Raw genomic sequence first — 576,716 nt, 5'->3', positions numbered from 1 at the left:
ACAAAAACAAATAAATACAATTAAAAAAAATAGAGAGTAAGCTCCAACCCGTCTAACTTCAGCCGGGTGGCCAAATCGGGACCTTGCCTGTCTGAGCTGGTGGTTACACATTCCAGCTACTTATTTGTTCCTGACTTGCTCTCCCAAATGCTTCCATTGAGTTATGCCACTTATCATCTGCTTAGTATGTGACACTTCATCTGCCAAGACAAATGTGACATTAGAAAAGCCTTCCAGTGAATGAGGGCAATATAGGATTGCAACACAGAAAGTTTGTGCTTTCTTTTTTCATCCACTTTCTAAGTCTGCTTTCCAGATCTTGCCTGCTGTTGAGGTTGGGATTTTTATGATATGTGGGCGTGTTGTACTGAAGTTACAGAGACAGAGCCTCAGATAATGGGTCCTGATTCGTAGGATAAACTGCCCTTGAAACGCCAAAACCCTGATAGTTGATTTGATCAAGAGAAGTGACAATGATTAAAAACAAGTCATCACGAATGTTGTGGATTTACCAAAAAAAATGAAGTCATCAGATTTTCAGATTATGATTAGACTTCTCATAATCATAATCTTTTTTTAATTGAATGAGCTAAATGCTTTTGAAAGTGAGAAGCTAACAGCTTCAGTTAGTTAGGGCCAGAAATAGGCAAGCACTGGGGTGCCTTAAGAGTGAGACTTGACAGTCGTAAACTGATTCTGCTAATAAATTTCAGGGTTGGGTTACAGCCCTCCTGCTTTTTCACTCTGGAGAGGCCTCTGAGAATTCATTTGTTAGAGTAAATATCATTGTCTCCAGATTTGGTAAAAATCTCAAAACTCCTGTTCATTTTATAAGAACCATGGACTCGGGGCTTCCCTGGTGGCTCAGTAGTGAAGAATCCGCCTGCTAGTACCCGAGACACAGATTCATCACTAGTCCGGGAAGGGATGTGATGTGTGCATGCTAAGTCACTTCAGTTGTGTCTGACTCTTTGTGACCACATGGACTGTAGCCCGCTAGGCTCCTCTGTCCATGGGGTTCTCCAGGCAAGAATATAGGAGTGGGTTGCCATTTCCTCCTCCAGGGGATCTTCCTGACCCAGAAATCCAAGCTGTGTTTCCTGCATTGGAAGGTAGATTCTTTACCACTAACGCCACCTGGGAAGCTGCATAAAGTCAATATTCCTATTCAAACCCAGTCTTTTCCACCCCCAACAGCACCCTCAACACAAAACCAAAATCCCACCTAGCATGTGGTTCTTTGAAAATTTTAATTTTTGAAGATATAATTTTCTCTTTCCATGGGATAAGGGTAGTGGGATTTTTTTTTTTTTTTTTTTTTGCTCAGTTGATTCAGTCTTTGCGATCCTATGGACTGTAGCCCTCCAGTCTCCACTGTCCACAGGATTCTCCAGGCAAGAATACTGGAGTGAGTTGCCGTGCCCTTCTCTAGGGGATCTTCCCGACCCAGGAATCTGGCCTGCATATCCTGTGTCTCTTGTATTGCTGGTGGGTTCATTACTCACTGAGCAACCTGGGAAGCCTGGGAAGGGTAGTGGGGTAGGTAATGTCATAAGTTCCTAAAAACAAGTTAAATATGTGGGCGTAAGTTGTCATGGCAACTTTTTCTGGTTGTGCTGGGTGTTTGTTGTGGCACAAGGCTTCTTTCTAGCTGCGGCTTTAGAGCACTCAGGCTCAGAAGTTGCAGTGTATGGGCTTCCCTAGTGGCTGCGCAGGGGCTTAGCTGCCTCATGGCATGTGGGATCTTAGTTCCTACTTTGGAAGAAATGGAGTCCAGGTCCCTTGCAATGGAAGACAGATTCTTAACCATTGAACCATCAGGGAAGTCCCTGTTACGGCAATTTAGAAAAGCAAATGTGATCATGTTACCCTTCTACTTGGAATGCTTCAAGGACTCACTGTACATGTCCTGTTAAAAGCCAAAAACTGCATAGCATAGCTCCCCAGGCTCTTTGCAATCTGACCTCTGCCCAACTCTCCAGGCACTGCCCTGGCCCCGCCCCCTGTCCGGGCCCCACCCCCTAATATGCTCTGGTCCCGTTGATCATCAGAATCCAAGGTAGTTTCACACTCTGCCTTGGCATTGTTCTCTCTACCTGCAGAGCCAATCCCACCTGCCTACCTCACCTGGTCTGCTCCTGCTTGCCCTTTTAGGCTCCCACCTGCCCCCCTCTCCTTCATGCCTAACTTCTCAACAGACACACACACATACACACACCCTCAAGCAGTTCCTGAGAATCCCATTTAAATACTCTTTCTGGGATATGCACAAACTCTACTTTTGTCCTTATTGATATCCCAAGTATAGTCTGATTCGTCTGTTTTCCTCCTCTAAACCAAGGTCCACAGCTCATTTATACATCCCCAGCTCCTAGTTCAGTCCCTAACCCAGACTATGTGCTTCATCATTTTATGGAATAAAAGAACAATTGAATTGCCCGTTTTTGTTTCTGGAATACAAGAGAGAATGCTAGAGTGGCCTTTGGTGCATTTCTGAACAACGATTCCTGTATCATAAAGAATAGACGGTGCTAGGACTCTCATAAGGACTTGGGAATACAGAAAGAAGCACAGGTCAGCCAAGGAGACTGGGTGATGAAGATCTAATTAACTACAAGCCAGCCATCATCCTGGACATTTTAACATGTACGTTCTGACTTAGTCTTCTCAACAACTTTCCAAGGTTAAGTCTCATTTTCTTCATTGTTACAGATCAATAAACTGCCCAATGCTTATGCAGATGGTAAATAGCAGAGTTTGCTTCCAGATCTTAATGATTCTAAAGTCCTCTTCTCTTTCCACAAGGATGGATGGATAATTCCCTCTTCTTTCTCTAGAAGGATATGAGAAAATTTCCTAGTTTCTGTGTTTTGAAAGAAGTGCAGATTAGTCTCTCTATAAAAGCCTAGGTCTGTCTGAAGTTGGAGCACAAGGTGATTCTGACACCTTCTGACCCAAGAATTTACTCACAAAGTTCAGATTCAGAGAGAGAGGTGGACCTGGAGGTGATGTGGAGAACCCAGACCAAGGACAAACTATGACAAACATTTTTTCATTTTGTTTAGGTCTCTATAAACCCATGTGGGGGCTTCCCTGGTAACTCAATTGGTAAATAATCAGCCTGCAATGCAGGAGACCCCAGTTTGATTCCTGGGTTGGGAGGATCCCCTGAAGAAGGGACAGGCTACCCACTCCAGTATTCTTGGGCCTCCCTGGTGGTTCAGTTGGTAAAGAATCTGCCCACAGTGTGGGAAACCTGGATTCCATCCCTGCATTGGGAAGATCCCCTGGAGGAGGGCATAGCAACCCACTCCAGTATTCTTGCCTGGAGAATCCCCAAGGACAGAGGAGCCTGGAGGGCTATAGTCCATGGGGTCGCAAAGAGTTGGACAGGACTGAGCGACTTTTGCTTTCACAAACCCATGCCATTGTTTTTAGGATAGCACGCAAGCATTGTGTTGACATTTTATTTTTGGTTCGTCCACATTGCAAACATTGTATTAGTAATACAAACAAATCTGTGCCTCCATTTTGAATGCATTATACACACCTTTACCGAGTATCTGGGTACAGTGCAGAGGAGAATTAAACAGATACACCGCCACCTATGTGACTGTAGGACCGTCTTCTGCCACAGTAGCACCAATGGGATTCAGTCAATGACAACAATTTCTATGACTTGTCCAGTGGTCTCTCTCCAGCCCAGTAGAACTGCTCTTTCTCCCCAGGGCAGTCCACTTTGGTCCTCTGGAGTTTGTGAGAGCAGCTGCACCTTGGCAAGCCCTGGCCTGGGATTAATTTGGCAGGAGGTTATCCTAAGACTTCTCTGACTCATAACTTTGGGGCTAACTCTAAGCACCAAGCCCCAGCCCTGCCCTCTTTTGCTTTTTCTTTGTGCTGATTCACACTGGGTTGGGATTTTATTGTCAGCGGTCATAATTGTGCATGGGTGGAACTTGGATTTTAAAGATGACAGGAGGCCAAGTCCAGGGCTTCTGTTAGCTTTGTTAACCACTGTGTCATTTTTAATTGAAAAGAGGAAGGAAAGCAAGAAGGGAGGATAGGAGAGAGGAAGGAAGGAAAAAAAGAAATATCCCCCAGGATTTTCCCTGGTGGTCCAGTGACTAAGACTCCGTGCTGTCTATGCAGGGGGCCCGGGTTCAATCCCTGGCCAGGGAACTAGATGCCATATGCCGCAACTAAGAGTTCACATGCCACGACCAGAGATCCCGCGTGCCACAACTAAGACCTGGCAAAGCCAAATAAACGAAGAAATGTCCCCAATCCGTGCTAAATCTATTTCCTTTCACCCTCTGTATTTTCTCTAAGCCCTTGGAAAGGTTTATTCTGAATCTAGCTCGCAAGAAGCCAGTATAGGAGAAAACGTCTGGATATTGGAGTCAGCATATCTGAATAATTGGGTGATGGTGGGTAAATTATTTAACTTCCTTAAGCCTCTGTTTCCTCATCAGTAAAATAGCAGTAATAATATTGACCTTGTAGGATTGTCATGCTGCTTAGGAGTATCATATATAACGCTCCTGGCACATTAGAAAGCATTTCATAAATGGAGACTATAATTGTTAGAGCTGTGTTTATTAAAAGGCCCTTTAAAGCAGTGAGAATGAGGCCTCACAGAGTAACTGCAGGTTTCTATTTCCTTTCTCTGAGATTGTGGTGGATTGTCATAGCCTCCCCTTGAGTGGGGCCTGGGCTGTGTCTAGGGTCATCATGGTGGTTCGGTCCTAGGGCAGACTCAAGTTGTCAAAATACCCCAAACAATCAGTACAAGAGAGAATGAAGCAATAGATGGGGGGATAAGGAGCTCTGTCTGGCTCAGAGGCCAGCGGCTTTCCCACTTACTGTCAGCATAATCACGAGCAAGTTGCTTAAATCACTATGGCTTAGTTCAGTTAGCTGTATCTGTCCTTTTCAGTTGTCTGGAGGAAGTCACACATGTAAAATACCTAGCACCAAAAAAAAGTTGCTCAGTAAAAAAATATCTCAGATATTAAGAAAACACAGGTTGGAATGTATGAAATTCAAGTGAAGTTTGGTGTAAGACTTTGGAACAATACTGCCTGGTTCAAATCTGATTTCCCCTACTATGGGCTTCATTTTCTCATCTGTAAAATGGGTATAATAACTTCCTTATCTGTATTTATCACATACTTTTGTTACGAGAAATAAATGACTTAATACACATGAAGCCTTTAGAACATGACTTGATATATGGCCAAATACTATATTAATATGTGTAGAATGGATAGTAAGGCCAGTTCTGGGACAAGAACAGAACACAAAATTGGAATAGTAGAAAACAAAATTGGTTGACCCTGCCCCAGAAGGCAGCCTAAAGAAGAAAAACAGTAATGAAGCAAGAGTTTCCAAGGCAACTGCCCTAAGTGGAGCTGAAATATTCACATTCAAAGCATCTTTTTTGTTTTTTTAAATTGTGTGTCAGCCTGGTTACAGACCAGGATCTTAGCGGACGTAGTCCTCCTTACCAGCTGCGGACTCCAGGAGAGGACCTCGGCCTCGCTGGACCAGCAGGTCCTGTCTGCTCAGCTTCCAGACCCGGTGCTTGAGGAGCATGGCTGGAAACCTTTTCTGGGGGGATGGGTTTGCTCAGGGCAAGGCTTGCTCTTCAAGGAAGGACCACTGCTTCACAAAGGCCCGGGACCATTTCCAAAGTCAACGCACGGAACTGCTGAGAAACCACGGCCGCTTCTACTTCTCCTGCTGTCTAACTCTGGTACACAAGCACAACGTGAAATATTGAAATTCCAGTGACAGAGCCAACTGTGCAAATTCCTGATGGGCAAATTGAGGCCCATTATCCGTAATTACACTTGCCCGAATAACATGCCAGAGAGACCCTGTTTTCCAGCCGTCAGGAATCGCAGCTGCTGCCCTGTTGCCAAATGCGTCCAGGGAAAGTCCCAAGAATGGAGATGAGCAGCCCTCACAGAGGAGTCTTGGCAGCCGCCATCAGGCAACCCAAGTCTCCTCTGCTTACCCCATTCGAATGGCTCTATAACTCTCGGGATAAACTAGTCAGTTAGGCTTGTCATCACCTGGTCCATCTCCAGCTTGAACTTTTTCTCCCCTTCTTCATTCAAGCCGTATTGAATGACTTGTTCACCATACACGACCTGGTCCTCAACTCCATCCTGTAGTCCTTCACTAAGGTGCTTTCCCAAATGTGATTTAGTCCTTCTCCCTGGAGTTGCCTCATCGCTAATTCCAGTTCACCCATAAGCAATTAGCTCTGCCCCTTTCTCTTCTCTGTGAAGCCTGTCTTGACTCCTTCAGGCTGTATATAATTCCTTTTTGCTGGGACCCCCTAGTATTGGGTTGGTCAAAAAGTTTGTTCAGGTTTTTCCGTACCATCTTATGTAAAGACCCGAACAAACTTTTTGCCCAACCCAATACCTGTAGCCACACAACACAGCATGATCATTCTGTTTGATTTGTTTGTCTCTCCAACTAGGCTATGTGCTCCCCAAGGTCAGGGACCATATCTTATTAGGGTATCTTAGAGCCTAGAGCAATACCTAGCTTCACTAGGCAACCATGCAGTAGCTGTTGACTGCACAAACAGATGATACCTTCCTCTGTGTGTGAGTGCACTCAGTCATGTCCAGCTCCTTGTGACCCCATGGACTGTAGCCTGCCAGGCTCCTCTGTCCATGGGATTTCCCAAGCAAGAATACTGGAGTGGGTTGCCATGCCCTCCTGCAGGGGATCTTCCTGACCCAGGAATCGAACCCAAGTCTCTAGTATCTCCTGCATTGGCAGGTGGATTCTTTATCACTGTGCCACCTGGGAAGTCCTATGTCTTTCTTGCTTGAGCGCTAACGGGTTACTCCTTCATTTGGTTAGATCAAAAGATTCCTTTCTTGGGATTACTGCTCAAACCAACTTTAAAAGCAACCAGTGAAAATCCAAGAAAAGTATTTCGTTGATACACTGAGGATAAATGCAACTTACCACATGCCCTTCTATCTTTAATATTGTTTAATCTAAAGAGGCTGGGTTCCCTAGGTATATAATAGAACATAAAGACTTAATTAACCTTATTGCTTCTGTTTCATCATGATGCACTTATGAAGGCCTTATTTAAATATGATTTGCTATTAGTCTGCTTGTAGTTATCAAAGTCCAAAGGTTTTTTGTTTGATTTTTATTCATGGCATTGCTTGAAGTGTAACTATTAAGAAATGTTTATTTTGAACAGAAGAGCAAAAACCTAGCTATTTAAGTGATTGTATCCCCTCACTGCAGACTTTGTCTAGCCACGTCTCTTGTGATAACATTGTGGCTATTCAAAACATTCTGGGGTCTCAGCCTTTTTTTGCTTTCAGAGACAGTGGATGAGCCTTGCTTAAAGATTGGTCTTGTTACTCTAGAACCCAGAACAGCAACAACACACAGTATTGTTCATTGAAATGTTCACATTTTTCCACTTCTGGACACTGTGTAAGGTTTTCCAAAGGTTGAATATGCACACCATTAGAGGAATATGTTAGGTCATATGCACATGACTTTAAATTTAAAAATTAATAGGTTATATAATTAATGTGTATTAATAATATTGTCAATATAGGGCTTCTCAGATGGAACAGTGATGAAAAATCTGCAAAAGAGACATGGGTTCAATCCCTGGATCCGAAGACCCCTGGAGGAGGAAATGGCAACCCACTCCAGTATTCTTGCGTGGAGAATCCCATGGACAGAGGAGCCTGGCGGGCTACAGTCCATGAGTCGAAAAGAGTCAGACATAACTAAGCGACTGAGCATACACACACACAATAGCATTGTTAATATAACATACACATAACAAGCACATCAAATTCATAATTTCATGAATACTGCTTAAAGAAAAATTAAACTTATAATACAGAGAGTTAATTTGCTGAAAAATGTTAAACAATCATGCATGTTAGAGGGTAAGACAAAGATAGTGAAGAAGACACATACAGGAATAAAGCGTGAGGAACACTGATGGAATGAAAAGAGCAGAAGCTGTTGGGTTCCCATTATTTTACGTATTAGCTGGAAGCCTGCAGGCAAATTACTTAACCTTCCTGAGCTGGGATTGCTTATTCCTACGAGGAGAGTGAGTTGCAGAAAGGTTCATGGAGTAACTAGGATAGGATCTAAAGGGCTCCATGGTGAGAACTGTTCTTTAAAAAACTCACATTCATTATCATAGGACAAAGAGGAGTCTATTTTTAAAAAGTTTCCTGGGCTTCCTTGACGGTCCAGTGGCTAGGACTCCACGATCTCAATGTAGGGGGTTTGGGTTCCAGGGGGTTGGGGAACTAGATCCCACAAGATTGAGGATGCCACGTGCTACAACTTAGATCTGGTGCAGCCAAATAAATTTTTTTTGAACTTATAAAAAATAATAAAGAAGTTGCTACCAAAAGAGAAACTTCATTAAATGTGATAAGCCAAAGCAGGCAGCCTATTGGATAGAAAAAGTGAAAGTAATAGTCACTCAGTTGTGTCCAACTCTTTGCCACCCCATGGACCGTAGCCCCCTCCCCACCCCCCAGGCTCCTCTGTCCATGGGATTCTCCAGGCAAGAATACTGGAGTGGGTAGCCATTCCCTTCTACAGGGGATCTTTCCGACCCAGGAATTAAACCTGGGTCTCCTGCATTGCAGGTGGATTCTTTATCATCTGAGCCACCAGGGAAGCCTCAGCCTACTGGATAACTTCTCAACAATTGTTTTTCTTCATTTTTTTTCTGGTTATGCCACATCACATTCTGGTCAGGATCTTAGTTCCCTGACCAGGAATCAAACCTGGGCCTCGGAAGTGAAAGCACTGAGTCTTAACCACCGGACTGCCAGGGAGCTCCCTTGGCAATGCTTAAAGTTCAACATGTTCATTTGAATCTACTCACCTGAGCTTGTTAAGGCCCCAATCATATAATGATGGAGTCAAGTAGCCAAACCTTATACACTGCTAAATAATTGATGCTGCTCTTGAACTCTAGAAGTTTCTAACCCCCTAGAGATTAAGCCAATGGGAAACTGCCCTTTGCTGACCCTTACAATGTCTCCCTCTATGTCTTTTCTTTGGCCAACTGGAAGCTCATAGAAATGTAAATCTCAGTGCTAGAACTCTCTATTACCCAATGAACTACATGCTCCTCCCCTTTCTCTACACTTTCTTTGCTAATGTGCACTTTCCTTGCCCCTGGCATTTTTTATTCTCACTTTACTTTTAATTACACAGGTTCTCATTTTTTGTGTATGCAACAAGAAAGGAAGAGTACCCAAGTGTCTTTGTCCGCTCGGGCTGCCATAACAAATGTCTTAGACTGGGTGGCTTAAGCAACAGATATCTATTTTCTCACAGTTCTGCCAGCTAGAAGCTTGAGATCAGGGTATCAGCACAGTCAGGTGTTTGGGAGGTCTTTCTTCCTGACCTGCAGATGGCCACCTCATTCTGTGTCCTCATTTGATGGGGAAGTGGGGGAGAGAGAGATAAAGGGCAAGCCCTCCTTTGTTGTTGTTCAGTTATTAAGTTGTGTCTGACTCTTTGTGACCCCGTGGACTGCAGCTCACCTGGCTTCCCTGTCCTTCACCATCTCTTGGAGTTTGCTCAAACTCATGTCCATTGAGTTGGTGATGCTGTCCAACCATCTCATCCTCTGTCATCCCTTCCTCCTCCAGCCCTCAATCTTTCCCAGCATCAAGGTCTTCTCCAATGAGTCGGCTCTTCGCATCAAGTGGCCAAAGTATTGGAGCGTCTGCTTCAGCCTTTTATTAAGACTGAAGCCATTTATTATTTTTTTATAAAATGTACTTTATTTTTGATGGCATTGGGTCTTCCTTGCTGTGCTCCGGCTTCCTCCAGTTACGTGTGCAGGGCCTACTTGTAGTCGTGCTGCCCAGGCTTCTCACTGCGGTGGCTTCTCTTATCGCTGAGTGTGGGCTCGAGAGTGCAGGCTCAGCAGTTGTAGCTCGTGGGCTTCGTTGCCCCACAGCATGTGGGATCTTTCCAGACCAGGAACTGAACCGGTGTCTTCTGCACTGGCAGGTGGATTCTTTACCAATGGGTCACTAGAGAAGCCTGGACACCACCTTTATTACCTCATCTAACCCTAATCACCTCCCAAAGGCTCCATCTCCAAACACCGTCACATTGTGGGGAGAGGGCTTCAATATAGGAATTTCAGGGTGGACACAAACATTCAATCCACAGCATTAAATACATAAGCAGATAATACAAGTCACATCATCTTTTGCCAGGAGACAGCAATTTATCATTTGTGACCCATAGGAATTCCCACACCATCCAAAGCCTTCTTTCTTGGATCAGTCGCTCTAAAACCGGGTAGACATGCTAACAGTGGACAAAGCTCTTGGTTGTGATACTAAGTCAAATACATACCCTTGGTTGTTCCTCAGTCATCATGGATTCACAAAGGATGAGCAGGATCTTTTGATGTATCATTTTAGTGATTTCTCTTTCTCATTCTGGTCGGTTGCCCTATGTGTAGGTAACCTATAATGGGAGCCTACAGTATGTCAGGCAAGGATTTTATCATCTCATCTGATCTCCAATAATCCTCAGAGTATCGATTATTACCCCCACCCTACTTTATATGTGAGAAACTGAATCTCATCGAAACTTATGTAGAGCAAGGAACCATTCACTGGGGAGTCCAGATTTGAACCCAGGTGTGTCTGAGTCTAGTGTGTTAGTTGCTCAATTGTGTCCGACTCTTTGCAACCCCATGGACTGTAGCCCCCAGGCTCCTCTCTCCATAGGATTCTCCAGTGGAGTGGGTTGCCATGCCCTTCTCCAGGGGATCTTCCAGACCCAGGGATGGAATGCAGGTCTCTTGTACTGCAGGAGAATTCTTTACCATCTGAGCCACCAGGGAAGCCCAAGGGAGACTTTAATGAATAAAATAGACTAAAAAGAATCCACTTTTATGACTTACATTCTAGTTATGGAAGACAGACAACAAAGAAAACAAGTAAAATAAGTAGTGTATTGCATGGTGAAAACTTAAAAACAGAACAGGGAGGGGGACAAGGTTACTGGGTTGGATGAAGTCATAATCGAAATGACTAGTCAGGAAAGGCCTTACTGAGGAGACAGTTAAGCAAAGATATGAAAAAGATTCAGTTCTATCAGACTGTCATTAACTCTGAGGCCCCCAAAACTCAAGGGAGAGGGACTTTTTTTCCCCCGAGAGGGACTTCTGTTTTTAAAAGACATTGTGTCAGGACTTTTTCTCTTGAGAGTAATACAAAAATATATTCAAACTGACTTAAGCAAAAAAGTGGGAATTTATTAGCTCAGGAAATTGAAAAGTCAAGGTCAGCTTTAAGGGTCAAACAATGTCGTTAGGACGCAACCCGTAGGGTGCAACCGCAAAGCAAGGTCATTAGGACCTTCTTCATTTGTATCTGTCTTACTCTGTTCGAGCTGCTATAACAGAAATATTGATGCCATAGACTGGGTGGCTTATTTTGTTTAGTTTATTTTTGGTTGTGCTGTTGCTCATGGGCTTTTCTCTAGTTGTGGTAAGCTTGTTTCGGTGCTCAGGCTTCTCATCTTGGTGGCTCCTCTTGCTGTGGAGTGCAGGCTCCTCTAGGCACTCAGGCTTCAGTTAGCTGGAGCACACGGGCTCAGAGGTTGTGGCACACGGGCTTAGTTGCTCCACGGCACGTGGAATCTTCCTGGACCGGGGATCGAACCAATGTCCCCGGTATTGGCAGGTGGATTCTTATCTGCACTACCAGGGAAGTCCACCTGGGTGGCTTAAACAGCAGACATTCAGTTCTCTCAGTTCTGAAGGCTTAGAAGTCTGAGATCAAGGTGCTGGCAGGTCAGTGTCTGATGCGAGCTGGCTTCCTGCTTCATAGATGGTTGTCTTCTCACCGTGTCCTCACACGGCAAAAGGAGCAAAAGAGCTCTCTGGAGTCTCTTTCATAAAGGCATTGAGCCTTACCCATTGATGAGGGCTCCTAAACATCTCCCAAAGGCCCCATTAACTGATACCGTCACACTGGGGTTAGGATTTCAACATACGAGTTTGGCACAGGAGTGCAACCATTCAGTCCACAGCAGTATCTCTGCTTTCCTCTGTGGTGATTTTTTTTTTAATAGTAGAGCTATATATATATGAATATCTACATATATGGTTTAGCTCTACTATATATATATAGTTGCCTTGAGGCATGTGTGATCCTGGTTCCCAGACCAGGGATCGAGTCCCCTGCATTGGGATCATGGAGTCTTAACTAATGGACCACGAGGGAAGTCCCTCCTCTGTGGTGACTTCATTCTCTAGCTCTGCACAGAGGAAAACTGGCTGCTCTCAATTCTAAGTCAACATCCTGCCAGGTGAAAACCCAGAAGGAAAGAGAGGGTCTCCTACCTATAGCACAAGCAAAAGTCTCATTGGATATCATAGGTTGCAGGCTCATCTGGACATATAACTGTGATCCAGAAGAGAACACAATGCTCTGATTCGCCGGGCCTGGTCACCTGCCTGCCCCTGGCGTCCTTGGGAGAGTCAGCTTACTGACAGCAGGGAAGGGAGGGGCTCAGAGGAAACCTGGGGTGTTTCAGGAAGGAAATGAATGACTGCTAAGCAGAGAATGCAATAAGTATTCGCTATATCTCTGATTTTAAAATGATTTGTGTTATTCCATTGTGTGCAATGTTGATCCAGTGAACTCCATGTCCAAAGGATGGTTCGGAAGAGATTTCTCCCCAAGAGATGGCCTGTGGATAGCTGTTTAAACTTATCCAGTGGGACTGGTGGTTTCTGGGGTCTCTTGCCACCATACAGATGTATGGGCAGCACACTCATGGGCAGTCAGCCCCTGGAAGATGGCTGGCTGTGTGGTTTTGGCTTGGGATCACATGCATTTCCTCTTGTGGTCTTCAGAGAGCCACATTATCATAATAAGTGCCTGACATCATCAATGTCACCAGTCTGTGGCTTTCAGAGTTTTATTCCACTTACATGGAATACCACGTTACTGATTGGGCCTGACAACCTGCCAAAATCTCAGTCCTAAATTCTGAAAACAGAGCCTACTACTTTATTTTTTCTTATAATTATTATTTTTAAAATGTATTTATTTGGTTTTGGCTGTGATGGGTCTTCGTTGCTTTGCGTGGACTTTCCGGAGTTGCGGCGAGTAGGGGTTACTCCTCACTGCGGTGTGCAGGCTTCTCGTTGCAATGGTGTCTCTCATTGTGGACTTTCTGGAGTTGCGGCGAGTAGGGGTTACTCCTCACTGCGGTGTGCAGGCTTCTCGTTGCAATGGTGTCTCTCACTGTGGACTTTCTGGAGTTGCGGCGAGTAGGGGTTACTCCTCACTGCGGTGTGCAGGCTTCTCGTTGCAATGGTGTCTCTCATTGTGGAGCACGGGCTCTAGGGCACGGTCTCAGCAATTGTGACGCATGGGCTTAGTTGCCTTGAGGCATGTGGGATGTGCCCTCCCAGACCAGGGATTGAACCTATATTGCCTGCATTGGCAAGTGGATTCTTAACCACCAGACCCCTAGCGAAGTCCCAGAGCCCATTACTTTAGTAGAGCATCACTGTTTTCCTGGAAGTTCCATGTCTGTGCTTTGGGTTAGATGGTCCTAACCCCCTGGACCTTAACACACACTTGTGGGGGTAATCAAGGCAAGTCATGTGACTTCCTGAGCTTGGGTTTTCTTATTTGCACAATGAGGTGACTAGGAAGGGTAAATGTGTATAAAGAAGCTGGGGCTGGCATAGTGCTCATTTTGGCAGCACATATACTAAGACTGGAATGATACAGAGAAGATTAGCGTGGCCTCTGCACAAGGATGACATGCAAATTTCAACCTTGAACTTTGAACATGTGAAGCATTCCATGTTTTCGCTTTGTGGTGATCTGAACGGGAAGGCAGTGCAAAGGGGAGGGGATACATGGAAACGTATTACCGAGTCTAAGCTGGCAGCGCTTGCCCCAGAGAGGCCAGTAAATCCAAGGATGAGGTGTTGAGGCAAGGAATATGACTTTATTTGGAAAGCCAACTGACTGAGAAGATGGCAGAGTAATGTCTCAAAATAATCAGCTCAGACAGTAAAGTGTCTGCCTACAATGCGGAAGATCCGGGTTCGATCCCTGGGTGGGGAAGATCCTCTGGAGAAGGAAATGGCAAGCCACTCCAGTACTCTTGCCTGGAAAATGCTATGGACCAAGGAGCCTGGTAGGCTACAGTCCATGGGGTTGCAGAGAGTCGGATACGACTGACTTCACTTCACTTCACTTCAGGGTCCAGATGCCAGGTTCTTTCATGTATCAGAGATGGGGGGAGGTAAGAAAACAAAGTAAAAAATCCATTTACTCTAGCAAGTACTTCTAGAATGGCAAGCCTCAGGCAGGGGAAATATGTTCATTCCTTCCTTCCTGCCATCTATAGGTGGCCAGGGTTCTGAACGAAAGCATGTTAGCTTAACAGTCAGGCAAAGGGGCAGGATTCTCTGCAGCAGGCCGTTTTGTGTGAATATAACAACAAAAGCGGCCAAAGAAACAGATCTAGCATGAAAGAGTCAAAGTTGAATCTTCTCTGTTAAAAAAAAACAAACTTGAAATTGTAGGAATATCTTATGATCATGAAAGTAAAGAAGGAATTCTCAAACAAGATACAAAAAGTTTAAATCATAATGGAAAAGACTGATGGATTCAACTATATTAAACTAAAAAACTTCATCAAATAGCATTTTGAAAAAATGAACAGCTAAGACACCAAAGAGGCTTCCCTGGTGGCTCAGCGATAAAGAATCCATCTGCCAATGCAGGAGATGCAGGTTCGATCTCTGGCTCAGGAAGATCCCCTCGAGTAGGAAATGGCAATCCACTCCAGTTTTCTTGCTTGGAAAATTTCATGGACAGAGGAGCCTGGTACCCTACAGTCCATGGTGTCGCAAAGAGTTGGACACAACTGAGCAACTGAACAACAAGATTATCAAAGAAGAAAAAGAAGCAGCTAGCATATGGCCTGGCGCACAGTGGAGTCTCAGAAAAACTTTTTCGTCTTCCCTACTCCCTTTTATCAGGAGGCCATTATCATTCTCCCTCGGAGTCGATGTTATGCAACTTACAGATAAGCCTGTCAATGAAGAGGAATGAGCAGGTCGGGCAAGTCAGCCCTGGGGCGTAGCTGGGGGCTGTGCAGTTGAGTAGAAGACGATAGGGTTTGGAATTAGATTGGGCTTTGAATCCAGAAGGCCTTGGGAAAATAACTTAAATATCTCAGAGTCATTTTTCTCATCTCCAAAATGAGAAAAACATTTATTGCTCTTTATGGCTGTCGTGAGAATAACTGAAATAATGTGTGTGAGAACCTGGCACACTGAGGTCTTCAGTAAGTCTTAATTCTGTTTGTTTTTGAAAGCCACTAATGCTTAAGTGAAATCTGATTAGCAATCAAGAAACTCACACGAAATGCCCAGAGAGAATTATCTATTTTTCTATAGACTGGAAAGCCCAGACCTTTCCCCTATTTGCTTGTGTGATGTTTTTCGTTATTTTGGAGGCTGGGCCAGAGGAAATAAAAGGTGGCCAGGCAATCTGTCATGTGTGAAGAGAATGCTATGTGTCAGGGGTGGGAAACCAAGTAAATAAAAGATAAGATCCTTGCCCTTGAGAAGCTTCTGACTTAAGAGAAATAAAACATGCAAAAGAAGCAATTTTAAAAACTCGTGAACAAAAAATAATACCCTGTTTGCCAAATGCCAAGATAGAATGAAGGTGTGACCAGAGCTGGGTGTGAAAAGTCAGGGAGATTTTTTTTGCCTTTTATTTTTTCCCTAAAAAAAATGTATTTATTTGGCTTCACGGGATCTTTAATTGTGGCACGTGGGATCTAGTTCTCTGACGAGGGATGGAACCCTGGTGCCCTGAATTGGGAGTGTGGAGTCTTAGCTACTGGACCATTAGGGAAGACCAGGGAAGTTTCTAAAGACAGAGATTAGCAGGGAGAAAGGGCCCCAGCAGAAGCCTAGAGAAAGAATGAAACATCTCCTACATGTCCATTTACCTGCACAGAAGGAAAGATTGTATGGAGATAATGAGATAACAAGTCAAGAGGCTCTTAGGCAACTGAATGAGGTCAATCAAGTCAGTGTTTTGACCTGTTACTAGTGCTGGTAACCAAAACAAATCCAAACAGTCTCCCCAGACAGACTGGTTGGAAGAAGAGTTGAAACTCTCATCCATACAAGGTGGGGACCATCCCTGTAGTTTTATTGAAGTGTGAACTTTCTGGCGACTATTACAAGGGGGCAAGGTTACCTTTCTCTGGGTAGGGTTGCACTGAACAAGAGCTAGAAGTCTCTTCAGTCAATTCAGTCGCTCAGTCGTATCCGACCCTTTGTAACCCCATGGACTGCAGCACACCAGGCTTCCCTGTCCATCACCAACTCCCGAAGCTTGCTCAAACTCATGTCCATCGAGTCTGTGAGAAGTCTCTTAGGTGCTGTTATTTCAGCAAAGAGCAAGTCATGGTGTGGCCTCTTGTTGGAGCTTAGGTCACTGGATTGTTACCCTCACAGTCCAGGATAGAGGATGCCGAAGACAAGGTTTCTATGTCTGGACACTGGTCTGCAGTTTCATTTTCCCAAGCCTGCCAAAGCTTCTGAATAGAACTTCCTCTCTGCTATTCTCTATAACTAGGTGACATCATGGCATGCTGGTTCTGGGCATATGGCTCTGTTTCTTACTGGCTGGGTAATTTAGACTTCTAACAATAGGAACCTTGATGCTGGGGAAGATTGAAGGCAGGAGGAGAAGGGGATGATGATAGAGGATGAGATAGTTAGATGACATCACCGACTCACTGGACATGAGCTTGAGCAAACTCCGGGAGATAGTGAAGGACAGGGAGGCCTGGCATGGTGCAGTCCATGGGGTTGCAGACAGTCAGACACGACTGAGTGACTGGACAGCAACAACAGTAGGGATGATCTAATTACATGCAAAGGTTGAAGATACTATTGATTTGGTTCCAGACTGCAGCAATAAAGCGAATATTGCAATAAAGCGAGTCACATGAAATTTTGTTTCCCAGTGCATATAAAAGTTACGTTAACACTAGATTGCAGCCTGTTAGTGTGCAACAGCATTATGACTAAAAAGAAACACATTCCTTTATTTTTTAATCGCTAAGTCACGGATCTCCTAAATTAATCCTTTAATATTCTTTTTTTTTTCTTGAATATTCTTATATTTTTATTCTTGTTTCCATTTCTACATTTTAATTGCATTTTGGGGGTGATTTCCTTTTTTTCTCTGTGTGTGTGTGTTCAGTCTCTCAGTCATGTCTGACTTTTTTGTGACCCCATGGACTGTAGCCCGCCAGGTTCCCCTGTCCATAGAATTTCCCAGGCAAGAATACTGGAGTGGGTTGCCATTCTCTTCTTCAGGGGATCTTCCTGACCCAGAGATCAAACCGGCATCTCCTGCACCGCATGTGGATTCTTTACCACTGAGCCACCAGAGAAGCACTAAATTAAGATACTTAATTGCTAAAAAATGCTAACTATCATCTGAACCTTCAGCAAGTCATAAGTTTTTGTAATAGTAACAGGAAAGATCACAGATCACATAACAAACATAATTACAATGAAAAATTTTGAAATATTACAAGAATTACCAAAATGGGCCACAGTGACATGAAGTGAACAAATGCTGTTGGAAAAATGGTGCCAGTAGCCTTGCTTGATGCAGGGCTGCTGTAAACCTTCAGTCTGTAAAGAACGCAGTATCTACGTATGAAGTGCAGTAAAGTGAGGGGCAATAAACGAGGCATGCCCGTCATGTAATTCTCTTCTATGACTGCCGGGCAGTAAGTAATTTAAAAGGCTTAGCCCAGTGTCTGGAACACAGTAATCACTTAACTAAAGAGTTATTTTTTAAATTATCTTAGACTAGTTTAGCGTTTGGTGAAGTTGGCATACTGCTTTTCTCTAGAGCACAAAGGACAGATTTATCTTGCCCAGAATGGACTTGAATTTAGGTTAAATCCAGGTATGATTCAGGGACTTCCCAGGTGGCGCTAGGAGTAAAGAACTGGTCTTCCATGAAGGAGACATATAAAACTCGGATTTGATCCCTGGCCCAGGAAGATGCCCTGAAGAAGGAAATGGCAGCCCTAATCCCGTGGACAGAGGAGCCTGGCGGGCTACAGTCCATGGGGTCGCACAGAGTTGGACACAACTGAAGCGACTTAGCACGCACACACAGGAACTGCACTGTGTTTGTTAACCTTCAGTACGACAGATCAGGTACCACTGGAGACGGAAGGACTCCACACTGGCCTTATCACTCAATGAATTTGTGTCTTGGAGGTTATTTTACCTCCTGCTTCATTCTCCTTAATTGGCAATTGTAGTTATCAAACTCTTGTGAAGATTAACTGGGATGAATGGAACACATCTGGCTTAGAGAAGTACTTGAATTTATTTTTTCCTGTTTTTCAGTTAAATAAAAGTTAAACTGGGATCTTGAGCATTGTCAGCAACTCTTGGTGGTCTTCTCCAGCTCCTTTATGGTCTAGGACAGTTTGGAAGAAATTACGAAGAAGAAAAAGCCTGCTTGGTAAGGAGAAAGACTGAGTGGGTGAATATATTTGATGCTTGATGCAATTCCAATGAGTGTAATGACTGGAAGTTTTTCTAGACAGATGATGACATCATGTAGCCTACTTAGGTAGCAGGTTTCAGAATGAATTGCCTTGGCAGCGTTCCTAGGTTGTTTAGATAAAAGAGTGCATTTAGAACCTAGATCCACCCTATCTCTGGACCACAGCTAGCAAACGGAAGCAGCTGGATTCTCGAGGTTTCTGCTCTAGGAGGTTGAGAGGATGTGGTTCTGTCGCCCTGGGCTGGGAGTGAAGATGTCGCATTCTGGTCCCACTCACTGCTTGCCCATGGGTGTGCCACTTCACCCTGGGCAATTAATGTTCAATTAATTGTTCAATTAATTAATCAATTAATTAATTAATTCAATCAATTAATGTTCAATCCAATTAATGTTCTCCAAATTCCTTCCAACTTCTAGTATCTTGTAATTTCACGAACGTGTGAGTTGTTTCCTGGCTGCAGGATATGGTCTTAATGGACCCAGGCAATACCAAAATGAAATTGCCTCATTCCTTTATGAAATTTCTCTGACTTTCTAAAAGGGGCAGGAAAGAGTTCTGTGAAAGTAACAATGAGGATGAGCAAATACATCACTAAATTCAGGATGCAGAGTCTGGCCTTTAATGACTTGGAGGTGATGTCCTGTGATGCCTCCAACGCTCTTGCCCCACCGCGATCTGACTCTTCTTGGTTGGGAAAGATCGTTTTAAATCTCTAGCTGAAATTGTTCTCTTACATTCAGAGCTGATTTTCGCCATGTCATTTCACAGCGGCTTCCCTCTGCTCTCAAACATCCAGCTGGGAGAGTCTACGACCTCTTTCCACTTGTTACTGTGGATGGATGCGTCAGAGCGAGTCGAGTCATGGGGAAAGCATGAACTCTCCTACGTGCTCCCCGATCAGGTCCCCTCAGGGCTGTTTTCTCTGGAACCAAGCTCAGTCACTTGCCAAACTCTCCAAACAGAGATGTCTCTAGAGTTTTATGAGGTCTCTTTGTTCCCAGGTGAAGCTCTTTGCTGTGTTTATAAAACTGATAGAAAGCTTCTTCTGCGAGAAGCCACCCACTGAAGGGTGAGAACCGGCCACCCAGAATATGACTGGGAATTTTCTAGCACAAATATAATCAGCCATTTTTACATTTTTAAAGCACATGGCCATTGATAAAGCCCCTTCACATGTCTTGCATGACCTTCTTGGCTTCATGATATCTCTACTTGGTAGGTATTAGTAAACCCATTTAGCAGAGGAGGAAAGTGAACTTTAGGGAGAATACATTTTGCTCAAAGTCAAAATGGAGTGGATCTGGGACTGTAGAGCCAGCCTTCTGATCCATGAACAAAGCAGCACCAGGAAGTCAACTCAAGTCCACATCCCCACAGGAAGAATCTAGGAACACCTCAGTTCATGATCTCATGACTCATGGGCGCAATTTGTTTGCCAATACCATTTTTATGGCAGTTTAGTCATTTTCCTGACAATCTATGTCTCATGCAGATCTAAATTAAGTAGATAAGATACTGGGACTGCTCGTAAGAAGACTGCATTCCAGAGAAACAATTCAAATGGGAGAACAAGCTGAATTTTGTTTTCTGTTTCAACTGAAGGCAGAATAAATGACAGGAGACTAAAAAAAAAAAAGAAAGTTCCTATAGGAGAAGTTGTTCCACTACGGCAAGGGGAAATCATCAGTACATTCTTTCACTCATCAAATATTAACTAGGCATCTACTATGTGTCAAGCTCTGTACTAGCAGCTGGGAATACAATGAAATGTGACTTAGTTCCCACATGAAGTAGCTGATAGTGCCATGGGGAGACAGAAGTCAATCAGACACTGCAAATAGCTGGGATAAAGATCCCAGGAGAGATATATATGTGGAGGTTATGGTACACCAAGACAGAGAGGCCTGACAGCGCAGATAATGTGACCCAAATTGTAAAGGATTAGTAAAATCTTGCCAACTAAATAAGGGGCAAATTATCATTTCAGAAGATCTTCATTAAGGGACTTCCCTGGCGGTCCTGTGGCTAAGACTCCGAGCTCCCAAAGCAGGGGGCTCAGGTTTGATTCCTGGTCAGGGAACTAGATCCCACATGCTGCAACTAAGACTCAGTGCAGCCAAATAATTAAAAAAAAATCATCCTAATTATCAGCACCCTCCCTGCTACCATATAGTTATACTTCCTCTATGCCAGACACTGCTGTAAACATTCTTTAGACATGAACTTATCTGATCCTTACAATAAACCACAAGGAAGTTTTGTGACTATCCCCTTTATTCAGATGGGAAAAGTGGACAGAGAGATTAAGTGACTTACCCAACATCATGCAGTCAGGAAGTGGCAGGGTCGGGATTCGAACCTAGGCCATCCAACTGCAGAGACCATGGGGATGCCTACAGTGGAAGGCCCCGCTGGTGCAGAGTTGAGCAGGTGTATGTAGGTGATTGCGTGAAGAACCGGGAGCCAGTCAGTGGAGCACAGAACACAAACTGTGTCTGCCTTTGTCGACCTCCACCCTACTTTTCTTACCTCTCCTCCCATTTTCTCACTGTATTTTTCTTTTTAATTTTTAAAAAATTAATTAGCTAATTAATTTGGCTGTGTCAGGTTTTAGTTGCACAATCTTTCGTTGGAGTGTTTGGGCTTCTCTAGTTGTGGCACATGGGTTTAGTAGCGTATGGGATCTTAGTTCCCCAATTGGGCATCAAACCAGAGTCCCCTGTATTGGAAGGCAGATTCTCAACCACTGGGCCACTAGGGAAGTCCCAGGCAGTACAATTTTAAGTGCACAGCTTTTGAACCCCACCAGCAATGCAGATTTAGGCAGTGCATCTGCAAAAATGCCAGCCCATGGTGACAACCCCTTAGAGACAGTTGTCCTCTCTTCTTTCCTCCTGACTCTTGCTGAACATCAAGACCTCACTCTCTGCAATCAAGGGTGGGTATTATGGGAAGGGCTGGTTCACTTCAGTTTCACCAGTTTTTGAAAAAGTGCCTGTGGAAGCTCTGGCAATCCCTGGCCTTGACTTCTTTCCCCCTTGTCCTGAGAAGCCAGTAAAACCACAGCTCATTTTCACAGCTCAGATGATCCAGACTAACAGATGCCTTCAGAAGAAAAGTGGTGCTGACCCTCTGCTTACTTCTCTTGAGTTCTTGCAGCCTTTTAGATTTAGGTCTGGAACTTTTTAAAAAATATTTTATCTGTTCTTTGATGGTTTTGTAGAGATGAAAAGAAAATTTATCCAGCATGCTTAGTTATTTTCAGTAGGAGGGTTCATCCAAATGACTAGTCCTTCAATTACAGGAAACTCAAAGTTCCAGGACTCACCCAACTTTCACAGCAACCCGATGATGCAGCTAACCTGATTTTTTCCAATGAGGCACATGTGATTCAGGGAGTTTAAGTAGCTTGCAGAAGGTCACACAGCTAACAGATAATGGGGCCAAGATTCCAACCCAAGTTTCTCTAAACCGAGTCTTTACATTTCTCTCTCCACGTCTCACATTTACCACTCACTAGCTGTCTGACCTTGGGGAAGTCATTTTACTTTCCTGTTCTTAAATTTCTTCGTTTAGAAAGTGAAGACTGTATTGGCCTGGCCAAAAAGTTTGTTTGGGTTTTTCCATATCATCTTAGACGCATGAACTTTTTGGCCAACCCAATAAAATAATCTACATCAAAGATTGTGCAGATGTAGATTTCGGAAAGATTCAGAAAGAGAAAAACAACTATCATATCCTAACGCATACATATGGAATCTAGAAAAATGGTGCTGACGAACCTATTTGCAGGGCAGGAATAGAGACACAGCCATAGAGGACAGACTTTTGGACACAGCAGGGGAAGGAGAGGGTGGGACGAACTGAGAGAACAGCACTGGAAACGTACACATTGCCATGTGGAAGACAGAGAGCTAACAGGAAGGTGCTGTGCAACACAGGGAGCTCAACACGGTGCTCGACAACCTAGAGGGGTGGGATGTGGCAGGGGCTGGGACGAGGTCAAGAGGGAGGGGCCATATGGATACTTACAACTGACGCATGCTGCCATGTGGCAGAAGCCAATTCAATGCTGTGGGCTTCCCTGATGGCTCAGATGGGAGAGAATCTGCCTGCAATGCAGGAGATCCAGGCTCAATCCCTGGGTCAGGAATGTCCCCTGGAGATGGGAATGGCTATCCACTCCAGTATTCTTGCCTGGAGAATTCCATGGACACAGGAGCCTGGGGGGCTACAGTCCATGGGGTTGCAAAGTTTTGGACACGACTGAGTGACTAACACACTTTAATTCAATAACATAAAGCAATTATCCTCCAATTAAAATATATTAAAAAAACAATTATGCAGATGAAATGACTTGATACATGGAAAGACTGACAGCTATGCCTTGCACACAGAAAGAATTTACTACATGTCTGTGGTTGATATTATTATTATAGTTCTCTAGGGAAGCTCTGCTTGTCTAGAATCTGGAAGTTTATGACTTGTTTAGAAGAGAACACTTGTCAATCTCTTTCTCACATCCATAAATTCACCTTTTATGGGCTGCCTCTTGTGCACACAGCCTCCGATATAGTATATATTTAGGTCTTCTAGAGCTCTGGGCCAAGGCCATGGGTGTCTCTGCAAGTTCGAGTCCTATTTTCCAAAGGGAGGAGTTATTTCCTTTCTGGTCTCTAGGATAAGAGAGGAGGCCTGTCTGAGTAAATGTTTTGTAGTTACAGGATTTGTTGATCTCATTTCATAATTCGTTCTCCTGTTTTTGAAGTCTTCTTCCTTCCAGCCTCCAGACACACAGTGGATACGTTTGAAAACAGGGATTTACCATTGTGAAGGCTCTACTGTTAGGCCTTTCCTCTCTCAGACTACAGGACTCCTATAGCATTAGTCAGTTGTCTCTCTTTCTCTTTTTAAGCTTTAGCTACCTCTTCAGAGACTTCCAGACTCTCTCTGAAAAAAGGGAAACAAAATTTAGCTGAGTCAGAGTTATCCATGAAATGAACATCCATTGAGCACCTGCCATGAGTCAGGCACTCTATGTTGGCATTGTGGAGGGGATGAGGGTAACCATAACACAGTCCTACGACAGGGAAAAAACATGTGAAAGTTGCTCAGTCATGTCCGACTCTTTGCGACCCTGAATTCTCCAGGTCAGAATACTGGAGTGGGTAGCCTTTCCCTTCTCCAGTGGATCTTCCCAACCCAGGGATCGAACCCAGGTCTCCCGCATTGCAGGTGGATTCTTTACCAGCTGAGCCACAAGGGAAGCCAAAGAATACTGGAGTGGGTAGCCTATCCCTTCTCCAGCGGATCTTCCTGACCCAGGAGTCTAAATGGGGTCTCCTGCATTGCAGGCTCTGTGTTGGCATTGTGGAGGGGATGAGGGTAACCATAACACAGTCCTATGACAAGGGAAAAAGGGTATGGGGCCACAAATGATGTTTTGTTTAACAACAGAAGATTGTCATAAAGCCATATTTAAGGACAAGGTACATTGAACAACTACTTGGGTTGGGTGCAAAGAACTCAGAGGGGTGAAAGGGAAGTGTGTGGATGTGTGGATATGTTTTGTATTTGGTGTTAGGGCTTCTCTTAGGGATTCCCTCGTAGCTCAGTCAGTAAAGAATCTGCCTGCAATGTGGGAGACCCGGGTTTGATTCCTGGATGTGAAAGATCCCCTGGAGAAGGAAATGGCAACCTGGAGAATCTTGTGGACAGAGGAGCCTGGCAGGCTACAGTCCATAGGGTTGTAAGAGTTGGACATGACTTAGCAACTAAACCATCACCATCACCATCAGGGTCCCTTCTGGGAGGCTAATTGAGTGAGAACACTGTGCATGGGATGCGAATGAAGCCATGGTGGGTTTCAGTTCAGGAAAAACGGGGGAAAATGACTGGAGACACATACATCTAGTCAGAATACAAAGATTCTCATGGAGTTCATTTAGTTTAGCTTCAGTTCAGTTTAGTCGCTCAGTTCCGACTCTTTGCGACCCCATGAATCGCAGCACGCCAGGCCTCCCTGTCCACACCCAAACTCATATCCATTGAGTTGGTGATGCCATCCAGCCATCTCATCCTCTGGCGTCCCCTTCTCCTCCTGCCCCCAATCCCTCCCAGCATCAGAGTCTTTTCCAATGAGTCAACTCTTCGCATGAGGTGGCCAAAGTACTGGAGTTTCAGCTTTAGCATCAGTCCTTCCAAAGAACACCCAGGACTGATCTCCTTTAGAATGGACTGGTTGGATCTCCTTGCAGTCCTCTCCAACACACAGTTCAAAAGCATCAATTCTTCAGCGCTCAGCTTTCTTCACAGTCCGACTCTCACATCCATACATGACCACTGGAAAAACCATAGCCTTGACCAGACGGACCTTTGTTGGCAAAGTAATGTCTCTGCTTTTCAATATGCTATCTAGGTTGGTCATAACTTTCCTTCCAAGGAGTAAGTTTAGCTTGCTGCTGCTGCTACTGAGTCACTTCAGTTGTGTCTGACTCTGTGCGACCCCATAGACAGCAGCCCACCAGGCTCCCCTGTCCCTGGGATCCTCCAGGCAAGAATACTGCAGTGGGTTGCCATTTCCTTCTCCAATGCATGAAAGTGAAAAGTGAAAGTGAAGTTGCTCAGTCGTGTCCGACTCCTAGTGACCGGATGGACTGCAGCCTACCAGGCTTCTCTGTCCATGGGATTTTCCAGGCAAAAGTACTGGAGTGGGTCGCCATTGCCTTCTCCATAAATTTAGCTTGGTTTTCTTTATATTCCACATATAAGTGAGATCATGTGGTATTTGTTTTTGTCTTTCTGACTTAGATCTCACTTAGCATAATGCGTTCAAGATCCATCCATGTTGTCACAAATGGCAAGATTTCACTTTTAAATAGCTCAATACATATACCACATTTTTTCACCCATTCATCCGCCGATTTACACTTAGGCTCTTTCCATATTTTGGCTAGTGTAACAATGCTGCAATGAACATAGGAAGCAGACACCTTTTGAAATCAGTATTTTTGTTCTTCAGATAAATACCCAGGAGTGGAATTAATTCCCGGATCACATGGTAGTTCTATTTTTAATGTTTTTGAGGAACCTTCATGCTATTCTCCACAGTGGCTGCACCTACTTACATTCCCTGCAACGATGTGCAAGGATTCCTCTTTTTCCACATTCTCACCAACACTTATTTCTACCAAGATGTAAGTTTATTGAAATTTTTAATATTGATTATCCCATCATTTAAAATGTTTATAATTTTGTATATGTGTGTGTATATATTAGCTGCTCAGTCGTGTCTGACTCTTTGTGAGTTCATGTACTGTAGCCAACCAGGCTCTTCTGTCCATGGGATTCTCCAGGCAAGAATTCTGGAGTGGGTAGCCATTCCATTCTCGAAGGGATCTTCGCCACCCAGGGATCAAATGCAGATCTCCTATACTGCAGATGGATTCTTTATTATCAGGAGCCACCAGGGAAGCCCATCATGTTGAAGCTCTGTTTTCTCTGTATTTCTTTTTAAAAAAATTGGAATATAATTACTTTACAATGTTATGTTAGTTTATGCCGTAAAACATCGTGAATCAGTCATATGTATTCATGTATCCCTTCCCCATTGTGCCTCCCTCCCACCCTCTCATTGTACCCTTCTAGGTCAGGTCCCCCAGCAGCGTCTGGTGAGTATCCTAGGTGTGGAGAGACACTGACTCCATGCATTCCCTCTCTGTCATCTTGGCTCCTTATATTTCTTCACCGTAATGTCTCCAGTTAAATGGTTGTGAGGTATGTTCAAGGCAGTTCTTCCTTGCATTACTTTGAGAGAAGGAATGAGGGAATAAATATAGCAGGATGAACAACAGAAAAAGGAGAGAGTGGGATTTCAACCCTCTCAGCAGCAAAGGAAAAAACAACACAAAGCAAATGAGAAATCCAGAAAGTCATTGAAAGTAGAGGGGAACGCCTCAGGAAATGCAAGAGAAAGCAAAGGCCAAGGAGGAGGAAACAGATAGAGGCTGAGAGTCCCCGTCACGGGCAATAAAGGGACTAAGAGAGTCCCAGTTGGAGACGGAGGCATTTTCCAGAAAGATGAAAGCCTGTCATGGTGGAAATGAGATGGGAAGCAGAGGGCGTGATGGAGTGACTGCTGTGCCATGGTTCACGTGGAATAGTTCTCGCCAACTGAGGCGAGACTATTCGAGTAGGAGCTAAGAGGAAACCTGTTCCTTCTCCACAGGCAGACAAATGCTGCAAGCTTGGAAATAATTCCAGCACAGACCCCTTAAAAAAACATGAAACAGTATGTGGAAGTGGACTTAAAACGATTTACTAAGTGTTCGGGGTTGCAGCTGGGCTGAGCTGGAAGTCCCTGTAGATTTGTGTGGAGTAAATTTTTTACCACAAAGGGGAAGCGAATGGACATTAGTTGAGCAGCACAGTGATGCCATGAGAAGGATGCTATTATCTCCATTTCATAGGTGAGCCCAGAGATGGAGTCTAAGGTGACAATACATTATTCATCCATGCCCAAGGTCACACAGCTGAGAAGTGTGAAGCAGAGAACCCCAGGCTTTCCATCCTTAAGCCTTACCACTTACATCATGCTGGGCATTATTTCATTCTGGAAATCTCACCCAGGGCCAGGTTCTTTATATACTTTCTCTGAGCTATAACAGGATCCAGCCATGCACTTAAGTGTCAGCATGTCAGCATTTCAAAAACTTGCCACTTCCACATGACCCTAACACCTAGAGCTAAAATTGGACAGGATCTCAGAGCCCAAGCGGTTCTTTCCTTTTCTGATGACTTCATGAGGGCAGGAGTGGGGATGGGGGTAGGGGTGGTGGGGGGTGATAGGGCTCAGATCCCTGAATGGGTGGAGTTCAGATTAGGAAATGCGTCCTTAACTGGCACTAGGGTTTGTCCTCACATATTCTATCCTTGTATTCATAGTCTTGTTAAAGAACTATAGACCCCAGAAGCAAAAAAAAAAATAAATAAATATATAGGTTTGCTTTCTTCTGTGTTGAAGAATGATGTGATATAATTATGTCATTGTCAAAAAACACTTGACTATGTCTTCTGTCTGAAATTATTGAAAACAGAAGCATAAAAAGAAAGGAGACTAGAAGCATTTTCAATAACAGCATCAGCTGTTTGGGGGAAAGGAAGGGACATTCACAGTGAGCTTGTTATGTCTCGGGTACTTTATATTATGTTACTTATTTCTGGGAGGAAGGTATTAATACCCTCACTTATAGATGAGGAAACTGAGGTTTAAAGATATTACAAAAAATAGTAGGTGGCAGAGCTGGGATTTGAACCCAAAGACACTTGAATCTTAATAAGGCAGTGTGTCAGGTTTTAAGAAGGAAGTCTTGGGATTAAAGCAGATAAAACCATTAAAGAGTGATCTTTAAGGGGCTTAGAACAGTACCTGGATTATAAGAAGTGCTCTATTCATGTTAATTACTGTTACTGGTATTATTATTATCAGAAGACCATCTGAAAAACCATGCTTTGCAGAGAATCTCTAACACATGCATTCCTCAACCAAATCTAGCATATCCACCAATACCTGGACATATGATACCTGGAGATTATGCTGATGATAACATCACCTGTTCCATTCACAGAATGATGCTGGCTCTGTAAGCTTTCCAGTGTCTCCATTCTTGGAGGTAAAGTATTGTCAAACAGGCTTCCAGAAAGCTATTGACTTGTCCTGGCATAAACAGCTGGAAGGAAAGATAAAGGAATTGCCTTAAGTTCAGAGCGCTGGTGGCAGTTTTTAAAAGGCAAACTCTGGCTGTCCTTGTGATTACAAGAAAACAGTCACGGGTCAGAGATAAGAGACAGAAGGGCCGAGGCAGTTGAGAAAGGCTTGCCTGGAACTCTGTCTGCCTGACGTGTTCTGAGGTTGGGGAAGATTTGGGGGGAGCTTATTGCTGAAGATCCATCCAATTAAGGTAAGAACAGAAGGAATGGCTAATATTTAAGGACTGTAGAATCGAGTTCAAATTTATCTCAGTTTTCACCTTTGAAACTTGCTCTATGTGGGCTACTAGCTTGCTATCCCATTAAAAAAAATACAAAAACAAACAAACAAACAAAAAACTTAAGGACTTCCCTGGCAGTCCAGTGGTAAGGACTTCTCCTTCTAATTCAGGGGGCAGGGGTTCGATCCCTGGTTGGGAGCTACAAACCCACATCCCTCGCAGCCAAAAAAACCCAAAACATAAAATAGAAGCAGTGTTGTAAAAAAATTCAATAAAGACTTAAAAAAATGGTCCACATTAATAATAGTAATAATAATAATAAAGTTCCATCAGGTTGATAGGGTCCCTACTCCTTCCTTCGTCTGGGCCTTTGCTTATGCTGTTTTCTCTGCTCACGTTCTTTGCTGGAGCTCCTCCTATTATTCCTCAGGACTCTGTTCAGCACCATTTCCCCAAAGAAGTCTTCCTGAACTGCTGCCCTATCTCCCCATCTCCCTACTCTGGGTTAAGCGCCTCTTCTCTGAGCTCGATAAGACCCTGGGCGTACTTCTCTACTACATCACGGCTCACGTCACTTTGATCTCTTGTTCTGCACTCATAATATCTGGTATGGGCCTGACTTTCCTTTTAGACCAGAGCATCTGGGTCTTCTGCCGTTCATCAACACAGTTACTGGTGTGCAGCAAGCTCCCCAGAACGAGGACTTGGCTCAAACCTGCATCTGAAACAGGGTGAACCCATCTTGGTGAACTATGCAGACAGTTGCTGGAGTCACATGCATTAAAAAAAAAAAAAAACCCAGCTTCTCTTTTTCCTGCCCCACCCACCTTGCCCAGTACTCTCTCTAATCGCCATATCCTGTTTTGAGAAACAAAAAGCTACCTTCAAAGGCAAACCTGAAATCTAAACATAAAAAGAGATGACAAAATGACCACAGATGATGAGATGAAAGGCTGGGTGATACACTTTATCTTTTCTGGAAGGCAGTCTTCCTTGGGCCTTCCTGATGTTGCCGTTCATTTCATGTCCCTTTAAGTCAACAGCCAGAAATGATGATGGATGCTGGCTCTCAGCAGTAGACTGCCTCAAGCTCATCCTCCTTCCAGTTCCAAGCTGGGATCCAAGCCTGGTGTGGGCTGTGGTATGCAGGCTTTGAACTTGCCTGGCACATGTATGAAACAGTGTGATCCAACTGGTAGCAGAAATTCCATGTTTATGCAGAACAACATCTGCAGATTTTATCTCCAGTTACAGTCACACTTGGTATTTGAAGAATGAAATGAAGCAACCACAGAAAGAGATAAAATGGCAAGTATTCTCTGTCCAGACTCTCTGTAGCTGTTGCAAATAGAAATAGGCTTCACAACGAGAAAAGGAAAATAGGAAGATTGGGGGTTGGGGGAAGACAGAGATATGAGCATTTATCTATCAGAGCTGGCATATAATTGATCCTGTGTCAGCTTTGGAGTGGAGGGAACATAAACTGCTTAGAGCTAGAAAGATGTGGGCTCCTGGTTCTGGCATGTGCAAAATGACGTAGGTACAAGTTATTCATTGCAGGACTTCCCTGATGGCTCAGCAGTAAAGAATCTGCCTGCAAATGCAGGAGACGTGGATTTGATCCCTGGGTTGGGAAGATGCCCTTGAAAAGGAAATAGCAATCCCCTCCAGTATTCTTGCCTGGAAAACCTCAGGGAGAAGAGAAGCCTGGCGGGCTCCTCTTGACACAAAGAGTCAGACGGGACTTAACAACGGAAAACAAATTCATTGCAACATTTTTTTTTTTTTACAGTAGCAAAACATTGGAAACCACCCAGTAACCAAGAATGAAGCCCTGGTTAATTAAACTGTAGTATGTCTGTACAATGGAATATTGTGCAGCTGTAAAAGGAAAAGAATGAGGAAGGTCTTCATGCACTGATGTGGGAAGATCTACAAGATAATTTGTGAAGTGAAAGAAGCAAGGCACAGAGCAATAGATATCGTGTACCATGCTTGTGTACACATGGAAGAAAAATAAGACTATATAGTTCTCACTAACTGGTATATGTACAGAGAAATGCTGAACGTGTATCTATGACGAGGGACACACAACAGTGGTCCCCTGTGTATGTGGCAAAATAGACAAGATGAGGACAACTGGATATTTGCGGGTCAGTGGGGATGAGGTTTTTTTTTAACTTTTTATTTCACGTTGGAATACAGCCTATTAACAGTGTTGTGGTAGTTAGGTGACATGGAAGGGACTCAGCCATACACATACATGTATCCATTCTCCCCCAAACTCCCCTCCCATCCAGGCTGCCACATAACATTGGGCAGAGTTCCCTGTGCTAGACAGTAAGTAGGTCCTTGTTGGCTATCCACTTTAAATATAGCAGTGTAGACATGTCCATCCCCAACTCCCTAACTAGATGAGAGACTTTTATTGTATCTCTTTCTAGCCTTTATGATTTTGAAAGATGTGACTGTATTATATGCTTATGTGCTGTGTTCAGTCGCTCAGTTGTGTTCAATTCCTTGTGACCCCATTGCCTGCAGCCCATCAGGCTCCTCTGCCCATGGAATTTTCCAGGCAAGAATACTGGAGAGGGGTACCATTTCCTGCTCCAGAGGATCTTCCCAACCCAGGGAGCGAACCCACATCTCGTGTCTCCCGTACTGGCAGGTGGACTCTTCACACTGAGCACCACCTAGGAAACCCACTAGAGTTTATAAATTAAATCAAAGAAACAAGCATGATTCTCTGCCACTTTGTTACCAGCTGATCCTGGAAAATTACTTAACATCTTCCAGTCTGGATGTTGACTTCAGGGCAATGAAGATATTTACATTTGCCCCCCATGGCCTGCTAGGTCCCTGAGCAACAGTAAGCAGAAAGCCCAGAGCCTGGAGGAGTGCCCACAAATGTTGGGTGAGCTTCCTTCCCTATGGGAGTGCCAGGGTCTTTCTCTGTTTTGGAGCAGAGCTGTGAGCCACTGGCTCCGAGGTTCTCAGGAAACAGTTTAGGTGCAACCTTCTCCTGCTTGCCTTGTCGTGACTTTATCTGAGTCCTGGCTCTCCAAGTAAAAATGTTCGGTGACCTTAAAAATTCAGTGGCCCCTGAACACTTTTTTGGGCGGGGCAGCCTCTAGAAACCTCTGCTTCATTCCCTTGCTGGTTTGTCTCTTCTACATCGGCTCTGCTTGTAGTCAACTCTTGCCTGACTTTCTGGGGAGCAGTCCCAGGGCTCAAGTGCCTCCGCCGGGGCGGGGGGCAGGGTGGAAGGAGGCCGCTTGCCTGAAGTGAGGGGACCGATGCCTGTTATCAGTGAATCAACCTTTCTGCCCCAGGGGAAGCCTTGGGAAGAGAGCCAGGAGCCTGAGGAGGGGCTCCGAGGGACCACCCAGCATCCCAGCCAGGCCTTGTGATGCGGGGGTCACGGGGTGCTCTGACGTCGAGGTTGGTGTGTGATCGTTCGCAGGTCAACGCCGAGACAGTCGCAAGCGGAGCGCGGAGGTTAGGACAGAACCGCAGTGCTGGGCGGAACAAAGCCAGCCACACACACGCTTGCCCCGGCCCTACGCTTCCTCGGGGAAGGGACAGCGCGCGGCCTCTAGCGGCCTCTCCTACACCTGCACTCCCGAGTTTACACCCTTGTGCATGATGGTTCATGTGCAACTCGGCCACGGGTACGTGGGCAAGAGGCTGCGGGACTGCGTGACGTGGTCCTCGGAAAACCCTAACCCGGCGGAGTTGTGGCGGGTCCCGTCGGCAAGCGTGTGAGTCAGGCTGGACCCCACCCGCCCCTCGCCTGCCGTTCTGGGCTCCACCCGCCTATCCACGCTGCATCCAGAGCTCCTCCCCTCGCCCTTCCTCCCGCTCCTCTCCCAGCTCGGTTCCCCTCTCCCCCTCAGTTATCCAGGGGCTGTCTGTTGCGGTTAATCTCAGGCAATGCTTTGCAGCACTGGTCGCTGCATGCCTTCAGGCCCTCCTCTGCAAGGATCCTGGGACCTAGTATTTCTTGAATGAGTGAAGCAAGCCTGTTTGAATAAGTTGAAAGAGGACCTGAAGTTGAACTGCTTCCATTCGCCTTAATCTATTTTCTAGGTTATTTAAAAACATGCAGCACTGACTCTTTTCTGCCAGTTGTTACAAAATTCTGGTATTATGAAATGTGCTAGACACAACGATCAAACCAAATCCTCTGATTTTTGGAAGATCATTGTAAATCCTATCTTTGTTCCCTATTGAGAAACAAAACAAAAAACGAAACAACAAAAAACCACAAAAGACAAAAAACCACCCAAACGCTTGCATACTCACTGGGTATGTGAAACTGTTTAAGGTACTAGTACTACATTTTCTTGAACCCAAGATGGATCCCTTTAGGGCAATTACAAAGATATAACATGGCATTGACTTTTTGTGCATATTCTTACTTCAAATTTCTGTTTTCTGTATTACAAGTTACTGTCCACAGAGGGTCATAAATCCCCTGGAGAAGTCATATGTTACACCACGTGATTTGCTTTGCATCTGTTTTGCAGCTGTTCACTTTGCAGTTTTATTTTGCCTGTTGGAAACCCTAGAGCAGTACTTCTGAAACATGAATATGCACACGAATCACTTGGAGGATCTTGTTAAAATGCAGATTTTGTGTTAGGAGGTCTGGGGAGGGCTGAGATTCTATAGTTCTAAGGAGACGCCAGGTGGTGCCGATTCTGCTGCTCCGGACACCACCCTTAGAATGGTGAGGTTGTGGAAAAATAGGAACAAAAGGACTGAATGCTCGTGGGCTTAGTGTGGACGCGCTTGCACGGAGAACTGGCTGTGGAGGAGTTTTCCTTGGAGAGTCTGGTCTACTCTTCCCCTTGCCCTTCACTTTCCCTTTTCTTTTAAATATTCTTTCCTGTTGTCTTGATTGGAGAGAAACTGGGAAAGCAAAGCCAGAAGCTATGTTGATCCAGGATGTATGGGTAACATCTTAGGCTTCTTCAGGTTATCTGGGCTGGAAGAAAATGAAAGGATCTGCAGCTTAGCTGTCACTGAACCCTGTGTGGCCTCTGCACTTTGTGTAAGAGCAACCAGAAGGAGACCCGGAACCATGGTTTCAGTTCCCTCAACTTTATTTTACTAATGTGAGAGATACAGCAGGCATTTGCAAGGGGCTCTGCTCACTCTTCTCTTCCTATGCTGTGATCAAGGGCGGGGTTTCTTAGCTGCTGCACTGTTGAAATTTGGGGCTGGATAAATATTTGTTGTGGGAGAACCTGAGTGTCCTGGGTGTTATAGGATGTTTAGCAACATCTGTACTCTTACCATTTAGAAATCTGTAGCACCTGCCCCGCCCCCGCCACTAGTTCCCAGTTGTCACAACAAAAAAAGTCTCCAGACATTTCCTAGATAACATCTTGGGGACCAAAATTGCCCTTGTTTGAGAAACACTGATCTAAGATAAAGAATATTCTGTCAGTTCTACTCAATGTCTATCTTTTCTAGCTTTATCTGTCTTTTCAAATAGCATCTTATTTTCCACTTCCTAGGTGGAATGTTTCTAAGTGGGATACCACAAAATGAAATGTCCAAATTAGTGACGCTAAGGCGTATCGGTTTGTACTCTGTGCCTATTCCAGTGGATAGGTTCTGGCTACTAGAGACACTAGGTTGAAAAGGGTTCTGAGGATTCCATTTGCAGCAGGAAATAACACTGTCTGCCACGGGTGTGGGGTAGAGTGGCCATTATGTTTGCCATGAGTTTGTCTCATTTAAAACTATAAATTGCCAGCTTCCTCTGCATTCCAGTTTATTCTCAGGGGGGCAGTAGCTGGAGTCTGTTGTAAAGCATGTTGGCTTTGGGATCTGAAGATATGAGTTGGAATTCCAGCTATGCCATTTACTAAATATGACCTTGAATGAGTGGATCATTTAATCTCCTTGAGTTTCAGTTTCCTCAGCTTAGAAAATGGGCTGTTCATTCCTAGGTCATACAATGGGTGTGAGGATTAAAGGAGACAAATGAAAGTATCAAAATAGTACCTGTCTTACAGGGCAGAGGTCCCCAACCCCTGGGGCCATGGACCAGTACTGATTCATGGTACGTTAGGAGTGGATACGCGCAGCAGGAGGTGAGCGGTGGGTGAGTGAGCAAAGCTTCATCTGTATTTACAATTGCTTCAGGTGGCGCTGGGGGTAAAGAACCTGCCTGTCAATGTAGGAGACATAGGAAATGAGGGTTCGATCCCTGGGTCGGGAAGATCCCCTGGACGAGGGCATGACAGCCCACTCCAGTATTCTTGCCTGGAGAATCCCATGGACAGAGGAGCCTGGCAAGCTACAGTCCATAGGGTCACAGTTGAACATGACTAAAGTGACTTAGCACGCACCCATCACTCAGATTACTGTGTGAGCTCCACCTCCTCTCAGATCAGCTGTGGCATTAGTTTCTCATAGGAGCAAAAATCCTACTGTGAACTGCGCATGCAAGAGATCTAGGTTATGGGCTCCTTATGAGAATCATCCTGAAATCAACCCCCACCCCCCAACCCCTAGCCCGTGGAGAAATTTTCTTCTTCGAAACCAGTCCCTGGTGCCAAAAAGGTTGCGGACTGCTATTACAGGGAATGCTCAACAATATTTGTGTATTGATATATTATTTATTCGATCAATAAATAGATGTCACAAATATATGGCCAGGGAATATTATCCTATATTAAATGTTTGGAAAATTTCAGAAGATAAAAGTAGGGTCCTGAAAGAGCTCATCCAGAAGAAGAAAGGAAGGAGCTGGAAGGCTTGGGCCAAGCATCCTCTCAAAGTGGACTTATACTTGAAAGCTGTTAAACTGGCCCTCAGTGAGAAAATATTTTAGAAGAAGTAAGAGATATTTGTAGAGACGACTCACTAGGGAAGCCTTAAAGAGTTCTCAAAGTTTGTCCCCAGACAAGCAGCAACAGCATCGCCTGGGAGCTTGTCAAAAATGAAGTCATAGGACTTCCCTGGTGGTCCAGGGGTGAAGAACCCATCTGCCAATGTAGGGGACACGGGTTCGATCCCTGATTCAGGATTCCACATGCTATGGGGCCCAGGTATTACAACTGCTGAGTCTGCACTCAAGTGCCCAAGAGCCGCAACTAGAGCTGGTACTTTGCAACAAGAGAAGCCACCACAGTGAGAAGCCCTCACACAGCAACGAAGACAAACACAACCAAAAAAAAAAAAAAATGAAGTGACAACGGCCGGACACTAAAGCACTTGATTCATAGGCAAGAAACTCAGGACCTCTGTCAGAGCTGTTTTCTCTCAGTCTTGCCTCTTACAACGTATGAGTTTTCTAATCCACAGTAGAGAAGAAACAGCAAACTCAAAGATGTGAAGTGGAGGTAGTGGACCCCGAATGCAAAGAGTGATGAATGATAAAGAATGGAAAACCCCCAAATATTAAGAAAGTGACAACTGATAGAATAGAAACCCCCAGATATTAAGACTGGACTTGGGTTACGTTAAGTGGGGCAAACAACCATGTACCCCTCAATAAGTCCTTTGGTTATTGTTAATATTCCAAAAGCTGATATCTGTAATGTGTCCTAGAATCAAGAAAGACTTAAACCATGTTTTTTGTTCTTGGTTTAAAATCATAGGAAGGTGTAAGTTTCAAAAATATTTTTTTATCCACTGAAATCTGTACAAGACAATTTAGTATTTGGCTCTGCTGTTGCCAGTTATATAGTAATCTATTTTGCATATGAAAGTTTGTATTTAACTGTTTTGTTCATTAAAACCTTACAGTGGTTATACATATTTAATTTCAGAAAGTTGAGAGTTGGTCAGAATATATTTTGTAGTACCTACCATTGCTTTTCTGAGGTAATAAAAGGTTGTCTGGCAGAAACTGAAAAAAAAAAAGAGAAATATTGTTATTTAAACAAAAGGAACATTTCAAATAAATGAAGTCTGAGTACTTTAAGGAATCATTGTTGTTCAGTCGCTAAGTCGTATATGACTCTTTGCAACCCCATGGACTGTAGCACTCCAGGCTCATCTGTCATCCACTATCTCCCAGTTTGCTCAGAGTCATGTCCATTAAGTTGGTGATGATATCTAACCATCTCATCCTTGGTCTCCCCTTCTCCTTTTGCCTCAAGCCTTCCCAGCATCAGGGTCTTTTCCAGTGAGTTGGCTCTTCCCACCAGGTGGCCAAAGTATTGGAGCTTCAGCTTCAGCAATTACAATGAATATTCAGGGTTGATTGTGTATTAACCATAATTATAGATCTTCAAGAGTTAAGTGAATTTCATTCCATGTTACCAGCTATGAAGGTCAATGCTTCAGGGATTGGCTATTTGTTGAGATGACTTATTAGGCAAAACAATGAATTCTTATCCTTGGGCCAGCAGTGTCAGCCTCACTTGAGAGCTTGTCTGAAATGTGAAATTTCAGATGCCACTCTGATTTACTGAATTAGAAACACATGAGTGGGTGGAGCCCAGAAAATCTTGGTTAACAAGCCTTGCAGGTGATTCTGGTACATGGTCAAGTTTGAGATGCCCTGCTCTATAGACTGAGGTACCAGCCTTCATTCATGTCACCCCAGTGGGCACAATTTGTTCTCAGTTCAGAATATTTGGACCATAAATCTAGAGTGGTACCTAAACCTAGAAGAAAGAGCAGATAAACCTGGGTTGAAATTCTGGCTTCACCACTTGTTACTTATGTGCTTTTGAACGTATTATTAATGCACACTAAATACTAGTAACCATTTGGAGATTTAGTTGTTCTGAAAATGGAATGAGCTGATATGCAGGAAAACACAGTTTGGACTTCCCTGGTGGTCCAGTGTTTGACTGTGCTCCCAGAGCAGGGTGCGTGGGTTCAGTCACTGGCTGGGGAAGATTCCACGTGCTGCCTGGCACAGCCCCCCAGTGGTGATAAAAGACACAAAAGGCTGATTACTAGAGCTCTTGCCTTTCCTTATTTTGGTTAGAGATGTTTCTACTTGAAGAATGTGATTTCCTATAAAACCTAGAAGGGTGGGAAGGGGTGGGAGGTGGAAGGGAGGTTCAAGAGGGAGGGGACATATGTATACCTATGACTGATTCATGTTGATCTATGGCAGAAACCAACACAATATTGTAAAGCAATTATCCTTCCATTAAAAATAGATAAAAAACCAACACTAAGTGCTCAGAACCAAATGTATCTGATATTCTAGTATTAACACTATACTTTAAGTAGATTATGGGTTAAAAACAAGTCTAGCAGGCTTTGGTGTGCTGACCTGGGACCAACTTATTTCTTGGCTTAGTCATGCCTTTAAAAAGCACAATACAATTACCCTATGGGGAAATATATGCAAAAAAAGTAATTTACACATGGCTTTTTGGACATGCCCTATTCATTAGATGTTTCTAGGTAATATCTTTAGTGAAATCCAGATAGTTAAACTCAAGGAACCAGGGATTTGGAAGGGCCATAAAATCTGTGCCTTTCCTAATACTAATCATATACTTTGTAATTAGGTAAAAATTAAAGGACAGGACGGTTGCAACTTGTTTTTGGTGCTGGTCATGCTAATTTGGAAATGAAGAAGTCAGACATTAGGGCAACGCCGGCCTGGCTGAGGCACAGAGGAAAATGGAAACGCCTGTCTGGCCACGAACTCACAGTAATTGTCTGCAGGATAAATTTCCACTGAGCATCCTGTCACCTCAGTCACCACATCATAGGATGGCTTCAATGCTGTAGTTCAAAGGCAAGAGCTCCAGGGGCTTGAAGTGAAACATTCATATATTCTGCCTCCCAGGGAAAGTACAAATTGTGAAAAGAGCTTACAACCTTTATTCAAGGTGCATGACAATTTTTCTCCTCTGTAAAATTGGTCTGGGAAAATTTCAGTGGCTACATCCCAAAGACCATACCAATTTATCTGCAGCAGTGGTAGTATACAGGTAGTAGACAGCGGTACCTGTGGGGCAGGATACCTGGATTATAATTTTGGCTTTACTTGTTGCATGTATCTTTTTTTTCTTACGCCTTTCAGTTCAGTTCAGTTCAGTTGCTCAGGTGTGTCCAACTCTTTGTGACCCTATGGACTGCAGCATGCCAAGCATCCCTGTCCATCACCAACCCCCGGAATTTACTCAAACTCATGTCCATTGAGTCGGTGATGCCATCCAACCATATCATCTTCTGTCATCCCCTTCTCCTCCTGCCTTCAATCTTTACCAGCATCAGGATCTTTTCAAATGAGTCTGTTCTTCGCATCAAGTAGCCAAAGTATTGGAGTTTCAGCTTCAGCATCAGTACTTCCAATGAATATTCAGGACTGATTTCCTTTAGGATGGACTAGTTGGATCTCCCTGCTGTCCAAGGGACGCTCAAGAATCTTCTCCGACACCACAGTTCAAAAGCATCAATTCTTCAGCGCTCAGCTTTCTTCATAGTCCAACTCTCACATCCATACATGACTACTGGAAAAACCATAGACTTGACTAGATGGACCTTTGATGGCAAAGTAATGTCTCTGCTTTTTAACATGCTGTCTAGGTTGGTCATAACTTTCCTTCCAAGGAGTAAGCATCGTTTAATTTCATGGCTGCAGTCACCATCTGCAGTGATTTTGGGGCCCCCCAAAATAAAGTCTGTCATTGTTTCCATTGTTTCCTCATCTATTTCCCATGAAGTGATGGGACCAGATACCATGATCTTAGTTTTCTGAATGTTGAGTTTTAAGCCAACTTTCTCACGCTCCTCTTTCACTTTCATGAAGAGGCTCTTTACTTCTTATTCACTTTCTGGCATAAGGGTTGTGTCATCTGCATATCTGAGGTTATTGGTATTTTTCCTGGCAATCTTGATTCCAGCTTGTGCTTCAGCCAGCCCAGCATTTTAAATGATGTACTCTGCATATAAGTTAAATAAGCAGGGTGACAATATGCAGCCTTGATGTATTAATTTCCCAATTTGGAACCAGTCTGCTCTTCCATGTCCAGTTCTAACTGTTGCTTCTTGACATGCATGCAGATTTCTCAAGGAGGTCAGGTGGTCTGGTATTCCTATCTCTTGAAGAATTTTCCACATTTTATTGTGATCCACACAGTCAAAGGCTTTGGCATAGTCAATAAAGCAGAAATAGATGTTTTCTGGAACTCTCTTGCTTTTTCGATGATCCAACAGATGTTGGCAATTTGATCTCTGGTTCCTCTGCCTTTTCTAAAACCAGCTTGAACATCTGGAAGTTCTTGGTTCACGTACTGTTGAAGCCTGGCTTGGAGAATTTTGAGCATTACTTCACTAGTGTGTGAGATGAATGCAATTGTGCGGTAGTTTGAATGTTCTTTGGCATTGCCTTTCTTTGGGATTGGAATGAAAACTGACCTTTTCCAGTCCTGTGGCCACTGCTGAGTTTTCCAAATTTGCTGGCATATTGAGTGCAGAACTTTAACAGCATCATCTTTTAGGATTTGAAATAGCTCAACTGGAATTCCATCACCTCCACTAGCTTTGTTCGTAATGATGCTTTCTAAGGCCCACTTGACTTCACATTCCAGGATGTCTGGCTCTAGGTGAGTGATCACACCATTGTGATTATCTGGGTCGTGAAGATCTTTTTTGTATAGTTCTTCTTATACCTTAAATACATATAATTTTTATTTGTCAATTATATGTAACAAGAACTTCCCTGGTGGCTCAGTAGTAAACAATCCACCTGCCTAATGCAGGAGACACAGGAGATGCGGGTACCATCCCTGGGTGCGGAAGATCCCCCAGAAGAGGAAATGGCAACTCACTCCAGTATTCTTTCCTGGAAAATCCCATGAACAGAGGAACATGGAGTCAGACATGATTAAGAAACTGAGTATAGACACACACAGAAACACACACACACACACACATACACACTCAATAAAGCTGAAACAAAAACAAAACATTAAAATCATAAGTTATGAACAGAATTATTAAAACTTAACAAATTTGACCCTCTGTGAATCAAGTTTGACTTGCTATGAATCCCACTGGTGTGGCTAAGGTAGTGAGTGTAGTTAGAGATCTAAGTTAGAAAACACAGAGAACTCAGCTCCTTCAAGTACAAACCACAGGATTATTAACATGGGCACTGCCATAGATTCCCATTGTCCTGGCTGCAATAGCTCCTTAGAAGCAACCAGGAGCCCAGTATGCCCAAGTCCTTGCATGACTTGCTATATCTAATCCCAATCTTGCCTTTTGGTTCATCTGGATACACTATATGCTGGCACATTGTGCCTAATCACAATGGACTCTGGAAGCCACCAAGCTATCACTCACAGAGACCGAAGGGAATTGCCACGGTGAGACAGCTTTCAACTCTCTTGCTGCTCTGAAGGTTGATCTTGTTCATAGTTGGCAGGAGTGGGGGAGGAAAGAAAGTATCTTGCAGGTAATCTGGCCTTTGAGGAGTCCTCCAACCTTTCTGAGCCTGTTTTCACTTCTGAAAGGGTGACAGTAACGGATCTTTCCCAGTGGCTCAGCTGGTAAAGATCACACCTGCCAACGCAGTAGCTGCAGGAGACCTGGGTTTGATCTCTGGTTTGGGAAGATCCCCTGGAAAAGGAAATGGCACCCCACTCCAGTATTCTTGCCTAGAGAATCCTGTGGACAGAGGAGCCTGGTGGGCTACAGTCCAGGGGTTGCAAAGAGTCAGACACCACTTTGCAACTGAACAACAACAATAATAGTAAAAACAGTAATCATGATACCCAACCTTGTTAATTAACAGGACTGTTGTTATAAGGAACAAATGAGATGATGTACACGAACATCTTAACCATGTCTATACGGACCTGGACTACTTAGCCAAAAAATCCCTAGAAAAGCTTTTTTTTTTTTTAAAAACCACAGGAAGACCTTTTGACGACAGAAGACATGGGAAGCAATTACAGATGGAATTGTCTTGGATAATGAGAGAGATTTTTCCAGCAACATTTAACCTAGGAATGCTTTTTTCCTGGGCTTCCCTTGTGGCTCAGCTGGGAATGAATCTGCCTGCTATGAAGGAGACCTGGATTCAATCGTTGGGTTGGGAAGAGCCCCTGGAGAAGGGAAAGGCAACCCACTCCAGTATTCTGGCCTGGAGAATTAATTCCATGGACCGTATAGTCCATGGGGTTGCAAAGAGTCGGACATGACTGAGCGACTTTCACTTCACTTTCTTTTTTCCTACTTACAGCCAAGAATTCTACCTCAGCTGGAGAAGGTGTTCATACACATTTCTCACGATCTTTGTAGGGGTGGTTCTGCAAAAGGCATTTGCAGAATGGCTTAATGTAAACACTCACCATATTTTACATTCATGTGTAGCTTTTCAGCAGTCAATGGGAAGAAATTACTTCGAGCAAGAGAAATGCAGTTGAAGACTCTGAACTTGAAAAACTGTGAACAGTAAAGCTATGTTGCCCTGTCACTCACGATTGCCCTTTATCTATCCTGACAGAGATCTGAACATTTAGTCTCAGGCTAGAACAGAGGGCCTCTGCATAGGGTACTTCAGACATATCTGTGGGTGGGGGCACTACACCATGTCAACACTGTACCAGAAACAGAGTAATTAAGTGACTGTATGTGTTTGCTCAGTCGCTCAGTCATGTCTGACTCTTTGTGACGCTAGGGACTGTAGCCCACCAGGCTCCTCAGTCCATGGGATTCCCCAGGCAAGAATACTGGAGCCGGTTGCCATTTCCTACTCCAAAAGTGACTGTACGTACAATAAATTCAGAATGAAGAGACCTGTTCCTCTAGTTGGTGTCCAGAATATTGGACAAGGGTCTGCCTCCAGGCAGGAGGAGATTAGAAGGCTGTTCTTCGAGATATTGACCAGTCTAACAAATTGAGATCAGGGTTATACCCTAAAGGGACCATCCATACAATCCCACAGTGAAGCTCAGAGTCAATAAAGCTCATCAAATGCTCAGAGCTTCCAAGCAGGTTTTCTTCACTCCTGGTTATTCAGAGTAGATGGTCAAAAGACATTAGATAGCTAAGACAAGTCACTATTGTGATAGGCTGACATGAACAAAAAAGGAAACAATAAGAACTTAGGGAATACAGAGACAGGACAGGGAGAAGAATGTAGTAAAAAAAAAAAAATCAATATTTAAAATTCTTAGAAGGAAAGGAGAGGATACCACATCTATGAAAAAGGAACATGAAGTTATAAAAAAGAAGCACTCAAATGACAAAATATGCTTATTGAAATAAAAAAAAAACTCAGTAGAAGAAAAGGAGGGCTTTCCCATTGGCTCAGCGGTAAAGAATCTGCCTGCAGTGCAGGAGCCGTGGGTTTGATCCCTGGGTGGGGAAGATCCCCTGGAGGAGGGCATGGCAACCCACTCTGGTATTCTTGCCTGGAGACTCCCATGGACAGAGGAGCCTGGTGGGCTACAGTCCATGGGGTCACACAGAGTTGGACATGACTGAGAGACTGAGTGCAACACACACAGAAAAAAAGGAAATCACCCCCCAATGCAGTAAAAATATAGGAACATTAAAGGATTCGTTTAGGAGATGCGCTATCTGAATAATATGAGTTTCCAGAATGGGAGAACAGAGAAAACAAAATTATCAGAAAATAATTTAGGAAATTTACCCTGCATTAAAGGACATAAGTAGCCAGATTGGAATGGTCCATTCAATGTACAGCAAAATGGATAAAAACAGACTTAACTACAAGGCACATATTGTGATATTTCAGAACATTGGCAACAAATACTAAGTTTCTACAAGCTTCTAAAGAGAAAAAATAAATTAATTAAAAGGATTGTGAACAAAAATGGCTTTTGACTCTTCAATGGTAACATTGAGGGTAAGAAGATAATAGAGCCATGCCTTCAAAATTCTGAAGGGAAATGATATCCATCCTAGAATTCTATACCTAAACTATCATTTAAGTTTGAGACTCAAAGATTTTACATCTTCAGGCACACACAGTCTTGAGACCTTTATGTCTCATGCAACCTTTTTTCATAAAGGTTGGATAGCATCACCCACTTGATGAACATGAACTTGCTCAAACTCAGGGAGATAGTGTAGGACAGGGAAGCCTGGCGTGCTGCAGTCCATGGGGTCACAAAGAGTTGGACATGACTTAGGGACTGAACAATAGCAAAACCTTTTTCAAGAAGCTCATCTCAAGAAGGATGCACTCCACTAAAAATGAAAGAACAAATCAGGAAAGACATGGGACAGAAGAATTAGGGTATCCAGTTAGAGAATCTGAGAAGGAGTCCCCTGGAGGATGGTGAGAGAAGATTCCAGAATTCGAGCTGCACGGGATTAGCCAGCTGGTGCAGGGGGGAGGAGTGGACCTGAGAGTCAGGTGAGGGCTGCCATCAGCAAGACCACCACTGCCGTTTCCTCTTTTTTTCAACTTGAGAACAACATGTCGGAATTTCATATTCTGTTCTGATTGTGGCTTATCTTGACCACATTCTAATGAAATGCTTACATGTACAACCACTTAGATGTGCTGAGAACATTCATTTCACCGTACAGAAATTTTCTGTTTCCACTTCCTCCTGACAGCTGGTGATAAGTACTGGGTTTGGAAGCAGAAAGCACTCAATAGTCCATTTAGATGCTGGATGTCCTGTGCCTGGCCACACCTCAGCCCTGCCCAATGCCCCAGCTCTGGCAAGCTCTGCATTTCTGAGGACTCACCAACAAAACCTGGCCTTTCTACCTTTACCAGAAAGGGTGGAAGTTACAGCCAGACTATGACTCAGAAACTCAGTTCAGCTTTGCTTTTTTGGGTGCCTTCATCTAAAACAGGCGATATTGCCTGCCCCTTCCAGGGTACGCTTAGACTGAGTTTTCTAAAATGAAATAATATGTTGTATAGGGAGATGTACAATCACATCACAGTTATTTTTTTTTAATGCAGAAGCATGTTTTCATTAAAATCAGGATCGTGGTTATTCTCTCAAGAGTGACAGGGTTGTTGTTTTAGTCGTTAAGTTGTGTCTGACTTTTTTGTGACCCTGTGGACTATAGCCTGCCAGGCTCCTCTGTCCATGGGATTCCCCAGGCAAGAATACTAGAGTGGGTTGCCATTTCCTTCTATGGCAGATCTTCCCGACCCAGGAATTGAATCCGTGTCTCCTGCATTGGCAAGCAAAGTTTTTTTTTATCTCTGAGCCATCAGGGAAGCCTGAGTGCCATGGAACAGGATGCAGTTAGAAAGGGACACACCGTGGTGTTTAAAATGACTTGTAATATATTTTTTAGGGCTTCCCAAGTGGCTCAGTGGTAAAGGATCCAACTGCCAATGCAGGAGATGCAGGAGTCGTGGATTCGATCTCTAGGTTAGGAAGATGCCCTGGAGTAGGAAATGGCAAGCCACTCTAGTATTCTTGCCTGGGAAATCCCAAGGACAGAGGAGCCTGGTGGGCTACAGTCCCTGGGGTCGCACAGAGTCGGACACAACTTAGTGACAGAGCACAATATGCTTCGTAACCCAGGGGGTGGATGGGTTGTCGTTATTTTAAAGGGTCTGTTATTTTAAAGGGTACCTATAATTTCTATACAGTCCTCTCTGTGTATTATACATATATTAATAAAGGTTTTGAAATAAAAAACAGACTTAAAGTCCAGCAGATGGGACATTTCTAGAGTGGCTGCTTGAGAGATGTTGGGCTCCAAACTGGACTACTGAAGGTGGAATTATTTTGACTCTGATAGAGGTGGAAACTCCCAATTACTTAGGTACTAAACTCTTCTATGAAGGTTTTTTTTTTTTTTCTCCCTAACTTGCAGGGACCTGTTCTTCAGGAATTGAGTCATGGAAACATCAAGCAAGATGTGGTTACTTCTTTACAGCCTGCTGGGCTGTGCTATACTCTCCACCTTAATTCAGATATTACTAGTTGGGGGAAAAGCCCCTAATTATAGCCAGTTACTGACTCATAACCATCCTTTGCTTGTGGTTATTTCCCTTAAGAAGAACGTACGTGGTGTTCTTGCCTAATGGGTGTGTGTGTGTGTGTGTGTGGTGTTGTTTACTGCATTATCTCTCTAGAACGTCTTTGCATGACCCTTAGCCGTAGGGTGGGCCTTCTTAGGAGCTAAGTCAGCTCCAGCTGGGTGCACGGCTGTTGGATTGCTTTCGTGGACACACCCAAGATATGGGTGTGCCTTTGAAATGCTCAACTTTCACGAGTGTTCATTTCTTTCGGCCTGTGGTGTCAGTAGTAACAGAGCAGGAGGTGGCAGCTGACCTATTTCCTCTGTCCTGTTTAGGACTCTGGGTTGCAGAGGGCAGAATCCCAATTCACAGATTTAAACACAAAGGTTTTCGGGGTGGGGGAGGGATGGAAGGGGAATCTGGGACTAGCAGATGCAAACGATTATATGCAGAATGGGCAAACAAGGTCCCACTGAATAGCACAGGAAACTAGATTCAGATCCCTACAATAAACCAGAATGGAAAAGATGGTGAAAAAGAATACATATATATATATAAGTATATATGTATAACTGAATCATTTTTGCTGTACACCAGAAACTAACACAACACTATATATCAACTGTGCTTCAATTAAATACATTTTTTAAAAAAAGGAATTTATAGGCTTGGTGAACCACACAGCATAGGAGGAGATTCAGGTACTGCTGCTGCTGATACTGCTGCTAAGTCACTTCAGTCATGTCCAACTCTGTGTGACCCCACAGACGGCAGCCCACCAGGCTCCCTTGTCCCTGGGATTCTCCAGGCAAAAACATTGGAGTGGGTTGCCATTTCCTTCTCCAATGCATGAAAGTGAAAAGTGAAAGTGATGTCGCTCAGTCTTGTCTTGACTCTTAGCGATCCCGTGGACTGCAGCCTACCAGGCTCCTCTGTCCATGGGGTTTTCCAGGCAAGAGTACTGGAGTGGGGTGCCATTGCCTTCTCCAGATTCAGGTACACCTGGATCCAAATGCTCCAAGAAAATTAGGACGTCTGTTTCTATCTGCTTCCTTCCACGTTGGCTCCCTTCACAGGCAGGCTGTCCCCAGTGAGATGGCCCGGAGCAGCGACAGCTGTATTTCACCTGCTTAGAAAGTCCAGAATAAACCCCCCTCAGGATTTCCCACTGGTCCAGTGGTTGGGAACCCAGCTTCCAAAGCTGGAGATGCCAGTTCAATCCCCGGTTGGGGAACTAAGCCCTGGCGCTACAATGAAGACCTGCTGCAGCCAAAAATCAATCAATAAACAAAATTATTTAAAAAAAAAAAACCAGTCTTCCTCAATCATTCCAGCAAAATTATGGGGCTCTTATTGGCCCAGTTACAACCATGTGACCAACCCTGGGCCCGGGGACAGTACACATGCCTACTCCTATTCCCAGGAAGGGGCTTAGATCCATCCTTTAACCTGGCTTGAGAGTAGGAAGGTAGTTTTCATTATAGCAGCTCTTTGTAGATAGAAGCTTCTCTTGGACTTAATTTTTAATATCTAAGTTTTGAATGTAGTTATGCTTGAAATGATACATCTTAGGACTTAGTTATGAACTGCTGTTCTGTTCTGACTTAGCCATACTTCATAAATTTCCACACTTAACAAAACATAGTTTAAAAACATAGAGGCTTCTAATTCAGATGAGTCATGAAAGCCTCTTCTACTAAAGAAATTTGACAATAATAGAGCCCTGTATCTTTATACTGAACAGGAGGGAAAAACTTCAACAGAAGAAATCTGCTGCTTCAGATACATCGCGAAGCATAGTTTAGTCTTCAGTTCAATTTGATTAATCAGCTCATGACTTTAGTTCAAAGGTTTGTACATTTAGTCTTCTTACTGAAGGCATTTCTGATACAGTACCTGGAAGAAGAAAGTGCTTTTACAGCTAAGGAGTTTATTTCAAAGTTTCTTCCTTATTAAAGGGAAACTCACATTAAAGAAAAGAATTCATATTGTGAGTTTCTTTATTTTTTTCTTAAATGGAAGTAGAGTTGGTTTACAATGTTTAAGGTGTACATCAAAGTGAGTCAGTTATACATATTCGTATCTATTCTTTTTAAAAATTTTTCCTTATAGATTATTACAAGATATTGAGTAGAGTTTCCTGTGCTATACAGTAGGTACCTTGTTGGCTTTCTATTTTATATATAGTAATATGTGCATGTTAATCCCAAAGTCCTAATTTGTCCCTCTCCCCACCCTTCCCCCTTTGGTAACTATAAGCTTGTTTTCTCAGTCTGTGAGTCTATTTCTGTTTTGTATATTAGTTAATTTGTATCATTATTTTTAGATTCCACATATAAGTGATATTGTATGATATTTGTCTTTCTCTGTCTGGCTTTTTTCACTTCGTATGATAATCTCTAGGTGCATCCATTTTGCTACAAATGGCGTTATTTCACTCTTCTTTATGTCTGAGTAGTATTCCATTGTGTGTATGTACCACATCTTCTTTATCCATTCATCTATTGATGGACATTTAGATTGTTTCATGTCTTGCCTATGGTAAATAGTGCTGTTGTGAACACTGAAGTGCTTGTATCCTATCAAATTAGAGTTTTCTCCAGATGTATGTCCAGGAGTGGGATTGCAGGATCATACAGTAAATAGACCCACATTTCTGTCTTCATATTTTGCCTTCTCAGTGAAGGCTTGTGTACAGTAAAGCAGCAAACATACTTTGGGGAAGTACCGGTTGGTTTCAAATCCCTTACTAACTGACTGTCATGCAGTCACTGCCTCTCTGTGCTTCCCTCTCCTCTGTGAAAACCTCCTACGTAGGATTGCCTATATAAACTCCTTAAGACAACGCTTGGCTCATATGGGCCCTCTACGAGTATTTGCTACCATCATTGTTATTTCATGAGCTCTCAGAGCACGTAACCACGGGCCTGTTTCACTTCTGGTTGAGATGGAAGCTAGGAGGGCAGAGGGCAGATGCCTGAAGCTAAGCAGCCTATTAAAAGCAGAATAGAAAGAAAGGAGAGGAAACCCAAGCGCTTTTCTCTTCAGATAGTTATCAAACCACGCTTCGCTGCAGACTATGGGCTTGGGTATGGCTAGAGATCAAAGGCCCTCTTATGTGCAGTGACATTTGTGAGCACAGGGCTGAGTTATAAAACTCTTGAATGGAAGGTTTTGGCACTTGGAACAGCTTGGGATAGAAAGGCAGGGTTTTTATAGAGGCGATTCATGGAACTGCTTATGCTGGTGGAGAATCCAGACTGTTATGACTCACTTGTCTCTTTATTGCTTTGGACCAAGAACTGTTGTTTTCCTTTTAAGTCACTCTGTAGGAGCTGAGCTACAGCCTAGGGCCAAGTAACTCCTTCAGGAAGACAGTGCGGCTTCAGTGAGTGTGAACAGGAATATTCCTTTGTTGGGCTCTGGGTCAAGTGGACTGGACAAGCAGAACAAGGATTTTATTTTCACAAGGGGATAGAATTTCTCTTGGAAACCAGCAGCATCCTTAATGCTTTTTCTAACTTGAGATAGGCTTTCCTTTTGTCTGTCTGCCATTTTCATTTTCTGAAAGCACAGGCTAAATCTGCTGGCGTGACTGGAAGAGGATAGGAGAATAACTTTGGAAAGTAGGAACTGGTGTGTCTGGATAGCCACATGTGGAACTAAGGATAGCAGAAGGGGTCATTGAGAGTCCAGTTTGCATTGCTAGGTCTCCTGGGAAAAACTAGGAAGAAGAATTTTGGACTAATGGTAGGACCCAGCGGTAGGCAGACTTTTAAGATAGCTTGCAACGTCTTCTACCTCCTGGTACTTGTTCCTTTGTGTAATTTCCTCCTCTTGCATTTGGGCTAGACCTCATGACTAGAATTTGACAATATGAGGATATTCTCCTAAATAGAATACAAGAGTAATGAGATGTCATTGCCACGATCAGGGTACAAATGACTGTGATTTCTACCTTGCTAGGACTCTCCCTCTTGCTGCCACTTTCTCTTTCTTGCCCTCTTAGCTTGCATTTGTAAAGTGGAGAGCTGTACTTGATGATCTCAGAGACTCCCTGGCCTCCCATTCTATTACTCTAGGAGGGAAAAAAAGGAAATAGTTGCATTTCTTTGAACTCATTTCCTACTCTGGTAAATAGGGATGTCGCCTCGTCTGTTCCACGGTCTAATTTTTAATAAGCTATGCTATAATGAAAATTTTAATAATTTAGATAAACTTTTAGTTTGAGAAATACAAAACTAAGACAGGCTTTGGAACATTAGCCTGTTGCTTTTTTTCTGGCTTCTGAGGAAGCCAGAGGCTGTGGTGGCGAGGAACATTATGACCAGGACACAAGGATGGTTTCTGGTCAACATCCTGCAAAGAACTGAAATCCTCATCTCATACCTGCAAGCAACTGAATCCTGCTAACAACCGCTGGGTGAGTTTGGGAGTGCGTCCTGCCCCTGTGGAAACTTGAGTTGATGACGGCAGCCTCAGCTGCCACTTTGACTTTTTTTTTGACATGTACACACTGCTTTATGTATTTATTTTTGGCTGCCCTGGATCTTTATTGCTGTGTGCAAGCCTCCTCTAGCTGTAGAGAGTGGGGGCTTCTCTTTGTTGCGGGGCATGGACTTCTCATTGCGGTGGCTTCTCTTGTTGTGGAATGTGGGCTCTCGGGGGCAAGAGCTTCAGTCACTGAGGCACGTGGGCTCAGTAGCTGTGGCGCACAGGCTTAGTTGCTTTGCAGCATATGGAATCTTCCCGGACTGGGGATCGAACCCGTGTCCTCTGCATTGGCAGGCAGATTCTTATCCACTGGACCAGCAGGATTTCCTGAGGGATATCCTGGAAGCTGAGGAACCAGCTAAGAGTATCTAGCTTCCTGACTCCTCAAAACTGTGAGATAAATCGATGTGTATTCTTTTAATCTGCTAAATCTTGGGATAATTTTGAATGCAGCAACAGATTAGTAATACATCAGTACTATATGTTATTTTTTTAATAATTATTTATTTGGTTGTGTCTGCTTTTAGTTTCTACAGGCAGGATCTTCCGTTGCAATGCTCAAGCTCTCTAGTTGTGGCACATGGACTCAGTTGCCTTCTGTCATGTGGGATCTCAGTTCTCTGACCAAAGATTCAACCTGAGTTCCCTGCATTGCAAGGTGGATTTTTAACCACTAGACCACCGGGGAGACGCCCAGTACTGTATTTTAAACTGCGTTTTCTTTCCCCAGTGGTTGTAAACGCCATCACTATCAAGTTCCAAGTTACCGTTCATATGGGAGTGGGTCTGCTGTCTGTTTCTATGCTTTTTATTCTGTTCTCTGGACTTTTTCATTTTTTGGTCTCTGTGCCTCTTCTATTTTCTTCACTTAACATTATTTCATAGGAGTTTGTGAGGAGACTTTAAAGTTTGCCAGAGGTGTCTGCACCATGGAGAACACAGCTGTAAGAACTGGGATTCTGAGGGACTTGGGTTCCCAGTGAACACACCAGAGATAGACCCAGGAGACAGAGAACACTCCGGACACAGGACTGGCCCTCTCACTACGAGCCATGATCAGACTTCATGCTGGAGTTTGCTTATATGTTTTCAGTAAAAAAGCAAAAGGGAACATTAGCCTGTCTTAATTTTATATTTCTCAAACTGAACGTTTATCTAAATTATTAAAATTTTCACTATAGCATAGATTATTAAAAATTAGGCTGTGTAACAGAAGAAGCAACATCCCTATTTATCAGAGTAGGAAATGAGTTTAAAGAAATGCAACTATTTCCTTTTTTTCCCTCCTATGGTAATACAATGTGAGGCCAGGGAATCTCTGAGATCATCGAGTACAGCCCCCCCACTTTACAAATGGGCAGAGCAACCACATGCAGAGGTGCCGGGGACCATTCCAGTCTATGCCGGTTATTCCAGAATAGCAATGAAGAGCACTTCCTTTCACTATCAAAATGTCTTGTCTTAGATAATAAATTATAGGATCATCCTTTGGAGGAGAAAACAGATTCTTGGAAGTGAAGGAACTTTCTTCTCTTTTAAACTTTTTCATCAGTCATAATAACTGAATAATATTGACAACAGATTTCTCTAATCCCTACCCTAGGAAGTACATCCAAAGGTAAATATGCTTAAATTTTTTCTCATTAAGTATGATGTAAATTTGGGGTCTGAACTAACAAAGCCCCTGGGAAACTAGTTGATATTTAATTGGTTTGAAGACATGTAGTAGAGTGACAGAATGATTGAACTCAGAGCTACACACAACACGAGGGGTACGTCATTGTCAGTAGGTCATACTAATACTCTAGATGGTGTCATGAGGGATAAACTTTAAGCTCCTTGATTGTTTATTGCTCTTTCTATGGAGTTTTCCTTACAAGCTGTATAGTAGGTTTTGGCAAAACGCTGGACTGAGCTAAGAGGTATCCCCAGCTTCTATTGCAAATGCGTAGAATAAAGGTAAAGAGCAATTTCTTATGAAGAATAAAAAAAGACATCTCAATTAACCATAAAGGAATAGGTTGATAAGCCTAAGTTCATTAATTAACGTCTATGTATTGAAAGGTACCATTAAGAGAGTGAAGACACATGGCTACAGAGTGGGAAAAGGCATTCACCACACCCCTAACTGATGAATGAGTTGCATCCAGAATTCTTATAAATCAGTTAAGAAAAGGAGCTCAACAGAAAAAGTTGACAAAAGCATTAACAGGTACTTCAGTAAACAGGAAGTCTCCCTTTCTCTTCTAACCTAAGATGAATCTAAGTAAAGAGCATATAAATGTTGAGCATACTATTCTTTTAACTTACTGAAAACTTTTGGAATAAAACATTGGGAAAAGTAAAAATACAGCAAACTCAAAGGAAAAAAATGGAATTATGAGATGGCAGAAATGAAGAGGAGAGCATTAGGGGAGCATTAGGTGTACCAGCCAATGCTACAGTGACTTAGAAATAGACCAGCCTTTGATATGGACCCCAGGAATTTGGGGGAAGGGATTAAACTCCCTTGCAGTGACAGGAGGCTTATGACACAAATAACTAAAACTGAGCCTCCTGCACATAATCAGATCTCAGAGAGTGGCTGCTTTCTCCAAAAAAGGAAACAGAAACCTCCTCCTATCATTTCCCCAAAAGCAGTAAGGAAGCAAATCCATGCCTAATATTCTGGGTAGGAAAAAAGTCTTCAGTGAAAAAAAGAAATATCTTTCCTGTGCCACATGTGAGTGTTGAATCCAAATAGTCTGTAGCTGTAACAGTGTAAGAGTGTTATAGATAGAATGGCTCCAGACCAATGAATTGTGACTAGTCAACAGAAGCAAATGCAAACTCCTCTGAAGGGACACTTTCATAACCTCAGGTGCATGGTGGCTCAGACAGTCAAGAATCTGCCTGCAGTCCCACCCGGGGTAAAAAAAAAAAAAAAAAAAAAAAAAGAATCTGCCTGCAATGCAGGAGACCGGCACTCAACCCCTGGGTCAGGAAGATCCCTGGGAGAGGGGAATGGCTACCCACTCCAGTATTCTTGTCTGGAGAATCCCATGGACGGAGGAGCTGGCGGTCTACAGTCTATGAGGTAGCAAAGGGTCAAATGTGACTGAGCAACTAACACACACACACAGACATGACTGAGCGGCCAACACACACACACACGACAAAAAAATGACAACTCACATGGTGAAGCTATCCATCATGTGGACTGGTTGGTTGGCACAACTGAGGAAGGATTAGCACTCTAGGGACTTGAAATTGTGTAACTGTCTGAGAGAGATGATAACATTAGAATCTTTAGAAGAATCAAATAGATTTTAGACAAAAAAAGTGAAATGGGAGAATGGGACTCTATGAAAAATGAAAAGGTATATTTGGAAAAAAAGCAAATTAAGCTCCTATTGATTAAAAATAGTTGTTGAAATTAAAAAACCCCTCTGTGGTGAGGGTTAAATAATAGGTTAAATGCAACTGAAGGAATGTTCAGTGGACTACAAGGTTTTTGTGAAGAAATTACCCGGAATGCCACCCAGAAAAATTATGGGGTGGGAAAAAATGAAACAGAGGTCATGAACTTGAAATAGGATGATAATAGAATGAGATGGACCTGTGTTACATGTCCAGTTAAAATTCCAGAAAGAAAGGAGAAAGGAATTGGGGAAAGCAGTATTGAAAAAGATAAAGACTGAGAATTTCCCAGAAAAGATGAAAGGCATGGCTAACTAGGAAGATATACCCAACTAAAGGCAGAGCTCCAGAGGACAGCAAGGAGACAAGAAGGCCTTCTTCAAATAACAGTGCAAAGAAATACAGGAAAATAACAGAAAGGGTAAGACTAGAGATCTCTTCAAGAAGACTGGAAATATCAAAGGAACATTTCATCCAAAGATGGGCACAATAAAGGACAAAAATTGTAAAGACCTAATAGAAGCAGAAGAGATCAAGAAGAGATGGAAATAATGCACAGATGCTGCTGCTAAATTGCTTCAGTCGTGTCCAACTCTGCAACCACAGAGACGGCAGCCCACCAGGCATCCCTGTCCCTGGGACTCTCCAGGCAAGACTGTACAAAAAAGATCTTAATGACCCAGATAACCATGATGGTATAGTCTTTCATTCAGAGTCAGACATTCTGAGGTGTGAAGTCAAGAGGGCACTTCTCCCAATAAAGCTAGTGGAGGTGATGGAATTCCAGCAGAGCTATTTAAAATCATGAAAGATGATGCTATTAAAGTGCTGCACTCAACATGTCAACAACTTTGGAAAACGCAGTAGTGGCCACAGGACTGGAAAAGGTCAATCCTCACCCCAATACTCAAGAAGGGCCGTACTAAAGAATGTTCAGACCACCAGACAACTGCACTAATCTCCCATGTTAGTAAGGTTATTCTCAAAATCCTCCAAGCTAGGTTTTGGCATTATGTGAACTGAGAGCTTCCAGACATCCAAGCTGGGTTTAGAAAAGGCAGAGGAACCAGAGATCAAATTGCCAACATTTGCTGGATCATAGAGAAAGCAAAGGAATTCCAGAAAAACATCTACTTCTGTTTCCTTGACTATGCTAAAGCCTTTGACTATGTGGATCACAACAAACTATGGAAAACTCATAAAAACTGTGGAATACCAGACCACCTTATCTGTCTCCTGAGAAACCTGTGTGCAGGTCAAGAAGCAACACTTGGAACCCTGTATGGAACAACTGACTGGTTCAGGATTGAGAAAGGAGCATGACAAGGCTGTTTATTGTCACCCAATTTATTTAATTTATACACAGAGCACATCATGCAAAATGCTGGGCCAGATGAGTTACAAGCTGGAATCAAGATTGCCGGGAGAAATATCAACAACTTCAGATGTGCAGATGATACCAATCAAATGGCAGAAATCAAAGAGGACCTAAAGAGCTTTTTGATGAGGGTGAAGGAGGACAGTGAAAAAGCCGGCTTGAAACTCAATATTAAAAAAATTAAGACCATGGCATCCGGTCCCATGACTTCATGGCAAATAGAAGGGGAAAAGGTGGAAGCAGTGACAGATTTTGTCTTCTTGGTCTTTAAAATCACTGCAAATGGTGACTACAGCCATGAAATTAAAAGATGATTGCTTCTTGGCAGGAAAGCTATGACAAACCTAGACAGTGTGTTAAAAAGCAAAGACATCACTTTGCTGACAAACGTCTGTATAGTCAAGGCTATGGTCTTTCCAGTAGTCATGTACAGATGTGAGAGCTGGACGATAAAGAAGGCAGAGCACTAAAGAATTGATACTTTTGAACTGTGGTGGTGGAGAAGACTCCTGAGAGTCCCTTGGAAAGCAAGGAGATCAAACCAGTCAATCTTAAAGGAAATCAACCCTGAATACTCTTTGGAAGGACTGATGCCGAAGCTGAAGCTCCAATACTTTGGCCACCTGATGCAAAGAACTGACTCATTGGAAAAGATCCTGATGCTGGGAAACATTTGAAGGCAGAAGGAGAAGAGGGTGACAGAAGATGAGATGGTTGGATGACATCATTGATTCATTGGATATGAATTTGGGCAAACTCCAGGAGACGGTGAGGGAAAGGGAAGCCTGACATGCTGGAGTCCATGGGGTTGCGGAGAGTCAGACACAACCTGGCGACTGAACAACAACAACATGACTAGCTGGATGTGAAAATAAGACCATTTTTATTATCTCCTGGGATCAAAAGATCAAGAACATACTCAGTAGGTCGTGAGTATTACCCAGATTTTAAAGTTAGCTGCTTCTTGGTCACAAATGGGACATGCTAATAGCTTGCAAAACTAGTTCTGACAGTATGAGCCAATTGTCTCCTTTGGATCTATATAAGAAGTTAGAGGTGAAAAGACTTAGGGAGGGAGCTTTTAGGAAAGACTCACTGATATGCTATGTTCTTATGACCACTTAAGGAGAAGCAGCAGGAAGATACTTTCCCTTCATTTTAAACCAAGACTTCAGTGGTGGTATCTGGAAAGCTTGACATGTGTCTCCTGAAGATGGAGGATCCTAGGGAATATATATACCTGATGCCTGAGAAATCTAAAATCAAGAGGCCATGGCTGGAGGTGCTCCTGACTGGCAGCAGAATGACAAACAGCGGCTGTACTCCGGGGATAGAGCTGCACCTTGACCAACAGTGGGAAAAGACGCCTGCTTCTTGAGCCATGGCAAGAAAGATTTGATTCTGAATAAGTTTATCATTTGATATTATGTTGGACCATCCTAAATTAAGTACTTATTAAGTTATTGTCTAAGATTTCATGTAGGAATGGGGAAGGAACTGCAGAGAAAGCTTGAAGAGACTGAAGAAAGAATAAAGTGATTTTTTTTCTTATAGCTTTCTGGGTTTAGCTTAATGAAAACACCAATAAAATATGAATCTTCAGGTTGTTGAATCATAGCAAGTCACAGTTAAGATAAAATCAATTGAAGTTTGCACATTTTGTTAAAATCACAAAGAGAAAACGTTCTTTCTCTTCGAGTATGATGCGCTTCCAAATGTGATACTCTTGAGTGTACATCACTCGTAATCAAGCTCCGGACAAGAACGTATAATGTGAATCTAGTGAAGAAACATCAGAAGGCCCCCCACAAAGAGGAACACTCAACTGGGGAAGGGGTGTAATAAGACTGTCAATGTCATAAGAACAAGGAAACAGTCCAGATTTATAGATATGTAAGCAGTAGAGACTCGTGGAGGTTAAGGACACAAAATAGAACTAAATGTAGTACCTGAGATTAGACTGGGGATAGGGGAGAATATGCTGTCAAGGACATTACTGGCTCAGTTGAGCAAATCAGAACAAAAATGAAAGACTAAATAAAAATGTATCATTTAAACCTTGATAACCATACTGAGATTATCCAAGATGATGTCTTTAAAGAAATGTACATTGAATTATTTAGGGATAAAGAGCATGATATGCATGACTTATCCTCAAATTATTCAGAAAAAAAAATATGTGCTACATGTGTGAGTGTGTGTGTATGTATGGATATATAGGGAGAACAAACAATAAAGCAGATGGAGTGAAAGGTTAATAGTGGATGTATTTAGGGAAATGGTATACAAATATTTTTAATACTTTTTTATTTTGCAATTTTTCTTTAATTTGAAACTATTTCCAAACATTCCAAAAAACAAAAACAAAGTACCAGAGAGACAAGACAGATTATCTACAAAGGAGATACATCAGTGGGGAGCAGATTTCTCATCAACAAGAGTAGAGGCTAGAGGCAACAGAACTGTGTTTTCAAACTGCTAAAGGAATGCAATTTTCACTGCAGTAATTTTATCCTAGCTAAACTATCATTCAGGGATGAGGGCGAAATAAACACATTTGGAAAGACAGAAACACAGGGATTTCCCTGATGGTTCAGTGTGTAGCATTAGCCTTACAATGCAGGGGGCTTGGGTTCGATTCCTGGTCAGGGAACTGAGATCTCACATATGCTGTGGAGAACTAAGCCTGCACGCTGCAAATGCTGAGCCTGCACGCCGCAACTAGAGAATCATGTGCTGCAGTGAAGACCCCACGTGATGCAGCTAGGATCCAGCGCCACAACTCAGACTTGATGCAGCCAAAATAAACAATACAAGAAAGCACTTACAGAATGATTAAAACGATCATTCACAGTTTCTTGCTGAAAGAATTACTAAAAGATGCACTTTCAGAAGAAGGAAATATAGCGCAGAAAAAAGAAATAAGAAACAAGGCAATTAGTAAACATGTAAACTAATATAAAGTTTGACAAAAACATTTTCCTAAAAAAATTTTTTTTTTTACCTTAGGAGAGAACATTTTTATTGAAACAGAATTAGAAATTTAACAATTTGGGTAGAAATTGTTATGATTCTTGCTGGCATATATTGTTATTAAAGGAATTTATTAAAAATAGTGAAAGTGTTTATTCAGTTCAGTTTAGTCGCTCAGTCATGTCCGACTCTTTGTGATCCCATGAATCGCAGCACGTCAGGCCTCCCTGTCCATCACCAACTCCCGGAGTTCACTCAAACTCACATCCATCAAGTTGGTGATGCCATCCATCCATCTCATCCTCTGTCATCCCTTTCTCCTCCTGCCCCCAATCCCTCCCAGCATCAGAGTCTTTTCTAATGAGTCAACTCTTCGCATGAGGTGGCCAAAGTACTGGAGTTTCAGCTTTAGCATCATTCTTTCCAAAGAACACCCAGGACTGATCTCCTTTAGAATAGACTGGTTGGATCTCCTTGCAGTCCAAGGGACTCTCAAGAGTCTTCTCCAACACCACAGTTCAAAACCATCAATTCTTCAGTGCTCAGCTTTCTTCACAGTCCAACTCTCACATCCATACATGACTACTGGAAAAACCATAGCCTTGACTAGACGGACCTTTGTTGGCAAAGTAATGTCTCTGCTTTTGAATAAGATTCAAAACGACACACACAGCATGGATCACTTTGTAAATTACAAAATTATACAAACAATATTATATATCATTTATGGATACAAGTGTATGTAGCAAAATTGTGAATGGAGGAATACATACCAATTTAGTGATTATCTCCAGAGCAGATGGGAGAGGGGAGGGATTAGAGGCAGGAAGGAGGGTGCTCCCAACTTCATCTGCAATTTTTTTTTTAAACAATGATATCAACTCTGAAGAATCATGACAAAAAATTCATGTGTTACATCTGAATTTGAATAGGTATGTGAGTATCTGTTATATTTATTTCTGGACTTCTCTGTATTTTATAAGTATTTAAGGATTGAAAAGATTAAACACTAAACTCTATATTTTATATTTAATTACATTTTCCCAAGAACACAGAAAAGATACAGTCCTGCTCTCAAGAATGCCTGTTTAGATAAGGATGTGGGTTATTCTTTGTTTTCCTCCCCTTCCAGATTCGTGCTCAGTCCTGCTAAGTCCCGTGGACTGCGTCACTCAGCTCCCTTACCAGAGGGCTTGCAGGCTCAGCCAATGAGAGCTGTCGAGGGCAGGGCAGGGTGTTGGGGGAGATGAATGGTGGAGTGAAAAGAGGCCTGGGTGTTTCTTCTCTGCTGTCTTCCGGTTTTGGCGACCTGTGGCTGTAGTTGCATCCTTCCAGAAGCACAGCACCCACTGAGCAGCCCTTCCGCCAGGGTTCCTGTTCTCACTGGACTCTTAACAGTATTTCCTCCTCTTGTCTCAAGAGGCCCTGGGGGTGGTAACAGCTTTTCACCACTGCTAGTCAGTCTCCTTTACCAAGCCTTGTGTATTCCCTCAGCCCATGCAGGAAACTCGGTGAGGAGTAGTCGCTTCATTAAAGTCTTTGCTTTGCCTTTTATTTATTTTATAACACATTAAAAAAATAATTTTATTATAAATTATAAATTTTTTTTACAATTTTGTAATTTTTAATTTTTTGTATTGCTACTTTTTTTAAACGTGTAGACACTGCTTTACTTCTTATTATTTATTTTTGACCACACTGGGTCTTCGTTGCTGCAGGTGGGCCTTCTCCAGTTGTGGAGAGCAGGGGCTGCTCCCTAGTTGCAGCACAGGAGCTTCTCCTTGCGGCGGCTTCTCTTGTTGTGGAAGCACAGGTGCCAGGTGCGTGGGCTTCAGGCGCTGTAGCACGTGGGTCAGCTGCTCCGCCGCATGTGGAATCTTCCTGGGCCAGGGATCAAACCAATGTCCCCTGCGCTGGCAGGCAGATTCCTATCCACTGCATCCCCAGGGAAGTCCTGCTTTTAACTTTTATTTTTTGAAGTTTATAGAACTTCTTTGCTGTAGATGAAAAGCTTGATTAAATCATCTGTCTCCAGACTATCTCCCTCAAAACAACCTGTCTTGAGGGTGTATGGTTGACAACTTGATGAAAAGGAATTGCGGCTGGCATACACAAGAAGATCTGCTTTCCTAAAATCTCATATCCTAAGAATCTTATGATTCCTTCAATGGTGTCAACTGTGTTTTATGATGTATTTATTCATCTACTCAATTTATTTTGATTGTGTGCTGCTGTGTACTAGGAACTGTGCCAAGAAAAGTGGATACGTTACAAGAGAGAATCCTCGCCCTCAAGGAGTTTAGAGTCGTCAGGGGACTATATACACATTTTTAGTATAAAGAACTATGGCAAATGCTACGAAAATGGAAGCAGAGGGTGGATGGGGTACCCTGGAGGGTTAGTCCATCCAGTCTTGTGCTATCAGGGAGCATTTCCCAAAGGAAATAGCATCTACCCTGAGACCTGAATGATAAATACTAGTTAGCCAGATTAAGTAGAATAGCTGGTCAGAGGGAATGAGTTTTTTAAAAATATTATTGAAATACGTATTTATTAGCTTATTTTTGCTACACTGGGTCTTAGCGGTGGCACGTGGTATCTTTGATCTTTATTGTAGCGTGCAGGATCTTTATTTTTGGCATGGGGGATCTTGGCATGTGAACTCTTAGTTGCGGCATGTGGGATTTTAGTTCCCTGACCAGGGATGAGACCCTGGTCCCCTGCACTGGGACTGCAGAGTCTTAGCCGCAGTTCAGTTCAGTCACTAAGTCATGTCCAACTCTTTGTGACCCCATGGACTGCAGCACGCCAGGCTCCCCTATCCATCACCAACTCCCAGAGCTTGCTCAAACTCATGTCCATCAAGTTGGTGATGCCATCCAACCATTTCAGCCTCTGTTATCCCATTCTCCTTCAATCTTTCCCAGCATCAGGGGCTTTTCCAAGGAGTCAGTTCTTTGCATCAGGCAACCAAAGTATTGGAGCTCCAGCTTCAGCATCAGTCCTTCCAATGAATATTCAGTACTGATCTCCTCTAGGATTGACTGGTTTGATTTTGCAGTCCAAGAGTCTTCTCCAACACCACAGGACCACCAAGGAAATCCTAAGTTTTGTTTTCTTTTGTTTGTTTTTTTTTTGCCTCCTGGGTTTTAGTTTTAAGGTATTCTAGGCAGAGAGAAAAACAACTTGGGCTCAGACCAGCAGGGAATAAAAAGCATTTGGGAAATTGAAAGTAATTTCTTGGGTTGATACATCGCGGGGGAGAGGAAGAGAGACGAAGCAGGAGAGGAAAGCGGAGGTCAGATTATGCAAAGCCTTATAAGGAAGATAAAATGTATGGGGGTTATTATGAGGACAGTGAGGAGCTATTGAATCTTTTTACATAGACGGTGTATAGTAGAATTATATTTGTATTTCAGAAAGCTTACCCTGAGGATGAGTTTGAGATAAGACTGAGACTAGAAGGGGGTTCTGTTCAGAGGTGGTTGCAGTAACTGGGGCCAGAGATGATGAGCTGGAGACAGTGGGGCTGGGGAGAGATGGCCATCCATGTCTCTAAGATGGTGTGAAGCAGGCAACCCAAACCTGGCATCCTGTCACGTTCAAACAGTTGCTGTCATGATGGGACAGACCGGCAAAATGCAAGCTGTCATCTCCTTGCTTGATTTCAGCTAACTGTGAACTCCCTGGGGGTGGGGATGAGGGCAGGGAATATTTTGTATTCATCTGCGTGTCTCCAGAGGCTTCCCCGGTGGCTCAGCAGGTAAAGAACTCACCTGCAGTTCAGGAGATACAGGAGACAAAGGTTTGATCACTGGGTTGGGAAGAACCCCTGGAGGAGGGCATGGCAACCCACTCCAGTATTCTTGCCTAGAGAATCCCATGGACAGAGGAGCCTGGTGGGGTACAGTTCAAAGTGTCGCAGAGTCAGACACCACTGAGCACACAGAACACTGAGGGTCTCCAGTATCTCAGAGATGTTCAGAGAACGAATGTTCTTTTTTTTTTTTAAATAATTTTATTTATATATTACTTTTATTTTCGGCTGTGCTGGATCTTTGCTGCTGCACAGGCTTCTCTCTAGTTGTGGAGAGTGGGAGCTACTTTCTAGCTGCAGTGCTTGGCTTCTTGTTGCAGCGGCTTCTCTTGTGGAGAGCACAGGCTCTAGGGGGTGTGGGCTCAGTAGCTGCAGCTTAGCTGCCCGCAGCATGTGGGATCCTCCTGGACCAGGGATTGAACCCGTGTCCCCTGCATTGCAACGCAGGACTCCTAATCACTGGACCACCAGGAAAGCCCATGAATGTTCTTGAGTATTTTAGATACAGTTGCTGCTCTCATGATTTTCCAGACCAAACTTAGGAAAAATCCATGATGATCAGGAAATCAAAGTCTAGAGTTATTTCAGCCTGTACACGGAGGTGTGAATGCTTTAACTTGGTTTGCTGTGCCTGTTGAAATGCCCTGGATGGTTTTTCTGACTCAGTCCTCTTCTGCCATCTGCTGGGACAAGCATTTCATTACATACCAGAGTGAGATAACCAATGAAGACAACCCTAAAAGATCCCTAGGGGAAGCAAGGGACAATACCTGGACGAGTTTATAATTTAATTGGAGAAATAAGTATTGTACCCAGGCTACCTTCCATCTGCTGCTGATCTCTGAGTATTTTCCATAACCTTTTCTATTTTTTTCCTCATGCAGACTATCCTAAGTATCTGTACTCTCCTTTAGTTTTTGCAGCAGCCCTATGATAACAGCCACTGTTGTTACCATTACTAGTTTCGAAACGAGGAAAGAGAAGCACAGAGATTTAAATAAAGTGCCAACTCGAAACAGTAAATAAGTGGTTGAGTCAAGGCTGAAGCCTGCTTGACTCCTAGTTCCACTTTTCTCACAAAACATCTTGATCAAAATAAGAGAGAGTTCAAGAGAGGATGAGATGCCCTGATGTCTGTGGCGTGGACAGGACATATCTGCAGGACAGAGGCAGAGAAGGTTAGCAGCTCCTCAGTGTTCTGCGCTTACAATGCCCAGTGTTGGTGTGAGGATTGGAGGGTGGAGAGCAGTACATTATATGTCTCCCAGTGAAAGTCAAGGGGGACTTCCTTGGTGATCCAGTGGCAAAGAATCCATCTGCCAATGCAGGGGACACTGGTTCCATCGCTGGCCTGGGAAGATTCCATGTGCCGCGGGGCAACTAAGCCCGTGCACCACAACTGCTGAGTCTGTGCTCCACAGGAAGAGAAGCCACCGCAGTGAAAACCCGAGCACTGCAACTACAGAGCAACCCTGCTCGCCAAAACTAAAGAAAGCCTGTGCAGCAATGAAGACCGAGCACCGTCAAAAGAAAAAAAATGTCCAGGGGATGTCCCTGTTGGGGGAAATCAAGTCTCTGAAGACTGACAGAGCATGAATTGAAGAACTACAACGTTTGGTGGATGTTGTCAAAATAGATACTGTTGTTATGGTTAATATATGTGGTTAAGACAAAGACTCAGATATAGAGAACAAACTAGGGATTACCAGCGGGGAGAGGGAAGGGGGAGGGCAAGAAAGGAGTAGGGAAGTAAGAGGTACAAACCGTTAGGTATAAAATAAGCTACAGGCGGGCGTGACACTTCGATTCGCGCATTCCTTCAGGGAACGCTTGCAGAGCGCCTGCAGTGTGCCCTGCGCCGTGCCCGGGACCCATTGAGCACCGAGACAGCTCGGAGCTACCCTCCCGGGGCGCACAGGCCAACGGCACCTACACTCTGGTCTGTTACCTTCCGCTTCCCCGGTGCCCTGGAAAAGCCACGTGCATACTGAAGTGACTCAATAATAATGTGTGTTGAATAAACGAGTGATTGTTTAAAAAAAAATAAATAAAATAAGCTACAAGGATATATTGTACTTGGAGGAGGAAATGGCAACCCAGTCTGGTATTCTTGCCTGGAGTATCCCATGGACAGAGGAGCCTGGCAGGTTACAGTCCATGGGGTCGCAAGAGTTGGACTTGTCTTAGCAACTAAACCACCATATGTTAAACAACACGGGGAAGATAGCCAATATTTTACAATAACTATGAATGGAGTATAAACTTTAAAAATTGTGGGACTTCCCTGGTGGTCCAGTGGCTAAGACTCCACACTCTAGTGCAGGGGCCCGGTCAGGGAACGAGATCTCATTTGCTGCAACTAAAGATCCTGCGTGCGGCAACTAGGACCCAGCACAGTGAAATAAATAAACGCTAAAAGCTTGTGAATCAATATATTGTGCGCCTGTAACTTGTATAATATTGTACAGCAAACTACACTTCAGTAAAGAAAGACAGAGACAGTGGTGCGCCATCTTTTTCTCGCCTAAACTTAAGTGTGCACGCATGTTGAGCCGCTAAGTCGCGCCGACTCTTTGGGACCCCATGGACTATAGCCTGCCAGGCTCCTCTGTCTGTGAGATTTCCCAGGCGAGACTACTAGAGTGGGTTGCCATGTCCTTCGCCAGGGGATCTTCTCAACTCAGGGATTAAACCTGTCTCATGCCTCTCCTGCATTGGCAGGCAGATTCTTTATCACTGAGCTACCTGGGAAGCAAGCTTGTTATCTGCATATAAATAAGTGCTTATGTAAATGCACAAATATATTCTTGGACTTAAAAACCCTAAACATTCAGAGACGGCTAAAATTCTCCTTTACTTTCCCCAGAGATACCACTGTTAGTGGTAAGCTTCCAGATCCTTTTCTATGTGTTTACACAAACATGTGTGTTGCTATGGGAACGTGGAGTGTTGTTTGGTGATTTATTTCAGTATGAATGATAGCTCTCTGTACTTCCCTGCCTCTGCATCTGAGCACTCCACGCTTTCCTGAATCACTGGGACGTGCCATGTACTTCACATGAGGCCCCTCCTGGGGCTCCGCCTTACTACCCCGTGACAGTCGAGCTCTGCCCAGCCCTGGTCCTCTCACACCATGCCTCCAGCCTGGAAGCTCTCTATAGCTTCTACCCAGTTTCATGATCAGTTTTCTTTCTTTTGTAAACTGGGGTAAAATATGCATAGGACAGATCTATTATTTTAACCATTTTTAAGTGAGCAGTTCAGTGACTCTAAGTGCGCTCACATTGTTGTGCAGCCATCACCACCATCCGTCTCCAGGACTTTTCTATCTTCTCAGACTGAAACTCTACCAATCAAGCAACTCGCCGGCCCCCTACCCCTGCAACCACCATTCTACTTCCTGTTCTATGAATTTGATGACCCTGCTGCTGCTGCTGCTGCTAAGTCACTTCAGTCGTGTCCGACTCCGTGCAACCCCATAGACGGCAGCCCAGCAGGCTCCCTCGTCCCTGGGATTCTCCAGGCAAGAACACTGGAGTGGGTTGCCATTTCCTTCTCCAATGCATGAAAGTGAAAAGTGAAAGTGAAGTCGCTCAGTTGCGTGCGGCTATTAACAACCCCATGGACTGCAGCCTACCAGGCTCCTCTGTCCATGGGATTTTCCAGGCAAGAATACTGGAGTGAGGTGCCATTGCCTTCTCCTAGGTACCTCATATAATTGGAATTATACAGTATTTGTCTTTTTGTGTTTGACTTCATTCACTTAACATAATGTCCTTAAAGTTCATCCGTGTTGTAGCATATGCCAGAATTCTGATTTCTTTTAAAGGCTGAATTGTATGTATATACCACATTTTACTTATTCCACCCATCAACTGATGCACACTTGCGTTGTTTCCTCTTTTTGGCTGTCTTGAATAATGCTGCTATAAATACGGGTGTTCAAATATCTGAGTCTGCTTTTAATCCTTGTGGATATTTGCCCAAAAGCGGTGTCAAAACTTTCTGAGCATATTTCGAGCTGTAGTTTCCTATTTTACCAAGTTACCCACCCACCAAGGGTACTCCTCTTTGATTTCTAGGATAGCTATGGGGTTAAACACATGTTTTTCCATTTGTAGAGATTTTGGGTAAGAGAGAGATTGTTCTCAGGCTATTTCAGAAGCCCTCAGTCCCGCTCACTCTTCCTGATCCATGCTTAACATGCTGAGTTTCCTTCTCCTTTGTGCTGCTTTAGCACTGTGTTCTGGAGGAGGAAATGGCAACCCACTCCAGTGTTCTTGCCTGGAGAATCCCAGGGACGGGGGAGCCTGACGGGCTGCCGTCTATGGGGTCACACAGAGTCGGACACGACTGAAGCGACTTAGCAGCAGCAGCAGCAGCATTGTGTTCTCCTGCGGAACAGCACCGTCTCTCTTTGTAGCTTTACCCTCCACACAAGACTGTGAACTTATGGAGGGGGAGGACTGTCTCTTCTTAATCTTTAATCTGCTATATTGTATATAGCTGGCAGTGTCTGTTTTTAATTTTTTTTAGATAAAATATTTGGGGACTTCCCTGGTGGTCCAGCAGCTAAGACTTAACGCTCCCAGTGCAGGTTCAGTCTCTGGTCAGAAAATTAGATCCCACATGCTAAAGATCCTCATTCTGCAATTAAGACCTGTAGCAGCCAAATTAATAAATAATATTAAAAATATATTTAATAATTATACACAGTTAAAAATTCAAACGGCAAAATAAAAGGTTCGTAAGCCTTAACCCACCCCTCCCCATTTTGATACTGATCTCCAGAAGGAAACAATTCTGCTTCAATTTTTAGTTCTCTAAATGTTAATTTGATCTGTGCTGCTACACCATCCATCCTGTGGAGTATTGTCTCTCAGTTCTGCATTGGTAGTATTTAATTCATCTATATGATAATCTGGTTCTTCTCTACAGGCACTCATCTTTCCTGCCCTCATTGACTGCAGTTCTTCAGCCTCCCCATCTCCATGCCCACTGTCATGGGGCTCTGCTGATCCTCCCACCTCTACGCTTCACCCTTTGACTTTGGGCTCAGCCATGTGACATCTTTTCACTAATGGGGTGTTCGCAGACATGAGGCAAGCAGGGATTAGAAAGGTGCTCATGCAGTAGGGTCTGCCCTCATGCTGATATGCCTGGCTAGTCTACTGATCTCAGAAGAAAAAAAGATGTAGGGCAAAGTTCTCCCAGTTGATTTGTAGACCCACAGAGGGAAGCAAAGCCATCCACCCAGATCCAGTTTAGATATGCTCAACTTTGGTTCATCTGCAGATAAGTGAGTGATAATAAATGATGGTTGTACTAAGCCATGGCGTTTTGGGGGAGTTTGTTATGCAGCAGTAGCTAACAAATGCATACTACTACCTGTCCCATTATCTATCTTCCCTGCTTCCTCCAGTTATACCATCATTTCCCTCCATCTATTGTTACCATTTCAACCTTTTCATTCCATTAATTGCTAATGCTAAAATGGAGCAGGTCCTTACCCCTCCATATCCTCAGTCTGCCTTTTGCCTGTGGAAGAACTTTAGCCAAAGAAAATATGTAGCCAGAGAATAAATTTAATCAGAGAAGTGAGAAAATGCAGAAACAAAGGAAAACAGTCAAAGGAGACCTAATAATTTAGCCATTAAGCAAAGTCAAGGACCTTTAGTTCCTTCTCAAGAGCAATAGATAATATTCTGAGCCATATCCTGTGAGCTGTCTTGTAGACAGGGGAACCCCCACCACATGGAAGAAGTTAACTACATGATGACCAGACTGTAGCCATGACATACGCTACCACAATTCTGAGAACTGGTCTCAAGGACATGGGAACAAACTGACCCTGGAAGTGAAGACTAACTGTACTTAATCAAGATGACACTGGTTTGACCACTGATGACCACCTTCAAGGTGACGGTCAGAGCTGACTGTGCTGTTTCTGCACGTAGGCCCTGTCGGCCTATAAAAGCTCTTGCTACCTTATTGCCATTGAGGGGGAGTCGGCCTTTGGATTGGAGTCTGCCTCTATCCCCCTGAGCTGCCGGCATCAGAAATAAAGCAAACTTCCTTTCCACTAACCTGGCCTCTTTACTGGCCTTTGAGCAGTGAGCAGCCTGACTACTTTTACTTACGATGGTGTCACTTTCCTTCCCATTTTGTGCAAGTTTATTCTCACTCCTCTCCCTTCTACCCACTCACCATTTCCTGAATCCTGCTTTCCATCAACTCCACCTTGGCTTTTAAACTTTGAGATTTGATTTCACTAACATTGTGTCTGTTATGGAAATCTTGGACCCTTGCTACTTTCTAAACCCATTATGTTCCTATGGAGGAAGATTGAGAAAAGATTATTTTAGAGCATACCCACAATTTACGATGAACCAGTTTGGTGTGTTTTTCTTTCTTACAACCAAATGAGCCCAGATTAATACATCCCCAGTTCCATCAAAGCTCCTGGGGACAAAGACTCAAAGAGAAGGAGGAGGAGGGGGTGCAGAGAAGAGTTGAATGTCAGGATGAGGATGGATTGATTTTGTTGGGCTATTAAGAAGGGGTAATAGAAAATAAAATATTTCCTCTGTGACAACTCTTTCTATTGCCACACACACTTGTGCTAGTAGCAGATGGCTAGATCACATCAATTTAATATGTCAACCATACTTTACAAAGCTCTAGCTTAATAAAGATAAATTAAACCAAGTTGGGCATTGTGCCCAGAAAATCACTATGACATAGGATAGTAAGAAGAATATTACCTATTGATATATTTTGCTATTAATTTAAGCAGATACAATGGGGAATTGGACATGAAAAATGCATAGATATTTTGTAAGGTTTGGGCTGGATATGGTGATGTCTGCCATTGGGATTCTCTGTCGGTATGGATGATCTCCTTGGGTTGGTGGAATCTCTTAGGTCTTTCCTAACCCCTCTATGGAGAAGGCAATGGCACCCCACTCCAGTACTCTTGCCTGGAAAATCCCATGGATGGAGGACCCTGGTGGGCCACAGTCCATGGGGTTGCTAAGAGTCGGACACGACTGAGCGACTTCAATTTCACTTTTCACTTTCATGCATTGGAGAAGGAAATGGCAACCCACTCCAGTATTCTTGCCTGGAGAATCCCATGGACGGGGGAACCTGGTGGGCTGCCGTCTATGGAGTCGAACACGACTGAAGCGACTTAGCAGCAGCAGCAGCAACCCCTCTACACCTGTGTGGATCAGAAAATGTAATGAGGGACTCCTCCCTTCCCTTTGTGGGGCAGTGGTGACTTTCATTTCCCCCTATTCTCCAGAGGAGAAGGGGATGACAAAGGATGAGATGGTTGCATGGCATCACTGACTCAATGGACATGAGTTTGAGGAAACTCCGGGAGTTGGTGATGGACAGGGAGGCCTGGTGTGCTGCAGTCCATGGGGTCATAAAGAGTTGGACACGACTGAGCCACTGAACTGAACTGATTCTCCGGAATCGTGACAAGAACATGAGTCAGGGAGTAAAAACTTTTAGATTTGGGCAGCCACTTTAGCATGTCTTAGAAGTGTAAACTTGGGCAAGTTCCTTAACTTTCTTGACTTTAGGGTTTCTCCAGATAACAAAAGCAAATTCTAAGTTTTGCTGTGAAGAGTAGATGAGATGACATTCAAAACACTTCACATGCCTGTAGCACAGAGGATGTATAACAGAAAGCAGTTATTGTTCTTCTTACTCATCAGCTTGAGATACACATTTAGTTTATTAAAATTATTTTTGTCTGCACCGCATCTTTGTTGCTTTCCCCTGGCTTTCTGTAGCTTCAGTGCGCAGGCTTCTCATTGTGGTGGCTTCTCTTGTTGCAGAGCACGGGGCTCTACAGCATGCGGGCTTCAGTGGTTGTGGCACTCTGGCTACGTTGCCTTGTGGCTTGTGGAATCTTCCTGGACCAGGGATCGAACCCATGTCCCATGCACTGGCAGGCTGATTCCCATGCACAGCACCACCAGGGAAGTCCAGAGATAAATATTTATTTTGATATTTAACTTGGGTCACCCATTAACCTCCACTGAGAATGTATTTTTTTCTTTTCCTACCAGCCTCTCTCCTCATCTCACTTGGGATACGGTGTGATTCCTGGGTAGGATCATCTTCAGCCAAGAAAACTGGAAAACTACAGTGTCCAGGATCTTTGTTGTTTTCGCTGGTTCTGCCACACAGTGTCACTGTTGAAACAGGCAATCTGGCCACGGCGTGCCATCCTGCTGGCCAATGCCCAGGGATCTGAGGGAATGAGGCAGATACCTCCAGGAAATACAGTGATCTGAGAGCAGCTGCTGTATGCCACTTCAGTCTCCTAGAGAGGTTGCTTCTATTTAAATATTTGTTATGATGGAAAAAAGCTGTGAGACCAGTGTACAGGAGAGATTCTCACATCTGTGCATCCTGCCCATGACTGGGGCTTAGCCTAGCTTCTTTCTCAATCTTTGAGTAGACTCATCCAGAAGCTCCATGCTGGACAGCTTCTTTGCATGTGGAGTGTTGCCATCATGCTCAAGTAATTAGCATCTTCTCCCCGGCTGTATTGACTTGTAGATTCCTGTTACAGAGAGTCTCTTGTAGGAGAGCCAACCATGACAAAAACTAGAAAACTTTCCTTTCTTCGGACGTCTCTGCCCAGTGAGTTCCTTCCGTGCTTCCTAGGTGGCGCTAGTGGTAATGAGCCCAACTGCCAAAGCAGGAGATGAAGGAGACATGGGTTCGATCTCTGGGTTGAGAAGATCCCCTGAAGGAGGGCATGCAACCCGCTTCAGTATTCTTGCCTGGAGAATCCCATGGACAGAGGAGCCTGGCGGGCTATGACCCATGAGATCGCAAAGAGTTGGACATGACTGAAGTGACTTAGCATGCCCAGATGAGTTCCCCGGGGAATGGCTGTTCCTGCCATGTGAAGTGGGCTGGGCTGAGGAGGCAGCCAGGGTTGAAGGAGTGCTGAATTAATATCAGTGTTCACTCCTAGCTCTAAAGCCAGATCTTAGGTCTTTAAAGGTACTGAGGGTGCTTGTCATAGGAAGGATGTCCATGAAGAGATGCCCAAGACAAATAGATTAATCCAGAAAACAAACAGACAAACTAAATGTATAACATGATCCCATTTTCCCTATTTCCCTTGCATTTCTCTATTATCTGAATTTATTTTTTATATAGTATATGCATGATGAATTTGCACATAGTAAAAAAACAATAAAGATTAGAAAAACATGCTAAACTGCTGGCATATTGGTCAGAAATAGAGCCTTCAATTGAAGGAAAAATAGGGGGATAAGGTGGCATCTTTATAAAGACTGCTTTTGGAAACATTGGAAAAGTCATATTATCAAAATTATTTTTTAAAATGATGAAACACAAAGTAAAATCCATTGTTGTTGCTGTTTAAAAATTTAGTCACTAAGTTGTGTCCAACTCTTTGCAACTGCATGGACTACAGCATGCCAGGCTTCCCTGTCCATCACTATCTCCTGCAGTTTGCTCAAACTCATGTCCATTGTGTCTATGATGCCATCCAGCCATCTCACCCTCTGTCGTTCTCTTCTCCTCCTGCCTTCAATCTTTCCCAGAATCAGGGTCTTTTCCAATTAGTCAGCTCTTTGCATCAGGTGGCCAAAGGATTGGCGCCTTCTAATGAACTGTGAGCTAGGCTCTATTTCCATGAAATGATGGTAAAATGATGAAAATAATATCAGCAAGCATGCCCTGAGACAGCAGAATCATGCAGGAGCAGATGGTATTTCTGCCTTCTTGCGGCCAAGAAAAGTTTCTGTGCCTTCTCCTCATGGAGGCTTCCTTTTTCTGTCTTCACTTTTGAGAAAGTGGTAAATGGCTATGTTCTCTCCGGTGGATCATGCCAGTATCTGAGAGGCATCCATTATTTGATTAGAGATTAAGAATTGAGAAGATGAGGGAAACTGACATTTAATAGTACTACTGCGTGTCCAGCACTGGGCCAGGGACTTTACTGCTCTCATGACCCAAGAGATCCAAGAGGGGCTAAGAGCAAATTTAGAGGTTCTGACTTCCCCCTTTAGTTCAGTTCATATACTTTTTTGATGATTTTTTTTTGATGTGGACCATTTTAAAAGTCTTTATTGAATTTGTTATGATACTGTTTCTGTTTTATATTATGGTTTTTTGACTGCAAGGCATGTGGGATCTCAGCCTCCTGACCAGGGTTTGAAGCCACATCCCCTGCATTGGAAGGTGACATCTTAACCACTGGACCACCTAGGAAGTCCCCATATTTTTAAATAGACTTTATTTTTTAGAGCAGTTTTAGTTTGCAGCACAGCTGAGAGGAAGGTAGAGAGGCTTGCCATAAACCTCTGCCCCCTGTGGATGTATAGCTTCACTTTTATCAACATCCCCAATCAGAATGGTGCATTTGTTACAATGGATGAACCTACTTTGACACGTCATAATCACTCCAAGTCCATAGTTTACATTAGGGCTCACTGTTGCTGTTGTATATCCGATGGGTTTGGACACCTGTATAGTGACTGGATCTACCATTATAGTATCACACAGACTAGTTTCACTGCCATAAAATCCTCTGTGCTCTAACTTTCATCCCCCATAACCCCTGACAACCACTGATCTCTTTATTGTCTCCATAGCTGTCTTCTCCAGGATATCACATAGCTGGAATCATGCAGTCTGTATCCTTTACAGATAGGTTTTTTTCACTTAGTAAAGTGCATTTAAGTTTCCTCCACAGTTTTCCTGGCATGATAGCTTACTTCTTTTAGTACTGAATTATACTCCATTGTTTGGATGTACCACAGTTTGTTTATCTAGTCACCTGTTGAAGTACATCTGGGTTGCTTCCAAGTTTTGGCAATTATGAATAAAAGCTGCTACTATAAACATCCATGTGCAGGTTTTTGTGTGGACATGTTTTTAACTCCTTTGGATAAACACCAAGGAGTAGATGTTAGCTTTTGGCACTTTCTCCTGCTTCTATGAACTTGAAAACTACAAATATGTATACCTGTTTTATTAAAAGGGCTAATTCAAATTGCCCACATATAAATTAAAGTCTCTTTTAGTTGCATATGTTTTCTGTATTAACTTGGATGATATTAGCTCCTGGGGCAGATTAAAACTGATTTTTTTCAGTGGATTTACAATAAAATAAAAATTTACAGTAAAAATATATTTCTTAGTTCCCAGTCCAAATTAGCTGGAACACCTTCCATGTGGCTATTCAGGGTCCTGGTTCCTTCCATCTCCACCAGGTGCCCAGAGTTCTTTCCATTCAGCTGATGGCCTGGGAGAGGGATTATGTGGAAGTCAAGTATGTCTGAATCACCTTAACCTGCAGGAGACAACATCACTTCTGCACATATCTCCTTGGTAAGAACTGGTCCTGTCTAGGTACTGGGGAATATAATGTTTCCTGGGCAGCCATTTCCCCCTCAGACTCTGCACTCTAGAGGAGGATCACGCATCTTTCCTGGTTACCCGATTACCTACCACAGGTATGTGTGTGTGCAAGCATGCTCAGTCGTGTCTGACTCTTTGTGACCCTGTGGACTGTAGCCACCAGGCTCCTCTGTCCATGGGATTCTCCAGGCAAGAATACTGGAGTAGGTTGCCATTTCCTCCTCCACGGAATCTTTCTGACCCAGGGATGAAACCAGAGTCTCTTGCATCTTCTGCATTGGCAGGTGGCTCTTTACCACTGTGCCACCTGGGAACCCCACTCACGATTCAAATATATGATTTTGGATTCTGGAAAAATCCAATGTTTAATCTCATCAGTCACTTTCCAACTAGCAATGAATGGCAAAAAAAAAAAGAGGTTATTTGGAGTTAAGGAGAAATTTGGTGCAGGGGCTAGGGAGGGCTTCCCAGCTGGTGCTAGTGGTAAATAATCTGTCCACCAATCCAGGAGATGCAAGATGTGGGTTTGATCCTTGGCATGGGAAGATACCCTGGAGGAGGAAATGGCAACCCACTCCAGTATTCTTGCCTGAAAAACTCCACAGACAGAGGAGCCTGGTGGGCTACAGTCCATGGGGTCACAAAAAGCTGGACATGACTGAGCATGCACGCACAACGAGACGGTATAGAGATTCAGATCAGTCACACTGGAGCTTCCTGCTTGAACTTATGCAAGCCATGGATTGACAGATGTAACATCCCCTGAGCAGAGTGGTCAGAGAGTAGAAGCATATCTGTTTGTCAGCAAATTCTTTAGATGGGTAAAAATCCTCCATGGATTACAAAGAATGTCAATGTCATGTGTATTTCCAAGGGTTAGTCACTCAGTTGTGTCTGACTTTTTGCGACCCCATGAACTGTAGCCCACCAAGGCTCCTCTGTCTGTGGAATTTTCCAGGCAAGAATACTGGAGTGGGTAGCCATTCCCACCTCCAGAGGGATCTTCCCAACCCAGGGATCGAACCCAGGTGTCCTAATTGCAGGCAGCTTCTTTGCTGTCTGAGTATTTCCAAAATTATTAGTAAAACTAAACACCCCTTTGTGGAAGAAGTAGCTATACTTCTAAAACACTGCTGTTGGCATTTCTAATGGGTTCAGCTATTTGGAGAACAAAATAGTATCATATCTTAAAGTTGAAAACATGGACATCTTATGACTCAGCAATTCCATCAGTGCTATCGATAAGGATTTATTTTCCAGTCAACAACCCCAGATAACGAAATAGTGAAAACAACTGCATATATAAATAACTCCTAGTGGCTTCATTTTCTGACAAGATGACATCTGAAGAGCAGGAAAAAATTGCCCAAGTTCTTGTGAGAGAGAAATCGATTCTTTGGAATGCCGTTGTCAGCAGGGGAAAATACACTTTGGCAGCAAGTTTCTAAATGATGGAGACCGTCATGCTGTTTGTCTCTCAGACATTCTCAGGGCAAGTCTGAGAATTAGAATTTGAGTAGGTAAAAATATCTGTGCAGAGAACAATCAATGAATTACATCAGGTAGTTCATATGAGTAGATGGGCAAATATATGAGATGGAATCATAAATTTTACAGTAACATTTTAACTCATTTTAAAAAATTAACAGAAGTATTGATTCAGGGAGAATGGAAATGTTATAGGATTTCTCAGTTGTAGGAGAAGTGGAGATTTATTCAAGTAACATGAGAGGAGCGTGATCATGATCACCCTAGTGATACATGTAGTAAATTTTCTTTTGTATGGTCACTTAATTGAAGACCTCAGCTCTTGAGAAGAGTGTGCTAGAAATATAAAATGTATATACTTGAGTAGAGACATGGATGGACCTAGAGACTGTCACACAGAGTGAAGAAAGTCAGAAAGAGAAAAATAAATATCATATATTAACGCATATATGTGAAATCTAGAATGGCAGTACAGGTGAACCTGTTTGTAAAACAGCTGTAGAGCCACAGATGTACAGAACAAACTAGGTATGGACACCAAGGAGGGAAAAGATGTGGTGGCATGAACTGGGAGAATGGGATTGTCATATATACATATATATATATATATATATATATATATATATACTACCATGTATAAAATAGATAACTAATGAGCACCTACTGTATAGCCCAGTGAACTCTACTCAGTGCTCTGTGGTGACCTAAATGGGGAGGAAATCCAAAGAAGAGGGATAAATGTATACTTACAGCTGATTCACTCTTCTGTACAGCAGAAACTAACACAACATTGTAAAGCAACTATAGTCCAATAAAAATTAATTTAAAAATAAAATGTATATGAAATAAAATAGATCTCAGAGCAGAAAACCATGTCACAGACTTCATGGGCTTAAAGCTCATACATCGTACTCAGAGTAGTCTCCTCACAATACTGCTTGAGTTTATCTAATTCAATGTTGTGTTTGTGTCTGAAAGACCTGACTGGCTGTTTCCTCCTTTAAATAGCATTGTTTAAGAGGAACACATTAGAGGTTTAGGGGTGTGTGTGTGTGTATACACACCTAAAACATGGTTCGTAGTGGGGTAATTTTGCTTCCCCCTCTACCAGGCAACATTTGACACAATGTCTGGAGACATTTATTTAAACTGCAGTGTAGTGGGATTTACAACATTAGTTAGTTCAGGTTTGCGTGCGTGCTAAGTTGCTTCCGTTGCGTCCAACTCTGTGTGACACTGTGGACTGCAGTCCACCAGGCTCCTCTGTCCACGGGGTTCTCCAGGCAAGAATGCTGAAGTGGGTTGCCTTTTCCTCCTCCAGTAGTGCAAGTGTACAGCATAGTAACTCAGTTATTTTTTTCAGATTATGTTCCATTATAGGTTATTATAAGTTATCAACCATGAAGAGTTGACTCATTGGAAAGACTCTGATGCTGGGAGGGATTGGGGGCAGGAGAAGAAGGGGACAAAAGAAGATGAGATGGTTGGACGGCATCACTGACTCGATGGACGTGAGTCTGAGTGAACTCCGGGAGTTGGTGATGGACAGGGAGGCCTGGTTCATGGGGTCGCAAAGAGTCGGACACGACTGAGTGACTGAACTGAACTGAACTGAACTGAACCATGATCCTCTGTGCTGCACTGTAAATCCTAGTTGCTCCTCAGTTTTATGTATAGTAGTTTATACCTGTTATACCATACTCCTAATTTATCCTCCTCCCTTCCATTCCCTTTTCATAACCAAAAGTTTGTTTTCTATGTCTGTGAATCTGATTATATTTTGTATGTAGGTTCATTTGTATTATCTTTTAACTTAAATTTTTTTTTCTCTGCCTACCAGAGCAACAAGGAGTTTCTGTTTTATTTTTTATACAATAGTATAGTTCAATTTAACTTTAAAATTTATATATAGAGTCTCTAAACCAAATACATATTATAGGACAAAAATTATTTATTAGAAAAATTATTTGTTGGCTAATCTTGTTCTCTAATTAAAGTTAATTAAACATGGTTGAATATCTAAGTAGAAAATAATTTTGTAATATTATTAAATATTTTATTAATAAACTTAATAGTACAATGTTTGACAATACACTGATCTAATACAAAATATTTTTACTCAGAATAACTTCTTTATTATACATGATGCAAAATTATAAAATTATTTGAAAAAAATCTAAGAGAACTTTTAAGAAATGTATTTTTTTTGAAAAGGCTTAGTATATTAAAACAAAAATTTAGCAAACTTATCTAAACAATTTTTAAGGTCTTTCCAGTTGTGAGTGTCTATGCTGCTGCTGCTGCTGCTAAGTCACTTCAGTCATGTCCGACTCTGTGCGACCCCATAGACTGCAGCTCACCAGGCTCCCCCGTCCCTGGGATTCTCCAGGCAAGTACACTGGAGTGGGTTGCCATTTCCTTCTCCAATGCATGAAAGTGAAAAGTGAAAGTGAAGTCACTCAGTCGTGTCCGACCCTCAGGGACCTCATGGACTGCAGCCCACCAGGCTCCTCCACCCATGGGATTTTCCAGGCAAGAGTACTGGAGTGGGGTGCCATATAATCTATGTTTATTTCATTTATCAGTTTATTATACAAGTAAGTTACTTAATCATTCAATATTTGTTGGCTCTCTAACATTATAGCATAACGACCTGTATTGTTATTTGTACAACAATGGATGCATTATTTGGTTATGAAAATGTATATTCTTTATGGATACATTTTAATTTTATCTATTTAATTCCAGTTAGACTATAAGTCTTTCAAGAAAAAACTGTATGTGAGAATTCTTCATTTTCTTTGGGGAATTAGTTAAAAGGAATATATCAATCCTGCTGCTTCAAATGTCTGTTGAAAAAACTCTAAAATTGTATTACTCTTTAGATTCCACATTGGAGAAGGCAATGGCACTCCACTCCAATACTCTTGCCTGGAAAATCCCGTGGATGGAGGAGCCTGGTAGGCTGCAGTCCATGAGGTCACTAAGAGTCGGACACAACTGAGTGACTTCCCTTTCACTTTCCACTTTCATGCATTGGAGAAGGAAATGGTAACCCACTCCAGTGTTCTTGCCTGGAGAATCCCAGGGAGGGGGGACCCTGGTGGGCTGTCATCTATGGGGTCGCATAGAGTTGGACACAACTGAAGTGACTTAGCTAGCTTGAGATTCCACATACGAGTGATATCATATAGTATTTGTCTTTGTCTGATTTACCTCAGTAAGAATACTTCTCTAAGTCCATCCATGTTGCTGAAAATGACAATGTTTCATTCTGTTTTATGGCTGAGTAATATTCCATTTTTTGGGGCTCCAAAATCATTGCAGATGGTGACTGCAGCCGTGAAATTAAAAGACGCTTACTCCTTGGAAGAAAAGTTATGACCAACCTAGATAGCATATTCAAAAGCAGAGACATTACTTTGCCAACAAAGGTCCATCTAGTCAAGGCCATGGTTTTTCCAGTGGTCATGTATGGATGTGAGAGTTGGACTGTGAAGAAAGCTGAGCGCCGAAGAATTGATGCTTTTGAACTGTGGTGTTGGAGAAGACTCTTGAGAGTCCCTGGAACTGCAAGGAGATCCAACCAGTCCATTCTGAAGGAGATCAGCCCCGGGATTTCTTTGGAAGGAGTGATGCTAAAGCTGAAACTCCAGTACTTTGGCCACCTCATGCGAAGAGTTGACTTATTGGAAAAGACTGATGCTGGGAGGGATTGGGGGCAGGAGGAGAAGGGGACAACAGAGGATGAGATGGCTGGATGGCATCACTGACTCGATGGACGTGAGTCTGAGTGAACTCTGGGAGTTGGTGATGGACAGGGAGGCCTGGCGTGCTGAGATTCATGGGGTCACAAAGAGTCGGACATGACTGAGCGACTGAACTGAACTGAACTGAACGGAATATTCCATTGTATATATATACACTGCAACTTCTTAAGTCAATCGTGTGTTGATGCCAAGACATGGGAACAACCCAAGCGCCCAGGTTTTGATTGGATTGCTTTTGTTTTTTGATACTGAGTTGTATGAGCTATTTGTATATTTTGGAGAGATTTTTGATTGTCCTGACTGGGAAGGAAAGGAGAATTGTTACTGGTGTTTGAAGACAGAGGCCAGGGATGTTGATAGAAATACTAAAGTACACAAGACAGCCCCTACCCAAATGAAGAATTATCAGGCACAAAATATCAGTAGCTCTTCTCTAGAAGCAGGCAAAAGAACATCAGGAGGATGTATGTGGCAGCTTACAACCTAACATCGAGGTTAGGAGGCAGAAAAATGATACAAACAGACACGAGTTTCAAAAAATTAAATATGCGAAAGCATGTCAGGGTGACATGGCTTAGCATGGAGGCAAAGAACTCGATGCATGTCAATAAACTGCTGAGGCTATCTCTGTATCAGTGCGCTGAGTGGTAATGGCTGTTCAAATAATGTTAATGTATTCAGTTTAATAAAATATGTGGGTGATCTTTATTACCTGCAGCTAAGCCAGAATGCAGATGGTAGAGACTGACATCAGTGATAAACAAATACTTCTGAACAATGCCTGGAGCTAAGGGACTGATACCCAGTGTACTGGAGGCAGAATTTATGTGAGAAAGGACGTGCATTCAGACATCCTAGCCCTGCCAGTGTGTGACCTTGGACAAATTTTAAATCTGACTCTCTGCAGGGGATTATCAGATCTACCTTGCTGAGTGCTATGAAGATTAAATAAAAATATTTGTGTAAAGAGCCTGAGGCATAGAAAGCACTTAATACATAAGAATTTTTACTATAGAAATGATAAAGAAATCATTCATTCATAATGTTAATAAGTTAATAATAATAACATCTACTACCTAGATGTATTAAAAAGCAGAGACATCACTTTGCCAACAAAAATCTGTATAATCAAAGCTTTGGTTTTTCCAGTAGTCATGTACAGATGTGAGTGTTGGATCTTAAAGAAGAGTGAGCACTGAAGAACAGATGCTTTTGAACTGTGATACTGGAGAAGACTCTTGAGAGTCCCTTGGATTTCAAGGAGATTAAACCAGTCAATCCTAAAGGAAATCAACCCTGAATATTCATTGGAAGGACAGATTGTTGATGCTGAAGCTCCAATACTTTGGCCACTGGATGCGAAGAGCCAACTCATTGGAAAAGACCCTGACGTGGGGAAAGAATGAGGGCAGGAGGAGAAGGGGGCAACAAGAGGAGAGATGGTTGGATAGCATCACCAACTCAATGGACATGAATTTGAGCAAACTCGGGGAGGTAGTAGAGGACAGAGGAAGCTGGTATGCTGCAGTCCGTGGGGTCACAGAGACTTGGACACAACTTAGCAACTGAACAGCAACAAAATCTATTTATATTTATAATGTATTTATATAATAACATTACGTGAGGAATAATTTTTATAGATAATCTGATGTCTTAAGGTCTAGACATTTCAGTATCTTGGTGTTCGGCAAGTAAAAGGTGATCAGCACAATGCTGGCTACCTGAACTCTATGACCAGCCCACTCACCCATTCTTGGACAGCAGGGATGAGTTTCTGGAGCAAGATGGTAGAATGAGGGTGCCTCTCAACCAGACAGACCTCGAGGACGGGAAGAAGAGAAACAAGCATTTACTTGAAAATAAACGCTCTGGATATTGAACAAAGCACTGCACCACTACATTGTTGAGTTTGATCTACCGAAGAGCCATCTCATTGGAAAAGACCCTGATGCTGGGAAAGATTAAGGGCAGGAGGAGAAGGGGGTGACAGAGGATGAGATGGTTGGATAGCATCATCAACTCAGTGACCATGAGTTTGAGCAGACTCTGAGAGATAGGGAACCCTGGCGTGCTGCAGTCCATGGGGTCACAAAGAGTCAGACATGACTGAGCAGCTAAACAACAACAACAGCCATCTTGGTATTTGAGGGAGACTGTCAGTCTTGCCTATTCCAGCTCCCACCTGCTGGGAAAGCAAAGAAATCCTGCAGCATCTGCACATGGAATTAAATCTCTTCCATTAGAAAGAACCTGCATCAGTGAGGCAGTCACATACCCAAGACATGGTTAAGGGCATCAGTGACTCTCTCTCTCCTTCAACTCCTGGACCTCTTATAGCTTCACCTTCAGACAGAACTAGGCTAGTATCCTGGCTTCAGGGTTTATTACCTTCAGGGCCTTGTTACCTTGGTGCAAAAACTGTAGAGAAGCAAGTTACTTTATCTCTTTAAGCCTCAATTTCTTCACTTGTAAAATGGGATAGTAGTAATGCCTATTTCTCAGGGTTATTTTGTAACAAACATTATTAAATAAAAATTAAAACATACATTCAATACATACAAAATATTATAGATAAAATCATGTCCATGAAGCATTTAGCTCAAGGTTTGCATATAATAAGAATTCTATGAATGTTGACTGCTCTTTTCATTATTAATTATTACCACCCTTGGGATGGCTTTGGATAAAGATCTTATTGACTATTACCCTGATGATCTGGGTTCTAAGTTGGCACTGCTCTCAAGGAGTAATTCTTCTATTGGATTTCCAGTAGTTAGCTTTTAAAATTTGAAAAAAAAAAAAAAAAAAAGCTTCAACTTTGAAATTCCTTTTCAATAAGGAATAGCAACTTTTTCATTTTTAAAAAAGTTTAAACAGTATAATTAGTCAGAATTACTGTATGAAAGTGGACATTATCAATAAAAAGAATCACAAACTCGTTGTTGAAATCAAAAACTCATTTTTTGTTGGAATTCCAAACTCTTGTTGAAATTACAAACACATCTTATATCCTTTTTATACTTTCACATTGGTGAAAGGAACATGTCTTGGTTTATTCTGAGTTATTTCAAGTATTTTGAGTTACTGTTTTTTATTTTATTGTCTGTTTATTCTAAAATAAGCAGGTAGGTCTGCACCTGCTCGAGTCCAGTGTCCCTTGTGGGAAGGTCTAGCCTTACTCTTGGGACACATGCCTTTTTTTTTTTTTTGGGACACATGACTGTTGAGCAGGTTGTGTGTACTGTATAGAAGATGGAACTTGCCTCAATTGGGGTAAACTTTCTTTTTTTGCTGTCTGAGCAGATAAAGGTGGGACAGTAGCAAAAGCAGAGTTGTAGGTAGCAATAATTCAAATATTGGTTTGCTTTGGGGCTTAGACCTGGACCAGCTTCTCTATTAATGTCAACTTGTTAAGTGAGTTCACCCTGGATGCTGGTTTTGAATACCATTAGCATGCTGATGACTGTATTTATATCTACAGCCCAAATCTCATCCCTGAGGTCATTTTCATTCATTGTACTGCCTACTTGACATCTCCATGTGACTGTCTAATTGGAAATCTAAACTTCACACATGCAGAACCACCCTCCTGATTCAGACCATGACCTTCACCAGGCTATGCCTCTCTAGCTCAGTAAGAGGTCCCACTCCAGTGATTAAGAATTGTCTGGTCTTCGTCTCCATTCCTTGGACTCTCTAAACCCTTGGAATCTCCCAGGTGATAGAACTGTCTTTGTTAATCATGGCAGGTCTCTTAGACCACACCTGATTTTATGCTAATGAGATGACTTAGGACAAGTGCTGGCCAGGATGATAGCTATGTGATTTGAGGGTTGGGGCCTTGATCCATCTGATATCAGCCCAACCTCTGAAGATGGGGGAGCTGGAGAGTAAATTCAGTTCTGTGGCCAAGGATTCAATGCATCATGCCTATATAATGAAGCCCCCTTAAATATTCTGGGCACTAGGGCATGAGTGAGCTTCCTGATTTGTGATACACATTGATGTGCTAGGAGGATGACACATCCCGAAAACATGGAAACTTCACCTTTGGGCTTCTCCCAGATCTCACCTTATGTGTCCCTTCGTTTGGCTGGCCTTAATTTGTATCCTATATTATAAAATTGCAAGTAAAATGTTTTCCTGAGATCTATAAGTTGTTCTAGCAAATTGTTAAACCTGAAAAGAAATGAACCCCAAATAGGCAGCCAGTTGGTTAGAAGTACAGGTAACCTGAGAACCCTGGAGCTTGTGGAGGATCATGCTGTAAACCTGTGAGGTTTGAACTAACTCCAGGCAGTTAGCCCAAGGTCATCCACTTCTTCCCATCTCTACTGCCCCCTCCTCAGTCTCAGCCACCATCACTTAAACCTGAACAACCATGATGGTCTTTTCCTTCCATTCTTGGCTCTACAGTATACTCTCTATTTTCCTCCATTCTGTAATCAGAATGATCTTATAGAAATGGAAATCGCTTAATGACACGATACTGAAAAATACTCTTACAGTTTTCCCTCACACCTAGAATAAAGTTAAAATTTCTTCCCAGGGTCTACAAGGTCCTGCACAGACTTGCACTTGTGTGTTTATTTAACCTCAATTCCCTTTATTCCCCAATGGCTCAGTGGTAAAGACTCCGCCAGCAATTCAGGAGATGCAAGAGATTTGGGTTCCATTCCTGGGCCAGGAAGATCCTCTGGAACAGGGTGTGACAACCCACTCCAGTGTTCTTGCCTTGAGAATCTCATGGCCAGAGGAGCCTGGTGGGCTACAGACCATGGGGTCGCACAGAGTCAGACACGACTCAGCATGTACACATGCCCTTTATTCACTGAGCATCAGACACACTGGCTTCCTTTCTGATCCTTTACCACCGTGATACTCAATCTAATTGCACTTTAAAATCACCTGGAGCACTGAAAAAATACCAAGCATTAGAGTGAAGCCCGGGTATTGGTATTTTTAGAATGTTCTCCAGGGTCATCAAATGGGCAGCCAAGGTTGAAACCAGAGCATCAACACAAAGAGCTCTTTTCTGCTTCTAGACTTAATCCTCGTTGTCCTGTCCACCTGGAGTGCTTTTGAAATCGCCAGGTCTCACTTCAGACATCATCTCCTCAGAGAGGACGACTCAGACATTCTCCTAAGGTGCTCTTAGTGTTTTCCTCTTTCTCATCCCTTTATTTACTTTATAATACTTAGTTTAATTTGTAAGTATCTTGCTTATTTAGGTTTACTTACATCTGCTTCCCCCAGTAGAATGTGAGTACCATGAGAATGGAGTCTTCTTTGTTGCTGTATCTTCAACTGCTTAGCACAAAGTTGGCATAGATGCTCAGCAAATACATTTTAAGTGTTTCTTACGCAAATAATTGAATAATTGAAAAAACTGGCTAAGGTTCCACATGGAAAAACAGTACTCAAAAATGCATAACCAGTGGGATCTACTGCACAGCACATGGAGCTCTCCTCAGTGTTATAGCACACAAACTCTGGGTGGGAGGCGAGTCTGGGGGAGAACGGATACATGTAAATGTATGGCTGAGTGCCTTTGTTGTCCACCTGAAATTATCACATTGTTAATTGACTATACCACAATACAAAAGAAAAAGTTTTTGTTTTTTAAAAGAAAACTGGTACTTGATGAATTTAACTGCTCCTTTGTCCTTCTGTATGTAGTTTATCTGAGCCTATATCTACATCTTTATTTCTACATGTCTATAGACACAAACATATGAATATGTATATAAATACACATACACATACTATATGTGTACTATATATTTTTTCCTAGAAAAAAAAATGGTTCTTGTAAAAATATTTGTCCAACACTGGGAAACTGTGAAGGAAATGAGCCCCAGGAGCCCTGAATAGGAGAGGAACATTATTTGGCTGTCAAATTGGAGACTGTCCTGGTGGAGGTCTTGGGCGCAAAGCCCTCCTGGAACACCGCCTTTCTTGGACCAACTTCTGGTCCTCTCTCCGGCCTCAGCTTTGGTGTCGCTGCTTTACACCGAAGTTGAGCGCCCTTCTGTGACAATCACTGTGGAGGACTTGATGTGCCTATTTGTTTGTCCTGTCTCTCAGGGGCTGTCCTGTCTCCGTTCTCTGAGCACCCAGAACAGTGCCTGGCAAACAGCTGGAGCTCAGACGGGCACTGGATGTACTCGAGCACAGGGCAGCGGCAGGAGAGGTTTCAGAGACACTAACCTGGGCGCGAACCCTAGCTGCTTCCTCAACTGCTTCACCACCCCGGACAGAGTCACTTCATTTAGAAGACAGGGAGAACAGTATCTACCCTCAAGAGTTGTGGGGCCAAATGAAAACTATACTGGGAAATGATTTTTAATTGCTATGTCCATTAAGTTTTAAATTAAATTAAATTTATTGACTTCCATGTGGTACATATTAATATATACAATGGAATATTACTCAGCCAAAAAGAAAGGAACAAAACTGGGTCATTTGTAGAGACGGGGATGGACCTAGAGACTGTCATACAGAGTTAAGAAAGCCAGAAAGACAAAAACAAATATGTTAATGCATATATGCAGAATCAAGAAAAATGATATAGACGATCTTATTTGCAGAGCAGAAATAGAGACACAGACTTAGAGAACAAATGTATGGACACCAAGAAGGGGAGAGGGAGGATGGGAGGAATTGGGAGACTGGGATTGACATATATACAGGATTGATACTATCTATAAAACAGATGCCTAATGAGAACAGGCTGTATAGCACAGTGAACCCTACTTAGTGCTACGTGGTGACCTAAATGGGAAGGAAATCCAAAAAAGAGGGGATGTATCTATATGTATGGCTGATCATTTTGCTGTACAGTAGAAACCAACACAACATCGTAAAGCAACCATTCTCTAAAACAATTAATTTAAAAAATCTACTGGCTTCCCTGCTATTTTCTCAAAGCAGAGAACTCAGACCTGGCCAACCACTTCAGACCACGGGGATTCATCAGGGAGCACGACTGTGCCCACTCTGCACCTGCCCCTCCATGGTTCTTTCAGGCAATAGCGTTTCCCCAAGTTTCTTGACTAGTAAGCAGGGCTCTGAGCTGGTGCAGATTCCGTGAAGACCAAGCTCCCCTCTGGGTGGGTGGCTCTGTGGAGACCTGGAGGACGAGTTAGCATCTGTGACATGTCAACGGAAAACACGGGTCTTCGGGTCACTTTTCCCCCTGATCATTAAACTACAGCATGCACGGGAAAACTGCGAGCCTGAATATTAAATGTGGGGAACCGACAGTGGCTTCTTTGATGGAAAATTCTCAATCTGATTCTCAGGAACTTACTGGTAAGACCTCATTGCTTGATTGATGAGGTTGTTGCCAAGGATTTCTTTTTTTAATCTTTGACATTTTTAGCTTGCCTACAATCCAGGCGCTTCAGGCATAGGCAGTTCTATTCTTTTCTAGGAAAATGAACCTCTTTCCATGAAATAAATTTGTTTCTGAAGGTTCATTTTGATGTTGTCTCCCTCTCTCTTCCTGTGATGTGAGAAAGCTGCAATAAGGTAGGCCCTCTATCTGCAAATCTGAAACCATGGGGAGTGAAGTTGTGCTCAGGAAATTAAAAAGAAAAATTCATGCTAGGTGGGGCTACCTATCTATGGAATATACCATAAGATTGTCTATGAACATTTAAGCGAACAGTTGGAGGATACCACAAGCTCTATCCAAGTGGAAAAACACATCTACAGTTGGAGAGAATCCATTTCAAATCTTGGCTCTGTAATCTACTACAAGTGTAATCTTGGGAAAATTTCTTAAATTCTTTAAATCTTAGTTTCCTTATTTTTCTGTATATAGTTTGCCAATGTATACAGCAAGGAATTTATTATAACAATTAAATGAGATATTATTGTATCTGAAGCCCCTTGGATAATGCTCATATGTCATAGGCACTGAGTATAATGTTATTATCTCCAGGGCCATCTTCATTATGAAGGTAGGGCGCAGTTTCAAGGAGGTGGGAAAATTGGATGTGACTGCAACTTTGAAAATGAATTGTTGAGATTTTTTGGAGCACTTATCTAAATGCTGTGCGATATGTATTAACTCAACACTGGGAGGTAGGTTCTATTCTCCCCTCTATCATATACATTAGGAAAATGAAGCACAGAAACAAAGTCACACAGCTGAACAGTGGCCAAAACAGGATGCCAATTTAGGGGATGTAGATCCAGAACCTGTGTGCCAAGCCACTGACTGTGTCAGCTTCCTTCCAGGGTATAAATCCAATTAACTTGTTTCCTTACGTTAAGAAAGACCAATGAAGAGGCGGGAAAGAGAAAATTTTATTTATTTATTTGTTTACTTATGGCTGTGCAGAGCCTTCGCTGCTGTGTGGGTTTTTCTCTAGCTACGGAGAGCGGGGACTACTCTCTAGCTGTGATTGGAGGGCCTCTGACTGTGGTGGCTTTTCTTGCTGTGGAGCACAGACCCTAGGGCAGGCAGGCTTCAGGAGCTGCTGTTTCCCGGCTCTAGAGCACAGGCTCATTAGTTGTAGTGCATGGGCTTAGTCGCTCGGCAACATGTGGAATCTTCCTGGATCAGGGATCAAACCTGTGTCTCCTGCATCGGGAGGTGGATTCTGTACCACTGAGCCACCAGCAAAGCCCCTATCTTTCTCCTCCTGACTTACTTCACTTAACGTGATGACCTCTAATTCCTCTCATGTTGCCCTAGCATTACAAATAGCATTACTTCCTCTGAGGCCCAAGGGCCCTAGAGCCCGTGCTGTGCAACAAGAGAAGCCACTACAATGAGACGCCCGTGCACCGAAACTGGAGAGCAGTCCCCACTCACCACAACTAGAGGAAGAGCCCACACAGTAACAAGACCCAGCACAGCCAAAAGTAAATTAGTTTTTAAAAATTTAAAAAAGACAAATACCATATGATATCACTTATATTCTTGTTTAGTTCCTAAGTTGAGTCCGACTCTTTTGCGACCCCCTGCACTGTAGTCCACCAGGCTCCTCTGCCCATGGATTTCCCAGGCAAGAATACCGGAGTAGGTTGCCATTCCCTTCTCTAGGGGATCTTACTGACTCAGGGATTGAACTCATGTCTCCTGCATTGCAGGCAGTTTTTTTTTTTTTTTTTTTACCACTGGGCCACCAGAGAAGTCCCTATCACTTATATATGGAATCTCAAATATGACAAATGAACCTATCTATGAAGCAGAATTTAACTTCTATGCAGAGTACATCATGAGAAATGCTGGACTGGAAGAAACACAAGCTGGAGTCAAGATTGCTGGGAGAAATATCAATAACCTCAGATATGCAGATGACACCACCCTTATGGCAGAAAGTGAAGAGGAACTCAAAAGCCTCTTGATGAAAGTGAAAGTGGAGAGTGAAAAAGTTGGCTTAAAGCTCAACATTCAGAAAACGAAGATCATGGCATCCGGTCCCACCACTTCATGGGAAATAGATGGGGAAACAGTGGAAACAGTGTCAGACTTTATTTTTCTGGGCTCCAAAATCACTACAGATGGTGACTGCAGCCATGAAATTAAAAGACACTTACTGCTTGGAAGGAAAGTTATGACCAACCTAGATAGCATATTCAAAAGCAGAGACATTACTTTGCCAACAAAGATTCGTCTAGTCAAGGCTATGGTTTTTCCTGTGGTCATGTATGGATGTGAGAGTTGGACTGTGAAGAAGGCCGAGAGCCAAAGAATTGATGCTTTTGAACTGTGGTGTTGGAGAAGACTCTTGAGAGTCCCTTGGACTGCAAGGAGATCCAACCAGTCCATTCTGAAGGAGATCAGCCCTGGGTGTTCTTTGGAAGGAATGATGCTGAAGCTGAAACTCCAGTACTTTGGCCACCTCATGCGAAGAGTTGATTCACTGGAAAAGACCCTGATGCTGGGAGGGATTGGGGGCAGGAGGAGAAGGGGATGACAGAGGATGAGATGGCTGGATGGCATCACTGACTCGATGGATGTGAGTCTCAGTGAACTCCGGGAGTTGGTGGTGGACAGGGAGGCCTGGTGTGCTGTGATTCATGGGGTCGCAAAGAGTCGGACACGACTGAGTGACTGATCGGATCTGATCTGATCTGATGAAGCAGAAACGGATTCACATAGAGAACGGACATGATTTGCTAAGAGGGAAGGGAGGTGGGGGAGTGATGGAGTGGGAGTTTGGGGTTAGTAGATGCAAACTATTATATATATTAATAGAACAGATATATAGCTCATGCTCAGTTGTTTAGGCACGTCTGGCTCTTTGCAATCCTTTGGACTGTAGCCCATCAGGCTCCTCTGTCCGTGGGACCTTTTGGGCAAGAACACTGGAGTTGGTTGCCAAGTCCTCCGCTAGGGGATCTTCTCTACCCAGGGATTGAACTTGTATCTTCTAAATTGCAGGCAGATTCTTTACTGCTGAGCCATTAGGGAAGCCCTAATATAGCTCAGGGAACCCATATTCAATACCCTACAATAAACTATAATGGAAAGGAATATGAAAAAGAATATATATATAACTAAATCACTTTACTGCATAGCAGAAACTACTGCAACATTGTAAATAAACTACACTTCAAAAAATAAATTTTTATGTTTTTAATATCAAATTTATCATTTATAATATTTGTATTAATTTTTAATCACTTATTTTTATCTATCAGTTCTATTCTCTACCAATCATTCTTATCACTTATAGTGTTATTATCTTAATTTTAACAATTTTAGTAATATTTTAATTTTATAAATGTATTTAAAAATTAATACAGATTTTATCTGCTTTACGTAAAACCAGTGGTCCACATATAGACAAATTTGAGAGACACTTCCCTATCTAATCCTACTCCAAGCTAGCACTGGGGGAAAAAGATGAACAAAACGTGCTATTCCTGATATCAAGCACTTGAAATCTAACTGGGTAATTTATAAGTTTCCAGAATAATGAGACAATGTATGATATAATTATACAAAGAAACTTGTATTTGCCAAGTGGCAGGACTAAAGCCAGAAGAGAGTTTTCTTGACTGTATCACTGTATCAGCAGTCTTAAAATTTAATATTTAGTGTGAAGAATTTTGACTTTTTAATTGCTCAGTCACTCAGTCATGTCTGACTCTGTGACCCCATGGACTGTAGCCCTCCAGGTTCCTCTGTCCATGGGATTTTTTTAGGCAAGAATACTGGAATGGGTTGCCATTTCCTCCTCTAGGGGATCTTCCAAACCCAGGAATTGAACCTGTGTCTCCTGCTTTGCAGGAGGATTCTTTACCTCTGAGCCACTGGGGGATTTTAAGCAATACAAAAAAGAAGAGTATAGGCTGGGGAGCCACATTTACTCATTACACAAATTCAATAATGATTAAACCCATGGACATTCTCATTTGATATATATTGCCAGTTACTTCTTCCCACCGAACTCCCTGGATTATTTTGAAGCAAATCCCAGATATATTGTTTCATGCATAAATATTATCAGAGTATCTTTAAAAGGTATGTATCTTTTAAAAAAAAACCTAATAATATCATTAAATTGCGAAGTTATTTATTTTCTAATTTTTGATCAATGTCCCAAATTTCCCTGATTGTCTTATAAACATGTGTGCATGCAAATGAGCTTATGTGTTCTTGTGTATGCTTGTGCATGGGCGTGTTTATACTTGGTTTGTTGGAAACAGGATGCAAACAATCCATATATTACATTGATTGATTTATCTCGAAATCAATCTGTAGATTTTTAAATTTACAGATGCCCTTTCCTTTTTAAAAAAATTTTATGTGATCATTAAGAAAAAAAATGTAATCAAATTGATCCATTCTTGCCTTACAGCTTCTGGATTCTCTGTCATGGTTAGTGAAGATTTCCCCATTCTCAGATTAGATACATTCACACATGTTTTCTTCTGCATGTTTTCATATTTAATATTTAAACCTCTGATCCATTTGAAATTTATTCTAGCATAAGTTGTGAAGTGTGGATCTAATTTTGTATGTTTCCAAATGACTATCCAAATTTCTCAGCACCATTTATAAAATGTCCATCCCCATACTTCTCTTTTAAATTTTCTCACCTGGTCAAGGGAGGATAGCAGTGTAAGAGAGATGAACAAATATTATTCAGACATTATAACAAATCAAGCAATCCATGTATACTGATGCAGAAAAACATCTTTCATATGTTCAGTTCAGTCACTCACTGTGACTCTTTGTGACCCTATGGACTGCAGCATGCCAGGTCTCCCTGTCTATCACCAACTCCTGGAGCTTACTCAAACCCATGTCCATTGAGTCGGTGATGCCACCCAACCATCTCATCCACTGTCTTCCCCTTCTCCTCCTGCCTTCAATCTTTCCCAACATCAGAGTCTCTTCAAATGAGTCAGTTCTTCCCATCAGGTGGCCAAAGTATTGGAGTTTCAGCTTCAGCATCAGTCCTTCCAATGAATATTCAGGACTGATTTCCTTTAGGATGGACTGGTTGGATGTCCTTGCTGTCCAAGGGACTCTCAAGAGTCTTCTCCAACACCACAGTTCAGAAGCATCAATTCTTTGGTGCTCAGCTTTCTTTATAGTCCAACTCTCACATCCATAAATGATTACTGGAAAAACCATAGCTTTGATTAGATGGACCTTTGTTGGTAAAGCAATGTCTCTGCTTTTGAATAAGCTGTCTAGGTTGCTCATAACTTTTCTTCCAAGGAGCAAACATCTTTTAATTTCATGGCTGCAGCCACCATCTGCAGTGATTTTGAAGCCTCCTTTTTTTAGTTATTAAACTAAAAAAGATGTAAAGGTGAATACAGTATGAGTCAACTTTTGTTTTAAAATTATATATATACATACATACATATAATATACAAGAAAGAATATATATATATACAGGAAAAAAATATGGAAAATACCTGGAAAATTTTTCTTCAAACTGTAAATAGTGGTTAACAGTGGTTACCTCTAGAGGTGGGAAAAAAGGGGTTGAGTTTTAATTTTTTTCTTTGTATATTTTTGTTATTTTTTTTTATAATAAGCACATACTATATTGGCTCAAAAGTGAAATCTGAAAAAAAAGATCATCAGCATACCCTGAACTGCATTCAGCAAATGTTCACTGAGCTCCACCGCGTGCTAGGTTTGCTTGTGTGCTCTGTGTCTGCGTTGCCCCACAATGCATTTTCAAATCATCCACTTTCTCTGTTTCTTGGTTTTCTACTCTGAAAAAAGGAAGTTTTGGAATGCACTCAGAATGGACAATTAGGAGACCTAGATTCTGGTCCCCACCCCTCTGGACTAGCTTGTCAGTTAGTGTATGGCTTCTCTGATCCTCTGCTTCTACACCTGTTAAAGGGGGCTTGGATCAGGTCCTCTCTGCATTGTGCTGTCCCTCTCTGGGATTTTGTGATCTGACAATATTTCCATGTACTCTGCATGCATCATGTGACCAGTCCCATTCTAGCCAGGCTGGCCAATTCCAGTCCCTGACCATCCAGCGTTAGCTGGAAAGTAGAATTCAGAGAATATTTTTTAGTCTGATTATGCCCATTCTGCAGACCAGGATAGATTATTTAGGATAAATTATTTAATTTATATTTAAATTAAATATAGATTATTTAGGATAGATTAATTTATATTTAATTAGTATCATAGGTGGCAAATGTCAGGGAAATTTTGGGGAGGGGAATTAAAAAGGGATTACATAAGTCTCTTAAGTAGCAAGTTTTCTTTTTGTTGGATAGTGAAGTTATTCTATTTCCTTTAATACCTTTTATTGAGTAATAAGTGTTTAATATAGCTTTTAAAAAATGAGTACAGTGTGATTATGTTATAAAAGCATTCAACTTATGCAAAATCAGCTATACATATGTGATTCTAGTGTTTTACATACAGCATGGACTTTATATGCAAGTTGACTTTCTTACCTGGTGCTTAGCTGAAGAAACAGCTATCTGTTCCAATGCCACAGGAATTACTGGTTAGATTGATCAACCAATAACTGACCAACCAGCAATTAGTAACTGACCAACCAGCAATTGATCAGTCTGAGCACTGTATTTAGTGTACAATTAAGAGAGTTCAATTTTAACTATATATAATTTTTCACATTGTAAGCTGCCATTGGAAGCTAATATTGACAAAAAATATATTTCTACTGTAATATCAATATAAGCTCAATGTAAAAAGTTGAAAAAATATAGCAGCAGAAGAAACTAAAAGTCATCTCTAATCTCTCTACATGGAGATAATGACTGTAATGGTTGTTCAGGTTTATGGCTCTCCAATATTTACTCTAAGCACACATGAATGTGTTAGGATACACATTTGAGATATTATTCTAGGTATTTTGGATTCCTTTGTACTTTGTATTTTATCCTGATGTCATCCCTCACTGCCCTCCACTCTATCAGTACTTAAAAGTTCAACATTACCTTTTGAAACTTTTGTCAGAATTAAAAAGCCTTGAATATCTAGCTCTGGGATGTCAATATTTTGAAGGTCTATGTCCTGGAGAATTCAGTGCATAACATTGCAAGAGTGGGCTTCCCTGGTCGTCCAGCAGTTAAGAATTTGCTTGCCAATGCAGGGCACACAGGTTTGATCCCTGGTCCTGGAAGATTCCATATGCCTCAGCGCAACTAAGCCTGTGTTCAATAACTATGTGCCACAATTACTGAAGCACTGAAGCCCTTGCACTGCAGAGTCCCTGCTCTACAGGGACACAGAGCACTTGCGAGGAGAGAAGTGGATGGAGTTGAGAAAAACTATGTGGCCTTGAGAGGACCCAGCACCGAGCTGCTGCCCAATCTTTGCTCAAGAGAGCACCATCTATGCTGGCAACTGGGAAATGTGTCAAGTCCCAAAGACTACTGCGCCCCTCCTGGAGTAAGCTTTTGTATTACCAGGGCCAAGAAACAAAGTAGGTGTTCCCTCCCTACCATCACACTAGTATCACCCACAGAGATCTGTCAGTGTGTTTCCGGCATGTTGATCACCTGGAGTGAGTGCTGTCCATCTATTCCCCAAGACACTGCTAGTCTCAATTGAATGACCTCATGGGTCCAGTGCCCACTTTGCTGGTCAACAACACTTGTGAGCCCAGCTGAAGCCCGGGCCCTGGACACCTGGAGGGGCCATGGTGAGGTCACACAGAAAGACCCAGCTGTGGTTCTTTGGTGAAATCAGCTCTCTGAAACACCAACCCATCCCTTAGACATTCAAAACTGGCACATACTCCATGGCCGATTCAGATAGCCTTCTTTTCCACTTTATAATCTAATCATACATTTCCTCCTGTGATTAATATTTTCCAGGAGAATGATTTTCATGGTTTCAGGGCATGTGCAGGTAGCATAATTTGTTTTTAAAAATCCCCTTTTGTTGGACATGCAGATGATTTCCAGTGTTTTGCTGCTGCAAATAGTGTTACAATGACCTGCCTTGTGAAATCTTTGTGAATGTCTCTGAATTGAAAACAGACTCATAAAAAATGTCAAGCAATCACAAAACAAGGACTATGAACATGATTGTCTGGGTTTTGCTCTTGCTTTCCAAGATTATTAGCAGCCCATAAAGCAGCTGAAGCCTCAGCTGCCTTGCAGATGGGCAAAGCCCACAGGGGCTTCATGTGGACTTAACACACACTGGAGAGGGGAAGAAAGGCGGACATAGGAGTTTAAGATTGCCATGGAAACACGCTTCTTGGCTAAATATACATCTTGCTATCTAACGCGTGTCTCAGAGTCTACAATGACCCATATATGTGGAGTGAGGTGCCACTTTGGGGTCAGCAGTTTCTGAGGAGACTCTGCAGTCCCTAGCAGCCTTTGCCCTCTCCCTTATGACTCAGAAGTCCAGCTAGAGTTGTCTTCACACATGAACAGAAAAGCCGTGAAATATTAATGCTCTGTTACTGACTCTGCTGCAAACACTTGGAGAGTATCAGCCCCTTCCAAATCAATAAGCTTTTCATTATGCATGAGTGCCCCAAACTCCTTTTGGTTACAGGGTGGGAGGACTAGGAGCACAGGCCAGAGGAAGATGCCAAACTGGGAGGGTCATAGTCCCTTTATTCAATGTTTTTACTGCAGAACCAGTTCAGTCAGTGCAGAGAATGAGAGTGTGTTACCCATCAAACAACCCATGACTTGGAGAAGCCCAATGGGTCACTTTGAATTTTCTACTCTTTCATATTAGAAAAAGGGAAATCGTGTTGTGCAGCAGAAACTAACACGACATTGTAATGCAATTATACTCTAAAAAATAAATAATTAAAAAAAAAAGAGAAGTGGTAGGATTTTAACATATTTTATCTCTGTTTACACACTTATTACAGTAAATTTGGAGAGTACAGAAAGATATTAAAATTTTTAAAAATTTGCCATTTCCACTCCCCTGCTGCTGCTGCTGCTAAGTCGCTTCAGTCATTGTCCGACTCTGTGCGACCCCATAGACGGCAGCCCACCAGGCTCCCCGTCCCTGGGATTCTCCAGGCAAGAACACTGGAGTGGGCTGCCATTTCCTTCTCCAATGCATGAAAGTGAAAAGTGAAAGTGAAGTTGCTCAGTCGCTAGTGGGATGGAAAGTTCGCAGTATTTGCATATTGTGGCTGCCCCCGCAATAGGCATAATTATCAACATTCTCCTTTAGAGTGGTACATTTGTTACAGTCAATAACTTATACTGACACATCACTATCACCCAAGTCTGTAGGGTTCACTGTTGGTGGTGTATAGTCTATGGATTTGGATAAATGTATGAAGACATGCATTTACCATATGACTGTCATAAAGATTAGTTTCACTGCCTTAAAAATCCTCTGCGCATTTTAGGACTTTTAGGGCAATGAATACATTGTATCAATACATGTACACTGAATATCATTGTATATGATACTATGATGAAGCATACATGTTACTGTACATTTGTGCAAACCTACAGAATGTACAACAAGAGTGAACCCTCATGTAAACTATAGACTTTGGGTGACTCTGATGTGTCAATGTACTTTTATTAATCATAACACAAGTACTACTCCGGTGGGGGTTGTTGATAATGGAAGAGGACTTGATGGACATGTGTCTGAGCAAGCTCCGGGAGTTGGTGATGGACAGGGAAGCCTGGTGTGCTGCAGTCCATGGGGCAGCAAAGAGTCAGACACGACTGAGTGACTGAACTGAACTGACTGATGCATGTATGGGAGCAGAAGATATATAAGAAGCCTCTGTACCTTCTTCCTTACTTTTGCTGTGAACCTAAAACTTCCCTAAAAAAATAAAGCCTATTATTAAAAAAAAACCCTTCATGCTTTGCCTACTTATCCCTTAATTTTAATTTATACTTGTCTTTATATTTAAAATGGGATTCTTGTAGACAACATAGAGTGGAGTCTTGCTTTTTGATCCACTCTGTCAAAGTCTGTCTTTTAATTGGGGTGTTTATACTCTTGACATTTAAGATGTTTGTCGATAGAGTTGGATTACTATCTACACTATTTGTTTCTGTTTTCTGTTCATTGCGCTTGTTCTTTATTCCTATTTTTGTCATCTACTCTTTTCCCGTTATTTGTAGTTTTACTTGAGCACTTTATATGATTCAATTTTCTCTCCTTTCTTAGCATATCAGTTTTACTTCTTTTTCAGCTTTATTTAAGGGGTTGCCCTTGATAGAAATTGAGCTTCCTAGGTGGCACAGTGGTAAAGAATATGCTTGCCAATGCAGGAGACTCAGGAGATACAGGTTCGATCCCGGGTCAGGAAGATCCCCTGGAGGAGGAAATGGCAATCTACTCCAGTATTCTTGCCTGGAATATTCCATGGACAGAGGAACCTGGCAGGCTACAGTCCATGGGGTCACAAAAAGTCGGACACGACCACGCAACTGATTATGCACGCAGGCAGGCCTAAATAGAATTTGCAATACATATATTTACAGATGAATCCAAGTCCACTTTCTTTCTTTTAAATTAATTAATTAATTTGGGTGCACCCAACCAGCTTGTCCTAGTTCCCTGACCAGGGATCGAACCCACACCCACAGCAATGAAATCCAGGAGTCTTAACTACTGGATCGCTAGGGAATTCTGAAGTCCACCTTCAAATAATGCTATACTGCTTCACAAGTAGTGCAAGTACCTATGAAAACAAAATATTCCTATTTCCTTCCTCCCAACCCATCACTTCATGGGAAATAGATGGGGAAACAGTGGAAACAGTGTCAGACTTTATTTTTGGGGGCTCCAAAATCACTGCAGATGGTGACTTCAGCCATGAAATTAAAAGACGCTTACTCCTTGGAAGAAAAGTTATGACCAACCTATTGAAAAGCAGAGACATTACTTTGCCAACAAAGGTTTGTCTACTCAAGGCTATGGTTTTTCCAGTGGTCATATATGGATGTGAGAGTTGGACTGTGAAGAAAGCTGAGCGCCGAAGAATTGATGCTTTTGAACTGTGGTGTTGGAGAAGACTCTTGAGAATCCCTTGGACTGCAAGGAGATCCAACCAGTCCATTCTGAAGGAGATCAGCCCTGGGATTTCTTTGGAAGGAATGATGCTGAAGCTGAAACTCCAGTACTTTGGCCACCTCATGCGAAGAGTTGACTCATTGGAAAAGACTCTGATGCTGGGAGGGATTGGGGGCAGGAGGAGAAGGGGACAACAGAGGATGAGATGGCTGGATGGCATCACTGACTCGATGGACGTGAGTCTGAGTGAACTCTGGGAGTTGGTGGTGGACAGGGAGGCCTGGCGTGCTGCGATTTATGGGGTCACAAAGAGTCGGACACAACTGAGCGACTGAACTGGACTGAACTGAACCCTTGCTTCTACCTTATATCACTGCAGTCATTTATTTCATTCACACAGAAGCATATGGAAGTGTGTATGCTTATATATACAATGGCATATGCTTATATTGTATATATTGGGAAAGGAATTGACAACCCACTCTGGTATTCTTGTCTGGGAGATCCCATGGGCAGAGGAGCCTGGTGGGCTACAGTTCATGGGGTCACAAGGAGTCGGACATGACTAAGTGACTAAATGATGATGATTATATTGTATATATATAATAAACATGCAGAATCAAGTACATTGTTGCTACCGTTATCTGTAACAAACTATTATCTGTGAAATCAATTAAGAATAAGAAACATAAAAGCTTTTATTTACCTTCATAGATTTCTTCTCTCGAACTCTTCCTTTCTTTATGTGGATGTGAGCTTCTGACCCGTATCAATTTCCTTCCCTTGGAGGAGTTCATCCAGAGGATGTGACCACTTGATGACCCGTGAGCTGGACCCAGGAGGTGGGAGGCTCCTCCACCCTCCGCTGTCCCTGAAGCCTGTACTCTGCCCACCGTTCTCACAGTGCAAGCCATTTTCAAAGATGCAGCTTTAAAGCCATCTGTTGTTCAGGCCATCTGGATGGTACGTGTGACTGAACTTTGTTCAGTCCTCTACATAAAGTTTAAGATTCTGGTGGGCAGGTCTGGAGATTGACTTATCTTGTGGCGCCTAAGATAAGCCTCAACCTAATTATTACTGAATTAGGTCACGTGGATGCCTACAGGAGCCCCAGCTGGCCTGGGTGGGGAAGGTTTTTCCCTATTCAACTGGGACAAAAACCGAAGCTGAGATGGAAGCAATGTAAGCTTTATTCAATGGCCAGAGGCTGGAGAAGCAGGAACTTAGTTACAAATCAACTTCTCACCTGGGTGAATGATTCAGGCAAGATTTTAAGGGTAAGGTTCATGATGGGGAGGCATCTGCATCGGTTTTCTAAGAGGCAGGAGTCTTCCTGGAACTGAGTTGCTACCTCTTTTCTGCCCATGCGTGGTTCTTTGGCATCTGGGTTGGAAGCCGGGGGAACCATCCTGGTGCGGATGGCAGAGAGGTTAGAATTATAATGAGATGGTAACAAGCTGCAGGGTGGTCTTTGCCCCACTTGTGACGCTGAACCAGCTTGCCAGGGTGTTCTTGTGGATGGACTCTTGTTCCTGTGCCATGAACAGGACATGGTTTATTGCTGTTCAGTCGCTAAGTCGTGTCCAGCTCTTTGCGACCCCATGGACAGCAGCACGCCAGGTTCCCCTGTCCTTCATTATCTCCCGGAGTTTGCTCAAATTCATGTCCACTGAGTTGGTGATGTTATCTAACCATCTCATCCCCTGTCACCCCCTTCTCCTTTTGCTTTCAATCTTTTTCAGCGTTAGGGTCTTTTCCAATGAGTCAGCTCTTATCATTGGGCTTGCCAGGTGGCGCTAGTGGTAAAAAAACCTGCCTGCCAGTGCAGGAGACAGGAGATGCAGGTTTAAATCCTGGGTTGGGAAGATGCCCTGGAGAAGGAAGTGGCAACCCACTCCAGTATTCTCACCTGGGAGATCCCATGGACAGAGGAACCTGGTGGGTTGTAGTTTATGGAGTCACAGAGTTAGACACGACTGAAGCAACTTAGTACGCATGCATGGTTTGGTCTCCTCACAGTCCAAGAAACTCTCAAGAGTTTTCTCCAGTACCACGACTTGAAAAGTTAGTTGTGGTTTTCTGCATTTTACCTGGAGGGAGGGGCAGGGGTATGGTCCTGGGGTCACAGCCTTGGTACCAAGTTCCCTTGTTTGTTAGACCTGCCACCTACCAGGCTGGAGTGTCTGCCTCTTTCTTACGGCTCTCTTCATCCTCTGTGTCTGGGAATCTCTTTCAGATTTTCCATGGGAAGCTCTAGGTAGTTTTTTTTTTTTTAATATTAAAAATATATATTTATTTTAAAACATTTTTAACTTATTTTGGCAGTGCTGGGTCTTAGTTGTAGCTTACAGGATCTAGTTCTCTGGCTTAGGATCAAACCAGTACCCCCCGCATTGGGAGCATAGAGTCTTAGCCACTGGACCACCAGGTTGTTGGTTTTGAACCAACACCTTCTCTCTGAAGAAACTTCTTTTAACATTTCAAGGCAAGACTATACATTCTCTCAATTTTTGTTTGCCTTAGAATGTATTTATGGTTCGCTTTTTGAAGAGGACCTCAGAATACAGAATCCTGGGTTGGAGTTCATTTTTTTCCTCTCAACACTTCAAATATTTCACTCCTCGCTCTTCTTGCTTGCATGGTTTCTGAGGGACTAGGTGGATGTCATTTTTCCTTTCGTCCTTTTAGAGGGAAGGCATGTTTTCCCTCTGGCTCTTTTTAAGATTTTTATCTTTGATTTTCCTCAGCTGGAATATTATATACTTAATATTTTCCCCCATTATCCTATCTGTTCTCTGAGCTTCCTGAATCTGTGGTTTGGTGGCTGATGTTAATTTGGTGAAATTCTTAGTCATTATGATACTGAGTCCAAGCTCATTTTGCTCGCTGCTTGACAGACCAGTATACAGGGACAGGCGTTCCTAGGGCAAGGAATGACGATATTTGGAAAGGCACCAGGCTGAGGAGACGGCGGACAAACGTCTCAGAGAACCATCTTTCCCGAGTCAGAATTCGGGCTCCTTTATATGGGGGGGGGGAGGGAGGGGCACACTGCGAGGCGACCGTTGGTGGGGATGGGAAGCTAACAGCCAATCAGGAAGGCCCACTCTAACGGCTGGGTGTCCGTGCCGCCACTATTATAATTATTGCTTTGAATATTTCTTCTGTTCCTTCTTTTCCCCTTGGTATTCCTTTTACTTGGATGTTGTACCTTCTGTAGTTGTCCTACAGTTCTTGGCTCTTCTATTCCATTTTTAATCTTTTTCCTCGTTGCCTCTCAGTTTTAGAAGTCTCTGGTGGCGAATCAGGCTTCCCAGGTGCTGCTGCTAAGTCACTTCAGTCGTGTCTGACTCTGTGTGACCCCAGAGACGGCAGCCCACCAGGCTCTCCTGTCCCTGGGATTCTCCAGGCAAGAATACTGGAGTGGGTTGCCATTTTCTTCTCCAGTGCATGAAAGTGAAAAGTGACAGTGAAGTCGTTCAGTCGTGTCCGACCCTCAGCAACCCCATGGACTACAGCCTTCCAGACTCCTCCGTCCATGGGATTTTCCAGGCAAGAGTACTGGAGTGGGGTGCCATTGCCTTCTCCCCAGGGGGTGCTAGTGGTAAAGAATCCCTCTGCCAAAGAAGGAGACCCAAGAGGGAGGGTTTGATCCCTGGGGCAGGGTAGACCCCCCTGAGAAAGAAATGGGAACCTGCTCCAGTGTTCTTGCCTGGAGAAGCCCATGGACAGAGGGAGCCTAGAGGGCTACAGCCCATGGTCCCAGAGGAGTCATGTGTATACATGGACTTGTGTATACATGGTGTCTAGATGGAGAAGATATTTGGGGAGGAAAGGACAAGCACTTCACCCAGCTTGGGTGGCTTTCTTAAGTGGGAATACATGAGCTGAGTTTTTAATGGTGACAAGAATTCAGCCAGATGAAGACCAAGCTGACAAAGGGAGCTTAAATAGAGGAAACAGCTCATGCAAAGCTGGAGGCGTGGAAAATGGACAGTGTCCTGGGTGGAAGGTGAAGACTGATGGGGCACTAAGAGAGGCAAGATTAAGAACTGGGTTAGCAGGAGTTATTTTCATTTTGGTCTCCAAGAACTGTGTTTTTCCTGGAAAGAGATCAGAAACTCATAGTTACAGTTGTCTAGTGGCGTATCAGGCGTAAGCATGTCTGTAACACATGCTTGTGCTCAGTTGTGTCCCACCGTTTGTGACTCCAAGGACTGTAGCCGTGCAGGCTCCGCTGACCATGGGATTTTCCAGGCAAGAATACTGGAGAGGGTTGCATTTCCCTCTCCAGGGGATCTTCCCAACTCAGGGATCCGACACATGTCTCCTGCACTGGCAGGTGGATTCTTTACCACTGAGCCACTGCATGTCAGTGAGGCCAAGCTTTACCAAGCAGAATATGGTCCAGAAATCTTTTATTATTATTACTTTTTCCCTAAGGAATCCTCTTTTATTATTATTATTTTTTCCCCTCAGGATCCTCTTTAAGAAGATGTGGGACAAAAGTCAGGTTTTTTTTTTTTTTTTTTAATGTGGACCATTTTTTAAAAAGTATATTGAATGTGTTACAATATTGCTTCTGTTTCACATTTTGGTTTTTTGGCTTTGAGGCACGGGGAATCTAGCTCCCCCATCAGGGATGGAACCCTTACCCCCTGCATTGGAAGGTGAAGTCTTAACCACTGGACCACCAAGGAAGTCCCAAGGGTCAGTTTTTAAAGGATTTTCATCAAACATAGAATTTAAAATGAAAATTTTGTACCTAAGATAAATTTCACTTATCTAAAAAATTCACTTAACTGGCTTCCTTAGAAACAGTGCTTTTAGGCTTTTTAATTAGAAAAATGTGTAAAAGTAAATATTGAACATAACTCCAAGTATAGAAAAAGCAGGCATTTCAGCTTGAAACAAGGGTGTGTGTGTATGTGTGCGTGTGTGTGTGTCTGTACCAAAGCATCCAGACTCAAGTGATATAAGCGTGCCCTTCACCTGGAAGACTAGAACTGTAGAACACAATTTACAAAATATTAGAGAATATGAGAGATGAAGGAACTTACAGATGATTTAATGAATTGTTAGAATTCTAAACCCTTCATGTTAGAAATAGGAATTCTAAGAGTTGGCACGGCATTGTAACTGTTTTTTTCCAGGAAATGAGACCAAATGATGTCTCAGGCACTCTAAAAATTCTGATGACTTAATTTCTCCACATGCTTTCTTTTCCCCAGAAAGGCAGTTGACATACTGGGACCATCTTGGGCCTCAATTCAGGAAGTTTAATAAAAATAACAAGTATAAATTTTGCTATTTTGGGAGCACTTTCTGTATTTCCTACACTGTGAAAGCATTTTCTATTTGTTATCTTAAATTTTAAAAAAATTGTAATAAAATACATAGAACAAATTTTGTCATCTTAGCCACTTTTAAGTGTACAGTGTAGCTGCTAAGTCACTTCAGTCGTGTCCGACTCTGTGCGACCCCATAGACGGCAGCCCACCAGGCTCCCCCGTCCCTGGGATTCTCCAAGCAAGAACACTGGAGTGGGTTGCCATTTCCTTTTCCAATGGGTGAAAGTGAAAAGTGAAAGTGAAGTCGCTCAGTCGTGTCCGACTCTTAGCAACCCCATGGACTGCAGCCTACCAGGCTCCTCCATCAATGGGATTTTCCAGGCAAGAGTACTGGAGTGGGGTGCCATTGCCTTCTCCGATACAGTTAAGCAGTATTAGGTAATTCACATTTTTATGCAACCATCACCACCATCCATCCCCAGAACTCTTTTTATCGTGCAAAACTGAAACTTGATACCAATTATGGAACAATTTCTACTACCCTCCTGGCAACTACCATTCCACTTTGTCTCTTTGAACTTGACTACTCTGGTACTTTATATAACTGGAATTATACAGTATTTGTCCTTTAGTGACTGGCTTATTTCACTTAACATAGTCCTCCATGTTCGCCCATGTTGCAACATGTATCAAAATTTCCCTCTTTTAGGACTGAATTCCATTATATCTATATACCACCATTTGCTTATCCAAATGGTTGCTTCCTTCTCTTGGCTATTGTCAATAATATTACTATAAATGTGTTTTAAAATATCTCTTTAAATCCTTGCTTCCAATTTTTTAGGCATCCTCATACATGGATTCTGGGTCAAATGGTAATTCTATTTTTAATTTTTTAAAGAAGAACCTTACTGTTTTTCATGACAACAGCACCATTTTACATTTTTACTAACAGTGCACAACAGTTCCAACTTCTCTATATCATTGCCAACCCTTGCTATTTTGTTTTCTTTAAATGCTGATAGCCATCCTAATGGGTGTGAGGTGGTAATTCAGTGTGGTTTTGATTTGCATTTCTCTAATGATTAGTGATGTTGAGCATCTTTTTATGTGTTTACTGACATTTGTATATTTTCTTTGGAGATACACCAGTTCAAATCCTTTGTCCATTTTTTAATTGGGCTTGGTTTTTGTTTTGTTGAGTTGTAAGGGTTCTTTATGTCTGCTTGCTATTAACCCTTGATGAAATAGATCACTTGCAAATATTTTCTCCCATCCTGTGAGTTGCCTTTTCACTCTGTTGATAGTATCCTTTGATGCACAGAAGCTTTTAATTTCATATATAGATCAATTTATCTTTTTCTTTTTTTTGCTTTTGTTGCCTGTTCTTTTGGTGACATACCCAAGAAATCAATGCCAAATCTAATATCATAAGAGTTCTGTAGGGTTCACGCTTATATTTAGGTCTTTCCTCCATTTTGAGTTGATTTTTGTATAGGTTGTAAAGCAAGGATTGCATTTCATTCTTTTACATGTGGATATCTGGTTTTCCCAACATCATTTGTTGAAGCCACATGATTTTCTTAAAGCCACCCAGCTAAATGGTAGCACAGATGGGAAAAAACCTTAGTTTTCTGTTCTTAAGTTTTTAAGTCTTCCCCTCTGGAGAAGGCAATGGCACACCACTCCAGTACTCTTGCCTGGAAAATCCCATGGACAGAGGAGCCTGGTAGGCTGCAGTCCATGGGGTCGCTAAGAGTCGGACACGACTGAGCGACTTCACTTTCACCTTTCACTTTCATGCATTGGAGAAGGAAATGGCAACCCACTCCAGTGTTCTTGCCTGGAGAATCCCAGGGATGGTGGAGCCTGGCGGGCTGCCGTCTATGGGGTCACACAGAGTCGGTCACGACTGAAGTGACTTAGCAGCAGCAGCAGGAAGTCTTCCCCTCTATTCTTTGTTAGTGCCCCCTGGCCCACTCTTTTAGGTAACTGAGGCATTACTGTCATCACACACAGGTGTGATGGAGCTTACAGTCTTGAGTACACTTGCATTTTTAAGGAAGAATTTGTTGCTCCTAATATTTTTGAATAAGTAAAGAAATCACCGCCTGCTCAAATGGTCATCCAGTGTCCCCCTCTACTCACCATTCTTCTGAGTTTGGAACAAAGGCAAAGCAAATCACAAAAATAGTCACTTGTCATTTGTACTTTATTTCATATAGTTACCCTTACTAAATCCCAGGGCCCCTTAAGTACCAAGCATCTTTCCACAGGGAAAGCAAATAGGCTTGCTCAATGAGCTGTAAAAATATTAAAATATGAATTATGAAATGATTAATGTGAGAGGTCCAAACTTCGCTAACTAAATTTCTAAACTACATTCTATCTACTGAGACTCTCTTTGATCATAATGCTAGTTTGATTCATCACTAAACTGCCTTGTGTCTAATTTTCTTTGCAGGAACTGGTACTTAATATATCTCAGAGGGAAAGATTTATGAGTAAAAATCCTAAGAGTAAAAATATTTAAAAATCACTTTCAAAATGTGTTAAACAGGACAAATTTCATTCTGTGTAAGCCTGTGTAACTCTATGTATATTGAGTCCCACAGAGTCCAGTCTTTGCCTGGTGTTGTATTTAAAGAAACACAACTCAACAATTAAAAGTAATTAGAATATTCCAGTGTTAGCAATCATATGCCTCTTGATCAACAGCAGAGTAGATTCAATTCATCACCCATGTTTATTTCAGTCTGTGAGTCTTTCACACTCTGCAACCATCCTTCCAGCTGAATCAGATGTCCTCCCCGACACGTATCCATTAGCCTGTTTTATTTTAATCCCTTCTCTCCTTCCTTCTAGAATCCATTTTCTTCCTCAGATATTTCCTTCTTCAAAGATTTTACTGCAATGCACAGTAAAGGGAATAGCCTTATCATCTTCATCCCCACCATTGTTGTCCAGGCCACCATCACTTCTAACCCAAATTGCTACATCAACATCTAAATAGTCTCCTTGCTTCCACCCCAGTCCCAGATGATCCTTTAAAAATATACTCCAGTCTCACCTGTCCCCTCGTTTGAGTACTCACTTGTTTACTATCTGTTTCTCTTAGTAGATGATGCTCTTTAACGATGGGGAATCTTGTCTGTTTCTGGGTTGTATCCCCAGGGAGGAGAGCAATGATGATTGGTACATGAAAGTCACCCCCAGTTTTTGAACGAAAAACTGAGCTGTTGAACAACCTTCTTGCTTGCGTCTATGCGTTTATTTATTTATTTTTGGCGGTGCTGGATCTTCATTGCTGCGTGGGCTTTTCTCTAGTTTCAGCTTCCCTCTAGGTGTGGATGGGGGCTTCTCATTGTGGTGGCTTCTCTTGTTGTGGAGTGCAGGCTCCAGGGTGCACGGGCTTCAGTAGTTGTGTAGGCTCGGTAGTTGTGGCTCCCGGGCTCCAGAGCACAGGCTCAGCAGTTGTGGCTCGGGGCTTAGTTGCTCCGCAGCATGTGGGATCATCCCAGATCAGAGATCGAACCTGGGTCTCCTGCATTGGCAGGAAGATTCTTTACCCTTGAGCCACCAGGAAAGCCCCCATCCTTCTTTTGTAAATACTGTTTCTCCTGTAGAGGATGCCCTCTGTAAGAACTGGCAAAATTTCAGCTTCAGGTTACAGAAAAGATAGCATGCTTTATTTCACATAAACAAGTAGCTTATGCACATTTTGAGCATGGCCAAGGCAATACCAATAAGGCTTCACAAATAGTGAGGTGAACAAATCCTATATTCAAGGAAAACAAATGCTGTGTCTCTGCTACCTTCCTACTGCTACCTGCAATGCCACAATTCATATGAAAGTGAAAGTTGCTCAGTCCTGTCTGACTTTTTGCAACCCCATGGACTATACAGTCCATGGAATTCTCTAGGCCAGAATACTGGAATGGGTAGCCTTTCCCTTCTCCAGGGGATCTTCCCAACCCAGGTCTCCAGCATTGCAGGTGGGTTGTTTACCAGCTGAACCACAAGGGAAGCCCAAGAATACTCGAATGGGTAGCCTGTCCCTTCTCCAGTGTATCTTCCTGACCCAAGAATCGAACTGGGGTGTCCTGCATTGCAGGCAGATTCTTTACCAACTGAGCTATCAGGAAAGACTATAAATATGCAATTTTTTTTCTTAGTGGTTTCCTCTTAATAAAGGGGAGATTAAGAAGAAAGAAGTGACTTAAATAATAAGGAAGTTAATGTGTTTCCATTATTGGAAATACAGAGGTAGCCAGATTCTAGCAACAGGACGATGATGTTGAGTTTGAAGGTGCTTTTTATGTCTCTGTCTGACATCTGGAGCTGTGTGTGCACACCTCCTGTGCCCCGTCTCATATCCTCTCAGTCTACCTTCCATCCAGCCTTGGATGCAAGAGTCAGCTCTACTCAAGTGTCTTGGCACCTTGCCTCAGCTACACAGTGTATTTTTTACTTTCTGCCCCAGGGCTTTTCTGATACTAGATATGGGATTCTTCTGGGAACCTGCTCGTCCAACTTGAGGACCAATGAATGATTCAGTTGCAGAATCATCAGTTCTTTTGTGAAGCCTCTGTGAGGCAGCTAAACCAACTGGAGCACCAGCTGATGCTTCCACATAAACAAATGTGCAAATATGAAATTTACATTCAGCGCTCCAACCTTTGATCAATGAGAGATGAATGTGCCAGATAAACACCTTAGAACATCTAAGTGGCCTGGAATAGTGCTTGGCACATAGTAGGTACTCAATAATATTTGCCTATTATTAATATGGTTGAATATAGTATATATATGCATACACATATATTAATATATTTAACAACACATGTTATCTTTATACATCTGTTACTGGGTTTCACTTGTAGTCATCTCTGTGTTTCTAGAGCTTGAAGTGAATAAAGATCTGTTGAATGAATGAATGAACAAATAGTACAGAGAATATATGCTATATAAATATCTGGAAGGGAGAGATTACTATGTGAAGCTAGGGGAGGAAGTAAGGTTGTCTGGGCAGGTTCATTGAAAGAAGTGGAATCTCAGCAGGTACTTGAAAGATAAATTAGGTTTTCATAGGGTTGAGGATTAGAAACAATATTAGTATGAGGAGCTGTGTGTGTAATGATACAGAAGAGAAAACAAATACAAAATATTCAAGGGAACAGACCAATTTGGGTAGAACGGGAGGTGTGGGGACAGGCATGAGGAGGAATAAGACAGGACAGCTAGATTGAAACTAAAATTATTCCTATAGGGGAGTGATTTTATGGAAGAATCCAGGCTTTGGAATTTTACTGTAATTTGACTCTTAACCCTTTTGCTTATTAGTTGTGTGGCCTTCAAGGTATTACCTGACCACTCTAAGTTTTTAAAAATTTAGCACATGAAAATAAAGTGCATAACTTGCAGTGTTTGGGAAAAATTAGCAAAAATATATATAGAATGGCTTTCAAATTGTAAGTATGTGATAAAAGCAGCTGTTAAGTTGATTGTTATTCTGGCAGGTAATGTTAAAGGCTTTTTTTTTTTAAATACAGGAAGATTGGCATCTTAACATCATTTGATGGTAATATAATTGAACCATCAAAATTCACAGAGTGATAAAACCCAGGAAATGAACCAGCAAGTCTGCCAGACGCATCCAGTGCATGGAAATCACTGTCTTCTCTGGTTGACTGGGAAGCAGCAGAAGGTAATGGAAATATTTAAAATCTTGTGATGGGATTTTGTGGGTTCCTTTTTTCCTCTTTTAGATTTAGTTTTAAAATTCTGCTTTCAAGCAGACAATTGCTTTCTTTAAAATGGAATTGTTTGGTTTTTCTATAGTATCAGGTGATACTTTCCTTCCTAAGAGCCAACAATTAAATCTTTCTCAGTAGTTCACATACTGAATTTTGCCATGGTCAAGTCTGGAATTCCTCCCTGCCTATAGAGCAAATGGAAGAGATTCTGATTCTTTGCATCTTAAGTTATTCTACTGATAAAGCTACAGCCAGAAGAGACTTTATCATTATCACATTACTCTTAGGTAAAGGCCCAGAAAGAGTAAACATTGGTTTTGCAAATAAGTTAATTCATATCACTTTTGAAAGATTCTGCATATAAGTGATATCATATGATATTCATTTGTAAGTTTACTTCACTTAGTATGGTCGTCTCCAGGTCCGTCCATGTTGCTGCAAATGGCATTATTTCATTCTTTCTAATGGCTGGTTAATATTCCATTCCATTGTATACACCTACCAGAAACAGATTTATAGAAAGAATGTATGTTTAGCAGGGGAAAGGGTTGGGGAGGAAGGACATAGATTGGGAGGTTGCGATTGACATGTACACATTACTATATTTAAAGTAAATAACCAACAAGACCTACTGCATAGCACAGGGAACTCTGCTCAATATTCTGTAATAACCTAAATGGTAAAAAAGACTTGAAAAAGAAAAGGTACATGTGTGTGTGTACGGCAACGCACTCCGGTATTTTGCCTGGAGAATCCCAGGGACAGAGGACACTGGCAGGCTACAGTCCTTGGGGTCACAAAAAGTCGGACACGACTGAGCGACTGGATGTGTGTATAACTGGATCACTTTGCTGCATACCTGAAATTAACAAAACATTATTAATCAACTGTCTTTTCAGTTTAGTTCAGTCGCTCAGTTGTGTCCGACTCTTTGGGACCCCATGGACTGCAGCACTCCAGGCCTCCCTGTCCATCACCAGCTCCTGGAGCTGCTCAAACTCATGTCCATTGAGTCAGTGATGCCATCCAACCATCTCCTCCTCTGTTGTCCCTTTCTCCTCCCGCCTTCAATCTTTCCCAGTATCAGGTCTTTTCAAATGAGTCGGTTCATCAAGTGGCCAAAGTATTGGAGCTTCAGCTTCAGCATCAGTCCTTCCAATGAACACTCAGGACTGATCTCCTTTAGGATGGACTGGTTGGATCTCCTTGCAGTCCAAGGGACTCTCTATACTCCAACATAAAATAGAAATTTAAAAAATTAAGTGAAAAAAAAGAGTGACTACAAGCGCTTTTCAGAATGTGCTGGTTTCCATATTGTAGCTTCAGTTGTGGCTCACCCCTTGCAGTCACAAACCACTGGCAGCTCTCATTTGGTATGCATTGGCCCTTCCCAAACACAAATCGACTGTGCCCCATTTCTACTCTAATTACCTTAACCTTTGCTGTTCTAAGCAAGCAGTTTAGGAGTCCACTGTACTTACTTTCCCAAAGCGAAAACATAAAATGAAGTGTTCCCTTAGATGCATTTGTATTCCTAAAGTGAACTGTTGTAATTAACAATAGAATTCTGTGGGAGGAGGACACAGAAATCTGACAGTTGTCCCCCTGTTTCCTGAAGAAAATAGGACCCAAAATGCTTTTGATTAAGTGAGGTTTATCTCTTGAGGCTTGAGGGATAAGAAAAGGTAATTTAGTTTCTACAGAAACATTTTGGTGAGAGATGTGCCTTGAATTTAAAGTAAGTTACATATCTGACTCAAAACGAATCTCAAAAGAAAATTTTAAAAATGATCTTCCCTTCAGATTTTCAGTTAGAAGTCAGAATTAGCATTTCTTTACCTATTGAAAAAGGAGATTTCCATTTATTAGAAGCAGTATATCATCGTGGTCATTGTCACTCCTGGTTTTAGGATGAGATAGCATAGGTTCATCTCCTGGCGTCGTTACTTACTATTAAGTGATCTTTGGCAAGTTACACAACTTGTCTGAAAAATGTACTTACCTCATAAAACAGTTGTGAGAGTTAAACAGTTAGCAAATCAATTTCTGCTTTCCAGTAATATTTAATAGGTGGCATGTCATTAATCTTCTGCATCAACTAGAAAAAAAGAATTAATTATAGGAATCATATTTTATTTTTTATTATTATTTAAAAACATTTATTAATTTATTTGGTTTCATTGAGGCACGTAGCATCTTTCACTGAGGCATGCAGGCTTCCTCTATTTGTGATGCACCGGCTCCAGAATGTGTGGGGTCAGTAGTCGCAGCTTTTGGGCTTAGTTGTCCCATGGAATGTGGGATCTTAGTTCCCAATCCCCTGCACTGGAAGATGAATTTTTAACCACTGGACCACCAAGGAAGTCCCAGAAATCATATTTTAAAAGATATCTGAGAATAGTGGAAACAAAAAGGACTAAATGAACTAACATTCCAAATAAGAAAGAGCTCTTTCTGTTGGTGTTCAGTTGCTAAGTCTTATCTGAATATTTGTGGCTCCATGGACTGTAGCATGCCAGGCTTCCCTGACCTTCACTGTCTCCTGGAGTTTGCTCAGACTCATATCACTGAGTTGATGCCATCCAACTATCTCATCCTCTGTCACCTGGCTGCCCTCAATCTTTCCTAGCATCAGGGTCTTTTCCAGTGAATCAGCTCTTTGCATCAGGTGGCCAAAGTTTTGGAGCTTCAGCTTCAGCTTCAGTCCTTCCAATGATCTCTTGCTAGGTGAGCTGATTTTACTCTTTTCTTCCTTCTGGAGATTTGCTGAGTCCAAGCATGAGCTGAGGATCAGGTGAAGGAGCTCTACTAGGGGAAGACAAACCAGCAGAGCTTTAGAACACCATATGGCTTTATGCCTGTTTAAAATGTACAGAAACCCCAAATGTACAGTTTGCCTGGCGGAATCTTTGCTGAATGCTGAGTGGGGGAGTGGTATAAGAAGCTCGGTGTTGAATTGGAAAGGCAGAGTGAGATATTTTGCAGTCACATAGTGCTGATGAGTAAAATCCTTCCTGAGGCAATGTCCTGCAATAAACACATGACCGCTGTCATCTTTAAAACATATGAAAACATAGGTGAAATTAGTCTAAGTAGAGCTAATATCCAGTTCCTTGGAAGCTTATTTTTGAATGGATTGAGGTGAGTAACCCCTCATCTTATCTGTATAACAGAGGGCAAGGTAAATGATCTCTAAGAAGCAACAGTAATTTCAGTTTTCAATACTTCCTTTACACACAATATCTGACATACAAATTTAAAAAAAGGGATACATGCAAAGAGACAAGAAAAATTGTACTAATAGTCAACAGAAAAGATAATAAACTAGACTAAATTATTCCTATATTGAAGTTAGTAGATTTTATTATAAATGTTAGAACATAGAAAGATGGAGCAAAGTCTATGTCAATTAATCAAGTAGCCATTGGAAAAAATGTAATATCTAGGCTTAAAAACTCACTGGATGGGTTTAATAGCAAATTGGTCATCAGTTCAGTTCAGTCGCTCAGTCGTGTCCGACTCTTTGCGACCCCATGAATCACAGCACGCCAGGCCTCCCTGTCCATCACCAACTCCCGGAGTTCACCCAGACTCACGTCCATCGAGTTGGTGATGCCATCCAGCCATCTCATCCTCTGTTGTCCCCTTCTCCTCCTGCCCCCAATCCCTCCCAGCATCAGGATTTTTTCCAATGAGTCAACTCTTCGCATGAGGTGGCCAAAGTACTGGAGTTTCAGCTTTAGCATCATTCCCTCCAAAGAACACCCAGGGCTGATCTCCTTTAGGATGGACTGGTTGGAGCTCCTTGCAGTCCAAGGGACTCTCAATAGTCTTCTCCAACACCACAGTTCAAAAGCATCAATTCTTCAGTGCTCAGCTTTCTGCACAGCAGAAAGCAAATTTAGTTAACCTAAAGACAGGTCAGTAGAAAACTCTCAAGCTAAAGTACAAAGAAGGTGAAAAGGGAATAGAAAGAATGGAGCATAAGACATGAGGGATAATAGCAAAACCATTTAATTATGTGTAATGTATGTGCTCTCTCAATCTAAGAGTATAGGAGAGAGAAAACAGGGCAGAAACAACATTTGAAAAGATAGTCTGAGAATTTTCTAAAACTAGTAAACAACATTAACCCACAAATTCAAGATGCTCAGTATCAGAAAAAAATAAAGAAAATCATGTTGTTGTTCAGTCACTCAGTTGTGTCTGACTCTGCGAGCCATGGACTGCAGCTTGCCAGGTTTCCCTGTCTTCACCAACTCCCAGAGCTTGCTCAAACTCATGTCCATCCAGTCGGTGATGCCATCCAACCATCTTTTCCTCTGTTGTCCCCTTCTCCTCCTGCCTTCAATCTTTCCCAGCATCAGGGTCTTTTCCAATGAGTCGGTTCTTTGCATCAGGTGACCAAAGTATTGGCCCAAGAAAATCATACGTAGGAACAGAATAAACTTATGAAAGAAAATATTAGAAGAAGCAAAATTTTAAAAGATTACTTTCAGAGAAGTGAAAATTAGACTAATAGAGTTTTAGACTGAACATACAGCACACATCAAGAAGACAATAGAATGACATCTTAAAAAGGATGAAAGAAAAAAAACTTCCATCTACAAATGCTATATATAGTGAAAAGGGACCTTCAAAAATAAAGGTCAAATAAAGACACTTTTAATTGAAAAAAATCTGAAATAATTAGTCTCTAGCAGTCTAGAAAATTAGTCTCTTCCCTACAAAAAATACTAAAAAGACCTATTCAGACTGAAGTAAAGGAACTTCCAATAAATACGTGGGAAGGAATGAAGAACTGGGTAAATATATGATAATATATAGAAAAACATTGGCTGTAAAAGAACAGTAATAACAATGTCTTGTGGGTTGTGGGGTTTGCTGTATATGTATATATATATATATATTTGCATGCTAAGTTGCTTCAGTTGTGTCTGACTGTGTGACCCCGTTGACTGGAGCCCACCAGTTGCTCAGTCCATGGGATTCTCCAGGCAAGAATACTAGAGTGGGCTGCCATGCCCTCCCCAGGGGCTCTTCCTAACCCAGAGCCTGAATCTGCGTCTCCTGCACTGTAGGCAGCAGGTGAATTCTTTACCCACTGAGCCATCAGGGAAACATATACATATCTATATATGAAATTTCTTCAGTCACATCTGTCATCTGTCTCCCCATGATGGGGATGGTGTATGCTAAGACCTGTCAACCCCATTTTATAGCAAGGTTGTTTTTTTTTTTTTTTTTTGCCATGCCACAGCTTGTGGGATCTTAGTTCCCCAGTCTGCACCCTTGGCAGTGAACCTGCCCATTTGGCAAAGAAAGCATGCAGTGCTAACCACTGGACCGTTGGGGAATTCTCTACAGCAGGTATTACAATGCATCAGACTGACATCTAAGGGTCAGGTGATGTAATGAAATTCACTCATGTAATCTGAGAGGGGTTATTTGAAATATATATGAAGAGAGAGAGAGAGACCATTGGATCTGTTTCTGTTTCTGCCTGGGAAATGAATAGCTCAGAAAAATTTCTTGGACAAAGCAGCTGGCCTAACTGAAAAGCAAAAAAAATTTAAGTTTGTTTACTAATCTTTACACTTGAAGTTATGTCATTGTAAATTTAAAAATATTTTAAAAATTTTAAATTAAAATATATATTTTAGCACAAAGTTAAAAAAAAATAAATGGAGTTGAGCTTGGTGTTTTGCATTTTTTGGGGAGTGATAAGTGATGTGCTTTGTTGTGCTTAGTTGCTCAGTTGTGTCTGACTCTTTGCGACCCCATGGACTCTAGCCCACCAGGCTCCTCTGTCCATGGGAATTCTCCAGGCAAGAATACTGGAATGGGTTGCCATGCCCTCCTCCAGGGGATCTTCCCAACCTAGGGATTGAACCTAGGCCTCCCGCATTGCTGGCAGATTCTTTACCGTCTGAGTCACCAGGGAAGTGATGAGGTGACTGCAATTAGAGTTGCACTATAGAAATACAGCATCTAACTAAGATAAAAATACTAAAAGGGAAAACTAAAGTGAATAGAGTATATATAATAATTTAGCTAAAGACATTGATTAATGAAGAAGAAGAAAGTAGGAAGATGATAAACAATGAAAAATGGGACAGAAAACAAATTCGTAAAAGTTTGAAAATTATACTTCAAATAATCCTATGGATCAAGGAAATCACAGTCTACATTAGATAATAGTTTAAACTGAACAAAAATGTATATGGAACATATTAAAATTGGTTAAATGTAACCAAATCAGTGTTTAGAGGGAAGTTTATAGGGCAAGGAGTAGCACAAAAGAAAGGAAAACCATCAACTCACCAAAATCAGGAATGAAAAATGAGACATCACTGCAGTTAATAATTTTAAAAACTTAAATGAAATGGATAAAGTTCTTGAAAAGTAATAGTTTAACAAAGCTGAAAGAAGAAGAAATAGAAAATCTGAGTAGTCAAATGGCTAATAAAATAATTGAACTTGTAATAAAAAACCTTCTCACAATAAAAACTTTAGGCTCTAATAGTTTCACTGATGACTTTCCCCCAACGTTTAAGAAAGAATACACAATCTACACAAACTGTTCCAGATAAAAGGAATGAGAAAAACTTTTCAGCTTGTTTATGAGGCCAGCACAACCTTACTATAAAAGCTTTGACAGGGACATTATAAAAGCAGAATTCTAAGTTAATATCCCTCATGAACATAGAATGTTTTTATATAAAAATATTAAAATATCAAATCAAATCCATTTATATATAAAATATGATATCATGGAATTTATTTGAGGAATATAAAGGTGGTTTAACATTCAAAAGTCATTGAATGGAATTACCCATATGAGTTGAATAAAAGAGTAAAACTATGGATATCTCAATGGAAGCAAAAAACTTTTGACAAAATTCTACATATTTATTATGAAAATTTCTTTCATCTGATAGAGTTTTTAACAATGGCTAACATCATACTTAAGGGTAAAATATGCTTTTTTAAGAAATTAAGAATAAGATAAGGCTCTTCATTATCACTTTTATAATTAAAATATGTAATAGTATGAAGACTTTTCCCCTGAAAAAGATATCCAGTACCACCACTTTATTTTTTAAAAACCTTTAATTTTATATTGGAGTATAGAGATCCACGGAGAAGGCAATGGCACCCCACTCCAGTACTCTTGCTTGGAAAATCCCATGGATGGAGGAGCCTGGTAGGCTGTAGTCCATGGGGTCGCTAAGAGTCGGACACGACTGAGCGACTTCCCTTTCACTTTTCACTTTCATGCATTGGAGAAGGAAATGGCAACCCACTCCAGTGTTCTTGCCTGGAGAATCCCTGGGACAGGGGAGCCTGGTGGGCTTCCGTCTATGGGGTCACACAGAGTCGGACACGACTGAAGCGACTTAGCAGCAGCATAGAGATCCAACCAATCCATTCTAAAGGAGATCAGCCCTGGGATTTCTTTGGAACGAATGATGCTAAAGCTGAAACTCCAGTACTTTGGCCACCTCATGCGAAGAGTTGACTCATTGGAAAAGACTTTGATGCTGGGAGGGATTGGGGGCAGGAGGAGAAGGGGACCAGAGGATGAGATGGCTGGATAGCATCACTGACTCGATGGACATGAGTCTGAGTGAACTCCGGGAGTTAGTGATGGACAGGGAGGCCTGGTGTGCTGCGATTCATGGGGTTGCAAAGAGTTGGACACGACTGAGCTACTGAACTGAACTGAACTGATAGCCAGTTAACAATTTTGTGATAGTTTCAGGTGGACAGCAAAGGGACTCAGCCATACATAAGCATGGATCCATTCTCCTCCAAGCCCCCCTCCTATGGAGGCTGCCACATAGCATTGAGCAGAGTTCCCTGTGCTACACAGTAGGCCCTTGTTGATTATCCATTGTAAATATAGCAGCCTCAGTACCACTTTAATGCAATGTTGTCTGAGAGGTCTTAACCAGAGTCGTCAGGCAAGAAGAAGTTTAGGTACCAGACATAAGCATTGACGGACTTCCATGGTGGTCCCATGGTAAAGAATCCGCCTGCCAATGCAGGAGACACAGGTTTGATCCCTGGTCGGGAAGATCCCCTGGAATAGGAAATGGCAACTCATTCCAGTATTCTTGCCTGAAAAATTCCATGCACAGCGAAACCCGGCGAGCTGTACCCATGGGGTCGCAAAGAGTCCACACGACCGAGGAGGCATGCACTATCCGAGGATTCACCTTCCCAGGAATTCAAGTCGTGCCCTCCGAAGTGTCTTAGTTTGGGGCTGGTGAAAGGGAGTGTGGAGTGCATAGCGCCCCCTGGTGCCGGGCGCGGTGGAGAGCGTGAAAGAGATGCCAGTCAGCAGTAGGGGATGAAACTCGAAACTCGAGGAATAAGAAGTTTAGCGTGTATTGGTCTGCAAATCCAGAGAGCCTGGGTCCCCAGCTGGGTCCCCTGCCCATCAAGCTATCCCAAACACTCCTTCTTGAATCAGAAGGGGATTTAGAAGCGAGAAGAGGTGGCCGCCGCCAATACCTTTAATGCCCAGGCCGGGAAGAAAGCGGGTTAGGATCTGATCCCGCTGAGTAGAGGACCCAGGAGCCTCCCGCCTTGGGTGCTCGGTGTGGCGGGGGCGCGCTGCGCGCTGCGGCGGCGCGGGCGCCGTGATGCAGGTGTGACACCCGCGGACTCCTGCCTCCGCCGGGATCGCCCCAGTGCCGCGTTCTCCCGAGCAGCCGGCCGGGCCACCCGGACTGACCCCGCTCCGCCCGCACCCGGGGGCGGCCTCGTGCGGATTTCCCACCCAGGTAGGGGACGGCATTGCTCGCTCCGGTGCGTGCAGACCCGGCCGGGGGCGCGGAGCCGGCGCGACCCTGGGGGCTCCCAGGCTCGCCTGCTTGGGCTGAAACGTACACGCTGGTACCTCTGAATGTTGTTTATAGTAAATGGCACAAAAGACAGGGGAGAGTCTTGGAAAGCTGGCGCAGAAAAGCAAGCACTTGCCTGCTGCGCGGGGTTGCGCGCCTCTTTGAAGCGGGCATCCCCCAAGGGCTGTTTTTAAATCCTGTTTGAACTGTTAGCGCCATACATAGTTTTGCAACTTAGGCTATTGACGTTGATAACTCCCTTTCCATAAGCTTCCTAGTCACCCCTTTTAGTTTCGGTTCTTTGCAATTAGATGGATGTGTGTGTGTGTGTGTGTGTGTGGTGAATGATGTTGTTGTTGGTTTGTTCTTAAAGGACAGATCGAAACCAGGCTTTCACCTGGTACCTCTGGGTTGGGGTTTGTGAGTGTGTATTTGTGTGTGTGGAGGGCGCCCTCCGCGCGCGTGGGAGCCGTTTCTTAGGGACGCGGAGAGGATTTGTTTATAGATGGATTTTAGCGCAAGGAAAAGAACATGATTTGTTCTGCAGGGATGGGTGAGCGGGTGCGTTTAGCCAGGGAGGAGCGAGGCACTGCCGTTTCCTCCGCAGACGGGTGTTAGATATATCTGCTGTCCAGGTTTCAGCCCGGCTGCTGAAACACGATCCTTAAACCAGAAATCACAGATGCAGACTAGCTCCTTTTAAAGGTAACTTAACCTCGGTGTCTGGGGCTCTGGTAAGAGCAGAACGGTAGGGTGGGGTGGGGTGCGTGCTCATTTTTTAAAAAGCTTGTTCAGAAGCAAATGTGGGTGGTTTTGAGGTTCAGGGAGTGGCAGGTGAAGGATGGGAAATAGATACCTATAGGGGAGAATTAGACTTCCTAGCCAGCTCAGTGATCCTTCTGGTCTACCCTGGTCTCTTCTGTTTCTGCTTCTTGCCCTTTCCAGAAGAGGTCACTTACCCTGCTTGCTCCAGTGGGTGCAGCAAGCACAGCACAGGCTCGCTCTGCATCTTTCTTGAGTCAGCAAATACTGGTCGAGCACCTAGTTATGTGTCAGAGGCTGGATTAACCCTGAGGGGTGCAGAGAGGATGAAAACAAAGTCTATTTCCCCAGAAGCTCACATCTGGTGGAGAAGAAACACCTGTAATAATGAGGTATGATAAGTTCAGCAATGTAGATGTGGAAAGAGTGGTGGGAGCAGGAAGAGAGGAATTAATGTGGCAGTGATTTTTTTTTTTTAAACGAAGCTCTCCTAGGTGAGATGTTACATGAATTTCAGTAGAAACGGGGTCCCTCTCTTGGTCCTTTGGTCTGTGAGTAACCCCCATCAGTCTCCCCATCATCAGCATCAAGGTTACTATACGTGCAGAGCTCTGTAAGTTACAGCAGGGTTGGCGTTTGCAGTATGTGACCAGATACTAGTAGACACAGACACAAGATGACAACCAAGAGAAAAGAGTGTCCAGCACAGGAGGTCAGGCTTTTTGTTTCTTTAATGGATTGTTTCCCCAAGTTCTAGAACCAGGAAGATTTGGGAGCAGTACATCACAAAGGCAAGGATTCTGGATAGTTCTGAGGGATTCTCAGAGCAGATGAACTTCTGCCTTCATCTCCTTTGGGTCCCTGACCTGTCTGTGCTTGTCCCAGCTCAGATCAAAAGGAAAGCTCTGAACCTGGATGTCTCTAAATGGATGGAATAAAGGAAATCTAAAGCTATTCCAACCAATGTGCTCTGGGAAATAAAAATCCAATCTGACGGATTTTTTTTCCTGGACAAAATCTATGGTGGGTGATAGAAAAATGGTAGAATGAAGAGCTCTTGTGCTATACATGTTGCCAGAGATACGTCTTACGTGCGTCTTGTAACCTAAAGCATCACTGAGGTATTTAAAAAGCAGATTGGCACGCGTCAAGAACCGTGGGTTTTGATACTCAAACAGACCTAGGTAAGTGTCTTGTGCAGGTTTCTTAGCCTCGCTTTGAGCTTTGGGTTCCTGAGCTGTAACATGGAGATAACAGTGGAATTCTTATAATATAATTACATCATAAGTGCTTAAAAATATGTTTATTGGGAAATGATCATCATATATAAGTTGCTTGACACAAAGTAGGTGCTTAAGAAATGGCAGTTCATTCATTGAGTACCTACTATGTGTCAAGAATTGCTCTATGTGTAGGGATACGGAATTGAATTAAATGAAGTCCCTCAAGGAGCTTACCTTGTGTGTGTGTGTGTATATGTGTGTGTGTGTGTATGTAAGATAGCAGACAAATAAATAACAAGATAATGATGCATTATAGTGGAGAGAAATAAAGCAGAGTAAGAGGAATGGGGAGTCTTGCCAGAGGGCGCGGTGAGGATTGTTATTGTTTAATATAGCTTGGTCAGGGAACGCTTTGCTGATGAGTGACATTTGACTGGACCCCTGGGAAAGTGAGGAGCGGGCCAGGCAGATGTCTGAGGAAGAGCATTCTGGGCAGTGTAGCAGCACCTGCAAAACCCTGAAGCAGGAGGGAGGTGTGTTCATACGAAAACCCAGAAAGAAGTCCAGTGAGGCTGCGGGTGAGTGAGCGAGGGGAGCAGCAGTAGGATTTGAGGCCAGAGGGGTAAGCCGGCAGGGTCACTGGGGTATTGCCTCTCATGATTTCTATTTGTTGCGAAGATTAATATCCTGAGCACTTGTGGAAAGAATTGGCTGACATCTTACACTCGATGTTTAGAAGAAGTCTCGTTGGGAGACATAGGTTCCTAGGTCACTCAGCCTGAGCAAATGCAACCAGCAGAGGCATAAATCTTTCCAAGGTGATGAGAAGCTCAGTGCAAAACAGTGTTTAGCAATCTTTCATCCAGATCAAGGACTGTTTTAGGGCTTCTATTGAACATTTCCTTCGCAATGAAAGAAAGGGCCACCTTTACTGAATAGTCCTGCAGGTATTGTCCCTGCTAGTTTTTAGTCTGTATTCTTGGAGGATGAAAGTAGTTTCTATGGCTATGGAAAGATGTTAGAATCAACTGGAAATACATTGACTGTTGGTGTACCGTGGGATGCATGTACATGATATTATATGGTGCACTTATTTGAGACTTCCATCTTGTAGGCTGAATACGACGAAGATCACAATTTGCTGCTCCACCCCTCTGGGACATCGTTCCTCTACAGCAGGGGTCCCTTACCTCTGGGATCTAATGCCTGATGATCTGAGATGGAGCTGATGTAATAGTAATAGGAATAAAGTGTGCAATGAATGTAATGCGTTTGAGTCATCCTGAAACTATCTCCCCTGTCTGGTCCATACAAAAATTGTCTTCCACGAAACTGGTTCCTGGTGCCAAAAAGATTGGGGACTGCTGCTTTAAAGAGCATGGTTTTGGCAGACTTATTGTTACCAAAGAGAAGAGTGTGAGGGGAGGGAGGACAGATCAATTAGGAGTTTGGGATTAAAATACACACATTGGGCTTCCCAGGTGGCGTTAATGGTAAAGAATCCATCTGTAAGGCAGGAGGTGCAGGAGACGCGAGTTTTATCCCTGAGTTGGGAAGATCCCTTGGAGGAGGGCACAGCACCCCACTCCAGTATTCTTGCCTGGAGAATCCCATGGGCAAAGGAGCCTGGTGTGCTGCAGTCCATGGGGCTGCAAAGAGGCGGACATGACTGAGCAACTGAGCACACACACACACTATTGCATATAAAATAGATAAACAACAAGGACCTGCTGCATAGCACAGGGAACTGCATTCAGTATCTTGTAATAACCTATAATGCAAAAGAATATATATACGTATTTATATATTATGTCTGATAGAATCACTTTGCTGTACACTTGAAATCAACTGGACCCAATTACAAAAAATAAAGAGCGTGGTTTTGGGGATTTGAGAGCTTCCCCCTCATGGCTGACCCTAGTGCTGTGGGACTGTTGCAGTGTGTTTCGTGGATAGAAATGGGGTTGGATGCCTGAGAAGCTGGTCAAGGTTTCTGTGAAACAGGATTTGACAAGGTTGGGTCCTGGCTGGGTGGCTGGCTGGGTGTCCCCCAAGTCACCCCTTTAGAAGGTGACTTTCACCTCTGTGGATTTTTCTCCATCCAAGGTCTTGCTGCTTCAGAAAGCCACTTACATTGCAGTGACCTTGCTCACCCCAGACCGAATTTGCAGTGGCTGGGACCCTGTGTGGCATGGCAGGGTGTCTTATTCTTGCTGATCCCCTTGGTGACAACCACATCACAAGGAGAAGCTTTCCTGATGAGCACATATTCAGAGCAGAGCAGCTGAGATGCCTCCCCTGGGGGCTGATCACATACATTAGGGCTGACCTTACCAAGGAACTATAGGACAAATCTCCCCGCAACTTAGCGGCTTAAGACAGCAACCATTTCTCATTTTCTCACGTGTTTACGGGCTGGCCAGGCAGTTCTTTAGGTCTGAGTGGGCTTGATTCATCTCAGCTGGGTTTGTTCATGTTTTTTTTGTCTGCTGTTGGAGTGGCTGAGAGCTGGCTGCTTGAGGGTGGCCTTACCCGGGGGAACTTGGCTCTGCTCTGGGTAGTACCACATTTTCCAACAGGCTAGCCCAACATGTTCACATAGTATCCCTGGAATCCAAGGGAGAGTGGAAACTTGCCTGACCTCTTGAAGTCTAAGCTTATACTTGGCACACCGTTGTTTCATCTTTGTCTATTGACAAAAGTAAGTCACAAGGCCAGCCAGAGTGAAGGTGTAAAGAGTCTGCCTGCAATGCAGGAGACCAGGGTTCGATCCCTGGGTCAGGAAGATCCCCTGGAGAAGGAAATGGATACTCACTCCAGTATGCTTGCTTGGAGAGTCCCATGGACAGAGGAGCCTGGCGGACTGCAGTCCATGGGGTTGCAAAGGATTGGACATGACTGAGTGACTGAAACTTTCTCTTCAACTCACAAGGCCAGCCCAGAGTGAAGGTGTAGGGACTAGAATATACTTTAAAAAATTATTTACTCATTTGGCTGTACCAGGTCTTAGATACAGCATGTGGGATCTTTGACCTTTTGTTGTGGCATGTAGGGTCTAGTTGCCTGACCAGGGATGGAACCTGGGCCCCCTGCATTGGGAGCACAGAGTCTTAGCTGCTGAACCACCAGGGAAGTCCCTGGAGTACACTGCTTGATGGGAAGAGCTACGAAGGCACACTGCAAAGAGCATGGATATGGAGGGAGGAGGGGAACTGGAATGTCTTTGCATTCAGTATACCATAGGGACATTAATATTTAAAGTCCCCTTGACTAAGGCTCCTTTTTTCCCAAGTTCTGCTTGAATGGACAATGCCTGAAACTTGCCCTTTTCTTTTTCTCTGTTGTTCTCTGTTTCCATGGCTGATCAGCTTCAGACATATGAATCTTTAGATAGCCATTCATCCACCAAATATTTACTGAGTGTTCCTTACATGCCAGGCATGGGCTTCCCAGGTGGCACAGTGGTAAAGAATCTGCCTGCCAATGCAGGATGCACAAGAGACGCAGGTTCAATCCCTGGGTTGGGAAGATCCCCTGGAGGAGGAAATGGCAACCCATTCCAGTATTCTGTGCCTAGAAAATCCCATGGATAGAGGAGCCTGGCAGGCTACAGTCTATGGGGTCACAAAGAGACAGACATGACTGAGCGACTGAGCACACACACACAAACACGTGCACCAGTCAAGGTAGCAAGGTCCATCCTCATGACGCATTCATCCTAGCTGGGGAGATGGTGTGTAAATAAGTAAATATGTATTATGTGATGAGAGGACATCACGTAGGGAGAGCAGGATGAGGAGTGCCTGGTTGAGTGGATGAGGAGCAGGGTGAAGGAAGGGGTGGGAGTGGTCAGGGTGACATGAAGGAAGAGAGTCAGCCAGATGGATATTTGGGGAAGGACCCTTCTAGGCAGGAAAAGCGACAAGTGTGAAGGCCCCGAGGGAAGAGTGTCCTGGTGTATCCTGGGAACAGAAAGGGCATTCATGTAGAGAGGGTGAGGATGGAGAAGGTGAGATCAGACAAATGGCTGAAAGCTGGGTAATACAAGGTTATCTAGGGCATTGTGTAGACTGTGGCTTTTACTCTGAGCGTGATGGGAAGCCAGTGGAGAATTTTGAGCACTCGCTGACATTATCTGATTTAAGCTTTACAATGATTACCTGAGCTTTAGACCTTAGAATAGACTTTTGGGGTTAAGGGTGAAAACAGGGAGGTGAAGTCAGGAGGCTACTGCAATGATCCAGGCAAGAGGTGATGGTGGTTTGGACCAGGGTAGTTAGTGGTGATGGTGAACAGTTATCAAATTACGGATATATTGCTCTAGGGATTCAAGGATGACTCTACATATTTTGACCTGAGCAGCTAGAAAGAGTGGCCTTTTACTGAAATGGAGAAGGAAGAGTAGTGGGGTTTAACTGAACACCCAATGGGAGATGTTAATTTGATAGTTACACGTGTGGGGGGTTTAACTGAACACCCAATGGGAGATGTTAATTTGATAGTTTACACATGTGGGTCTAGAGTTGAAGGAAGAGGTCCTACAAGGAGATATAAGCTTGAGTATCGTTAGCATTCTTAATTTGTCCCTTCCTTGAGCCCAGTCCCTGCTGTACCACCAGTGCCCTGCATATTGCTTGACACATAGTCTGTGCTCAGTGAGTATTTACTGAATGAGTGAATGGAGTCATTCAATCACTGGAGGTGACTGCAGATCTTTGTTTCAGTGGGTCTTGAAGTGTAACTCCCTGAAGTTATTCTTTTTCTTTTCAAGGTCTCATGAGAGCCTTATTGTGGATCCCACGGACTAAAAACAGACTTTAAATGTGAAGGCTCCAATTGCTTATGTCTTATAGAAAACAATGTGTGATGACAAGTAAGAAGGAGAAACAAGTGGAAACCAAAAAATAGCTCATACTTTCAAAAAAGGAGACAAAATCCTGCGGGAGAGGAGGTTGAAATTCAGAGGTGTGATGTTCTTGGGTTATTATTGTACTCCTCTTAATTTAAGATTAAGCAGAAGCAGGAAAGAATCTTGAAAAAGGAAGATGTTTATTTAAATCGATTTTGTGCCAAGTGAAAGAGTGTCACCAGCTTGCTTGAAAAATCCCACATCTACAGCATCTTGTGTAATCTGTTCCTGTTTATAAAAGGAGAGAAATCAGCAATAGTCTTATAGGAAAAGGGGAGGAACAGTTATGGGGTTTAATTGGCGTGACTTTAATTGGAATGACTTCAGTCTCAAACTCCAGGTGCTGACCATTTCCTCCCCGTGGTGTGACTGAATATGTGTGAGTGTGAGTTTTGTTTGCAGTGATATTAGAGGGGGTGGGAGTGAGGAAAAAATGTAGTCACTGCAATGGCAAATGGCTTCTCTGTGTGTGTGTGAGAGAGAGAGAGAGAGAGAGAAAGAGAAAGAGACAGAGAGAGAGAGAGAGCAGGAAAGGGACAACAGTGGGAAGAAAAGAACTAAAGCTGAGAAGGAAATATGAGAAAGGGATATCAAGTTGGCCTCCGTTTGTACGTGTGGATACCAAGCTTGACCATGTTGGAGATTGGATGGAGCGGTGGGATTTGGGATCAAACAAAACTTGGTTTGGACTCAATCTTCCTTACTTTCTAGCTGTGTAAACCGTAGCAAGTTATTTAATTTCCCTGAGCCCTGGTTCCTTCAGCTGTAAAATGATGATGGTGCTGATGGTGGTGGTGGTGATGACAGCGGTGATGGTAGTAGTAATAACACCCAAGGGGTCTGCAGTTTCTTTCATGCTCCTGTTCTTGGCAATAAGTTGGTCTAAATACTAATTAAAGAATTACTGAGTGCGCGCTTAGTCATCAGTTGTGTCCGACTCTTTGTGACCTCATGGACTGCAGCCCTCCAGGCTCATCTGTCCATGGGATTCTCCAGGCAAGAGTACTGGAGCGGGTTGCCATTTCCTCCTCCACGGAATCTTCCTGACCCAGGGATCAAACCCATGTCTTCTGTGGCTCCTGCATTGCAGGTGGATTCCTTACCTGCTGATCCATCGGGGCTTCCCAAAGGATCACTATATCTAATGAAAGAACTGGAAATTCTAAGTGTAGAGAGAGTTTAGAACCTGTCATTTAATGTTGCCAGTGCTGATGAGATTATTTGCATGAGGCCCATGGTGTTCAAAATGAGACAGGTGGATAATAATCAGACTTATGAGCTAGAGATTTCTGAGGTGCCTCAAAGGGAAACCAACCTTCCATTCTCTGCAACAGACCAACCCCCCAGCTCAGCTCTGTCTTGTCTCATGCTTTGTTAGAATTCCTTGATCAAAGTTTTTGAGTCATTTGGATTATGGAGGTGCAGAAACTCTCCATCAGATGCCTCTGAGTTTTGCTCCCATGAAATCTGCCCCATGATGTTTTCTACTGGAAAATCTGCTGTTTTTCCTGCTCCAGGTACATAGTAGGCACACAATACGAGTCTATTTGATTCATGAATGAGTAAATGCTGTTGTGGTTGCTCTGTTGGCTGAGGCTCCTTGGTTTTTCCTCTTTGACCTGGACAAGATGTGACGATGTGAGAGACAGTGCTGAGTTTGCAGCATCTAGTAAGTACTCAGCAGCTAAGGGTTTCCCAGGTGGCGCTCGTGGTAAGGAATCCATCTGCCAACGTAGGAAACATGAAAGATGTGGGTTCAGTCCCTGAGTTGGGGTCGGGAGGATCCCCTGGAGGAAGGCATGGTAACCCACTCCAGTATTCTTGTCTGGAGGATGCCATGGACAGAGGAGCCTGGCGGGCTACAGTCCATGGAGTTGCAAAGAGTCGGACACGATGGAGTGACTAACGTACAACCACAGCAGCAATGGTTTCTCTCTGTCCCACCTCCCTGCTTTTGCTGCCATTCTGGCCTCCTCTGGATCAAGGAGCATCAGGTTTCTCGTGGGGCTCTCAGATGCTTCTGGAGTGAAGACCAAAGCTCCCTTGCTGTCCTGCCCATGGATTACAGTTTACCCACTGTGTCTCCTGGTCCAGTGAAAACCTGCACCGTGGATTCCCTCCTTCAGCCTGTGGTCCTATCACATTTCTCTGTTTCTATGGAAGCTCCTGCTCCATGCACTTCCTGTTTCCTTCAGTCTTTAGAGCTTGCTTCTGTCCAGGGCAGCAGTGGGGAGAGTAGCATTAACTTTTTTCTTTTCCCCAAAAGGCAACTGAAAATTCTCCCCTAACCAGAGACTCTGTGTGTGTGTGTGTCGCTCAGTCGTGTCCGACTCTGCAACCCCATGGACTGTAGCCTGCTAGGCTCCTCAATCCATGGAATTTTCCAGGCAAGAATATGGAGTGGATTGCCATTCCCTTCTCCAGGGGATCTTCCTGACACAGGGATCGAACCCCAGTCTCCCATATTGCAGACAGATTCTTTACCGTCTGAGACACCAGGGAAGCCCAGTGACTCTGTAACCCCTCAGAAACACAATTAAATTGAACTTTTTTAGGAGCTAGAACATACAGGCCATGTCTTCTCTTCCATTCCCACTTTATAGATGGGAAACCTGAGGTCCAGAGCGAGGAAATCACAGATGAAGATACTCTTGGACAAGCGGTGGAACAACCTCATTTCTTTCTCTTCCCGTTCTATGTAGATGCAGGAGAAGGTAATTTGGCCAGACTTCTGGGGCCTTCTTGCATCACAGATGTCCGGGTCTAGCAGTCGGCTGTTCAAGCTGGGAGCTGGGGACCATTAACTGCTTCATACGTCAAACCCAGATGATGCATGTGTTGGCAGGAGCTCTGGCGCCTAAAAGTCACGTAAGCTTGGGGGAGATGTGTGTACTTCACACATGTATTTTCATGGCTCCCCATTACTGAAACCTGCCAATGAACACATGTCTGTCCATCAATACCTCCAAATGTACAAATTTGTTTTAATAAGTATTTCATTGGCAGGTTCCTTTGGCTTCCCTGGTGGCTCGGACAGTAAAGAATCTACCTGCAATGCAGGAGGCCCAGGTTCGATACCTGGGTCTGGAAGATGCCCTGGTAAAGGGAATGGCAACCCACTCCGTTATCCTTGCCTGGAGAAGTCCCTGGACAGAGGAGCCCGAGGGGCTACAGTTCCATCCAGTCAGGAAGAGTCGGACACGACTGAGTGACTTTCACTTTCACGTTTCATAGGCAGTTTCCTTATTGGGCCCAGAACAAGTTCAGGACAATGGAAGGACTTACTTGGACTAGAGGATCTTAGTGTCTCAGAGCTGAAGGGACTGTAGGAATCTAAAGTCCCTACTAGGCAAAGACAGGAGCTGAGTCTGGAGAAGGAAATGACTTGCTTAAGGTCCTATAGTCAGGGAACACTAGAGAGAGGACCAGAGCCCAAGTCAGGCCTGCAGAAGCTAAGTTCATCAGACAGTAGAGAGCAGAGAGACCACGATCACAGCAGCGTTATTTACAAGGTATGGAAGCAACCTAAGTGTCCATCAGCGATGACTGCATAAAGAAGCTGTGGTACATGCATACAATGGAATACCACTCAGCCTCAGGGACAAACGCAATTTTGCCATTTGCAACAACATGGGTGGACTTGGAGGGTATTCTGCTTGGAGAAATAAGTCAGCCAGAGAGAGGCAAGTACTGCATGGTGTCATTTGTATGTGGAGTCTAAAAAAGAACCCAGCTAGTGAATGTAACAGAAAAGAATCAGACTCACAGATACAGAGAACAAACGAGCGGTCACCAGTCGGGAGAGGGAAGTGGGAAGGGCCAGAGAGGGGTAGGAGATTAAGAGGTACGAACTCCGGGGCATAAAATAAACAAGCTAAAGGGTATGTATTGTGCAGCACAAGGAATATAGCCAATACTTTATAATAACCGTCAATGGAGCATAAGCTTTAAAAATTGTGGATCACTGTGTTGTGCTCCTGAAATTTATATAATCTTGTACACTGCCTGTACCTCAATTAGAAAAATTAAGAAAAAAAAAGAGAGCACAGGAAACGAGGCCCGGGTGCCCTTCACGCTGAGAAACCCTCTGCAACATGACGGATGGTTCCCCCAGGCAGTTGAGAGCCTGGGCGGCTCCCCTGCAGCTCCCTCTGAGAAATCCTCTGGGGGTTTCCCCTGCCGGTGACCCAAGCACAGGCCCAGTGAGCGGAGCTCCTGGTCTGCCCGCGGCCCCTGCTCTCCTGCCAGGCGCAGGGTCTGACCGTGGCCTCTCGCCTGATCGGGGGCAGCAGATGGTGCGGATCGGAGCCCAGCTGGCACGTGGGCGGCTCTGAGGGAGCAGAAACGGCTTGGCGGGGAGAGGCCTGCACCAGACCAGAGTCCCGGGCGCCCCTAGGACCGGGCTAAAGAGGTCACGGCCATGTCAGGAGCTCCTGACCTTGGCCCTGGAGGGCTGAAGGGACTCAATTCCACTCCTGCGCTCCCCACCCCACCAGGATGAGTGATGAAGGCAGCCCACCCACGGTTGCTTAAATGTCTGTGGGTTACAGGCGGCTGCTTTGAGTATTTTTCAGCAAAGCATAAAAATTAAGCTTGAAGGAAAGGGAAGATCTAGGAAAGCAGAGTAAAGGTGGTAGCTTCAAAACTAAAGTGGTCGCACAGGGAACTCTCGCTCCGTGTTACGTGGCAGCCTGGATGGGAGGGGAGTTTGGGGGAGGGTGGATACACGTATACCTATGGCTGGGACCCTGTGCTGTCCACCTGAAACTATTACAACACTGTCCATTGGTTATGCTCCAATATAAAACAAAAAGTTAAAAAATGAAAGCAGTAAGAGGATCAGCCCACGTGGAGTGGTAAAGAGGTCGATTAGAAAGGGTCAGAGCAGAGGCTTCCCTGGTGGTCCAGTGGCTAGGGGTCCGAGCTCCTACTGCCGGGAGCCGGGGATTTGATCCTTGGTCAGAGAACTAGATCCCACAAGCCGCAACTAAAGAAATCCTGTATGTGGCAACTAAGGCCTGGTGCAGTCAAATAAATAAAAATAGATATTAAAAAAGACAAAAAAGAGAAACGGTCAGAGCAGCATGGAAACAGGATGGGATGCTGAGCTGAGCTCTCCTCTCACTCCCCACGATGGGTGACTTTGTCTTCATTTGGGGGTCCCAGCGCATCGCTGTGCCAGGCTCCCTGCCTCACATCACGGGGTTGGGGGCCTCCTGTTTCCACAGTGACCCAGTGTGGGGGACCAGGTAGAGCTCTCACAGGCCAGGTTATTCCCATCAGTTTTCTCAGATTCATCCGTGTCACTGCCAGGTGGATGTCCTGGGACTCTCAGCCCATTTTCTCCAGGCATGTAAGTTCTCTTCTGGCTGGCTTGACCTTCCAATTATTCCTGGATTCTTGAGCTTCTTAGAGAGGGTAGAGAAAACAAAGAGTCCTAGATTCAGTCTCTCCTGGGTTCCCGGCCTGGCCTTGCTTCTTACTCAGTTGAGATCTTAGGTGAGTCATTTAGCAATGCTGGGCCTCAGTTTTCCAATCAGTAAAATGGGAATGATGATGGTTTTACCTACTCTGTAGAGTCACTGATGGCAGATACTATTAGATGCTGCATCCTCAGTCCAATGACTAGTTGAGGTCCATTTACAGCAGCAGCTGCTGCAGATTGAGCCTGTCACCTCCAGATTTCCTATGCATGTCCCAAGATTCCCTGCAGCCTGCTCAGGGCTCTCATTTGCTCCCTCTGCTCTCACACTGGGGAGACGAGGAAATGCTTAGGACTTGTCCATTTGGGAAATAGAGGGGAAAGTCATGCTGGTGTTATAAGAATCACCTTCAGCATTTGCTCGGCACCTCATATTCCAACAGCAGGTGTCCTCACAATAACCCTCAAATAGGCAGCTTATAAGTCTGTTTTATTTTCTTACAGATAAAGAAATAGAGACAGCAGAGGTTTCATCTTGCAGCAAAGTTAGCTTTGTACTGAGGACCCACATGGATGCATTAGACGTGGTTCCTCTAGGAGCTTGTAGTTTGATCATGTGACAGTAATGATGATTATGATGTATATATGATTTCATTTTATTTCATTCTTCCAATCTCTGTGAAGTGGGAGTTTATTGTCTCCATTTTGTCACGGAGTAAACTGAGGTTCAGAGGCATTAAATAAGTTTCCCAAAGGTTATTGTTGTTGTTCAATCTCTCAGTAGCGTCTAACTCTTTGTGACCCCATGGACTGGAGCACACTAGGCTTCCCTGTCCTTCACCATCTCCTGGAGTTTGCTCAAACTCATGTCCGTTGAGTCGGCGATGCCATCCAACCATCTAATCCTTTGCTGTCCCCTTCTCCTCCTGCCTTCAATCTTTCCCAGCATTGAGGTCTTTTCCAATAAGCTGTCTCTTCACATTAGGTGGCCAAAGTATTGGAAGTTCAGTTTCAGCATCAGTCCTCCCAGTGAAAATTCAAGGTTGATTTCCATTAGGATTGATGAGTTTGATCTCCGTGCTGTCCAAGAGACTCTAAAGAGTCTTCTCCAACACCACAGTTCAAAAGCATCAATTCTTTGGCACTCAGCCTTCTTTATGGTCCAATTATCACATCCATACATGATTATTGGAAAAACCATAGCTTTGACTATACAGACCTTTGTTGGCAAAGTAATGTTAGCATTGAAGGGGAGAATGGATTCAAATGCAAGGCTGCTTAACCTCAGAACACGTTCTTTGCTGTGTGCCGTGTTCCCTCCCCACAAAGTCCATGAAGGCTGGTTAGGTGCAGCAGTGAGTCTCAATCCACGACCTTGACTCCAGCCTCTCCTGCTCCTGTTGCTACAACCCACAGGCTTCTAAAGGGAGTTTGCAAATATCTGGTTACTTCCTAATGGGCTTAAACCAGGAACTGGATCCAACTGGATTCCCAGCCTCTGAAGCTATTTTCCTACAAAGTCTTATAAGGGCTGCAGTGCCTAGGCTCTGCTGTTGGGAAGCTCATTAATTATGAGACTACAAGGTGAGATGATGATGGCACAGAGATATAAACTGAGTGAACGTTTGTGGGAGCATGGACTATAAGCAATGATTATTGCTGCATAAGGAGAGAAGACTGAGGCCCAGAAAAACTGCTGGACAGGGTGAAGGGGCATTGCTTAACTGGGCCTTGAAGGATGAGTAGGAGTTTTCCAGGAGGGCGCTGGGGAGGAGAATGGTATTCCTGATAGCAGAGATAGTTTGAGAAGAAGCTAGACCTGAGAGTGTTCAGTTGATCTGGGAACAATAAGCAAACTGGTATGGTGAGGTGGTTTTGGCTGGCAGTTGAGGACGGGCAAAGGGGCTAGTGGAAGGTGGCATGGACACACACTGGAACCTCTTGGGGTTTTTCTGTTTTAACTTTTGTTGGAGTATAATTGGTTAACAATGTTTTGTTAGTTCCTCTTGGGAGTTTAAATGTTATTAGGAGTGCAGAGGAAGAAAACCCCCTCAAAATCCACTAACATACTCAGAAAAGCGGACTGTTGTCTGGGCTCCTTGAAATGGTCCTTTGAATGTCGAGATAATTACTGTCCTTTGCTTCATCCACAAGGCCTGGCCGTGTGTGAACTGTGTGGATCATAAGGCTGATATAGTCTCCATCACAGACATCCATCCAATTAGAGAAACAACAGCAGTGGAAACTGTGATTGATGTCTTGGAGATCTTCAGTGTACAGAAAGATCCAAGATAGCGTGGAAAATATTTAAGAACTATAAAGAAGTCCTAGACCATAGTTGCCCAGAACAAACAGAGCAGAAAGTTCTGTTTTCTGGCTTTAGAGTAGAGGAGAGAGCTGCAAGGGGACCAAGAGGACCAGCAATCTCTTTATTAAACTGCTTCCTACTCTTCCTGGGCACAGAGACTCCAGCTCCCAGCCTCTTTTGCAAGTGAGTGTGGCCACGTGACAGGTCTGTTGATGTGATGAGAATGGATGTGATGGGTACTGGGGTTCCCAGGGCCGGCCAGTGAACTTCCATATGCCCACTTCCAAGCTCTTTTCCCATCCACTGGCTGGCCCTGCTTGGCACTGTCTCATGCCAGAAATAAGCTCTGCCTATGTTAAACCACTGACATTTTTGGAGTTTGTTATAGCAGTTAGCCTACTTTCACCAATACAAAGCCTGAAATTTTAATTAGTAATTCCTCATAAGCTTATGGGAACACATCACAGAGGATCAAGAAGAGCATTTCTTGGTAACATAAAGATGAAAAAGCTACCTCTGGGCTGACTGCTGGGGTGCCTGTTTCATGTGAGCTTCTTTTGTTTTAATTTTAAAATTTATTGTATTCCTATTTATTAACATATATTTTAATATTTAAACTTATTGGGCCTTAGAAAGCACCCCTACGAACAAAGCTAGTGGAGATGATGGAATTCCAGTTGAGTTATTTCAAATCCTGGAAGATGATGCTGTGAAAGTGTTGCACTCAATATGCCAGCAAATTTGGAAAACTCAGCAGTGGCCACAGGACTGGAAAAGGTCAGTTTTCATTCCAATCCCAAAGAAAGGCAATGCCAAAGAATGTTCAAACTACTGCACAATTGCACTCATCTCACATGCTAGTAAAGTAATGCTCAAAATTCTCAAGCCAGGCTTCAGCAATATATGAACCGTGAACTTCCAGATGTTCAAGCTGGTTTTAGAAAAGGCAGAGGAACCAGAGATCAAATTGCCAACATCCGCTGGATCATGGAAAAAGCAAGAGAGTTCCAGAAAAACATCTATTTCTGCTTTATTGACTATGCCAAAGCCTTTGACTGTGTGGATCACAATAAACTGTGGAAAATTCTGAAAGAGATGGGAATACCAGATCACCTTACCTGCCTCCTGAGAAACCTATATGCAGGTCAGGAAGCAACAGTTAGAACTGGACATGGAACAACAGACTGGTTCCAAATAGGAAAGGGAGTACGTCAAGGCTGTATATTGTCACCCTGCTTATTTAACTTCTATGCAGAGTACATCATGAGAAACGCTGGGCTGGAAGAAGCACAGGCTGGAATCAAGATTGCTGGGATATCAATAATCTCAGATATGCAGATGACACCACCCTTATGGCAGAAAGTGAAGAGGAACTAAAAAGCCTCTTGATGAAAGTGAAAGAGGAGAGTGAAAAAGTTAGCTTAAAGCTCAACATTCAGAAAATGAAGATCATGGCATCTGGTCCCATCACTTCATGGGAAATAGATGGAGAAACAGTGGAAACAGTGTCAGACTTTATTTTTTGGGGCTCCAAAATCACTGCAGATGGTGATTGCAGCCATGAAATTAAAAGACACTTACTCCTTGGAAGGAAAGTTATGACCAACCTAGACAGCATATTCAAAAGTAAGAGACATTACTTTGCCAACAAAGGTCCGTCTAGTCAAGGCTATGGTTTTTCCAGTGGTCATGTATGGATGTGAGAGTTGGACTGTGAAGAAAGCTGAGCGCCGAAGAACTGATGCTTTTGAACTGTGGTGTTGGAGAAGACTCTTGAGAGTCCCTTGGACTGCAAGATCCAATCAGTCCATTCTAAAGGAGATCAGTCCTGGGATTTCTTTGGAAAGACTGATGCTGAGGCTGAAACTCCAGTACTTTGGCCACCTCATGCGAAGAGTTGATTCATTGGAAAAGACTCTGATGCTGGGAGGGATTGGGAGCAGGAGGAGAAGGGGACAACAGAGGATGAGATGGCTGAATGGCATCACCGACTCAATGGATGTGAGTTTGAGTGAACTCCGGGAGTTGGTGATGGACAGGGAGGCCTGGTGTGCTGCAATTCATGGGGTCGCAAAGAGTCGGACATGGCTGAGCGACTGGTCTGAACTGAAAATAGTTATACTGTACAGTATTTAAAAAGTCTAATAATTTTATATAGGCAGAATCACTGTATGATTCAGCAATTCCACTCCTGGGCATATATCCAACAAAACTGCAATTCAAAAAAAATATATGCACCCCATGTTCATAGCAACACTATTCATAATAGCCAAGACATAGAAGCAACTGGACAGGGACAATTTAAATGTCCCTGGACAGATGAATGGATAGAGAAGATGTGGTATATATCTTATGTGTGTGTGTGTGTGTGTACACAATAGAATAGTACTCACCCATTAAAAAGAATGAAATAATGCCATTTGCAGCAACATGGATGTAACTAGAGATTATCATACTAAGTTGTTGTCATGGTTCAGTCACTAAGTTGTATCTGACTCTTTGCCACCCCATGGACTGCAGCACGCCAGGCTTCCCTGTCCTTCAGTATCTCCTGGAGTTTGCTCAAACTCATGTCCATTGAGTCAGTGATGCCATCCAATCATCTTATCCTCTGTTGCCCACCTTCTCTTTTTGCCTTCAATCTTTCCCAGCATCAAGGTCTTTTCCAGTGAGTCAACTCTTTGCATGTGGTGGCCAAAGTATTGGAGCTTCAGCTTTAGGATCAGTCCTTCCAATGAATATTCAGGGTTGAGTTCCTTTAGGATTGACTGGTTTAATCTCTTGCTGTCCAAGGGACTCTCAAGAGTCTTCACCAGCACCCAATTTGAAAGCATCAATTCTTTGGCACTCAGCCTTCTTTATGGTCCAGCTCTCACATCCATACATGACTACTGGAAAAACCATAGCTTTGACTATATGGACCTTTGTCGGCAAAGTGATGTCTCTGATTTTAAATACGGTCTAGGTTTGTCATAACGTTTCTCCCAAAGAACAAGTATCTTTTAATTTCACGGCTGCAGTCACCATGTGCCATGATTTTGGAGCCCAGGAAAATAAAATCTGTCACTGTTTCTACTTTTTCCCCATCTACTTGCCACGAAGTGATGGGATTGGATGCCATGATCTTAGTTTTTTGAATGTTGAGTTTTAAGCCAGCTTTTTCAGTCTCCTCTTTCATCCTCATCAAGAGGCTCTTTAGGAAGTCAGAAAAAGAAAGACAGATACCATATGATGTCAGTTATATGTGGAATCTAACTGTGACACACATGAGCCTATCTATGAAACAGAATCATGGACAGAGAACAGACTGAGGGTTCCCAAGGGGGAGGGGGTTGGGGGAGAGTGGAATGGGAAATGGGGGTTGGCACATGTAAGCTTTTATATTTAGGATATAAGCAACTAGGAGGTTCTTAAATGCAGGAAAGGGCACAGGGTTAAATAGCCAGTGTTTCCTCTGATGACTCTTCCGTGAGCCTATGCAGTCTGAAAAGACTAAAGTTCAATATTTTCCCTTTCCTCCCACATTGTTTCTGACTTCTATAAAATGATGAGGATATCTTGTAACATTTGATATCATTAAAAATAATAATAATTTTTTATACTGAAAACCAGGGAAGTTCTTGCCACATAAATTACATAAATAATTAAGAGTGTTGGATCTCTGTGTATTATGCAATGTGGTTGAACATCTTACTGAGAACAGTGCTGGGTGAGTGAGGAAAGCTTCTAGGAAAAAAGCTCCATCTTTGGTGACATGTGCCTGACGACCACGGAGCATATATGCCTCAGATAAGGCTGACTTCTCCAGGTATGTTGATCATCTGTATCCTAGATTATAGCTAGGACCATCCACTGAAACTTGAAGTACTTAACCGGTAGATTTGGCCTTTTGGCCCCTGATGCTATAGTGTAGAAATCCAAAGGGCTTGATGAAAGGTGTGACCAGATGCTTACTGGCCAGTGTGTTCTCAAAGGCTGGTGTTCTGAGGTTGTAGAAGGTAGTTGGGGCCCAAATGTAGCACATTAAATATTTGATTCTTGCTCAAAAGTACACTTCGCAGTTGTATTTCTATTTCGTAGTTTTTATCTTCTAGGATCCCACTGATCTATTATTCTAGTATGAAGTGGTGGGATTCTAGATTGGCCACAATTCATTCACCACTTTCCCCTGGTGAATGCTATCAGAATATTACAGTGAACACTGGTGGAGCTGGGGAGCTCACATTCCACACAGAGGATTCACCTCGGGAAAAAAGTGATAACCCCATTCACTTTGCTAGTGATTGGCTCAAAAGTGTGACTCAGTTCTGGCTAATGAGAAACGAGAATAAGTTAACAAAGCAGTGTCTGGGAAAGGTTTTTTTGTTCCTAAAGTGGAAAAAAACCCACGGAAAACACAGTCCTTTTTCTTTCTCTGGACGTTGTCACATGTACATTTTACACCTGAAATTGTGGCAGCCATCTGGCTACCGCTTGAGGCTGAAACCAGCGTGAGAGATGGCAGAGCAGAGATGTGGAAGGAACCTGGGCTCCGGATGATATGTCATGGTTTTAGTGAATCAGCTCCTTCTGGAATCCTTCCTTCTGGATTTTCTGCTTAAGCCAGTTTCTGTTTCATTGTGACAAAATAATTTTTTATGTGGAAAATACTGTTGGCTGCCTCTTCAGTATTTTTTGTCCTTTTCTTCATTACCATGAGAACCTCACTTTTTTTTTTCTTCTTTTTTCCCCCAGAGAGGAAAGGGCAATATACTCAGCCAAAAATGTTTTCTCTTCAGATTTCTTTTCAGCTAGAGATGACTCTAATTCTAGCTACTGAGATACAGATGAAAAGTTCTGAGTGGGGCCTTGGGGAAACCTTTTTAATAAGAATAGGTTTTTTCTACCTTCTAAACTGTTTATCATATTTAGAATGATAGTTAATATGTGCTGAATTATGGAGTAGTTCATCTAGATGTATTATTGAGCAGATGCTCTTTAGAATTTAAATTTTACCATATGTAAAATCAATGGTGGTGGTGGTTGAGTGGACTGTAGCCCGTCAGGCTCCTCTGTCCATGGGATTTTCCAGGCAAGAATACTGGAGTGGGTTGCCATTTCCTTCTCCAGGGGATCTTCCTGACCCATGAATCGAACCCGGGTCTCCCACATTGCAGGCAGATTCTTTACAAAATTGATAAAAATCAATAAAATTGATAGCTGGTGGGAATTCGTTGTATGATGCAGGGAGCTCAAAGCCGGTGCTCTGTGACAACCTAGAGGGGTGGGAGAGGGTGGGAAGAGGGAGGGAGGTTCAAGAAGGCATACATCGTATGCATGCCTGTAGCTGATTCATGTTGGTGTATGGCAGAAACCAAAACAATGTTGTAAAGAAATTATCCTCCAATTAAAAATGAGTTTAAAAAAAGTAAAAAAGTAAGAGACACATATCGTGTACTAACACACACATATGGAACCTAGACAGATAGTGCTGCTGAGCCTGTTTGCAGGGCAGCAGTGGAGGAGACACATGCTTAGAGCAGGCTTGTGGGCAGCAGAGGGAGGAGAGGGTGGGGGGAGTTGAGAGGGCAGCCCTGAGACGCATCCCAAGCCACGTGTAAAACAGACAGCCAGTGGGGGTTCGCTGTAGGATGCAGGGAGCAGGAAAAAAAAGGTGACTTCAAGCTTTGCAAAAAAACTCCAACAAATTAAAATATGGCTTTGTCGCCACTGTTTAGTTTCGATATCTGTGCCGTTTATACTCAACTTGAGGTCCTTTTTCTTTTTTGAAAGAGTTTTTAAAAATTTGTTTTTTGTTAACAAATTACCAAACAATGGTAGTCTATTTTCTGGTGTTGCTCAGTAATGCACCATATGTATTTATTTATCTATTTTTCTCTTTACCTTTTGATTCCCTTCACCCATTTCTCCAATTCCTTCTGTCCTTGGAAGGAAGGAGGACTGTTCTCTGTATTTATGAGCATATTTGTTTATTTGTTTAGTAGATTTCACGTATAAGAGAGAGCTTACAGTATTTTTCTTTTTTTGACTTACTTCACTTAGCATAATGCCCTTAAGGTTGTCACAAATGGCATAGTTTAATTCTTTTTTTATAGCGGAATAATATTCTATTCTTTATCCATTCGTCTGTTGATGGACATTAGGTTGCTTTTATATCTTGACTATTGTAAACAATGCTGCAATGAACATGGTGGGTACATATATCTTTTTGAGTTAGTGTTTTCATTTCCTTCAAATAAATCCCTAGAAGTGGAACTGCTGGATCATATGGTAATTCTATTTTTCAGATTTTGAGGAACCTATAGCACGTTTTCCATAGTGGCTGTGCCAATTTACGTTCTCACCAACAGTGTACAAAGGATCTCTTTTCTCCACAATCCTCATCAACACTTGTTCTTTCTTATCTTTTTCATAACAGCCATTCTAACAGGCATGAGGTGACAGCTCATTGTAGTTTTGATTTGCATTTCCCTCGTGATTAGTGATATTGAGCATCTTTTCATGTGACTATTGGTGGTTTTCTTTGGAAAAAAGCATGGTGTAAGGTAGTGGCCAAGTTTCTTTTCTATGTGGCTGTCCAGTTTTCCTGATGTCATTTATTAAGAGACTTTCCTTTCCGCGGTGTATATTCTTGACTCTTTTGTTGTAAATCAATGGACCATTTCTGCATAGGTTTATCTCTGGGCTCTTTATTCTGTTCCATTGATCTATGTGTCTGATGTTTTTGCCAACACCAAAAATATACTGACAATGCTATAGTTTCGTGGTATAGGAAAATGCCTTCATCTTTGTTCTTCTCTCAAGATTACTTTGGCCTTTTGAACTTTTTGGTGTGGTTTCATACAAATTTTAGGATTGTTTGTTCTATTTCTTTGAAAAATTCTGTTGGAATTTTGATAGGGATTGCATTGAAGTTACAGATTGCTTTGGTCAGTACAGACATTGAATACTGATTTTTCTAATCTGTGAGCACAGTGTTTCTTTCCATTTATTTGTGTTTTCTTCAGTTTCTTTTGTTAATATCATGTGGTTTTCAGGATACAGGTATTTCACCTTCTTGGTTAAATATATTCCTAGGTATTTATTCTTTCTGATGCAGCTGTCAATGGGATTATTTTCATTTACAAATGATGTTATTATTTTGAAACATATTTCATTTTTTAGAGCAGTTATAAGTTGACAGGAAAATTGAGAGGAAGATACAGAGATTTCTCATCCCTCTGCTCCCAAACATGCACAGTCTCTACTGTTATAGGATCCCCACCAAAGTGGTACATTTGTTACCACTGATAAACCTACACTGACCCATCACGATCTCTCAAAGTCTGTACTTTACCTTAGGGTTCATTCTTGGCATTTCCCATTCTGTGTGCCATAGCATGTTAAAGCCAAGCAGCTTGGTTTGATACTTATAGGTTATATAACCTTGGACAAATAGTTTAACTTTTCACAGCCTCAGTTTCCTCATCTGTAAAATGATCATAGTAATATCTACTTTCAGCGGTTATTGGGGTGCATTTATTGAGGAGATAGTGCTTTGCAGACCACATGGCACTCCGTAGGCGTTTTCCCTCTGGACTGAAAGCTCCCTGGGAGCCAGCACTGTTTCATCTTAAACCCCTAAAGCTCTGGTGTCTACCAGTCCCTGGCAGACGAAGTGCTCAATGGTTAGTTACTTAGCAAACTTGGAGTACCTTTAAAAAAATAATTAATTAGTTTTTGTCTGGCTGTGTCTTCATTCCTGCACGAGAGCTTGCTCTGGTTGTGGTGAGCAGGGCTCTGCTCTCTAGTTGCAGAGCCTCTCATTTCAGTGGCTTCTCTTGTCGCAGAGCATGGGCTCTAACGCTCAGGGCCTTCAGTAGCTGTGGCTCACGGGCTTAGTTGCTCCCCAGCATGTGGGATCTTCCTAGATCGGGGATTTTACCTGTGTGTTCCCTCCATTGTCCGGTGGATTCTTAACCACTGGACCACCAGGGAAGTCCCAAACTTGGAATACCTTAAACCAACCTGTGCATTTCAAAGGAGAAATGCTGTAACCCTGGATTGGAGAATTGAGAAGGGTGATGGAGGAACATGGAGAGGGTCTACCACCTTGGCCTTGGGGTGCTGAAGGGTTAATAATCAGCTCACCAGAGGGCTAGAGAACAGGAATTTGCAAGAGAAGGTGGGGGTGCTTTCTGTTTCTAATGTGTGTGCATGAGATTGCTCTATATTTGGATGATGGCTCTCTCATCTGAGGGTTAATCCTCTTTGTCCGAGTCATCCAGCCTGGGGATTAACTGCTTTAAACTCCAAGCCTCACTGTCCCTGACAATGTGAGTTTTGTGTTGTCAAGAACTGGGGCTTTCAGGGGTCAGTTTTTATTGAGCCAGCACACAAGGCTCCTTTGTGATCACTAAATCCTGACCCCTTAATACTATGGAGAGAGAGACTGAGCCCCCTTTAGGGGAGGTAACATTATTTCTGTGGCAGATTTATGATCAGAGCCCCTGTTTCCAGCCTGGAGTTCTCTCTTCTGCTCTGTGCTAGTGTTTAATGAAGGTTTCAGGAGAAGGGGCTTAGCTGAAAGAGCGAAACAATGGAATAAAGTGCTGGAGTCCTGATGTAAATTCCATGTTGTGTTCTGGGAAATCTCCAGTATGTCTGGGAAAAGTCTAGCTGGCTCCTTTGGTAATAGGTGGTCTATTTGGAAACACTTCCAAGGGTCTTGAGTCCCCCACCACTTTTGACTTTGAGTGCCCAGCTCCTGATTCCTTTTCTGGGATCAAAAAAATCTGGCTGACCCCACTGGGGTCACATCTGTGTCCTGGAGACCACTCTTTGAGTCCCACATGGTGTGAGGGAAGAGGAGTTCCTCAAAGGCAAATTGAGGATTTGTTATCAAAAGAAGGGGAATTGGTTATTGGTCATGGAAACCCCGGTGTCTGCCACAGATAGTGAGCTGACTTCTTTTGCTTAAATAAAGATTATAAAGTATTAGTTTTGTTGAGGTGTCTCAAAGACATTAAAGTCTGGCTATGTCTTCATCTTTCCTTCTTTTCTAAGGGGTTCTGAGTTTACTCTTTGTAAAAATTATTTATTTATTTGGCTGAATTGGGTCTTAGTTGTGGTTCACAGGGTCTTCCTTGTGTCACGTGGGATCTTTCATTTGCAGCACCCAAAACTCTAGCTGTGGCATGGGGTCTTTAGCTGTTTCATAGCATGAGGGATATTAGTTCCCTGACCAGGAATTGAACCTCTGTCCCCTGTGTTGCAAGGCAGATTCTTAACTGCTGGACCACCAGGGAAGTCCCATGCTTTCCCTATTCTTGCATTTTAAGAATTAGAATATGAAAAATTCAAAGGTAGCTTCCCCTCCATCCCTGAAATCCCCTTTACATCTATATTCAACAAATATTGATTGACTGCCCACCATGCTAGGCATCGGGGTTAGTGGTGTGCAAGGAAGACTCGATCCTTGTCCTCTGAATTACTGGCTTGTCTGTAACTTGAAGACCTGTAAGCCCCAATGCTGGCCATCAGGGGTACTAACTTTGGTTAAAAAAGGGAGTGAGTCATTGAATCACACTGACGAGTTATTCTGCCAAAGAATGTGACTTCACATTCTCCCTGCACGCAGAACATCCTGAAAATTGGAAGAGACAAAAAAATCCATCTTGGGACCAAACGTCTTGCTACTCTGTTCCCCTGATATGGGGAGAGTGGGTGGCTTTGACTTGTGCTGCTTCTGTTTGCAGGCTCTGAACAAGAACTGGCACTCCAGCCTGATTTGTTGTTGTGTGGCGGTGTTTGAACACTGGACAGCATATTGCTTTGCTATTATCAGGTTACTTGTATAAGCCTAGCAGCTGGCAATTGTGTAATTGTTTTTAAAAGAAAAAGCCAGAGATATTTGCTTAGAGAGAATTTCTAAAAAGGTAGAGAATGAGACGTGCAGTGCAATCCCATGCAGAACAATCCCAGCAGTTGGATGACTGCTCTTCACAAAGGCAGGATTGTTCCTTGGTTAGAATTCCCCATGGGACTTCCCCTCCTCAAAGTTCAGGGATGGGTCATGCATTCTGGAAGGGAAGCCTGTCTCATTTTCTCTGCATGCACTGACAGAGCTGGAAAAGTTGCCTTGGCTCTTGGGATCTAGTCAATCTTATTCTGAGAGTCTTGCAGCTCTGAGTCCAAAGTTAGTCCCAGAATACAGACCCTGGAGAGCATAGAGCTGCACTTTTCTCTTCCTGTTTCATGTTCCCACTGTGATCGGATGACTGGATTTGAAGCTTGTCTCCTTCACTTACTAATTGTGCTTAAATGCTCTGTGCCTCAATTTTCTTATCTATAGGATAAAGATAATATTAATAGGGTTCTGTCTCATACAGTTGTGAAGAGAAAGAAATTAAGTGAGGTACTACAGGGCTCAAGACTTCCCAGGTGGCTCAGTGGTAAAGAATCTGTCTGCGACTGCAGGAGACTCAGGACGGGGGTTTGATCTCTGGGTTGGGAAGATCCCCTGGACTAGGAAATGGCAGTATTCTTGCTGAGGAAATCCCGTAGACAGAGGAGCCTGGTGGTTACAGTCCGTGGGGTTGCAGAGTTGGACACAATCGAGTAGTTGAGCATGGATGCACTATAGTGCTCAGCATAATGTTAGGCAGATACCAAGTGTATCAGTCAGCTATTACTGCCTGAGAATAATAATGCTGCATAACAAACATCCCCTGATCTCTCAGTGACTGACACAATGAACTTTATTTATCTCACTCATGAGTTTGTCAGTCAAATAGAAAGGCTCTCCTTCATGTTGCAGGTCAGGTGCAGATCTGCTCTGTGTGTCTCTCATCCAGCTCCTTGGATGTTACAGGCAGCTGCTAAGGATGTGTCTTTCTCACAGCAAATGGTAAGAGGACATGAGAGATGCCTAACTGTAAAAGTAAATTGAAGGCCCCTGTGCATATCCTGTTGCTGACATTTCACTGGCCAAAGCAAACCACATTGCCAAACCCAACATCAACGAAGTGAGAAAGTACACATCTCTCACAGTGGAACACACTGCAACATTATTTGGCTAAGAGTATGGATTATAATTGTATTCCACTGGGGAGAAGAATTGGGAATAATAATTTGAGCCATCACAGCAAGTTATTTATATAACAGGAAGTTGAGTGGGAATTTTCTGTTGTTCGGTTGCTAAGTCATGTCTGACCCGTGGACTACAGCACGCCAGCCTTCCTTGCTCCTCACCATCTCCCAGAGGTTGCTCAAACTCCTGTCCATTGAATCAGTGGTGTCATCCAACCCTCTCATCCTTTGCTTCCCTCTTCTCCTTTTGCCTTCAATCTTGCCCAGCATCAGGGTTTTTTTTCCAATGAGTTCATATCAGGTGGCCAAAGTATTAGAGCTTCAGGATCAGTCCTTCCAATGAGTATTCCGGGTTGATTTCCCTTAAGATTGATTGGTTTAATTTCCCAGCTGTCCAAGGGATTCTCAAAAGTCTTCTCCAGCACTACAATTTGAAAGCACCAATTCTTCGGCTCTCAGCCTTCTTTATGGAAATTTTCTATCATCCTAGAATAGGCATTCAGAGGGCAAATCTGAAAATATGAAGTTTTAGGCACTCTGCTTTTTACACTGAGCCACAAATAACCTGGGGGCTTCCTGGATGGCTCAGTGGTCAAGAATCCACCTGCTAATACAGGAGACACAGGAGACACAGGTCCAGTCCCTGGGTTGGGAAGATCCCCTGGAGGAGGAAATGGCAACCTGCTCCAGTATTCTTGCCTGGGAAATCCCGTGGACAGAGGAACCTGGTGGGCTACAGTCCATTGGGTTGCAAAGAATTGGATGTGACTGAACATGCACACACAAATAACTGGGGTCCCTCATGAGTTCCCAAGAGGTATCAAATCTGGCCTTGGCGCCCTCAACTCTAAGCCTCCAGGTCTACATAGGTATAGAGATGGAAAAGAAGGCATCATCTCTGGAATCTTCACCTATAGAAAGTACTTGCTTGAGGTGAAGGACTGTTTGCTCCCCATGAAGTCAAGTGAAGGGACCTTGAGAGAGTCCCTTATACAGACTGGAGATGCTTGCAAAGAGGGCCATGGGGCATGTTATACCTGCAGACACTCCACCCCTCTGTGGTTCTGCTGGAGTGTATTGAGCTTGGAGGGCTTGATGTGTCCCCTGGAGTTTAGAGCAGTGAGGACGCCGAGTGCCTCCTTTGAGTCTGGAAATTTTGGCAGGTAGGAGGCTTAATAGAGTAGCCCATACCAGCAGGGAAACATGGATGGTGGTGCAGTGCCAAGGGAAGAAAAGGACCTTTTTCTCATCCATTCACTGGGGCTTTGGAAGGTACTGAAGGCTCCTTGGGAGGAAGCATAAAGCTTAGGGGAGGAGCAGGCGCCCCAGGCCTGCCTAAACAGTAGCTAAATCACAGCAGGGGGAAATCTCTTGGGTTGGCCAAAGAGTTCATCCGGGTCTCCCCATAAGATGCTGCAGAAAAACCCGGATGAACTTTTTGGTCAGCCCAATACTTGAAGTAGTGGCTGGATGGATGCTTGGTCAGCTGGAGGGTGTGAGCTGGGACCCAGTTGCCCCTCTCTGAGATGCTCTTCAGTGCTGCAAGAAGCTAGGGTGAGCTGAGCCTTGCCCCAAGAAAGCAGCATACCTGGGAACCACCGGCATTAGAGGGGCCGATATAGACCAGAGCAATGCCAGAAGGGACATCTCCCTGTTACCATAATTACTGTTGTGCCTCTGAGTCACTCAACGTTCCAGTTTGAATGGACAGAATCGATCTGCTGCCTTCTTCCTCTTCCGGCCCCTCTTTCTAGCTCCTTCCTGCTTCCCTTCAACTCTGCTTGGAGCCTGGCACATTTCATGCACTGGCTAATCAGCTCTCCCTGTGTGGAGGCAGGGCACAGGGGTGTGGGCATGCTGGCTGATCTGCTTGGGGCTCCCAGCGCTTACTCCTAATCCCCAGCCTCTGTCTGGCCGGCAGCAGATGGGATCCTCTGTGGGGAGCTCACCCAGGATGCTCCACTTTTTAGGATAAGGCAGGGTCCAAAGAACAAAAATAAAATGCTGCTACTGAGTATATTTTTGCAAGGAGCAAACGGTTGGCATTTCTAGGGGAATAAGAGTTTCCCAGTGGTGAGCTATATATATATATTTTTAAATGATAAATCTTTTCTTAATCTCAGGGAAAGATTCAGTGGTTAAAGTGGATGAGGGAAAAGGATAAAATGTGCCTGAGGTCTAGTCTGAGTACAAAGTTCTAGTGAGCAATCCATTCGTTCTCCTGTTTAGGTCGGGGTCACTTGCTGAGTTGCCTGAATTTAGCAGATGACAAATACCCCCACTCTGGCTCTGGTTGTTGTAAACTATTATATTAATAACACACAGAATGTGACTTATTCCAAGACTCATGTTTGCAAGGGAATTTGAAATTACCAAAATCTACTGGTGAAATTAGGAACTATTCAAGTTTGTCATCCAGGTCACTGGTTTCTTTATGCTTACTAATTTTTTTCTGATCAGCTTGATAGTATTTGCTATTGAATAAGATTTGGGAAATAGTAAAACTTATGTATTATAAAGTTACTCATACTGCCAAGTTACTTTTCAGAACATGGTGCTAATTTACCCTACGACCAGCAATGTATGAATGCCCCTCAATGCATCCTTGATGTTTAATTATGAAAAAAATAAAAACATGGTCAATTTGTTCATTGAGACAAGATGTTACTTTTCTTGTATTTGATTGCTAACATGATTGAGCACTTTGCTTATTGACTAATTGTATTTCCTTTTTTTTAAGCATTGTCTTTCCATGTCCTTTGTCCATTTAAAATTGAGTGTTACTGTTTTCCATATTTGTTAGTAAAAGCTCTGTGTGTATTGAGGTTACTAAATCAGTGACTCATAATTACTGTAATCATGTTCCCAATCTATTTGCCTTTAATTTTGTACTTACATGGTCTTCTTGCCATGTAGCAATCTAATTTTTATGTATTCATATTGCTAGTGTTTTCAGTTAAAATTCCATTCTTTTCATGCTTAAGTTTTTCCTTACCCTAAAATTTCCTTACCCTGTAAATTTGGACTGTTTTTACCATTTTAATTTTATATGTGAGCTATTAATCATTTTCACTTTATTATGATCTTATGGTGGGAGGTAGGGAATTAATCTCTATTTCGTTGTTGTTCAGTCACTCAGTCGTGTCTGACTCTTTGTGACCCCATGGACTGTAGCTTGCCAGGATCCTCTATCTGTATAATTTCCCAGGCAAGAATACTGGAGTGGGTTGCCAGTTCCTTCTCCAGAGAATCTTCCCAACCCAGGGATCAAACCTGCTGCATTGGCAGGTGGATTATTTACCACTGAGCCACCAGGGAAGCCCAAGTCTATTTTAGTTCGTTTTAATTGTTGTTGATCAGTCTTTCAGTACCACTTAGTGAACACTCCTTTCCCCACTGAGTTGAAAACCCACTTGTATATTTTGCTCTATTTGATCTCTCTGTCTCAAACTCTTGTAATTATTATACTTTTATGTTCTGCTTTAATGTCTAGAAGTACAAATCCCTCTTCAATCTTACTTTGAAAATGTTCCTTTGGTATTTGGCTCAGATGGTAAAGAATCTGCCTGCAGTGCAGGAGATCAGAGTTCGATCCCTGGGTCGGAAAGATCTCCTGGAGAAGGGAATGGCAACCCACTCCAGTATCCTTGCATGGAGAATTCCATGGACAAAGGAGCCTGGTGAGCTACAGTCCATGGGGTCACAAAGAGCTGGCTGAGTGACTTTCACTTGGGTATTTTCACCCATTTATTTTTCCAGGTGAATTACTGAGTTATGTTGCCAAATGTGTTGAGAAGCCAGAGCTGGTGTATTGAATTAAGAATATGCAAACTCTGACCTGCTGAATGAGGGGGTACAAACCATCTGCATAGGATTGGCAAGTGGCTCCTTCAGCATCTGAGTTTCCACTTTGGGGAAGGGGAACTTCAGGGGTGGTTTTATTAAATTAAAAAAATTTTTACTTTTAATTGAAGGATAATTACAATATTGTGATGGCTCCTGCCGTACATCAACATAAGTCAGCCATAGGTATACATATGTCCCCTTCCCCTTCAACCTCACTCCCACCTCCCTCCCCACCCCACCCCTTTAGGTTGTCCCGGAACACCAGCTTTGGGTTTCAGGGGTGGGTGTTGATTGAAGGTGCAGTTTCAATACGCCTGCACCAAGGAAGCGAGTGGGCACAGTTGTGATTGGGGGGAAGGGTAGTGTTCTGTCCCAGGTCATGATCCAGCGGGAGACTGAGGACAGTGTAGTAAGCACCTGTTACTTATAAGGTGGTTGGGCCAGAAGCTGCTGATTTTTCATGGGCTTAACTCTGTGTGGTTATTTTATTTTTATTAATGTTTTAAAAATTGGAGGATAATTGATTTACAGTGTTGTGTTGGCTTCTGCCATATAGGAATGTGAGTCCGTCATAGCTATGTGTATATCTCCTTCCTCTCGAGCCTTCCCTCCCCAACCCACCCCTCTAGGTCATCACAGAGCATCCGGCTGGGTTCCTTATGTTATGGAGCAGCTTCCCAGTAGCTGTCTGTTTTATAGATGGTAGTGTATATACATCAGTGCCACTCTCTTCATTGGTCCCACCCTCTCCTTCCCTTGTTATGTCCATGGGTCTATCACTACATCTGCAAATAGGTTAATCAGTATCATTTTTCGAGATTCCATATATATGCGTTAATATGTTATTTGTTTTTCTCTTTCTGACTTTCTTCACCCTGTACAGCATGCTCTAGTTCCATCCACCTTAGTTCAATTGATTCACACTTCTTCCTTTTTTATGGCCAAGTAATATTCCATGTGTGTGTGTGTGTGTGTGTGTGTGTGTGTATGGATGAAGGTCACTAATTTTCATGTACTTAACTCTAATTAGTTGTCTTAAAAGGGACCTTGGAAAAAGCAAAGCAGGAACTTACAGAGGGAATCCTAAACTCAATCCTTTTCTAATTGTCCAGACTCTGGACAGGGTTATTATATTGTAAGATGCCAGGCAAAAGCTCTGAAAAACAAAAGTTGTTTTTCTCATCATATTGAGTTAAGAAAAAAATTCTGTTGGAATTTGGATAGGAATTACAGTTTAATTCCACTACCAATTAGATTTATATTTATGTAGTTACATTACTAGTTAATTTGGTGACAGTTGGTGTTACAGAACATGGTATATTTCTTTATTTATCCAATGTTTATTTTCAGTCTCTCTATGAAGCTTTGTATTTTCAAATAACAAAGCTATTAAAATAAGAAAATAATAAGAAAAAACCTAACCCTCACTAAGGATTATATGCTAGGCTTTGGTTACTTTAAATATAATATCTCATTTAATCTTCCCAATTTACCCAAGAGGATTCAGGCAGTAAATGGCAGAGAAACCTAGTCAAGACTTTTAGATTCTGGAGCCTGAGCAGTTACATTGTAGCCCCTCCCTTAAGATTCTGGCGAATTATCTCCTGTAGTTTAAAGTGGCAGGGAAATTGTCTATGAAAATACTAAGTTTTGTTCTTATGTTAATAACTTATATTAAAATTTTCTCTTTGAAATTAACAAAGTGTTAGGATGCGGTGCACTTTGCTTGAAATTTGGTAAACACTATGGGTTTGAAGGGGCTTTGCAGGTGGTGCTAATGGTTAAGAACCTGCCTACCAATGCAGGAGACACAAGAGACGAGGGTTTGATCCCTGGGTCAGGGAAGACCCCCTGGAGGAGGAAATGGGAACCTACTCCAGCCTTCTTGCCTGGAGAATCCCATGGACAGAGGAGCCTGGCAGGCTGCAGTCTGTAGGGTTGCACAGAGTCAGACACGACTGAAGGGACTTAGCACAGCACATAAATTTGAAGAGTGAAGATTTTCTTTATATTTGGCAAATTTTTATCCAGTCCTTTGGTTCTCAATCCTGGCTGTGTATTAGAATCAGCTGAGGAGTTTATCTAAAAACAAAACAAAACAAGCAATATCCTAACTCTCCTTAAGGATACTTAAGCCAGACTCTAAGGGTGGCACTGGAAAATTGAATTTCTTAAAGAAACTGTCCAGTGATCCTGATGTGCAGCCAAGGTTTTACACCCTGACAGAGTAAACCTTCAGTTGTCGCTTCTGTTTCTGACATTTTTGTTTTCCTCCCAGAGTCACCCACCGTTCTTGGCTAGAATCTCCTTTCTTTGTCTTTTGCGTCTATTATATTCTGTGATCACCTTTACCTTTTTATATTTTTTATTTTCTTTCTGAAGGTGGACTCAACAGCCGGGCAAACCAAACAGATCACCCACTAGCTAGAAGGAAAGAGAGTTGGCTTAAAAAGGAAAACAGATGAGATTAGAACATCAATTCGCTTAAAACTCACAAGTCCTCATACCAGTCAGGGAATTTTTTTCCTTTCTGCCATGCCCTCTCCTTCTCCATCCACCTCAAGAAAGAATCTATTTATAAACTATTTTGAAAAACATTGCTTGTTCAGGAGCCTGACTACAAGAGACTGTATTCCCAATATGTGCTAAACGGCCCCATTTGCAACCCCCCACTATGTCAGGTACACTAAGTCCTCTACACGTGAATCTTCAAGTTTCACGCTTCAAGGTTCATGCAACGGTGCATCTGGTTCCAGCAAAGAACCAGAACCCGAGCCATCAGGATCAGTCTTGAGTGAAATCACAGCTTGCACTCCGTCTCCTATTGTTGATGACCTTTCAGCTCTGCCCTCTCCCACCTTGTCTCCCTCCTCCATCAGTAACTCTTCTTGCCCGTTCATTCCGTGCCAGCCCCTGCATGCCGGCTGTTGTACTGTACTACTGCACTTTTCAAGGTCCTGCAGTATAAGATTAAAAATGTTTCTTTTTTGTGTGTGTTTATTTTTTAATGTATTATTTTTGTGAAAAGTATTATAAACCTCTTTCAGTACAGTACTATACAGCTGATTGCATTAGTTGGGTACCTAGGCTGACTTTGTTGGACTTACAAACCAATTAGACTTGCCAATGCGCTCTTGAAACAGAACTTGTTCATATGTAGGGGACTCACTATAAATATATGTCATGAGTATAAGGCCAGGGGTGTTGTGGACACATTTAAGATGAGCACAAAGCCTGATTCAGAGTAGGTTTCATCAGAGATGCTCCCTGCCACCCATCACGACTTAAGCCATGGTGCTCACAAGTGGGGTCCCCAAACATCCTCTTTGAGGACTCAGCTGGGAAAGCAGGGCTGCCCTGTCTGGAGCCTCTTTAACTGCTCAGCTTTCTTCTGATGGGTAATGATTCTGCTCCTTTTGCCTTGTGAGCCATTTGGACACCAGTTCCCTGCTTGTTCTCTGCTGCAGAGCTGGCACCACAGGTCTGACTCCTTCTCCATCCTTTCTGCTGCTTCCAGTTGCTTCTTTTGTCTCAATGAGTGACTGAACAACACTGGATTCCCCAGTTAAGATACTGAGCACCTGGGCTTATCTTCCCCAACGTTTCATCTATTCTCAGTCCTGCACTTTCCAAGACACCTGTTTAAATAAAAGCTTGAGGAAGAGACAGTGCCTGTGGGCCATCAAACCTCGAAGCCTGCATTTGTTTATCCAGGAATACCAAGAAAGCCAAGATCCATGCAATAAACACTGTGTACATTGTTCTATTTGTGGGACACAAATTGAGGGGAGTTTGTGTGTGTTCAATGCCTGCCATTTCTAAGGAGTAGACCTCCTTTGCTCTTTACCAAAAATTCCCACAAGGTAGAAAGTATTATTCCCACTTTACAGAGAAGCTGAGTCACTTATCCAGTGTCTCATGGTTGGCACGTGGTAGAGTTGTGATCCACACCTTCAGATTCCTTGTCCAGGACTCTTTACCTCGGGCATGTCTTCACTGAGAGTCTCTAGAAATGAATAGGGAGAGATTAATTGGGAATAGGCTGGACTCACTAGATAAGCCATCTCCAGGAGAGACCCTCCTGAGCTCTGAGCACACGTGGCCTGTGTCCCCTCACTGTTCCTAGATTACTCTTTTACCTGGAAGTCACCCAGGGCCATGTAGAAGATGGCCTGTGGGGCAGCTAAGCAGACTGGGTCATGGTTCACTGCTGCCCAGAGAGATAGCCTGAAGCGGTGCATGGGGCAAATGGGGGAGCATCGCTCTGGAGGGTACCCCATCGTAAGGCACTTAGCTTTGCCAGTTCAAAGCTGTGCTCAGTCACTCAGTCCCGTCTGACTCTCTGAGACGCTATGGGGTGTAGCCTGTCAGGCTCCTCTGTCCGTGGGATTCTCCAGGCAAGAATACTGAAGTGGGTTGCCATTTCCTCCTCCCGGGGATCTTTCTGACCCAGGGATCAAACCCATGTCTCCTGCATTGGCAGGTGGGTTCTTTACCACTGAGCCACCTGGGAAGCCAGTTCAGAGAGCACTCTTTAAATTCCCTGGGAAATGGTTGCCATGTAGCCCTGTGGTGCTCTCCTCACCCTGTGGCTCCTCTTCCAGCCTCCTCTTCTCCCTGTTCTGGAGGCTGGAAGGCCAAATGGAGGTGCCTGCAGGTTCTCCTGAGGACTCTCTCCTTGACTTGTGGACAGCAGCCCAGCTGATGTCTTATTACATGGTTTTCCTCTGTGTGGCTATCTCTGGTCAACCTCTGCATGTCCTCCTCACAGAATGGTCCTCCTGGGTAATCCTCAGGGTGGGCTAGACTGGGTCTTGCCTTGCTGATACTGGCTTGCTCTTCTCTTCTCACCACATTCATTACATTATCAGAATGCTATTAAGATTTCCATGAAACCTCCCAGCCTCGGGTCCCATCTGTTCTTGCTATTTATTTCCCCAGGGGAGTCACGAATCTGTCATCTGCGATTTTACAGTTCTCCGTATCCGAGGTGCCAGCGCCGCGTTTCCTCTGTGAGGCCACGATGCACGGCTCTCCTCTTCATGAAGGGCTCTGGGGGGGGATTGTGCAAATAATGACACCTCCTTCTTCAGGAAGTGAGACGCCTTCTCATGAGTGCCAGGCGCGGCCGCCAAGTCCTGCTGGGAAAATATGTGCCCTTGCTTCACACAAAGAGGCCCCCAGGCCCAAACAGGGATCAGAGACCTCTTTTAAGTCAGACTTAAAACAGCTTCCTGCTGTCCAGAGATACAGCCATTGCTGCTGCTGCTGCTGCTAAGTCGCTTCAGTCGTGTCTGTGCGACCCCATAGACGGCAGCCCGCTAAGCTCCTCTGTCCTGGGATTCTCCAGGCAAGAATGCTGGAGTGGATGCAGCCATTATTTGTTCTTGAAAGGGAGTGGTATTAGTTTGCCAGAGCTGCTACAACAAAATACACAGATGGAGAGGCTTGTTGTTGTTGTTCAGTCGCTCAGCCGCGTCTGACTCTTTGCAACCCCATGGACTGCAGCACGCCAGGCCTCCCTATCCATCACTAACTCCTGGAGTTTGCCCAAGTTCATGTCCATCAAATTGGTGATGCCATCTAACCGTCTCATCCTCTGCCACCCTCTTCTCCTTTTGCCTTCAGGCCTTCTCAGCATCAGGGTCTTTCCCAGGGGAGGCTTGAACAGCAGAAAGTCTCCCTGTTCTGGAGGCTGGAAGTCCAGATCGAGGTGCCCGCCGGTTCATTTCTCCTGAGGGCTCTCTCCTTGACTTGGGCACAGTAGCCCGTTGATGTCTTCTTACACGCTTTTCCTCTGTGTGTGTATCTCTGGTAAATCTCTGCATGTCCTAACCTCCTCTTCTTTCTTTAAAACACTTATTTATTTAGCATTTAAAAATGTTAGTTTTGGCTGCGTTAAGTCTTCGTGGCTGTGTGCAGGCATTCTCTAGCTGCAGAGCGGGGGCTGCTCTCCAGTTGTGGTTCATGGGCTTCTCTTATTGTGGAGCACAGGCTCTGGACACTCAGGCTAAGCAATTGTGGTACCTGGGCTTAGTTGCCGCACGGTGTGTGCAATCTTCCTGGACACCAGGGATCAAGTCTGTTTCCCCTGCACTGGCAGGCAGATTTTAAACCGCTGGACCAGCAGGGAAGCCCCTCCTCTTATAAGGACACTGGTTAGATTGGGTCAGGGTCCACCCTGAGGGCCTCATTGAACTTCCTGCTCAGTCTCTCAGTTGTGTCTGACTCTTTGTGACCCCATGGACTCCTCTGTCCATGGGATTCTCCAGGCAAGATTTCTGAAGTGAGTTGCCACGCCCTCCTCCAGGGGATCTTCCTGACCCAGAGATCCAACCCACGTCTCTTATGTCTCCTGCATTGACAGGCGGGTTCTTTACCATTAGTGCCTCCTGGGTCACCTCTTTAAAGGTCCTGTCTCCAAATACAGTCACATTCTGAGGCAGTGGGTGTTCAATGTATGAATTATGAGGGAACATAAGTCAACCTATAACCGAGAGTTAATAAGTGAGAATGCAGACACTGTTGAGTTTCTCTTCTGTGCCAGGCCCTATACTTGCAGTTTCACATACATTTTCCCATTTATTGAAAAGGACCTTATAGATCATGCAACGGCGATCCCAGCTGACCTCTGTATAATGACCACTGGCAGTCAGCACAAGAGGTGAAGCTCCCCTTGGGAAGCTGGAAGTTTAACACCAGGGGATAAAGAGCGGAGAGAGAAATTTACGTTTCCTAGAGGAAAGAAAAGAACCCCCAGTCCCAGTGCACTTGAACATAACTGGATTGAATAAATTAACAATGATGATAATAATACTGATAGTAATTGAAATTTGTTTTCTTAAATATACTTATTATTTACTTGAGTGCATCCGGACCTGGTTGCAGCGCGTGGGATCTTCATCGCATCATGGGGGATCTTTCGCTGCAGTGCATGGACGCTCTAGTTGTGGCACGCAGGCTCCAGAGCACGTGGGTTCAGTAGTTTAGGCTGGCAGGCTTAGCTGCTCCATGGCGTGTGGGATCTTAGTTCCCCAACCAGGGACTGAACCCACGTCCCTGCATTCCAGGGCAGATTCTTTAACCACCGGACCATCAGGGAAATCCCTGAAATTGGTTGAGTGCTTGCTGTGTTCTGAATGCTTTTAGCACTGGTTGTTGTTGCCCAGTTGCCAAGTCATGTCCGACTCTTTTCGACCTGATGGACTGCAGCACGCCAGGCCTCCCTGTCCCTCACCTTCTCCCAGAGTTTGCCCAAGTTCATGTCCATTGAGTCGGTGATGCCATCCAACCATCTCATCCTCTGTCACCCTCTTCTCCTTCTGCCTTCCGTCTTTCCCAGCATCAGGGTCTTTTCCAATGAGCCGGTTCTTTGCCTCGGGTGGCCAGAGTATTGGAGCTCCAGCTTCAGCATCAGTCCTTCCAAGCTTCTAGTGTATGACATATTTAATTGTTGCCATTCTAAAGAAAGAACACATTTAACACTCTTACGAGGTGTTGATCAGTCAAGTATGTGCAGAAAAACGAGCTTCTCAGAAGGCGATGCTGGCAGTGCCTTCCAAATACTGCCCAAAAGAGGACATTCTAGCCAGCAGACCCAGGTATTGGCAAGGCTGTGCCTACTGTGGGGGCACAGGTGCCAGGGTCTGAGCTGGGGGCCAGAGAGGGTGACTCATCCACCTCTGCCTCCTCCAGTTCTGTTCTTCTCAGCTTCCTTCCAAATACAGATGGGTCTCCCGTGCTGGTCTGCCTAATAAGATAGGGGGTGCTGGTTATGCCAAGATGAGGATTCTGACTTACCGGTAGATGTCTCCTTGCAAAGCAGTCAGGCCTTCTGGTTGCTGTCTGGAATCAATGGGGAATGGGAGAGAGACTTGTGTTGCAGGCCTGATGAAGCCTGATTTGGGGTGACAGCCAGACCTTGGGCAGGGATATTAGGTTTGTTTCTTTTGCTGCTGTAACAAATCGCCCCATAGTGGGTAAAAATGACACACATGTATTATCTTATAAGGGCTTCCTGCGTGGCTCAATGGTGAAGAATCCACCTGCAATGCAGGAGACATAGATTTGAGCCCTGGATTGGGAAGATCCCCTGGAGGAGGAAACGACAACCTACTCCAGTATTCTTGCCTGGGAAATCCCGTGGAGAGAGGAGCCTGGTGGGATATAGTCCATGAGGGCTGTAAAAGAGTAGGACACAACTTATCGGCTAAACAATGATAAATTATCTTACAGTTCTAGAGGTCGGAGTTCGAAATGGGTCTCCCTGGGCTAAAATCAAGGTGCCTGCAGGGCTGCATTCTTCTGCAGGCTGGAGGAGAGAACCTGATCCCTCGCCTTTTCTGGTTTCTAGAAGCTGACTGCATCCCCAGGCTTGTGCCCTCTTCTCCACCTTCATATCCAGCAGCTTAGTGTTCTCTGATTTCGCTCTGACTTTCCCCCTCCTGTTTTCCTTTTCTCTATGAGGACCCTTGTCATCACAATGGGTCCACTCCCATAGCTCAGCATAGCCTCTGCATCATAAGATCCTTTACTTAATCACACCTGTGAGTCCCTTTTGCTATTTCAAGTAGCATGTCCACAGATTCCAGGGATTAGGATGTGGACAGCTTTAGGAGGTCATTCTTTTGCCTCCCACAGTTATGCTCTTTTAAAAATTTGTGTCTCTTTATTTTTTTGACCGTGCCATGTAGCATGGAAGATGTTTGTTCCCTGACCAGGGATCAAACCTGGATGGGGAGCATGGAATCTTAACCCCTAGACTGCCAGGGAAATCCTCCCCCCACAATTATCCTTACTGAGTTAAGAGCACCCTTTTGGGAAAACTTGGATGATGGTCAGTTGTTCACTTTAGTGACACCCAGCCTCGACACTGGCTACACCCTCTAATTTTTGAAGTTGGATATCCCAACCTGGTGAGGCAGTGGGGATGTTGTCATAACCCACATGAAAGTCCAGGAAACTGAGGGTCACAGAGGCTGAGTAGTTTTCTGGGATTGGCACCCATTTCCGCCAATAGCACCATCATTGACATTGCACCGTGTTCCTTTCCAATCCATATAACAGACAGGGACATCAAAACTTATTTCCATTAGCATTTCCATTCATAAGAAGGAATATAATTTCCTAACCAGGGGCAGGAAAGTAGAAATGGAAGCATGTTGTTGTCTAGTTGCTCAGTCCGGTCTGACTCTTTGCAACCCCGTGGACTGTAGCTCGTCAGGCTCCTCTCTGCATGCGATTTCCCAGGCAAGAATACTGGAGGGGGGTTGCCATTCCCTTTTCCAGGGGATTGGCCCAACCCAGAGATCAAACCCGAGTCTCTTGCATTGGCAGGTGGGTTCTTTACCATCCCATCCACCAGGGAACACAAGTCTATTTCTTCATGTGATGTGCCAGGGATTGCCGTGTCTGTTTCAAAAGCTAACAATCCTTGCTTTCTGGGGTCTCTCTGCACTTGGCTTTATTGTAAAACTTAATCAAAAATCAGGGTACAGACCACCTTAAGAAGGAAGTAGGCAGATCTCTTATTTTGTTAAACTGTTTACGCACACGTGGATTCTTTCATTACACACAGAGTGGCTTTTCTTTGGTGAGTGTTGTGAGGAATATAGAGATGTTGAAAATGTGAATATTGTTCTCAAGCAGTTCAGTCTGGTCATTTGTACTGTAGACCACAGAGGAAATCTTGTAGACCAGGCTTTGAAGCTGAAAGATGGACTCAACTGCTAAGTTCCATCACTCACCAGCTGAGTGATATTTGGCAAGTGGCTTAACCTCTCTGAGCCTGCCTCAGTTCCTCCTTCCATACAATGGGATAATAACCGTACCTACCTTGGAGGGTCCTTGTAAGGACCAAATGAATGTTAAACTCCCAACTCTGAGCTGAGTGCATGGCAGATGCTCATTGGATGTTCTCAACCCTTCTTTCCCCTGGCTGCTTAGCCTTATCTTCACAGAAAAGAGAAGAGTGTGCATGAGATGGGGTGGGGAGAGTGGGAGGTAAATTTAAGCATTACTGGGATGTTCTAATAATGGGCAGAGGCCAGGCTGAAAAGAGATCAGCTGCACCTTTTGCGTGCCTGATGCAGAGCAAACTCGTTCGGCCTCGCTCTCTGTTTGAGGCTGCCAGAGAGGCGTTCTGTGCTCCAAGCCCGCATGCTGGCAGCACCGTCCAGCATCATCTTCCAGCAGAAAGGCTCAGTAGGTGTTTAGAAAGCAGACTGTCCACCCTGTTCTGATTTTGGAAAAGAAAAGCTCTTTCTGTGGAACAAATAACCTTTGAATCAGAAAGAGAAGAAATACTCTAGAGGCATAACAGATGAATAGAATAGACCCAGGGACAGCCCAGAAGGGTGTTTGTGTGTCTGGAGCTGAGATGCCAGTGGGGAGGTGGGGTGCTTGAGGGGAAGGAGGAGAGAGACGTTTGGTATAAGAGTTGTGCCAGGCTCTGCGTGATGCCTTTGTAGGCAGAGTTCAGGTTTTAATCCCTGAATACTGGAGTGCAAAAATAGTCCCGGTGGTGACCAGGATTTCTTTTTACTGATTGATTGAGGTATGTTTGATGAACAATGCTGTGTTAATTTCTGCTGTACTGCAAAATGCCTCATGTATGTACATACATACCTTCTTCTTCTTTTTTTTAAAATCTTCTTTTCCATCATGGTTTATCCCAGGATATTGAATATAATTCCCTTGTGAGATATAGTCCGGATTTCTATGTTAACTCTGCCAAGCCAAGCAGATTCAGGAGTAGTTCTTTGAGCTTTTCTTGTCTTTTTCTCATTAGATGCATTAAAGTGACTTGCATTTTGTGGACTGTAAGGAGACTTGAGTGGAGGGAGGGAAGAATGACATTTGGTGCTATTTGCACAGAGAAGCATCCCCCAGGTATTCGAGCATATTCCACAGATAAAAGAAGGTGAGTGCACTTCTGAATGCTCTTATCTTTCTTAGCCTTATCCCCAGGGCTCAAATCAAACCTGAGATGGTGGAGAAAATGCCTCTCCACCCGGCGGGGACACATGCTGTCACCAGCCCCACTCTCTGTCTAGCAGAGATTGTCAGCCCCCTCCTGGGAGCTGTTTTCACCCTCTCCCACCGATGAGTCATCCTCAGAGGCCAGTTCTCAAGAAGGTGGGATGGAAGAGCAGGAGGAGGTGTCAGAATGTGAAAGCTGTTCTGTTCTTTCCTTGAAAATTAATTTGGCAGCTTGTAAGCAGTGAGCTTTCTGCATGGAGCCAGAACAAGTGAGCGGACCAGCTAGTGGGTCAGGGTCTGGAACCCACCCCCATTTTCCACTTAATTGAGTACGAGATCCCGACATTGCCTTATGCAAGCCTCATCATACTGCTTTACAAACAAGGGTGAAATAATCATGGTGACAGTTTCTATGGCAGATCCTTGGGATCAAGTCATTTCAACAAATATTTAATGTGCCCTGGGCCAGTGATGAAGAACTCTGTCCACCAAGGCAGGAAACTCGGCTTGGATCTCTGGGTTGGGAAGATCTCCTGGAAGAGAACATGGCAACCCACTGCAGTGTTCTTGCCTGGAGAATCCCATGGACAGAGGAGCCTGGAGGGCTACAGTCCATGGGGTCACAAAAGAGTCAGATATCACTTAGCGACTGAACAACAACAATGGGTCAGATATGTGCCACCTACAGAAATAAGTCCATTGAGGGTATCTGCCCTCGAGGCAATGGGAAAATGAACATGTACATGACCATCATGTAAGGTCAGAGAAAATGAAGGCTGTGGCCAAGGTATAAAGTGCCGGGTGTGCCAATGAAGGAGGAATTCTTGTCTGTAGGAGCTGGCACAGGGGGAGGAGGGAGCAACCAAGTGAGTTGGTGAAGCCAGCAAAGTCTGGGAAAAGCCCAGAACTGGAACATGATCTGAGGGCACAGATGTGGCCATGAGGTGGTCAGAACCCAAAGGGAGCAACACACGGAACATCAGTGTGACGGCTATGTGGCTGCTGGGGAGCCCTGGGGGCCTCTGGTGCTGGGGAAATTGGTAGGCAGCAGGGAGCCACCCAAGGCTTCTTTTTTTTTTTTTTTCCCTAGACGTGGACCGTTTATTTATTATTTTTTAAAATTGGAGTATAGGGCTTCCCTGATGGCAATGGTAAAGAATCTGCTGGCAACTCAGGAGACTCAGGTTCGAACCTTTGGTCAGGAAGATCCCCTGAAGGAGGGCATGGCAACCCACTCCAGTGTTCGTGCCTGAAAAATCCCATGGACAGAGGAGCCGGGGCAGCCTACGGTCCATGGGTCATGAAGAGTCGGACACAGTCAGACACAGCTGAGTGACTCACAGTAATAGTTGCTTTGCAAGGCTGTTAGTTTCCCCTGTACGGTAATGTGAATCAGCCATGCACATACGAATATCTTCTCTTTTTTAGATTTCCTTCCTGTTTACCAGGTCACCACAGAGCACTGAGTAGAATTCCCTGTGTTATACACTCGGTTCTACCAAGGTTTCTTTGGAGGGAATTGTTTTGGTCTTATTTGGTCTGCCGTTGGAGGCAGTAAGTGGTTTTAGGCTCGTTTGCTGGTTAGACTCTTTACTAATTGTGTGCCCATGAGCATGATTTCCCTTGTGCTCTACTTCATCAGCTGTAGAGTGGAGGCAGAAATGGTGCCCACGTAGGGGTCTTAGGAGAGTGGAATGACGTGGGGAGAATGCTTAGCTCACTGACTGGCACTTTGAAGGCTCTTGGAAGCAAAGGGAGTGCATGTCAATAGACATTCAAGGAAGGCTCTACAGTGCGGAGCAGAGCGGGCGGGGATGGTACTTAGGAGATGAGGGGCTGCAGGCCTGAGGCCACGTGGTCTTTGCTGTGTTGGCAGGTGGGGGAGGCCAGTGCCTGAACCTGGGTGGTGGTGGGGAGGGGGAAAGAGGGACTGTGATGATGTGATGCTGAGACTGCAGGGCTAGGAGGTGTGGGGAGTGGGGCTGAGGAAGGAGGGAGCAGTCAGCTGCTGGAGTTCCAGGATTAGGGCAACTGGGAAGAGGATGGGGCACTGCTGGAGGAATCCTGAATTCCATTTGAGCATTTCAGAGGCTGGTGGATGTCTTAGTGGGCAGACTCGTGAGCTGATGGCAAATTCAGGGGACAAGGTCAGGGCTGAGTTATGTGCTTGGCTAGGGCTGAAATGTGATGTGGGGGAAGAGGTTGTATAGTCTTCCACGGAGACAGAGTAGAGACAGAAGGGAAAAGTGCCGTGAGAGAGCCTTAGGGAATATTCCCATATAAAAAGGAGGTGTGGTCCAGTGGCTAAGATTCCACACTCCCAAGGCAGGGGACCCAGTTCGATTCCTGGTCAGGGAACTACATCCTGCATGCCACAGCTAGAAGATCCTGCATGCTGCAGCGAAGTCCCAGTGCAGCCAAATAAATGAATATGAAAAATAAAAAGGAGGGTGGAGGATAATGAACATGGAATGAGAGAGAGATGGCAGGGGGGTTGAGAGAGAGGGCATTCAGGGAGGAAGGGGAGAGAGCCAGGAGAGGGCTGGTGTCACGGACCCCAGAGTAGGAGAGGTCTGCCCAAGGGGGGATCCAGGAGGATGGGGACCCACGAGAGACCTCTGAACGGTAATTAGGACAGAATCAGTGAGTCTGGAGGAGACGCTGCCAGCGCAGTCCTGAGAACAAGAAGTGCAGCTCCAGGGCTGAAGAAACCAGTACGCAGGCGGGGATACAGGCCAGCGAACCCAGACATTTCTCAGGGTGGTGGAAGAAGGAAGGAGACGATGTAGATTGACTTAGTGAGAAAGAGCACAGGGAGAAGTGTTTTTAGGATGTGCGGGGCTTGAGCATTTTTACAGAATAAAAACTAAGTGAGAATAAGACCTTGAAGATGCAGGGGAGGAGGTGGTGGATGGAGCCAAGTCTGGGACCCCACGGGGGCAGGTGGGGCTGTGCACAGTGGGAGGCTGGTCTTCAGGCCGTGATGGTGTGCAGAGAGCCTGGATGGGAGGAGGGTGGAGACGTTTGGAGACAAGGCTGCGGGACTCAGTGAATGGGGTGAAGTAAGAGGGAAGGTTTTGGAAATGGGTGGGGTTTATGGAAAAGCTTTGGACCAGCCCTCATGGGGGATAATTAGGCACTAACCAGGGGCTCAACAAACTGACAAGCAGAACTGGGGCTCAGTTGATTTGAGCATCCAGACTGGAGGCTGAGCTGATGAGCCCGTATGTGTGTGTGTGCGTATATATGTGTGTATTACATATGTAATCCATGTATATATAGGTACATGTATGTATTGTGTATATATACACAAATGTTTTATTTTGATTGTTTTTGTTTTCCCATGAGCATGGTCACGCTAAGCAATGGGAAGAAAGTGGAATTATGCAGGGCTGGAAATTGTGCCTGTCTGTGGTACCTCTTGCGAACTAGCATTGTTTCATTTAAGGTCAGTGCCTGATAAGGAACAGCAGACTAAAGACAGGCTTGTGTTGTGTGCCAGACCTTGAGGAATTCGCTCGTTTAATGCTATGAAAACCCTATGAGGGAGGCCATGTTATTAAAAAAAAAATTATTTATTTATTTGGCTGTATCTTAGTTGCAGTATGTGGGATCTAGTTCCCTGACCAGGGATCGAACCAAGGCCCCCTGCATTCAGAGCTTGGAGTCTTAGCCACTGGACCACCAGGGAAGTCCTGGAGGCTGTGTTTTTCAGATGGAGAAACTGAGGGTCATAGAAGTGACCTGAATATGCCCCACATAAGATAAGTGGCAGGCTTTCCAGATGGCACAGTGGTAAAGAATCTGCCTGCCATTTCAGGAGACACAAGAGATCTGTGTTTGATCCCTGGGTTCGGAAAATCCTCTGAAGAAGGAAATGGCAACCCACTCCAGTATTCTTCCCTGGAGAGTCCCAGGGACAGAGGAGCCTGGTGGGCTATAGTCCATGGGGTCATGAAGAGACAGACACGACTGAGCGCACAGACACACACACACACACACACACACACACACACACACACACAGAGGAAGTGGTGGTGGGGGGGAACAGACCAGTGAGGGCTTTCGTCTCTATCTGGTGGATGCAGCAGTAGACGTGCGTTTAGGGGTAAGGACACGCATAAGGGAAGCAGCTCCCGGGGGGCCAGACGCACCAGTGAGCAGCGGGCTGTGACTCTAGGAAAAAGAACAACGCAGAACCCAGCCTCCTGTTCCCCTACTCTAAGGCAACATATGTGGGAACTTTCTCTTCCCTTCTCTCTCTTTTTTGAGGCTGTCTGCACAGGAATTGACAAATTCTAATGATAGTCTATTTTGGAGGGAGTGTTAAATTATTCAGATGCAGGCACAAATAGAACGTCTCCAGCAGCCTTGACATCCTGCTTGAACCCACAGATGTCAATTTCCTGGACACTGTGAGGGTCTGCAGACCATGCCTGGGTGGGAGGTGGGGGCAGGGCTTCTATGAACCATCTAAACAGTGCTGTCCGGAGCCAGGACTCCAAACCCTGAAGGTGTCCAGCCACAGGCTGCAGGGACGGTGGGGCAGGGCATGGCTCCATGACGACGGGGTTTCTTCAAGTCCCCCGTCCTCCTCCTTGAGGGTGTCCTAAGCCGGCCAGGTGTGCCATCCCTTGAAAGCAGCCACTGTGACCTCCGCTTCTGCTGGGATTACACCTGCGGTTTTGCTTTTCTCAGAGCTCCAAAAGGCTCATGTGTGAATCATGATGGTGTTCAGGAAAGTTCCAGAAGTCAGGCGTGTTTCGATTTCTCAATGTAGGACTCTTCTCATGTCTCTCTGCTACTTTCTTCTCATGGTTCCTTCTCTTCTTGGGAACTCCTTTGTCTTGAGGATGCTCAGGCAAGAGGCCATTGAGGATGGCTCTGATTCTAGACCCTCCCTGTAGAAATCCCTGGAGGATTGGACAGAGCAACCATGTAGCTGCAACCTAGGGCGATTATTTAATTTATATCCAAACCCAGACACCAGAGTGAAAAGGGGGGTGCTCTTTAATAGTGACCCCAGGATGTCAGGCACTAACAGGCACTGTCCGGAGCAATTTGCAAGGATGACCACTCTAGAAAAATGAGGACGAGGCGGGGGGTGGGGAGGGCAGGTTGCAGTTAAGTGTTTTATTTATCTTTAAACAACTTCATTTTCCTCATTGGTTGAACTGAAATCTGCTTTTCGTGATCCTGTTGGAGTAATACACATCATATGCCAGGCCCAGTTCCTAGCACAGAAGTGTTCAATATATATTGACTCCTCTTTTTTCTTAAAAAAACAAAAAAAAACCTCAAACAAACTCAATAAAAACAATAGTGGCAACAAAAAGTGCTCTGCACCAAAAATCACTGTAGGTTCCCAGCAGGTAGCGCTGACCGCTGGCCTATTTTCACCACTTCCCCCGCCCTAGCGTTGCTGCTGACCCATAGGTAGAGGATTGCTTTTCACTCAGCCGTTTTCTTTTCTTCTTGGATGCTCTCGTCTCAGGCGCTTGTCTTGCATCAGGTGCTTCTTTCCCCACAACCCCCTTCTTTTTTCACTTTTACCTTCCAGAGAGATTTTCCCTTTGACACACATTCCTCCTATCTGCCACCCTCTTGATCCTCCTCATGAAATTGAAAGCATAAATTCATGTATCTGCCTGCATCTGGTCTTAGCTGTGGTTTGCCTGATCTGTAATTGCGGCATGTGGACTCCAGCTGTGACATACGGGATCTAGCTCCCTGACCAGGGATTGAACCAGGCCCCCCTGCACTGGGAGCATGGAGTCTTCGCCACCGGACCACCAGGGAAGTCTCGTGAAATGTTTTCTAACTTTTATGTTGACGTCTAGTTGATTAACAATGTTGTGATGGTTTCAGATGTACAGCGAAGCGAGTCAGTTAAGTTATAAACATACGTGTATCTGTGCTTTTTCAACTTCTTCTCCCATTTAGGTTGTTACATAATATTGAGCAGAGTTCCCTATACCACACAGTAGGTCCTTGTTGATTTTCCATTTTAAATATAAGAGTGTGTACATGTCCATCCCAAACTCCCTAACTATCCCTTCCCCCATCCTTGCTCCTGGCAACCATAAGTTCATTCTCAAAGTCTGTGAGTCTGTTTCTGTCTTGTAAATAGGTTCATTTGTATCATTTCTTTTTATTTTTTTTAAAATAAAAATTTATATATTTTAATTGGAGGCTAATTACTTTACAATATTGTATTGGTTTTGCCATACATTGAGATGAATCCGCCACGGGTGTACATGTGTTCACCATCCTGAACCTCTTCCCTGCCCCATCCCATCCCATCTGGGTCATCCCAGTGCTTCGGCCCCAAGTATCCTGTATTATGCATCAAAACTGGACTGGTGATCATTTCTTTTTAGAATCCACACTCTGTATCATAGGACATTTCTTTTTCTCTGTCTGTCTTACTTCAATCAGTATGACAATCTCGAGGTCCGTCCATATTGCTGCAAATGTCATGATTCCATGTGCAGAAGGAAGTGCTCTGAATCTCTGCCTTGCGGGAGCATGAGAGAACCCTCATGCATTCTCCCATGGCCAGTTTTTTAGGTATTCAACTCCTCTTTCCCTACGCACAAACTTGATTTTTTTTCCAGAGTTAGCTATGAATAGAAATATAAACTATCACGTTTTGAAAACTTTGTAAATATCCCTGAGGGGTCTGGGAGTCCCAGGGTAAATCACTGGTCTCTGATACATGAAACAGTGACCTGTGTTCTCTGGAGATAATTCAGTGGAAGGCATTCAGGCAGCTATAGGTGGACAGTGCAGCTTAGGCGTGAACCTCAGTAAGTAGGAAGAGAGTGGGCTGATCTCAGGGGGCTGTTGGGAGTTTTGATTCAGGGTTCATGCACCTGACAATTCCAGAATGCAAGGTTTCAGGTTGAGGGGCTCTACTCTCTAGGGACCTTTGGTATATTTTTGGAGAGAAAACTTTTATTTAATTTTACTTAGTTGTTTTTGGCTGTGTAGGGTCTTCATTGCTGCAAGCAGGCTTTCCCTAGTTGCAGCAAGCAGGGCTACTCTTCCTTGTGGTGCTTGGGCTTCTCATTGTGGTGGCTTCTCTTGTTGCGGAGCATGGGCTCTGAGGCGCGTGGGCCTTAGCAGTTGCGGTACCTGAGCTCTAGAGCACAGACTCAAAGTTGTGGCACCCGGGCTTAGCTGTTCTGTGGTGTGTGAAATCTTCCCGGACCAGGGATTGAACCAGTGTCCCTGCTTTGCAAGGCGGACTCTTAATCACTGGACCACCAGGGAAGCCCCTGGAGAGAAAGCTTTATCTCCATGTGTTGATCCCAGCCAGCAGAGACCAGTGAGAGGGTCCAGCCCTTTGGGGTGCTTGTTCCCAGGCAGAGAACTGTGCAGTGGAATAAGGGACCTGTGGGTAGCTGCCAGCACTCCCCTACGTCTTTCATTTCGTCACTGGCTAGATTCGCTGAGCCCTGATTGGACTGCGAAGTAGGAGCAGCCATTCCTTCCACAATCTGTGAGAAGGCGCTCCAAGCTTCAGTAGGCAAATCCTTTCTAGCTGTCATCACGTCTATCTTTCCAGGAGCAGGGATGGCTTCCTCTTTCCCTGGGGAAGGTGGGAGTGGTGACAGCCGGGGTTGGTTCTTCTCCTGGGCCGAGAGGCATCTGGAAGCTGGTTCACAGGGATCCAGGGCTGGCAGTGATGAAGTGGAGACTGGCATGTTTGGCTGGAAAGGAGAAGAGAGATGACTCTGGCAGGACTAGTCATTCCTCCTGTCCTGGTCGTGGGCCACTTCCCCTGACCAGGAAGAAATGGCTACTCCTTAAGGAAAGGTTGAATCCTATGCAGAAGTTGATCTGTATGGCAAAAACCACTATAATATTGTAAAGTAATTAGCCTCCAATTAAAAAAAAAAAAAGAAATCAGAAGTGCCTCTCATTTTCAGGGAATGGAAGTCCCAACTGAGATACCAGTTGTTGGGACAACTTGGGAAAATCAGATTGTTGCTGAGCCTTAGTTTCTCCAGGTGAGATGTGAGAGATTTGGGTGGGATAGCTTCTACATGTCATTGAATGTTTTTTTTTTTTTTTTCTTTCTGGTTCTGGAAAAATTTTAAATCATTTTATGGAAAACTTGAATATGATGATGGGACACCCCTCCAGACTAATGACTAATCACCCCAATTATTAATGAGTGTTTAAGCCACTCTTATATCAGAATCCAGCCAGCTCAGTCATTTCGAAAATTGTGTGGTTCTCAATGTGAGATTGAAGAGGTGAGTGGCATTAAAACATTTACCACAAAACTGTTACTTATTTTAAACTTATAGTTGCATTTACTGTGGATAAAAGGTCAGCAAATAACTAGGAGTAGCCACATGTCAGGCATGAGATGGTGGACAGATTATGTGAACATTTATTTTTAGACTCAGAAGTCTTCTAATATTTAATTCCAAAAATATGATGGCAAAAATATGAAAACTTATTTATATAAGGCCAATAATTGTAGCTAAGAACATCAGTTGATTCAAACATACCAAATACGTTTAGACCCACAGGTTCATAATGATTCTCAGAATAAAATGCGTCATTGGTCACTTTTAGAGGATTTAGGAAGGGACTTGCCTGGTGGTCCCATGGAAGGTAAGAGTTTACCTTCCAATGCTGGGGACACTGGTTTGATCCCTGGTTGGGGAACTAAGATTCCACATGTCGTGGGGCAGCTAAGCCAGCTTGTCTCAACCAGAGAGTCTACGCTGCAGATTACAGATTACACAATTAGAGAGAAGCCCGTGCAACAGAAGATCCCGAATGCTGAAACTAAGACTGATATGGCCAATAAATACATAAATAAAAATTTTGAAAAATAAAAAAGGAAATTGTCTTAAAAAAAGATTAGGGAGCCAACTTGTTTTGAGAACTGGGGAAAGGATTAGATAGTTACCTTGCCTTTCCTATGCAAACTAGTTTAGGACAATTAAAGAGTAAATGAGGGGAAGCAGCTTCTTTTTATAGAGTTATTCGGGTAATAAGTAAAAAGAGTGATGGATCTGGAATTTCGTCACCCTGAATTTCTGAGTCTAGGCAGTGATCAACAATGGCTGCTAACATGATGAAAAACAGACAAGATGTTATGTGCTTCTTGGTAGAACTACCATATCATTGCCTGTGAAGACGCTTTGGAAAAAACGAATCTGAGTATGAATAAGAGCAGCAGTGTCCAATGGAACTTCCTGTGATGACAGAGATGTTTTATATCTGCGCCATCCAGTATAGTAGTCCCTGGCCTCATGTGGGCATTGAGAACTTGAAAGGAGACTAATGTGATTAAGGAAATGTATTTTTAAAATTTACTGGGTTGTGATTAATTTAAATTAAAAAATTTAAAAATTGAACTACAGTTAATTTACAAGGTTGTGTTGGTTTCTGGTCTATAGCAAAGTGATTCATACATATAATGGAAAAGAATATGAAGAGAATATGTATATATATACATGCAAGCTATACATACATATGTATCCATATCTTTTTCATATTCTTTTCCATTTTGGTTTATTTTATGGTATTGAATATAGTTCCCTGTGTTATACAGTAAGATCTTGTTTATTTATTTTATATACTGTAAATTTTACTTTATTTTGCAGTAAATTTATTATAAAATATGGGCTTCCCTTGTGGCTCAGACCGTAAAGAATCTGCCTGCAATGCAGGAGACCTGGGTTCGATCCCTGGGTTGGGAAGATCCCCTGGAGAAGGGAATGTCAACCCACTCCAGTATTCTTGCCTGGAGAATTCCATGGACAGAGGAACCTGGTGAGCTACAGTCCATGGAGTTGCAAAGAGCCGGACACGACTGAGTGACTAACACTTTCACTCAGTTTATATATTTTTATATATCTGCTAATCTTAAACTCCTAATTTATCTCTCCTCCACCTCCTTCCCCTTTGGTAACCATAAATTTGTTTCCATGTCTGTGAGTCTGTCTCTGTTGTGTAAATAAATTAATTTGTGTCATATTTTGGATTTCACATGTAAGTGACATTGCATGGTATTTGTCTTTCTCTTTCTGTCTTAATTAATTTAAATCTAGGTAGCCATATGTAGCTAAGGGCTATTACATTGGACTGCACAGCTTTAGGCTTACCTGTGAGCTTATGGGAGATACACAGCATGGAAGAACATGTTAAATGACACCATAGGAATGCAAATAGCAAAACATACTGTAAAGAAAAATCTATAGAACAAACTATTTTCACCAGAAAAAAAAGATATGATGAATAAAAGCCAGATATTCTGGGGAACATGTAAATTATTAAAGACAAGTGATAACCACCAATTACAAGATATGGAGCATCTTTGAATCATGATTTGAACAAAGAAACTAACAAAATTATAAGAAAATAGTATTACCAATTTATTACTATTTTTTAGGTGTGATCACAGAATACTAATTATTTGAAAAAGAGTCCTATTATTTTAGAGACACTACTGATATCTTTATAAATGAAATCATATTATGTATATGATTTGATTCAAAACAATCCAGTGTATGTGTGAGGAGGGGAAGAGGATAGAGAATTGAGTGGGTGTAGATGAAACAAGATTGGAATGAGTTGATCACTGTTCAAGCTGGTTGGTGGGTACATGGGAGTTCATTATATTATCCTCTCTACTTTTGAATGTGTTTGAAAATTTTTGTGATAAAATGTGAAAAACTAAAAGAAGTAAGGGAAATTTCCAAGAAGACTCTTCCAAGTTTAAATAATAGCAACAGCAAGAAAAATTTCACCTTTGACTTAAAATCTGAGCTGGAAACTGGGGGCCATAAAGGATGTACACATGGGGCCCGAAAGGAAAGGCAGGGCCCCCTGAGGGCAGATAGCGCTGTCCACCCTGCAATCAGGAAAACCTGCCGCTGGGGCTAAGACTTCTTTTTAAGCTGCTACCTCAGTTTAAAATGATTCCTGGTCTGTAGTGTCCCTGGTTCTCAGAGAAGGCAAAAACAAATTCTCTCTGGAGGAGAGCATCTTCCAGTTAGGCCTGTGGGACTTTACAGACTACGGTCAAACAAGTATGTATGAACAAGTATTAGGATGAATATAAAAATTATCATCCAAACTAGGACACTTTCGGTGATGAAAGAAAGTGATAAAATAATTTTTGTTGTTTAGTTGCTAAGTTGTATCTGACTATTTTGCAACCCCTTGAACTGTAGCTTGCCAGTCTCCTCTGTCCTTGGGATTTCCCAGGCAAGAATACTAGAGTGGGTTGCCATTTCTTTCTCCTCGGGATCTTCCCGACTCAGGGCTGGAACCCATGTCTCCTGAATTGGCAGGTGGGTTCTTTACCACTGAGCCACCAGGGAAGCTCTGCTAAAATAATTAGCAGATATTAGATTACTGCAAAAGAGATAAACAAGAATTTTCCTGGAGAAACCAGTGGTCCCCCTGGCAAACAAGTGTGGAAGGAAGACCCACCTCTTCTGCTTCTGGAGTTTGGTGGGAATGAGAGATTGCATTTCACTCCAGATCATTTGGAAATTGATGTCATGCTCTGGGTCAGTGGTTCTCAAAATCTGGTCCTCAGACCAGCAGCATCCTGGGAATTTGTTAGAATTATAAATTATTGGACTCTCCCCTAGACCTAATAAAGTAGAAACTCAGGGGTGAGGCCTAACAAGCTGTTTTGGAAAAAGTCCTTTTGGAACAGGTCAGTGGTCCCCAATCTTTTTGGCACAAAGACTGGTTTCATGGAAGACAATTTTTCCATGGACCTGGAGGGAGGGATGGTTTGGGGACGATTTGAGCACATAACATTTATTGTGCATTTTATTTCTATTATTATTATTACATCAGCTCCTCCTCAGAGCATCAGGCATTAGACCCTGGCAGTTGGGGACCTCCGATTTAGGTGAGTCTAATGGCCTAAGTTTGAGAACCCCTGGCCTGTGCTTAGGTTCACTCAGTCACTCAGTTGAGTCCATTTCTTTTGCGACCCCATGGACTGTAGCTCACCAAGCTCCTCTGTCCGTGGGATTTTCTGGGCAAGAATACTGGAGTGGGATGCCATTTCCTACTCCAAGTGATCTTCCCAACCCAGGGATCGAACCCACTTCTCTTCTGCCTCCTGCATTGCAGGCGGTGGATTCTTTACACTGTTCCACCTGGAAGCCCTGTTTGAGAACCACCGGCCTAGGTAAACATGTTTAAACTGGTGTTATCAGCTATTAACAAAATTCCAATGAGCATCACAATACCAATGACATTTTTCTTACAATAGCAGATAGGAAGAAAGTTGCATTTTCCCCCATAATAAACATTTAAGTGGCACCTGGTAATTCTGTAGAGTCTAATGACAGTCTTTCAGTAATTATCTGTTGAGAAGGACTTTACACTAATACAAATGCCTTTTATCGTTTTATGTAAACATTTTCTGTCTCAAAGGTCTAGTGATTCTGCCAGAGAATTAGAACAAAAATATCACTTTCTCAAAGGAGGATTTAATTAGGTGTATGCCTCTCCTCTGTGTCAGTTCCTGGAATTTTCCTCCAAGTTCTCAAACAGCCCTGGCTCATTTAGGTCATTTAGGTCTGGTACTCACTTAACCTGAGATCTAAGCTGCAGCCGTTCCTGTCTGTTCTCCTGGTTGTCTTCCAACAAAAATTGTAGCACATGGCTGACGCTAGTTTCTTTTTCTTTGCTGGGTTTCCTGTACTAACCAGACTGAGTTTGGGGTATGAATTGGATATATCTGTGGCTTAACACACTCTCTTCTCTTTAAGACATGCTTGCGCTTGTCCTGAACAAGTTTCTGGCATGTCTCAGTGGCTGTTTAGCACCTTTGTATCAAGCATAATAGGATGGGCTCTCCCCATTAATTAGAGGCTTCCTGGAAGTTTATAAACACATGGAGAGAGTCTCTCTTCCTCAATACTTTGGCCACCTGATGCAAAGAGCCGACTCATTGGAAAAGACCCTGATGCTGGGAAAGATTGAGGGCAGGAGGAGAAGGGGACGACAGAGGAGATGTTTGGATGGCATCACTGACTCAATGGACATGAGTTTGGGTGAACTCGGAGATAGTGCAGGACAGGGAAGCCTGGCATGCTGTGGTCCATGGGGTCGTAAAGAGATGGACCCGACTTAGCAACTGAACAGCAACAGCAGATTTATTTTTGGCTGCGCTGGGCCTTCGTGGCAGCGTGGGCTTCTCTCTAGTTGCGGTGAGTGGGGGCTGCTCTCTAGTTGCCATGCGCAGGCTTCTTGTGGTGGTGGCTTCTCCTGTTGCAGAGCATGGGCTCTAGGGCGCAGGGACTTATGTAGCTGTGGCTTGTGGCCTCAGTAGTTGCGGTTCCCAGCCTCTAGAGCGCAGGCTCAGTGGTTGGGGTGCACGGGCTTAGTTGCTCCGCGGTGTGTGAGAACTTTCCAGACCAGGCATCAAACCCATGTCTTTTGCACTGGCAGGCAGATTCTTTACCATGAGCAACCACTGAAGCCTCTCTCTGCTTTCTTCTGGCCACAGGCAGCAAACAGAACCCCATCCGGCCTTCAATGGACATACGTTCATGCTACAATTTCCCTCACTTCCTCCAACTTCTCTTAAAAATAGACCTATTATTGTGATGGAAGCTAGAATTCCTACAACACTAAGGGGGTAGTTCTTATACATGAGTGGCATATAATCAGTGTTTCTTAAACCCCACTTCTGAAATTGGCTGCATTGTGGGGGGACCTTTAAAATACAGTCTTGGAGGGATTTCCCTGGTAGTCCAGTGGCTCAGACTCCACCCTCCCAGAGCAGGGGGCCCGGGTTTGATCCCTGGTCAGAGAAGTAGACCCCACATCCTGGAAATAAGAGTCTGCATGTCACATCTAAGAACTGGCACAGCCAAATAAATAAAATGCAGTCTTTTTTGCACCCCTTCTTCCATAGAGTCTGCTTTAGTAGATATGCACTGAAAAACACCAATTTGGGGAGGCTTCTTAGGGGATTCTAAGGCACAGCTTGAATTTGGAGCAGTCGATGTTGAGTTAGAGCTGTTCTAGCAAAGATGATGTTTTTCCAGATCTTTTGCTGCTATCATTTTAGGGTCTGTTGCAGAGTAGCAATACACTCTTCTTCAAGAAGACCTGAGGTCTTCAGGAGCATCTTTGCAATTTACTCTTGCAACCTAGTCTCCATCCAGTGAGGGATCAGCCTGTGGCCTGGACAGGAGTGCAGGCAGGGTAAGGCTGGCAATGCCACTTGCCACCTGACTCTTTGGGTAAATTACCAAATTCCTGTGCAACTCACGTAGCTTGTCCAAACAACGGTAAGAATAATATATACTTGGGAGGGCTCTTGTGAAGATTAAATGAGAGAATAGGAATAAAAGACTGAGTCTGACATCTAGTAGCTACTCACTAAATAGAATATATATAAAACTCATTTATATATAATTTATCATATGTATTTTTATATATTTTTTTCTCCTTAGAGGCTCAAGCCTACAGAGTTGCAAATAGTTTTCTTCTGAACAGAGGTCACATGTTAGCAACATTTTTTTTTTTTGCTACAGATTACAGGAAGTTTCATTCAGAGAGGTGAATGCTATACCTGAAAGAGAGTATGCCTATTTTATTTTATTATTATTTTTAATTGATGTATAGTTGATTTATAATGCTTAGTGTAGTCTGGTGTATAGAAAAGCAATCCAGTTATACATACATATATATATATATATATATATTCTTTTTTCAGATTTTTTTCCATTATAGTTTATTATATTCAGTTTAGTTCTTTATGCTATACGTTATTGTTTATCTATTAATATTTTATGTATCAGTTCAGTTCAGTCGCCCAGTTGTGTCTGACTCTTTGTGACCCCATGAATCGCAGAATGCCAAGCCTCCCTGTCCATCACCAACTCCCGGAGTTCACTCAAACTCACATCCATCGAGTCAGTGATGCCATCCAGCCATCTCATCCTCTGTCGTCCCCTTCTCCTCCTGCCCCCAATCCCTCCCAGCATCAAAGTCCTTTCCAATGAGTCAACTCTTCGCATGAGGTGGCCAAAGTACTGGAGTTTCAGCTTTAGCATCATTCCTTCCAAAGAAATCCCAGGGCTGATCTCCTTCAGAATGGACTGGTTAGATCTCCTTGCAGTTCCAGGGACTCTCAAGAGTCTTCTCCAACACCACAGTTCAAAAGCATCAATTCTTCAGCACTCAGCTTTCTTCACAGTCCAACTCTCACATCCATACATGACCACAGGAAAAACCATAGCCTTGACTAGACAGACTTTTGTTGGCAAAGTAATGTGTCTGCTTTTCAATATGCTATCTAGGTTGGTCATAACTTTTCTTCCAAGGAGTAAGCGTCTTTTAATTTCATGGCTGCAGTCATCATCTGCAGTGATTTTGAAGCCCAAAAAAATAAATTCTGACACTGTTTCCACTGTTTTTCCATCTATTTCCCATGAAGTGATGGGACTAGATGCCATGATCTTCGTTTTCTGAATGTTGAGCTTTAAGCCAACTTTTTCACTCTCCACTTTCACTTTCATCAAGAGGCCTTTAGTTCTTCTTCACTTTCTGCCATAAAGGTGGTGTCATCTGCATATCTGAGGTTATTGATATTTCTCCCGGCAATCTTGATTCCAGCTTGTGCTTCTTCCAGCCCAGCGTTTCTCATGATGTACTCTGCACGGAAGTTACATAAGCAGGGTGACAAGATACAGCCTTGATGTACTCCTTTTCCTATTTGGAACCAGTCTGTTGTTCCATGTTCAGTTCTAACTGTTGCTTCCTGACCTGCATATAGGTTTCTCAAGAGGCAGGTCAGGTGGTCTGGTATCTCTTTCAGAATTTTCCACAGTTTATTGTGATCCACACAGTCAAAGGCTTTGGCATAGTCAATAAGGCAGAAATAGATGTTTTTCTGGAAATCTCTTGCTTTTTCGATAGTAGTGTGTATATGCCAAATTCCTAATTTATCCCTCTCCCTTCTGCTTTCCCCTTTGATAATCATGTTTTTTTCTACATCTGTGAGTCTGTTTCTGTTTTGAAAATAAAGTTATTTATATCATTTTTAAAATCATATGGTATTTGTCTTTCTCTTTCTGACTTAATTCATTTCATATAATCTCTAAATCCACCCATGTTGCAGCAAATGGCGTTATTTCGTTCTTTTTTATGATTGAGTAATATACCATTTGTATGTATACCACATCTTCTTTATCCACTCATCTGTTGATGGACACAGGTAGCTTCCATGTCTTGGCTGTTGTAAATAGTGCTGCTGTGAATGCTGGGGTGCCTGCATATTTTAAAATTACAGTTTTTTTTTCCAGAAATATGACCAGGAGTGGGATTGTTGGATCATATGATAACTCTATTTTTAGTTTTCTTAAGGAACTTCCATGCTGTTTTCCATAGTGACTGCACCAACAGTGTAGGAAAATCCCCTTTTCTGCACATTCTCTCCAGCATTTATTATTTTTAGACATTTTGATGATGGCCATTCTGACTGGTGTGAGGTGATAACCTCACTGTAGTTTTGATTTGCTTTTTTCTAATAATTAGTGATACTGCACATAAAGAGTATATGTTTAAAAGTTGGACACTTTCTGACAGAAATTAGTAAAAAGAATTTCTGTCTAGGGTCCTCCGAATGTCAAAATCAAGGCTCCCTCAATGCTTCTGAGCAGAGGAGTGGCATAAAGGGGGCTGAGATGAAAAGATGCAGGTCTTTTTAAAAAAAATTAGTTAATTTATTTTAATTGGAGGATAATTACTTTACAATACTGTGGTGGTTTTTGCCATACATTGACATGAACCACCCATGGCTGCACCTGTGTCCCCCCATCCTGAATCCCCCTCAACACCTCCCTCCCCAGCCCATCCCTCCGGGTTGTCCCAGAGCACCAGCTTTGAGTGCCCTGTTTCATGCATCGAACTTGCACTGGTCATCTGTGTTTCCTATGGTAATATACACGTTTCAATGCTATTCTCTCATATCATCCCACCCTCATCTTCTCCCACGTAGTCCAAAAGTCTGTTCTTTACATCTGTGTCTCTTTTGCAGCCTTGCATACAGGATCATCGTTACATATATAAATCCCATATATATGCATTAATATACTGTATTGGTGTTTTTCTTTCTGATTTACTTCACTCTGTATAATAGGCTCCAGTTCCATCCACCTCATTAGAGCTGACTCAAATACTTTTTCTTTTATAGCTGAGTAACATCCCATTGTGTATACGTACCATAACTTCCTTATCCATTCATCCAATGGACATCTAGGTTGCTTCCATGTCCTAGCTATTGTGAACAGTGCTGCGATGAACATGGCGGTATGTGTCTCTTTCAGTTCTGGTTTCCTCGGTGTGCATGCCTAGCCGTGGGATTGCTGGGTCGTATGGCAGTTGTTTCCAGTTTTTTAAGGAATCTCTACACTGTTCTCCATAGTGGGTGTACCAGTTTGCATTCCCACCAACAGTGTAAGAGGGTTCCCTTTTCTCCACACCCTCTCCAGCATTTATTGTTTGTAGACTTTTTGATGGCAGACATCTTTTAAAAAATATTTAAAAAGCATTTATTTTTTATTTATTTGGCTGCACCAGATCTTAGTTGTGGCACGCTGGGTCTTTGATCTTCATTATGGCATGTGAGCTCTGAGTTGCAGCATGTTGAGATTTAGTTCCCTGACCAGGGATCAAACCCAGGCCTCCTGCACTGAGAGCTCAGAGTCTTAGCCGCTGGACCACCAGGGAAGTCCTGACTTTTGCAGACCTCTTAGTGCAGCCTTGGTGTTAGCTGAGGCTTTCTGACTCTTCAGAGCTGGATGTGGTTGGAAACATTCAAGATTTCCTGCTGCTCTTGGGGGCTTTCATTGCAAGATCAACTTTGATTACTTTACTCTGCTTTACTTTACTCTGATTCTTGTTTTTTCCTCTGTCTTGTGAAGCTCCTTTCCTTGCCACAAAACTTTGCTGTGTAGCAAATTTTACCTAAGTTTGGGGACATGGACGTGAGTTTATATTATAGTCGGGACACAACTTAAACTCGAATCTGAAGCATCTCTAAGACTCCTCTTCCTTGTTTCTTAGTCTCACTGTTCTGTGTCCCCTCCTCACTCTTTTATGCTTAGTTCTCCCAGTTCACTTGAAATGCAGAACAATTTACTACATCTTTTTCTGCTTTTTCTCTTGCTAACCCAAGCTCTCAGGGTTTCTGCTGCCCCAAGTGACCTTGCAAGATTTTTTCCTGAACAAAGAGAATTAGTTCCTGAATAGAATTATGGAACTTTCTTTTAAGATGCTAATTTATTTCTCACCCCCATCCAAACCTAATTATTTAAGCCATGAGATGCTGAACAAATACGGACACAATAATGTAAGTGGTGGTGGTGGTGTTAGTAATGGAGAGAAAAACAGGATGCAAGGAGTAGAAATAAGAGCTCACAACAAATTGAGCAGAGAAAGAAAACCGAAGGGAAGGAAAGGGAAGGGAAGGGCCCATTTACTGAATGCCAGTGTCTCGTGTGATATGACAACCCTATTGATTTTGTCCCAATTTTCCAAGAAAACCGAAGTTCAGCGGGTTTAAATGGAGCTGTAAATGGAAGATCCAGGATCCAACCCAGGTATGATGGAAAGACCTGTATTCTTTGCACTGTAGTCTTTTTTTTTTAAGTTATTAGGGTATAGTTACTTTACAGTGTCGTGTTAGTTTCTACTGTACAGCAAAGTGAATCAGCCATAACTGCACATATATCCCCTCTTTTTTGTATTTCCTTCCCATGTAGGTCACCACAGAGCATCAAGTAGAGTTCCCTGTGCTATACAGCAGATTCTCATTTATCTATTTTATACATAGTATATATGTCAACCCCGATCTCCCAATTCCTCCTACCTCCCACCTTTGGTATCTGTATGTTTGTTCTCTTCATTCGTGTTTCTATTTCTGCTTTGTAAATAAGGTAGTCCATACTGATTTTTTTCAGATTCTGCATATTTGTATTGATACATGATATGACTTACCTCACTGTATGTGACACTCTCTAGGTTCATCCATGTCTCTACAAATGACCAATTTTGTTCCTTTTTATAGCTGAGTAATATTCCAGTGTATATATGCACCACATCTTCTTTATTCGTTCCTATGTTGATGGACATTTAGGTTGCATTGTATTCTTAATCACTTCCTCTTCTACCATAGAGAACTTAAGGTTGGTTCTGAAATGATATTTTGTCTTAAGTGGGCTGCCATGCTCTCCTCCAGGGGATCTTCCCAACCCAGGAATGGAACCTGCATCTCTTAGGTCTCCTGTATTGGCAGGTGGGTTCTCTACTACTAGTACCCCCTGGGTACCCTTATGCTAAACTAATTCAGTATAAAATTATTTTTGATAATAATAAAGTTTAGGCTAGACCTGATTTTTTAGAAATTTTATTTATTTATTTGTCTTTGGCTGTGCTGGGTCTACATTGCTGTGTGGTTTTTTTTTTTCTGGCTGTGGAGAGCAGGGGCTCCTCTCTAGTTGTGGTATGTGGGCTTCTCATTGTGGTGGCTTCTCTTCTTGCAGAGCACGGGCTCTAGGGTGCACAGGCTTCAGTAGCTGTGGCACGTGTGCTCAGTAATTGTGGCACACAGGCTCAATAGTTGCGGCCCACTCCGCAGCAGGTGGGATCCTCCCGGACTGGGGATCGAACCCGTGTCTCCTGCAGTGGCAGGTGGATTGTTTACCACTGAGCCACCAGGGAACACCCACCGTTATTTTTTTGTAACCTGCAGTTTGGATCTTGGTGTAAGTCTTTATATGGTTTCTCACGTGAAAGCAACAAAAATCTGCCCCTTCCCAGGTGCAGGTCTCTTTGACTTACATGATAGAGCAGGGCCAGCTCTGGTGCATTCCAGGGAGGCTGGTTTCCCAGTGGTTAGTACCATCCAGGGATAGACTGATTGGCTTACTGTCCTGGGAGGAGGCATTTAAGCAAAGACTGTAGGGCCACTTGGCTGGGATGTTGTTGTGAGGATAATGGTTTGGATGAGAAGTTCCCAAATAGGGCTGCTCATCAGAATCACTTGGAGAAGATATGTTCAAAATCCAGATGCCTGTGTCTTACTACCAATGATTCAGCATGTCTGGAATGGCTCAGTGGCATTTCAAAATGTACACCTCCCATGGGACTTTCCTGGTGGTCCAGTGGTTAAGAATCCACCTTCCAATGCAGGCGGCGTGGGTTCGATCACTGGTTGAGGAACTAAGATCCTATATGCTGTGTGGCCAGAAAAAATAAAATAAATAAATAAGGAAATAAAATAGACTCTCCAGCCAGTTCTGATGCATACCAAGGTTTGGAGACTGTTGGAACAGGTTATCATTAAAATCCCCTCCGAGACAGGGTGCTCAGGGCTGGTGCACTGGGATTACCCCGGGGGATGGGATGAGGAGGGAGGTCGGAGGGGGATTCAGGATGGGGAACACATGTACAGCCATGGCTAATTCATCTCAATGTATGGCAAAACCACTACAATATTGTAAAGTAATTAGCCTCCAATTAAAATACATTATTTAGTTAAAAAAAAAAAATCCCCTCCAATCAGGAGAATGGATACATGTGCATGTAAAGCTGAGTCCCTTTGCCATGTACTTGAAGCTATCACAGCATTGTTAATTGCCTACACTCCAGTATAAAATAAAAAGTTTAAAATAAAAATTTAAATCCCCTTTATCACAAGGTTCTATAAATTCTACCTTTTCTTGGGGGTAGTTGTCTTCCCTGTCTTGTAGTCTTTAAATCACAGTGTTTTATTCATGTGGGCAGGGGCAACTGGTCAAACATAGTATCTGTTTAATTATTGGAGAACACAGAACACTGAGCTGGCTTTAAAATATCTGGGATGCACCTTCTTTTTGTAATGGAAAGTGTTGTTTATTTTAGGGATACTTGTTCATGTTGCCAGAAGACCACACAGAGTTTCCTTTGAAGAAGCTCGATAATGTTTATACACCTGCAGGAACTAGCTAGAGGGATCAAGATGAGATGCTTAGTTGATATCACATTTATTTTTTTAAAAGTGGAAGGGTAAACACAGGACTGGGGTGATTTGGGGCATGTGGCATGCTTAAGTACACTTTTCCTTGGCATATGTGAAGCAGAAAAAACTTCTCAAGGGATTCAGTGGTAAATATATCGTTTTGGGGCCTTGGAGAATGCATTTCCTAGTATCTCTCCAGTTCTTTTCATTAATTAAAAAAAAAAAAAAAACTTTGGCTCATTCTTCCCCAAATAGATGGATGCTAGTAATAAATAATGAAAAAAATTGAATGCTGGGAAAATGACATACGATTTTTCCTTGATATAAGCCCTTCTTAATAACTGATGCACCCAGCTTTTCTAGTGACAAAGGCTCTTTCCTTAAAGGAATATGTAACATGGACAAAGCTGAGAGAGACTTTCTGAGTTCGTGGTTAGCTCCAAGGTGTTAGATGCTAAACTTGTGCTTCTCAACAGGAGCATCTCTTGGGCAGAGACACAGTGTACAGAAGTAATGGCTTTTCCCACTTTTTTCGCGTTGTTCCATGCTACTGAGCCTTCTTTGGCAGCTGGCCTGTTCTTCATTTTTAATGTAGGGAGCCTCTATAATTAACTCAAGCCTATTTCTGCTGTGTTAATTAATGTGTGCATACAGGAGGTTGCTGTTTTCCCTTAAGGTGTGATGAACGGAACTGGTTTTCAAGGAAGTCACCTAGCGCTTTAGCAGATGGAGCAGTTGGCTTTGGGAAACATTCACACTGAATAGCAAGACAAGACTAATTCTACTTGATAAAGTCTGTCTGTCAGGGTCAAGGGTATAAAGAGTGGTCCCTAGGCTCCTCTAGGCTCCCTGTGGGCATTTGAGGTTGATGAGAAAAGCAGAAGGGACTTGTTCACTGAAATCAGTCAGAGCTGGGTCTGAGTCTTAATGCGACCCCCTAGCGACTATGTGGGCTTTGATAAGTCTTACTTGTTCATCTATAAATGGGGCACAAAACACGCATTTTGTCTGAATTAATTCAGGTAACATTGGGGAGGCTTCTCCGTTCTGTAACTCAGTGCCTGAGCCTACAAGTTGTCTGTGAGTGTTTATCCTGTCAGACAGTAAGCTCCCTGGAAGCAGAGACTTTGTTCTATTACTATTTGATTCATGTCTTTAATGCCTAGTAATAGTAAGAGCTCATGTTCATTGAAAAAATGAAAGATGAACTGGTCTTGTTTGATTATTGGCTCGGGCCTGAGTGCATACAAACGTTACAGCCCTGAGCTCTTAACCTGTCTGTCCCTAAAGGAGTCTGAACCTATCGCTCAGACTTCCTCAGCCTCATTGGCAAAGTATTGGTTTTGCCAGTCCAATTGCGCTGCCCCTTCTTGAACGGTCCTTCTAGTCTGGGAGTCTCCTTCCGTAGCTCCCTGAGATGTGAGCCAGATGCAGAATTTTACAGAGATGCTGGCCTGCCCGGATGTGCCATGCAGTCACTCCTTTCCTGGGTCTTGCCACCAGCCAGTGACATTGCGGCAGACAAGCAGAGCATGACAGGTGGCAGGCTATACATCTCTTCCACTCTCTGGAGCCTCTCTCTTTCCCCATCCCCTGGGATTCTCTTTTTAACCAGCATGAAATCAACTCTCCCTTTCTGCTAAGACACCCAGTCCATGCTTAGAACTCCTCTTTACTGAAGGCCTTCCGTCTTTGGGACACATGACTAAGAACACGTTCGGGCAATTTACTCTCTATTCTGCCATAAGCCTCTCCTGGGTGACCGTGTGCAAAATTCACTACTTGCTTATATGTGGCAAAGGAGAGTTAGTATGTTAAAATGTTATATACATAGTACTTAGGAAGAAATCATTAGGTTTTATTATTATTAATAATATTAGGTCTTATTAAAGATGGCAAATGTTATAGGACTTTGTTGTCGTTCAGTCGCCCAGTTGTGTCCGACTCTTTGTGACCCAATGGACTGCAGCACACCAGACCTCCCTGTCCCTCACCATCTCCCAGAGTTTGCCCAAATTTATGTTCATTGCATCAGTGAGGCCGTCCAGCCATCTCATCCTCTGACACCCTCTATAGTCCTATGAAGTTATACGACTTTCAGTTCAGTTCAGTTCAGTTCAGTCGCTCAGTCATGTCGACTCTTTGCGACCCCGTGAATCGCAGCATGCCAGCCTCCCTGTCCATCACCAACTCCCAGAGTTCACTCAAACTCACGTCCATCGAGTCAGTGATGCCATCCAGCCATCTCATCCTCTGTCGTCCCCTTCTCCTCCTGCCCCCAATCCCTCCCAGCATCAGAGTCTTTTCCAGTGAGTCAGCTCTTTGCACGAGGTGGCCAAAGTACTGGTGTTTCAGCTTTAGCATCATTCCTTCCAAAGAACACCCAGGGCTGATCTCCTTTAGAATGGACTGGTTGGATCTCCTTTAGGGGCTATTAATTCATTGTGGTTGCTGAAATGTTAATGAAACTCCAGATATGATCTCAGTATTTAGGGCAGGAAGAAGAATGGAAGAGACGAAAGTTTTCTTTCCAGATTTCTCCATTTTAATGAGAAATCAAATAGCATTTTATAGTTCTACTTCCCCCCAGTAGATGAACTCATTTGTCTCATTGACCAAGGCTGGGTCACACAGCTGCCTCTAACTGCACAGGAAGCTGGGAAAGCAAAGACTGGATTTCCCGCCTTGATTGGGGGAGACAGCCAGAGCGAAGGGGGTCAGGAATGCTATTGGGTTAGCCTTAGTCTGAGTCCCCTCAGAAGCAGATTCTGGTACAAGGATTTGAACACTAGTAGTGAGTTTGGGACTAAAAACATGACATCCAGTCCCATCACTTTATGGTAAATAGAAGGGGCAACAATGGAAGCAGTGACAGATTTTATTTTCTTGGGCTCCAAGATCACTGTGGACAGTACTGCAGCCTGAAATTAAAAGATGCTTGCTCCTTGGAGGGAAAGCTATGGCAAACCTAGACCGTGTATTAAAAAGCAAAGACATCATTTTGCTGCCAAAGGTCCATCTAGTCAAAGGTGTGGTTTTTCCAGTAGTCATGTATGAATGTGAGAGTTGGACCATAAAGAAGGCTGAGAACTGAAGATTTGATGTTTTTGAACTGTGGTGTTGGAGAAGACTCTTGAGAGTCCCTTGAACTGCAAGGAGATCAAACCAGCCAAACCTAAAGGAAATAAAATTTGAATATTCATTGGGAGGACTGATGCTGAAGCTGAAGCTGTAGCCACTGTGGCCACCTGATGCAAAGGGCTGACTTGTTGGAAAAGACCCTGAAGCTGGGACAAATTGAAGGCAAAAGGAGAGGGGAGCAGCAGAGGATGGGATGGTGAGACAGCATCATCAACTCAATGGACATGAATTTGAGTAAACTCCGGGAGACGGTGAAGGACAGGGAAGCCTGGCATGCTGCAGTCCATGGGGTGGCAAAGAGTCAGACACAACTTAGTGACTGAACATACACACACACGCAGTGTGTCTGGGCGGTGAAGTAAGGCCTGGTAGAAGTGGTAGGGAAGTGAGGCAAAGAGAATAGTATTCTAGCTTATTAGTAAGAGTTCTCCAGAGAAGAACCAATGAGACACAGATACACATCCGTATCTACACACACACACACAATACAGAACTGACTCACACAGATGTTGAAAGCTGAGACAATACAAACTCTGCAGTCAGCAAACTGGAGACCCAGGACAGAAAACTGTAAGCTCCAGTCTGAGTCTGAATCCAAAGGCAGGAGAAGACTGTTTGCAACTCAAAGACATCCACGCAGAGAGAAGGAACTCGTTCTTACTCAGCCTTTCATTCTGTTTAGACCTTCAGCATAGTCGATGAAGCCCACTCTCACTTAGGAGGGTCATCTGCTTTACTTAGGCTACCAAGGCAACACTTTGTTTTGTTTTTTTGTTTCTGCTTTTTTTTGGCTGCCCTGGGTCTTTGTTGTGGCATGGGGCTTTCCCTAGTTGCGTTATGTGGGGGCTTCTCTAGTTGTGGTGGGCGGGCTCAGTAGTTGCGACTCATGGGCTTACTTGCCTTGTGGCATGTGGGATCTTAGTTCCCTGACCAGGGATTGAACCCATGTCCCCTGGATTGGAAGGTGGATCCTTAACCACTGGACCACCAGGGGAGACCCTACCTAGGCAATGTTAATATCATCCAGGAATCCCTTCACAGACACACCCAGCAATAATGTTTAACTAAATGTCTGGGTACCTCATGGCCCAGTCAAGCTGACACTTAAAGTTAACCATCACACCATGAAAGAGGGTGTTATCAAGTTGACTATCACTTTGGACAGCTGGAGCCTCATCCTGCTGGAGCATTTCTGGGAGCCAGAGTAGCAAGTACCCGTGGGAGTTATCACACGTCCAGTAGGCCTTGGTTGAGGGATGCAGGGGGAATTTGAGTCCCAGACACTTCCATCTGCCTGTGAACTGGCAAACAGGCTTGGGCATTGGAAATAGGCGCTGGCATGGGGAGTCCGGCAGGAACTCGAGAGTAGTAAGATGAAGGGATACGGGTGGGCTCAGACAGCATCAGCTACATCAACCCATAGAGTCTGCCACACAGGGTGGGATAAAGCACTTGGATGCTTTCTTATCTTTAAAATATTTTTTAAAACTTTTAATTGGAGGATAATTACTTTACAATGTTGTGTTGATTTTTGTTGTGCTTTGTGCTCAGTTGTGTCCGACTCTTTGCAACTCCGTGGGCTGTAGCCCGCCAGGCTCTTCTGTCCATGGAATTTTTCAGTTCAAGAATACTGGAGTGGGTTGCCATTTCCTTCTCCAGGTTTTTGCTGTATAGAAATGCAGATCAGCCATAAGTATATATATATGCAGCCATGAAATTAAATGATGTTTACTCCTTGGAAAGAAAGTTATGACAAACCTAAACAACATATTAAAAAACAGAGACATCACTTTGCTGATGAAGATCCATCTAATCAAAGCTATAGTTTTTCCAGTAGTTATGTATGGATGTGAGGGTTGGACCATAAAGAAGGCTGAGAACTGAAGAATTGATGCTTTTGAACTGTGGTGCTGGAGAAGACTCTTGAGAGTCCCTTGAACTACAAGGAGATCAAAGCAGTCAGTCCTAAAGGAAATCAAACCTGAATATTCATTGGAAGGTCTGATGCTGAAACTGAAGCTCCAATATTTTGGCTGCCTGATTCAGAGAGCCAACTCACTGGAAAAGACCCCGGTGGTGGGAAAGACTGAAGGCAAAAGGAGAAGTGGACAGCAAGGATGAGATGGTTAGATACCATCACTGACTCAAGGGACATGAATCTGAGCAAACTCCAGGAGATAGTGATGGACAGGGAAGCCTGGCATGCTGCAATCCATGGGGTTGCAAAGAGTCAGACACAACTTAGTGACTGAACAACAAAAACAAATATGTATAGATATATATATCCTCTCCTTCTTGAACCTCCCTCACACTTCCACCCCCACTTCTCTGGGTTGTCACAGAGCACCGGACTGGGCTCCCTGTGCTGTATGGCAGCTTCCCACTAGCTGTCTGTTTTACACGTGGTCGTGTATTTATATCAATCCTAATCTCTCGGTTCGTTCCACCCTCCCCTTTCCCCACTGTGTCCCCCATCCTCTATGTCTGCATCTCTATTCCTGCCCTGCAGATAGGTTCATCTGTACCATCCCACGTACCTTTAAAATATTTAAAGCTGGGGATTGATTCTAAGTCCCAGATGCTTTAACCTCTGGGACTCGATCTCAGAAGAAGAACTTGTGCTCTTATGACATTTTCTCTGGGAACAACCTACCAAAGAAAGATTCTTCAAACAGGATCTCCAGGGTCTGAACTGTCGATGTTACAGTCTGGACCACAGTGGGGGTTTCCCCGTCTGGGATGGGTTTGGAGCCCAAAGGGAGGGTGAATCACATTATCTTTTGTAATGTTCAACTTCAACCTTGGGCAAGGTGGTGCTGCGGACTGTCCTCAAGAGAGAAGGACTGAGGCTCAGAGACGGGGAGGAATTTGCCCTAATCAGAAAGCTGGAAAAGTCACACAGAGTGGAGTCTGGGGCCACCTGATGATAAATCTGGTGCCCTTTCGGTGGTACCCAGCTGTTCCCCCCCAGGAAAATGACCTTTCAAAGCCACAGTATGAATTAATAATGGTATAATTATTCACTGCGACACTTTTTCTTGTGCTGACTCATGAGCATCCAGGGCTATGGTGGAAAGTGGTTTTTCCTGTGGGGGAATGAGTTGCACTGACCCTCTGATCTCTCTCCTCTCATCTCTCCTTTCCTTTTCTCCCTTTTCCTTTTGTCAGTACTTCCCCGCCCCCACCCCCGCTGTTCCCCCCATTCCTTCCCTTCCTTCTGCCCCCTCTGCTAGTAGGATCTGGTGTCATATTTCTGAGCCATTCAAGTCAACTTATACTGGGTAACCCATGCTCTTGACATGTTGCTATAAAGCCCTCAGGTAGCTGCATCCGTGCTAAGTCGCTTCAGTCATGTCCGACTCTTCGACCCCATGGACTGTAGCCCACCAGGCTCCTCTGTCCATGGGATTCTTCAGGCAAGAATACTGGAGTGGGTTGCCATGCCCTTCTCCAGGGGATCTTCCTAACCCAGGGATCACAGGTAGCTGCAATAGCTGAGTTAATACATAAATGTTTCCATAACATCCTTGCCTTTAGAATTACTCTTGACCCGTAGCCTCTGCTGAAGGGAGGACCAGGGCTCTGTGTTTGTGTCTGCTGTGATGAGCATAGGGGTGAAGCACGTCTGAGAGGGAAACAATCTCATCATATTTTCTGTCCTGAGACTCCAGTTCTGAGGCCATGAGAGTCTGCAATAGTCATGGGTGAGTGGCCAAGCATGCTACCAAGCCAAGTCAGTGTCTTAGGTATGGGGAGCAGAGAGCTGGGTATGAGCAGGGAAGCAGACATAGAGAACAGATGGAAGGAATCTGGACCTTGCACCCCCATCCTTCCCTGGGCTAGACTTTCTTCCCTTGCCCAAGACAGCGGAGTGATTCTGCTTAAAGAAACCTCCCTGACACATGCTGCTGGGCAGGGGAGTTGATTTCTTTCCATCCAGATGAGTCTTTGTCCAGAGGGCTTGTGTAACAAGTGGTGGCCATGCCCCACGATGGGCATGGATGGAGCTTTGCTTCCGTGCTAACACGGAACACGGACAGCTAAGCAGGCTTATGGAAACTTAAGCCTGTGTGTATATGTGTATGCGTATGTTTGTGTGTGGTGTTTTAATTAATTAAATTATTATTAAAGTATAGTGATAAAGACTTCAGTATAAAAACTTAAAGTCCAGAGACTTCCCTGGTAGTCTAGTGGTTAAGACTTCACCTTCCAGTGCAGGAGGCATGGGTTCAATCTCTGATCAGGGAGCGAAGTCCCACATGCCTTGGGGTCAAAAAACCAAAGCATAAAACAGGAGCAGTATAGTAACATATTCAATTTAGATTTGTAAAAATGGTCCATGTTAAAAAACCCCACAAAACTTAATAAAATCAATTTAAACAACTCCAAAGTTACAGCAAGAGACACAAAATAATGTGCAGAATATTCTTTAAAGGTATTTCCTGTAAGTTGCATTAGACCCCTTCTTCTAAAAAGAGCTTTTATGTAAGACAGAAATAGTCTTGAAAGATTAATAAGCTTGACAATTCATGTGCTGAAAAAGTTGCCTTACTTTGAAAAATGTTGAATTAGTACCCCCTCATATCTTAAAGATAGTACCATCTATTTACTACCCTCCTCTTTGAGATACATTTTTGGAATTAGATTAGAACCTAGAAATCTTTGCTGCCCCTGGCTTGGTCCTGCTATACTCACAGGTTAAATGACTTGCCCAGGGTAGCAGAGTTAGTGGCAGCTCAGGACTAGAAGACTAGCCTCCAGAGTACTTGTTTAGAGGGACCACCACACCCCACCTCCATTTTAAAAATTAGATTCTTATACAGATAATATGGGCTTCCCTGGTGGCCCAGATAGTAAAGAATCTGCCTGCGGTGCAGGAGACCCAGGTTTGATCTCTGGGTTGGGAAGATCCTCTGGAGAAGGGAATGGCAATCCACTCCAGTATTACTGCCTGGAGAATTCCATGGACAGAGAAGCCTGGCAGGCTGCAGTCCATGGGGAAGCAAAGAGTCACACACGACTTAGCAACTAACACACACACACACACAATTGATTTACAATGTTGTGTTAGTTTCAGGTGTACAGCAAAATGATTCACTTACATATATATTCCATTTCAGATTCTTTTCCTATATAGGTTATTACAAACTATTGAGTAGAGCTGTCTGTGCTCTACAGTAGGTCCTTGTAGTTTAATTTATATATCATAGTGGTAAAGAATCTGTCTGCAATGCAGGAGATGCAGGAGATGCAGGTTGGGAAGATCCCCTGGAGGAGGGTATGGCAACTCACTCCAGTGTTCTTACCTGGAGAATCCCTGAACAGAGGAGCCTGGAGGGCTCCAGTCTATAGGTTCGCAAAGAGTTGGACATAACTGAAGTGACTTAGCATGCCTGTAGTATGTACATGTAAATCCCAAACTCCTAATTTATCCCTCCCCCACTCTCCCCTTGGTAACCATAGGTTTGTTTTCAAAGTTTGTGAACCCGTTTCTGTTTTGTAAATAAGTTCATTTGTATTTTTTTTTAGATTCTATATATAAGTGATATCTCATGATATGTGTCTTTTTCTGACTTAGATCACTTAGTATGGTAATCTCTAGGTCTGTCCATGTTGCCACAAATAAGCCTGTGTGTTTATTTGCAACACTGATCAAGGCCAGAACTCCTAACTGAAATAAAACCAAACCACACCCATCAAAAAAGACAACTGTCACAGCAGTGGATGCCCAGAAAGGTGGAGTAGTGTGGCCAGGTGGTTTGTATAGACGAGTTGCAGGTTTTAAATTTTGTTCTGGTATCCCTTAGCGGGTGGATTGTGATTTCTACGTTTATTTGAAAAGGTAAACAATAAGCAGAAAAGCCTGGAATAACAGAAGTTAAGTATCGACCCTCTTAACCCAATCAGCCCAAGACCACCCTCTGTGGCCTGACAAAGCTCTACCAGTCCACTGCTTTTGAGGAGGCTGCACTTCAGGGGAACCATGAGTCTTCTCAGCAAATGTGGGAAAAGGTAGAATTGTGATAGGATTTTGGAGAAGGGTGAAGTTTAAGTGAAATGGAAATAAAGGTTCAAAGCTGAGCAGAGCTGTGTAAAAAGGTGTCAGGTGTGGACTGTAAATTCGCCCCAGGCTTCTGTTCCCTTGGAAACAATGAGGCTATGATACATATGAATGTTGTCTTCAGAGCCCCCTTCTCTGAAGTTCTGCACCTGGGCTGGAGATTGAGGCTCCATCTTTGTGTCAGAGTGGCTAAGATCATTCCACCAGGGGAGAGTGAAATGTTTTATTCCTACAGATCCTATTTCCAGTAGCAACATTTCTGGTAGTCTCTGCTTTTAGAGATCAAGGTTTTTCTGGATGTAAGAAAGCAGGAGTTACTCAAAGAAGGTTATAATGTCAGAGTGTCCTTGGGAGAAATATTGTTTCCTATTACTTTGCAGCTGGTTTTATCTTTATCTGTTAGCCCAGCCTGATGAATAGCAGGGGTAGATTTTTACTTTCCCAGTCTGAGCTTATTTTTACTTTCTCAAAAGTTTGGGGTTCTGGGAAGGAAAATGTGATGGTTAGGGGATCAGTGTTCTTCAGTTTTTCCAAAGCCTGTGAAAACTTGTATCTAGTCTAAATGAACACAAACCATTAACAATATTTGAGAAGCAGCTAGGTGGGAGCTGCCAGCTTGGCTGATATGGCAGCTGGGGGGCCCCAGTCTTGGGGGTGACATAACACAGGATACATCCCCAATCTGGGGTCTCCTATACCCCACCTTCCTGAGTTTTCCATATTGGGTATACCAGATGTTCTCTTACGACATACATATATATATATATATATATTTTTTTTTTTTTTTTAAGAAGTAGATTCATATCTTTTTCTTAAATAAATGCATCACAAAATGAAGCCTTTAATAACTACCATAAAAGGATAAACAGTGTCACTTGCATAAATTCAAAGTAACCATAAAAAAAGAAATAAGAGGATGACTAGTATCATTATTTTCTAGGTGATTTCTTGTCAAATTGCTGAGCTCAAGGCTTGCCTTGCCTTTAAAGAACAGGGTGGCGGTGGAGAGGCTAACAACACATGTCAGAAAGATGTTAAATCACATCCCATTCAGCACCAAACCCAGGCCTTCTCTGCGATATCATCAGAAAGATGAAAGACAGTTAATAGAGGAATCTCATTCCAGAATTCAGTATTAAGGCCGTGTTTGGGTACCACTCCTATCATCTGTGGTGTCAACAGGACTCTGTGACTCACACCCTGGGAAACTGGTTTTGTGCTCTGAGACTGCTGGCTACAGAGTCTCGGTCCCAGGATGGAATCAAATCAATGGTTTGATCGGGTGTAGGACCGTGGGGCAGGTGTCTAACCTCTCCAAGGCCATTTCCTCGTCTGTCCCACAGGAAGAGTAGTTGTTATTACCTCTCATGATTGCTCTGAGAATTTAACCAGCTGATCCATGGAAAACCACTGACTCTGTGTCAGGCACATACAGAGTTCTCCACAGATGTGAGCTAGGATGCCAAGACAAGCTTGTGTCATGTATCTGCCAAAAAGTCAGCTCGTGGGTAGGTTCTAGACATCAGATCTAGGACACAAGAGATGTCTATCTAAATTGGCCGAGGGAGAGGGACCAGCTGAGTGCTGAGGGTCAGTTCCTACTGTGTCAAGGTTGTAAGAGCAGGGCTGCTAGAGACAAAGGTCAAAGCAAAATCGGCAGGAACCTCTGGTGGGTTCTTAAAAGAGGACATCTGCCAAGAATATGGTGGAAGCAAGAGAGAGGCCCCTAGAATGTAGACAAGTAGTGCTGAAGCTGTCTTATGTGTGTGTGTGTGCACTCAGTTGTGTCCAACTCTTTGCAGCCCTGTGGACTGGTAACTCACCAGGGTTACTGCTCTGTCTATGGGATTTTTGAGGCAAGAACACTGGAGTGGGTTGCCATTTCCTTCTCAGGGGATCATCCCAACCCAGAGATCAGACCAGTGTCTTTTATGTCTCCTGCATTGGCAGGCGAGTTCTTTCCCCCTGAGCCACCTGGGAGCCCGTTCATGTCATAGGTGCCTCCAGATAACTCCAGGCTGGGCTTGGTGAAAATGTCTCATGGAGACTTTGCTGCAGTGCCCAAGGGAAAGGAGTGGCCTCAGAAAGCTTGCATGGTCTCTGCCAAATTTCAGGGAAGGTTACAAATCACCATCCTTCCCTGGAGTGGAGTGAGAGGCCAGGTATGATCACTGAGGACCTCTCAGAGACGGGTTCTCTTGTGAGATCATGTGATGAGTGTGTGCACCTAGGAATGTCTGATGAGAGACTTGCACACTGAACCTCAGACATAGCCTTCTGGTTCCCAATGATCCTTCTTAGGGACTAGCTTGGGGTCTGAGGGGATTATAATCCCTAGGGATGTAGCTGTGGTGGAGGACATAGCACCAGACACCAGGAGCTACGTGAGCCCTGGAGTTGTAGGTGGGCAGGAGTGTCTAAACATCTGGAGAATCAAAGCTCAGAAAAAGCAGGGTTTCCACGGTGGCTCAGTGGTGAAGAATCTACCCTTCCCGTGCAGGAGACACAGGTTTGATCCCTGGTCTAGGGCTGTGAGGAACTGAACCCATGCACCACCAGTACTGCAGTGTGCTCCAGAGCCCAGGCACTGCAAGTGCAAAGCCCATGCGCCTAGAGCCCGGGCTCCATAACAGAAGAAACCACTGCAGTGAGAAGCCTGTGCACCATGGCTGGAGAGGAGCCCCCACTTGCTGCAACTACAGAAAAGCCTGCCCAGCAATGAAGACCCAGCACAATCATAAATAAATAAATATATGTGTATAAAAGTCCAGGAAAATCAAGCCGAAACCCTGAACAGGATGGCTGAAGCAGAGTAGGAACCTGTAAGCTGAAGCCAAGGGCAAGGTGATGGGGGAACATGATGTAGAATTTGAGCCAGGTTATGGATGGGAAGATGTACAGGAGAGATTAATGCTGATGGCTCTACCCTGTCACCCTTGATGGCCATCAGCTTGGCTTAAGCATACTGGAACACATGCTCATTCCTACTTGGAAATCTCTAATCAAAGGCAAAGTCAGATAGACACTCATCATCAAGCCGGAGTGACAACCAAAATCCCCAAGAAGTTTAGCATCACCTGCCAGTAACACTGCCTGGAAAATCTCCAGGTGTAATGTCCTTTCATCCCATTGTTCTCGTATGTAACCCCGGCTCCCTTGCTTCGTGAGCCACATGGAGACACTGCCTCCCTGATGTGGGCTGCTAATGGTGAATTTTGTGTTTACCTAAAGCACCGGGACAGATGCTTTATCTGGAAATGAAAACCCCAAGTAAACAAGTGCAGGTGCAAGCCCATCGCTGGGTGCCTGGGGCTCTCTGTCGCTGAACTTGGCCCCAGCTGTAGGGCTGATCAGGCCATAGTCAGGGTGTGGTTAAGGTTTTGTGTGTATTAGACAGTGATGTCATGAGGGCCTGTTAGGGACTTTCAGGTTGAACTTGGAAATGAGACCAGGATTCAGGGAGAATTTTCTCCTTTCCCCCATTTCCATCTGTATTCTGGGGGAATTGGGTGTACAATCACTGCGTGCACAGAGATATAGGGTTTCTGCATTAGCTCATCTCCATAAAGGATCAAGAGAGGCATGACATCTGAAGAGGTATTCTGCATCGCCCTTGGGAGAGGCAGACCTCCTGCTCCCCTTTTCCTTCTCTTCTCTGCCTCCCCACATCACACATCCCTTATCGCTCCCTGGCTCCAAGATAATTTTGGCCAGAGTAATGCTCTGAACACTTAGCTTTTTTCAGGACTCTCCCCTGATCAAAGATAATAATAAAGCAAACACTTTTGTTGCTGACAATATGCTGGACAGAGTTCTAAGCATTTTGAACATTCTAGCTCATGTATTCCTTGCAACAACACCATGGTGTACATACTATTTTATTCTTTTTAAAATTTATTTATTTCCAGTTGAAGGATAATTGCCTTACAAGATTGTGTTGGATCCTGCCATATATCAACATGAATCAGCCATAGGTGCATGTATGTCCCCTCCCTCTTGAACTGCCTTCCCACCTCCTACCGCATCAGCCCCGTTTTAGAGAGGAGGAAACGGAGACATGAAGGACTTAATTAACTTGTCCCAGGTTAGAGAGGTGATATGTGGCAGAGCTGGGTTTTGAACCTGGGATCTGAATTGAGAGTCCATGCTCTTGCCCACTCTGCTTGAAGGATGAACAGGTTCACTAGCCTGGGCATCCAGTGTCCTCCACCATCTGGACCTCATCTACCTCCTCCCCTAGGTTTGCATCTCTGAGCACATTCAGTAGATGAGGTGCTTTCTCAACTCCACTAGGATCAATTTCTGACAAAACATCAAGTCAAGTAAGAAGAGAAGAAAACTTCATAAAGAGTACAAAGAAATTTATTAAAAATGAACAGCAAGCTCTATACCAAGTAGCATAAGACATCTTTATTCAAGTTTTGAATAAGGCAGGGATATTTGTTACTGCTATCATTCAAAAAATTTGAGGGTTCTAATGATAGAATATAGTCATAAAAATAAATGACATATATTGAAAGAGAAGGAGCTAAAAGTTTCTGAAATCATTTTATACCTATAAAATCTAAGAGCCTAAACGAAAACTATTATAATTAATGAGATAACTTAACTGGAAATTCAATGACTATGCAAAAATAAATTTCCCTTTTCCACCATTAAAAATGATTTTGAAAGTAAAATGGAGTAAAAATTAATGACAAGACTATAAAATATCTAATGATTAAGAATATATATTAGCAATATGAAGAAAACTCTACACTTTTACAGAATAATATAAATTTTAATCAAAGGAATAAATGAAGGGATATACCATATTCTTGGATAGACAAGTGACATCATAGAGATAAAAATTTTTCTGAAACCAGTGTAAACATTTAATGCAATTCTGGTAAGAATCATTGTGTTATCTTTTTTTGGAGAGGTGGAAGATTGAAAAATGTATTCTAAATTTCACATCACCTACTAAATATGTGAAAATAGCTAATAAGACTTTGAAAAAGAAGAAAAATAACTAGAGGGTACCTACCATACTATATATTATAATGTGACATAAAGCTACTACGATCAAAACAATCAATGGACTGGAAGAGGGAGTGGATTGGAAGAGGGAGTCCAGAAACAGTTCCAAGGATCATATGGGATGTTAATGTGTGATAAATGTAGTAATCCAAATTATTGAGGTTAATATTATTCATTAAATATTAGTGGAAGGACCGTTACCTATTTTGGAAAAAAAACAGACCCCTACCTCAAACCTTATAATCAGAATGAGTTTCATATGAAATAATCACCTAGGAGGAGCCCCACACTGGAAACAATCTAAATGGTCACCAACTGGTGAGTGGGGGAACAAAAAGCTGCTTATTCACACGGTGGAATACCATGCAGCAACAAAATGGATTAGCTACCGATACATCCAACAACCTAGGTTAGCCTCACAAACGTTATGCTAAATGAAAGATGCTAAACACAAAATACTATGTATCGTGTGATTCCATTTATGTGAAATTTTTAGAAAAGGCAGAAGCTATAGAGACCGGTTGTTTCCTGGGGACTGGAATAGGAGCAGGACGGACTGAACACAGGCACGGAGAGCTCTGGGGTGAGGGCTGTGTTCTGGGACTGCAGGCATGTACAGCTTCATACATTCGCTATGAGTTTTTGGTGTGAAAATAATCAACTGAGAAAGCTATTAACAATATTAAGAGTGAAAAAAGGAAAAGTATAAAATAATTAAATTCCGGAGTAACATATCAGAAAATATTGTTTATGAACTTGTGATGAAGAATATTTTCTTAAACAAGTCATAGGAAAGCCACTAAGAAAAATATACATTTGGTAGCACAAAATCAACAAAATTCATGGTGAAAGACACATTTAAAATGTAAAAATGTGAATAATAGACTTGGGTAAAGTGTTTGCATCATGTGTAACAGATGAGTGAATTTTTCTTTATAAAAACCTCATAAAAATTAAAATAGACAAACAATTTTGTTTGTAGGCTCATCAGTGAAGGATATTCACAGATGACAATACAAATAGGGATTATTTGTATTATTCCATGGCTTAGGTAGCCATGGAAATGAAACAAAACTTATCGATTGGCAAAATTTCTAACATTTGATAATACTTAGTATTATCTGTGAGGGTGTGAGGGAATGAAATCTGTCTGGGGAGTATAAATCAATTCAACATTTTTGGAGATTAACTGGGTAGGCCTTACAAATAGCTGTGAAAAGAAGAGAAGCGAAAAGCAAAGGAGAAAAGGAAAGATATAAGCATCTGAATGCAGAGTTCCAAAGAATAGCAAGAAGAGATAAGAAAGCCTTCTTCAGCGATCAATGCAAAGAAATAGAGGAAAACAACAGAATGGGAAAGACTAGAGATCTCTTCAAGAAAATTAGAGATACCAAGGGAACATTTCATGCAAAGATGGGCTCGATAAAGGACAGAAATGGTATGGACCTAACAGAAGCAGAAGATATTAAGAAGAGATGGCAAGAATACACAGAACAACTGTACAAAAAAGATCTTCACGACCAAGATAATCACAATGGTGTGATCACTGACCTAGAGCCAGACATCCTGGAATGTGAAGTCAAGTGGGCCTTAGAAAACATCACTACGAACAAAGCTAGTGGAGATGATGGAATTCCACTTGAGCTATTTCAAATTCTGAAAGATGATGCTGTGAAAGTGCTGCACTCAATATGTCAGCAAATTTGGAAAACTCAGCAGTGGCCACAGGACTGGAAAAGGTCAGTTTTCATTCCAATCCCAAAGAAAGGCAATGCCAAAGAATGCTCAAACTACCGCACAATTGCGCTCATCTCACACGCTAGTAAGGTAATGCTTAAAATTCTCCAAGCCAGGCTTCAGCAATATGTGAACCGTGAACTTCCTGATGTTCAAGCTGGTTTTAGAAAAGGCAGAGGAACCAGAGATCAAATTGCCAACATCCGCTGGATCATGGAAAAAGCAAGAGAGTTCCAGAAAAAACATCTATTTCTGCTTTATTGACTATGCCAAAGCCTTTGACTGTGTGGATCACAATAAACTGTGGAAAATTCTGAAAGAGATGGGAATACCAGACCACCTGATCTGCCTCTTGAGAAATTTGTATGCAGGTCAGGAAGCAACAGTTAGAACTGGACATGGAACAACAGACTGGTTCCAAATAGGAAAGGGAGTACGTCAAGGCTGTATATTGTCACCCTGCTTATTTAACTTACATGCAGAGTACATCATGAGAAACGCTGGACTGGAAGAAACATAAGCTGGAATTAAGATTGCCGGGAGAAATATCAATAAACTCAGATATGCAGATGACACCACCCTTATGGCAGAAAGTGAAGAGGAACTAAAAAGCCTCTTGATGAAGGTGAAAGTGGAGAGTGAAAAAGTTGGCTTAAAGCTCAACATTCAGAAAACGAAGATCATGGCATCCGGTCCCATCACTTCATGGGAAATAGATGGGGAAACAGTGTCAGACTTTATTTTTCTGGGCTCCAAAATCACTGCAGATGGTGACTGCAGCCATGAAATTAAAAGACGCTTACTCCTTGGAAGGAAAGTTATGACCAACCTAGATAGCATATTCAAAAGCAGAGACATTACTTTGCCAACAAAGGTTCGTCTAGTCAAGGCTATGGTTTTTCCTCTGGTCATGTATGGATGTGAGAGTTGGACTGTGAAGAAGGCTGAGCACTGAAGAATTGATGCTTTTGAACTGTGGTGTTGGAGAAGACTCTTGAGAGCCCCTTGGACTGCAAGGAGATCCAACTAGTCCATTCTGAAGGAGATCAGCCCTGGGATTTCTTTGGAAGGAATGATGCTAAAGCTGAAACTCCAGTACTTTGGCCACCTCATGCGAAGAGCTGACTCATTGGAAAAGACTCTGATGCTGGGAGGGATTGGGGGCAAGAGGAGAAGGGGACGACAGAGGATGAGATGGCTGCATGGCATCACTGACTCGATGGATATGAGTCTGAGTGAACTCCGGTAGTTGGTGATGGACAGAGAGGCCTGGGGTGCTGCGATTCATGGGGTTGCAAAGAGTTGGACACGACTGAGCAACTGAACTGAACTGAGGTATAAAAATTTAAAAAATAGTACATGCTTTTGATAAAATAATCACTCTTCTTGCAATCTGTCTTCCAGAAAAAAAAAAAAAAATAGTACCAATATATCAAGACAAATGCATTTGTATGTTTTTTGGGTTCTTTGAAAATAACAAGAAATAGAAACCTGACGAATTTCTGTAAATAGGGATGTGTTTGAATATGTTTTGCTACATCAATATAATATCCAGGACTGAGGTCCCCATCTCCTTGCTAGTTGTCACTTAGGGATTGCTCTCAGCTCCTAGAGGTCACTTGCATTTCTTGTCTCATGTCCCCTTCATCTTTAAGTCAAAATAGCATTGTCAAATACTTCTTATGATCTGAATCTCTAACTTTTGCTGTCTCTGAACTTAAGAGCCAGATTTAAAGAGTTCATGTGATTAGGTCAGGTGCACCTGGGAAATCTCTCTGTCCTAAGGTGAACTGATTTGCAAAAGCCCTTCATAGTAATACATGGATTTCTGTTTGAATAACTGGGAGAAGGTGTGTACTCACTAGGGCCAGAGAATACTGGGGGCTATCTTACAACAATGCTATTCTGAAATAAAAGACCGAGCATCGAAATACCATCAGACAATTATAGTTTTTTGTTTTCAATAGTCATATGTATTTTAAAGAATTTAAGAGGAGAAAAATAGTCTATCATATTTACCTAGATATTTACCATTTCCAATTTCTTTCTGATATTATTAATATTCTTTACCATCTGAGCCACCATTTCCCTTCCACCTAATGTTTCCTTTAGTTTTTTTTTTTTTTTTGATCAAATCTGCTAGCAACAAATTCTCTGTTTTTCTTCATCTGAGAATGTCTTAATTTTGCCTTTATCCTTGAAGGATATTTTCGCTGGATATGGAATTGTAGGTGAAGAACTTTTCTAGCACTTTAACAATATTGTTCCACTGTCTCCTGTCTCCATGCTTTCTAATGAGAAATCTTCTGTAACTTGAATTATTGCTCTCTTATACCAGGGTTCTGGAATTCACTGGTGACAGTTTGAGCTGCATGATTCTTTGTTTTGGGGCTGTTCTGTGTATTGTGGAGTGTTAAGCAGCCTCCTTGGCTTACTAGATGCCAAGGCATCCCACTCTCAGTGCAACAAATAAAAATGTCACCAGACATTGACAAATGTCCTTGGGAGGGTGGGGGTGAAAATCACCCCAGCTGAGAACCATTGTTATGTTCTTAATATAATGTATCATAAAAACCCTCTTTCTTCCCTTCCTCTCTCTTTCCCTCCCTCTGGTTCCTTCCTTCCTCCTTCCCTCTCTCTTTTTCCCTCTCTGCTTGGTTTTCAGCAGTTTGATTACAGAGTATCTGGTCCTGGTTTTCTTTGAGCTTAATCCTATTAGAGATCCACTGAATTCCTTGAGTCTGTAAATTTATATCCTATAAATTGGAGAAGCATTCCAGCATTACTTGTTCAAAATTTTTTTTTTTTTTCCCTGCACCAGTTTCCTTCTCTTCTCCTTTTGAGACAAAAATGATGTAGATTTTTAGAACTTTTGATATTATTACACTGCTCCCTGAAACCTGTTTTTTTTTTTTTTCAATTTTTGTTCCTGTATTGTTCAGATTAGAAAATTTCTATTAATCTATCTTTTAGTTTATTAACTCTTTCTTGAATCATTATTCTTCTGTTGAACCCATCTAGGGAATTTTAAACTTCAGTTTTATTATAGTTTTCAGTTGTAAAATTTGATTTGGTTTGTTTTGGTTGTTTCTATTGTTTTCCTGAAAATGTCTCTTTTTTAATTCACTCAAAGGGTGTTTGCCTTCCCTTCATGGAACGTTGTTGCAGTAGGTATTTTAAAGTCCTTGTCTAATAATCTCCACATCTAATTTACTCAGATTTGGCAACTGTTGTATTTTCTTTGAGAGTTAATGAGATTTTTCTTTTTTTTGTTGAGTAATTTGAAATGATGCATCCATTTCCTATTGCTGATGTAACAAATTACCACAAATTTATTGGCTTAAGACAGCACACATTTATTTTCTTCTAGTCATGGAGGTCAGAAGTCTAAGGTGTTGGCAGGGCTACACGTTCCTCCTGGAGGCTTTCAGGGAGAATGTATTTTCTTGTCTTTTTCATCTTCTGGAAGTTTCTATATTCCTTGGCCTATGGCCTCTTTCTCCATCTTCAACCTCTGATTTTATCGTCATTGTCTGACCCTGATCTTCCTGCTCTTCTTATATAAAGACTCTTGTGAGTCCACTGAACACACCCAGAGAATCCAGGATAATCTCCCATCTCAAGATCTTAACTTTATCACATTTGTGGAATCCCTTTTATCATGTAAGGGATTTACTGTCCTTTTACTTCACTAAAAAAGAAGATTTATTTATCTTTGGCTGTGTTGGGTCTTTGTTGTTGTTCCTGGGCTTTCTCTAGTTGCTGTGAGCAGGGGCTGCTCTTCACTGCGGTACGTGGGCTTCTCATTCCAGTGGCTTCTCTAGTTGCAAAAGACAGGCTGTAGGTGTGTGGGCTTCAGTAGTTGCAGTGTGGGGGCTCAGTAATTGTGGCTCACGGGCTCTAGAGCACAAGCTAAGTAGTTTTGGTGCACGGGGCTTTGTTACTCCATGGCATGTGGAATCTTCCCGGGCCAGGGATGGAACAGTGACCCCTGCTTTGGCAGGCGGATTCTCAACCACTAGACCACCAGGAAAGCCCCCCTTCTACTTCATATTCACAGGTTTTGTGGATTAAGACATGGACATCTTTTGGGGCGCCATTACTGAGCCTGGTGGGCTACAGTCCACGGGGTTGCAAAAGAGTTGGACACAACTGAGTGATTACACACACACACATATATATAATAGATAATCAACAAGGACCTACTGCATAACACACAGAATTATATTCAGGATCTTGTAATAACCTATAATGGACAAGAATCTGAAAAAGACTATATGCACACACTTATCCATCCATATCTATCTGAATTTTGCTATATACCAGAATCTTGTACAACACTGTGAACCAACTATGCATGTTTACTAAGTTGCTTCAGTCGTGTTCTACTCTTTGCAGTCCCATGGACTGTAACCAGCCAGGTTCCTCTGTCCATGGGATTCTCCAGGCAAGAATACTGGAGTGGGTTGCCGTGCCCTCCTCTAGGGGGTCTTCCCAACTCAGGGATCGGACCCATTATCTCTTATGTCTCCTGCACTGGCAGGAGGGTTCTTTACCACTGAGCTACCTGGGAAGCCCATAAACCAACTATACTTCAATAAAAAAAAATAATAATCCCATCCTTCTGGCCACAGAGCAGGATTCTCTCTGTTTTGGGCACCTGTGTGGTGACAGTGCTTCACCTTCTGTAGAGGGGCAGGCTCATTGTGGGGCTTGCTGGGGACAGGAGCAGAGAGGAAAAGAGGAAAAGAGACAGGGGTGTCCCCACAACGACTGCCTCCCAGCCCCCTCACCCCACATTTCCAGTCTCCTGGCCAGAAAAAGAAAGTTTCTTTTGGAGATTTTTTTTTTTCCTGTTTGTGGCTGCCATTCAGCTCTGGAATTTGGTCCTCCTAAATCTAAGTCTAACCTGGAGAGTTGGGAGTTAAAAAATTAAGCCAGGAAATTTGCTGCTATATTGGTTCTTTGAGTTTTCATTTTCCTCCCCAGCAAGCCCACTGTTATTTACTTTTTAGAATCCTCATATAGTTGCTTTATCTAGTTTGTCCAGAGATTTTATCAGTAATGAGTGGGAGAGATAGAGAGCAGAGTGTACGCATTCCATCTTCCCCAGAACTGGATGTCCCAGGTAGATTATTAATAATATAAATGATGATGTGGCTGCAGCTTTAGATAAGAAAGTGAAATATATCATTATAGTCTTGGCTGTGGTGATTCTTCTTATTTGCAGGAGGAACCTATACTGAGTTCTCCTAGTTAGCCTGGGGGTAGACTATTGCTATTTTTCAAGGATCCCAGTAACTAGTTATTGCTCATCTGATGTTTACAGAAGGTGCCTTTATCTTTCTGCATACAAAGCAGTAATAATCACCATCATTGCCATGGTCATCTTCTTCTTTCTCAACAGTACTTGAGTGCTTACTATTTTCCAGGGCTGTACATATGCTCTGTCTCTTTGAAATAAGCCCATCAGTGTAGACTTTGCAGACATTCCAGGTTTGAGGTTGTTCCATAATGGCTTCCTTAAGAACCTGGACTGTATTTCCCTCTCCTACCCAGCACTTAGCCCTGTGCCTGGTATATAGTAGTTTCTCAGTAAGTATCTGCTCAGTGAATGAATGGATGCAAGACCACCCCCACCCCAGCCCTGCTTTATAGGCTATTTAAGGACAATGCAGGACTTTTTTAAAATTAGTTTTTATTGGCATATAGTTGCTTTACAATGTTGTGTTCATTTCTTCCGTACAGCAAAATGAATCAGCTATACATATATCCCCTCCCTTTTGGACTTCCTTTCCATTCAGGTCCCACAGAGCATTAAGTCCAGTTCCCTGTGCTGTACAGTAGGCTCTTGTTAGTTATCTATTTTATACGTAGCGTCAATAGTGTCTATACATCAATACCAACCTCCCAATTCCTCCCACCCCCAGAATTTACGAATTTGTACGTGCTTTTCTTTCCTTACTGCAGCTAAGAGGAGAGACCCTTTCAAAGGAACACGCTCACTTTGCCCTGCATCTATTCTCTGAACAAATCGCCTTCTGTCTGCTGGGGGTGCAGTGAGGGAGGCAGATGGAATCCCAGCGCCACAGAGCTTGCCGTCTAATATATGAAAGGCAGGCAAGAACCGAGGAATAGATAAACAAGTGGGGTCATTTCGGGGGGTGATAAGTGATAGGTAGAAACAAAAGGGTTGTGGATAGACCCTGGGGGTGGGGCTGCGTTCGTTTGGATGATCAGGGAAGTTCTCTGTGGAAGAGGTCACGTTTCAGCTGAGTTTTGAGAAAGATGCCATCAGACGTTCATTCATCTGCAGGGTCATTCATCACATCCCAACTTGGAGTTTCCCTGTTGCTTAACCTGCTCATTCTTTTCATTGAAACGATTAAAAGTGTAAATAAAACTTTAATAGGAGAAATGTTTTAAAAAGACTAAGGAGAATAAGCTCCTTTATTCTCTTTTTTTCTTTTCAGTTTTGGAATTTTCTTTATTGTTATTATTTTATTCTTTTGGCTGCACTGTGCTGAACAGTATGTTGCAGTTACTAACAGTTAGTTGCCTGGCCAGGGATGGAACCTATGCTCTGTGCATTGGAAGCATGGAGTCTAAACCACTGGACTGCCAGAGAAATTCCTCAGTTCCTTTCAGATTATTAAAGGGGACCTAGAAAGACTACCCAGTGATTTGTTTTAGCTCAGCTTTAAAAAAATCATCAAAGATTAAAGAAATTAGTCTCCTAGGTCCATGTTTTCAGAGTTTGACCACCAAAACTAAAAACCCTTGATTAATTCAATAGATATCTCGTGAGATTGAAGTGTCCATAGATATGGTTTGTCTAATACCAGACAAAAGATAAAGATGCTTGACCCTGGTTTTTTTTTTTTTTAATTGCTCTTATAGCCTTCTAAGAGGTAAACATGTTGGTTTGTTAGATTTTTTTAAGAATTAAAAAGAACATTCCGTGTGTGCGTACATGCTAAGTCACTTCAGTCGTGTCTGACTCTTTGCGACCCCATGGACTGTAGCCCCCCAGACTCCTCTGTCCATGGAATTCTCCAGGCAAGAATACTGGAGTTGGTTTCCATTTCCTCCTCTAAAAGGAACATTATAGAAACTTAATTGAAATTACGTTAAAAAACGTAACTGTCCCTGACTGTGAGGTCTCTTATGTAAGAGACCTTGCGCTCATCATTGCATTTTCAGAAACAAGAACAGCACTTGGCTATAAATATTTGACATTTGTCAAATGAATACATGCTTCTGGGGAAGTTTTACTGATCTAATGCAATAATAAGGCTCTAATTAAAACCAGCACAATTCATTAGTGTTCAGGTTTTTTGAGGTAGGTAGTTGACAGTGAAACTTGAATAATATGCATTTTGGAATGTGGTTTGTAAATTCCTGAACTAATACTATCCCATCTAGTCTTCACTGTGGACTCGCTCTGTGTCAGCAGTTTCAGCACATTTAAATCCTCCACAACTCTGCCTTTTTTTTGCAGATGAGAAAACTGTGATGGAGAGAGGTTTAGTTCAAAGTCATGCAGCTAACTAGTAGCAGAACCAGAATTTGTATCTCAGTCCAATGTGGAGACTTGTGCTCTTAAACTGTTAGGCTATGCAAAGGCGGGGAAGCTTAGGGATCAGTCTTTGGGTTCTGGAGCTGCGTTTCCTGGGTTTGGGTCCTGGCTTTGCTGTATGACATTGGATACATGGCTTGAACTTTCCGTGCCTCTGTTTAATCCCTTCTAAAATGGAAATAATTATGTGTTAAGTCTCTTCAGTCGTGTCTGACTCTTTTCAACCCTATGGACTCTAGCCCTCCAGGTTCCTCTGCTCATGGGATTCTTTAGGCAAGAATACTGGAGTGGGTTGCCATTTCCTCCTCCAGAGGATCCTCTCGACCCAGGGATTGAACTGGCATCTCTTATCTCTTGCATTGGCAGGAGATCCTCTTTAGCATTAGCGCCATAGTCCTCAGCTAATATGGTTAATTAAGTTTTTATGGAAAGCCCTGTAGTTAACTTTAGTGGTAAAGGACCCTCCTGCCAACACATATAGATATGTGCCTATATCCCTAGGTTGGGAAGATCCCCTTGAGAAGGAAATGGCAATCCACTCCAGTATTCTTGCCTGGGAAATCCCATGGACAGAGGAGCCTGGGGGGCTACAGTCCATGAAGTCCCAAAGAGTCAGAGTGTCATGACTGAAGTGACTTAGCACGTGTATATAGTCAGCAGTCCATGCGATGAACTTCCCATCTTCAGGTCTGAGCTCAGACAGTTTGGGTGTGTTTGGTCTTTTGAGCTGGTGGGAGTACCAGGCTGGTGTCAGTGTGGTCCTGAACATCCTGGCCAGGCTGCCTTCCTGCCTCTGCAGTCACCCTGAGCACTAGACTGCAGTTTATGTCAAATACTACCCTCGCCTGGTCTGCCGGTCGTGTGTCAAGTTGGCAGCTAATTTTCTCAGAGCAGTTGGTTGGAATGGGACTCTGAGGCTGTGCCCAAAGTCATAAAACACTCAGACTCAGCTTAAATGGCCATCATCTCTCCTCGTGATGCGTACGGAATGCTGCGGCTTTATTGATCGGGCAACAATCTCTTGCTCTCAGGAAAAGCTCTGTGCTTAACCCACACAGACCACTTCTGTCGTTTGGCCCTCTCTTTTCTTTTGGCATTTTAGCAAAATCTGTGAATTAACACTTCCAGGGAGTGTTTTCAAGTAGCTGCCTATCAGTGAATCTATCTTGCTCCAAGGATCAGAAGCTAAAATGACTGGGTTTTAATGATACCATTGCCTCTTTAATCCACCTGCTGTCTGCACCCACTGTAGGATTGTCTTTTTTTTTTTTTTTTTTTAAGTATTTAGTTATTTATTTAACAAATTTATTTGGCTTCATCGTGTCTTAGTGGCAGCATGTGGAATCTAGTTCCCCGATCTGATCAGGGATGGAACCTGGACGCCCTGCAGTGGGAGCGTGGAGTCTCAGCCATCGGACCACCAGGGAAGCCCCAGGATCATCTTTCTGATACACTAGTCTGATTGTGTTACTCTTTTGCTTAAAAGTCTTCAGTGGTGAGAAAGCTTTGAGGGGTGGTGATAGAAATATCATATTTCTGGTGGTGGTTAAACGTCAAAATGCATCAAGCTACGTTAGTATCACAGCATTAAATTGATGCAATTGTATCATATGTCAATTACACTTCATATGACAGAAGGAGTCAGGAGCGCAAACAGCTGCATGTCCTCTTTTTTTCTTTTAGGAAATCTCTTCTCAACCCTTCCCAGTGAGGGAGTTCCCCTTCTCCGTTCCTTTCCAGATGCCCTGTGTGCCAGGCGTTACGCTGTGCACAAGAGCCACAAGGGTGGAGATGCTGTGGCCAGCCTCCCTTGGTCCCCCTGAGCGAGCCCCTCACAGAGCATTTTCATCCTCAGCGAGTCTTTTCATTTTCTTCTTCTGGCACGTGGGATCTTCAGAATGGAGGGAAAGGATGGGAAGCATAAGCAGGTAGAAGGGCCTGGATGCTGGCAGGTGATATAAATAAGCTCTCCAGAGCCTCTCTTTCGTGCCTCCCTCCAAGATGTTTCCCACCCTTCCTGTAACACATAGAAGTCAGAGAGCAGAGCACTTAAGAGTTTAGACTCTGGAGACTGTCAGTCAAGATGGCTAACCTGTGTGACTCGGTGCAAGCTGCTCAACCTCTCTGTACCTTGGTTTTCTACCTATAAGATAAAGAGGAAAATAAGAATTTTCACCTCAAAAGATTAAGTGGATTAATATGGGCTTCCCTGGAGGCTCAGACGGTAAAGATTCTACCTGCAACGTGGGAGACCTGGGTTTGCTCCCTGGGTTGGGAAGATCTCCTGGAGAAGGGAAAGGCTACCCACTCCAATATTCTTGTCTGGGAAATCCCAAGAACAGAGGAGCCTGGCAGACTACAGTTGATGGGGTCCCAAAGAGTCGGACGTGACTGAGCGACTAACACACACACACACACACACTGATGACAGTATGTAGCTCATAATAAAGGTTATATATATCACTAATGTCTGGCAAATATACTGAGATGATGAGTAAGAGCTTGCCTTTGAAGGCTCATTTTTTTCCTAATGAAGTCAGATAATCAACAAGTGAACAAATCAATACCAAGATGCTGCCACATTGTATTAAGTTCTGTGAAAGGAAAAAGAAGGTAATGTGCTCGGGAGTAATTATTTTCTGGGGAAAGGAGACTTTTTGGTTGGTGTGGTGGGTTGTGGGTCTCTGTGAAGAGGGTACATTTGGACTAAAGACTGAACAATAGAAGAGTCTGTGATTAAGGAAGTTAGACTTGAGAGGTGAGAAACCTGGCTTTGAATCTCAGCTTCACTATCTTTGTGGTTTAGGCAAGTTACTTGCGTTCTTCACGTTTCTTTGGGGTTAATAATTGAACTTTGCAAACACCAGTGTTACAGTTACGCAATGATGGTTGTGTTAACTGTCTGATGGCATGTAGTAGGTACTCTTTATATTTTATTTCCATTCCCAGTGGGAAATTGAACATTGAATACTGTGCTATCACTTAATTTTGGGTGAAAATGACTTAATTTTAAGCCAAAGATCACATTCTCTTAATGGCATAAGCCCCCTTCACCACCACATCCTAATTTCCTTTATCTTCTCATTAAATAATGTTGTTCAGTCATTAAGTTGGGTCTGACTCTTTGTGACCCCCATGGACTGCATCACACCAGGCTTTCCTGTCCTTCACTATATTCTGGAGTTTGCTCAAAGTCATGTCCATTGAATCGGTGCAACCATCCAACCATCTCATCCTCTGTCTCCCCCTTCTCTTCTTGCCCTCCATTCCTTCCCAGCTTCAGGGTCTTTCCCAATGATTCGGTTCTTTGCATCAGGTGGTCAAAGTGTTAGAACTTCAGTTTCAGCATCAGTCCTTCTGATGAATATTCAGGGTTGATTTCCTTTAGGATTGAGTGGTTTGATCTCCTTGCTTATTAAATAATATTCAACACTAAATGGGATCCAGCATGCCTAAAAGTGCTTCCCTGATAGCTCAGTTAGTAAAGAATCCACCTGCAATGCAGGAGATTCCTGGGCTGGGAAAATCTGCTGGAGAAGGGATAGGCTACCCACCCAGTATTTTTGGGCTTCCCTTGTGGCTCAGCTGGTAAAGAATCCACCTGCAATGCAGGAGACCTGGGTTCAATCCCTGGGTTGGGAAGATCCCCTGGAGAAGGGAAAGGCTACCCACTCCAGTATTCTGGCCTGGAAAATTCCATGGTCTATATAGTCCATGGGGTCGCAGAGTTGGATATGACTGAGCGACTTTCACTTTCACTATTCATGCCTAAGAGTGCTGGCTAGCTTAGGCAGTTTATACCTTAGGGAGCAGCCCGTGGAGAGTGTTTTCATTCAGGTGGCAAAAGGAAGCTGATTGTAGTGATAGCAGAAGAAAAGCTTCTTCTAAGATAATTCTCCAGATTTGTGACATTTCTATGTAACTCATTAGATGATTCAGGTCACTGGATGGACCAGTCTCTTAGCATTGAAACATCTGAGCCAACTGGCATCCCAAATGTAGGAGTCAGCTTCAGTCAAAGACCCTGAGCAGAGTGAGGGTGATTTCAGACCCAGTCGTCTCCCTCTGGGAGACCTTTTCATCTGTAATTCATAGAAGAGATGCCAAGGGCAGGTGGATGACTATGGAGTTCTCTGTGTTCATTGCATCAGAGAAGGTGATAATGATGATGGGGAGGGTCTCTGAGACTATGGCTGGATCGCATCCTCTTTATCAGCCCTATATCTCTGTCACCATCTGGGATCACTTTTCAGACATGAATATATAGTGTGCTGTTCTGGCAAGGATAAAGCAAGTCTGGAAAAAAGTAACTTGCCAAGAAATTATTTGTCCTATCAAATGGAACACAGTCTACTCCATCATATTACCTTAACCCACTAGTAAAGATAAAAGAGAAATTCCACACCATTGACATGCTACAAGTTGATCCATTGGGTCGTTTTAGTAAAGGAAGGAGTGCACACATTTCCTTATTTCCTAGTAAGTGCTGATGTTTATGTGCCTCATCTAATTTGCTTTCTACCTTCTCCCTGTGATGTTGGAGATGCTTATCTCCACTTGATAGATGAGGAATCTAAGGTTTAAAAAATATAAGTCATTTTTTTCCAGGGCCATGTGGCTAGGAAACAGAGGTCAAGATTCAAAATCACATCTGTCTGACTCTGGAGACCACAGTTTGCCTCCTACTTTGCTTTCCTGCTCAAGGGTTTTAGTGGGCCTCTTGTTAATGGGATTTTGAGACTGCTCTGCTCTGTGTTAAGTACTGGGGCTACAGAGATAAATGAGCCATGATTTGGAGAGGGCAATGGCAACCCACTCCAGTACTCTTGCCTGGAAGGTCCCATGGACAGGGGAGCCTGGTAGGCTGCAGTCCATGGGGTCGCAAAGAGTTGGACACGACTGAGTGACTTCACTTTCACTTTTCACTTTCATGCATTGGAGAAGGAAATGGCAACCCATGCCAGTGTTCTTGCCTGGAGAATCCCAGGGATGGCGGAGCCTGGTGGGCTGCCGTCTATGGGGTCACACAGAGTCGGACACGACTGAAGCGACTTAGCAGCAGTCTTTAGATTTCTCTTAAGCATTATGAGTTCACAATGTTGTGAATGTCAGGTGTTCTAGACTCTTCACAAAAGATGACAGTAGACACAGTAACTTCTTTACAAGACCAGCAGTTAAATAAGTCCTGATGCAATTGCAGTTTTTTTTTTTTTTTTGGCCCCAGGCAGTTATTTGGGGTGTGAAGCAAGTTGTGAATGTAAGACACGCAGAAATGATGAGCAGATGAAAATGTCAACATTTTCAAAGGCCAGGAGGAAAATTCAATTTGCGTTCCATCCTGTCCTTGGCAAATAGTCAGTTTCCTCCCCCTCTGTTTTCCTGCTAATCACAAGTGAATGTGGATCTGGCTTGTTTACTTCTTGGATCTGTTTGCTCACTGACATCCACACAGCTTTGGGACTGGAGTATTCATTTCCTTTGTCATCTTGATGAATGCCCACAGAATTATATAGCAAAACGGCTATGAAGTACAATGGAACTGATCCAACAGTGCAGCTTAGTCTGCGGGAAGGCTCATTGACATCCTACTAGTGAGGCAATAACCTATGATGGAATCTACCATGTCGTGCAAAGAGTTTTGAAGAAATTTACCCCCGAGTTTTGACCTAGAACAAGTCATAAATCTTACGCTGGGTCATAAAACTGGATGTAAAGGCACTAACTGAGGTGGAGAACCCAAGAGCTGTTTATGCAGTTGTTATCAGACTGCTTTTATTGAAGAGTCTATATAATTAAGGCAAAAAATGTTTTCTGGCTGATAGTTTGGTCAATTGCTCTGATTTTTCCCACTTGATGTTTCAGTAGTTCACAATAGAAAATAAAATCATGGTGTCTGGGTAATTCAAGTGAAGGCTGACTTTCTCCAACTTATCTAAGTAATCTCGATTTGTATGATCAGGATCACATGGTGATCATAGCTATTTGTTAGTCTTCAGCCTTACCCAAAGCCTACCCAAAGGCCATCTCCTCCAACTCAGTAAAGTCCTCATGTTAGATATTCCAAATGATTTGCTTTGATCTCCTTTTTTTCCTCCTTTTTGATCTCCATTTCCAAATGATTTGTAAATGATCTCCTTTGCGTTTTAAAAAAAGTCTTTATTGAATTTGTTACAATGTTGCTTCTGTTTTATGTTTTGGTTTTCGGCCCTGAGGCATGTGGAACTCCCTGATCAGGGACTGAACCCGCACCCCCTGTATTAGAAGATGAAGTCTCAAGCACTGGACCACCAGGAGAAGGAAGTCCCTTCTTGCTGGGGTCCACCGCAGCTGATCCAGGGTATTCGAAGGGGAGACGGTGTCGGCAACCTATTTATTTAAATATTTATCAAAGATATAAAGAGTAATAGAATGAGGATAGCTCAGTAGGCAAATTCAGTGGAGAAAAGAGGCTGAGTAGCTTGGTTTACGTGGAAAATCAATATAACCTGTGACACCAGGTTAGCTCTGACCACGGAGGCCGCAGGCGCCCTCTTGAATAGTGGAAGGTACCCCACCTTAGACACCTTCTCGAGTGGGTCTTAGAAGCCCAGGCAAATAAATGGTCGCAGAGGACCTCCGCGCTCCAGATGGAGAGTCAGCTGGAAATTAAGGAGAAAAATGACATGGGGAGACCAAGCTTTGGTGAGCAAGGCCCGTAGCTTTATTTTCAACAGGGGCTTTTATACCCTAAGTTACACATAGAGGATAATAGGGGCTTCAAAGTCAGCAGTCTTTGATCCTTATCAGAAACTAGGGTTTCTTTCCTGCAAATTTATCGTATACAAATGGTTTAGGTGATTTACATCATCTTCTGGCCAGAAGGCCTATTAACATTTTATGACTCTTGACAAAGGTTTATCAACCGTAAGACTTATTTTCTCTAAGAGTAATTATTTTAAGGTTTGGTGCCATCTTCCAAAGGTGTTAGATAAAATTGCCTTCCTATAGGGCAGAGGTGTCATGAGTTTACAACAAAGGAAAGAATTATTACCTTAAGGGTCTAAAAGTTGCTAACACCAAGGCCACTACTTATTTTTTCTACATACCAACTATATTAATTAATACACATTCAAGGATACAATTCAGGGGATGTGGAAACTTGGCAGCAAGCATTGGCTCATCAATGAAATCCTTTACTACTTTATTCTGACAGTTTCTAACTCTTTGAGAGGCTCTAAGCTATTTGAATATCTTAAGCTTCCCGTGCCTCTCGAGGCTGGAAGACTGTAAACAATCGTATGCATAGCTGTAGGAGACCGGGTAAGCTTGTCAGGCGAGGTAGAGAGCTATCTGAGGTGTTTGGATTTAAACACTCCTAATTGCCCAGGAACTTTATTAATTGGAGCTGTAAGTTAACTCTTTGACAGAGAGAGCGAGATGGTGGTGGGGGACAGCCCCCAGTAAAGTCAGAGGTGAGAGCACAAAGCAATAAAGTAGGCAGACTCTGGTTTTTTGGGGGTAGATGCTCGAGAATATCCAGGGGGACTCCTGAGGCTCGATCCCGCCTTTGCGTATGCCGAGCCTCCTTCCTCATGACCTTTGTCACGAGTGGAATGCCTCACTGGCTCCCGGCACCTTCTCCTTTGCTTCTATAGGATTATATATTTGCAGTGTCTATCTCTCCCCTAGAATATGTACTTCACGAGGACAGGGTCTGCAGTCTCTTCAGCCTTGTCATCGTGCCTGGCACAGAGGTGCTCCATAGAGGCTGTTCAGAGTAACTGTGAATTGATTGGACGACTCTTTGAGCCCATGGACATACATATGAATGATAATTCTCCATAGCAGTTTCCAAACTTGACATTTCTATGTGCTTTTGAGCTTGATTTGTTGTTACTAATATCTGGCAGAGTTGTGGATTTTTTTTTTTTCCTTTATGAATGGAATTTCAAAAGATGGTATGGACAAGAAACTTCAAATGAAATGAGGGACCCAAAGAGGTCCTCATGACCTCTGCCACAAAAACATGCCCTTGGAATTATCTGTCCAGCTCTGACTCCACAGTGACCCATCCTGGATGCCCCTGCGGTCAGTGGCATGCATTGGCAGGATGGCTGGCTGGGCACAGGGCACAGAGTGGTGGCTCAGAATGGCCACAGCCGATTGGCCTCTGCGGCGATCTTGTTCACAACCTGGGGCTGAAGAGTATCATCATCACTGGATTGATACTTACGTTTAGGATCTCATTTCAGACTCTTGAAATCGGAGCTTCTAGTTGTTGAGGTTTTTGAGGCACGTTTTATTTGGTTAATCAGTTGTTTGTGCATTCAACAAATATTAGTTGAGCACTTACTGTGCGCCAGTGCCAAACACCACAAGCAAGCCCTTCATTCACTGCAGGCCCCCATCACAGTGGCAGGTAGAGGGACGGTCACACACCGGGCCTTGCGAGGTTTCTAAAAAGGAAAGCAATCCCTGTTGAACTGATCCTTGCTTTGAATTAATCATAGGAAAAACATTCCTATTCTGTTTCATACAAGGCCTGTTTCTCCCACTTGAATTTATTTTGCAGTGTCAGCAAGTTTTTCATTTGGATACGATTTAAATCAGAAGGCCAGTGATAATGTGGTTCTAGAAAGATAGACACAGATAGATTACCTTACATCTGAGATGTCTAAGTATTTCAAAATCAAAGAAGAAAAAGCACAGATTTCCAAGGGTCCATTTTCTCTCTTTATTTTTAGAATTAAGCTCTTAAAAATACTTACACTGAGGAATTATCTTCCTCTAGAAATTCTTTGTTCTAGTCCTTCCCCTTGTGTTGACAGTCTGTGGTGGCTCAAGTCTGCTGAATAAGTAAAAAGAAATGAAAAAAAAAATTTTTTTTAAAGCAATGGTCGTGTCCTTCTAGTCTTCCAGCCAATCTCTTCCTTTATTCACCCATATCTTAAATTTCCTGATTACCACTATTTAACTGTATGGTATGTATGTATCTGGGTCTTCCCTGGTGGCTCAGTGGTCAAGAATCTGCCTCTAATGCAGGAGACATAGGAGATGTGGGTTCTATTCCTGGGTTGGGAAGATCCCCTGGAGGAGGGCATGACAACTCACTCCAATATTCTTGCAGGGAAAATCCCATGGACAGAGGAGCCTGGTGGGCTATGGTTCTTGGGGTCACAAAAAATCAGACATGACTGAAGTGACTGAGCCCTTGTATGTATGTATTTATATATCTATATATATGTGTCTATCTATCATATCTAGATATAGATTGCAGAGACATACAGTCTAGCTTGAACTAAAGTGTTTCTCCTTCTAAAAGACCAAATGCTGTGAAGTTTTCTACATTAATTTACAGATAATCCACCACAGGTTCAATCATGACTCTCACATGAAAGGAGTGACATCTGACAACTCCTTTACTCAAGGAAGTGACAGCTTCATCATGGTCATCAAACTGAGTATTCCATTTGTTCACTGTTACCTAACTGGTTAATTGGGTAAGTCATTATTTAAAGACAATGAGCTGAAATAAAAAAATTTTAAAAACTTTAGTAAGAAGTAGTATTCTTTTGTATGTATAAAGAGGAACGGGAGAAAACACTACCTAGCTTAAGAAGGTTCCTGATGCTATGAAATTCTCATTTGCAAGGCTCTGAGACTCTCCTGTGATGTCCATTCTAACCAAGGTATGACTTGGTGAGAACTTGGATCAGTCATAATATAATGAGATTTTATTATCGAAGGAAGAGAGGTTGCAGGTGGAATTCTTTCTTTTAAAATTTATTATTATTTAAACATTTTAACTGGAGGATAATTGCTTAACAATGTTGTGTTGGTTTCAGCCATAAGTATACATCTATCCTCTCCCTCTCAACCCTCTCCCATCACACTCCTGTTCTCCTTCATTTCATTAGGTTGAACTGTATGAATTTTTTAACTTTCAAGAAATGTATTCCATTGTTGATCCAGAAATATAATTTTGAAGTTAAAAGCATGGACTCTTGAGTTTCATTTCCGGGGTCATATCTGGGTACCAATGATTTGCTGCACGTCCTTAGTCAAGTCACTTAATTTCTCAGAGCTTTAATTTTCTCATCTGAAAAATGGGAATGATATTGGTTCCTACCTCCTAGGATTAGAGAATGCTTGTAAAATGCTTAGCACACAGTACCTTTCCAATAAACGCTACCTATGAATGCCTCATTTGGGCATCACGAGTGGATGTCTGATGTTGTGAGAGTTCACGGACAGATACCAGTTACTTCTTGGCTCTGGTTATGCTCTTTAAATTGTCCCTTTTTCTTAGCATCTTTCCCAAGGTCCTGCTATTGGAAGCTATACTGCCTTCTGATTCATCACCCAGTACTTTCTATTCCACAATTTATTTCTTCTTTACCTTGTTTTTTTCCACTGCTAGTCAGCTGCTGCTTCTTTTGTGAGCTTGAAAGTGCCTACTCACGACTTATCTGTTACTTCAAAGCCATATGCTTCATTTTATCATTGGCATCCAACTTTGTATCTGACCTTCACTACTGTATTCAGAATTCAAACAGTCAGAAGCAACTGCCCTTTGTCTCCTCAAATGTTTGCTTAAGAACTCTAAGTCAAAATGTTACCACAGTGTTTTGAGATTTCTCAGACTCTTCGGCATAAATGTACATGACAGAATTTGCATATATTCTTGGTTGATTAATGTTAGTATAATAAAATTGTTATGCATCTACTTCAGTTAAGATAAGTATTTATAAATCAACTGTATTCCAATAAAAATGCTTAACAGGCAAATATCTCTAAAGGTTTCTTTCATTTTTAAAGAGGTATGATATTGGGAATCATTTTATCCTGTCACTGGAGCTTCCTTCTGAAACATATGTTCTGTCCATTAAGTTGAATATCAACTAAAAGATGTTTGAGAAAACATTACTTTGATTTCTAATTTATAAAGATGTGCAGCACATTTGTGGATGTGTATCTGTTTGCAATCTTGAATTTTTGCAGGTAGTTCTTTTGCATCCATGATATGGATGATATTTTCCTTTCTTTCACTTAAACAGGGGGGAATGCTTAGCCTTTAAGCTATGCAACTCTCTCTAGTCCATTGACGGTAAGCGTCTTGCTCTTGTTGGTCCAAAGCTCATAACTATTTGAGAAAATATTCTGATTTTCTCCAGAAAAACACACGAGAATAAGTAGAATGGAACACAGACATTTCTGCCCTTCATGCCCACAAGTCAGTGTCCTTTGAGGTTTCCTGAGGAAAATTGTACTGAGCACTTTCGAAGGTCAAACTGCTGAACCGGAAAAGAAATATGATGATTAGGGTGATGATAATGGCTAGCATTTGTTCAGCTTACCCTGGACTCAGGGACTCATTGTACTCTCAGAATACTCTGCAACATAGTTCTCATTATCTCTTTTTTTCCAGGTGAAGAAACTTAAAGCTCAGGGGTAAAGTAACTTGCCCGAGGTCACGTGGCTGTGGCCTGTCTCTGAATCACACACTCAGCACTAGTCCATCAAACATGAGGCTGACTGGTGCTTTATTATCAGTGTATCCTGACACCCCAGTGGGGTGGGACTAGACCCCTCTTTTGATGGACTGCTGCCTGTCTGAGGCTGTGTTTGGACTTCTGCTCCTTCTCTCTTTATCATCATAAACAAGAAGATTGTTTATAAGGGATTATTACACTGTGGTATTTTTCCTTCTTTGAACAAAGGTGTGGGTGTTAGTGTGGAATTACCCACTTATTTTCTTCTAAAAAAATTAGGCTGTGGCCAGTCTGGCTATTTATTGGTGAGACGGGGAATGACAGAGGCAAAGACTGATTTCTTTTACATCCAAAGCTGGTAACAACAGATCCTTAGGAGACCTATTTGTCAGATCACTGTCATAAATGTGTTTTCTTTTATGTAAATAAGACTAATGATGGAATTTAAATTTATTTCTTTATGTTTGTCTGTAAGTGAGATAAGCCACAGAGCAAATAGTATATGTAAAACTTTTTAGTGGGGCAGCATTATGAACGATAGGAAAAGCATAACTATAAACATGGAATTGGTCAAAGCTAATTTCAAAGACCAGCTCCACAATTTGCTTGTTGTGTGTCCTTTAAGGCATTTGACCTCTTTGAGGCTTGGTTTTCTGATTTTTAAGAGGAGGTAATCATACCTACCCCTGGAGTTACTGAACAAGCTGTAGAAACGTGAAAAGATTCTAGATGTTTGCTGCTGCTGCTGCTGCTAAGTCACTTCAGTCGTGTCCGACTCTGTGCAACCCCAGAGACGGCAGCCCACCAGACTCCCCTGTCCCTGGGATTCTCCAGGCAAGAACACTGGAGTGGGTTGCCATTTCCTTCTCCAATGCATGAAAGTGAAAAGTGAAAGTGAAGTCACTCAGTCGTGTCCGACTCTTCGTGACCCCATGGACTGCAGCCCACCAGGCCCCTCCGTCCTTGGGATTTTCCAGGCAAGAGTACTGGAGTGGGTTGCCATTGCCTTCTCCAATCTAGATGCTTAATAAACCTTAAAAAATGAGAGGAGATTCAAGTCTTTTTTAGGCAATTAACTTGGAAGCATGACATACCAGTCGAATACACAGAAGAGATTTATTTGGAGGAGCTTGTTTATCTTTTAAAACTACACTGTTTTTTTTTGCACTAGAAAGATGATTGCTTGAACACATTCTGTTCTTCTAATGAGCGCTGGAGAAGGCCTGAGTCACGCACACAACATGCTTTTAAGAAAAACTGACAGGCACTAACATTTCCCAAGCATCCATCCCTGGATGCGTGAACACTGCATTAAAAAATCCACCAGCATTACATTTTGTGGCATATTGTTGGAGGTTAATAATTTATCTGATGTGACTGCTTGAGGAAATATTTCTCCATATTTGCAAGTGGGTTCTTCCTTATCATTTCTCAGTAGATTTATTGCATGGGTAAAATGAATTCTATAATGCTCTTAAATGTTTCTCCATAAGAGATGAATTTCAGAGTCTCACATTTAATCAATAGTTCTTTACCTGACAGCAGAGTAGAGCATGCCCCAGGATCATCGGAAAACCGCAGGTAAAGGTCACTGTCCAAGGTGCTGAAAAAGTGCTTCGGCTTATGAAATCAGTGACCTTGGGTTTGTTTTCTAGAAGGCATCTCATTCTCATATGTAATCCAGTATTTAAAACTACCTCACAGTATTTATTTAAAGTAAATTTTCATGTGGCTTGTAGGGTACCATCTGTTAACAGACATTGGTTTGATACCTAGAAAAATAGTGATAATCCTGAAATCGTTTTTTTTTTTTTTTCCAATTTTTTTTTCTGTGGCAACAAATACAAATTTCTTCTTACTGCAAAGATAAGTGGATTTTGTGTAAGTTTTACTGAATGTAAATTATAACTGGTTCAATAATTTTCTGTTTTTATCTTCTAGGAAACAGCACTTGGGGGCTTCCCTGATAACTCAGTTGGTAAAGAGCCCACCTGCAATGCAGGAGACCCCAGTTCAATTCCTGGGTCGGGAAGACCCACTGGAGAAGGGATAGGTTACCCAATCCAGTATTCTTGGACTTCCCTTGTGACTCAGCTGGTAAAGAATCTGCTTGCAATGTGGGAGACCTGGATTCGATCTCTGATTTGGGGAGATCCCCTGGAGAAGGGAAAGGCTACCCAGTCCAATATTCTGGCCTGAAGAATTCCATGGACTGTATAGTCCAAGGGGTTGCAAAAAGTCGGACACGACTGAGTGACTTTCACTTTCACTTTCAAGTAGCACTTGGAATTTGTGAATTTTCATTTGGCAAAACACTGACTATATTTCTTTTCAGACTGGTGTGTTAGAGCTTTTGAGAAGAACTGAACCACAGTTTTGAAAGTTAAACTCAGTTTGATTTAGTATATTTTGGTTTAATTTTAAAGCTTTAATACCATAATAAACAATAGTAATTAAGTCATTTTATACTCATAAAATATTCAAATACAAATTACTAATACATTTGGGGTTGAAAGGGGCTTCCCAAGTGGCTCAGAGAAAGCTTAACATATTTTATTAAGACTACATATTAGCTTTCATTTAGTTATTTTGTCAGTAAGTTTTCCTATACTTGCCTCATTTTAAAAGGAATAACTATAGAGACCCATCAGAGACAAATTTATTAAAGATTTACAACCTACCTTTTACAGAGGCCAAGAGAGATACCAGGAAGAAGTCTGTCAACTCAGTGTGTGCGTTAACTTCTTGAACCCAGAGAATTTGGAAGCCAAATTCCTTTGAACATGAATGTGTGGCCTGAATAGTGAAAGTTATTTAAAGACTTTTTGAAAAACTAAATTTGTTTTGAAAGCTTTTACTTCTATGAAAGTGAAAGTCACTCAGTCCTGTCTGACTCTTTGTGTCCCCACGGACTGTGGTCCGCCAGGCTCCTCTGTCTGTATTCTCCAGGCATGAATATTGGAATGGATTGCCATTTCCTTCTCCAGGGGATCTTCCTGACCCAGGGATGGAACCCAGGTCTCCTGCACTGCAGGCAGGTTCTTTACCACCATCAGATCAGATCAGATCAGTCGCTCAGTCATGTCTGACTCTTTGCAACCCCATGAATCTCGGCACGCCAGGCCTCCCTGTCCATCACCAACTCCCGGAGTTCACTGAGACTCATGTCCATCGAGTCAGTTTACCACCATAGAAGCACCTTATTTCTCTGACCCATCATATATTCCAGGTTGTCTTGCTTTTTGTTCTCATGATTTGATAGATTCTGATACTAAGCTCTGGTTTATCTGCACTGTTTTCCCTATGTTGCTGCTGCTGCTGCTAAGTCACTTTAGTCATGTCCAACTCTGTGCGACCCCATAGATGGCAGCCCACCAGGCTCCCCCGTCCCTGGGATTCTCCAGGCAAGAACACTGGAGTGGGTTGCCATTTCCTTCTCCAATGCATGAAAATGAAAAGTGAAAGGGAAGTCTCTCAGTCGTGTCTGACTCTTAGCGACCCCATGGACTGCAGCCTACCAGGCTCCTCTGTCCATGGGATTTTCCAGGCAAGAGTTACGTTAGCTTTCCTTTTTATCTGAAAATGCCTTTTTCTCACCTCTCTTCAGTTTTTGGACCATATTTAATTTATGGCACACTGTTGTGATTGGTCCTTGGAAAGGTGCTCTGTGTTTCGTGTTTATTTAGTCATTTACATTTTTTCCTAGCTCCATCCTTATTTACCTCCTCCCAGAGGGATTTACTCCAATGTGTTTAAGTCCATTTATGTATGTTTTTGAAATGTATTGTTTTATATATATATTTTTATATGCACTAAACATGGATGACTTTACACCATAGTTTTATTTTGTTTCTTGCTTTTCAGTTAGTGCTATTTTTAAGGAAGTGTTGAAAGTGTTAGTCTCTCGGTTGTGCCTGACTCTTTGTGACCCAATGGAATGTAGCCCGCCAGGCTCTTCTGTCTATGGAATTCTCCAGGCAAGAATACTGGAGTGGGTAGACATTACCTTCTCCAGGGATCCACCCAGGGATCAAACCTGAGTCTCCTGTATCACAGAGGGTTCCTTACCATCTGAGCCACCAAGGAAACCCTTGTGTGAGTGTGTGTGTGTGTAGAATTGGCAGAATCTGCCTGCCAATGCAGGAGACGAAGGTTTGATCACTTGGTTGGAAAGATCCTCTGGAGGAGGAAATGGCAACTTGCTCCAGTATTCTTGCCTGGAAAATTCCATGAACAGAGGAGCCTGGCAGACTATAGTCCTTGGGGTCATAGAATCAGACGCAACCGAGCACATGAACACATATATCCATACATGTTTATATGCATTTCAATGCTTCTGACTTTATAAAGAAGTCAATTTTTTCCAAATTAACTCACCAACACATTGTGATTCTAATAAAATGCCCCATTTATATATGCTGTTGTAATGTCATTATAGGAGTATGATAAATCTCTCCATATATTCAGGACTTTTAAAATTTTTTGGGTCAAATTTTAGGTTTTCCCATACAGGCCTTATAGACTCATTTTTAGAATAACTCCTTGAGAGTTTTTTAGATTTTTATAGGAGAAGGCAATGGCACCCCACTCCAGTACTCTTGCCTGGAAAATCCCATGGACGGAAGAGCCTGGTAGGCTGCAGTCCATGAGGTCATGAAGAGTCGGACACGACTGAATGACTTCACTTTCACTTTTCACTTTCATGCATTGGAGAAGGAAATGGCAACCCACTCCAGTGTTCTTGCCTGGAGAATCCCAGGGATGGGGGAGCCTAGTGGGCTGCCTGTCTATGGGGTCGCACAGAGTCGGACACGACTGAAGCGACTTAGCTGCGGTAGCAGCAGCAGCAGCTATTGTGTAGATTATCTCATTTCATATTGTATTTTCTTGTTAGTTATTGCTAATAAAGGGAAATGCTACTTATTTTAATATGTTGATCTTTTATCCATAAACCTTGAATTGTTACATCTATATGAATAATCTACACGAATGATCTTATCATTCACGAATAATAATTGTTGTGCCCTTTCATCTCCAATGTTTTCTATTTTTTCTTTACTTCTTTTTCTTGCGTAGTTGAATTGATGGAGACCTCCAGTACTATGTTGTACAGTTGTGGTAAAATGTGCACTTTTTCCTGTTCTCAAGTGACACATGTCAGATGTTCTCAACAAGCGTGATGTTTGTTGTCGGTTTTGGCAATGAATGCTTCCTGTAGTGCTCTCTTTTTAACCAGTTCCAAGTGTCTTCAACTTTCCATTTTTATTTCTTCTTTATTAGTTTTCAGACATACGATGTTGATTTCTAATTTTATTGCTTTATAGGCAGAAACTAAATCTGTATGAAACTTCTGTTGTGGCCTGTACATTGTAAATTTTTGCTAATATTTCATATATATCAACAAACATATACACACATATAGTTCTTCAACATGACTTTTTCTTTGCTTTATCTTTTTCTGAGAAGGAAGTATTAGAAAATCTCCAGATATAATCATTGATTTATTTACTTCTCCCTGTGGTTTATCTTTTATGCTTCATGTACATTGATACTGTGTTATTTAGAGCGTTATGTTCATGATTATTATAGTTTCTTGATCTAGTGTTGCTTCTACCAGTATATATCATAGGTCTTTTTTCCTTATGATTCTTTTTACCTTACATTCTATTTAGTCTGATATTAAGGTTTTGGGGGGTTCTTATTTTTCCATTTCTTTATTTTCATCTGGCAGACTCCCACTTTGACCAAATTTTTGTTCAGATCAGATCAGATCAGTCGCTCAGTCGTGTCCAACTCTTTGCGACCCCATGAATCGCAGCACACCAGGCCTCCCTGTCCATCACCAACTTTCGGAATTCACTGAGACTCACGTCCATCGAGTCAGTGATGCCATCCAGCCTCCTCCTAATAGTCTAGAGTTTGACCTTGGCCTTCAGAGTCCAGTTTCAGCTAAAAATCTTTATAAGTGAGTTTAGGGAGAACCTCCCCATCCTTCATGTCTGATCAAATTCTTCATCCTGCATCCTTGATATCCAAGTCCTTCACCTGCCTTTAGCAGAATCCTATTAAGCCAGTTTTGCAAAAATTTCCCCACCCTTATTGTCTTGCTAGGTTCTTCTTAGTGATTTTCCATCTATTGATTCCTTCGCTCTTCTTTCTGGCTGTAACGCTTCAACTGTCTTTGCTGCCTTTGGAGTTGAGCTCAGTTCAACAGTGGAGTCTCTCTCCTCTATTGCAATAGCTCAGATAAAATTTTTCTTGTCCTTTTTGCCAAGTGGTGCAAAATATTTCTTTTATGTGATTTCTCCATGAACTTTTGTTTTGAATAAATCTGTTATAGGCAACAAATATCTTATCTTTTGCTGGATAGTTTTCAAAATGCAACCTGAGGATATTTCAATCACATTGTCTAACTTCAATTGTAGTTATTATTATATTAGGATTTGTTGCTTTATCTTGTTTTCTGTTTTGGTTTTGCATACCTTTTATCTTTTTTCCCCTCCCATCCTGCTTTCTAATACATATGTTGAATTCTATTTTACAGATCTTTAAAGTTGTAGTTTTAGTTTCCTTGTGGTTACCTCTGATCATTAAAGCTGCATTTATCTTTACAAACAAAGCAATACATTGTCATAGTCTCACTTCACTCTGGTCTGGCCCTCCCTGTCCACCCCTATGATAGCATCGATCTTTAGTTCAAGGTATACACATATACATACATACATAAATATGTATGTATTTGGGTCGTCAGTTATTTAGAAAATAAAATTTGTTGGTATATTTACTTTTTCTTCCTTGTATATAGCACTCTTCTAGAATTTATTTTCTCTTTTTGCCGCACTATTCCTCTTAAAAAGTATTTTCAAAGTGAGTCTTTGTGTTAGAAACCTTCTAAGGCCTTGAATGACTCAAAATATCTTTATTTCACTTTTGCATTTAATGGAAAGTTTAACTACCAAAATTCTAGACTGTCTTAATTCATTTTCTTTCTCTAAGTCTTTGTTAATTTGGTATCTTGACTTCTTCTGTTGTGAGGGCCGAGGTTCATCATGGAAATGACCTTTGGCCTCTCTGACCTTGAATACAATGGTCATTGAGTTACCCCTCCTATGGCTTTAAAATATTTGACAAAATTCTTCCCTTTAAGAAAGGATGAGAAGAAAAGGGGAGAGTAGGTAACATTTCCTTTTGTTTCACAAGGTCACAGAATTAACTGATTTTCTTTTTCTATTTTTAAAAATCACAGAAAGTTTCTTGCTATGGACAGGAGCTGCTTTTTCTGAGATGGGCCTTAGGGACCGCTGTGTGACTCCTACCTTCAAACAAAGCTGCACGGTCTTGCAGGCACCTTCTGGCAGGCTCCAGAGGCCGGGTAGGGTGGAGGCTGTTCCTGATGCAGTGAGCTGGCCTGGAATGTTCCAACCTGTCATTTTCAGGCTGTGGCTGCATTTACACAGTACGCTATTCCCCTCCCTCCCCTGCTTTTCTTCTCTAAAGTGCAAAAGCAAATCAGGTCACTGATTTGTTCTCTATCTGGTAAAACATAGTGCTCACTTTTACTCAGTGAGACATCTGTCTCTTAGGCATTTGCGTTTGCTCGGTATCGTGCCCTGTCCAGCTCTTGTAAGTGATGGGGGAGTCAGGAAAGGTGAGCCTGAGAATGCAGCAGGATGGGAAGGAGCCCCTGTAAGGGATACAGGAGGTGAACTTGCAGAGGGGTTATTTGCTGTGCCCGCCTGGCACCCCACCACGGAGCAGCACCTCATCAAACATTATTTGAGAAATGTACCCGTTGATCTTGATGCATATAGTTAACCTCTCATTTCCAAAGAAGCAGGATTCACTTTGCTTTGCCCTGACATTTTTCCAAGCTGGAGACTTAAAAATTAATACTAGTAGAGCCAGGGAACCCCCATAGGAAAACCCAGACTGTCTGTACTTCCTTCTCTTTCTTGAGGCAGAGCAGACGGTGGCTTCACTTACCAGGTCAAAGCAAGAGGCAGATCTCAGAGTGGACCCACCCTACGCATTCTACAAATTTTAAGACCTTTGAAGACCTCCAAATATGTGAGAAAAGCACAGGGACATTTTGCCAACACAAAATGAAAGCAACTCTCATCTTCTCAAAGCTCCTCATTCTAGGAAGCACTCAACTTTCATATCTGCCCCTTTATGTTAACCTGAGGATTAATTATCAAGTGGGGTGCTTGTCAAATCATCACAAAATAGATCACTGGAGAGGATTTAACTGCTCTGAATGTGCTTATTGCTATCTCAGAGAGAGCAAGCTAAAAAAATTTTTCTTTGTTTTCCTCCATATTCCAGCATGTTTAGGTTTATCAAACCTGAATAATAGCCATGCTGCTGCTGCTGCTGCTAAGTCGCTTCAGTCATGTCTGACTCTGTGCGACCCCAGAGATGGCAGCCCACCAGGCTCCCCCGTCCCTGGGATTCTCCAGGCAAGAACACTGGAGTGGGTTGCCATTTCCCTCTCCAATGCATGAAAGTGAAAAGTGAAAGTGAAAGTGAAGTCGTGTCCGACTCCTAGGGACCCCATGGACTGCAGCCTACCAGGCTCCTCCGTCCATGGGATTTGCCAGGCAAGAGTACTGGACTGGGGTGCCATTCCTTCTCCAATAAGGACCCGCAAAATTTCCCCCTACTTCTACAGTGTAAATGTGGGGTTGTAAACCTACGTTTGTGTTTGCAGTTGATCATCAGGGGGCTTGCTTTCTTACAGGACCCTGGCTGAGGCACTGAGATGCTGGAGTGGATGGCCAGCACAGGAGAGAATCGAACTGAGGCAAAGTCAGCTGGGGTCAGTCAAGGGCAGTTTCAATTAGGGTCTTGTACTAGGGGAGGTGGGGAGAGAAGACATTTCCTGGTGAAGCGGGAATGGTAGGATGGGGAGGCAGGAGGCCCTGGTTCATGACGTGTTGGGCGAGGGACAGAGCAGGGCACGTGTCGCTCTGCCTTAACTCTGCCTCGCAAAGGCACGACCTTGGGCTGGCAACCTGCATCTCTGGGTCTCATGAGCTTCATTTCCTGTTTAGATAAGTAGGAACAACGCCTTTGGGTAGAATATATATATTCCTTGGATATGTAGGGCCCTCTGGAGTGGAGGGTGGTCCAGTGTGTGTGTGTGTGTGTGTGCACTCGAGCACATATGTGTGCTCAGTCACTCAGTTGTATCTGACTCTTTGTGACCCTATGGACTGCAGTCCACCAGGTTCCTCTGTCCACGGGTTTTCCAAGCAAGAATACTAGAGTGGGTTGCCATGCCCTGTGTATATATATATATATATATATATATATATATATTATATATATTTGCCAGTATTATATATATATAATATATATTTTCCAGTATTCTCAATATTATATACATCTATATATGCTCTCTTTATATGTATGCAAACAGGTGGATGCTATATTGTCTCTACCTCATCTGTATTTATCTATGTGCTGTGGCTTAGTCCGTGTCCAACTCTTTGCACCCCCATGGACTGTAGCCCACCAGGCTCCTCTGTCCATGGGGATTCTCCAGCAAGAATACTGGAGTGGGTTGCCATGCTCTCCTCTGGGTGATCTTCCCAAGCCAGGGATCAAACCCAGGTATCCCACATTGCACGCAGAATGTTTACCAGCTGAGCCACCAGGGAAGTCCAAAATTACTGGAGTGGGTAATGTATCCCTTCTCCAGGGGATCTTCCCGACCCAGGAATCAAACCAGGGTCTCCTGCATTGCAGGAGGATTCTTTACCAGCTCAGCTATCAGGGAAGCCATATTTATCTATAGCTATCTGTCTATCTATCTATCTGGGCTTCCCAGGTGGCGCTAGTGGTAAAGAACCCACCTGCCAATGCAGGAGACATAAGAGACGTGAGTTCGATCCCTGGGTCAGGAAGATTCCCTGGAGGAGGGCATGACAACCTGCTCCGATATTCTTGCCTGGAGAATCCTGTTGGGTAGAGGAGCCTGGCGGGTTCCAGTCCAGGGGATCACAAAGCGTCGGACACGACTGAGTGACTAACACATAGACATCTATCTATCTATCTATCTCTCCTATTTATCATCTATCTGCCCATCTTACCTATCTATCTATCAATGGAGAGAGAAGATTTACTATGAGGAACTGGCTCACATAACTGCAGAGGCTGAGAAGTCCTGTGATCTGCCACTGTCTTCAGGCTGGAGACCCAGGAAAGTGGGTGGTGTAATTCCAGCCCGAGTTTGAAGTCCTGTGAACCGGGAGAGCCGATGGTGTAAATCCTAGTCCAAGGGCAGAAGTCTGACGTCCCAGCTCAAGTAGGCAGGCAGGAAATGAATGTCTTCCCTGTTCCTCCATCTTCCGTTCCAGCCAGGCTCTCAGTGGGCTGGACTGGATGGTGCCCACCCATTCTGAGGAGGACAGTTCTACTGAGTCCACTGATTCAAATACTCACCTGCTGTGGAAACACCGTCATGCACACAGCCGGTTTAATGTGAGCACCCTGTAGTGAGCCATCACGAGCTGTAAGGCATTGGGCTGGTTAAATGCTGAAGTGCAGGTAAAGCACCACTCAGGGCCTGACATGCAAGTCCTTGAAATTTGCTTGCTGTTGTTGCTGTAGTTGTTTTACGGATGCTGGCGCTCTTATATACGTACACCTTCTGTCGGCATCGGGATTGAAGGGCCTGGGGATCAGTGGACCCGGGGGAGGGCTTCATCTCTGTTGTTGTTGTTGAGTTGTTAAATCATGTCTGACTCTTTGCGACCCTGTGTACATTAGCCTGCCAGACTCCTCTGTCCTCCAATATCTTCCAAAGTTTGCTCAAATTCATGTCCATTGAACTGGTAATGCTATCTAAACATCTCACTCTCTGCTACCCTCTTCTCCTTTGGCCTTCAATCTTTCCCATCATCAGGGTCTTTCCCAATGAATCGGCTCTTTGCATGAGGCGGCCAAAGTATATTAGGGTTCTGTTCTATTCTGTTACATCTAGAACAAAATGTGTCTACCTCTTTAAAAAAAGTCTGCAGGCAAGGAAAATATCCATACAAGGGAAACTGTTTAAGTGCTTTAGACTTTATGTTCATAATAATTTATTAAAGATCTCCTGCTGAGAGTCTTTTTTTTTTTTTCAAAAATAAATCAATAGTTCACACACAGGCCAAGATACTAAAATTCTTCTCTTCCTGCTAGAAATGAATCATGGAAAAAAATCACATTTGATGTGTTTGTGAAACATTTACTCACTCTATGTTCAGGGCCAGGCATGAGTATAAAATGAAGCATAACATAAATTAGGACCCCTGTGATGCGGTGCTCACGGTCTAGAGGAGATGAACGCTGTGTACAAAGCATCTTAAAATAACATGCTGTAACACGGATGGACCTAGAGATAGTCATATTAAGTGAGGTGAGACAGGGGACGACAAGTGTCACATGATATCGCTTCTGTGTGGAATCTAGTAAAATAAAGCAAATGAAGTTATTTACAAAACAGAAATAGACTCACAGACATAGAAAACAAGCTTGTGGTTATCAAAGGGGATAGCAGCCGTTGGGGAGAGGGGGAGTAGATAAATTAGGAGTTTGGGATGAATTAATACACACTATATATATATATATATATATGTACATATGTATATATATATATATATATATATATATAAAATAGATAACCAACAAAGACTTACCGTATAGCACAGGGAACTATATTCAATACCTGTAATAACTTAAAATGGAAAGAATCTGAAAAAGAATACATGCATGGCAGATAGCTTCTTTACCATCTGAGCCACCAGGGAAGCCCATGTGTGTGTGAATATATATATATATATATATATATATATATATATATAAACTCTCTCTCTATATATATAATCTTACATATATATGTAAAACCTATCTATAAATCACTTTGTATACACCTGAAACTAACACAACATTGTAAATTAACTTCAATTAAAAAATGGTTATAAAAATAGAGTAGGAAAATGAAAAGTACATTTCATGAATTTTAACAAGATACTGGCATGACAAAAAAAAAAAAAGATGTTGTTAAGTGCTATTGCATTACAGAGTTCCATAGGTTCCAAAGATGATGGGAACACAGATGTGGGAGTGATCTGCTATGTCTGGATGGGCTTCCCCAAAGCCTTGGAGAGGAAGTGATGCTTGGATTGGGGTTGCTAGGCTAATTGGACACCCCTTGGGTGTGTAGGTGGAGAAGGCAATGGCACCCCATTCCAGTACTTTTGCTTGGAAAATCCCATGGATGGAGGAGCCTGTTGGGCTGCAATCCATGGGGTCGCTAAGAGTCGGACACGACTGAGCGACTTCACTTTCACTTTTCACTTTCATGCATTGGAGAAGGAAATGGCAGTCCACTCCAGTGTTCTTGCCTGGAGAATCCCAGCGACTGGGGAGCCTGGTGGGCTGCCGTCTATGGGATCGCACAGAGTCGGACACGACTGAAGTGACTTAGCATAGCATAGCATGGGTGTGTAGGGCCCTGTTGGCTGGGGGGAGGCACAGACTGAGGGGCAGGATGTGGGATGTGGCTAAAGATGAGATGAGGGGCTGACGTTGACTGCAAGGCCTTTGATGCTATGTTGGAGAATTTGGATTTGATCCTGCAGTCAGAGGGTGGAGAGGACTCTGTAGGGAAATATGCATTTGATGCACATGCCCTGGATAAACATCAGAGATAGGGAGGAAGAACATTCAGCAATGGTGTGAATTGTCCTCTGCTTATATATCCAAGGAAGTTTTCTGCCTGTTGAGCAAGATGGGCCCATGCAACTTGCTGCTGGAATGAAATTGCACTAAGATGAGCGTTGTGCCATTCAGGACTGGCACTGTGGGGTGACAGCTGGGAGTGTCTAGCTAGGCACACGTCCGGGTAGATGGAAATAACAATGATGACCGATGTTTACACAGCATGTCACCTGCTGGGGGGAAGTTGACACCCAACCCCGGGGCTGTGGGACTTTGCCCCTCTTCTTCTCAGCCTGTCAGCCATGCAACCTTCAGCCCACAGATGCTGGTCTTAGATGAAAGCAAACTGGAAAGGCCATATGCCCTGCCTCTGATCCATGACAGAGCAAGAATGGCCATATCAAAGTATCACACTTCTTCCCAGAGAGTCAGTATCAGTTAATGCAAAGGAATGCTGTGATCATTTTTTTTTTTTAAGATTCTTTTTGACGTGGACGATTTTTGAAGTTTTTGTTGAATTCATTACAATATTACTTAATTTTATGTTTTGGTTTTTTGACCACATAGTATGTGGGCTCCTGGAGAAGGTGATGGTACCCCACTCCAGTACTCTTGCCTGGAAAATCCCATGGACGGAGGAGCCTGGTAGGCTGCAGTCCATGGGGTCACTAAGAGTCGGACATGACTGAGCGACTTCACTTTCACTTTTCACTTTCATGCATTGGAGAAGGGAATGGCAACTCACTCCAGTCCTCTTGCCTGGAGATTCCCAGGGACAGGGGAGCCTGGTGGGCTGCCATCTATGGGGTCACACAGAGTCGGACACGACTGAAGTGACTTAGCAATAGCAATAGCAATATGTGGGGTCCTAGCTTCAAAAGTAGAGACATTACTTTGCCAACAAAGGTTCGTCTAGTCAAGGCTATGGTTTTTCCTGTGGTCATGTATGGATGAGAGAGTTGGACTGTGAAGAAGGCTGAGCGCCGAAGAATTGATGCTTTTGAACTGTGGTGTTGGAGAAGATTCTTGAGAGTCCCTTGGACTGCAAGGAGAACCAACCAGTCCATTCTGAAGGAGATCAGCCCTGGGATTTCTTTGGAAGGAATGATGCTAAAGCTGAAGCTCCAGTACTTTGGCCACCTCATGCGAAGAGTTGACTCATTGGAAAAGACTCTGATGCTGGGAGGGATTGAGGAGAAGGGGATGACAGAGGATGAGATGGCTGGATGGCATCACTGACTCGATGGACATGAGTCTGAGTGAACTCCAGGAGTTGGTGACGGACAGGGAGGCCTGGCATGCTGCGATTCATGGGTTCACAAAGAGTCGGACACGACTGAGTGACTGAACTGATCTGATCTGGTCTGATCTGAGCTCCCTGACTACTAGGGATCAAACATGTAACTCCCAACACTGGAAGGCACAGTCTTAACCACTGGACCACCAGGGAAGTTCCATGATCATTTTTTTTTTTTTTTTTTTTTAATAAACTTTTATTTTGTACTGGGGTATAGCGGACTGGAGAAGGAAACAGCAACCCACTCCAGTATTCTTGTCTGGAAAATCCCATGGACAGAGAAGCCTGAAGGGCTACAGTACATGGGGTCTCAAAGAGTCAGACGCGACTTAGCAACTAAACAGCAACATAGCCAATTAACAATGTTGTGATAGTTTCAAGTGGACTGTGAAGGGACTCAGCCATGCAGGCACATGCATCCATTCTCCCCCAGACTCCCCTCCCATCCAGGCTGCCCATAACACTGAGCAGAGTTCCATGTGCTGTACAGTAGGTCCTTATTGCTTATCCATTTTAAATACAGTAGTGTGTGCCATGATCATTGTTTTTAATAACAAAAAACCTAAATCACCTTAAAGAGATGGATCATTACAGAGAAAGGTATGAAGGAATACTATACCTCAGTTAAATTAATTAGAATTACATATATGTTATGGCTAACTCTCTAAAATATAATGTTGGGCTAAAAAACCAGGATATTTACCATAGGACACCACTTATATAAAGTTTAAAAATCATGCAAAACATATTGAACAGATACATTGTTATGTAGGAAGATACATTGTTACATTGTTATATGAACAGATACATTGTCATTTATGTCTAAATACTTTGGCCTCCTAATGTGAAGAGTTGACTCTTTGGAAAAGACCCTGATGCTGGTAAAGATTGAGGGTAGGAGGAGAAGGGGGCACAGAGAATGGGGTGGTTGGATGGAATCACCAACTCAATGGATGTGAGTTTGAGCAAACTCAGGGAGATAGTGAAGGACAGGGAAGCCTGGCGTGCTGCAGCCCATGAGGTTGCAAGAGTCTGACTTTTGCAGAGCCATGACTTAGTGACTGAACAATAATAAAAACCTGTGAATCTCTGGGAGGAAGAGAGAGAGATGTTACAGTATGGGAAAGGTCTACATGGGGGAGCTTCAATTTATCCAAACAACTTTCTTTGTTTTGAAAGCAAGAAGTCCACAAGGTCAAAGTTAAGATTAGATGTGTCTGGGCCATGAATTCATGTTTTTTCATTATGGTATATTATTTTCTCTTTGCATTTCTGTATTTGAAGAGAAATTTCATTAACACAATAAAATCCTAAAAGGCGATGCTTTAATCAAGGCACCCAGGTCTACTCAAAGAAAACATTACTTTTGGCATTAAAATGTTCCTAATTGCTTTGTCTTCCCGATTGACAGGTTTTGGTCTTCATCCAGGAGGCATGTGTGTGCGTAGGGGGTGTGTTTGGAGATCTGTTAGGGGAAGCAAACATATTTGTCAAAATGGAGTATGGTGTTTGTATCAGAAACCTAAAAAACAATTTTCTTAAGTGAAATGCAGAGCATATGACCTTAATGATTAGAAGGGCTTGTGCTGTCGGTGAGTGGACCTAGACCTCAGGAGCTGAGTACCCCATAAGGGGTGAGTGGGGACGCTGGTGGGGAAGCAGTAACCTGGTTGAGGTGATATTGCCCAAGGAGGGTGGCTGGAGATCTTAGTTATAATTTTTATTTTAAAAAATATTCATTTCTTTGGCCGCATTGGGTCTTAGTTGCCACACGCGGGGTCTTTATCATGTGAGATCTTCCATCGCAGTGCGTGGACTATGAAGTTTCGGCTCCTGGGCTGTGGACTCAGGAGTTGTGGCTTGTGGGCTTAGTTGCTTCTTGGCCTGTGGGATCTTAGTTCCCCGAGCATGGATCGAAGCTGGGTCCTCTGCACTGCAACTCGGAATCTTAACCAAGGGACCACCAGGGAAGTCCCTTAATTATAAATATTAAAGCTACGTGGCCAACTTTGGTTTGACCCAGGTTAGTCCTGCTGCGTGCTGGGGCCTGATCTGGTGGAGGGGACATAAGCCATAGTGATTCTAAAGACGTGAAATGGCCCTTTAGGACTGGCTGAACCTCCTGTGGTTTTGCATGTGTATTTACAGTTTGAAACAGAATATTTGGTATCAGCAGATATATTTTCTCGACCTCCCTGGTGGTTCAGTGGTTGAGAGTCCACTGCCAAAGCAGGGGACATGGGTTTGATCCCTAGTCAGGGAAGGTCCACATGCCATGGAGCAAATAAGCACATGAGCCATGACTACTGAAGCCGGTGGGCCTAGAGCCCGTGCTCCGCAACAAGGGAAGCCACAGCAATGGGAAGCCTGTTCACCGCAGCTAGAGAGGCGCGCCTGCTCCCCGCGGCTAGAGAAAGCCTGTAGGCAGCAGCGAAGACCCAGCACAGCCCAAAATAAATGAATAAGTAAAATTTAAAAAATAAAACCAAGAAACTTAAAAATTTTTTTTCTATATTGAATATAATACTTTTTTCTTTTTCTCCCCCCATGTATATTACAGAGCTAAACTCAACATATCTCAGGGGAAAATTTTTCAGAAAATAATGTGACTCTTAATGGAGCCATCACACCCACAGGGGAAGAATGAGGGCTAGGAAATGAATGGCTGTGGAATTTGTTGAAGGTGGGGGAAGTGAAAGTGAAAGTGTTCCTAACACACTCTGTCATGTCCGACCCTTTGTGACCCCCTTGGACTGTAGCCTGCCAGGCTCCTCTGTCCGTGGGATTTGCTAGGCAAGAATACTGGAGTGGGTTGCAATGTCCTCCTCCAGGGGATCTTCCTGACCTAGGAATCGAACCCACATCTCCTGTGTCTCCTGCATTGGCAGGCAGATTCTTTATCCATTAAGCCACTGGGGAAGCCTATGAAGGAGGGGGAGCATAGGTAAAAAAAGGTTGATAACAATGCTCTAGGCCAGAATGCTCAGGGGACCAGAATATTGGTGGTGATGATGAGGATGTGGGCGATTGATAGCAAAGCATATTCTTCTGTCTCCTGGAGACCTCCCTGCGTGGAGTGGGAGCAAGTAGTGCTTCTTAACAGGTGTTAGGCGCTCAGGTTCTGGGAGCAGAGTAAATACTTTGCAGGCTGTGATGGTCCTTGTTTGTTTTCAAGCCTGTTAGTGTTGAATCAGTACCACAAGCAGTAAGAGGTGAGAAGAACCATTGAGGGACCTGCGTTTCAGTGCCCAGGTGGGGCTGTAGATAAGCCAGGTAATGAAGCAGAGGCCCAGTAGAAGTTTCTGGACATTCACCATGGGGATGAGGGCTTGGCATGTTACTCTGGGCTAAAGGCTATTAATTTTAAGCCCGCTTGCTGATGAGGAAGCAAGTGTACAGTTAAATATGGTTAAAATAGTATGTTTTTTATGGCACTTCCCAGGTGGCGCTAGTGGTAAAGAACCCACCAGCCAATGAAGGAGACATAAGAGTTGCAGGTTCGATCCCTGAGTCGGGAAGATCCCCTGGAGGAGGGCATGGCAACCTACTCCAGTATTCTTGCCTGGAGAATCCCATGGACAGAGGAGCCGGGCGGGCTGCAGTCCATGGGGTTGCATAACATCAGACATGACTGAAGCGATTTAGCACACACGCATGCAAGACAAATTAACAGGAGAAAAACAAATTTAATTTTGTATGTACATGGAAACCATTAAAAAATAAACAAGGACTCAAAGAAATGACCCAAACAGGCAGCTTTCATGCCTTTTAGACAGAGACACTAAATTTGTGAAGAATTGACAAGACAAAGGGGTTTGGGATTGGGTAGTAAATTAGTGAAGAAGTAACAAGGTTTGTTGGCACAGCCTTCTCAGCCTTGAACTCCCCATCTCTGGTGATAGGCATGTCTCTCTTCCTTCTGGTATAAGCAGGGTGCCTTTCATGTGGGAGGTCTATTTCCTGCTTTCAGGGGAACTAAAGAGGGTCAGAGTGTCCTTTTCACAGCAGTTGTTTCTTAAGTACATCAATTCAAAATAATCAGTATGCCAAAGTGGCATCTTTCAGGACAGTCTGCCCCTGAACCCCATCACCAGCATGCCATATTGCCTCCCTGTAATCTCCTGGTCCTGTTCCATCTTCAGTCAAAGCTGCTCCTCCCGGAGATTTTTTCATCTCAGTTCATGGCTACTCTATCCTTCCCACTGCTTGGGTGCCAAGTCTCGGAGTCATCTGACTCCTCTCTTGTGGTCACCCCCAGCATCTAATCCATCTACAAATCCATATGGCTGTACCTCCAACACAGAGCCAGGTCTGACAGTTCCTACCACTTCGTCATAACCATCTCAGCCTAAACTACTGCTCTTGCTGGTTTGGGTTATGGCAAGACCAGCCTTTCCCTGTGGCTTCCCTGCTCCCTTCCCTCCCTTCCTGCACCCCACATAGTGGGGTGTCTGCCCACCGCCTGTCTACACCCCCAGTCTATTTTCAACACAGCACTGACCAGAGTGATCCTGTTAAAATTTGTCAAATCGCATCACACCTCTGCTCTGTATCTCTCATGGCTCCTGACTTTGCACTTGCCCTCTTTACTTGAACTACTTTCTGCAACTACAGTTGTTCCTCAGTATCTTCAGGGGATTGGTTCCAGGATCCTCCCTGGATACCAAATTCTGAGGATGCTCAAGTCCCTTGTTCTATAAAATGGTGTAGTACAGCCAACCGTCCCATATCTGTGGATTCTGCATCCGTGGGTGTGGACCCTGCAGATAGGAGAGTGCTGACTGTATCTACACGGCTCGTGACTTTACTTCCTTCAATTCTTTACTCACATGTCAATTTATCATGAGGTCTTCCTTTATTTCTCTGCCTGAAACAGCCCATTCTCACTGCTCCAGGATCCTGTTGCCCTTAATCTGCTTTGTTTCTATACAGGGCACTGTTAAATAACAAAAATTCAACTTGAATAAATTTGAAGACCTAACTGGCTTTATAAAAAGCAATTCAATTTTTTTTTAAACTGGTTATTTTTTAAATGGTTCTATCAGTGAGCAGCACTTCCTAGTCTTATCCCTACAAAGCTACATTCTTGGCAGCTCCATCAGGTGGGATTGCAAGATGCTTCTTGATTACGTTCTGTGCAGCATGGATGTCAGTTGGGCACACGGATGGTCAGGAAGTCTGCGCCTGTCCAGTGTCTTGAAGCAGATATTGCAGATGCTGTACCAGTGAGTTCTGACAGCTTCAATATCACTCAGCAGATCCTGAGCCAGGCACATCCCTCAGATCGGTAGCAATGCAATGCCTATGAAAATAACAGCCATGATGGTTAAGTTGCCCTGCAACCACCTCTCAATTTGGGATACACAGCATTTCGTATAGATTACAGTCTGCTGATTGCCTTTTGGTTTTTTGCCTGGCATCATAGCCACTCCTAGCGTCTGTTCATTTCTTTGGCTAGGTCTTCATCGCTACGTGCGGCCTGTCCCTGGTTGCGGTGAATGGGGCTGCTCTTTGTTGCAGATGCGTGGGCTTTGCGCTGCCGTGGCTGCTCTTGTTGTGGAGCACAGGCTCAAGGATGTGTGGGCTTCAGTCATTGCTGCACGTAAGCTTCAGCAGTTGTGGCTTGTGGGCTTACTGCCCTGCGGTGTGTGTGATCTTCCCGGATCAGGGATGGAACCTGTGTCCCCTGTATTGGCAGGTGGATTCTTAACCATTGGACCACCAGGGAAGTCCCCGCACTGAGTGTTAAGGACACCTTCTGAAGGTTCTTTAGTACAGCAGGAGAATGTCACACTGCATTGTTCTTGACTTGCATTGGAGTCTGTGCAACTGCAGTAAATATTAAATATTTAGATTCCAACCATCAGCTCTAAAAGCCACACAGCAGCATCTCATCTAGCAATAGAATGCAGCTCTGCTGAGCTGCAAGAAAGAAAAGGTGTACAAAGGCAGAGGGGCTTCCCTGGTGGCCCAGTGGTAAAGAGTCTGCCTGCCTATGCAGGAAATGTGGTTCAACCCCAGGGTTGGGAAGGTCCCCTGGAGAAGGGCACGGCAACCCACTCCAGTATTCTTGCCTAGCAAATCCCATGGACAGAGGAGCCTGGTGGGCTACAGTCCATAGGACCACAAAGAGTCAGACAAGTCTGAGTGACTGCATGCAAGCACAGTCACCCTAACCACATCTCCTGTTCTCAATAGTCAGAGGTGGCCGGTGGCTACTGTAACAGGCAGCCCAGAAAGTTCTACTGGACAGAAGGTTTTGCCTTTGTGTCTTTTAAATTTCTAACATTTTTTAGTTTTGAGTAGGGATGTTGGTTTAAAAGAAAAGCTAACTCACATTTGTGATGTGTTGAGAGTTACGATAGTAGATCATGTAATATTTATGGAGATTTACACACATCAGCTGTGTTTATCTATCCACTCACCTTTCTTCTGTGCTGTGCTAAGTTGCTTCAGTTGTGTCTGACTCTTGACGACCCCATGGACTGTAGCCCATCAGACAGTCTCCTCTGTCCATGGAGTTTTCTAGGCAAGAATACTGGAGTGGTTTGCCATGCCTTCCTCCAGGGGATCTTCTTGACCCAGGGATTGAACCCATGTCTCTTATGTCTCCTACAGTTTTGTTTTGTTTTGTTTTTTTACCACTAGTGCCACCTGGGAAGCCCTAAGTTCTTCTTCTCCTCACCATCACCCTGTAAGGTGGGAAACACTGAGGTTGAGAGGAGTTAAATAAACTTGCCAAACATCTGCCAACCAAGTTGACCTAAGGCTGAAGTATGGACCCGAATTTTTGTGTTCTGGAGTAATTCACATGCTTCAGAAAGAAGCTCACAGGTTCCCTGTTGCTGCTGCCCCCTTATCTCCTCTTCTTCCAGAAAGCCTTATTGTCTGGATACAGTGCCCATGATCCCCTTTCCCAGAGGTCACTACTGTTAATATTTGGTTAATATTTCCCAAAGGTTCTCCATGCATATAGCCATATTTTGCACCAAGGGGGACCCTTTCCAGGGCTGGAGAGAGGATTCTTGTTTAACACTCAGAAATGAATTGTTTGAGGAGACACATGTGCTGACAAAGCAAGAGACATTATTGGGAAGAGGCTCCTGGCTGGAGAGCATCAGAGTGAGGGAACCCAGGAGAACTGCTCTGCCATGTGGCTGGCAGTCTCGGGTTTTATGGTGATGAAATTTTTCCAGGTTGTCTCTTGCCAATCATCTCATTTGACCCATATTCGGTCTGACTCAGGGCTCTTCCTGATGGTCAAGCTTGTCTGGGTTCTTCCCAGTCAAGCCAGGGTCCCTGAGCCCTGATGAAGCAATGGCAACATTTCTGAAGTAGTTGAAACTGACTGGTGTCTATGCAGCTGGTTTCAAATTCCCCAGCAGAGACCTCTCCCATTTTGAAAAAATATTCTTATCTACACTTCTATAAATATGGACATGCACGCATGCAAGCATGCTCAGTCAATCAGTTGTGTCCAACTCTCTGTGACCTTGTGGACTGTTGCCTTCCTGGCTCCTCTGTCCATGGGATACCGGAGTAGGTTGCCATTTCCTCCTCCCAGGCATCGAACCCACGTCTCCTGTTCCTCCTGAACTGGCAGGTGGGTTCTTTACCGTGGCACCACCTGGGAAGCCTGTACATACGTGCATACCAGCTTGCAGATTACCTTTCTCCCCCTTAGATCTCTAGGGTGAATCATGACTGTGTGGTTTATGATGAAGAGGAAAGTATTTTTTTTTCCCTTCTGAAAAGAAAACAACACTGGGTTAGTTGATTTCAGAGGTGAAAGTTTCCAAAGATCAATGTGCTAAAGACAGTAGCACATTCAGGGAACACAGAAAGACGTGGCATCTTTAGCTTCACAGCTCCCAGTGGTAGCAGCCGGCAGCTCTGGGGGTGGATCCTGGATGATGCTGGAGCAGGAGTTGTCCTTCACACGGCATGTTGCCATGATGTGCCATCTGTTTCTGGGATGATTCTAGTAGCTGTTGAGGAGCCCATGAAAATATCCCTGCCAGGTCTTCTTAAAATTCATCTTTCCCCATAGAGGGTGTATGACAACCCTCTAAATAATAAGGCAGTTTAGGAACAGGAGGACAAGGAAGACGCATCTTTTAAGAAAAAGCACTACCTGCCAGCCAGTATGGCTCCCTCTTCCCTTCCTCCTCCCTTCTGTCTCACTCAGGAGTTCAGGACATAGCCCTCCTAGTTCATTTTGGTGTCCACAGGCAGATGAAAGGATGTTGTGATGAATCATTTATTTGGGTTTTGACCGATGCTCAGGGGCATCAGTGGAAACCCAGTCTTCTCTTTGTTTTTCTTTTGCAACACAGTATTTATTAAGTGGGGTTTCCCTGGTGGCTCAGACAGTAAAGAATCTGCCTGCAGTGCAGGAGACCCGGGTTTGATCCCTCGGTCGGGAAGATTCCCTGGTGAAGGAAATGGCAAACCACGCCAGTTTCCTTGCCTGGAGAATCCCATGGTCAGAGGAGCCTAGTGGGCTACACTGCCTTGCGTGCAGTGTTCTGCAGCCTGGCACTGGGAGACAAATACAAGGTGGACCCTGCCTTCAAGGTGCTGACAATCCAGGCAGTCAGCTCCAAGGGTGAGTGAGGGCAGGGATGCTGCGTGGGGTGGCTTAAACAGAGTTCTTTAAGGTGTTGACATCATTTGAAATCTCTCCTTACCAAATAGGTCAAATAGGTTGGAGTCATTTCAGCAGGAGAGTCAAACAGCGGAAAGAGCCATGTCAAGGAATTCTATCACCCAAGTAGCCAGGCTTGTCGGGTGTCAGACTGAGATAATCTGTGACATTCTGTAAAAATGTGGAGAAGCCCAAAGACCACAGCCGCGGCTGCCAAGTATAGCCCTGGGTGTGAATCTGACTGTCTCTCTCTGGGTTTGTGACCTTGGGCAATCCTCTTGGCCTCTCTAAACTCTTGTTACCCAGATCCACCCCTTAGGTCCTCAAGAGGATGAAATGAACTTGTGTGTGAGAAAGCTCCTGACATGTATTACAAGCTCATTACAGGGTCCCTTCCTCTCCCCTTTTCTTTCGCTGTTACTCTAGGGTCTGGAGTGGAGCCCAGAACTGCATAAAACTCTAGACTCTAGCACTAAATCTGTTTGCATTCCTGGCAACATCTGAGCCCTTTCTAATTACAAAGTGTATACATTGCCAAAGCTGAATCAGAGGCGAGGACGGAGAGAAGGAGGAGACTAATTACAGAGATGTCATACCCTGGAGTGGGGTGCAGAGGAGGACCACGGGGCCAGTCACACCGAAGACTGAGTCATCCCAGGATAATTAGGAGCCGGAGGCAAGAATTAGAAGGTCCTGGGGTAGGGACTTCCCTGGTGGTCCAGTGGTTGAGAATATGCTTTCCAATGCAGGGGATGTGAGTTCTATCCCTGGTTGGGAAGCTAAGATCCCACATGCTGTGGAGCAGCTAAGTCCACGTGCTGAAGCTAAGCCTGTGTGCCACAACTAGAGAGCTCATGGGCTGTGACTAGAGAGCCCAAGCAACCACTGAGCCCTCATGCTCCAGGGCCCGTGGATCCCGACAAGAGGAGGCTGTGTGCGCCGCAACTAGAGAAAGTCTGTGTGCTGTGGCAAAGACCAGGGGCTAGGCCATGGAAGCTACCTAGATGTCCAGTGACAGACGAATGGATAAGAAAGCTGTGGTACCTATGCACAATGGAATATTACTCAGTTGTTAAAAAGAATGCATTTGAATCAGTTCTAATAAGATGGATGAAACTGAAGCCTATTATACAGAGTTAAGTAAGTCAGAAAGAAAAACAGAATATTAATGCATATATATGGAATTTAGAAAGATGGTAATAATGACCCCATATGTGAGACAGCCAAAAAGACATAGATGTAAAGAACAGACTTTTGGACTCTGTGGGAGAAGGCGAGGGTGGGATGATTTGAGAGAATAGCATTGAAACATGTATATTACCATATGTGAAATAGATCACCAGTCCAGGTTCGATGCTTGAGACAGGGTGCTCAGGGCCAGTGTACTGGGATGACCCTGAGGGATGGGATGGGGAGGGAAGAGGGAGGAGGGTTCAGGATGGGGGACACATGTACACCCATGGCTGATTCATGTCAATCTATGGCAAAAACCACTACAATATTATAAAGTAATTAACCTTCAATTAAAGTGATTTTAAAAAGTGTAAAAAGAAAAAAAGTGTACTGGGGTAAATTAAAAAATGTATATTATTTTTGGGAAACATAGGGGACTAACAAAAGCAAGATAAGCCAGGAAGAGTTTCTTCAAAGTGAGAAGTGTGGGGGAGGTTTCCAGCAGTGGGGAGAGCAGCAGGATGATGGGACCCAGGGTGCAGCCATAACCGGGCAGCAGAAATCAGGGGCCCCTGGTCACGTGGTGTGTGATAAGTCCATTGGCCTGAGCTGCGGAATCAGCTACTTGCAGGCAACCCTGGAGGAGGGGCCGTGTCCATGATTGGGCTTCCCAGGTGGCGCTAGTGGTAAAGAACCTGCCAATGCTGGAAACAGAAGAGATGTGGGTTCGATCCCTGGGTCAGGAAGATCCCCTGGAGTAGAAAATGGCAACCCTCTCCAGTATTGTCTGGAGACTCCCATGGACAGAGCAGCCTGGTGGGCTACAGTCCGTGGCGTCGCAAAGAGTCGGACACAACTGAAGCAACTTAGCTCAGCATAAGGCTGGAATGTGGTGAAGAGCAGATTTTTTTTTTTAATGACTTTTTATTTTAAACTGGAGTATCCATGGTCGGAGGAGCCTGATAGGTTACAGTCCATGGGTCGCAAAGAGTCAGACATGATTAAGCGACTTCACTTGCACTTTTCACTTTCATAGTTGATTAGCAATGTGTTAGTTTTAGGCATACAGCAAAGTGATTTAGTTATACATATACCTGTATCTATTCTTTTTTCAAATTCTTTTCCCATTTACGTTGTTATATAATAAGGAGCCCATTTCCCTGTGCTATACAGTAGGCCCTTGGTTATCTATTTTATTTTTTGTATTTTTTTTCATTTTAGAAAGTTTTTTTTTTTTAATTTTGTAAACACTGAAAACATTTTGTGTTGGGGATAGCTGTATGTGAAACGAATCACCAGTCCAGGTTCGATGCATGATACAGGGTGCTCGGGGCTAGTGCACTGGGATGACCCAGAGGGATGGGATGGGGAGGGAGGTGGGGGCGTTCAGGACGGGGAACACATGTACACTCATGGCGGATTCATGTCAATGTATGGCAAAACCAATACAATATTGTGAAGTAAAAACATAAAATATTAAAAAAATAAAATATTAAAAAAATAATAAAATAAAATCAAGAACGTTAAGAAAACAAAACAATGTTGTGGTAGTGTCAGTTATACAGCAGAGTGACTCAGTTATCATGTGTCTGTGCTGTGCTGTGCTGTCCTTAGCCGTTCAGTCGTGTCTGACTTTTTGTGACCTGGTGGACTGTAGCCCCCTCAGGCTCCTCTGTCCATGGGATTCTCCAGGCAAGAATACTGGAGTGGGCTGCCATCCCCTCCTCCAAAGGATCCACCCAACCCAGGGATCAAACCCATGTTTCCCACACTGCAGACGGATTCTTGACCTTCTGAGCCACCAGGGAAGCCCATACATGTATCTATTCTTTGTCAAAATCTTTTCCCATTTAGGTTGTTACATGATGAGGAGCAGAGTTCCCTGTGCTATACAGTAAGTCCTTCTTGGTTATCTATTTTAAGGCAATGGCACCCCACTCCAGTACTCTTGCCTGGAAAATCCCATGGACGGAGGAGCCTGGTAGGCTGTAGTCTGTGGGGTCGCTAAGAGTCGGACACAACTGAGCGACTTCACATTCACTTTTCACTTTCATGCATTGGAGAAGGAAATGGCAACCCACGCCAGTGTTCTTGCCTGGAGAGTCCCAGGGACGAGGGAGCCCGTTGGGCTGCCGTCTATGGAGTCGCACAGAGTTGGACACGACTGAAGCGACTTAGCAGCAGCAGCAGCAGCAGCAGTGTGAACCTATCGATCCCAAACTCCCTAACGATCCCTTCCCCCACCCTTCCCCTCCTGGCAACCACAATTTTATTCTCTAAGTCCATGAGTCTGTTTCTGTTTTGTAAATAAGTTCATTTGTATCTTTTTTTAGATTACCATAAAAGCACTATAATATGATATTTGTTTTATTTTGTCTGACTTCCTTTGTTTAGTACAAGAATCTCCAGGTCATCCATGTTGCTGCAAATGGCACTATTTCATTATTTTTTTTGTGCCTGAGTAATGTTCCATTTATATATGTACCACATCTTCTTTATCCATTTCTCTGTCAATAGACATATAGGTTGCTTCCATGTCTTGGCTATTGTAAGCAGTGCTGCGATGAGCATTTGGGTGCATGTATCCCTTTGGACCACGTTTTTCTCTAGTTATATGTCCAGAAGTGGGATTGCGAGATCATATGGTAGAAGAGCAGGCTAGTTTTTAGGAAAAAAAATGGACAGAGGCTAAGACAAGAGAAGAGGTAAAGCAAGACATGAAGGAAAACTCCTTCAGCCCGGCTCCTTTTCCTCTGATTTGCCTTTGGGGGCACGTTGGGCGGTCTTGGCTCCTCCTCGTTATCACCTTTGTTCATTTTTCCATCTGCCACACTTTTTCTCACATTTTCCTCACCAATCTGTATCCACAAAGTTTTTAGTCTTTTAGGAAGAGATCCAGTTTTTCCACCAATGGCCCTGTACTAGAGTATCAAATCATTTAAGTTAAATGCCAGTTCTATATTTTTACTTTTTGGGATCTACTTCTAAAGACTGTAACTCACCAGAAGATGGAGATGATCTTATGTGTGAAGAAACCTGTCCTTACAGAAATCTGTTGTTCTGGGGTTCAGTAAAATATCTGTGAACTAGACTATAAGGGGTATGAGGGCAGGAGCTTGTTATATTCCTCTCAACATCCCCAGTGGGCTTCCCAGGTGTCACCATGGGTAGAGAATCCTACTGCCACTGTAGAAGACAAGAGACGCAGGTTTGATCCCTGGGTTGGGAAGATCCCCTGGAGGAGGGAATGACAACCCACTCCAGTATTCTTGCCTGGAAAATTCCGTGGACAGAGGAGTCTGGTGGGCTACAGTCCATGGGGTTGCAAAGAGTCAGACACGACTGAAGTGACTGAGCATGCACGCGTGCACGTGCGCGCGCGCACACACACACACACACACACACACACACAGCATCCCCAGCTCTGGGCACAGACCAACCAAGCAGGAGGTACCCCACCCCCACCCCCGCAAGGTGAGTGACAGTGATGATGAGAGTTCAGTGAGACTAATCCCCTTAGGAAGGAGTTATGAGAAAAGAAAATATAGCTGGGGAGGTGGAGTGGGTGTTGCTTAGCACTGGTCCTTCAAGGCCAAATTTGAGGGCAGTGGTTTGAAGGTCTTGAGAAACCACTTAAGAGATGGTACTCAGGCCATAGGGAGGTGAGCCGACTCCTTTGGGGTAACTCAGGTGAGAGATGTTCTGAGGCGGTGTCAGTGGGTTGGAGGCTTGTCTCCAGACCTTATTTCTCTGGCACAGTGTCAAGTTGTAAAAGCTAATGGGCTCAGTGGGCAAAACCCGTAAACTACACAAGAAGGACACCCTGGGGGTTTGGCTTTCTTGATGATGGACACAGAAGTCTTCAAGCTGATATTCAATTCTGCTATTGGTCTGACACTCTAAACTATTTGTTCCTTATCTTTAAGCTGTGTTTTCAACCAGTAGAATGATTTTTGAATCAAATCTATTTTGGGGAAGGAAAAAAGGTATATTTGAAATGCCCAGCAGGTTCTAATCTCTCTTCTTGCTCTGGGCAATGGAAGCCCACCGGCAGTGAGACGCACCATTCAGTGCTCCCTTAGATAAAAGCTCGTGCCGTGTTCTGTGAGTGTCCAGGTAGATGTGAGCAGCACAGAGGGTGTCAATTTAATAGCTCTTACTTTCCTTTCCAAAGGAAATATTGCTTCTCAGGAAAAACAAAGCAAACACTTATTTTTCAAAAGGCTAGTTTAAAATGTACCTCAGTGTCAGGTGGCAGCCTGGATGGGAGGGGAGATTGGGGGGGGGAAATGGATACATGTGTACATGTATGGCTGAGTTGCTCTGCTGTACACCTGAAACTATCATGGCGTTGTTAATTAGTTATACTCCAATATAAAATAAAATGTTTAAAAAAGAAATTGAAATCAGCAACAAAATAATTAAAGAGAGCTGATGGGGGGGATATGCAGATATAGATATTTCACATCATTCTGTGGTGGAATAGTAAAAAATTAAAAAATGTGAAATATTTAAAAAAACAGAAATTAAAGTAAAATGAAATGCACCTGCGCTGCGTCACACCTCAGCTTTGAGGGGTCAGTGAGTCCAGCACCCTCTGTCGTCACTCAAGGCCCTTCTTGAGCTTGCCTTACCTTCATTTCCACATCTATCTCCAGCCATCCTCCCCAAGGCCTTCCAAGCTCCCTCTGGGCTCACTGGCCTCCATGGAGCTCCCATTATTAAAAAACCTGATGATACCAAAGGGAAGCAGAAAATGCCACTTTGGCATATTGATTATTTTGAATCAATGTTACTTAAGAAACTGCCAGTACAAGAAGAACACTTGATTTTCCTTTGTTCCCCTGAAAGCAGGAAATAAATCTCTCGCATGAAAAGTAACTCCCCTGCACCAGGAGGGTAGTGGGCATCCTTTTCACAAGAAATAGGAAATTTAGCTCCAAGAAGGCTGTCTAAGCAAACCTTCTTACTTCTTAACTAATTTACCTCCCAAAGTCCAAACCCCCTTGTCACGCCGGTTCTTCACGTATTTGTTGTTTCTTTGCCTACAAGGCATAAACACTGCCTGCATTAGTCGTCTCTTTGAGTCTCATATTTTTATGAGGCACCTGTACATATCAAGTTAAATTTATTTTTCTCCTGTTAACTTGTCCTACGGCAATTTAATCATTATGCCCGCCAAAGATCTGAGCCCCTCTGTTACCCAAATTTGCTACGTAGTTTTGTCAGCCTCTGAGTTTACTTAGGGCACATATGTTCCTAAGTGAACATACACGGACGTTTTCAGTTGTTGCTTAGAGTATACAGTCTTTGTTGAGTGTGTCTGATTATAAAGTAAAATGGGATGGAGACTTCCCAGTGGTCCAGTGATTAAGACTCCACCTTCCAATGCAGGGGGCACAGATTCCATCCCTGATCAGGGAACTGAGGCCCTACATGCTGTGGGGTGTGACCAAAAATAAAACACAGCAACAGGAAAGTGGAATTGTGAAGGAGTGTTCTGTTACAGAATAGAGGAAGCCTGGATTCCAGGGGCCTGAGACAGGGCGTCTGTGTTACCAGGCAGGCAGGCCCTCCTAGCAGTAGGTAGTCAGTAGACTTCCATATACATTTAATTTTTCATCAAACCAGCATTGGTTTCCAAGAGGTACTCATCTGGCAGCAGAAAAAGCACTAAGGGGTGGGGGAGGAAGCTTGGTCCAGGTGGAAACTTTGAATCTTGACTCTCAAGTTAGCTCTGTGACCTTGGCAAGTGACTTGTACTCTCTGAGTCTGTTTTCTCATCTGTGGAATAGAAAAGCAAGCCTAACTATCTCGTAGTGTGGTGAAGTTGAAACAGAGATGATAGACTTGAAGTACTCAGGTAACAAAATGTTGCTTTCATTCTGCTTTGAAGGCAGTGTTTTCTGTCTCAGTGGTATTTGCCAATCTTGCATTCTTCATGCATGACCCTCAACATAAGGGCAGCCGTGGAGACACACACAGAGGAACAGACTTGTGGATACTTGTGGGTGAAGGAGAGAGTAGCCTGGGAGTGCGTACATTACCATATGTAAAAGAGACACAAGTGAGAATTCGTTGTGTGACGCAGGGGGTTCGAGCCAGTGCTCTGTGACAACCTAGAGGGGTGGGATGGGGTGGGAGGTGGAAGGAGGGTTCACGGGGGAGGGGACATACATATTCCTGTGGCTGATTCGTGTTGACGTATGGCAGAAACCAGCACAGTATTGTAGAGCAGTTGTCCTTTGATAACTGTATTTTGTTCTATATTTGTCAATATTGTACAATTAAAACCTTTGATAATTATTACTCAAGGACAGTTATGTTTTATAAGTACTGTTCAGTTGTTCTATCCAATAGAATGATAACTCAGATGCATTCTTTCTATAAAACTTTATAAGTAATAGAAAAACAAAAACAGTGAGGATAATACAATATTAGGTTATTGATGTTTAACCCTCGCTAAAAGCTCTGAATCTAAGGCTTGTTTCACTTTGGTTAAAAAGGCAGTTTAACAAGTTAGCAAGCAGGTGACAGAGGTGTGCTGGCCCCCAAAGGAGACTTTTTCTCTGACAATCAAAAGGGATAGAAAGAACATTAAAAATGCACTTTTTCTTCATGCAATTAATGTTATTTAATGGTATGGTTGAACATCTATCTTTTAAAAATTTTTTTATTTTATATTGGAGCATAGTTGATTAACAATATTGTGTTAGTTTTATGTATACAGCAAAGCGGTCCAGTTATATGTATACTTGTATCTATTCTTTTTCAAATTATTTTCCCATTTAGGTTGTTATGTAATATCGAACAGAGTTCCCTGTGCTGTACAGTAGGTATATATGTTGGTTATCCATTTTAAATATAGCAGTGTTGTACATGTCCATCCCAAACCCCTATTTATCCTTCTCCTTCCTTACCCTCTGCTGCTGCTGCTGCTAAGTCACTTCAGTCGTGTCCGACTCTGTGCGACCCCATAGATGGCAGCCCACCAGGCTCCCCCGTCCCTGGGATTCTCCAGTCAAGAACACTGGAGTGGGTTGCCATTTCCTTCTCCATCCTTACTCTCTGGTAACCATAAATTCATTCTATAAGTCTGTGAGTCTGTTTTTGTTTTACAAATGAGTTCATTCATATAATTTTTTTAAAAAGACTCCCCATATAAGCAATATCATGTGAGATTTGTTTTTCTCTGTCTCTTACTTCGCTTAGTATAATAATCTCCAGGTTCATCCATGGTGCTGCAAATGGAATTACTTTATTCTTTTTAATGGTTGAGTAATATTCTATTGTATTTATATATTTGCCACATCTTCTTTATCCATTCATCTGGGATGTTTTGAAATCATATCAGATACCAGCAAAGGTAGCATCACCCGCTCTGGGAGCCTGGCCTTGGGAAACAGTCCTTTGGGAGTATCAGGAAGGGGGAAATTTGCCCTCAATTCCTCTTGAGTTCTTGCGGCTGGACTAGTAATAAAATTGACACAAGACAGATGAAGAGGAGAAAAAGAATCAAGTTTTAATTCAAGCATATAGAGGTCTGGTAGAAATGAGACCTAAGAAGTGGCCCAAAGCAGGCAGCTTTTATATGTTTTAGACAAGGTAACAGTACATCTGGGAAGAATTGGCACAACATAGAGACTTAGGTTTTAGGTGCTTAATCAGTGAAGAATCTAGAATTTAGGCCTGGTGTCATCAATTAAAGAAGTGACAGGGTTTATTCACGAATTCTCTGCCTGAATTCCCTGTCTCTGGCGATAAGGGTGTTCTTCTAAATTCAGATGTACTTTTCACATGAGAGATTTATTTCCTGCTTTCAACTGGACCGCAGATGATCAAAGTGTCCCTCCTGCACTGGCTGTTTCTTAAGTAACTGCAATTCAAAGTAATCAATACGGTGTATTTTGAGGGAGCCACTCTGAACCACAGCAGGTGCAAAATACCATCTGGTGACTGCAGGGATGGGGGTCGGGGGTGTCCCGGGGGGGAGAGCAAGTGGTACAGAGTGATGGGGGGAGGTGGTCAGGACTCTAGCCAGGGACTCAGGGTGGGGCTGCTGCCAAGTGCGGTGCTAAAAACCTAGAAAATATCACTTCACAGTCTGCGGGTTTGCTGTTTGTGGGATGCGCTGAAGGCTCTCACCGTCCTTCTAGTTCTGTTAAGCAGTGCTGCAGAGGTTAGTGGGTATGTAGAAATGCACAGTCTGCGCTGGCTCTCACCGTCCTTCTAGCTCTGTTATGCAGTGCTGCAGAGGTTAGTGGGTATGTAGAAATGCACCGTGGGCGTGCTCAGTCTCATCCGACTCTGCGACCCCATGGACTGTAGCCGGCCAGGCTCCTCTGTCTGTGGAATTTTCCAGGCAAGAATACTGGAGTGGGTTGCCATTTCTTATTTCAGTAGAAATGCCTATCTCTGTGTTATTCATTTATATAATAATAGCCATTTTTATTGAGCTCTTTCTTGGTGGTAGACACTGTACTGAGCTTTTTGAATCTATCAACTCATTTAATTCTCATAAAGGCCCGATGAATAGGAACTCACTTTCTCTTCATTTCACACATGAGGAAACCAAAGCTTAAAGATTAAATGGCTTGCTCAGATTCTCAGAGCTTGTAAGGAGCAGAACTAGAATCTGCAGGTGTACGGCCAAGAATTTGCTTTACGATATCACAGCAAGGCACGAAATACCTTTAAAACTGTTTTTCTTACTCATATAACAGTAGGGTTGGTAAGATTGCGGTGATCAGTCTTTGTTAGGGCTCCCTTCCCCACGCCATTGAACTATTTAAGTGTGTGTGTGTTAGTTGCTCAGTCATGTCCAATTCTTTGCCGCCCCATGGACTATATGTAGCCCGCCAGGCTCCTCTGTCCTGAAATTCTCCAGGCAAGAATACTGGAGTGGATAGCCATTCCCTTCTCCAGGGGATCTTCTCGACCCAGGGATGGGACCCAGTCTCCTGCACTGCAGGCAGATTCTTTACCATCTGAGTCACCAGGGACTACTTAAGGCCCCTCTCAAATTGTGAGGATGCCTGGTTCTTGGTCCGTGGCTACAGCCACAGAGATTCTCCTGGTCCTTTCTGCTACTCAGTGTTGCCTGTGAGATCAGGTTTTCTGCCATCTGCTGGGCGGTTCTGGTTTGGATGGATACAGTGGCACCATCCAGCAATTCTTGATTTTTTTTTTTTTTTTTTTTACTGCAAGAGACCATTTTTGCTGATCCTGGGGTGCAGGATTAATAGCCTCCTTGGGCACCCACAGCCTATACTTCATTCACAGTGCTGCCTGCTGGACAGACAGGGCTCTGTCTTCTCTTAGGAAACTCACAGGCTCCTTCTCTGCGAGTGCCCCTCTCTCAGGGCTTGGGTACGTCCCCTACAAGTCAAAGCACCAGCTCCTATTGCCCGCTCCTTCTTCCAGGAGCTTTTAGTTTAGCTCCTGGAAGGAACTAATTGTCTGAAGACTTGGCTGAGGCTGGCTTTGGATTTGCTGTTGAATCTCAAACAAATTGTTAACCACTTCGAGGGGTAAGAAGAGCATCAGCCAGAGGTTCTTGACTTTGAGTGATCACAAGGACTACCTGGAGAGCTTGCTAATAAAATAGATTTCTGTCCCCCTTCTGTGTTGAAAGTTTGAAATAGGATCGAAGAGTGTATTTACTTGGCACCAAGTGATTCTCCTGGAGGTGGTTTGAGGGGTATCCTTTGAAAAACCCTGATTTGGCCTTAGAACACAGAGGAGTCGTTCAGTTCAGTTGCTCAGTTCAGTTCAGTCACTAAGTTGTGTCCGACTCTTTGCGACCCCATGAATTGCAGCACGCCAGGCCTCCCTGTCTATTACCAGCTCCCAGAGTGCACTCAAACTCATGTCCATCGAGTCGGTGATGCCATCCAGCCCTCTCGTCCTCCTCCTGCCCTCAATCTCTCCCAGCATCAGAGTCTTTTCCAATGAGTCAACTCTTAGCATCAGGTGGCCAAAGTATTGGAGTTTCAGCTTTAGCATCACTCCTTCCAAAGAACACCCAGGGCTGATCTCCTTTAGGATGGACTGGTTGGATCTCCTTGCAGTCCAAGGGACTCTCAAGAGTCTTCTCCAACACCACAGTTCAAAAACATTAATTCTTCAGTGCTCAGCTTTCTTCACAGTCCAACTCTCACATCCACACATGACCCCTGGAAAAACCATAGCCTTGCTAGACAGACCTTTGTTGGCAAAGTAATGTCTCTGCTTTTCAATATGCCATCTAGGTTGGTCATAACTTTCCTTCCAAGGAGTAAGTGTCTTTTAATTTCATGGCTGCGGTCACCATATGCAGTGATTTTGGAGCCCCCTCAAATAAGGTCTGACACTGTTTCCACTGTTTCCCCATTTACCTGCCATGAAGTGATGGGACCAGATGCCATGATCTTTGTTCCTTGAATGTTGAGCTTTAAGCCAACTTTTTCACTCCACTTTCACTTTCATCAAGAGGCTTTTTAGTTTCTCTTCACTTTCTGCTATAAGGGTGGTGACATCTGCATATCTGAGGTTATTGATATTTCTCCTGGCAATCTTGATTCCAGCTTGGCTTCATCCAGTCCAGCATTTCACATGATGTACTCTGCATATAAGTTAAATAAAAGGGTGACAGTCTTGACATACTCCTTTCCTGATTTGGAGCCAGTCTCCTCTTCCATGTCCAATTCTAAGTGTTGCTTCTTGACCTGCATACAGATTTCTCAGGAGGCAGGTTAGGTGGTCAAGTATTCCCATCTCTTTAAGAATTTTCCACACTTTGTTGTGATCCACACAGTCAAAGGCTTTGGCATAGTCAATAAAGCAGAAGTAGATGTTTTTCTGGAACTTTCTTGCTTTTTTGATGATCCAAGGGATGTTGGCAATTTGATCTCTGGTTCCTCTGCCTTTTCTAAATCCAGCTTGACCATCTGGAAGTTCACGGTTTACGTACTGTTGAAGCCTAGCTTGGAGAATTTTGAGCATTACTTTGCTAGCGTGTGAGATGAGTGCAATTGTGCAGTAGTTTGAACATTCTTTGGCATTGCCTTTCTTTGGGATTGGAACGAAAACTGACCTTATCCAGTCCTGTGGCCACTGCTAAGTTTTCCAAATTTGCTGACATATTGAGTGCAGCACTTTCACAGTATCATCTTTCAGGATTTGAGACAGCTCCACTGGAATTCCATCACCTCCACTAGCTTTGTTCGTAGTGATGCTTTCTAAGGCCCACTTGACTTCACATTCCAGGATGTCTGGCTCTAGGTGAGTAATCACACCATCATGGTTATCTGGGTCATGAAGATCTTTTTTGTATAGTTCTGTGTATTCTTGCCACCTCTTCTTAATATCTTCTGCTTCTGTTAGGTCCATACCATTTCTGTCCTTTATCGAGCCCATCTTTGCATGAAATGTTCCCTTGGTATCTCTAATTTTCTTGAAGAGATCTCTAGTCTTTCCCATTCTGTTGTTTCCCTCTATTTCTTTACACTGATCAATGAGGAAGGCTTTCTTATCTGAGAGAGAGAAAATTAACAGTTCAGGGATCACTGGGTCCACATTGATTGAGCTTCCCAGGTTGCTCAGTGGTAAAGAACCCACCTGCCAATGCAGGAGACACAGGAGACATGGGTTCAATCCCTGGGTGGGAAGATCCCCTGGAGGAGGAAATGGCAACCTACTCTGGTATTATTGCCTGGAAAATCCCATGGACAGAGGAGCCTGGCGGGCTACAGTCCATAAGGTCACTATGACTTGGACACTACCTGGGGATTGAGCACAAGCAGGCAGGTCAACATTAACATCTTAGTGGACCATCCCACCAGATAGGAATACATTTGTATAATATAAACACATATTTACAACATAGAATGTTATAGGGACTATTGGCATAGTGATTTAAATATATGATTTACCATATTCAACTACTATTACAGTGTGATCATCTATTAGTATAGGGTGATCATTTTTTCCTAATAAATTCTTCAAAGCCTATAATTTTTATATCACCATAATATTTAACGGTATAAGTATGCCAACATTTATTTTGTTGTTGTTTAATTGCTAAGTCACTTCCAACTCTTTGCAAACCCTTGGATTGTGGCCTGGCAGACTCCTCTGTCCATGGGATTTCCCAGGCAAGAGTACTGGAATTGATTGCCATCTCCTCCTCCAGGAGATCTTCCCAACCCAGGGATAGAACCCATGTCTCCTGCATTCACAGGTGTATTCTTTGCCACTGAACCACGTAGCCCTTGTTGTTTAATATACAGGGATTGTTTTCCAGGCTTGATGTTCTAAATAATGCTTGGATTAGCACTCTTCTCCATAAATTTTTATTTTGCTTTTGTATTTAAAATGAAGAACCTCTCAACAGTCAAATTAAGGCTGACATTACTCTAAAGGATTTGATAGTACTTTAAAATATTTGTTATTTCCCTCTAACTGAAAAGATCATGTGGTTTGATTCTTAATAATCATTTCTCACACCTTGGAAACTCACTTTCTGTTTTAACACAGTAGAATAGCAGGATGATTCAGCTAAGAGGAGAGAAGTACTTTTAATATCACACTAATGAGCTCATTCTGTTTTAAGTGGGACAGTGATTGTTGGAAACCTCAGAGAAAACATCTTCCAATACCAGCCAGATTAAGTCTTGGTATTTCCTGCTCATAGAAGATATAACCTCCTACAAAAACATCAAGCAGTGTATTTCAGGGAGCATCGCAGGTGGTTAAAACATGTTTTATCTTCTGTAGTTCATAACAAATAACTCAAGTTGTCCTTAGAATCATTGCATCCTGGGCCATATCAACTGAGACCTCGGTGTCAGTAAAAAGCCAGTAGGGAAGTAAAAGAGTAAATGACTCCTTATAAAAGGTGGCATCTTCAGGATGTCAACTGATCAGACTTTTCTTTGATAAAGGTAAGCCAGCTGGTCTGTTTATAGCAAAGGCAGGGGAATTGTGGCCCGTGGGTCATTTTTGATTTGCTTTCAGGCAGGCACTGAGTTAGGGCTTCCCAGGCGGTGCTAGTGGTAAAGAACCTGCCTGCCAGTGCAGGGGATGTGAGAGATGCAGGTTTGATCCCTGGGTTGGGAAGATCCCCTGGACTAGGAAATGGCAACAACTCTAGTATTCTTGCCTGGAAGATTCCACAGACAGAGAAGCCTGGTGGGCTACAGTCCATGGAGTCACAAAGAGCCGGATCTGATTGAGCACATGAGCAGATATATAACTTGTGATCTCTCTAACCCTCTAGGCACTGAATAACTGTTAACCTCCTTTATTGAGCAAATATTTTCAAGGATCTTCTGCAGACTCTGTAACTGGTGCTGGAGATGAAGAAGTTAGTAAAATCCAGAGTTCATCTATCCTAGAATTGCTCACAATCTCTTGGATGAAATACACAATTACAGTATATATATATATATATATATATTATATTTAAGTCACTTCAGTCATGTCCAATTCTGTGCGACCCCATAGACGACAGCCCACCAGACTCCCCCGTCCCTGGGATTCTCCAGGCAAGAACACTGGAGTGGGTTGCCATTTCCGTCTCCAATGCATGAAAGTGAAAAATGAAAGTGAAGTCGCTCAGTTGTGTCTGACCCTCAGCGACTCCATGGACTGCAGCCTTCCAGGCTCCTCCATCCATGGGATTTTCTAGGCAAGAGTACTGGAGTTGGGTGCCATTGCCTTCTCCAATAATATATGTATATATATATACATATATATTATGTAGATATGACAAGGCAGCCTGTCATTTAGACACATGGATCTGAATGCCTCACCCAGGTTCCCACCATGACTTGATGGCAGGCATAAGACTATATAGTTCACATCCTGTATCCTGGGGTCCAGTGGTCTTTCTCTTAAACTACTGACAATATTTTGTACTGAATCCCCTGCCTTCTCTTTGGACTCATTATTGGCATGACCTGTACAGTTAGGATGGGAAGTGAAGTAAGAGGTGTATGCAAAGCTAATTGACACATTGGCTATCTCATTAGTGCTCATCTGTGTACGACTGAGTGAACTCAACTGAGTTTGCTGACCTTCCTATCCTTGTTCATGTAAGATAGAATTACACCAAGGTTCTAAATAACATTTTTCTCAGGCTTTACCCCTCTTTGTCTCAGTCCCCCATTAATTTCTGCCAAATAGTTTCAGGAGTCCTCAAGCCATCTCCTGTGTTGGTGCACTCGTTTTCCTTAGCGTGGGCTATCTGTCATGTTCTTCTGCTCTGCATCTTTGGGGTGAAGGCCAATATCAGCTGAAGGGCACTGCTACTGACTCCTGCTAAAGAGTCCAAGGAGTGTGCTCAGTTTCCCAGGGGTGGTCTGAGTCTACTGGTATCTTTGCTAAGGGGACATTGTCTATTATTGTTTGCATCCAAGGAGCTACAGTCTGGGCTTTTAATGTACCACATTTGATTTGATTGAAGCTGGTGGAAAATCTTGGAAGGTTGTGGTTGTGGCCCACTGGGCTACAACCAGGCTATTTCTTTTTAGCTAATTCTTACTTCTAATGGGTCCTGCATGCAGATAGATTCTGGGATACCTGCCAAGTGGTCTTTCAATGCATGACAAAATCCTAAGATGAATAAAACTTAGGTTCTAAGCACAAAATCAGTGCTTCACTATGTAGAAGAGTCTGCAGGAATGCTCAGTTGCTCAGTTGTGTCCAACTCTTTGAGACCCCATGGACTGTAGTTTGCCAGGCTTCTCTAACTATAGGATTTTCCAGGCAAGAAAACTGGAGCAGGTTGCCATTTCCTACTCCGGGGAATCTTCCCAACCCAGGGATTGAATCTGCCTCTTCTGCATTGGCAAATGGATTCTTTATGACCAAGCCACCTGAGAAGCCCCCTTAGAAGAGCCTATATTCCATAAAGGTTAATACAGGTTCCAAGAAAAAAGAGGTCCATAATCATGGGAAACACTGGTTTCAATCAATTAAATCCTGTTAAATAGATTTTGGAAGGAAGTAAAAGGGAGAGAATAGGAGCTTTATTACCTAATATACGTTATAAAATTATTTAACATAATAGGGCTTCCCTAGTGGCTCAGATGGTAAAGAATTCACCTGCAATGCAGGAGACCTGGATTTGATCTCTGGGTCAGGAAGATCCCCTGGAGAAGGGAATGGCTACCCACTCCAATATTCTTGCCTAGAGAATTCCATGGACAGAGGAGCCTGGCAGGCTACAGTACATGGGGTTGCAAAGAGTCAGACATGACTGAACAATTAATTTATTATATTTAATATATAATTTATTATTAAAATACACATGATGTAAAATACACTCATTGGAGTAAATGATTTTATTAAATTTATAGTTTTGCAACAACCATCACTATAATCCAGTTTTAGAATATTCCCAACACTCAACTTTCCTCAAATTTACTTACAGTCACTCCCCTCTCCCACCTCTGGCCCCAGGCAACCACTTATCTGCTTTCTGTCTTGATAAATTTGCCAGTATGCTACTGGAGATCAGTGGAAAAATAACTCCAGAAAGAATGAAGAGATGGAGCCAAAGCAAAAACAACACCCAGTTGTGGATATGACTGGTGATGGAAGTCAAGTACGATACTGTAAGGAGCAATATTGCATAGGAACCAGGAATGTTAGGTCCATGAATCAAGGCAAATTGAAAGTGGTCAAACAGGAGATGGCAAGAGTGAATATCAGTATTTCAGGAATCAGTGAATTAAAATGGACTGGAATGGGTGAATATTACTCAGATGACCATTATATCTACTATTATGGGCAAGAATCCCTTAGAAGACATGGAGTACCCATCATAGTCAACAAGAGTCTGAAATGTAGAACTTGGATGCAACCTCAAAAATGACAGAATGATCTCTGTTCATTTCCAAGGCAAACCATTCAGTATCATAGTCTATGCCCTGACCAATAACGCTGAACAAGCTGAAGTTGAATGGTTCTATGAAGACCTACAAGACCTTCTAGAACTAACACCCAAAAAAGATGTCCTTTTCATTATAGGGGACTGGAATGCAAAAGTAGGAAGTCAAGAAACACCTGGAGTAACAGGCAAATTTGGCCTTGGAGTACGAGACGAAGCAGGACAAAGGCTGACAGAGTTTTGCCAAGAGAACGCACTGGTCATAGCAAACACCCTCTCCCAACAACACAAGAGAAGACTCTACACAGGGACATCACCAGATGGTCAACACTGAAATCAGATAATTATATTCTTTGCAGCCAAAGATGGAGAAGCTCTACACAGTCAGCAAAGACAAGATGGGGAGCTGACTGTGGCTCATATCATGAACTCCTTATTGCCAAATTCAGACTTAAATTGAAGAAAGTAGGGAAAACCACTAGACCATTCAGGTGTGACCTAAATCAATCCCTTATGATTATACAGTATAAGTGAGAAATAGATTCAAGGGATTAGATCTGATAGAGTGTCTGAAGAACTATGGATAGAGGTTCATGGCATTGTACAGGGGGCAGTGATCAAGACCATCCTCAAGAAAAAGAAATGCAAAAAGGGTAAATGGTTGTCTGAAGAGGCCTTACAAATAGCTGTGAAAAGAAGAAAAGTGAAAGGCAAAGGAGAAAAGGAAAGATATACATACCCATTTGAATGCGGAGTTCCAAAGAATAGCAAGGAGAGATAAGAAAGCCCTCCTCAGTGATCAATGCAAAGAAATAGAGGAAAACAATGGAATGGGAAAGTCTAGAGATCTCTTCAAGAAAATTAGAGATACCAAAGGAACATTTCATGCAAAGATGGGCACAATAAAGAACAGAAACAGTATGGACCTAACAGAAGCAGAAGATATTAAGACGAGGTGGCAAGAATACACATAAGAACTATACAAAAAAGATCTTCATGACCCAGATAACCATGATGGTGTGATCACTCACCTAGAGCCAGACATCCTGGAATGCAAAGTCAAGTGGGCCTTAGGAAGCATCACTACAAACAAAGCGAGTGGAGGTGATAGAATTCCAGTTGAGCTCTTTCAAATCCTAAAAGATGATGCTGTGAAAGTGCTGCACTCAATATGCCAGCAAATTTAGAAAACTCAGCAGTGGCCACAGGACAGGAAAAGGTTTTCTTGTCCATTCCAATCCCAAAGAAAGGCAATGTCAAAGAATGCTCAAACTACCACACAATTGCACTCATCTCACACCTTAGCAAAGAAATGCTCAAAATTTTCCAGGCCAGACTTCAACAGTACATGAACTGTAAACTTCCAGATGTTCAAGCTGGATTTAGAAAAGGCAGAGGAACCAGAGATCAAATTACCAACATCTGTTGGATCATTGAAAAAGCAAGAGAGTTCCAGAAAAACATCTACTTCTGCTTTATTGACTATGCCAAAGCCTTTGACTGTGTGGATCACAATAAAGTGTGGAAAATTCTTAGAGATGGGCATACCAGACCACCTGACCTGCCTCCTGAGAAATCTGTACGCAGGTCAAGAAGCAACAGTTATGGAACAACAGACTGGTTCCAAACCGAGAAAGGAGTACATCAAGGCTGTATATTGTCACCTTGCTTATTTAACATATATGCAGAGTAAATCATGTGAAATGCCAGACTGGATGAAGCACAAGCTGGAATCAAGATTGCCAGGAGAAATATCAATAACCTCAGATGCAAATGACACCACCCTATGGCAGAAAGTGAAGAAGAACTAAAGAGCCTCTTGATGAAAGTGAAAGAAGAGAGTGAAAAATTGGCTTAAAACTCAATATTCAGAAAACTAAGATCATGGAATCCAGTCCCATCACTTCATGGCAAATAGATGGGGAAACAATGGAAACAGTGACAGACTTTATTTTGTCACTTTATTTGTCACAGACTTTATTATATCACTGAGTATGGTGACTGCAGCCATGAAATTAAAAGATGCTTGTTCCTTGGAAGAAAAGCTATGACCAACCTAGACAGCATATTAAAAAGCAGAGACTTAGTTTGCCAACAAAGGTCCATCTAGCCAAAGCTATGGTTTTTCCGGTAGTCATGTATGGATGTGGGAGTTGGACTATAAAGAAAGCTGAGCGCTGTAGAATTGATGCTTTTGAACTGTGGTGTTGGAGAAGACTTGAGAGTCCCTTTGGACTGCAGGGATATCCAACCAGTCAATCCTAAAGAAAATCAGTGCTAAATATTCATTGGAAGGACTGATGCTGAAGCTGAAGCTCCAATACTTTGGCCACCTGATTTGAAGAACTGACTCATTGGAAAAGACCCTGATGCTGGGAAAGATTGAAGGTGGGAGAAGAAGGGGATGACAGAGGATGAATTGGTTGGATGGCATCACCGACTCAATGGACATGAGTTTGATCAAGCTCCGGGAGTTGGTGATGGACAGGGAAGCCTGGCGTGCTGCAGTCCATGGGGTCTCAAAGAGTTCGACACGACTGAGCGACTGAACTGAACTGAAATTTGCCTATTCTGGAGATTTCATATAACGGAATCTATATCAGATTTGCTCTGATACACACACATGTACACAGTACATGGCCCTCTGTGTTTGCTTTCTTTTAATTGACGTAATGTTTCTGAGGTTCCTCCGTGTTGTAATATGTGCCAGTAGAGTTTTTCTTTTTTTCTTTCTGATTGTTATTCCCTTGCATCGATAGACTGCCTTTTGTTCATCCCTCATTAGTTATGGACATTTGTATTGTTCCCAATTTGGGGTTATTGTAAATTATTTTGTTTTTAACATTCAAGTATTAGTCTTTTTGTGGGCATTATGTCTTAACTTCTCTTGGGTAGATTCTTAGGATGGAATCAACAGGTTGTTTGGTAAGCATATGTTGAACATTTTAAGAAACTGCCAAACTGTTTTCCAAAGTGGGAGAATTATTTTTCATTCCTACCAGCAATGTATGAGGGTTCTAGTTCTAGTTCATCACATACAAGCTAATGCTTGCTGTCGTTTGTCTGTTGATTGGAGCAAATCTGATGTGTATGTTGTGGTAGCTCACTGTGGTATGAAATGGATCTTTATGCAGGTCTTCTCACAGCTTTTAACATAGCCATGTGAATTACTAGTCTCTGAAAGCAAATGGTGAATAGAGTATACACAACATTTCCTAAACTCATTTTCTCTTGAAATTCTTTTTTCCCTTAAATGAGCATATTAAAAGGCCTAATGTTCTGCAGAACACATTTTGGGAAGCATTACATCATTTGATTGTAATATTTTTAGCTTTGTTCTCTGTGATATTTAATTACGAACAAGTGTTTACCACACAGTGATTTTGAATCAGGTGGCACAGATGCAGAGGTTAATAGAATGTAAGAGTTAAAGGAGGGTGCTTAAGAGATTTGTGCTAGGCCATTTTTGAGAAGCAATGGTCTTCCTGAATAACTAAATGTCAGTTTGTTTTTCTCTGTATTTGGTTCCCCAGCCCAGTCCAGATGGGCCTCAGATCTCAAGTGGAGTTCAGCAAAGCTCAAGCTGAGATCCTGGCTACATTTTCCTTATCAATGCTCAGATAATAATCGTAACAACAACAATGATAATAATTCAAATTTATGTTGGTCACACCTGTGCCAGGCACTGTGCTAAGCAGTCTTCATGTATTATCTTCTCACATCCCCAGTGTGGGCACTCGTATTGCAGCCACTTTACAGATGAGTAAACCGAGGCACAGAGTGACCAGTAGCTTGCACACAGGTAGTAGGAAGTGGCAGAGTCAGGATCTGAACCTGGTGCCTTGACACTCGGGCTGTGTTCTTTTTTTTTTTTAACTCCGTGTTGTCCATGGTGCACTCTGGGCCGCGGAGCCTGAGAGGCCCAGAGCCGCACAAGACGCCTGGACTGGTCCCGCCGCCGCGCGGACTCAGCACCACACTCGGGCTGTGTTCTTGAACCACTCTGCTATATACCCTGCATGCATGCCTGCTAAGTCGGTTCAGTTGTGTTTGACTCTGTGAGACCCTAGGGATTGTAGCCCACCAGGTTCCTCTGTCCATGGGATTTCCCAGGCAAGAATACTGGAGTGGGTTGCCATTTTCTTTTCCAGGGGATCTTCCCAACCCAGGGATCGAACCTGTATCTTTTATGTCTCCTACATTGATAGGTGGGTTCTTTACCAGTAGTGCCGCCTGGGAAGCCTGGTATATATCCTGCCACCTTCGTGGTGGCTCAGCTGGTAAAAACTGCAGTGTGGGAGACCTGAGTTTGATCCCTGGGTTAGGAAGATCCCCTGGAGAAGGGAATGGCTATCCACTCCAGCATTCTGGGCTGCAGAATTCCGTGGACTGTATAGTTCATGGGGTCACAAAGAGTCGGACACGACTGAGTGAATAACTTTCACTTCACCTTCCAAAAAGGCGGATTGGCCTGAAAGAAGATTTTTGCTTGTCTTAACTGCATAGCAGTTGTAGGATTTCCAGTCCAGAATTTGCCTCCCTAGAGTCATCATCATCCCAGTTGTCCTTGCTGTTTCTTCTCTCCTGCCAGGAAATATATCACTCGTTCTCCTGTGAACCTCTCCTTGTGTTTATCCTTCTCTTCTTGTCTGAAGGCCACCTCCTTTGTCCAGGCCTAACCTGACCTCTGGGCTATTCACACACACACACACACACACACACACACACACACACACACAGATGAAAACTTCTACCTGGTTTCGTTGTCTCTGGGTTTTCACTTAAAAATCAGGATTTGCATCCCCACTAGCAACATCTTTCCAGATTCCCGCTCTACATGACACACCACTCTTACTCAATTCAACAACCATCTTCAGGGCTCCTTTTGCTCAAAGGATAATTCCCAGTCCCTGAGCAGGGCATTCAGACTGATTGCTATTTACCTCCCCAGTCTATCTTCTGTGATTGCCCCCTTTTGGATCCTCTGCTGTGGGCGGATGCTTCACTGCTGCCACAAGTGAAGCCATCCCTGACTCTGTGCCTTTGCTTCTCTCTGTCCTCCAGCCCGTAGTGCCCCCTTCTCTGTTGTTTGCTTCTCTGAGCGCTTGCCTGCCCTTGGAAGGCCCCTAACCTCTAGGATGCTATTTCGGCAGAACTCAGCCTATAGTGATCTCTCCCTTCTCTGAATCCCCTGAGAGAACTACAACCCGGGACACTGGCATCTGTCCAACCTCTTCAGCCTCAGTCTTATTTATTGTAAACTGAGTGTAAAAACAGCCCCTGCTTCATAGGGTTCTTGCCCTGGTTGGAAGATACTACAAAACTCAGCACTGTACCTGGGTCAAAGCCACAAAGCACCCAATAAATGAAAGATAATGTTATTGATAATCAAGATTGTCATTTTTATGATGCATGATGCTTTGTGTTGTTTGACTGTCTCATGAGGGGTAGACCTCTTGAGAGTGGGGATCAAGTCATGTCATACCTAATACACTGCCTTAAGCACCAAGGATCTTGGGGAATGTTTGTTGAGAATGGGCAAACAATCTTGAACCTGGGAATCAGAAGCTCATCCCTAACATCCCTAACATGCTCTTTGAGGCTGGCTTCAAATCCAAGCCCTGATATTGATTCTCTGTGTTACTTTGGGCACATTCTTGAATCCTCTTGGCCCCCAGTGTCTCCATCTGTGAGATGGATAGAATAGTACTGCTCCTTTATTGGCTGTGAGGGTAATGAGATAATGCTGGTAACATGCTTATCTTAGTAGCTGCTCTTCTGGTTGTTTTATTATTGCTGTTTAGCTGATAAACACTAGACTTGCTAATGTTTTCAAATGTATGTATTTCCTAATGTTGCCATAACGAAGCAGTATGAATTGAATGGCTTAAACAAAGAAGTTGATGGTTTCAAAGTGCCACAGTCTAGAAATCCAAAATCAAGGTGTTGGTTTTGATCAGTCCTGATGAGGGGGTTGGTTCCTTCTGAGGGGGGTTGGCTCCTTCTGAGGGCTGTGAGCCATGTCTTTCTCCTACCTTCTGGTGGCCTCAGGCATCCCTTGTCTTGTCAGTGGTACCCTTCCACTGACAGAGAGAAGGCAGCATCTTCTCTATGCGTGTCTGTCTCCACATCTAGATTCCCCCCTTTTATAAGGTCACAAGTCATCTTGGATTAGCGGCCACCCTAATGACCTGATTTTAACTTGATTACCTCTGTAATGATGTAGTTCCTAAAAAGGTCATATTATGAGGTTCTGGAAGTTAGGGTTTCAGTATACCATTTTTTCCCAACTCAATCTGTAACAGAGAAAATGATTAATTATTGTATTCTCTAGAAAATACTTTGCTGAGAAAATGAGTTGGCATTTCTCAATGAAAGAGGAGAAAACCCACAACACATGATAGTCTTCCTGACTCCATGACATCTGACATTCACAGCGGTCCATTTAACTGGGTATGACGAGAGGAATTCGTTTTGACAAAGATCTGCTTCTTTCCACAAAGTGAGTCCCAGGACCTTTGCCCCGAGTGGTATTTCCCACACGTGCTTTTGGAATTGCATATCTATCATTTTTGGTTCATAACATTTTTGCAGAACCCCCAGGATGAAAATAGCACACCAGATCTCAGGCAGTTGGCATCCTCTCTCCATTTTTTATAGCACTCTGCTAAGCTCTCATGCTGTTTACATGTGATTTATATTCCTCCTGTGGTCCTAAACAGATATAATAAAAACAGATTTAGAATATTAATTTGACATGGTTCAGTCTGGCATGGTCTAATACAAATTTATTTATCTGTAAGATAAAGATACAGGCACAGTTTTCTTCTCCTTCTGATCATTGTAGGAATTAGGGATAAAGGATGTGGTACATTTAGCACAGTTTCTGGTGCCCAGGGGACATCGTTAAATGGTGGTTGCAGACCTTGTGAGCACTGGGGTTATAGGGACGTGATTAAGACAGGGTCTGCTGGGCTTCCCCGGTAGCTCAAATGGTAAAGAATCTACCTGCACCGTGGGAGACCCGGTTCTATCCCCCGGTTGAGAAGATACCCTGGAGAAGGGAATGGTTACCCTCTCCAGTATTGTTGTCTTGAGAATTCCATGGATGGAGGAGCCTGGCGGGCTACAGTCCATGGGGTTGCAAAGAGTCAGGCATAACTGAGTGATGGAGCATGCATACATGCATGCAACAATATTTCACTGCTGGGCATGGAAATCAACAGATGGACCCAGTGATTGGAATTGGGATACAAGGTAAGGTCTTGGGTCTGACAATACTGGGTCCTGGTTCCCAGAATTGGAGCTAGGAAGAAAAAAGAGCAAAAGAACATCAATGTTTAAATAGGGTTGCTCTATTAGAAATGGATAACCAACAAAGTCCTGCCGTATAGCACAGGGAAACCTGCTCAGTGTTATGTGGCAGCCTGGATGGGAGAGGAGTTTGGGGGAGAATGGATGCACTTGTGTATATGGATGAGTCCCTTTCCTGTCCACCTGAAACTGTCATAATATTGTTAATCAGCTCTACTCCAGTGTAAAATAAAAAGTTTGAAAAAAGCTTAAAAAGTGCTTACCAAGCGAGTCTGACACTATCCTGAGCACTTTATGCACAACCTCACGAGTTAAGTGCTATTGATTATCTCCAGTTTACAGATGAGAGCATCGAGGCTCAGAAACATGCGCATGATCACACTGCCACTGCGTGGCAGGATCGAATTTCAGACACAAGCTCTCTGACTCTAGGTCTTCAGGAACTATTCTCACCTATTTAAGGCAAGTGCAAGGACATCAGAGTAGCCCTGGAACCACAACGCTGAGTATCAAAAGTAAGCTGAGCCTTGGGAAAAATGGTCCTAGATATTTCTTAGCCATACATTTCTAGGTATAAAATTGCACAGACACTTCTTGACAGTTAGAGAAGCTGGTCTTCTCATAACAGAAGCTGAACTGTAATAAACCTGCCCTGTTGCCAAAAGCTTGATTAATTCTAACAGAAAATCCATAACACAAAATCATCTTGCATTGAAAAACGTCTTGCCCACTTTACATTTCATTCTTGTATTAATATAAGACTTGACCCCTTTCATGGGTTAATCAGTGCTTCCAAGGGCTCTCTGACCACTGTTCTTTCTCACTGATTTGAGGCTCATCCATTTGATATGAATCTGATGTCTAATCAAGATGCCCTCCACCTTACACATGAAACCTTGGCACTAATAAATATATTTGTTCAATTCTGAGAGTAATTTGCCAGAATTTCTACATTTAATAACAGTCTTTTCTTTCTTTCACTCCAGAGCATAACCTTCAGTGGCAGAACAAATCAGGCCAGTCAGCAAGCTGCCAAGTCCTGTGGGCTCCTTGTCAAGGAGAACAGCTGGACCCATTTCTGATCAACGTTCAACACACCTTTGGACTGCTGAAGGAGACCAGGCCAGACTTTGCAACTTTTCAAAGACTTCCAATAGCCACTGAATGCAAAAGACAAAGGGTGTCACATTCACCCAGGAAGTCTACATTTAAACGTCTGTACGTGGCATGGATGATGGTTATTGAAACAGCCCAAACCTCTATCACAGTGAAGGGAATATAGCTCAAGAGGCAAGCAGGCAGCCCCAGAGCCGAGAAATGGATGACTACAAATACCAGGACAACTATGAGGGCTACGCCCCCAGCGATGGCTACTATCGTGGCAATGAGTCCAATCCAGAAGAGGATGCGCAGAGTGACGTTACGGAAGGCCACGATGAGGAAGACGAGATCTACGAAGGCGAGTACCAGGGCATCCCTCACCCGGATGACGTCAAGGCCAAGCAGGCCAAGATGGCGTCCTCCAGGGCCGACGGCCTGCGGGGCCAGGCAGACCTGCTGGCCGAGCGGATGGAAGACGAGGAGCAGCTGGCGCACCAGTACGAGACCATCATTGATGAGTGTGGCCACGGACGCTTCCAGTGGACCCTCTTTTTTGTTTTGGGTTTGGCCCTGATGGCTGATGGGGTGGAAGTGTTCGTGGTGAGTTTTGCCCTGCCCAGTGCCGAGAAGGACATGTGTCTCTCTAGTTCCAAGAAAGGAATGCTTGGTAAGTAGAACTTTTCAGAGCTCATTCTCCCTGTGGCGTGAAAATCTGAAGCGGGAAAGAGCGGTATAATTTGTATAGCACCTGTCACTCTTAGGCGTCTTAAATCTACCATAATGTCCTTGCAGCACCATCATTTTACATCCATTTTGTCATGAAGGTGTTTTTATCTCAGAGAATTTAATAGGCACAGGTTTACAAAGCTAATAGATATTGGAGCTTAGGTTCCTACTGAGAATTGACTCTCAAGACTTTAGTTCTTTTTTCCAAGTCTTTTTTTTTTTAAATTGAAGTACGGCTGATGTACAATATTATATAAGTTACAGGCATACAATATAGGGATTCACAGATTTTAAAGGTTATACTTCCTTTTCCTCCGCCCTGAGAGTCTGATTTCTTTCTTCTTTATATTAAATCATCTTCCATATCCAAATAACAAATTCGTTTTGTGTGTGTGCATGTCTCTTCCACTCAGTCCTCTCTGTGACTTTCCAGAATCCATTAACATCCGCTCCTGGTTTCTCTTGTATATAAGTGTTAGTGGGCTGAACGCCCGTGTGTCTTGGCGATAAATGCTGGGCTGAGCCACCCGCAGAGCCCCTGCAGGCTGTTGGGAGCCACACTGTGAAGCACAGATGGAGTCCGTGGGATGGAGGACGGGAGCTTGGCAAATCCTTGATGAGACTAGCACCATCAGAGCCAGACTTCAGATATCAGGGCTTGAGGCACAGAGAATTTTGTGAAGTTAGAGAGAGTGTGGGCATAAATAGTGTGGCATAGAAGAGATTCATCAGAATATAGACAAGGGCTTGTCTTGGTCATTAAATGTCCTACAAAACATATTCATTCTCTAAATTCACAGTCCATACAATTGATTGTTTAGCAAAAGTACAGTGTCAGAGAACTTACCATGAGTCAGGTTCTTACTCAAGACTGAAATATTTTAACCGTTATGACCCTCAAGAACTCAAAATCCACCCAGAAATTTAGTTCATGCATTCAACAGATATTTCTTGTTTGTATACCATGTTTTAGTCTTTCTGCTCCAGCCCTGGAGAAAAAATATTGAACAAGGTAGATGTTGTCCTTGCCTCTCAAAGAACTTATATAAAGTAGGACAAACAGGTATTAACAAACAGAAAATTATTTGATTATGGTAAGGATGCGTGCTTTCAAACATTTTGTGCCATTCTGGCCCCACTGCCTGCTTTAGAGCAGGGATTGACAAACATTTTCTCTACAGGTCTAGATGGTCTCTGTTGCCACTACTCAACTCTGCCTCTAGCAAAAAAGAGGCCATAGACAATATGCAAACAAATGGACACAACTGTGTTCCAATAAAACTTTATTTAGAAACAATGTAGCAGGCTGAATTTAGCCTGTGGGTTATAGTTCATTGGCCCCTGATTTACAGCCACAATAAATAGGACTAGGGTATAAAATGGAGAAAACATCTGCATAAAAAACTGTCCCTGGAGGCTTTTAAAAATGGTTTCATAGACTCACAGATGTAGTAAATAGATTTGTATTTGCCAGAGGGAAGTGGAGGTAGGGGAGGGAAGGAATGGGAGCCTGGGATTAGCAGAGGCAAACTGTTATATATAGGATGATACATTGTAAGGTCATACAGGGAACTATATTCAATATTCTGTGATAAGCTGTAATGGAAAATAATATGAAAAGATACCTGTCTATATATAGAGAGACCTATATATCTGAATCACTTTGCTGAATAGAAATTTACACAACATTGTGAATCAGTTATACTTCAATAAAATTTTTAAAAAAGAAGCATACAGGCCACTATCCCTAATGAATATAAATGTAAAAAAATAATCAATCTTAAAGAAGTAAATTCTAACACAAGCTACAACATGGATGAAACAAGTTACACTAAGTGTAATAAACCAAACACACCCACGTTTTTTATTTATTCCTGTTTAATTAAAGTTAAAGGGACCTTTAAAATTATGAGATCTCTGTCAGGTATGGCTATCAGGGAACCAAAAGAGACCAAGTATATACAAACAAAAGAAATGACTCAAGAAGCAAGATGTCACCCAGAGTTTTTTTTTTATTATTTTAAAATAATAAAAAAATTATTATTTTTGTCAGCAAAATTCTGCTGTCTCTTCAAGTTTCAATAGACTTTTTTAAAAGGACAAAATCAAAATGAATCCCAACTCCCTGACAAAACGAAACTGTTGCCTGTTGATCTAAACATTTCCAAGACCATTATTTTGTTTTGTGGTATTCTCAACTGAAACCCTAGATTCGTATTAGTCCAAATTGGCATGTCGGTAATGATTTCATGCCCTCTTGGTCTCTCCACTACCCTGGTACCCAACAACGTCATTAAGAGCTGGCTCCCAGGGCAAATGCTGGGAATTGAGGAAACATGGTCCCAATCTGGAGAACCCACGTTGTGAAGTTTTGCTTTCAGTGTTTACGATGAAGATGCTATGACTCAGCCCAAAAAGGGCAGACCCCTGACAGAGATGGACTCCCATATGCACTTGTGGGGCCCCCTTAATGGATCCAGGGAGGTGGGTGACTGGAGAGTCTCATCAGGCTGGCTTCTTTATGCATTTTCTCATGTCAGCTTCGTAGTCACCATGGTGCTTATAGGAATTTTCGTCCCATTTGTACATATCAGGAAGCAGACTCAGTGAGCTGTATTCAATGGCACATAGTAATTGCTGGAGCTGGACTTTCAACCCAGGTCTTTCTGATTTTAGGATCTGTGCTCATTCTGCTACACCATACAGCCTTTCCTTTCATCCATGGTCTTTAGGAAGGAGGTCATGCCATGGGGAAGACTTCTCTCCAGTTGTCAGGCACCCCATAGGGTACCTGAACACCACAAATTTCTTCCAACAGAGAGGTAGCATGGTGTGGGGAACGTTGCCAGTGTGGACACTGGTGTCTGTCAACAAGGTTTTGGCAAATGGCTTTGTCATTTATCTTTCTTGGCAAGTGGTCTTGGGCAAGTCATCACTTCTTTAATGATCAGTTTTCCTATATATGGAATAGGGTAATGATACATCTGTTGCAAGGATTATATGAGATAAAGCTGGTAAGCTCCATGGCCACTAAACTACTGTTAGTTCTTGTTACTTTGTATTATTATAGTCTCCCTGCAGCATTTATAGTGAGTTGCAGTTCCCTGGTGGCTCAGTGGTAAAGAACCTGCCTGCCAAACCAGGAGATGCAGGAGACATAGGTTTGATCCCCGGGCTGGAAATATCCCCTGGAGAAGGAAACAGCAACCCACACCAGTACTCTTGACCGGGAAATCCCATGGACAGAGGAGCCTGGTGGACTACAATCCATGGGGTTGAGAAGAGTCAGACATGACTGAAGCAACTTGGCACAGTTGCACTGAGATCACCCTGCAGCCAAGTGGACCCTGCCTCCTCCAGTTCTTAGGAGAGTGACTTTGGGAATTACTTAGCTTCTCTGTGCTCAGTTTCCTTCTCTGCAAAATGGAGCCGCTAAGGATATCTTACTTCATAGGATTTTTGAGGACTAAATGAGTTTAATGCATTTAACTTGCCTGAAATGGTGGCTGCCCATCATAGGTGCTCAAGATGTTGTAATTATTATTGCTAAGTTTGTTTCTTTACTTTTTTTTAAAATCAATTTTCCAATTTCTGGAAACCACTGATTTTTTTTTTTTTACTGTCTTCATAAGGTTTTGCCTTTTCCAGAATTTCATACAATTGGACTCATATAGTATGTAGCTGTTTCAAATTGGCTTCTTTTGCTCAATAATATGCATTTAGGTTTCCTCCCTGTCTTTGCATGGGCACATGCCTTTCTAGGGTTAAATAATATTCCATTATTTGTATGTACCACAGTTTTATTTATCCATTTGCTTACCAAAGGGCATCTTGGTTGCTTCCAAGTTTTGATAGTTGTGAACAAAGCTGCTATAAATGTCCATGTGCAAGTTTTTGTATGGATAGTTAGTTTTCAGCTCCTTTGGGTATCAGGGTGTATGATTGCTGGATTGTATGGGAAGAATAAGTTTGGTTTTGTAAGAGACTGCCAACTTGTCTCCTAAAGGGGCTGTACCGTTTTGCATTCCCAGCAGCGTGTATAAGAGTTTCTGTTGCTCCACATCCTCACCAGTATATAATGTCTTCAGTGTTCTGGATTTGGTCATTCTAATAGGTGTGATATGGTATCTTGCTGTTTTAACTTGCATTACTCTGATGACCTATGACGTGGAGCATCATTCCATATACTTATTTGCTATCTGTATACCTTCTGTATAGCTTCCCTGGTGGCTCAGTGGTAAAGAACCCACCTACCAATGAAGGAGACATGGGTTCAGTCCTTGGGTTGAGAAGATCCCCTGGAAGAGGAAATGGCAACCCTCTCCAGTATTCTTGTCTGGGAAATCCCATGGTACAGAGGAGCCTGGTGGGCTACACGGTCCATGGGGTCACAGAAGTGTCAGACATGACTTAGTGACTAAACAAGCATCCTTCTTTGGTGAAGTGTCTATTAAGGTCTTCGAAAGTGAAAGTGAAAGTCGCTTAGTCGTGTCTGACTCTGTGTGACCCCATGGACTGTAGCCCACCACGCTCCTCTGTCCATGGAATTCTCCAAGCAAGAATACTGGAGTTGTTAAATTAGCTTTTTAACTTTCTTATTGAGTTTTAAGAGTTCTTTGTAGTTTTTGGATAACCGTCTTTTATCAGATGTCTTTTGCAAATATTTTCTATCAGTCTGTAAGCTGTCTTCTCATTCTCTTAACTCTCTTGTTATTAAAAAAGAAAAAAAACGGGAGGAGTTGCTTGTGGTTTAGTGGTTAGGATTGAGTACTTTCAGTGCCCTGGCCCGAGTTCAATTCCTGGTGGGGGAACTGAAATCTCTCAAGCCATGTAGTTCCGCCAAAAAAGAAAAAGGAAAAAAGACACTGAAAGTGATGCCTCTAGACTTGACCCTAGTTAATGTTCCAGGGAAAGAATTCAGAGGGAGAACTCCTCCCACTCCCAAATTCAGACCTCAAATCATGAACTATTTTGTTATTTTTCTTCCTGGAAATGGATGAATCCATTCAGAAGATAAAAGAAGCATCCCCAGGCCAGGTAACAAAAATATCTAGGTGCCGCTGTGCCACTTCGCTGAGCTTTTAGAAAGATGAAAGTTTGCTTCCTTCAAGGGTTGTGTTTTAGTGGGTCACATCTAAAACTGTCTCATTTGGGGAAGAAAAAGCCCCATGAAAAATGTTAGCATTCAAGGCTCAACCCTGTTTCTTTTTCTTTTCTTTTTTATTTTTTTACAGTTTCAGCAGTTATTTCTTTTCTTAAATTTATTTTTAATTGAAGGATAAGTACAATATTGTGTTGGTTTCAGCCATACAACAACAAGAATCAGCCATAGGTGTACAAGGGTCCCCTCCCTCTTGAACCTCCGTCCCACCCCACGCCACCCTTCTAGGTTGTCGCAGAGCCCCAGTTTGAGTTCCCTGAGTCACACAGCAAATTCATGCTGGCTGTCTGTTTTACATATGGCAGTGTGTATGTTTCCATGGCAGTCTCCCTGTTCCTCCCACCCTCTCCTTCCTCCCGCTACCCGCCGTGTGAAGTCTCTTCTCTGTGGCTGCGTCTCCATGGCTGCCCTGCAAATCGGTTCATCAGCACCATCTTTCTAGGTTCCATGCTACTGCTGCTAAGTCACTTCAGTCATGTCCGACTCTGTGCGACCCCAGAGACGGCAGCCCACCAGGCTCCCCCGTCCCTGGGATTCTCCAGGCAAGAACACTGGTGTGGGTTGCCATTTCCTTCTCCAATGCATGAAAGTGAAAAGTGAAAGGGAAGTTGCTCAGTCATGTCCGACTCCTAGGGACCCCATGGACTGCAGCCTACCAGGCTCCTCCGTCCATAGGATTTTCCAGGCAAGAGTACTGGAGTGGGGTGCCATCGCCTTCTCCGTTCTAGGTTCCATATATTCTAGGTTCCATATATGTGTGTTAATATACTATATTTGTTTTTCTTCAGCCCTTTCTCTTATGAAGCGGGTAGTTCCCTTTAAGACAAGAAGAAGGCACTCATCTGTTAATTAAATTCGTTATTCTTATTTTTAGAAGGATCACTGAACATTTCCGTGTAGTATTCTCTCGTGGCAATGCAAGGCAGGCAGGTCCCAGCCCTCAGTGAGTTTTGCTCTAATGGTGAAAATAAAGTTCACACGAGAAACATAGAATACCAAACTATGCAGTTGTGCAATGCAGTGTTCAGTGTTATCCCTTTTACTCAGATGTGAAGGAAACAGAGACAGCGTAAGGGACAGAACCTGAGGTTGGCAGGTTGTGGAGTTGAGCGGCCTGCTTTTACATCTGCTCTTCTGTGCAGTGGCTGTGTGTCCTTGTGCTGATTTTGGAGTCTTCCTCTTGAAGACTTCCATGATTTTAGGTGGTTGATGAATGAATCTACACTTCTTTTTAATCCCTTTTAGTTACTATTTATGTATTTTCTGGTTATATACAGGAAAAAATCATTTAATATGACTTGAAGATAGGAAGTTAAGGACTATCTGGCGTGACATTTTCTTTTTCAAATGACATCAAATTGTTGGCATCTCTAATCCTTATTTCCTTATAGCTAGGACAGTACTTCGGAGAAGGCAATGGCACCCCACTCCAGTACTCTTGCCTGGAAAATCCCATGGATGGAGGAGCCTGGTAGGCTGCAGTCTGTGGGGTCGCTAAGAGTCGGACACGACTGAGTGACTTCACTTTCACTTTTCACTTTCATGCATTGGAGAAGGAAATGGCAACCCACTCCAGTGTTCTTGCCTGGAGAATCCCAGGGATGGGGGAGCCTGGTGGGCTGCTGTCTCTGTGGTCGCACAGAGTCGTTCACGACTGAAGCAACTTAGCAGCAGCAGGACAGTACTTATTCATGACACATGAAACAAACCAACAGTGTCCTTCTCTGCCTGAATTTGGTAAATTACCACCAAGGTTTTCCTATAATTGTAAAAAATACTCCTTAAGCTCGAACTGTGGGTGATTCCCACCTTCATGCTGAGGAGAAGAAAGAGAGCTCTGTTTTTAGGCCACAGTTCCACTTTTGCCTTCAGAATTTGGATTTCCTGAAAGGGTCTAGTTGCTCTGTGGGTATTTTATTGGCTGTTAGTTTTTCTTGCCATCAGCAGTGGGAAGGCTCAGGGAGTCCTACAGCTTCAGACAGTGATTTAGAACCTAATAGGGGACCCCTGGGGCGTGATGTCTGTATGAGCTAAGGGAGGACGTGGAGCAATGTCAGACGGAGTGGATTCATTAGAATAAAGTGTGCACTGAATTTCCATAGGGGCTCAGAGATGGATGTATTACTCTACTGTCATGAAAGATTATCCTTTAATTGTTTTATATGCAAATTCATAGTGAGCATCAGGGCAGAACACTTGATTTATGAGCTGCTTTATCTTTAGCCCTGAATTCAGAGTGTCAGTTCCTAAAACGAGGGGCCGCCTATACCCCAGAGCCTGGCACACAACATGTGCTCAATAAGTACTTACTTAGTATCATGGAAACAAATACTCATTATGGTGAAATCCACCACTAGGAATTTTCATATAATCTCTTTGTGTTTGATTGTATCAGTTGTTTTTATGATTTTTTAGATCATGGGATTCTTTAGAATAGACCCTTAACAGAGTCCACACTGATTGCCATGTTTTGGAGTGAGGGCTTGATTGCACAGTCAATGGAAGAGCTTTCAATGGAGAGCTATTAAATGACTTTGAGGAAGAGAGTGAAAAGCTGATTTAAGATGACAACTCTACTCAGTGATTTTGGTACTGGACGTGGTTCTAAGGGAACAGAATCTGAAGGATATGTTTACTGAGTTGATTCTGGAGCTTCTGGAATTGGTCCTGTGACCCAGTTAGATTTAAAGGCAGCATCGACTCTATTCCCTGTGGCAAAGAGAGCACTTCTGTGTTCACAGCATGACGTGGCCACAGGGATATACAACATTTCATTGGATACTCATGTTCAGATACTTAAAAGAGACAAGGATCTGGGACATCATTTTTGTTAGACTAACATTTTTGTCAAATTAATGAGTATGAGATTGGCTGGTTGCTCCTAATGTCATTGACAAAGTGGGAAAAGAAATGAATGAATTCAGGGCTCAAATTCCCAGCACCAAGCACTGCATAAGTGACTCCGAATCTTCTGTGTCTGCCCTGAAGGAGACGTTTATCTCCTGAGGCTGCTGACAACCAAACCCAGAATCCCATCCTCTAAGTGACTGAATTACAAGTGCAGAGTTGAATTCCCAGCCTCACAGAATGTCTACTGTTGATAGGCAAGAAATGAGATCCTGGAGGTTGGCATGGGGATGTATGGGAAGACCCTGATGAAGCCGAGGGCACTGAACTTCTAAATTTTGGTGCGTCTTCTTCGCCAGTAGATGCAGCCTCTCCACCTGTGTAACCCTGCTTTGATGAGGAAGCTATAATTGCCTCCCTTGTGGCAGTTGCCTTGCAAGACATTGTTGATTCTCCTGAGGACCTCAACCCCCTCTTTTCCTCTGGACTTGTATAACTAGACTCAAGTTACTGCAGGTCCTTAAAAGTGAGGGTCAAAGTGAGACCCATGAAGAAGTCTTTGCATTGCATGCATGCTCAGTTGTGTCCTGACCCTTTGTGACTCCATGGACTGTACCCCGCCATGGTCCTCTGCCCATGGGATTTCCCAGGCAAGAATACTGGAGTGGCTTGCCATTTCCTTCTCCAGGGGACCTTCCTGAGCCAGGGATTGAACCTGTGTCTCCTGCATTGGCAGGCAAATTCTTTACAACTGAGCCACCTGGGAGGCCTGTGAGGAGGTCTGTTACACTGCAAAAGAACTACTTGGTTTTCTAATTTACACAGAAGTTCAGGAAACATGTGTGGGAATGGATATTAAGGGTGTGGGGTAATGGGGAAGGAAAATAAAATTGAATCGGGCTGCATTAATTGATATGGACTTGCTAAACAGAAATCAACATTTAATATTGAAGATTGAGGAGTTAAAAAGGGCTCTACTGGTTTGGTTAGTTGGGTAGCTAAAACATGGACCAGACGCTGGGTCACAGTGTATAAACTTGAGTGCCAGACCTGCCTAGGCTTTATGTAGAGGAAGAGATTCAGAGGCTTAGGGAGATTGGAATGTTAGAATGGACTTGTCATTTAAAACCTATGCACCCATCTTGGGAGGGTCCACAGCATGTATCTTTCACTGTGTCTATGAGAAATAAATTTGTGAGGCCACCTCCTAACATCCTTGAAGAGCTCTATGATCACTCTTGGAGAAGGAAATGGCAACCCACTCCAGTGTTCTTGCCTGGAGAATCCCAGGGACGGGGGAGCCTGGTGGGCTGCCGTCTGTGGGGTCGCACAGAGTTGGACACGACTGAAGCGACTTAGCAGCAGCAGCATGGTCACTCTTATTTTTTTTACATAAGATAAGCAACCTTTTTTTAAACTTTAGTGTTTAGTTTGTTGGTTGTGCTGGGCCTTTGTCGCTGTGTGTTGCTTTCTCTGGCTGTGGTGAGTGGGGGCCGCTCTTCCTTGTGGTATGTGGGCTCCTCACTGTGGGGGTTCCCTTGTTGATGAGCACGGGCTCTGGCGGCGGGGGCTACGGTACTTGCAGCATGCACACTCAGCAGTTGTGGAGCATGGACTGAGTTGTTCCCTGGCATGTGGAATCTTTCCCGACCAGGGGTCAAACCTGTGTCCCCTGCATTGGCAGGCGGATTCTTATCCATGGGACCATCAGGGAAGTCCTCTGTGATCACTCTTAAATGCAAGCCAGACCTCACAGTGGGGACTTCCGCCACTGCAGTGAGGAGCCTAAGTGCAGGAGGAGTCATGGGACCCTGGGTGGCAGGGCTCAAGCGGCATCACCTAACCACCAAAGTCAAGGAGGGCGTGTTGCTGTAATGGACCACGGAGCCAGACAGGGACCGGGACAGCCCGGCTCCTGGAGACTGAGGGATCCCCAGATGAAATACATAGAAGCTTACTAAATTCTTGTTTGAGCTGTATAAACAGAAAGATTCCAGGTCAAGGGAGCAAAAATCTAACCTGTCTCAAAAAACAGTCACAGTTCCTCAATCATTTCCCAGGTTTGAGCCAGTTGATAAGCCCCAAATCCGTGAATGAAGGGGAGGCTGGGTCTCCTTAAGGAAAGGATCACAGTACCCTTGCCCAAAATTTATTCTGGTTAATCTTTCTCCCAGTTTCTCCCAGGGGACTTTTGGCTTTCTACCAGGCACTGGGGAAAAGGAAACAATCAGACCTTTTGAGGATTATGGGATCTGGACTGACACTAATTCCAGGAGATTCAGAACGTCACGGTGGTCTATCAGTCAGACTAGGGGCAATGGAAATCAGGTGGTCAATGCAGTTTTGGCTCAGGTCCATCTCACAGTGGGCCTGGTAGGTCCCCACATCCACTCTGTGGCTGTTTCCCCAGTTCTGGAATGTCTAATGGGAGGTGATATATTTAGCAACTAGCAAAATCCCCACATTGATGAAGAATGAATTGTCAGATGGGAGAGCTGGCTGAAGGTTATTGGAGTAGTCCAAGGGGAAATATGCAATTCCTGGACTATTATGTAGAGGAAATAGTAGAGGCTGTTTGAGTGTTTTGAAAAATTGAGATTTTTATGTGGAGCTTTAAAATATTTCTGCTATAAGCATCACTTTTTCTTATTTAATTTATTCAAGGAAGAAACAGATGACTTATGCAAAGAAGACAAGCTCTCTTAACTTCAAGAGGTTTACATTTTTACACAGCTGGTTGTGTTTATTATAATAAGATCAGTGAATTCATAGTCAGAGGGTTGACTATTACAAAGCTAGTGAGTAAATTCAATTTTCTGTAACAAACATACAATGAAGAAAAACAATTTCCTCTAAAACCAACGAACCCACCAGCTAATCAACCAGTCCCCAAATCAGCATCATAATTTCAAGATGAAAAGTAATTTCACAGTTAACCATTGGGGGTTAAGAAATCCTTGCAAAGAGAAGGTCTTGAAACAAAATCATCATCTTTATGATGTCAGCTACATGTTAAATATGGATTTAGCTTTGAGTGAGGCACTTTTTCCACTTGTCTCTGCTATTGTGTGTGTGTGTGTGTGTGCGCGCGTGCCTTTCAACTAAGTCCTACATCAAAGGATAGAGCTTACCTCAGTCTGAAAACACTTGTGTCAACAACTGCAAATTATTAACCACTTGTTCAAATTTACAGATCCTGGATTTCTACTCTGATTTTAATCAAGATTGAATCAAAGCTGTTTGGAGTTCTGTGTGTATGAAGTAAATAGCATTGTGTAAAGAAAGAGGGAGAATAAATAGGAGGAGAGAAAGGGAAAGAGGGGAAGGGGAAGGAGGGGAGGGGACAGAGGGAGACTAGGAGGAATCCTTAGCTCTCAGGGCTGTTGGGAGACTTGACTGAGAGTGGTAAAGAACCTGCCTACCAGTGCAGGGGACGTAAGAGACACAGGTTTGATCCCTGGGTCAGGAAGATCCCCTGGAGGAGGGTGTGACAACCCACTCCAGTATTCTTGCCTGGAGAATCCCATGGGCAGAGGAGCCTGGGGGCTAGAGTCCATAAGGTCACAAAGAATTGGACATGACTGAATCGACTTACCATGCCACTGTGCTAACTGTCCAGCTCAGGGTCTGCACACAGTATGTAATCAGTTAATACTCATTCTGTCCTTGTGATCCATCTCCAACAGATGAGGTTCCACTTCTAACTGGTTTGAACTCTTGTTGTAGCAAAGATGTCTCAGTACATTCTGTCTACACTGCTTGCAGAACATCTTTGGCTATGATTCCTGCAAAGATTTGAAGGACTTTTTTTCCCTCCACTGTTGTAAGCACACTTCTCAAGATCTAAATAAAAGATGTTTGCTAACTAATGGTTTACCAATTTTTGGAATAAAAATATGATATTTATTAATTTATATGGATTCCTCTATATTTGCCCCTACCATGGAAAACTTTAATGAACTAGAAAAAGTCCACTGAGCTCTAAATCCACATTTGTCATTGTTGTTCAGTCGCTGACTCATGCCAGCTCTTCGTGATCCCACGGACTGCAGCACTCCAGGCTCCCCTGTCCTTCACTGGCTCCTGGAGTTTGCTTAAATTCATGTCCGCTCCGTCGGTGATGCTCCCATACCATCTCATCCTCTGCTGCCCCTTCTCCTTTTGCCTTCAGTCTTTCCCAGCATCAGGATCTTTTCCGATGAGTCTGCTCTTCACATGAGCTGGCCAAAGTATTGGAGCTTCAGCTTAACTCACATACTTGAAAATATAATCTTCAGATCGTGGAAAATACAGCAGGAATGTGTGGGAGAAATCCCTAAGTAGACTGTTATATCTACTAGGAATGGAGGGCAAGTTGCAGGGTCAGGCATGTGCTGGATATATATACATAAATACATACATATACATATACCTAGCGCACTCTCTGTACAAGTGTGTGATTTGTTGTTTAGTTGCTAAGTCGTGTCCATCTCTTTTCATCCCCCTGGACTGTAGCCCACCAGGCTCCTCTGTCTATGGCATTTCCTGGACAAGAATACTAGATTGGGATGCCATTTCCTTCTCCAGGGGATCTTTCCAACCCAGGGATCAAACCTGCGCCTCCTGTATGGCAAGCAGATTCTCTACCACTGACCCACCAGAGAAGCTCCAAGTGTGTGTGTATATATATATATATATATAAAACCAAAAATGACTCCAGATATTGCAAAATGTCCCCTGGGGGCATGAAATCACCTCCAGTTGAGAACCAGTGCTCCAGGTGAGTGGTTCTCTCCTCTGTCTGCCCTTTTGAGTCACCTGAAGAGCTGTTAAAAAACGGAAAAAGCAACCAAGCCCTGTCCTAGAATAATGGTGTCAGAGTCCTGCGGGTGAGGTGTGGCGGAGCGTTTTGGGATCACCAGCAGCAGTCTGGTGACTGTGTTGTGCAGCCAGCATAGGGAATTAGGCGGCTGACACAGAGACTCGGGGTCAGCAGGAGCTGCTGAGTTGTCAGGCTTTGTGCTTACTGTGCTGTGTAGGACTTCTCCCCAGATGGCTTCCTTCTTGTGTCCGTGGGGATGGATGGGATGTTTGCACACACCTTGACCAGCAGGAAAAAAATGGGGCTGTACCCAAAGACCTTGTTTACATTTGCACAGTGCTTCAGGGGTTATCAGTGATTTTCACAGATACTCACATCTGATCTTTAAATGACGCTGAGAGGCAATCAGAATGGTAAATCCCCAGTTTACAGGGTGAGGGAAGTGCTGCTTGGAGGCCTTAAGTGACACATGTGGTTGCTAAGGCAGGCCTCTTGTCCTGTGTCATCGCTCACTGCCGCTCGTGTTCACTGTGGGGGACTTTCTAGCAATGAGGTTGGAAGGCTTATTTTCTCACATATGGATTTCTTCATAGAAAACAAAGAACTGATGAAAAAGGGTCCATTATTTCCCAGTGTTGATGCAAACTCTGTTACCTTTCTTTTAAATTAAAAGCAAACTGTAATAATCATGCTACTACCAGCAGCAATGGTTACAATCTGATAAACTCTTGTGTACTGGAATGTGTGGGTGCTCAGTCATGTCCAGCTCTTCACAATCTCGTGGACTGCAGCCCGCCAGGCTCCTCTGTCCATGGAATTTCCCAGGCAAGAATACCGGAGTGGTTGCCATTTCCTTCTCCAGGGATCTTCCCCACCCAGGGATTGAACCCGTGTCTCTCATGTCTCCTACATTGGCAGGTGGGTTCTTTACCACCAGCGCCACCTCTTTTATACTATTTTAAATATGACATTTCTGATGCTTGGAACAACCTACAAAGGAAGCATTCTTTGCATCCTTTTAAAGAAACTTTTTTTTTTGGAAAAAACTTAGTCTCTAAGAACTTAATGTAACTTGTCAAAACTAGTCTGGAGAAGGCAATGGCACCCCACTCCAGTACTCTTGCCTGGAAAATCCATGGACGGAGGAGCCTGGTAGGCTGCAGTCCATGGGGTCTCTGAGTTGGACATGACTGAGCGACTTCACTTTCACTTTTCACTTTCCTGCATTGGAGAAGGAAATGGCAACCCACTCCAGTGTTCTTGCCTGGAGAATCCCAGGGACAGGGGAGCCTGGTGGGCTGCTGTCTATGGGGTTGCACAGAGTTGGACACGACTGAAGTGACTTAGCAGCAGCAGCAGCAAAACTAGTTAGTGACGGCTCTAGGAGTTGAAACCAGCTACGTCTGCCTTGAAAGTCCATTGCTTCTCCTCTACCTTGCCGTTCCCTCTGTGGGACATGTTCCTATGTGCCCACTTCGTACGTAACCTTGAGCTACCTTTATGCAAAACGCATCACTCTGTCAAGATGCAGTTGCCAGTTAGGCACTGGTCCTCCATCAGCGTGCTGGAGTCATTTACAGCGTATTTCTGTAGCTGGAGGGTGATGTAGTCCACATCCCAGCCAGGATCAGGAAGGCAAGGGGCCTGCAGTGATCTGATACTTAGGCACTTGTGTCAGCCCAGAAGAGGCCGCTGTATTGCTGAAGCACCTCACTGCCATCCTCCTATGAAAAGGGTCCCAAGAAATGCTCCAGAGCAAGGGAGCTCTGGAGGCACCAAGGACCTCTCCACCCTCCCCCTGCCAGGAATCACATCAGATAGCGTGGAACATCAGAACTCGTAGAACATTTTAAAAAGGCACCCATGTTTTGCAAGTGAACAAGGAGAGATATTATATCTTACGAAGCATTTATCATGACACTGCTGGCCAGAAGTGACTGCCATACAATTGTAATTCATCATGTAATTGAAGACAGAAAATGTCAGTCCAGTCATGCTTGATTGAAAATTTCTGTTTCTAGCTCTATATAAGAATTGACTGTAATACATAAGTATTTTTATTATAACTCAACCCATACATATACCACATATGCCAAGCATCTGCATGGAACATTTCCTAATCCTTGGTGTTCTGTTTTATTCTAATATTAAGGTTTTATATTTTGAAAAAATCATGCACATCAGAAGTCTTTATATGAAAGAATTTCTTTATTGCCTTTCCTTTGTTTTTTTGTAAGGGCACCTCCTTAGTTACTTCTGCAATGAATTCTCTTCATATAAAATTATTATGTCGATTGTATCAACATATGGCATGTGCTAAAATAAACTTCTTAGAGAGATGTTAATCTTTTCTGTGACTGAATAGCAATAATAAAGAGAAAATTAGAAATTAAAAACAAACAAAACATTGACATCCAATGTGGAGCTCATGACTGTACAGCTATAATACCCTTTTGCAGGCCAGTGGCTGTAAAATCGCTCTGTATTTTTAATTCTTCCACAGCACAAGCCCAGATGAGTTGGTTTTTTTCTTTGCAACTAATTGAATTTTAATTTCCAGAGAGTCTCAGATATTAGCAGGGCAAGGGAGAGAGATGGGAGAGTCAGATAGATGGTCTTGGAAATGTAATACCTTTTGACATGTCCTCTGGGGTCCATGAGCAGACTGAATGTAAATGCCTTTCTCTCCATGGGGACTGACTGGCCCAGACTGCTCAAATATGCAGAGTGAGCATCTTTTGTTTCAACACTGGAGATTTTGCTGACTCAGAGGCATACATCAATCTCCGTTGGTGATGTGCAGCAATTAGCCCAAAGAAGTCCCATCCTTTCCTTGACCTCTCTTCCTCACCTCTCGTTGGGTCCTAAAAAGGGAAATCTTATAATCTGTAACACCGGGTAAAAGGCAAAAGCCATTACTTACAACCTTATAGTATTTAGAAGGAGAATGGATAAAGGAGAACTCTGGACATGCCCTTTCTTTCTTTTTAAAAGATTTATTATTTATTTATTTGGCTGTGCTGTGTCTTAGCTGAGGCAGGTGGGATATTTTATTGGTATTGTGTGAACTCTTAGTGGCAGCGTGTGAGATCTAGTTCCCCAATCAGGAATGGAACCCGGGTCCCCTGGATCGAGAGCGAAGGGGTCTCAGCCCCTGGACCAGCAAGAAAGTCCCCCTGGAGGGTTTTAGTTGCAGCTTTACTGTCGCTCTTTTCATTGTAATTCTTGGTGATTTCCATAAGCATTTTCCAATGTCCACGTTTCTTTATTCCTTAAGGTCTTCTGCAGTGATAGCCCCCTCTCAACCACTTACTGTCCTGGTCTTACCCTAGGTCTTATTATTATCAATAACCCCAACCCCTCCAAAAATCCCAACATCGAGTGCCCGCTTCTGTCTTTGTAACTCACCTTATCCAGTCTTCCAACCATAACCATTCCCTGCACAGACCATCAGTTTCTTGTGCTTCTCTAGTTTGTCGCATTCACCAGCTCTGCTTGCACCTTACTCTTCATGAGTCTGCATCCTCATGCGGCTGGTGAGCTACACAGCACGTCGTCCACTGGCCTCACTTTAAATTCATCGTCAAGAACCTCAAGGGGGCCCTTTGCCGCCAGCATCATCCTTCATTTCCCAGAACCACTCACCTGCCCACGCTCCTTGATGCCTGTTTCGTGCCTCACCCTCTGCTCTCCAACTCCCAGCACCTGCTCAGCATAATGACCTCAGTGCCTGTTTCACTGAGAAAGCAGGGGAGCGTCCAGAAAGGGCTCCCACAGTGCCCACCGCCACACCAGCTTCCTAGCTGCCTCGGGTCTTCCCCCTTCCTCCTGTGGCCGTGGACGAGCCGTGGGGCTCACCTGTCCATTCTCAGGCTTCATGCCTGTCCCCTTCCACTTCTCCAGGCAACCACTTTCATAATTTTCACCCTCCTCTCCCTCACTGACTTTTCTCTCTGGAGTCATTCCCATCAGTGCACAAATATGCTACTGTTTCTCTGATTGTGACTTCACACACATCTCTTCTGTTTTTAAACCCACTAAATCCAAGTCCTTCCATTTTAGTAAAACCCTCTAAATCCAAGTCCTCACTTCCCATTCCCCCAGCACTTCAGAAGACTGTTCTCGTTTAGATTACCCCCACGTGGTCCAATCTCAGTCCTCCGTGTTCCTGACCTGCCGGCAGCCACTGTAAGAGGTGATCCTCCTGCCTCCTTGATACACTTTCTTTGTTGGACATCTGGGATATCCCTGCCTCCAGTTTTCCTGCTGTTCCACTGGCCACTCCTTCTCATTCTCCACTGCTGGTTTCTCTTTATCTTCCGGACCTTTTAACACTGGAACGTGTCAATACTCAGCCAGAGAAAGTCCTCTCTCTCCTCACTCTTTTGGAGATCTGAAATGCTGGGCTGGATGAAGCACAAGCGGGAATCAAGATTGCCAGGGGAAATATCAGTAACCTCAGATAAGCAGATGACACCACCCTTATGGCAGAAAGCAAAGAGGAACTGAAGAGCCTCTTGATAAAAGTCAAAGAGGAAAGTGAAAAAGCTGGCTTAAAACTCAACATTCAAAAAATGAAGATCATGGCATCTGGTCCCATCCCTTCATGGCAAATAGATGGGGAAACAATGGAAACAGTGACAGACTTTATTTTCTTGGGCTCTAAAATCACTGCAGATGGTGATTGCAGTCATAAAATTAAAAGACACTTGCTCTTTGGAAGAAAAGCTATGACCAGCCTAGACAGAATATTAAAAAGTAGAGACATTAATTTGCTGACAAAGGTCTGTCTAGTCAAAGCTATGGTTTTTCCAATAGTCATGTACGGATGTGAGAATTGGACCATAAAGAAGGCTGATTATCGAAGAATTGATGCTTTTGAACTGTGGTGTTGGAGAAGACTCTTGAGAGTTCCTTGGACTGCAAGGAGATCCAACCAGTCAATCCTAAAGGAAATCAATCCTGAATATTCATTGGAAGGACTGATGCTGAAGCTGAAGCTCCAATACTTTGGCTACCTGATGCGAAGAGCTGACTCATTGGAAAAGACCCTGATGCTGGGAAAGATTGAAGGCAGAAGGAGAAGGGGATGACAGAGGACGAGATGGTTGGATGGTATTACCGACTCGATGGACATGAGTTTGAGCAAGCTCCGGGAGTTGGTGATGGACAGACCATGGGGTTGCAAAGAGTCAGACACGACTCAGCGACTGAACTGGACTGAACTGGCCTAATCTCTGCTTCATAAGCCATCCATTCTCTTGACTTTATTTAAAATTTTAAAATATTTATTTATGTATTTAGCTGAGTTGGGGTTTAGCTGCAGTAAGTGGGATCTTTTGTTGCAGTTCGCAGAGTCTCTAGTTGTGGCATGTGGGGTCTTAGTTCCCTGACGAGGGATTGAACTCACATCCCTGCATTGCAAGGCAAATTCTTACCCACGGGACCAGGGAAGTTACTTGACCCAACCTTTAAAATACATCCAGAATCCAGCTCCACTGATCACCCTGCCCCAAGTGGTCAGTGTCACCCACTTAGGTTTATAGTGGCCTTCTAACTGGCCTTTGTGATTCTGTCTATTGGAGGGAGAGACCCCTGTGGATGGGCGGCCAGGGAAGCTTTGGCTTGGACTATGGGAAGGAGCCAGCCATGCAAAGATCTGAACATGCCAGGTGGAGAAACAAGCAGTGTGAAGACTCAGATGGGAAAGAGCATCATTTGTGTGTGTGTGCTAAGTTGCTCAGTCGTGTCTGACTCTTTGCAACCCCGTGGACTGTAGCCCTCCAGGCTCCCCTGTCCATGGAATCTCCCAGGTAAGAATACTGGAGTGGGTTGCCATTTCCTCCTCCAGGGCATCTTCTCAACCCAGCGATCAAACCCAGATCTCTTGCATTGCAGGCATTGCAGGCAGATTCTTTACCCTCTGAGCCACCAAAGGTAAAGAGAAAAGAGTAATTGTCATAAGAATAAAAAAATTAAGAGGTCTATCCATGAGATACATTTTATTTCAACAAAAGCATGAATACTCACTTTCCTAACATACTAATATTAAAACCTGCCCAGATCTCTGTCACATAGGATTCTCAAACAGTGGATGAAAATAATTGTTTGGTTAGCTCAGTTCAGTTCACTTTCTCAGTCGTGTCTGACTTTTTGTGACCCCATGCACTGTAGCCCACCAGTCTCCTCTGTCCATGAGATTCCCCAGGCAAGAATCCTGGGAGTGGGTTGCTGTGCCCTCCTCCAGGGCATCTTCCTGACCCAGGGATCAAAGCTGTGTCTCATGTCTCCTGCATCGACAGGTGGGTTCTTTATCATTAGCGCCACCTGGGAAGCCCACAGTCACACAGGCTCTTATTCAAAGTGAGAAAAAGCATGTAGGCAAGCACTGGACGTTCAAAAGATATACAGGCATAGTCACTAGGGTCCTATTCTTATATGAACCTGTCTCCAGGTAAAACCACCAAGATCTGTGCAAGAAATCTTCCCTTTGGGAAGACTTCAAGGCAGAAGTTCTCAGTGGGATTTGCTCATCCCTCTGGCTTTTGCTCTGCCATTTTGAATAACCAGTTATGCCACTGAAACCATGAGTAAACAAACCAGCTGTAGGGATCACCATGGGAGTTTCAGACTTTACAGCACATCATAAATCTCATTGCCCTTATCTTGGCCATGAGTCAGAGCCAGACCTCTAGGTGTCCCAGACAGAAAGACAGGTCTTTTCCAGTCCTGGTTGTAAATCAACTTGAAGACAAGGTGGCCTGTTCAGAGTCATTATATCAAAAAGACATCCACGTTTTGGAAGGTCGTGAGTTTGACCTCTGCCAATAACCAGCCTCATCCCCTTCTGATTCTTTGTGTGATGCTCGGTCCGCTGCTCCCCCTCCAACCATCTTCCATCACCCCAACCGTCTGCTTATTCTAGGGCAGCCAAGTTTGCCCCCCACCCTCTTTCTTGCCATCACCTTGCCAGAGTTCTTGCTGTGGCCTTTCTCTGGCCCCTGCCTTATTCTACCACTTAACTTGTGTCCACCTATTTATTTCAGCTATATTTGAGTGTTTTTGAAACAGAGGACTGGGCTGGGCTTATTTAATCTCTATGCCCTCTTCCCATACTCACTGACATATAGATAATGGGGTTGAGCAAATTTCTGCATGAAGATTGTGGTTTCTTTTCTTGATTTTATGTCAGCTACTCCCATCTCAGCTTCTAATTCTCAGCCATGTGCTCAGTCACTCAGTTGTGTCCAACTCCTTGAAACCTCATGGACTGTAGCCCGCCAGGCTCCTCTGTCCATGGGATTTCCCAGGCAAGAATACTGGAGTGGGTTGCCATTTCCTCCTCCAGGGAATCTTCCCAGCCTAGGGATCGAACCTGAGTCTCCTGCTTCTCCTGAATTGGCAGATTCTTTACCGTGGAGCCAAAATACTCTACAGTTAATAAGCTCTATTTGTGATTTTCCTGGACCAGTCCTGGGTGTCATCAGGCACATTGTTCCACTGTCTGGACATGAACACAGTGGCAGCCACACACTGGGCTGTGGTGGAGTGGAGGAGGGGTTGCGAGTCTCATGGGTAGTGGTCACGGCTGAGATGCTCATGGTCCTCAGGAGAGCTGTCCGAGGTGTCACACCTCTACAGCTTTAGCCCAGATGACACGTCTTCTCACCTGCACTGAGAGATACAAAAGGAAATCTCTGCTTTTCTAAGATGGCTCTAGTGTCAGGGGATGTGAACAAGGCAATGTTAGGATTCTCACAGCATCCTCAAGGAGTATTTCTTAAAGCCTCTTGCTATCAGCCTGAGAGGCGATTAAGGGACACGCCAGGTACCCCTTTGCCCCAGGGCTAGTCTGAGCCCTGGGCAGAAACCTCACTGGTATCCTGAATGTTTTCTGTTACTGTTGCTTCCACCATGACTGTACACCTGTCTTCTACTCACCAAAGACATGGCCAGGGATCTGGGGCCTGGGTATCCTTACCAGCTCAGAATATTGCCTTGTGGCTTGAGCTTGGTTTTGCATCACCACCTAGGATGATGGAGTCTCTGGGCTTCCTTGCAGGGTCTTTAATTTCCCATAAGTATGGCTGGAGAAAGAACCTCTTCCTGGGATTAGACCTTATCTATGTGCTTCCCCAGTGGCTCAGTGGTAAAGAATCCACTTGCCAGTGGGGAGACCTGGGTTCAATTCCTGATCCGGGAAGATCCCGCATGCCGTGGAGTAACTGAGCTCATGCCCCACAACTATTGAGCCTGTGCTCTAGAGCCTGGAAGCCACAACTGCGGAAGCCTGCACACCCTAGAGCCTGCGCTCCACAACCAAAGAAGCCACTGTAATGAGACGTCTGTGCACCACGGCTGGAGAGTAGCCCCCACTCACCACAGCTAGAGAAAAGCCTGCATAGCAATGAAGACCCAACACAGACCCCCAAAAAGATTGTGAATGACTATTAAAATATCTATTAAAAATACCTTATCCTTACGCTACGCTACTGTAACAAGTGTCCCTGTCCCTCTAACTCTCCAATCCACCTGCAGACCCTACCTCTGGGTCTCTTGGCCACATCCTGATCCTAGACCTTCCAAGACAGATGATTCTGCTCTTCCATGGGGTTGTGGCTTCTCTATAGCCGAAGGACCAAGCATGAATGATTGCATCGCATCCTTAGGCGGAGCGACACGTGCCTCCAGCCCTGGTGCCCTTGTGTAGTATTGATGCATCTTTTCTCATGGACGGCTCCATCACTGGGTTTCCCTGGTGTCTCAGACAGTAAAGAATCCACCTGCATGTGCGAGACCTGGGTTCGACCCCTGGTTTAGGAAGATCCCTGGAGGATGGCATGGCAACCCACTCCAGTATTCTTGCCTGGGAGAATCCGCATGGACAGAGGAGCCTGGCAGGCTATAGTCCATGGGCTCACAGAGAGTTGGACATGACTGAGCGGCTAAGCACACTCCATCATTTGGGGCACACAATTCATCATTTGATGAATCACCCAAATATAAACCTGGATTTCTTCCATCAGATATTGGAACAGTTTACTTAGATATAAAATTGTGGGACCTCTCAGGTGGTCCAATGGTTAAGGGTCTGCCTGCCAATGCAGGGCACATGGGTTTGATTCCTGGTCTGGTCAGATTCCCATATGCTGTGGGGCAAGTAGGCCTGTGCACAACTATTGAAGCCTGTGCCCCACCCCCCAGGTTGTGCTCTGCAGCAAGAGAAGCCATTGCAGTGAGAGGCCCGCCCACTGCACCTAGAGAGCGACCCCTAGACCTTCAACTCCTTGCAACTAGAGAAAAACATTGTTTCCAAATGTCTTAGTGACCTTTTGGAGAGTTTCAATTTTCAGCAGACTGTTAACCTACTTCCCTTCAGTAGGGCAAGTTAACCTACTTCCAAAGATTCATTCACTTGAGTTTATCTGACACATAAAGTACTGGGGCTTCCCAGGCAGCACTAGTGGTAAAGAACCCCGCCTGCCAGTTCAGGAGACGTAAGAGATGTGGGTTTGATCCCTGGGTGGGGAAGATCCCCTGGAGGAGGAAATGGCAACCCATGCCAGTATTCTTGCTCGGAAAGTTCTGTGGACTGAAGGAGCCTGGTGGGGGTTGTAGAGTTCTATGGACTGAAGGAGCTGTAGCCCAGGGGGTTGCAGAGTCGGACAGGACTGAGCACTTGCACACAAAGAAGCAGGAGAGTTCACTACAGTGACTGCCAGGTTGGTTTCCACTAGACCAATTGTTAAAGCCAAACTTTTTCCGTGCTAAGCACTTCGACTCAAGAGAAAGGATTTACTCATCCCAGAAGTTTCCAAGCATTCAGATGTCATATAAACAAAACACTTGGCCAACTTACCCAAGGCATCTGGTTTAATAGGGGTATGCGCATAGGTATCTTGATGTTCTTCCATGCCTTAGTAGCAAAGTGAGACTTCTCCTGGGGATTCCCTTATATGTTCAATCTTTATCACAGCTACCACTGACTTCCAGACCCTCGTCCAAGAGAACATTACCCTTCAGGAAAGTATATTGGTTGAATAATAAAGTGGAATGGCAATGGTTCCATTTGGAGAGGCTGATTTTTATTCCTTCAAAGCATATGCATGCAGTCAAATAAATATTGGAGTGGTTTCAGAAAAAGGGAGCTCAGAATTTTCCTTGGATATTAATGCATTTAATTTCAATGCATTCAAGCAAAAAAAAAAAAAGAGAGAGAGAGAGAGAAATGCCTTCGCTGTTCTTGGTTAATTGCTAAATAAAGAAGATTATTCTGCAGGGGGCTCTTCTTTCCCATCACATTTAAGCCAGCACAATCTGATTGTTTGTTTCCTCAGCCTGCTGCCTCTGGGGCTGAGGGTATATTCTGTCGGTGTGAAGAGCACCTCTAGAGACAAACATTGAACCAATAAATACATCGGAGCAAATGGACATAAGTTCTATAAAAGAATGGTGGTAGGGTGTGGAAGGACTGGCAGAGATGACAGAATTTCCTTTGGAACAGAACAGGAGCCAGCAAGCTGTGACTTGTGGGCTACACTCAATCCCCTACATATGACCCTTCAAACTGTGAACTTTCAGAGATGTGAATATGCTTTCCATCGTCATCAGGCACGAGTGACATGGCAGCTTGCCCTCCGTCTCCTGTTGCTGACCACCCTTCGGCTCTGCCCTCTCCCACCTCTTCTCCCTCCTCCATCACTAACTCTTTGGGCCTGGTCACCTGATGCCAGCCCGCAGGCGCCAGCTGTTGTGCTGCACTACTTTACTTTTCAAGTACTGTGCTGTAAGAGCACAAATGTTTTCTTTATCTCTGTGTTTCTTATGTGTTACTAGTGTGAGAAGCATTATAAACCTATTACAGTACAGTTTGTATAGCTGACTGTGTTAGTTGATACCTAGGCTAACTTGGTTGAACTTGTGAACAAATTGGATTTATGAACATGCTTGCGAAACGGTACTTGTTTGAATGTAGAGGACTTGTATTTTTTGTTTTTACGTTTTTAAAGGATTATAAAGAAAGAAAAGAATAAGCATATGTCACAGAGACCACAAGACATCTGTAAAGTAAATTATTTGCAAGTAAAATATTTATTCTTTGACCCTTTAGAGAGAAAGTTTGATGAGTCCCAGTTTGGAACATCAGGCTTGCCTCTCTTAGGACATGATGTTTAATCTGGGAACTTTAGAAAGAGAATTGGGGCAGAGGAGAAGTCCCCTGCCAAAGTCTTGTTAGAATAAACTTGAAAAAACTTTTGTCCTAAAAAACATTTTATTGGAATCTGGCTTCCTTTCCAGGTGAGGAGACAGGGATGTACAGTTAAAGGGCATGCTACTATAAATAAGTTTCTTCTGCTTGTCTTGATCCTTTCTGCAAATTCTGATATTTGGTTGGTTTGATTTTAAAATATCACTGACCTGTTGTCATTTTTCCAATCCCATGGCTCTCTCAGTTCCCAGCCCCATTCTAAGCTGGACTGCTCATAGCAACAACAGCAATTTTGATCACTTATGCATTTATTTTTTTAAGTTTGTGTTTGAATAGTTTTGGGGAGGGAGTATAATTGCCTTACAATGATGTGTTAGTCTCTGCTGTACAGTGAAGTGAGTCGGCTATAGGTATGTGTCTGTATATATCCCCTTCCTCTTGGACCGCCTCCCACCACCTGCCTCTCACCCCACCCCTCTAGGTCATCACAGCGCATGGGGCTGAGGCGCCCTGTGCTTTGTAGCAGCTCCCCACTAGCTGGCTATTTGGCACATGGTAGTGTATATATGCAAGGAGATCCAACCAGTCCATTCTGAAGGAGATCAACCTTGGGATTTCTTTGGAAGGAATGATGCTAAAGCTGAAACTCCAGTACTTTGACCACCTCATGTGAAGAGTTGACTCATTGGAAAAGACCCTGATGCTGGGAGGGATTGGGGGCAGGAGGAGAAGGGGACGACAGAGGATGAGATGGCTGGATGGCATCACTGACTCGATGGACGTGAGTCTGAGTGAACTCCAGGAGTTGGTGGTGGACAGGGAGGCCTAGCATGCTGCGATTCATGGGGTCGCAAAGAGTTGGACATGACTGAGCAACTGATCTGATCTGATCTGAGTGTATATATGTCAATGCTACTCTCCCCTCCCCCCACCCCATGTCATCTGGACAGAAAAGAAATAAGGAAACACAAGCTTTAAATGACACAATAGACCAGATATATTTAACTGGTGTTTACAGGTAATGCATCACTTTTGAGTCAGGCATCCTGTTACATATTTGCAACCCACTGTCTTACAAAATCCTCATAACTCTGCGAGATAACTCTGTGTCTGAATTTTACAAAGAAGGCGCAGTGGTCAGAGAAGCTGAGTGCAGTGCCTGTGGTTATGCTGCTGGTCGTCCATGGAGCCAGGACTACGACATGACCAGCTGAAGTGTCATGTGTGAAGACTGGGCTCTTCCTTTTATGGGAACTTACCAGCATGGGCTCCTCCCTCTTCCAAGGAAGCCTAGTCCATTTTATTTGCCAGTTGCAAGCCCTCCTTACTCACCGCACCCCTCTCCTTTCACTTCCATCCCCCCTACTCTGAAAGTAGCAATCTTTTTTGTTTGTTTTAATATTTATTTATTTGGCTGTGGCATGTGGGTTCTTTAGTTGCAGCACATGGGATCTAGTTCCCCAGACCAGGGATCAAACCCGGACCCACTGCTGTGGGATCGTGGAGTCTTAGCCACTGGACCACCAGGGAAGTCTTTGCAATCATGGTTTTTAATTATCTCAAAAGCTCAGTGTTATTAGGGGTGACATTGCCTTAAAATGCCACTGAGCTTGTTGAAGGAGGGTAGACTTCTTATTAACAGCTTTCTAACTAGTCCCTTATCAGCTTCATGCTAAAGTAATTTTTGATAACTCCAATGCACTCTAATTTTCCAGATTTATTGTCTTAACTTCTTCTGTGGAAGACAGATTTTTAAATGAGTTTAACAGCAGAGCCATTTCAGAGGCATTGTGAATTTTCTATTTTTCTTCTCCTTGGATAAGTTCATCTTTTTTCCTTTCTTCCTTTTCATGGCCTCCCAAGACAGCGCAGGGAAGAACTTCTACCTTCCTAGGTTCGGTGACAGGGAGCCCTTGATTTAAACTAACAAAAGACAGATTAGCAAGAGAAATACAAACAGACTTCATTACCATGCACAATGCATATACTTGTGAGTACCTCTAGGGATGGTTACAATTTAGATAGCATCTTCACAGAGAACAATACATTGTAGAGAAGGGACAAGACACAGAAAAAGGGTCTTAGGCTTCCAAGAGTGGTAAACTGTGGTAAGGTAAACATATGGAGCAAACCATTAATAATACAGAATTGTTTCAAGTGATATTTTTCCTCTTTGTCGTGTCTTGGGGTTGATAAGAGTCTCCGATGATTTAGAGTCTAAGCCTGCTGCTGCTGCTGCTAAGTCGCTTCAGTCGTGTCTGCCTCTGTGCGACCCCATAGATGGCCTGCCTGCTTTTAGGCAAATGTAGGGGAGGTCAGGGGCTTCTCTAGTGGCTCAGTGGTAGAGAATCTGCATGCAGTTCAGGAGACCCAGATTGGATCCCTGGGCTGGGAAGATCCCCTGGAGGAGGGCATGGCAACCCATTCCAGTATTCTTGCCTGGAGCATCCCATGGACAGAAGAGCCTGGCAGGCTACAGTCCATGCGGTTGCAGAGTTGGACACGACTGAAGAGACTAAGCAACAGTGGAGAACAGGGAGCTTTTTCTTTTTTTTCGAGTCTGCTCTTTCTCAGCTGTCTTCTGCTTGAAACACTCCTTGTATCAAAATGGCACATTTGGAGGCCACATATCCTGATTCCCTGCCACAGCATTCTGAGAAGCTCTTCTTGTTCTTTCGAGTTCCTTCTTTGGCTTGGACAGTGAGGTTTAGTAGCAAAAGTACCAGATTCGGGTCCAGGAGACCAGAGTGTATGCAGGGCCAGCAGAGAGCCTCCGTGAGCCCCTAGCTTTCTCTGGCACTCAGCCTCCTCACCCGGTATAGCATAGGCATTGAACTCAATGTCTAATTTCTAAGATTCATCAATTTGCCTATGTGTCTGAATCTGTCAGGGTATAGTCAGGAGACAGAAATTATGCCAGTTATTGGAACAGAGAGAATTTAATGTAAAAAAAAAAAAACTATTAATTAAGTACATATAAGTGAACTGTTTATAGAACGTATACTGAGGTAGGGATGGCAAGAAGGAGTAAATTGGAATTATGGTAACTTAGAAACTGAGAGAAAGCATTCCCATGGGGTTACAGCTCAGATCTCTGGAGAGGGGTCCTGGCTGACTGGTGCTGTGTGAGGGGAGGGGAGGCAGGATGTGGCTGGTTCTGCTTTTAATAAATTTAATAATTAATTTTATGACACATTTTAAACTTTATTTTGTCTTGGAGCCTAACCGATTAACAATGCTGTGACAGTCTCAGATGGATAGCAAATGGACTCAGCCTTACCTATTGTTTACTTCCTTAGTTTAGTGCCTCAGTCGTGCCCATGGCCTGTAGCCCGCCAGGCTCCTCTGTCCATGGGATTTCCTAGGCAAGGATACTGGAGTGGGGTGCCAGGGTTGCCATGCCCTTCTCAAGGGGATCTTTCCGACCCAGGGGTCGAACCTGCATTTCGGGCTTGACAGGTAGATTCTTTACTGCTGAGCCACCTGGGAAGCCCAGACATTCATATACATGTGTCCATTCTCCCCCAAGAACCATTCTCCAATGGTTCTTCTTATTGGATTCCGCTGCTGTGGAGGCGGAAGGGAACTGCTGCAGCCAGCGTGAAAAAGTGTTGCTCAGGTGAAACTTGCAGGAGCAGAAAGCATAGGTCCTTGCCCCTTCACCAGCCTTTAAGCCTCCCTCTAGTGCCCCCTACTGGCAGGGCTTGCAAAGCACATGTCGTTTGTGGACAATGGAGGGGCTGGAAGGGTGGCTTTGGAGCTAAGAGGGAATAGCTTAATACTTGGCTCAATGTTTATTGCTGAGATTGCAAACTGGTGGCCCAGAAGCGACGTAGGGCCACATCTGACCCATCTGTCCTGTGTGACAATCACAAACGTTTAATCATCCATTCATGTTTGTTTTTTACTTTTTCACTATTCCCCCAATATTTATTATGAAAAATTTCAAACATATATAAAGAATTTTACAATATACACTTATATACCTACTAATTAGATTCTACAATTAATATTTTAATATATTTGCTTCATTTTCTACCTCTCCACAAAACTGCCTTTTTAAAAATTATTTTTTATTTTTAAAAAGATTTTTGATCACTCTGTTTAGCACAGGGGAATGTTAGTTCCCTGGCCAGGGATGAAACTCATACCCCCTGCATTGGAAGCATGGGGTCTTAACCTCTGGACTTCCAGGGAAGTCCCAGCACAAACCTAGCTTTTAAAAATTCCAGTTATAAGATGCTTACAAAAGACATATCTAAAGCAAACAGCATAGAAAAGTTAAGAGAATTCAAAAGCCATTTGGCTTTACCCAAATAATTTTAAAATGTATGTCCACACAAAAACCCACCCACTGAAGCTTATAGCAATTTTATTCATAATTGCTCATACTTGGAAGCAACAAAGATCTCCTTCAGTAGGTGAATGGACAGGTCAACAGTGGTATAGCCATACAGTGGGATATTATTCTTTGCTTTGGGTTTGTTTTTATAATCTGACAATCTTCTTCCTGAGAAATCCACAGAATTTCATATTTCTCTTTTTATATTTTTTACAAACGAATGGGAAGGCAGCTTGGAAGTTGCATGCTCAGTTGACTGTTAGTAATCCTGTGGACTGTAGCCCGCCAGGCTCCTCTGTCCATGGGTTTTCCCAGGCAAGAATACTGGAGCAGGTTGCCATTTACTTTTCCAGGGGATCTTCCTGATCCAGGGATCAAACCTGTGTCTCCCGCATCTCCCGCATTGACAGGAGGTTCTTTACCACTGTCTCACCTGGGAAGCCCAGTTTGGAGGTTAGCTACCTCAATAATCAGTTTGCAGATGTGGTGGTCAGGCCCTTGGAGGGTGAGAGGATGTCTCTCAAATTATGCAACCAGTGAACAAGATCTTTGGGTTCTGGGGACCAGCATTCTCATTGCTACCCCTCCCTGTGTTTCCCTGAGGGTGGGTGTACACTAGCCTCTCACTACTCAGAGTGTGGTCCATGGGTCAGCAGCACCAGTCTTGCTAGAAAGGCAAAATCTTAAGCCCCAACTCAGACCTATTGAACTGAGAATCAGAATCTGATATTAAGAAGATCCCTCCGTGATTTGTGTACATAGTGAAACTGGAGAAGTGCTGAAGATAGCTTTATTGAAGTAAGAGAAAAATAGAACTTCTTTTGGACTCTGGTGTTTTTCTCTGGGGTGGGGCCAGGGTATGGGGTGTATGCATGCATGCTAAGTCACTTCAGTCGTGTCTGACTCTGTGTGACCCTATGGACAGCAGCCCACCAGGCTCCTCTGTTCATGGAATTCTCTAAGCAAGAATACTGGAGTGGGTTGCCAGTTCCTTCTCCATGGGTGTATAGATGGGTTCTTACCAAATGTCCTGACCATTTGTCTGATTCCTGTCTCCCCTTCTCCTACACTTGTAGGCCCACAGGCATGTAGACAGCACATGTGCATGCAATCATACATGTGTACGCATGTTCTCTCTCACACACACACACCCTCTGTGCCATTTATGAGCGGGCCTCGGTCTCACCTGCCCCGTTCCCGCCACGTGTCCCATGCGTGCTGCACGCTGTTCACACGGAACTCCTCGCAGGTGGTTGCCCTCGCACATCAGCTGCTGTTTCTGCCTCCCTGTCTCTGCACCTGCTGTCTGCTCCCGCCTGTGATATATCCCATCACCAAGGTGGAACCCTGACTAACTCTTTTTAAAATCTGAAATTCAATTTTATTTTATTTTTTAAATTGTTATTGCAGTATAGTTGCTTTTACAATGTGTGAGTTTCTGCTGTACAGCAACTATATATATATATATACATACACACACACACACACACACACACACACACACGTGTGTGTGTGTGCTTGGTTGCTCAGTCATGTCTGACTTTTTGTGCATCCATGAACTGTAGCCCGCCAGGCTCCTCTGTCCATGGGATTCTCCAGACAAGAATACTGGAGTGGGTTGCTATTCCCTTCTCTGAGGGATCTTTGTGACCCAGGGATCAAATCCGGGTCTCCTGTCTAGTGGCCAGTGCTGAGTCCGTGTTTGCTGTTTTGCTGCTGTTATAGGATGCATTAGGCTTTTTAAGTGTGTTGAGTACTTCAGATTGGTTCAGTTCAGTCACTCAGTCATGTCCGACTCTTTGCGACCCCATGGACTGTAGCACACCAGGCTTCCCTGTCCATCATCAGCTCCCGGAGCTTGCTCAAACTCATGTCCATTGAGTCAGTTATGCCATCCAACCATCTCATCCTCTGTCGTTCCCTTCTTCTCCCGCCTTCAATCTTTCCCAGCAATAGGGTCTTTTCCAGTGAGTTGGTTCTTCGCATCAGGTGGCCAAAGTATTGAGCTTCAGCTTCAGCATCAGGCCTTCCAATGAATATTCAGGATTGATTTCCTTTAGGATGGACTGGTTAGATCTCCTTGCTGTCCAAGGGACTCTCAAAAGTCTTCTTCAACACCACAGATCAAAAGCATCAATTCTTGGTGCTTAGCTTTCTTTATAGTCCAACTCTCACATTCATTCATACATGGCTACTGGAAAAACCATAGTTTTGACTAGATGGACCTTTTAATGTCTCTGCTTTTTAATATGCTATCGAGGTTTGTCATAGCTTTTCTTCCAAGGAGCAAGCATTTTTTAATTTCATGGCTGCAGTCACCATCTGCAGTGATTTTGGAGCCCAAAACAATAAAGTTTGTCAATGTTTTCATTGTTTCCCCATCTGTTTGCCATGAAGTGATGGGACCAGATTCCATGATCTTATTTTTCTGAATGTTGAGCTTTAAGCCAACTTTTTCACTCTACTCTTTTACTTTCATCAAGAGGCTCTTTAGGTCTTCTGTAATTTACTTTCTGCTATAAGGGTGGTGTCATCTGCATATCTGAGGTTATTGATATTTCTCCTGGCAATCTTGATTCCAGCTTGTGCTTCATCCAGTCTGGCATTTCTCAAGATGTACTCTGCATATAAGTTAAATAAGCAGGGAGACAATATACAGCCTTGACGTGCTTCTTTCCCAATTTGGAACCAGTCTGTTATTCCATGTCCAGTTCCAGTTCTAACTGTTGCTTCTTGACTTGGTACAGATTTCTCAGGAGGCAGGTTAGGTGGTCCGGTATTCCTGTCTCTTTTAGAATTTTCCACAGTTTGTTGTGATACACACAGTCAAAGGCTTTGCCATAATCAGTAAAGCAGATGTACATGTTTTTCTGGAACTCTCTTGCTTTTTCGATGATCCAGCGGATGTTGGCATGATCTCTGGTTCCTCTGCCTTTTCTAAAACCAGCTTGAACATCTGTAAGTTCACAATTTACGTACTGCTGAAGCCTGGCTTGGAGAATTTTGAGCATTACTTTGCTAGCGTGTGAGATGAGTGCATTTTTGCAGTAGTTTGAACATTCTTTGGCATTGCCTTTCTTTGGGACTGGAATGAAAACTGACCTTTTCCAGTCCTATGGCAACTGCTGAGTTTTCCAAATTTGCTGACATATTGAGTGCAGCACTTTCACAGCATCATCTTATAGGATTTGAAAGAGCTCAGCTGGAATTCCATCATCTCTACTAGCTTTGTTTGTAGTAATGTTTCCTGAGGCCCACTTGACTTCACACTCTAGGATGTCTGGCTCTAGGTGAGTGATCACACCATTGTGGTTATCTGGGTCATGAAGATCTTTTTTGTATAGTTCTTCTGTGTATTCTTGTCACCTCTTCTTAATATCTTCTGCTTCTGTTAGGTCCATACCGTTTCTGCCCTTTATTGTGCTCATCTGTGCATGAAATGTTCCCTTGGTATCTCTAATTTTCTTGAAGAGATCTCTAGTCTTTCCCATTCTATTGTTTCCCTCTATTTCTTTGCATTGATCACTGAGGAAAACTTTCTTATCTCTCCTTGCTATTCTTTGGAACTCTGCATTCAAATGGGTATATCTTTCCTTTTCTCCTTTGCCTTTACCTTCTCTTCTTTTCTCAGCTATTTGTAAAGCCTCCTCAGACAACCCTTTTGCCTTGTTGCATTTCTTTTTCTTGGGGATGGTCTTGATCACTGCCTCTTGTACAATGTCACGAACCTCTGTCCATAGTTCTTCAGGCACTCTGACTATCGATCTAGTCCCTTAAATCTATTTGTCACTTCTGCTGGGATTTGATTTAGGTCATACCTGAATGGTCTAGTGGTTTTCCCTACTTTCTTTAATCTAAGTCTGAATTTGGCAATAAGGAGTTCATGATCTGAGCCACAGTCAGCTCCTGGTCTTATTTTTGCTGACTATATAGAGCTTCTCCATCTTTGGCTGCAAAGAATATAATCAATCTGGTTTCAGTGTTGACCATCTGATGATGTCCCTGTGTAGAGTCTTCTCTTATGTTGTTGGAAGAGGGTCTTTGCTATGGCCAATGTGTTCTCTTGGCAAAACTATGTTAGCCTTTGACCTACTTTGTTTTGTACTCCAAGGCCAAGTTTGCGTGGTACTCCAGGTAGCTCTTGACTTTCTACTTTTGTATTCCAGTCCCCTATAAGGAAGAGGACATCTTTTTTGGGTGTTAGTTCTAGAAGGTCTTGTAGGTCTTCATAGAACCGTTCAACTTCATCTTCTTCAGCATTACTGGTTGAAGTATATACTTGCTACCCCATTATCTATTCCTGTATAACTCAGTGGCTTAAAGCCATTGTATCATCTGCTTTGCTCATGGAGCTGTATTTTGGGTGGGAATTCCCTCCTCCTCCCTTCCTTTATTCCCCTAAATATCTATTTATTTATTTGACTGTGTCTGGTCTTACTTGCAGCACATGGGATCTTCACTGAGGCTCATGGACCTTCTAGCCCGACTCACAGGCTTAATTGCTTGGGCCATGTGAGATCTGAGTTCCCTGACTAGAGATCAAACCTGTGTCTCCTGCATTGCAAGGTAGATTCTTAACCACTGGACAATCAGGGATTCTAAATCATTGACTCCCTTCCTCCCTTTCAATATCTCTTTCTTTATTCCAAATGTTTACTAACCAGGTATCACGAGACCAACACAAGTCATTTGTTGGCTGAACGGGATGCTGGAAATTCTAGGCAGTTGTTGTTCAGTCGCTTAGTCATGTCCTCTTTGCAACCCCATGGACTGCAGCACACCAGGCTCCCCTGTCCTTCACTACCTCCCAGAGTTTGCTCAAACTCATCATGCCCACTTGAATAGGTGATGCCATCCAGCCATCTCCTCCTTTGCCACCCCTGTCTCCTCCTGCCCACAGTCTTTCCCAGCATCTAGGCAGGGAGTTGTACTAAAATGAGGCCAACCAAACTTGGAAGCTTAGCACATACCTACCTGGGGAAAATAGTTCCCTCTCTGCTCTGGTCTAGAAGCCTGAATTACCAAGCATAAGGAATGATGTAAAACTCCCTTGTGAACTGGGCTGGTGGTGACCTCCCAGGGGTCTATCCGGGAGGGGAGAAGAAGGGCAGGGCATCTCATAAGTGGGGCTCTGGCCATGGGTGTCGTGTTAGGTAGGTTGTTTCAATCTGAGGAATTAGAACCTGGTTCTTTCCTGGGGAAGGCCTGGTCGGGCAGGGGCAGAGTTTGTGACTTTTCTGATTGGTTGGGGCATCAGATGCTGGTAGGAAACTAGCATGGACCAGGCGCAAAGCCAGTCGTGCAGACTAGTGTGCCTGGTGAGAGTAACAGGAAAGCTACGCCCGACCCAGGCACAGGATCCAATTCATTCTTTTAAAAAATATTTATTTACTTTTATTTTGCTTATTTTTGGCTGCGCTGGGTCTTTATTGCTGTGCACAGGCTTTGTCTAGTTAGCGAGTGAGGGCTACTCTCTAGTTGAGGTGTGTGGGCTTCTCACCGCGGTGGCTTCTCTTGTTGGGGAGCACAGGCTCTAGGGAGGCAGGTCAGTAGTTGCTGCACACAGGCTTAATTGCCCCGAATCATGTGGGATCTTCCCAGACCAGAGATCCAACCAGTGTCCCCTGCATTGCATGGTGGATTCTTAACCACTGGACCACCAGGGAAGCCCCCAATTCATTCTTGATAGAGATGGGTCATGGCCACAGAAGATTGTTTTAAGACAGTCTCATCAATGAGTCGGAGAAGGCAACGGCACCGCACTCCAGTACTCTTGCCTGGAAAATTCCATGGACGGAGGAGCCTGGTAGGCTGCAGTTCATGGGGTCGCTAGGAGTCGGACATGACTGAGCGACTTCACTTTCACTTTTCACTTTCATGCATTGGAGAAGGAAATGGCAACCCACTCCAGTGTTCTTGCCTGGAGAATCCCAGGAACGGGGGAGCCTGGTGGGCTGCCATCTCTGGGGTCACACGGAGTTGGACACGCCTGAAGCGACTTAGCAGCAGCAGCAGCAGCAGCATCAATGAGTAAGGCATTGAGACATAACACTCAATGGCTAAGAACTGGGAAAGATTAAGTCTGCCAGGAGCCAGATGCTGAAAGCCTTTGGCTGGTCAGGGCTGAATCAGGCAGATAAACTCAGAGTCTAGTGGGAACACTAACCAGACATCATTACAATACAGCATGACCCAGGCCTGAGCTGGGTTTGCAAGTCTTGGCTTATTTTCTCAAACACAAATGTCAATGACCTAATAAAGTGGGAGATTGCTCACTATATTTTCTAAGCTGTGGGCTGAGAAACTGGTAAAATAGCAGTGGAGAAAAACCCTGAGCCCAGGAGCATAGGCGCAGCAGTTTCCCCTAGACGTCCCCACATCTGACTCACTGCAGGTCTTTGCCCAAGTGTCCCGGTTCCCGAGGGACCTCCGAACCGTCTTGTTTGGAAGCGTCACCTCCCACTCTGATTCTCCCTGTCTCTGCCTCCGTGTTATTTTTCTCTGTATCACTTTCAGTAACCCACTTACTGTATATTTCATTCACTCACTTATCATCTCTTTCCCCAGCTAGAATGTAAGGGCCACGAAGGCAGGGATTTTCATACATTTGTCTCCTGCTGTATTCCCAGTAATGAAAACATGGGCTAAGTCACTTCAGTCATGTCCGACTCTTTGTGACCCCATGGACTGTAGCCTGCCAGGCTCCTCTGTCCATGGGATTTCCCAGGCAAGAGTACTGGAGTGGGTTGCCATGCCCTCCTCCAGGGGATCTTCCTGACCAGGGATCGAACCTGAGTTTCTTATTTTTTTGCATTGACAGGTGGGTTCTTTACCACTAGCACCACCAAATAGCACTTAACTAATAACAGGCATTGAATGAATGCTTGTAGACTCATAGGCATGGTTCCTTGATTGATGTCATATATGGAAGGGAAAAAGGAAATGGCTTATTTCATGGCTTTGAGTTGTGTGGAGGTGAAAAATGATGAGGCGTGTGAGTGAAGGAAATCCTAGTTAGTGAAAACCATTGGCAGCATCAAAGTTATCTTCTTTTCATCTCATAAATAAAATAATAAAAGAAGGAAACCTGCCACCGGGAAGGTAAAGCAGAGCGTAGTTCCATTGCTCCTTTTGGGGACCTCCCTTCAAGTTGATTAAACAGCTAATGAAGATTTTGGCTGTACGGGGGCCCTTCCCAGCACACATCTGCCTAAATAAAGCATCCACGGGTCAGGAGAAGCTTCCTTTCCATGAAAGATAAATGATCTTCTTCATCTGATTTACAGTCAAGGTTGAGCAAAAGGACACTTAACTAATTTGTATTCAGGATTTCCACTGTATGAAAGACGTTCTCCAGAATTTCCTTCTTGGGTTTAGTATATAATGTATCAATATATTCTTAGCAACAGTCGTTGATAAATAGTAAGTATTCAGTTTTTAGTTGGAAAGAATTATCTGTGTGCTTCTAGAGATCTGCCACCTCTTTGAGGATGCTGGGTTCATTGGAATTCCATAAATGTGTCTACAACAGTGTATTTATATTACTATATCTTAAGGTAACCGATGGGGCTTCCCCGGTGGCTCAGTGGTAAAGAATCCGCCTGCCAATGCAGGAGACCTGGGTTGGATTCCTGGGTGGGGAAAATCCCCTGGAGGAGGAAATGGCAAACCACTCCAGTATGCTCGCCTGGAGAATCCCATGGACAGAGGAGCCTGGCGGGCTACAGTTCATGGGGTCACAAAGAGTCGGACACGACTGAGCGACTAAACCACCACCAGGTAACTGATTGTATTACAAAGCACGTAGTAGTTACGCCTGTTGGAGAAAGGCTAGCTCATGGCTGCTCTCTTCTACATTCTCCTGAGAAATCTCAACATTTAAAGTAATTACAGTCCAATTTAAAAAAATCTGAACATTGGCTGTGGCTTGGAAAAGGCCCTTCTTGGGTGTTTACTAAAATAAACTGTCTTGTTGGTAGTTGCTCTTATCAGTCTCTTCTTTGCCCTCCCAATGGTCCCCATACCTGCCTCACCACACTTTTTCCTGGGAAATTTGTCTTTAAGCATAACCCCGCAGGTAAGGACATTTGAGGCACTGCCACTTTTTTGTTTAAAAATAAAAATGACAGAATTTCCTTCAGCTGCACATTACGCATTTCAAAGAAAGGTACGTCAAACCCAGTTCTGGTTGATCTATTTTAGCACGTGTACATATGTGTCAACCTGGTGAGGCTGTTATTTTCTGAATAGCGTTCCTCAGAAGTCGCATTTGTCCAACATGTCTAATTTGCTGCCGACATCTGTCACACTCCACCTTTTATGTCTGTGACACAGAATTTCTAGGATGCATTAAGATGGGCATCAGGTTTTCTAAAACACCGCATGGTCTCTAATCTCTTGTCTCCTCTCTCCACCCTCCCCTCTCTCTTTCTCTTCCTCACAGGGCTGATAGTCTACCTAGGAATGATGGGGGGAGCCTTCGTCCTGGGGGGCCTGGCTGATAAGCTGGGGAGGAAGCGAGTCCTCAGCATCTCCCTGGCCATCAATGCTTCCTTTGCCTCCCTCTCCTCCTTCGTACAGGGATATGGAGCTTTCCTCTTCTGCAGACTCATCTCAGGCATAGGGTACGTAATCACAGAGGTTCAGCCGGCCCCTCCTGCCATCCATCCATCCTGGTACCTTGCCTCTGAGTGGTCCTCCAGAAAACCTTGAACTGAATTCTGCTTTTTAATTTCTGGCTGTACCTCACGGCATGCGGTGCCTTATTCCCCAACCAGGAGTTGAACCCATGCCTCCTGCAATGGAAGGCAGAGTCTTAACCACTGGACCACCAGGGAAGTTCTTGGATTCTTGTGTGACTTCCACGATCCCGTGTTAAGGTTGAATCTTAGGAAGGGGTTAGGTTGCAGAATCAGTGTATAAGGTCAAAAGAACCTAACGCTGCCTTAGGCTGGTCTTTGGAATTTACTGGGTTGTTTCACCACTTGGCCCAAGGGCGGGACGCGGCAATTGGGTTCCTGGTCTGACTGTTTTTAGTGTCTGACTTGGTTCTTCCTTTCTGGCATTTTCTCTCTGCAGTATTGGGGGTGCTCTGCCCATCGTGTTTGCCTATTTTTCTGAGTTCTTGTCCCGGGAGAAGCGAGGAGAGCATCTCAGTTGGCTGGGCATCTTCTGGATGACTGGTGGCATCTATGCATCTGCCATGGCCTGGAGCATCATCCCGCACTATGGTGAGTGCAGAAAGCTTCAAAGGGCCGAGGGGCCTTTGTTCCGAGACACCTGCATCCGAACAGCATTTCCTGTCCTCAGCCTTAATCCCACATTCTCATACACAGTTCCTGAGTACAACCTTGATCTTTCTAAAGAACTTCCAGCACTGGAGACATATTGCTAATCTCAGTACACGTCTGTCTGGAAATAATACAGTCTACCCTCCCTCTTCTCCCCCCTCCTTCTCTCCTTTCCTCTCTTTTATTTGAAGGGATTTTGACTTTCATCTCCAGCCCTCCTCCTCACAGCAAATTAGGCTCCATTCCCTTCTCCAGGGGATCTTCCTGACCTAGAGATCGAACCTGGGTCTCCTGCATTGCAGGTGGATTCTTTATCATCTGAGCCACCCAGGAAGCCCTTTAAGGCAAACTTCATCTCCAGTTCTCCTCCTCACAATGAATTCGGCTCAGTAACTCCTTTTTATAGATGGTGTAGCAGAGGCCCAGAAGTTGGTGACTCGGCCAGATTGATGACTTGGCCTTGGCATGACCTTGAATCCTGACGCCCCCTCCCTCGCAGCGCAGTGCTCTCATGCATTTTCCATTTTACTTCCTGCTGTCCCTCTTTTGGTTGCAGACATGGAGCAGCCCTTACAGACAAGGTCTTGGTTTCAGCTGAGACAATTTTATTATCTTGGTTAATTGTGAAAACTGGATTTTCTGGACAGAGACTTGGCAACATTAACTTTCACTATTGGATTTTATTAAGAGTAAAGTAGGGAGAAGGCAGCAGTTTTGAATTTGATTATGCCTTTGGAGTATTCTGGGTAATGCCATTAACATCCTTCAAAATTATTTTTGGCAAACTACAGATTATGGGTGTAGGCTTTGCCATCATCTAGAATCCTGCAGACCATAGGGAAGAGCAGACAACTGCCCCTGAAGTTAGCCAACACTTCTCCACCCATTCGCCTCCATGGGGCATGTGTGTGCGTGTGTGTGTGTGTGTGTGTGTGCGTTTATTAAAGTACAGTTTGTTTGCAATGTTGTGTTACTTTCAGGTGTACAGGATTGTGTCAGTTACTCTTTTTCAGATTCTTTCCCCATATAGTTTATTACAAAATATAGAGAATGGTTCCTATGCTATATAGTAGGTTCTTGCTGCTGCTGCTGCTGCTGCTAAGTTGCTTCAGTCGTGTTCGACTCTGGGTGACCCCATAGATGGCAGCCCATAAGGCTCTGCCGTCCCTGGGGTTCTCCAGGCAAGAACACTGGAGTGGGTTGCCATTTCCTTCTCCAATGCATGAAAGTGAAAGTGAAAGTGAAGTCCCTCAGTTGTGTCTGACTCTTCGTGACCCCATGGAGATGATGTGGGTTTGATCCCTGGGTGGGGAAAATAGCCTGGAGGAGGGCATAACAACCCACTCCAGTATTCTTGCCTGGAGAATCCTATGGACAGAGGAGCCCGGTGGGCTACAGTCCATAGGGTTGCAAAGAGTCAGACACAACTGAAGCAATTTAGCATGCATGCATGCAGTATTCCATAATATATGTCACGTGTTCTTCATCTGTTCATCTGTCCCATGGACATTTAGGTCCATGTCTTGGCTACTGTAAATGGTGCTGCTATGAACACTGGGGTGCATGTAGCTTTTTGAATTAGAATTTTCTCCAGATAATGTCCAGGAGTGGGATTGCAGGATCATATGGTAATTCTATCTTTAGTTTTTTAGGGAACCTCTATACTGTTCTCCATAGGAGGATGTACCAATTTGCATCTCCACCAATAGCATAGGAGGGTTCCTTTGTCTCTTGGCATGCTTGTTTTAAATCTAAACCTCTCTGTTGTCTGTTCTGGACTAATGGAGGCTTAAGCATTATCTTTTTAAGAAGAAGCAATCTTCTTGGATTGGTGTAGTTAAGGAGATGCTGGGTATATTACCCTGAGAACCTGATCAACCCTGAAATCTTGGTTTGACACCAAAGATATTTTCCCCTCCTTCAAAGCTGGCTGGTCTTTCTGATCTATGGGCAGCTCTGCTCCTCAGTAATCTTAGGGCTCAGGTTCCTCCCAGCCTGTGCTCTCCCCTCTTCAGCATGTAACCTACATGCTGGTTCAGGAAAACAGCATGGGCAGTTGCATGTGGGTGCTTTTGAAGGGCAGGGTAGGAAGTGGATCACATCCTCTTTGCTCACATCCCCTTGGCCCCACATCTATAATGCGACCACACTCTACGGCAAAGGACGCCAGGCAGTGTAACCTAGCTGTGTGCCCTGAAGCTGGAGGAAATGGGTTTGAGACCATATCCCACTGGATTTTGTATTAGAAACAGAGAAAGAAATATGAACAGAAACAATGAAATAAAGAGTTGACGTTTTCCAGGTAATTCTGTTACCATAGGCAGTTCTCCCTGGAGAAGGGCATGGCAACCCACACCAGTATTCTTGCCTGCAGAATCGCATGGACAAAGGAGCCTGGCAGGCTACAGTCCATCAGGTCACAGGTGGATACGACTGAAGCGCCTAAACGTGCACACAGGCAGTTTTTCATAATTTTAGATACAAAACTGTATTATTCCCCATATTAGGCTCTGCATTCTACCCTTCCCCTAAAGGCACACTTTAATTATCCAGGCTGTTGGTTACATGGGTCCAAGGAATTGCTTTTGTCCTTGCTATTAATATAATATCATTTCCCCTGGTCATTGGTCCAAATGTGTTAACAGTAAGAAACTATTTCTACATATAAATTGAATTAGAAAAATTTGCTGGGAGGGGAACAAATAGATTCTGGATAAAAGCTAAGTCAAAATAGCAGGGCTCTGTAATTTGGGACAAGTCACTCTAGCTTGTCCAGGCTTGGTTCCTTCATCTATAAAATGAAGGGAGAAAGAAGCAAAGTGAATTGACTCTAGAGATCTGATCTGTGCCAGCCTTTACAGCCAGCAGTTCTTAGGATGCAAAGAATGTCGAGAAAATTTTGGAGATGATTCTAGTACTTGGGCTGGCTTCCCTCCAAGCTGTATTAGCAATTCTGGCCCTGTTTGCAGACTGCTTGTTCTGTAAGGGGATGGCCCGCACAACCAACCAATGAGCAAAGGTTCTTGGCTTCACTCTGATTGGATCAGCTTAGGTCATATGCTCACCTCAGCCAATCACTAAACTCCAGAGGATGCCAGATACTGAGGGTTCATATACTTCATTCCCCGTCCCTGGCGTTGTGGGTGGGGTCAGTCCCACCCAAACCACAAGTCTGCAACCCAGTGGAGAAGGACTGGAAAGATTTTGTGAGGTGGGTAGCAGCCTTCAGTAGTCACTACAAACTGTGTCATTTTTTCACTTCACTTTACCCACTAACACGTGCCAATGTCTGGGTGTCTGGTTTTTAAAGAAGCAATAAGTTAATTCAGGTTGGGAACTTGTTGATCAGGACTAAATGGGATGCCCATGGCAGAGGGGCCATAAGGCTGCTGGCTGATAACAGGGCTTGTGCTTAAATATCCTACTCCAAATGGACGGGATATTTTCCTATTTGTATGCTTTTGTGAACTGCAAGGAGATCCAACCAGTCAACCCTAAAGGAAATCAGTCCTGAATATTCATTGGAAGGACTGATGCTGAAGCTGAAACTTAAATACTTTGGCTATCTGATGCGAAGAACTGACTCACTGGAAAAGACCCTGATGCTGGGAAGGATTGAAGGCAGGAGGAGAAGTGGGTGACAGAGGATGAGATGGTTGGATGGCATCATGGACTCGATGAACATGAGTTTGGGTAAACTCCGGGAGTTGGTGATGGACAGGGAAGCCTGGCATGCTGCAGTCCATGGGGTCACAAAGAGTCAGACATGACTGAGTGACTGAACTGAACTGAACTGATGCTTGTATGAAATCTGTGGCTTTTATACGCCATTTAAAAATGGCTTCTTGGATGATTAGGCTTGAAGGCTTGAAATGCACATTTACTTGAGGGCAAACCATCCTAGAAATATGGTAGACTAGAATCACAGTGTAACAGGAGTGACTATTTATTTTAAGCCTCATTTTTACCAGGACCAGATGTTTTGTCCACAGTGAACCAGTTATTTGATGATATTTTTTAAATAGGCCTAAGACATTAATCTGCTCACATCGCCCCCACTCAGCAGGGACAAATGCAAGGGTGATCCAGAAAGGAGACGGAATGTTTGTACGTAGCTTGTACAAACCATTTAATTGCTTTTGCTGGAATGAAATGATGTGAGGTCTTGGCACCAGGAATTTGGGTGACGGAGTCATTAAGAAAGAAAATTACAAAGCTCAGAATGTTTTTCTGGGAAGTCATGGGCACAGCCCTGAAAAATGTGGCTATATTATGGAAGATTAATTCCCACTGTAGTCAGCAGCACCAGCTGTTTGTGAGATCCTGATGGAGAAAAAGTAGGGCAAGCTAAAAGATCAGTGAACAAGACAATCCATGTCTCCATATTAGCGGTTGTTCCATATATTTGGAAGTAGTTCGCTATTTAATTTTATTTAATTTAAGGCCCCAAAGATGTGCCTAATGAAGTGCAGTTTACTAAGTCACCGTAAAAACCAGAGAGGCATGAGGGAATAATGGATTTTGGATAATTTGCACATATTATCATTAAGAAAAAAATATCTCTCTGAGGCAGAGTACTCTCTAAACATACTTGTTTCTGTTCTTCTCGTTACCCACCTGAGTTGGATGGCTATGTGGTTATTTCTAATTACGCCAGAATGGTTTTTGAACATGAGCTGAGAATGTGTAAATCTTTCTATGGTTTTGTCTTCCTCTTCCAGTTGTCACTCCCAGGAGAAAGGAAAGGCTTTTTAATTAAAATTAAAATAAACAAGCAAACCCCAGTGATATGGGAAGGAGGATGGGCGGTGCGTAAAGAGGTTTGATTCCGATTGAGAAGGCTGGATGTATTCTGTGTATTATGTTCTGTGGCCATTGTGTAAAAGTGGCCACAGTCCCGTGTTTTTCCACCTGGGATTCTCTCTGGCCAGTCCTTCACTCTGAAAATAGAGTTAGAAATATCTGCAGAAACAAGAGATATTAGTTAGGAGTCTCTGGCAAGTACAACAAATTGAACTGCAATGGTAAGTAACAGACTTAAGGACATAAACCTCCCACCTCTGGAGTTAGCCATTTAGTGTATTTTTCAAGTAAATGGAATAGAGATTTTACAGCAGAATAATGTTTACCCTTTGAACTTTAGAAATCACTATATTTATTTATAAAGTTAGGTCTTTTTAAGAAATGCTAGTTGGGGGACTTCCCTGGCAGTCTAGTGGTTAAGACTGCCTTCCAATACACGGGGTGCAGGTTTAATCCTTGGTTGGGTAGCGAAGATCCCACATGCCTTGAGGCCAAAAAATCCAAAACATAAACAACAAAATTCTGATAAAGAATCCACGGACAGTGCATGAGACCCCAATTTGATTCCTGGGTTGGGAAGGTCCCCTGGAGAAGGAATAGCCTTCTCCCTGCAGTATTCATGGTGGTGGTAAAGAATCCGCCTGCAATGGGGGAGCCCTGGGTTTGATCCCTGGGTTGGGAAGATCCCCTGGAGGAGCACATGGCAATCCACTGCAGTGGATTCTTGCCTGGGGAATCCCATGGACAGAAGAACCTGGCAGGCTAAGTTCACGGGGTCGCAGAGTTGGACACAACAGAGTGACTAAGCACAGCACAAACAACAGAAGAAATATTGTAACAAGTTCAATAAAGACTTTAAGAATGGTCCCCATAAAAAAAAAAAGAACCTTAAAAACAAGACCAAAACCAGAAATGCGCTTGGAATTGTCTTCAGAGGTTGTTTTGAATGGCATGAAAGAAAAAGAAAACAGTTCTTTTGCTGATCTTTGCTGATATTCACCCGTTTTACTCACCATCTTTGGCACTAAATGTCATGTAACTATTTCTAAACAAATCAAAGCTACCCTCAAAGCAGGTGAGTTATTATTGATTGCTGGGGAGTTTTCACACACAGTGACTCTGTGGAAGTAACATTAGCTGCATTCTACAGCTGTGAAAACTCACCAACATAACAATAACGATGTGAGAAAGCCAGGATTTGAACTCTGACCTATGTGACTGCAGAAATCCAGGCACTTTCCACTGTGTCATTGTTCCCTGAAAGAGGGAAATTTGCTACTTATAAAGATGTTTGAAATAACGTTTTGTAGATTCTAAAGGCAATTTCCAAAAATGAGTTTTAGGAATACGTTGAATATAATGAAAGCTGAGTTGGAGCTAGTCACCTCTCTGTTTCAATGATTATGAATTCATTTGAATATAGAAGCTCAGTTTCTTAAAAAAAAAAAATTAGCGTTATGACTGACAGTGGTTTTCAAACTGTTGTCCTAAGCCCCGTGCTTTGGAATCACCCAGAGCTGGCATTGCTCTTTGACGTGGGTGAGAGTAATCCCCCATCAAAACCCTAGGTCACATAAGGCCCTGCTCTGGCTTTCCTTTGTCTTCCCTGATGGCTCAGATGGTGAAGAATCTGCATGCAATGCAGGAGATGCAGGTTTGATCCCTGGGTTGGGAGGATACCCTGGAGAGGGGCATGGCAACCCACCTCAGTATTCTTACCTGGAGAATCCCACGGACAGAGGAGCCTGGCAGGCTACAGTCCATAGGGTTGCAAAGAGTCAGACAGGACCAAGGGACTAACACTTTCACTTTCTTGAAGGTCGCTCTAAGACCAAGTGTCAGAGACACTCTGACTGCTTGATTTTCAATTGGAGTAGAGTTGCTTTACAATGTTGTGTTAGTTTCTGCTGTGCAATGAAGTGCATCAGCCGTACGTATACACATGTCCCCTCCTTCTTGAGCCTCCCTCCCACCACCACCCCGTCCCACCCCTCTAGGTCATCACAGGGCACTGAGCTGAGCTCCCTGTGCTATACAGAAGCTTCCCACTAGTTATCTATTTCTGCAGATGGTGACTGCAGCCATGAAACTAAAAGACGCTTACTCCTTGGAAGGAAAGTTATGACCAACATAGATAGATAGCATATTTTGTTGTCATAGGTATGTCATATTATGTCATAGTTATGACCAACATAGACAGCATATTAAAAAGCAGAGACATTACTTTGCCAACAAAGGTCCGTCTAGTCAAGGCTATGGTTTTTCTAGTGGTCATGTATGGATGTGAGAGTTGGACTATGAAGAAAGCTGAGCGCCAAAGAATTGATGCTTTTGAACTGTGGTGTTGGAGAAGACTCTTGAGAGTCCCTTGGACTGCAAGGAGATCCAACTAGTCCATTCTAAAGGAAATCAGACCTGAATGTTCATTGGAAGGACTGATATTGAAGCTGAAATTCTGATAATTTGGCCACCTGATGGGAAGAGCTGACTCATTTGAAAAGAGCCCAATTCTGGGAAAGATTGAAGGCAAGAGGAGAAGGGGATGACAGAGGATGAGACGGTTGGATGGCATCACCGACTCGATGGACATGAGTTTAGGTGAATTCTGGGAGTTGTTGATGGACAGGGAGGACAGGTGCTGTGGTCCATGGGGTCACAGAGAGTCGGCCACGACTGAGCCACTGAACTGAACTGAGCGTATATATGTCAGTGCTCCTCTCCCAGTTCATCCACCCTCCCCTTCCCCTCTGTGCCACATGTCTGTCTTCTGTGTCTGTGTCTCTTTCAGCCCTGTGAACAGGCTCATTTGTACCATATTTCTAGATTGCACAAATAGGCATTAATATATGATATCTGCTTTTCTCTTTTCTGACTTACTTCACCTGGTATGATGGACTCTAGGCCCATCAATATCAATACAAATGACCCAGTTTCGTCCCTTTTTACGGCTGAGTAGTGTTCCACTATGAACAGATAGTACATCTTTATGCATTCATTCGTCTACAGACATTGCACTGCCTCCATGTCCTGGCTGTTGTAACTAGTGCTGTGTGTCTGTCTGCTTCTTCACAGGCTGGGGCTTCAGCATGGGCAGCAACTACCACTTCCACAGCTGGAGAGTGTTTGTCATCGTCTGCGCTCTGCCCTGCACCGTGTCCATGGTGGCCCTGAAGTTCCTGCCAGAGAGCCCGAGGTTTCTGCTGGAGGTGAGTCAGTGCCCCACCCCATGTGAGGCCTGCTCTCCTAGCCCCTTGGTCCCAGGTCGGCTTTGACCTGGCCTGTCATTAAACCCGTCATGATGGTGGCCTGCCCAGGGTGCAAGGACTGCCAGAGCTGGAGGGAGCCGAGCTCACAGAGTGCAGATCAGCGGCACTGCTTCCTGAGTCTGGGTGGAGCTGGAGGGCACCCTCTTGAAGATGCTTCTGGTACCCATGCTCCCCAGAGGTCCTGTTGACCTTCGGAGCTGCATGAGCGGGACTTCCCTGGCAGTCCAGTGGTCCTCCCCAACGTGCTGCCACTGCAGGAGGCACTGGTTCAATCCCTGGGCAGGGAACTAACATCCACAGGCTGTGAGGCAGAAAACAAAACAAAACAAAACAAAAAGTGCCCAAAACAAAACAAAAAGCTGCATGGAGTTTCTTCCATGTTACAGCAGTGAACTGGGTTGTCGATCTTTCTCTGCTCCCCAGCCCTGCAGGACTCTTGCCTCTGCAGGACCTCTCTCCTCCAGAAGGCTGCTCCCACAGTCCTGTGAGGTTTCCAGCTGGATGGTGGTGGTGGTGGGGGCTCTCCTGCTTGCAGTGGTCAGACGGGTCGGGCTGGTGGAGGGGCGATAGGACTCCAAGGCTCTTACAGCCCGAGTTCTCAGAGTCCACTCACAAACTTCCTTCTAACTTTCCGCAGACTTTCTTGTTGAATGTTTTCTTTCATCCCATTGGTCAGGGGCAGATGCAGCAAAAAGTTTTTGTTTTTTTTTTAATCCAAGCTTATTTCAGAAGCTTTGATGTGTATTAGCTCTCTAGGACTGCTGTAACAAAGGAACACAAACTGAGTGTCTCAGAGTTACAGAAATTTGTTGTCTCCCAGATGTGTTGGCTAAAAGTGCCAAAAGTGTTTGCAGGGCCACACTCCTTCAGAAGTCCTTGGGCAGAGGTCCCCAACCTCTGGAACCTAGTGCCTGATGATCTGAGGTGGAGCTGATGTAGTGATAATAGAAATAAAGTGCATAATACATGAAGTGCACTTGAATCCTCCCAAAACCATCCTCTGCATCCTGGTCCATGTAGAAATTGTTTTCCATGACGCAGGTCCCTGGTGCCAAAATGGTTGGGGGCCACTGCCATAGGGCAACCTTCACTTTGCCTCTTCCAGGTTCTGGGTGGGTTGCTTACATTTGGGGTGGTCCTTGGCTTGCAGCTCTTTCACTCCAATCTGTCTTTGTCACCACAAAGTATTCTCTCTGAGTGCCTCTAGGTCTTCACTTGGGCTGCTTCTTGTAAGGGCACCAATCATGTTGGATTAGAGGCCCATCCTACCCCAGGATGACCTCATCTTAATTACATCTGCAGCAACCCTACTTCCAAATAAAGTCACCTTCTGGGGGCACTGAGGGCTAGAACTTTAACATATCGAAGTGGCGTGGGGGACACAATTGAACCTGTTATGTGTTGGGTCTTGGCTTTAATCGTCCAGAGAGGATCATGGCTCCCACCTGCAGTCTATTCAACCTTAAAACTACAAGTAGTTACTCACAGCCTATGACAATAATAATACCCAGTATTTACACCTTGAAGGCACAGCCTGGTTAGCCTCCCAGGATGGGCTGCAACAGAAGCTTGTGTTGGTTTTTCACAAGCCGCAGATTGTAACGCATCCCTGGCCAGTGGCCTAAGACGCGGGCATCAGCACCCTGTTGTCTCTGTTGGGTTTTCCACCTCTAATTAGCAAAGGATTGTTCATGTCTCTCTTCTTGGTTTTACCAGATGGGCAAACACGACGAAGCCTGGATGATTCTCAAGCACGTGCACGACACCAACATGAGGGCCAAGGGGGCCCCAGAGAAGGTGTTCACGGTGAGTGCGTGGTCACCTGTGCCAGCCGGAGGGGGCCTCTCCTCTTCACTGTTTTGATTTGCTAAAAAATAATTTTACTGCATAAGCACATCATGGAAAATTTGTCAAAAAGGAAATAAAGCCCCTGATATTCTGCATCATATTACTTCATCATAATTATTTTTTGTATTTTGATGGACTCCTTCTTGGTACCACTAATTGCTCAAAAATAGCAAAGGAAAAAACTAGCTGTATTCATATAGAGATAGCCAGATGTACCCATATTTACATATAAATATAAATTATTTAAGAGCACTCATAGACATTCTACATGTGTCTAATAGTGTTCAGAATCATCCTTTTTAAAAAAAATATTTATTTTAATTGGAGGCTAATTACAATATTGTGGTGGTTTTGCCATACACGGACATGAGTCCGCCATGGGTGTACATGTGTCCCCCATCCTGAACCCCCCTCCCACTTCCCTCTCCACCCCGTCCCTCTGGGTTGTCCCAGTGTACTGGTTTTGAGGGCTCTGTTTCATGCATTGAACTTGGACTGGTCATCTATTTCACATACACATGTTTCAGTGCTATTCTCTCAAATCATCCCACCCTTGCTTTCTCCCACAGAGTCCAAAAGTCTGTTCTTTACATCTGTGTCCCTTTCCCTGTCTTGCATATAGGGTCATTGTTACCATCTTTCTAAATTCCATGCATTAACATACTGTATTGGTGTTTTTCTTTCTGATTTACTTCACTCTGTATAATAGGCTCCGATTTCATCCGCCTCATCAGAACTGACTCAAATACATTCTTTTTTATAGCTGAGTAATACTCCATTGTGTATATGTACCACAACTTTCTTGTCTATTCGTCTGCTGATGGACATCTAGGTTGCTTCCATGTCTTGGCTATTGTAAATGGTGCTGCAATGAACTTTGGGGTACACGTGTCTCTTTCAATTCTGGTTTCCTCGGTGTGTATGCCCAGTAGTGGGATTGCTGGGTCATATGGCAGTTCTGTTTCCAGTTTTTTAAGAAATCTCCACACTGTTCTCTATAGGCCTGTACCAGTTTGCATTCCCACCAACACTGTAAGAGGGTTCCCTTTTCTCCACACCCTCTCCAGCATTTATTGTTTGTAGACTTTTTGATGGCAGTTATTCTGACCAGCATGAGGTGGTATCTCATTGTGGTTTTGATTTGCATTTCTCTGATAATGAGTGATGTTGAGCATCTTTTCATGTGTTTATTAACCATCTGTCTGTCTTCTTTGGAGAAATGTCTGTAGTTCTTTGGCCCATTTTTTGATTGGGTTGTTTATTTTTCTGGTATGGAGCTGCATGAGCTGCTTGTATATTTTGGAGGTTAATTCTTTATCAGTTGTTTCATTTGCTATTATTTTCTCCCATTCTGAACGCTACCTTTTCACCTTGCTTATAGTTTCCTTCATTGTGCAAAAGCTTTTAAGTTTAATTAGGCCCTGTTTATTTTTGCTTTTATTTCCATTACTCTGGGAGGTGGGTCATAGAGGATCTTGCTGTGATTTATGTCAGAGAGTGTTCTGCCTGTGCTTTCCTCTAGGAGTTTTATAGTATAACATTTAGCTTAAAATTTTCCTATACATGTGTATGTGTTAATCATTCAGTTGTGCCCAACTCTGTGCGACTTCATGGACTGAAGGGTCACGGAGGATCGACCTCTCAGAGTACAGGGTCTCCTCCTTCCTTCTCCCCACCCCTGTCGTCTTTTCTCCTTCTTTAGTCCCCTCCCCTCCCCTGTCCTCTCTGTGGAATAAAACACATCTTTCTCCTTTACTCATGCAAAGAAGCTTATGTCTTTTGAGTTTGAGCCCATTTCCCAAGGATTTTCCCACATGTGAAGCAGTTTATTAGCGTGCGGTATCTGTCCCACAATAGCCCTGAACCCTCCTGAGAGGAGTCTTTGCGTAGATCACTGTGCACTTCATTTGTACATCTGTCCCTGTAACTATGAATCTCCCTGACCTTCCACCTCTGTCTTGCCCTGCTTATCCCACGCAGGACCTTACACAGGGTGGTCTTCCCCAGGTTACCTCTGGAAGGATCACTTCTAAACTAACCACATATTGATACTTTGTATAAAATAGATAACTAATGAACACCTGCTGTAGAGCACAGGGAGGGCTACCTAATGCACTGTGGAGACTTGAGTGGGAAGGAAGTCCAAAAAAGAGGGGATATATGTGTATGTGTGGCTTCCCAGGAGGTGCTAGTGGTGAAGAATCCGCCTGCAGTGCCGGAGCTGCAGAAGGCTTGGGTTTGATCCCTGGGTCGGGAAGATCCCCTGGTGGAGGGCATGGGAAACCACTCTAGTATTCTTGCCCAGAGAGTCCCATGGGCAGAGGAGCCTGGTGGGCTACAGTCCATAGGGTTGCAGCGTCAGACATGACTGAAGGGACTTTGCATGCATGTGACTGATTCATTTTGTTTTATAGTAGAAACTAATACAACATTATAAATAAACTATTCTCCAATAAAAATTAAATAAAATAAACCAACCACAAGGTTGCCTGCCTGGGACCCCTTTTTAGACAAGTGGTCTGACTTTCTCTTTTAACAACCCATTCTAACATAAACAGCTTACTTTTAAGAAATGAGATCTTTCTTGGCCTGAAAATCAATCAAAACTCTGAATTCCAATGGTGAAACTGAGCCCTTACTTCAGGACCAGAATTCCTCACTTCAGGAAGGGTGTGCATGCCCCAGAAGAAAGCTCAGGCAGGAATCAGTGAGCAGAGGGCTCTGAGACCCGGAATTTTGTCTTTCTCCAACATGCATGCCAGTCACCAAGTCCTTGGGCATAAACTCCGTTTTTAGTAGTTTTCACCCCTCCACAGGAAAAGGGAATTAGAAAGGTTATGGACTCAGTATTTCCGTAACTGATGCCAAAAGCTCAGCCTCTCTGTACACAGGTGCCGAATTGAATCTCAGAGACAGTTTTGGGTGAAGTAGAAATGAATAGCTTTATTGCTTTGTCAGGAAAGGGGGGCCACAGCACGCCAATGCCCTCAGAAATGTGTGTCCTAACTTGGGGAAGATAGTAAGAAGTTTCATAGTAATTGCTCAAAGAGGGTGTGATCAGCTCCTGGACGTTCTTCTGATGGGTGATGGGTTGGTCAGCATCATCAACCTTCAGGTCCAACTAGTCTGGGGTCTACATGCTGTGGGCAGCATATCATCATTAATAGTTAACTTCTCTTACCTGGAGGAGATTTCAGGATCTGTAAAACAGCTCAAAGACATTACGTGTATCCACTGATGTGGAAACAGGACCTTGCTCCAAGGCCGCACTATTGTTTCTCCCTGATCTCTCAGCCCTTCCCTAATTAACGACTGCTTGGAACTGCCCATTGGAAGTCAGGGAAGCTCATGGAGGCTGAATGAAGGCTCTTTCCTGTAACCAAAGAAATGGGGGACACAGAAAGGCCTTATGCCCAGGAGCCCCACAGGGTCCTGCATGGTATCATGCTGACTTGATGATCATATTAATTATGTAGAAACGGATAACTGGATGGGGCAGGGAAAAAAGGAAAAAACAAATGACTGGAAAGTGTTACTAACCTCAGACCGCTGGGCTGTGGCTGGAGTCGGAAGTGAATACTCAGCCCCACTGGCTGGGGTCGCCTGCTCTGCTCCTGTGTGCTCCGCTCCGTGGATGTATCACAGTGAATGTACTCAGTGGCCTTGAGGAAGAGCGTCGGGCAGGCTGGATTCAGTGCCCATGGGAAGCCCTGGGTGTGGCCCTCCTCAGTGCCTTTGAGCTGATGGGGTTCAGGATATAACAGCCCCAGATTATGGCACCTCAGCGTATTGTATCTCATAAGCTGAAGGAGCTGGAGAGAACAGAAGAAGCAGAAAGGTTACTCTGACCTCCCCTTGCTCCCCCTTCTTCCCTGAAACAGGCCATAAATCTCCCACGTGTAAGATGCTTTCCCTGAACCAGGAGGAAAGAAGACATTGTTCTCAAGAGCTATGGCTGTTGTTCCTCAGACTAAGAAGGCTATATAAACAAACCCTGTTAAACAAACCCTTATCATCCTAATTACTTCTTCACCATTATTCACCCAAATCCCTTTGTTTTGTCTGTTCTTCACAAATTTATTGTTTCTAAGGCTTCCCTGGTGGCTCAGATAGTAAAGAATCCGCCTGCAATGCAGGAGACCTGGGTTCCATCCCTGAGTCAGGAAGATCTCCTGGAGAAGAGAATGGCAACCCACTCCAGTATTCTTGCCTGGAGAATTCCATGGACAGAGGAACCTAGTGGCTTATTGTCCATAGGGTCACAAAGAGTTGGACATGACTGAGCAAGTAACACACACACACACACACACACACACACACAGTATAAAAGCTTCCTGCACTGGTCACTTCTTTGGGACTTCATTCTCTTGTGAAGGCTCCCACAGATACGTAAAAATTTAGTAAAATGTGGGTGCTTTACTTCTGTTAATCTTTATCAGCTGTGTTGTCTCAGTTGCAGCACTCTGAATCTTTTAGGTGAGGAATTTAGATCCATGACTGGGGATTGAATCCAGGCCCCCTGCATTGTGAGCACAGAGTCTTAGCCACTGAAGCACCAGGGAAGTCCTTACTCCTGTTAAATCTGTCTTTGCCAGTTTAGCTTCCAGACCCAGTCAGGGAGTCTAGGACAGTAGAGGAGAACTTATTCCTCCCCTACAGGGCCCTGGCTTCACCTCTGTCTCCAGCCCTGTTTGCTGCCTCACAAGCTTCTGAAATGTCCCCCTAGCAGGTGTCCCTAGGATACCTTTGCGAAGGAGAGGTGTTGAAATATTCCCTTGAGAACTGCTGTTCTGCAGGGCTGGGGCAAACACAGATCATATTATAGTTTAGACCAAAGCAAAGCCAAACATCCTAGTTAATTGTAAATTAGAGTAATTGTGCTTGCAGCTGTCAACACATCCACTCCCAGATCCCTAAGGAATAGGGTGTTATTTTCCCCAAGAGGAAAGCAAAGACAAAATTTGCATTTTTTTGATAGTACCACAAGGCATGTGGGATCTTAGTTCCTCGACCAGGGATGGAATCCAACAGAACCCACTGCAGTAGAAGCATGGAGTATTAACTACCGGACTGCCAGGGAGGTCCCACTGAATGTGAATCGTAACGTGTTTCCTGATTTGGGGTCAGCTTTCCCCTGGTGGCTCAGATGGTAAAGAATCCACCTGCAATGCAGGAGACCTGGGTTCAGTCCCTGCATGGGGAAGATCCCCTAGAGAAGGGAACAGCAACCCACTTAAGTAGTCTTGCCTGGAGAATTCCGTGGACAGAAGAGTCTGGTGATTACAGTCCATGGGGTTGCAAAGAGTCAGACATGACTGAGCAACTGACACTTTTTTAACACTTCCACTCAGCCCCTTTTGGCTTCAGCTGTGTTCTTGGCCCTCTTGGGTTATCTAATAACAGGAAGATCAGCTCTAGCCAAGAGTCCCATGATGCGGGCCATCTGGGTTCCCTCTCCTGTGTCCCTGTCTGGACCAGGCAGTAGTGCGATTGCAAAGGCCACACACCCAGGAGTGGCAGGGCCAGCTCAGGAGGCTCTGCTGTGCTTATATACCTGCAGTTTTAGGAAGAGCACCTGTGCTTTTACTAGGTTCTCAAAGGGGTATCCAGCCCAGGCAAGAGTTAAGAACCACTGTGTTCAAGCTTTAGAAAAATGAAGCCGCGCCATCCGGGGCTTGGTGCTGGGGAATTAAAGAACCACTTGTTTCTATTTCAGTGACTGTATTTTCCTGTGTAATATTAAGCCTCACTTCTCTCTCTCTTCCTTTGTCTCTTTACATCCTTAGTCCCTTGGTTGAAGTAAGAATGGGAGATGCTCTTATGACTAAAGCCTTTTCTCCCCAGAAGAAAGATTTGTTGGAAGAGGTGCTAGAAACTGTTTTTGAATTTTTTGAGTAGGCTCTTCCATTTTCTTCTGATTTGGTCTGCAAGCACAGACCTTGATAACTTGGCTAAGAGTCTGTATGGTCAGAAATCTCCTTAACGTGATTGTTAGTCACAGAATTCAGTGGTTGTCTTAAACACTGATTAAACTGAAAATCACTGTCTTAATGAGTCAGGACTGCTCCTTGGAGCTACCTGCTGACATTGGACAAATGGACACTTTTCCAGGGTACTTGTGTTGCTGAGTCAAAGCTTGGTCTGTTCACCACACAACAGGCCGATAAATTGGGAGAGGAGGTGTTGAGACAAGGAAGAGAGACTTTATTTGGAAAGTTGGGTGTCCAAGAAGGTGGTGGACTACCATCTTATAGGGTTCTGGGTGCTAGTTTATTTTATAGAATAGAGACAGGGAGGAGATGAGGAAGTAAAGTAAAAAGACCATAAATCTGGCAAAATATCTCCTGGCTTGGCCAGCCTTGGGGAGGGGATGTGTTCATTTCTTCTTCCCTGCAGCCATTCACAGGTGGGCGGGGTTGGCGTGTTTCCCTGTGAGCTGAACAAAGACACTTTAGTTTAAAGTCAGTAGAGGGGTGGGCTTTCCAGCTGGCTCTTGGTGAAGAATCCACCTACCAATGCAGGAGGTGAAAGAGGCGAAGTTTCCATCCCTAGGTCATGAAGATCCCCTGGCAACCACTCCGGTATTCTTGTCTGGAGAATTCCATGGACAGAGGAGCCTGGTCAGCTACAGTCCATAGGGTCACAAAGAGTTGGACATGACTGAAGCAACTTAGTATGCGCGTAGAGGGGCAGAGTTCCCCAGGCAGGGAAAGCTTACAGCTGTAGACAGCATCCTTTTAGAAACAAAAGCCACAGAAAGCAAAGGTTAAAGAAACATATCCAACATGAAGTCAGATTCTGTTCTTCCCTGTTACACACAGCCTTATTCCCATTCCCTATCTCTTTGATTTCCAACAGGAAAACCAGGGGTAGCAAGGAAGACCTAATGTCTCTTTTTTAAAAGTGAAGTAAAAAGTTGCTCAGTCGTGTCCAACTTTTGTGACCCCATGCATGTAGCCTAGCAGGTTCCTGTGTCCATGGGATTTTCCAGACAAGAGGACTGGAGTGGGTTGCCATTTTCTTCTCCAGGGGATCTTCCTGATCCAGGGATGGAACCCAGGCCTCCCACATTGTAGGCACGCTTTACCATCTGAGCCACCAGAGAAGTCCCTTTAAAAAAAAATTGAGGTATAATTGGCATGTAACATTGTATTAGTTTCAGGAGTTCTGTATAATGATTCGATGTTTGTATACATTGCAAAATGATCACCACAATAAGTCTCCTTACCATCTGTCACCACACAGTTACAAAATGTTTTTTCTTGTGTTGAGGACTCAAGATTTACTTTCTTAGCAACTTTCAAGTAATGAATATAGAATATTATTAACTATTATCAAACCAGTCCATCCTAAAGGAAATCAGTCCTGAATATTCACTGGAGAAGGCGATGGCACCCCATTCCAGTACGCTTGCCTGGAAAATCCCATGGATGGTGGAGCCTGGTAGGCTGCAGTCCATGGGGTCGCTCAGAGTCAGATACGACTGAGCGACTTCACTTTCACTTTTCACTTTCATGCATTGGAGAAGGAAATGGCAACCCATTCCAGTGTTCTTGCCTGGAGAATCCCAGGGACGGGGGAGCCTGGTGGGCTGCTGTCTGTGGGGTCGCACAGAGTCAGACACGACTGAAGCGACTTAGCAGCAGCAGCAGCAGCATTCATTGGAAGGACTGATGCTGAAGCTAAAACTCCTATACTTTGGCCACCTGATGCAAAGAACTGACTCATTGGAAAAGACCCTGATGCTGGGAAAGATTGAGATGGGGAGGAGAAGGGGGCAACAGAGGATGAGATGGTTGGATGGCATCACTGACTTAATGGACATGAGTTTGAATAAACTCCAGGAGTTGGTGATGGACAGGGAGGCCTGGTGTGCTGCAGTCCCTGGGGTCACAGAGTCGGACACGACTGAGCGACTGAACTGAACTGTTTTCACCATGCTCTACATTACATCCCAGGACTTATTTTATAGCTGCAAGTTTGTACCTTTCGATCCCTTTCTCCTGTTTTGTCCAACCCTCCCACACCCCTCCCCTCTGGAAACCACCGATCTGTTCTTGTATCTATGAGTTTGGTTTTCTGTTTTTGTTTGGTTTGGTTGATTCCCCAAATATAAGTGGGATCACGCAGTACTTGTCTTTCTCCATCTGATTTATTTCACTTGCCATGATGTCCTCAAGGCCCACCCATGTTGTTGCAAATGGCAAGATTTCCTATTTTATGGTTGGTTAGTATTCCTGTGTGTGTGTGTGTGTGTGTCACATCTTTATCCTTTCACTTATCAATGGCCACTTGGGTTGTTTCCATATCTTCACCTTTATAATAATACTGCAGTGAAGATGGGAGTACTGATATCTTTTTGATTTAGTGTTTCCATTTCCTTCAGATAAACATCCAGAAGTGGAATTCATAGATCATATGGTCGTTCTATTTTTAATTTTGGAGGGAACCTCCATACTATTTCGCATAGTAGCCTCAGCAGTTTACATCCCCACCAACAATGCAGAAGGGTATCCTTTTCCCCACATCTTAATGGACACGTGTTATTTTTTGTCTTTTTGGTAATAACTATTTTAGCAGGTATGAGGTGATATCTCAGTGTGGTTTTAGTTTGCATTTCCCTGATGATTAGTGATGCTTAGCATTTTTTTCACCTGCCTATTGGCCATCTCTATGTCTTCTTTGGAGAACTGTCTATTCAGATCCTCTGTCCATTTTTAAATTGGATTTTTTTTTTTTTTTGCTGGGAGTTGCATGGGTTCTTGATATATTTTGAATATTAGTCCCTTGTCAAATTTATGATTTTCAAATATTTTCTCCCATTCAGTAGGTTGTCTTTTCATTTTGTTGGTGATTTCTTTTGCTGTGCAGAAGGAGGACTTAATGTCTTTTATTCTGCTGTGTTTAAAAAATGTCTTACACAGGGCTTCCCTGGTGGCTCAGTGGCAAGGAATCCACCTGCCAATGCAGGAGACACGGGTTTGATCCCTGATCCAAGAAGATCCCACATATTGTGGAGCAGCTAAGGCCATGTGCCACACTATTGAGCCTGTGCTTTAGAGTCCAGAAGCTGCAACTACTGAAGCCTCATGCTCTAGAGTCTGTGCTCCACAACAATAGAAGCCACCACAATGAGAGACCCACAGACCGCAACCAGGGAGTAGCCCTGACCTGCCACAGCTAGAGAAAGCCCGTGCAGCAACAAAGACCCAGCACAGACAAAAAAAAAAATAATTAAAAAAGTCTTCCAGAGCAAGCTTTCTCTCCGAACACACACACACACACACACACACACACACACACACACACACACACACTGTTGTCTATGCAGGCTCTAGACTTCTCTGATGTTAATGCCCATTAAGGATAGACTTGTGAATTTTAAGGTGCAGTCAACTCTATTATGGGCAAGTAATATATAGACAGGACCTCAGTGTATTTCCCAAAGCCATAACTGAGTGAAAAAAACTCTGAATCATTTGTCTGCAGTGGGACATATCTACCTGAGAAAGATCGCTAAGAGATGCTGTGTATAATTTTGGTTAAGAATTACTGAACTAGAGGGTCACCAAAAGCTCCTCTAGCCCTAAGGAAGTTAATAAAGTCAGTTACAGTCAACTAAAAATTGAAAAGTCAACGTAAGGTTGAGATTCTCTAGCCCGTCTTTGCTTCACAGGTTTCCAACATTAAAACTCCCAAGCAAATGGATGAGTTCATTGAGATCCAGAGTTCAACAGGAACTTGGTATCAACGCTGGTTGGTCAGATTCAAGACCACTTTCAAGCAGGTATGTTTGGAGACCTGGGGTGGGTGAGAGGGAGGCTCTGTGGTGAGTTGTAATGACAGTGGATGAGGAATAGCGATTCTGAACACGCCTGTCAACCCAGGGCACAGTGATGGGCAGGAAGCAACAGCTGGGTCCTAGCCCACACCGACCTCCAACTTCTGTGAGCCCTAAACCACAAAGTGTCTAATCCTTAGTTTCTTTTCTTTGCTCTTCTTTCCAAAGGCAGAGATTTTGAATGTAGACACAATGTCTAGTCTGAGAAAGCATCGTTTTTTCTAGCACCTTCTTCTTCTTCTTTTGGTCTGAGAGTTATGTTTTATTCAGTGGGAATTTTTAGGACTTCAAGCCCAGGAGGTAGCAGCTCAAGTAACTCTGAGAGAACTATCCAAGGAGGCGAGGATGGTGGAAGCCAGATATATAGGAGTTTTGCAACAAAGGGCAGGTAGTCTGACCATCAAAAGTTTATTGTTAATGAAAGGAAACTAGATATGTCACGTTAAAGAATTTAGTGTTTTTCCATGCCTGGGAAGATGCAAAAGTCTGGGCTCACTGAAATTATTCCTTTTATATGCACCTCAGCTATCTGGGGAATGTCCTTCCTGTGTTTTCATATCCTGAGTTTCCTCAGGGCTCACCATGGGGAGAGGCTGCAGTCTGGTGGCTGCTAAAAGGCAGGTATTGTTTTCCCTTCTGAGTTCCCTCAGGGTTCACCAGCTCGCCTTCTGGTGATGGCTGAAGTCACTGATGAAGGTGACATCCTCTGTTTACCAGTATGACAGGCAGCAATCCACTTATCAGTTCCTCCTCTTGGCCCAAAATTCAATCCATATTTGGGAGACATTTCAGGATCAATTTTTGTCCCACAGTGCTGGGAGTCTTAGACCAGGTGAAAATTCTTGCTGATATGCCACTCCAATGGCACTTTCTCTTTAAATAAACTGTAGGAAGGAGGGAGGGAGTGAAAGAAAGGACCCCTTTAAGTGATCTCTGAGAAAATATTTATGAAGGGCAAGGCCATTTCTCCAGAGAAGTGGTCCTGTGAGACAAGCCAACTGTCAAACACTCAGGTAGTCAACGGCCAGAGTCAGCTGAGCCTGGATAACCTTCTTGGTGGAGGGTGGTTCAGTGTTTGAAATAGCATCCATTCCCATTGGCGGGGAGAAGAGCTCAAGGCTATTCAGCACCCTGACATCCCCACTCACTGTGCTTTTGGTCACATGCATCATTGTGTTCGTGGATGCTGCAGGACTGTTAGAGCATGACACCAGCTAATAAGAACAGAAGAGGGTTTCTTGTTCCTTGAGCAGAATTGCTGCCTCTGGAAGACATTACTGCCTGTTCTCTCCATGGGTTCCTAGGCAATTTAGTAGAGAATCTTAAAAAGGAGTTCTTCCAAGTCACAAGTTTCTGCCTCTAACCACCCATCTCTGCTGTGGGTTATAGGTCTGGGAAAACGCTCTGTACTGTGTGATGGGGCCCTACAGGATGAACACGCTGATTCTGGCCGTGGTCTGGTTTACCATGGCTTTAAGGTAAGTTCTGTCTTCCTTAAGTTCATTAATTAATAAAAAGCTATGACAAACGTAGACAGTGTAGTGCTGGAGAAGACTCTTGAGAATCCCTTGGACAGCAGGGAGATCAAACCAGTCAGTCCTAAAGGAAATCAACCCTGAATATTCATTAGAAGGACAGATGCTGAAGCTCCAACACTTTGGCCACCTGATGCGAAGAGCTGACTCATTGGAAAAGACCCTGATGCTGGGAAAGATTGAAGGCAGGAGGAGAAGGGGATGACAGAGGACGAGATGGTTGGATGGCATTACCGACTCGATGGACACGAGTTTGAGCAAGCTCCGGGAGTTGGTGATGGACAGGGAGGCCTGGTGTGCTGCAGTCCATGGGGCTGCAAAGAGTCAGACCCAACTTAGCAACTGAACAAAAAGTTCATTAATTTTCTTGTGCTTCCCATGCCTCATCTGTACATTGAGGGTTACCATTGGTTCTAACTCATATAGAGTCTGTGTCAGATTGGATGCTTTTGGCTATGACAGGCAACCCACTCTAGTGGCTTCTACAACAAGGAAATTTCTGATCCTTTGTAATAAGAATTCCATGGAGAGGCAGCCTCCAGGTGGGGATTCAGCCTCAGGCTAGTTCTCATCTGCCAGCAAGATGTCTGCAACTGCTCTTGGCATTCTCGGACATGGAAAAGTGTCCCAACAAGGAAGAGGCTGCCTTTCTCTGAGATTGACTTTTTAAAAATAATTTTCTTTTTACTTGGTTCTGCTGGGTCTTGGTTACTGCATGTGGAATCTTTGATCTTCATTATAGCATGCAGAATCTTTAGTTGCTGCATGGGGGATTATTATTATTATTATTTTAGATGAGGCTTGGAAAGTCTTAGTTATGATGTGTGGTATCTAGTTACCTGACCTGGACCCCTGCCTTGGGAGGATGTGGAGTCTTAGCCACTAGACCAACAGGGAAGTCCCTGAGCTCCACTTTTTAACATCAAGGAAACCTTTCTCATCTTCTCTGGTGGCTCATATGTTAAAGAATTTGCCTGCAATGCAAGAGACCTGGGGTTCGATCCCCAGGTCGGGAAGGTCCCCTGGAGAAGGAAATGGCAACCCACTCCAGTATTCTTGCCTGGAGAATCCCATGGAGAGAGTAGCCTGGCAGGCTACAGTCCATAGGGTCATAAAGAGTCCGACATGACTGAGCGACTAACACTTTCACTTCAAAACTTTCTCTGAAGCTGCCAGCAGACTCCCCACCCCGACATTATATTAGCCAAATGTGTGTGTCACATGCTTTAGGGCTAAACTAGCCACTGGTGATCGGGATGTGATTTCCCGATGACTTCAGACTAATCAAGATTTGCCTCTCAGCTGATGATACCGTTAGCTTTCCTGAGCACTGACACCCAAACAAAATCAACTTCCTGTTCCCAAGGAAGAAGCAGGGAATGAATGTTGGGTCAGCAGCTGTCTGTGTCCTTGTGAATATTAAATGCAGAAAACAGAGAACCTTTGCAATAATATCCACAGCAATAAAGTAAATGAAATATAATGTGATCGATGATTAGCTGGCTCCTCTCTTAAATAGTAGTCTCTCACCCTAGTCATTTTATTCACCTCCAGATAACATGACCCTTCTTTCCGTGCCAGTTTTGGGGCCCATTTATAGTGTTAAGAGGCTGTTTCATTGTATGGATAAAGTGCAGTTGTTTCTGGCACATCAGTAAGTGCTCAATAAATTGCTATTATCAACTAAAATCTTTTGGTGAGATTTTAAACTTTCATCTATGAAGTTATTTTGTTCACCACCGCCCATGGCCAAAGACTCATTCCCCTCAACCCAAGGAATTCAATTGGCTTTAATGACCTCTTGGATTATGGGAGGAATGTGTGAAGACCTGCCTTTTCCAATATCTAACCAAGTGTCTTCCAATAGATATTGATGGAGCCCAAACAGTCTCTTTACCAAACAGATAAATGTAGAAGCAGACTGCTCATGTCCACCTGTCCCATCTAAGCTAGACGAGAACACAGAACATTTCAGAAGCTAGAATGGTAGACCCTTGGATCCAATTCACTGAAAGTTTTAACAGATTTCCTTATGTCTAATTTAATTTTGTCAAGTAGGTAATGGCTTTCCAGTGTTGGAACCTCAGAGAGATCTGGTCTCGCTTCCTTCCCCCTCTATTTACTCTCTTCTGCGTCCTCTATGTAATTATCTTTTATTTTTCTATTTATCATTCTAGTATTTCTTTTTGTAAATTTAAGCAAATGTATGTATATTTACAAATTTCTTTATTGTTTTCTTATGAGAAGGAACTGCAAGAAAGCAGTTTTGCATTTCCTTTTTGCATTCAACAATATATTCTGGAGCTCTCTCATACCGCTAGATAGAGATTTACATTCTTTTTTTACAGTAGCATAGAATGTGTGCATAGCTCTCCACAGTACAACTCTACACTTTATTCAACCAGGACCCTGTTCCCAGATTGTTAGGAAGTTTTCAGACATTTGTTGTTGCAAACAGGGCCACAGTGAGTCACTCTTTGTGGGCTCCTTTGTATTGGACAAGTTAATCAGTGGAATAGATTCCTAGAAATAGAATTATGGAGTCAAAAGGCGATAAATCCATCAGTAATTGTTGTAGGCACTGACCAATTCACCTGAAGATGGTATTGCAAAATGCCGTCCTCTTCCCAGCAATGCATAAGAGCACCTGCTTACCTGCAGCCTCACCAGCAGAGTTTTTGCAAACTTCAAGGTTTTGAGTCTGGTGGGCGAGAATGGTAACACAGTGTGGTTTTAATTTTCACTTTTCGGGTTATGAGTGGGATGGAGCATGATTTTTGTGTTTCATGGCCATCTTTTAGAGTTGGTGATCTTGAGGTTTTAGGTATAAAATGCCATCTGCAAATATAGTTTTACTGCTTGCTTTGTAACTTTATATTCCTATGTTTTTTCTTATGTAGCTGAGTTAGTTAAGACTAACTTAATTAACTGAGTTAGCTAACACTACAACATGGTGTTAAATAGTAGTGAGGATATGGGTATCCTGGTTTTATTTCTTATGTTAGTGGGAGTGGCCACAGTGTTCTCCCCATCAGAAGATCCTTCCTTTTGAGTTGGGATATATTTATGTATATTTTGGGCTTCCCTGGTGGCTCAGTCAGTAAAGAATCTGCCTGCAAGGCTGGAGACCTGGGTTTGATCCCTGGGTCAGGAAGATCCCCTGGAGGAGGGTATGGCAATCCACTCCAGTATTCTTGCCTGGGCAATCCCAGGACAGAGGAGCCTGGTGGGCTAAGTCCATGGAGTCGCAAGAGTCAGACACAACTTAGCAACTAAACCACCAGCACTATATGTATTTTTCCATGCTAAGGAAGCACACATGAATTTCTAATCTATTGCTGTTTTAATCAAGAACGCATGTTGTTTTTTATCAAGTGCCTTTTTGGCATCTGTAGAGACTATTGTGACTTTTTTCCATTAGGTCTACTTATATAAGTTGTATTTTCTAATGAACCATATGGACTCATTTAAAATGGGCTTGATTTACATCATATCAGAAATGCAGACTCTGATGGTGTTGCTGCTCCAATATTCTTTCTTCTCCATTACAGTTACTATGGACTGACAGTTTGGTTCCCTGACATGATCCGGTATTTTCAAGATGAAGCGTACAAGTCCAAAATGAAGGTGTTTCACGACGAGCACGTGTACGGTGTCACAATCAACTTCACAATGGAAAATCAGATTCACCAACACGGGAAACTTGTGAATGACAAGTAAGTGCAGGACCATGGACTTTCCTTAGATCGAGAGGAGTGTGTGTGGGTACTGTCTTGGGGAGGGAGGCATTGGCCAGATAAGAATTCAATATGGTGGGGATTGAGCTCTGAGACTGATAGAATATCACACTTTGCCTAGGCTGCCAGAGACTCGACAGTGCCCCCTGGTGGCCCTGTCTATACTGTGTGGTCCCCCATCATCCTGGCTAGGGTTGATTGATCAAGGAGGGTCAACCAGGCTGTCTTGTCTGAGACCTCACACGTTTATTGGTGATGCACAGAGAGCCCCTCAATGATGCCTGCCGGGAGGGAGTGCCCAGAGGTCCGGCACCAACTCACAGCCTGATTGGTGAGCTTTTTCTTTGATTCTGGATGCTTCTTCAGCAGCAAGCCCAAGGCTAATATAACTCTATTTTATGATATTCTTTCACCTATTATTGGCTTCCCCGACGGCTCAGTGGGTAAAGAATCCTCCTGGAATGCAGGAGATGTGGGTCTGATCCCTGGGTCAGGAAGATCCTACCTCCAAGTGTCTATCGGCATGGCCCTTTGCCATCAAGAGTGTTGTTGTCCTTTGGGGAAAAAAAAATTAGAGCAGTGTTAAAAAAGTCTTGCCCATATCCTCTTCAGGGCTTCCCTGGTGGCTCAGTGGTAAAGAATCCATCTGCAGTGCAGGAGACACAGGAGAGACGGGTGATCCCTGGGTCAGGAAGATCCCCTGGAGAAGGAAATGGCAACCCACTCCAGTATTCTTGCCTGGAGAATCCCATAGACAGAGGAGCCTGGCAGGCTACATAGTCCATAGGGTTGCAAAGAGTTGGACACAACAGCAAGCTCGCAGACAGACCTTGTCTTCAGTCTGTTTGACCCCTCCTCTTTCTACTCCTGGAACACTGAGATGGATAGTCCAGACCTCTGGGCTTTAAGAATGCCTCCTTGAGGTTGCCTCCAATGGCCCCAGATGGGTCAGGACAGCACAAAGTTCCCTCCAAGCCACGTGATCTGCTAAGCTGAGCATCTCCACCTCTGCTGTTAGCCGTCTTGAATTATCCTTAGCAAGCTCACTGGGTCAGGGGAGGGCTACACCAGAAACCCCACAGCCCAGGCAGTTCAGTGTCGGTGATAGATGCTGCCCCTCATTCATGCACCTGTGCAAGAATTCTCACCAGGGATTCTCTCCTCCAATGCCAGTTCTACTTTTCCAGCCCGCACCCAGCTATGTGTCCAAGTGGCTGTGCCCATTGACTCTTAGCTGCTGTGGGAAAGAGGTACGAGTCTGGATGAAGTCCAAGGCGGGGGCCTTGGGCCATCTAGTCCGTATGTTACTGGCCAGACCTTAGCAAATGTTCTCTGTTATTTAGAATGAGAAAGAAAGTGTGACTTGAAAAGAGGAATGTTATTTCTATAAATATAAGGCCTTTGAGGAAGGAAAGTTAGGCGTGACTATCAGTAGACATGGAATTCAGATTTTCAGATGATGTTTTAAAATGCCGAGGCTCAGTCACAAACATCTCCACGTTTACACGCCCACGTGTGCACATGCCTTCGCTGGGGACACTTGGGTCACTGGAATCTGCTGAGAGTGGCCACTCCAAGGATGGCAGTTCCCAGGCTGATGGTTGGTGGTGGATGGTAATCCCCGCTGGGATTTCTCACTGTCAGGGCTCTTCAGTGTAAACACAGAGATCTTGCATTGGCATTGCCAAGGAAGAGATGTTGCCCTTCTTGGGACTTCCCTGGTGATCCAGCAGTTAAGAATCCTCCTTCCAATGCAGGGGACTCAGGTTTGATCCCTGCTCCAGGAAGTAAGATCCCACATGTCCTGAGGCAATTAAGCACTAGAGGAAAAAAAAAAAAAAAAAGCCTGTGATTTGCAGGAAGACCCAGCACAGCGACGCCCCCCACACCGCCAAAAAAAAGAAGAAGAAATGTTGCCCTTCTTTATTAGAATGCTTTGGAAGTGTTGAAAAGTAAGGGATGTTATAGATGGCTAGATGTCCCTCTGATATGATGTTATTCCATGCAGAGACAAATTCATTAAAAGAGACTTTATCTGTGAAATTGCCTCTGTTCAGTGACACTCTATTGTGGTGTTACTATAATGGCGATGGTGATGACCATGATAACAAGGCTGATTATTTCGTAGATAATATCATATGTTGTTGTTCAGTCACTAAGTCGTGTCTGACTCTTTGTGACCCTGTGAACTGCAGCACACCAGGCTTCTCTGTCCTTCACGATCTTTTGGAGTTGGCTCAAACTCATGTCCATCAAGTCCGTGAGACCATTTAACCATCTCATCCTCTGTCATCCCCTTCTCCTCCCACCTTCAATCTTTCCCAGCATCAGGGTCTTTTCCGGTGAGTCAGCTCTTTGCATCAGGTGGCCAAGGAGCTTCAGTTTCAGCATCAGTCCTTCCAATGAATATTCAGGATTGATTTCCTTTAAGGATTGACTGGTTTGATTTCATTGCTGTTCAAGGGACTCTCAAGAGTCTTCTCCAGCACCACAATTCAAAAAAGATTAGGAACCTTTGAAACTAAGGAATTGAACGTGGGTTTGTTTGTTTTTCTTGAGTTATGCTGCCATCTGCTGGTCACAAACCAGAAAACACCTCACCTGTGGGAATCTTGAGTCTTGACAAGTTAAATTCTTCACATTCGTTAGCATTGTCCCCACTCTTACCAGTAGTCCTCATTTGACTTTAGCCACACTTTGCTGATTAAAATTCTAGGTAAAATTATTTACTTTATTAGCTACCACACATGAGGAAGATTACTTTTAGCAGGGAGAGCAAAGAGAAAGAAAGTCAATCTAGAAGAGAGAAGGTTGATTTCACGCATCATAGTGACATGCTACCCACACAGTTAAAAGCTATTTTTAGTGAGGCATCAGTAAAAATTTTCTTCATCTGCAGTGGCTGTGTTTCAGGGCAATAACGCCCCATGAAGCTGCCAAGGGTGGGAAATGTGTTAAACGTACCTTCTGGCTTCAGGTCTGAGGAAGTAGCCAAGACTTGGGGATCTAGGTTCCAAGCCTTGATGGGTCAGTGACTAACTGAACCCTCTATGACCTGTGTAAGCCTCTGATTGCACATCAGAAAGTCATAATATTGAGATAAAATGTCCATCATGCTTCAGGGTTGCTGAAATTATTGTTGTTGTTTAGTTGCTAAGTCGTGTCTGACTCTTTTGCAACCCCATGAACTGTAGCCCGCCAGGCTCCTCTGTCCATGGCATTTCCCCCACAGCAATACTGGGTGTGTTGTGATTTCCTTCTCCAAGGCATCTTCCTGACCCAGGGATCAAACCCATGTCTTCTTTACCACAGAGCCAACAGGGAAGCCCACTACTAAAATACCCCCAGCATAATTTAGAAATTTAATCTAGGTTGTGCATAGTTCTTATAGAGCTTCTTCCTGAATATTTTACAACTGTGCATGCATGCGTAGTCCATTGCTTCAGTCATGTCCAATTCTGTGTGACCCCATGGACTGTAGCCCTCCAGGCTTTTCTGTCCAATGGGATTCCTCAGGCAAGGATACTGGAGTGGGTTGCCATGGCCTCCTCCAGGGGATCTTCCCTCTCCAGGAATCAAACCTGCATCTCCTGCATTGCAGGCGGATTTTTACCCACTGAACTGCGTGGGAAGCCCATTTACAATTAAATAGCTACTAAAAATGGGGTGGCTGTTTTTCCATCAGACCTTTACCCAGGTTATTATTGCAGATCAACAGAAATCCTATTGATCTGGGGATGTTTGAGCTGAGCTCTTTTATTAGCTCTAACAGCCCTGTCATCTGCCAATAACAATTGTTTTGTCTCCTTTCTTTTCTTTTTTATTACATCATGAAATATATCAAATATACAAAGAGTAGAGAATAACACAACAACCCTATTCAGAGCAACCCTATTTATTAGCTTTGTAAAATCATAAACTGTGATGCACTGACTTCGGGCTTCCCTGGTGGCTCAGCTGGTAAAGAATCCGCCTGCAATGCGGAAGACCTGGGTTCAATCCCTGGGTTGGGAAGATGCCCTAGAGAAGGGATAGGCTACCCACTCCAGTGGGCTTCCTTTGTGGCTCAGCTGGTAAAGATTCCATCTGTAATGTGGGAGACCTGGATTCAATCCCTGGGTTGGGAAGATCTCCTGGAGAAGGGAAAAGCTACCTGCTCCTGTATTCTGGTCTGGAGAATTCTGTGTACTGTATAGTCCATGGGTTCACAAAGAGTTAGACACGACTGAGCGACTTTCACACTGACTTCAGATTTTAATATAGATTAAACATCACTCACTCGGTTGCTCTTTTTAATGTTGTTTTTCTTCCTCCCAAGGAGTAATGATCACCACGGTCATAAATTCAGTGTTTTACACGCATGTGTGTTTTTATACTTTCCCATATATTTATGTATCTGTAAACACTGTACAGCATTCTTTTGTGTGCTTTAAATTTTAGGTAAATACCACGCTTTGTTATAGATCAGATCAGATCAGATCAGTCGCTCAGTCGTGTCTGACTCTTTGCCACCCCAAGAATCGCAGCACTCCAGGCCTCCCTGTCCATCACCAACTCCTGGAGTTCACTGAGACTCACGTCCATCAACTCGGTGATGCCATCCAGCCATCTCATCCTCTGTCGTCCCCTTCTCCTCTTGCCCCTAATCCCTCCCAGCATCAGAGTCTTTTCCAATGAGTCAACTCTTCGCATGAGGTGGCCAAAGTACTGGAGTTTCAGCTTTAGCATCATTCCTTCCAAAGAAATCCCAGGGCTTATCTCCTTCAAAATGGACTGGTTGGATCTCCTTGCAGTCCAAGGGACTCTCAAGAGTCTTCTCCAACACCACAGTTCAAACACATCAATTCTTCGGCGCTCAGCCTTCTTCACAGTCCAACTCTCACATCCATACATGACCACTGGAAAAAACATAGCCTTGACTAGACGAACCTTTGTTGGCAAACTAATGTCTCTGCTTTTGAATATGCCATCTAGGTTGGTCATAACTTTCCTTCCAAGCAATAAGCGTCTTTTAATTTCATGGCTGCAGTCACCATCTGCAGTGATTTTGGAGCCCAGAAAAATAAAGTCTGACACTGTTTCCACTGTTTCCCCATCTATTTCCCATGAAGTGCTGGGACTGGATGCCATGATCTTCGTTTTCTGAATGTTGAGCTTTAAGCCAACTTTTTCACTCTCCACTTTCACTTTCATCAAGAGGCTTTTTAGTTCCTCTTCACTTTCTGCCATAAGGGTGGTGTCATCTGCATATCTGAGGTTATTGATATTTCTCCCGGCAATCTTGATTCCAGCTTGTGTTTCTTCCAGTCCAGCGTTTTTCATGATGTACTCTGCATATAAGTTAAATAAACAATATACAGCCTTGACGAACTCCTTTTCCTATTTGGAACCAGCCTGTTGTTCCATGTCCAGTTCTAACTGTTGCTTCCTGATCTGCATACAGATTTCTCAAGAGGCAGGTCAGGTGGTCTGGTATTCCCATTTCTTTCAGAATTTTCCACAGTTTATTGTGATCCACACAGTCAAAGGCTTTGGCATAGTCAATAAAGCAGAAATAGATGCTTTTCTGGAACTCTCTCACTTTTTTGATGATCCAGCAGATGTTGGCAATTTGATCTCTGGTTCCTCTGCCTTTTCTAAAACCAGCTTGAACATCAGGAAGTTCACAGTTCACATATTGCTGAAGCCTGGCTTGGAGAATTTTGAGCATTACTTTACTAGCGTGTGAGATGCGTGCAATTGTGTGGTAGTTTGAGCATTCTTTGGCATTGCCTTTCTTTGGGATTGGAATGAAAACGGACCTTTTCCAGTCCTGTGGCCACTGCTGAGTTTTCCAAATTTGCTGGCATATTGAGTGCAGCACTTTCATAGCATCATCTTTCAGGATTTGGAATAGCTCAACTGGAATTCCATCATCTCCACTAGCTTTGTTTGTAGTGATGCTTTCTAAGGCCCACTTGACTTCACATTCCAGGATGTCTGGCTCTAGTTCAGTGATCATACCATTGTGATTATCTGGGTCGTGAAGATCTTTTTTGTACAGTTCTTCTGTGTATTCTTGCCATCTCTTCTTAATATCTTCTGCTTCTGTTAGGTCCATACCATTTCTGTCCTTTATCGAGCTCATCTTTGCATGAAATGTTCCTTTGGTATCTCTGATTTTCTTTAAGAGATCCCTAGTCTTTCCCATTCTGTTGTTTTCCTCTACTTCTTTGCATTGATCACTGAAGAAGGCTTTCTTATCTCTTCTTGCTATTCTTTGGAACTCTGTATTCAGATGTTTATATCTTTCCTTTTCTCCTTTACTTTTCGCTTCTCTTCTTTTCACAGCTATTTGTAAGGCCTCCCCAGACAGCCATTTTGCTTTTTTGCATTTCTTTTCCATGGGGATGGTCTTGATCCCTGTGTCCTGTACAATGTCACGAACCTCATTCCATAGTTCATCAGGCACTCTATCTATCAGATCTAGGCCCTTAAATCTATTTCTCACTTCCACTGTATAATCATAAGGGATTTGATTTAGGTCATACCTGAATGGTCTAGTGGTTTTCCTTACTTTCTTCAATTTTAGTCTGAATTTGGCAATAAGGAGTTCATGGTCTGAGCCACAGTCAGCTCCTGGTCTTGCTTTTGCTCACTGTATAGAGCTTCTCCATCTTTGGCTGCAAAGAATATAATCAATCTGATTTCAGTGTTGACCATCTGGTGATGTCCATGTGTAGAGTCTTCTCTTGTGTTAGTCTTCTCTTTGTTATAGATGTGAATGTATAATTTTCATACTATAAATTTTGCAATTAGTTTTTTTTGTTGTTATTTTTAGGCCATTTACTTCTTTTATTGTAAATATTTTTAATTGAGGTGTAGTTGATGTACAGTATTGTGTTGATTATAATGTCAGTGCTAATGGGTATCCTGACTTCAGTGGGGGTAATTTGGGTGTCTTCCTTTGAAGTATGATACTTGCTATGTTTTTGATTGGTCTTCTTTATAAAGTTGAGGAAATTCTCTTTTAGGTATGCTGAGGGTGTTTATCATGAAAGCATATTGAATCTGTCACATGCTTTTCTGCATCTATTATGACAATCATATGGCTTTCTCCTTGGACCTATTAATATGATAGATTAAAGTAATATTGTTTCTGGATATTCAACTGTACTTAATTCCTGGGATATATCTTGATCATTCCATGTGATTTTTTTAAAGTAGCAATACATCGACAAATTTGATTTACTAATATTCTTTTTTGTGTTGTTTAGATGTTTATAGCTGTTTTGTTCATAACTGTCAAAATGTGGAGGCAACACACATGTCCTTTATTTTTTATTTTCTACAAAAAATTGTGCAAATATTTCAGATTGGGTTTCAACTTATTATTCTGTTAAGATTATTTTCAGAGCTGTTTAGGTTCACAGTGAAATTGAGAGGGAGCCACAGGGATGTCCCATATACCATCTGCCGGAACTACCCTATTATCTAGCAATGATCCAAGATGTCCTTGAGCAGGTGAATGGATAAATCAACTGTGGTACATACTGGCCCTGGAATATTATTTAGTGCCAAAGAAGTAAGGGATCAAGTCATACAAAGGCCTTGAGAACCTAAATGCATGTTCCTAAGTGAAAGAAACCTCGCTAAAAAGGCTGCATCCTTATGATTTCAGCTGTATGTCATTCCGAAAAAGGCAAAACTATGCAAATCAGTGGTTGCCAGAGGTTAGGGGAGAGGGAAGTATGGATAAATAAGCAGAGCACAGTGGAAATAGTCTGCATGGTGCCTAACGTCCAGATGGCACTAGTTGTAAAGGCTCTGCCTGCCAGCACAGGGGATGAAAGAGACGTGGGTTTGATCCCTGGGTCTGGGAGATCGCCTGGAGTAAGAAATGGCAATCCACCCCAGAATTCTTGCCTGGAAAATCTCACGGACAGAGGAGCCCTGGCAGGCTACAGTCCCTGGGGTCGCAGAGTTGGACACGACTGAGCATGCATGTGTGCACACACACACGTGCACACACACACACAGAACCACTTATGTTCTATTTAGGATTTTTGCATTTAAATAGGATTGGTGTATATTTTCCTTATACTGTTCTTATTGATCTTTGGTATCAAGGTTATGTGGTGTTATGTAGCTGAGCCATGGTGGCTCAGACCATAAAGAATCTGCCACCAATGCAGGAGACCTGGGTTCGATCCCTGGGTCTGAAAGATCCCCTGGAGTAGGGAATGGCTACCCACTCCAGTATTCTTGCCTGGAGAATTCCATGGACAGAGGAGCCTGGTGGGCTACAGTCCATGAGATCGCAAAGAGTGGGACACGTCTGAGCAACTAACACACACACACACACACACACACACCAAGGTTATGTAACCAAAAGTGGGGTCTGGCTGCTCACTGCTCAAAAGCCAATACAGAGGCCAGGTTGGCGGAAAGCAAAGTTTGCTTTCTTTTGGATGCCGGCAACTCAGTGTTGGGGCAAGGGGAGGAGGTGGACATCTGTCTGAAGGCCAAGCTGCCCCCACTGACAATCAGAGGGCAAGAGCTTTTACAGACGGAGGAAGGGGGCTATATGGAGAAACAGTACAGTCAGCCAACAGTCACCTTGAAATTGGTCATCAGGGGTCTGACCAGTGGTATCTTGACCGTTTTAAGTGCAGTTAATCTTCAGTTCCAGGATTGGTTTGTTTCCATTTCTTTGAGGCTGATTCTTAGAATTCTGACAGCTGATATCACGGCTACAGTCTGGTCTTCATGCCGTCAACTTCTCCACCTGGTGAGGGTGTCAGACACTATTCTGAGCCGTGTCCTGTCAGCTCACAGGACACGGCTCAGAATATTATGAATAGTCCTTGAGAAGGAGCTAAGGGTCCCTGACTATGCGTAATGGCTAAACTATTATTACTTGGTCTCCTTTGACTGTTTTCCTTTGTTTCTGCATGTTTTCACTTCTCTGATGGAACTTATTCTTTGGCTAAAGTTTTTCCACAGACAAAAGGGAGGCTGAGGACATGGGAGGCAAGGACCATAGTATCTTGCTCCTTTTCAGTTATACCCTCTTTTTAAAAATGTTCTAGGATCCGTGTAAAGAGACAGGGTGAGATGTGGTGATTTCAGCACTTAGGTGACCGTAAGCTTAAGAGAAGATGGAGAGAGTAAGTTGGATTTACTGGCAGATCCCCCGAGGCACAAGGACGTGTCCTTAGAGAGTCTGTTTGGCAGATGCAGGGCCGGTATTTCCCATCATATACGTCTGCTTCTCCATGAAATAGTATTTCAACCATTTGATGGCCATTTCCACTCTACTCTTCTTTCCCAGGCTACTTATAGTAAAGATACCTCTCATTTATAAAACCAAATACTAGAGCTGGAAAAAGTCATCTCCTCAATAATGTTATTTTAATGATTTTAAAATACAAGCCTGCAGAGAAGAGACTTGCTTGAAATCTTTTAATGACAGTGCTAAAAGTTGAACTCTATTCTTCATTTTTTGAAAGGTGGTGTCAGAGGTGAAGTTAAAGCCTGATGCCTATGTGTGGAGAATTTAAGAAGTTATTTAGAGTTATACAGAGAATTTAAGAAGTTGCATAGAAGTTATAAACAAAAGACCCTCTGTTTCCTTCATTCTTTAAGCAAAATGAGCCCAAGCATGTATTTTCTGAAGTGATTTTCTTTTTTTCTTAAAGATTTTTTTTAATGTGGACCATCTTAAAAGTCTTTATTAATTTATTACAATATTGCTTCTGTTTTATGTTTTGGGTTTTTGGCCATGGCCGCATGATCCTCATGTGGGTTCGATCCCTGACCAGGGAAGGCAAAGCCTTAGCCTGCCAAGGAAGTCCCCTGACGTGGACAGTTTTCTCATTCCTGCTTTGCTTCATCTCAGATTAGGACCTGATATGAGATAATGTGTGAGAAATTAGAGTTCCGGGTCTTTCCTGAAAAAGTTTCTCTTTTATTTCACTGTATGTGGAAGGCTTACTGTAGGACGGTCCGTGTGTGTGAGCTTTGGGAAAATAGACCCTTTGTTTATTTTCTCTCTGAAAGGTGATATAAATGATGTGAAAGAGAATTTTACACTTAACGAAAAAGTCAGTTGAAGGGTATACATTATATATCATGCCTCTGTGCCTTAGCATATGCTATTCCCTTTGCCTGGAATTCACTTGCACTGCGTCTTGGCTTGGATAGCTTTTATTTATCCTTAAGGAAAAGCGAATATCATGCTGTACCTGACTGTATCATAAGTACCCTTTTGCAATGATCTTGTAGCTTATCTCTAATCTTTTTTAAAAAACAATTTACATCTGGTCGCGCTGTCTTCATTGTTTTTCTTCATAGCATTTCTCTAGTTGCTGCGAGTGGGGGCTGCCCTTCACTGTGCATGAACTTCTGACTGCGTGGCCTCTCTTGTGTGAAGCACAGGCTGCAGGCACACGGGCTCAGTAGCAGCCTGAGGGCTTGGTGGCTCCGCGGCAGGTGGAATCTTCCCGACCAGGGCCTGAACCCGTGTCCCCTGTGTTGGCAGGTGGACTCTTATTCACCGCACCACCAGGGGAGTCCTACGTATGTCTGAGCTTGATAGTTATCACGCCAGATTTTAATTGTCAGTTTTCTTGTTCCCTCTTTAGTTTTGAGTTTCTTGAGCGTGAGCCCATTCAAGTCGAAATCATGGTGACTGCGTAGGTGCGACTTCTGGCGTAGTTTAGATCACCTGGTGGATGAAGCACTGGGCTTGAGGGTAACTGAAATAAAGTGCTTGTAATAATAATTCCACCGCAGGCTCTGGATCACCAATGGCTTCTGTTTCCTTAAAGGAAGCGTTCCACAAGCTACTTCTGTTAACTTTTCTTTCAGCCTTTGAGACCTCCTGAGTGAAGCATCTTGGACCAGTTCAGTATATAAATTAGGGATCGGAGGAGATGATTTATATAAAAGACTCATAAAATATGCCTTGGCCTTTTCTCCTTTTAACTCTCCTTTTATAACTTTGGCTTTTTATAACTCACTTGGAGATACATTTTAAGGTCTGCCGGTGTCAGACCTGTTATGATTTATGGCCCTTCTTTCTCACCCACCTTCGGCAGAACATTAAAATATCACCGGAGGCCACATCACCAGCCCATTACTGTATTAAAGAGAAGGATATATTAAGAAGGGCAAAGACCTGAGACAGGCTCCAGGAATAGCTTTCCTGAGTAAATACAGTCAGCATACAAATTACATTAATTTTGAAATCAGAGCCATCTTCCTGTAACAAAAGGCTTAGTGATCAGTTTTTCCATAGAAATAGGAAGAGTTCAGCGGTAGCTTTTGGAGGCCGATTCAAATTTAACCCTAAGAAAAACTGTTGAAAACAATTTGACTTTCTTGATCAGGGATTCTCACATTTTCTGAAGTGTAATAATCTGGCATCTTCCTCTGGTGATTATAGTTCAAGAGGTGCAGGTTGGAATGAAGAGAACTCCCATCTTTCGTAATAACCTCCTATTTTATTCTTTTTTTTTTTTTTGGTACCTAAGTTACGTCAGTTTATTTTAACTTTTAAAAATTGGAGTATAATTGCTTTACAATGTTGTGTTGGTTTCTGCTGTGTAACCTTATGTATACATAAATCCCCTGCCTCTTGAGCCTTCCTCCCACCGCCCCCCCAACATCCCACCCCTCAAGGTCATCACAGAACACCAGCCGAGCTCCTGTGCTTCATAGCAGCTTCCTGCTAGCTATCTGTTTTACACATGAAAAGTGAAAGCATTAGTTGCTCAGTTGTCTGACTCTTTGCGACCCCATGGACTGTAGCCCACCAGGCTCTTCTGTCTATGGGATTCTCCAGGCATGAATACTGGAGTGGGCTGCCATTCCCTTCTCCAGGGGATCTTCCCAACCCAGGGATCGAACCCATGTCTCCTGCACTGCAGGCAGATCTTCACCATCTGAGCCCCCACACGGTAGTGTATATACGCCAATGCTACTCTCCCAGCGTGTCTCCCTATTTTATTCTGATGCAAGTGTTCTGGCGACGTCTCCTTGAGAAGCACTGGCCCAGGCCTTCTTACTGCTGAGAGGTCTTTTTGTCAAAGCTAGTAAGATGTGGTTCTAGGTTAGGGTTCTCAGCAGAACATAGCTGATAGTGAAGAGTAAGGGCCGCTGGCCATCGTGTGTGCTCGTGGATGGAATGGTCTGGTGGCGCTGAAGAGCAGCAGCCGTCCTCAGTGCCCTGTGCTGCCTCGGTCACTGGGTCCCCACTGAACTGGAACTGTCTGTTGGCTCCGTTTCTTTTTCCCATTAGGCTTGAGGGCAGGGACCATGTCTTTTCTGTCTGTACTCATAGCACCTAATACCACGCTCGGTAAAACTTTTGTTTAAGACTGAATCAGTGAATGAATTGACAGATGAATGAATGAATAGGGTTGAGATTCTTCACAAATAAAGACACAGCCAAAGGTTTCTCACTTAATAGCTTAACCAACCTTGGGAAATATAACCAGTAGAGGCTGATGTCCCTGTGTGTGAGTCTATGTTTTTAAGTGTCCTGTTGCTTTTTCCTTTTAAGTTTATGTAGGAGTTGAAGTGCTGTCCATGGGGTTGCTAAGAGTCGGACATGACTGAGTGACTTCACTTTGACTTTTCACTTTCGTGCGTTGGAGAAGGAAATGGCAACCCACTCCAGTGTTCTTGCCTGGAGAATCCCAGGGATGGGGGAGCCTGGTGGGCTGCCGTCTATGGGGTCGCACAGAGCTGGGCACGACTGAAGTGACTTAGCAGCAGCAGCAGGAGTTGAAGACGTGCAACAGCTCCAGATGTGGGCTGTGCCTCACAATCATCCAGAGGTTTTACCTCTTATTGACTGTTTCGGTTTTAAGTGAAAAAGTATTATATACACTTGGTATAAAGAAAATTTGTCTGATCCCGGTGGGCTACAGTCTGTGGGGTCACAAAAAGTCGGATACAGCTGAGTGACTAACACTTTCCCTTTCAGCCCCCCGTGTGCCTCCCCAGAGCCGCACACACCTGCCCGTGTCTGCGGCACTCTCTCCAGGTGTGTGCTATGCACTTGCAGGTGTGTGGGCCTTATCCTTTCTCACACGAAAGAAAGTCACATGCTATAAATATCACGCTGCATTTTTTTTTTTTTTCAGTTAACAATACATCTTAAACATGGTTCCAGATTAAGACACACAGATCTGCCTGATTATTACAATGGCTATGGGTGCTCAGTTGCTCGGCCGTGTCTGACTCTTTCCGACCTCATGGACTGTAACCCATCAGGCTCCTCTGTCCATGGGGTTTCCCAAAGAATACTGGAGTGGGATGTCATTTCTTTCTCCAGGGGTTCTTCCTGACCTAGGGATTGAACCTGGGTCTCTTGCATCTCCTGCATTGGCATGTGGTTTCTTTACCACTGCGCCACCCCATGGGTTATGGTCCACGGGGTCGCAAAGAGTTGGACACAACTGAGCACCTGTAGGTGTTATAATAATTAGGTGGATGGCTATGTGTGGTACCGATCTATCTATCCATTCTCTCTATCATCTGTCTACCCTGTCTGTAATCTATTATCTGTTTCTCCTGTCATTTACCTGTCCCCTATTATCTATCGTTTGTCTATCTCTCCATCTATCTTTCTAGTAAGCCATTGCTGTTATCAGCAGTGTTGCAGTGAAGATCAGTGAATGGATTTCTTTGAATGCATGAGCAAGTATGTGTATGACAGATTGGTAGAGGTGGTATTCCTAGGTCAAAGGGATAGTGCATTTCAAATTTTGCAAAGCTGCTCTCCAAAGAGCCTGCACCAATTATGTTCACCAGTGTGGACGACATTGCCTGTATTCCCCCACATTTTTGTTGGTTCAATTTTAAAAACAAAAATTCTGAGGCCCTCATACATCTATTGCCTTTAAACCTTTCAAGACCAGCTAAGGGATATTCCTGTTTTTAAAGCTCCTAAACTGAGATATTATGAATATTTTCATGTCATGCTATTTCATGGTTCCATGATTCTGATGCAGAACATCCATGAATCTGCTTTTGGGAATCATAGATTGATGCCTAGAATCCTGTGTGTACCTGGACTAAACATCAGCTCCCATGGTCCTGAGGCTCCTCTCTGTTTATAAATACACGGTGAAGAAAAGGGGAACTAGTTTGGGTTGAAAATAATGTGCTAGAACCTTTTAGTTTGCACTTCTCCTTCTTCTGCCTTTCTGTGTTTTGTGTTTGAGTCTCAAGTCTCCTTTTTTTTCCTGGATGAATCATTTGGGGGCTATTTCTTTTCCCCATAGGTTCACAAAGATGTACTTTAAACATGTACTCTTTGAGGACACGTTATTTGACGAGTGCTATTTTGAGGATGTTACATCGACTGATACCTATTTCAAAAACTGCACCATTGAATCGACCATCTTTTATAACACAGGTAAGAGCGTGAACAGGGTAAGCTTGGTGTCTAGAAATTGTCCGACTGCTCAGCCATAAGCTTTAGGAATAGTAAAGTATTCACTGGTGTGTGTGCTGAGTCTTGGGTTCTTGCCCCAGGCAGGGCACAAAGAAGTTGCCATGCCAAAGATCTCACGTAAAATAGAAATAGAAGCACTGGGCAAGTGTTCTGATCTCAACAAGTGTATGCTCAGGGTCTTTGGTAGGAACAAATTATGACCCAGATTAAAAAAAAATAGCATTCCAAGAGGGTTACATTTTATGCCTGAAGTGCATTCTTGAAGACTTAGCATAATTTGAAACTTATAAAATTCTCACGATAATACATGAAAAGGAAAAACTGCATCTTTTCAAGCTTCATGCATGAAATAAGATAAGAATATTTTAAAATTACACCATTTCAGACTTCCATGATTAAAAAAAAATCACAAAATTCCACCTCTCTCTCACTCCTCATTATTTTTACTGCTCTCGTTATGAATTAATACCAAGTGGAGCTGGGTTACAAGGAAACTAACTAAGCTTTACCAGGGGCTTCACCGATACTGTCTCAAGTAAGAAATGTAGCAACATCCACATCTTACAACTAAGGAAACAGAGGCTTAAGCAACTTACATTAAGGCCACAGATAACAAGTGGGGGAAGCTTGGCTTCATCCCTTAATTGTTAAGCTGTAAAGTCTGTGAGTCTTCCTCTGAAATACTTGCATTGTGTCCGGATCAATGCTTTCTCCCTGGCATTGGCACCATGGCACAGTTTAATGCGAGAACATCTTTTTCCCCTTTATGACGCCAATCTCAAGCAATTCAATATCTGGTCTCTAAATATCCCTGGGTCTTTAAATAGTCCATTATGGAACTTAAAAAAATATTGGGGAGTTTTGTACATTTCATCTTTGGCATATCTTTTATTTTTTTCTTCTTTCAATGTCAGCAAGTACATTTTATTTATGTAAAATATTTTAGGAGTTTCCAAGATAAAATCTGCTATTTCATTAAAGTTATATGTATATATATATAATTCTATGAATATATATATTCACAGAATTTAGTGACACTTAAGCCCAAGTAACTTTATGTGTCTGTATACTTGTATGTATGAACTATATATATATATATATAGGCTTCCCAGGCGGTGCTAGTGGTAAAAAACCCTCCTGCCAGTGCAGGAGACATAAGAGCCACAGGTTCAATCCCTGGGTCAGGAAGATCCCCTGGAGGAGGGCGTGGCAACCCACTCCAGTATTCTTTCCTGGAGAATCCCTTTGGACAGAGGAGCCTGGAGGGCTATAGTCCATAGGGTCGCAAAGAGTTGGATAACACTGGAGCAACTTAGCACACACACACGCACTATATATGTTTATATGTTCCCACACACCACGATATGACACAGATGTTCATACACACTACACACAATTCACGAACATATATACACTACATACCGGCACCCATTATATATACACAGGTGCAATCAAGTCTGCATGTTCACACTTATACGTGTGTGTAGAGACATGGCCAACATATCAATTCATTTAGTAGGGTCTGTGCTTACTAGTCTTCCTAGCATTTAAGAAAGCTATAACACTTATATATGATTATTGCAAAAATTCAAACATTAGGAAGGACGCAGAGTTGAAATAAAGCTTTGTTTCCATCTGGCACTTGATTTCTGATAGTGTTTCCTCTTTTTCCAGAGGGAGCTGCTATGTAACAGTGTCCTTGCAAACCTTTTGTTTATTTACATAGGTAATATACATGTTTGTTTAAAAGTAAATTGATTATATAGCTCATATTGTTGTGACATTTGCTTTTTTAAACTTAATATGCCATAGATATGCAACATCTAACGTGGTAGGTGAGTGAGTGAGAGCTCAGTTGGGTCCGACTGTTTGCGACCCCCATGAACTGTAGTCCGCCAGGCTCCTCTGTCCACGGGATTTCCCAGACAGGAATGCATGCCCTCCTCCAGGGGATCTTCGTGACTCAGGGGCTGAACCCAGGTCTCCTGCATCTCCTGTATTGGCAGGTGGATTCTCTACCACTGTGCCATGTGGGGAGATTGGGATTTTGCAAACACTTGTAGTCATGAAATATCAGAGCTGGGAAGCAGTGGACATCATTAGGTGTTTCCTCCGACTTTCTAGGCAGAAGCTCAGGGGGGTTAACGAGGGCCAGCCACTGAGCCAGTTCCCAAACCCAGGTTTGTGGAGAGCCTATATAGTGATGTTTCTTCTAGAACAGCTGATGTTAGAAGGTACCAGAGAACATGAAACTGGTTCCAAAGCAAATGCTTATTATTACTTTTTAAGACTTTATTTTTTTTAAAGAAAAGTTTTGGGTTTACAACAAAATTAGAAGAAAGATACAGGAATTTCCATATGCTGCCTAGTCACATACCATAGCCTCCGCCATTATCAACATCCCCCACCAGGGTGGTACCTTTGTTATGATGAATGAACCTACACATCATCACCCAAAGTCCATAGTTCACGGTAAGGTTTATTCTTTTTTTGCATAGTAAGGCTTTTGTTTTTAAATTTTAAAGTTTTGAATTGGAGGATAACTGCTTTACGAAGCTGTGCTGGTTTCTGCTGCACAACAGCCTGAGTCAGCTCCATGCGTGCATACGTACCTTCTCTCCGGAGCCTCCCTCCCACCACCCCGCCCTCTAGGTCAGCCCTGAGCCCTGAGCTGAGCTTCCCGTGCTGTCCAGCGCTTCCCACAGCTCCTGTCTCACACGTGGTGGCGTGTATATGTCAGTGCTACCGTCCAGTTTGTCCCCTTCCCCCACCCTCGGTCCATACGCCCATTCTCTGCATCTGTGTCTCTGTTCCCGCCCTGTGAATAGGTTCATCTGTAGCATTTTTCTAGATTCCACATACATATTAGTGCATTCATTTATGAAGCACCTGCCACAAAAGAGTAAATTAGAATTTAAAATTCCACACTCCACATTTTCCCTCTTTCCTCACACATTTCTGCCAAAGCTTCTAAATCTCAAAGTTTAGTTACAGATAGGAACAGACTTCCAGAGCAATAGGTGGAGGGAAAGGTCTTTATTCTTGGTGTTGGCCATTCAATGGGCTTGGATACATGGATAATATGCATCATTGTAACATCATGCAGAGTATTTTTACTCTACCTAGTCATCTATTTCCTGCCTAACCTCCACAACCACTGAGCCAATGGTGTTTATTTAGAAGCATGCTCAGGTTTTTGCAAGGGCGTTGGAGTGACTGGCTCAATCTGGACCCAGTTCTCTGGTCATTTGCCTCTTGTAAGCTGGGAATCCTTGAAGGAGTACCCCAGGCAGGGTGGGCCTCAGCGTCATATTGTTGATCCAAACAGGGCTGTTACCTGACTTGAAAGATGTTCTACTTGCACATGTCCCTCAGTGAATGTTCATTTCATTTCTCCTTGCTTAGAGAAACTTACACAAGTTGTTACATTTTTAAAGAGTTCTTGCTACATCCCCACCTTGCCCCCTGTTGGTACTGTTGTCGTTCAGTTCCTAAGTCACGTCTGACTCTGACTCTACGATCCCGTGGACTACAGCACGCCAGGCTTTCCTGTACTTCACTATCTCCCAGAGTTTGCTCAAATTCACGTCCATTGAGTTGGTGATGCCATCCAACCATCTCCTCCTCTGTCGCTCCCCTCTCCTCCTGCCCTCAGTCTTTCCCAGCATCAGGATCTTTTCCAGTGAGTAGGCTCTCCACATCAGGTGGCCAAAGTATTGGAGTTTCAGCTCCAGCATCAGTCCTTCCAATGAATATTCAGGATTGATTTCCTTTAGAATCAACTGGTTTGATCTCCTTGAAGTCCAAGGGACCCTCAAGAGTCTTCTCCAGCACCATAACTTGGAAGAATCTGTTCTTTAGTGCTCAGCTTTCTTAACGGTCCAACTCTCATATCTGAACAGGACTACTGGAAAGACCATAGCTCTGACTATACAGACCTTCTTCCACAAAGTGACGTCTCTGCTTTTAAATATGCTGTCTAGGTTTGTCATCACCACGTGTTTCCTTGACTTTGTCTGATGGCCAGGGGGTGGTGCTGCCTGCCCAAGGAAGGGGAGTAACTCCAATCCCTGCCTCCGCCCCCAGTCTCCCCAGCACTCTCCCCCCTCCATCCCTGTTTCACATGAGCCACATGTTTCCTTCTGTCTGCAGACCTCTATCAACATAAGTTCATCAACTGTCATTTTATCAACGTCACCTTTCTGGAGCAGAAGGAGGGCTGCCACATGGACTTAGAGCAAGACAACGACTTCCTGATTTACCTCGTCAGCTTCCTTGGCAGTCTGTCTGTCTTGCCTGGGAACATCATTTCTGCCCTGCTCATGGACAGAGTCGGAAGACTCAAGATGATTGGTGAGTTGTCAGGGATGTCACGTCTGTATTCTACTGGGCTAGGGCAGAGGCTTAAAGTGGAGGGAAAGCAGTGGGATTTCCCTTTTTCTTTTTCAAGAAAACTTGCACAGGAAACCACGGAGGTAAGATGGATTCTCCTGGTATAGAACCAAGTCTGCAAAACCCCAGGGCACCTTGGAGATCTCTGAGATCCGTAGTCCAGGTCAGGCACAAGCCTTCGTTTCCTGATTCAGCAATTCTATTAGCACTTTAGTAGGATGTTAAATGGCAACACTCCAGTGTTCTTGCCTGGAGAATCCCAGGGACGGGGGAGCCTTGTGGGCTGTCTCTGGGGTCGCACAGAGTCGGACACGACTGAAGCGACTGAGCAGCAGCAGCAGCAGCAGCAGGATGTTAAATACGTCTGCTGTACCCACTTTGTATTCCTCTTGGTGGAAAAATACACTAAAATGCTTTTAAATGAGCATCAGTTTCATTTGATCATCTTAGATGAATCTCGTTACTTTTTATTATTTAATAGTAATAACATTCTGGCTTTGGAGTTGGACAGGCTCATGTTGGAATCCAGTCTTTGACTTTGGACATGTTGCTTTACCTCCCTGGGCCTCATTTTATAGATAAGTAGACTTATGATGAGCTGGCAGGGGTTTGTGAGAATTTAACACAGTGCACCCAAAGCATCTCCTAGCGCTCGGTGCATTGCAGGTTCTCATGTCTGCCTTGCTTCATTCTGCCAGATTTGCAGCAGTTTGTTACCAAAACACAAGCCAGGCATGGTGAACAAGAAACAAAATATATATACACCCAGAGCCAGGGTAAACGTGGGGCTTCCCAGGGGGCACTAGTGGTGAAGAGTCCACCTGCCAGTGCGAGATATGCAAACGATACAAGTTCAATCCTTGGATCGGTGGTGGGAGGAGGAATGGCAACCCAATCCAGTATTCTTGCCTGGAGAATCCCATGAACAGAGGAGCCTGGCAGGCTACAGTCCATGGGGTCACGAAAGAGTTGGACACGACTGAGCGACTGAGCACAGCACAGGGAAAATGTATACAGGAGAATATGGTCAAGGGGCTTCCCTGGTGGCTCAGTGGTAAAGAATCCGCCTGCCGATGCCGGAGACATGGGTTCAATCCTTGGTCCAGGAAGATCCCACATGCCCTGAGGCAACTAAGTCCATGCACCACAACTGTTGCGCTTGTGGTCTAGAGCCTGGGAGCCACAACTACTGAAGCCTGCGTGCCTAGAGTCTGTGCTCTGAAACAGAGAAGCCTCCGCAGTGCAAAGCCCTCACACTGCAATGAAGAGTAGCTCCCGCTGTCGCAGCTAGAGAAAAGCCCACGCAGCACCGAAGACTCAGCACAGCCAAAAATAAATTAATAAAATTATTAAAGAAAGAATATGAGTCAAGGCCAGGGGAGGGGGAGCAGACAGTATGCTGATACACATGCCATGAGTTCGGCCCCAGGGATGTAGTTGTCAGGGAAAATTAATTCCAAGATCCTCAAAGGACACAAAATAAATTGCAGAGTCTCTTTGTCAATAAGTAGTTGCATGGATATTTAGAATGGTGAGCCCAAGACATGCCTGTGGTTTCTGCTTTTTAATCTCGTCGAGATGATGGTGATGTCTCAGGCATAGCAGATTGAGCTGTGTCCTCTTCAGCCACAGTGTTCTGGTTAGACCCGAAACCTGATGCGGGAAGATGGTGGCTTATCAACTTCTGTGATGTCTGTGCCCAGCTCGGTGTCTGCCACTGAGTCATGGCTGAGTCGCGCTGTGGGACCGACAGAATCAGCTAAGATGACCTCTTTCCTGGATGAGTTGGAGGCACCAGGTTTTTCAGCAGGAAGGTCCTGCAGGGTGGCGTGGTGTCAGAGACTGGTGGCTGGGAGTCAGCTGGCCATCTTGGCCCTGGCTTTGTGAGTCTGCACGACTTCCTCAACTGCTCTGAGGTTCTCTTCCACGAAGGTTAAAATAATACCTGTTTGCTCCAGTGAGAGTAAGTGTGTGACACGTCTGCCACTGGCCCTTTTTTTAAACTTTGGAAATATTAGTATGTAATGAGCTAGACAAATAGCGTGTTTCAAGCAGTCTCTGTCAGTCTGTGTAATAACAACCTAGAGAAGAAAAACAGGCGACTGAAGCCATACATTTTTACTTGGCACTTGAACTAAATCAATTGGAGTGGCTCTGACAGGTCTATTTTTATGGGAAAAAACCCCACGGTTTTGGAGAAGAAAAGAGCAATCTTCATACAAGAAAGTGAATTTCTTGTTCTTTTTTTTAAAAAATGATTTATTTATTTATTTTTGGTGGTGCTGGGTCTTTGTTGCTGCACACAGAGCAACAGGGCCTGGGGGCTGCTCTCTAGTTGCGGGGCGCAGGCTTCTCATTGCAGCAGCTTCTCTTGCTGCAGAGCGCGGGCCCTAGGATGCCTGGGCTTCAGGAGCTGTGGCTCGTGGGCTCAGTAGTTGCCTCTCCTGGGGTCTAGAGCACAGGCTCAGTAGTTGTGGCACATGGCCTTAGATGCTCCATGGTTTTGGGGATCTTTCTGGACCAAGGATCGATTCTGAGTCTCCTGCATTGGCAGGCAGACTGTTTACCACTGAGCCACCAAGGAAGCTCTCTCATAAGGTACTGAATGTATTTCTCTGTCCTATACAGTAGGACCTTGTTTATCCATTCCATATATAATAGCTTCAGGTTAGTAATATTTTTCTTAATTTAAAAATTTCTTTGTTTATTTTATTTTCCGCTATGCTGGGTCTTTGTTGCTGCCTGCGGGCTTGCTCTGGTTCTGGAGCGCAGGGGCTGCTCTCTAGCTGTGTGCGTGGGCTTCTCATTGCAGTGGCTTCTCTTGTGGCAGAGCATGGTCTCTAGGGCCCGAAGACTCCGTAGTTGTGATGGAAAAGTTTAGTTGCCCTGAGGCATGTGGGGTCTTCCTGCACTGAGGACCGATCCCGTGTCCCCGGCCTTGGCAGGTGGATTCTTAGCCACTGCACCACCAGGGAAGTCCCCGGGAAGTGGATTTCTATCACAGGTCTTTTAAGTCCTAGGGTTGAATAGTGAATTCTGTGTCAGCTCCGAAAGAGTTCTTGGGAGATGAGGGTGGATGAAGGGTTGGGGGCAGGGGGGTGCCCCTGTGAACGAGAATGGACCGCCCCCCTCAACCAAGGGTGCAGGGAGGGCTGAGCACAGGGAGCAGGCGGGGCAGGGAGACAGCACATATTCTTTCCTTCTCCATGGAGTCTCTTCTTGTCATCATGAATGCATCCCAGCTGAAAATAGAGTTCTCCAATGCTAACTAGTCGTACTCCCCAAACTGGATATCTGCAGCTAATACTTACCATTCATCATTCTTTATATGTTGTTCAGTCACTCAGTCGTGTTCAGCTCTTTGAGATCCCATGGATTGCAGCATTCCAGGCTTCCCTGTCCTTCACTATCTTCTGGAATTGGCTCAAACTCATATCCATTGAATCAGTGATACCATCCAACCATCTTGTCCTCTGTCGTCCCCTTCTCCTCCTGCCTTCAAGCTTTCCCAGCATCAGAGTCTTTTCTAATGAGTCAGTTCTTTGCATCAGGTGGCCAAAGTATTGGATCTTCAGCTTCAGCATCAGTCTTTCCAATGAATATTCAGGGTTGATTTCCTTTAGGATTGACTGGTTTGATCCCCTCACTGTCCAAGGGACTCTCAAGAGTCTTCTCCAGCACCACAGTTCAGAAGCATCAATTCTTTGGCACTCAGCCTTCCTTATGGTCCAACTCTCACATCCATACATAACTACGGGAAAAACCATAGCTTTGAATATATAGACCTTTGTCTTCATATTTTCATCTTTTACTAATGTCTGTTTCATTTCTGAGCAAGACTGTTAAAAGCTCATACAGTGTTCTTTTTGTATCTTTAGAAAAAGGTCTGGTGTACAGAGTATTAACTGCTATATTCTCAGGGCCCAGTACCTACCCAGTACTCAGTTAATGTCTCGATGTGATGTGGAGTGATCTGTTTTGAAATTGCCTTTCCCAAGACCCTCAGACAACCCCCAGTCAAGTCTGCTGGAGCATCATTTATCCTGCTTACTCTGCCACTGTGCCCTCTTCGGGCCAGAATTGTGCCTTGTTAACAGCAGAGAAGAAACTTTTCCTGATGAGCCTGTTATTCCTCATTTATTCAGTTTAATAAACATTAATTTGTCCAGGACAGTTCTCCACCAGGCTGTGTGGTCAGCAATGGGAATACGATGCTAATGGAGACAGACAGCATCCTTGTGCTTAAGGAAAAAATGATCTGTTGGAGAGATAGACATAAACTAGAAATTTCATTGAACTAACACTTAGGAAGTGCTTATTAGAGGTCAGATTTTGTTCCAGGCATTTTGTAAATATTAATATATTTAACCTTCACTGTAACCCTGTGATAGGGAAAGTGAGACAGCTCAGGGAGGTTAAGTGTCTGACTCAAGATCACACAGGGGCAGCTGGGGTTGACCTCAGGCCTCTCCAAAACAAGGAGAATAAGGACTAATGATGAGAGTGGAAGCACTGGGGACCAGGGGGATCTATAGTGGGAAGACTCAACATAGTCAATCCTAAAGGAAATTAACCTTGAATATTCATTGGAAGGACTGTTGCTGAAGCTGAAACTTTAGTACTTTGGCCACCTAATGTGAAGAGCCAGTTCACTGGAAAAGACCCTGATGCTGGGAAAGATTGAGGGCAGGAGGAGAAGAGGGGGACAGAGGATGAGATGGTTGGATGGCATCACTGACTCAATGGACATGAGTTTGAGCAAACTCCAGGACATACTGGAGGACAGAAGAGCCTGATGGGCTACAATCCAGCGAGCGGCGGGAGGGGGGTCTCAAAGAGTCAGATATGACTTAGCAACTGAACAACAGCAATGGTTCCCTATGATTTCTTTGATGATAATATTTTGTGTTCAATAAACATTGTACACCAAAGCCCACGGCTGGCCACTTTGAGCAATGCATGCATGTTGACGATACGGTTCTCAGGGCACTTGTGGTCCAGTAGATAGCAGTCTCCTCCCACTCTAGTTCTCTCCTCACTGCTGGAAAGAGGTTAGCATGCTACCCAGCCACAGCCCTATCCTTCCCCAGAATCAGCAGAATGCAGCTGGACAGTTACCGTCCCCCAGCTCGTCAGCAGGGTTTGGCATGAGTCTCAGCGGCTCCGGGTCTGATGGCGAGGCTCCAGGCACAGGTGTCCCCCCTACCCCACCCAGGGAGGCACTTGCAGGGGAGGCCAGACCAGCATTCTGGTTCCTTCGCAACCTGAAGAACTCCCTCCTCCAGGCTCCTGATCCCTGGTGGGGACTCCTCTCTGTTTCCCAGCTGGTTGGTTGGGACCTGCTTATTTTCTTCCTTTCTGCCAACTATTCCCACCATATTTCCTGACATACTCTTGATCCCTGCCTTGCACCCACTCAAGACTTCCCCAGCTCTTCTGGGCTGGATGTATTGAATTTGGGTAGGGTGTGACTTAGCCTTCTTTCAAGGGGATCTCTTGTTATTAACTGTATCACCCAGAGTCCTGGTGGGAAAAGGAATTCACCCAAGATAGTTCTGGTGAAGACTGTACGATGGAGCAGCATTTAAATGTGTGGGCAGGGTTATGGGGATAGATGAGGTTGATGAGACCCCCAGATACTAGTGACAGTGGGCAGCAGGCTCTATCTCTAGGGACAGAGGGAGAAAACAGCAGTAACTGAACCCAGAGAGAGCTAGAACCAAGGAGGAGGAGGCATCCGGGAGAAACTATAGTCCTGGAGGGATGGAACATTTGCCCCAAAAAGGGCTTATAAAGCAGGCTGGGAACTGGCATGAAATACCCCGAGCCCTTCCTCCCTGCAACTGACAAGGGAGCCAGCTGCAGGCATGCCGTCCACAGGGGTTAGCTTCCTGGGGCACAGGGCAGGGCTGAGGAGGGTAGCTTAGATGTCTGGGATGCAGGTGGCATACATAAGAGTGCGCAGCGGGGCTCTTGATCAGGTGTTCTTCTGTAACCGGTGTCCAGTTGAACTTGAGCTCCATGAGAATGGAGTCTTAAAAAAAAGATGATTGCCTATGCTCTGTGACAGCCTGGAGGTGTGGGATGGGGAGGGAAGTTGGGGGAGGTTTAAGAGGGAGAGGACATATGTATGCTTGTGGCTGATTCGTGTTGATGTGTGGCAGAAACTGTCACTATATTGTAAAGTAATTATCCTTCAATTAAAAATTAAGGGGCTTCCCTGGTGGCTGAGTTGGAAAAATCCCTGGGAGAAGGCAAAGGCTACCCATTCCAGTATTCTGGCCTGGAGAATTCCATGGACAGTCCATGGGGTTGCAAAGAGTCGGACAAGACTGAGCGACTTTCACTTATACTGCTGGCTTAGCTGGTGAAGAATCTGCCTGCAATGTGGGAGTCCTGGGTTTAAAAAATTTTTCATTTATTTATTTATTTTTGGCTGTACTGGGTCTTCGTTGCCATGCCGGCTTGTCTCTAGGTGCGGCGAGGGGGAGCTCCCCTCTTGTTGTGGAACACGGGCTCTAGGGCAACAGGCTTCAGTATTTGTGGCTCCCAGGGGCTCTGGAGCAGGGCCTCAGTTGCCCTGTGGCCTGTGGGAGTTTCCTGGGATCAGGAACTGAATCTGTGCCTCCTGCATTGGCAGGCAGATTTGTTACCACTGAGCCATCGGGGAAGTCCCAAGAATGGAGTCTTCTGACATTGATGAATTTCAGGCACCTTAGGAAGTCTGGCATATATTAGTTTCTGAACTAAGATCCACCCTCTCTGCCTTGTCTTCAGTTACTCTGGGCTGGACAGTACTCAGTTCAGTTCAGTTCAGTCGCTCAGTTGTGTCCGACTCTTCGTGACCCCATGAACCGCAGCACGCCAGGCCTCCCTGTCCGTCACCAACTCCTGGAGTCCACCCAAACCCATGTCCATAGAGTCGGTGATGCCATCCAACCATCTCATCCTCTGTTGTCCCCTTCTCCTCCTGCCCTAAATCTTTCCCAGCATCAGGGTCTTTTCAAATGAGTCAGCCCTTTGCATCAGGTGGCCAAAGTATCAGAGTTTCAGCTTCAACATCAGTCCCTCCAAAGAACACCCAGGACTGATCTCCTTCAGAATGGACTGGTTGGATCTCCTTGCAGTCCAAGGGACTCTCAAGAGTTTTCTCCAACACCACAATTCAAAAGCATCAATTCTTTGGTGCTCAGCTTTCTTCACAGTCCAACTCTCACATCCATACATGACCACTGGACAGTACTAGGGAGGGAGAATCTTGAAATCCTTCCTGGGGGCTCATTCTGGTGACATGACCCATGCAGAAGGCTCTAATTCCATGGCTGGGGTGCCATGTGGGGGTCCAAGCTGTGCTCTCTGTGTGTGGAGATGAACCTGCTTTTGCAGGTGTTGTCTGACTTGGGTTTCATGTTTCTTTCTCCTCTGATCTCCCTGGGCAGGTGGCTCCATGCTCATCTCGGCCGTCTGCTGCTTCTTCCTGTTTTTCGGCAACAGTGAGTCTGCGATGATCGGCTGGCAGTGCCTGTTCTGCGGGACCAGCATTGCTGCCTGGAACGCGCTGGATGTGATCACAGTGGAGCTGTATCCCACCAACCAGAGGTCAGCTCCTCTCTGTGCTTCCCTTGGGACTTGCTTGGGCTTCTTTAGCCAGGAGTCAGCCTGCCCCGAGATCCTCCACTGCGGCCGTCTTGGTCTTCTTGGAGTTCGATGGACCAAATGTCTCTTGGGTTGTTGAGTTTCTCTTGCCCAGAGGCTGGCATAGGCCTGGGCTTGGGAAGGCTTAAGGCTTGATAGAGTGGGTTGGATGGCAAGATGTAAAGGACCAGGGCAAACCTTGTCCAGGAGAGAGGAGCCAGGGCCAAACCTATGTATGTGCCACCCAAAGGGAGGTGAGAACAGGCCTGCCAGTGGGACATGAAGGAGACAGGGGAAGAGCTGGACAGACAAAGCGTGGAGCAGAAATAAAGGTGGCATGAGGCACGATGGTTAGGATTTGCAGAGAATGTGGCAGGAACACGCAGCGTTTATTTTCTTTCATGCACACTCTTTAGGAAGAGGTCTGATTTAAAGGCATAGAATCAAGGCCCATCGCTTAGCAGGTAATTTCTTCTCATGGAGGGGGAATTTTTTTCTTCTGTGGATTTTTTCTTTATTTAATAGATAAGTTACACAGACAGTGTAAAATCAGACAGTGGAAAAACAAGATTTACAATGAAAAGTTCAATCTTTTTTCCACCATAGGCTGCTAGTTCCGCTCTCAGAAGCAGCAATTGCTACCAGTTTCTCGTGTACTCGTTAGAAATATTCTTTGCATGAATGGGAATGCGTGTGTGTATGTGTTTGTGTGTGTATGTGTTTGTGTGTTTTGCTACCATCTCTGTGTGTATGTTACCATCCCGCCCTTCAAAACCAAGATGAGAACATGCTAACATTCTATGCCATGCTTTATTCTCACAGGCATGTATTTTGGAGATTGTTCCATGTCACTTTCTCAGTATTTTAAATGGATTCATAGTATGTGGAGGGGGGATTTTTCAGGACTGCATGTGAGTGGCTCTTGGGCCAGAAATAAGTGTGAAGTGTTGTGGAAGGCAAGTAAATGCAATTCTGCAGAAAATAATGATATTCCCAAGATTGACAACAGAGGTATTGGATTACAGATAGCTATGGAAAAGCACAGAATACTGTATTTGAAACCTCTTCTGTTAATCAAAGAACTTCTATTACAAAAAATAAGAGGTGGAAAGTTACTGTTTCAGTGATATGTGGTTTTAAATCCAGGGAACCTAAGGGAATTAAACAAAGAGAGTAATAGAAACAATAAAATAATTTGGTAAAATGGTCAATAATAAAACTGACATAAGAATTTATAGATCTTCAAAAAGATCAAATATTAAAAATAAAATGAAATTCATTAATAATGGAAGAAATCATAGAATATTTTAGAATCCATTTGATGAGAAAACTGAAAAGCTTATGTGAAGAAATCATAAAACTTTACTGAGAGATATAAAATAAAACTTAAATATATGTCAATATGTATCTAAGAAGATTTAACCTCACAAAAATGTTAAGTATTTTTCAGCTTTTGAAGCATTCATTCACAACTCGATGAGATTTTTTTTTTTCCCACCCTGGGAAACTCGAAAAAAATGACTGTAAAGTTTATTTGGAGAAATACACATATGAAAATATCCAAAAAATTCTGAAAACAAAAAGACTGGGGTTGGAGTTGGAAAAAAATGGATAAAGATAAAGTGTGGCATGGTTATAGAAAAAATGTAAAAAGAATTTAAAGTAAAAATATATATATTCTTTATAAACTTGTGGTATGAAATACAGACAGTTTACTTAATTTGAGTCGGACTAGTGCTCAGAACATGGGCTTCTAAGGTAGCTTAGTGACTTGTAAAGAAAGCTATGACAAACCTAGATAGCATATTAAAAATCAAAGACATTGCTTTGGTGACGAAGGTCTGTATAGTCAAAGCTATAGTTTTTCCAGTAGTCACATATGGATGTGAGAATTGGACCATAATGAAGGCTGAGCACTGAAGCATCAATTGATGCTTTTGAACTGTGGTGTTGGAGAAGACTCTTGAGAGTCCCTTGGACTGCAAGGACATACGACCGATTGATCCTGAAGGAAATTAACCCTGAATATTCTTTGGAAGGACTGATGCTGAAACAGAAGCTCCAGTACTTTGGCCACCTGATGTAGAGAGCCAACTTATTGGAAAAGACCCTGATGCTGGGAAAGAGTGAAGGCAGGAGGAGAGGGGACAACAGAGGATGAGATGGTTGGATGGCATCACTGACTCAGTTGACATGAATTTGAGCAAACTCCAGGAGGTGGTGAAGGACAGGAAAGCCTGGGGTACTGCAGTTCATGAGGTCGCAAAGAGTCAGACACGACTGAACGACTGAAAGACAGCCAATTCAGGAGACGCACAAGTCAAGGGTTCAGTCCCTGGGTTGGGGAGATCCCCTGGAGAAGGAAATGGAAACCCAATCCAGTATTCTTACCTGGAAAATTCCAATAGTGCTTAGAGTATTGCCTGTATACATAAATGGAGTCAGAAGACAATTGATGGTTAACAGTAGTTATCACTGGGAAGTGTGGTTAATACCATTTAGGATTAGGTTCTGCCATGAGTGAGAGACTCCAGATATTAATAAGACAGATGTAGGCAGATAGGAACTGAGGGCTCTTTTTATCTTGTTTCTTCCTCTTTCATGACCTCAGTCATGGTCTGCAGTGAGACCGTCTACACTCCAGGAAGCAAGATGGAAGGAAAAAGGACTCTTTAAAACAAAACAAAACTTTTTATTTTATATTGGAGTGGTTTTTCCTATGGTCATGTATGGATGTGAGAGTTGGACTGTGAAGAAGGCTGAGCACTGAAGAATTGATGCTTTTGAACTGTGGTGTTGGAGAAGACTCTTGAGAGTCCCTTGGACTGCAAGGAGATCCAACCAGTCCATTCTGAAGGAGATCAGCCCTGGGATTTCTTTGGAAGGAATGATGCTAAAGCTGAAACTCCAGTACTTTGGCAACCTTTGGCCACCTGATGCGAAGAGTTCACTCATTGGAAAAGACTGATGCTGGGAGGGATTGGGGGCAGGAGGAGAAGGGGATGACAGAGGATGAGATGGCTGGATGGCATCACTGACTCAATGGACGTGAATCTCAGTGAACTCCGGGAGTTGGTGATGGACAGGGAGGCCTGGCGTGATACGATTCATGGGGTCGCAAAGAGTCGGACACGACTGAGCGACTGATCTGATCTGATACCCACTCCAGTATTATTGGGCCTCCCTGATAGCTCAGTCAGTAAAGGGCCTGCCTGCAATGTGGGAGACCTGGATTTGATCCTTGGGTTGGGAAGATCCCCTGGAGGATCCCTGGAGAAGGGCATGGCAACCCACTCCAGTATTCTTGCCTGGAGAATCCCATGGACAGAGGAGCCTGGCTGGCTACAGTCCATGGGGTCACAAAGAGTCGAACACGACTGAGCAACTAAGCACACAGCACATAGCCAATTAGCAATGCTGAGATAGTTTCAAGTGAATAGCAGAGGGACTCAGCTATTCATTTACATGTATCCATTCTCCCCCAAATGCCCCTCCCATCGAGATGGCCACATGACATTGACTAGAGTTCCCTGTGCTATGCAGTTGGAAAAGACCACTCTTGACATCTCTTAAGGAAGTTTCTCAGGAACTGCCACTTGTACTTATATCCCATTGGCTTCAACTTACTCACATGGCTAGGCTCAGAAGCACAGGAGTCTGGGAAATACAGTCTTATATCTGGAGATCTGCTATTTAGGCAGAACTGTTTTTGCCTCAAGAAGGTAGAGGAGTTATTAATGGGGAACACTTACACTTTCTGCTTCATCCTTTTTCATTCTTGCAATATGTCACAATACTCAGGTACTTGTGTGCAGGCTAAGTTGCTTCAGTCGTGTTTGACTCTTTGTGACCCCCATGGAAGCGGCCTGCCAGGCTCCTCTGTCCATGGGATTCTCCAGGCAAGGACGCTGGAGTGGGTTTCTATGCCCTCCTCCAGGGAATCTTCCTGATCCAGAGAGCAAACCTGCCTCTCTTATGTCTCCTGCATTGACAGGTGGGTTCTTTACCACTAGCGCCACCTGGGAAGCCTGTGAACAACTCAAGTTGGAAGGAAATACTCCAAAATGTTAATAATGGTGATTCCTTGCAGTGGTGAAGTTACAAATTCTTGCATCTTTATGTTATTCTGTGTTGCCAAATTAGGCTAAAATAAGAATGTGTTACTCTGATATTTAGGGGAAAAAATTCCCTCCCACACCTTCACTATACTTCTTTATTATTCTTATTATTTGCTTGAGGGATTCACTCCGACAGGGTTTTTATTTTTTATTTTTTTTGAAAAAGCTTTTTATTTCGTGTTGTGGTAGAAAAGAATGTGTTGATTAGAAAGCAATGTTGTAGTTGCAGGTGAACAGCGAGGGGACTCAGCAATACTTACACATGCATCCATTCTCCCCCAGACTTCCTCCCGTCCAGGCTGCACTCTACTTCTTTAGCAAGGGAAAGAAAGAACCCAGTCCCACACATCTAAGGCGGTCTAGTTTGTATCCTTCAGAATGGTTTACTTTCTCCTTCTTTTACAGGGCAACAGCCTTTGGCATCCTCAATGGATTATGCAAATTTGGCGCCATCCTGGGAAACACCATCTTCGCTTCTTTCGTTGGGATCACCAAAGTGGTCCCCATCCTTCTGGCGGCCACTTCTCTCGTTGGGGGTGGCCTGATTGCTCTTCGACTGCCAGAGACTCGAGAACAGGTCCTGATGTGAACCACCTACCGGGGAAAGGAAGTGTTGGAAGAACCCCGTCTGGGAACCTCAGCAGTGCCCTCAATTCCTGTCTGTCACTGTCTGGTGGACACCTGGATAGCGCAGGAGGAAAAGTTGAACTTGTGACCCCTAGCTTAGCACCCATTTCCGCTGTCTGTATGTTTGTAACTCAGGTGACTGATTTGGGGGTTTCCTGAGCTGTCCTCCCGTAGAATCTCAGAACTCCATGCTTGGCTTCTAGTGTCCCCAGCCCAAGGAGGAGAGCACCCCCCAGTGGGAACACACACTAAGCAAGGGGTGTGTATTTCTGCAAGTAAGGTACAAGGACTTTCTTGCATTTCAAAATGAACTTGAGAAACACTCATGTTCCTCCGTAAAGTTCCTCGGAGCCCAAGGACTTAACAAATGAACTTGGTGGGGAAGTTGAGTCATCATCTGAATTCTGAAGTACATATGATACATATATTTTTGCAGTTAAAGTGTTACTTCTCATAGTTTCCATTTGAAAATTGGCACAATAGCATTGAAGATACTCTGATATAGGAAACCAAATATTTGAGCAATATCTGTAGAAATCTATGTCACCCCCTCCAAGAGTCCTAAGTTTTCCATGATGATTAGGGGGTAAATTGAAGAATAATATTTATTCCTATTTTGATCTAGTCAAAAACACTTAAGGGGATAGGCATTCTGTAAACTAACTTTGTACATAATTGTCTTTGGGTTTCATTTGCAGAAATGGTGTCTGCAAATATTTGCCAGCATTTAGCCATATTTGGAGAGGAGTTGGTGTTTGAGGTCCCAGGAAATTGGGGCTGATGGAGTGAAGTGCAAGCACAATTTCTTATAGCCATTTAACTTGCTGGCGGGAGGATGCACTTCATGAGCTCACATTGCACTGTTCATCTCGTTCTGGCTCTTTTCTTCTCGTGGGGGAGGAATTATTTCCTCTCTTACATAGACTGCTGGTGAAATGCAAGCTCACCATCATCCATCCTAGCATTTGACGTGCCTGCTCCCCCAGAGGCAACACGGGAAGTGTTCCGTGGCTCCTGCCATCGTCTTTGTAGGCAGGAATGAGATGTGGTGGGCATGGGGGATGGAGGGCGGGGTGGGGAAAGGCAGCCGCAGGCCTTCAAAGTATAGACTTGGCAGTGAGACACGACCGTGTTTATTATAATGGTCAGACCCATGGAAATCTACTCTGTGTGTCTCGGTTCTGCTTCTTTTTGAAGCAGACATTGGCATGGGAGTTGGGGAGCGCAGGGGTTGTCATATCTGTTTTTCTTCAGTCCTCACAAGGAACACTTTCCTGAGGTCTAGCATGAAACGTGAATGGGAGTGGGGTGGGGGTGGGGTGAGGAACTCAGGACAAACTGCTTCGGCAAAGGTCAGTAATAGATTGAAGTCTTGAATCCATGGAAAAAGAACAACTGTTTCACCCATCAGAACCGTCTTTCATGGAAGGGACTGTGAGCTATAAGCCCTGGGTCCTGGAGGTGAACCCTGAGGCCAGATGGATGTCAGTCTGCAAGAACTAGCCCTTTGATCTGTGATGCTTTCAATTCTATAAAGTGCCAGGCTTTTGCTACCAGAAACCTCAAAAATTTAAAGAAGAATAAAGATGGCAGCATTGAGTGTATTTTCTGTTTTGGAGACACACTTAGGCCCCGTGATAGCTTCCAGCCATCCTTTGGTTATACTCTGGGATAGAAGGTGGAGAGGAGAAAGAGTAAATTCCTGGCACCTCTCTATCCTGGATCTGCGATCAGTTTTAATGATTAAAAGGTTTTCTTTGCTTCTCTCGTCCACTGATAATTGGATCACCATTTTTTTTTTCTGTGCAGGGAAGGAAGACTCATCGACTCTGGTTTGATATCCTGACTCCCCCAGATGTGTAAATGTATCATTGTGTATTAGTGTTTCTCTCAGTTTGTTACAGGAGTTACCTAACATCAGTGCTACATCAATAATGAGAGGATCAATGTAACATAGCTGTAATATACTTGCTTGTGATACAAAATACACTGGCTAGGTTCATAAAAGAGAACAGTGTAAATTGGGATTACTACCTCCCTTATAACATGATTTTTCAGTGGGATAGTACAATTTGATGAACAGTTAGTTACTGCTTAAGAAATTTTTAAGGCAGCAAAAGCCTGCATTTCTAGTTAGGATGGATCTTGTAAATCTAAAGCCTGATTCTTTTTTGAGTGTTGGGATGGCTGTGACGATTTGGGGTAAACTCCGTTTGATTCCCAAGTTTTCACTTCTGCATTATCCTTATGGCTCCATACACCAACCATCTAGCCAACCAAGGGCAATTCACATCCCATCCATCACCCAGGCCTTTGTAGAGGTACAGTCATGCTCTGCAGACTTTTCCCACGCAAGATTGTCTGGCACTGGGACCTGGCCACTTCTTAAATGCTGTCACTCCTGCTGAGATAAATGCATCTTTAAAAATAGTCCCTTTGGCAGGTCATTGGGGGATAATGTACAGCATTCCTGGCCAGGCGCTTCTTTTTCATTTCACATTCTACCCTGAGAAACTCCCTATGGCATTCGTGGAGAATCAGAAGGATGAGCTGTCCCTCGTTGAGCAAATCTGTTTGCAGTTCATGATGTACTTTTATGATGCCCAGTTTTGGAGGAGTTGCTTTTAATGGTCTCAGCTGTACTGTGTCATCTCTTGATGCTGATTTCTCGATCTTTTGTTTTACTGGAAATAAATAGTGAAAGGGGTGTGCCTACTTGTGACGTTTATAGCGCACAACCCTGAGGTCATGTAATAAATAATCTCTTTCCCAGGGTTTCCTGGCCCCTTGTATTAGTTCATTAAAAATAATAATAAAAGTAATTGTAATCAAGCCTTAAAGAACTGAGACTAAAGATTATTTCTAGACTCTGAAGTCTCTTCTGGAATCTTTGACTGGATGTGCTGACGGGATGCTGACAATCATTTCCTTCTTATGCTGCCTGTGGGGACCTTGAGAGCTTAAATGATGTGACCAAGGTGACACATAGTGCTTGCAGTGGTTACAAGTGGGTTGCAAGTTGATCTAGTTCTGGACCAGTTGCTCACTGATATATTACTACAGAGTCTCCCATAGTCTTCGAGGAATGGGAAAATATGACCAACACTTACCTGGGAACTATTCACTGAAAGTCCACTTGATTGCTTTACCTAGAAAAAGTGGAAGGACCAGTATAAACATGAAAGGGTTTAGTGTATAGTCATGGACACACAGGCTCCAACCCTGGGTCGATAAGATCCGTAAGATCGCCTGGAGAAGGAAATGGCAACCCGAGCCAGTATTCTTGCCTGGAAAATTCCATGGAAAGAGGAGCCTGGCGGGCTACAGTCCACGGGGTTGCAAAGAGTTGGCCATAACTGAGTGACTGAGCAAGCATGCATTCAGTCATTCATTTTGTTTATTCAACAAATCCTTACTGAGCCCCTACTGTGTGCCAGTCTCCACACTCAATTCTGGGGATGCAGAACTGAAAGCCATGGCCAGTGTGGCTGCTTTGTAATCTGATTATTAGGAACAGACTTCTGCCTTTCAGCTGCTCAGTTTTCAGTGCTGTTTCCATCATCAAAGCTGTCTCATTGACTGAGATAGCTGTTGGAGCACTGGCCCTCACATCCACAATTCGGTGGGAAGCACAAGGAAAGGCAATAGGCGAAGGGGCCACACTTCCCAGCTGAGGCAGCCTTTCTTGGACCTGCTGTCCTGGATGCCCCTTCTGGTGGTTTCCACAAGTATGTCATGGACTTCCCTTTGCTGCAGGGGAGGCTGGGAAATGCCACCTTTACCTGGAAACATTGCCACGTGTCCTCCAAATTGAAGATCTTGGCACTAAGGGAGAAAAAGAGAAGGGAGAGGTGGACAATGCTTCTTAAACCTTAGCATGTGTCAGAATCACCTGGGGCGGTGGGGGGAAGGGGCGGGTGGCAGTTAAAACTCACACTGCTGGGCCCCACCCCATCTGGGGTGGGATCTGAGAATTTGCATTTTTGACCAACTCCCAGGTGGTCAAAAGTCCTTGGATGGCCTCAGTCCTTGGATCATATTTAGAGCAGCATCAACAATTTGCCAATTTGATTTGTTGGAGAAGTTCTATTGTACTGATCATTTAAAATTTGCCCAAATCAGAAAGAAACTCTCAAAACTAGAAGCCATGAAAAAATGATTACCATCATCCTCAAGTTCAGGGACAATCAACTGGGGGCACTGCATTAGTAACTGATGGCTGTCCATGAAGCGATGGCTAGATATGAACTTGATCAGCGACAGTCAACCTGAACTTGGCATGGAAATAGCTCTAGAAAAAGGCGAAGAGATTTCTTTCAAAAAGAGAAAGACTGATATGAAGAATTCCTCCACTTAGACTTCATCCAACACGTATTTGCAGAATGGGTACGTGTGTCCCACGCTCTACAAGGCCCCCGCCTCTAAGTGACTGTCCCCATGTTCAAAGTCTGGGCTTTTGCGGGTAGCTGAGTCATGCTTCGGCACAGCCCTAAGAACTGTGTGGAAATAAATCACATGAAGCCTTTGCATTTGAGGCAAGCTTAAAACACATTTTATTTAATTTGCAGAAGCACGGTGGGGAGATTTATATGCATAGCTTTTGTGACAGCACTGAAGTTTCTGAAAAGATTGATGATGAGCTGAAACAAAGACTAGAGCTATCCACAAAAGTAAATGGAGAAGTAAATGGTGCTATATAGTGCTATATAGTTGTTAATTACAGGATGAGCAGGGGATGTGCTCAGCAGGATGGTAGTAACACACTCCGGGAGATTCGAGCCATGAGCTGGGCAGTGAGGACTCTTCACCATGTCCCCTGAAAGGACATGCTTGGCTATCCATTCACTTCTGGCCCTGCTGGCTTCAAATGTCTTCGAATTTCAGGGACCATAAATATGTACTCCTCTGCAAATTAAAGTTCTTTCAGGAGATACCCCCTACACCACATTTGGTCATTTGGCTAGATAGGGAGGTCTGTTTAATTCCATGACTGTCACTCAGGAAAGCAGGCTATTCGAAACCAGCTATCCTGTTCACCTCTCACCTACACCCAGTCGTGTCCGACTCTTTACGACCCCAGGGACGGCAGCACATCAGGCTTCCCTGTCCTTCACTCTCTCCTGGAGTTTGCTCAAATTCATGTCCGTTGAGTCGGTGATGCCATCCAACCATCTCATTCTCTGTCACCCTCTTCTCTCCCGCCTTCAGTCATTCCCAGCATCAGGGTCTTTTCCAATGACTTGGCTCTTTGCATCAGGTGGACAAAGTATTGGAGCTTTGGCTTCAGTATCAGTCCTTCCAATGAATATTACACCTACAATATATAATCTCAGCAATACAGATTTCTTTAAATCTAAATCAGAGTGTGTGAATTCAATAGGATATGTGCAAAAGACCAAAAAAAATAGCCTTTCAGGAAAATTTGACTTTGAACTATCTCACAAAGCCTTTTTGTTCTGTATTGGGGTACAGCCGATTAGCAATGTTGTGATAATTTCAGGTGAACAGCAAACGGACTCATATATGCATATACGTGTATCCATTCTTCCCCAGACTCCCCTCCCACCCAGGCTGCACATAGCATATAAATAACCCTTATTTACAAAAGCGTTTCTTCCAAAGAATCACAAAGCTAATTCTTTCAACCTCAAAAGTATTTGGAAGTGGCAAAACTCTACTTATTTAAAATTTGTTTTGTGGTAACAGCTTTCTTTCCGATTTGGAGTTGGTCTGGATGAATCAAGAAAACTCAACTTTAACAAATATTGTTAAAATATAACAACTTTAACAAATAGCTATTGCTAATAGCGAATTTGCCCATATTCTTGCTAATGATTTTTAATAAGGATACCATCAGAAACCTGCATTCTACATACTTTACGGTTGAAATATCAAACCATAAGCTGAAGATTTTCTATCAGAATATAAATGGTATGTTGCTGAGATGTATGTTAGAATATGTGGTGTAACAAGTGAGGCAGGAAAAGAACATTATATAAGTAGTCCTGAAGAGACAAATATGTAACCAATAGGTTTAATTGATGATTTTGAAAGGTAGCTCAACTTTTAAAAATTAAATTTTGGAGAAGTAAGATAGAAGTATTTGTGACATATATACATAAAAATATCCATATATACATTAAAAATATCCCTCCACAACTTAGGGGCTTCCCTGATGGATCAATGGTCAAGAATTCACCTGCAATGCAGGAGGCCCAGGAGACATGTGTTCGATCCCTGGTCAAGAATCCCTTAAGGAGGAAATGGCAACTCACTCCAGTACTCTTGCCTAGAGAATCTCATAGACAGAGGAGCCTGGCGGGTTGCAGTTCATGGGGTCACAGGGAGTCAGACACAGCTGAGCACACACATGCTCACAATGTGTAGAGAGGAAATCGATTATTGTTTAGTACACATGCCACCAATTAGTCAGCTTTGATTCAGGCTATTTTTACTTTATATGATAAGATCTAAAGGCTATTTTAAAGTTTAAAAGTGTGAAATATTTATCAACTGGTTAGACACAGACTTGTCAATTCTGCTACATTTCATATAGGCCAGACTTAAAGATAGCTGATCCGTGCATTTCCATTTGGTCCCAGATTTTTGGTCAGTCTGAATTCTGGAGGTCCCCAACCCTAACAGTCTGAGTACAGTATCTTTATCTTTCTTATTACTTCTTTGTTCTTGATGCGATAGGTACGTACATAAAGCGGGTTGAGTTATTAGGAAAAGAAGTTCAAGTTTTTTGCTCCATCTTCCCGTACTGACTTATGCTTAAGAACCTTTTTAAAAAAATTCCGGAGTAGTAGGTTAAATTTAGAAAAGTCCCAACTAAGCCTCTGGGCTGCAATAAGCAATGCTGGGGGATTAAGAGGTTTTATTCCCTCTGGTGGGAGGGGAGCTAGAGAGGGGCCATTTTTGGGGGAAGGTCACAGGATCCAGACGTGTGACTCATCACGATCTTCCTTGAATGTTTGACCAGTAGTTTTGAATATGTTTTATAGTCACTGCTATAAACATGGCTATTTCAGTCCTTTGACTGAGTGGGGCACTTCTAACTTTTCCAATGTGACAAGTTGAGTAGTTATGTCCACTATGGCTCTTGGCTGGGTGCCTGGAACAAAGTTAATAGAAACAATCTTGCCAAGTATCCAGTGTAGTCCTGCACAGTGCTCTAAGATTTGTAAAGAATGCATTGTAGATATAGAAGGAATTTATAGAAAGGTATATACAAGAAAGCAATATTACTGCATAAAACAATACTAATACATACATAGAAAGCAATATTATTGCTGTTGATGAAATGTGCTGAACCACGGCCCACGGAGGAAGGAGCTCTTCTTCAGAAGCCTGCCATCTCTCTTTGGAAGCAGCTTCAAGCAGAGATGACGAAGAGGGGGTTTGTTTCACAGTTGCGTGAGATACTGACCAATCCCATGGCCACAAGGAGGACACAGGGCCACAAGCTGTGAGCCAAGAAAAGGAATTCTGCACGTGATGGGCCAAGAGACTCATTATCCGGTTTACAATGACTCGACAGCTGGCTGGATAAAGCTTTGCTGTATGTGCATTTAGAGCTGTCTGGAGAAGTCTGTAAATAATACCATACATCATGAATGCACCTACTGAATGATTAAAGCGAGGCTGTGAAATGACCAAAGTCAGTTTTGTTTTCTCTTCACATTTTTCATGCTCCAGTTTCCTTCTCCCTTTAAGTGTTTTTCCATCTGACTGTCTCTGGAAAGTGGAATTGCTCTGATGACCTAAGCGTTTTTGTTCTTTAGTGTGTTAATGTAGTAGAAAGATTTGATTTGGTGAATACATTAAACTATTAATACCTCATGATCCTAATATTAGCAAACATGTATGGAAAGCTTTCTGTATGACATGAGATATGATATATCTCCTTATAAAAAACTAAAGGTCTGAATGTTATTTTCTTCCTTTTAGAGATGGGGAGAGCTTCCCAGGTGGTGGTTGTAAAGAATCTGCTTGCCAGTGCAGGAGACCCAGGAGGGGCGTGTTTGATCCCTGGGTTGGGAAGATCCCCTGCAGTAGGAAACAGCAACCCACTCCAGTATTCTTGCCTGAAATATTCCATGGACAGAGGAGCCTGGAGGGCTACAGTCTGTGGGGTCGCAGAGTGGGACATGACTGAGCACACCCACGAAGTATACTTTTTGCTGTTTTCACAGGACACTAGAGGGCGGTAGCTACCTTGAAGATGTATGACATTTATTCTCTGAGGGTGGTTAGCTTTCGGTCCTGGTCACCTCAAGTGCAATGTGACAGCTTTTGTAAAATGACAAACATTTCCCTCTATTCTTTAGGATGCATGTGAAAGTGGAGATGATTCCAGAATAATTTCTCAAGGGATCAGAGTGTTCTTCAGTCATTTGTAACATTCTCAGGTCTGAAACAGGACTTACTTGTTGGGGGCAACTGTCTAGATTCAGACTGAGCAAACATTTATTAAATGTTCATGTGGAATGAGGACAGAGGATGAGATGATTGGATGACGTCCTCGACTCAACGAACATAGGTTTGAGCAAACTCTGGGAGACAGTGAAGGACAGGGAGGCCTGGCGTGCTGCAGTCCATGGGGTTGCATAGAGTAACTGAACAACATAACTTAGTGGCTGAACAACAACAACAACAACATGTGGAAACACTTAGCAACACCCTAGCAGATGACTGACGTTGTTGTTTAGTTGCTAAGTCATGTCTGACTCTTTATGACCCCATTAACTGTAGCCTAGCAGGCTCTTCTGTCCATGGGATTCTCCAGGCAAGAATACTGGAGTGGGGTGCCATTTCCAGGGGATCTTCCCGACCCAGGGATCAAACCCAGGTCTCCTGCATTGCAGAAGGATTCTTTGCCTTCTGAGTTACGAGGGGAGCCCATATTTATAATGTATCTGTTCAAAAGTTGAGCTTTTCCACATATGGGAGTGCTAAAGATGGAGAAGGCAATGGCATCCAACTCCAGTACTCTTGCCTGGAAAATCCCATGGACAGAGGAGCCTGGTAGGCTGCAGTCCATGGGGTCACTAAGAGTCAGACACGACTGAGCGACTTCACTTTCACTTTTCACTTTCATGCATTGGCGAAGGAAATGGCAACCCACTCCAGTGTTCTTGCCTGGAGAGTCCCAGGGACGAGGGGGCCTGGTGGGTTGCCATCTATGGGGTCACACAGAGTCGGACACGACTGAAGCGACTTGGCAGCAGCAACAGTGGTAAAGAACCCGCCTGTCAATGCAGGATATGTTAGAGATACGGGTTTGATCTCTGGGTTGGGAAGATTCCCCTGGAGGAGGGCATGGTAACCCACTCCAGTATTCTTGCCTGGAGAATCGCATGGACAGAGGAGACTGGTGGGCTACAGCCATAGGGTCGCGCAGAGTTGAACATGACTGAAGCAACTTAGCACACATGCATGTATGGGAAGCAGCTCCTGACATTAACCATGTTTAAGCACATGCAGTCACCATCCCAGCAGAGCTCGCAGGAGCAAGTCTATTCAGCATATCTGATCCACATAAAGGAAGTTGGATACACTCAGAGAAGCTCCATTTGGGTGCCCAGTTTCTTGGCTCCACTCTTAACTTGTGTGATTTAGGGAAGGGCTGGGAGGTCTTGGACTGGTTTCTTAGCTCCAGTTTCATCATCTTTAAAATAGAAGAGGCGGACCAATGGTTGTAAGGTCCCTCCAAGTTCTGATTTCCTACAGTGAGAACCAAAGTAAAACACGGAAATGGAATCTTCCGCATGTGAATCTGGGTAGGATGCAAAGAAGAGGGTGCATGCGAGGTTCAATAAACTTACTTGGAGACACTTGACGGGATGTCCTCTGCTTATTCCCCCCACGGCTGGCTTCTTTCAAAGGAAAAAAGCAGCGGTGGTCTGTAAACATAATGTGGAGGGAAATCTGGACTCAGGGATAATTTAAAGGAAAAAGAAAAGGGAAGTAGTCATAGAGAAAGTGGAGTCTAGTTTTATAGTCAGATATTAACTAAGATGCCCACGAAGTGGTGACAGGAAACTTCAGTCAGGCCGATGAAAACTACGAAGGAAAGTAATCAGGGAGAGAAAGAGATGGAGGGATCCAAGTCCTGGTTCTTTACTTTATTATTTATTTAATTTTAATTTTATTCTTAGCTCCCTGACCAGGGACTGAAACTGCACCCCCTGCAATGGAAGCGTGGAGTCTTAACCACTGGACCACAGGGAAGCCCCTCTGTCATTTGCTAGATGGTTAGCTTGGGCAAGCGGGGCATCTCTCTGGACCTCCCTTTTTTCTCATCTGATGTTTGCAAATGTTAGTTGTCTCCCTCCCTTTGCCTCTACTTGAATCTTTAGTTCTAAGGGAAAAGAAATTTCACCTTTTTTAAATGCAAAATAGTTGCATGTTTCATCTATTCAGTGCATATCACTCTCCCTGGAGCCAAGTGGAGAGAGAGGAGACCAGAAAGGAGAGTGCCACAGGGAAATCGGGGTGCAGTAAGTCTGGCCTGAAGGAACCGTGCTTTTCCAGAACACTCCCCACCTAAAGATGAGCAGGCGTTGAAAGAAGACCAGAGAGGACAGGTGGGTGAAGGACGTGAAGATGTGTCTGAGTGTGAGTCCTGGTGTGTTTCACGAGACGGACCTTTCCAGCATTGGTTGGCGTGGTAAGAGTTCGTTTTGGCAGGGGGAGAACAGAGGTCAGCTGTGTGCACCAGGTTCCGGGGAAGGAAGGGCAGGAAGACAATGTCGTCTTGGAGACTGGTCACTGGCCACCTCCCCGGACTTGGGTGGGAGCCCTGGGCGAGCAGGCTGCAGGACTGTGCATAGAGGCTCGGTGATGGTGACAGTGAGGAGAGGCTTTGTATTAACAGGACGTGCTAAACATCAAAAGTGGGAGCCAGAGTGTGCAGAAGAGCATGAGGGCAACACTTGTGTCCCGACAAGTGGCACCCCTGTGCGCTTTCTGAAAAAACCAGGAGAAATTATTTCTTTTTCTTTTTCATTATGATTTGTTACAGGATAGTGAATATAGCTCCTTGTGCTACACAATAGGACCTTGTTTATCCATTCTACATAGAACAGTTTGCATCTGCTAATCCCAGACACCCCAGTGCTCCCTCCGCCACCTCCCCTTTGCCTTTGCAGCCGCAAGTCTGGTCTTGAGGGCTGTGCGTCTGTCTCTGGTTTGTAAAGAAGTCCATTTCTGTCGTAGTTTAGATTCCGCATGTAAGTGATATCATAATGGTATTTGTATTTCCCTTTCCGATGACTTCGTGTAGTGTGATAATCTCTAGGTCCATCTGTGTAGCTGAAAATGACATCATTTCATTCTTTTCTAAGGCTGAGTAAACTCCATTGTGTGTGTGTGTATAACACACACATCCACACATTCAGCTGTGTATGTGTGTACAGTGTTCATCCATCTGTCTGTTAATGGACGTTTAGTCTGTTTCCATGTCTTATCCATCCTAAGTGTTGTTCATGTATCTTTTTGAATTACAGTTTTCCAGGAGAAGCTCTTAATGTGACTTGAAATCCTATATTAACAGCCTGGAGAAAATCCTAAGAAACGTAAGTGGTTACTGCAAATGAGATCCAGTTTATAAGAAGCTTAGAAACATACAGGAAACGTGCCGCTGTAAGCCATGCACCCCAGAAAGAATGGTTGAGGGAGTTTCAGGTTTCTTATGTGGAAAAGCGATGTAAGAGGCCTGGGTGAAGTTCAGCAGAAAGTATGTCTCTTCCAAAATTCGGATGTTAGGGTTTCCTAGAATCAGGATGCAGGGTCTGTGATACCAACAGACTGCTTTGGTATCACATGTTTTCATGATTTGATCATTTTACGTATTTACCTATTTGAGCCTGCCTCATATTAAAGAACTTCATAATTTTGTTAAAGATATTTCAGCAAGCATACGAATGGACTACCCACAATTTACATAATCTTGTTTAAAAATCAATGTTGCATTTGCATCGAGCTCGCAATTGTAATTTGCACTGTATATAGGATTTTGCCTGGGGAAACCTACCCTGAGTAAAAAAGGATGGATAAAGAGGAGAGAGAGAGAATGAATCAGATGAAGGTAAGAGAAGAGCACAGACGGTGAGGAGGAGGGCAGGAGGTGGAATGAATCCAGGTCAGAAGGGGACAGCAGGTGGTGACCACAGAAGCAAGAATGAGGTCATCATGAGAAATCTAGGAACACGGAAGGAGAGTGTGTTCCGTGATCCTGAGTCCTTCAATGGAGGAAACTGAAAACATGCCCAATTATAGATTCCTTTTTAGATGGGGGACTTCCCTGGTGGCTCAGACAGTAAAGCGTCTTGCTTACAATGCAGGAGACCTGGGTTCGATCCCTGGGTCGGGAAGATACTCTGGAGAAGGAAATGGCAACCCACTCCAGTACTCTTGCCTGGAAAATCCCATGGACGGATGAGCCTGGTAGGCTGCAGTCCAAGGGGTCTCAAAGAGTCGGACCCGACTGAGCGACTTCACTTTCACTTTTAGATGGGGGACATTCTGGAAAAGTGCAGTTCCTTCAGGCCAGACAAGGTATCCTGCTTCTCCTGTTGTACTGTACCTGCTGGAATCCTCTCTGTCCATTTGTCTTTCAGGACAGTTATTTGAACTGAATAGACGAAACATGAAACAATTTTTTTCCCCTTCAAACCAAGGAATCATAGAGTATAGGCTTGGGTCAGCTCTGTGCATTCTAACAGGTCAGAGGGAGACAGGATTCATGTCTGAGGACACAGGCAATTTCAGACAGATAGAAGTCAGATCAGATCAGATCAGTCGCTCAGTCATGTCCGACTCTTTGAGACCCCATGAATCGCAGCAAGCCAGGCCTCCCTGTCCATCACCAACTCCCGGAGTTCATTCAGACTCACGTCCATTGGGTCAGTGATGCCATCCAGCCATGTCATCCTCTGTCATGCCCTTCTCCTCTTGCCCCCAATCCCTCCCAGCATCAGAGTCTTTTCCAATGAGTCAACTCTTCGCATCAGGTGGCCAAAGTACTGGAGTTTCAGCTTTAGCATCATTCCTTCCAAAGAAATCCCAGGGCTGATCTCCTTCAGAATGGACTGGTTGGATCTCCTTGCAGTCCAAGGGACTCTCAAGAGTCTTCTCCAACACCACAGTTCAAAAGCATCAATTCTTCAGTGCTCAGCCTTCTTCACAGTCCAACTCTCACATCCATACATGACTACAGGAAAAACCATAGCCTTGACTAGACGAACTTTGTTGGCAAAGTAATGTCTCTGCTTTTGAATATGCTATCTAGATTGGTCATAACTTTCCTTCCAAGGAGTAAGTGTCTTTTAATTTCATGGCTGCAGTCACCATCTGCAGTGATTTTGGAGCCCAGACAAATAAAGTCTGACACTGTTTCCACTGTTTCCCCATCTATTTCCCATGAAGTGATGGGACCGGATGCCATGATCTTAGTTTTCTGAATGTTGAGCTTTCACTTTCATCAAGAGGCTTTTGAGTTCCTCTTCACTTTCTGCCATAAGGGTGGTGTCATCTGCATATCTGAGGTTATTGATATTTCTCCCGGCAATCTTGATTCCAGCTTGTGTTTCTTCCAGTCCAGCGTTTCTCATGATGTACTCTGCATATAAGTTAAATAAACAGGGTGACAATATACAGCCTTGACGAACTCTTTTTCCTATTTGGAACCAGCCTGTTGTTCCATGTCCAGTTCTAACTGTTGCTTCCTGACCTGCATACAAATTTCTCAAGAGGCAGATCAGGTGGTCTGGTATTCCCATCTCTTTCAGAATTTTCCACAGTTTATTGTGATCCACACAGTCAAAGGCTTTGGCATAGTCAATAAAGCAGAAATAGATGCTTTTCTGGAACTCTCTCGCTTTTTTGATGATCCAGCGGATGTTGGCAATTTGATCTCTGGTTCCTCTGCCTTTTCTAAAACCAGCTTGAACATCAGGAAGTTCACGGTTCACATATTGCTGATGCCTGGCTTGGAGAATTTTGAGCATGACTTTACTAGCGTGTGAGATGAGTGCAATTGTGCGGTAGTTTGAGCATTCTTTGGCATTGCCTTTCTTTGGGATTGGAATGAAAACTGACCTTTTCCAGTCCTGTAGCCACTACTGAGTTTTCCAAATTTGCTGGCATATTGAGTGCAGCACTTTCATAGCATCATCTTTCAGGATTTGGAATAGCTCAACTGGAATTCCATCATCTTCACTAGCTTTGTTTGTAGTGATGTTTTCTAAGGCCCACTTGACTTCACATTCCAGGATGTCTGGCTCTAGGTCAGTGAACACACCATCGTGATTATCTGGGTCGTGAAGATCTTTTTTGTACAGTTCTTCTGTGTATTCTTGCTATCTCTTTTTAATATCTTCTGCTTCTGTTAGGTCCATACCATTTCTGTCCTTTATTGAGCCCATCTTTGCATGAAATGTTCCTTTGGTATCTCTGATTTTCTTGAAGAGATCCCTAGTCTTTCCCATTCTGTTGTTTTCCTCTATTTCTTTGCACTGATCGCTGAAGAAGGCTTTCTTTTCTTTTCTTGCTATTCTTTGGAACTCTGCATTCAGATGTTTATATCTTTCCTTTTCTCCTTTGCTTTTCACAGTATAATCTTCTCTCCATCTTGTTGGAGAAGATGCTAGAGAAGGAAAGGGGAAACTTCATCCCTGGGTCAGAAATGGATAGTCGAGAGGTTCCCCTGGTGGCCCAGTGGTTAGGAATCCACCTTGCAATGCAGGGAACATAGGTTCCATCCCTGGTTGGGGAACTAAGATCTCACATGCCTTGGAGCAATTAAGCCCACAAATTCCAGCAAAGATTCTACATGCTGCAACTAAGACCAGACACAGCCAAATAAATAAGTAAATATTTTTTTAAAAAACAAATAGACAGTCACATCTTTACCATGTCACACCCGATGAGTAACCAAGGAGTCTGGGACTTGGCCCAGCTGCTCTACGCCCTGACTGTTCCTCTTTTAAAGAGTGAACTGAATACCTTGAGGCATCACCGTGAGTCTTCTTGGCCCGACCTCTTATTTCAATCATGGCTGCTGGGCATCAATCCACACAGGCTTTGAAAGCTTTCCTCAGCCCTCACTAGCTGCCTTGCTTCCCCGGCGGCTCAGTGGTAAAGAATCTACCTGCCATCCAGGGGCCGAAATAGATGTGGGTTTGATCCCTGGGTTGGGAAGATCCCCTAGAGGAGGAAATGGCAACCAGTATTCTTGCCTGGAGAATCCCATGGACAGAGGAGCTTGGCGGGCTACAGTCCATGGGGTTGCAAAGAGTTGGACGTGCCTGAAGCACTTGGGCACACACTTGCTGCCTGAGGGAGTTTTGGAGTCCGTGGCAGGGCACACCCAAAGCATGTCCCAGGACCCACCAGTGCTGACCTCTGGTACGGAGGGAGTCGGTCCCCTATGGGGACGCCCTGGAGCCATTCGGGACGGAGCCCAGGGTAGATGCCTTCTCCCTCTTACCCAGATGACGTGGAAACACGTTCCCTGTTTTCTCAGGGGACTCCCTGCAATCAAGTGGCTCAAGAGCAAGGACCAGTTAGACAGCACAAGTGCACCGCTTTCCTCTTTCTTTCTTTCCTTTTTACTCTTCTTGTCATTCAGTCTTGCTCCCTTGGAATCACCCTCCCAAATAAACTACTCTCACATATGCCTTTATCTCAGGCTCTACTGTGGGGTAACCCAGGCTAGGGAAATAGCAGACTGAGGGTGAGAAGGGGATGGGGATCGTTCCTCCGGGAGAATGTCTTGCATGTAACACGTCTCCACAGGGAGCCGGGGCATGAGTGAGCCCCAGTGCAGAGTGAGGACACGTCCCTCGTCTTCTGCTTTGGAGAGGCGGTGAGCGCATGGGAGTATCACCACTAGTATATTATTATTATTACCAACTCTCTGGTTAATGATATTCTTTTTTCAGGAGCAGTTCCTCTGCTCTTCAGATTTCACCCAAAACACAGACTCTGCAATCTCCAACTCCACACACTTCTCTAGGCCAAACTCTCAGTGTCCCCAGGGCTTAATTTTAAGACACAGTTGATGGATCTGTTCACTGACTCGGTCTCCTGCACCTGAATGCAGACCTATCCATCAAAGCTCTTCTGAAACTGGTCTCAAGAGCTCTGGACCTCCCAGTAGGTATGACCTGACCAGGTTTCCCCTGAGCAGAAGTGGGGAAATTCTTGCCTCTTATCACTGAGGTGCAGTTCATGGTCAACTACTGGAGTCCTGGATTGTAGCATGCAGGTCTTCGCTTTCAGGAAATTCAATTACAGTGCTGGAAGCACTAATTACCTGCTTTAAAAACCAACATTATTAGCCGAGAATAATTATTACTGCAAGGAAAGCGAAAATAACTGGGAAGGAACATGCCTTAAAGCCATCTCCCATTTCAGCTTTTCTCCTAGCAGAGAGGGGAGCGCACAAACTCCCACTCTCTTCTCCATTAAGGAGGAAGTCCTCAACTGCCAGCAACCTGTTCCTGAATCCCATTTATATATATATATTTTTACCTATGGTGTGAATAGTAATTAGGCAGAGCCACAAAAATACAACATGTGGTGCTCCATACAACTTTGTGATTTGTTATTTCAAACTCATTTTGGCGTTATAAATGATTTTCAGAGTTTGAAAAAGTGATGGTCAGTGGGTAAGAGTGTGTGAAGTGTGTGCCTGTGTGTAGGGTGGGTGGGCAGCATAATGAGGCTTCTTGGTTACCATGACTACCTCACAAACCTCCCCTGGCAACTTGAACTGTATATGGGCAAAAAAGACAGGGGGAGGTTTGGAAAATCATACAAATGAAATCAGAGAGGGTTACGTGTTCTCATATTGGAAAACTGTATTTCCTTAAATACTGCTACCATCTGGGCATATTCTCTTTTAAGAGTCTGTACTCCAGATGCATTTTTGTCAAACAAAGCAGAGTTATCTTTAGTAATAAAAGATTAAAGGAGCAGTGACTCCATGTAATAATTCCAAGGAAATCTGGGAATTGACTATACAGTGATGTTTGATCTGGCTGGCATCGTTGGGGTCTCGGGGCCAGAGGAGTAAAATCTCCCCTTCCTTTGTTGAACTAGGAAGGTCGAGCTGGATGTCATGACGATTTTCACCCTCCTGCCTTCGTCTTCCTCCAAGACTGCAGTTGCCACATCTCTTGTGGATCTGCCTCAGCTCCCAAGCTCATCCCCGCTGTGGGGAGAGAGAATGAAAGGAAGGATGAGCAGGATAGACCATTGACTTTGGGCCTCAGCTTCCGCACCAGTAAATGGTCAGGTTTGGAGTTCAGCATCTCCCAGACCTTCTGCTTTCTTTGCACTTTACATCTTCATGAACTATGAATGCTATCTCAGGTTCATTGACTGAACAAAGACTTTTGGTACAATCGTGCCAGAAGCTCCACTGATCTGTTCACCATTGAAACTTGTGAGAATTACTTAAAAAATGCCAATCATGTAAAACTTCTGTAAATGGTCCTTTGAGCAAACATCAAGAGAAAAAGCAGGGTTGCAAGATAATCTATGAAAATTTGATAAAAAAGAGAGTTTGTAGTATTTGAACCCCCTTTCTCATGACTTCTGCTCAGCCAAATGGAGACTCCATTCCAGATGCTGCAGCCAGGAACACAAAACTCCCTCTCTCCCTTGCTTCCAGTCAGGGGGCTTTCTTCCCAGGAAGAGACAGTCTCCAGCATTTCTGTATTCAGTATTTGCTTCCCAAATATCGGATGCTGAGGCTAAGTCCCGGCATGAGGTTGGAGGCGGGGCTTCCTTCCTCTGCCCAGTCCCCAGTTGTTAGACAGTGGCCTATCTTTGTGTGCTATGCCGTGACTAAATAGGTAAGTGTTAGTCGCTCAGTCGTCTTCGACTCTTTGGGACCCCAGGGACTGTAGCCCGCCAGGCTCCTCCGGCCATGGAATTCTCCAGGGAAGAATACTGGAGTGGGTAGCCTTTCCCTTCTCCAGGGAATCTTCCCAACCCAGGCATCAAACCTGGGTCTCCTGCATCACAGGTGGATTTTTTACCACCTGAGCCACCAGGGAAGCCCAGGGCCTTGTTGCCTGCCAGGGCTTGTGAGATCGTGGTCCCAGGCCAGGAGAGGCAAATCGAGAGGACTTCAGATTGTACCTTTCTTTCAACCCCCAACCGAGTGGTCAGCAAATAGAGCAGGTTGTCACTCAGAGCAAAGCTTGCTATTTTCCTCACCTCTAGTTCTAGAGAGGTGGCTCCGAGATTTTACCTGGGAGAGAAGCCGGTCACAAGACAGACAGCTCCTAATCTCTTCCTCAAAGAACTGACTCCAGTTGCAGTGGAGTGTGGAGAAGTTCAAACCTAAGCACACTCTCAAGACCAGTGGTGTGTCGTTCAGTTGTGTTCAACTCTTTGCGACCCCATGGACCATAGCCCACCAGGCTCTTCTGTCCATGGGGTTCTCCAGGCAAGAATACTGGATTGGATTGCCATTTCCTTCTCTGGGAGATCTTCCCAACCCAGGGATTGAACCCACGTCTCCTGTGGCTCCTTGCATTGCAGGTGGATTCTTCATCACTGAGCCATTGAGGAAGCCCCAAGAATAGTGAAGGTCATGATAAATGGTAACTGGATGGATACTCATGGATTTAATGAAGACACAGTTTAGGTTGTAGTCAGGCTACACTGCAGGAGAGAACTGGGGAATAAGACAGCTGGGAAGAACCTTCCCAGGGTCAGAATAAATATCAAACTTGAACATCAGAAATGATTCCTCCAAAGGAGCCTTGATTTGATTGGATTAGTTCACAGAGCAATTTAAGGCCTAGAGCATTGTTGAAAGCAATAAAGTAATCAATAGGCAGTTAATAGAGTTTAACAGCCGGGTGAGGTCAGGGAAAGAGAAAGTAAGCCCTGGCAACACCATAGTCATCTTAGGGTGACTGTGGGTCTCCCCAAATCTGCACCTCCCTTAGAATAACACCAGAGGTTTAGCATTCTCTGTTTATGGGAAGAATGTGCATGTATGATGTCAGTCGTGTCTGACTCTGGGACCCCATGGATTGCAGCCCACCAGGCTCCTCTGTCCATGGGATTCTGTAGGCAAGAATACTGGAGTGGGTTGCCATGCCCTCCTCCAGGGGATCTTCCGGACCCAGGGATGGAACCTGTGTCTCTTATATCTTCTGCATTGGCAGGTGAGTTCTTTACCAAGAGCACCACCTGGGAAGCTGGCCTTCACTAAAGTTTAGTTAGTTACTAAAAAATAAATGTGTCAATGAAACTTTAATCAATGGATCTAATAAAGAAATGGAAAATCTTATTTGAGCCAAATTTGAACATTATAACCCAGGAAGAGCATCTAGAAAGTCTGAGAAACTCTCCACCTGTTAGAAGTCAAGGCACAGTTACCTAAGTTTTTTTGAGATGGGGGCTGTACGTCAAAGGACGTATTTTAGACAGTTTACACAATCCAGAGCTAAACTGTCCCGTACAAGATCAAGAAGGAATGCTGTCTTTTAAGGAGTTGCCTTGTTGGTGCTAGGAAATGTAGCTTTTTATGTTGGAGCAGGTATTTCTGCCAACGGGGGAGGTTTGGTCATGCCTAATGTAGACACATAATGCACTGTTGGGGGGAGATAGGAGACCAAAGGGAAGGGACAATTTTTTTTTTGTTTGAATTCTTCTTGTCTTGACATAAAATATGAATTTTATTTCACATAAGTGAATAATGAAAACAAGCATTGGAGGGGGATACCAGCACCCAGAGATTATTGCTACAATATATAATCTGAAATGTCTACTTACCAACAAAAATTATAAAGCATATAAAGGAATAGGAAGGTATGACCCATTCACCAGGAAAAAAAAAGAAGACAGATAGAAACTGCTTGTGAGAGTGACCAGAAGTCAGCTTCGACAGCAACCAATGTCAAAATGGCCATTGTAAACATTAATATGATTACAGAAGTAAATGAAACTATGAGTTAAGAAGTAAAGGAAGGCAGGATCATATTACAAATAGAGAATATTAAAAAAATAGAAATTGTAACATCATCAAGTTCTGGGGCAATTCTGGGGTTGAAAAGTAAACATAGCTGAAATAAAAATTTTTCCAGAGGGCCCCTAAACTTGTTTTGAAGTGGCAGAAAGAAGAATCAATGAACTTGGAGAAAGCTCAGTGGAGACTATGCAAGGTGAAGAATAGAGAGAAAAAAGAATGGATAAAAATGTATGGAACTTGGGACTTGCCTGGTGGTCCAGTGGTTAAGAATCAATCTTCTGATGCAGGGGACATGGGTTTGATCCTGGTCCGGGGAACCAAGATCCACATGCAGAGGGCAATGAAACCCTTGTACCACAACTAGAGAAGCCAGTTCGCTGCCGTGAAGTCCTAGCACAGCATCTCCCCCCACCACCGGTAAATGAATGGACCCTCCAAGAAATGTGGGGGGGGGGGGTGACCATCCAACACAGCATCATATGTATAATGGAAGTACCGGTGGGTAGGGAGGAAGAGAAACATTGCCAAACAATGGCTTAGAAGTTATATAAGATTATGGTAATAAGCAAAGCAATATAAAGCTGCATAAACTGATCATCTTTCACTCACACCCGTGCTCCCCATCTACCCCGAGGTAACCGATGTAACAGTGTGTATCCTTCTCATGTTTTTCTCTATGCTGATGCAAAAATGAGCAAATATGCATATGCATATTTAGCTTTTTAATGTATAAAACAGAGGGGTAATATTCCATTGTTTGGATGTAGCACCATTTATCTAGCTATTTCTCAATACAACTCCCTCTCTGTAAAATCTTTAATGACCATGATTCTGTTTACCTAACTGCAGACGTTACAATGTAAAATTTCTACCCAGCCAAATCTGGCCCCGCTTTAGGAGTCCAGAGCAATGCTTGCACTGAATATGTTTGATAGAATTCATTGTCATTTGTAGGCTGTTTACCAGCCCAATTTGAATATTAGGCATGAAAGGTCATAGTGGGAAAAGAAAAAGGATGATAAAGACAAGCTTGTTCAAATCTCATTTGGTTCAGCCCAATTTCCCATGTATCAAGTATAGTTTTAGTAAAAGTTTCAGACTACATGGTAATATGTGCTTGCTAGGTCATGCAGTTGTGTCCGACTGTTTGTGACTGCATGGACTGTAACCGGCCAGACTTCTCTGTTCCATGGAGTTTTCCGGCCAAGAGTACTGGAGTGGGTTCCATCTCCTATTCCAGGGGACCTTCCTGACCCAGGGATTGAACACAAGTCTCTTGTGCTTCCTGCATTGGCAAGCGGGCTCTTTACCACTGCACCACCTAGGAAACCAACACAGCACCAAAAAGGCAATGGATGTGGAATGAGAGGTCTGAGCCTAAGTTCTGACTTAGCCACGGATTCAGTCAGCCATGGCCACAATAATGTTAAGTGACACTGATCGCAAAATCTCAGTAGCGTACCCAAATAAGCACTGATTAAGCTCCAGTGTCTGCAGGACAGTGTGGGAGTTGGGTGGATAGGGGGTAGCCTGGGCTTGCTTCAGCCAGGGTGGCTCTTCTTCATGTGCCTCCTTGGAACCAGGGCACTAGTGGTAGCAGAGGTGGAAGAGAGCCTGTCCAACTGCAAAAGCTTTCAGTCTCTGTGGATCCCATGGACTAACATCTCATCAGCCGAAACAAGTCGTGGAGGCTGAACTCAGAGTCCAGGGCCCCTGTCAGCTTACGTGGCCAAGGATCCGGACGTGTGACCCTGTTACTGGAGATGGAGTAAAGATTCAGGGTCATAATTCTGTCTGTTGCAGTCATTCATCAGCAAGGTACTTTGTGCTCTCTGAAAGGAGATAACACTACCCACCTTGCAATTTTGTTTCAAGGGTTGCTTGCAATATTGTATGTACTTCCCTAGGCATATAGTCCATAGTGAATGGCTATTAACTTCCTCGAAAAGCTCTCATGGAATATGTGATTCCTTTATGTTCAGAATCTTACGCAGTGTTGGTCAAACTGATCAAATAAAAAAAGGATACGCAGGACTTCCCTGGTGGTCCAGTGGCTAAGACTCCATGCTCCCAAATCAGGGGGCCCAGGTTTGATCCCTGGCCAGGGAACTAGAGCCTGCATGCCGCAACTAAAAGATACTGCGTGCTGCAACGCAGCCTGGAGGTCCCACGTGCTGCAACGAAGACGCAGCACAGCTGAACAATAGAAATAAATCAATAAATATTAAGAAAAAAGCATATGCAGTAATTAAAATTTTCTTTTTCTACACAAGAGTATAAGGATTGCATATCACTTGCATAAATACTTTTGCACATGGGGTCCAGAGTACACGGGCCATTCTGAATTTTGCCATTTAGAATTTTCTTACATCAAAGCATTGTTTTATACTTCTACACTATTTTTCTAGTAATCTTGTGTGTGTGTGTGTGTAACTGTGTGATAGTTCATCATTTGACTGAACCATAGGAGGTAAACTATTTCATGGACAGGTTTTGGAGCCTCCAGCCTGACATCATTTACCTGGGCTGGTGTCCCGTTGGTTTCAGAGCGTTGGCACCTGCTGAGTGATGGTGCGGTGGATCTCAGGGCCTGGAGGCCCCAGAGAACCCATAAATCCTCTCTTCCCTGAGAAGACAAGCAAGCATGCTGGAAAAGTAATAGAGTCCCCCATGTTCTATTAGTGTGACTGTGCTTGTGGGAGGAAGACAAAGCCATCCGCAGATGCTGTCAATGACAATGACACGGGGTGCCCGGCTTCAGTCTCACTGAGTTGATTTTGTGCTCTAAAGTATTTTAGTCAATGTAGGACTGAGTCTGTGGCTTTGTCAATTCAACAGAGGAGCCATATCAGCTCAATTGTTAAATTGAAAAGCAGTAAGCGAAGGGGACCTAGAATTGATTTAATGAGGATGTGTTAAAACTGCAACAGGGAGCAGCAGGTAGACCCCACCACCTGGGCAGGTTTTCTCCAATTAGGGTAGATTTGGGGCTTCTCTGGTGGCTCAGACAGTAAAGAATCTGCCTGTGATGCAGGAGACCCCGGTTTGATTCCTGGGTCAGGAAGATCCCCTGGAGAAGGGATAGGTTACCCACTCGAGTATTCATGGGTTTCCCTGGTGGCTCAGATGGTAAAGAATCTGCCTGCAATGCGGGAGACCTGGATTGGATCCCTGGATTGGGAAGATACCCTGGAGAAAGGCATGGCAGCCTACTCCAGTATTCAGCCTGGAGAATTCCATGGACAGAAGCGCCTGGCGGACTACAGTCCATGGGGTTGCAAAGAGTCAGATATGACGGAATGACGAACACTTTCACTTTTATTCAGGCAGCGAGCCACTGGTCTCTTTGGGGTGCATGCATCAAGCCACATTGCTGAGAATAGTACCATGACTAGATTCCAGAAGACTCATGGCAAACCAGGGGATTGGCCAGGGCTCTGCGACAACCTAGAGGGGTGGGATGGGGAGGGAGGTGGGAGGGAGGTTCAAGAGGGAGGGATCATAGGTATACCTATGCCTGATTCATGTTGATTTTGGCAGAAACCAACACAATATTGTAAAGCAATGGCAACTCACTCCAGTATTCTTGCCTAAAAAATTCCATGGACAGAGGAGCCTGGTGGGCTGCAGTCCATGGGGTCACAAAGAGTTGGAGATGACTGAGTGACTTCACACTTTATTATCCTTCAATTAAAAGGAAATAAATTTAATATATATTTAAAAAAAACTAGGGGTTTGGTCCAGTCAGGAGAAGAGACTTCTTTTGTTGAGGGTTTTCTGTTAAACACTTTTTGTGAATTGTAATCCATGGCCCAGTGGAAGAGAGACTGGCTCCTTACGTGTACTGAACTCCCTACTGCATCATAACCCACTCTGCAGAAGTAATTACTTCTCCTTTTAGCTTTGCCCAGAAACTTCAGAGCATGCCCTGAGTATTCATCATGGTTCTCACGAGCTTCTTTTGATTTCCTAGGGAAGTGTGTGTGTGCACGCTCAGTTGCTTAGTCGTGTCCGACTCTTTGTGATCCCATGGACCCACCAGGATCCTCTGTCCATTGAATTTGCTAGGCAAGAATACTCAAGCGGTTGCCATTTCCTATTCCAGGGGATCTTCCTGACCCAGGAATTGAATCTGCATCTCCTGTATTGGCTGGTAGATTCTTTATGGCTGAGCCACCTGAGAAGAGTCTCTTCTATTGCTGTGCCTCAGTTTACACATCCAACAATGGATCCCTGGATTGATGGATATGTGATGCAACAGTTACGAGCATGGATTCTGGAGCCAGGCTGCCTGGGTTTGATTCCTGATTCAGCCCTTCAGAAGTAGTCACCTTGGGCAAATCACTTAATCTCACTGCGCATTAGTTATCCCACTTGTGAAATAGAGATACTAATGACTCTCTCCTCATAGGATTATTTCAAGAATTGAACAATTATTAAAATGCTTGGAGTTCTTGGCACATAGTGTTGGGTAGATGAGGCTATTACTAAGACTGTAATGAACATTAATTAAATGCGGCAATGCATGTAATATTCTAAGCATATATAGACAGTGAATTATGGATATTATCACTACTGCTACTGTCAGCTGTTCAAGTTTTATCTCCTTTTGGATAAGACATCTGAATGCAGATCAAGTCCTGATTTGCCTTTTCTCCAACTGAGTCCATCTCTACAGACGCTTGTGTTCTGTGGTCACAGAAGTTTGAGAACTGCAGCATGGCTGTTTGTGAGTGTATGTGTTTCTAATACTTTCCAGGTGGCTCAGTGGTAAAGAATCCACCTGCAATGCAGGAAAGCAGAAGACACACACACGGGTTTGATCCCTGGGCCAGGAAGATTGCCTGGAGAAGGGAATGGCTACCCACTCCTGTATTCTTACCTGGAGAATTCCATGGACAGAGGAGCCTGGCAGGCTATAGTCCATGGCTTTGCAAAGAGTCAGACACAACTCAACATGCATGAGAATGAATGTTTCTAACACATATTCAGACCACAGAACTATTTTGCTTGAAAACACACTTTGGAAAAGTTTTTCCATGACTCATGGAAGGATTGAGAGTGGAAATTTTCAGATGAGGAGAATTGCTGGGGAAAGTGGAATTCTGACCCCTTTACAAATAAGGCTAATTAAAAAAACTGCCCTTCCCACCTCTGAGAATAATGAAGGGGATTTATTAACACCTCTTTTGAGCCAGACATTGATCTTGGCAGTTCAGATACGTCATTGCCAATAAAAATATGCTAATGGCTATCACTTAATGACCACCTGGGATGTGCCAGGCATTTTATATAAATGATTCCTACCATCCAAAACATCTTTGCAAAGTGGGTGTTATCAACCCCAGCTTATCGATGAGGAAATTGAGGTTCACCATGGCTAATATGTGGGCTTCCCTGGTGGCTCAGATGAATCCGCCTGTAATGTGGGAGACCTCAGTTTGATCCCTGGATTGGGAAGATCCCCTGGAGGAGGAAATGCAACCCACTCCAGTATTATTGCCTGGGACATGCCATGGACAGAGAAGTCTGGCAGACTACAGTCCGTGCGGTCACAAAGAGTTGGACACAACTGAGTGGCTGAGCACATCACATGTTCATTTTTCCATTTAGAAAGTGTTTTCCACAATGAAGTTTGTCATTTGACTCCCAGGATGCATAATCTGGACCCGACCTCCCTTTCCAGCCTCTGCTCCCTCAATTTCCCCTCGTGAGAGGCTCCATTGATGAGGTCCTGGCCTTATTCTCTCAACCCACACGGCTCTTTTGACTTCCTCTCTTTGCTCACATGGACCCTAGGCATGGTTGACGTGATGACTCTTCCAAGTTCCAGTTTGCCTTTCCTGAGCACCCTGTCCCAATGGCTCTGGATGCAATCGATTGCTTCTTCTTTGTGCCCCAGGATTGTATACAAACCCATCAAATGCTGTTATCACCTTGGATTACAATTACTGGTTGAAGGAATGAATGGATGAGTTCGTAGCAGCTCACCTTGCAGGAAGGCATTGGTTCTTTCTGTGTGTGCGTGTGTGTGTGTTTGAATGATGATAGTGAAGTTTAGAAAAATTTGGTGACTTCTTCAAGGTCATATAAGTTGTTACTGGTGGAGTTGGGGCTTTAGCCTTGATTTTAGGAACCAGGGATAAGAGTTAAGTTTTCGTAGACGTCTTCCCCGGTGTCTTTCCTGAAGGAGCATCACTTTTAAGGATTGATTAGTTTAGGAAGAGAACTCTTATGAAAAGAATAGCTATCACCTCCTTCATATATGCACCTTAGGGTTTACGAGGGCTTCCCCAGTGGTTCAGTGGTAAAGAATTCACCTGCAATATAGGAGCCACAGGAGACGTGGGTTTGATTCATGGGTTGGGAAGATCCCCTGGAGGAGGGCATGGCAACCCGCTCCAGTATTCTTGCCTGGAGAATCCCATGGACAGAGGAGCCTGGTGGGCTACCGGCCATAGGGTTGCCAAGATTCAGTCACGACTGAAGCATTTTAGCACGCACATGTACAAGGTTTACAAACCACCTAATATTCTAGACACTTCAACACTTATATTAAGAGGGTCATACCATGATGATTATTTTCCCCCTAACTAACTGATAGAAGAAAGTATATTTTATGGAGGTATTAAAATTTAAGGAAACCTCCAACTACAGCCCTGTCATGATCTCGGTCTCCCCCACTCCATTCTAATGCTTTTCTGGGACAGACTACACTCTCTTTTAATCTGTGGGAAAGTTTGCACTTTCACATCCTACAGAGACCAATTAAAAGTATCAATTAAAGTCAAACTTGTGAAGGCAGCGATCCAACAAAGTGGGAATAAATGAATGATGGATGTTTATCATAAAGTGAAGCTGAAAGGTTAATACTGCCTAAATACTCATTTACAGGCCTCGGGACTGACAGCAAGATCCTAGCCTAGGAGGTCTGTGTTTTCTTCAAATCCTCCCTGTGCAACTTGTTCTGGAGTTCAGGTCTTCAGTCAGCTGGGGCAGCGAGACAGAGCATATCAATCAGAGCAAATGGGTAGCCCTGTTTTCCCTTTGAAAATTGGAGTCTAAAGCCATATTAGCTACAGTCTAACACTAATTATAGCGTGACCTGCATGGCAAGACTTCCTGATTATTTTTGGTAAATTTTCTTTGAAGATAAGAAAGAAACCATTATACCCAGATTATGGTTTGTCAGTTGCAGGAAGTGCCTGTTAGGGCAGCTTCAAACAGAATTCTAGACAATGAGAACTGTAGCACAAGCACAGCCTCGGGTCTGTTAAGGGGAGAGGCACTGCCTTCTTGGGAGCAGCTCCAAGCCTGGCCCTCAGCTCCTCATCCATCCCCGTCTCACCCTGCAAGCTTGTCTTCTGATTGCTTTGTCAAGAGAGTGAAAATGACTTTTCAAGAAGATCCAAAAAGGAGCTTTGTCTTTTATATGCTTTTTTTTTTTTTTTTTGGTCTTAGAATTTGTTTTCCCTCTTCTTTCAGATCAAGGTTGTCTGTTATGGAATTCCTTCCTCATTTGATAGGACAGACCTTGAATTTACAAAACTCATTGAAAGCTGAATGTGTTTTTTATCCTGAAGCCAGAATCTCAGGGCTGAACTGAAGTGTGAGCCTGGTTATGCCTAGGCTAAGCCTGTTTCTTTCATTAATTCTTCTGCTAACTGAGGCCTTACGTAGGAGTCAAACTTTGACCTTCTGCAACTTCACAAAATCTTTTTTTTTTTTTTTTTGCTTTTGAGAAGTGAATGTCTTGGGTATTACATCTCAGTCAAGTACCTTTATGCCTATACTTTTTATGTCATTTGACTATTTGGACCATAAAGAAGGCTAAGGATTGAAGAACTGATGCTTTCAAACTGTGGTACTAGAGAAGACTCTTGAGAGTCCCTTGGACTTCAAGGAGATCAACCCAGTTAATCCTAAAGGAAATCAATCCTGACTATTAATTGGAAAGACTGTTGCTGAAGTCAAAGCTCCAATACTTTGGCCACCTGATTCGAACAGCCAACACGTTGGAAAAGACCTTGATGTTGGGAAAGATCGAAGGCAAAAGCAGAAGCGGGCACCAGAGGATGAGATGGTTAGATAGCATCACTGATTCAATGGACGAGTCTGAGCAAACTCTAGAAAATAGTGGAGGACAGAAAAGCCCAGAGTGCTGCAGTCCATGGGGTCGCAAACAGCCAGATACGACTTAGCGACTGACCAACAACAAAGTGCAAAGTTCACTGGAGAGTTCTGGGTATAGCGTCAATTACACCTAAATGAATGGTGACCTCCAGAGCAGTTGCCTTGTGTGGACATATTATTGTTTAGGATCATTTAGGTGCTAGTGGAAGAAAATCACACTAGCTGAATTAAGAAGAAATGAGATTTATTGAAAAGATATTGGGAGTCTCACAGAACCTAAGAACATAAGTGTTATCAGTTCTCATCAAACCTGGAATCAGAAACACAGATGCTCTTAGAATTGGCTTTCTATTTCTTTTATGTATGATTTTCTCTATGTACCACATTCTTTCTTCCTCCTTTTTAGGTACAAATGTTTCCTTCACTTCTCTAGGGTATGTCATAGGAAATTAGAATACACATCCAGTCCTAGCCTCCCACACTATGGTAAACCACCACTCAAGGACTGACTGACTTTCTCTGTTCTAGTTTTTAGATTTCCATGCCAGCACTCTGGTTGACTTACCTTGGGACAGGGGGCTCACCTGCCAGCCATCTGAATGGAGCAATCGGATGCGTTAGGTGGTGTCGGAAGAAGGGCGAGGGTGTTGGGAAAATGAAAAATACCCATGGAAATCAGCAGCTTGTCCTCTTTACGAGCAAACACTGAGCTCATTAGATCTGTTAAATCAATCCATTTTCCTAGGAAGTGAGGATTGTAGATTTTTAAGTCTGTGAGCTATTAGCCCCTATTATTAATTGAATATACTTAAATCAATTCCTTTACAAGAAACCATTTATTTAAACGTATCTATTTATGTTGTTCTTTCCCTTATGCAATGTATAATAAGAACAAACACATATATTTATTACATATAAGTAAACATATGTAAGTGCTTACTCTGTGCAAAACACTGTTCTGTGTTGTGTGTGTGTGTGTGTGTGTGTGTGTGCAGGCACACATGTATGCTCATTCTGGTCCTCAAAACAGTTGTATGAGGAAACTGAGGCATGGGAAGTTTAAAAAATTTTCCCAGGGGTAAGTGATAGTTGGGTCTTCCCTGGTGGCACAGACAGTCAAGAATCTGCCTGCAATGCAGGTGACGCAGGTTCAATCCCTGGGTCAGGAAGATCCCCTGGAGAAGGGACTGGCTACCCACTCCAGTGTTCTTGCCTGGGAAGTCCCATGGACAGAGGAGCCTGGTGGGCTACAGTCCATGGGGTCGCAGGCAGTTGGACAGGTCAGAACGACAAGCAATAATTACTGGTGGAATCCACCTGCAGAGAGATGATATGCTCAAATTAACAGCTAATAACGCAATGTACAGTGTAGCATACTGACAGTTTTTCAAACATATGTCCTAGAATTTGGAGAAATTTAAGAACCATAGGAAACAGCCTCACTACTTGCGTTTATTTTTTAATGAAATTGCTATTATTGACATACTCAATCACTGCTGTTCCACAACACTAGAGAAAAATAAATTTTACCAGGCATCTTTTTATCATAACCTGCTTGAAAATGACCATAAGAGTGTGGGTCTGGGCAGAAAAATAATCTTCAAATATTTTAAGCACAGTCAAGTGGAACAAGGGCAGATTTCTTTAATGGATAAAAAGTGAAGGGAGCCAGGTCACATTCAGTAAGAAAAACTTGCTGACTATTACGTCTACCTACTCTTGTAGCAGCACCCAAAGATCAGTACAGTGATCTGTGAGATCAGTGAGCATTCCAAAGTGTGGTCCCTGGGCCAACAGCATCGACATCACCAAGGACCTGGTAGAAATGCAATTTCTAGGGTCCCACCCCAGGCCTGATGAATCAGGAAGTCTGAATCTGGGGTCCAGCCCTCTGTTTTTACAGTCCTTGTAGATGGTTCTGATGCCCCTTGAAGTCTGAGACCCACTGTCACAAAGGCCAGGGCCACAGAATAAAAAAACCGCCAGAATCACGATTTCTTGAAAGACAGTTAAGGCAGGGATACAGAGTCCAGTGCCTGAGAGGGGCAGTGGAGTCTATTAATAGGTCATGTAAATGCTGGAAACTTTCAGGTGGTCAGAGCTGAGCCCTATATCACACCGAGAATGATACCTATCTGGTCTTATTGTCTTGTAAAACATGGAGCAGGCATCACATTACTGTCAAACAAAACTTCTGTGGTCTGTGTGTGGTGTTTTCAAGCCCTTAAGTTTATAGATCTCAAAACTGAGGTCCCAGCGATCACGAGTTGGAATCAGAACATGGGTCTCTGTTGACTCAATTCAGTGACAGAGAAGAGAGCCGTGTGCACAATATTGGGTTCTTAGGGGCCATGAAGCGTTTCCAAATAAGTGACTTCTAGTCCATTTCCACACACGTTACAGTTTTCTGAGCTATATAAGATGACCATTTATAATCAAGACCTTGCCTGTTTACTGGAAAATGTGAATTTGCTTTAGTCATAAAATAAGAGAATCATAGAGATCATCTAACCTGGTTCAACCTTCTCATTTTACAGGTGAGAATAAAAAAGAAACACAGTCCCCAAACCTTGAGAACCAGAATGCGTAAGAGTCTACAGATATATATTCCTAGACCCTACATTTTCAGAACCCGTTGAAATTTTGTGCTGTCTGTTGCATGATGTCAATATTTATTTCATTTTTTCTCATTTCTAAATAGGTGTCATGTTATTTCTATTCCTACTTAAAATATCAATAGAAGTTGTTGAGGAGGAACATGAGTTGAAATGAAACATAGGCTGAAAAGTATGGTATTAAAATAGTAGGAAAGTATTTAAAAAGTGTCATATTAAAATGAACATAGATTGGAAGATATAGACTAAAATGTTACAGAATAGTCAAATCTATTATCTTCAGCATTGATTTTCCTGCAAGATCTGTCCTCCTGTATGTTGGGTAGATTCAGTCATAACATTTTAATACTAGGAGCATCCGTAGCGATCATTACTTCCTAGCCTTCATTTTACAGACAAGGACACCGAGGTCCAGGGAGGCTAACATGACTTGTAAAGGTCACATACAATCAGAAAGTTCTCCACGTTGGACTTCTCTAAGGAGATATGTCTTGTGAATGGCTCCCTTGAAATGCCTGCACAAAATCAAGCAGGGGCTGTTGTCTATTTCATCTATTATTTTCCCTCTGGTATTTAACACTGCAAATGAAAGTACCAGGCCAGATGCTTAATTGCTTCTGAAAAAGCTGTGAAATGATAAGAATTTTTTTGGCTATCTTTTCTGTGGGTCATTATGTCTTCTCCAAAGTCATTGTATTTTTGTTGTTTGTGAGCTCATTTCTGAACTGGGAATTATGAAAACAATCTTTTGAAGCATTGAAATGATTTATAGAAAACTTTATTATAGCAGTTCTAGATTTTTCCTGCATTATATGCTACCTTACATTTCCATTTGACATGCAATTAGATGACCTTAACTGGTATATTTCTAGTCAACTTTTAGCACAACATAAAGCCGTAGATCGTCTTCCCTGATGGTTCATCGGGTAAAGAATCTGCCTGCAATTCAGGAGATATAGGAGATGTGGGTTCAAGCCCTGGATTGGGAAGATCCCCTGGAGGAGGAAAATGGCACCCCACTCCAGTATTCTTGCCTGAAAAATCCCATGGACAGAGGAGTCTGGCGGGCTATGGTCCAAAGGGTCACAAAGAGTTGGACACAACTGAGTGACTTAGCACACACAAAGCTCTAAATGGAAAGAAACAGGATATTTCTGGCCAGATGCACTTTGATAGTCTGTTTTTCTTTCCTTCTTTAATAGGCAGAGTTTACTCTTCTCAGGTAATACATAGCATTCACATGCATGGTAAAAAAAAATAGAACATATTTTAAAGCATAGGAAAAAGAAAAATATCCATAATCTCATCCTGCAGAGAAAATCTCCCTTGTTATTGCAGTGCATTACATTCCACTTGAAAAATAATTTTATGGTTATAAATGTACATAAAATAGATATGTATATATTAATATGTAGTAATAAAGTTCCTCCATGGATTTCCCAGGCTAGAATACTGGAGTGGATTGCCATTTCCTTCTCCAGAGGATCTTCCTAACCCAGGGATCAAACCGAGGTTCCTTGCATCTCATCATTGCAGGTGAATTCTTTACCTGATGAGTCACCAGGGAAGCCCAAAAAACTTAATGAAAATTATTAAGCCAAACATCTGTTTAACCCACACTTATCCCTTATTCTGGAGAAGGCAATGGCACCCCACTCGAGTACTGTTGCCCAGAAAATCCCATGGATGGAGGAGCCTGGTAGGCTGCAGTCCATGGGGTCGCTAAGAGTCGGACACAACTGAGCGACTTCACTTTCACTTTCCACTTTCATGCATTGGAGAAGGAAATGGCAACCCACTCCAGTGTTCTTGCCTGGAGAATCCCATGGACGGAGAAGCCTGGTGGGCTGCAGTCCGTGGGGTCGCACAGAGTCAGACACGACTGAAGCGACTTAGTAGTAGTAGTACCCCTTATTCAGGTAAGGAAAGAGCATTATAGGCATCCCAGAGTATACCTACATGGCCCTTGTGATCACACCCTCTAACCTTCCCTTTAAATAATCACTATATATTTTTAGTTTCTCTGTATAGTTTTACATGTTGTAAAACTACCTATTAATCCTCAAAACTATCCATTAATTGTAATGTCCATTACAGTGAATAAACTAATATTGGTACAGTTTTATTAACTAAACTGTATATGTTAGACTTTATAAATTATATGAGTGTTAAGATCTGCCTATGGCAGAAGCTGATCTTTGGTTTCTGGACCACTGTTTTCTGTCTCAACTCAGGGCTTATACTTACTTTCTCTTGCAGGCTGAAAGCTAGCCACCATCAGGGAAGGATTCCTACTCTAATAGGAAACATAAAAGTCCCCTAAAAAAGAGTACCCTCCTTCACTTCTGGAAGGAATGTAAATTGCTATAGCTATTCTGAAGGCCAATGCAACCATATTTAGTGCAATTAAGTATGCATATGCCTTGCAACCCAGAAATTTCACTTCTGAGTAGCATGTGCACAGAAACTTTCACACAGGCAGATAATGAGATGTCTCTAAGGATGTGTGTGGAGTAAAAAATTGGAGGAAGCTCAACTGTTACTCCGTGGAAGAATGGATATGTAAAATATGACATGTGCATATGACAGAATGCCGCATTGCAGCCAGAGAAGGAGTGAAACAGATCTACAAATAGCAACATCTCAACTACATAATGTTAAATGAGAGAAAAAAGAAAGGAACAGAATGAGATGCATAGCTGCCATGAGGTCTGCTGCTAACAGGCCATCTCAAACTCACTGCCTTCTAACTACTATTTATTAGCTCTGGAGGCTGAGAGTCAGCATTTGGGGCTGGGATGAACAGAGCAGCTCTGCTGGTCTCTCCTGGGTTCACTCATTCCCCTGCTGTCAGTAGGGGATTGGAACAGTTGTTACCAGGTTGCCTGCAACGGGTTTACCTGTCCGTCTAGTCACTGATGTTGGCTTCTTATGTCTGAGGGCCTCATGTCAGCACCAGCTTGTGGCCTGGCTTGGGCTTTCTCACAGGGTAGCAGAGAAGGCAAACCCCTAGTGCAGTTACCAAGCCTTTGCTTGATCATACTGGCTAATGTCATATTAGCCAGGGTAAGTTATGTGCCAAGACTGGAATCAGTGACAAAGAGGGTACAAGAAAGCATGGTCCCAGGGTGGTGGGTGGCTCACTGGGTGCCAGGGTGACTGGGCAGGACACTATGAGGCCTTCCTGGGATGGTCCTCCCACCCCGCCCCAGATCCCCTAATTGAGCTCCTCTCTGAAGAACCTAGACAACTATCTGCTGCACACTTCCTGAGTTGCTCTGCAGATGCGAAAACTCTCCACCAAATGGAAGATTTAATTACTTGATAAACACGAACACGGAGTTTCCCTGGTGGCTCAGACGGTAAAGCATCTGCCTGCAATGCGAGAGACGCGGGTTGGATTCCTGGATCGGGAAGATCCCCTGGAGAAGGGAATGGCAACCCACTCCAATATTCTTGCCTGAGGAATCTCATGGACAGGGGAGCCTGGTGGGCTACAGTCCATGGTGTCGCAAAGAGTTGGACACGCTGAGCAACTAAGCACGCATGCAGGCAACCAGGAGCACATAGCCCCAGGCCTCTGGGAGCCTAAGGACTGATCCAGTTCAATCCTGCGACACCGCCCTGTTTCCTCATCAGCAGCCAATCAGAGCATTGTGAATGAACTGATTACCCACTCTGTGACCCCGCCTCCCTTACCTGGTTTTCAAAAATGTCTTGCTGAAACTGGAAACCCTTTACGGACTTCAGGGCATTTTAGGGTACAAATCACCCGTTTCTTTGCATGACCTTGCAGGAAACCTTTCTCTCCTCCAAAATCCGACGTTTTGGTGTGTTTTGCCTCGCTGCCCACGGGGCACACAAACCTGCACTAATACCAGGAGTACAAAAGTGAAGTCGCTCAGTTGTGTCCAACTCTTTGTGACCCCATGGACCTGCCAGGACCTGCCAGTCTCCTCTGTCCATGGGATTTTCCAGCCAAGAGTACTGGAGTGGGTTTCCAATTCCTTCTCCAGGGGATCTTCCTGACCCAGGGATTGAACCCGGGTCCACTCACCTTGTAGGCAGACGCTTTACCATCTGAGCCACCAGGAAAGATCAGGACTACAAAAATTGACTATAGTTAAACAGTAATGCTTATGGGCTGAATTGCGTCCACTCAAATTCATATGGAGAAGGCAATGGCACCTTACTCCAGTACTCTTGCCTGGAAAATCCCATGGACAGAGGAGCCTGGAAGGCTGCAGTCCACGGGGTCACAAAGAGTCAGACACGACTGAGCGACTTCACTTTCCCTTTTCACTTTCATGCATTGAAGAAGGAAATGGCAACCCACTCCAGTGTTCTTGCCTGGAGAATCCCAGGGACAGGGGAGCCTGGTTGGCTGCCGTCTATGGGGTCACACAGAGTCGGACATGACTGAAGTGACTTAGCAGCTTAGCAGCAGATTCATATGCTGAAACCCTAACCTCCAGGACTGAAGAAAGTAACCAGATGTAAAGATAAGGTCTGAAAAGAGGTTACTAAGTTAAAAAGAAGTTTTTAGATTGGGCCCCAGTACAACCTGACTGATGTCCTTTTGTGAAGAGGAAATGTAGTTGCCAGATACGTACCCACACAAAGGAAAGACCATGTGATGCACACAGAGAAGCAGCCCCTTGTAAACCCAGGACAGAGACTTCAGAAGAAGCCAGCCCTGCTGGCTTAGGTCTGGATCTCAGACTTCTAGCCTCCAGAAGTGTGAGAAACGTCTGTTGCTTAAGCCACTACATCTGGGTGGTATTTTGATATGTCACACCAAATAAACTAATAGGATGCTCTTTGTGTAAATTTAAAGGATGCTCTTTGCATAAATTTAAAGGATTCTCCCACAAGCCATAACTTCCATAGATAGGAAGAGAAAAGAATAAACACATGTAGGTTAGAAGTATGTATACTAGATACAGGAGGGACGGTGCTTATGAGGGAAAGAGAATGGGATTAGAACAAGAAATAAAGTGAGAAACGATTTAGAAAGAGACCCACAGAACCTGCTGTATGGCACAGGGAGCTCAGCCCAACTACTTCATGGTACAGCAGAACCTAACACAATATTGTAAAGCAACTATACACCGATAAAAAAAATAAATAAAAAGAGACCCACAGATGGATGGATGAGAAAAGTGTGCCATGTATTTAAGCGGACAATCAAATCTGTGCACTTGAGCTTAAAAAATGGAATGAAGTAAAATTTAAAAAGTCTTTCCTGATTGAGGCAGAGTTGCCTTTCAGACCAGTAATTAGACCAGCTTTTAAAACTAACACTGCTATATGAAAACTGTGCTACCCTTACATCATTAAATCCTTTATGTGAAGATCCTATTGCTCCCATTCATAGGAGAAGAAATGGAGGCAAATAGATTTTAAATGAGCTGCCCATGGGTGCCCTGTGAGTAGTGGCTGGGCAGAAGGCTGAACCAATTGGTACAATCCCCACCCCAAGGCTTAGCCACTCCCATCTGATTGTCTTTTACTTAGCGTCTGTGTCCCTTCAGTTCCTTGGCCCATCTTCTGTGTCTGAAATCGGACTTGTCTCTTGCTCTTGGCTGCCTGTCCTTTTTCTGAGTCACTGCTCTAGCTTCCCTGCCTTGTTCTCCGATGTTTCCTGGCTCTGCTTTATAGGCTGGCTCTGCCCTGGTTTGGGTTTGGCCCCTCTAACACACTTCACCTCTCTAAGGCGGGTTCCAAGGCTGTACCCACAAGGTCTGAGACAGCCAGGGAGCCATGCTCTCAGCAAAGGATCATGGCCAGCAATAGGCAAGCTTTAACTTCCCTCAGTCATGGGCACTTTAAAATATGGGATGACTGAGTCTGATCTTCAGAGGTTTTGAGAGAACTAGTCTGGGGCTCAGCATAGGCCAACAGGGCGTTGAAAAAGTGTGCCAGTGGCCGTAATGTGGAGTCAAGTTTGAGAACCACTGGTCTAAAGTTTGACTTCAGTGCTAACCAGATATGGATATATACACACAGAAATTTAATAATATTTAATTATTACCCCACTTTTTCAGCTTTATTGAGGTATAGTTTTTTAAAATATTGCTTATTTATTTGGCTGCACTGCTTCTTAGGAGTAGCACTTAGGATCTTTGATCTTTGTGGCTTCATGGAGGATCTAGTTCTCCCACCAGGGATTGAACCCGGGCCCTCTGAACTGGGAGTGCAGACTCTTAGCCACCAGACCCTCAGGGAAGTCCTGAGATACAGCTTCTTTTCTAATTTTTGCTGGAGCATAGTTGATTTGCAGTGCTATGTCTCAGGTGTACAGTGACGTGAACCAGTTATACATCCGTGTGCTTGTGTGCTTAATTGCTTGCAGTGCTGTGTCTCAGGTGTACAGTGACGTGAACCAGTTATACATCCGTGTGCTTAATTGCTTCAGTCATATAAGTCTCTTTCCAGCCCTATGGACTGCTGCCCACCAGGCTCCTCTGTCCATGGCATTTCTCAGGCAAGAATACTGGAGTGGGTTGCTGTGCCCTTCTCCAGAGGATCTTCCTGACCCAGGGTTCGAACCCACGTCTCTTGGGGCTCCTGCATTTCAGGCAGATTCTTTACCTCTGAGCCACCGGGGACCCATATATCCACTCTTTTTTAGATTCTTTTCCCATATAAGTCATTACAGAGTCTTGAATAGAGTTCCCTGTGCTACACAGTAGGTCCTTATGAAGTATAGTTGACAATTAAAATTGTAAGATATCCAAAGTGTACACCATGATGATTTGATATATGTATACATTGCCAGAGGATTCCCTCCATTGAGTTAATTAACTCATTCATCACTTCACATATTTATCCCCCCTTTTCTGGTAGGAATATTTAAATCCTTCTTTCTTAGCAAATTTCAATCCTACGATACAGTGTTAACAACTGTAGTCAACTGTGTTATATATTAGATTTTTCAGATCTTACTTGTCATATAACTGAAAGCTTTACCAATCTCTCCCCGTTCCTGTCTATTCCTCTCTTCCCAGCCCCTGGAAACCACTTTTCCACTCCCTGTTTCTGTGAGTTTTATATAAAAGAAAAAGGTCAGAGGTGGGCTGGAGCTGGCTTATAATGACTAGTTAGAGCAGACTGTTAAGTACCAAAGAATTTTCCAAGCTGGTTGTTGAAATTGGCCACAGTGGGAATATGCATACCGCAGAAACCGGCAAATGTGATGAAACAGGGCTTGGTTTTGGGAGAACTGGCTTATCAGAACACGCATAGATATGGACTGTAAAAATTCATGTGTGTAAAAAGTCATTCCACTGTAATGTAGAATATAGTACAAGAGTCTGTGCTGTGGAGTCAGAAGACGTGAGCTCAAATCAAACAACTTTATAGTCAAATGATGAACAGCAATTCTTTTGTCTTTCCTGAACTTTGATTTTCTTGGCTTTTAAGAAGGAATAATAATATCTACTTCAGTGAAGTATATATGAAAGCATTGTATACAAAATAGGTGGTTGAAAATAATTAGCTGATTTTGCACAAGGAACAAAGTCTAGCTAATAAACCCATCCAGGCTGCTTTCAAAAAAATGCAAATAATAATGATATTTACAAATGTCCCCCATATGCCAGGTATTATATTTTTCATGCTTTAGTCTCTCCCACCCACAACAACCTTTTGAAGAAGGTGCTATTTTTAGTTGCTTTTTAAAGATGATTAAACTCACAGAGCTATGCTTTTGTTTTTTTTTCAATAGGGGTTGAGTCTATCAGGTTTTAGAACTAGCCCTCTTAGCTGTTACAGGCTACTGGGAAAGGGTGATAAATGCTAAATGATGATAATGCATGCAATAAACATGTGATATGTGGTAAGTGTGCCCGCCTAATTCAATTAGGTGTGAGGTCATCTGGCAAACAGCACCCTTTGTGTCAATTAACGTGGAATTACAGATTTATCAATTCCTCAGGGGCTGCCTGAGATCTTTGCAAGAAAGTGTGCCATAAACTGCGGTCATGTTTTATGCAGTGAAGTCACTTTCTTCAATTCTGTGGGGATTATCGTCTTACTGGAAGAGGTTCTTAACGGTCTTCAACTAAACCAACTCGCAGCCCAATTCTCTTCCCAAGATCCCATTAACAGACCTTTGATATGGTACTGATAACTGCCCATCACTCTGCGACTAGTCTCTCAGCCTTCTTCTGAGTCTGGGCCAGTCCTTTAAAGAACATAAGGTGAAGTAGTCATTTAATTCCAGGATCCTTGCTTAATCAGTTATGCTGTTTCTGAACCATTAGAAGATCTCGACGTCTTCACCTATCCATGCTGCATTTCAAATAAGAGCAAAGATGTTTTTTCCTCCTCTGGAATTTCCCCTCCTGTCTGACGTTCTGCAGAACAGAGGCAATGTAAGAAGTTTCCTGTTTTCTTTTAATGGAAAAGAAACCTGGAAATTGGAATTTTTCCCCTCCCATTTATTTTTCTTTATTCAGCAGCTTCACTTACTCCCATTAGAAGAAAAGTAGCTTCTTTTCCTCTCCTTCCCTTCCCTATTCCTCCTCCCCCTTCTCTCTCTTTCTCTTCCTGTCTTCTTCCTTCCTTCTTTCTTTCTTTCCCACTTGTATGACTTCTGTAATAGGTCATAATAAGCATATTTCACCTGTAGGAAGTCCACAAAATAGTACTATGATTCTACTGAGAATGAAACAGCTGAAACGATTTGTTTCTGCAGCAGAGTTGATCAGATTTTGAGAGGAAATTTGAAGACTTGAACATTTAGCCTTAAAATATTTTGCATTATCTCCTAATTACTGAGTAATGTCCCCAAAGTATCACATATATATAATTCAGGTGATCGTTGGTGAGCTTTCTTTGGCACATGTGTGTGTCTGTAGTGTCACACACACAGCCAGAAACGGAGAGACAGAGACAGTCCTCAGAACCTCTTAAAATGTGCATCTGTGCACACCTCTCTCTCTCTCTGTTTCTGACTGTGTGTGACACCACACACACATGTGCCAAAGAAAGACCACCAACGATCACCTGAATTATATATATAAGGGATACTTTGGGGACATTACTCATTTGAAAAGACCCTGATGCTGGGAAGGATTGAAGGTGGGAGGAGAAGTGGACAACAGAGGATGAGATGGCTGGATGGCATCACCGACTCAATGGACATGAGTCTGAGTAAACTCCGGGAGTTGGTGATGGACAGGGAAGGCTGGTGTGCTGCAGTCATTGGGGTCACAAAGAGTTGGACATGACTGAGCGACTGAACTCAACTGAGGACTGTTTTAAAATAATTGAGAAATGCTCGAAGAATTAAGAATGACTCCAAGTAGAATCATCTACGCCTGTGTATATATTTTTGTTTTTCAGGAAAAGTCAGATCAAAGAATGGGTGATATACACAGGAGGGAATATTACTCAGCCATAGAAAGGAATGGAATTGGGTCATTTGTAGAGATGTGAATGGATCTAGAGACTGTTGTACCTTGTAAAGTAAGTCAGAAAGAGAAAAACAAATATTGTGTATTAACACATATATGTGGAAGCTAAAGAAATGTACAAATGAACATATTTCCAGGGTAAGAATAAAGACACAGATGTAGAGAACATGTGGACACAGCAAGGGAAAGGGAGGATGGGATGAACTAAGAAAGTGGCATTGACATATATACACCACCGTGTGTAAAGTTGACAGCTAGCTGGAAGCTGCTCGATAGCACAGGGAGCTCAGCTCGGGTGCTCTGTGATGACCTAGGGGGAGGGGTGGGGGTGGGTGGGAGAGAGGTCCAGAGGGAGGGGATATATGTGTACGGATAGCTGATTCACTGCATTGTACGGCAGAAACTAGCATAACATTGTGTGGCAATTATACTCCAATAAAAAAAGGGAAGAAAAAGAGGCCTAGAATTTAAAAGAAGGAAAAAAAATGGTATCCTCTGGATGGAGCAAGGCAGGAGGACAGGAAGATAGATGGTGCCTGATGGGAAAATAAAAAAGAGAATGAGAGAGAGAAAAAATCTTAAAGTTAAGAAAAAAGTTTCTCCCCAGCTGGAACAAGGCAGAGAGAGAGCACATAGAGATGACACCTGTCTGGAGAGCATGCCCCTTCCAGGTCCAAGCTCTGAGACAAGCCAGTGAGCCTCTCCCACACAAATTTGGGTGCCCTGGACCAGCCTTTTCTGTGACGAGCCCGAGCTGTGTGAGTTTGAACATGAGTCTTTTAAGAACTCTTTGTTGGACTGCAGTAGCCTTGGGGTTCATCCCATTTTCCGTTCCCTTGCCCTGGACTTATGGATATAAGTCCTGTTAGTTTCCAAGGCTTGATTTTTTTGGCTCATCTCTGAGATGCAGGTCTTAAATGTTGATGATGCCTTATGTGGGGTTCAAAGTCCTTGTTGCATCAAAGAGAAGCTCCAGGTTTGGGGTTCCCTCCCAAATGTAGGTGGCAGCGCTGGGGTTGGGGTTTGAGACAAGATTGTGTCCCAGCCTCTCGGACCTGCTTCACTGTGAGTCTTGTCTCATTCACCCGATGTGTAGGAGTTGTGATCCTCTTGTATCAACATCTCGAACTGTAACCTCTAGAGTAGCAAGTTTTGTTATGATAAATGTGCTCAGTCGCTCAGTCGTGTCCGACTCTTTGTGGCCCCGCGGACTGTAGCCCGTCAGGCTCTTCTGCCCATAGGATTTTCCAGGCAAGTACTGGAGCGGAGTGCCATTTCCTTCTTCAGGGCATCTTCCTGACCCAGGGATCGAACCTGTGTCTCTTGTGTCTCTTGTATTGGCAGGTGTATGCTTTACCACTAGCACTACCTGGGATGATGGTTATGATAAATGCTGGACATTAAATAAACATTAATAACATTAAATAAACATGGAATCCTGGCTTTACCTTTTGCTACCTGTGCAAATTGAGACAAATTCTCAACCTTACCAGCCTCAATCTCTTTAACTGGAAAACGGAACTGTTCAATCTCTGTCTATGGAAGCTAAATGAGATGATACCAGAAAAGTTCTTTGCATGAGGAACCTCAACAAATGTGAGCTATTTTAAAAAATTATTTTTTATCGATTAATTTCATAAAGATACACCAAATTTCTTCAAGTCCTTGCTCAAATATCTTTCCTGAGAGCCTTGTCCTAGTCTTTCAAGATAGAGCTTAAGCAATGCTTTTTTCATATCTCCACTGGAAAGCAAAACTTGTAGCTTTGCAACTTATCTGTTTTCATATCTGTCACTTCCAGTGTGCTGAATCCTCTTGACCAAAGGGAATGTTGAATGTTGTCATCTTGGTATATGCCTCTTAAGTTCTTAGCCCAGTGCCTAGACATTATTGTCTCTGTTTTTCATCAGGTATTTATTGTCTACTATGTGCCCGATATTGTGCTAAGGACTAAGCATGCAATGGTATATGGTCTCTATCTTTAGGAAGCTCACTATCTAGTTAGAAATATATTAAAAAAAATGAATAACCAATAAAAACATGATGTGATAAAAGTTCAACTACACCTTTTTTATACTTAGAAGAAACCAAGGAAGTTTTCCTGGAGGAGGAGGTTATATCTAAAGTGATACATAGTGTGTATGCCCGAAACTGGAGCCTATTATACAGAGTGAAGTAAGCCAGAAGGAAAAACACCAATACAGTATACTAACGCATATATATGGAATTTAGAAACATGGTAACGATAACCCTGTATACGAGACAGCAAAAGAGACACTGATGTATAGAACAGGCTTATGGACTCTGTGGGAGAGGGAGAGGGTGGGAAGATTTGGGAGAATGGCATTGAAACATGTGAATTGTCATATATGAAACGAGATGCCAGTCCAGGTTCAATGCACGATGCTGGATGCTTGGGGCTGGTGCACTGGGACGACCCAGAGGGATGGTATGGGGAAGGAGGAGGGAAGAGGGTTCAGGATGGGGAACACATGTATACCTGTGGTGGATTCATTTTGATATTTGGCAAAATTAATACAATTATGTAAGGTTTAAAAATAAAAAATTAAAAAAATAAAGTGATACATAGATAAGTGTGAAACTTTGGGGGTTTTGCTTCAGGTAGTCTCAAAAGCAGAACCTGAGAAAAGGACCTGAGTGTAAGTAATTTATTAGGGAGGTGCTTCCAGGAGCAGGGTATTGAGACAATAGGGAGAATGAGAAAGGGAAGGAAGAAAATCCAAGAAAGAGTGCATTCCTTGTTGAATAGAGTTGCACTATGGGTAAACAGGATGTAGAATACTTGAAGGGCCAGAGATGGGACATTTACTTATTGACTTAATCTCCTATTGGGTGGGGTTGCCTCCAGAGGTATTAACTGTCTTGAATTTCTGGCTCTGTACAAAGGCTGAACAAGCTTCCTTGACTTCAGAAAGTATCTAAAGGCAGAAAGTCCACATTTGAATCAGTTCTAATGAGGTGGATGAAACTGGAGCCTGTTATACAGAGTGAAATAAGCCAGAAAGAAAAACACCAATACAGTATACGAACACATATATATGGAATTTAGAAAGATGGTAATGATAACCCTATATGTGAGACAGGAAAAGAGACACAGATATATAGAACAGACTTTTAGACTCTGTGGGAGAAGACAAGGGTGGGATGATCTGAGAGAATAGCATTGAAACATGTATATTATCATATGTGAAATAGATCACCAGCCCAGGTTTGATGCATGAGACAGGGTGCTCAGGGCTGGTGCACTGGGATGACTCAGAGGGACGGGATGGGGAGGGAGGTGGGAGGGGGGTTCAGGATGGGGAACACATGTATACCCATGGTTGATTCATGTCAATGTATGACAAAAGCACTACAATATTGTAAAGTAATTAGCCTCCAATTAAAATAAACAAAAAAAAAAAAGGATCTAAAGGCAGAAAGTGGGAAAAGGCTTGTGGGGTGGGGGATGGGAAGACGCAGTGGGAACTGTCCAACAGAGCTTTGGCTGAAATCATATCCAGGTGATGATACATTAATACAACACAGAGGGACTTGCTTTGTCCTAAAACTCATGGGAAGTCTGTCAGAGTTCAAAGAATCTTAAGAGCTATTAAAACTACTTCAGAACTTCCTGTAAGGTTCTCTTAATTGCATACTGTCGAGGCTCAACTTGGTTTCCCTCTGTAATCATCCAACAGTTGTAGTTGGGAAAGAGAGTATTGGTTAAAAAAATGTGTAATATGTTCAATGAGTATGTGCTTAATTACATTTTTTTCAGGATAAATTCTACTGCTCTTTGAAACAAAACTAAGGAGGAGAAGAGATTCCTTTCTCCTCCTTAGAATGCCTTGTCATGTCATCAAGCCCGTGAGGAAGCAGCTGGTATTGCTTCCTGAAAAACTAACCACTCCTTTCCTAGCAGGAGGACAGGAGGTGGAAAGGAAGGAGATGAGAATGCATACCAACCCCCCACAGAGGGTACAATGTTTGAACAATAACATGATGGCTGCGGTTTCCATTCAGGAAAAGAGTGGTGGGGTAAGGGTGCCTCTGAAGATTCCTAATGGTTAGATTCAGAAAAATTGGGACATCATCTTTAGCTCCCTAAATAATCATTCCTGGAAGAATGGCTATTATTCCAAATGCCAACCCTCTCTTCAAACTAGAGTATCCATAATGATTATGACTCTCTTGTACGGTAGCAAGCGCATGTGGTTGGGAGGCAGATAAACCTGAGTTTGAATACTGGCTTTGCTAATTACCAGGTTCATGAAAGTGAAAGTGAAGTTGCTCAGTCATGTCCGACTCTCTGTAACCTCGTGGACTGTAGCCCACCAGGCTCCTCCGTCCATGGGATTCTTCAGGCAAGAATACTGGAGTGGGTTGCCATTTCCTTCTCCAGGAAATCTTCCCAACCCAGGGATTGAACCCAGGTCTCCTGCATTGCTCAGGATAAAAATTTAATCTCTCTAAGTCTATTTCTTCATCCTAAAAGGGGAAAATAATACTTCCTTCACAGTTCTGCTTGTAAAATTGAAAGTCTTCTCACGCATTTATTACATGAGATGATTGATTAAATGAGATGATATCCATTAAGATCTGTGTACAGAGTCAATATTTGAAAATGCTAGTTTTTTCCCCCAATTCCCTTAGCAGAGCAATGTTGGATTTCTACTCACATGCATCTGAGTAGATATCTCTTACTTATAGAACAGCCACCATGGTCAAGTTTCCAAAGCTCGGAGAAGCAGATCTGTGTTAAATTTATTTACTTATTAGAGGACTTTCCTGGTGATCCAGTGGTTAAGACTCAATGATTCCACTGCAGGTGGCATGGGCTTGATCCCTGGTTGGATCAACTCACATGCTGCACAGTATGGCCAAAACAATCAAGGCATTGAAAATAATTCATTTACTTACTACATGTTAGAATTATTTTACTTATTAGTCATTTATTTGTTATGCCCTTAGACTTTCTCAACCAAGCTTTCAATGGATTACCCTCTTCTAAAGTAAATAGATACAGGGATTATTGGAAACAGACTTTTATGGTGGTTGCCCAAGAAGTAGAAAGGATGAAGCATATGGATCCACAGTCAGTGGAAGATGGAAACCAAATGGTCAATAAATGTGTGAGAAGAAGTTCAGTTTTACAAGTAATCATGCAAATGAAATTAGATATTATGGGATGTCATTTCAAATCCATCAAGTTGCAGAAACGTGTAAGACTGACAGTACTAGGAGATGGTGAGGTGGTGGAGCAGTGGCTATCCCCTTGCACTGCTGGCGTGAGTGAGTGAAGCTCTTTTGGAGAGTAATTTGGCAGTAGGTGGCAAAATTGAAAGCCTATGCACACTTTTTTGGGGAGAGTGGGGTTGGGAGCGAGAATGGGGGGTAGCAGGCTTGTAAAATGATTTATTCATTACTTTTGGGTGCAGCAGGTCTCCGTTGCTGTGTGCAGTCTTCTCACTGTGGTGGCTTCCTTTGTTGCAGAGCATGGGGTCTCGAGCACGGGCTCAGGAGTTGTAGTGCATGGTCTCAGTTGTGCCTCGGCACCTGGGATCTCCCTGGACCAGGGATGTCCCCGCATTAGCAGGCAGATTCTTCATCACTAGACCACCAGGGAAGTCCCCCCACACACTTTTTGACCAAGTAATTGCAATTATAGGTACACAGAATAGTGAAATTGTCATGTGAGCTCATAGAGACATGTAGCATTGTTGTTACATCTTAAAGAGAGAAGCAATCTAAAGGTCCAGCAATCCACGTTTCAACACATTTTAGTGATTTGTATTTTCTAGGATGCTGTTTAGACATTAAAAAGATGAGTTATAGCAGCATGTACAGGCACAGAAAGTTCTCCAAGATGTATTGTTTTATTAAAAATATGTCACAGCCATTTCACATGTGCACAGACAAGTACAAAGATGTTCATTGATGTTTATTGTAGCAGTTTTGTAATAGTGAAAAGTTGGAAACAAATATACACCAGCAGGAGAAGGGATAAATAATTGTGGCAGATTCATAAAATGTATTATTAAATGGTGCCAGATTAAATTGGAGCAGTCATACCAATATGGGTAAATACCAAATGCAGAATGAAAAACACATACTTTTTAAAAGCTAAAAGCACAGGAAATAGTACTGTGTGTTGTTCAGTAGTACATACATACACATATGTATGAGAAATATGCAGGAAAAATATGGAGACATAAGCGGGAAAAATAAACATCAAATTGGGAGTAATTGTCATGGGGGACATGGAAAGGGAAGGAAATATAATGGGTGGGGATAGGGCATTTTATTTACCTGAAATATTCTTTTAATGAAAAATGGAAAATAAGGGTCCTAATGGGAGAAAAATTTGCCTCTACTAATTTAAACAGTATTTTATTTATAAAACAAAAATTTAAAAAACCCTTCTTTTGCATCTCCCCACGCATTAACTACGAAATCTAGGCAGCAAATTACTAACCCGTGTTTCTACACTTTGGACTTTCCAGAGTTCATGATGTGAGCTTAGCATCCCTGTTTCAGTTATGGGCAAGGTTCAAACCAGTCAGTCCAAAAGGAAATCAACCGTAAATATTCATTGGAAGGACTGACGCCTAAGCTGAAGCTCCAATACTTTGGCGACATGATGGGGAGAGCTGACTCATCGGAAAAGACTGATGCTGGGAAAGATTGAAGGCAGGAAGAGAAGGGGATGACGGAGGATGAGATGGTTGGATAGTATCACTGACTCAGTGGACATGATTTGAGCAAACTCTGGGAGATGGTAGAGAACAGGGGAGCCTGGCATGCTGCAGTCCATGGGGTCACAAAGAGTCGGCCATGACTTAGTGACTGAGCAATGACAGCAGCGACAAGACAGGGAAATAGGACAAGCCTGTCTGGACCCTCCAAAGAGATGCCAGCACACACATCTGTCCTGTTTGCTCTGAACCTTACTTCCCCACAAGCCCCTTTGCTTCCTCTTTAAGCCCTGGAACTCCTCATGGCCCCTTTGTCTCCATATCCCTAGTGAAGAGTTGGGAATCAAGAAGTTTTATCATCACATTCAGCCTTTTGAACAGAACTGAAAGGCATCAAACTCCTTGAAATTTTACTGTAGTCCTTGTCATTGTGATGAACGAGCCTTCTCACTGTGGGCTTTGTTTTAAGCTACCATGGATCCAAACTCTAATCTCCATGGCTGGAAAACAGAGGGGCAAGTGCCTTTGTGTTATGGAATTATTCACAGTCCTTAATAAAATGTCCAGCTGCAGAAGAATGTTTTTAATGGACACAGACGTAACTCCTACACTGTTGCTGAATCCTTACCGCTCCTGGAATTAACCCTGATATGGGAGGTTTCCTTTTTATCTCTAGGGATTTCTCCAGACTGGGAAAGAAAGCAGAATGTCAGACAGAACTCTGGGTAGGGACTGCTTTTTGCTTCCTTGTCAGTCTAAACTATAATGGTTGTTTTGGGTACATTCTACTGTGTTTATATCCTACACTTGGCTGAACACGTACTGAGGCCGAAAAGGGGACGGCTCATGAGTAGGTGCTGGAGAGACCCTATAGGGATAACCAACTGCCTACAGGACTAGGATTCAATCTAGGACCAGAATTGCTTTTTTTTTCACTTTGGATTTAAACCATGATTGTAGGCATGGGATCCTAGGTGAATCCCTTCTGAGATTTAAAAAGCTTGGCGTGGACATGTACATACTGCTATCTTTATAGTGGATAACCAACAAGAACCTACTGTCTAGCACAGGGAACTCTGATCGATGTTATGTGGCAGCCTGGGTGGGAGGGAGTTTGGGGGAGAATGGATACAGGTATATGTGTGGCTGAGTCCCTTTGCTGGCCACCTGAAACTATCACAACATTGTTATTCGGCTATACTTCAATACAAAATAAAAAGTTTAAAATAAAATAAATGAATAAAAAGCATGGTGTGGTTTTGGTTGGTGAGTTTTGTCTGCCTTTAAAGACAGAGAATGAAGGAGACCAGATGGGGAGGTTTGTTTCACAGGGATCTGGACATAGTTCTCCAGGATCTTGGTTTCCATGGGGAAGTCCAAGTAGGAGTCCAGGTTCCCAACGCTTTTTCTTAAGGCTGAAACAATTTGTTTGCAGATTAAAGTTGAGAAGAAAGCTATCAGGAAGAAGAAAAAAATCCCACTGAGTGTGATTTATCAGTCTTCTTGATGATGTGATCCTGCTGAGAAATTAGTTTAACTCTGTGAAGTCTGGTTGTTCACACGCAGGACTCTGGCTTTTAATTCGATCAACTGCTTAGACATCTAGAATAAAATGGATACTGGGACAGGAGGAAAACAAACCCTACTAATAACTGCATAATATGCCTAATATATTAAATATATCCTCCCATTCACCCTTCAGATAAGCAACAACACATTCTGTGCTACCGAAGCCTGAGCTGTTCTCAAGGCAAACAATTTAGCAAAGGGAACTGAGGGCATGATGCTTGAACTTTCAGCTTGAGCTTCTCCCTTAAAAAAAAATTTATTAATTTCTGGCTGTGTTGGGTCTTAGTTATGGCACTTGGGATCTTTCATTGGGATGTGCGGTCTTCTCTCTAGTTGCGGCACGTGGGCTCCAGAAAGCACGGGACTCTAGTTGGGACACGTGGGCTCTCTGGTTGAGGTGCCCTGGCTCAGTGGTTGCAGTGCATGGGCATAGTTACCTTGAAGCATGTGGGATCTTGTTATCTTTGTTCCGCTACCAGGGATCGAATCCAGGTCCCCTGCATTGGAAGGTGGATTCCTAACTGCTGAACCACCAGCGAAGTCCCTCTGCTTGAACTTCCTAACAGAACAATGACCTGAAGGAGGAGTATCACTGGGACTGCAGGGAGGTTTCATTTTTTAACCTGCTACGTGGTTTGCCGTTCCTGACTGACAGTCTGTGCATCAGTACAGGCATGTCAGTGGGCTTCTCCTCTTCTTTATTGAGTGTCCATTCTGATTTGTTAGTGACAGTTTCATGCAGCTTGTTGAATACAATTAATTACCACCCTGATTCCACAGTTCCATGGACATATCATTATTTATTTGATCAGTCCCATATAGATTAACACTAAGGTTTTTCCTCCCAATTGTTTGCCATCACAAATAATGCTTCCGTGAGCATCATTGTACATATGGCGTCTCACACATGAGCAAGAATGAATAATCGTAGGGCAAACCCCTAGAATTGGAACTTCCTGATCAAGTGTGTATATTCTTTATTTGAAAAGATGTAACTAACTTGCTCTCCATAGAGTTTGCATAGGAGTCATGAGGTCGAAGGAGCACACAGGGGTTATGATATGCATCTACGTGTTGCAGACTCTTTTGCATTACTGGTCACATCCTGGCCATCCACGTCTGACTTCTGCTGCGGCTCAGTTGAGTAGGTATGTATCCAGTTCCGTCGGCGGGGTCTACATCCCACTTCCAATGCGCTGAGCCTCTTTCCACTTTTTGCCGCAAGTGAGCTGGCTCAGTCTGCATAATAGCAGCAAGAAGTGGGGCTGGGAGCAGTTACATCCCTTGGGGCAGCCCTGTGCAAGGGACAAGGGGAGGCAGTGGGTCAGTGTGCAAGCGCACTGCTGTGGCGTGTTTCGTACACCCTCCAGAGCTCGCTTTGAGTCCGGCCTTGCTGCTTTGCAGTGACTGAAAATGCAGCCTCTCTGTCCCCCTCCCTGTCTCACTGTCTCCATTCCCTCACTTACGTATTCAGACATCATGTTCTGAACTCCTCACTCAGGCTCTGATTATAGGAAAATCCCCAGTAAGGCACAATGTAAGGTGCTACTCAGTTGGCGGCGTGCAAAAAACGATAGACCTAACTTACTGTGTTTAAAAATTATGCTGGACATATAACCAAAGCCACTGGCAAATCCATTCTGTTGATCTGTTTTCCAAACTCTGCTTCATAGGCCCCTACAATCCAAGGTCTTGCCTATCATTAACTAGGATTCATAATTTCAGGTCAAGAATTTGAATTTCAGGGATTAAAAAACAGAGACATTCTTGAGACCTTCCTGGTGGTCCAGTGGTTAAGACTTCTCCTTCCAGTGCCAAGTGTTCAGATTCGATCCCTGGTTGGGAGCTAAGACCCACATGCCTCAGGGCAAAAAAACCCTAAATATAAAACAGAACCAATGCTGTAAAAAAACTCAATAAAGACTTAAAAAATGGTTCACATTAAAAAAAAAAAAAAGCTTTTTTTAAAACAGACATTCTTCTCCCTGTACAGACATCTGCTTTGATTGAGGATGGCTTGCAGGGGAGCTGGGAGTGGGCAGAAAGACTTCATGTGGGACCACTCAGAAGAGAGAATTAATCCTTTATGTAATGGCTCTCCTTGGTTAATCCTTTACTTCCATTTTTTCCCCTAAGGGATTTCTAACTATATTCACATATTTTTCAGCCCCAGAGTTGATCCTTGTATTTCAACATGGTGGTAGACAAAATAAAAAGGCAACTGGGGCTTTTGAATCTCTGAAAAAGTCTGGGAAGAGTCAAACTGTACATTTCCTTCTGAATATTGTGCTTTTGGAAGGTGTGGAGCTAGAGGCTGTCCAATCCATGGCAGAATCCTAGGATATGTAAGGTTAATGTATTCGAGACACCCTCATAATTCCTTGGCAAGGAAATGAGTGGTAGGTTAATGCATGGCTTCAAATCAAAATTATTGGCAGAAGACGACAAGAGCTTTGGCATGTTCTTCAAAGAAGCTCCCGGGATAAGGATTTAGCATTCCAAAGTCTGTGTCTTTGAGGTTTTTCAAAATATTGAACTTCTTTTTTTTCAGATTATTAGCACAACTCAGTTCCCCCCCACTAAAAAGTATAAGAATTGAGACGAACAGAAAGAAAAAATAAAATCAGAAACTAGAAGAGGAAATAGGAATAAGGCAAGACATTTTAAAAATTACTAACAGAAGAGAACACAAACCAGGTGGATATACACGTATCCATTCTCCCCCAAACTCCTCTCCCTTCCAGGCTGCCACATGACATTGAGCAGAATTCCCTGTGCAGTTCAGTATGTCCTTGTTGGTTACCCATTTTAAATACAGCAGTGTGTACCTGTCCTTCCCAAACTCCTAACTATCCCTTCCCGCAACCGTCCCCTGGCAGCCGTAGGTTCATTCTCTGTCTGTGAGTCTCTTCCTGTTTTGTAAGTCAGTCCATTTGTATAATTTCTATTTAGATTTCACATATAAGGGGTACTGTGTGATATCCTGTTCCTCCTTCCTAAGTCTTCTGTGGAAATAAGACAGATGTTGGAAGGTATTGGAGAAGTCATCCAGGAAGTGAAGCTTCCTATCCTTACAGACTTTGCCTGAGCATGTCCAGGAATGCTGATATTGGGTCAGTCCTCTGAGAGGCAAGACCCCGTGAGCACTGGGGGCAGCGTCACAGTTTAGGAAGTCCTGCTCTTGTACTGAGAAGACTTCAGCCCATTCCTAACCTTGCTTTGGCTTTGTCAATGAGGCTTTGGTTCCATGACTATTGGTTAATGACCTCACCTGGGCTTCTGTCCCAGCCTTGGTCCTCCCACTGTCACTGACAGTTGCTGGAGACCTTGCTTTGACAGGGGGTGTGAGATGGGATGGGGGGGCATCCTTTCACACTGAGGATGCCTAGCCTGTGTGCACGTGCTCAGGCGTGCTGTGTTTGCCCCTGAGATTTTGGAGGGCATGTACATGACCTAAGGTCAGATATAACTGGACAGTTTGCCTCTGATTTTTAAAAAAAATTCTTTAAAAAATGCTCGTGTATTTTTGGCTGCTCTGGGTCTTCATTGCGGTGTGCAGGCTTTCTCTACTTGTGGTGAGTGGGGGAAACTCTAGTTGCAGTGCCCGGGCTCACTGTGACGGCTTCTCTTGTTGTGGAGCACGGGGTCTAGGCAGACAGGCTTCAGTAGCTGCTGCACACGGGCTCAGTAGCTGCCGCTCATGGGCTCCAGAGCAGGCAGGCTCAGTAGTTGTGGCACACAGGATGAGTTGCTCCAGGGCATGTGGAATCTTCCTGGACCAGGGATCGAATCCATATCCCTTGCATTGGCAGGTGGATTCTTAATCCCTGAACCACCACCAGGGAAGTCCTGCCTGTGATTTTGTTTTTTCTATTATCTTTGTACCCAACTTCTCTCCTTCAGTGTGGATCTTGGAAGGAGGCGTGTTTCCATTTCTGAAAGAGTACTTCCGGCTGGTCATGAAGAAGTGAGCCAATCACTCAGCATCACTGTCAGTCTTTAGAAGGCCATGTTGCCAGTAGAAAGAGGAGAAGAAGGAAAGATGACTATGAGGAAAGCAAAGGCATGCTGTATTGCCTGATGATTCATGTATCCTTTGCCATTCCTTTGAGAGAGAACTAGGAACTAGGAATACACCTGCTTAAGGCCGGGCATTTCACTGGGGAAGAGAGGAGAGTGGTTTTCCTCCAGGGATAATAACTAACACTCGTGCAGGATGCTCAAGTAATTTTCATGAATCTTATTTTGTTTGCTTTTCCAACCGTATTGTAGAGTACCCTCTACACGCCGATGCAGAGGACATGGATTTGATCCCGAGCCCATGTGCCACAACTACTGAAGCCTGCCTGCCCATTTTACAGATGAGGATACAGGGTCAGAAAGGTTTAATTGCTAACCCTGAGTTCCCAGACCACACTAGTGCAAATGTCAATGATTGTAGGCTTTGTGATGCCAAGCCTAGCAAGAATTCATTCAGATCATCTTCAAATGAGTGCTGCTCTAGCTGGAGGCAGGAGAGACACATTATTAAGAAACTATAGTGTTAGTTGCTCAGTCATGTTGACTCTGCAACGCTATTGACCATAACCTGCCAGGCTCCTCTGTCTATGGAATTCTCTAGGCAAGAATGCTGGAGTGGATAGCCATTCCCTTCTCCAGGGGATCTTCCCAACCCAGGGATTAAACCCAGGTCTCTTGCCTTGCATGTGGATTCTTTACCTTCTGAGCCACCAGGGAAGCCCCTATGACAAACCTGAACTTCCAACACGCTTCCACAAATAAAGCTCACAAGTGTTCTATAGAATGCGTTGCATAACTACAAAGGTTGGATGATCCTGCCTCTATCTTGGTCAGTAATGACACGATCCTTCCATTCTCTTTTCTTTTCCATGCTCTCTCAAATGCTGTATTCTGATTCATGCTCAATCTCTTGTCTCCATCAAAAGATTCAATTGCTTTAAAAAGATAAATATGTTTGTAGCATTGCCCTTGTTTTTTTATTCAGTTGCTAAGTTGTGTCTGACTCTTTGCGACCCCATGGACTGCAGCACATCAGGCTTCCCTGTCCTTCACTGTCTCCCAGAGTTTGCTCAAACTCATGTCCTTTGAGTCGGTGATACCAACCATCTCATCCTCTGTTGCCTGCTTCTCCTCCTTCCCTCAATCTTTCCCAGCATCAGGGTCTTTGGAAGCCGGCAAGTAACTTCATTCCAGTTCTTGGTAAAATAGGGGTCACAGATCCATCCTCCATAAGACTGCAGGAAAGACTGATTGTGATAATGCACTTATCAGCAAACTCTGAGACAGTGGAGTAGCTATTATTAGCCTTTATTAGTCAAATTTTAAACTCTCTGTGATTAAGTTCGTTGCTAGTGCTTGACATTTCATAACTAGTTGTTGGTGCATCTGTAACTAACTCTCAGGGTTTGATGCCAACATATTAGAATGTGAGGACTGCCCGCTTCATCCTTTCTCAGAATTTAATCCTGCTTCCTTTCCCCATGACTACTGGCATATTTAAGATAAAACAATATAAAAATGCCAGGCATTCTTGCCTCAAAAGCCAAGTTTGTCTCAGGAGCCTTGTCACACCCCTGTAAATCCAAATATCTGCTTATTCAGGCTCAACCTCCACTGAGAAATCCTAAGAGTGAAGATCTGTGTGCCTGTCTCTGGGCTAATTCAGGCCTGGGAGAGAGATTTCTCTTCCTGATTCCTGGGGAGGACAGTGCTTAATTGATTCTAATGAACATAGAACAGCCAGCCCCTGCTTACCCCTGAGCTATAGCCCAGGGGGTTAATCTCCCATCTTCTGTTTAATCAGTTTCCTCCCCAGGCTGAATTAAGCCTCAATTTTCATTTTTGATAGAATCTGTCTTTGCTGACAGATGTTTTCTGGGCAACCCAGAAAGTCTTCAGCATGAGATAATGTGATGGAAGCGCTAATGAATTCCTAGCTCCTCTGCTGGAATTATTCTCTGGAGTCTTTAAGATATCAGGGCTGAATTGTCCCAAGGAAAGCTGCCGGCTTGGTAGACCACTGGCATAATTATCGTATGAAACTGTCGCCTAGCACTGCTCCAAGCATATCCTACTCCTTTTCAGAGGATATGGGGGTTGATTTACATCTCAACTCTGCCACTCACCAACACTGCTACTCTTGCTACGGAGAGAATATGAATAACTACAATCATAATTGCTAAGAGTTACAATGCATTTCTATCCTCATTACTCAAAAGATGGTCCTTACACCAGAAGCTGGCAGCTTGCTGAAATGTAGAACCTCGGTCCACTCTCCAGCCTCTTGATTTACAATCTGAAAGTGAAAATGTTAGTTGCTCAGTCGTGTTCTACTCTTTGCAACCCCATGGACTGAAGCCTGTCAGGCTCCTCTGTCTGTGGGATTTCCCAGGCAAGAATACTGGAGTGGGTAGCCCAATCTATTTTTTACCAAAATCCCTATGTAATTTATATACCCTTAAAAGTCTGGGAAGCCCTTGCAATTAACTAGTTTATTCCTCCTTATAATATTAAACACTTCTGGAAGGTGTTGCTGGCTCTGCTTCACTCTCACCCCCACTGTAAGGACCTGATGGCATTTGCTCCTAGCCGTATAGCAAGGATGAAGAAAAACCAATCTCCTTCTAGGCCAGCATCTTGCTCCCTTTGTCTTGACAAGTAGCTTAGGTTTTCCTAGGGCAGAGATGGGATGAGGTCAGGATTCTCACTTATTTCCTTTTCTCAAGAAAGCTGCATAAACACTCAAGTCTCTGATGGAGGGTGGGAGTGGGGGCTAGAGATTTCACAGTTTATTGGCTTTGAAAAAAGAAGGGGCTCTGATTTGTAAATATATATATATATATATTTAAAGGATGAACATGCTTATTGTTGACAGCTAGTTTCTATGGTTTTGGTTTCTCAGTAATAAGGCTGATCAATCATAAAGGACAGGAGGATGGCAGAAGTATTTAAAGAAGAGAGAAACATGGTATCCGGACCAAAGAAACAAACATGTATTTAAGGGCCATGATCTTATCATTTCAGGATCCAATTTTCAACCAGATGCATCTCAGATCTTATCATGCGTTCCTCAGAGAGCAGAGGACATATAGAGTATGTGACATTCACACTGCCTCCTCAACCTTATCTCGGGCTTCAGAGGCGAGTATACCGTGAGGAAATTGCTTGGGGACAAGACAGAAAACCTCTGGGGCAGCCGGGTGAAGGCCACGGAGAAATCAGATTATCCAAGGAACTTCTCTCATGTGATTGATGTCTCTGAAAGTGAGTGTCGGGGAACTACTGAAAAGTGGATTTATGACTACATTTTAGGAAGAGAAGCTTGGAATGCAGGAGGAGAGAAGTGAATGCACACAAACCTTGAAGTGACTGCTCACAATGGGAAGTATATTAGTTATTTATTGTTGCATGACAAATTACCTTAAGGCGAAATGATTTAAATAGCAATAAACGTTAATTGTTTACACAGCTTCTGTATGTCAGGAGTTCAGCAGCAATGTGGCCAGGGGGTCGTAACTCTGGGTCTTTCGTGAGGTTTTAGTCAGGATATTGGCAGGGGCTGCAGTCATCTAAGGGAACTTCTCTGGTGCTGCTAGTGGTTAGGAACCTGCCGGTCAATGCAGGAGATATAGGAGATGAGGGTTCGATCCCTGGGTCAGGAAGACCCTCTGGAGGAGGTATTTAAAGGCTTGAAGGGGCTGGAGGATCCATTTCTAAACACAAGCAGCATGTTTCTGTTTGCTTGTGTGTGGACCTCTCCAAAGGGCCCTTGGCTATCCTCACAACACTGTGGCTGGCTCTCCCCAGAGCAAATGGTCCACGAGAGCAAGAAAGAAGCCACAGAGGCCTTTATGACCCAGTCTCACATTGTCGTTTTCACAATATCCCATTGGTTATACAAGTCGGCCTTCTTCAGTCTGGGAGAAGATGATACAAGAGTGTGATTACCAGGAGACAGGGGTCACCGGAGGTCATTTCTGAGACTGGTTACCACAGAAGATAAAATATAACTATTCAGTGGTAAAAAATTCGCTTGCCAAGTAGGAGACTTGGGTTTGATCCCTGGGTCAGGAAGATCCCCTGGAGTAGGAAATGGCAACCCACTCCAGTATTCTTGCCTGGAGAATCCCATAGACAGAGGAGCCTGACGGGCTATGGTCCACAGGGTCACAAAGAGTTGGACACGACTGAGTGACTGAGCACGTGTGCACACATTCAGGGACTGGGGGTAAGTGTCCTGGCTGGATTCCTGAATTTCTCCCTAATAATATGATCTTAGATCATTTGTAATCTCTTAGTCTCAGTTTCTTAAACTCTAAAGCTGTTAGCATAGATGATCTCATGTGCTCTAACGTGATAAGCTTTTGGCATGATGGCAGGATGAAAGACTCACAGTCTGAGGACCATGGTTCGAATTCCAGCTCTCTGTCACTTGCTGGAAGGTCTGAGGTTAGTCACTTCGGCTCTGAAGAATGGATATCTGATTTGCAAAGTTGTGATTTGTAAAGTGAAGGCAGTCTTGAGGATTAAAAGAGAAAATGGATGTCAAGCTTCTTGTGACTCTAACTTCCACGCGCTTGTAAGGTGTTCTATTTCCTCACGAGGAAGCTGAAGTGGAGGAAGCCAGAAGGCATATCATTACCGTGAAAAATAAAATTACCTACTCCTCTGCATTGTACGATGAGCCCTCCAAACAGCCTCCTGATCTGCCAGGCTAGGCTGTGATCTTTTGAGCTATGCCAGGTGGTTATTATCATAGAAACTAAAAGCCATATTATTTCACATGTGTACTTCACAATTTATAAAGAGCTTTTACTGACATTATGTTAGTTGGGCTTCATTTTTGTTTTTTTAAACCAGAATAAAAGATCTCCATTTATGAGAGTACTTTTTGAACTAGCAGTTTTTTAAGAAATGTGAATTCATGCTGGTTGTTATTTTTATGATTGATTATCATCCTCTCGCATGAGGTAGATAAAGTCAACCAGTTAGGTCTCATCTTTATCTTCTCTCACGTGAGAAATTTGCATCTCAGAAAATTTAAGTGGCTTATCTCATGTCACAGAGCTACTTAGGATAAGCCTGTAGAGACCTCTTAAGTCTCTGGCTATTTTTACCATTTAAAGATTAAAAAAAATTTTTTTTTTATTTTGTATTGAGGTGTAGCGATTAACAATGTTATGATGGTTTCATGTGGACAGCAAAGCAACTCAGCCATACATATACATGCATCCATTCTCCCCATGACAATGTTTATTTATAAGAATTGTTCTAAATTACTGAAATGAAAGAAGAAAATAAAAGGAATCAACTACTATTCTTTTTATTAAATTCTATAAACATTATGTTCTTTCTGTATGCCATGTGCTGCAGTCATAAAGATGAAGAAAATGTGGTTTGTAGCTCACTGTCTGGTAGATATGGTGGGTCAGGCTATCAGATTAGATCAGATCAGTCGCTCAGTCATGTCCGACTCTTTGCGACCCCATGAATCGCAGCACGCTAGGCCTCCCTGTCCATCACCAACTCCTGGAGTTCACTCAGACTCATGTCCATCGAGTCAGTGATGCCATCCAGCCATCTCATCCTCTGTCGTCCTCTTCTCCTCCTGCCCCCAATCCCTCCCAGCATCAGAGTCTTTTCCAATGAGTCAACTCTTCGCATGAGGGGGCCAAAGTACTGGAGTTTCAGCTTTAGCATCATTCCTTCCAAAGAAATCCCAGGGCTGATCTCCTTCAGAATGGACTGGTGGGATCTCCTTGCAGTCCAAGGGACTCTCAAGAGTCTTCTCCAACACTACAGTTCAAAAGCATCAATTCTTCGGCGCTCAGCCTTCTTCACAGTCCAACTCTCACATCCATACATGACTACAGGAAAAACCATAGCGTTGACTAGACGAACCTTTGTTGGCAAAGTAATGTCTCTGCTTTTGAATATGCTATCTAGGTTGGTCATAACTTTCCTTCCAAGGAGTAAGCATCTTTTAATTTCATGGCTGCAGTCACCATCTGCAGTGATTTTGGAGCCCATGGGACCGGATGCCATGATCTTCGTTTTCTGAATGTTGAGCTTTAAGCCAACTTTTTCACTCTCCACTTTCACCTTCATCAAGAGGCTTTTTAGTTCCTCTTCACTTTCTGCCATAAGGGTGGTATCACCTGCATATCTCAGGTTATTGATATTTCTCCCAGCAATCTTGATTCCAGCTTGTGTTTCTTCCAGTCCAGCGTTTCTCATGATATACTCTGTATATAAGTTAAACAAACAGGGTGACAATATACATCCTTGACATACTCCTTTTCCTATTTGGAACCAGTCTGTTGTTCCATGTCCTGTTCTAACTGTTGCTTCCCGACCTGCATACAGATTTCTCAAGAGGCAGATCAGGTGGTCTGGTATTCCCATCTCTTTCAGAATTTTCCACAGTTTATTGTGATCCACACAGTCAAAGGCTTTGGCATAGTCAATAAAGCAGAAATAGATGTTTTTCTGGAACTCTCTTGCTTTTTCCATGATCCAGCGGATGTTGGCAATTTGATCTCTGGTTCCTCTGCCTTTTCTAAAACCAGCTTGAACATCAGGAAGTTCACGGTTCACATATTGTTGACTCCTGGCTTGGAGAATTTTGAGCATGACTTTACTAGCATGTGAGATGAGTGCAATTGTACGGTAATTTGAGCATTCTTTGGCATTGCCTTTCTTTGGGATTGGAATGAAAACTGACCTTTTCCAGTCCTGTGGCCACCTCTGAGTTTTCCAAATTTGCTGGCATATTGAGTGCAGCACTTTCACAGCATCATCTTTCAGGATTTGGAATAGCTCAACTGGAATTCTGTCACCTCCACTAGCTTTGTTTGTAGTGATGCTTTCTAAGGCCCACTTGACTTCACATTCCAGGATGTCTGGCTCTAGGTCAGTGATCACACCATCGTGATTATCTGGGTCGGGAAGATCTTTTTTATACAGTTCTTCTGTGTATTCTTGCCATCTCTTCTTAATATCTTCTGCTTCTGTTAGGTCCATACCATTTCTGTCCTTTATTGAGCCCATCTTTGCATGAAATGTTCCTTTGGTATCTCTGATTTTCTTGAAGAGATCTCTAGTCTTTCCCATTCTGCTGTTTTCTTCTATTTCTTTGCATTGATCGCTGAAGAAGTCTTTCTTATCTCTTCTTGCTATTCTTTGGAACTCTGCATTCAGATGTTTATATCTTTCCTTTTCTCCTTTGCTTTTCGCTTCTTTTCTTTTCACAGCTATTTGTAAGGCCTCCCCAGACAGCCATTTTGCTTTTTTGCATTTCTTTTCCATGGGGATGGTCTTGATCCCTGTGTCCTGTACAGTGTCACCAACCTCATTCCACAGTTCATCAGGCACTCTGTCTATCAGATCTAGGCCCTTAAATCTATTTCTCACTTCCACTGGATAATCATAAGGGATTTGATTTAGGTCATACCTGAATGGTCTAGTGGTTTTCCCTACTTTCTTCAATTTAAGTCTGAATTTGGCAATAAGGAGTTCATGGTCTGAGCCACAGTCAGCTCCTGGTCTTGTTTCTGCTGACTGTATAGAGCTTCTCCATCTTTGGCTGCAAAGAATATAATCAATCTGATTTCAGTGTTGACCATCTGGTGATGTCCATGTATAGAGTCTTCTCCTGTGTTGTTGGAAGAGGGTGTTTGTTATGACCAGTGCATTTTCTTGGCAAAACTCTATTAGTCTTTGCCCTGCTTCATTGCGTATTCCAAGACCAGATTTGCCTGTTACTCCAGGTGTTTCTTGACTTCCTACTTTTGCATTCTAGTCCCCTATAATGAAAAGGACATCTTTTTTGGGGTGTTAGTTCTAAAAGGTCTTCTAGGTTTTCATAGAACCGTTCAACTTCAGCTTCTTCAGCGTTACTGGTTGGGGCATAGACTTAGATTACTGTGATATTGAATGGTTTGCCTTGGAAACGAACAGAGATCATTCTGTCGTTTTTGAGATTGCATCCAAGTACTGCATTTCGGACTCTTTTGTTGACCATGATGGCTATTCCATTTCTTCTGAGGGATTCCTGCCCGCAGTAGTAGATATAATGGTCATCTGAGTTAAATTCACCCATTCCAGTCCATTTCAGTTCACTGATTCCTAGAATGTCGACATTCACTCTTGCCATCTCTGGTTTGACCACTTCCAATTTGCCTTGATTCATGGACCTGACCATGGTCCATGTTCCTATGGTCCAGGTTCCTATGCAATATTGCTCTTTACAGCATCGGACCTTGCTTCTATCACCAGTCACATCCACAGCTGGGTATTCTTTTTGCTTTGGCTCCATCCCTTTATTCTTTCTGGAGTTATTTCTCCACTGATCTCCAGTAACATATTGGGCACCTACTGACCTGGGGAGTTTCTCTTTCAGTATCCTATTATTTTGCCTTTTCATACTGTTCATGGGGTTCTCAAGGCAAGAATACTGAAGTGGTTTGCCATTCCCTTCTCCAGTGGACCACATTCTGTCATATCTCTCCACCATGACCCGCCCATCTTGGGTTGCCCCACGGGCATGGCTTAGTTTCACTGAGTTAGACAAGGCTGTGGTCCTAGTGTGATTAGATTGACTAGTTTTCTGTGAGTATGGTTTCAGTGTGTCTGCCCTCTGATGCCCTCTTGCAACACCTACCATCTTACTTGGGTTTCTCTTACCTTGGGCGTGGGGTATCTCTTCATGGCTGCTCCAGCAAAGCACAGCCAATGCTCCTTACCTTGGACCGAAGGTATCTCCTCACCGCTGCCCTTCCTGACCTTCAACATGGGATAGCTCTTCTAGGCCCTTCTGTGCCCGCACAGCCATGGCATGGGGTTGGTCCTCCTGGCCACTACCCCTGGCCTCGGGTGTGGGGTTGCTCCTCATGTGGGTCAGGCTATACATATATATATATAGACAGACAGACACACATTTATCATTTCAAGGTACTATGGTATGTTTCAGCTTCCCTGGTGGCTCAAATGGTAAAGAATCTGCCTGCAATGCAGGAGCCCCGAGTTTGATTCCTGGTTTAGGAAGATCCCCTGGAGAAGGAAATGGCTACCCACTCCAGTATTCTTGCCTGGAGAATCCCATGGACAGAGGAGCCTGGTGGGCTACAGTCCCTGGGGTCGCAAAGAGTTGGACATGACTGAGCAACTAACACATACATGGTATGTTTCACTACAGAAGTTGATAAAAAGTGTGTGTTTTGGGAGAACAACTGTTGAATAAATCAGCCTTCTGGTTGAGGATCTGAGGAAAAAGGGAGTGGTGATTTAGAACTGAGTTTGAAGGCAATATAGGTTAGGTAGATGAAAGTGAAAGGCATTAAGTCGGAGAGGGAAATTTGGATGCTTATTCCAGAAGTGATGGGGAGACTGAGGCTAGATTGAAATGGCTTTAAATGTGCATGACAACCCTTGGAATTTGTCCTTTAAATGGTAGAGAACCATTGGCATAGAGGAAGATTCTTTCTCCTGATTGTAAAAATATAAAGATGGCTTTTGTTTTGCTTTGCTTTCTTTAAAGAGTTTTCTTTTTTTTAATGTGGACCATTGATAAAGCCCTCATTGAATTTGTTACAATATTTTTTTCTGTTTTATTTATTTATTTATTTTGGCTATGAGGCATGTTGAGCTTAGCTCCCCGGCCAGGGAATGAACCCAAACCCTCTGCATTGGAAGGTGAGGTTCCAACAACTGGACCACCAGGAAAGCCCCTATAGATGGCTTTCAAACTGGGAGATGGCATGGGGAAAGTGATGAAAAGTGTGTTTTAAAAAAGGGCAAGAATGAAAGCAATAAGTTCATAGCCAGTGGAATAGGTCAGGGTGGAATGAAAGGGAGTTTAGAGGTCACCTGCATTGTGGGGATCAATGGATCTGTACCCTTTGAGCAGTAACGTCCTGGAGCTCAGGGGTCAACAAACGCTTTCTATAATGGGGTAGATCGTAAATATTTTGGGCTTTGCTGGCCATATGGTCTCTGTTGCAAATACTCAAGTCTGCTGTTGTAGTGGGAAAGCAGCCACAGCCAATATGAAAATAATGGCATGTGGATATGCTCCAATCAAACTTTACTTAGGGATGATAAATTTGCATTTTATATAATTTTCACATAATTTCATGTAATTTTCTCATATCATAAAATGCTATTCTTTTGAGTTTTTTCAGTCATTTAAAAGTGTAAAATCCCTTGTTGGTTCGCAGGCCTTCCAAAAACAGGCAGTGGGAATCAGTTCACCCATGGACCACAGTTTGCTCACACTGCTGTGCGTGTTCAGTTGCTTCAGCTGTGTCCTACTCTTTTTGGCTCCTTGGGCTGTAGCCCGCCAGGCTCCTCCATCCATGGGGTTTTCCAGGCAAGAATACCAGAGTGAGTTGCCATTTCCTTCTCTAGGAGATCTTCCCGACACAGGGATTGTGCCGGCGTCTCTTGCATTGGCAGACAGATTCTTTACCACTGAGCCAGCTGGGAAGCCCTCACCACTGTGTAGTCTATTGAAATTCCACCATCATGTTTACCTGTGTGTTCTTGGCAAATACATGCATATCAACCAGAGTAAATGCAAACTTCACCAAGAAACCTTCTGCTTCATAGCAGTATTCTCCAGGTCCTATTTGGAGGTGTGTGCATGCATGCTAATTCGCATCAGTCATGAGGAGGTGAAACACTCACAAAGAGTAAAACTTTAGCATGAGCGAGGTGGGACATGCATGCCTATTCAGACCATCTTTCCAACAAGCCGCTGAGATCTGTGGGCAGATGGGGGCCTCCCTGAATTCCTGACTCAGACTTTTCTCACTTGCCTCTGCACTAGCCATCACAGGCTGGCTAGGCTTGTGAGTGCAGTCAGGTCAGTGGGTGGAATGGCTTAACTCAGAAGACAAACAGACACGTGAGTGTCGAGTGGTGATGGAGGAGCTGGGCGAAAGGGAAAATGGTAACCTGATGCATTTAGTTGAGCGATTTAAAGTCAAGTCTTTTTAAGGAGGAATGTCTATTCAAGTCTCTTGTCCCCCTTTCAAATCAGATTATTTGTTTTTATATTACCGAGTTAATAATTTTTGATAGTAATTCTTGATCAGATATAATATGTGCTTTGAAAATCTTTTTTTTTGATTCCATCAATTGGCTTTTCACTCTGTTGATGGATTCCTTTTCTTTTATCTTGATGTCCCAAATTATTTGTCTAATTTTGCTTTTGTTGTCTGTACTTTCGGTGTCATGTCCAAGGAATCATTGCCAAGTCCAATGTCATGAAGCTTTCCCTCTATGTTTTCTTCTAGGAGTTTCATAGTTTTAGGTATTATATTAAAGTCTTCAATTAATTTTTGGCCATTAAATTTTAATAAGTATTCATAGAAATGTACTGAGTACTTGCTTTATCTCCTTGACAAAGCCTTGTTTCACACATGAGAAGAAACAAAGCCAAAAAGGATATGTCATTCCATTTAGAATCGCACAGCCAATCAATGCTGGAAGTTGGGACTCACACTTGGATTGTTTGATACCAAATGCCATTATCTTTCTCCCATCCCACTGGTCTCTTATTTAGTTCACTTTGAATGGGAGTGAGGGAGGCATGAAGAGGGAAGGGGGGTGAACGGAGCACCCAGGAGACTGCCTTCTTCCAAATGAAACAAGATAGTGATGTATTTGTTCAGTCCTTAAGGAGAGATCAACTTTCTCAGCCTACTTTTATTCCCTGACTCCCTCTGCCTTCCTCCATGCTCTTGTGTCTATTTTCCAGCTCTCTTGATACCTACTATCAAGAGATGTAATTATTACAGCAATTATTATTATATCCAGGTCAAGAGATATAAAAACAAATATGATTTTAAACCATAACAGTCTGAGTATTTGAACTTCAGTGAACATGTGGCCAATACAGATTCTGTTCTTTATCAATCACATCTTTTTTTTGGCAGAGACGAAGGGCAGAGTTCAGGGGATTTCATGATTTTTCAGAGTGCTCTAAGGAAATTTCTGGTGGTGGTTTAGTCACTAAGTTATGTCCGACTCTTGTGTCCCCATGGACTGCAGCCCACCAGGCTCCTCTCTCCATGAAATTCTCCAGGTAAGAATGCTGGAGTGGGTTGCCATTTCCTTCTCCAGGGGATCTTCCTGACCCAGGGATTGAAGCCAGGTCTACTGCATTGCAGGCAGTTTCTTTACTGACTGAGCTACTAGGGAAGCCCAAACTCCTGGTATGTCTGTATTTATCATGGTGAAAAAGCAAAATGCGAGCAATAATGACATTTCTCCAGTTTCACTCCCTCTCTTTCCTAAATCAAGCATATTCCTTCAGGGATGTTGGAGAGTATTCACATGTTAAGAGCCTCCCACAGGCTTTGTGGCAGGATGGGTGGCTTTCTGAATGAATGATCTGGGCCCCCACTGGCTAGACTAAAAGTGGGGTGGTAGAAGCTAAAGCTTTGGTTATGTTTTCTCAGACTGTGCAGAACTGGGTTGTTTCCTCCCGCTTCTTCCCTGTTTTTGCCTTCACCTGATAAATACCATCTGATTTCACACCTTTCGTTTTCTTACACAACACATAGCCTGGGCCCATTGCTTGTCCATGAGAAAGCCTTGGCGGGGGCTGTCCTTCTGTGCATTTGCTACCACTCTCCACCACCTTTAGATGGGGATAAGCTCCTCTGTACATCTCTAGACTCAAACAAGACCTTGTATTCAATTAATTAATTAATTTTTTGAACACACTGTACGGCTTGTGGGCTCTTAGTTCCCCAAGCAGGGATTGAACCCAGGCCCTGTGAATGAAAGCACTGAGTGGAACCACTGGACCACCAGGGAATCCCATGCTTGCTGAGTTGCTTCAGTTACATTTGACTCTTTGCAACCCTATGGACTGTAGCCTGCCAGGCTTCTCTATCCATGGGGATTCTCCAGGCAAGAATACTGGAGTGGGCTGCCAGGCCCTCCTCCAGAGGATATTCCCGACCCAGGGATTGAACCTGCATCTGTCTCCTGCATTGGCAGGGGGTTCTTTACCACTAGTGCTCCCTAGTGGTAGTCTAGATTTTCATGACGATTTTGAAGACAGAAGAGAAGTTTACTTTGTACGCACTGGAGCAAATTCCTCGAAACCTTTTGAACATATTCTTTTCCCCCAGCCCTTCAGTCTTATGACTTCTCCCTTTTCTCGGACCTTCCCTTCCACACCTTTGTTCCTTGTCTTTTCTTCCCACTTCTGAATCATCCACCTCTCTTAATCTCGAAACCGTTCATGATAAGTGCAATCTGGCTCAGTCCTGCTTCTACTTTCAAAATGTTTCAGACACCAAGGCCCACCCTTCTTAGAGAGCTATAGGGGATTTTAATAAGAAAGATTTGTTAGTAGTATTTAGAAAACTTGGTTTCTTATCTTTGTTTTACCATTTATAAGATGTGTGAGATTATACAAAATACATCATGCCTTGGAATCAGTTTCCTTTCTATAAAATGAAACTAACATCTGTTCTGCTAGCCGGAGGATCATCAAAATATAAGATAACCATAACTGATAAGTGTGGAGCACCAGCCATGTTCCAGGCACCATGCTAAATGCTTTATGCATAAGATTCCACTTACCTTTTGATGTGGGAACTAAGTATTATCATCCCCACTTCACAGACTATTAAATTGAGTATCTGAGCTACTAAGTAACTTGCCCAAGCTTTTCCAGCTGGTAAGGAGAAGATCCAGGATTAGAATTTGAGATATAAACCTCTGTATATAAAACCCAGAGAACCCAGAGCTGTAGCTGGCCCAGGTAAGGGCTCATGTATGTTTATTCATTGAGTGGCTGGAACTAGAGTAAATGCCTTTCTGCTAGGATGACAGAAGACATTGCATGAGCTTCCAAATGACCCAGGATAACATGAAATCACTTGGGATGTTGGCTTTAGTAGTATTTGAAACTGGTATGCACTAAATAGGGGTTCCCAAGTGGCTCAGTGGTAAAGAATCCCCCTGCCAATGCAGGAGATGTGGGTTCTATTCCTGGGTTGGAAAGATCCCCTGGAAGAGGAAATGGCAACCCACTTCAGTATTCTTGCCTGGGAAATCCCATGGACAGAAGAGCCTGGGGGGCTATGGAGTAGCAAAGTCTGTAGTCTAAGGGGTCATAAAAAGTTGGATATGACTTAGTGACTAAACAATAGCAATATAGTAATAGGTCCCACAGAAGCATGTTAGCCTAGTACAGTGGCTTTGGAAAGAGATCAGAGTTTAAAAACTAGGCAAGAAGTTACACTTTCTAAGTTTCCCTTCTCATCTATACTTTTTCAAATTCTGATTTTCAAAACCACTCATGAATTGATTCACAGATTCAATGAGACCATGAACTTTTAGCAGAACATGATCTGGCGTAGACTAATAATTCACCATTAGTTGTCTTTCAATGGCAACCACAACTATAATGAACAAATAACTGACAGGAGAACAAGAGGGTGGAGGAGGAGGTGGACATGGAGCACACCTCTCTCCACGGATGCATCGGGAACACACCTTCAGACACAGAAGTGCATGCAGGACACCAGCTGAGAGCAGACAGGAGTCCCTGACCAGCGGAAAAGAATATACAGACCCACGAAAAACTGGGTAGGATGAAGGAACTAGGGGGAAAACCAGGAGTGTTAGTGGGACTGGACCTGCCCTCGGTGGGTGGGGGAATTGAAGCAGGGGTCCGATCCCCACATCGGGGCAACTGTCTGAGTCAGAGGAGAAACATTTAAGGCTGAAAGTGAAGCAGCTGATCTGTGGCAGCCTAAATGGAATGAGAAATCAGACAGTCCTTGCCTCAGTGATGCATTCCTTGGAAAGGACTCAGGTCCCCTGGAAGGTGCAGCAGCTGGGAGCTGGAGTTTAGGCATTGTGGAGCAATCCCAGTGTGAGGGCTGCTGTTGACTTCGGAGAGATGGGTCGAGGAGATGGAAGGGAGGAGATCATGGGAAATGCCTGTGGAGGAAATCCGGGCAGCCATGGAAGCAAGGCGATACTGCTGAGTCACGCATGGGGGTGGAGCCATCACCACAGCCTCTCTCTCTTCCCACACCAGCGTCAGCAGCTGAACAGTAGACAGGCTGACCCATCAAACACCTGATGCACTGAACTACAGAGTAGAACCCCAGCCAGGGTGCTCCTATAAGTGCCTGACATGCCGATTTACAGAGTAGGACTCCTCTATGTGCCTGACAAGCTGAACAACAGAGAAGGACCCCAGGCAAGGGAGTCCTGTAAGTGCCTGAACAGGTGGAGCTACAGAGAAAGACTGACCAAAAAGGCCTTCTGATTGCCAGCTACAGGAGGCTCGAAAAAAGACTCTGATAGGGCCATAACTCCTGCTGCAGAGGCAGTCTGTGTCCCTGAACACTTGGCGCCACCAGGGTCCCCGCAAGCCAAGCAGCTGCACCACCTTCATGCTCAATTCTCACTGGGGCAGAGCTGCCACAGGCAAAAAAAAAAAAAAAAAAAAATCTTGCATCTTTGTGTGCAGGACTTCGGTCCTGTCCAACGCTTTGTGACCCTGTAGACTGTGGCCTGCCAGGCTTCTCTGTCAGGGAGGGGGCTTCTCCAGGCAAGAATACTGGAGCGTATTGGCCAGTACTGGTTGCCATACCCTTCTAGAGCACTATATTTCCTGCTACCCTAGCCACCAGCTGAGTACCTGGTGCTGCCAGAACCCCTGTGACCCAAGCAGCTGCACCACCTCCAGGCCTGGCCTTTCCAGGGGCAAGCCCAAGCCCTCCAGGGCAGCCTCAGAAGCAATCCCAAGTGGACGACCCACATGTAGAGGTAGAAGTAAAACCACAATTGAAACCCAGGGACAATGTGGCTAAGGAAGAAGACCCAAACCCTTCCCACCAGCTGTACAAGATGCAGATTAAATCCATACGATCAACTAGGCAGACTCTGTGTCTGTGGACTATATATAAGGCCCTTGAGAGCTCCCACGAAAGAAGACACACTAGCTCTGATAGCTGTGGACGTTGGTGGCAAGAACACACAGGAGTAGGATCAGATTAGAATCTGAGCTGCCCCCACAGAAGGTCCAGAGGTCAGCACAGTGTTGGAGGGCATCCTAGGGAGGTGAGGCAGACTGTGTGACTCCTAGCCAGGGAAGGGACTCTGACAGCAGTGACTCAAACATTTATTATTCTTATGTTTTGACTTGTTCTATAGGGTGGCTCAGATGGTAAAGCATCTGCCTACAATGCAGGAGACCCGGGTTCGATCCCTGGGTTGGGAAGATCCCCTGGAGAAGGAAATGGCAATCCAATCCAGGACTATTGCCTGGAAAATCCCATGGACAGAGGAGCCTGGTAGGCTACAGTCCATGGGATCGCAGAGTCGGACATGACTGAGCGACTTCACTATTCACTGCTATAGATTCCTTTGGATTTTTTCTTTTTTTCCCTTTCCACCCTCTCTGTTGTAGTTGTCAATTTTATTGGTATTATGAAATCTAATTAAGCTTTTGGGCTTTTTTTATTTTCAGTCACATTTTTTTATTGTTGTTATAAACCTCTGCCTCTACATTGGGCTTTTGCCATTCTGTGGAGTTTTCCTTTTTTTTTTTTTTTCTTTCTTTTCTCTTTTTTTAACTTCAGTTTTTGATTTTTAAACCTATTATTAATTTTTCTACATTTATTCCCTTGTCTGCTTTTCCTACTGTTCTTTTCCCCTTGCAGTTAATCTTTAATGTATACAAATCATCTTTATCTATCTCTATCTAACTTTGCATATCTATTCTTTCTTTTCTTTCCTCTCAACATATTTGTTTAGTTTATTTTCATTGGTTTGTTCCCCAATTGGCATCTTGCTTTAGTTTTGTTTTCCCATTTGTGCTTTAGTTAGCTTTGTTCTTAACTGGTAGATATAATTTTTGGTTTCCTTTGTTTGCCAGGTGAATCTATTGTACCTTATTTTTGTTGGACTCTTTCGATTTAGCTTATGGGTGTATATGTATATGTGTATATTCAGTCACACTTTTTATTGTTGTTTTAAACCTCTGCCTCTACATTGGATTTTTCAGTTCTGTGGAGCTTTCATTTTCTTTCTTCCTTCTTTTTTTTTTTTTTCTTTTATCTTTTTTATAATTTTAATTAAAAAAATTTAAACCTGTTATATATTTTCTATATTTATTCCTTTGTTTGCCTTTCTTACTGTTCCTTTCCCCTTGCAGTTAATCTTGAATGTATATAATCTTCTTTATCTACCTCTACTTAACTTTGCATATTTATTGTTTCTTTCTTTTCTTTATTTCCTTTCCTCTCAACATACTTGGCAGTTGTGTTTTCATTGGTTTATTCCCCACTTGGCACCTTGCTTTAGTTTTGTTTTCCAGTTTTTGCTTTCACTAGTTTTGTTCTTAGCTGGTAAATGTAATTTTTGATTTCCTTTGTTCACCAGGTCAATCTACTGTACTTTATTTTATTGGACTGTTTTGACTTTGCTTATGAGGGTATATGTATATGTGTACATTCCATTATTTTAATTATTATTTGCCTGATTTTGTAACTGCCCTTTGTCTGGGGTTCATCTTTGGTTTCTCATTTTTGGGTATTTGTTTTAATCTCACTTAATGCCATAACAAATCACTTGTGGCATCCTCATTCCTGACCAGAGATCAAGCCCTGAGACTTTGGAGTGGGAGCACTGACTCCAAGACCCTAGACTTTCAGAGAACTAACCCTAGGGAGTATCAAGCAGGGAGAAGTCACACAAAGGAAACCACTTGAATACAAGACCCGGCATCAACCAACCACCAGTAGCACCCTGTGCAGGATGTCTCATCTAAACAACAAACAAACCAAAAACACAAGCCAATCATCAGCAGACAGGATTACCACCTCACTCAGCTTTGCCCATCAGAGGAAAAAAAAAAAAATTAGCAAAAAAAACTCAGCACAAATCTCAGCCTGTACAACCTTACACAAACCACTGGACCAACCTTAGCAGGGCAGAAACCCAAAGAAGAAAGAATTCAACCCTGAAGCCTGGGAAAAGGAGACCTCAAACACAATAAGTTAAAAAAAAAATAATGAAAAGGCAGAGAAATACTACACAAAGGAAGGAACAAATTAGAAGCACAGAAGTCCAAATAAATGATGAGGAAATAGGCAAACTACCTGAAAAAAAATTCAGCATAATGATAGTAAAGATGATCAAAAACCTTGAATACAAAATGAAGAAAATGCAAGAATCAATTAACAAAGACCTAGAACAATTAAAGAATAAACCTAAAGAGACAAACAACACAATTACTGAAATTAGAAATACTTTGGAAGGAATCAATAGCAGAATGTCTGAAGCAGAAGAATGAGCTGGAAGATAAATGGTGGAAATAACTTCTGAAGAGCAGAATAAAGTAAAAAGAATGAAAAGAACTGAGGATAGTCTCAGGGACCTTTGGGACAATATCAAATGCACCAACATTTGAATTATAGGGGTCCCAGAAAAAGAAGAGAAAAAGAAAGGGCATGAGAAAATTTTTGGAGAGATTATACTTGAAATTTTCCCCAACGTGAAAAAGGAAATAGTCAATCAATCCAAGAGACACAGAGTCCCATACAGGATAAGCTTAAGGAGAAACATGCCAAAACACATAGTAATCAAACTAACAAAGACTAAACACAAGGAAAGAATATTAAAAGCAGCAAGGGAAAAACAACAAATAACATACAAGGGAAACCCTATACGTTTAACAGCTGATCTTTCAGCAGAAACTTGCAGGCCAGAAGGGAATGGGAAGGTATATTTAAAGTACTGAAAGGGAAAAATCTACAACCAAGATTACTGTACCTGGCAAGGATCTCATTCAAAACTGATGGAGAAATAAAAAGTTTTTCAGACAAGCAAAAGTTAGGAGAATTCAGTACCACCAAACCAGCTTTACAACAAATGTTAAAGGGACTTATATAGTCAAGAAATACAAGAGAAGGAAAAAGATCTACAAAATCAACCCCAAACAATTAAGAAAATGTCAATAGAAACATATATATCACTAATTACTTTAAATGTAAATGGATTAAATGCTCCAACCAAAAGACACAGATTGGCTGAATGGATACAAAAACAAGACCCATATATATGCTGTCTACAAGAAACCCACTTCAGACCTAAAGACACATGTAGACTGAAAGTAAGAGGATGGAAAAATATATTCCATACAAATGGGAGGCAAAAGAAAGCTGGAGTAGCAATCATATCAGACAAAATAGACCTTAAAATAAAGAAGATTACAAGAGATAAGGAAGGACACTATATAAAGATCAAGGGATCAATCCAAGAGGAAGACATTACAATTGTAAATATCTATGCACCCATCATAGGAGCACCTCAATACATAAGACAAACACTAACAGACATAAAAGGAGAAATTGACAGTAACACAATAATAGTAGGAGGCTTTAATACCCCACTCACACCAATGGACAGATCATCAAAAGAGAAAATTAATAAGGAAACACAAGTCTTAAATGATACATTAGATGAGATGGATCTCATTGGTATCTCCAGGATATTCCATCCAAATACAGAAGAATACACCTTCTTCTGAAGTGTGCATAAAGCATTCTCCAGTATAACTGACAAATGACACCACGAAAGTTCAGTGGTCTTGCCTGGCCTCTCTGTTTAGTGGGTGCATGATTTTTTTACTGTTTCCACTGAATGGCTTAACATTGGCCATTGGGGGATTTCAATAGATATATTTAGAATGGGGAGCCACAGGACTTGTGTTTTAGTCTCTTCTGCTACTTCCTTGTTTTGTGGGCTACAGCAAGGCACTTTTCCAAGTTAATCCCACTTGTAAAAATAACCATTAAAGCACTCACTGTCCTCCTCACCAACACACCCCCAAACAGTGTGAGTTTTCATTAATACAGTGTGGGTGATGGCACTTTATGAACTCTGAAGTGCTGAGTACGTGTTATTTTTTTCTCCCTTGAATTTGGGAGCAGTGTTTTTTGGCTTCCCTTAAATGACCCATTATCACATCCCTGGTTACTGAATACATTTGCATGGGAACATTTGGCCGATATTGGGAATGGCATTTGCAATCAATATTTTCCCTTGAAGAGCAAAGTAAGTTATTATGAACTAAACTGTAGCAGTGCCATTTACAATATTAAGTTTTTGAGAGCAATTGCTACTTTGCCTATTTTGCTAGGATGGCATAATAGAGATTATTTAAGGTGATTAGATCAGTAAAGCACCAATTTGATAGAATGATCAAAGAAGAGAGTGAAAATAAATAGACATCTGATACCCTGAATTTACAATCAGATCAAGAAATAACAGCCAATGAGAATAAGTACTGTTCATGTGGGAGAGGGCTGCACACCAGTCACTTTCTGGGAACTTTCTCTAATGCTTCTAGCAACATCATGATATAGATATTGCTATCCCCGTTTTGGGCTTCCCAAGTGGTGCTAGTGATGAAGAACTCACTTGCCAATGCAGGAGACGTAAGAGGTGCAAGTTTGATCCCTGGGTCAGGAAGATCCCTTGGAGGAGGGCATGGCAACCCACTCCAGTATTCTTGCCTGGAGAATCTCATGGACAGAGGAGCCTGCCACCTAGAATGAGGACAAACCTCCTTACCTGCTGTCTGTTTCTTTGGTTACAGTCCATGGGGTTTAAAAGTAAAGTCTCTTGACAACGACCTAAGAGACACGGGACTTAGATCCTGAGGACATGGCACACATGCACTGTCCTGATCTCAGCTCCAGCATACACATGCACTGTCTTGATCTCAGCTCCGGCCGCCCTTCCTAGGGGAAGTCTGAAATTCCCATAGCCTAGTGTGCTCAGTAAGATGTGTGTGTGTGTGTGTGCACTGTGTGCTGCCAGGCTCCTCTGGAAAACTGAAATTTCCAGGCAAGAATATTGGAGCAGGTTGCCATTTCCTCCTCCAGCAGATCTTCCCCACCCGAGGACTGAACCTGTGTCTCCTGTGTCTCCTGCATTGTCAGGTGGATTCTTTACCACCGCTGAGAAGCCTCTGGGAAGGTATTGATGAATAAATAAATGACTCACGCAGGGCACTGCAGCTAGGAAGTGGTAGATTTTGGATTTAAACTCCTTTCTTTCTGGTTCTAAGGCTTTTAAAGACCACTCTTAACACCATTCACTTTGGGGCAGGGTCATTTTAGCAGTGGGACCGGTAGATGTACTTTATTCTAAGAACAAACATATGTTGGTTCCATCAAGTACAGTTTGATAAAAATTGGTTATTAAGAGCAGATTTGATAAGCAGAGCTTTCTATCCAATGTGTCTGGATTTTTAAATGAAAAGGGATCAGCCTGGGCTGATGGGAGGGATGGGGACTGGAGAGCAGAGGAGAGCAGCTCCATCTGTATTGCTCTTGACTCTTGCCCCTCTTCTTCATTCTGCCTGGAACTGCCCACCCTGAGTGGTGTAAGATAATGATGAATTACCTCCCTTGGACTGTGTGGGCGCTGGGCTATGTGTGAGTGGGGCAGCTTCTGTGATTGCATGAAGCTGTGTAATTAAGGAATTTGTAGAAAATTGCAAGTGTGCTTTGTTGCTCTGTTCTAGTGCCTCTCCCCAAGCTACATTTTCTTTCATTTATTTTTAATTGAAGAATAATTGGTTTACAAAATTGTGCTGGTGTCTGCTATACATCAACATGAATCAGCCATAGGTATACACATGTCCTCGTTCTCTTTAACCTCCCTGCCACCTCACACTCCATCCCACCCCTCTAGGTTGTCACAGAGGGCTGGTTTGATGTTCTGAGTCATCGAATTTCCTTTTATTTACCACAGACACTGGACTTCCCAGGTGTTGCAGTGGTAAAGAATTTGCCTCCCAATGCAAGAAATGCAAGAGACTGGGGTTCGATCCTTGGGTTGGGGAGATCCCCTGGAGGAGGAAATGGCAACCCACTCCAGTATTCTTGCCTGGTAAGCTACAGTCTATGGGCTCACAAAGAGTCAGACATGACTGAGTAACCACCACAGGTATCAGGAACACTGGTAGCAGCAGGATGCGAGGGAGGGAGAGGGAGGTCAAGTGTTAAAACTGTTAGTTCCTAGTTTCAGCTATGATTTTGATCAACCCCGTTCGGTCTCCTCATCTGAAAAATCAGTGATGACCTGAATTCCTTTTAACTCTCACACTCCCTCTCCCCACGGTTGCAACAATTATGGAAGCCATTGTTCTCTTAGTTTTTCCAGTGAACGATGTGGCTTCTGTATTACAAAGATGTGGTCTCCAACCTAAATGACCCTTCAAGGAAATTAAATTTCTAACCATTTCCATCTGGTAAGTGAAATGGCTCAAGGAAAGAGCTAGCTGTCAATAGCTCTGTGGATGGCAAATTAATTCAGTGGAACAGAATCTGAGCAAGCACATGCTTACACAGCCATAATTTGCCTTTCATTTTCTTTTGCAACTTAGAAGAAACTGAATAATTTCCAAAGAGCCTCTCATTTGAACATATTGAAAAAACATGTCATTAGCGAAAGGAGCATTTAGTTGCTTGATTACCATATATCTCCAAGTATGTAGAACAGTCATTTTTCGGTTGGGGGTAATTAATTAAGCAGAAAGATGCAAAATCTTGGAGGGGGGCAGCAAAATCCTTGTATATTTTAAATCGGTATTGAGAAAGCAAAATGAGAACAGGAGAGCGCAGGAGGAGGGAAGGGGTCAGCTGCATTTCCTACGGCTATTCAAATCCAAGTCCCTAAAGCAATGAGGATAAAACTGTATATGGAAATGTGTTTGTAGGGTTTCATTAACCCAAGAAAAGGGCAAAAGAGAAAGAGTTAAAAGAGATGAAATTTTTAAAATTCATTATTTAATTTGCTTATCTGCCTTTGTAGCTTTCCAACTATCACTCTCACATTTTTTTTTTCCTTTTGTCTAAAGCCAATCCGGACCATCAGCTAGCTACAAGAGCAATCCTGGCAAATTGTTTAAATTCTCTAAGATTCTTTTTTTTTTTGGTACACTTTGGGGCAATAATCCTTGATTTTCCTACCTTGAGTCCTCTCTGTTCAAGTCTAATATAACAGATTGCATATGTGCTTTATAAAACTGATCTCCCAACACATAGTATGGGCAAATTCAGATGACCTGACAAGCAGCAGGGCAGCCGCTTCTTGGGGTTTGGCTGTTACTGATGGGATGGAGTGCAGAGGAGTGGCAGAGGAGAGGATTGTAGAATTTTTCTAGACTTTTTTTTTTCATCCAGAAAATAACAATGCTCTTATATTTGAAGACACCCACCTGTATGTGCTTTGGTTTTTCTAGTGGTCATGTATGGATGTGAGAGTTGGACCATAAAGAAAGCTGATCACCAAAGAATTGAAGCTTTTGCACTGTGGTGCTGGAGAAGACCCTTGACAGTCCCTTGGACTGCAAGGAGATCCAACCAGTCAATCCTAAAGGAAATCGACCCTGAATATTCACTGGAAGGATTGACGCTTAAGCTGAAGCTCCAATACTTTGGCCAGCTGATGCAAAGAGCCAACTCGTTGGAAAAGACCCTGATGCTGGGAAAGATTGAAGGCAGGAGGAGAAGGGGATGACAGAGGATGAAATGGTTAGGTAGCATCACCAATTCAATGGACAGGAGTTTGAGCAACTTCTGGGAGATAGTGAAGGACAGGGAAGCCTGGCGTGCTGCAGTCCATGGGATTGCAAAGAGTTAGACATGACTGAGCAACTGAATGACAACGTATATGTGTATACAAAAATTCTAAGATTGTCAGAGGTTTGCATTGATTCTGGAGCAGAGTTTCAGGACTGCTGGAGCAGTGCCATCATTTCACATTAGGGATTGTAGTCAACAGGCTGCTCTCGGCCTCACTGATGTGTGAGAATCTTGTCGAGGATGGGGAGTCTGGAGGCTAGTATCACATTGTTCTTCTTTCAGGCTGGGAAGTCCCATGAGGGCAATACTAAAAATTTAATTGGAACATTTATCAGCAGTGATATGGAATCCATCGCTTAAAGACTTCCTGGGAGAGTTCCTGAAGATTTATAGGAGACACTGCCTTGATTAAATGGCTCTGTTGCTTCTTTCTTAGTAGAAACAACACACGCCACCAGGCCGCTTAGAACCTTATGTTCCCTATTTCCTAATAAACCATCCCCTCTTACAATTTATTTAGGGGATAGCTCATGCTATTTAACTCAATATTTTGATTAGCAGAATGAGCACTCACAGAATATCAAGATAAATTGAAATATCATAACTAATTTCATTTAAAAATAATCTAACTATAGATAACTAATGAGAACCTACTGTATAGCACAGGGAACTCAACTTAATGCTCTGTGGTGGCCTGAATGGGAAGGAAATCCAAAAGGGAGGACAATATATGAAAAAGTATATCTGATTCATTTTGTTGTACAATAGGAACTAACACAACATTGTAAAGCAACTATATATACTCCAATCAGATTATTGAAAAAATAAATTTCTTAAAAGCAAATTTTTTGGTAACCTTTAGTTCATTATTAGAAACATGAATATTTTACAATGCAGAACAAAATTTGAATTTCTTTTCATTTAAAACATATAGCTTTTGATTTAGCCCAACTTTTACAAATGTTTAATTTTTCCACTATGGAACAATTAACATTTAGAGAAAAATATGAAGAAAAAAGTCACCTTTCCCAACTTCAAGGGTTAACAACTGTTAAAAAAATTTTTTTAATATAAATTTATTTATTTTAATTGGAGGCTAATTACTTTAAAATATTGTATTGGTTTTGCCATACATGAATCAACATGAATCCATCACAGGTGTACACATGTTCCCAATTCTGAACCCCCCTCCCACCTCCCTCCCTATACCATCCCTCTGGGTCATCCCAGTACACCAGCCCCAAGCATCCTGTATCCTGCATCGAACCTGGACTGGCGACTCATTTCATATATGATATTATACGTTTCAATGCCATTCTCCCAATTCATCCCACCCTCTCCCTCTTCCACAGAGTCCAAAGACTGTTCTAGATATCTGTGTCTCTTTTGCTGTCTCACATACAGGGTTATCATTACCATCTTTCTAAATTCCATATATATGCATTAGTATACTGTATTGGTGTTTTTCTTTTTGGCTTACTTCACTCTGTATAATTGTCTCCAGTTTCATCCACCTCATTAGAACTGATTCAAATGTATTCTTTTTAATGGCTGAGTAATACTCCATTGTGTATATGTACCACTGCTTTCTTATCCATTCATCTGTTGATGGACATCTAGGTTGCTTCCATGTCCTGGCTATTATAAACAGTGCTGCAATGAACATTGGGGTACACGTGTCTCTTTCAGTTCTGGGTTTCTTGGTGTGTATGCCCAGCAGTGGGATTGCTAGGTCATAAGGCAGTTCTATGTCCAGCTTTTAAAGGAATCTCCACACTGTTCTCCATAGTGGCTGTACTAGTTTGCATTCCCACCAACAGGGTAAGAGGGTTCCCTTTTCTCCACACCCTTTCCAGCATTTATTGCTTGTAGACTTTTGGATAGCAGCCATTCTGACTGGCATGAAATGGTACCTCATTGTGGTTTTGATTTACATTTCTTTGATAATGAGTGATGTTGAGCATCTTTTCATGTGTTTGTTAGCCATCTGTATGTCTTCTTTGGAGAAATGTCTGTTTAGTTCTTTGGCCCATTTTTTGATTGGGTCATTTATTTTTCTGGAACTGAGCTGCAGGAGTTGCTTGTATATTTTTGAGATTAGTTGTTTGTCAGTTGCTTAATTTGCTATTATTTTCTCCCATCCTGAAGGCTGTCTTTTCACCTTGCTTATAGTTTCCTTTGTTGTGCAGAAGCTTTAAGTTTAATTAGGTCCCATTTGTTTATTTTTGCTTTTATTTCCAATATTCTGGGAGGTGGGTCATAGACGATCCTGCTGTGATTTATGTTGGAGAGTGTTTTGCCTATGTTATCTTCTAGGAGTTTTATAGTTTCTGGTCTTACATTTAGATCTTTAATCCACTTTGAGTTTATTTTTGTGTATGATGTTAGAAAATGTTCTAGTTTCATTCTTTTACAAGTGGTTGACCAGTTTTCCCAGCACCATTTGTTAAAGAGATTGTCTTTTCTCCATTGTATATTCTTGCCTCCTTTGTCAAAGAAGGTGTCCATAGGTGTGTGGATTTATCTCTGGGCTTTCTATTTTGTTCCATTGATCTATATTTCTGTCTTTGTGCCAGTACCATACTGTCTTGATGACTGTGGCTTTGTAGTAGAGCCTGAAGTCAGGCAGGTTGATTCCTCCAGTTCCATTCTTCTTTCTCAAGATTGCTTTGGCTATTTGAGGTTTTTTGTATTTCCATACAAATTGTGAAATTATTTGTTCTAGCTCTGTGAAGAATACCGTTGGTAGCTTGATAGGGATTTCATTGAATCTATACATTGCTTTGGGTAGTATACTCATTTTCACTATATTGATTCTTCCAATCCATGAACATGGTATTTTTTCCATCTATTAGTGTCCTCTTTGATTTCTTTCACCGGTGTTTTATAGTTTTCTATATATAGGTCTTTAGTTTCTTTAGGTAGATATATTCCTAAGTATTTTATTATTTTCATTGCAATGGTGAATGGAATTGTTTCCTTAACTTCTCTTTCTATTTTCTCATTATTAGTGTATAGGAATGCAAGGGATTTCTGTGTGTTGATTTTATATCCTGCAACTTTACTATATTCATTGATTAGTTCTAGTAATTTTCTGGTTTTCTGAGTCTTTAGGGTTTTCTATGTAGAGGATCATGTCATCTGCAAGCAGTGAGAGTTTTACTTCTTCTTCTCCAATTTGGATTCCTTTTTCTGCTCTGATTGCTGTAGCCACAATTTCCAAAACTATTTTGAATAGTAGTGGTGAAAGTGGGCACCCTTGTCTTGTTCCTGACTTTAGGGGAAATGATTTCAATTTTTCACCATTGGGGATAATGTTTGCTGTGGGTTTGTCATATATAGCTTTTATTATGTTGAGGCATGTTCCTTCTATTCCTGCTTTCTGGGGAGTTTTTATCATAAATGGATGTTGAATTTTGTCAAAGGCTTTCTCTGAATCTATTGAGATAATCATATGGCTTTTATTTTTCAATTTGTTAATGTGGTGTATTACATTGATTGATTTGCGGATATTGAAGAATCCTTTCATCCCTGGGATAAAGCGACTTGGTCAAGGTGTATGATCTTTTTAACGTGTTGTTGGATTCTGATTGCTAGAATTTTGTTAAGGATTTTTGCATCTATATTCATCAGTGATATTGGCCTGTAGTTTTCTTTTTTTGTGACATCTTTGTCAGGTTTTGGTATTAGGGTGATGATAGCCTCATAGAATGAGTTTGGAAGTTTACCTTCCTCTGCAATTTTCTGGAAGAGTTTGAGTAGGATAGATGTTAGCTCTTCTCTAAATTTTTGGTAGAATTCAGCTGTGAAGCCGTCTGGACCTGGGCTTTTGTTTGCTGAAAGATTGCTGATTACAGTTTCAATTTCCTTGCTTGTGATGGATCTGTTAAGATTTTCTATTTCTTCCTGGTTCAGTTTTGGAAAGTTGTGCTTTTCTAAGAATTTGTCCATTTCTTCCAAGTTGTCCATTTTATTGGCATATAATTGCTGATAGCAGTCTCTTATGATCCTTTGTATTTCTGTGTTGTCTGTTGTGATCTCTCCATTTTCATTTCTAATTTTATTGATTAGATTTTTCTCTCTTTTTTTCTTAATGAGTCTGGCTAATGGTTTGTCAATTATATTTATCCTTTCAAAGAACCAGCTTTTGGCTTTGTTGATTTTTGCTATGGTCTCTTTTGTTTCTTTTGCATTTATTTCTGCCCTAATTTTAAAGATTTCTTTCCTTCTACTGACCCTGGGGTTCTTCATTTCTTCCTTTTTTAGTTGCTTTAGGTATAGAGTTAGGTTATTTAACTTTTTTTTTGTTTCCTGAGGTATGCCTGTATTGCTATGAACCTTCCCCTTAGCACTGCTTTTACCATGTCCCACAGGTTTTGGGTTGTTGTGTTTTCATTTTCATTCATTTCTATGCATATTTTTATTTCTTTTTTGATTTCTTCTGTGATTTATTGGTTATTCAGCAGCGTGTTGTTCAGCCTCCATATGTTGGAATTTTTAATAATTTTTCTCCTGTAATTGAGATCTAATCTTACTGCATTGTGGTCGGAAAAGATGCTTGGAATGATTTCAATTTTTTAAAATTTACCTAGGCTAGATTTATGGCCCAGAATGTGATCTATCCTGGAGAAGGTTCCGTGTACACTTGAGAAAAAGGTGAAATTCATTGTTTTGGGGTGAAATGTCCTATAGATATCAATTAGGTCTAACTGGTCTATTGTATCATTTAAAGTTTGTGTTTCCTTGTTAATTTTCTGTTTAGTTGATCTATCCATAGGTGTGAGTGGGGTATTAAAGTCTCCCACTATTATTGTGTTATTGTTAATTTCCCCTTTCATACTTGTTAGCCTTTGTCTTACATATTGTGGTGCTCCTATGTTGGGTGCATATATATTTATAATTGTTACATCTTCTTCTTGGATTGATACTTTGAACATTATATAGTGTCCTTCTTTGTCTCTTTTCACAGCCTTTGTTTTAAAGTCTATTTTATCTGGTATGAGTATTGCTACGCCTGCTTTCTTTTGGTCTCTATTTGCGTGGAATATCTTTTTCTAGCCCTTCACTTTCAGTCTGTATGTGTCCCCTGTTTTGAGGTGGGTCTCTTGTAGACAACATATGTAGGGGTCTTGTTTTTGTATCCATTCAGCCAGTCTTTGTCTTTTGGTTGGGGCATTCAACCCATTTACGTTTAAGGTAATTATTGATAAGTATGATCCCGTTGCCATTTACTTTATTGTTTTGGGTTCGAATTTATACACCCTTTTTGTGTTTCCTGTCTAGAGAAGATCCTTTAGCATTTGTTGGAGAGCTGGTTTGGTGGTGCTGAATTCTCTCAGCTTTTGCTTGTCTGTAAAGCTTTTGATTTCTCCTTCATATTTGAATGAGATCCTTGCTGGGTACAGTAATCTGGGCTGTAGGTTATTTTCTTTCATCACTTTATGTATGTCCTGCCATTCCCTCCTGGCCTGAAGAGTTTCTATTGAAGATCAGCTGTTATCCTAATGGGAATTCCCTTGTGTGTTATTTGTTGTTTTTCCCTTGCTGCTTTTAATATTTGTTCTTTGTGTTTGATCTTTGTTAATTTGATTAATATGTGTCTTGGGGTTTTTTGCCTTGGGTTTATCCTGTTTGGGACTCTCTGAGTTTCTTGGACTTGGGTGATTATTTCCTTCCCCATTTTAGGGAAGTTTTCAACTATTATCTCCTCAAGTATTTTCTCATGGTCTTTCTTTTTGTCTTCTTCTTCTGGGACTCCTATGATTTGAATGTTGTAGCGTTTAACATTGTCCTGGAGGTCTCTGAGACTGTCCTCATTTCTTTTAATTCGTTTTTCTTTTTTCCTCTCTGATTCATTTATTTCCACTATTTTATCTTCTACTTCACTAATCCTATCTTCTGCCTCCATTATTCTACTATTTGTTCCCTCCAGAGTGTTTTTGATCTCATTTATTGGATTATTCATTATATACTGACTCTTTTTTATTTCTTCTAGGTCCTTGTTAAACCTTTCTTGCATCTTCTCAATCCTTGTCTCCAGGCTATTTATCTGTGATTCCATTTTGATTTCAAGATTTTGGATCATTTTCACTATCATTATTCAGAATTCTTTGTCAGGTAGATTCCCCAAATCTTCCTCTTTTGTTTGGTTTGGTGGGCATTTATCCTATTCCTTTACCTGCTGGGTATTCCTCTGTCTCTTCATCTTGTTTATATTGTTGAGTTTGGGGTGGCCTTTCTATATTCTGGCAGTTTGTGGAGTTCTCTTTTTTGTGGAGCTTCCTCGCTGTGGGTGGGGTTGTACGGGTGGCTTGTCAAGGTTTCCTGGTTAGGGAAGCTTGTGTCGGTGTTCTGGTGGGTGGAGCTGCATTTCTTCTCTCTGGAGTGCAATGAAGTGTCCAGTAATGAGTTATAAGATGTCAATGGGTTTGGAGTGACTTTGGGCAGCCTGTGTATTGAAGCTCAGGGCTGTGTTCCTGTGTTGTTGGAGAAATTGCATGGTATGTCTTGCTCTGGAACTTGTTGGCCCTTGGGTGGTGCTTGGTTTCAGTGTAGGTATGGAGGCGTTTGATGAGCTCCTATCACTTAATGTTTTCTGGAGTCAGGTGTTCTATGATGTTCTCAGGATTTGGACTTAAGCCTCCTGCTTCTGGTTTTCAGTCTTATTTTTACAATAATCTCAAGACTTCTCCTTCTATACAGCACCACTGATAAAACATCTAGGTTAAAGATGAAAAGTTTCTCCACAGTGAGGGACACCCCGAGAGGTTCACAGAGTTACATGGAGAAGAGAAGAGGGAGGAGGGAGTTAGAGGTGACACGAATGAGATGAGGTGGAATCAAAAGAGGAGAGAGCAAGCTAGCCAGTAATTACTTCCTTATGTGTGCTCCACAGTCTGGACCGCTCAGAGATGTTCATGGAGCTATACAGAGAGGAGAAGAGGGAGGAAGGAGACAGATGTGGCCAGCAGGATAAAGCGGGGTTTAGGGGGGGAATCAAAAGGAGAGAGACAGATCCAGCCAGTAATCAGTTCTCTAAGTGTTCTCCACCGTCTGGAACACACAAAGAGACTCACAGAGTTGGGTAGAGAAGAGAAGGGGGAGGGAGGAGATAGAGGCGACCTGGTGGAGAAAAAGGAGAGTCCAAAGGGAGAGAGAGCAGTCAAGCCAGTAATCTTGTTCCCAAGTAAAAATGGGTACTGAAGATTGGGTTCTTAAAGGTTCAAAATTGATAACAAATACCAAAAAGCAAAGATTAAAAATCTAGAGTGGAGGTTGGATTTCAAAAATACAATATTATAAAAAAGAAAAAAAAGAAAAAAACTCACAAAAATTATTAAAAAATATGTATATGAAGTTTGCTTTAAAAAATAGGGTCTCTTTTTTTTTTTGCAAAGTAATAGTAGGTTATAAAAATGAAAATTAAAGGAGTAATAGAGGACTTAAAATTTATTTAAAATTTAAAAAAATGATAGTAAAAATAGTAAAAATATATCTAGGACTTTCTCTGGTGTTGCTGTGGGCAGTGTGGGGTCAGTTCATTTTCGGATAGTTCCTTGGTCCAGCTTATATTTCTCAAGATCTATAGGCCCCTTCTTTTGTAGTTGGTACTAACTACAGGGTTTTAATCTATTGCACCTGTCACTTCCAAGATGGTTCCCTCTGTTTTAGCTTCTTCTGTTTGCTGGTCTCTTCAGTGTCTGATTTCTGCCCTGACACAAGGGGGCGGTGGTGAACACTTTTTTAGGCTCACTTGTTCAGTCGTGCTGTGGGGAGGGAGGGACGCTGCAAACAAATAACACTGGTGTATGCTCGCAGTGTCTCAGCCACACTGGGCCTGCCCCCGCTCACGGCATGTGTGCCCTCCCTGCCCACACTGCTCAGGTTCTAGGTTCCTCCACTGGGAACCGCCTGAGGCCGGCCCTGGGCTGCATGCACCTCCCAGGTCTAAGCTGCTCAGGTTCAGGCACTTGGGTAGTCCTCAGAGGAGCAGGCTGGGTTGGGCCTGCGTTTTGGGCCCTTCCCAGATCCGAGCAGCTCGGGTGACCAGGTGTTTGGAGAGTGCGGTTGCTGCGACTTCTCACCTCCCTCATCTCTGCTGCTCGGTTTTCTGGGTGTACAGCCGGCGTGCTTTCTCAAGTGGATGTTGACCGTCCAGAACCCCAAGAAGTCTTAGCAAAGAAGCCTGCTTGCAGTTTGGTAGATAATGTCTCTCTGGGGCTGTGATTGCCCCCTTCCGGCTCTGGCTGCCTGTCACCGGAGGGGGATGGTCTGCAGCTGGCTATCTCTGTTCAGTCCTTTGTTCTGTGAGTGGGCCTGATGGTGAACAACTGTTAATATCTTAGTTTAGTTCTAGTTCTTCAAGCTGTGTCTACACTTCATGTAGTTTCATTATATGTCATAAGTGAAGTGAAGTGAAATGAAGTGAAAGTTGCTCAGCTGTGTCTGACTTTTTGTGACCCCATGGATTATACAGTCCATGGAATTCTCTAGGCTAGAATTACTGGAATGGGTAGCCTTTCCCTTCTCCAGGGGATCTTCTCAACCCAGGGATCGAACCCAGGTCTCCCTCATTGCAGGAGGATTCTTTATCAGCTGAGCCACAAGGGAAGCCCAAGAATAGTGGAGTGGGTAGCCTATCCCTTCTCCAGTGGATCTTTCCAACCCAGCATTTGAACCGGGGTCTCCTGCATTGCTGGCAAATTCTTTACCAGCTGAGCTATCAGGGAAGCCCATTATGTCATAAAGTTGTATATATTAGCTTTAAAATAATGCATTTTTATTGTTATAAATAAAATGCTTTGTATACAACTATAACATAGAGAAAAGTGTAAAAAAAGAAATCAAAGTCATTTAGAACCTTACATTTTAGAGATAATCACCATTAAAATATTGGTGTCTGTTCTCAGAATATTCTTTCCTATGTATTTTCTTTTTTCCTCCTTATTAAATACTTCAAAAAATGTAGAAAAGACAGAATAGTATAACAAACACTTATGTACACATCATCAAAATTTTAAAAATATAGATATTTTCTCCATATACTTTAGAATCTTTTGGTTTTTTCCTCTTTTTTGTCAAAACAAAATACTGTAGATAGTGTTGAAACTCCTGTATCAACTGGAATCAACTGATATGGGATTGATCTGTTTCATCAATTGATCAATTGGGTTTCCCTTGTGGCTCAGCTGATAAAGAATCCACCAGCAATGTGGGAGTTGGAAAGATCCATTGGAGAAGGGAAAGGCTACCCACTCCAGTATTCTGGCCTAGAGAATTCCGTGGACTCTGTTGTCTATGGGGCCGCATAGAGTCAGGCATGACTGAGCACTTTTCACTTCTATCTTGATAAAATATTAATAAAAGATATTTTTATCAGGAAATACAATATCTTGACAAAAGATATGCACAATTTTATCTTGTCAAGATTTATGTTTATTAAAATGTATAACTCTAGTCTACTTAATTTTCCTGCTAAGTAATCTACGATATGGACAGCCCACAATGTGAGCATTAAACTCTTGCTATGTGCATTCTTGTGTAGATCTCTTGAGAAGAATACCTCTTAAGTATTCGGTGTTGCTAACTTGTTGGGTAGACTTGTCTCCAGTGTTTTAGGAACTGACCAATTGTTTAAAGTGGTTATAACAATATGTATTCCCACAAGTGACACTGGATAGCTTGGTTTGTTTTTAGCTTAACTTGGTATTGTGAAGCTTTAAAATTTTTGCCAATCGTAACAGTGTAAGTGGCATTTTAAAATTTAATGTTTCTGGAGAAGACTCTTGAGAGTCCCTTGGACAGCAAGAAGATCAAACAAGTCAATTCTTAAGGAAATCAACCCTGAATAATCATTGGAAGAACTGATGCTGAAGCTGAAGCTCCAATACTTTGGCCACCTGAAGTGAAGAACTGATTTATTAGAATAGACCCTGATGCTGGACAAGTTTGAGGGCAGGAGAAGAGGGCAACAGAGAATGAGATGGTTGGATGGCATCACTGACTCAATGGACATGAATTTGAGCAAATTCTGGGAGATGGTGAAGGACAGGGAAGCCTGGTGTGCTGCAGTCTATCGGGTGGCAAAGAGTTGGACGTGACTTAGCAACTGAACAACAACAACAAATAGCTTATTATTGATGATAAATGTAACCTTTGTTTCTAACTCACAACCGGCATGGCTTTTCTTAACTCATTTAGGAGCACTTGTCAAGTGTGAGATTTCCCGAGGCGTCTACTCAGGGCTACTGTTGGGTCTGGTTGCTCAGATCCACCTTCTCCAGGCCTATACCACCAGCATTAATATTCCTGCCTTCCAGTTCTAGTGTTCTTCAGGGACTTGGAAGGTTCTTGCTATAGAAAACAGTTGCAGTAATAGGGAAGATTGTATTAAAGCAACTTTAGGGTCTTCTCACCTAGTAATCATGCAGATATTAAAATATTATATTTAGAAAAGTTACACAAGTTATACGTGAAAACATGCAATACCAAAGTATATTAAAAATACAAGCCCCCCTTGGAAGAGGGGAACAGGATGAATTGGGAGATTGGTATTGACATATGTATACTACTATTTATAAAATAGATTATAATGAGAACCTACTGTATAGCACAGGGAACTCTACTCAGTACTCTGTGGTGACCTAAATGGGAAGGAAATCTAAAAAAGAGGGGCTGTATAGCTGACTCACTTTGCTGTTCGGCAGAAACTAACACAACATTGTAAAGCAACTATACGCCAATAAAAACTAATTTAAAAAGTACAAGCCCCTCCATTAATTCTCCTCTTCCAATAAAGAACTGCTTGTAGTAGATAAACTCTACTTGTTCCTTCATATTTGTGAATATTCTTGAACGTGTCTCCTTGGGGGCCCATGAGTAGAAGCTGAATGTGATTTTTTAACTTAACATTATTTGTCAACATCTGCACAGTATTCGTTTTGTGAAGGCATCAGAACTAACCTAGTTCTTCTTCTGATTATGGCATTTAGGTTGCTTTCAGTTTTCCATTATTGTCAACAATGTTGTGGAAAACATTCTTGTAAATGTCTTTGGGCATCAGCGTGAGAATTGCCTTCTGAGAAATTCCTAGAAGTGCTATTTACATGCTAATATTTTTTTTTTTTACATTTTTAAAACTTTATTTTATATTGGAGTATGGTTGATTAGAAACATTATGTTAGTGTCAGGTGTACAGCAAAGTGAGTCAGTTATATATATATATACATGTATTTATTCTTTTTCAAACTCCTTTCTCATTTAGGTTGTTACAAAATATTGAGCAGAGTTCCCTGTGCTGTACAGTTGGTTCTTGTCCATTTTCTATTTTAAATATAACCATGTGTACCTGTCAGTTCCACAGTCTCTCTCTGTCCCTCCCACACCACCCTTTCCCCCTGGTAACTGTAAGTTTGTTCTCTTAAGTCTGTGAGTCTGTTTCTGTTTGTTAGTAAGTTCAGATGTCCATCGACAGAAGAATGGATAAGGAAGACATGGTATACACATACAATGAATATTGATGAAATATTGCTCAGCCATAAAAAGAATGAAATAATGTCATTTGCAGCAGCATGGATGGATTTAGGAATTTTCATACTGAATGAAGTTAGAGGAAGAGAAATATCGTATGATATGGCTTATGTGCTGTGCTAAGTCACTTCAGTCATGTCCGACTTTTTGCGACCCCATGGACTATAGCCTGCCAGGATCCTCTGCCCATGGAATTTTCCAGGCAAGCACACTGGAGTGGGTTGCCATTCCCTTCTCCAGGGGAACTCCCCAACCCAGGGATCGAACCCATGTCTTTTATGTCACCTGCATTGGCAGGCGGGTTCTTTTACCACTAGCGCCATCTGGGAAGAAACCATGTGAGGAACCTTAGGGAAAAAAAAAAAAAAAAAAAAGGACACATGTTAATTTTTAAGTTTCTGAGGAATTTGTGACTTCTAAGTAGGTTTGGAGGCTTACTAAGTGGCACAGTGGTAAAGAATCCACCTGCCAGTGCAGAAGATAGCAGAGATGTGGGTTCAATCCGTGGGTCTGGAGGATCCCCTGCAGGAGGAAATGGCAATCTGCTTCAGTATTCTTGCCTGAAAAATTCCATGGACAGAGAAGCCTGGTGGGAATATCGTCCATGGGTCATGGGGTCACAGTGACTGGGAACACACACACAAGAAGGTTTTGGACATGGTAGCTAGATTCTTTGAGCTTTATAGTCTGTATAATATGGCAGAAGCAATACTAACTGTTTGGTATGGTAGTTTTGGCAATAAAAAGAGATAATGTGTAGACAGTCCATACACAGAGTTTGGACCACAGTAAGGATTCAACCCTGTTGGTTCTTTCACCTCCTTCTTATACATCACTTCCTAGTAAAAGGAAAGAGTGAAAAATAGGGAAATAAAACACATTCCCATTTTTATCAGACTTTGGTCTTGAACTGGCATTCTTCTCAAATATCTTTAACAGGCACCCAGGGAGAAAAAAAGTCTATTTCCTATCCAGAATGTGGCAGAAAACATAACAGATGGAAAAATCCTTCAACCCTCTGTGTGAAAGATCATTGTGGTGATTATATTTCTTAAATGGTAAAGTGAGGCATAAAGGCAATTCTCAATCATTCATATTTTCTATCAGCTTCACATTGCTCTTATTTTCCCATCTGGGAATAATTGTAATAACAAGAAAAAAACAGTAACGTAACACTATAAAATGTTTATTGAATACACTAGATCTAGTAAGAAACAATTAGAAATGGTTTATTTTTTCCCCCTACCTTTTAAATTTGCTCTGTGGACTCATTCTTACAGATTCATTGGATAAAGTCTTTGGCACCCAATATTTTCATGAGCAATTCTAGGTTTAAATAATTCTGTCCAGTTTAATTTCAAAATTCAAAAATATGATCTAATTTCAAAATTCAAATTTAATTTCCAAATTCAAAAAACTTTATGTTTTCTTGCATATTTTAATACAAAGAATAATCAATGAGAAATTGTGGAAGGAGGTATATCAACCTCCTTCAATGTGTTACTAAAAATTCAATGGGTTATTTTAAATGGAATCATAAATAATTTAAATAATCCAAAAGAAGTCAGGGAAAAAATGAACAGGGACAAAAACAGGGAGGACAAAAAGTAAAGAAGACAAATAATAAAATGGTGGACATAATCTAATTACATTATTGAGCTATCAATAAACCAGTATTTAGTAACATTAAATGTTAATGAACTACACACTCTAATTAAAGTTTAGAGATTGCCAGACTGATTAAAAAACAAAACAAAAACACAAGACTCAATTATGTACTGTCTATAAGAGAGAGAGTCACTTTAATTATAAATAGATTCAGTTCAGTTCAGTTCAGTTCAGTCACTCAGTCGTGTCTGACTCTTTGCGACCCCATGAATTGCAGCAAGCCAGGCCTCCCTGTCCATCACCAACTCCCGGAGTTCACTCAGACTCACGTCCATCAAGTCAGTGATGCCACAATCCAGCCATCTCATCCTCTGTCGTCCCCTTCTCCTCCTGCCCCCAATCCCTCCCAGCATCAGAGTCTTTTCCAATGAGTCAACTCTTCTCATGAGGTGGCCAGAGTACTGGAGTTTCAGCTTCAGCATCATTCCCTCCAAAGAAATCCCAGGGCTGATCTCCTTCAGAATGGACTGGCTGGATCTCCTTGCAGTCCAAGGGACTCTCAAGAGTCTTCTCCAACACCACAGTTCAAAAGCATCAATTCTTTGGCGCTCAGCCTTCTTCACAGTCTAACTCTCACATCCATACATGACCACAGGAAAGACCATAGCCTTGACTAGACAGACCTTTGTTGGCAAAGTAATCTCTCTGCTTTTGAATATGCTATCTAGGTTGGTCATAACTTTCCTTCCAAGGAGTAAGCATCTTTTAATTTCATGGCTGCAGTCACCATCTGCAGTGATTTTGGAGCCCAGAAAAATAAAGTCTGACACTGTTTCCACTGTTTCCCCATCTATTTCCCATGAAGTGATGGGCCTGGATGCCATGATCTTTGTTTTCTGAATGTTGAGCTTTAAGCCAACTTTTTCACTCTCCACTTTCACCTTCATCAAGATGCTTTTTAGTTCCTCTTCACTTTCTGCCATAAGGGTGGTGTCATCTGCATATCTGAGGTTATTGATATTTCTCCCGGCAATCTTGATTCCAGCTTGTGTTTCTTCCAGTCCAGAGTTTCTCATGATGTACTCTGCATATAAGTTAAATAAGCAGGGTGACAACATACAGCCTTGATGCACTCCTTTTCCTATTTGGAACCAGTCTGTTGTTCCATGTCCAGTTCTAACTGTTGCTTCCTGACCTGCATACAGATTTCTCAAGAGGCAGATCAGGTGGTCTGGTATTCCCATCTCTTTCAGAATTTTCCACAGTTTATTGTGATCCACACAGTCAAAGGCTTTGGCATAGTCAATAAAGCAGAAATAGATGTTTTTCTGGAACTCTCTTGCTTTTTCCATGATCCAGCAGATGTTGGCAATTTGATCTCTGGTTCCTCTGCCTTTTCTAAAACCAGCTTGAACATCAGGAAGTTCACGGTTCACATATTGTTGAAGCCTGGCTTGGACAATTTTGAGCATTACTTTACTAGCATGTGAGATGAGTGCAATTGTGCGGTAGTTTGAGCATTCTTTGGCATTGCCTTTCTTTGGAATTGGAATGAAAACTGACCTTTTTCAGTCCTGTGGCCACTGCTGAGTTTTCCAAATTTGCTGGCATATTGAGTGCAGCACTTTCACAGCATCATCTTTCAGGATTTGAAATAGCTCAACTGGAATTTCATCACCTCTACTAGCTTTGTTCGTAGTGATGCTTTCTAAGGCCACTTGACTTCACATTCCAGGATGTCTGGCTCTAGGTCAGTGATCACACCATCGTGATTATCTGGGTCATGAAGATCTTTTTTGTACAGTTCTTCTATGTATTCTTGCCACCTCTTCTTAATATCTTCTGCTTCTGTTAGGTCCATACCATTTCTGTCCTTTATCAAGCCCATCTTTGCATGAAATGTTCCCTTGGTATCTCTAATTTTCTTGAAGAGATGTCTAGTCTTTCCCATTCTGTTGTTTTCCTCTATTTCTTTGCATTGATTGCTAAGGAAGGCTTTCTTATCTCTTCTTGCTATTCTTTGGGACTCTGCATTCAGATGCTTATATCTTTCCTTTTTTCCTAAAACACATTCTATGAAAATAGAAAATGATAAAAATCTGGAGTAGCAATATTCAGTTCAGTTCAGTCACTCAGTCATGTCCAACTCTTTGTGACCCCAAGAATTGCAGCACGCCAGGCCTCCCTGCCCATCACCAACTCCTGGAGTTCACTCAGACTCATGTCCATCGAGTCAGTGATGCCATCCGGCCATCTCATCCTCTGTCATCCCTTTCTCCTCCTGCCTTCAATCCCTCCCAGCATCAGAATCTTTTTCAATGAGTCAACTCTTCACATGAGGTGGCCAAAGTATTGGAGTTTCAGCTTTAGCATCAGTCCTTCCAAAGAACATCCAGGACTGATCTCCAAAATATGCTCCAAGTCAAAGAGATAAAGAGAATTGTTTTATGATAGCAAAAGGGTCAATTTATTGGGAAAATGTCAAAAATTTTTAAAAAGTACCTAATAACAGCTTCAATCTACATGAAACAGAAATAGAATTAAAGGGATAAATAGACAATCTACAATTTTTGTTGGTGACTTCAACATCCATCTCTCATGCCATTGGTAAATCAACTACCAAATATTAGTAAAGACATGGATGAGTAGGACATTAAACATCTTGAGTTAACCTATAGAAGACCACAAAATATCTGTATCCATCTGCGGGTGTGCTGCATGTGCTAAGTCACTATTTGCGACCTTATGGACCGTATCCTCCCAGGCTCCTCCATCCGTGGGATTCTCCAGGCAAGAATATTGAAGTGGCTTGCCCATGTCATTTTCCAGGGGATCTTCCCTACCCAGGGATCAAACCCGAGTATCTATGTCTACCTGCATTGACCGGCGGGGTCTTTACCACTAGTGCCATCAGGGAAGCCCCATCTGTCTATCTATCTATCTTTCCATTTATCTATAATTTTTCCAATGTGTATGATCTTTGCCAGGAGAGATTACTGTCTGAGTCATGAAAAAAGACTCAGTAGATTAAATCAAATCAAAATCATAATGAGAGTATTCCCTGACCATAATAAAATTAAAATAGAGATCATCAATAAGATATCTCGGAACGTCTCAAATATTTGGAGATTAGATATAATCTATGAGTCAAAAAAATCATAAGAGGAAAACAGAAAGCTGCAATCTGAATGGTAATAAAAATACAACATATCAACATTTGCAGCTATAGTGGTGATTAGAGGGAAATTTATAGCTACACATGCTTATATTAGAAAAAAATGAAAGGTCTAAAATCAATGGCCTAATGAAAATAGGAAGAAAATAAAAGAAACCATCCAGGAGGTGATATGAAGGAAATGCTATAGATAAAACTTTAGAAAGCAGCTAAATTGAAAAAGAATATAGAGAAAACAAAGGAAATGCTGGCTTTATGAAAAGGTTAAAATTAATAAACCATTAGCTACACTGATAATGAAAAAAAAGAAAACATGCATTCTCAATATCAGAAGTGGAGTTATCACTACAGATCCCACAGACATGAAAAAGATGATAAGGGAACATTATCAAGTTTTATAGTGACAAATTTAACAACTTGGATAAAATAAACAAATCCTTTGAAAAATGCAACTTACAAAAACTGACACAGGGTCTTGCTGAAAAAAATATTGGCTAATCAAAAAATACATTAAGAATATAAATATGCAAGCCATAGTCTGGGAGGAAATATTTATAAATCCATTGGCTGACAAAAGAACTGGTTTCCAGGATATATGAAGAATTTTTATAGTCTAACAATAAAAGATAAAAAAAAATCCTCCACAAGGGGATACGATTTCAGGAGACACCTCACAAAGATAATATACAAATGGGAAAAAAGTGGTTGATATCATTAGTCATCAAGGAAATGCAAATTAAAGCCTCAGTCAGTCACTACACACCTAACAAAATGGCTACTTGAAATACTTAACACCAGTGTTGGCAAGAATGTGGAGCAACTGGAGGTCTTGCTATTTTGCTGGTGAGAATATAAAATAGTACAACCACTTTGGAAAATTTCTGAAATTTCTTTATAAAACTAACCATATAGTTACCGTATAAGTTCAATTATTTCACTGTTAGGTATATACTCAAGACTAATGAAAATGCATACTGAAAAAAAAAAAAAAAGACTTGTAGAAGAACATAACAGTCTTATTCATAATAATCAAGAAGTGGTAACAGTGCTGGTGTCCATAAACAGGAGAGTGGATAACCAAGCTATAGTCATTTATACCATGGAATATTGCAATAAAACTAAAAGCACTCTTGATATGTGCAACAATATGGATAAATATCAAAACCATTTTATTGGCTTGAAAGAAGGCTTATACCAGAGTGATCACTATATAATTCAGTTTACATGAAATTCTAAAATTTGGCAAACTTAACCCATTCTTGTTGTTCAGTAGCCCAGTTGTGTCTGACTCATTATGACTCTTTGCAGTCCCATGGACTGCAGCACACCAGGCTTCCCTGTCCTTCACTATCTCCTGGGGTTTGCTCAAACTAATGGCCCTTGAGTTTGATGCAATCCAACCACTTTATCCTCTGTCACCCCCTTATCCCCCTGCCTTCAGTCTTTCCCAGCATCAGGGTCTTATCCAATAAGTTGACTCTTCACATCAGGTGGCCAAAGTATTGGAGATTCAGCATCAGACATTCCAATGAATATTCAGGGTTGATTTCCTTCAGGATTGACTGGTTTGATCTTCCTTGAAGTCCAAGGGAAAGGGGTCTTACAGACTTTCTAATCCCACCCCTCTTCACAAAGGAGACTCAGAGATGTGATGTGTTTGCCCGGGAAAACACAACAAAGTAACAGGAGAAATTAGCTGATTTCTGGTTCACTGCTCAGAAGTCAGCTTTTCACAACCTCCCCTCTGCCAGGGAGAGAAGAATTAAGGCAGAAAATTTCCTATTTCTGAGCCTATGCGCCACTGCTCTGGTGTTGAGCCTTTGACCTATGAGTGACTGAGAGCAGAGCACCATCCCCAGAGAGCTCTAATAGGACCCTCAGGTCGCCTGAAACACTGCCCATCATTTGAGTAGTTCCTTCTTTAAAAGAGAAATTAGCCTGAAAGCTTTGTCTAGCTTTGTGACGTCAGCTGGAAAAAGACCAAGTGACTCTGGACTAGGGTTGCAGAGAAAAAGAACCATGTTTGTCTGACCTAGGGGCTGAGGGGTGAGGGCCAAGTGATGGGACTTCTTGATTACCAGCTGAAAAACTGTGCTTGGGCTCCTGTGAACTCTGCCTCCATTTTATTGTGTGTATTTCAGGGCTGGTCTCTAATTCTTGTTCTTCTTCTGAAGGGTGGGGCAGAAATTGCATTTGAAGTCCTTGCTGTGAGGGGTGGGAGTTGGTAGACTCAGGCGGCCATGAGTAACCACAAGTTAGAGGTGCCACTGGGCAAAAACCTTAACAGTGTGGTCTGGAGCCCCATGTTGGTCCCACTGACCAGAGCTGTGTTTGTCTGAGGGTCCTCGTATGATGTGATCTCAGAGGGGAGGGAACTGTGCTATTCAGCACTCCATGAATATGGACCCTAGGCTAGGAACTTTATGTTGCTTGCTTTGTTAAAGGCTCACAATGGCCTTGATACTATATTTTCCTTTTATAGAAGAGACATTAAATAACTTGCCCAGAATCACACAAGTCACAGATAAGGAGGCCAAGTTCTTTAAGTCAGCAGTCCCCAACCTGCTTGACACTAGGGATGGGTTTCATGGAAGACAATTTTTCCATGGACCAGGATGGAGGTGTGGTTTCTGGATGATTCAAGTGCATTACATTTAATGTGCACTTTATTTCTGTCTTGATTACATCAGCTTCACCTAGTTCATCAGGCATTAAGTCTCTCAAAGGATAGGGACCCCCTCCTTAAGCAATCCATGAGACTTCTCTCCCAAGAACCTGGAGATAAAGGCAATAACTTTGAGGTCAAACTAATCAGTTAAACTAATCAACTTGACATTTAACAAAAAGCAGTCGATTACCTCCTAGTGGCCCTAAGAAGAGCCACTTGACTATATAGCTAATCAGTAATAAAAATGCTTCTACCAAAGAAATATGTGATCAGAGTTCATGGGCAGCAGTGGGACAGAGCAATACAGGAAAGAGAGCTGTAAGCCCTGGGACGTGTTGGAGGGGACTTCTCCCAGTTCACCCTGACCCTGGCATGAGGTGGTGGTGGTGGGAGAATTGGGGAGATGTGGGTCAAAGGATACAATTTTTCTATTAGGAGATCAATAAGTTCTGGAGGTCTAATGCACAACATAGTGTATATAGTCAATGGTACTGTAATGTATTTGTCAAACTTGCTAAGAGACTAGATCTTAAATTTTCTCCACAAAAAGAAATGGTAAATTTATACTCTGGCCACTTGATGTGAAGAGTTGACTCATTGGAAAAGATCCTGATGCTGGGAATAATTGAGGGCAGGAGGAGAAGGGGTGACAGAGGATGAGGTGGTTGGAGGACATCATTGACTCAATGAGCATGAGTTTGAGTGAACTCCAGGAGACAGTGAAGGACAGGGAAGCCTGGTGTGCTGCAGTCCATGAGGTTGCAGAGTGTTGGATATGATTTAGCGACTGAACAACAATTATATGACTGAAAGAAGTGTTAACTGACGCCAGGGAAGTAATCATATTGCGTTGTGGTCATGATTTAGTAGCTAAGTCATGTCCAACTCTTGGGACCCCATGGACTATATAGCCCACCAGGCTCCTCTGTCCATGGGATTTCCCGGGTAAGAGTACTGGAGTGGGTTGCCATTTCCTTCTCCAAGGGAATCTTCCCAACGCAGGGATTGAACCCACATCTCCTGCACTGCATGTGGTCTCCAGTCTCCTACATTGAAGGCAGATTCTTTATTGACTGAGCCATCAGGGGAGTGATATTGCACTATATAAGTGTATCACATCAGCAACTACACCTTAAATCTACACAATATTATTTGTCAATTATGTCTTAATTTAAAAAATCATCAGAAAAATTAAAATAAAAATATCTTCTATTTTTGGAAAAAATATGGATATAAATCCATTCTGTTGGCTTGTATTACTTTGCCCCAGGGAAGGCCATGACATACTGTTTGAAATACATTCATCAATGTTGAAAACTTTCATTTTGGTGAGCAGAACTGATTTCAAATTGTCTTCTCATCACAAGTTTGTTTCACTGGAGAGAAAAATCCAGTTTTGGAGTTCTTGATATAAGAAGGCAATTGCTGGGGCTTTGAGGGAACTTTTGGAACACTTTGGATTAAGTTCTTGTTTTGTGAAAATATTATCTGCTTTTATCTCTTTGAGGATTCTCATGATGGGTTTCTGAAGATTTTCTCTCTTAAAAAAATATTATTTATTTATATCTTTGGCTGCACCAGGGTCTTTATTGTGGCATGAGGGATCTAGTTCCCTGACAGGGAATTGAACCCAGGCCCCTTGCATTTGGAGTGCAGAGAGTTAGCCACTGGACCACCAGGGAAGTCCCCGAAGATACCTCTTTATACAGTCCTTTTTCATCCAGATGGTTTTATTTGTCTTTTTGCTATGGTCTCTGCCTTTGTTGTTGTTGTTGTTAGAAACTTTCCTCAGATATCTGGTGACACTTAGCTGTCTGCTTCTGTTAAAAAATAGAGCATCTAAAAGTAGTTAGAGTTCTTTGTTGGGGAGGGGGGGGCTTCCTTGGAAGGTAGTCTGGTTGGGTCAGTTTTCTGGGAACTGTACCCCACCAGTCCTATCTTTCAATATTTTCAGCTGGGCAGGTAAGATTCTCTCCAGAGAGGAATCTTCTTGCTTCCTACCTGAGTGTCTACTATCTTGCTTGCAACCAGTTGGGAGGAAAAGCTGGAGGATATCAGTGTTCATTGTATAACCGGTCACTTATTTCTAGTGTTTTCAGCACTTTGTGTATGGAGAGCTCCTACTGAGAGATCCTATAGAAAAGACACTTCTGGGTGGTGCCACTTTGAGGGAGGGACAGTCATTTCAGAGCAGGTAGAAAATCTGGGCTGTACTGCTACTTAATTAGAATTCAACCTTGTTTTTCATCTTACTTTTACCTCTGCCTCTGGAGGTAAATTATGTTGCCAACTCAAGCTTTTAGGGGAATCTGGTTGCTTTCCTATTGCTGGCTTAGGGTTCAGCAGTCCTGGATCTGCTGTCAGGTACCACTTACACTTTCTGCTTCCCAGCTTCCTAAGTGCTGGATAGGTACTCAGCTTCCTAGGTACTGTCTTTGCTCTTTTTCTTATCTTAGAGGGTTTACTTTTTAAGATCCTCTCACTGTGACTTTAATGTAATGTAAAGAAGGAATGAAAGCACGTGCATTTATTCTATGGCCTCTCTTAGCCAAAGTCAATATATTTTTCTTGGGGCATCCTTGGTGGCTCAGCAGAAAAGAATCTACCTACCAATACAGGAGATGTGGGTTCTACCCCTGGGTCAGGAAGTTGCTCCGGAGAAGGAAAAGGCAACCCATTCTAGTATTCTTGCCTGGGAAATCCCACCGACAAAGGAACCTGGTGGGCTACCGTTCATGGGGTCATGAAGAGTCGGACTCAACTGAGCAACTAAACAACAATATTTGTATTTCTCTTAGAGTAAAATCTTGATCATTCCATGTTTCAGTTAATCAGAATTTTATATGTGCATTATGCTTTGATGAAGGAGAAAGAGAGTAAGAGAGAGTGAGGGAGAGAGACAGATTGAGAAGGAAGGAAGGGAAACATGGTGTTATAATAGACAAACCCACTGGTCTGTTTTTGGAGTCAATAAAGATTTAGTCCTGTTTTCTGTTTAAAAAGAAGTGATATTCAGACAATGATCTTGAATCAGTACTGGGGCAAGGGGGAAGATTTATTTGTGTTCAGTTTATAATCCTTAGGATAAAAGAATAAATATTGTAAAACACATTTTAAAAAAGAGTTTCTGATTAACCCACAAATAATTGGGCATGGAAGGTAGCCCAAGCATCTCTGGCCAAGTCAGGGTCTGTGGAGATTTTCTGTGCATCAGTGACTTGCTCTTTATATTATTGTACTTTTTCTCTAGCTTAACATTCAAAAGAGTAAAGGGAGCTACAGAACATAGAAGGAAGAGATCACCCATAACCTGCCTCTTTTCCCTCCTACCCAAAGACAACTGCTGTTAACATCTTGCTATATTCTCTTCCTATACTTTTTCAGACACCTTTTTAGAAGATATTTTTATTCATGAAATTGTCTGAGGAGATGAGTAAGTTGTCAGAGAGGACCACCCACTCTCCTCTCCTCTTCTCCTCCTTGAAGGTGATTGACTTAGGAACCCCATATCCTAACCTTACAGTGTTGACGTTAAGTGTTCCGTCTGGTTACTCTGCGGTACCCTCTCCCTGTCACCCTCCCCTTCATTCTTTCCCTTCCTGCTTCACACCCCTCCCACACATACACACACACGGCCAGAGAAGGCCATGCAGAAAAATAACACTATCACTCTCCGAAAGAAGGGGCTTTTTTTGTACTTTTACAAAGGACAAAAGGCAGTTTTGTCTATAAAAAGGATTTTCTATTAGTGTTGGCGAGAGGCTGAGAGGGATTTCTCCCTCTATCCAGTTGGAGAGAGAGAGAAAGTGTGTGTGCGTGTGTGTGTGTGAGACACTCACAGAGAGAGGGAAGTGGACAAGTGCATTGTGGGAAGAGCAGCCTGACAGAACGGGGGGCAGGCAGCTGCAGAGCCGAGATAGGAACTTGGAGTGCTTCACGGTGCCAAGTCTGTCAGAAACTGCTCCTGGGGTCTGAAAAACAACAGCAGGATCCCGCATTCCTCTGACAACCACTCAGAAAATAGAGTGTAAAGAAGTGGGAGGAAAGAAAGATGTAGGGCGAGCAATCGAAATGCTTCCTCCTTCTCCATGGAAGCCTGTGAAACACTGGCTGCTTGAGCGGCTCAGGTGAGGGGAGATTTTGGACAAAGAATAGCAGTGGTGCTGCCAAGGCACATAACCTGCTCTTCTTTGAATACTGAATTTTCTTAAAGTGCTTGGGAGAATTGTCCCTTAATTTACACAACCCCACTTATCCTAGACTGCCGCTTCAGTTTTCTAAAGTGACTGCTTGGTTGATTATGTCAGGGGTCAGCAAACATTTTCCAGGAAAGAGCCAGATAGTTAATATTTTAGGCTTGGTGGCCCATATGGTCTCTTGTTGCAATCATTCAACTGCACTGTTGTAGTGTGAAAGCTGCCATTGAAATACGCACAGGAGCAAGCGTGGCTGAGTTCCAATGTAATTTTTTTTTTTATGGACACTGAAAATAGAATCGTACTTAATTTTTTTACATTCTGTGAAATATTATTATTCTTTTGAATTCTTTCAACCATTTAAAAATGTAAAAAGCACTCTTAGACCTTAGGTTGGATTTGGCCTGTTGGCTGTGATTGGCCAAACCCTGGTCTTTATCCAAATCACAGTGGTGTAGACACAGGCAGGAGAGTGCACTAACCTTCCCGCCACCTCTTCCCTACTCCTCCCTCCCCTTCCTTTAACTGCCCTTTCCCTCTCTTCTCTTCTCAGCTTCACATTGTGCTGATTTCAAAATTAACAGGGACTCCTCTGGTGCTCCAGTGGCTAAGAATCTGCCTGCCAGTGCAGGGGCATGGGTTTGATCCCTAATCTGGGAAGATTCCACAGGCCAAGCTGCAATAAAACCAGTGGGGCACAACCGTGGAGCGTGTGCTCTAGAGCCCAGGAGCTGCAGCCACTGAGCCCTTGTGCCCCAACTACTGAAGTCCACAGGCCCTGGAGTCCGTGCTCCGCAACAAGAAAAGTCACTGCAATGAGAAGCCTTGCAATAGAGAAAGTCTGCGCACTCAGCAACGAAGATCCAGCACAGCCAAAAATAAAAAATAAATTAAAAATTGAAAAAAATAATAAAAAGAACATTAATGAAAGGAAACTAAGGGAAATGAAGGATTTTCTATTTAACCCATTAGTGGCAGTGTCAGAATAAACACCCAGAACTCAAGGAGCAGTCTTTATAGACCAGAGCAACACGATGGGATTCTTTTTTGTGATTCCAAAGGGCAAGCTATCAAAAAGCACACAAGCTCCTTAAGGTTGTGCTGGGTCTGAAACTGACTTCTTTGTTAACTGCCTGTTCTAGATTCTTGAATGCATAATTAATTAAGTTGTAGTAGTTAATGTGCTTCACACAACTGGGCTGTAGAGATAAACAAGGTTGGACCTGCCTTCTAGGAGCTCACTTCTTCAGGGTATTCTTTTGAATGATTTCTATAAACCTACCAATGTGTTGTTTTACCCTTAAAGAATTAAATTCAGCTATACTTTCATAAATTGTGATTAGAATTAAAATTTGGAAGGATATCCATCCTTGGAGCATGCAGGTAAAGGGAATAAAAAGCTAATATATAACTCATACTTCCTACCTGTGCATTAGGGTTTAAAATAACAAGACTGTTAATTTATTTTTTTTACTATTGTTTTAAAATGAAACCAACAAACTGAAACGAGTTTTTATTTACTAAAATCATCCTAAATCATGTGAGCTTAAAAAATACCTAGGTTAGTTTCTGTTGTATTTAAATACATATAAGCACTTTTTGCTTTAAGTTAATAAAATAGAGTTTTTACATATTAATTTTGGCAATGCCATCCAAAGGTAGAAAAATAACATTTATAATGTACATAAATAGACACATATACAAACACAGACAGATACTTCTTAGCTTTCATTTGAAAATTTTAGCCATGAATCAGGTACAAACAAAGTTCACTAGTCTATAAATAACAGTTGGAATAAATTAAGTTTATTACTTAGATGACTAAGATCTTTTTACTATTTGTGGTGACATTATCATTTGTATTTGCCCTTGACAAGCAATTTTAAGACAGCTGTGGTTTAAAGTTTAGGCAAAAACCCTTTAGCAGTTTGTATTTAAAAAGGCCTTTTCCCCCTGCTCCCTTTTTCCTTTTAGTCTCAAGCAAGTTTTAGTTATCTCCTAGATGATCCCATTTTAAAGGGATAGCAAAAGAAAATATGTTTTTTCCTTAGAGTTTTGAAGTATATTTGTCTGTTATCAGAAATCTTACGATAATTATTTTTCTTTTTTTGAACAATTTTGGCTCCAATTACCTTGATCTTATGCAATACCTAGGGCTTCCCTGGTGGCTCAGATGGTAAAGAATCGGCCTGCAATGCAGGAGACCTGGGTTCAATCTCTGGATTGGGAGATCCCTGGAGAAGGGAATGGCAACCTACTCCAGTATTCTTGCCTAGAGAATCCTATGGACAGAGGAGCCTGGCTGGCTACCTACTGTCCACGGAGTCGAAAAGAGTTGGACATGACTGAGTGACTTTCACTTCGCTTATGCAATATCTACTACATTTTGAGAGGGACAGGTGAGGTTTGCGGATTGTTAAAGTTATGTGGCCTTTGACTTGCTTCTACGTTTACATTTCTACTTTTGCAGCGATTGCAACACAAGGACAGTTGCTTCTACTGTTTCTCATACATTAGCTCCAAGCGGATCCATTTCCTGATCATTTGTAGGAGGGCCTTTGAAAATTCTGAGGGCAACAGGTGAATTTTTAAGAGAGAATTTTTATTGAAAAAAAATTGCAGTCTAATTGCTGTGCTTTCGTCTTGTTAGGGAGTCCCTAAGGCCAGCTGTTTTGTGTGTATATATATATAAAACTTCAATTATTTAAAATGAAGTATAATTGACTTATAATGTTATATTAATTTTAGTTGTACAGCAAAGTGATTTGATATTTTTATATATTACAAAATAATCACCAGAATAAGTCTAGTTACCATCAGCCACCATATAAATTTATTGCAAGATTATTGACTATATCCCCATGCTTATATTACATCCTTGTGACTTATTTATTTTGTAACTAGTATTTTGTACTTCTCAACCTCTCTCATCCATTTCACTCCTCATCCCACCCTTTTCCTCTTTGGCAAACATCAATAACAAGACTGTTATTTTAAATGAGAACAAAAAATCTTACTTTCAAATGAATATAGTTCCTAGCAAGTAAACATTGATTCCTCTGGTTCTAGACATTTCTGGAAGTGTCCTTACTGCCTAGGCTACTTCCTTCTGTACAAACTACTGCTCATGTCTTTATCCTTTGTGGCTCGATGTGCTTCAGAAATGACAACTTTTTCTTTTGAAGTCATGTTTTGCAGATAACCTGAGCCGTCTTGCCTGATGGTAATGTTTGGGTGAAAAACTTCACGTAAAGCACATTGTGAAGAAATGGGTTGTTATGGCAAAGGCTCCAAGTGTTGGGTTGAGGCGGAGGGGTGGAGAGAATGCAGACTTCAGAGTCAGACAGACAGTTTGGGGCCTACCTCCGTTGTGAATTGCCTGTGTGATGTCAGAAAAGATACATTTTTGAGACTCAGTTTTCCTATCTGTAAAGTGAGACTAAGAATCCTTTCCTTACACTGTTGTTCTAAGGATTAGAGATGATGTAGCTACGCTGGTGGTTCAGCAGTAAAGAAAATGAGTGCAATATGGGAGACCAGGGTTTGATCCCTGGGTTGGGAAGAACCTCTGGAGAAGGGCAAGGCAACACACTCCAGTATTCTTGCCTGTGAAATCCCATGGACAGAGGAACCTGGCAGACTACAGTCTATGAGGTAGCAAAAAGTCAGACACACTGAGCATGCATGTACACACACACACACACACACACACACACAATATTCTTATTTAGCCAATTCACTACAAAGGATAAGGTGACATGAGATAGAATCTCTCCAAAATAGGATTTTGGGAATAAACTCTAAGGCAGTGTTAAACAAATGAATCAAGATATTTTTCACTCCTGTTTTTGAAGTATGTGACTTCTTGGGTTTTGGTGGTGTTGAAATCTTCCACGGAAGAATTTGACACCTCACTTCTGAGTCATACTAGAAACATCATGTTTCATTGCTAGTTACTATTTTCCTTTTTTTTAAAAAAAAAGTTATTCGTCCAGCTTGTCTTGAAAGATCAGTTAAATGTCATATTACCCCTACTTCTGTTAATCTTTCAGAATGCTCACCACAACAGTCACAACAATTTCCTCATGCTCCAGTTTATTTAAGAAGTGTTTCTCTAAATATAGTGTTACTGAATTTTTATTTCATACATCCAAGTTTATTTTTCCACATAAAAATAGAGATTCACTATAAAACATCTGGAAAACACAAAGAAGTAGATTTTAAAATATTCTTTTAGTCTTATAACACAAAGCTGAAAGTAAAAGTTGCTCAGTCGCGTCTGACTCTTTGTGACCCTGTGGCCTGTACAGTCCATGGAGTGGGTGGACATTCCCTTCTCCAGGGGATCTTCCCAACCCAGGGATCCAACCCAGGTCTCTCGCATTTCAGAAGGGTTCTTTACCAGCTGAGCCACAAGGGAAGCCCAAGAATATTGGAGTGGGTAGCCTATCTCTTCTCTAGCAGATCTTCCTGACAGGAATCAAACTGGGGTCTCCTGCATCGCAGACGGATTCTTTACCAGCTGAGATACCATGGAAGCCCCACAACACAAAACTAGCCACAGTCAAATCATCACTTCTCTTTTGGTATATTTCACTCTGATGCAATTACTATTTTTACTGTCTCTTCCCCAATCAATAACGGTGATGACATGATGTGTATATGAATGTCTATATATAAGCAGTTCACAAATATGTATCTTTCAAATAATGTATGTTTATTGTTGTTCATGCTAATATACCTATTCATCATAGGGAAGTTGAAAAATACTGAAAAATGTAAAAGAATTGTTAAAGACATCTCGTAATCATACAGAAGTAATTTCCTTAACATTTTTTTCTGCTGCGATTTTAGACTATTGAGATATTACTACATATTGTGATCTTTAAGTATAGTTAATGAACATCTACCAGAATAAGGGATTCAGTAAAGGATTCAGTGAAGATATTGCTTTGGGGCAGAGAGTAGTATGCTTTTAAATTATAGATATGAGCCAAAGACAAAGTGAAAGTTGCTCAGTCATGTCTGACTCTGCAACCCCATGGACTATACAGTCTATGGAATTCTCCAGGCCAGAATACTGGAGTGGGTAGCTGTTCCCTTCTCCGGGGAATCTTCCCAACCCAGGGATTGAACCCAGGTCTCCCACATTTCAGGTGGATTCTTTACCAACTGAACCACCAGGGAAGCCCATTCAATATGGGTTTTGAAGACTTCAACCTAGGTATGAAAATAGACATTGTACTTCTACCAACAAGGGCTTCCCAGGTGGTGTGGTGGTAAAGAATCCACCTGCCAATGCAGGAGATGTAAGAGATTTGAGTTCCATCCCTGGGTTGGAAAGATCCCCTGGAGGGGGAAATGGCACCCCCCTCCAGTATTCTTGCCTGGAGAATCCCATGGACAGAGAAGCCTGGCAGGCTACAGTCCATGGGACTGCAAATGGTTAGTCATGACTGAACACACACACATACATTCTATTGATAGTGCAGTTTGAAAAAACAGACTTTATTTTTTAGAGACGTTTCAGGTTCACAGCAAAACTGAAAGAAAGGTACAGAGATTTCCCATATGTCTCCTGTCCTACATGTATAAAATCTCCTCATTACCTGTTACCTGGGGAATGATATGCTCCATTTAGTCCTTTTGGTCATGGTGTGCTGATATCTGCTGTTGAAGGGCCGGTCCTTTTCTCTTGAGTTTGATGTACCTACAGAATGATTTCTTTGTCCTGGCTGAAGACTCTGCTGATCACTACCCCCGTGGGTACCTCCCTTTTTCCTCCCCGTGGCACGTGGATACTTTTATATCCCTGCACAACCGTGGAGAATGTAGCCTTTGGTCAACTCTAATCATCTCCCTTTGTAGGTCTAACCTCTTCTTGAGGTGCCATGTTGCTCAGGGAACCAGCTGAATGTCAGTCTTCCAAGTGAAGGTGAAATCTTCCAGTTTGTATCTGCGAAAGGGAGAAAAGGCTGGCTACATTCTCTAGAATTTCCAGTTTAGTTGGTTGTTATCAATACAGCCTCCTCCTGGATTTTGCCCTAGCCAGTGAACCAGATCAATACATCTGCTCAAGTGCTTACCCTTCTCTTTTCTCCTCAAAGCTCTACATCCTCCTGTCCCAGAACTTCTCCATTTTCTCCCCAGGCAGCTTAAAATTGTCTTTATTATATGCAGAGCTTTCTAGCTTCGTATTATAGCAAAATCCCATGAGTTCAATCTCAAAACTTGAATGTACCTTGCATTTGCTTTGATTAGTAAATAGTGTTTTTCCCCCATTGTCTGTTTTTTTACTTTAGAAATGCCTTTCACTCCTGACAAAGGCTGACTTTCAATAAAAGCCTAGCTTTTTCTCAGTTATTTTTGGCCTTTCTTTCCTACCAGAATATGCTATGGATGAGGAAACATGTGGTAACAAGGCTTTTGGCATTTAAGAATACACCTGGCAATACTGACACATATTTCTCCTCTTTCTCCATTCCCAAGTATATTTGGTGTTGGATGTTTGTTGACACGCTGAGGGATGCCGATGTTCTGTGGAAAATAGACAATTCTGGCTCTCCTAAAGTTTGAGGTCTTTGATTTGACAAAAGTAGAGAGAGGAGATGGCTGGGGATCCCTATGGCTGATGGGTTTTGTACATTGCAAAGTTACACAGTCAAATCAGAATCTAAAAATCTTTTTTAAATTTTATTTTTATTATTATTTTTAATTGAAGTATAATTGACTTATTGTATCAGGACCACAGGGCTTCCCCGGTGGCTCAGCGGTAAAGAATCTGTCTGAAATGCAGGAGACACAGAAGACATGTGTTCAATCCGTAGATCAGGAAGATTCCCTGGAGGAGGACGTGGCAACCCACTACAGTGTTCTTACCTGGAGAATCCCGTGGACAGAGGAGTCTGGCGGGCAGTGGTTCACAGGGTTGCAAAGAGTGGGACACGACTGAGTGACTAAGTACAACACAGCACATCAAGTGTGAGATAATTCACATTTTTTCTCCTTTTTTCCCCCAAAATATGTGCTTAGTACTCGTTACCCCAGTGGCTCAGCTGTCTTAGGAGCAAGCAGCTAGGACAGAGAAGGATCTGAAAGAGAGGGAAGAATATACTTGCTTAATTTCTTGATTTCTGCCAAAGAAGGCAGTTCATTAGCAAGACCTTGGCTTGATTTCTATGAAAGGGACATGGCCTTGATTTCACTCAAGCACCAAATTTATTGCACTGTCTCTAACTGACTTTTGTTTCTTAATGATAAGATATGTTCCATCTTCCAGCATCTCTTCCACCTCCAACTTCCCAGTATCTCCTAGCAATGATTTCACCATCTATTTGACAGAGACAATTGAGTTGATCAAGAATGGACTTATCTTAAAGCCCTACCCTGACAAGTCTATCCTCCAAATCCACTTCTTTTGTCTGTTCCATCACCTCAAGGAGGGCCTACCAATTCCAAGATGCTGTCTGATTTCTATGGAATAACTGACTTGTCTGAAAGTAACGTACAAATGTGTCATTAGTGTATTAACACTACACAGAATTCTATTTTCTTTCAGGAGTAGAAAAAACCTGGTAATAAGTAGCCCATTGTTTGACAGCTTTGCACCCAAGTCCTCAGGGACCCAAACTCATGTAGCTCACCACTTAACTCTTTCTGTAATCTGCAGTTTTAACAGTTTCTTCACCTGAAATAAGAAGGAAAAGATGAATAAGGTGAGTGTCCAGAGCATGTCCCAACTGTACCTTAAGGAAAGATCCCAGAAACAGCCACGTGACTTTCCTCCTACCATTCCAAAGGCCAGAACTTAGTCACATGGCCACACCAAGCCAGGATGAGGTGGTGTGTCCAGGAAAAACTCTCTTTTTATGGAAGAGGGGAGAACTGGCTTGGAGGGGTATTCAGGAGCTTCTGCTATAATGAAGTAACTCATTTTCCTTTGTATTCTTTTTTAGCTTTTTATCTTATACTGGAGTAAAACCTATGAACAATGTTGTGACAGGTTCAGGTCACAGCAGAGTGACTCAGCCATACGTATACATATCCATTCTCCTCCCAATTCCCCTCTCATCCAGGCTGCCATATTACATTGAGCAGACTTCCACGTGCTATACAGTACGTCTTTGTTTACCCATGTTAAATATAGCAGTGTGTACATGTCCATCCCAAACCCCCTAACTATCCCTCCCCTTCTCCCTTCCCCCTTGGCAGATATAAGTTCATTTTCTAAGTCTATGAGCCTGTTTTTATTTTGTAAATAAGTTCATTTATATCATTTATTTTTTAGATTTCACATATAAGGAATATCACATAATATCCCTTATGTTTTGTATTCGACTCTAAAACTATCTCAAAGAATATTTTCGATAAGGACAGCCTCTCTGGGACAGATTTCTGGTCTGCCTGGTTGGAAAATGAGCTTCTTAGTTGAGTATGAGTTTTATTTATTTGTTCTTAAAATCTATATTATTATGAAAGTTATAGTAATATTGCTATCTTAATTACCTTCCTTGTTAAATCACCTGTTTTATCATTATGCATGTGGCATTATAATATATTTTGAAGAAAGAAAAATTTTCATGCAAGCTTTTCACAGAATAGTGGTAACAGTTCTCCAGTGGAAAATACACTCTTGAAATAACTTAGACATGAAATAAAACCCTTGTACTGTGTCTGAATACAGAGCCAAGAATGATTGAAATTAGGGAGGATTAGGATACGGATGTTCTGGTTTGTGGCTCAAGCTGTCCTCCCTCCACGCTCTGCTAGGAAGCTCTTTCACAAGTAGCAGCCTCACCGTGTCCACAGTGGGCAACGGAGCTCAAAAACATAACATGGCACTTGTCTCTAAACTCCTTGATTGCTTTGAAACTGCCGACAGTAAAACAAAGTTCGCCCAAGGCAAAAATTCCACTGTTTTTCTTCTGTCCATTGTAGATCAATGAGAATAAGTGGATTTTTAGTCACACAGTAAAATTTTATTGATGCTCTATGATGTCCCAGACACTGTCCTGGAATTTGGAAAACAACAGGGAAGAAGTGTGCAGCTATTTGGCATTTGGATTACTGACCCATTCTCTGACATTCCCCTGCTCTGTTGCGAACAGCATTTCTCAGGCTCTTTTGCGAACTGGCCCCTGGTTATGCTTCAACAAGGGAAGGAAATCAATTGTGAGAGGAGTGGAGAAGCCTGAGCTTTTCTCATCCATCACTTCCATCCCCATCCCAGGCTTTAGGTGGTACCTCCAACCGTGGCTGTATCTCTTCAGTGGTTTCAGGTCTACCAGACCCCATGACTCCATGGTCCAAGCTCCTACAGGAAGCCCCACTGTGGTTTCACTTTCCACCAAGTGGCTAGGCTTCTGGCCTCTGGTGACACCACTTTTTCTCTCCACTGCGAGGGACAGAAGATTCTTGCTCATCGTATCTTTTAACACCTTTGTTACTAGTTCCCATTATTAAATGTTATATGAAGCCTCTGGCAAAACTCAATATGAAAGTTATAGCTAGGACCCTAGGGTTTTACAGCTCTCTTACATTGGTAATTATTCTTACTCTGAGATACAGTTACAGGTAGACACAGTTGTTTAATCCTTAAAATCTAAATGACCGTGTGGCTTGACCCATCAGTTGTGAACTGGGTGCTATCTGATCTTTAATACCAAGGCAGAAACTTGCCTGTGTGCAGCAACACTACATCATCAAGTGGAAATGGCAAACATGAGATCAGGCTCTACAAGTTTAAGAGGACACAAGTATAGCATTGTTGCTAAGTTGTGTCTGACTGCAGCATGCCAGGCTTCCCTGTCCTTCACTATCTCTTGGAGTTTGCTCAGACTCATATCCATTGAGTTGATGATGCTCTCTAACCATCTCATCCTTTGTCACTCCCTTCTCCTCCTGCCCTCAGTCTTTTCCAACATCAGAATCTTTTCTAATGAGTTGGCTCTTCACATCAAGTGGCCAAAATATTGGAGCTTCAGCTTCAGTGTATGTCCTTCCAATGATTATTCAAAGTTGATTTCCTTTGGGATTGACTAGTTTGATCTCCTTGCCATGTAAGGAACTCTCAAGAGTCTTCTCCAACACCACAATTCGAAAGCATCAATTCTTCGGCACTCAACATTCTTTATGGTCCAGCTGTCACATCCATACACAGACTACTGGAAAAACCATAGCTTTGGCTAGATGGACCTTTATTGACAAAGTGATGTTTCTTCTTTGTCTAGGTTTGTCCCAGTATATAGTGTATGAGCAGGTAACTCAGATCCCCAGGCATTGGCTTCTGCAGCTTTGCCATCCTTACTTCCAGCTACTCCTCAAGGAGTGTCTCCTATGACTAGTTGATGGAGGAAGAAAAAAAAAAAAAAAAACTTGGACCTGGTGAACAGATGTGTCTGCATGATAGGCTGACAATTGGAAGTGGACTGCTTCTGATTTACAGCTTCATTTGGGAGGAATGAAGGGAAGCCTCTGAGTGGATAGAACCTTTGGCAATATATCTGGTTCCCTACTTTGCAAGGAAGGAGATATAAGTATATTCCTACACTGATTCATAATAGTGGCATAGACTGGTTAGTCATGGAGTGAGGACAAATCAGACTGGAAGATTGGTCACAAGGAAGCCTGGAGAAGAGGAATGTGGCTGGACTTCATGAAAAGGCACAGAGTGTGAAAATATACTCTGAATATGGTTCCCATAGAGAACCCATGGAAGTGGAGGCCCTCAGTAACTAGGAGAACAAGGTAACCCACTCTGTGGACATCACTTGATCTCTTCCCTCAAAGCTTGCTCATGTACAAAGTGGCCATAGCAGCAGTGATAAAGGTCATTCATAAGCTCAACTAAATGGACTTCCCTTCACCAAGCCTGATTTGGCTCGGCCACTGCTGAGCGCCCAAAGTGTGGCTGTAGGATCAGTGCTGCGCAATATGATATCAGGTTGATTATGCTGACCTCCTTCCAAATGAAGGGGGTCTATCCTGAAAATCGCTTTGCCTTTTCTGCCTCCAGACTTTCTATCAAAGGCCACATTCACCATTATGGTATCCCATTTAATTGTGTTCCTGACCAAGGAATTCATTTTATTGTGAGAGAAATTGACCCCAAGCTCAGCACAGCATCTTACTACATAAACCCTCTGCCTGCAGGATAAGGCACGCACTTTGGACAGTAATAGAAATACAATATTCTTTTCTCCTGAGTCAAATATACGGATCTGGGAATTACAAGTGAAAATTGGAGAAATTCTCAGTATTACATTTAATGGCCCACATACAACATGTTTTCTTCCTGTATTGGCAACTGTGGTCAGAGGTCCTCATTCCCAAAGGAGAGATGCTTCTATCACAAAGGACGTTTATGGTTCTGTTGAACTGGAAGTTGAACATCACTCTTGCATACAGCATTTTTGGCTTCTCATGTCACTCTGAAACAGCAGGCAGAGAAGAGACTCAGATTTCTTAACTATATCCCCCCCACCTGCAACTTACCTGTCTCATGTGGTTCCTTCTTTATATCTTTAGTTGTGGAAAATCTTCTCCTAGTTTTCAAGTCATTCTCATAGATAGTGGCTCCATATATGTGTGCTAAGTCACTTCTGTCGTGTCTGACTCTTTGCGACCCTATGGAGTCCACCAGGCTCCTCTGTCCATGGGATTCTCCAGGCAAGAATACGGGAGTGGGTTGCCATGCCCTCCTCCAAGGGGATCTTCCTGAGCCAGGGATCGAACCTGCATCTCTTACATCTCCTGCATTGGCAAATGCATTCTTTACCACTGGTACCACCAGTGCTCCATATATAGTTGTAGTTTTGCTGTGCCCATGGAAGGAGTGAGTTCATAGTCTTTCTACTCTGCCATCCTGGCCACTTCTCCTTCCCACACACTGTTTAGTGGGCACTGTTTATTCTATTGACTTAGAGAAGGGAGAGGGACCAAGGTAATTTACAAGAAACAGGGTTGAGAAGAATTAAGTGAAAATGTGTAGTTCAATGATACCATGTGGAGAAAGGAAAATAAAGAGGAGAAAATGGCAGAATGGTTACTTTCTTGGAACAACAAGAGTGAGGGAAGCCAAGAACACAGTTGGAGCTGGACCAGGTGGAGCAGAAGTTCCAACTGAGGCTGCACTGAGAGCACTCCCTGCTTATCTTGATAACAGTCTCACCTTCTGCTGATGATGCCCAAATGAGAAAAATCTGGCAAAAAGAGCCAGGGGAGGCAGAGTCATTTATGATCCAATGTACCTTACCTTGGGAGAAATCTGAGAAGGAATTTGGGAAGGACTGTGTTGCAGATAACAGATGAGATAATAGTGGGAACATTTCTGGCTTGGTATAAAGTAACCAGGACCTCTGTTTGTGAATTTCTATTTGAATGCTACACCATGTGCTGTGTGTTAGTCACTCAGTCATGTCCGACTCTTTGCAACCCTATGGACTGTAGCCAGCCAGGCTCCTCTGTCCATGAGGATTCTCCAGGCAAGAATACTGGTGTGGGTAGCCATTCCCTTCTGCTGGGAATCTTCCTGACCTGGGGATCCAACCTGGGTCTCCTGCATTGCAGGCAAATTCTTTACCAGCTGAGCCACCAGGGCCTGCTAAATTTTATCCCATCAGTGTAAAGAATGAGCTCTGATTATTATGGTTGTCACTGGCTGGATGTCTATTATTTTCTAGAAACTGTGGTGGAAACTTTATATAAGTCATTTAATTACATTTTTTTCAATCTGCATATGAATTAGATATTACAATTATTTTATAAATGAAGAAAATGAGCCTGAAAGCAATTAATAAATTGCCCAAGGTCAGATTGCAAGTAAGTACCAGACATAAAACCCACATCAACTAATTCCCAAGCTTCTGCTCTTTCAGTTATGTTACAAACTTGATCACAAAAAGAATTACTTTATTTGTTTGGGCTCTTTCACCAACTATTAGGTTTATCTGTCAGATAATCTAATCAAATGAGTGGGAATATGTCATTTAGAAAGACTTTGAGGAAAAAAGATTAAATTAAAATGTTAATGCATGGCCAATGATCAGAATATTCTATCTTTTTAAAAATGTATGTGAGAAATTGGACCAGCTGTATGTTCAGTTCAGTTTCATGAACGTTTATTGACAATGTGCTATTCTTGGGGAAGAGTGGAGATGAAGTGTCGATGCTCACCTAGGACAGCAGAAGATCACTTTTTCTGCAACTTACATATTGGTAGGGCTTCCCCAGTGACTCAGATGGTAAAGAATCTGCCTGCTATGCAGGAGACCCAGGTTCAATCCCTGGGTTGGGAAGATTCCCTGGAGAAGGGAATGGCCACCCACTCCAGCATTCTTGCCTGGAAAATTCCATTGACAGAGGAGCCTGGTGGGCTACATATTGGTAACAATTGCAAAAAAAATCACACCCAAGCCTCACATTAGACATCTAAATCTTGCCAAAACACACATACTACAAACAATGCATAGCAAGTGCAAGCAGAACTAAATCAATGCTTTAGTTTATTGCAATGCCTCCAAAGTATCCTTCTCTTGGCATTACAACCAAATGAAAGAGATTTTATCTCAAATGAAAAACAATGTGTGTTGTTATGTTTATTGAGCTAATGTGTAAGTAAATAGAACTCATGTTCAAAGTTTTTCCTCAGTGTTAACATTAACTTGTTCCTCTATATGATTCTCAAAAAAACAATGTATGTGAGAGCAAATTAATGCTGACAAAATATCACTGTAGAAAAAATGCTCCCATTCTTCATTTACAGTCTTGGAAATGGGTACTAATAATGAATATATTTGCCTAGAAAAATTTGGGGGTGGTGACCCATTTCACAACCATTCCTGAGGTGAATGTCCATTTGATTCTAGGCCTCTGGCCATAGGCAACTGATATAACAGATAAAGATCTCTAACCTCAAAATATTTTTTCACAAGGATCCAAAACATGTGAGGGAAGATACAGAGATCAAGGCTACACGAGCTGAGTTATACAGATGACAGTCCTCTAGAGAGAAAAAATCATCTTGGCTGCTGTGCTCAATAGCAAAGGTTAATAGAAGTTCTTGCAACATCGTGCTAGCTGAAACATTAAGGGACCAGACCATTCAAGAGTGAAATACCAGACAATTTCCTGGGCAAAGAATTCTGATTAGCTGAGTTCCTGCCTAAAAGCAAGAGTCAAGAGGAGTCAAGAGTCTGCAAGGAAGTCAGAAATACCAGCAACGAAGGAATGTCAGTTTCAGTAAGAAAGGAAAAAACCTCTACTTGCATTTCTTTGTTTATAATATGTCTCTATCTTTTCCTAAAAATATTTTTTATTGGAGTCTAGCTGCTTTAAAATGTTGTGTGAGCGTCTACTGTTCAGCAAAATTAATCAGCCATATATATATATATATATATATATATCCCTTCTGTTTTGAATTTTCTTCCCATTCAGGTCATCACAGAGCTTTGAGCAGAGTTTCCTGTGCTGCACAGTAGGTTCTCATTAGTTATTTTATTCATAGTATCATTAGTGTCTATGTGTCAGTCCCAAATATATCTATATCTATATTAACATTTAACATATAATAATGTTTAACATATAATAACCTTTTCTTTCCTTTCATAGTCTGTGCATTTGCAGAATATAAAGATAGAATTACTACAAATCATAATAAATGGCTATTACCTGGAGACCCTGGAATCACTAAAATGTGGTCTCATGACATTGTCCCTTTCTTCATAGTGGGATAAACATTTGGGATGTTTCCTATTGGAGAAGAGAGTGAGACTGTTATTATATATAGAATAATTACTTCTAGTTGTATGAAAAATATGGAAATGTGGGAAAAAAGATTTGTGTGCTGGGTGTAGGGATGTGTATATATAAGTGCACGAGTGCGTGCACGCATGCACACACACACACACACACACCCCAGACAGCCGGGGACAGAATGTCAGAGACACAAAGCGGGATGGTGGCCCAGCTCCTGATGCTTTCCCCAGTGCCATAGCTGCAAGATAGAGTTTGTCCCCTGGGCATGGCTATTTGGTCCAAGAATAGAGACACCTGACTCAAGTTGAGTCTGTTAGATTTGCTCTCCTAACAATTTGAAAACCTGAGTTGAGACACATGGAAATGGAGTTGGAGTTGCATAACCCTGAGCCCTGCTGTAGAAAGTATGTCTTCAACCCCCAGCTGCTGGAGGTCCTGGAACTTCTTTGTTTTAGTCTTTGCAAAACAACCACTCAGTTCTTCCTTTACTCTGTAATCACTCCCAAGCCTTTGAAATATATCCTTTGCTTGAAATTTAGAAAAATAGAAAAAAACAGGGCAGAGAGTCTAATCTTAAAATTAAGCTGAACTGAGAGGGCTGGTGAAAATGCATATATTTGTTTCAAGGGCTGTGTTTATTTATTTTTAAATTTATTTATTTAATTGGAGGATAATTACAACATTGTGAAGGTTTTTGCCATACATCAATATGAATCAGCCATAGGCATCCTTGTCTCCCCACCCTGAAGCCCCCTCCACCTCCCTCCCCACCCCATCCCTCCAGTTTGTCCCAGAGCACCGGCTTTGGGTGCCCTGCTTCATACATCGAACTTGCACTGGTCATCTGTTTTACGTGTGGTAATAAACATGTTTCAGTCTATTCTCTCAAACCATACCACACTCACCTTCTCCTAATTAGTCCAAAAGTCTGTTTTTTTATGTCTGTGTCTCCTTTGCTTTAGAGGGCTGTGTTTATATATCACAAAAATAAGAGAGGGAGATAGATTCTATATATTTCCAAATATATCGATATCTATCTATCTATCTGTATACATATAAATACATATTTTTGTGTTTTTTTTTGTTAAATTTAAAGTATTTGTTATTAGGGTATAGTTGCGTTACAATGTTGTGTTAGCAAAGTGAACCAGTTATATGTACACATTTTTGCTGATGTTGAGTCACTAAATCTTGTCTGACTCTTTGGAGATCCCATAGACTGTAGCCCACCAGGCTCATCTGTCCATGGGATTTCCCAGCATCCCCTCTTTTTTTGGCTTTCCTTCCCATTTAGGTCACCACAGAGCATTGAGTAGAGCTCCCTGTACTATACAGTACATTCTCATTAGTTATCTATTTTATCCTCAGCAGTGTATATATGTCAATCCCAATCTCTCAGATCATCCCAACCCCCCTTCCTTCCATATGTTTGTTCTCTTACATCTGTGTCTCCATTTCTGCTTTGCAAGTAAGTTCATCTGCACTGTTTTTCTAGATTTCACATATAAGCGATATTATATGATATTTGTTTTTCTCTTTCTGATTTACTGCACTCTGTATGATAATCTCTAGATCTATCCATGCCTCTGCAAATGGCACTATTTCATTCATATATGAATAGTTGCATTTGAAATATATATATGTGAATATATATGTGAAATATATATATATATTTGAAATATACATATATATTTCAAATGCAGCTATTCTGATATTATCCTTCTGAAATGGATTTTCTTTATCATCCACATTTCTCATGGATCTCTTTCTTCTCTGAAGAAGAGAAGAAAGTTCTTTGAACTTGACTCCTTTTCTTTATATATTAAGAGCTGTTTAATTGTAACTAATACAAACTAGCCTAAGTAAGTAAGGAATTTATTTTTTTACGGAAGAAGAGCAAAGTTGGTGCTCAGTGGCAGGTCACCAATGCTACTGTAGCCCAGGCCCTTCCTGACTTTCTGCTTCATGCCCTCTGCATGTGGCTCTCACCCTCATGGTTACAAAATGACTGCAGGATCTCTAGGCATCAAGCCAGCATAACAGACAGAAGACTGAAAGGGAAGAGGCAGCACTAGTAACTTGATGCTTGTGTTTCAATGGCCAGAACTCTGTTATACAGCGCCCTCTAGCTCTAAGAGAGGCTGGAAAATCAATTTTTTTTTTTTTTCATTTCTTTCTTTTTTATTTATTTATTTTAATTGGAGGCTAAAAACCAATACAATATTGGAAAATCAATTTTTTTTAAGCAAAAAAGTTAAGGAAGAATAGGGTTGGAACCCATGCTGAGTGAACCAAAGAACTGTATCTTCCATAGCCTTCCGGAAAAGTTTTAATGAATTTTCTTGGTTATGGTAATGTTTAGAAATAAAAGGCAAAGTAGGCTCCCAAGTACAGTTTTCTGATTTCCTGGACAGAAATTCAATCACACACTGAAGACTGTCCTCACTCAAACCTATTGTCAATAGACTTCATTCACAAATGTGTATTGTTGATCAACTCAGAGGGTCAGTGTGTGTGTGTGTGTGTGTGTGTTGTGTGTGTGACAAAGAGAGATATTACATTTTTTATACGTATATTCTCTTTTTAAAATATTCTTTTCCATATTGTTTATCGTAGGATACTGAGTACAGTTCTCTGTGCTATAAAGAAGGACCTTGTTGTTTATCTACTCTTTTTATATAAGAGTTTACATCTGCTAGCCCCAATCTCCCACTCCAATACTCCTCCAAGCCCCTCTCCCTTAGCAACCACGAGACTGTTCTTTATAGGATACCTTTTACTCCCCAAAATGACAGTCCCAAAGAGCTTTGTAATGTGGGTGATATCTATTGATGCTTACAGCATTAGCAATGAAAATTTGAATTTTTTACATTTACTTATAAATCTATTCAAAGTCACATTAATAGGTCCATTCTATAATGGTCCATTCTATGAAAACATTCTATAAATAAGATTTTTATGGAATACTTAGCTATATTTTCCCCCCAAAAAATACTTGTTTAAAAAAAGGTTGCAGTTTTACCTTTTTGCAAATCTCTTTAATATCTGATTAAATTAAAGACAGCTGGAGTGTCATAGCCCTTGCATGTTCAGTGTTTGTGATAAGTTGTTTCAGTTTATTTGAAAAAATTTAGACTCATAGAGGCTACAGAGTGGGAAAAGGGAGAACTATATAATAGTTTTTCTTTTTCAGATAATTGTGACTATTCTGAGATACATCATTAAGTCTAGGCAAGTGGTAGTTTCTTAAGCATTGGTTGTAATTCTGTACTTCTGTTGATAAAATTTTCCTTCTCTGTTACATGTAAATCCATGTGGACTATCTCACAATGTAAGTGGGTTTTTTTTACCCATGCATGATTTTATAGATCATGTATTGATCATTGGGAGATTCCTTTCTTTAAATGAGCAATACACGTACATGGAACAGAGTCTAGATGTATAGTACAAAATCTTACCTCTTGTCCATGTCCCTCACCTTTGTCCCTATCCCAGATGCCATCAGTTATCAACTTATTAAAGATCCTTCCAGAGAGAGATCATAAATTCATAAATATAAAAAAGCATGACTTGCAATCCTCTCTTAAAATCCCTGGTCCCATCTTTGCATGTCTCACAACAGGTGACCATGCCATCATCTTTACCAGGGGAAGAGAAGGGCTTCACTCAGCAGGTCTGTGCCAGGTGCCTCCGTATACACGGTCTCACGTAATTGTCACAACGACTGCGTTATCAGGTTGGATATCTGAGGCTCAGAGTCATAAGCTGACACACATTAGACCCCAGAGTTAAGGGTTGAACTGGAGTTTGAAGCCCTGTGTCGTTGGCCCACCTCTGAAGCATCTGCATTTGAGTTCATCTGGCTTCGTTTATTCCAACCTTTGATCCATCCTATTTCTGCCAGACTGTTGATGCTTTCTGCCACAACCGATTACCTAAGTCTTTGGGTAATCTCTGCTGCATTATCTTTCAGCTGACTTTTTGACAATGTACACTGATGACTGCAGAAGCTAGACCTCTCCCGTTTGCAGTGCTTAGAGCAGTGATTTGCAATGAGTTGACAATAAATATCTGTTAATTAAATTATTTGTACTCCCTCTGACTTGAGCCTGGAGCCCTCTCCATTGCTTCCTTGGTTCCTAACTACAATTTTTTTCCATCCTGGTCTCTCTAGGAGAATTGCTAATCAAAGTGCAGTCTGCAGGCCAGCAGCATCAGCAGAGCATCTTAGAAATTCAGATCCTTAGGAACCACCCCTAGACCTGGTGGATCAGAATCTTGTGTTCTCACAAGAGTCTCTGGTAGTTACTATGCACACTGATGTTTGAAAAGCTCTGTTCTGGATATGCCTTTAGACCAAATCTACTCAGCTGCTTGTGACCATGTATGGATGTGAGAGTTGGACTGTGAAGCAGGCTGAGTGCCGAAGAATTGATGCTTTTGAACTGTGGTGTTGGAGAAGACTCTTGAGAGTCCCTTGGACTGCAAGGAGATCCAACCAGTCCATTCTGAAGGAGATCAGCCCTGGGATTTCTTTGGAAGGAATGATGCTAAAGCTGAAACTCCAGTACTTTGGCCACCTCATGCGAAGAGTTGACTCATTGGAAAAGACTCTGATGCTGGGAGGGATTGGGGGCAGGAGGAGAAGGGGACGGCAGAGGATGAGATGGCTGGATGGCATCACTGACTCGATGGATGTGAGTCTGAGTGAACTCCGGGAGTTGGTGATGGACAGGGAGGCCTGGCGTGCTGTGATTCATGGGGTCGCAAAGAGTCGGACACGACTGAGCGACTGATCTGATCTGATCTGATAAGTACCTATAAAATATACTCAATTTCTCCTCTTGGTCCAGAAAACTTAACAATGTTTCCTACCTTGTTCTATAAGAAAAGGGCTTCCGTTGGCTCAGATGGTAAAGAACTCACCTGCCAATGCAGGGGACACAGGAGAAGTGGGTTCGATCCCTGGGTCAGGAAGATCCCCTGGAGAAGGGAATAGCTACCCACTCCAGCATTCTTGCCTAGAGAATTCCATGGACGGAGGAGCCTGGTGAGCTAAAGCTCATGGGTTGTAAAGACATGACTGAGCAACTATCACTTTCTTTAAGAAAAAGCTTGTTGATCTTGTTCTAGAGCATATGCCTTAGTGTACTTGAATTCTGGGCGAATTTTATCTTGCTTTCACCCAAATACCATCTGGATGAAGATGAGCAAGGATTCTGTCAAGCTTCTTTATCTTTGTGCACCGGCAGTTTTTGGTACATTTGCATTTGTGACTGTATGTTAAGATTTATTTTCAGTTTGAATGTTTATAGGTATGTTTCTCTTCTAGGCAAAAAGCTCCCTGAGGGCAGGATGAGACAAGGCTCCCTGCAATCAGAGCCTGGGATGGAGATTCTATTCAAGGGAGTTATTAAAGGAATGCTCCTGGGAAGAACCTGAGAGCCAGGGAAGGATGCGGGATAGGGAGAAACTAAGCAAAGGTGATGTGACTGCCCGCTGTCTTGCCTCACCCTGATCCGTGCGGAGCCCTGGAGTGTGAATAGCATCACAGAGGTGCCCTGCCTTAAGGCAGGGGGCTGGGATTCTTGTACCCACATATCAGTCATTGGTGGAGGCTGCCCTGGGGAGAGGCTTCCTGGTGCTAGAGTTAATGAACCCACCTGCCAATGCAGGAGACATAAGAGATACGGGTTCCATCCCTGGGTTGCGAAGATTCTCTGGAGGAGGAAATGGCAACTCACTCCTTTATTCTTGCCTGGAGAATCCCACGGACAGAGGAGCTTGGTGGGATGCAATCCACAGGGTCACACAGAGTCAGACATGACTGAAATGATTTCACAAGCATGCACACCCTGGGGAGAGGTGGATCCTCTATGGCTTTTCTGCATGAGGCTGCTTTTTTTTTTTTTTTTTACCCTGGCCATTCAGCTGGGCTTGTGGAATTTTATTTCCCGACCAAGGACCGAACCCAGGATCTCGGCAGTGACAGCCTGACACCCTAACACCTGGACCACCTGGGAATTCCCAAAACTGCTCCTTTTGACTGAGGCTGTGTGCTCTTGGCAGTCCCTACTCAAGCAACTGGGAGTGGGGTAGTTTCAGTGTGTTTTTATTTTAAATTCCATTTCTTAGTTTCTAATACAGTTCCTGGTACTCAGCAGGTGTGCAATAAATCTTGGTTACAGAAATAAGTCTCTTCCTAACGTGATATATACTCACTTGTTAATTAAGACAGATGATATTCATTGTCTTTGTTTATGTTCATCCAATTAATAAGGTAAATCATCTTCTACTTAGTTAATTTAACGAGGCTAAATGAGAGAATCCAGATAAATGCACCTAACGAACTGTCTGTTGTTTAATAGGCAACAGGAAATGTTAGTTTATTTCTTTTTAGGATTAAGTAGGTTATGTAAATATATTTTACTGGGAAGAGTGTCAACTTTCCTGTTTATGGCTTGTAACACATTCTGGAGAATCAAGAGAGATTTCAGTTTTTATTATCTATGCAGTCTCTATTTGAGGCTTCCTGAGATCACCAATCTTAGCTGTGTGGAGGCATAATGAGGATATAATCTGAGATATAATAATAGTAATGATATTAGAAGGTACAGGAGGTATTAAGAAGATATGGTTGTTGTTAAAATGGTTGCAATGCGAAAAATCATAGCTGCCATGTATTTAGCTTACAGGCCAGGCACTGTGCTATGTGCTTCATATACCTTACTGCTGATCATCAAAATAACCCTAAAAGATAGAAATTTTAAGTGCTAGATACACAATAAGTGACAAGGTATGCAATTGTTTTTGTCGTCCAGTCGTTTATCGTGTCTGATTCTTTGAGACCCCACGCCAGGATCCTCTGTCCTCCACTATCTCCTGGAGTTTGCTCAAATTGATGTCCACTGAGTCGGTGATGCTATTTAATCATCTCAACCTCTGCCACTCCCTTCTTTTGTTATCTATCTTCAACCAGAAGCGCAGGGGCACCCATATTTTTATATTAAAAATGTTATTAATGTCCTATGCTAGAAATCAGAATTTTTATGAATTTCTTCATACTTCTTTGTTTATAATTACTTAAAAAAATTCAATTACACAAAGAAAGTCTCTATTATCTTTTTAGAGCCTAGGATTTCTAAAAGTCTTAATTTCTCACCCTCTTCTCCAGCAAATATTATTAGCTCAATTTTAGAAGGGAGGAAATTAAAACTCACAGAGGTTGGATAGCCTGAATCAGTCAGGGGACATAGAATGAGTAAAAAGGAAAAGGAGATAATACCCAAATGAGGATTTGCATTCACCTTTCAGTGGAGAGGAGCTGCTGAAAACGCTACAGAAGTCAGTTTTGAACCCACTGAAGATGCCCCAGAGACTGGGTCTGGAATCAGCTGGGGCTGCCAGATTCTGGAATAATCTGGAAAACACCTAGCCATCTCTAGCAACTGCTACTCTGTTGGAATCAGAGCAGAAGACCTCTCTGGTTCTGCTGCCTTCTGATCTCTTGTCAGTGCCCACTATGAGAAGAACCGAACAGGATACCAGCAGGTGAGAGAGTCTGAGAAGTGGAGCCTGCAGACTTCCAGCCCTGCAGAGCAGAATGGGCAAGGGTGGGCACAGGTTGGAGAAATGACAGGAAAGTATTCAGGATACCCAGACCATATGAAGGTGGTATGGCAAGAACCCCCTCTGTATAATGTGTATGTTTAATGGCAAAGCTATCCTGTTGAGCTCATATTTATTTCACTTGAAAATTCATGTTGGAGTGAATCTAATTTACTTGATTTGAGAATTTATACTTCTGAGGTCTGAAAACTAGTTCATCTGTCTTCTAATTAAGTTCTTAAACTTTGAACATGATCTTTCAAAAGAGCAGAGAAATGTTCCATATTGGAGAGCTTATGAGTTTCGGCATTTGTGCACACGGGTTGAAATCTCAGCACTCTGGAACCCTGCTGGGGTCTTCTGTTGCTACTCATTATGGCATTTTCTCACTTCGCGGAGAACGTGTTTGAAACTGAAACGGCAATTTATATTCTTACTTGCAATATCTCAGCTACTTGGTAGAAATTCTCAAAATGTGACTAGGGCCAAATGGCATTGAATTTTCCCATTGCTGTTGCGCTTTCAATAATGATCGCTTATCAGACACCCTGAATTAGGTACTGAGTTACTGGATAAGATAAACATTCCTATCAGTGAGGTACTCCTACCCTGATATTTGACCCACATGGAGAGATTTTTCTATTAGTCCCCATCTAACACTTTTCTCTGAAACACTTCAACTTAGGTTGTATATCTTATTTTCTTTTTAAATACACCAATTTTCCACTTCAACACAAGGAATCAAAGGCAAAAGAGGAACATTAAGGAGGGTAAACTTTTTATCATAATGTGATCCTGGGATGGTCCTAGTTTAGCCAGATATTCTTCCTAACTTGTAACATTGGTCCTCCATTTCTATGCTGGAACAATGACTGAGAAGTGACCTTACCTTGAGAGTGTGTGTCTTTGACAGTGGAAGGACAGGTGGAAATACTCTGGCCTGATTTCATTCTTATGTTGCTGCCACACAAGAATCATGGTGGTGAAAGGTAGAAGATAGTAATAGAGTGATTCTATAACTCAAAACTATCAGAATACTCTCTAAGAATAACGTATGGGATAGAGCCAACTGTGAAACATTTTTCTCAGTTTTACATTCTCACTAAAAAAAAAAATACTCCCCACCACCTACTAAATTAACCTAGAATTCACGGCATGGAGTTGATCCATTGGACAACTGATTCTGTTCTTCTTTTCCAATCTTGTCTACCATTACACTCAACCCCAATCTTCCCCAGCTTCAAGTTTTTGTTAAGCAAAGCAATCCTTTTTAATAAAATAAAACATTATAAAGACCTGCAAGATATGGCAAAGATAAAGGCAGAACTGTTTGGTTAGAAATTGCGAGGGATCTCGAGCCTGACTGCCTTATCTTCTTTGTGCCTTGGCCACCAGGGAAGGTGGCGCTAGTGGTAAAGAACCCGCCTGCCAATGCAAGAGACATAAGACATGCAGGTTTGATCCCTGGGTGGGGAAGATCCCCTGGAGGAGGACATGGCAACCCATTCTAGTATTCTTGCCTGGGAAATCCCATGGACAGAGGAGCCTGGCAGACTATGGCCCACAGGGTCACCAAGAGTCGGATATGACTGCAGCAACTTAGCATGCATGCATGCCGTGGCCACAGAGGCAGCTCTTCCAATTCCCAGACTATAGTAGCATTCTAAATGTTTCATCTTTCTTATATCTTTTACTCTCTCCTGTTGTTCAGTTAGAATTTTTGCTTGGCATGCCCTTCTTCTCTAGCACTTCTTGTTCAAATGTATCTCCAAACTAAATTCTACCTCTTCCAGGAAGCTCTTCACTTGAAACCAATCTAGACCTCTTCTGCTTTCCACAGCTATTTCCAATGGTTGTATTCAGGGAACTTGTCCTTGCTATGTAGTAAACTGTCCTGAAGTCAGGGAAGTTTTGTCCACTTTAACATCATCATCATGTCCTGTACTTGGTACGTACTCAGAGGTTTAATTAATTACTTTATTTTTTTTTAACAATAGCTAGGACATGAAAGAGGTGGGAATACCATACCATCTGACCTGCCTCTTGAGAAACCTATATGCAGGTCAGGAAGCAACAGTTAGAACTGGGCATGGAACAACAGACTGGTTCCAAATAGGAAAAGGAGTACATCAAGGCTGTATATTGCCACCCTGCTTATTTAACTTCTACGCAGAGTACATCATGAGAAACGCTGGGCTGGAAGAAGCACAAGCTGGAATCAAGATTGCCGGGAGAAATATCAATAACCTCAGATATGCAGATGACACCACCCTTATGGCAGAAAGTGAAGAGGAACTAAAAAGCCTCTTGATGAAAGTGAAAGAGGAGAGTGAAAAAGTTGGCTTAAAGCTCAACATTCAGAAAATGAAGATCATGGCATCCGGTCCCATCACTTCATGGGCATTAGATGGGGAAACAGTGGAAACAGTGTCAGACTTTATTTTTTTGGGCTCCAAAATCACTGCAGATGGTGATTGCAGCCATGAAATTAAAAGACGCTTACTCCTTGGAAGGAAAGTTATGACCAACCTAGATAGCATATTCAAAAGCAGAGACATTACTTTGCCAAAAAAGGTCCATCTAGTCAAGGTTATGGTTTTTCCAGTAGTCATGTATGGATGTGAGAGTTGGACTATAAAGAAAGCTCAGTGCCAAAGAATTGATGGCATTCAGCTTTGAACTGTGGTGTTGGAGAAGACTCTTGAGAGTCCCTTGGACTGCAAGGAGATCCAACCAGTCCATCCTAAAGGAGATCAGTTATGGGTGTTCATTGGAAGGACTGATGTTGAAGCTGAAACTCCAATACTTTGGCCACCTGATATGGAGAGCTGACTCATTTGAAAAGACCCTGATGCTGGGAAAGATTGAGGGCGGTGGAGCAGGAGACGACAGAGGATGAGATGGTTGGATGGCATCACTGACTCAATGGACATGGGTTTGGGTGGGCTCCGGGAGTGGGTGATGGACAGGGAGGCCTGGCATGTTGCGATTCATGGGGTGGCAAACAGTTGGACACGACTGAGTGACTGAACTGAACTGAATAGAACTGTAAGAGTCTCAAGTCTGCAGTGATAGGAACATGGCTTCAAATGCAGACAGATATCTCAGATATCCTAAATTAAGGAAGTTAGTGCTTTTCTATGTGTAGGAGGATGCAGGAGTCTGGGCTCAGTGGAAAAGTTTCTTTGATATGCACCTCAGCTCTCTGAGGCCAGCATCCCTTGTTTTCATATCCTGAGTTTCCTCTGGGCTCACTGTGGGGAGTTGCTGCAGTCTGATGGCTGCTAGAAGGCATGAATTCTTTCCTCCCTGAGTTTGCTCAGGGTTCACTGGTTCACCATTGGTGATGGCTACCATTATTGATGACTATGACATCCTTTGTTTGTCAATATGACAGGAAATATTCCATTTCTTACCCAGAACCTGGACAGTTCTTTGTGTGAAGTATGTACTCAATTTTTGTTTCCTTGTTGAATTGAGTGGAGCCAGTGGAATTACTATTATAGAAAATTAATGAGAATTATGTGGAAAAATAATGGGCTCCCTTGATGGGAAGACTGGGAAACATCAAGTTGTATCTAAATACATTTTTTGAAAACAGGATTTAAAAAACCCTTTGATTTTCTAATGTGCATGATTTGGCTATATATCTCTTCACAGAGAATCTCACAGGACTAATGTTCATTGCGCAGAAGTTGAGAAACAGAAATAGGCTACAGGTCCTGGAGAGAGTGGGAAGAAACTCTGTCTGCCCACAGGGTGTCTTTCTTGCCCAAGGCTGGCTGGCAGTCTCTGCAGAGACCTTGTGTGCTGTGTGCTAAGTCACTTCAGTTGTGTTTGACTCTGACCCTATGGACTGTAGCCTGTCATACTCCTCTGTCCATGGGATTCTCCAGGCAAGAATACCAGAGTGGTTTGCTGTTTTCTTCTCCAGGGAATCTACCTGACCCACGGATCGACCCCATGTCTCTTACATCTCCTGCATTGGCAGGTGGGTTTTTTACCACTAGCATCACCTGGGGAAGACCCTACAGGTTGGCATTTCCTAGGAAGATTCACCAGCAGCCCATGGTCTGATATGCAGGCTCTTAAAAGTGGTTGGTCAGCCTAAGGATATGGACTATCTCTCAAGTATCGACTCACATTAATCAAGTTTAGATACTGCCAGATAAACATCGTTCAGAATTTGTTCATTTGTCATAAGCATTCTCATTTCAGGTGGAATTTACCATATGAATTGTTTCAGTTACATAAGCTTTTCCTTCTTTGTTTGATCTACAGACAAAGTCAAATTATAATGATAAGGCTGTTGAGAAGCCTGAATCAGAAACAGTGGGGAATTCTTGAATTGATTTAAAGAGACGTCCGCGTTAGACTTTCTCCTTCCTCTTTCCCTTTCCCCTTCTCATTCATTCATCAACAATACTTTTGGGAAACCAACAATGTGAGGCAGAGAGTACTGAGGAGAACCTTCCTAATTTTCAGTCACTAATAGTCTGCTTCTGGTCACGTGATCTTAAAAAAAAATGTATTTATTTATCTTTGGCTGTGCCGGATCTTCATCGCTGCTCTGCAGCTTTCTCTACACAGCGAGTGGGGGCTCCTCTCTAGTTGTGGCGTGAGGGCTTCTCATGGTGGTGGCTTCCTGTGAGCAGGGGCACTAGGCATGTGGGCTTCCGTAGTTTCAGCACACAGGCTCAGTAGTTGTGGTGCTTACTGGCCGCACAGCGTGTGGCGTTCCTGGACCAGGGCTTGAACCCTTGTACCCTGCTCTGGCAGACAGAGTCTTAACCACTTGACCCTCAGGGAAGTCTTAGCCGTGTGATCTTGGTGAGGTGATTTAACTTCTTAGTGCTTGCCACGTCCTCCTGCATAAGAGCACCCACTCCAACCAGGTTAAAGAAATTATTATATGCAGATGACTCAGACTAGCGCCTGGCAGCCATGGTTTGCATACCTCTTTAATGTGCACATAGATTAGCTAGCCTGCACCTTTTAAATTTTATTTTTTATGCACATCAGGAAATTGAGTTCCAAACGATTAATTGCTCTGCCCTAGGTCACACCCAGTTAATAAGTAGCAGAGTTTGTTCAGGACTGTGTTGTAAAATCTACTGTTTATTTTAGAAAGTCATGGATTTTGGCATCCTGGGGGAAGAAATAAAGCATAATAGTTATATGGTCTCTCATTTCCCTTTAACAAATTCTGTACAAATGAAGAATGGACTCTAATTTCTTTGTTTATCATCAACTTTTGATGGATTTTGTCATTTTCCATATTTATCTCCTATAATTTGGATCTCCCTCAAAAGACATCTTAACAAATGAGATCAATTTTGTTCTCAAATGTTTTTTTTTAATTTTTTAAAAAGAAATTACAGTCATCTCAGACTCACGTTCGTAGGGAGGAAGCAGCACATTTGGCAATTTCCATTGCTTCTGGTTGTGATCAGATTGAATCTCAGGCAGTCATCTTCAAGCTATGCCCTAATTAAGATGAACAGATATTGTCAGCTGGCCTGTTTAATCAGTTTCCCATCTGGCATAATCATGTTTATGAGCAGGATCTGCTTTTTCTTGGCTTTGGAAGTAGCTGAAATTAAACAGAACAAAGCAATCACAATTCCTAAGGTAAGAATCAGGGTCCACTCTTCACCTATAGTCCTAGATGGGAAAGCAGAATTTCAAGCTACAGAATTAAGTGTATGTGATATTTGCATTGCTGGACTCCCCAAAGGCTTATGGCATCCATCCATCCATCCATCCATCCTCTACCCATAATCCATCTATATTTCTGTTTACATTCTCTTCCAATAAATAGCTCTTGAGCCCCTCATATATACTGGACTCTCTATGACCCAGGGCATACTGTAATGAAAAAGAGAGTATTCCTGCTCTCAAGAAGCTCTTGGTGTAATGAAAAAAGTATCAAAAACATATATATAGATCTGAAAAGTAAAGTGTACTGCTATTTAGAGGAGGGTAGCATATGAAAAATTCTTGCATTGAAAATAACTGTCTGTACAGTTTTGTATTCTGTCTCTAAGAATGGTAATTGTGCCAAAGGAGAGTATAGAAGTTCACCTTTGTTGCACTACTTCTTCAAAGTAGCAGGCCTTTGATAAATTATTTGTATCTCTATGATGGATGGTGTTGTATTGATTGCCTGACTAAACAAAAAACCAGAAACACTGGGAGAGAGATTTCAAGTTAACACAGGTATGAATGAGCTAATACTATTGCTTTCTATCAAGAGAACAATTTGGGCATCAGAAAAAACAAATCTGTGGGAATGTTTCTGCATATCTCCTATAAGCTATTTGTATCTCAGCTGCCAATGTGGTAGCTCCTGTAATGTAAACAAAGGCAGGAAAGATACTAAAATGCTCTTTGGTTCAATCATGCCCTCAATGTTATATTTCACAAGGGAGTTAGTAAATTTCTAATAGGAGACTTAGGCAACTAGATCATGTTGTTTTAGGATGAAAATGAATAGTTAGTTGCTAAGGCATGGTGTGTTGCTCAGTGGACTTAAAAAATATGCGTAACCTGAAAAGTTGAGAGTTTTGTTTTGTTCTTTGAGAATTTTAGGACTTTGAATTCAGGAGACAGCATCTCAAGTAACCCTGAGAGAACTGCTCTGAGGAGGTAAGGGGAAGAGTCAAGTTATGTAGAAGTTTTGCCACAAAGGGCAGATTGTCTGAACATCAAATGATTATCATTAATTAAAGAAAATCAGATATCCCAATTTAAGAAATTTATCAGTTTTCTATGTATGGGAAGATGTAAGAGTCTGGGCTCACTGAAATCATTCCTTTGATATGCATCTCAGCTACCTGGGGCCAGTGTCCTGTGTTTTCACATCCTGAGTCTCCTTGGGGCTCTTCGAGGGAATGGCTGCAGTCTGATGGCTGCTAAATGGCAGGCATCCTTTTCTTCCTGAGATCCCTCAGGGTTCACCAGCTCACCAACTCCCCTGTGGTGGTTGCAGTTGCTGATGACTGTGACCTCCTTTGTTTACTGATATGGCGGGAAATATTCCATTTCTAAGTTTTTAGGAGATTTCAATTGACACTGGCTACCACCTTTATTGGAGGAGAGAATGAAATGGAATAGGAGTTCCCATCTTCTTTCTCCCATCCTCAGTGTCTACACCTTCTCTTCTCTCTGTGAGCTTGGGCAGAAGGAAGCCTCCGTTATGATACGAGGAAAGCCCTATGAGACTAGAATTCCTTCCCTAAGTAAAAAGGGTTGGAGTTTCACACAAGAATGGGGTGGTGACACCTCCATATGGCGAGACTTGAGTTGTGAGTATAGGAAGAAGACAAGAACAGGGAGCAGTAAGAGGGTCACTGAGAAGAAGGGTGATGAGGAGCTAGAACATATTTATAAGAACTAACAAAGGTCCCAACTGTAAGCCCTTGGACACCTGCTTGGGAAAGTATAAGTAATTCTGACCAAGTCATCACCTTTTGTCTCTATTGCCTGGGTGGTTGACGGAATCATTAGTGAAAGAACTTCTTCTACATCTGTTAGCGTTCTGTCTCTCTTTCTTCAAGGAGGAGAGTGTGGGATTATCCACAAATGAAGCTGTTGCAGATAGCATGTAGGATCACTTGGTGGTGCTCTGGCGGGGCGAGGCATGGCAAGTGGAAGGGGGAACACAGACCTTCCTCTTGGGGTCACCTGTTTGGAGAAGACTGCCAATCATCATGTGTGCTCCTGGGCAATGCAGACTGCTGGGTGGATTTCCTGGATTCCCCTGATAAACTCTTCCCTATCCAGGGACAGAAATGGGACCCTGCCATCTGGTTACATGAAAAAGCACTTTATAATGGTTTAAGTTATTTAAATAAGTGGACTACAGAGGGAGGAAATGAAGTCCTTGGAAGTTGCAGATGTTGCTCAGGAAATTGAAAGGGCTGTTTAGGGTAGAATTCAAACACTGTAAAGGTGACCGGAAGCTGCCAAAAGTAACTGCACATCAAAACTGGCCATTGAGCTGTTGAAAATACAACTACCTGGGTACTACCGCAAGACTGGCCAAATCAGAGCATCTGGAAGTAGAGGCAAGGAATCTATATATTTTTTACATAGTGATGCTAAAACACAGCCATGTTTGAAACCCCGTGGACTAGATGAGTTTTAGGATAGAAATTCAACTGTGAGATTTTATGTTTCACAGTTAAAAGTGTTAAAATTTTTTTGCACAAGATGAGAGTTGGGAGGTAAGCTTTATTTGAGGCGAAATGATAACTGCAGTCCAGGAGACAGTGTTTCAGAGCTCCAAGAGAGTTCTCTGAGGAAGTGAGGGCAGAAGCCAGGATATATAGAACTTTTATAACAAAGTGGGCTTCCCTTGTGGCTCAGCTGGTAAAGAATCCACCTGCAATGCTGGAGACCTGGGTTTGATCCTGAGCTGGGAAGATCCCCTGGAGAAGGGAAAGGCTATCCGCTCCAGTATTTTGGCCTGGAGAATTCCGTGGACTATACAGTCCATGGAGTCACAAAAAGTCGGACACAACTGGGTGACTTTCACTTAGGACATCAAAAGATTACTGTTAATTAAAGAAACTAGGTATGTCAAGTTAAGGAATTTCATGCTTTTCTATATATGGGATGATCTAATAGATTGAACTCACTGAAATCATTCCTTTGATATGCACCTCACCTATCTGGGGCCAGTATCCTGTGTTTTCACATCCTGAGTTTCCTCGGGGCTCAGGGCTACAGTCTGATGGCTGCCAGGTGGCAGGTATTCTTTTCTTCCCACCTTGCCTCAGGGCTCACCAGCCCACCAGCCATGGTGACTGCAATTGCTGATGACTCCGACATCCTTTGTTTACTGATATGGCAGGAAATATTCCATTTTTTAAAAACCACTGTAATCTTGGAAGTTTGATAAACTTTAACTGCCACTCTATATGTTGGATCACTTTTTAAGGCCTGGTCCTTCAATATCTCATAGACGTTGGGTGTTTTACCGCATGTTGAAGGATGGTCACAGCAAGGGCGGTTGTGTTTCAGTCATTACCTGCCGATGCTGGCTGGTAGACCTGTTGAGTGACCTGGTGCATGGGTTCCCAAAGACCTACAAACAAGCTGAAAAAGAATTCTGGAATCCTTTCCGGGACACTGAGAGCTGTGTATATAACAGCACCATCTGGTATCAATTATCTTTCTTCTTTGTGTGGGCTGAGGTCAGCAATGAGGGAAAAACATGATGAGGAAGACAAAGGTGTATAAGATAAGTGATGTAATACAAGCATTTTCAACATTGACACTCCCATGTTGGTGCCAGGCACGCATGGGGCAGAAAGCCTTAGTAACCGGCCATTTTATAAAGGGTCCTGGCAAAACTCTTCTTTCTCTCTGAGGCCATTTTATGCTTGTCACCAGATTACCAAGGGAGGCTCTTAAAGGACAGACCTAGTGTGAACCCCAAAGTGATGGGATGCAGAATAGGAGAACAAGCTGTACAGTTTAGCACATGGGCTTAAGGATTTGGTTTTGGACACTTCCCCACATTTGCATCAATCTTAGTTACAATCCAACTTGCTTCTCATACTCTTGCCTCCAAGGAACATTCTACAAAAGCTAACCTTCAATCGATCAGGCATCAACTTATCACATCACTTCTTTCCTTCCTAAAATATTTCAAAGGTTCTTCATTGCTAAAAGGACAAAGCTCAGCTCCTTAGCCTGAATACCCTCTGCCTACTTCCCTAGATTGGTCTTCAACTCTGCATTTTTCATGCCCCATACTTAAGCTATAAGTCCTTACTATCCCTGGACAAACTTTCTTGGGCTTTGCCTGCTTGATTTTGCCCATGGAACTTACTCTATTCACATCTCCTGACTATCTAGCGATTCTCTAGACTTCTGCTGAAGTTCTTCACAATTTTCCCTCTGATTCTCCACCCCTAAACAGAGTTAATCTCCAGGTTTGGGCTACTGTTCTATCTAGAACATAAATTTGTATGTAATTGACTATACTTTGCAATTATTGCTTTTTATAATCAGTAATTGTTTTATTAAAAAAATCTTTTTATTCAAATGACAACCCTCAGAATGGGAGTTCAGTTCAGTTTAGTCGCTCAGTTGTGTCTGACTCTTTGCCACCCCATGGACTGCAGCATGCTAGGCCTCCCTGTCCATCACCAACTCCCAGTCTACCCAAACTGATGTCCATTGATTCAGTGATGCCATCCAACCATTTCATCCTCTGTCGTCCCCTTCTCTGCCTGCCCTCAATCTTTCCCAGCATCAGGGTCTTTTCAAATGAATCAGCTCTTCACGTCAGGTGGCCAAAGTACTGGAGTTTCAGCTTCAACATCAGTCCTTCCAATGAACACCCAGGATTGATCTCCTTTAGGATGGACCAGTTGGATCTCCTTGCAGTCCAAGGGACTCTCAAGAGTCTTCTCCAACATCACAGTTCAAAAGCATCAATTCTTCAGTGCTCAGCTTTCTTTACAGTCCAACTCTCACATCCATACATGACCACTGGAAAAACCATATCCTTGACTAGATGGACTTTGTTGGCAAAATAAAGTCTCTGCTTTTTAATATGCTGTCTAGGTTGGTCAGAATGGGAGAGGATATTGGCAAATGAAAAAACTGACAAAGCTCATGCAGCTCACTACCAGAAAAACAAACAATCCAATCAAAAAGTGGGCAGAAAACCTAAACAGATATTTCTCCAAAGACAAACAGATGGCTAATAAACACATGAAAAGCTGCTCAACATCATTCATTATTAGAGAAATGCAAATAAAAACTACAATGAAGTATTACCTCACACTGGTTAGAATGACCATTATCTACAGGCAATAAATGCTGAAGAGGGTGTGGAGAAAAGGGAATCCTCTTGGACTATTTGTTGGAATGTAAATTGATAAGTCACTATAGAGAACAGCATGGAGATCCTTCAAAAAAACTAGGATTAAAACAGCCATATGATCCAACAGTCTTACTATTGGGCATATATCCTGCTGCTGCTGCTAAGTCACTTCAGTCGTGTCCGACTCTGTGTGACCCCAGAGACGGCAGCCCACCAGGCTCCCCTGTCCCTGGGATTCTCCAGGCAAGAACACTGGAGTGGGTTGCTATTTCCTTCTCCAATGCATGAAAGTGAAAAGTCAAAGTGAAGTCGCTCGTTGTGTCCGACTCTAGTGACCCCATGGACTGCAGCCTACCAGGCTCCTTCGTCCATGGGATTTCCCAGGCAAGAGTACTGGAGTGGGGTGTCATTGCCTTCTCCGCACATATCCTGAGAAACCATAATTGAAAATGACACAGGTACCCCGATGTTCATTGCAGCACTATTTACAGTATCTGGGACATGGAAACAATCTAGATATCCACAGACAGTTAAAAGGAGTTGTGGTACATATACACAATGGAATATTGTGAAAGTGTTATTCACTCAGTCATGCCCAACTCTTTACAGCCCCATGGACTATAACCTCCAGGCTCCTCTGTCCATAGAATTCTCCAGGCAAGAATACTGGAGTGGGTTGCCAGGGGATCCTCCTGACCCAGGGATCAAGCCTGTGTCTCCTGCATTGCAGGCAGATTCTTTACTGTCTGAGTCACCAGGAAATACTCAGCCATAAAACAGAATGCATTTGAGTCAGTTCTAATGAGGTGAATGAACCTAGAGCCTATTATACAGAGTGAAGTAAGTCAGAAAGAGAAAAACAAATGTTGTATATTAACACACATATATGGAATCTATTCCCATCAAAACCAGATCCTATAAAACTACTAGAGGAAAACATGGGCAGTACACTTTTTGACATAAATCGCAGCAATAAGTTTTTTGGATCCAAGTCTTAGAGTAGTGAAAATAAAAACAAAACTAAACAAATGGGAACTATTTAAATCTAAAAATTTTCTTACAGCAAAGGATACACTAAGCAAAACAAAAAGGCAAGCTTCAGAATGAGAGAAAATATTTGCAAGTGATACAACCAACAAGGGGTTAATCTCCAAAGTTTACAAACAGCTTGTACAGCTCAACATAAAAAAAACCCCAAACAAACCATCAAAAAATGGGCAGAAGATCTAAATAGACATTTCTTCAAAGAAGACATACAAATTGCCAAAAGGCACATGAAAAGAAGTGCAACATCACTAATTATTAGAAAAGCGTAAATCAAAACTACAATGAGGTATCACTTCACACTAGTCAGAATGGCCATCACCAAAACATCTACAAAAAGGAAACCTCCTGAACTCACTTGTTTATAAATCTGGTCTGTCTCTTCTAATAGAGTGTAATTGTCTAGTAAAGGCCTGGTTTATTGTCTTGTTCAGTATCTGGCACCTCGAAAATACTTTCTATACATAAGAATCCCTAATATTTACCCTTAAATACTAGGGATTTTTATGTTATTTATGAAACAATAGATTCCAGGCACTTTGAGAAATAGTTATGTACCAAGAGTATTGATTTGCCAACCTGAGTTTGCTGTGTTCATCCTAAGATGCAGACCAACCTGAGTACGTCTCGAATAACAGATAAATAGACACTAGGTATTTCTGGAAAAGACACTAGATATTTCAAAGAAGAATTGCAAATTTATTCTGAGGAAAACCAGGCAAGTTAGAGGGGAAGAGTGATTTTGAGTGTAGTATAATACTTATTATTCTGAGAATTGCTTGACCCATCCCTCATGAGTTGACTAGAGGAAAGTCCTTGGAGAAAAGAGTATAATAATTACGGAGTGAGTAAATAGAGATAGCTTAGTAGAATCAATGTGAGACATTCAGAATCATTTTCTAGCTAAAAGAAACCCTAGTAGAGGTGGTAATATAACCGTACTACTATGAATGATACTGTTAAAATACATGTTGATATAGAATAGAGATATGGACCTAGAAAGGAAGCCAGAGAACCCAAAGGCTGAAGAGAGGGAGAAAGAGACATAGATGCAGGAAATGACAGCTGACTCATTGGAAAAGACCCTGATGCTGGGAAAGATTGAAGGCAAAAGGAGAAGGGGGTGGCAGAGGGTGAGATGGTTGGATAGCATCACTGACTCAATGCACATGAATTTGAGCAAACTCTGGGAGACAGTGGAGGACAGGGGAGCCTGGCATGCTGCAGTCCATGGGGTTGCAGAGTTGGACAAGACTTAGGACTGAACAACATCAACAACAATGAGCAGAGAAGAGACGAGAAGCCTAATGGACACAGATGGACCCATGGTGAGAGCTCAAGCAAGACAGCCTCCAGTAGTCCTTGAAATATTTGAAAGAAAGTTTTGTTTCTTCTAAATGAAAGGCAGAAGCAGAGAAATGCTGTTTTATTTTACTTGTAGATACAATCTCACTTTTTTTTAAACGCCCCCTTTTCTTCCCTTCTTTTAGTGTGGCCTTGGAAAACCGTTACAAAAAGGCACGCATAACGCTGTTCCTGTCAGCTGATGGACCGAGACATGCATAAGTATAAAGAAAACCACGCAGAAGTACTTCAGGAGTCCCCTCCTGGAGTAGTGTCCAAGAGAAGTGTCCTCTCCTTTCTAGATTAAATTTCCTGGCAGATGAGTATTGGGATTTAATATAGCCAAAGCTTTTAGCTGCTATTTTGTCCCAAAGGAAAGCTGAAGAAGGGGGAAAATGATTCCCTCCCTCCAGGCTCAACTTCGCATCAGTGTACACCATTGTTGACATCTGAAAGGTGACTCATTTGCAAGATGGGGTCTAAAAATTAGGTACTTTAATTTTCTTTCCATCGTAAAGTTCATGTGGATGAGAAATAAACCACTGGCTGTTATAAATGTTTGGGTCAAAGACAAGCTCTCAGTAATACAGAAGTGAAACTCCAGTGTTAGGCTGTTCACTGAGAAAATGTCTCAGGAGATGAAATCAAGGGACTTCCCTGGTGGTCCAGTGGTTAAGGTTTCACCTTTCAGTGGAGGGGCTGTGGGTTCAATTCCTAGTCAGGGACCTAAGATCTCACATGTCTTGAGACCAAAAAACAAAATATAAAACAGAGACGATATTGTAACAAATTCAATAAAACTTTAAAAATGGCCCACATTAAAAAAAATTATAAAAAAAAAGGTTGATTTGGGAGCTGTTTGTCTAATATTGACAGTGAAGTGAAAGTCACTCAGTCGTGTCTGACTCTTTGCAACCTCATGGACTATAGAGTCCGTGGAATTCTCCAGGCCAGAATACTGGAGTGGGTAGCCATTCCCTTCTCCAGGGGATCTCCCCAACCCAGGGATTGAATTCATGTCTCCCGCATTGCAGGCAGATTCTTTACCAGCTGAGCCACAAGGGAAGCCCAAGAATTCTGGAGTGGGTAGCCTATCCCTTCTCCAGTGGATCTTCCCCACCCAGCAATCGAGCCAGGGTCTCCTGCATTGCAGGCAGATTCTTTACCAAGAATCTACTTCTTGTGGCTTCCCGGATGGCTCCGTGGTAAAGAATCTTCCTGCCAATGCAGGAGACACAGTTTCAATCCCTGGGCTGGAAAGATCCCCTGGAGCAGGAAATAGCAAATGACTCCAGTTTTCTTGCCTGGGAAATCCCAAGGATGGAGGAGCCTGGCAGGCTACAGTCCATGTGGTCACGAGGAGTCAGACATGCCTTAGCAAGTACATAGCATCAGCAGCACTTTACCACTGGGCTATAAGGAAGCCCATAACAGTGACAAAATGCTGGCCTTTGTGTTTTAACTGGGAATTAAAAACTGGGAGTTTATCTTAAGATTTTTTTTTTTTCATTTAATTATTGTGGCTAAAGCATTCCCTGCTCTGCTAGAAGGTGAAAAGTCTATAAGAAATTCCTGGCATCTTCATATATGAGATATAAAAAGAAAAATCAAGCAATTCATTTGCTATTAATTAAAAAAAATGAAACAACACAAGAAACTATCACCTAAGACCTAAGGACATGCCTGTAAAATGTAGAGCCAACTACATAGTCAGGAATCATGGTGTCATAGACTTAGGAGCTGAGAGGACCTGGAAGATCACCCAATCCAATGCCCTCATTTCACAAATGAGAAAACCAGAGGAAACGATAGATTGTTGGCTGAAAAAATTGTACAGTGTGTCTACTACTTCTTGTGGCTTCCCAGATGGCTCTGTGGTAAAGAATTTTCCTGCCAATGCAGGAGACATAGTTTCAATCCCTGGGCTGGAAAGATCCCCTGGAGCAGGAAATAGCAAATGACTCCAGTTTTCTTGCCTGGGAAATCCCAAGGATGGAGGAGCCTGGCAGGCTACAGTCCATGTGGTCACGAGGAGTCAGACATGCCTTAGCAAGTACATAGCAGCAGCAGCAGCAGCTACTACTTCCTGGCTAGAGTAAAGAAGCTATCAGGAAAACAGGACTTGAGCTAGAGCTATGTAGGAAAAATTACATAACAACTTAGTTTCCCCAGAGTACAAAGAAGTTAACTAGAATAGTAACATCATACTTCAAACATTTGATTTTAAACTACTTAGGGTAATGGGTGACATATAAAAAGCTTTACATATTTGATGTAAACAACTTGATGAATTAGGGGTTAAGTATACGCTCATGAAATCATCACCACCATCAACATCATAAGCATATCCATCACCTCTCCAAATATCTTCCCACCCCTAAGATGACAAAGAGGAGGATAATGTGTGGAAAGAACCCATAATATCTACTCTCTTAGCAAATTTTAAATACAATATAGCACTGGTAGCTATACATACCACACTGTACAGTGCATCTTACTTATTTTGCATAATTGAAATTTTGTACCCTTTACATCTCCTCTCCATTTTCCTCTCCATCCAACCTGGGTAACCACCATTTTACTCTCTGCTTCCTTGAGTCTATTTTAGATTCCACATGTAAGTGAGATATTACAATACTTGTCTTTCTGTGCCTGGCTTGCTTATTTATTTATCCCATTTTAGTGATGCTTTTTATTGTATTTAAAAAATTTAATTTAATTTAATTTTTATTGGAATATAGTTGATTTACAATGTATTAATTTCAGGTGTACAGCAAAGAGAATCTGTTATATGTGTCCTCCGGGTCCATCTACATTGTCGCAAATGGCAGGATTTTTTTTTAAAGATGAGTAATATTCGATTACATCCATATACCTTATTTTCTTTACCCATTTATCTCTAAGTGGATGTTTAGGTTGTTTCCATATCTTGGTTACTGTGAATGATGCTACAATGAACACGGGGATGCAAATGTCTCTTTAAAATTCTGATTTCAATTCTTTGGTATATATACCTCAAAGTTAGATTGCTTGATCATATGATGGTTCTTTTTTTTAGCTTGAGAAATCTCCATTCTGTTTTCAATAACATCTGTACCAATTGACAATTAACAGGAGACACTGAGATCACACACTGGGATCCATTGCCCAGTTGTGGGGAGAGGAAGATGGTCTGAAAAGGAGCAGACAGGTTCTTTATCTTAAGGTGAAGAAAGTCCACCAAAAAAAAAAAAAAAGAAGAAGAAGAAGAACAAAGAAAGAAAAAGCCCACCATTTTTAAAAAAATATTATTTATGTATTTATCTGGCTGCACTGAGTCTTTGCTGTGGCATGTGGGATCTTCAGTCTTCCTTGCAGCATGTGGGATCTTTAGTTGAAGCATGTGGGATCGAGTTCCTCCAACCAGGATTTGAACCCAGGTCCCCTGCATTGGGAGCTTGGAGTCTTAGCCACTGGACAAGCAGGAAAGTCCAAAACCCACCATTCTGAAAATTCAATAGGAACAAATTGTTAGGATTATTCACACCTTCTGTAGGGCAGCGACTCCAAATTATAGAACGTTAGCCCTGAGATAGACCCAGGAGGTCGTATGGTATGGCCCTTTTCTGTTTTAAATCAGTCTCTCTCAAAGATTTCTCTTAAACCACCAGTTTCAGAATCATTAAAATAGAAAATCTGTAGTCTTTAATCAAGTGTTCTAAATTAGACTCTGAAGGTACAGGGGTGGGGATTTGCATTTTAATCACCTTTCAGGTGAAAAGAAACCACTGGTTTTGAGGTTCTTGAGCTGTGTGCTAAGTACTGTCACTTAGGTTGTCTTCGATGCCTTGTGATCACATGGACTATAGCCCACAGTCTCCTGTGTCCATGGAATTCTCCAGGGAAGAATACGGGAGTGGGCTGCCATGCCCTCCTCCAGGGGATCTTCCAAACCCAGCCATCAAACCTGTAAGAACTCAGACTTTTATGTCTCTTGCATTGGCAGGTGGGTTCTTTACCACTGAGCTACCAGGGAAGACCTGGACTGCCCGTTATATTCACCCACAGATGATATCCTGACTGTGGGCTGATTGAATTGGAATTTCTGAGAGAGGGTCAAGGCACTGGTATTCTAAAATGCAGACTGTGTTGAGAACTACTGGCATAGAAGGTGGTAAAGTGACTTTCAAAAGGACACTCAAGCGAATGGTGGTAGAATTGGAACCAATTCCATCTTCCCTAAAAGAGTCAGAATCTGAATGGCCTCCAAGACAGAACAAAAGTATCAAAGTTAGAAAAATGGAACTGGTGATTGAGGAAGAGGGCTATAGCAGTCTAGCATAAGCAGGGACTGATGGGGGATGTTGATTGCCTTTTTGGACTAGCCATAACTCAGCATGCCGTGGGCTGACTGTATTTAATCAGAGGTGTATGAACAGAAATCCAGCCCCTGAGCACTCAATTTATGATGAAACTGCTGCAAAAAAGCCACAGCTAAAACAATCCTTACCATTATCCAATTAGTGGCCAACACACTGTCTTCTTGTTAACAAATCTTATAGCCCCAGGTACCTGTCCAAATCAATGAGCAGGTGCATGCAAAGCTGGTTGTGGAGCTGAGATAAGAATGGAAAAGAACAGGTTTCACGTGATATCAAAGAAGAGGGAAGGAACTAGGTGTGCATTGTATCCCCCTCATTTTTCTAGATGCATGATTCTGCGTTAGGAAGGTGGATCCATCTCAGCTTCGACTTCATGAATCTCTCGATGCCTTAGCTCCAGGTGCTAATTAAATTCCCAGCTGGCAACGGTTGTGATCTGTTGCACACTTTGGGTGTGATATGTATTATACTTGCCTTGGTCTTTGAGTTTGTGTTTTTGGGTAAGTGAAACTGGTCCAGTGGGGACTATTCAGTTCAGTTCAGTTCAGTTCAGTCACTCAGTCACGTCTGACTCTATGTGACCCCATGAACTGCAGCATGCCAGGCCTCCCTGTCCATCACCAACTCCTGGAGTTCACCCAAACCTTTGTCCATTGAGTCGGTGATGCCGTCCAACCATCTCATCCTCTGTCATCCCCTTCTCTGCCTGTGCTCAATCTTTCCAAGCATCAGGGTCTTTTCCAATGAGTCAGCTGTTCACATCAGGTGGCCAAAGTACTGGAGTTTCAGCTTCAACATCAGTCTTTCCAATGAACACCCAGGACTGATCTCCTTTAGGATGGACTGGTTGGATCTCCTTGCAGTCCAAGGGACTCTCAAGAGTCTTCTCCAACACCACAGTTCAAAAGCATCAATTCTTCGGCACTCAGCCATCTTCACAGTCCAACTCTCACATCCATACATGATCACTGGAAAAACCATAGCCTTGACTAGATGGACCTTTGTTGGCAAAGTATTGTCTCTGCTTTTGAATATGCTATCTAGGTTGGTCATAACTTTCCTTCCAAGGAGTAAGCATCTTTTAATTTCATGGCTGCAATCACCATCTGCAGTGATTTTGGAGCCCAGAGAAACAAAGTCAGCCACATTTCCCCATCTATTTGCCATGAAATGATGGGACCGGATGCCTTGATCTTAGTTTTCTGAATGTTGAGCTTTAAGCCAACTTTTTCACTCTCCTCTGTCACTTGCATCAAGAGGCTCTTTAGTTCTTCTTCACTTTCTGCCATAAGGGTGGTGTCATCTGCATATCTGAGGTTATTGATATTTCTTCCGGCAATCTTGATTCCAGCTTGTGCTTCTTCCAGCCCAGCATTTCTCATGATATACTCTGCATATAAGTAAAATAAGCAGTACTTGGATGCAATCTCAAAAACAACAGAATGATCTCTGTTCATTTCCAAGGCAAAGCATTCAATATCACAATAATTCATGTCTATGCCCCGACCAGTAATGCTGAAGAAGCTGAAGTTGAACAGTTCTATGAAGACGTACAAGACCTTCTAGAACTAACACCCAAAAAAGATGTCCTTTTCATTATAGGGGACTGGAATGCAAAAGTAGGAAGTCAAGAAACACCTGGAGTAACAGGCCAATTTGGCCTTGGAGTACAGAATGAAGCAGGGCAAAGGCTAATACAGTTCTGCCAAGAGAACACACTGGTCATAGCAAACACCCTCTTCCAACAACACAGGAGAAGTCTCTACACATGGACATCACCAGATGGTCAATACCAAAATCAGATTGATTATATTCTTTGCAGCCAAAGATGGAGAAGCTCTATACAGTCAGCAAAAACAAGACCAGAAGCTGACTGTGGCTCAGATCATGAACTCCTTATTGCCAAATTCAGACTTAGATTGAATAAAGTAAGGAAAACCACTAGACCATTCAGGTATGACCTAAATCAAATCCCTTATGACTATACAGCGGAAGTGAGAAATAGATTTAAGGGACTAGATCTGATAGACAGAGTGCCTGATGAACTATGGATCGAGGTTCATGACATTGTACAGGAGAAAGGGATCCAGACCATCCCCAAGAAAAATAAATGCAAAAAAGCAAAATGGCTGTTAAGGAAGCCTTACAAATAGCTGTGAAAAGAAGAGAAATGAAAAGCAAAGGGGAAAAGGAAAGATACACCCATTTGAATGGAGAGTTCCAAAGAATAGCAAGGAGAGATAAGAAAGCCTTCCTCAGCAATCAATGCAAAGAAATAGAGGAAAACAATAGAATGGGAAAGACTAGAGATCTCTTCAAGAAAATTAGAGATACCAAGGGAACATTTAAGAACATTTAAGATATTAAAAACAGGTGGCAAGAATACACAGAAGAACTGTACAAAAAAGATCTTCACGACCAAGATAATCACTATGGTGTGATCTCTGACCCAGAGCCAGACATCTGGAATGTGAAGTCAAGTGGGCCTTAGGAAGCATCACTACAAACAAAGCTAGTGGAGGTGATGGAATTCCAGTGGAGCTGTTTCAAATCCTGAAAGATGATGCTGTGAAAGTGCTACACTCAATATGCCAGCAAATTTGGAAAACTCAGCAGTGGCCACAGGACTGGAAAAGGTCAGTTTTCATTCTGATCCCAAAGAAAGGCAATGCCAAAGAATGCTCAAACTACCACACAATTGTACTCATCTCATACACTAGTAAAGTAACACTCAAAATTCTCCAAGCCAGGTTTCAGCAATATGTGAACCGTGAACTTCCTGATGTTCAAGCTGGTTTTAGAAAAGGCAGAGGAACCAGAGATCAAATTGCCAACATCTGCTGGATCATGGAAAAAGCAAGAGAGTTCCAGAAAAACATCAATTTCTGCTTTATTGACTATGCCAAAGCCTTTGACTGTGTGGATCACAATAAACTGTGGAAAATTCTGAAAGAGATGGGTATACCAGACCACCTGACCTGACTCTTGAGAAATCCATTTGAAGGTCAGGAAGCAACAGTAAGAACTGAACATGGAACAACAGACTGGTTCCAAATAGGAAAAGGAGTACGTCAAGGCTGTATACTGTCACCCTGCTTATTTAACTTATATGCAGAGTACATCATGAGAAACGCTGGACTGGAAGAAACACAAGCTGGAATCAAGATTGCCGGGAGAAATATCAATAACCTCAGATATGCAGATGATACCACCCTTATGGCAGAAAGTGAAGAGGAACTCAAAAGCCTCTTGAGAGTGAAAGTGGAGAGTGAAAAAGTTGGCTTAAAGCTCAACATTCAGAAAACGAAGATCATGGCATCTGGTCTCATCACTTCCTGGGAAATAGATGGGGAAACAGTGGAAACAGTGTCAGACTTTATTTTTTTGGGCTCCAAAATCACTGCAGATGGTGACTGCAGCCATGAAATTAAAAGACACTTGCTCCTTGGAAGGAAAGTTATGACCAACCTATGTAGTATATTCAAAAGCTGAGACATTACTTTGCCAAGTCCGTCTAGTCAAGGCTTTGATTTTTCCTGTGGTCATGTATGGATGTGAGAGTTGGACTGTGAAGAAGGCTGAGCGCCGAAGAATTGATGCTTTTGAACTGTGGTGTTGGAGAAGACTCTTGAGAGTCCCTTGTAAAGCAAGGAGATCCAACCAGTCCATTCTGAAGGAGATCAGCCCTGGGATTTCTTTGGAAGGAATGATGCTAAAGCTGAAACTCCAATACTTTGGCCACCTCATGCGAAGAGTTGACTCATTGGAAAAGACTCTGATGCTGGGAGGGGTTGGGGGCAGGAGGAGAAGGGGACGACAGATGATGAGATGGCTGGATAGCATCACTGACTCGATGGACGTGAGTCTGGGTGAACTCCGTGAGTTGGTGATGGACAGGGAGGCCTGGCGTGCTTCGATTCATGGGGTCTCAAAGAGTCGGACATGACTGAGCGACTGGACTGAACTGAACTGAACAGAAGGGAACGTTTATGCAAAGATGTGCTCAATAAAGGACAGAAATGGTATGGACCTAGCAGAAGGTATTAAGAAGAGATGCAAGAATACACAGAAGAACTGTACAAAAAAGATCTTCACGACCAAGATAATCACTATGGTGTGATTACTCACACTCACCTAGAGCCAGACATCCTGGAATGTGAAGTCAAGTGGGCCTTAGGAAGCGTCACTACGAACAAAGCTAGTGGAGGTGATGGAATTCCAGTGGAGCTGTTTCAAATCCTGAAAGATGATGCTGTGGAAGTGCTGCACTCAGTATGCCAGCAAATTTGGAAAACTCAGCAGTGGCCACAGGACTGGAAATGGTCAGTTTTCATGCCAATCCCAAAGAAAGGCAATGCTAAAGAATGCTCAAACTACCGCACAATTGCACTCATCTCACATGCTAGTAAAGTAATGCTCAAAATTCTCCGAGCCAGGCTTAAGCAATACATGAACCGTGAACTTCCAGATGTTCAAGCTGGTTTTAGAAAAGGCAGAGGAACCAGAGATCAAATTGCCAACATCCACTGGATCATGGAAAAAAAGCAAGAGAGTTCCAGAAAAACATCTATTTCTGCTTTATTGACTATGCCAAAGCCTTTGACTGTGTGGATCACAATAAACTGTGGAAAATTCTGAAAGAGATGGGAATATCAGACCACCTGACCTGCCTCCTGAGAAATCTGTATGCAGGTCAGGAAGCAACCTAACCTGGTTAGAACTGGACATGGAACAACAGACTGGTTCCAAACAGGAAAAGGAGTACATCAAGGCTGTATATTGTCACCCTGCTTATTTAACTTATACGCAGAGTACATCATGAGTGGGGACTATTAGTGGATCTGAAAGTGAGAAGACCCCTCCCTGGAGAATGGCTCCCCTTGTCTTTATTTTTGTCACTGGCTTTGGTGTGAGCATCCCTGATGCTGCAAGTTTAAACTGGTAAGAGCAAAACAGCAATGGGTATAATTTAGAAATGTAATGCAATCCAATACTGCCTGTGATAGGATGACTCCCTGAGGACTTCACATCTTTTTAGCTCTGTAGAGAAAGATACTAGAAACCCCTGGATGGGCCTTCAAAGGGTAAATCACTTACTTACAGTGATTCTTGTAAGACCTTGATCCTTCCTAAGAGGAGCTGGGAAGGGAGGATATAAAACTGTCTCCAGGCAGATCATCATCATGATCGTGGGCATGTTCAGGCAATCAGAATATTTCTATTCACTTAAGGAGGGGAGCTGAGGGCCCCACAAACAACCCACGGAAGTATCTTGAAGGTATGGATAAGTTTTCTTATGGGCAGGAAGATCTGTGTGCCTCAGGTGTTAAGCAGGACAGGGACTAGAGTGAGGTGAGTGAGGGCCCCATGCTGGGTGCCAAACTTAAGTCTGCTCCGTAAACTCAGCAATTAAGATAAATACTTCATTTAGAAAATATTTTATTTTGCTATTATTTTTAAAAATATTTTATTTATCTAAAAAACCTTGCATTCCTAGGATATATATCCTCCTCTTAAATTATGTTGTGTTATCCTCTTCTTATTCTGTAGAATTTGATTTGTTGGTGTTTTATTAAGAATTGGTATGCATATGTTCATGAAGGATGTTGGTTTGTAATTTTCTTTCATTCTTTTTTTTTTTGCAATGTGAGCTTTTCTGTACTTGCCGCGAGTGTGGGGCTACTCTATTTGCAGTGCACCGGCTTCTCCCTGGGGTGGCTTCTCTTGTGACAGAGCATGGGCTTTAGGACACGTGGGCTTCAGTAGCTGTGGTGCAGAGGCTTAGTCGCCCTGTGGCATGTGGGATCTTTCCAGATCAAGGATTCAATCTGTGTCTCCTGCACTGGCAGGCGAATTTTTATCCACTGGACCATCAGGAAAGCCCAGGCACTATCTTCTAAAGCTGACCTGGTATGTCACTCGTTGGCCCAGCAATTCCAACAGAGATGCCCACATAAGTTCACCAAAAGCTATGTGCAAGAATGCTCAACATCATTAATCATTAGGGAAATGCTGATTAAAACCACAATAAGATACTACTAAATATCTATTAGAATGTCTAATAGGTGTCTATAAGAATTGAATGCACAAGTGTTAATGAGGATTAGAAGCAACTGAAACTCTTATATATTCACTTCTATTGGAAATGTAAAAGATACAATCAGTTTGAAAAATAATTTTAAATTTTCTAAAAAAGTTTCTATCACATGACTCACTAATAGATATTTACTCAAGAAAAATGAAAGCAGGTGTCTGCACAAAGGCTTGTACAGGAATATTCATAGCAGCTTAGTTTTAATAGCCACAAATTGGAAACAACCCCAGTGCCCATCAACAATTGAATCTGTGGTAATAGGTAAGCAAATTTTGGGGTGTATACATACAATCAGACTCCGGGAGGTGAAATACAGGGAAGCCTGCATGCTGCAGTCCAAGGAGTGGCAGAGTCAGACATGACTTAGCGACTGAACTGAACTGATATGTGTGTGTATATATATATACATATACACACACACATATGTATGTATATATAATGAAACACCTTCAATAACAATTAAAAAGGAATACACTATTGATACACACAACAACATGGATAAACTCCAGAATAATTCAGCTGAGTGAAGAAAAAGAGTATACATTGTACGATTCCAATCATAGATAATTCTAGAAAATGCTAACTAATTTATAGTGATAGCAGATCACTGGTTGTGTGGGGATTAGGGGCAGAAGGAAGAGGGGGAGGAAGGGCTTACAAAGGGAGAGGAGGAAACTTTTGTGGATGTTGAACTTATTTTTTGAAGAGTAAGTTCTATAATTTTATTGTGAATCTTTGAAGTAGACATTTTTCAAAAATTAAATGCATGTGCTTGATTTACTGCAGTATGACAAGTTTCATATATATTTTCCCCGTTGTAATTAGTATCATAGGTTTTTTTGAGAGATTCTCATATTATTTATAGATTAAATGATTTTAGTGACAGTTTCATATGTGCACATTGAAATTTGTCAGATTGTACACTTTAAATATGTGCAAGTTATTGCATGTTAAGTATAAAATATAAAATCATTAAAAATAAGTACATGAAACCTTTGCTCTTAAGTTGCTCATTGCATAGCAGTGGACAAACATATCATTATTATGCACATGTGTAATTATAGAGGGCTTTGGCAGTATACAGTAGCAAGCCAATCCAGGAGTGTCTTCTGTTTGGGGCTATCACAGAAGCCTCTAGAGGGGGATGGCTGGTGAAGTGCAGGGGCTCTAAAATGATCCATTCAAGACAGGGTCGGAGACATACTTAGAAGCCAGATGGTTAGGCTAAAGAGCTTGTTTGCAACATTGGGAAGATGTGTGGTGAGAAGAGAAGTCAGATCCATGAACACATTAACAATATTAGTCACGAATTTTGGTGGAGGCCTGATTTTCTTGGTAAGATTTATGATTCACAAATCTAGTTATTTAAAGATCAATGGACCTCGACTGAACAAATTGTCCTTTACTCTCATTATCTACTGCATGTCCTAGAAAAATGGGTGCTAACACAAGTGTGTTGGTTCCATTTCTAATGGGATTGGATCATTCATTCCAGTCAGGAAAAACAATTTGTCTTTGTCCTTTTGTGTTATCTTTCTTTGAATGTAGTAAAAATCCATTTTTTCCTGCTTATTTTTTAATGTATTTTAAGGATACATTAATCTTCCTTGGTGGCTCAGAGGGTAAAGCACCTGCCTGCAATGCAGGAGACCCAGGTTCTATCCCTGGGTCGGGAAGATCCCCTGGAAAAGGAAATGGCAATCCGCTCCAGTACTCTTGCCTGGAAAATCCCATGGATGGAGAAGCCTAGTGGGTTATAGTCCATGGGCTCACAAAGAGTCGGACATGACTGAGCGACGTCACTCACTCACTCATTCAAAGGATACATTAAATATTTCTGTTAAACTTTGTCTAAATAATGTAGTGTAACAGGTTAATTTGTTTAAAGATTTAGGGAAGGGATATTTCTGGTAACCTACCCAAACTATTATGGTAACTACCCCAAGACTAATTTGCCTTCAGCTAACTTTTGGGTGGGATGAGTAGAAGAAGGAGAGAGAATAGCAGGAGAAAAAACAGAAGAGGAGACAGAATGTGAATAATGTGAAACTCTACCAGTCACTGCTTAGTAAAGACTGTAATAAAATTGCTATTAAAGCCCTTTCTTATTTATTGAAATCTATATTTTGATGATTTTGGCCCAGTTTTATATTTGCAAAAAAGCCAGAAGGCGATATACACTTCTTAGTTTTCATTCTTTATTATTCTATCCAAAGCGCAAATAGATCAAATCTATGGATTGTATTTTTTCAACCCTTGGAATGGAAAAAAATTTGTTGCCATTGTATAAAAAAACAGGCTCTGACTTTCAGTGACTTAAAATAGCTAATGTTTTCCAGTACCTCTATAGTTTTATTTATTTCCTTTTACTTAGGCCCCACAGAAACATACTAATTGTTTTTGTTAGACCTATTTAGAGATGAAGGAAATGGAGGGATAGAGATTGCTAGATTGCTCAGTCAAATAGTTACTACTACTACTATTAATTATTTCCTTTGCTATCTTAAGGTAGAGTGTTTCTAAGAAAACTTTTTTTTTCCAGTTGTAACTGAAATGGTATAAAGTGAAGAAGCAATTACCTTAAGACACATCTTGCTAATGGATGCACAAAATAAATTGAGATAAGTCACAGTTGCTCACAGACACAGTTCAAAGTTGTAGCAGCTTGGTGGTTACAGTTAATAATGCTGTATTGTACACTTAAAAGTTGTCAAGAGAGCAAATCTTCAATGGTTTTATCACACGCACAAAACGTAATGATATAAGGTGATGGATGTGTTAACTAACCTTATTGTGATAAAAATTTTGCAATATATCCATGTATCAAATCATTACATTGTACCCCTTAACTTATACAATGTTATATGTCAATTATATCTCAGTAAAGCTGGGGAAAAAAATGTGCCAATTGGGTTGAAGAATATATAGGTAGGAACTGGAGTAGGAAATGGCAACCCTTTCAAGTATTCTTGCCTGGAAAATTACATAAATGGAGGACACTGGTGGGCTACAGTCCATAAGGTCGCAAAGAGTTGGACACTACTGAGCAGCTGAGCATCATGCAAGCAGAAATTGGCAGGTGAATGGGCAGTGGACTCGAAGAAAGGTCAATATAAATTTTCTAACGTGAATCTCAGAGGGAGAATACAATATTTTTAAACATAGAGCTTCAGTGGCTTGTGGGACTACATCAAAGAGTATAAAACATATGTCCCTGGAATCCCAGAAATAGAAGAGAAGATATGGCACAAAAAATAACAGCCAAATATTTCCTAAATTTTGTGGAAAACATGATCTTATATATCCAAAAGATTAAAAAAAAAAAACCCAATTAGGATAAGTACAAAGAAAACAGTACCTAGGCATATCAGAGTCAAACTGTTGAAGACTAAAGATAAAGAGAAAATCTTGAAAGCACCTGGTGGGGGGGCGGGCAGAAAGACCTTATATACAAGATACCACTGTCTAGATCTTTATCTGGGAAAGAAATGAACGTCAAAAGATGAAGGAATGACATTTCTAAAGCACTAAAAGAAAAAAAAGCTGTCAACATGGGGTTTTATGTCATCAGAAATATCCTCAAAAATGAAGGTGCATAAAAGACATTTTCAGATACATGAAAGCTGAGAGATTTTATTGCTAGCAGACCTATAACACAAGAAATGGGAATGTGGATTATGGTAGGCATATAGAATTCTAAAGATGCTCTTGTCTTAAGCCCTGAAAACTGAATATATTATATTACATGACAAAGGGGAATTAAATAAGCAGATGGAACTAATGTTGCTAATCAGCTGACCGTCAGGGCAGGACAGGGGAGAGAAGGGACAGGCAATGTAATCAGAGTCCTTAAATATGGAAGAGGGAGGCCGAAGAGGCCATTTCAAAATGATGTGATGTGGGAAAGATTCCACTGGCTGTTACTGGCTTTGAAGATAAAAGGAGGCCAGGAACCCAAATATATGTGCAGCTACTAGAATCTGGAAAATGCAACAAAATGACTTGTCTCCTGGAATCTCCAGATAGGAATACAGTCCTGCTGCTACATTGATTTTAGCCTGGCGAGATTCATTTCAAATTTCCGACCTACAGAATTAAAAGGCAGTACATTTGTGTTCTTTCAAGCTACCAATTTCGGGGTAGTTTGTTAAAAGTAATACATAAATGATACATCCTGAAGGAATGAACACGAGATAGAAACTTGGATCTAGGAGAAGGAATGAAGAGTATGCTGCTGCCAAGTCGCTTCAGTCGTGTCTGACTCTGTGCGACCCCACGGACTGCAGCCTACCAGGCTTCTCCGTCCATGGGATTCTCCAGGCAAGAACACTGGAGTGGGTTGCCATTTCCTTCTCCAATGCATGAAAGTGGAAAGTGAAAGTGAGGTCACTCAGTCATGTCTGACTCATAGCGACCCCATGGACTGCAGCCTACCAGGCTCCTCCATCCATGGGATTTCCCAGGCAACAGTACTGGAGTGGGATGCCATTGCCTTCTCCCATGAAGGGTATAGGAAATGGTAAATAACAGTAGATGTAAAAGAGCATCTTTTAATTCTACCCTTAAACTCTTTAAAAGACCAGTGATAATTCAGTGCAAACATTATAGTGTTTCATATGGAATTATAAATGTATGTGGTGGTAAAATAGAACAGCACATAGAATGGGGGGCGGAAATGAAATTATATTGTTGCATGTGTTTTAAACTTTTGTGTGATGTGGTACAATACGAACTATGTAGACTATGATATCTTAAGGACATCTATTATAAAATTAAGGCAATCAGTAAAAACTATTAAAAGCTACAGCTAAAAGACAGCATTAATCACTGAAGAAGGCTTTCTTATCTCTCCTTGCTATTCTTTGGAACTCTGCATGCAAATGGGTATATCTTTCTTTTTCTCCTTTGCCTTTCAATTCTCTTCTTTTCATAGCTATTTGTAAGCCCTCCTCAGACAACCATTTGCTTTTTTGCATTTCTTTTTCTTGGGGATGGTCTTGATTACTGCCTCCTGTACAATGTCACGAACCTCCATCTGTAGTTCTTCAGGCACTCTGTCTATCAGATCTAATCCCTTGAATCTATTTGTCACTTCCACTGTATAATTGTAAGGGATTTGATTTAGGTCATACCTGAATGGTCTAGTGGTTTTCCCTATTTTCTTCAATTTAAGTCTGAATTTGGCAATAAGGAGCTCATGATCTGAGCCACAGTCCGCTCCCAGTCTTGTTTTTCCTGACTGTGTAGAGCTTTTCCATCTTTGACTGCAAAGAATATAATCAATCTGATTTTGGTATTGACATCTGGTGATGTCCATGTGTGGAGTCTTCTCTTGTGTTGTTGGAAGAGGGTGTTTGCTATGACCAGTGCATTCTCTTGGTAAAACTCTATTAGTGTTTGCCCTGCTTCATTCTGTGCTCCAAGGCCAAATTTGCCTGTTACTCCAGGTATTTCTTGACCTGGTTAATGTTTAATAAGTTAAATAATTTAATAAGTTAAATTGCTTGTTTAACTTATATGCAGAGTACATCATGAGAAATGTTGGACTGGATGAAGCACAAGCTGGAATCAAGATTGCAGGGAGAAATATCAATAACCTCAGATATGCAGATGACACCACACTTACGGCAGAAAGTGAAGAAGAACTAAAGAGCCTCTTGGTGAAAGTGAAAGAGGAGAGTAAAAATGTTGGCTTAAAATCCAACATTCAGAAACCTAAGATCATGGCATCTGGTCCCATCACTTCATGGCAAATAGATGAGGAAACAATGAAAACAGTGACAGACTTTATTTTTTTTTAGCTCCAAAATCATGGCAGATGTTGATTGCAGCCATGAAATTAAAAGATACTTGCTCCTTGGAAGAAAAGTTATAACTAACCTAGATAGCATATTGAAAAGCAGAGATATTACTTTGCCAACAGCGTCTGTCAAGTCAAAGCTATGGTTTTTCCAGTAGTCATGTATGGATGTGAGTGTTAGACTATAAATAAAGCTGAGCACCAAAGAATTGATGCTTTTGAACTGCGGTGTCAGAGAAGACTCTTGAGAGTTCCTTGGACAGCAAGGAGATCCAACCAGTCCATCCTAAAGGAAATCAGTCCTGAATATTCATTGGGAGGACTGATGCTGAAGCTGAAACTCCAATACTTTGGCCACCTAATGGGAAGAACTGACGCATTGGAAAAGAATCTGATGCTGGGAAAGATTGAAGGCAGGAAGAGAAGGGGATGACAGAGGATGAGATGGCTGGATAGCATCACTGACTCAATGGATACAAGTTTGAGTAAACTCCAGGAGTTGGTGTTGGACAGGGAGGCCTGGCATGCTGCAGTCCGTGGATTTGCAAAGAGTTGGATACGACCGGGCAACTGAACTGAAAATAAAGCATTAGAAGAATCAAAATGAAGTATTACAAAAACTTTAAAGAATTCATGTAATACAAAAACTGGCAAATAAATCAATAAGAAAAAAGAAAATAGCAAAAAGTTATATTTAATCCCCAATATATTATCATTTACCATAAACATAAACACATTTAGCTTTCTAATTAAAAATTACATGTTTGGAAACCTGTATAATATAAGAAATGAATCGCCAGTCCAGGTTCGATATAGGATCCTTGGGGCTGGTGCACTGGGATGACCCGGAGGGATGGTACAGGGAGGGAGGTGGGAGGGGGTTCAGGATGGGGAACACATGTAGGCCCGTGGTGGATTCATGTTGATGTGTGGCAGAACCAGTACAATATTGTAAAGTAATTAGCCTCCAATTAACATAAATAAATTTAAATAAAATAAATAAATAAATACAATTACATGTTATCAAGCTGAATAAAAATCCAACCACTTTTTTGTTTGTGTTTGTAAACTACTAAAATTGTTGTATTTTAATCTGAAAAGTGTTGAAAGTAAAAATATTGAAAAAAATATACCTTGCAAATAGTATAAGAAGGCTATATTAATATCAGAAAAAACAGACATAAGTACAAGGGATATACCAAATATTAAGAGAAAGAATGAAAAAATGTTAATTCATCAAGGAAGGCATAGGAATTGCAAATTTGTGCTCAGTTCAGTTCAGTTCAGTGTGCTGCTGCTGCTGCTGCTAAGTCGCTTTAGTCGTGTCCGACTCTGTGCGACCCCATAGACGGCAGCCCACCAGGCTCCCCCATCCCTGGGATTCTCCAGGCAAGAATACTGGAGTGGGTTGCCATTTCCTTTTCCAATGCATGAAAGTGAAAAGGGAAAGTGAAGTCGCTCAGTCGTGTCCGACTCTTAGTGACCCCATGGACTGCAGCCCACCAGGCTCCTCTGTCCATGGGATTTTCCAGGCAAGAGTACTGGAGTGGGGTGCCATGGCCTTCTCCGAGTTCAGTGTGCTAATAACAACCAAATTTTAAAACATGTGAAACTCAAACCGACAGAACTAAAAGGAGAAATAGATACACCCATAATTATTCTTGGAGATTTTTAACACAACTCTCTCAGTAATTGATAAAATACTCTGGGAAACTTTGAGTAAGGTATAGAATATTTGAATAATGGTATCAACCATGCCACACACATTGTTATTATAAAACAATTACCCATCGGAATAATCATATCTTTTATTTTCAGGTATATATCTTACAAACACCCAAGTAGATCATGTCCTGGAAATAAAATGTCTGAATAAAATGTTGAAATCATACAGAACAAGTTCTCAGATCAAAAGGAAAATAATTCAGAAATCAATTACAACAAGACATCTGGAAATCTTCCAATATTTAGAAATTAAGCAATAAACTTATAAAAATCCTAGAGATCAAAGAAGAAGGAACATTGGAAGCTGTTTTGAACTGAATGAAAAGGAAAATTAAAAAAATAATAATAAAACAAAAAACTGTGGGATACAAAGTAGCACTTAGAAGGAAGTTTATACTTTTAAATGCTTATATTAGAAAATAAGAAAATTTTAAAATGAAGAGTCTAACTTCCCATTTAAAGAACTCTAAAGATGAGTATCGGAGAAGGCAATGGCAACCCACTCCAGTACTCTTGCCTGGAAAATCCCATGGATAGAGGAGCCTGGTAGGCTACAGTCCGTGGGGTTCTTAAGAGTCGGACATGACTGAGCGACTTCACTTTGACTTTTCACTTTCATGCATTGGAGAAGGAAATGGCAACCCACTCCAGTGTTCTTGCCTGGAGAATCCCAGGGATGGGGGAGCTTGGTGGGCTGCTGTCTATGGGGTCGCACAGGGTCGGACATGACTGAATTGACTTAGTAGCAGCAGCAGTAAAGATGAATAGATCAACTCAAAGAAAGTAGGAGGAACTAAAAAAAGATAAAAATTAAACTAAAAAGATAAACAGAAATAAATGAAATAGGAAATATCTGTAACCATTTCTGTTTTGTAGATAAGTTCTTTTACAGCTTTTTTTTTTTTAAGATTCCACAAGTAAATGATATCATATTTTAGCCTTTCTCTGTCTGACTTACTTCACTCAGTATGTACCAGGAGGTGAGGGGAGGGAGGAGGGATAAATTGAAAGGCTGAGATTGATGCATACACATTACCGTATATAAAATAGATAACTAATGAGAACCTACTACCCATTACAGGGAACTCTACTCAGTACTCTGTAATGGTCTATGTGGGAAAAGACTTTAGCAAGTAATGGATATATGTATATGCATAACAGATTTACTTTGCTGTACACCTGAAACTAATACAACATTGTAAATCAGCTATAACCCAATAAAAATTAAGGGAAAAAAAATAGGGAACAAATAATAGAAAAAACTAAGACATGCCTTTGTTATTTCATTAAAAAGATTGATAAAACCCTAGAGAAAAATAGAGAAAAAACATAAGTGTCAACAATGAAAGAGAGGCTATAACCACAGATTTTACAGGTATTCAGAATATTAAGAAGAGAATATATATAACAAGTTGATTAACGCCAGTAAATTAAACTTAGGTGAAATTGGGGGATTCTTTGAAAAGCTAAAATAACCAAAAAATTGTTGTATGTTAACAGAAAACCTGAGTATCTCCATAAACATTATAGAAATTGTTTTAAATTAAACAAAACTTCCAACAATGAAAAATCCAAGTCAGTGTCTTCGCTGATGCGTTATCAGTTCAGTTCAGTTGCTCAGTCATGTCCGGCTCTTTGTGACCCCGTGGACTACAGCACGTCAGTCATCCCTGTCCATTCCCAACTCCCGGAGTTTATTCAAATTCATGTCCATTGAGTCCGTGATGCCATCCAACCATCTCATCCTCTGTCGTCCCCTTCTCCTGCCGCCTTCAATCTATCCCAGCATCAGGGTCTTTGACAATGAGTCAGTTCTTCCCATCAGGTGGCCAAAGTATTGAGTTTCAGGTTCAGCATCAGTCCTTTCAATGAATATACAGGACAGATTTCCCTTAGGATGGACTAGTTGGATCTCCTTGCAGTCCAAGGGACTCTCAAGAATCTTCTCCAACACCGCAGTTCAAAAACATCAATTCTTTGGCACTCAGTTTTCTTTATATTCCGACTCTCACATCCATACATGACTACTGGAAAAACCATAACTTTGACTAGACAAACCTTTGTTGGCAAAGTAATGTCTCTGCTTTTTAATATGCTGTCTAGGTTGGTCATAACTTTTCTTCCAAGGAGCAAATATCTTTTAATGTCATGGCTGCAGTAAACATCTGCTGTGATTTTGGAGCCCCCCAAAATAAAGTCTGTTACTGTTTTCATTGTTTCCCCATCTATTTGCCATGAAGTGATGGGACTAGATGCCATGATCTTAGTTTTCTGAATGTTGAGTTTTAAGCCAACATTTTCACTCTCCTCTTTCACTTTCACCAAGAAGCTCTTTAGTTCTTTTTTGCTTTCTGCCATAAGGGTGGTGTTATCTGCATATCTGAGGTTATTGATATTTCTCCCTGAAATCTTGATTCCAGCTTGTGCTTCATCCAGTCCAACATTTCTCATGATGTACTCTGCATATAAGTTAAATAAGTAGGGTGACAATATACAACCTTGACGTACTCCTTTTCCTATTTGGAACCAGTTTGTTGTTCCATGTCCAGTTCTAACTGTTGCTTCCTGACCTGCATACAGATTTCAGGAAGCAGGGCAGGTGATCTGGTATTTCTGTCTCTTGAAGAATTTTCCACACTTTGTTATGATCCACACAGTCAAAGGCTTTGGCATAGTCAATAAAGCAGAAATAGATGTTTTTCTTGAACTCTCTTTCTTTTTCAATGATTCAATGGAAGTTGACAATTTGATCTCTGATTCCTCTGCCTTTTCTAAATCCAGCTTGAACATCTGGAAGTTCATGGTTCACGTACTGTTGAAGCCTGGCTCGGAGAATTTTGAGCATTACTTTACTAGCGTGTGAGATGAGTGCAAATTGTGCAGTACTTTGAGCATTCTTTGGCATTGCCTTTCTTTGGGATTGGAGTGAAAACTGACCTTTTCCAGTCCTGTGGCCACTGCTGAATTTTCCAAATTTGCTGGCATACTGAGTGCAGCACTTACACAGCATCATCTTTTAGGATTTGAAATAGCTCCACTGGAATTCCATCACCTCCACTAGCTTTGTCCATGGCGATGTTTCCTAAGGCCCACTTGATTTCACATTTCAGAATGTCTGGTTCTAAGGGAGTGATCACACCATTGTAGATCTGGGTCATGAAGATCTTTTTTGTATAGTTCTTCTGTGTAGTCTTGCCACTTCTTAATATCTTCTGCTTCTGTTAGGTCCATACCATTTCTGTCCTTTATCGTGCCCATCTTTCCAAGAAATGTTCCCTTGGTAGCTCTAATTTTCTTGAAGAGATCTCTAGTCTTTCCCATTCTATTATTTTCCTCTAGTTCTTTGCATTGATTGCTGAGGAGGGCTTTCTTATCTCTCCTTGCTATTCTTTGGAACTCTGCATGCACATGGGTATATCTTTCCTTTTCTCCTTTGCCTTTCGATTCTCTTCCTTTCACAGCTATTTGTAAGGCCTCCTCAGACAGCCATTTTGCCTTTTTGCATTTCTTTTTCTTGGGGATGGTCTTGATCACTGCCTCTTCTACAATGTCACGAACCTCTGTCCACAGTTCATCAGGCACTCTGTCAGATCTAATCCCTTGAATCTATTTGTCACTTCCACTGTATAATCGTAAGGCATTTAATTTAGATCATACCTGAATGGTCTACTGGTTTTCACTACTTTCTTCAATTTAAGTCTGAATTTGGCAATAAGGAGTTCATGATCTGAGCCACAGTCAGCTTCCAGTCTTGTTTTTGCTGACTGTATAGAGCTTCTCCATCTTTGGCTGCAAAGAATATAATAAATCTGATCTTGGTATTGACCATCTGGTGATGTCCATAGGTAGAATCTTCTCTTGTGTTGTTGGAAGAGGGTGTTTTCTGTGACCAGTGTGTTCTTTGGCCAAAACTTTGTTAGCCGTTGATCTTTTTCATTCTAGACTCCAATGCCAAATTTGCCTGTTACTCCAGGTATTTCCTGATTTCCTACTTTTGCATTCTAGTCCCCTATAATGAAAAGGACATCTTTTTTGGGTGTTAGTTCTAGAAGGTCTTGTAGGTCTTCATAGAACCATTTAACTTCAGCTTCTTTAGCATTACTGGTCAGGGCATAGACTTGGATTACTGTGGTATTGAATGGTTTACCTTTGAAACGAACAGAGATCATTCTGTCATTTTTTGAGATTGCATCCAAGCACTGCATTTCGGACTCTTTTCTTGACTATGATGGCTATTCCATTTCTTCTAAGGGATTCTTGCCCACAGTAGTAGATACAATGTTCAACTGAGTTAAATTCACCCATTCCAGTCCAGTTTAGTTCTCTGATTCCTAAAATGTCGATATTCACTCTTGCCATCTCTTGTTTGCTTCCAATTTGACTTGATTTATGGACCTAACATTCCAGGTTCCTATGCAATATTGCTCTTTACAGCATCAGGCTTTACTTCCATTGCCAGTCACATCCACAACTGGGTATTGTTTTTGCTTTGGTTCCATCTCTTCATTCTTTCTGGAGTTATTTCTCCACTGATGTCCAGTAGCATATTGGGCACCTACCGACCTGGGGAGTTCATCTTTCAGTGTCCTACCTTTTTGCCTTTTCATACTGTTCATGGGGTTCTCAAGGCAAGAATACTGAAGTGGTTTCCCAAACATTTAAAAAAGACATGATACCACACTCTCACAAACTTTAAAATGCAATCAGAAGAGGATAGACAGAACATTTCCCAATGCATTTGATGAAGTCTGCAAAATACTAACATCAAAATTAGACAAAGACATCACAAGAGAAGAAAATTGCAGACCGGGCTTCCCTGGTGGCTCAGTTGTAGAGAGTCTACCTGTGAGAGCAGGAGGCATGGGTTCGATCCCTGACCTGGGAAGATCCCACATGCCACAGAGTAACTAAACCCATGTGCCACAGCTATTGAACCTGTGCTCCCGAGCTCACAGGCCACAACCATGGAAGCCTGTGCACCTGGAGTCTGTTTTATGACAAGAGAAGCCACTGCAGTGAGAAGCCCGCACAACATACCAGCGAGTAGGCCCTCCTCTCCACAACTAGAGAAAAGCCTGTGTAGCAAAGAAAAGAAAAAAAAAATATAGACCAATGTCTTTCATGAACATATACATAAAAATTCTTGAGGATACCAGCAAATCAAATTCTATAGGATAAGAACAGGATAACACATCATAATTAGCGAGGAGGATATATATTCTAGGAATGCAAGTTTTTTATAAATTCAAAAATAAAACAATATAATTCACCATATTAGCCTAATTAAGAAAAAAAATTGCCTCAATAGAATCAGCCATATTTCTTGAGAAAATATAATATCAATTCATGATAGTCACTGTCAGACAATTAGGATTAAAGGGACTTCCTTAATTTGGTAAAGAGTATTTACTAAAAACTTACAGCTACCATTATGCTTCATGGTGAGTTTTTTGGATGCTTTTCACCAGAAGATCAGGAATAAGACAATGATGTTCAGTCTCATCGCTCCTATTAAACATTTTCCTGAAGCTCCTAGTGGTGCAGTAAGGCAAGAAAAATACACAAAAGGCATAACAATAGAAAGAAGGAAGTAAACACATGATCACATGTTCAGAAAATCCTAAGGAATGTATGAAAAAATGACAGCGATTTTAATCAGAGTTATGGGATGTAAACTCTATGTGCAAAATTAGCTTTTTTTATGCACCAGCAATAAAACTTGAAAAATAAATTAATAATAAACCATATTCATAAATTGAAACAGTGTTAAGATTTTTTACTAAAACATTTTTTCTAAAATGATTTTTTGATTTAGAGATTCAGCATAATCCCATTCAAAATACCAACATGATTCTTATTTTGTAGAATTGACAAATTCTAAAATTTGTATGGCATTGCAAACAACCCAGAATAACCAAACCACATTTTGAAGGAAGAAGATGGGAAGACTTAGACTTCCTGGTTTGAAGACTTTTTTGATATAGTCAAGGCAAAAATGAGTGATGATTTCTTTTCTTTTTCAAAGTACGGATGTTGGACAGAACAATTTTAAAGACTTTGATGATTTTTGTCTCTATAGGAAATTATAGGTAAAAGGGGACTCTAAAGTGAAATTAGATCATGGGCAAAATTGTGCAACTCAGCTGGCGATGTCTGACACTTTTGGTCTCATTTCAGGGAAACCATCTATCCTTTGTTGAGAGGTTATATATCTGCTTCACAGGCCTGAAACTATAGCTGTGAAAAATGACAAGACTTCAAGCAGTACTAATTACAGTATATATTCTTGTTACCATTGCTACTATCGTGCCATTCAAGAGATTTGTTTAACACCTACTATACATAACAGTCATTATTTTGGGATCAGAGAATGAAGAAATAAATGTCCCAGCTATCACCTGGTTAGGAAGATAGGGGAAAAAAATAGACAAATATGGGACATCCTTGGTGGTTTAGTAGTAAAGAATCTACCTGTCAATGCTGGAGACACTGGTTCAGTCTCTGCTCCAGGAAAATCCCACATGCCACGGCGCAACTGAGCCCGTGCACCACAACTATTGAGCCTGTGCTCTAGAGCCTGTGAGCTTCAATTACTGAAGCCCACAGGCCCTAGAGCCCATGCTCTGCAAAGAGAGAAGCCATCACAACGAGAAGCCCAGGTACTGCAGCTAGAGAGCAGCCCCTGCTCGCTGCAGCTAGCAAAAAGCCCACACAGCATCAAAGACCCAGCACAGCCAAAAATAAATAAAAATTAAAAAAAAAATAGACAAATGTGGTCGAGTGTCATAAGTACTAGTATAGAGATATTATATTAGTCACGGAGGTTAGGATATGATGCAGTGATAAACAGCCCCAGGGTTTCAGTGCATAATCAAGAAAAAGTCTTATTTCTTGCTTACACAAATTCCTTTGTGGATCTAGCTGTTTTTCCATGACAACTATTCTTCATATGGCACCCTAGCAAGCCAGGATACTGGAACTTCCACTATGTTAGAGCTTTACCATCTGCAACATATGACCCCAGTTGAAGGAGGAAGGAAAAAGAAGGTTGGAGAACCACCTGACAGTCCTTAAATGCTTATGCCTGGAAGTAACACTAATTATTTCTATTCACTAGCTAAAACAAGTTGTGTAGCCATGTATAACATCAAAGCCTGGAAAAGTAGTCTTCTATATGCATGGAAGGGAGGATTTGGATATAATAATGAGTATTAATAATGTCTACCATATGCACAGTGTTATACTTGGGAGGCATTTAGGAAGTGAAGCCTAATACAGTATAGCCGTCTTCTAAAGAAAGGAAAAAAATAAATTCCAGGAAGAAGGAACCATATGTGCAAAGGTATGATGATACTGGGATAATTGTTCTATAGAAAAAGTGGTGGGTAGAAAAAGACTTAAATTGTAGTCAGGTCACCGGCCACAAACTGCCCCTTCAAATGGTGCAAATAGTTGCTGGGTTTGCAGTTATCACCATTTGTTGTTGTCGAGTGGCCAAGTAGTGTCTGACTCTTTGCAACTTCATGGACTGCAGCATACGAGGCTTCCCTGTCCTTCACTATTTCTGGGAGTTTGCTCAAGTTCATGTCCATGGAGTCTAGGATGCCATCCAGCCACCTCATCCTCTGTCACCCCCTTCACCTCCTGCCCTCCATCTTTCCTAGCATCAGCATCTTTTCCAGAGAGTCAGCTCTTTGCATCATGTGGCCAAACTATTGCAGCTTCAGCATCAGTCTTTTCAATGAATATTCAGTTACCACCATTCAAGAATATAAAGGATTTTGACACCAAATTATTGGTTAGTATGCTAACCAAGAAGTTCTTGAAGCAAATTAGAACCAGAGAAAGAGTTTCCCAACTTGCAGAAACTGTGCAGAAGTTTAAGGAGCAGTTGGAAAAAAGGGATCATCTATAACCTAGCTCTCAGACCTCAGAGTGCACACTCCACTCAGATAAGAAAAAAATCGTTCTTGCTTTTTTCCAGGGAGAAATACATTTAATATTCTTTTACCCCAACTAACACTGAATATCGGAGAAGGCAATGGCACTGCACTCCAGGACTCTTGCTTGGAAAATTCCATGGACAGAGGAGCCTGGTAGGCTGCAGTCCATGGGGTCGCTAGGAGTCGGACACGACTGAGTGACTTCACTTTCACTTTTCACTTTCATGCATTGGAAAAGGAAATGGCAACCCACTCCAGTGTTCTTGCCTGGAGAATCCCAGGGACCTGGGAGCCTGGTGGGCTGCCGTCTATGGCGTCGCACAGAGTTGGACACGAGTGAAGTGACTTAGCAGCAACACTGAATATGTAGGGTTACTAGACTATATTTCCAACTTCTTTTTTCCTTTTGAAGATTTTCTAGGCATGGTAGGAGGCATCTCTGTTTCCTGCCAGGCTTCATGAGGGTTTCACGCCAGGACTGATTGGCATAATATGCACAGTGACTGGAGGGCAGGTTGTATTCTACCTGCCTGCTGCAAGTGCTCATTAAAGGTTCAACACAAACAACATCAAAAGGGTGTTCTCCCTGTCACACCATTGGTACAAATCTGGTGGATCAGATTGGACATTTCAAGAGCATTTGTCTAAACTGCGTGTTTTTTGGTAAGCGACAAATACACATGTAGCTTGATAGGTCAGGCATTTGAGCCAAAAAGGCATGTTTCATTGTAGTTATTACATAGATTCTTGTATTCTTTATTTGAGTGGGAAGCTGGTCAGCAGGTAGTATAATAAGATCATAGAATATTAGATTTTCAAAGAAACTTAATTTTCATCTGATCTGAATATCATTTTATAAATGGGAGCAATGATTTGTTTAAAGTCATGTAGCTGGAAAAACTAGTACTAGAAGCAAGGTCTGTTCTCTTTCTTATGATCTTTCTTATGTTTTAGTGAAACTTTATTTTTACTAATACCTTATTCAAATTAGTCACATAGTGATTATTATTGTCATACTACTTTGATTTACTCATTTATTTACCTTTTTTTCAGTTTTTATTATTTCTTACATACCACTTCTAACTTCTCATTTTAATTCCTAGTGACCCAAGTATGATCCTTACATTGGAGCTCTGTTAGTGAGGATACATTGATGATAAACTTTATCAAAATGTGTCTGAAAGTATCTTTATTTCATCTTAATTATTAAAAGATTGCTTAGCTGAGTGTGGGATTTTGAATAAAGAATTTTATCTTGAGCCTAAGAGATTGATCTTTTACTTTCAGCATTTAAGAAGCATTATTTCACTGTTGTCTTGCCTTTATTGTCACTATTGAGAAGCCTGCTGTTATTCTAACTACAATTCTTTCGTACAGAACTGTCTCTTCTCTTTGGTTATTTTTAAGATTTTATCTTCATCTTGGGGCTCTATAGTTTCACTCTGATGCATTTAGATGAAGATTTTGATTTTGTTTATCCTGCTTGCTAGTCTGTGTGCTTTATCAAACTAAGCATGCACATCTTTCATCAATTATGGAAAACGATGGAAGATATTCTTTCAATTTACTTTTATGTCTTCTATCGACTCTTACTTTCTACTACTATTATTAGATCTATATGTTAAATTTTCTGTTCTGTCTTTCATGTTTCTCTAAAACTTTCACATGTTGTGATTCTTTAGTTTCTTCCAAATTCTAGCTCCCAGTTTCATAATCTTCTCTTCATCTATGTCTAACACCCTGTTTCAGTCCTCTACTGAGCTTAATTCTAGTTAACTATGGTTTCATTTTTAGAAAATTTGTTTCATTTCCTAATTTTCCTGATGATTTTTATTCTGTCTTATTCTTTCCTTGTGATTTTTTCCTACTTTTATCTTTTTAATAATTTTAAAATATATATTTTGATAGAGCCCTATTGTTCCATAAATTTGGGTTCTAGGGTGCTAAATTTTGTGATATCATACCTATTTCTTTCTGATTTCTTTATTTCATGTTATTTCTTTATTTTCTTTATTGTAATCTTTCACTGAGAGTTCACTTTCAGTGGGGATTATTAATTTTGTTGGAATTGAATGCAATCTTATTTGAGAAAATGTTGCAAAAAGGTAATTCTACATTTGCTTGTGCCAGATACACTGGGAGTTTTCCTGTTACATAATCAGTTTAATGTGGAGCTCTCAGCATTGATATTCCTACCCTACAGAAACTAAAATCTTTTGAAATGCAGAAAAATCCATTTAAACTCTGTTCTAGAAGAGAATTAGAGTGAGGGAGGAAGGGTAAATGGGTCATTTCAAAAAATATGGAGATCTACCAGATGCCATTTCTAATTTTTTTTGCGTAGAGAACTGAGCTCATTAGTATCCAGCATGTTAAATTCTGAAAAATCTGAAGGGAAGACAGACTCATCCTTGCCAAAATGAGTCTTCATTCCAACACTGACAACAAGTAGCAGCTTGTATTCCAAAGCACACAGAGCTGGAAAAGCCATGTTCTGTACTTAACTCTCCCCAAATGTTCAAGCTGCTCTTCCCTTTATTGAAACTGAGTGCACAAGGCGTCCTTAAATGTGGCTAGCATCTCAGAATTGTAAGTTCCAATTTCCTACTACAACTCTTGTTGGCCTCCTGAAGGTACACTTGGTTTCCTGGCAATACCTCTCAGATTAGATTAGAGCTAGGTATCTGTGGCTCCCATCAGTTCAGTTCAGTTCAGTTCAGTTCAGTTGCTCAGTCATGTCCGACTCTTTGCGACCCCATGAATTGCAGCACGCCAGGCCTCCCTGTCCATCACCAACTCCCAGAGTTCACTCAGACTCATGTCCATCGAATCAGTGATGCCATCCAGCCATCTCATCCTCTGTCATCCCCTTCTCCTCCTACCCCCAATCCTTCCCAGCATCAGAGTCTTTTCATAGCGAGGAACTGATTTAAAAGTTTAAGGCTATGTTCTATTGGTTTTTGTTTGACATTAAGAATGACAGTAATAATTAACATTTACTAAGACTTTACGTAAATGCTTTATATTATGTCATTTAATCATTCCAAATCTCCTAGTTACTCTACAAACCAGAAAAATGTGACTTGGAGGGTTTAATAACTTGCATGTGGTCATAGACTTTTGGAATCTGGATTTACACTCAGGCAATCTGATTCCTGCATCTTACTCTTAAGCTCAATGTGTGTTGCTGCTACTGCTATTGATACCTCTTATTCTAGCAAGTAATAGAGACAAACGTTTTAAGGCAATAAAGAGCTATCTTCAGAGTCATATCAGCATTTTTAAACATGCTAATGTTCTGTAACCATTTCAATTTCAACATTTGTTCTATTTTCCCAAATGTCACTGAGTGAATATATACAGTTTCCAGAAAGCACTTGTTCCCAGAGGCTGCTGAGAAGTATTTTGTTGGTTAGGTTCTTCTGGATTTCAGTTTGAAAGATGGTTTTCCTAATGCTTCTCAATCATTGCAGAATTTTAAAATAATACTTAAAGGAGATGAGCTCCATGTTGGCAGGTGTTAGCTCTCCCAGTATTTTCTGGGAAGGGCAACTGAATGACAAAGAATTAACTGATATTGAGTCATTCAGCTTCCCCCAAATCTAAACATCACCGCACAAACTTCCTCATGTTTTCTTCATCCGTTTAACCTTGTGCACTGGCTTGTGTGACGGAAAATGGTGTGCCACAAACAGCAGTTGAGGCAGTTTATAGCAAAAATAGTATACTTTTCAGAGAAAGAAAAAAATGAAGCAAATTCCATTTTATAAAAATGAGTGTTTTTTTTTCTATTGTAAAAGCCCATGGTTATTCAAGAAAATTTGGAAAATGTAGAAAATGATTCCAGTTCTTCCAGAAAGACAATCGCTGTTAATAGATTCATATATTTCCACCTTGTCTCTTTTGTTTGGTTTTGTGTTTTTATCTTTGATAGTTAAAAACATACCATAGAATCAGAGCTGTTTAGAGTTTTGTTTTGCCTAATATTATAACAGGGTTTTTCCAATTATTGCCTATATGGACACACACATGCTGCTGTTTAGCATGGGGGTGCAGCGGTAAACACGGGCTTCCCAGGGGGCGCTAGTGGTGAAGAGCCCACCTGCCAATGCAGGAGATGGAAGAGACGTGGGTTTGGTCCCTGGATTGGGAAGATCCCCTGGAGGAAGGCATGGCAACCCACTCTAGTATTCTTGCCTGGAGAATCCCATGGACAGAGGAGCCTCATGGAGGCTACAGTCCATAGAGTCACAGAGTCAGACATGACTGGAGCGATTTACTATGCACAGCGGTAAATAAGATAAAAATGTGGGCAAGACAGACATTAGACAAATACATGTGAACTATGGTTTCAGGTTGTGATATGAATCCCTGCATTAAAACAACTGAAATGAGGTAAGGATGTGAGGTGGCGCTGGGTCCGCTGGACGTGATCTCAGAGAGACAGCAATGAGTGATCCTGAAGAAAGATATTAGTGCCCTGCCCAGGTATTGAACCTAGGTAACCTGGATGGACATGAACTTGGGCAAACTTTGGGAGATGGTGAGGGACAGGCCTTATGACCCAGTCCATAGGGTTGCAGAGTCAGACATGACTTAGCCACTCAACAACAATCTGGATGAAAACCCAGGAAACCTAGCCATCAGACCTCCATGGCCTGGCACGTTGCAGTACCTTTGGCCAATTATCTTGTTTCTTTTTTCACACCAGACTAGTCCCTAAGACCCTTCGCTAGGTGTGTGGGCAAAGTTTTGCTAAGACGGTTCCCACTTCAGAGGCCTGTGGGAACATGTCCACACTTATTATGGGGTGGAGCCTCCTCCCTTTTTGACCCCCAGGGAGCTTTCCTGTGCATGTGCAGACAGGGAAGTTTTCCTTGACCTCAGGAGTGGTCATTTATCTCTTTGCTTCAGCAGAACTCAGCTTCTGTCATTAGTTTTGTCCTTGGAGTGTCTGGGTGAGGACAAAGCTTCAGCTCTGCTCCACTTGACAATACCAGCCGTCTGGCCCAGGGGGCCATTTTTCTCCTACCTCAGAAGGGCCGGGGGGGTGGAAATGAGTGGAGGTTTGAGTGGATGCAGGAAGTGAGAAGGGAAGAGTCTTTCAGAAAGACTGAGGGAAAGTGCCCTGGTCCAGGGCAGGGACAGGCTTGTCATTTGCAGGTGTGGGAGGCCCAGCTGGGAGAGTGCGGGGAGGTGCGTTTGGAAGGTGAGCAAAGTCTAGTGACACAGGCCCTGGGAGGTGAACATAGTGTTGGTTAGTGTTAGTCGCTCAGTCGTGTCTGACTCTTTGAGACCCCATGGACTGCAGCCCACCAGGCTCCTCTGTCCATGAGATTTTCCAGGCAACGATACTGGAGTGGGTTTCCATTTCCTTCTCCGTTGGTCATCTAATCCAAACCCAAACACTTCCCTCCCCGGTGTGCAGTAGAGTCCAGAGAAATGGCCTGAGTGCTGTTTGTCTGACCCATGTGGCCCAACACACCGTTGCATAACAGGCGTTATTACAAACGAAAGGACCACACTCCTCTCTCCCAGCTCATAGCAGCAACTGTAAATTTCTGTTAATAAAACCGTATAACACCAGATACCGATCCTCTCCACACCTAAAAGCATATACAGTTAAAATTTTCCAGGGTACTATCACAGGAAAAATCCGCACGCAGCTAGCATTTTACGAAGAACACCCGAATGACACACAGATTGACACCACATCACCCCCTGGTCCCATGAGTTTAAACGGGGTAACGTTCAAATTCCTGAACAAAGGGCTAAAAAGTCCTATAATCTCATCAAGTGGAAGGATTCTGGCTCCCAAGTTAATAAGTCTTCGAAAACCAGCAGTCCACATTCCCTTTTCGATGACCGAAACATCCCGCGTGTCACTGACAACATCCCCAAGTCGGGCCAGTTTCTGGGATGCCCCTTCGACTTCTTGCCCCAGAAACACAGTTCGCTCTGGGAAAAACGGGAATCCCCGCCCGCCTGAGTAGCAGCCTGCAACAGAAAGCGCCCTCTCGGACCTTGCGGGGCCGGCACAGCCCGCCCTTCCCTAGCTGCTAGCTCGCTCGCTTCCCGCCAGGCCCTTAGGTTGGAACAGAAGCCAAACTCCCTTCTCCCCTGGAAAAGGCCTTAAAAAGTGTCCCGCACCTCGACGCAGCCCGCGGCGCCTGGGAGCTAGCCGAGATCTCAGGTCTCGGAAAGCCACCCCAGAACCGATGGTAACGGATGGACTTACCATGGTGAGGAGAGTAGGTGAACATAAGGAGTTTGAATTTTATTTTGAGTGTAAGGGAGTATCTTGGAGGGTTTTGAGCACAGCAGTGATTTGATCTGACCAATGGTTTCAAGAAGGTCATTCTGGTTGCTCTGTGGGTGGGCCAGAATGGAAGCATTTAGACCAGTTTCTCTTAGCTTTATGAAGCTGCTAGGGACTGAACTGTGTTCCTCACAGATTCATATGTTGAAGTTCTAACTCCCAATGTGATTGTATTTGGAGATGGGGCCTTTAAGGAGGTGCATGCATGGATGGAAGCTAGGTTGCTTCAGTCGTGTCTGACTCTTTTGCAACCCAATGGACTGTAGGCCGGCAGGTTCCTTTGTCCACAGATATTCTCCAGGTAAGAATTCTGGAATGGGTTGCCATTTCTTCCTCCAGGGCATCTTTCTGGCCCAGGGATTGAAACCGCATTTCTTGTGTGGAGTGGGACCCTAATCTAACAGAATGAGTGTCCTGATAAGACATTGATAAGAGATATGTGTCCTGATAAGAGAAGGAGACTAGAACACTCACTTTCTTCCCCCACACACAGAAAAACAGCCATGTGAAGACACAGAAGAAAGATGGCATCTGAAAGACAGGAAGAGAGTCCTCACCAGAAATTGAATTGACTGGTACCTTGATCTTGGACTTTCAGCCTTCAGAATTGTGAGAAAATAAATTTCTACTGTTTAAGCCATGTAATCTGTGGTATTTTGCTATGGCAGCCAGAGAAGACTAATGCAAAAACCTCGTATGAAGAGCCCTTGGGGAGATTTTTTTTTTTTTTTTTAATTTGTTTTGTAGATCCCCCCTCAGTGCATGAGTCAGTGGATGAGGCAGCTGCTAGAACAGCTAAAGCCACTTGACCTGAACTGTTGGTATTTGTCCCTACCCACGGCGTGGCGAGAGCTCCTGCGCTCTGCACAGGTCAAACCACATCTGAAGACTGTGTGCCTCTCTGGTGCCACATTTCCAGACAATGGATACAGGGCAATATAAACCATACCCATAGGGGAGGGAACTCCAGAAATCACATTGGGTGTGAAACAGTTCAAGGAACTAAGAATGTCCAAAATGGAGAAAAGGAGGATGGGAGTAGATAGAAATGCTCACCTCCAGGACTGCAAGTATAGTAACAACATCAAGGAGAGGAATATTTTTAAAATTTAATTTTATTTTGTAGAGTCTTTGTTTATCTGGGGCTGTACCGTGTAGGATCTTATTGGCCCTCTGCATCTGGAATATGGATTCTTAACCACTGGACCACCAGGGAATTCCCAAGGAGAGGAAATTTTTGGCAATCAGATTTTACCTGAGCATGAAAGATCCTTCTTGAACAACTATTTAAAATAGAAAAACATTACCTAGGAAAGAAATAATCTCACTATCTCTTGAATCGACCACCTCAGGACAGATGAATATATAAACTGTTTGTGTTTTATATGAATATTACATAAATATATGAAAAAACATTTGTAAAGTGCCAAGCACAGTGGATTTCTTCTTCCTTTGAGAGGACAGCCATCCTTCGCTACCTGTGCATCGTAAGACGTGAACCAGAAAACAGACTGTTCCTGAGACCAGGCACTGAGGTCTTATCACAGAGATAACTCCACATATTGTGCATGAAATCAAAGAACATTGCCAGGCTCTGAATCTGCTGCACCCTTTATTCAGTTGAGCAGTTCTTGATTTGGAAAGTTTGCCCCCTGGCAAGCAAATATTCACATTATGGATTTTGATATTGCTCTTCATATTTGTGAAGTAATGAGTTTATTCCATTTTCAATATTGAAATCATTTTAGGAAGAGAATACAAACAAACGAACTTCTGTAAACAAAACGGCATTCTTTTTATGATTATAAATGTAATGCTTGTTCATGGTAGAAAATATAGAAAATAATCACCCAGATTCCATCTCCAACAGACAATCATAGTTAATATTTTAGTATATTTAATGTCAGTCATTTTTACTGTGTATTACATACATACACATTTCCCTATTAAAATTAAAATCGTACCATGTACTTTTCACAATATGTGATACATTATGAGCAATGCCCTCTGTCATCAAAAAATTTGAAAATGCAATTTTTTGACAGCTGTGCCTTATTCAGTGCATGAATTTACCACAATCACAATAAAATTTCAACATCTGTCCCTTAATGTTTAGTGTTGCCAACATTTCACTGTTATAACTACCACTCTGCTCAACATTTTTGTACAAATATGTTTGCATACACCTTTTATTATATTGAGCTAATTATAAAGCACAGGTTTAATGGGTCAATGCATCTATTCGTTAACTGCTTTTTTCAAATCAGAGGACAATTGCTTTACAATGTTGTGTTGGTTTCTGCCATACAGCAATGTGAGTTCTTCATAGAAATTATGTCAAATTGCTCTACAGAAAGATTGTAGCAGTTTATACTCCCACTGTTGGTACATGAGGCTGCCAATCTGCCTTACTTCCATCAATTCTAACATTGCTTTTAAGGATTAATTTTACCACTTTTATAAGCCAAAGTGGACTTTCAGTTTCACGATAATTTCTCTGACTAGCAGAATTTACTTTTTTCCTTCTATATGGTTATGTGATTTAAATTTTTTCTAAGTTTTTCCATGTTCTTTGATAGTTTTTCTTTTGACATTTGTCTTGTTAATTTGTAAGGGCACTTCACAAATAAATAAACTCTTTTTAAGTTTTTTTTTTTTTTTAGTTTAGCATTTTTATCTCAATTTCGCACTATTATTGACTTGAAGAAGTTGTGACTCTTTTGCTAAAACCATCCATCTTTTTTTTTTTTTTGCATTTTTTCTATTTAACTTACGCTTAAAAAGTTCTTTCCAACTTTAAAATTAGCTAAATATTCAGATATATTTTATTTTTTATAGCATTTAAAGTCTCTTCCCTCCTTTCCCTTCATTATGTCTTTTAAGTATACAATGAGGTATGTTAGCATGTGTGTGCTCAGTCAGATCTGACTCTCTGCAACCCCATGAACTGTAGCCTTCCAGGCTTCTGTGTTCATGGAATCCTCCAGGCAAGAATACTGGAGTGGGTAGCCATTCCCTTCTCCAGGGGATCTTCCCAACCCAAGAATTAAACCCATGTCTCCTGCATTGGCAAGTGGATTCTTTACCACTGAGCCACCTCTGAAGCCCTAATCAGGTATGACTCTAACTTAAGTATTTCCCAAATGTTTAACTAGTTGCCCCACACTATTTCCTAAATACTCCTTTCCCTTCAGCTATCTGAGATACTACCCAAAATGTATCAATTCACACATTATTACTATACTTTTTATAATCATTTGAGTTTTATTATGTTTTATCAATTAATCTTTTGAGTGGTATTTATACAAGATTGGTAAAATGTCATTATTGAAACTGGGTAATGGGTACAAGGGAATTTTTCATGGGGGTTCTCTTACATTTCCTTTATATTTAAAAGTGTTTCTAATAACATGAGCTTATAAACTTATAGACACAGGAAGTCCAAGCCTTCATAATTGAACTCCTCTATCCCCCTGAAATCCAATATTCAGTTGAAAGAAAGTGAAAGTTGCTCAGTCGTGTTCGACTCTTTTCGACCCCATGGATTGTAGCCCGCCAGGCTCCTGTGTCCGCAGAATTCTCCAGACAAGAATACTGGAGTGGGTAGGCGTTCCCTTCTCCAGGGGATCTTCCCAACCCAAGGATCGAACCTGAGTCTTCTGCAGTGCAGGCAGATTCTTTACCATCTGAGCCACCGGGGAATTATCACCAAAGCCTGTCAGGGCCCTTTAAGCATCATTCCTGCCCCTTCAGCTTAGGCAGCTCTCATTTCTTTCCTAGACCTCTCACCCATGTACTCACTGCTCCAATAGTCCTCACGTCAGATCTTTTTGCCAGGCCCTCCTTTCTGCACTGGGTCCCTTTCCTGCCAACCCCAACCATGCACCTTGGAATGTGGCCTTAGCACACTAACTACTCTCCTCTGAACTCACTCTGTTGCATCTCACCTTGGTTTATTTGCACTCAGCTCTCTCCATCCAAAATGCATCTGCCCTCCTTGTTCACTTGGCAAACTCGTGTGGCCCCTTCAATATTCAAAGGCACACCAGCCTTAGGAGGTCTTTCTGGGGACTACACGGGACTCCCAGCCCTAGGTAGCTGAGTGCTCTCTCCTTGGGATTCCCTGCTCTGAATAGACTATAGTGTATACTTGTTTATGCAGCTAGTATTCAAGCGGAGAAGGCAATGGCACCCCACTCCAGTACTCTTGCCTGGAAAATCCCATGGGGGGAGGAGCCTGGTAGGCTGCAGTCCATGGGGTCATGAAGAGTCGGACACAACTGAGTGACTTCACTTTCACTTTTCACTTTCATGCATTGGAGAAGGAAATGGCAACCCACTCCAGTGTTCTTGCCTGGAGAATCCCAGGGATGGGAGAGCCTGGTGGGCTGCCGTCTATGGGGTCACACAGAGTCGGACACGACTGAAGCAACTTGGCAGCAGCAGCAGTATTCAAGAGATCCAAGAGTTACATTTATTTGTTAAAACTTAGTGCCTAGCAAGGATCAGTGAACAATTGATATGTAAATAAAAAGAAAATCTGCTTTCTAAACCCACATGAAAAAATAATTATCCTAATTTGGAATTTAATTGGGGTTATTTTTCTGCTCATTTCCCAGATGTGGTTGCCCTTCCAGGTTCTATCCTAACAAGATGTTGATTTACCATGAAAGAGAATGGAATTTAAGTTTCAGTTCCCCTCATAATACACTCGCCTTCTCAGACCCTAGGAGCAGCCTGAACATGCTCACTTTGGTCATGTTGTTGTGGTTTAGCCACTAAGTGTGTCTGACTCTTTGAGACCCCTCCAGGCTCCTCTGTCCATGCAATTTCCTAGGCAAGAATACTGGAGTGGGTTGCCATGCCCACACTGGTTGTATGATATGGTAATACTTGCAAAATATAGGTCTCTTCCCTTCCTTTTCCCTTTCTTGTTGGATGGTGGTAGGATGAGCATGGGCAGTTGTGGGAGTCAACTAAGGGAAGGTTGCATTAGAAATATAGCAAGGTAGGTGTGATCCAGTCTGCTTGCCGATATGGTTTACAGTCATTTCTGTGCACAGTTAAGCTGTGATGAGCCCACCTGGTGTAGGAAAGGCACTTCCTTCTGCTTACTCAGCCTCATCTGATCTCATGACACAAAATTTGCAGGACCACATGTTCTATAATGATGTGACTGTGTCCTGAGTCACCTGCTATCAATATGTGAATACTTGAGAAGGAGCGTGGTTTCATATCACGTGGTCACCTGTGAAAAATCCTTCTAATCATTAGATATGTGCAGTATTAGTCAAACAGATATTCTTGCCTCTCAGGGATATGCTTTAAATACAATGTTAAAGTACAAAAAAATTAAGAATTTTTTTGATGGACATTGAACCAGAGAGAATTTCTCAGAATTCCTATGCTTGCAGGGCATACCCACCAGTGATGACCTGTGTAGGAAAAGTGGTGGCTTTGTCTGTCAATATCTGGACTTGACCTTTCTGAAACAGTGATGAGTGATGAAGCTGAGGGAAATCTTTTAAAAATATCAATAGCTAAACAAATATTCATCCTCCATGCCCCCAAATTGAATTATTCTATCAACAGAAAATTATTACAAAAAATTTTTTTGCAAATACATACATGTATTAAATCAACATGCTATACACCTGAAACTTACACCATGTTACGCATCAAGAAAGCTGGAAGGAAAGGTGCTGAGAGATTTTAAAAAGAGAGGTGCTCTTACTCCTCCCTTTGGCTTATGGCGTTTAATGTCAGACCTCGCCTGGAGCAGAGACTATGACACCGGCTCTGTTTTTAAAGGGTTGTAGCTCTTTGGCTCATTGCACTCTCCTGCTCATAGTCCTTCCGTGGCTCCCCACTGCTCATCCTGATCCTCTCTGTGATCCCACCAGCACTGTCTTGTGTTCTATTATTTCCCTTCCCTGTTCTTTGACCAGAAATCTGGGATTTGGGTTTCCCCACTGTTCCATGAACTTCCTGTACCTGTGAGTGTGTCCAGGGTTCAGTAGTGGGAGGAGAAAGGGACAAAGAATTTATAGCTGTGTGTGTTCATTGCACACTCTTGGGACACAGATCCTTTCATCAGAAAGAAGGCTCAAGGGCCATCCACCGCCATGTATGTCACTGTGCCACCACCAGTACACTCACGGAATCGCTTGGGGGTCATCATGGGAGAGAAGAGAAAAAAAGAAAAGCAAAAGCCTAGGGTATCATTCTCAATTGCTGTGGCCCTTTTCTGATCCACAGGCGAGAAAGGAAGGTCTTTACCTGACGCTCTTTCTGTCCACGTCTGGCGTGTATTCCAGGGATTTAGGCTATCTTTCACTCTTGGCTGGTTGATATTGAGGGAAAAATGATAAACTCACCACTGGTTCAGGAGGAGTTCAAAGTCTGGTCTCCTTCCCGAATCCGCCTGTTACCGTCCATGGTGAGAGTCCTCAGAAACCCCCTCCTCCCATTCTATCCAAGCCTGATCGTTGCATTCAGTGAGAGAGACAGAATGGAGTGTTTCACTCAACTTGTCTATAACCAGATCATAGCTTACATTTGATTATTTATTTTATCTTGGCCATGCTGTGTGGCTTGTGAAATCTTCCTTCCCTGACCAGGGATTGAAACCATGGCCTTGGGAGTGAAAGTGCAGAGTCCTGACCAGTGTACCAACAGGGAATTCCCCATCTCTTACATTTTAAAAATCTTTGTTTGTTTGTTTAAATTATAAAACACTGTAGATACTATGAGGAATATACAGGTAAGGAAAAAGAAGAAAGCAAAAATGACCTCTAACACTCACACTGTGGTGTAACTTCTATTTATTTGCATCTTAAGCAAAATTAGATCATGCTGTACATGTGGCTTTTTTTTTTTTTTTACATAATACGCTGTAGACCTATTTCCATGGTAATATACACATTCTTCTCCAAAATCATTTCTCAAAATTGCATGGCAAGCATTTCTTCTTTTGAGTGTGTACCCTAATATTTTCAACCAGCTTCTTATCATTCAGCCTTCAAGTTGCACAGCTTTTATATTGGTGGCAGCCAACGGGGAAGCAGCTGGAGAAATCACAACAGAAGCTAAATGCTCTTAAATCCGCTTTAGTTCCCATTTGAATTTTTGAAACTAAAATATGCTATTTTACAACTCCACCTCCAATTAGCAAAATGTATGCTCTAGAAAGAGGACCACACTTTAAATGCAACAAGCAGGATTCTTAAAGAATGGACTAAGAGGGAACCATGCTATAAAAATAGCAGCTCACATCTAAGCACAGAGGGAACTTCATCTGGGGTTAGGTGCCTGAAAGAGCAGCCAGCGGTGTAGTGTCCTTAAAAATAAGCGCGTCAGCATTGTTTTCACGGGTCTCTGCAGCTCAGCCTTTGCCACACGTGACAAAGATGAGCCTGTGTCTGCACGACGGTGATAAGACGCCATGAGGAAGTGCTTGCAGATGGCTGTGGTTAAAAAAGGAACAAAACCCAAAGAACTTTTTAATTACGTCTTCTTTTCACCCTTAGTAAAGTTTGGGGAAGAGTACCATGGAATCGGTACTTTATCTCAGACACAAATCATAATCACTTCATAAGGCTGCCCTAGGTTGCCAGAAGTATAGCTTATTATTTCACAGTGGCTTGATAAGTGGAAACATGTATATGAAAACCTTCAACACACAGTTAGAAAACCGTAAACCAAGCCTGCCTCTGACTCTGTTAGAGAATTGGCTGGTAGCTGGCCGCTTACAATAGTCATGCAAGGTAAGTTTAAAAAGCCCATGCCTGCACTTATGCTTACGCATATACAAGGATCTTTGTGTGTGTATGTGTGTGTTCATGTAACAGCAGTTCTGTCTATGATATTTCATCATCCCTGCAACTTGAAATTCTCTAGGATGTTTTAAGGCTTACTAAAACCCCATGGATACACTGTAGAATAATGTATCTAAGCACAAAATAATAGGGGAAATAAAGAATTTTATAATAAGAACTGAGGGTCTCACAAAAAGTAAGAAACCCTCTATGAGGTTAATCCCTACAAAGTCTGCTATCCTGAAAATAAACAAGCCTGGAGATAAAGTTTGACAGGAATAAAAATAGTCATCATAATGCCTGAAATTTAAGGAGCATTTACTTTGTACTTTGTGCTAACCACTTTCTCCTTCGTGATTTCAACAGTTTTAAATCACTGTTCTTATTTTTTCCAGCAAGAAAACAGAGCTTTGGAAAAGATCAGTAATCTACTCCAACTCCCACAGTTGTTAAATTCTGAGAACTGGATTTGAATCTGGGTGTCCCTGACCCCAGGATCTTGTTTTTAACCACTTGCAATGCAGGAGACCCAGGTTTGATCCCTGGGTTGGGAGGATTTCCTGAAGAAGGGAATGGTACCCACTCCCGTATTCTTGCCTGGAGAACCCCATGGATGGAGAAGCCTGGCGGGCTACAGTCCATGGGGTCACAAAAAGTCGGACACGGCCGAGTGACTAACACTTTCCAAGTATGACTTTTATGTATATGTATAACTGATTCACTTTGCTGTACAGTAGAAACTAACACAACACTGTAAAACAACTGTACTCCAATAAAAAGTTAAAGACGGAAAGTGGGAGCAAAGCGAGGAAAGATGTGGGCTGGGAGGAGGGGTCTTCAGGGAACTTGGGGAAAGGAATGGAGAAACTCTGGAGCAAACGGCAGAAGAGACAAAGATGGGAAGGAGGAGGCAGGGGCAGCAGACAACAGAGCGCACTGCTATTCTTGCTGGCTGGGTCTCCTTTCAGATTCTCTCAAAATGAAAGAACTGTCTGGCAGCGTTTCCATCATTTGTCATGATTGCTCCCTGTATTTCTGCAAAACTGACCTCAGCTTAACGCTGTGAGCTTTCCTGGCCCCCCGTTTCAAGTATGCAGTACAAACTTCTTCCTAAACGTGTGCTTTAGTTTGTATAGTTGTTTAGTTGGTACTCTTTGAGATTCCGTTTTATCTATTTTTTACTAGCTTCTAAAATCTCGGCTGTCAGCATACAGTATCTCGCTGGAATCTCTGTTCTTTAATGGACAGGTCTCTGTGTAAACCAAGGAGAGAAGGCCTGTGTAAAATGACTGAATCCTGCAGTGATCAGAAGTTTTTGTTTTTCTGTAATGCTTTTGAAAATAGAATGGTTGTCTTAAAGGATTTATGGAACTCCTTTGGTATATCAGTATCTTTAGAATGAATACAATTAAGCAGTTATATTGACTTGAACAGTTATCGCTTCGAACAGAAATGTCAAACTTCGTAGTATGACATGTGCTAGGCATCAGGACCCATGCCTGGAATACAATGATACGTTGATGATACAGTCTCTGCTCTCAGGCTCACTGTCCAGCAAGGAAATGAGGATGTAAGGGCAGGCAGGCAGCTTAGCTGACAGTCCTTAATAAATCAGTTAACGTATACATACAGTTTATCCTCTTTATCCAACAGCAATGATTCCTAATGAGCTCCACAGCTCTAACATTTCTAACAAGGGTTTTGGTGGAGAAAAAAAAAAAAAAAGGAGTTGGCAGAGAGTTTCAGAATTGCAAATACAAATTAGTTTTCCAGAAGGAATTTCAATATGAAAAGAGTTCTTGTAGCCATAACTAAAGAGTTTTAAACCTAAACATTATTTGGCAAGTCCGACTTTTGCATATTTATAGTCAAGAGAAGAAACAGAATGGGCTTGAAGACTTTCTCAGACTGGCCCCTCCTGGCTCTAGTGTCTGGTTTCTCAGCATCCCCCTCTGATGTTTGCTGCTCCAGGAGACCAGAGGCATCTCACTCCCAGCATAACTGAATAGATTATGCCTTCATTCTCCATAAATATGGAAGCAATACATATTCAAAAAATACATGAGTTCAAGCCTCATTTTAATAGCGCTTCCTCAGTGATGCTACCTGCGACCTCCCCAGGAAGGCAAGCTGTTCCTTCCCATTGCACTTGGATATATCTGTGGTTTAGCACTGAAGCCATAATACACAGGATTTTTTTTATGAACTAAAAATGGTCACATTTATTTTGTTCAATTATTGGTGCATTCTTCCTGCTATATGTATGTGTGTGTGTGTGTGTGTGTGAAATAAAAATATCCATGTTTCCTTTGCTTCCATTTAACATCATTTAACATTTAACATGGCTCAGACAGTAAAGAATCTGCCTGCAATGCAAGAGACCCAGGTTCAGTTTCTGGGTTGGAAAGATCCCCTGGAGAAGGAAATGGCAACCCTGTCCAGTATTCTTGCCTGGGAAATCCCGTGGACAGATGAGTCTGGTGGGCTACTGTCCATGGGTTTACAGAGTGGGACACGATTGAGTGACTAACACTTTCACATTTTTTTACTCGAAATATCATAGTGTCTTAGTCTTGCTTTAAAATGTTGTGTTGGTTTTTGCCATAGAACAGTGTGAATCAGCCGTAAGTAACAAAGGATTTTATATAGCTGAGTATTAGTCTACTTGAGCTGCTAGAACAAAATGTATAGACTTGGTAGCTTAATCAATAGACATTTATTTCTCATAGTTTTGAAGGCTAGAAGTCCAAGATCACGATACATGGTTGGATTCTGGTGAGGACAACCTTCCTGGCTTACACAGACGGTGTCTCTTTGCTGTGTCCTCACATGGTAGAGAAAAAGAGAGTGCTGGTGTCCATTCCTTCTCTTATAAAGACACTAATCCCTTCATGGGACCCTCTCTTCATGACCTCATCTCAACCTAATCACTCCTAAAGTCCTTGCCTACAAACACCATCACCTGGGGGGTTTGGGCTTCCATTTACTCCATAGTGACTTATTTCCACTGCTATCTGGCCAATCCTTCATATGGCATGGGTGTTTCCCATTCATCTTTGAACCTTGGGTAGCTGTGCTGAGATACTGCCCGGGTAATATTGCAGTGTTCACATGCACATGACCTCAGTGCTCCTTACACATTTTCAAATAAATATAATCTCACTTTTATAAATGTCAAATAAATATAGTATCCTGGACATGAGTTTGAGCAAACTCTGGGAGATAGTGAAAGGACAGGGAAGTCTGGCGTGGTGCAGCCCATAGGGTCTCAGAGAACTGGATATGACTTAGCAACTGAACAACAGCAACAAACTTACAAATCAAATGCTGTGAAAAAATTTAAAGAAAGAAATATTAAGATTTTGATCCAATTAAGATTGAGAACTTTTAGTATTTTTGCACAAACCTACTTTCTGCTTAAGCTGACGTTCCAATACTTTGACCACTTGATGTTAAGAGCTGACTCACTGGAAAAGACCCTGATGCTGGGAAAGATTGAAGGCAAAAAGGAGAAGAGACATCAGAGGATGACATGGTTAGACAGCATCACAAACTCAACGGATGTGAATTTGAGCAAACTCTGGGAGACAGAGGAGGACTAGGAGCCTGGTGTGTTGCAGTCCATGGGGTCGCAAAGAGTCAGACGCGACTTAGTGACTGAACAACAACTTATGCAACCTCCTAGATCTTTGACATCTGAAAAATACTTACATTTTATGAGCTCAGTTTTTTTTTTTTTTTTTCCCCAAGTCTCCAGTGGTGACATCACCTTTGAATTACATATTTGGAGACTGAAGTATAGAGAGGCTAAGTCAGTGGCCTAGGAGTCACAGAGGGATTTAACGGATGGGTGGAGCTTAGAAGGTATAATTCTGCTTATTTTATCCTGTCTTCTCTTCCCTGGTTTTCTATAGGCTTCAGGTATTCAGGAACAGGTTAGAGAAGGCGATAGAGGTAGAAAAGCAAGGAGAGTCAGTTTAAACTGCTCTGCTTATCTTCTTCTAGTTGATAAACTGTCATCAGAGAAGCATGACGGGAAGCAGGTAATGGACCAGTAGCTCTGCTCCAGCTCCTTGTAAAATACTGACTGGTGCAGGGCTGATGGCGATGCCCTAGTACATGGAGGATGTGAGTATCTGGGACAGAGGGAGGGAAATAATTGGTTAAAGAGGACACTGTTAGGAGTCCTGGGCTGCAGGTACAATGAAAATAAATATGCTTTAGCTAAGCGACTGAGATGAGTCAGGTGACTGCAATCAATTCTGAAGTAAGCATCAGTGGACCAATTTTAACACAGATATTTTGAACAAGAGCAGCAGCCTCCCAGAAGGCCAGATCGTAAGAGGGTCTCCAATGGATATGAGGTTTGGAGCCTCAATCAATGAGACTCTGGGCAAGACAGGACCTAACCAGCATGCTTCTTGCTCTCCAAAGAATTATAATCAATTCTTACATCTGTGTAGTCTCACTGCTCCCAAGAGGCATCCTGATACATTATTTATTTATCCTTCCTAACAGCCTGGCCAAGTAGGTATCACCACTCTTGTTTAACAAGGAAGACAGAGTGAGAGAGACCGAGTGATTTGAGTAAAGGAACCCACACGGATGAGCTCAGCATTGAATGCAGACTTTCTGGCTTGCTGTCCTCTGGACTGAACTTTGCATAGGGATACGCTGTCTTCATGGGCTGGGCTGTGCAAGATGCTATTGCATTTGGCTCCCTTCAAAGAGGAGAGGGGGCTGAGGCTCACTGAGTCATCCATCCAAATTATAATCTGAAGTGTGCTGGTCACCATGCTAGATGCTGGGGATTCAACAATGAACCACACAGATGTGATCCCTGCCCTGGAGGATCAGTGTGGCATTCACCAGTCAAAGACAGACAGTGAGCTGGAATGCTGTTGGCACAGGACTGCCCTCCTCTTTGAAATTCCAGGATAGAGGACTTCGGGGCTTCCCAGAGGTAAAGAAGGTTGAGTGCTGAAAAATTGATGCTTTTGAACTGTGGTACTGGAGAAGACTCTTGAGAGTCCCTTGGACAACAAGGGGATCAAACCAGTCAACCCTAAAGGAAATCAACCCTGAGTATTCATTGGAAGGGCAGATGCTGAAGCTGAAACCCTAATACTTTGGCCACCTGATGAGAAGAGCCAATTCATTGTAAAAGACCCAGAGGCTGGGAAAGATTGAGGGCAGGAGAAAAAGGAGGCAACAGAGGATTTGACAGCATCACCCACTTAATGGACATGAATTTGAGCACAGTCTGGAAGATAGCGGAGGACAGCGGGGCCTGGTGTGCTGCAGTGGGTCATAAAGAGTCAGACACAATTTAGTGACCGAACAACAAGAGGAATTTGGTCTGAAGCTGCTGAGGAAGGGCTGCAGTTCTAAAGAAGCAAGAAGGCAAGCTCTAGGGAGCTGGCCAGGGAACCCCCTGAAAGGACTGTTCCCCTTCCTCACCCACCATCCCCTTTAATACACTCAATATACCAAGAACATGAGGTGCGGGGAAGGCTCCTTGTAGCCTTTTGCCTCAAAAAGCTGAGGACACCTGCTGTGTGCATCGCTTTGCCTTGACTGCTCAGTGATGGGTGAATGGTAAGCAGTGGCCCTGCAGTTTGCGCAGCCCATCTGGCGTCATGATGGGAGTTGCACTTTCATTTCAGAATTTCAATATGAAACCAGAAAGATGTCTCCCTGTTGCACCTTCTCAAACATCCCCAGGGAACGACATTTTAGTGGCCAGAAATCCATGCCAAACTTCTTACTGACATTTTCCTAAGTTGTAAGAAAAAAAGTTTAAAAATAAACATCAGTATCAGATTGACATGTACATGCTGCTGTATTTAAAACAGATAACCAACAAGGACCTACTATATAGCACAGTGAACTCTGCTCAGTATTCTGTAATAACCTAAATGGGAAAAGAATTTGAAAAAGAATGGTGGTGAGGTGGTCATTTAGTCGCTAAGTCGTGTCCAAGTCTTGTTACCCCATGGACTGTAGACCAGCGGGCTCCTGTCCATGGAATTTTTCAGGCAAGAATACTGGTGTAGTTTGCTATTTCCTTCTTCAGGGGATCTTCCTGACCCAGGAATTGAACTCAGGTCTTCTGCATTGCAGGAGGATATATATATATATGAAAAAAAATCCCCATAGAATGAACATCAGGAGTGAACCCTTATGTAAATTATGGCCTCTAGTTATTAATAATCTATCAATATTGGCTCATCAATTGTCACAAATGGATCACTAGCCACTATGGAGAACAGTGTGGAGATTCTTTAAAAAACTGGAAATAGAACTGCCTTATGATCCAGCAATCCCATTGCTGGGCATACACACTGAGGAAACCAGAATTGAAAGAGACATGTGTACCCCAGTGTTCATCGCAGCACTGTTTATAATAGCCAGGACATGGAAGCAACCTAGATGTCCATCAGCAGATGAATGGATAAGAAAGCTATGGTACATATACACAATGGAGTATTACTCAGCCATTAAAAAGAATACATTTGAATCAGTTCTAATGAGGTGGATGAAACTGGAGCCTATTATACAGAGTGAGGTAAGCCAGAAAGAAAAACACCAATACAGTATACTAACGCATATATATGGAATTTAGAAAGATGGTAATAATAACCCTGTATATGAGACAGCAAAAGAGACACTGATGTATACAACAGTCTTTTGGACGCTGTGGGAGAGGGAGAGGGTGGGATGATTTGGGAGAATGGCATTGAAACATGTATAATATCATATACGAAACGAATCGCCAGTCCAGGTTCGATGCACGATACTGGATGCTTGGGGCTGGTGCACTGGGATGACCCAGAGGGAGGGTACAGGGAGGGAGGCGGGAGGAGGGTTCAGGATGGGGAACACATGTATACCTGTGGCGGATTCATTTTGATATATGGCAAAACCAATACAATACTGTAGAGTTAAAAAATAAAATAAAAAAAATTAAAAATAAATTAATTAATAAAAAAATAGAGGAAACTGTTTTTAGCAGGTAAAGTATATTAGAACACTCTGGTCATTCTGCTCAATTTTTCTGTAAACCTAAAACTACTTTCTTAAAAAAGGCCTTTAATGAAAAACCAAAAACTAACAACAAAAACAATCAGATACCAGGTACTATCCATTTTCCCAAAGATTTTTATTAATTCTTTGATATTCAAATTAATCTTTTCTGAAGCTTTATTTTGTGAATTCTTCAGTCTTTCATTTGTGTAACTCTGGTAAATCACCATTTATCTGTTGCTTTCAGTTGTGTTTTCCAATAACAACAAAAACTATATGCAATGAGAATTTTCAGTCTAGATGTCTCTTGTCTAGGAGTGAAGATCACAGGGGGCCTTGGGACTTAGGGGGGACTACTCACCCTTACCTGGTCACCTACATGATGATACTGAGAGAGAATGGGAGTTCTAGGCAGAGCCTGTAGATTTTTAAAAAATAATTTTATGTATCTATTGGCTGTGCTGGGTCTTCATTGCTTCCAGGGCTTTTCTCTGGTTACGGTGAGCAGGGGCCACTCTTTAGTGGCGATGTGCAGACTTCTCATTGTGGTGGCTGCCCTTGTTGCAGAGCATGGGCTCCAGGGCGCGAGGGCTTCAGGAGCTCTGGCCCATGGGCTCAGAAGTTGCAGCTCGAGGGCTGTAGAGCACAGGCTCAATAGTTGTGCAAGGGCTCGGCTGCTCCACGGCATGTGGGATCTTCCCGGATCGGGGATTGAACCTGTGTCTCCTGCATTGGCAGGTGGATTCTTTATCACTGAGCCACACAGGAAAGCCCACTGCCTGTGTTTTGTTATGTTTTTTTATTTTAAAAAATTATTTGGCTGTACCAGGTCTTAGTTGCAGCATGTGAACTCATAGTTGCAGCCCGTGGGATCTAGTTCCTTGACCAGGCAGGGATCGAATCCAGGCCCCCTGCATTGGGAACTTGGGAGTCTTAGTCACTGGACTACCAGGGAAATCCCACGGTCTGTGTTTTAAAATGAAATACCCTCCGGATCATCTTACCCTGGCTCATGGACATTCTTTAGGGGGAAATAACTGTGCGTGTGTGTGTGTCTAACCAAAGAGCCATTCAATGGCAAGTGTAAACCTCCTATGACATGGAAATACCATAGTTGAACTTGATTTTGAAGGAGAGTGTGGTTTTCTGTTTATCCCCACAGCCAGTGAATGCAGTGACGGACAAGCCATGTGGGGGGTGGGCGGTGAGGGGGAGGCCTGGTCACTGAAGACCTTTTCTTCAATAACCAAGGGTTGCACTGCACCTGCCTTCCAGGCCCTTGACATTCTGGGTATGCCTGAGGCCAAGAGATGACTTTAGCAAGGAGTGCATCAGCGTCACCTGGAGGACCGGATGAAATACAGATGGATGGGCTCCATGGGGGAGATTCTGATTCATTAGGCCGAGGGACTAACCGACTTCTTGGAAAAGACCTTGCTGCCGGGAAAGATTGAAGGCCAAAGGAGAAGAGGGCGGCAGAAGATGAAACAGTTGGATGGCATCACTGATTCAATGTACATGAACCTGGGCAAACTCTGGGAGATAGTGAGGGACAAGGAGGCCTGGCGTGCTGCAGTCCACGGGGTCGCAAAGAGTTGGATATGACTTAGTGACTGAACAAGAACAAAGTCCAGGGTGGGGCCCGGGAGTTTGTGTTCTGAGTGAGATTCCAGGAAGCGGTGATGCTGGTTACGGACCGCCTGCACTCTGAGAGCTGCCAACTTAGACTACTAACCAGGGAACAAGAGTGACCTGGGAGTGGTGAGATTGCCTGTCTCCAGCAGGACGCCGATTGACAGTAACCAGAGCTGAAAATCAAGCAACTCCTGCTCTGTAGCCACAGGGTATTGGGTTATTTCTTCTTCTCTTCCTTCTCTTTGACTTTTAGTAAGAATGTACTGTGCATATTATAACATAAATAAAATAAACTGTATGAAAAAGGTAGTAACATTGCTGGATGGGGAGAAATGGAAATATACTGTTGTAAGCTTGGAATAGGGTGTATCAAGTGATATAATATTATTTAAGGTACATTGTAGATTAATTTTCTTTCTGTGAACACCAAAGCAGCCACTAAAACAACACAGCAAATAATTATAGCTAATAATCCATCAGTGGAGATAAATGAATCGTAAAAATATTCAACTGAAAATAGAACAAGAGGGAGAAAGGGTAAAAAGAACAGATGGAACCAATAAAACAAAATACTAATACGACAGGTGTGTATTTAGTTTATGAATGTTGTTATTCATATCAAATATAGGTGGCCTAAGCCCTCCAATTAAAAGGCAGAGATTGTCATTTTGAATAAAAAAGCAAGACCTAGCTATAAGCTGCTTCTGAGAAACTCAATTTACATAAAGAGAGATGGTGCTTAAAAAATAAAAGGATGGGAAAAGATTTATGCTGACATATACTACGGCTATACTAGGTAGACAAAGAAGGCATCAGAACAATGCTATCAACAAAAAGTACATTACATAATGATCAGAAGAATGAGTTTATTGAGAGTACATAGCAATACTAAACCTTTAAGCAGCCAGTAACAGAATCTCAAAATAAAGTCAAGCCTGATAGTACTTGGGGCTTCCCTGGTAGTCCAGTGGAATGTCTCTGCATTCCCAGTGCAGGGGCGTGAGTTTCATCTCCAGTCAGGCAGGGCTTCCCAGGTGGCGCTAGTGGTAAAGAACCTACCTGGCCAATGCAGGAGACATAGGAGATGTGGTTTTGATCCTTTGGTTGGGTTGGGAAGATCCCCTGGAGAAGGAAATGGCTACCTACTCCACTGGTCTTGCCTGGAGAGTCCTATGGACAGAGGAGCCTGGCGGGCTATAGCCCATGGGGTCACAAGGAGTTAGACATGACTGAAGCAACTTAATGACCTAGACATGCATAGGGAACTAAGATCCTGGATGCCCCGAGATGCAGAAAAAAAAAAAAATCTACCAGTACTTCAAGGAGATGTAGACAATTCCTACAGTTAAAGAAACTGAGAAGTTCCATGTTATGGATCTATGATTGCAATCATAGATTACAGAGTGAGTACCTGGTTTTCAAATGTGTTCACCCCAGATTTTGAACAGGAACCTAGCTGGTGGTACACACAACCTGTGACAGCAGAGAACCCGCGGTGGCAATGACAGGGGTGCCACAGGGCCGGTGCCCATTGTGCAGGGTCGGGGGATGCAGAGGACAGGCTTTGCCATCCCAAGTTCAGTGACAGTGGTGAGCTCATAGGTGGGTTCTGCCTGCTGCAGAGCCTTCCTTGCCATGAACTGCATTCCACACCTGGTTCTCTTGCCTTCCTGTCAGCTTGTGAGCTTTACCTAGAGCAGAGAGAAGTCACTTTCCTCAGCAGGGAGTGTGTCTGGGGAGAATCCCTCCATCACAAGCAATTCTGGGCACATCTCCAGACTAAGTCTAAGACCTAAGCCAAAGGGAAGCACCTTCCTCTTCCCCCTTCCTCTCCATCACCTTTCCTTTCAGCAGACCTCCAGTCTGGAGACCAGTGTCCTTGTTCAGCTCCTCCCACCAGGCTGCATTTCCCTTTGTTGGTTGAGCCACAAGATCCTTTTCAGATGATGTTTGGAATTTATATAGGTGGCACGGGGGCAAAGGAATCCGCCTGCCAATATAGGAAACTCAGGAGATGGATTTAATCCCTCAGTTGGGTAGATCCCCTGGAGAAGGGAATGGCAACCCAGTCCAGTATTCTTACCTGAGAACCCCATGGCAGAGGAGCCTGCTGGCCTACAGTCCATGGAGTCGCAAAGAGTCAGACACAACTGAGCGCACACACATGCACACACACACACAATATGGCCTAAGAAGGAGCCCAGAGGTGTTGGCTGAAAAGCAAGTATTTATTGAGAATTTCTCTGGTTATTCTCAGGTGGATGCCAATGCAGTGACTATGTTTTCCTGTTTTAAAAGAAAAGTTGCTCTGAAAGTCTTCTCTGGTTGAAAGCGTCTGCCTGTCTTTTCTCTAGCCGTTTGGACCAGTTCACTCAAAGTTGGTGAGCAGTATGTAAAACTCTTCAACAATCCTCCTGCCTCCCCCATTCAAATAAATAAACAGAATATATGGCATTTCTACCAAAGGCAGCAGGAGAAGACATCCCATTTCATGCTTCAGTAATCTGACTAAGGAAACAAATATAGATTTTTCTTCCAAATGCCTTCAGGTTATAAGGCAAGTTGATTAAGGCCTCCCTTTAAGCCTCACCAGAGAAATAAATGGATGATCAAGTGGGCCTACTCTTAAGAGAAAGAGGTTATGTCTAATATTGACTCTCCTAATCAGTTTGACATAAAGCATATTTCCCACAGACATGGCCCTCCAACCCATCTCGTGTGCAGGAGAGATGAAAGCCATGTGGATTTCAGTTTCCTGTTAGCTGAGAATAAATTAGATCATGTTCTTTTCTCCTCCTTACCACTCCTTGGTGGATTCAATTTCCATGTAGATACGTCCGATATTATTTTTTAGGGAGGAGTTAATAAATTGCTTTTTTCCTTTTATCATACTGATATGATTCTTGCCTTTCCTTTCCCCTGGCTCTCCCTGCTGCCAATGAAATAATACAAAGCATAAAAAAAAAGAGAGAGGGAAGAGCTTCATGGGTAGTGATATTAGTTTGACCTTTCTGAGGCTGCAGAAGAGCTGATCATAAATCCTGATCATAACTCACAGATCAAAACTGTTCCTAGAAATTCCTCAAGTGTAGTGATGTTCTTGACAAAGAGAATTATTTTCCCAGATTTTATTTTATTTTATTTATTTTTTATCTTTCGACTGCACTGCATGGCATGGGGATCTTAGTTCCCCAACGAGGGATCAAACTTGTGCCCCTTGCCCTGGCAGCCCAAAGTCTTAACCACTGGACCACCAGAGAAATCCCCAGGTTTTAAATAGCATATTATATTAGCTGAGGTAAAGCTACTTGCTGTAGTAAATAAAATTAGTGTCTGAGTGACTTAGCACAGGAGAAGTTTTTGTTTCTCTCATAAATTTCATCTGGCAATGGGGAAAGGAGATGGAAGGGGGTGAGGTTTGGTGAAGCAGATTTTGTTTCATGAAGTCTCTTATTAATCTAAACTAATACGAATGCTGTTGCTTTCAAGTTTAATTTTTCAAACTGCCTGGGTATTCGCTTCCACCCTGGGGATGGGAGGAGAGAGAAGGAGAAAGAGAGAGGGACAGACAGGCAGTTGGGATCATTGCTTATTGAATACCATAAGGGTATTCCTTATGAGCTAGGCCTGGAAGTGGGGTACTACATTTGCTCACATTTTATTGACTGAACACTGTTGTGTGGCTTGAAGAGCTGGGAGATATCTTGAAGTTGTGGGCCCAGGAGTAGAGAGCTAGCTTCTAGTTTCTTAGGAGGGAGTAGAATTTTAGTTCAAATGGTAAAGCGTCTGCCTACAATGCAGGAGACCTGGGTTCAATCCCTGGGTAGGGAAAATCCCCTGGAGAAGGAAATGGCAACCCACTCCAGTATTCATGCCTGGAAAATCCCATGGACCAAGGGGCTTGGTGGGCTACAGTCCATGGGGTCGCAAAGAGTTGGACACGACTGAGCGACTTCACTTCACTAGAATTTTCATGAGGCCATTTTTGAATTTGGGACCCAGATAATCAATATTAAATCATAATGTTTGTATTATATGCTTTATCTTTCATTAATATTTTTGTTGACTTTCTCCTGTAGTCGTATTTTTAATTATATGATTTAAAGGTATTTTAACCTGATACTGTACTACCAATCCTTTTTCACTAGATTGCCCTATTTTTATGTTCATAATTTTGATTAAAGCTTCTCAGATGGTAAAGTATCAGCCTGCCAATGTAGGAGTCGCAGGACACATGGGTTTTGATCTCTGGGTGGGGAAGATCCCCTGGAGAAAGGAATGGCAACCCATTCCAGCATTCTTGCCTGGAGAATCCCATGGACAGAGGAGCCTGGTAGACTGCAGTCCGTGGGGTCACAAGGAGTCAGACACGACTGAGCATACACACATATACAATTTTGATTAATCTTCCAACCAGATGGACTATGCCCTCAAGGAAGTTTTTTTCCCCAGGCCAAGTGTATGTGTGTTTCCTAAGCTCTTACATTCCCGAGATTTTTCTTCTGTTTTCTTGACAACTTTACTATGTCAAGGGTTGTAAAACAGGGATGACAACTGATTCTCATATGTGGAGAATCAAAAGCATCCATCAATTGTATTTTTCTTGAACTGACAAAAAATAAATTTCCATACTTCCTCCTCTAAGTGTTTGCTAGCATAGTTTTTTCTTTCAGAATAATAACTGAGAAAGAAAAGAAATTCACTAGGGAAAGAATATTTACAGAAAGCAATCCTGATACCTTACTAAGAATATTACAGAAAATCCTGCATCTTATAGTAATGTTAAAAGCTTGACACTGTGTATTAAGAAATTGTTATTCACTATTCTAACATTCACTCAATTGCCAATATACCTATAGGAAATTCTGATCAAAAGCTCTGTTAGTTGCTAAAAATATTCAGCCATAGAGAGCTTTACTCTCATTAAAGAGAGAGAAAAAATTCCTATTAAGCTCCAATACTTTGGCTAGCTGATGCAAAGAACTGACTCACCGGAAAAGACCCTGATGCTGGGAAAGACTGAGGGCAGGAAGAGAAGGGGACGATAGAGGATGAGAAGGTTGGATGACAGCATCGACTTAATGGACATTAATTTGATCAAATTCCAGGAGATAGTGAAGTCTAGGTAAGCCTGGTCTGCTGCTGTCTGTGGGATCACAAAGAGTTGGACACGACTGAGCGACAGAACAACAATGAAGTTGTTTAAATCTCCTCATGGTGTATTTACATTACTCATGCTAGTCTACATTATATATTTTTAAAAAGAAGCTTTATTTTGTTCTAGGGGCTGTGACAGTTAATTAGTGGTACCTTCCAAGTCTCCGATTTTTTGAAGAAGAGTGAAGGAATCCAGACCCAGCTGATTCTCTTTTTTCCCACCTAAGCAAATGTCTCACACCAGAAACTGAAAAGTAATATAACTAAAGAATGATTCTTTATGTATTTTGAAGTTACTTTTTGTGTTTTTTGATCATATATTCCTCTACGAAATCTGTAACATCTTTGTCTGCATTTTTAGTCGTACTTTAAAAGAATAAGTTTGACTTTTTATTTTACAATGTGACTTTTTAAATTTTATAATGTTTAACCCTGGAGTTTAAAATCTCTTGTTATCTGGAACCAGTATTAGGAATTCTACAAAATTTAGAGTGCTTTGGGCTACATAACTTAAAACATAAATGAATATTCTAGCTTCTCTGAAAATGTCGAGAGTATAGAATTAATTACTTTCTATGGCCCTACCTAACCTTAGCTAATGAGGCCAGAAAAGTTCTTAGAGGAATCCTTGACTTGAATTTGACCCTGGGGTCAGAGATGGTGACCCATGGAAGACACAGGCCCCTTGGCTTAAACAGAGAGCTTGCTTCCATGACTCTTGCTGACTCTCCTCTAATTAATTTCTCCTAATTTGTCTCATATTGAAAAGCAGAGATATTAATTTGCCAAAAAAGGTCCATCTAGTCAAGGCTATGGTTTTTCCAATAGTCATATATGGATGTGAAAGTTGGACTGTAAAGAAAGCTGAGCACTGAAGAATTGATGCTTTTGAACTGTAGTGTTGGAGAAGACTCTTGAGAGTCTCTTGGACTGCAAGGAGATCCAACCAGTCCATTCTAAAGGAGATCAGTGCTGGGTGCTCTTTGAAAGGAATGATGCTAAAGATGAAACCCCAGTACTTTGGCCACCTCATGCGAAGAGTTGACTCATTGGAAAAGACTCTGATGCTGGGAGGGATTGGGGGCAGGAGGAGAAGGGGACGACAGAGGATGAGATGGCTGGATGGCATCACCGACTTGATGGACGTGAGTCTGAGTGAACTCCGGGAGATGGTGATGGACAGGGAGGCCTGGTGTGCTGCCATTCATGGGGTTGCAAAAGAGTTGGACACGACTGAGCGACTGAACTGAACTGAATTGAACTGAATTTGTCTCATTAATGCCTCTTCCTTCACCAACTTCAGTGATTAGGGTTTCTCGGAGGTCAGTCCTAGGGTCACTTTCCTTCACATTTCACACATTCTCTCTGAACAGTCTTGACCATCTCCATGGCTTCTCTTACCACCTGCAAGGCAAAGGCTCCCAAATCTTCATCCACATCTAGATGTCTCTCCTGACTTACAAGTCTCTGTGAGATCAGTACTTTCCTCTCCTTGTCTTTGTTTTGTTTTTCCCACAAACTGATGTTTCAAAGCTAGTATTGAGGAAGATGGAGGATTGAACATGAGGATGGCATTCTTGCACAATTGTTTTGGGGAAGATGAATTCTTGTTGAAGGAAATGTGGCCTGTCTATACAATTTAAAACAGGCATTTCCTTTAGCTCAGAAATTTCACTTCTAGGAATTTACCTTAGGAAATTATCCTAAGGAAATAATTGGACATGTGAATCAAAACATATTTACAAGGATATGGCTATGTTGTTTGTAATATCAAAAAAGTGGAGACCCCCTGAATTACAGGACCGTGTGCACAATGATATACAAGGCAGCCACTGATAGTCATGTGTGTTTATTTACAGAGACATAGACAGTTGCCTCTGATAAGACGTAATAGGAAAGGGCAGGTATAAAACACTATAGACATTATCATTCAAATTTTATTAAAATATTTTGTGTATATTTTATCATAAAAATATGAGAAGTTATGCAATAGAATATTAACAGTTATCTCTAGATGATGGAATGGGATTACTGGTGATTTTCTCATTGTTCTCTATAACTTACTATCTGAATACATATACAGTAGGGAAGTACTGCTTTTATAAAACCATAAAGATATTTTTATTTTGAGAAATAAGTGAGTTATTGTTTTAAAGAATTAGGAGTTTTGGATTAATAGACATGTACTACTAAAATAGATAAACAATAAGGACCAACTGTACAGCACAGGGAACTATATTTCAATTAAATCAATTGTATTTCAAAGACAAGCTGAAAATAAAAAAATGCCCATAGATAATTATGGATAAAAGAAAAATCATCTGTCCATGCATTAAAATTGCTCAGATGAAGTGTCTCCCAAACCCAGAGCTTTCTCTCGCGTGCTCTGATTTATTCAGCTCAATGAATGTTGACTGAGCCTAGGGTGTCCTCTCCTTCCACTTTATCCAGTGGTTTAATGGCTATTTCCACCTGGATGTTCCACATGCTCCTGATGTCAATATGTCTAAAACAGAATTTACCATAATGTCTTGAAGTCTATCTCCTCCTACATTCCCAGTCTGAGCTAACAGGATCTTAATCCACCCAAGGAGAAAGTCAGGGAGTCATCATGGAGTCCCCAGTTACCTCCCTACCACATTTAGTAACATGCAAGTCCTATGGCTCTACTATTCTTTACAATCTACCCTCTCTTCTCCATTTCCTGTTCAATGGTCCTAGCTAAGCCCCTAATCCTTGCTTCCTTAGATTGTTGCAATCGTCCCCAAACTATTAGATCATTTAGTTCATAAAATCTTAAATGTTTTTGCTCAAACAGCTTCATTTTTCCACTCCTCTTCTTTCCCCAACCCTGTCCACTGGGAGAATGACTGGTCAATTCTCAAGACTAGGTTCAAATGTCACTTCTAACTTTTCTATTGAAATTGGCAGGTCTTCTCCTTGGGATCCTTACTGGGAACTGCAATAGGTCTCCTATAGTGATGATAATGGCTAATATTGATTGAGCTTTCATTGAGTTCAACCATCATTTAAAAGCTTCACATGTTTTAACTCATTAAATACTTTCAACCACTCTGTGAGGTAGGTACTATTATTATCAACAGTTTATAGATAAAGAAGTGGGTTTAGTGAACTTATTTTGCCAAACATCACACAATCAGGAACTGGAAGAGCTAGGATTTGAATCCAATGTTGGCTTGAGAGCTTTCATCCTTAGTTCTAAGATGTTCACACATCTGTGTACCTTTAATCTATACAGTATTACAGCATAGCATCTTATTGTACCTCTTTTCCTACCAATATGTATGGCCGTGTGCAGAGGTCACATACAGTTCAGTTGTTCAGTCATGTACGACTCTTTGCGACCCCATGGACTGCAGCATGCCAGGCCTCCCTGTCCATCACCAACTCTTGGAGCTTGCTCAAACTCATGCCCATTGAGTCAATGATGCCAACCAAACATTTCATCCTCTGTCATCCCCTTCTCCTCCTGCCCCCAATCCCTCCCAGCATCAGGGTCTTTTCCAATGAGTCAGTTCTTCACATCAGGTGGCCAAAGTATTGGAGTTTCAGCTTCAGCATCAGTCCTTCCAATGAATATTCAGGACTGATTTCCTTTAGGATTTACTTGTTTAACCTCTATGCAGTCCAAGGGACTCTCAAGAGTCTTCTCCAACACCATAGTCCAAAAGCATCAGTTCTTCGGTGCTCAGCTTTCTTTATGGTCCAACTCTCACATCCATACATGACTACTGGAAAAACCATAGCTTTGACTAGATGGACCTTTGTGGGCAAAGTAATGTCTCTGCTTTTTAATATGCTGTCTAGGTTGCTCATAAATTTTCTTCCAAGGAGCAAGCATCTTTTTTAATTTCATGGCTGCAGTCACCATCTGCAGTGATTTTGGAGCTGCAAGAAAATAAAGTCTGTCACTGTTTCCATTGTTCTCCATCTATTTGCTGTGAAGTGATGGGACCAGATGCCATGATCTTAGTTTTCTGAATGTTCAGCTTTAAGCCAACTTATTCACTCTCCTCTTTCACTTTCATCAAGAGACTCTTTAGTTCTTCTTCACTTTCTGCCATAAGGATAGTGTCATCTGCATATCTGAGGTTACTGATACTTCTCCCAGCAATCTTGGTTACAGCTTGTGCTTCATCCAGCCTGGCATTTCACATGATATACACTGCATATAAGTTAAATAAGCAGGGTGACAATATACAGCCTTGACATACTCATTTTCCTGTTTGGAACTAGTCTGTTGTTCCATGTCCAGGTCTAACTGTTGATTCTTGACCTGCATACAGATTTCTCAGGAGGCAGGTAAAGTGGTCTGGTATTCCCATCTCTTGAAGAATTTCCCATAGTTTGTTGATATCCATACAGTTAAAGGCTTTGGCATAGTCAATAAAGCAGAAATAGATGTTTTTCTGGAACTTTCTTGCTTTTCCAATGATCCAAAGGATGTTGGCAATTTGATGTCTGGTTCCTCCGTCTTTACTAAATCCAGCTTGAACATCTGGAAGTTCACAGTTCGCATACTGTTGAAGCCTGGCTTGGAGAATTGTGAGCATTACTTTGCTAGCGTGTGAGATGAGTGCAATTGTGTGTAGTTTGAACATTCTTTGGCATTGACTTTCTTTGAGATTGGAGTGAAAACTGACCTTTTCCAGTCCTGTGGCCACTGCTGAGTTTTCCAAATTTGCTGGCATATTGAGTGCAGCACTTTCAAAGCATCATCTTTTAGGATTCGAAATAGCTCACCTGGAATTCCATCACCTCCACTAGCTTTGTTCATAGTGATGCTTCCTAAGGGCCACTTGACTTCACATTCCAGGATGTCTGGCTCTAGGTGAGTGATCACACCATTGTGGTTATCTGAGTCATGAAGATCTTTTTTGTATCCTTCTCATCCTATATAAATGTGTGCAGTGATTGATCAATTGGGCTTCCCAGGTGGCACTAGTAGTAAAGAATTTTCCTGCCAATACAGGAGACACAAGAGATCTGGGTTCGATCCCTGGGACAGGAAGATCCCCTGGAGTAGGAAATGGCAACCTTCTCCAGTATTCTTGCCTGGAAAGTTTCATTGACAGAGGAATCTTGCAGGCTACAGTCCATGGGGCTGTAGAGTCAGACATGACTGAGCAACTAAGGACATAAGGATGGAATGTCTAAGCCAAATGGAATTAACATTGTTTAGAATTTTTCGTTGCTTATTTTGTTTAACCTGAATGGACTCTGAGGTCCCTTTTATTGGAAAACAGTACAGTACTGTTCCCTCTTGCTTAGTGGACTATATCTTGCCTAGTGATGAGATGGTGATTGCAGCCATGAAATTAAAAGACGCTTACTCCTTGGAAGGAAAGTTATGACTAACCTAGATAATATATTCAAAAGCAGGGACATTACTTTGCCAACAAAGGTCCGTCTAGTCAAGGTTATGGTTTTTCCAGTGGTCATGTATGGATGTGAGAGTTGGACTGTGAAGAAGGCTGAGCGCCAAAGAATTGATGCTTTTGAACTGTGGTGTTGGAGAAGACTCTTGAGAGTCCCTTGGACTGCAAGGAGATCCAACCAGTCCATTCTAAAGGAGATCAGTCCTGGGTGTTCTTTGGAAGGACTGATGCTAAAGCTGAAACCCCAGTACTTTGGCCACCTCATGCGAAGAGTTGACTCATTGGAAAAGACTCTGATGGTGGGAGGGATTGGGGGCAGGACAAAAAGGGGACTACAGAGGATGAGATGGCTGGATGGCATCACTGACTCAATGGATGTGAGTTTGAGTGAACTCCGGGAATTGCTAATGGACAGGGAGGCCTGGCGTGCTGCGATTCATGGGGTCGCAAAGAGTCGGACATGACTGAGCGACTGAACTGAACTGAACTGAGTGATGAGATTGTAGAGGAGAATCAACTCAATCAGTTCTTGCATATTGAATGCAACGATACTTGCCTGAGAAATGGTGGAGATGATCTTTGTGGAAAATATAATCAACAGTAAAATGTGACTCCCAATTTACTGGAGAAAGACAAATCTCATTCAAGCCATGGCAAAAATAAATCTCTTTGTAGGTATTTGGAAGAAGACAATAAAACTACTTAGTGAATGTTTATCATTTCAGAGTTCTATACATAGTAAAGATACCTGGGTTAAACGGACCTCATGGGTGAAATAGGGCTTCCCCAGTGGCTCAGAAATATGCAATGCAGGAGACTCATGAGACCTGAGTTTGATCCCTGGGTCAGGAAGATCACCTGGAGGAGTCAATGACAACCCACTCCAGTATTCCTACCTGGAGAATCCCAGGGACAGAGGAGCCTGGTGGATTATAGTCCATGGGGTCACAAAGAATTGGACATAACTTAAGCAACTGAGCATTCACAGAGAGGTCAGATATACACACTATACATTCCTATCATCTAGATATCTTTTATTTTTATATCTTTTTGTTTATTTATTTATTTTTTAGTTGAAGTATAGCTATTGTACAATATTACATAAGTTACAGGTGAATAACATAGTGATTTTTTAAAGGCTATATTCCTTTTATAATTACTATCAAATACTGGCTATACTCTCTGTGCTGTACACTACAAACTTGTAGATTATTTATTTCATACGTGATAGTTTGTACCTATTAATCCCCTAACCCTAGCTTGCTCCTCCCCTCTAGGTGTCTTTTAAATATCCTTTGAGCTCCTACCTCCTGAATGCAGACCTTTCATAGCCTGCTCACTAGTCTGTTCCTCTTGTGCTGCCTGTACACTGCTCACAATCTTTTTGAAACACAATTGGGATCAAGTCACAACCCTTGTTCAAACCTCTGATGACTACTCATTGTCCTAGGGTAACGTTCACACTCTGTTGCCAGGTCCCCACAATGGTTGTCATCATGTCTTACTAGCCCTTGCTTCTGTCTCTTGATTCAAGGAGTCACAAGTCCACCTTATGAAAACACTGTAATTCCCTAAACATGCTGTGTTTTCTCTGCCCAGAATATCTTTCCTTCTCATTAGTTTCAAGATCCATCTCCTCTACTCTGTTTATGGCTTCAAGGAATTGCCTTTGCTAAGTGATGTTCTTTCTCTTCCACATCTGACAAGGGTAACTCTGACATACCCTTTAATAGATGTATCGTAATTACCTGTTCACACAATCTATTTCCCTATTTGTACTAGAACTTGAGGTTGGGGACAATTTTTTATTTTGTGTATTAGTGCTTCTCAAACTTTAGTGTACATATAAATAATCTGGAAGAGCTTGTAAAATGTAGAATCTGAATCACCAGGTCATAAGTGAGGGCTGAGTAAGTATTTTCAAGAACTTCCCAAAAGAATATCAATGTTGTTAGCCTGTAGATCACACCAGGGAGATGCATTTTGGGCAGTTAATTTTGAATAAATGAATCAAAATGGAAAAAACAACCCAAATAAAATATATTGTCAGACTGTGTTCTACTTTATTTTTACTCTCTTTTTTTAAACAAGTGATTAATATTTTCATTCAGTTTATGTGTCAGCCTAGTGATCATTGTATTTTTATAACTTTAACATTTCCTCACATTGTAATATTGTTAAATTTTTTCTTCTTTACATTTTTCCTTTTTTAGAATTAAAGTTTGCTTTAACCAGGACTAATATTGCAAGAATCTATTACTACAATGAGGTAGAACTTAAATCTTGAAACAAAATTCTTAAACAAAATTTTTCTATGTCCATATACACTATTTTAATCATAACTAATACTACATAAAATTGCATTGGGTTAAAATATATATTCAGAAGTTAATCAATGTATACTGCTGATTCACTCAGAATGTTCTCCATCATGTTTTTGAACAAGTGTTTTGTTTTTTTTTTAAAGAAATCAGCTAAACTTTAAAGAGGATGCTTGATTTTCATAGTCACTTCCCATTCTGATTAATATTCATTTACATGTGTGCCACACAAACCAATTAGCTTACTACATCTGGGCTAATTTGTGCTCAAACTTAGATTTTCCACATTCTTTTCCTCTATGATTAAAAAAAAGATGAAATTCAGTTCTTTACAGCTGGAAAGAATCCATGGACATGTTCCACAAATTTTGAATATTTTACTCACTCTCAACATCTCTACGTTGGAGACCAAATTCAAAGGCTCAGATATATCAATTACAGCCTAAGAAATTCAGATCAATTACCAAGAAGTTAATGAGAACATTGATTATTTTGATGATGATAATGAATAAATCAGCGAAGACTGACACAACTCAATTAGAATCACAAAACCGATTCAATAGAAACAGCAACAAAAGACTGATTCAAGATAACTGGTTGATAACACCGGGTGAGATCAAGTTTGCTTCCATTATACTGCTTAAGATATTGATCAACAAACTTTCTAGGTTTCCTCGGAAAACCTGCAGCAATAAGGACCCTTTAAACTCCAAACCCCTGTGCTCAATAAATAATGTTATTTTCTCTCCTGTAAGGTCTCAGTTTCCTGCTTACTTGTTATGCCCTGCTTTTGCTGCGATTTATAGGTACTTTTAACTCCAAACATGTGAAATCGTTCATCTTAAGAAGACACGTGTTACGTATTTGTTTTAGTGTACCTCGGGGAGCAAAGCCCATGTGCATTGACGATTCTTTCAGCAGTAGTAAGAACGGTGATTAAAGAGCTAGACATGTCTGGCTGATTCATTTGGTCTCTTTTCATTTCATTTTGTAGGGACTAAATGTAGCCTGAAGTAAAGCTTTATTTTAAATTAGCATTCAATGCTATCCAGCCAAGAAAGACTGTTTGTTTATTTTTTCTCCCAAATGTGTTCCCTTGTACACAGAGAAATTCACGATCAGCTTTCCACTATGTGTGAACTTCTCAAGTCATATTGAAAGAACTACTAATCTGGAATGTAGAGAGAAGGTCCACTCTATGACTAGAAGATCACCTTGTCACTTTAAAATCACAAACGTGTGATGTGTGGATTGATCAGCGTTTAGAAACTTCTCAATTACTTGATAACATCAAGGGAACTCCCAGGCGATCCAGTGGTTAGAACTTCCAGCAGCAGGGATGGGTTTGAACCCTAGTTGGGAAATTAAGATTCCACGTGCTGCAGTGGCATGGCCAAAAACAAACAAACAAACAAACAAAAACCAAAGGACTCGAACTGGAGAGGCATCAGGTAATCCATACTTCTGGCTTCAAGTGCAAAGGTTGAGTTATGTTCGGCCTTCTCCCGCTGGTCACGTGTTCTCCAGTTTGCATGGTTCCCACTTGATAAATGTCATGCATTTATGTGGCCTGCTTGATTCCTAGATGCATCTTCCTGCTTTGAAGTTTTTGGTTGTATAAAACTTCATGATCACACACAGAGACGTGGAGGCGAGGGGCAGAGAATAGAGTGGGACTTACCTATCTGGATTTAGACAGAGGCCAGGGAATACACCTCACTCAAAGCTTATTGTAAATATACTTGAATTAAGCTTGGATAAGGACACACATTTATAAATTTGAAGACCCTGATGCTGGGAAAACTTGAGGGCAAGAGGAGAAGGGGGTGACAGAGGATGAGATGGTTGGATGGCATTACTGACTCAATGGACTTGAGTTTGAGTAAACTCAGGGAGATAGAGATTGACAGAGAAGCCTGGCCTGCTGCTGCTCCTGGGGTCACAAAGAGTCGGACATGACTTAGTGACTGAACAATGACAACAACAGGGGAACTTTCTCTGAGAGGGAGCAATCCTAGGTAAGACTGAGGTCAAAGACATCAAGAGTCATCTTCAAGAGAAGGGGCAGCAAATATAATGTGGCAGGACTCTGGCAGGTACGGAGGGGACTGTGGTGGGGAGTCATCTTCTGAGAGGACCTTTAAGGACTAGCAAGGAACTATCCTGCAAGAATGGGGCACAGGGCCTCATTCCCTGGAAGGGCAGACAGAGTGAAGCAGAGACCCCCTTTGCTGAGAACTGAGGCTCACGACAACCAAAATGTAGGACTCTGGGTCTCTGGGGAAAGCGATGTGGCAGCTCAATCGTTAACTCTAGGACAACCAGATATGCTGAGTTTTGGTAATTGGCAGGCTGAAGTTGTCGGTGCCTTCTCTAATTCAAGAATAGGGTCAAGAACCAGAGCTGCAAGCAGCCAAAAGATGGGAGATGTCCTTATATCTGACCTTGAGAACCTGGGGAAATGAATGCAGAGCAATTATAGTAGCTCTGGGATGCCTGAGTGGGTGAAAGGAGTATGGGAGAACTCTTGATTTCATACGTCCATTTAGACATAAGACTAAACTCTTACGTTTAGTTAGCATAGAGTCTGAAGTCCATTTAAAAAAAAAAAAACAAAAATCAGGGTAGAAATCTGTGCAAACACATTATAACAAAGGAGAGAATATATCGAATATCTCCCTTTGTCCTTCAGTGTCTGTTCAGCTAAACTCACATTGAGCGACCACTCATATATATAAATGAGAATTAGGATTTGCAGGGATTTCCCTGATGGTCCAGTGGTTGGAACTTCGTCTTACTCTGCAGGGGCATGCAGGTTCAATCACTGGTCAGGGAGCTAAGACCCCACATGCCTTGCAGCCAAAAGACCAGAATATAAACAATGGACGCAGTATTGTAACATGTTCAATAAAGACTTTTAAAAATGATTCACATTAAAAAAAATCTTTAAAATATAAAAGAATCTGAAGCTCACAGTTCTTGCCTTAATCCCCAACTTGGTCCTCCCCATGAGAGAAATAGCCCTTTGCCTCTTGAGCATCTGAGGGTTAACTAGCCAGGGAATGGATTACTACTTAAGCAGAGGGAGAGATTAGATGAGGGATAATAACATGCAGCCCTGGGCTGTTATACCTCTGATAGGCATCTCTAATTGATTACAGCACTTGTTTCCTACTCATCTTGGATAAGGCCTCAGAATCTCTCCCAATACCATGCTCCAGGAGCCAATCAATTAGGGTTGACACTGGAAATGAAATGCATCTGCCCTTCTTTTATTACGGTTTTACTGCCAAGTTGCTGTGGATGAAGCCACTGATCGGGGAAGAGCATCCATGTCCAGGCTGAAAGCAGGCAAATTGCCAGTCAGGGAAGTTTACACCAGAATAAGAAAATGTATATTAATTTGTGTTTATCCCTCCTTCTCTCCCCACCTCTTCTATGTAGGTAAGCAAATCCCTTATAATTCCTTGCCTGTGGCATTATTGCTGGGCAGAAAGTATAAGATGTAATAGCGCATCCGTACATGCTCAGTCGTGTCCGACTCTTTGTGACCCCATGGACAGTAACCTGCCAGGCTCTTCTGTCCATGGGATTTCCCAGGCAAGAATACTGGAGTTGCTTGCCATTTTCTCCTCCAGAGAGTCTTCCCGACACAGGGATTGAACCTGCATCTCCTGCATCGCTGGTGGATTCTCTACCACTGAGCCCCCAGGGAAGCCTTACTGGAACACTTACAGTGACTAAAGTTGTAGGTTTCAGGTAGAAGTACAGCTGAACTTACAGCATCCCTTGATGAAAGGGTGGTTGACAAGACTTCACTTTGCCTTTGTGATCAGCACAAAGTCTTTTCATGCAAGTTCAGACAGGAGTGAAGGTTGAAAGGAAATGGTTTGAATAGTGACAGACATATTCCATTTGATCTTTGGATTCCCGCCTCATCCTTTTCCACCTTGCAACCTGTGCAACAACAGACTCCCTTGCCCTTTGGTTTCTGATCTGTTTTGGCCATAAGAATCCTGGCAGGAGAGAGAAAGGAGAAGAGGGAGTGATACAGGACTATTTACCTCCCTGGCTCTGTCCTCATGTGGCTTCCTGGAGCTAGTTTGTCCCTGCACCAATGATCACTGCCGCTGTCTACATCAGCCTGCTACACTGTCCTCTCCTTTCCACTCCGGAGACTGCTCCTCCCGTCATTCCTCTGGGCAAATTGGCTAAAACTGCCCTGTTGTCCGACACGACTGAGCAACTGATCTGATCTGATCTGATCTGACCCTATTGTTATTGGACTCATGATACTTCCCTCTTCCTGTGGCTTCCCCTCTCCTTATTTGAAGACATCATCTCTTTCCTGTTGGAACCCTGATTGGTACAGGTTGTTTATTTATAGTCTCCTTCAAAACGAAGATCATGGCATCTAGCCCCATCACTTCATGGGAAATAGATGGGGAAACAGTGTCAGACTTTATTTTTCTGGGCTCCAAAATCACTGCAGATGGTGACTGCAGCCATGAAATTAAAAGACGCTTACTCCTTGGAAGGAAAGTTATGACCAACCTAGATAGTATATTCAAAAGCAGAGACATTACTTTGCCAAAAAAGGTCCGTCTAGTCAAGGTTATGGTTTTTCCAGTGGTCATGTATGGATGTGAGAGTTGGACTGTGAAGAAGGCTGAGTGCCGAAGAATTGATGCTTTTGAACTGTGGTGTTGGAGAAGACTCTTGAGAGTCCCTTGGACTGCAAGGAGATCCAACCAGTCCATTCTGAAGGAGATCAGCCCTGGGATTTCTTTGGAAGGACTGATGCTAAAGCTGAAACTCCAGTACTTTGGCCACCTCATGCGAAGAGTTGACTCATTGAAAAAGACTCTGATGCTGGGAGGGATTGGGGGCAAGAGGACAAGGGGATGACAGAGGATGAGATGGCTTGATGGCATCACTGACTTGATGGACGTGAGTCTGAGTGAACTCTGGGAGTTGGTGATGGACAGGGAGGCCTGGCGTGCTGCGATTCATGGGGTCACAAAGAGTCAGACACGACTGAGCGACTGATCTGATCTGATCTATGGCTTAGACGGTAGAGCGTCTGTCTACAATGCGGGAGACCTGGGTTTGATCCCTGGGTCGGGAAGATCCCCTGGAGAAGGAAATGGCAATCCACTCCAGTACTATTGCCTGGAAAATCCCATGGACAGAGGAACCTGGTAGGCTACAGTCCATGGGGTTGCAAAGAGTCAGACACAACTGAGCCACTTCACTTTCCTTTCCTTTTCCTTTCTACCCACATCCCTGTAGGATTATCACTGAAATGAGCCTAAATAGCTCCTTCTTCCCTTCTGTCTTTTTGGAACACACAGAAAAGAATCTTTTCCTTCAGTTTTAGCTTTTACAAAAGACAGGTGGTACTGTTACACTGGGGGCTTCCCAGGTGGCTCAGTGGTAAAAAAAAAAAAAAAAAAAAATCCACCTGCAATGCAGGAGACCCAGGAGACATGAATTTGATCCCCGGTCCAGGAAGACCCCCTGGAGGAGGAAGCAGCATATCACTCACTCCAGCATTCTTGCCTGGGGAATCCCATGGACAGAGGGACTGAGCAACTGAGCACAAGACTTCATCTATCCCTGGATGTCCAGGATTCCTTACTCTGAATGGTAGACCACCATGTCATTCACATCTCTGAGAAAAAGAGTAAGTTCAGAACCAGTTGCTAATCTGTGGAAGGTCTTTATATTTCCCTTTCTCATTTCACAGTAATTCTGTTAAATGGCCATGGGTTCCTCTGGGAAGGAACTGGTGACTCATTTTAGGTTTCTTTCAACCAGCCCTCAAATTTGTTCACCTACTAAAAAGCCTCTTGATGAAAGTGAAAGAGGAGAGTGAAAAAGTTGGCTTAAAGCTCAACATTCAGAAAACGAAGATCATGGCATCTGGTCCCATCACTTCATGGGAAATAGATGGAGAAACAGTGGAAACAGTGTCAGATTTTATTTTTGGGGGCTCCAAAATCACTGCAGATGGTGACTGCAGCCATGAAATTAAAAGACGCTTACTCCTTGGAAGGAAAGTTATGACCAACCTAGATAGCATATTCAAAAGCAGAGACATTACTTTGCCAACAAAGGTCCGTCTAGTCAAGGCTATGGTTTTTCCAGTGATCATGTATGGATGTGAGAGTTGGACTGTGAAGAAAGCTGAGTGCTGAAGAATTGATGCTTTTGAACTGTGGTGTTGGAGAAGACTCTTGAGAGTCCCTTGGACTGCAAGGAGATCCAACCAGTCCATTCTGAAGGAGATCAGCCGTGGGATTTCTTTGGAGGGAATGATGCTACAGCTGAAACTCCAGTACTTTGGCCACCTCATGCGAAGAGTTGACTCATTGGAAAAGACTCTGATGCTGGGAGGGATTGGGGGCAGGAGGAGAAGGGGATGACAGAGGATGAGATGGCTGGATGGTATCACTGACTCAATGGATGTGAGTCTGAGTGAACTCCGGTAGCTGGTGATGGACAGGGAGGCCTGGCGTGCTGCGATTCATGGGGTCACAAAGAGTCAGACATGACTGAGTGACTGAACTGAACTGAACTGATATATGTCAAGCATCACGTCTTTCATTTCTTGAGAGTCCATAATCAGTACACTACTATTGCATATTCTTGACAATCAAAACACTCTAAGACAATGTCATCGATAAGTTATACTAAGATGTTTAAGGAATTCATAGTGTCAATCATATATATCATACTAGAGAACTGAGAAAAAGTTTGCGTGCGTGTGTGCTCAATCGCTTCAGTTTGTCCACCTCTTTGTGACCGACCCTATGGACTGTAGTCCGCCAGGCTCCTCTGTCCATGGGATCTCCAGGCAAGAATACTAGAGTAGGTTGCCACTCCCTTCTCCAGGGGATCTCACCAACCCAGGGATGGTACTCGCATCTGCATTGCAGGCAGAGTCTCTACTGTTGAGCTACCAGAGAAGCCCAAGAAAGAGTATAGATGCTCCAATTCATGTCATAAAGCTAGAATAACTTTAATTCTAAAACCCCAAAAAACAGTATTATAAAGGAATAGACAGGCCAATATTATCATGGATATATTTGCAAAGTTTCTAAACAAATTATCAGTAACCCAAATCTAGCAATGTACAACTGGATTAATGGCTAAGTTGAAATTATTCTAAGACTTGCTTGAATATTTGAAAATCAATGAATGCATTTCACTACAACTGAATAAAAAGAAAACCATATGATTAATAGACAGAAAAAATACTTTATAAAATTCAAAATCTGTTCATAATAAAGAATAGATATATGAAACTAAAGAGACAAGACTGAGCGACTGAGCATACACATACACGTGAAAATAAAACTAAAAATTATTTTGAGCTAAATGGCTCGTCATAATGAACTTAGTGATAAATGGATGATCTGTTCAATGATTTGTGTCAGGTCAATTGGATATCTGTGTTCAAAAAGTGAAGCTTGACCTCTACCTTTCACCTTAAAGAGCAATTCTTTGTGATGAAGAAAAGGTCATGACCTAAATCAATTAAACTTGTAGAAGTTAACAGAGGGAAACATTTTCATAATATTGAGATAGGCAAGAATTTTTAAACAGGATACCAAATGTCCCAATTTGGTGTAAAAGACAAGATTTATAAACTAGATCTTATTTTTAAAAAGACCCTGTTAAGAAAGTGAAATGACCACTCCTAAGAGGAGACATTTGCGATGCAGAAATCCAAAGTAGGCCCCATGCTTTGGAGTCAGATGGTTTAGGTTTAAACTACCATACAGTGTCTGTGTGAACTCTGGATAAATTATTTAAACTCTTTGGGCTTCATTTATTTCATATAAAATGGAGATGATAATGGATACACTGTAAAGATTATATGTGATAATATATAGTGTTTGTCTATAGTTTTCAACTATATGAGCTAACAAATTTCCTTTATTGTTAAAAAGACAAAAACAAAGTAGGACCCATATCCAGAATATATATATATTTAAATGTCTACAAATAAATTATAAAAAGTTAGACTCTGAAAATGGGTAAAAGACTCGAACCTCATTTCACAAAAAAAGTGAAAGTGAAGTCACTCAGTCGGGTCCAACTCTTTGTGACGCCATGGACTGTAGCCTACCAAGCTCTTCCGTCCATGGAATTTTCCGGGCAAGAGTACCTGAGTGGGTTGCCATTTCCTTCTCCAGAGGATCTTCCTGACCCAGGGATTGAACCCAGGTCTCCAGCATTGTAGGCAGACTCTTAACCATCTGAGCTTCCAGGGAAGCCCTATGTTACAAAATAGGATACCCAAACGCTCCCCTAAATATATAGACACATCACTGATATAATATTATCAGTGATTATATTAATAAAAGGTGTAAACTGAAATCACACTATGATATTGCCACACTCCCATCAGATAGGCTAATACTAAAAAGCTGATGATGCCCAGTTTGGTGAGAATGTAGACAACTAGAACTCTTGTATTCTACAGAGGTAGTGATCAGTTGGTGCAACCAGTTTACAAAACTGTCTTTTGGCATTTAGCAAAGCTCAGCACATACCTACTTTATTAGCCAGCAACCCTATCCCTGAGTACATATCAGATGAATACTTACATTCACCAAAAGATATGTTCAAGAATCACCAGAGGAGCTTTTCTCACAATTGCCTCAAATTAGAAACAACCCAATTAGCCATCAAATCTAGAATGAAACAAATTGTACTGTATTCATACAATGCAGTTACACAGAAATGGAGAACAAACATCCCAAACTACTCTATACATACAATAACATGAATGAATTGGAAGAGAAACTGGCAACCCACTCCAATAGCCTTGCCTGAAAATCCCATGAACAGAGGAACCTGGTAGGCTATATAGTCCTGCTACTGCTGCTAAGTCACTTCAGTCGTGTCCGACTCTGTGCGACCCCATAGACGGCAGCCCAGCAGGCTCCCCCATCCCTGGGATTCTCCAGGCAAGAACACTGGAGTGGGTTGCCATTTCCTTCTCCAATGCATGAAAGTGAAAAGCAAAAGTGAAGTCACTCAGTCGTGTCCGACTCTAGCGACCCCATGGACTGCAGCCTGCCAGGCTCCTCCGTCCATGGGATTTTCCAGGCAAGAGTACTGGAGTGGGGTGCCATTGCCTTCTCCGCTATATAGTCCATGGGGTCACAAAAGAGTCAGACATGACTTAGTGAGTAAACAACAACAAATAGACAAAGAAAAATCAATGGTTTTTATTTTCAATCACCTAAACTCTCCAGGAGAATTTGACCATACCATCAAATAGCAACTAAGTAAAGGTACATCTGTTCTGTAGGGTTTCCCAACATGTGGGTTCATCAGATCTGTCCACTGTCTTCCTCCCTTTCAATGTTTCTGTATTTGGCCCTCTCTCTTGGCTTGGGAAGCAGATGGTCTTTGTCAGTTGAATTCTACCAGACCTTTGAATTTTCCCCACAAGCGTACCTATACTCCAACCGCTTTTTTCTATAGGCCAGAATAATATACCCATCATCTTTATGCTTGCGAACGGTACACCAGATGAATGCTGAAGCAGAAATGATATATAGATACCTAATGAATACACAAATGACTCAGAAGATACAGAGTCAACTGAAATTGTCTCCTGTGATTTTGGTAAATTTAACAAAGAAAGAGGGTTAGCTTATTGCTTTGTCTATGACTCTCTTTTTTATTTCATTTGATCATGATTTGGCGAGTTTGAGGAAAATGCATTTTAGACTGCTTGAGTTTTGGTCTGCACACATTAAGTCATTCATGAGTGAATACCTACTATTGCTAGGGACCAGGGACATAAAATTAATGATGTATGGTTTTTCCATGGGCTCAAGTAGGTAATTTAAAAACTGTAATTTGTTAAAAAGTATGGGTAAACAGTTTTATGAAAACACAGGAAAGGAAGAATTTAACTGTCCCCTGAAAGGTCAGGAAATATATATTTAGTTAAAACTATTCATCTGGGTCAGGAAGATCCCCTGGAGAAGGAATAGGCAACCCATTCCAGTATTCTTGGGCTTCCCTGGTGGCTTAGGCAATAAAAAATCCACCTGTAATGCAGGAGATCTGGATTTGGGCATGAAAAGCCACTTCAGTAATTGGGAGACTCCCAATGGACAGAGGAACCTGTCCATATCTATGTGGACAGGAAAGGCAATGGATGCTAAGAAGAGGACATGCCCCAACAAATGACGGTTCAATTCTCAGTCAACTGAGATCCTTTTCCAGCGCGCGCGCACACACACACACACACACACATTACTGTAAATATGTTGACTATTATTGATGAAATGGAATTACAGAAAGAACCACCTAAAGTAAATCATAGTCTCTAATTTACTAAGATCAAAAATTCAGTGTCTTACTTAAGAGAATCAGAATTGTGCTTTGGGGAAAGTTTAGAAAACAAAATGAAGAAGAGAAGTAGGTCAAGTGAGTGATTGCTCAAGATTGAAAAGCCTCCAAGAGACAGTAAACCTGAAGACATTTGCCCTTTAGTATGGCAGGAAAGTCACCCCTCGTGTATTTCTTAGACCTATGATAAACAGTCCCTTTACCCACAGTTAGTTAAAGCTGGGGTGCTGAACAGATAACTCCATGCATGCCAAAGTCCTTCCAGGATCAGGAATTGGTTTTATTAACCTTGTTTAAGGGGATGCAAGTTTTAGCATACCTTTGGCTCAGTGATAAAGACTCTGTCTGCCAAGGCAGGAGATGTGGGTTCAATCCCTGGGTTGGGAAGATCCCTTGGAGATGGAAATGGCAACCCACTCCAGTATTCTTTCCTGGGAAATCCCAGGGACAGAGGAGTCTGGTGGGCTACAGTCCATGGAGTCGCAGAGTCAGATACAACTTAAGGACTAAACAACAATAACAATGTCATACTGCATCAATAACTTTTTCTGAATTTGTGTGGATCTCAAAGTTCTTCCCAGGCCCTGGATCACTAGATTCTTTACTTTTCTCCATGGGTCTGACACCTAAAAGGAATCTCCTATAATATTCCCAGTAGGAGGAATCTCTGCTTTATTCTTGCCACACCCACTAACTCCAAGGCTGCGTCCTCTCATGTACCAAAACGGTACTCAGTGTATTGGATGGGCAACATTTTGTCCCTCCTGCTTGATGCTGCACAAATGTATTAGGTCTTCAAACTGATCTCCATAACACTGAGCTAGCTCTGCATAGAAGCCACCTGTAACTTATCCCCCTGCCCTGACACCCTGGCTTTATTCTTAGCTCCAGGACTAATTTGCTGACCTTGAACTCTTTGAAACACGCTTTTCATTTGCTCTCATTCCTCCTGGCTTCCTGCTCACTGAGCCTGATCCCTGTGTCTATACGCTGGGTGTAGACCACTGTAGTGGGATCCTTAACTGGATTTGCTTTGATTCTGATTGCAAAGACCTGCTACATATTAGATGATGATAATCATAAGGTCTTGTGAGAGAGGCTTTCTGTACCTTATCACATTTAATATTCACAACGTTTTAAGGTTATCCATCACCTTCCTGACTTTTTACATGAAGAAACTGCAGGTCAGAGAGTAAGACACTCTGCTGGAGGTCACATAGTGAATACACAGAAGCTCAGGTTGTCTCCTTCCATAGAAGGAGACAAACGCCTACAGATCATTACATACCCTGCATCCCTGTATATAGAGACAGATGAGATTCTGAATTATAACCCTCCCCCCACCAGTCCTAAGGCCATAACTCTACCCATCACTCTGCTAGCATTTCTCTTAGTTCTCATCAGTCAATTGTCTCTTTGTATGGGGAGATCTTCAGCCTGCCCCAGAGCATTGTCCAGATGCATGCTGGTGTTCTGTACAAACCCCTCCAGGGACTAATTTTGCAAGAAACATCTCAAGGCAACAAAGAGTGAGATACTTAGTGGAAGGGTGCTCTAGGAGGGAGAGGAGCAAATAAAGAAACAGCTGGATTCTCAAGAGGAAATCCTTTGATTCCTATTATGAAGGTACCTTGTTAAATGAAAAATTCCAGGTGTAACACGAGTGTACTTTTCCTGCCTCTTATGTATGAAACACATACAAACACTGACTTTTTAAAGTAGTGGGACGATAAACTAAAAACTAACAAAAATCATCATTCATGATGAAGGTAAAAAAAAATGAAGAGGGCTATTCTTTGTTTAATGGTCTCGACTTTGGAACCATGGAAATGTTCTGCTGCTGCTGCTAAGTCACTTAATCATGTCCAACTCTGTGCGACCCCATAGATGGCAGCCCACCAGGCTCCCCCATCCCTGGGATTCTCCAGGCAATAACACTGGAGTGGGTTGCCATTTCCTTCTCCAATGCATGAAAGTGAAATGTGAAAGTGAAGCCACTCAGTCGTGTCCCAACTCTTAGCAACCCCATGGACCACAGCCTACTAGGCTCCTCCGTCCATGGGATTTTCCAGGCAAGAGTACTGGAGTGGGGTGCCATTGCCTTCTCCGTGGAAATGTTCTACATTACTATAAGTAAAAAGGGGAACATAGTCACAACCTCTGGAATTATAAAGCAAAGTTAAAGCATGAACATAGTTGTGTGTGAAGTTGGCAACATAATGACACAGAAAAATTAGGACCAATTACTTCTAACCACAATAATTTGAATAATTCTACTATACATATCTAATAAAAGAATCCCAAAATACAAGAAACTGCTAAGAAACTGCTTTAGACTATTTTAGTTATAATGTTGGTATTAGTGTTTTGGAAATATTAGATAAATGAAAGTGAAAGTGTTAGTTGCTCAGTCATGTCCAATTCTTTGTGACCCCATGGACTGTAGCCCGCCAGGCTCCTCTGTCCATGGAGTTCTCCAGGCATGAATACTGGAGTGGGTAGCCATTCCCTTCTCCAGGGGGATCTTCCTGACCCAGGGCTTGAAACTGGGTCTCCTGCATTGTACACATTCTTTACCACCTGAGCCACCAAGAAAGTCCATTAGATACATATTTATGAATAAAATTAAATAGGTAATTAGTGCAATTAAGGGGAAAGAGTCTCAGTACGACAAAAAGCACATAAAATCAAGAAAGAAAGGTAAAATACTATAATCTTTCTTTTGAATTGGAAGTATCAACATGAATTTAGAATTTTTTCTCTTTCTATAAAAACATGTATTTCCTGGCCTTGTTTTTGAAAAAAAAAAAAAAAAAAAAAAGTCTAGAAGTAATAACAACCCAGGGGCAATTGCAACGTTGGCATCCAGATTGTTGCTTTATATACTATTTCTCACCAAAAGGAGTCAGGATCCCTCAGAAAAATGGCTCATTTCTGTCTGGGGCAGAATTTCTATAAGAAGAGCCAGAAATACCTTGGTGTGCAAGACAAACTGGTGAGATTATTGTAGAAAGCCATAGGAGCCAACTTGAATGGGGTCCCAGTGGCCAAAACAATTGGCACAAATTAAGCATCAAAAAGAAAAATGAATTCAATGGATTAAAATATATCAATTACATTATAATTCATAGAAATACTCCTTTAATATGTTAACTCTGGCTGTTGCTAGGATACCAAGTCATTGTTTGAAAAGTAAGCAAATAAAAGTAAGACATCAAGTATTTATCTTGTCTTTTTATACAAATTATGTTTCAGAGTAGCCAAATAGTTGGTAAGAGATGATTCTTTATACATGAATTCCAGTTCATAAATGCAGAAGGAATAATAGAATTAGAATTAATTACTTTGCAACTCATAATGAAACAGTATTTGTAGTTAACACTAATTATTGGCTGCTTAAGCCACTGGATGAAAAGTTGATGGTGAATTTTATAATGGATGGATTAGGCTGGTGCAACGAGATCCAGACATTTGGGCCTCCTGATCTAAGGTAATATGAAGTACAGACTCCCAATCATGAGTCAATTTTGCAAAGAAAAAGAAAAAGTTGAATTTAATTGAGATTCTAACTACCAATTTATAGGAATGATAAAGGATAAGCAGTGTATTAAATCACAAAGATGCAATTGGTCCAAATCATAAAATAGGGAACTCTTTAAGATGAATTAGATGATTTCTTCAATAAATACTTAGCACTAAAAAGAGGAATCTTAAAAGATTCTTATCAACCGCATGTAATGTGTGCAGTTTATGGACTCTGATTTTTAGGAATCTAAGCATGAAAAGAATTTGCTGAGACTCTATTATATACTTTTAGGGATTTATAATTAATTTTTATGTGTAATAATAATATAGTCCTAATACTTTAAAAAGGGCTTCACTAGTGGTAAGTAACCCGCCTGCCAATGTAGGAGACATAAGAGATTCAGCTCTGATCCTTGGGTCTGGAAGATCTTTTGGAGGAGGCCAGTCAACCCACTCCTGTATTCTTGCCTGAAGAATCCCATTGGCAGAGGAGCCTGGCCAGTCATGGTCCATAGGGTTGCAAAGAGTCAGGCACAACTGAAGCAATTTAGCACACAATACTTAGAAAAGAAAAAAAATCTTTGATAATTATACACACTGAACAAAAAGAAGGGTGAAATATGATGCTCAGGCTTTTCCTGATAATAACCTGTACCTTGGTCCCAGAAGCAGAGCCTGATGAGGATTTCATGCAAGAAATACAGCACGGAAGCGCGGCTAGGAGAGGCGGGTAGTGGGAGTGGTCAGGGATGCCGCACAGGGAGCAGAAGTCAACAAGGGTGTGCAGTGCTCAGTCGCTTCAGTCTTATCTGCCTCTTTGCGACCCTATGGACTGAAGCCTGCCAGGCTCCTCTGTCCATGGGATCATCTAGGCAAGAATACTGGAATGGGTTGCCCTGGCCTCCTCCAGAGGATCTTCCGAACCCAGGGATCAAACCTATGTCTCAGGTCGACTGCATTGGCAAGTGGGTCCTTTACCACTAGTGCCAACTGGGAAAACCCAACACGGTGTAATATCAGGCAAACTGTCGTGAAAGGTAGCTTCAGCTCTGATTATCAGGTGAACTCTGAAGTTACACCACGGAGCTGCTCTGTCCTGAAGCAGGGAGCTTGTTCTCACGTGTCCTACCCATCCATCATTGGCTAAGGATCACTTCAGTTCAGTTCAGTTCAGTCGCTCAGTCATGTCCAACTCTTTGTGACCCCATGAATTGCAGCACGCCAGGCCTCCCTGTCCATCACTAACTCCCGGAGTTCACTCAGACTTACTCCATCGAGTCAGTGATGCCATCCAGCCATCTCATCCTCTGTCGTCCCCTTCTCCTCCTGCCCCCAATCCCACCCAGCATCAGGGTCTTTTCCAATGAGTCAACTCTTCCCATGAGGTGGCCAAAGTATTGGAGATTCATCTTCAGCATCAGTCCTTCCAATGAATATTTAGGACTGATCTTCTTTAGGATGGACTAGTTGGACCTCCTTGCAGTCCAAGGAACTCTCAAGAGTCTTCTCCAACACCACAGTTCAAAAGCATCAATTCTTCGTTGCTCGGCTTTCTTCACAGTCCAACTCTCACACCCATACATGGTCACTGAAAAAACCATAACCTTGACTAGACGGACCTTTGTTGGCAAAGTAATGTCTCTGCTTTTGAATATGCTATCTAGGTTGGTCATAACTTTCCTTCCAAGGAGTAAGCGTCTTTTAATTTCATGGCTGCAGTCACCATCTGCAGTGACTTTGGAGCCCCCCAAAATAAAGTCTTACTCTGTTTTCACTGTTTCCCCATTTATTTCCCATGAAATGATGGGACCGGATGCCATGATCTTCATTTTCTGAATGTTGAGCTTTAAGCCAATTTTTTCACTCTCCTCTTTCACTTTCATCAAGAGGTTTTTTAGTTCTTCTTTACTTTCTGCCATAAGGGTGGTGTCATCTGTATATCTGAGGTTATTGATATTTCTCCCAGCAATCTTGATTCCAGCTTGTGCTTCTTCCAGCCCAGCATTTCTCATGATGTACTCTGCATATAAGTTAAATAAACAGGATGATAATATACAGCCTTGACGTACTCCTTTTCCTATTTAGAAGCAGTCTGTTGTTCCATGTCCAGTTCTAACTATTGCTTCCTGACCTGCATACAGGTTTCTTAAGAGGCAGGTCGGGTCATCTGGTATTCCCATCTCTTTCAGAATTTTCCACAGTTTATTGTGATCCACACAGTCAGAAGCTTTGGCATAGTCAATAAAACAGAAATAGATGTTTTTCTGGAACTCTCTTGCTTTTTCCACGATCCACCGGATGTTGCCAATTTGATCTCTGGTTCCTCTGCCTTTTCTAAAACCAGCTTGAACGTCAGGAAGTTCACAGTTCACATATTGCTGAAGCCTGGCTTGGAGAATTTTGAGCACTACTTTACTAGCGTGTGAGATGAGTGCAACTGTGTGGTAGTTTGAGCATTCTTTGGCACTGCCTTTCTTTGGGATTGGAATGAAAACTGACCTTTTCCAGTCCTGTGGCCACTGCTGAGTTTTCCAAATTTGCTGGCATATTGAGTGCAGCACTTTGACAGCATCATCTTTCAGGATTTGAAATAGCTTAACTGGAATTTCATCACCTGCACTAGCTTTGTTCATAGTGATGCTTTCTAAGGCCCACTTGACTTCGCATTCCAGGATGTCTGGCTCTTTGTGAGTGTGAGTGATCACACCATGGTGATTATCTGGGTCGTGAAGATCTTTTTTTTTACATTTCCTCTGTGTATTCTTGCCACCTCTTCTTAATATCTTCTGCTTCTGTTAGGTCCATACCATTTCTGTCCTTTGTCGAGCCCACCTTTGCATGAAATGTTCCCTTGGTATCTCTAATTTTCTTGAAGAGGTTTCTAGTCTTTCCCATTCTGTTGTTTTCCTCTGTTTCTTTGCATTGATCGCTGAGGAAGGTTTTCTTATCTCTCCTTGCTATTCTTTGGAACTCTGCATCCAGATGCTTACATCTTTCCTTTTCTCCTTTGCTTTTCACTTCTCTTCTTTTCACAGCTATTTGTAAGGCCTCCCCAGACAGCCATTTTGCTTTTTTGCAGTTCTTTTCCATGGGGATGGTCTTGATCCCTGTCTCCTGTACAATGTCACGAACCACGAACCTCATTCCATAGCTCATCAGGCACTCTATCAGATCTAGTCCCTTAAATCTATTTCTCACTTCCACTGTATAATGACAAGGGATTTGATTTAGGTCATACCCAAATGGTCTAGTGGTTTTCCCCACTTTCTTCAATTTAAGTCTGAATTTGGCAATAAGGAGTTCATGATCTTAGCCACAGTCAGCTCCCAGTCTTGTTTTTGCTGACTGTATAGAGCTTCTCCATCTTTGGCTGCAAAGAATATAATCAATCTGATTTTGGTGTTGACCATCTGGTGATATCCATGTGTAGAGTCTTCTCTTGTGTTGTTGGGAGAGGGTGTTTGCTATGACCAGTGTGTTCTCTTGCCAAAACTCTGTTAGCCTTTGCCCTGCTTCATTCCGTACTCCAAGGCCAAATTTGCCTGTTACTCCAGGTGTTTCTTGACTTCCTACTTTTGCATTCCAGTCCCCTATAATGAAAAGGACATCTTTTTTGAGTGTTAGTTATAAAAGATCCTGTAGGTCTTCATAGAACCATTCAACTTCAGCTTCTTCAGAGTTACTGGTTGGGGCATAGGCTTGGATTACCGTAATATTGAATGGTTTGCTTTGGAAACGAATAGAGATCATTCTGTCGTTTTTGAGATTGCTTCCAAGTACTGCATTTCAGACTCCTTTTTTTGATCATGATGGCTACTCCATTTCCTCTATGGGATTCCTGCCCACAGTAGTAGATATAATGGTCATCTGAGTTAAATTCACCCATTCCAGTCCATTTTAGTTTGTTGATTCCTAGAATGTCGATGTTCACTCTTGCCATCTCCTGTTTGACCACTTCCAATTTGCCTTGATTCATGGACCTGATATTCCAGGTTCCTATGCAATACTGCTCTAGACAGCATTGGGCCTTGCTTCTATCACCAGTCACATCCACAACTGGGTATTGTTTTTGCTTTGGTTCCATCCCTTCATTCTTTATGGAGTTATTTCTCCACTGGTCTCCCATAGCATATTGGGCACCTACTGACCTGGGGAGTTCTTCTTTCAGTATCCTATCATTTTGCCTTTTCATACTGTTCATGGGGTTCTCAAGGCAAGAATACTGAAATGGTTTACCATTCCCTTCTCTAGTGGACCACATTCTGGAAGATGTAAACCCCTGGGTGCTCCTGAGCAAAGGAGTTCCAGAACCCAAGGACAGGCATTGGAAGAGGAATCTCATGCGTGGGTCTTCGGATATAAAAGCACACTGAAGCTTGGACAGGGACACAATGATGGTAAAGGGATCTGAGAGCATCTGAGTTGGGCATCTACAGTGTCTATATTAAGGACCCTCCAGTAGAGAGAGGGAATGTGGGTGGGGATTGAGGAAGAAACAAGATGCAAATAATATCAAGACATGTTGGAGCAAGATGCACATGCTGGAAAATTTCCATAAAAACTTGGAAAAAGTAATCAGTCATGACTGTCTCACCTGTTAAATATACTGCGTGATACAAGCAATTCTAATCTTAGAAAAGATTCATTGGCTGTGAAAGTTTGTTCCCATTCAGTTGTTGAGAACTTGGAAAGGATTTACCTGTGGAAACAAGGTCATATGGTGGTTAGTTCCTAGGGTAACCCACAGAAGACACTTCTGCCCATAATTGGAAGGAGGTCCATATGCTCACAATGAAACATAGTGGAAAACACCGCAGAGGCAACACAAGTAATTAAATCACACCATACTTCTGAGAAGGAAACTGCTTTTGCTTCGTCATTGATGCTCTTAGGGAAAGCAGCTGTTCTTGTTTTTTTAAGCTTTTTATTTTATATTGGAGTATAGCCAATTAACAATATTGTGATTCTTTCAGGTGAACAGCAAAGCGACTCAGCCATACATATACATGTATCCATTCTCCCCCCAAACCTCTCTCCCATCCAGCCTGCCACTTAACAGAGCAGAGTTCCTGTGCTATATACAGTAGGCCATTCCTGGCTATCCATTTCATCTTTTTGGTTATCCACTTTAATTACAGCAGTGGGTACATGGCCATCCCAAACTCCCTATCTTCCCTCTGTCCTTCCCCCTGACGAGCATGTTCTCTATGAGTCTGTTTCTGTTTTGTAAATAAGCACATTCCTTTTCAGATCCCACATATAAGGGACGTCATATGATAGTTCTCCTTTTCCGTCTGACTCACTTCACTCAGCAGGACAATCTCTATGTCCATCCATGTTGCTAAAGCAGGTGTTCTTCGAGCTCCTTTGGTTTCAGTTTTTTTCTCTGCCAAAAGGCCACTTTACTACTTAACCATCAGCTAAGAGATGGTTGGAGGCATGTGTTCGGGAGGGGTGTTTACTTTTTAATGTCAATAACCAAGGGGTTGCTCTTGCTGCTGCTGTCTTAGGTGGTGTCACACTCAATGCTCAATTCACAGATCTCCTAACACAAAGTGCTCTCTGCCCGCTTCAACACCCCATGCCCTGCTTGCTTCCACTTGAAACAAGGTGAAAATTTTGATTAGAAGGTAAAGTATGAGGGGAGACTCCCATAAAATGAGCTTGTCTCTTTCAACACACTGTAGAACCTGGGCATAAAGTTTGGTCTCTTATGAATCCACCTTTCATCTGCTCTTTCATGAATGCACTATGACTCAGATGATTGCTGTTAACTAATGTCCAGGCCTTTTTATAATCCAATAAATATTTCGTGTCCGAGCAGTATGTCATACACACACACTGTTGAATTCAATGCTCATTAAAAATACTTGGCAGTCTTATACAGATGAGGATGATACAGTCAGGATGATGGGGTACCTCCCCAAAGTCACGCTGCTGGTAAAATATAGAGCCAGGATATACGCTTGTCTGACTCTAACTGTCCACGTTCTTTTCTATTCTGCCTCAAGAAGAGATGGAGAGATGTGGCATGGTCCATCCTTTCTTTTTCTGACCGTTTTCTAGATTTCCTTTGGAAACGTGATCATTGTTTTACCAAGAACTAGGATAATTTTCTTTCCATCAAAGGATACATAACAGCTCTATGTGCTATATACTATTGCTGTCCCTATTTTAAAGATAAGGACAGAAGCCAAGGAATGAAATTTAGCAGAGTCACCTGGGAAAATAAGTGGCAGGCCTGGCTTCTGAATATAATATGACCATAAGGGCTTCCTTGGTGACTCAGATGGTAAAGAACCTGCTTGCAATGTAGGAGACCTAAGTTTGATCCCTGGATTGGGAAGATCCCCTGGAGAAAGGAATAACTACCCATTCCAGTGTTCTTGCCTACAGAATTCCATGCACAGAGGAGCCTGGCGGAGTACAGTCCATGGGGTTTTGAGAGTCAGGTACCACTGAGCACATGGGCACATAGTATGACTCTAAGGCCTGAACCAGTATGCAGTCAGCCTCACAAGGGCTGAAGGTTTAGCTCAATGGCAAGGCAACAGTATTCCCAGGAGGGCTCATCAGTAAGTCCAGAGCACTACTAGTCTAGCCAATACTTTTGTGGAAGATTGTATTTTCCAGAGATAGTGGCAACGCTATTTCCCATCTGATCTGCTCTTCTTAAAATATGAGCTAGATATTCCTTCTGTGGTGTGGAGTAGGGTCTGTTTCCTCTCCCTTGGACCTGGGCGGATCTTTGCAACTGTCTCCAGTAATTGAGTCTGGAACCAATGACACTGTACGGCTTCCAAGGCTGAGTTGTAAAATTACCAGCACTCCTGCCTTATTCTCTTAGAATGTTTGCCCTTGGGGCTTACCAGGACTCTAAGGAAGCCCTAAGCAGTCCATGGAGAGCTACCTGGAGGGGAAACCAAGTCCCCAGTCCATGGCCCTGGCTGACCTCCCAGTCAACAGGCCAGCACCGAATCTTTAGTCACAGATGGGAACTGCCTTGAAAGTGACTCTTCTGTTCTCCAGTTAACCTGTCCCACCCAGCTGACATTACATGGAACCTGCTCAGCTCTACTCAAAACACAAATTTGTGAGCAACATATATGATTGCTGTTGTTTTAAGACCTTAAGTCTTGAGGGGGGTTATTAACATATTAATAATTCATATTAGTATATTGCAGCTGTAAGAGATTATAACAGTTCCAAAGGCAATGTCCTCTCAGAATTATATCTGGTGCCTAGCAGTGGTGGTGGTGATGTTAGTAGCACTGGGAGAGGATAAGTGATTGACACTGATGTGTCAGGTACCTTACCTGTCCACCACATGCCTTATCTGGTCTGTTTCCTAAATTAACTCTGTGCAGAAAGTGCTCTTATTCTAAGTTTACAGGGAAGGGAACGGAAGTCCAGAGAGTTCAGCCCCTTTCTTATCTGACATTCTTGGCATCAACAGATATGCGGTGAAACTGGGATTTAAGTAAGGCCTTTAAGAATCCAAACACATGTCTTACCACTAATATTTTATTTCTGCCTTGAATCCTGGTCTGTTAAAAGATGGTGACTACATGTGGTAAACTAAAAAAAAAACACAGGACTGAAGAGGCTAGTTAAAAATGGGAGCTTTCCTCAGGTCTAGGATAGTAGAGTATACTGTTGACTGTGGAAGTCACACCAAAGATTCCCAACTGGAATGTAACAATAATAAGACTGGTGGTGACGATGGTGATGCAGATGATGGGACAGTTACCACTGATAGAGTAAATATTAAAAATATAGTGTATTAAAAAGAAGAGCCAGGAAAGCAAGAGCCAGGTTCTACCATGCCAGGTGCTTCCTGCAGATAAACTCATCAGCCATTCTAGGATGTAGGTATTTTTGAATCCCCACACAGGATGAAAGCACTGAGAGTCACACGGGGAACAAAAATTTCTTACATTTTTTAATTGGAGTGTAGTTCCTTTACAGTGCTGTGTTAGTTTCTGCTATATAGCAAAGTGAATCAGCTCTGTGTGTGTGTGTATGTATGTATATATCCACTGTTTTTTTATTTCCTTCCCATTTAGGTCACCACAGAGCTCTGAGTAGAGTTATACTGTGCTATACAGTAGATTCTCATTAGTTATCTATTTTATGCATAGAAGTATATATATGTCAACCCCAATCTCCTACACCCTCCCCTTACCGCCTTCAATGTTTATTTAAAATTAATATTTAAATTCAAAGTGAGACATAACGTTTGTTCTCTATGTCTCTGTCTCTATTTCTGCCTGGCAAATAAGTTCATCAAAACCATTTTCTAGATCCCACATATATGCATTAACATATGATACTTGTTTTTCTCTCTTGGACTTACTTCACCCTGTATGACAGTCTCTAGATTCATCCACATCTCTGCAAATATGGCATAATTTCATTCATTTTTATGGCTGAATAATATTTCAAGGTCATATAACTTTGTGAAAGCTGACAGTGAGTGACTCTGATGGTACAGTCCACCTTATTATACTATCTTAAAGAGGGATCTGAGGAAGACATACATACCATTCCAATGAAATGCATTATATTGACTGACAGTGAGTGAACAAGGCGGGAAGCAAGGGCAGGAGGGACAGATACCCACCAGTAGCTAGATATCAGGTGGTAGCTAACCAGAGGCAGTGAGTGAGTGCTCTAGGGTGCTCAGAAGGCTGCAAGCTACTGCAGGGAGCTTATGGGCATAGCTGTGACTTGAAGTTCCCGCCAGCTGGGCCCTTCTCTGCCTGGCATTTGCGGGCTATTGCAGCCCCAGAGAACACTTCTCCACCCTCTGATGCTTGGAAATCCCAGTACTTAATGCCACATGCTGCTGGAAACAGTGGCAGACATTAAACCTTCAATGCCACTTGTACAAACACTCCTTGCTTCTGCTGGCTCTTATTAAAATGTATGAGTTAGTTCCCTGTCTACCAGGGGCATCTCTGATCTGTTCCAGAGAACATTTCAAAGAGGCCAGCCAACCTTGAAGGACTAGTCCTCCCTATCCCAGAGGAAAACATGGACCAGTAACAGAACAGCCTCAAGCCCTGACCCCTATGACAAAGCATTGGTCCTGCTTGAAATTTCCCCAAAGACAAATACTTCCGAATAAAATTGAAGTCTGGAGGAGAGGAGGTTTTGAAGAATATTTCTTCTGACTTGTTGGCAAGAGACCATTTGTGGAGGAAAGCATGTTTTTAAAAATACCTGTTTCCACTGTTAATTCCAATTCTGAAGTTCGGGGTATCTGCTTGTATTTTTGAAAGAGAGGGAGCAGGGAACAAAATCCTCATTGCCATAGGAATGAGAATTCTCTTCCAATCAGAGGAGTATGAATTCAAGTGAAAAATTGGGATCAGAGAAGGTGAACTATTCTGAAAGAACAGTTATCTGTTGTCCTGCAAAAATCTATAGCCAGACAGAAAAAATAAATTCTAAAGAATATGTAGAGTGTGGAATTGTGCATTTCCCCATACATTTTCACTTAATTTTTCAGTAACAACTAGGAATCCTTGGCTGATATGGTTTAAAGATCAACCTCAATACTTATTTAAAATTAATATTTAAATTCAAAGTGATGTCTTTGCTTTCTGATACGCTGTCTAGGTATGAAAAAGAGACAATTGAGAGACATCAACTTAGCAACTGAATAACAAATATTTACATTTCTTTTCACCTGTTTCACTTACATTTCAGAAATGATGTGGGGTCTGACAGGTACTTGAAAGCTTTGGAGAAGGTCTGTGGTTTTTGAAACACCATGAATGAGTGCCTTGGAGTCTGTTTCTTTGAAATGGCTGATGACAAAATGTTGGATTACGAGATTTGGAGTTAGACAAGTTTACAGGTGAATCCTGGCTTCACCACAGGTTGTCTAAAATAACATCTGGCCCATTCTTTCACCTGTCTGAACACAATGAGGACAACAATTCCTACTTCACAAGCTTAAAAACCATGGCGCATTTTAAAACTCAAAACAGAGACTTCTCTGGGGGTCCAGTGGTTAAAAGACTTTCCAATGCAGGGGATCCCTGGTCAGAAAGCTAGGATCCCACATGCCTCGTGACCAAAAAAAACAAAAAAACCCAAACCCCAAAACATGAAACAGAAGCAATAAAAAAGTCAACAAAGTCTTTAAAAATGGTCCACATCAAAAAATCTTAAAAACAACAACAACAACAAAAACTCAAAACAATGCCTGCCACATAGGAGAACACTGACTGGCAGCTTTTGAGGCATTTGTTTCAGTTAACTGGTCTCACTTTTTCAGTTTAATTCAAATCACATATTCGGGGATCAGGACTCCTAGATTGGATTACATGGGATATCAGATAGGATTAGGTGTGACGGCTTGCGACGGATAGCCCAA

At 42.8% G+C, this 576,716-nt stretch overlaps 1 protein-coding gene and 1 pseudogene across 1 annotated transcript; both read left to right on the top strand.

Moving 5' to 3' along the window:
• Positions 1 to 13,776: 13,776 nt before the first annotated feature.
• On the top strand, positions 13,777 to 13,877 carry LOC138984551 (U6 spliceosomal RNA; annotated as a pseudogene).
• Positions 13,878 to 116,275: 102,398 nt separating this feature from the next.
• Positions 116,276 to 358,778, top strand: SV2B (synaptic vesicle glycoprotein 2B). The gene is made up of 13 exons (XM_070358807.1): positions 116,276 to 116,606; positions 261,210 to 261,991; positions 298,854 to 299,034; positions 299,489 to 299,640; positions 307,576 to 307,709; positions 309,486 to 309,575; positions 319,294 to 319,404; positions 320,848 to 320,936; positions 324,545 to 324,709; positions 339,007 to 339,140; positions 343,332 to 343,532; positions 351,011 to 351,170; positions 355,730 to 358,778. The coding sequence occupies exons 2-13, from the start codon at positions 261,541 to 261,543 to the stop codon at positions 355,911 to 355,913; spliced, it is 2,052 nt and encodes a 683-aa protein (XP_070214908.1). The 5' UTR covers positions 116,276 to 116,606; positions 261,210 to 261,540; the 3' UTR covers positions 355,914 to 358,778.
• The last annotated feature ends 217,938 nt before the right edge of the window (positions 358,779 to 576,716 follow it).

This window comes from Bos mutus, chromosome 21 (assembly GCF_027580195.1).
Source record: "Bos mutus isolate GX-2022 chromosome 21, NWIPB_WYAK_1.1, whole genome shotgun sequence".
Classification (NCBI taxonomy): Eukaryota; Metazoa; Chordata; class Mammalia; order Artiodactyla; family Bovidae; genus Bos; species Bos mutus.
The sequence above is the reverse complement of the archived record's forward strand: the minus strand, read 5'-3'. Positions and strand labels throughout refer to the sequence as shown.

What these genes read in the sequence shown, in the direction of transcription:
- SV2B (XM_070358807.1), top strand. Translation starts at nt 261,541, where the DNA reads ATGGATGACTACAAATACCAGGACAACTATGAGGGCTACGCCCCCAGC. An exon ending in GACCATCTTTTATAACACAG is followed by an intron (nt 339,141 to 343,331) that starts GTAAGAGCGTGA and finishes TTCTGTCTGCAG; the next exon opens with ACCTCTATCAACATAAGTTC. An exon ending in CTGTATCCCACCAACCAGAG is followed by an intron (nt 351,171 to 355,729) that starts GTCAGCTCCTCT and finishes CTTCTTTTACAG; the next exon opens with GGCAACAGCCTTTGGCATCC.